This window comes from Poecile atricapillus, chromosome 1 (genome assembly GCF_030490865.1).
Source record: "Poecile atricapillus isolate bPoeAtr1 chromosome 1, bPoeAtr1.hap1, whole genome shotgun sequence".
In the NCBI taxonomy this organism is placed as follows: domain Eukaryota; kingdom Metazoa; phylum Chordata; class Aves; order Passeriformes; family Paridae; genus Poecile; species Poecile atricapillus.
The window spans coordinates 30,553,959-30,995,140 of NC_081249.1; the positions used below are offsets into that span (position 1 = coordinate 30,553,959).

At 40.9% G+C, this 441,182-nt stretch overlaps 2 protein-coding genes across 3 annotated transcripts; both read left to right on the forward strand.

Annotated features, from left to right (window-relative positions):
- The first annotated feature begins 4,329 nt into the window (after positions 1 to 4,329).
- Positions 4,330 to 39,537, forward strand: LONRF2 (LON peptidase N-terminal domain and ring finger 2). 2 transcript variants are annotated; one of them, XM_058855022.1, is made up of 12 exons: positions 4,330 to 5,178; positions 19,892 to 20,010; positions 23,275 to 23,397; positions 24,321 to 24,482; positions 24,931 to 25,156; positions 27,114 to 27,210; positions 27,571 to 27,685; positions 28,923 to 29,044; positions 29,867 to 30,025; positions 32,989 to 33,151; positions 35,110 to 35,259; positions 35,649 to 39,537. In XM_058855022.1, exons 1-12 carry the CDS (start codon positions 4,425 to 4,427, stop codon positions 35,805 to 35,807), a joined length of 2,349 nt encoding a protein of 782 aa, XP_058711005.1. In that variant the 5' UTR covers positions 4,330 to 4,424; the 3' UTR covers positions 35,808 to 39,537. The 2 variants fall into 2 exon arrangements, 1 of the variants encoding a protein (XP_058711005.1); XR_009279346.1 differs by lacking the exon at positions 32,989 to 33,151 and having other exon boundaries at positions 4,385 to 5,178; positions 35,649 to 35,784.
- A 59,892-nt stretch (positions 39,538 to 99,429) lies between these two features.
- On the forward strand, positions 99,430 to 419,117 carry AFF3 (ALF transcription elongation factor 3). Its single transcript, XM_058829676.1, has 22 exons — positions 99,430 to 99,694; positions 149,313 to 149,433; positions 154,711 to 155,039; positions 155,229 to 155,580; positions 252,349 to 252,393; positions 292,215 to 292,301; positions 297,658 to 297,694; positions 303,425 to 303,476; positions 332,975 to 333,026; positions 347,804 to 347,844; positions 376,131 to 376,296; positions 383,436 to 384,482; positions 385,710 to 385,834; positions 390,200 to 390,401; positions 392,821 to 392,948; positions 405,032 to 405,095; positions 407,802 to 407,938; positions 410,039 to 410,110; positions 412,483 to 412,576; positions 416,629 to 416,678; positions 416,810 to 417,024; positions 418,400 to 419,117. Exons 1-22 carry the CDS (start codon positions 99,642 to 99,644, stop codon positions 418,519 to 418,521), a joined length of 3,591 nt encoding a protein of 1,196 aa, XP_058685659.1. The 5' UTR covers positions 99,430 to 99,641; the 3' UTR covers positions 418,522 to 419,117.
- The last annotated feature ends 22,065 nt before the right edge of the window (positions 419,118 to 441,182 follow it).

Below are 441,182 nucleotides of genomic sequence, written 5' to 3' on the forward strand. Positions count from 1 at the left end.
AAAAGCAGTTGAGTGCTGTCTGGAAGGACTGAATTCAGCACTCTGCTGTGGGTTTTCTCTGTGCCAAAGTGTAAGACATTTACATCATGCCTCGGGAGGTGGTGGTGATGCTAATTGTATAGCTCTTGTTTTAGAGTGTTCTAGCTGAGGCCCAAACACAGCCTGAAGTCTCAGCACTTCTGTCCAATTGCAGCCCAACCAAAGGAAGATATACTTCTGAAATAATCTGCATATCTGAAAAATCATATTCTGAAATTTCATCCACTAAATCCAGTACCTCAGATTAGTGGGCACTCTGGACTTGCCTCAATTTCACAGCTATCAGAGGGTGAACTATTATTCCTTTTGACTTATACTCTTGTTGAAAATATAAATGTGTACATATTTGTGAATATTCCAGTGCTGTACCCTGAATTTTAAAGAAAAACACGCAAGGAAATTTATAATTCTGCTACTGCAGCAAAGTATGACCAATACAAATTAAAAGGTGCAAGGGGACTGCACAATGACCAGGGGGAACATTACAGTTTGGATGCCCATTAATTATCTTCTTTCCTGTGTCTAAACCAAGCCAGGCATGCATCCTGAAGAGAAAATAGTATGTCATTAATTAAAATCACATCAGGTTAATGCATGAAGGAGATATTTAATAACCCTACACAGAATTAATTATACTGTATCCCAATTTTCATGTCTTTGACTTTACAACTTCTGTAATGTTTTAGCATGGTACCTGTATGTGTGCCTATGCATTGATTATATCCTAATTAACTTACTCTGAAACAATAAAAAACAGATTTCCTTTGGGGGGGGGGGGGGAAAAAAAGTCTTCAAAACAAACTGGAGTTTAATACTTCAAACTACCTTGGAACCAAAAAGTGTTAGAGGAATTAAAAATGCCCTCCATATACGTACATGTTGTCCTTTCAAAGTTACGTCATCTTTTCCTTTCTCTTTAAAGCTCCAAGTAAATTCTACACTGGGGAAGACCCTGTGGAAGCTGGGCATCAGGAAGAAGTTGAAAATTAGGCTATGAACTTAAAGGAAACCTCATGACAACTGTAAAGTGTGTAACCATGACTCATTGGAGTAAGTACCTGTAATTCTTCTGTTGGGAAGTGATTGGACCTCTACACGTTGCTCGAGAGTGCGTGATGAAGCCAGTCATAAGGGGAAGCACAGTATTAACAGAAAAATATTGCTAACAGAGAGAACCTCTAACAGCCTTCCATGGAGTAGCCAATTCTCCATGATGGGGCTTTTTTAAAAATGGTGAAGCCATTTTTAAAAAATCATTTGCAGTGAGTACAAGAGGTGGTCCTTTATTTCCTGTGGTAGGTAACATTTCAGTCCTATGCAGTAGCTATATGCTAAAGCTTCATTATTTGAAGCTTTTCTTCAGATAAAAATAATAAATCAACTTGGTGTTTCTGTCAGCTTTCAGTTCCTTTATGGAAAATCCATTCTGTTTTGTGGTTGTTGCAATCAGTTGCTTATAGTTCATCCAGCAAGAAGCCATAAACCACATGACCACATCATGAGGCACCTGTTCCACTGGACTTTCTTGGCACGAGTCCCCGTGTCACGTTTGCTGTGTGACTTGTAGGCATAGTACTGATAATTTCAGTAAGAAGCATGAGCTTCTTAAGTATACATTTTTAATAATTTTACTTTTGTTTCGTTCCCCCGGTTCTTGCTGTTTCTTAGTCTATTATTCTTTCCTGAAAATTTTTAATACTTTGAGGTGGCTCAAGTTGTGAGTCCACATTTTCATTGTCTCTCCAAGATCTGCAGCTCAGTGAATTCTTATCAATTTTGCAAAAGGCAGCTGCATTAAAGTGGCTTTGTTGCTCAGATAAGGAGAAAGCAAATTTGTGCAGCCAGATGTACAAATGAACCATGTTCTGAAGCAAGAGGGTCTGTGAAAGAACATGGCCCCCAAAATAGGCATCGGGGAGAAGAGTGGCGCAGGTGTGCTCAGACACAGGTGGCAAGTAATTCTGCTCTTGGGAAGCAGGGAAAAGATGGCACACTGTGCCAGTTTGAACAGCAGTGAGGTAACTTTTTTCCCTTGCAAATAGACGTCTTGGAAAAAAGGAGAGGCTGCGTGCCAAGAGGCTATTGATCACATTGCTAAATAAAGTAGTACCCTCACTTCACGGGAAGTTCTTCTAGAAGCGCCTGCTAAGCACTGATGAGGAAAAGACTGGAGCCATCCCAGCACGCCGGCCTGGCACAACACATGCACAGCTGCAAATGGAGGCCAGGTCCAATACCAGCCCCTGAGCCAGAGCCTCCCAAATCACCACCCATCAGAAGGCACAGATGCAGCTGAAGGGCCATCACACAGCTGTCCAAAGACACGTGGGGAAAAGTGGCGTGACAGGATGGACTTGCCTGCTGTCTCCTTCCACAGGAAAGCAAGGAGGGCTGCTAGGGAGTTCCCAACCAAAGAGCCTAATCACCAGATGAGTGGGCAGTCAGCAAAAATGCTGCTGCTCCTTACTGGGGTCATAGGAATGAGAGAATAATGAGAGAATGAGAGACCCAGTGTGGGGTCAAGCAGTGAGTCTGCATTTTCATCATCTGTCCAAGATTCTATGGCTTGTCCTTGATACCACAGAATAGAATAAGCCACAGTGTTTCTGTTCTCTATGCTATGAGTAATGTCCCTAAGTGACTTAGGTAACATGCCATCCCATCTTAATTCCAAGTGAACATGTCAAGAAAGAGAATGATAAAGTACTAAAAGGATGCCAAGGTCATGTTCTGGGTAGAAACCTTGAGCCAAGGAGGATGGTACGATTGTTGGAGTAGTGAGCACTGCTCAAAGAATTGTTAGAAACACGAACAGTGCAAAAAGGGTAAATCATGGAGCAAACATACATTACTGTTCTGAAAACCAACAATACTTCTACAGCCATCATCCACCTGCTTCTTTATTGATCTAGACATCCTGGAGTCAGTCTTGCTACAGCTTTTAATCTATGATGAAAGGTAAGAGGAGGGTTTCACAGAGGTGCTGGAGGGACTAGTCAAGAGGTATCCTTTATCTGTCATAAATGGCTTTGAGGATCTGAAAAACAAAGGTCCTGTTCCTTGCTGTTAGCTGGGGTCCTTTGGTCATGCTTTGGTCACTCCACCATGAATACTGATGCTTACTTAAGCCCAACTATGCCATATGCTACATCAACCACATACATCTAAAGAAAGTTAACACCATACTATTTAGAAAATCGATACACTTTCATAGTATAAAGACTATTTGGTACAATAGTTAATGAAAGATTTTCCTGATGTGGGCTGAGGCCATTAGATGGGGACCGGAGGCCTAGCAAGAGAGAGGCAAAGCCAAAAATACCTCTGCTGTCCAGCTGCAGCCCAAAAAGCAGCTGGACGTGGGTATCTCCCCATTGGATTGACAGGCTTTCCGCTTCTCAGAGCGTTTGTTTACAGCTGTGTCTAAAATAAACGTTGCCTAACTTTTTTTTTCTGCTCCTGTTATTCCTGCGGAGCAAGTCGGATTCCTCGCTGACTCACGCATGATTAACTAACTTCCAGCTGCATTATCTTTATTGTTGCTGCCGATGCACAAGCCAGTGCTCAGCACGACTCGTGGATCCCAAGCTGTGCTGGCGAGGCTGCCACTTACAGAAGAGGATTTTTTTCCTAACAGTTGTGGGGTTTGGGAAATGTTACTATTTTTTATTTGTGTACTTATTGATTTAAGAGACAGCATGTACCGGCTTTCTCGGGGACCAGAGAACTAGAAATAAACAAGAGATAATGTTCTCCCCGACCCTCCCGGTGCGGTGCTGCTGGCGGAGGGGCCGCGCCCGGTGGCGGGGCGGCACCGAGGGGGTCCCGGCACACGGCGGGACGGGAGGGGATGGGACAGGAGGGTCCGGCAGCCCCGGCGAGGAAGCGGTTAAGGCCGGGCACCAGGAAGCGGGAAGGAAGAGGCTGAGCTCGGCAGGAGCCGCACGGCGGAAGCCTCCCCGGCCCCGCTCCCGCTGAGAGCCGCCGCCGGACCGGGCGCACGTGCGGGGCGGGCACGTGCGGCACCGGCACCTGGCAGCGGCGGCCGGGCGGACACGGAGGGAGGGGCGGAGGGAGGGAAGAGGAGCTCCCGCCGCGCCACCGCTGCCCCCGGGGAGGGCGGGCGCTCTGCTGGCCTCGGGTGGTTTTACCCAACCACTCGCCCCTTACATAAGCCGGGAGCCGGTCCGCCCCCCATCCCCGCCGCCGTTCCCCCTTCCCCCTCCCGGGAGCCGCCCCCCTGCTGCAGAGATGTGACACGCCCCCTCTCCATCCCTCCCTCCCTCCCTTCCGTCGCCGTCCCCTCCCAGGAAGAAGCCGGAGTCGGCAGCGCCGCGGGCCCAGCATGGAGTAGGGCGGCCCGGGGCCGGCGGCGCCGCGCGGGCATGGAGCTGGGCCCGGGGCCCTGCGCGCTGCCGCCCGCCGCCGGGGCCAGGGCGGCGGCGGCGGGCGGACCCTGCGCCGAGATGCTGCAGGTGGCGGAGGAGGCCTTCCGCGGCGGCAACTTCGAGCTGGCGGCCGAGATCTACGGCTCGGAGCTGGCGGGGCTGCCGCAGCCCGAGCGGGGCCTGTGCCTCCGCCGGGCCGACGCGCTGGCCAGGGCCGGCCGCATGGCCGAGGCGCTGGACGCCTACGGCGCGGCGGCGCGGCTGGCCCGGCTCCGGCCCGAGGAGCTGCGGGAGCTGGCGGAGAGCGTCGCCCATAGCATCCGCGACAAGGAGCTGCGCCTCCCGCCCTGGGGGAGCGGCGCGGGCGGCGGCGGCGGGGCGGAGGGCGAGAGTCTGGGCGACCCGGCGTGCTGCCGCCCGCCCGAGCTCTTCGCCTGCCCGCTGTGCCGGCGGCTGCTGTGCGAGCCGGTGACCCTGCACTGCGGGCACACCCACTGCCGCCGCTGTGCCGAGCCCGGCGACTGCGGCCGCTGCCACCGCCCGCGCCGCCCCGCCGAACCGACCCCTGCCACCGCCGCGCTGCCGCCGGCCGCCGGCCGCCCGCGGGTCAACGTGGTGCTGGGCAACCTGCTGCACAAGTGGTTCGGCGCCGAGAGCCGGGCGCGGCGGCTCCGCGCCGAGGGCGACGCGCTGCGGGAGCGCCAGGAGCTGCCGGCCGCCCTGGAGAAGTACAACCAGGCCCTAGAGATGGGTGAGTGGCGCCGGCGGGGAGGAGGAGGAGGAGGAGGAGGAGGAGGAGGGGGCGCGGCAGGGGCAGCGCTGCCCGCCGGCACCGGGCTGGCTCCCGCTGCCGGGAGGGGAGGGGGCTTGCGGTGAACGGTGGAAGAGGGCACCTGGGGGAGGTTACGAGCGGGAATCCTGCCAGCGGGTCTCCTCACGCCCGCCCCCCGCTCCAGTGAATGGCTATTTTTGTTCCACTGGTATTTCTGTCCTTGCTCTGAAGGTGCCTGGCGTTTAGCTGTTCGATGCCGATGACTCATTATGCAGTATTTCTAGAAAACCCGCTTTCCTATTTATGGGGAAGCCATCATTCAGTGTAGGATAGGCAGTAGTGGTCGTGTTGAGCCCCGCCGCGGCTTCGTGGAAGAAATGAGTATGTGGATCGGATTCATTCAGCTACGTGCAGCTGCACCTTCAGCAACATAAAAGCTTTGAAAACACCTAATGAAATATTAGTAGGTGTAAAGGCTCAGAAAATTTCCTTTATCTTGCACTCTGCAAAATCTTTGAGATTAATCTATGTTTAGCCTTGGAGAGATGGTCCGCCCGTGTTTTGAGCGTAGCCTCTTTGTTGACACGCAGGATTTCTGTGTGCAGGGTGTTCTCTGAAGAGCTTGGCTTTAAATAAAAATGCCTGCTTTCCTCCTCTGCCAAACCGATGGCAGCCTTAGTTTATCAAAACTAGCTTGTTTTCAGGCTCTGCGCCGAGTAGTAGGTGGATTCTGCTCGCTCGGTTGTAGCCTTGTAGTAGTGGATGTCTGCGTGCGTGCGCCCGGCTTGTTTGCCCTTGCGAGCGGTGGGGGTGGTACAACACCGTGAATGTCGGAGAGGCGTGGAGTGGGGGAGAGCTGCGATCTCGGCAAATCCCCCGGGATCTGCCGCTCCTCCGGGCTCAGCGTGATGGATGTCCGGTTTAATCGAGGAGGAAGCGGGGAGAAAGCCTCCGTCGTTTTAACGCAGACCAAATCCTGCGGGTAAATGTCTTTGAAAGGCAAGTGTAGGGAAAACTGTGCCTCTCCTCTGTCAATGAGCTCCGTCCCTGCATTGACTGAAAATCGTGTTCCTTGATCCTAGTTGTTACATGTAGGGATATACGGATCTGATTTTTTTTTTTTTTTTAATTTTGCTGTAGAGAGAAACAATTTCACCGTTGTGCCAGTATTGACTCACTTTCATTTTTTGCCACGGTTTCATGGTAGGCATTGGAGATAGAAGAGTTTGGGATGGGATAGCACAGCATACTATCTCCTCACAGCTGATGCTGGCTCTGGAAACCATTGCTTCTGCTATTTCTTTCACTTTTCCAGCTAGATGTGACAAGTTTTCAGTCCTAGCTGAGTGTCCCCATAAAACTATTATGTGGTTTAGCTGAAGTAATCCCTATTAAAGTAGGGCAGGATGGAGCCCAAGAAGGAAGGTGAAGCAGAGGGAGAGGAGAGGCTTAATGTAGGTCACTAGTGGATACGATGAGTTTTCAGTAGGGAAGCCTCCTAATATTTTGAGTTCAGGGTCCTATTGCTGGGGAAATTAGCATCTCATCAATGAAATTAATGTTTGAAGAGATTTTTAGAGAACTATTTCTCACTGTTGTCTCTGCTTCTTGCTATGTCTGCATGATGGGGGTGAAAGGAGAGAGAAGACTGGTGTGCTGCTTGTGTTCTCACACAGCATGTGTCTTTCTCCTTTCTGCCCCTGGAGTACAATCTCCAGCCATGGCTGTTGTGCATCGGGGTCTCAGCTCCTCTGCAGTGTCCTTATTTCTGTCTTCAGGTTTTTCCCAAGCAGCCTGGGAATCCATTCAGAAAGTCCTCACTCTGTCAGTAAAATTAATTTTTTTCTTTTTATTAAAATTGTAATTGGAAATAATAACAGGTATTTTGCTAGCTTTTGAAATCCAAAAGCCATAGGCTTACATGTTGTAACTTCCCTGTAGTGGTTCCAAATTCCTGCTGATGAAGGGCAGGCCCATGCCTATCATCTTTTTTGATGTTTTGTGCATGCTGGTGCTGTTTCTCACAAATTGAACTGCTGTATATGAGCCTCATGTTCTTAAATTCTTGCCACATGTTCATCAGGTACTGCTCTTCGGCATGCTGGAGTTGCCTTCTTGTTTTCCACCCAAGTATCATGGTAAATAAGGAAAAAAAACCAAACCTCACAGTTCTTCTCTAACTGTCCAGTATTTAAATGTTAGCATATGGGTGACTTAAATGCACAGGACAGCCCTAAGGATCACACCATGTGCCTGAGAGCGTTGTCTAAAAGTTTCCCAAGCTCTCTCAAGCTTGTGACCATTTCCCTGGGGAGCTTGTTCCAGTTCCCAGCCATCCTGGGTGAAAAATCTATTCCTAAACTCAAATCTAAACCTCCCCAGACTCAGTTTCATGCTGTTTTCCTCAGGTCCTGTGCCTGGTCACCAGAGAAGAGATCAGTGCCTGGCCCTGCACTTCCCCTCGTGAGGAAGCTGTAAATTGTGATGAGGTGTCCCCGCAATTTCCTCTACTCCTGGCTGAACACACATTTAATGTGTGAGAAGACAAGTGCTTTTTACAACCTCCAAATGCTTCTGTATTGCTGTTGAGTGTCAAGGACCTGGGTATCATTAAAATTTCTTTTTAGCGTCTGAAGGCACACGAACACATTGATTATACAACTGTGGTATAAAGTTAGGTAAAATTCCAGGTATCTTGGCACTGCACACACTTCTGGGATTTTTTTACTGGTGTTTTTTCTTACTCCATTTGTTACAAATAGCTTTGTGTGATGCAATATTAAAATAAGTTTTTCTAGTGCTTTGCTCATTCTGATTGTGACCTCCTGATTCACACTTCAGTTCTCGAGGTGCTTCAGTTCTTGAATTACTTTTCTGGCAATCTGGAATGTCTGGTACATATTTCAGGCCTGGGATGAGGAGGTCTACATGCCTTCAAGTTGTCAACTTTTTCTAGTTGAATTTGTTGGTCTTACAAACTTGTAATCTTAGGGAGTATGTTCATCTTTTCTCCTTAATGATCACATCTACAACAGCACTGCTGCTCCCACGTTCATGTCTGCTATGGATTCAGGGGTGGTTGAGTGGGGTTTTTTGTTCTTAAGAAAATCAGCTTTGCTATTTGATCCTTCCAGTCCTTTTGAGATGTGATCTCTGCTGTTTTATACAAAGTCACTGCCTTTTTTTTTTTTTTTTTTTTCTGCTGTAGACATTGTAATAGATCCTCCATTATTTTAAGGTATCTAATTACCACAGCTTCAAAGCAAGCACATGTCAAGCCGTTTGAAAGAAAGCATTTGTTTCCAGGTGGATCTTTTTTTGTGCCAAGCTTTATGCTGTTCAGCCATCATAATATTAAGTATTGTACAAATGTTGCTCTCATGGCTGTTAACCTAGCTTTCATTTGTGTGGGGATCAGAGGTGGGTTTCTCTCTGACATCCCTTCTCTTCTAATTAGTCTTCTAATTGTCTGGACTCCTAGGTTAATTAAACTGAAATACATGATATATGTGTGCAGGATTGTTTTGTTTGTGGGGTTGTTTTCTTTTTGTTTATTTGGGTTTGGGGCCTTTTTGTGCAGTATGTGCTTTCTGCACCCTTTTTTCTTTAATCTGCTGCTCTCCCTCTGATGGAGATACTCTCTAGAGGGACTGCTTGGGAGGAGTACAGTCATTTCCTTCTGTCCAGGCATACAGACTCTTTAAGCTGTGTGCCTGAAGTCAAAGTAAGCTGGATTTCCATGACAAATTAATGTAGTTTGAGGATGTGCTTTTGGGAATTTGTTTTGAGTTTGGTTTTTTTTTTTAATTTCTCCAAAGCAGTTCTCAGTTACAGAGACAACAGGTAGCTGTTGCTTCATTGGGAATATTGTGAATAGAGCTTTTCCCAAGTACAGCTCTAAAAGAGGTGGAGCTCTCTTTGGGATGAGGGTACATTCATTAGACAACATGCATGAAGAGTGTGAGAAGTTTGGGGTGGTCCTGGGTCATGCCTTAAGCCAGAAATTCTCTGTGCCCTTCTTTGTCCTGAGACAGCCTGTTAGCATCCTGTGCCTTTCCAATAAATAAACTTGAAGATGTCTGTTCAGGGATACAAAGCCCAGGGATGTAGGTCCGTGGCTCCTGTTGCTGCTGTTTTATAGCAGTTCTGTTTCCTGTGTCAGCAGTTGCAGGTCCTGGGTGGTCTCTCCAGCCTGCCCACAGTGCCGTGGCTCTGCTGGGAAGGGCTGTGACCTTGCTGTACCTACCTGACACCCTAATCTCAAATGAGCTTCTTCGGTTGTGGAGGGGTGACCCTGCCCTGGCTCCTGTGGTGTGATGGAGCAGCTTCTTGTTTACTTGCTGTGTGCTGTACCGCTGGGTCCCAACCCTGAGGGTGGCACACATCCTATCTGGACATTGGTGTTTCAGGACACCCTATTTCTGCATGAGACATGTTGGCTTTGGTGTGTAGTTACCCACTGCTGCAAGGTTTATCAGGCCTGAGAAGATCATTGTTTCTGGAGAGCTCTAAGAGCTTAGCAAACACTCAAAATGATTGTGTTTGCTTCTAGTGTGATGGACTCTTTCTGAGCAGAAGTGTGTTTGTCCTGGGGCAGAGGGGGATAGCTAATACATACAGCCGCTCACGTTGGCCAGGATTTTAGTTCCACCCCTGCCAAGGGTTCCAGAATGAGCATGTGGGACATAAAGCTCAACTGTATCATAGAGTTTTCAAAGCATATTGAAAGATTGAGGATTTAAGAAAAAAGGCTCCTTTGCACATACATGTATGTGGATCTTTGTTTCAAGTGGATAAAGGATGGTGTAGTAAAGGCCAAGGAAAGGAGGTAAGTTTGTACCAAGCCCAAAGTAGTGTCAGAGGTAGCAGTGCTGAGGGCAAGCAAGGGAGATGTTGCTGTGTGTGCTGGATGCTCAGTCTCCAGTCTCCTGAGATGCTGCTCTCCTGGAGAGCTGCTCACTGACCTCTGGCCCACGGGGTGGTGGTTGTGGTGTTGCTAGAAACAAAATGCAGAAGCTTTCCTGAGCTTTGGTGGAAAGAGGACAATCTGCTTCTCTTGGCCAGACCTTGGAGAACCTTCCCCCCACATCCATTGGATGATCACCATAAGTTGGTCTGATCCAAAAGAGAGCTTATTGTGGCCACTCAACACTAACTTACTTTTGTGGTCAAGTAATTAATGGAAATTTATCTGATGCCTTCCAAATTCTCCCTTTGTAGGAATTGAATTTAGGGGGTAGGGCAGGCCAGGAGGCAGGAGAAAAAAGACACAAATGAAAGCTACAGACCTTCAGTGTGAGTTGATTCAAGAGCAACTGCTGTAGATTTTCCTGCTAGGTAAATGACAGATTGTGGGATTGCACTCCTTCCTGGAGAGCATGACATGGGTAAACTTCCAGCCAAGCATTCTTGTGTTAGACTGAGTGCTTACAACCATGAGATGGGTGTGGAAAAGCATTCTGCCATGCCCCAGAAATAATTTGCTTGGGCATTTTTCTTCTGTGTCTGTGTCCAAGTTATTTCAGATAAGAAGGGGAAAGGATGATCAGAATTTCTTGGTGGACTGGTAGAACAGCCTTCAGGTGCTTTCCTACTGCAGCCCTGACCCCAGTGATGGATTTCTCTGTTAGTCCTGGGTCAGGGTCAGAAGAACCAAAGAAGAGTCACAGTCTGTAAAGGGGGTCTACTGAGCCCTCTTCAGAGACAGCTGTGCTAAAATTTTTGTAGAGGTGGCTGATGTCATTGTATGCATTTTATTAAATCTGCCATTTTCTAAGGTTGTACCTTTGTTAATGGTGCACTTGTACCAAAGTCTCATTCAAACAAAACTGCTAGAGAGCATCCATATGAACCTGTATGTGCTTTATATGTATTAGAACACTTTAATGGTCTCTTCTTTTGTACACCATTTCTAGAAGGCTGCTATTGGAAGATAAGGTCATTTGTCTTTTCCTGATATGGTAAAAAAGATGTTGTCGAAATCCTCCTTCCTCACAGGGTCTTGGGTACACTTTCCTGTTTGCATAGTAAAGAAGTAAGTCTTTGATATTGTACCAGCCATTTAGCAAAAACAACAAAAAATCCATGGTAGACAGCTGTCATGACTCCTGCAACAGCAACTGGTTCAGTCATTTTAATAATTTATCAGAAGAATATTTAATTTTGTAGCTCCTAAAGTAAGGTGACTTCAAGAGAAGAATGAGAGGTAGTGTTTCTGAAATTACCTGTGACAAAAAATAGTAGTTGCTTGCTGCTTAGAGGAGTTGTGCTAAAAAAGGAACTTTCCTATCCCTCTGTAAAATCATGTCTTGGAATTCGCTTAAAGTGTGTCTCCAAAACCTCTTGCTCTGTTCTACATGGACAGAAAAATGTGTAAAAGTAGGAGTCAGGGTTACCTGGAGACTGTTGCAATAATCCCAGAGTTATTTTTAAACTTGAAATATTTTGTAGAGTTCTGCCCCTCAGTGCCTCCTCCCTCCCCCGTTTTACTGTGAAGTAGTGCTTGAAAAATAGTAGCAAATACTTGGTGTATGTCACCACTGGAAACATGTCAAGCCTTTTGGACAAGAAGCTCCTGTTGCTCTTGGTTTGTACAGAGCTTTTGGTTGAATGCTCAGGTCCTGCAGTTTGAAAGTTTTTGCCTGTTGATTTCTGTTTTGTCTGTATTCTGATTTGCCTGTTGTTTTGCCTGTTGTTTTCTGCCTTTTGCAGATCCTTGCAGATCTCTGTTAAAGGCAGAGGGATTGCCAGGCTACAAGACCAGAGCCAAGGTGGTCAGGAGGGTTACACATTACTGGCAAAGGGAAGGAGGCATCATGCTGTACAGTGGACAGTCTTGCTGAGGGTTTTTGGGTGGTTTTCTTAAAAGTAATTATTATTGCTCATGTAACTTACCCCATCCTAAATGGTACAGTATTGTACAGTATTTTCCCCTCCCCCTTCATGTATGTAACCCAGATGTAATTTCCTATAAATAATTCAACTACTTCAGCAATCCTTGAGAATGAACTATACCTACTTATCAAAGTCTGAAGAATTTTTGAAGTCTCTTCAAACAGCATACTTTTATTTTTTTCTTTCGTAAAGTTTAATGGAAAGTCTTTTGCTTTTGAAAGAAGACATTTATAGAACTGACTTGTGCTTCCTTATCTTAAAATTACTAGGGTATTGCAGTACTCTTTCCTTTTTTGCAAATGTGTTGAGGGATCTGCTCTGTTTGAGGACAGAAGAAGTGAGGTAGTAACAGAGAAACAAGAGGGTCCTTTTTTGCAAAAGTCAGAAGTTCTGAAGCAAACTTTAGCTGGAAAAAGAGCTTATTACCTGAAGGGTAACTTCTAGAAATGTAGCCTTTAGTCTAATCATGTCAAAGAAGGCAACTATGTTGTCACTGGTAAAATAGTTTTATGATAGAATATCTAGCAGTAAGTTGTTGTTAAATAAACTGTGATCGTGAGAGACCTGCTTGGCTGGTCCTGCTGTGTCTTTGGAGTCTCCTTGCAATCACAGGTTCCTTTGCACTTAGCATCAGTCCCTGTTTCATTGGGAAGATCAGAACTTTTCCTTGGGTGTTTTGAAAATCTGGCAGGGGGTTGACCTCTTGATGTGTTTTGTTTTGGTTTTGAATCTTGCTTGTTATATCATACTTTGGTCTGTAGGTATCTTGATTTGGGGCAGTTTCTGTACCTGCTGTTTGAGAGGATAATTCTATTCTGACTGAGGCTTTGGTAGGAAACCTTTCCCAGCCTTGAACTAAATGCTGGGTGAATTAGTAAGCATTGAAAAATTAGTCACATTTGTGTACTTACTGCTTTTATTATACTAGTGCCAAGAGGCCATAGATGGACTTGGGGTACATCATGTGAAGCAGTCCAAATGTCCAAAGGGTAGAGTGGGAACGGAAAATAAGGGAGGGTGTGTTGTTTCATGCTGTATGACCTGGAAAGAGTGTAGACTTTTAGAAGATTAGGATTTGCATAGGAGGGAGTAATGATCTAATACATTATGCCTAGCTCTATGCCAGGACGTTCTTGAATTCAGAACTTTTGCAGCTGCTGCAATTCATGACTTATGGGTTTGGGAAGAAGGTCATCATTGGCTTTGGAGTTGTGGACATGCAAACTAAAATGTAGGTTAATGTAATTGGTAGTACATTAATTTGTAATAATGTAATGTAATGTAATTTGCATGCTCCTGCCTCATGAGGCCAGAGCTACAGCACAAAAGTGAGGGTGCAAAGTTAGCTGCATCATCTGGAGCAGCTCTTCTGGGTAGCATACAACTTCCTTTACAGTGTTTCTCCTGAGTAATGATGGAATAGTGATTAGCTGTGCTTAGCAGTGATGACAGTCCAGCTTTAAATAACATATGGGGCTTCCGAGCTGAGGACTTACTGCGCCTGAAATAAAACTGAGAATCTGCTGAGAATCTAAAGCGTTTTGTTCAGCACACTGCAAGAGCTGTGTTCTAAAGCCTGGGCTTCTGAACAGCAAAATACAGAGGCCTGAGAGAAATTAGTATCAATCTTTAAAATTACATCTTCCTAAAAACTGGTGGAACAGGCTTCAAGCAGAGGATGGTGGTGCCCCGTGCTCCTCATCCTCACCACAGCCTATTCCATGAGTACCTAAGGCCATACACTACTGTCTACCAGTGTTGGTCCCTTGGGTCCTCAGGGGAAATGGGTGTTCTGTTTGCCTGCAGAGTCCTGTTCACAAGTGCCTGCCTCCTAAGTGCTGTGGAAGGGTGCTGGGTTGCACAAGTAGACTTCTGGAAGAAGAGCCATCTTTTATTGCGTCCTCTGTCCACTGAAAGTGCTTGTGCATTTCCTCTGGCATCATTCAATCACTTCAGGAAGATGCCAGTGATGTAAATGCAAGGAAGAAAAAACATGATATTCAGAAAATATGTATACTTTTTAAAGTCCAGTTGTTGATCCAGTTAAGGTGGACTGATGATTTAGAAGACATGGGTTTGCTGATTGCAAATATACGGTCGTATTTGTTGTCTTAATCAGGTTTGGCAAGCTGACCCTGGTTTTCATCTTTGCTGTGAAATGAAGTTTTATTTTAAAGTCCTGAATGTCTTTACTACTTCTGCTAATTATTTTATCTAAACTGCACCTTTCTCTTTGTCACCTCCTGTTTCCCTGCCAAACAGCTCTGTGTATCCATTTTTTGTGTGTGGACTTGTCATGCTTACATGAAGTTGGAGGTGAAAAGCTAATTTTCTATTCATTTAATTACTGAAACTTGCTAATTTCTCACTGAAATGAAAATATATGTTTCATATTATTTTTCAAGCTTATTAAAAGGCTTTCAATACTGAATTGTTCAGAAGTAAATGCATAATGTAGCAAAACAAGCCAAGTTTCTTTCTCTCTCCAGGGCAGAAATTTCTTTAAAATGTGAGAGAAGTTTCTGCTGAAATACTGTACAGGCTCTTACAAACAAGACTGAAAGGTGCTTGTGATAATCTACTTCAGTTCTGCTCATGCCTTCAGGAAGCATGCTTAGTAGTGAAATAGGTGTGAATAAGAAGCAATTTTTTAGGAAGAATTATCAGATAAGGAGAGTTAAAGATTTCTACTAACTTTAAACTTGTTCTTTCTATTCTGAGTTCCTGGAAGAAATCACAGTGTAGTTTATTACAGTAACTTCTATCATCATCTACGGTCAGTTAGGAAAATTTTCATAATTCCTCTAACTGCCTTCCAGACACAAGGAGATTCTGGGCAGTCCTGTTCTCATACTAGCCTCCTGAGCTCAACGGAATAGTTTTTTCAAAAACTTGAATGCTTGGGCGTATCTAGACAACTAATTTTGGGTGATAGCTGCTGCATAAGTAAAAGCACAGTACAGCAAACATGCAGATGAGCACAAACATGGTGTGAGAGGAAAATTAAGGATTTTGAAGAAATCCCAGCTGACAATCACACGTAGGGTAGGCAATATTTGGTGGTCCAAAGGAGGGTTCAGTAGGCAAAGACCCAAACATACCTCTGCTCTGGGCCCTGTATAGGCTGGGGTTTTGTCTGGTACAGTGGGATTGTGGCTGGGGCGAAGGGAGATGCTTGGGAAGACTTCCAGGACTTGTATCTTGGAGGAAGTCCCTGTGTCCCAGCTGCCCGGAGACACAGATCCTGGGAGCCTCAGTACTGCGACCCTGATGCTGACAAGGACATAAATTTTGCTGTGCAGCTGTAGATTCCCAGGAGGAGCTGGATTCACAAAATGCCATCTGCTGGTATTGTGGAAACAGTAAAATTTTCTACACTTTTCTTTTTTAATTTGGCCTGAAATAATAAGTCATTTCATAAAATAAATCTTTTTTTTCTCTGCTCTTTATCTCCAGAAGAGAGAAAGAATGCATTATTTTAAAATAAACTTTTGACTATTGTGCAGCTTTTTCTTTTAGGGTTGTTTCTTTGGACTTGTTTTTTGTTGTTGTTGTTGTAATTGCAAAAATAAACTTGACAGTTATTATAGTGTAGAACCAAAATGTTAAGAGTTGGAAGTGTGATAAATGGAGATGATTTGTGCTAACTAAACTGTAACTATTTAGAAAGTTATTATTATAAAGCCATACAGGGAATTAGTGTTACAAGGCAGATGGACTCCTTTGCACATGTTACATGTTAAAAATAGGATACAGGATGTAGTTTTAAGATAAGTAATGTCTCAAGACAGAATCGACCTTGAGATGGACAAAGTTGGAACAACTTCAAGCTTAGGGTCTGAAATGATGGTTTTATCTATGAAATGCAAGGCTAATTATTGGAATAGAATGCTTACTTACAGAACACAACGCTTAATACGCACGTGCAACCTGTGAGGATATCCAGAGGACAACAAAGATGAGTGTAAGCCTTCATCCAAAGAACCCCTGGCAACAAGTGAGGCATGTGCCATGGAGTATAGTGACGCAGAATTGCAGAATTGAAATTAGGAGGAAACTTACAGGAAACCTTAATGAATATGTATAACATACAGTATATAAGTTTAGTTTGAATTGCTTTGTTTTGTACGTGAGGTAGGGTGAGAAGCCCTCTCCGTGCCCCGGTTGGTTTTGCTTATGTTTTAATCATACTTAATTACTGGCAAATTACATACATATATATATATACATACACATATATATACTTGAATATATTCACTAAATCATATTCTTTTACTAAATTGTATTAATTTATACCAAATTGCTATTCAATTCACTAAATTGTATTAATTTTTAATTAAATTGCTGTTAGCTCAATGGACCTAGTTGTCTAATTTCATTCTTAACAGAAGGGACCTTAAAGATCATCTAGTCCCATGGGCTGGGACACTTTCCACTAGACCACTACATTGGGGTACTCAAGGCATTGTCCAGCCTGGCCTTGAACACTGGTATACTAGTATACTGGCATCTAGCAGTGTTCACAAACTCTGTACATCCTCAAGCCCTCTCTTTCCACTGTCTGTGACTAGTTATTTTCAACGCAGCATTTGCTGTGGCATGGAACAACTCACTATCATGATGCTCACAAGAAACCCTGTAGTTATTTAGGCTACAGCTGAGTATACACTTTTTCATCCCACTTCCACGTGGACCCTGGAGTCAGCCAGCTGATACCTCAGTTCCACTGACAAAGAATGAGGTTTCAGTCCATTTACCTTTGCCCTGGTGAGACGCAGACCTTCCTGGGACAATCCTGCTGATAGCAGGAGGCTGGGAATTAGGGATGCATAGGTTGGGTGTAGAGCCAACAAGATTTCAGTCTGCGCTGCTTGCTCTGTGAGTGAGGTGAGCATGAATGGAGGTGGCTGGGCAGCACTCCAGCTATGGCATCTAGTCTAGATGCTTTATCTCTCTATAGAAGAGATTTTACACTGTGGCCTTGTAAATACTGTTCTCTTTAGCAAAGCCGTTTGGTTTGGTGGGTTTTTTTATCCTTTCTCTCAGTTAACTAAACATTCCTTGCCAGTTACTCATTAAGATGGGCCACACCTTATGCTTTCTGACTGAGTCTCAGTGAGCGAAAGGTACAAACTGTGAATACAAGTAGCTTTTTCTGGCTTGCCTCCAAGTTGGTTTATTTTCCTTTCATATTGTGAGACCCTTTGGACTGTGCTTCAGGAGGATCTGCAGCCTTTGCCACACTGTTATTCTCTGCAGTGGCATTTTTTTTGCTTAAAACTTTTGCAGTGAAGACAAGTTCCTGGGAAAGAGCTGATTAACCTGTTCTTTCTCTGAATCTGTTGGGTATGTGAACTGTTCTGAAGAGTGCTGGAAAGCATCAGTGTGGTCAAAATGTGCAGTAGTGAACAGAAGCAGCAAGTTGTCTTGTTTTGCCCCCTGATCTCACACTGCTTCCTTTCCCTGTGGTGCCAGAAATACCCCACCCTGCACCCTGCTTTCCTGTGGAGCTTCCTAACTCTGCTTGCTGCTTCTACCCTCCTCAGCATACCCTGCACATGGGTACTCTAGAACAGATACAAAGATGGAAATACAAAGTATGAATTCCTTACTGTTCAAATGCAGCTAATTAAATAATTTAATATCTGACATCTGCTAAAAGAAACAAAAAAACTTACTTGAAGATCTTGGGTTAATTGCTTTTCAATTTCATTTAATTTGCAGTCTTTTTAAAAACTATCAGGTAGAAAAGTGGATCACTGCCTGCAGCAGTCTGCATGTGTAATAGTTAAAAAAAAACCCCACAACAAACTGTCAAAACCACACAAACAAATAACAGCACAGAACCCCACTGTGTGAGCTTTTGCAGAGCTCTGTAAGTGTAGTCTCTAGCTGTCACTGTCTGAGACCAGCAGAGAAGCATCAGCCCTGATATGTCATGCTGCAGTTAGTATATCTGGCGTCAGTCCACACTCCAGCCATAAAAGGCAGCACTTCTTGCTGCTTCTTTCCTTCTCATCCGGTGTCCTGGCACTTAAGTTTGTGTGGCTGTACAGTGAACTAGTTGAGGGGACACCAATCCTCTTAAACATTTCTATTTATTTGTTGCTGTTGAATTAACTTTTGGTCAGTTGATTCTTTGCTGATCTCGGTGCAACCACGCAAGCCTGGTTTGCTGCACAAGCAGTAGAATCAGCCCAAAAGAGGGGAGGAGATGGGAGGGGGATGTGATGTTGGGCCATCTCTCCTGCTGTGTCTTTGAACTTAGAGTGGTGGCATCTGCTGCACTTGTGCTTGCTCTGTGTCCATGCACATGTGTCTGTACCTGGGCTGTGCATGGGCAATGTGTTCTTACTGAGGGCGTGTTCAGAATGTTGGTGTTTAAGTGAGATCCGAACAGTGAAGCCCAAACAGACTGAAGAGAGCATGAGAAATATGGAGGAAGGAGCCCTGTGTGAACATGTGTAAGGTGACACTTGGTGGAAAAGTTTGGACGTGAAGTTTAAAATTTGTGGAAACGTGTCTCTCAGCACACCTTGGAGCCTTTGTAAAGTTAATTACCAGTTCTGACAGCTCATGTTTGGGAAAGGATTACTGCACCACTTAGCTGCCAGCAGCCATCTTCCATCCTTCCAGAGGCCTTTCCCAGTACACAAAGGTCAACAGTGGCCAAAAGTAAATCTCACATAAATCTCATCACGTATGATGATATAACTCTTCTAGTGACCAAAAGCAGAGCGTTTTTTGGGACTTAGTGTGTGTTTTGCAAGGATGCTGTCGCAGCCTGCTGCCTTCTTGCCAAGCTGGGGATGTTGTGGCAGGGAGGTGGAGAATTGACTGGACCATGGGACATGAGGTGGTCGCTAATGGCTTGAGAGCTACTGGGCGGATGGCTGCCAGTGGTGGTGTCCAGGGGTTGGTAATGGAGTTGACACAGTTTAGCACCTTACTAACAGTTTCCAATCACAGGCAAGTACATTCTGCCAGCAGGTTTGTCCCTGACACCAAACTGGAAGAGGAGGAAGCAGTTGCTGGGGGGCAGGTTTAAACTGACAACCTGGGGCATGGGCTGACCAGCCTTGCCTACTTCTGCAAAGGAAATACGCCTGGGACTCAATAACTCTCTACAACAGGATGGGCTGGACTAGATAGCAGATCTGCAGAAAAGAGCTGGAGGTCCTGGTCAACAGGCTGAACATGGACCAGCCAGTTTTTCTGTGGTTCTATGAAATTAAAATGTGTTCTAGAGACCTTAAGAAAGGACAGAATAATAATGCTTGGGAAGTTCATAATCCATGTGAACTGAATGATTCATGAATTTGTGGAGGCAAGGTGTGTGATCATGAGAGGTTTGCTTGCCCTGGGGAAGGCAAGCAGATATGAAGTGTAAAGGCTGCATGCATTCTTGTTATTTAATGGCTTCCAGGAGCGTTTTAGCTGAAGTCCTGCACTGGTGATTTCTTTCTCCACACTGAGAGTAGAAACACTTGCGGCTTTTTTCTTTTTGCTTTCTGCAGTGTCCTGTAAGCAAGATGGGGAAAAGAGTAGTGGCATCCTGTTTGGATATTAAATATGTCCTGCTAGATAAAACACAGAGGTTGCTTCTTCAGGATGAGAAGAACATACTTTAAGCAGGAAGAAATGAAGGAATTGCCTTTTTTTCCATTACAGGAGAGTAATGGAATTGGTGTGAAGTAGTGATTTTTTTGGTTACGGTGGCTGGATACGAGGTTATAGTATTTAACATGTTCTAGTACTTTCTTCAGTTAAATTCATTGCATCTGTTTTTGTTTTCCAGCTCCTTGCAAGTGTTCATTAATAGCACAGCGGGCAGAGCTCTGTACCTTGATGAAAAACTACCAGCAAGCTCTTCACGACGCGGACATCCTGTGCCGGAACAAGCCCCACTGGCCCGCGGTACGGTGCTTGCCTCTTGTAAAGACCAAAATGAATTGCTTCTTCTCGGGGCTTCTCTCTGTGCTGGGAACAATGCTGCTGGGGGTGTTGTTGGAAGAATATTGTGGCGTTAACAGGGCCAAAAACGTCTTAAGTTCTTCAAAGAACAAGTCTGGAAGGTCCTCAGAATCTCTCCAGCTGGTGGGATTTTGGTGGTGGGCAGCTGGTGGTGTGGTTTTGTTCATGCTGGTTTCTGTTACCTGTTAGAATTTGTGCTGCACCTAGGCAGCAGAATCAGTCCGTAAGGCTCCAGCAGCCCAGGATGGCCTGCATGTCTCTCTTGAATGATGTGTCCTTCAGGAAGCAGGTGGCTTTGACAGCCTGCTGGCCAATGTGTGTTTCTGAGGAGCTACCCAGACTGTATTTCAGGATTGTTTTCTTTCCCTCTTTAATCCTAAGATTTCATGTCTGTGATGTCTACCTGTGTCATGGTGTTTTATAGAGGAGTTGGGATTTTTTTCATAACCAAAGGGTGTGCCACAAGGAGCAGTGGGCAGTTTGAAGCAAGTATTAGACATTACGTTAGGAGAGAGAAATGGAAGAAGCACATGGTGTCCGTCATTACTACTGGTTGCCTCAGGCTGGACTGAGTGTCCAGCAGTTCATCCCACGTAGGATTATACCTTCAGTCAGTCTCTCAATTTATGAATTAGTATTTGCTATCAGTAGCAAAACTGCAGCACAGGTTTGAGCGGATAAAGCCTCTGGCTGCTTTCTGGGGAGAGTGTAGTGTGGGGAATTGGGGAAGGATTTTAGCCAGACATTGTTTTCCTGTGGAGACTAAGGAGGTGTTGCATAAATGCCTCGGCTTCTTGCCTGAGCAAGCAGCTAATGCTCCATTCCCAGCCAGGGATGATGTAGGGCAGGCAGAGAGGTGCTGTCCGAAACACTGTGTCTCTGGCGAGCAAACTAATTGTCTCTGAAGGCTATCTGTCCTGTCACCTATTAAAACATTTCATGATGGAAGGCAGTTCATAATCTTCCCTTGCATCCAGTTTGCTTCTCTATCCCAGATAATTTCTCATCAAGTCAGGAATCCCATCTCTGGTAATGGTGGCTGGATTTCTTTGCAGAGGGAGAAAAATTAATTACGCACGTTCAGATGTTTGCTTGAACTGTCTTCTGTTTGCCTGAATCCATGGAAATGTGATGCGTGTCAGTCGTAGGCGGATAAAGGTTTCATTAATCACATCTCTGAAGAATGTTAATTGAAAATGAAATTTGTCATCATGGCGTAACCAGCAGTGGTTCAGACGTACTTCACTTGTGCTTTCATGTTTGTGAGGACATCGACATAAGCTGTGCTGACCCAGAATCCATGTTCTGCAAGAGTTCTGGGCATCTGCTTTGTTTTGTGTATTGCAGCATCTCATCCAGCAGCAGAAATTAACTCAAACATTTGCTGTGTAGTTTAAAAAGAAACAAACCCAACATAAAATTAAACTTAATTCTGGGAGTAGCTCCTAGGATGCAAGTGTTCACCTGCTGGTATCTTTTGGCTTATTGATAATAGATGTAGTGGCTTGCTGAGTTACTGGTGAAACTCCTTGGTGTGCTGTAGTCATTGGAGCATGACCAACTTGATTAGTTGCTTTCTTTTCAGTTGCTATGAAAACTGGTTCCTTGGACTCTAAAGCAGGGAGAAGTTTCCAGTTGTGTTTTTATATGGAGGGTAGACAGAGGTGCCCTCCTGCCTGCTGCTCGTGTTTCTGTTTGGATCTCCCCTTCACTCCAGTGCTTGTCAGGGCATGTGTAGTATATGAAAATAGGAATGGGAAGGTGGCAGTCTCTGAAGTATAGGGGCCTCTAGTCCCTGGGCCTAACCCCTGGTGTTGGATCTTTAGGTACTTTGTCTGTGGACAGCCCAGCACATTCCTCCCTTGCAGGTCAGATAAGGACATTGCTCTTACGGCCCTGAAGGACGAGTCCAAACAAGCTTGCAGGCTCCCCAGTGCAGTGCAGTAATGCTGACAGTGATGGCAGGCATGTAAAAGGTTTTATGGAGGCTGTGCAAGCATCCAGGTAAGAAGGTCAGGGTCAGGCCTCACAGTATCTCTCTTCTTACTGCATTGAGGAAAAGAAAAATGTGTCTTGCCTGGAGAGAATCGATGTGTACTGAGACTTCTTGTACAGGTCACCAAATTATAATTGTGTTAATTAATCGGGCCTGTGCAGTGCTTGCTACTTGCTTTTGGCATGAGTGTCCTTCTTCCAATTCCAGTGGAATGGTAAAGATCTTAACAGGTCTCAGCTTGGATTGCAGTATTGAAAGAATGAGGGAGTTACCTGCTCAGGAAGATTATGTGATACTGCATCTTTCAGCATTATGATGAAGGAAGAAAAGTGGATCTGCTTATCTAGCCAGTCTCTTAGATGAATGAAGCTATACGTTCAGTACAGCCTAGAGCTGTTCATGTGGTCAGAAGTGTGGACTTGTAGAGCATGTTTCTGTCTAATATACAAGAGGGAAGTGTTTAAATGCACACTTAGTTTCTTTTCATTGTAAAGGAAGATATTTCCATAGTCAGATTAGAATTGTAGTTTGTTATCTGCAGGTAAGTTCAGAGGCAAGGCATTCCACTTTTGCTACTAGTAACAAGTAAAGTAGGATTTATTCCCAAGCTGGCTACGATAGCTGTTGGCCATGGATGTGTTACTCTAGAACATGGGAGAGATAGGGTGGGCTAAAATGCTTCAGTTTAAGCATTGGTACATTGCCCTAAATTCATTATGGTTTTGGGACAAATAAAACAGGTGAAAAATTATCTCTGTTCTAGTAAGACACCCAGGAGAAGTGACTTATCATGGACTCTCTCAGCTGCCACTTCCAGACTGCCCTGTGCCACTTCCTTTTCCGTGCAGGTGCATTGCATTTTAAGTGTGTCCTGGTATGTTGAACTGTTCTCTGGTGTATCCAAGCACAGTGGGATGTGTAGTAGACTTAGTCCCTGGTGGAGGAAAACACCCCTCCTTATTCCCAGCTCTTCTCTCAGGAATTGAGCAATGTCTTTGGCAAGGGATGATGAAGCAGAGGGTTCCTGGGGAATCTTTCTTCACCAGAAGGGACTGAATTTCTTTCAGTCACTCATGTCAAAGAGGTTGTTACCCAAAAAGCATCTTATTCTTCACCTGCAGAATGACTTGAACTTTCAGGTTTGTTTTCAGGTGTCTTGCTGCCACTTCAGAAATGATCTCTAGATTTGTATGTTTCCTTTGTGTGAACAGGGCCATTATGTGAAAGCAAAAGCTCTCTCTGGATTGGAAAGGACTGAGGAAGCATTGAAGGAGTTTCTTTATTGTGTTGCCTTAAATCCTGAATGGAGCTCAATGAAGAAAGAAGCCCAAAAGGTATAAAATGTATTTACTGGCTGCTTGGCCACTGTGCTGCTTTTAATCCCACAGACAAGCAAAATCCATGGTATTTCAGGTGATTGTAAACACCCAAAGGATAGTTTGATTCAGTAGGTTCTCCAGTAAACCTTCTCAGCATTATGCTATGTAAGGCACCTCTTGGGTTTGGTTGATGCCTCAGCCAGAGGGATTATATATTTGTGAATTCCACTGCGTAGGCTTGAGCCTGCTAATTTAAGTACCCATCAAAAAATGACTTCTATGTGGGAAGTGACAGAGGATTGAGAAGAGGAAGCTGTGTGCTGCCCTGTCCTGGAAAAATCCTGCAGTCTTTGTGGCATTTTGTTCTTGCTAACAGCCCATCATCAGGTTCTCTGTGACCATCCATATGGGCAGCTTTTTATAAAAATAAAACAAGGATTTGGCAAGATGTTTGGTGGGGACTGGTCAAAGGGAAAGCAGGCTCTACACAGCTTTAAGCTAGGGGTTAAATCTGCTTGAGCATGGAGGAGATGGATAAGGAACACAAGGAATGTTTAAACACATCTCTGTTAACTGGTTTTGATGGGAGAGCATAGTCTGAAGACTTCTGGAGTCTGGAGGCAGGGTCTGAGTGTCAAAATAGAGATGCGTAGGATCAGGAGAAGGATGCAACAAACTGCTGTCCTGGATGCTCTTGGGGAACAGAAGCCTTTGTTAAGAAAGGTGAGCAGCAGAAGAGCACCTTGGAATGTGACTGTGCTTGTGGTGGGCACTGCCATTCAGGTTTCCCGTGAGCATTGGGGAATGCAGGATGTCTTGGATGTTGCAAGCTTTCTGGCATCTAGAAACCGTGTTTGTGCATCTGTATTCACAAAAACAGAAATATCTATGTTGTAATTATTACTTTTTCTTCTTTTTTTTCCTCTCTAATTGGCTAGATAATGTGTGAGATGTTTTTCCCAGCCTTTGAAAATGTGCACGATAGTCTAACAGCACCTTTCTCTAGTCGAACATCCCATACAAGATTGAAACCTGCATTTCTGAGTAGCATAAATACACAGTCAGCTGTGGAAGATAACTCTGTTGCTGGGTCCTCAAAGGTAAAGCAAAAAGTGTTCAACATCAAAATATCAAAAATAGCACATGGATTTTTCTCTGATCTGTGTGACACTGTCTTTACACTTACTTTCATGGTAAGCCTGTTCTCTCCATTACTGTTGGATGTCTTACTGGGATGTACTTCCTCAGAAAAATAAGAGAGTGAACCTTTTTCTTCAAAAAACAATGTGATGCCTTCATGTGGGGGTCAGTTGTGTTTGTGTTTTTTTCTACTGAAGATTTTAGTATGACAGGAACATAATTTCTAGAGACAGGAGCTGTAGGGAGAGGCATGGGCCTACTTCATGCAATTGGGAAGTAACCTTTGATACAGACCTTTCTCCATTGCTAGGCCCCTTGTGGGTACATTGATTTATTGCTGATGAAACTAATAGATAAAATTAAATCAAAATGGTCTCATGCTGGATATAACTGTTCTTATTTTTTTAGGATACCATGTTCAGGTTAACAAAAACCCCGTCCCAAGAATCTGACGTATTCAGAAGCACTGATTCTTCTGTTACCCATCATGTTCTGGATCTCTACTTTGATGACAACAAGAAGTCTTTGGGAGCTATTCTCTCCAGTTTACCTGGGGTTGGCTTAAAAAGAAAGCTGTCCAGTGATATGAGGGATTTGCAGAGCTTGGATGTCCCCAATAAGATTCTTAAAAAAGGTTTGTGTTGTAGCTTAGAAAAGCAAATTTATCTTGCACATACTGAAAAACTGTAAACTTTTTTACTCCTCCCTTTTTATAGGTATCAATAGAACATTCTCTACAGGAACTGGGATAATATTTTTTCTGCTCTAACAACCTATTTACATTATTCCGGAGCAGTTTAAATTCATTGGATGACAACTGTATTTTTCATTTTCCAATGTAATGTGTGTGCAATCCACTCACCGTTTAGTCTTCATGTTGGCAGTGCCATTTCCATTTTCTAGATCTCAGCTATAGCTGAAGTTCATTGTCTTTCTATATGATTGAAAGATGAAGTAAGCCTGGAAACTAATCTTTAACTAGCATTAGAAACTGTCACATGCAACTTTACATGAAATTTTCCAAGCAAACAAAGAAGCCTTTTAAAGGGTAATAAGTCCCCACCCCCCAGTTTTCTGTTACTTGATATAGCTGTGCTTACAATTTGTATGCTTCTCAAGCTTCTAACAAAGACCTCCAGACTGGCTTTAGTAATCAGGGCTAAAAATGCTGAAGGCAATACTTCACTGTGTAGTGAAGAATTAATTGGTTAACATAGACTTTGAAAATGTTACTATGCTGGTGGGAATTTTTTCCCTTAAAGAAAAAAAAAAAAACAACCCACACCTTGACAAGTTTGACTTCTGCCTGAAAATATTACAAGTCTTCAAGTACCACTGGCTGTCTGCAACCCCTACAAAAGATCAATATATGGCCAGTTTCTGATCACGTTGCTGTGGAGGAAAAAAACCTGTACTTGCCTGTAAACTGCAGACTCAGTAAATAGATTGTGAAATCTGACCCACCTGTATCTTCACAGGGAAGGCCAGAGATCGTGTTTTACCCATAAGCACTAATTTCTGGTCTCTGCTAGGTCCCAGTGCCATGTTACTATTTGCAGAATTAACACAGCCAGGTTCTTGCAATTACTAAAGGCTAACATGTGAGATGTAGGTTAAAGATAGCACTGTTTTTCTTTGTAGGCCACACACTACCTATCCTATCTGTGCTTGAGATAAACCAGATGCTGAGCATAAGTTACTCTTTAACAAAGCATCCTAGTGTTTTAACTTAATATAAAAAGCAGAGCTTTTTAACAGTCAAGAATTTGGTTAATAAAAAACATGTGGAGGCAGCAGTCATGGCCGTGTTGCAACTCATCACAAAGATGCAAATTGTAAAACAAATTGCAGAATTTGCTTGTGTAAATGTCTACAAAAGCTGGAGCTGATAGCTTTTGAGCCTGAATAGTGCTGCTGTGAAGTTTGAAGTGCATACCCTTAAAGTCAGTTTAACCCAGAGATATAAATCACCCCCAGAAATCAATCTGGGTAGAATTTTAAGAGAAGTGTTTTGCCTCTCTGTTTGCAGATTGTTGAGCTAGTAGAAGCTGTGTTAGCTAATACAGCTCCAGTAGCCCTTTCAAATTTAAGCTGTTTGAAATTTGGGATTTCTACAACAGCCTAGTCTAGAAAAATGTAAGCCTTTTTATATTTGTAAGAAAAATTACCCCTGCTGAGAAATCTGTAATAAACAGTGATGAAATATTTTGACTGTGTGTAAACAAGTTAAATTTTGGACTTAATGTACTTGAAAACATCTGGCTTGGCTGATGTGGGGGTGGTGGGAAAGGAATAGCAGAATATTTTGAAAACTAGTCTAGAAAAACCCACAGCACAATCATTTTTAGAGAAGTAAATAATAAGTATTCAGCTGTAAAGTGTATTCTCTGGCCACAGACATCATCCTCTGCTCTCTAGAAGATCTCCTGCCAAAAATCTAAAACTTACATGAGAAGTATGTTTGTTAGAAACAAAACTTCAGGAAAGAAAATATATGAATTAGTTTTTTTTGTGGAAAAGTCTACAGCGTAAAGAACATTGGAAAATGCAGTAAGGCTTACATTTTTACTATAATCTTCTTGGCTACTTAGATGGAGATGTTTTACCTGAAAACACCACTGACCCTTCAAGTGAAATACCAACAACTCTGGTGGATGCGTCAGACTTCGAGTGTTCCCTCTGCATGAGGTATGTCTGACTGTGCTGACCTGGAATTAACATAACAAAGCCTCTCTAGCTTCTGAAAAAGTTGTCATGGTGTGAGAAATCTGCTGGAGCGTGTCTAAATCATTGCCCTGTTCCTTTTTGCTAAACTTTACATCTGGTGAATCTTTATAGATGTGGCTTTCTCCATTATGTATGCAGTTTTTTGTTGTTTACCACTTGTAAAAATGAAAACTCTTTTTGTATCCTTGGATAATGCTGTCACCTGTGCTTTATACAAAAGCAGAAGAGAAAGAAAGAGCTAGGACTAGTTACTCCTTTCCACACACTGGGAATTGTTTTTGTTGGCAGCTTAGTTTTTCTGTTCCATGTTTTCATGTTAAGGTTGTTCTACGAACCTGTTACCACACCCTGTGGACACACCTTTTGCCTCAAATGCCTTGAGCGTTGCCTTGACCATAATCCACTTTGCCCACTCTGCAAGGAAAAACTGTCAGAAGTAAGTATGTCCTTGCCCCAATTAACAAAACTGCACGAACTTGAGTTCTTCTGAAAACATCTATGTGGAGATTTTCTGTGCTCTTGTGAGCTTCATCCAAAGCAGCATGGCCAGCAGGGTGAGGGAGGGGATTCTGCCCCTCTACTCCTCTCTGGTGAGACCCCCACCTGGAGTGTTGCATCACCTCTGGGGTCCCCAGCACAGCAGGGAGCAAGTCCAGAAAAGGGCCATGAACATGGTGTGGGGCTGGAGCTTGTCTCCTGTGAAGAAAGGCTGAGAGTTGTGATTGTTCAGCCTGGTCAGGAGAAGGCTCTGGGAAGACCTGATCTCAGCCTTACAGTACTACAAGGGGGGTTATAAGAAAGATAGGGACAGGCATTTTAGTAGAGGGGGAATGCTTTTGAAGTGAAAGAGAGTTGATTTGAAGAGATTAGATGTAAGTAAGAAATTTTTTACTATGAGGGTGATGAAACACTGGAAGAGGTTTCCTAGGGAGTTGGCAGATACTCCATCAGTGGAAATATTAAAGGTCATGTTGAATGGGGGGCTCTGAGAAATCTGGTCCATTTGAAGATGTCCCTGCTCACTGAAAGGGTTGGACTAGATGACATTCAAAGGTCCCTTCCAACCCAAACTTCTATGCTTCTATGAAACTGGAACAAGGCAGTACTGACAGCATCAAGCTATGCACAGACCTCATTTGCTTAAGGATATGTTTAGCATTCATTGGAAGCAAGTGATTTTTCTGGTTCTTAAAGAAATGGAGGCTTCCACTATCACATCAGGCTTGTGCCTGGGGACCCCAGCCATAGCAGTTCATATCAAATTTCCAGTTTGTGTGGAAACTGTGGTGTATGAGGAGTGGCTGCTCCTTGGTCAACACTTGTCAGCATCAGACATAAGGTATCCCATACATTGTACTTCTTGCATAGTACTTCAGTAAGCTGACAGCTGTAGATAAAAAAGATACATGTATCTTTGCAGAAGTGAGGATAAACTGCCTTTTCTTCCTGGTAGTACAGCCTCTGCCACAAAAGGGTATGGGGTTAGAGTTTAAAAGGACAGGGAGGTGAACCACATAGGCTGAAGTGGAAGTTGTGGTGCCTGGAGGCTGAAAAGGGTGAGGAATCTATACAGTCCTAGTTGATGTGCACTTTGGCCTCAGGGAAGAATGGGCTGGGAGGAAGAGATATTACTTGTCTTGTTACCAGACTTAAGAGTTGACTCTTCTTTGTAGTTTCTGGCAAGCAGAACTTACAAGAAGACCGTCCTTACAGAAGAGCTGATAGTCCGTTACTTGCCAGAGGAATTATCTGAAAGGAAGAAAGTTTATGAGGAAGAAATGAAGGAATTGTCAAAGTAGGCTCCCTTTATACTACTGACAGCTGTTACAAAAATGTGTTTTTCAGTCTAAATTACTGAGGAAAATTAACTTGCTTTATGAAAATGCACCAAAGGAATGAATTTGTAAATGAACCTGCCAGATGTTTTGTATTTTTGACATGTATCTTGCAGATAAACAAGTAACAATGTGCTTGGATGGTAGAGAGGCACAACAGTATTCTTAAAAAAAGATAATTGCTTTTTTCTCTGAAACATAATAGCTTTAGAAGTTACAGTGTGGGTTTTCTGGGAGTGGAATTCAAATTATCAATGGGTTATACTTCAGGTCAGGAGAAGTTCAAGGATCCAGTTTTGTCAGTGACTTGTGAATGTTGTGCTATAACTGAGCAAAAAAGTAAAACAAAACATGCAGTTAATCCTGAGAAAATTAAGTGGATTAATGGGCTTTGAAATCAGAGGGGTATACTGAGTTTGGGGATTCTCTGCCATCTTGCTTTGGACATAGCTAATTCTTAAGTACTTTGTTACTATGAAAAGTTGTCACCAAAATCTTGCCATGTGTATGTAAGATGTATTGCTATGCATGTTTTTGGGAAATTGGCTATTTCTTGACTTTTTTCCTGTATGGAAGTAGGTTAGAGAGATTGTTTACTTAATGTATTAAGGAAAAGAGTCCTGAAATATTTTTTGTATTGTGAAAATGGGAAACCTTGAAGAGATATGCATTTACAAAGATTGAGTCTAAGGAAGTAATTTGTCTTGTATTAAGGATATATGATGAATATACCAGCACCCAGAAAAAAAGGTGATTTTTTTTTTTAAACAATTTTCTTACAGTTTGAATAAAGATGTTCCCATCTTCGTATGTACCATGGCCTTTCCTACCATCCCTTGTCCACTCCATGTCTTTGAACCTCGTTATCGCCTAATGATAAGAAGATGCATGGAAACTGGTACCAAGCAGTTTGGCATGTGCTTAGCTGATGAATTAAAAGGGTAAGGAGATGAGCTGAGAATGTCCTGTTGTTGCAGAGGCTGCTGTGAGCTAATGGAATACTGCAGCACAGTATACTTGTCTCCCCAAACCACTGTGTTTTCTTCCAGCCCTGTATGAACCAATACTAAAGTTGCTTACTTCTTAGTTTTGAACTTTAAACATTCCTTTTTACACAAAGATGTAATTTTATTACTCCCCTGTTGGATAATAGCAAGAATGCAACTCATCCTGCTACTACAGGCTCCAAAAATAGCATTTAATTGGCTGTGTGTTTGGAAAGCTTGCTGGCCTGTTTGTTCCAGTGAAAACTGACTGTCTGGGTAAGGTTTCCCCCCCCCATCTACTCAGTTTAAAACAAAACAAAAATAAGTCAAAACATTCAGACCTCCCATAGTTTTCCTGAAGGAGTGGTATCATTTTAATGAGACAAAGTATACCCTTGGCTGAGAAGTCTGTTTTGCTGCTGAATGTTGAATTTGAGTGTTTGTCTTTACTGCTGTGTTGCAATGTCTAAACTACCTGCAGTGAGTGGGTTGCATTGTCTTTCTATATGATCATACCTTTCATCCATTTTTGTGAATTCTGACACTGGTGTGTTTCCAGCTCCCTATGCAGAGACTGACTAGATTGAAGGTCCCTTACAACACAAAACTATTCTCTGATTCTACAAAAGCCTTCAAGTTTAAGTATTTCACAGCTAATGGGGTTTTGAGACCACGCTCATGGGAGAAACATGAGGTGATCTTGAGAGGTCTGCTTTATGAGATGCAATAGTTGCTGACTTCAGAAGCTACCTTGGCAGGCTGTAGAATGGATGACGAACATGGGAGTTTTTAAGAATGCATTAGACAGGCATCCTCAGGGGAAATATTTTTGTATGTGATCATCATTGGAGCTGAGAGGGGGGCAGTCATTACTGAGGCTTGGCAGCCTTCTCTTGTCCGCTCCATGCTTCTTTGGGGGGAAGTTTTATTTTTCTCCCAGACTGGACAGTAAGAATACTTAGCTGTAAGAATACAGGAGGTGCTGCAGCTTCCAGTCAGCTGTGGCTGTGCTGCAGTGCCATTTGGCATGCTGTCAGTACTGCACTCAGTGGAGTTCAGACTCCAGCAGCAGCTGATGTACCACAGTCCTTTTCAGGCCTATTACCAATTTTCTGAAAGTGAATATTTGTGAGAGTGAGGACAGAATTACCGTAGAACTTCAGTGATAACTCTTCTTACAAACCTGCATGCTTGTGGAAGAGCCAAACTTATCTGGAATCAGGTATAGTAATACAGAGGTCCAAGGCATTGCAATCCCCAAAACACAATAATTGGTTTGTTAGGTAACTTTATGAAAGGTATTTTAAAATGCAACAGTATGGTTAGATTTCTATGTCCTGTCTGGTTTGAGTTACTAAAATAATTAAACTTTTTGAGCATGATGACTTAAACCAAACATTGAGGTGCAGGAAACCTTCACCTGCAGACACCTGGCAGGCTGTTCCAGCTTCTTACACAAGTGAAGAAGTTATGTTTATTCAAAGTTGCGAAATCAACTAGGGAATGCGAGAAGTGGGGAAACTTGTTTTGCCTCGTCTACTGAGACATGGATACATACCTCCCTTGAAAACACAGTGACAAAGCATATTTATAGTTCATTACCTTCCTCTGTTTTATTTCTCCATTTTAACTTATAATTGGTAAAAGAATATAAGGTCTTAATGTTGGCAGCTCATTTTATGCCTGTCTGCAGGTGCTTTATTGTCTCTCTGATATAGGTCCCTGTCTACCCAGAAGTAAATCCTCTAAGACCAAAAAAGAAAAAATCATCACTTCTACAATAATTTCTAAATCCAGTATGAATATCACTAAAATCATTCATTAAAAACAATTTTTATGTAGCTGTTTAAATAGTGTATAGTGTAATATTGCTATAATAAACTAACAGACTTGCTTTTTTTAATCAGTCCTATTGGTAGAGCACCAGGACTTACCTGTCTGCAGCTCTGCTCCTCCTGCTCTTCCTGATTTTTTCCTGTACACTGGCTGGGAGAGAGCAGTTGTTCACAGTGGTGAGCTTCCCTCCCACCCCTTCCAAACCCATGATTTCTGGTAGACCAGAAACAGGAGTCATTTCTTCATCACTCCACTGTAAGAAATGGCCAAGCCCTAGTAAAACAAGCATATCCATGATAAAGAATTTATCAGACCCTGCAGGGTTTGGTATCTTGACATGAGACTAGATACAGTGCTTTCTCCTGCTTAACAGTAGGCTGAGGTGTAGACCTGCAGATGTATTGTGGTGAAGAGTCATTGTGCAATCAGCCTGTCTAGTCAAGCCACTGCACCACAAAGGTAGAATTAAGTAAGCTTGATAAAGTAAAAGTTTATTGTATGCCTATTTCCAGGTTGAGATTAAAACCTGTGCCTACTTTAAATATAAAGGATATAAATGTGCTTTTGTGAAGAGGATATTTTGGGTCTGATTTGACTTTTTTTTTTAAAAAAAAGAAAACAAATGCAAGAAAAGACTTGCTATATAGAAAATCTTTTTCTTCTAAACCTGCAGTCTTCTGCTTACAGCTTGGAGTAGGGGGATATCCCTCACAGCCATGCATTTGTTCTTCAGTTTCTGTATTTCCTTACAGTATCTTTACCTATCTTGTTTTCTTTGCAAACCAGATGAATTACCACCAGCAGCTGGCAACTCCCAGCATGAAACATGCTTCATGTAGTTTTCTGTCCCTTTCCAAACCTCCCACCCCACAAACCTGCCCTGAAAATGCTGCTGCCCAGGTCCTCTGAGGGAAGGCAGAAAGGGTGGGGGTTGTGTGGCTTATGTGAATAAGCAGAAATGTATTGTCACCAAAGCAGAATCCTCTTTCAAATAAGAAATGGTGAATTAGGCCCAGTATTTGTCCTGATGTCTATAAACACATGTTGATGACTTCCGCTTTTATGCCCTTCTGTCATTTCAGATTTGCAGATCATGGCTGTATATTAGAGATCAGGGACGTAAAGTTTTTTCCTGATGGACGCTCAGTTGTTGATACAGTTGGTGTCCGTCGTTTTAGGGTCTTAAGCCATGGCCAGCGAGATGGATATAACACAGCAAACATCGAGTATCTTGAAGATAAAAAGGTGATCTATGGTGCAAAGTTATTCATACCCATGTATTGCTGGATTCACTTAAATAGCCTTTCCTTGTTGCATTTCAAGCTAGCTGTGCATTATTTTTAAGCCAATATCATTACAAATACACTCAAGCTCTGTTTTAAAAACCATGGAACAAACTCTGTATCTTCTTTCCCTTTCTTCCTTTCTTCCTTTATAATTATCTTTGCTTAATGTGTTACACTCCTTTCATGGATCTCAAAGTAGCTTCTAGGATGCTGAGGTCATGGTACGTAGTTGAGGTTAAAGTAACATTTTAAAACTGGTACAGAATTTAAAGCCTTCTAAAAGCACATGGTCCTATTGGTAGAGAACTGAGTGTTGTCTTGCACTGAACAGACAGTTGGCACACTTCATATGTCCTCCAGGTTCTCATTTACAGAACAGGTCCTCAAATAAATGTGGGAGTCTGCTCTTAAAATTATTTCTTAGGGACATGTAGTTAACCATGCCCTGTACAAGCATCCATTAGAGCTGACTGAGAGCAGAGAAATGCAGAGAGGGGAGTAGCTTTTAAAAGCAAGTCCTCTTAGCAAACCTGCATCGAGGCAGGTGTTTGTGATGGGTGTTGGCCAAAGGCTGAATTTTTGGCCATGCTTTCTGGATCATCTTCAGACCGTGTCTATAAAATCTCGGTAGCTGTTAACATTGAGCTGAGCGGTAATCTCCTGCCACTTGATGAAGTCAGTTTGGTCATACAGCTCTAGCACACTCTCACAGTTAAAGTCTGTAAAGCCTTAGCAGTGCTATTCTAACCTGTGCAGGGTGATGCAGTTGTTTGCCAGGGCACAAAAAGTTGAGCTCATGGAGGTGGCCCTGCCGGTGAAAGACTGGAATAGGCAGTCTGCTCAGAGTGAGGTATGTGCTCTGTTTAAATCCCTAGTGAAGAGTAGTGGAACTCAGGTGTACAGGCATTGTTTATAGATGCTGCCAGAGATCCATCTCTTCAAAAAATAGAGTAAGATTTACCTTGTCTCACATTGGAGGCTAGTATCTGTTCAGTGCCCTACATCCATGATTTGTCTGATGGTCAAAAATCTCAGTCCAATGATACCCGTTTTATATGCTCTTAGATACTTACCTTATGATGAGATTAATTGCTCTCTAGAACTGCTTCTTCTCAACTGTGAAGGGCATCTAGAGCAGCTAGATCAGAAGTGTATCTGAGTGAGTAGCATAGGTGAAACCATCTAAGTGATGTGCACATGTTAAAGGGGAAAAAACCCCAAACAATCCCAAACAAAAATCCAGAATCAAATTCCCCTCAAACCCCCCATAAATCACCAATTTGTAGTGTTTTTTGCTTATGCTTTTTTTTTTCCCCCCCTAATAGCTAATAGTAGGCCTGTGCAACTAAAACACTCTGCTTCAATGAGGGTGTTTCTCTATGGCTGTTTCTGGGAAAGCATCACTTTACCTGCTTCCTGCCTGCTCGGGTGTCTACCCTTCTCCTTCTCCTTGGCTGTCCTACCATGGCCTTAACACTTCTATAAAATAGTGCTGGTCTCTTAAGTGCTGTAGCCCCCCTGTCTCTGTGCTCGGTGACAGTAGTGTTTGTTTTGTTTTGCCAGATGATGGGCCACTGTCCAGAAGCCATTCTGTGACAGGGACTCGAGATTGTGGGTTTGAGATGATAAATGTCCCAGGATTAGAGAGCATATTCTTCTATTGTGCCAGAATTTAGGAATGGATACTAGTGAGGCAGTTACTGCTCTAAGAAATATCACTTCAGAACACCTAGGGGAGGGTAAAAACAATCCAGCATCACAGGTTTGAAATCTGAGACTTAGGCACAGTTGGCTTAGATAAGGACATTTGAACAGCTGTAGTCACTGCATTATTTTGCTTCGTTTGCTTCTAGGGAAGCATATGAATTCCACAGTATCAAACCTATTTTGTTCCATCTTTCTTCTTTTAACAATAAGGTTGAAGGACCAGAATACGAAGAACTTGTCCGCCTTCATGATTCAGTCTATGATCAAGCTGTTGCCTGGTTCACTTCTCTTAAAGACAATATGAAAGTGCAGATTCTCAATCATTTTGGATCTATGCCAGGAAAAGAACCAGAGCCACAGGTAATAAAACCTGCCTACTTACGCAGCCTTAGTCTACACATAATTTTAACACTAGACTTTTTTTCTGAGAGATTTTTGCTGTGGTTTTATATATTCTAGAGTCTTATTTACTCAATTTTGGTCTGTTGGTATGAAGCATGGTAAACAATATACCTGTGAAATTTGGTAGCTGAAAAGATAAGTCTTAATGGTGTATACAGATAAAGAGAACTGGTAGCTGAAAAGATAAGTCTTTTTTACAGATAAAGAGAACACCTGCAATTAAGTGTTCAGTTGTTGCTTGTTTGGTGGTGACTTTCTTAGCAAATAGAAGGTGAGAAGGAAGGTGATGTTCTTCATGGGGCTGGGCTGGTGAATGTATAACTGCATGCTTTTCCATCCTTTTGCAGAGCAACCCCAGTGGTCCTGCCTGGTACTGGTGGCTCTTGGCAGTGTTGCCTCTGGAAAACAGAGCTCAGCTGGCTATATTGGCTATGACCTCCCTGAAAGATCGTCTAATCGCCATCAGGCGCGTATTGATATTTGTGACTCGCAAAAGACCCAGATAACATGGACTTGTGTTGTGAGTGGGCACCAAAAACATCTCATGACAGGTTGTTCTGGGGGAGGGAAAAGGGGGAGGGGTTGTTTTTTTGTATTTTTTTAAGATTCCTTCAAGAAGGAACAGCCCTTTCTGACTGCATCCTGCATCCATCGATTGCATCGGTTTGTTGTCTGGGTATTCACCAAACCTTGCACACTCTCCTGTTGTCCTGGTGAAAACTGAGCCTCTACAGAGCTGTGCTACATTTAGAATGTAGCTGGTGGATGTGGATAATTTCTTCAAAGTACTTTGATAGAATTGATGTTTCTAGCCAAGAGAGTTAAGTACTAGAGTAGCGCCACTGGCCTGCATGTGATCTGGATTTTCACTCAATAGGAAAAGGAAACTGGACTGTGGATTGAAGAGGTGTTTCCCAGATATTCTTGAAGGTAGTGAACAGAAGAGGAGTTACACTGCCCAGCAGAAGTATGCACGAGGACTATAACCAGCAGTACTATCTGTTAGTGAATTGGAAGGCAGTCTGTCATACATCCACATCTCCCTCTCTCTCTCTCTTCAGCAAATAACAGTCTGAGGAAAAAACAGGTTAAGCCGTTTGTAGTCAAGGCATCTGAGGATGTTTGTCTCAAAGAATAATAGCTACTGAATAAGCACACTATTTGGTAGCCTTAGGTAATCCCTCCTTTGTGATTTACATGCTGTAGCAGAATAAGTATATACAAAATGTTTGGAAAGATGTGCTTTGGTTTCTTTGAGGAGAGAAAACCCAAAGTAATCCTAGCCAGTCTTACTGCTAAATTCAAACCAAGCCACTCACTAAAGTATGATAAACACTGCTGTGAAATAATGATTTCACCCCAAGTATGAGGGAGGCATGCTGCAGTTTACTCTGAACACCTGCTCTACGGAGTGGAACCAGTGAGGATGAAGGGTGGGGAGGTTTCCATCTCCCTCCTCCCGTGGTCAGTGTCATGCCGATGTCCCGTTACCTTGGGGTGGTCTCTACTGAACGTGTTTCAAACCTGAAAGTATTGTAGTTTAGTACCAGTTGCTGTATGTGATGGAAATCAGTCCACAGTAACGCCGTGAAAGGAGTCACAAACCGAACCTATAAAGGCAAGTCTCAATGCAAGCTTCAGTCAGGTGTTCACCTTCGTTTGTCTGTTTGATTATTTTTTATGTATTGTTTTGTTAATATCTAACTTTGATAGTTATTAAATTGATCGCTTGTCAGTCAAATGATCAAGGTATGCTCAACTGCCAATGAAATAACTCAGTGTTACCAATTCAATTGGCATAGTTTCCTGTAACTAGAACTGATACTACCAACAGGGAAAAAAAGTTGACTTGAATCTCCATGTGCTGCAAGCATAGCAAGACCAATGTAAAGACTTGTTCTTAGGCAGAAGTCTGGTAAGAAGAAATGGCTGCTTACCTAAATGGTCAAAGTGCCTGGTTTCTTTTTTAGTTCTTTTCTCCTTATTTGTCAATGAAGAGGTATTTAAACTTTTTTTTTTTTTCCACTTTGTACATGAATTCTGGAAGAAGACTGCATTAAAATGCAGTGATTGGGATATATTACCTGCTCTCTTTGGGTATTATAGTTATAACCTCTGTGGTCTGGGAAACAAAAATTCAGTTTCTTTCCTTTCAGCAAATGGCTACCACAAATGGTTTCTGTAACATACCCTGAATGTACTGTAACTGCCTCTACCTTGAACACGCCTTTTCTATTTAAGTAGTTTGTAAGTATATTCTCTGAATTGTGAAGTGCATAATGTACAACCAATGATGTCATAACCTCTACAGTAGCCTTCTGCAAGTTCTGCTACCACCACCAAAATACTCAAAATTCAAGTTGAGTGCATTTCCTCCAGGATTTGAAGATGATGAAGAGGAATTCACTGAAGTATAAATAAACTGTTGTGTTTGTGGGGAGGAAATGTTAGAAGTCAGTAGGTCTTCAGCCGACTGTCAGCTGAGCTACTGAAGGGTGATTCCACAAACTAATTCTCGGACCAGAAGATGGACTGTATTTGATCTTGCAATCCTTTCTATTTAGCTTCCTGTTCTTCCCATTCCTTTCCATGCTGTGTATTTCTTCAAGACTCATTCATCTTGCTTGTTTGTGTGTCTGGCCTAGTTTTGAGTATTACTAGTTTAGCTGAAAGAGGTTGCTGATGGTATTTGTGTATTGCTGGTTCCTGATCTTATATGTGCTTAATTTTACAGATAGTGCATTTAAGAAAAAAAAAAATCAAGGTGCTAGTTAGTGTCTTCTTGGCTTTGCCTCAGTAAATGTTAATGTTAATATTCTTCTCTGCAAAAGTGATTTTTTCAAGATAACTACTTTTGAGGTACTTCTGACAGAAAACCCTATGAAATGAGAGGTTGTTTACTGCTGTTTTGTAATGTGTAAAGACATTCTACATGGGAAGTGACATTGCTGTGTTCATGAAGGCCTGCATAGTAGAGTAATTGTTATTGAAAAGAAAGCTGAACTGTAGAGGGATTTTTTTTTAGTCAAGGTTTAAAGCGGTTTGTGAATATTTCAGTGACTGATGTTTTGGATAAATGATAACAACAAAGGAATTGTCTGTATGGATGCAAATAATGATATTAGCAGCCCAAAGCTGACATTTCTTCCAAAACATTGAATGCTGATCAAATAGCAAAGCTTTAATAAATAGATTAAATCACCACTGCCCTGTGGTACTTGCTTTTTAAGGGGAAGTACCAGTTTCATTTTTACCAAATCACCTCTGCCATATAATATCTGCAGCATCCAGTAGTACCTCACAGGAAAAGCTGTCTTGTTGCTTTTTAGAGGAAATGTCCACGTTACAGCCAGTCTGCGCTTAGGTGTAACTTGTTGCCAAGGTACATGTGGAAGCATTGGAGCTGAGCTCCTGGAAGAGATAGACAGGATTTGTTGCCTTTCTAGCTCATTACACTTTTCTTGCTTGCTGTCCAAGCAAGGATGCTGGGATATATGATGAGTCTTTTCACTGTGGTGAATGTGGCCCTTCTTTATACATCATAAAGAGGCCAAAAAGAAAAAAAAAAAAAAATCCCTCTACCTCTACACCTGTTGTTCACCTGTAAAATTTCAAGCTACAAAATTATATATATATATTTTAACTTTTTTTGTCTTTCAGAAGCATACTAATTGTTTGCCACTGAGGCCTTTTATCTACTGTATTTTAATATGTTCATTTGATAGTCATCGAGATATCTTTGTACTTCTAACCTGTAGAACTTGTCATGTTTCTTACTGCTCCTTTTTCCTTGTTCTCCAGTCCACTTTTAAATTGATAAATAGAAAGCTGTACACTCTATTCCTGTTACATTTTTCACTAGTGGAACTGGTATTTTGGTAGCGCCTTAATTTTGCAGTTGTGAAATGATTGTATCAACTCTTATCTGGGGCTTCTGACCAGATGTAAATGAGTATGTTTAATGTAGATAAACTTGAAACCATTTTTTACTGTTTTAAAGCTAGAAATGAAATGGAGTGTGTACATATGTATAAATATAAATTATTAATCTGCACCTTTTTGTATCTAGTAAATACAGGAGAAGTTCATGTTCTAACCACATTTGGCACTTCTTGTTGCATAAACAAAGCCAAAACTTTTTTTAAAAATTGCAGTGTTCATTTCATGTGTATTTGCAATATTCATGGGAAATGTGTTTAATTTATGTGATATTTGGAATAAACCAGGTTGAATTTATGAGAGTGTGAGTTCATGGGGAAAGCTTTATCACTCATGAGGCTTTAAGAAGCAGATGGCATCCCAGAAGCAGTGGTTAGATGTTGGGGTTCATAAGTTGCATGGCAATTGTTTTAGCCCCAGTGCAAGGAAGTTGGGGGAGGCTGCAGACGCTGTGGCACAGTGGGGTTTGCTGGGCACCCAGGGCAGACTGCAGCACTGGGTGTGAATGTGAGGGGTGGATTTGAAGGAGGGTTGGAGGGCCTCAAAATAAGGGAGACTGGAGGAGTTGAGGGGCCCTCAGCAAGGGCTGGGTTGGAGGAAGTGAACCTGTAGCTTTCTCAGGAGTGAGCTGTGACAAGGATGGGGCATGATCACGAAGCTGCCTCTTCCTTTTTGTAGCTTATTGGATTATTTAGTAGCCCTAAGCATGACCTGACTGGCCCAATAGACTAAGCTCAAAAAAATAAATGGCTACAATGAAGATCAACAAATGCTTTATTGTCTAAGCCCAGTGAAATAAAATACCTTCAGGGTGCTGGGAGAGAGGCAGTGTTCCAGAACAAGGCACTAGCACCAGTGTATCAGGGACACTGGTCAGCAGCAAAACTTTGATGATCCTCATAGGTTTCATCTGACTCAGGATGTTCTCTTCTAAAGCAGAGTTGTGTGAAGGCAAAAGCCAAGCCAGGCTGTGGAAAGCATATCGTATTCCTCAGTTGCATCTTCCTGCCAGCTAAGCTGTGGAGCAAAACTGCTGTGAAGGCTTTTTTGTAAATAAAAAGGGGCTTTTTTTCCCCCCCACCCCCTTTTGGTGTTGGATTGACTGACCTTTGTGTCTGTATTCACTAAATTTCTGAGCATGCAAACATCAGTTACAGGACTGCTCTTTTAGGTTGCACATGTGTGTGGGAGTGTCTGTAAATGCTGCTTGAGCTGCTTCAATACCCCAGACAACAGCTTTTTGAAACAACTTTCCTTTCACTGAAGAAAGGTTATCAAGGTTTCCTTTTTATTACCCAGATCCTTGTGCTCCTTGAGACTTGAGAACAATAAAGTAATTGCATGATGTTAGTAAAAAACTTTTTCCCCCCTTATTCTGCATGTCCTTTGCTAGTAGATAGATACCAAGCCCTGCAAAGGCAGCATCTCAGACTCTGCCTGCTTCCCTGCATAATGTCATTCCTAGAGTGTGGAAACCTTAGTGGTCTGTTGTCTCACATCACTAATCAAACCAGGAACCAAAAATAATGCTGCTTAACTCTGTCCAACAGCACTTGCTTGGAGCTGTTACCTATTGAATAATATAATAGAATAGGAATAAGAAAGATTGGGAGAAAATCTGATACTATCAAGTGAAAAAAAGAATAAAAAGAAAGTGAATCCATGCCAGCACTTTGCTTAGTTCTTCTAATGACTCTGCCTACTACACTTGTAGCTAAAAGACAAGCATGTTTTCCATTGCATTTACGTTACATGGTAGGAACAAGTTGTTTCTAAATGGAGATGAATATCACTTGCTGACAACTTTTATAGCTCTGTTCTGCCATATGTGGGGTTCTGCCTTGTCTGCTAAATTTGGGACTTCATGCATCCATGGAAGAAATGTCTTCACTTGTAAATGTTTCTTATATTTTTTCTCATAAACATCTGCTGCTCTTTTTGTGCACCAGCCATATTGGAGCCCTGCTTCTGGGAGGACCTGGATTTTGAACACACAAACTTTTGTTGGGGTCCAGCTAGTTAATCTCATGTCAGACAAAGTTAGAGAAATCACTCTTGTCCTCTTTTCCCTACCCAGTATACTCCAGAGGCAAAGTGGGAACTTTTATAGTCCTGTGTGCATCAAACCTGAGGATGGCATATTGAGAATGGTATACAGCAAGTGACCAAGAGAATAAGTTGTCTTTAACCATAACAAAAGCCAAAGGGAGGGACTTCTCTGTAGCCCCTTCTTATTCCTAACCTATTCCTGTTCACAACATCATAAAATCCTTCTACTCAGTTCAGCTCACAAAGCCCTCATGAGACCCACTGTCCATCATCCTGAATCTTGCCTGTGATTCCCTGCCCCTTCTCATCACATCTTGTTCTTCCCTTACTGACCCACTGGCTTTTCAAGGGAGAAAAAAGGTAAACAAACCAAAAGCCCAGGAAGGTTTTGCTGACTGGTGGCTTCAGTTGCCAGTTCTTTGGCCAAAGCTATAGTAAGAGAGCAGGTTCAGGCTGCAGGACTTCTTAAATCAGAGTAGATCTAGCAGGGAAAGGTTCCTTTAAAGCAAAAGGAGGGAAGAAATACAGTGTCCATCATACTAAGTGGAGAAATACCCAACTTCAAGCTCAGCCCTGCCCTGGAGCAAGTACCTCATGTTTTCTGCTAGTGCCCTGGAGCAGGTACCTCACAGTGCTGGCTGGTTGCCCCTGTTGGCTAAGAGAACACAGTCTTGTTGTAGCTAAGTAGTCATGGTACCAGAAAGTGCCCAATTGCCCTGTGCCAGCTTTGTTTTCTTTTGTCTGAAATTATTTGGTTTGGGCAGAAGGAGGAAGAACATCAGTTGCCTGAATGGAAGTCCACCTAGCAAGGGCCCAGCACCAATGTGATTTCCCCATTCCCTCTGTGTTCAAGGAAGATCTATCTCCATGAGGCTGCATGGAGATTTGAACTTGCCACCAACATGTCTTATCATCAGTTCCAGTTAAACCACCGGTGACAATGTGTGTTACAGAGAACGTCTTGTATCGAGAGGTGTAGCAAAAGTGGCAAGGTAAATTTGCTTTCTGCCACTTAGGTACATGTCAGCAGAGCCTAAGCTGCATCAGGGGCTTTCTAAAGGGTGACTTCATTTCTGATAACTTCATGCAAGTGCCTGGAGCCCTGGCCATACTTAGAGAAACAATGTGGAAAGGACACTGTTGTCTACAGGCACATCAAGAGGTGCTTCTTCATGTGGATCACTCTCAAATCAACTTTTTCAGTAAATCTTTGTCAGTGTTGTAGACCCAAAGCTCATTTGCCAGTGGAGACCAAGATTCAAATAGAGGTATTAAAAGAAAACAGAAGTTACTGACCCAGAGCCGGAAATCACTAAGTAATTTCCTGCTCCTCCTGGTTTTCTTTCCTTGGTCTCTACTGGAAGTGGAGGGCAGGAGGGCACATGAGGGAACATCCCAACCTCAGGCACTGAGCTCTGTGGTGGCACCAGAGCAATTCCAGAGGAAAGGTGAATGCTGAATATCCAGCCTGGTTTGCTTAAGGTGCAGTGTTCCCAAAGCTTATGTGTATTTGTGGAAAAACTGGAAGATAGGAACTTACTTTAGAGAAAGTTGTTATTATCCCTTGCTGGCTGTTATGAATCAACTCTCTGCCCCCACACCAGGTTTACCTATGAGGCTCAGGATTAAGCTCATTTACACCCAGGCAGAGTAAATCTCCCATAAGAATTGGATTATTTTCCTAGTAGTCTAATGTTCTTTCTCAATATAGAATACTAGCAGACACTTGAAAAGTACAAGAAATGCTTGAATGGGAAAATGAAAAGAATCTGGCAAGATGTTTCTCCTAAGTCCCTCAATTTGAGTCTTCTATATATCCTGGAAAACTTCTTATCCAAATTTATATATAGAATTTTAGGGAGGCTCTGAGTTTGAGCAAGTAATGAGCCATAATGATGGCATTAATAAAAACCCAATAAATTCCTTCTATAATTCTGCAGTATTGGGACCTCAGTACCACAGTATATCAACACTTTCCTCAGATTGATTGTGCATAAAAATCTTACATTTTTCCTCATTTTTGCATTGTTTGTCTAGACTCAGTTTCTGTTATTTCTGGTATGTTTTGTGTTGCTTAGAGAGGCCCAAATTGATCACGCTTTCCTAAATAAAGGAACTGTAAAAAAAAAGTGCCTCCCACTCTTCACACACTGAAGTGTTTTGTTTGCTGTGTAGACAGTTACAAGGTTGTGTTCAGAGCTCTTATCTGAATCACGAGCTTCTTGTTTCACAGAGGTGCCTCCTTACCAGATGGTGCTTTCAAGAAAGTAATTTTCTTGTTTACTCTGCAGCAATTGACTCTGCCTAAGTGCTGGCTTTGGCCAGATCTTTTCAAATATTTTCAGTATGTGCTAATTCTGTAGTGCAGAGGCTTCTTCATTTTATTGCTGAGAGTGTTAAGGGGTAATTTCTCTTGGAGAACGTGTACTAAAGCATCGGTAAGAGTTGATGTTCTTCCAGTTGTAAGACAGCCTGGGTTTACATCCCTTTTTTAGCAGCAATATCTGTTCCCCTTTAGACAGACAGCTGCTGATTGCAGTTTGCCTTTTGCTCAGCACTCTGTTCCTTCTGTGCCTGGTGCTGGAAAATCTCTTGGCACAGAGGAGTTAAATATTTCTGAGCTCTTGCTTGAGTCATCTGTCCCCGAGTGGGGAGTGGGTTTGCTTGCAAGCACGTATTGGTTTGGAGCTGCTCCTGGAACAGGAGCGCAGGGCTCACGTCCGACATGCGCTGCCTGGGCAGGGAGCAAGGCCAGTGCCCAGCACTGCAAACCAGAACACAGCAGCGAGGAGGGGCAGCACAGGGCTCGGGCAGCATTAGCACTGTCACTGTGCCTCCATTCATTCCAGGTGGGAGAAGGAATACAGGGAAAGCAGGGACGCTTTTGGCTCTGCCTCTGTTCATAAGCTGCGTGTGAGATTGTTCTCTGGCACAGGCAGTGCTTGGCACAGAAGAGATGTGTGTGTGTCCGCAGTGTGAAATCCTCTTTCCCACCCAAAATACACAGCTTCACACAAACTACCTGTTGGGAATGGTTCCTGAATTGTACAGATTTGAGGAACTGGGGAGGAAGAGGGTGTAACATTATCTGGAGTCCAGGGAAATACTAATATTTCATCTTTCAGCCTCTAGCACTGAAGAGACTTCCTAAGCCAGATGTGTGTGTTCAGAGCGCTCAGTTCATCTCACACCTTTATTTTTTATGGCACCATTTTGAGACTTCTTTGGCAAGGATGTCCACAGGCTGACTGGAGGGTGTGTAAAGGACTGCTTTTCATTTTGGACTGGGATTTTACTAGCTTCCCTTTGCACTCCCTAGCTCTTGCATTGGAAGATTGGAGGTAAACAACAGGGACTTGATCTTTGGGGGGCTCAGGTGGGTGAGGATGGGCTTGTGAAGGCAGATTTTTGGAAGAAGACATGGGCAGGTGGCCTTAACATCTCATAATTTCTTCCAATAGAGGAATTAAGAGACACCAACAGGAGGCACCAGGAGCTGAACAAGGAAAGGGATTGTTCCTCCAAGCCAGTGATCTTTCTTTTTTTTTTTTTCCCACTTCTGCTGCGCTGCTAGAGCTCTGTCTGACCAGAGAGTCCAGGATTAGTCTCTCACTTAGATCCCTTCTGTAATTTCTCAAGATCAGCCTTCACTGGTGTAAGCCTGAATGACTCAGCATTATCAAGAGAGTCCTGTGAGGGGTGGCTGGGGGAGCTGATGTTGTTTAGCCTGGAGAAAGGGAGGATCAGAGGAGCCTCTTTAGCTCTACTCTCCCTCCACTTTCTATCTACAACTACTCAAAAAGAACTTGTGGTGAAGTGGGGGATGGCATCTTCTCACAAGTAATAAGCAATAGCACAAGAAAAAACAGCCTCAGTTTTACATCAAGGAAGGCTTATATTAGGAAAAATTTCTTCACCAGAAGGGTTGTCAAGCATTGAAATGGGCTGCTTAGGGAGGTGGTAGAGCTGCCATCCCTGGAGGTATTTGAAAGACCAGCAGATGTGGTACCTGGAGACATGGCTTAGTAGTGAAATTGGTGGTGCTGGGGGGGTAAGAGTTAGGCATGTTGACTTCAAGGGTAATCTCCAGCCTAAAAGATTCTATTGTTCTATGGTTCATCCAAATGCTTACTTTCTGAAATCTTCTAAGTCTAGCAAGTCTTTGCTGAGTTTTCCTGTTCTTCTTTGCCTATACCTTTTCTGTCTCTCTTTCCTTTACTGGGATACAAGGAGCTCATGAGTACAGAGGGGAGCAGAGGGAGCCAGAAAAGAAGCCAGAACTTGGGTGTTTTTAGTAAGCCACCTCTCTGAGATCCCAGCCTGACTCACTGAACTCCATCACTCACTCCAGCCCCTCCTGGACAATGCAGGAGGTCATGGAGTTGTGTGTAGCTGTTGTTACGGTGTGCTGGTTTTGGCTGGGATAGAGTTGGTTTTCTTTGCAGTAGCTCATTTGGGGCTGAGTTTTGGATTTGTGCTGGAAACAGTGGTGACAACACAGATGTTTTAATTGTTGCTGAGCTGTGCTTACGCAGAGTGAAGGCCTTTCTTTCTCCTCACCCCACCACACCAATGAACAGGCTGGGGGTGCACAAGGGGCTGGAAAGGGACACAGCCAGGACAGCTAACCCCAAGTGACCAAAGGGATATCCTACACCCTGTGAACTCAGGATATAAAACTGGGGGAAGAAGGAGAAAGGGGCAGTTCAGAGTAATGACATTTGTCTTCCCAAGTCATCGTTATGTGTGATGGGGCCCTGCTTTTCTAGAGCTGACTGAACACCTGCTTGTCTTGGGAAGGGGTGAATGAATTCCTTCCTTCACTTTGCTGATGTGCTCTTGCTTTACCTATTAAACTATCTTTATCTGAACCAAGTTTTCCCACCTCTACCCTTCTGATTCTCACCCCCATCCCACCAGGAGAAGGCAGTGAGTGGCTGTGTGGTGCTTCATTGCTGTCTGGGGTTGAGCCCTGTTACACAGTACGCACACAAAACCTTTATTTTGGTTACCACTGGTTACCCAGCTCCCCTCATTGCATAACGTCTGACAGGAGCACCAGGTGACTTGTCACCCTATCTTCTCCCACCTCCACTCACCTCTTGGCTCTTACTCAGGTGAAAAGGCAGCTGCCTGTGCTGCACTGAGCCAGCCCAAGGGCTGTACCCTGACCCTAGCACTTCCAGGCACTATGGAGAAGGGCCCTACAGCAATCCTGTGTGCCATGCCATGCCCCACCAGCTCTATTGACAATAACTTTATACCTTCAGGGCTGTACAGATGCAGGTATTCTTCCCAGGCACATTTGTGCAGGAAGTTATTGCTTGTATGTTCTACACGCCTCTGGGAATTTTAGTACAATATTTATACTTTGGGAAAATTAGTATCTTTACTCCTGGGAGTCAGGAGTTCCCTGCAAGTTCCCAGAAGAAAATTAGGAAGAGCCCTATGAACCTGTTTGTATCCACACATGCTGCTCAGAGAAACTTGGTTCCTAATTTCTTCTGGAAAGAGGCACAGAGACTCCTTTTAATGCCTCATTTCTCTCGTTAAATTTTTAGATAGAAAACCCTGCCTGAGTGCAAAGTTGTGCCTCTGCTGTCAGCCACACCAGCACAAGGTGACTGAAACCAGCTACCTCTCCCAAGAGCTACTGGGAGGTAATTACATTATCCTGCCCCTGCTGACTGCTGGGACTGAACCATGACAACCACTGACAGAGACAGTGTTATGTTGCAACCACTACTTATTATTGTGGTTAAAATATACCCAGAACACATAAAACATGAAGTAATCCTTCCCATCATTCTAGAGGGCTCCAAGTGCTGCTGCCAGCTGGGACAACAACAGTGGGACTCTGTAAGGTCTCATGGCTGGAGTAACAGTCCTTCTCTTCATAAAGTTTTAACCTGCTTGGTGATTTCAGTAAGATTTTCCAGCGAGAGAGAAGCCTCAGTTCTTGTAGCTTTAGTGAAAAGTGGTGGCCACACAGAGGCCAGAGGCACTAATTCCAATTCATGTTCCTGCTGAGGAAAAATCTGCATTTTTAGAGATTTATTGATCAAGCAGAAGAAACAAATATTGAGAAAATAAGACAGATGGTTCTGAGAGCCCTGGGAATGACTTGTTTTAGTATTTATCTGCTGTGTTGTCTTTCTCCCTCAGAGCATGACTAATCCTGCAGTACACTGCAGGGGTCTGGCTGTTGTTCTGCCCAAGTGTGACCAGAACAGTGTTTGGCCTCTGGACTTGTGACTAATTCAGGATTTATTTTTGTAGGCTTCCAGGCAGGAACCTGATGATCCTGCCGTTGTACCCCTCCTGCCCCCTTAGCCAGACTACCATGGGTTTCCCATTATCCTTCTGCTGTGGGACATGGTGGTGCTTCTCTGACCAGCCTGTCTTGCCTGGGGTGCAGTGCCCTGGTGCTGGCCCTGTGCTGGTGGAGCACTTTAGCCAAGGAATCACAGGGATGCCATGCCTCAGCTTCAAGGAGAAGCCCACGTCTCAGACACTGGCCAGGACAATTGCATTACTATAAATGACCATGCATCACTTCAAGGAAAGGTAATTAAAGACCTGGATTAATGGCAAGACAGCTCAATCAAAAGCTGTGGGAGTAGTGTCACTGCCTTGGTGAAATGCTGACCCCTGGCTGTGCTGCTACCAGTCTACTGTTTCTGAAACTCGAGAAAGAGGTTTTGAGACCTATGGAAATTTGGAAATCATATTAAGTGATGAATCTCAAGAAGTAATTACAGAAAAAGTAAAACAAGCAAGATGAACAGCATTTTTTTTCCCTTCCTCCCCCATGTGAAATGGAAATGGAATATGGTTTCCTGGTGTGAAGCTTTAAGTACTCTGTGTCCCAGTTTCACAGTGCTCAGTACAACGTGTACAAAAAATAATATGAGTATGTTGTGGTTAGGCTGTTTATCAGCTATCTGCTTTAAGTATGTATTTCTATAAAGGTGTTGTTTTCACTATGAATTAGCTATATAAGTAAAGAAAATGAAAAAATTGTTACCAGTAAATTAAATTTCACAGGATCCTGAAAAGAAGCTGCAGGGGACAGTCAATGTCAGGAAGGTAATTTCCTGGGTTTTTTTCCCCATCCCTTTTTAAAGTATGACATAGTTTGGGGTGTTTTGGGGTGTTGGGGGGGGGGAGGATTATGCTTGTTTTAATAAATGGTTCCTGCATAAAGAAAGCAACTACAGTGTCACCTTGCAAAACTTGCCATGTCTCCTATCCTCTGCTGTAAATCCTCTGAATATGAGGTTATTGTGTAAAGTTGGCATCATTCAGCCATCATTCCATGCTAATACCTGCAACTGACAGCATGTTCCAAAAGTCCATTAACAAACCCTGGTTCACATTTCTAATGACTGCTCATTTCAGCCAAGTGTACTCCTTTTTATTTGCTCTTCATGGAACAGCTTGTTTTCTTACAAGTAAATGTAAGTTGTTACGTCTCTTCCATGATGTATATGGAAGGGGTGTTTATTCTTCCTTTTGCTACACATTATTCTGTTTGCAGTCCCTTCAGGCTCCCTGTGTGGTGGGGGGACTTTGATCCTTCACCTACTGCAGACGCTGACTGGTCAAAGCAGAGACTGCAAAAGCTTCTAGGCTCAGTTGTTGGTGTATGCTCTGCAGATTTCCCCTTCCATGTCCTCCAGCCCAACTGGAACTGTGCAGAATAATCATAATTTTCTTCTCCTTTTGCTGGCAGGAACAGGATAGCTTTTTCCCCTTCTCTGATGGTCAAAGCATCCCATCTCTTCATTAGATCATCTTCCAAGTTCCTGTGTCCTTAATATACATGCCTAGGAATGCACACTGTATTATATTCCAATATTTCCCCACTTGGATGGGACACACTCCTCTCAAGACTGAATCTTCCCCTTAATGGATCCCAGTGCCACTGGGATCATCATAAGCTCACTCTTTCTCTCTCTCTCTCTCTCTCTCTCTCTCTCTCTTTTTTCAGCATTTCCAGGTTTTTCTTCCTATCTTCCAGATAATTTTTGTTGCTATTTCCAAAATGTATTTTGCATTACTGAGTTTAATTTCCATTCAGTTCAGTCCTGTGGGTGTTCAGGCACATTATCCTTTTCCTCCTCTGTGCCAATGTCTTTCAGCTTTGTAAAACAGTTCCATGTTATGTAAACCTCAGAAGTTATTGAACAGGAAGGATTTCTCCCAAGACTAGCCATTGGGAAAAAAAGCACTAGGTATCTTTTCCCCATCTCCAGCCACATAATTCCTTTTCAGCTTGAGGCAAGGCTGAGAGAGCTGGGTTTGTTCAACCTGGAAAGGCTTTGGGGTGATCAAATTGCATCTTTCCAGGTACCTGAAGGATCTTACAAGAGAGCTGGAGAGGGTCTTTTTACAGGGGTATGAAGTGACAGGACAAGGGGGAAAGGCTTTAAACCAACAGAGAGTGCATTTAGATTAGATATGAGGAAGAAATTCCTTTCTGTGAGGGTGGTGAGACACTGAAACAGGTTGCCCAGAGAGGTGTTCCCTGAAGTGTTCAAGGTTGAATGGGGCTCTGTGCAACCTGGTCTGGTGGAAAGTGTCCCTGTCCACTGCAGGGGGTTGAAACTAGCTGATCTCTAAGGTCCCTCCCAACCCAAACCATTCTGTGCTTCAATGGAAGAGATATTCATGTCCTGTGTTTATTAATCCAGTCTTCCTGCAAAAAACCTACCAGTGCTCTAGCAGAGTGTAGATGAGACTCAGCTGCTTTGGCATAAAACTCAGGCTCCTGGCTTCAAGCCCTGCTGAATGCTAACTGCAGACCATGTGTCTGTCTACGACTTTGAGAAGCCACAGCAAGGGCTAAGCCCAAATCTAAAGTGGCACAACATGCAGCTGGAAACCAGAAAGAGGTAAGGTGCATAACATCCTGTGACACTAGTCCAAAACCATGTTTTGTGTCTCAAGTCAAAAGACAAATTTGTTAGCCCAGGAGTAGTTACTACTGACTGATTTTGCTCAAACAGATGTAAGGTCTTTAATTGGAAATACCAAAATCTGTCCATGACTTCTAGTTAGAGTAGCACACTTAATTAGTAAACCTTGAGCCCATCCATTCATTTTTTAAATCAACTCTTCCTGTTCAATATATGTACTATTTTCCTTTCTAACTTAAAAGATCTGGTACACTAAAATCAGGGATCTAGTTATAAAATTTGTTAAGGGAGAAATTGTTTCTTCTTTTATTGAGTTACAAATGTATTAGAAATGCCTAAAAACAGATCCAAAATTACCAGGTTAAAACAATGTGAATTAGAAAAGATTTTAGAAATATCCACAAGAGGTCACTGTTATCATTAGCAATAGATAAACAGAACTTGAGGGCCGAGCATCCTTTCTCCCTTAGAGGAAACATAAGGTCGTTCAGAATAAATGTTCCCCCAATAATATCTCTTTCATCTATCTTACAAAACAAAACCACTGAGATAATAGTCTGATATTCCTAAATTAGTCCTAAGAACCCTAGATTTTTAAGAAACTAAAGCTATTCAACCTTTTCCTTGTCAAAAAATGACCTTTGCAAATCAATTAAAATATTGGAAGGTTTTACAGGGATGTGCACACTGTTTAGTTTATGGTTTCCCAGGGTACTAAAGCAGAAAATATAAAAAACTAAGCCTCAAAATTTTGTCTTTCTTACGTTGGTAGAGGATGGCAATCTCCCTTGGGGGAGAAAGGGGTGAAAAGCTGGGGCCTTATCTTAAAAGGCATGCAGACAGGGGAAAATGTGTGAAAATTCCAGCAGAAGTAAAAGCACCCATCTTTTAATCTTACAATACAAGATCCATAGATTTCTTTAGGTTATATGAAATAGTAACCTGATACCCTTAAATTTGGTAGTTAAATAAAGGACATTTTTGCACTGGGACTTCCAGAATGCCAAATTTTCAATCCCATAGAAATACAGGGGCTGCCTGTAAATTCCACCATGCCAAACACAAAGGGAGAATAGGATCCATGTTATTCAAGCATTCCTCTTTTTCAACAAAATTGCTTTCTCTTACCTTGAAAGAATCACTGAAAAGCACCATATTTGAATGATTACGATGCAGACAAAGGTGCCTTTCCTTTCTAGGTCCTCACATGAAATGGAAAAAGAAAGTAGAGAGGTCACCATAATGTGCTATAGACAGTAATTCATAGCAGCAGCGTTGCCTACTTAGCGTGATTGCTCCAAAGTATTCTGCTGTCCAATGGAGGCAGTCATTCCTCACAAAAACAGCAGTCTGCTTCCTCAGAGGGAAACAAACAGGATGGAAAGGGCAGAGGGATATTACTTTAGGACAGATGCAGATCAAATGAAGCAGTGCTTTGACTCGGGCCTTCTGCCCAAATGACAGTGTAACTGCTGTGTTAATGGAAACCCTGGAGGTGGAATGAATATGGGCCTTTCTCTGGGCAGGCAGTCGCTGGACCAGAGTAATTCTATACTGTGATTGAGGCGCAGATGACAAGAGACAAAAATAGACTTTGCTTTTTTTTCAGCATCAATTTTGAGCCTGCTTAAATAAAATCTTCCATTCTGCTCCTTATTGCTCCTTAATCTCTGGGCAAGTTGGTCCAAGAGCATTTCTAGTCCACACCTCTCCTGACCTTCTCTACCTGAGCAAATTTGCTATAATAACTGTTACAGAATACATCATCTCCCAATGGTTGCTTGGGAGTAGTTCTCACTAGGTCATGCTAGTTGAAGGAAAGCCACTGTATTTCCAGAGGGTAGTGATTGGAAATTGGATTCATGGGAAATAATCTTTTCCAGGAAAGCAGAGACCCCTGATGAGCCATTCTAGAGCACCTATTGTGGGATGTTTGTTTTGGAACAGCTATTCTGGTCTAAAAAGGCCAGAGGATTACCAGATAACCTGTGGTGTTCACACACACCCACACCCTGCAGCTGGCTGGGAGTGTGCAGTTGTGCACCTATCTACACAATTATGTGGATGTATTACGTGGCCAGGCACTGTGGTGTGTGGCCCTTCTTGATCACAAAAGATGCATTCTGTATGCAAGGGGAAATGTTGGACAAATGTATTTTTTTCGTATCACATAATCATAGAATTGGTAAGATTGGAGAAGACCTTTAAATTCATCAAGTCAAACCACTACCCTTGCACCACCATGTTCACTAAACCACGTCCCTGCGTGTTATATCCATGTGTTTTTTGAATGCTTCCAGAGATAGTCATTCCACCACTTCCATAGGCAGCCCATTCCAATGCCTGGCAACTCTTCCGGTGAAGAAATTTTTTCAGATATCCAATATAAAGCTTGACTGGCACAACCTGAGGTTTTTTCCTCTTCTCCTGCGACTTGTTACTTGGGAGAAGATGTCAACCCCCACCTCAACACAGCCTCCTTCCAGGCAGTTGTAGAGAGTGGTAAAGTCTCCCCTGAGTCCCATTTTCTCCAGGCTAAACAGCCCCAGCTCCCTCAGCCACTCCTCACAGGTCTTGGGCTCCAGACCCTTCACCACCTCCATTGCCCTTCTCTGGATGTGTTCCAGCCCCTCAATGTTCCTCCTGAATTGAGGGGCCCAGAACTGGACACAGAATTTGAGGTGTGGCCTCAGCAGTGCTGTGTCCAGAGGGACAATCCCTGCCCTGCTCCTGCTGGCCACACTACTGCTGCTATAGGCCAGGGTGCCATTGGCCTTCTTGGCCACCTGGACACACCCTGGCTCGTGTTCAGCTGCTGTGGACCAGCACCTCCAGGTCTTTGTCCCCTGGACAGCTTCCCAGCCTTTCTTGCCCCCAGCCTGTAGTTCTTTCCATGGTTGTTTGTGACCCAAATGGAAGGCACAGCAACATACAATTTGGATCATCTCATGGCTAGAACTGGATCCTCTCAACCTGGGATGCAACACAGTCATGAAAGAGGGGGAAAAAAAAATAGGTTGTTAGCAGGCAATGCATTAAATAGACCAAAATAATTCACAGACAAGCTCTTTTCACATTATAGTTTCAAATAATTCAGGCAAAATTCAGGCATTATTGTCATTTCTCAACCCATTATGATTTGGCCCTTGGCTGTAAAATATAAGGCTGCCTTTGTGATTGAGGTGGGCAACTTCAATTTCTCCTCAAGTATCTTAAAATCTTTAAACCTCTCTTTTGACAAAGATTGTTGGTATATCTGACTTTTTCCTTTGTATAAAGCACTATTACAAACTGTCTGCCACTATAATTACTTGACAGTGGCATGAAGTATGGCTTGTTTGTGGCTTGCTTGTGAACAATTTTTGCAGTTGACGGAAAGCACAGCAGCATCTGAGCCCAGGCATTGAAGAGGTAGAACCTATGAGTGAGAGAGAAGCAGGGATGGAAGCACAGCAGAGAGCTGGAAATCTTTTTGTGGTGGTTTTCCTGTGGGAAGTGGAAAAAAAGTTCTCTTGAAACACAATTAAGTGAAAGGCAAATGCTAAAATTGGTGCTTTGAAAAATGAACGCAGACCTTTCTAGGCCATCTGTTTCCTAAATCTGGGAGGCAATCCAATCTGGAAGCATGTTCCCAAACACCTTTCATGATCAGCAAGGGGTTTCTCCCACCCAAAGCTGAAATTTTTTCCAGGAGTAGGTGCCCTGTAGTGTTCCCAAGCTAATCGTATTACCTTAGATGATATCTAAAGAACAAGAACTTGAGTGACTTTTTTTTCTGATTCAGCTTTAGTTACTATAAGGAAGGGTAATCTGTGGGGTGCACTCAGATATACCTTGTGATTGAAATCCACATCTGTGACACAGTTTGATTCACACTACTGAATATTAGAAAGGCAACATTCATGATAGTGATCAATATATGTGCTGCATATAACAATGGCAGTTCAGGTAATTAGGAAGGATGCCTAGAATGAAGCTGGCATTTGAAACCTGCAGGTTTCCCTTCAGAGAAAGGCATAAAGGAGTAAAGCAGGAGGAATTAGCACATTTGGCTTTCAAGCCCTGTGGAAAAATCCTCTTTGCCAGTGGCAGAGGTGCTATCAATCAGAGGAGGAAAAGGATGCTGCCTTTGAACCTCTTTGCTTTCTTACCTCATAGAGCTTTCAATCATATCAAATGAGGGACGTTGGCAAGGATGTGTGTGCACACAACAACAGCAGGTAAGGGCATTGTAGCCACCAGAAAGAAAGATTTCTTCATTCAGCCCTTGTAATCCTTGGGCAGGGCTTTATTTAGATGTTTCTAATTACCACAGTATGTTTAAATAGATACCCAGAGTAATCAGCAGGGAGCAACAGCTCTCCTCACTGCCTGGCAGGGCTGATGATGACAAGGGTCATGTAATGGCTTAATATGATGCCACTTAATATCCTACTTAAGCAGTGTAATTATGGAGTTTATTTGATAGAGCAAGAAGGTTTATCTCCTGCAGAAGGCATGAATGAGATTGCCAGATGCAGGTGCTGCTGCATTATAAGATTCATTTTTTATCTTATATAGTTTTTACAGCCTTGTCCACTTGGGTGATTTTCATTTTCTAAATCCAACGCAGTCTGTCTCTTCAGTCTGTCTCAGTGGTGCCCCTGTATAAATAAGCCACTTTCCTCTAGTAGTTGGCAGCTCTCATTACAAATATTTTCTGCCAGCTGCTCTTGGAAGATTTCTTTATTTTAGCTTTTCACCACAAAATGGAGATCTCAGACACTCATCCCATGTTTTAACGTAGTATGCCTCAAAGGAAGTGATTCAGTCTTTGTATACAGTCTTGGTCGACAGCAAAGTTTTCATGCAGAAACATAAAAAAGAGATTTATGTAACTAATATAACACTGAAAACAAACAAGCCCTCCAACCAAGTTCAAAGCACCAGGTTAACGCGTACTTTCTAAATAAATATGGTGCTTTCAAGTCCGTCTAGACCTCATGATCTAAATCTTGAGATGCTCAAAAGAACTGAGGGGGAGAGGGGGGAGGCTGTGCTAAAATTTCAGAGCCGTTGCGGATTTTCTGTAAGAATTCGCAAATGCTGAGCTCTTGCCACATCTTCTGAAGGACTGTAACAGGAGAGGAGGGTGCCTGGCATTGAGGGCAAGGGCAAGGCCCTCTGGGGAAGTGTACCCCCATCAGTGCAACACTGCTTCCTGCAAAAAATACTGAAACAAATAATCTGACACCTGGAAGGGAGCAGGGAAGGAGTAGCTGCCAATGTAGGCTTGTCAAGCCAGTCTTATTTCTTTATGTGACAGGGTGACAGATCTCGCTGACAGAAGCAAATGCATGTCTGGTCACGGCGTCTCCCGCAGAGCGCTCACAGGCAAGTGCAGCAAGTGTGTGGTCTAGACAGATCTACTGCATGGTGGGCACAAAACAGCCTGGAAAACATTACTCAGAAAGTAACAGCGATTAACTCATTATCAAAATGGAAGTTTTGATCAAGAAGGGCTCAGTGGGAGCCGCTGTGGCCCTGTGATTGCTCAGAGTCCTGGGCAGTGCAGCCAGCAGTGCCGATGAGGGACTCGAGAATGAGACTGGCACATTTACAGACAGCAGCAAGGAGTGAGCACCTCAGTGGTGCTTGGGGTAGGCTTCAAAAGGCTTGATGTATTTCAGAGGAAAAAAAAAAAAAAAAAAAGACAATTTAATGCAATCTAAAAGGAAAATGTCCAAAGTCTAAATGCCAGAGAGGGATCAGCTCTGCAAATAAACAAATCTATAAAAATAATTAAAAATCTAATGGACTGGTTGTTGAAAGTGAGTCTACTGTGTCATGCTGTAGTAAAAATGATAAATTCATGTTCCTACATGTATATAAGAATTTGTAAAATAATGCTTCCGCTCTGTTCAGCTCTGGCATGGGCTCAGCTGGAAGGCTATGTCAGGTTTGTGGTACTGCACTTGATGAAAGGTGAGACCCAAGAAGAAACAATGCAGAAGAGACCCCTGGAAAAGGAAGAGACAAAAAAGCAGGATCTGTTTCTCAGGTTTGAAAGACATGGGATTGGTTTAGCCTGAGGAGAGACAGATAATCCACCCTTCATGCCTCTCCTGGAGGAGACAACGGAACCAATGTTACAGCATAGATGGTAAGGTTAGACATAATATAAGCCTCCCTTGCTGAGGCAGGAGACATTGTCAGGCCTCATTACCAGTGGCTGAAGGAGAGCTGAGTCAGGAATCTTTGTGGAGCAGCCCCCATGCAGCAGACACGACGTGTCGGAGGGTGGTGGTAGGTGACCCTTCAAGGAGGGCAGCCAGATCTGCTGGAGTGACCCAGCTGCTGCCAGGACCCACACATGGGCTTAGACAGCCATAGCTTTGCTGAGACTGGTGGTCAAGGTGGTCACCCTTCTTCCAGCTCTTAAACTCCCCTTGCTCCCTCTGCTAAATGATGAGAAAAATAATGGAAAATGCTACTGAAAGGCATAAAGTCATTCTTGGAACCTGGGAAGTGTATGCAAGTGACCTTGATGTGCTGCCTGCCTGGCATGTGCCTATGTACACATGCCTTTACCTTGAGGTCAGTGGGACAGTAACCTGTGTTTGGGTCAGCACTTCTCTTCAAATTTCTGTGATATTTAGCTGTATGTTACTCAAATGGCACAGTTAAAACAAGGTGTTATTTTACCAATGCTATTTAAAGTACTGAGTCTTCTGGAAAAACCAGTGAGTTGTGGGCTGTATGGAGTCCCGTGGTTTGAAATTCTCAGAGATATGTAGGTATCTTGTGGTGAGCTGAAGTGCAGGGCACTAACATCTAACCTTTCTTTAAATAGGTAGTCTCTTGCTTTGCTTCCTGTCTTCCCTCTAGTACAAGGGCATGGCACAGTCACCAGACATCTTAGGCTTTAAAAGAAAATGAAATGAAATGAAATGGAAATGAAAATGAAAATCAATGAAAAGACCCTGCTACCATTCTTACCTCAAGGAGAAACAGCTTTTTGTCCCTGGGGAGAACACAGGTTTGTGACAAACTAAGGGGAAGGACATCCCGCTCTGCCTGCCAGCTTTTGAAAGCCGTATCATGACCTCTCAGCTGGCACAACCAAGGAACTGGCTCTCTTCATGTCCACGGGGAATTAAGGCTGGCTGAAGGAACGTAGAAAATCTGAAGTGATTCAGACAAGCATGACTCAGCCACCCTGTCACAGTAAGTTTATAATGCTGAGGAAGAAATTTACTCTTGAACATATTTTAATTGACACACCAGATAATATACACTGAAAGAATATCTTTCAAAATAAAAGATGACAGACTTTCAACATCTGGTCTAATTCCCTGCAACTATACTAGCAGATGTAAACTGTTATGTGTTCCATTAGCAAATATCCTTCCTTTATTTCCTTTTTCTAAGTATATGAATGCAGATGTATGTATTTTTATTGCAGCTATAATAATCTAACTTAATTTTATATATTCATGCTTGAATTCTGGATTTAAGCAAAAACTGCTCATGGTGCACAAAATTCTGCCTGCTGAAATGGCAACGAGTTTTGCTAATTGCTTATGTGAGGCTAGGATTTTGCTCAATGAGATTATTCATGTCTTGGGAGTTTCCAGAAGCAGTATAAACTGTGAGTCTGAAGCTTAAGTTGTGTTTATAGGCACCATAATTGCACCAGAAAAATTCTGGGGTTTTTGTTGTTGTTGTTGTGGAGCTTATTTGCATTTTTCCTTCTGGAGCTGATTGAATGAGGGCTGCTTATGAGCCCTTATTTTGGCTGTCTCACGGTGATCAGAGAATGACAGAGTAGAAGAGCTGTGCCAGCTTCACTCGCTGCATCCTGTCCCATGAGCCCTCAGGGAGGCTTTACAGGGATCCAAGAGGGGCTCCCAAGGCAAGGCACTCAGGCCAAGGAAGAAAACCTGCCAAACTGCTGGTTCAGATTTTTAATTTAATTTTAATTTTAATTTTATTTTTTCCTGCCTGCAGGAGTTCTTCACAAAGAAGATTCCCAGTTTTGGCTGCCCTTAGACCTGCCAGCTCGCTGGTCTGGTGCACACCACCTAATCCCTGTCAGTCCCAAAAGCTGACTTCGCACAGACCTACCATTTCTGGCTCATTTTCACATGGGTAGCTCAGCTGGTAAATTCAGGGGATAGTAACATCCAGCAAAACTGTACTGGCAAATAGTGGGGACTGGTTACCTTAGCCACTGGAGCAGAACCATCTGGGACAGGACGTATCACATCCTGTGATACCACTGCTCACTACAGCCAGTGTTAAAATCCCTGCTTTTATTGACCACACAGAATTGTTTTGGCAGGGCATTGCTCAAAGCGTCTAGCACAGCATCTTCCCAGACAAAGTGTGCTAATGGAGTGGGAGGGGGAAGCCAGCCTCCAAAACAGCAGTAGGCTGTCAACAGACACATCATAGTGCTCATTCATCCAACATCAGCCTCTCCAAATATCTGAGTTACAAAGTAAGCTTTGAAGCCAGCCAGGGAGGTAAAAATTGAAGGAGATGAGAAATTTGCATCTTTTTGTGCATTCAGTCAAAACTGCTCCTGAAAAAACACATAAAAGCCCCTAACCATTATGGATTTGTATATGTAGATTTAGTTCTTCAGCTGCTTTACAGTAAGACAGAGGAACCTGTCAGCAGAAGCACTGTCACTGTGTTCCATTACCATGTATTTATTTACATGACTATCAGAGACCAGCCACTTAAATAAATCATTGTTAGGGAAGTGGTCTACTTAAAGAATGTGCGGCCCATTCACCCATAAAACACTAATTATCACAGCAGCACCTCTCCAATGAATCACTGGTAATGAGACACCATTATGGAAAGTATCAATTTTCAGTGCAACTCAGCCACACTGTATATGGTCAAGTAATTGTACTGAAGTGCCTAACAAATAAAACTTCTCCATGAAAGTTCATCGCTCTCTGAGCAAAATCATTTTCCAAGGGGGCTTAGCAGGTTTTTTGTTATTCATAAGAGCAAATAACACTTTGGCCTATGTGTTGCTTGTTGGTCTTAGGAAACCTGGATAGATTACTTAAAACAAGAGAACATCTGTCCAAACCTGTCATCATCAGGTATGAGGTCACATTTGTGCTTCCTACCAGGAGGGAAGAAGATTTACAAGGCCTTTGAACAGAATGACAGAATGACAGCATGACAGAATGACAGAATGACAGAATGGGAAAGGTTGGAAGGGGTCACAGTGGGTCATCTGGTCCAATCTCCTGCTCAAGCAGCATCATCCCAGGGCATAGGATTGCCTCAAATGGTTCTTGAACATCTTCAGTGATGGGAAACTCCACAACCTCTCTGGACAATCTGTGGCAGTGCTTGGTCACACACTTAGTAAAGAAGTTCTTCCTCATGCAATGTGATTTTATGATGTGGATATGCAATTGAAAATACTGTCTGTTTGATATTTCTGTCCGCTTCTTGGTAGCATCTAGAGGCAGTGTACCTTTGTCATGAAGCAGACAAAACAGGTTTTTCAGACTTCCTGAAGGCCTTCATAAGACTCCCTCAGGAGCAAATTTCCGTACACTGAGGGGCAGAAGAGGCAGTTTCATATAGGTGTAAAATAAGGCAGGGCTTCCATTCATGCAAAAAAATCCCAAAATTGCTTTCTCTGAAAAGCAGGTATCTATCTCAGATGTTCTGTGAGTCAAGAGTCTCTTCTCTGAAGCAGATGCTCTACATCTCTGCCCTGACAGCTCGCATTACAGAGAATCAGGTCATTGCCAGAGCTCATTGAAACCTTCAGGTTCATTTTAGTGGAAGGAGATAGTGTCTCTTGCTGCAAAGTGTCTAGAAGAGCTAGAAGGAAATCTGCACAGCAACGTATCTCCCTATATTCCTTTGGAAAGAGAATAAGTGAGAGGACAAGTCATGTCTGTGCAGGGCTCAGGAGGTGACAGCCTCAGGCAGTAACAAGTTCTCAAAGCAGGTGCCTTGGCAGCGTATCAGGTAACCTCCAGTGCTGCTAGCAGAGCTTTCCAGGCTGTGGAAGTAGGCAGAAAGGGGAAAGTCAGTGCTGGTGTTAAGCCAGGGAGCTTTTTACACCATGTGAGGCTGTGGTGTCATGATGCCCAAAGCTGGACAAAGATACTGTTCTGCCAACAAGTTCTAGAGACTGGCTTCCTCCTAAGTACATCAGCTGATAATCATGGGTAGCACTTAGCATGGGGGCTCTGAATAAGAGAACATATACCACGGTTTTTCTCATTCTTGATCTCACTGAAGGCCTGTTGTAAAAGCTATTCAACGATGAGCACATGGCATCAGTCAATAGAAGGGATTAAATACTTCCTCCTGTCTGCTCCAGCTGCAGTGCCTGGTTTAATTTTGAATGCATTCTTGCAGGGGTATGGATGTGGGAGAAGCCCTCTGAGGACCACAGCTGCACACTCACACACATCACAGTTCTGTTTGTCTCACATATATAGATATATTTCCCAAAAAAACGCAGTTTTCCTGGTTGATCCCTGTGGGCTGTCACTAGCTAGACAATTTTACTCATTTTTGCATTTCCAAGAGAATCTCCTAGTGCCTGTGGGATGCATTTACATAGCCATGCACTACTTTTATCTTACAACATCTACATGAAGTAGATTATTTTGGAGGTTTGCTCTTGTGAGGGATCCACCGCTGCCTGGGATGTGGTTGGGAACAAGACAGCAGGGCATTTACATCCTTCTCTTTCCTTAAGCAGCTGTCTCTTCTTGGTTCTCTTGTGTGAACTCAAATCTCCCAGCTCAGGTGTTCACTGCAAAATAGCTTTTTGCTTTCTTCTCTGACATGTGACTGTGACAAGGATATAGGCATATCATAAGAGGATAGGTATTGCATATTTTCCAGTTGGAATGGGCACTTAGTGGGCATGCTGCCTGCTTCATGCCAGAACAGTGCAGGCTTGTGAGTGGGATTTTATGGGGCCTGATTTACTACAGATTTGTTTATCATGGATACAAGCAGCTGGCATGAGGCTGGAGTGGCGGGTGCTTGTTCTCCAGCGCTAAAGGCTCTGTGGCTGCAGGCAAAGCAGACCCACAACTCTCACCCAAGTCCTGTTCTTGGGTGCTGCCCTTATTGGCTGCTTAATTGCTGCTGCCAACGTGTAATTCAAAACCACTGGTAGGCAGCTCTGGTTTTGGCAGGACAGGAGCCTCCTCTGATCCATGAAACACTTCTGTCTGTTGACTCCACGCGTCAGGTTTCTCCCTGTGGAAAGCTCAAGGAGAAGCGGATGTGCACTTTGTGGGTTGGTGTATTTTGAACCTTCATTTCTCAAATAACTGCCCCTTGTCAAGTCTGGATCTGGTCCAGGGAACAAGACTTACCCCCACATTCTTAAAAAATATTGTATTCCTTTTTTTTTTTGAATTGTACACCCAAGTGAGCTATAAACAGAGAGTAACTGCCATCCACAAGAACAAAGGGTTTGCTAAGCAGTGATAAATAATAAATTGCCTGGGAAAAAATGCATCCTGTACCTTGGGTTTTATTTTGCTTTGGCTTAGCACAATTTCCACAAAATTTTTGCAATCATGCTGCCATTATCTTTTCATGATGGAGGCCCTAGGAACTTGTCCAGCCCACAGCGAGAGCCCTTTATGTACCTGCTAATGTGCTGGTTCACAGACAGACAGAGGAGGAGGCTGATCTGAATAGCAATCAGATGCCAGCGTACACCGCCTCTCTACAAGAACTGTGGACATTAATAATGTCTCTGGGGAGTGGCTGCAGCTGTAATAAAGAAAAGATATCTGCAGTGTTTGCACAGCTCTCTTCATTCATCCTGATATGTAGTGAAGTGTGATAATAAGGACTTTACAAAATCTGGCTGTCAGTCTGGGGGGGAGATTCGTCATGGGGGGAAAAAGACGGAAGAAACATTTGTTTCTGCAAAGCATAGTTGAAACACAGAGATATTCATAAAAATGACCCTCTTTTATTTTGTGCTTTTTGGTTTTTGGGGTTTTTTAGGGAGGGGTTGGTTATTTTTTGTACATAAAACAAGGGTCACAACACGGTCATTTCTGAGTATAACCTAAGAAGTTTTGATTTGGAGCTCTGACTGGAAAAATGTCACATCACAGGCCTGCATGCACACTTTAATTCTCCATCCACAGCAACAGTTGTGATTAAAGCAAGTTCAGAAAAAATAATTGCTTTTCCTCTGAAAGCCCAGATACAACAACAGATCAGTTACATGGTGAAAAACTGGCTATCTGGTAGTTTTGAAAATATTATAGACCAGTTTCTGTGAATGCAGCTTGTCCTGAATCAGGACAAAAAATCATTTGTGCTTCCTCCAAGCCATCAGGAGCTAAGTATGAGTGAGTACACACAGGATAAGCACGGTGAATTTGCACTGCTGCATAACCTCCCGGAGCTTCAGGAGCTGCTCACCTTCACAGAGCAAAGCAATGCTTCAGGTGCATTCCTGACAATCACAGGGCCTGAGCTTGGATGCAGTCCCCAGTGTTTCCCTCCCTAGGAAGTGCCAGCAGATGACCACGAGTCAGGTCAGAGCCAGGCTCCATGTCTCAGTGTTAAATCACACCTCATCAGAGCTAAGCAAACACAAGGGGAGACTCCAGGCACAGCAAGACTGACTTTGCATTATGTTTACAATCTAACATTTTTCTTTTGGTGGCTTTTAGGCACTTAACTTTTCATTTGTAATGTTGCAGCAGCATACAATCATCTCCTTGCTCCAAAAATGAGAGAGAAAATTCAGAAACACTCAGACAAAAATGTTGTGCCAACTTAGTGACTGTCTTAGTTTAGGGCAAATTAGGGAGGAAAACTCCAAATGGGGATTTCCCCAGGGAAATGCCTCTCCCCACCAACTGGTCCGGGAAAGGAAAAAAAAATAAAAATTCCTTGGAGAGAAGTGGAAAAAGCTGTTTATTTAACAGAAAATTGAATAATATTAAATAATAAAACCTCTTGCTGTTCGATGGGATGGCAAGTCTAGGAAGAAAAGTCCTTTTTATGTGGTGTAGCTCGGCTCGCTCAGTTTCTTATCAGTCCCTCCGGCGCTGGAAAGTGCCAAAGCCCAGGCCCCGGTGGGCCACAGGCGTGAGCTCCTGGGGTTTGTCTGGGTGTTCAGTCCAGAGCAGGTTTGAACAGATCCAAGAAAAGGAGAAAACAAAGGTCCAGGGAACTCCTCTGCCTCAGCTAGCTAAAACTAACTAAAAGCCAGAGAGAAGCTCTGTCCCACTGTCTGTCCGTGCTGCAGACACCACAGTCCAGGAGCGAGATGTGTGGGAGTGATGTTTTTCTTTAACACAAACTGCGGCTTCTTCTTCCCCCTCTCTTGCTCTCAAAGCCAGTCTTAAAGGTGCAGAACTTAATATATAACATAAACCAGACGATTGGGGATACCAGTATCATAAAGTCACCCCAGGACAGTGACTCACATCTGACTTGCACAGCAGGTCAGCCTGAGCCTCAGCAAAGAGGAGGAGATACATTTCTGCAGCTGTTGTCCAACAAAAGAGATTACAAGGTACCTCAAGGGGTTTGGAGCACAGTTTAAGCTGCCTCAACCGTGGTTTCAGTGCAAAGTCACATTTCCACCAGCAGTATCACTGGGAACCATTAAGAACCTGGGGCAACTCTATGCTCTCTGTCACAGGAGTGGTTTTGGTGACAGTAAAATGCAAGATGGGAAAGTACCTGTGGATGACAGAAGTGCCACTAAAATTAAATGCAAGAAAACTTACATAAATACAAGTGTAAACAGCCACAGTGTCAAAAAATGGAAAACTTAATGTCTCATATCAGAATTGACAGGTCTTTTTACAAGCTTCTGGCTAACTGAGCTTTAAAAAATATCTCTGTTGCTGGAGTGTTTTGATTGTGGAAGGATCTCATCTTCCACTTCAAATACCAGTTGGACTGCTAGTCCTTTTGGCTGAATATAAATACCCTGAAATTATGACTTAGGGACTCAGAAACTAAAAGACAAATTAAAAGAGCTCCACATTTATTAATTTTAAAACACTTTTGACTCTTAATTCAACTGACACTTTAAAGGCTCACATTGCATTTTGTGAAGGCTTCAATTTTAGCTCATCTGAGCATCTTACACATGCTCAATGTAAGATATTTCTCCACATAGCAAATACATGACAGGCATAAGGGTAGGAGTAATCCCATATGCACATATTAATCCATCCCTACATTCTCTGAAGATATCAGGAATGTGGATGTTGAGAAAGAAAGTCCCTAAGTATAAAGATGTCAGTGGTCTCTTACAGGGGGTTTGTTGTTCTGGGTTTTTTTTTTTAGTTTATGACAAGCTGAGATATAGCGCTGGGCACATCCTCACTGCAAGTCCCCAGTCTGCCTTTGTGCTGCCTCGGGGTAGTCTGGGGCAAGAGGAGCCTCACAAAGCCACTTTGAGACAAAAACTGATGCTCTCTCCAAACTGAGTGGCTCTACTGGCCAATGCTCCTGTCTGGATGGCAGCAGCGCTCCACAGCAAATGCTTTTCTTCACTGTCAACGGGCAATTCAGAGAAAAACAAGATCCCTCGTCTGCTGGCTCATGTTTGAGCTGGTTCCAGCTCCCAATTATCCAGGCTTGGCTTAGCTCAGAAAGTATGTCCGAAGCGCTTCAGCAGCCGCAGTAACAGCAGCTGGGCAGCCGTGCTGGGGGAGCGCTGTCAGCCCACGGCTTGGCTGTGTGCTGGGGGCCGTGCCCCCTATCCCTGTCAAACATCACCTCCCTCTCCACCACACTGAGGGACTTCAGAAGATGCCCAGCATCAGGGCAGCACGGGGTGGGGATATCTAAGCAGCGGCAAAGAGAGCTCTCAGTAGGGCGCCATTGGCAGTGAGAATTAATGAAAAGTCAGCTATGAACCCATCCATCTTTGTTTCACGTTTCCCAGCCTTGGAGACAGGAACTGCTCTAGTGGCAAGAAAGGGTTTGCAGCATGTGTGGCAGAATGGTTGGTGTTTGCTTACAGTTATTTTTTTTAGCAGGTGAAAGGAGACTGTGCAAAGTTTCAGAATCCCCCTAGTTCCACTTAAACCCAGGAAGATCACAGTGTCTCACTCCAGCTAAATATACCTGTGCCTGTGCAGGTCAGACAGTCACCTTTGTGCGTTCACAGCAGAGCAGGCATCTGTCAATCCTCCAATATGTGCTTCAGGCCTGGCTTATATATGTCTAAGTGATTAATTAATCTCTGTGCAGCAACTGGAAAATGTAAAGTGCTACATAAAAGATAAGTATTACTATTACTAAATCTGTATTCGACGAGTGTGACTTGACATAAAGTGGCAGGTTTTATCTTACTCATTGCCACTATCTGAGAGAGGCCATTGACAGGAAATTTCTGGAGCATAATTTATTCCACAGACAGAGTGGGGTAAGTGGTGCACGCGAGCAACTTGCGCGGCGGGGAGCGCTCTGCCGGCAGAATACGTGATGGGGTTTTCACACATTGCTCCACTACCTGTGACTCAGAGGCCCAAGCGCGGGGGCATCAGATGGGTACGCCGTGCTCCCTCGGGAAATTTGGACTAATAAATCAATTGCGGCATATGGTAGCAGAGCCCCCAGCTAGGGGAGGAGGCTGGGGGTTTGCAGAGTGTGGCAGACTCTAATGGCAGAGGCGTGACTGGAAAGCGGTGACGCCAGGGGGGTGCTGAAGGGGTGCGGGAGAGGATGAAAGGAGAGGGACGGCAGCTGACAGTGTGGATGGAGAGTGGTGGTGCTTAACCCTCCCTGGCTGCTGGGCACTTCATACACCACTCATTGGCTGGGGAGAAGCAGCAAGGGGGGGTCAAGAAAGCAAGACTGGTAAATACATCTCTAAATTTATGTCTGGTGCACTTGCGGGGAGCCTGGTGCCCTGGGGAGTTGATTTTGACTATTCTCTCTGGGCCCCATGGTAACATAAATATTTAATATTAATGATAATAATAGTAAAGAGCTTTGAAAACTGAGAACCCTGTAGGAAGTTATTTTTATTAATAGTATGGCCTATTTGTGACTTAATGGCTGCCAAATTTCAATCGTTGCTTTTCAATTGATTTGAGTCTATGAAGCCAACCTGAGCACATGATGGAGGCTAGCAGCTTAGTGCCTCACTTAATTTCTCTGAATTTGGTCTTCATTAAAGAAAAATATCTGCTAGTGTTGCTGGCTTTCCTTTGATTTTTTTCAGTCTTTCACGCCTCTTGACATCTTTTTTCCAAAATAATGAAGGGACCGATCCTGATGCTTGTGCATGGAGAAACTGCTCACATGAGCATGACCTCTGCCTTCAGCCCTTGACCTGGCTGTGGTCTGTGGCCACAGCCTAACAGCATGCACATGTTTGACTGATGGAATGTATGCTGGAGGGTGTAAATCCACCCTGGTTAGTGGTTCAAACCTCACTTTCTTAGTAAGTCAGGTGATACAAGGCTCTGCTTGAGATCAAGATCCCCCCATAACAGTTGCAATCTTTTGTTTCAGCCTTCAGCCTAGCATTCCCTCTGGTCATTTCTGGTTTCCTGGAGTTGTATAGGAAGTGCCTCACTTTTAAAGGGGTTTAAGTTAATAACTGGCAAATATGGCCCCTGTCAGGTAATGTGTCATAGCTTAAGGAAAAGAGAAAGGTCATGAGCAAACCTCAGACGCAAAATATGTGGTTTCCTTGAAAAACCTCAAATGCACCAGGAGAAATTTTTCTTCTTGTGCCAAGCAAGGTTTCTGGATAAGTTCCCAAGCATCACTTTCTTATAGATCTCTTGCAAAGTCCCCAACCCTGCACTTAAAAAAATTTAGCTGACCTCTGAATTTGCAGGAGAAACAAAATTAAAGTAGTTGTAAGGAGAAGGGTAAAGAAAAGACCTCTGAGTTTGGTTGTTTGGTTTTTTTTTTAATTCTTGTTGAAAGCTACCAGGGGTGTGAGGAAGTCCTTGCAAAAATGCACTGAGGACAGAGAGAGTGCCAAATGGAGGCAAATGCAGGGGAAGCATGAGGAGGAAACAAATCTGGGCTGCCAGCATCAGACTGGTATGCTACTTCTCACCATATTCCAATTTTTTCCCCCTCATAATAGCTTATTTGGCTATCATCCTAGTTTTCAGCAGCAATCCCACACAAGCAGACAAAGCTGGCTACACCAGAGAAAACTGTAAAGAAATTTTGTGTGATCCAAAGTTAGCTGATGCATCAAAAAGCATGTGGTGAATATGGTGACCTGGAGTCACTCTAGGGCCTTTTCAGAAAAGATGCTAGTTTAACCTCGTGAAGGTCAAAAGAAAAATGGGACTTCAAGCAGAACCTAATCAATTATCTCATTCTCATATCTCATTCTGCAAGATTTTGGACACAATCCTGAAGTTCATGATAGGATTTAATACAAAACTCACTAAGTCACCTTCAATTTTAGGTGAAATTTGTGCTATGGGTCTCTCATTCTCTTGGGAGATGTGGCTTCAAGCTTCCCAGCCACTGAGCTGGACTGTTGTCCCCAGGTGGAGCTATGTTTGGCCAGGACACTTCTTTAGAAGGAAATGGGGTAATGCAAGATGGAAATCAAGAATAGAACCCTGAATGAGGAGGGGATGGAGAAATTGGGCAACTTCTTTTGTTGGACGTCTGTTTTTGACTCTGGTGGCAAAATTCCAGTTTTGACCCCTTTTCCCTCCTATCTACAACATGTCCACTTTTCCAGTTCTTGGATCAGGAGAGGTGATGGGCTGAGGGAGATCACAGTGGGTCTGCTGTCCTTGGCAGCCTCTTGCCTGTGCCCATGCCTGCAGCTCATTGCTGCCAGCACTGCCTCCTGTGATGGAGCAGGGGGGAATGCTAAACTCTGCCTGCAAGCTGCTTACTTGTTCCACAGCCCTGCAACTTCACATCTCTTCAGATGCTGCCCAGGCTTGCACACAGGGGCGAGATTTTTAGCCATCTCAGCATCTCAGAAGATGTTTGGGTTGTGTTTTTTTTTTTTTTTAATTAGTATTTCAGAAAGTTATTTTTCCACTTCTTATTTCATTGTTTTGTATCCAGTCTCTGCAAGTACACCACTAGCTCTCCATTTGCAGTGGACTGTGAGTGCTGTAAAGTTATTTGATTGAGTATCAAACCACGCAATACAAAATTTTTGAGTAGTCTTGCTATTGAAATAATCCTTTGGTGTCTCTTACATTCCAATACTGGACCTATTCCATTTATTTCTGTTTAGTCCTGCATTTGGAAGTAATTTGGATCTTGGAACAGCAACCTGAAATTATTGGCTAGCTTTGTGTGTAATGTAATGAGTGCTAGACATTTATAAGCTTAGCAAGTTTGTCAAGAGAATATCAGCTTCCGCTCCTCACCCTATTACCAAAGGTGTTCTGGCTGACCCTACAGTTGCCCCAGAGTTTTAGTCATCTAGAAGTTTTGGCTTGAAAATCAATACAAGTTTCAATGATGTTCATATATTTTCAGGCATAGTAGAAATCAGTGGTCTCTGCAGCCATCTGATCCTGGAAGCAATGTTATCTAATAAATGAGAGAGCAGACAGGAGCTGGGCATGCTCTGCTGAAATGGATTTTGAGACCTTGAATAAAGCATTTCGTTTTTGTGCTTCTTTTGTGGTCTGTAAAGTGTGGGTGGGTGTGTGGGGTGTGTGTGTCTGTGCGTGTGTGTGTGTGTGTGTGAGAAGAGGATGGAGGAAGGAAGCAGGGATAAACATTTATTCTTCTTGAAAAGTTTCATTATTTTGCACAAATCTCTATATGGGGTGCAGTTGCGCACACAGCAAATAGATGCTGCTATAACAGCACACCTGAAAGAGGTTCTGCCCAGAGGTAGTGCTTTGTAGCACTCTTGGAGACTTTTCTGATGGCAGATGAGAGGCCAGAATCTGTTGTAATATATACTGAACAGACATGCACAAATTTTTATAAAAAAGTTAAGAGAAGCTATGCCATTTGCTCAAATTCCCACTGAGGACCATGTAGCTGAAGGATTCAAGCAGGAATCTTGCTTTAGCTGAGCTGCTTCCAGTGATTTAGTGTGCATATGTTTCATGGGCACCACTTATTTAAAAAAAAAAATAAAGTAAACAAATGCATGAAAAATAAGCATGATAATTGGTTCACTTCTCTGGTGTGGTTTATTCAAACTAAACAGATGTGCCTCACTTTTCAAAGAAATCATCATTCCTCATTTTCTCAGTTTGAGAGGTAATTTGAACATACACCCAAACCACTTGACGTAGAAATGTTATCAGTGAAACAGATTGGACAGTGTTTTGTTATAATTCTCTAAATATGTGGTAGTCCTTGATCTACAAGCACAACAGCTATTGCCTCAATAAGGTTTTTCAGTAACGCAGATAAACACTGCAAGTGAAGACTTGGCTTCCACGCTAGGTTCTGTTCCGTTTCCTGGACAGATGATGGCATTGCAGTCCTGCTGTATTCTGCAAACCCAGCCAAGGTATTCCCAGAGCGAGATCTTGATTTGATTGTGCTGTGCACGCTTTAGCAGCTTAAGATTTTGCCTTTTTGCTTTTCATGTCTTCAGTGAAACAGATGAATGCTATAATAGCGGTACTTTCTAAAAGGAAGACATGAAATTCCTACATTTATAATAAAAAAGTGTTACCAACCTCATTGTAATTCAGACTTGAACTGTTCACCCTGTGCACGTCCAGAAACTCATTCTCTAATACTAGATGCAATGATCTCTGGAGGGAAGTTTTCCATCTGTTTCCTTATGATGTTAAGCTGTTAGTGCTGTTCATTATTTATTACATCTACTGGAGTATGTTAAGCTATGATTTTCTTCTTGTCTGGTATTAAGAATTTGACTTGGTTAGTGTAAAAAAAAACAACCCCAAGGATTTGCATATTACACATTGATATTTAGTATATTTGGGGGGGGTGGGGGGAAAGATAGGGGGCTGTAATTGCTCCCAAGCTGCTTTTGTGCTTGCAGATAATTTATATTTAATTCACCAATACAGAACTAAATTAACCACTTTAAATGGAGATAAATATAGATGTGCTATATATAGGTGGAATCTGCCACCCATACTCTTATTAAGGAGCGTTATCTCTGCTTGACTTCAGTAGGACTACTGCAGGGTAAGGTGCTTCTCATTATGAGCAAGGTAGGCAGAATTGGGCCCATCATAAATACAGATGAGTGTATATTTCACCTATATGAATGAATGTGAGGGAGTGGGATTTATAAAATACGAGCATGCAGTTACCAACATGCACATTAAGCAAAAGCTCACAGGAATACGGTCTGTTCTCTGTATTTTCACGTCTTCTATTATGAGAAGGTGTGGCAGACTTTGGTTATTATATTGTTCCATGCAGAATAAATGATACATAATAAATAATTCTCTCTTGGGGGTGAGGGATGGTTCAGCCTGATTTTCCATTTCTTCACAAAAATTATTATGTATTTCTGGAGGTAGGATTCTTATTAAGTTTATTCTATTTTTCCACTGGTTCCATTAAATCATAACAACAGTTTAGGTGTCCCAACTTAGCCAGAAGGGACAGTGTTTGTGCTATTAGTTGTATCTTTACATGCAGCATCTTGCTCACAGAAATATCTTTGAAGATGTACAGAAATTAGATCAGTATCTTATTACACTGTAATTAAAGTATCAATTCAGGCTGTGAAACACTATCTAGATCAACCATTGAGGTTACTCTTAACAATACTGGTTCTGTTGGAATAAATACATGTGTTTCCAAACTGCATAATGGGAAGTTTTTGCATATCATTCTCACAAGTAGTGTCTTTTGATGTGATGGAGAATTGTAGATGAACTGAAATGTTCGCTTTCCTGTCATGTAGCTGGTTCTTTATCATAATATAGATGTTATTAAGATAAAATCTGTCTCTCCATATTGTAGTATTATAAAACTCAGAATTAGAAACGCTTTATCATTTCTGAAGAACAAAGACTATGACTACTTTAAGCAATATCAAAGTCATACTACCTTTATCAGGGGGGAGCATGAAGGAAAGCACCAATATTTGCAAAGCATAAATTAATTCTTGTCAGACTTAACACAGGATGTTTGCAATTACCAGGCAGAATAATTGCCAAATGATAAAAAAAAATCTTTCCTAGTTATTTTTTAAGTGGTAGCAGCACCCGTAGCACCTACATGGGAACAGGGTTGCTTGATTATGTATCTGCTCTTTGGACTGTTGAGTCAGATGCTTATGTGGAGTAAATCAATTCTGCTTTGGCATACCAGTGGAGCTACGTTGACCAACACCTTCTAGGGTGTATCTATAAGATACTGTGTTGGTAAATATAAAGGTCCTATTAAGGTATTCTGAGCACTGGAAAAATTCTCGGCTTTGCACCCATTGAAGATCACTTGTATAATACTGAACTCATCAGAGTGACTTTGGAAAGAAAGTTTGCATGCAGTCATTGATAGATTGTAATCTGTCTTCTCACAGTGACATCATCCAGTGCTTTATTTGAAAAGGACCTGGAAAAGTGTGGATAATCACCATACAGCCATAAGGCTCTCCTGTAGTCCTCAGAATCTATCTTCCGTGCTCAAGATCTGGAGATCATCTTTGTAACGTGTCTCTTACAAAGACCAGCTCCCCTCCCCACTTTCCAGACAGTTTTAAATGGAAGTTGTGGTACTAAATGAACACTGTTGGTATTCCTCCTCATACATATTATGGCCTTACTGCACTGGCATTCTGCAAGAAGCATGTTTGGTCCACCAAGCCAGTTAGTCGTGCAGTTGTCTTCTTCAGGTATCCTTCCACCTATTTTCTCTCTAAGGTGGACACATTCTTTAGTCCTGTCTGGGTATTGCCACACCCTTTCAAGAGTTGTCAGACCAACAACAGATGCCCTGAGGTTGTTTCTCCATGCTGTCAGGGGACTATATCAATGGATAGTCCTATGTGATTATCTGGGTAGTGCTCAGAGGTGGTTCAGACATCTCTGGGCCAGACATCCCCACTGTCCAGGCACTCAGGCAACTGCAGTGTTCATATAATTTCAATCATGGTCAGTTTCTGGATGCCTTACAAAGAATCCTTTGTATCAAACTAAGTCAGGTTCTAGCTAAAATATTTTTCAGTTCTGTTTATATTTTGATAGTCAGTTAGACAGACGAATGTGAATGTCCAAAATAATTAAAATAGCACAGATTTTATTCTATGGTTGGTAAGCTTCTCTTTTTTCACAGAAGTATATCTGTTGAGCCTCACTGAGTTTACCCAAAAAGCTTTTAGAATATTTGATGTCAGGAAATGATGTATAAAAGTGTGGAAGTTGCTTCCCTACTTCTAACAGATTTATAATATAACCTATGGCAATTGCTGCATATTGTCCTGTATTAAAATGGATATGAAGCAATGCGGACTAACCACAAATTAAGTAATTTTGGTATTGGTTTGGAGGGATTCTTAACTGCTGATAGAGTTTTTCATTCTTTTTTACAGTCTGTTCTTTAGTATTTTAAGTTTATCCAAAACATTAGCTCCCAGAGTCATGGTCTCTTGTAAAACCCCACATGACAGTGAAAGAGAGAGGGAGAGAGAACGAACAGGAGAGAGAATTCTAGCACTTATTATTTCAGGTGTAAATTGAATGTATAATTCAAAATGTTCCAAAACAGAAGAGTTCTTAATGGAATCCAAAAAAAAATTAAGATTTTTGACTCTTAGAGCTTGCAGTGCTGCAGGCTATACCACTAGGGGACTACACCATTAGATTATTAGGGAACATACCATTTGGGATCAGGCCCAGATAGCATGGGTTTAGGAAAAGCACATCCTGCTTAACTAGCCTGATCTCCTCTTATGACCAGGTGACCCACCCAGTGGATGAGGGAAGGGCTGTGGATGTTTTTGAAACATCCTAGTCTGCCCAGACTTCAGCAAAACCATTGATACTGTTGTCCTGGAGAAGCTGGGAGCCCATGGTCTAGATGCTTGTTCTCTTCCCTGTGTTAAAAACTGGCTGGATGGTGGGGTCCAGAGCATGAGGGTGAATGGTGTTACATCCAGGTGACATCTGGTCACTGGTGGGCTCCCCAAGGCTCATTATTGTTGACAGTCCTGTTTAATATCTTCATTGATGATTTGGATGGTGGGAGCAGCTCCACCCTCAGAAGAGTTCACAGATGACAGTAAGTCGGGCAGTTGTTGATCTGCAGAGGGATCCGGACAGGTTGGATTGATGGGCTGAGGCCAATTTGTGTGGTTCAGTAAGGCAAAGTGATGGGTCTTGATCTTGGGTCACAACAAACCCATGCAGTGCTACAGGCTGGGGACAGAGTGGCTGGAAAGCTGCCCAGGGGACAAAGACCTGGAGGTGCTGGCCAACTGAACGTGAGCCAGGGTGTGCCCAGGTGGCCAAGAAGGCCGATGGCATCCTGGCCTGTAGCAGCAGTAGTGTGGCCAGCAGGAGCAGGGCAGGGATTGTCCCCCTGGACTCAGCACTGGTGAGGCCACAGCTCAAATCCTCTGTTCAGTTCTGGGTCCCTTCAAGAAAAACAATGAGGTGCTGGGGCATGTCCAGGGAAGGACAAGGAGCTGATGAAGGGTCTGAAGCACAAGTCCTGTGAGGAATGTCTGAGGGAGCTGGGGCTGTTTAGCCTGGAGAAAAAGAGGCTCAGCTGGGATCTTATTGGTCTCTACAACTACCTGAAAGGAGTTTGTGGCCATGTGGGGGTTGACCTCTTCTCTCAGGCATTTCTATTTCTTCAAAAAGACATCTGGGAAAACACAGAAATGAAAAGCCTGAAAATTGAACCCCCCAACTCACCCTTTTCTCTCTTGTTTTCTATGCAGAGAGCATGGCAGAGCACAAATACCATCTCTGCTCAGGCAAAAAGGTATGATAATTCACAAAATTATGTGAGAAACCTGAATGACCTCTGCGAGTACTCCAAGCCTCCCAGAAAAGTACACTCTAAGAACTAATAGCAGTGGATTTGTTAACTATATATTTATGCATATATAAAAAAAGTTTATTTATTTTATCTTGTTAAATATGCTTTTAGCAGGTGGATTGCACAGTCATAACAGTAACACTCTGAAACCACAACTAACATGGCACTTGCATTCTGAACCCTTATTTTCAGTCAGTTACAACTTTCTGAGAAAAGTAGCTTTCACATTGATTTATCATACTCCACCTGGGACCAGACACAATCATTTTGTCGAGGAAAGGGAAGTTTTATTAACATCCATCCAGCCACTTAGCCAATTTGGAGTTGTCTGACTGAGAAAAAGCCTTTTTCACTTTTAAATCCAGCACATAAATTCTGAGGGAAGTCTGAGATAACTCCAGACTTCTTTGTTTTAAAAAATCCACCAGCAATCTCAAACCATTTTCACTTGGCTTGAGTAGAGTCTTCATCTGTCCCCTTTCTGAAGAAGAAATACCAAACTTAAAAAAAAACATAATAACCTTCTGTGTGTGTCCATGCTCACACATCTTTATGTGTGCATATGTAAGCGAACGTATGGACTGCTTTCAAAACCAAACTGCCACAGGCAAAATCTTCAACACGGGTGCCAGGTATTGAAAGGGTCAAAAACACGTGCCAGTCTTTAATCTTATCCTCTAAACTGCCCACACACAGAAAGTGCTTAAGTCTGTGCTAAACAGGAGTCCTGATAACTTAAAAGAAAGGAGATATTAATTATGGGGGTTGACAAATCTCCTTAGCTTTTTGACTGTTACCTGCACAGTGGTTGATAAAATGTTCAAGCTAATGGTATTAAGAAGTCAAATAATGATACTGCAGACTTAAAGGTTTATCCTGGGATTAATAAATTGCAGGAGTCCACAGTGAGTTGTGTTTGAAGGGATAGCAGCTGGATCCTTGAAAACAGATGGCCTTCCTTGTCAAAGTAGTCTTGATCTTGTCTAATCTTAAAAGCTAAGCAGGTTTGGGTCAGAAAGATCCACCAGAGAATATCTGACGCTCTAGGTTGTTACTTCTATAGCAGAAATTGCTGCTCATAATTTGATAAGAAATTAAATGATAATTTTGTGAAAATAAATAAATTAATGCAAGAATTATAGCTTGATTTTATGGTTTTTGTATTATTCTCAAGAGCATATTGCTAGAAATTTTCTGTGGAAATTAAACTCTAGGAATTTAATACAAGCTTCTTTTGCCTTAATACATAATACTTTGTTCAAATGAGAAAACATTACCAGCCGATTGCTGTGACCTGCACTGTAAGTTTGAGAAAGATTGTTTGTGAAATAGAGAAAACTGAGAATTCCTGAAAACTCTAGATCCCCTGCATTTACAGGATTTTTTTTTTTATGAGCATTTTGGCTGCAGCTTGGTTGGTTGGTTGGTTGCATTTTAATTGTATTGAATGTGATTTTTTTGCAGATTTGCTTAAAAATTGGTGCTGTTAACAAACTACATGACCTCAGAATACAGCAGCATGACAATTCAATCCCGATCATTTAACTTCTATGTGTATAATAGTCCTGTTTGAAGTTACTTATTGGTACCCTTGACAAAGGTGGGTATGTCCCCAGGAGACTGCAAGTCTTTGAGCCCATTTCGTGCATGCCAAGGAAGTCACAGGAGGTCAGGTTCCACCTCTGGCTCCCAAACCATCCCTGGGAGGGCAGATGCTGCCAAAATGACATGCACTCATCATTGGGAACCCAGTGATTCAGCTGTTGAGGAGCAAATTCCCAGCTTACCACTTTGTTTCTGTGGGAAAGCAGCAGGTACTGAGCTGGTGCTGCTTGATTTTCTAAAAGCTGGGATCAGTAAAGATTTTGCCTTTGGCTTTGGTGAGAGCAGCATGAAGCCCTGGGGTAACTAGGGAGCATTTGTAAGTGACCACTGAAGCTGGCAAACACTGGTATTCAAGACTGATCAGATTAATTAGTATGTCAGCATGGAAGGGTCTGGTTTATAGCCACTTGACTATTTGTTATAGGGCTTTTTCTCTGAGCACTGTTAACCAAATATAAATGCTTGAAAATTGCACTATTCATGAATCAAGTGAACATGGAGAGAGTAATTGTCACCTTCTTAAAATGCAACAATTCAAAATGCTTTATATAAGCATCTAGGATTAGAAAAATGCTGTTCTTTTCTGGTAATTTATTTTATATTGTACTGTATGATAGTCAGTGTGGTAAAGACCTATATCAATTATAGCATTTCATTACACAATTGCACAAAACATAATGTTGTATAATAGTTTGCTTGCTCGAGAATAGGCAACTCTATCTCAGACAGTAAAACGCCCCTCAGAAATCCACAGTTAAATTACATCAAACATCTCATACTGTTGCAATCAAAAAGAGCATTTTTATAAAATCCAATTGAGCAAAATTAATTATTTCTACACAAGCCAGGTTTCAACAACAGAAAATTTTACAGCGGAGCTAAAATTTTGTGAATGATTATTTTATGCATGTCATAGAATTTCTGATGACAAAAGGAAACCGTTATCTTATAGTAGTTTCATACTGAACTCTTAAAAAAGACAGGCTTACAAGCAAGGATATTATACAAGTATTTAAATAAATGCAATTCCAGACTTCCCAAGTACATAAGTGCAGATAGATGCTCATGCACAACACAACTATGTTTGACTGCTTTCCCACTGACTGCACTGTCCCTCATAACCCATTTGCCCCACAACATCAGTTCAAAAGCTTTCTAGGAATTGTGAGTCTCTGCAGATGGTGATGGCATTATTCTAGCTACTAGTCAGTCACAAGACCTCATACTTGACTTGCACGGGCCTTTATTTTTGTAATTTTCTTGCTCTAACAGAAGCAGTTTTTGCTAAACGTCAGTACTCATAAAACTCATTAGATCCTGCTGCCTGAGGTAATGTGGATTAATTTTGTAATTTTGATATGATTAGATAAATGGGCAAACAATAAACTAGTGGCAAACATTAAATACTCTAAGACAGAATGTCTTATAACTATTGCTCATCTAGGTTTCCATTATAGAAATGCTTTCACAAGTTTTAGACAAACTACTAGATATGAAAATTGAGTAAAGAAAACCGCACATTTAATGGCATGGATAAGTCATTACTGGAATATCAAAATAATTCCTCAAAAATAAAATCTTTAGTGATTTTCTGAATTTTCATCTTTATGGCAATACTCAGTAATATGGCCAGCTACAGTTATGACTAGTTACTAAATTTTCATCTGATTACATGGCAAATTTATAAAGAAAATGTTTAATAACAACATGTTCATGTCTTCTCTGTGGGTAAAATGTGACAACAGTCTTTGCAGGAGCCACAAGAAAAACCAAATCACAGCTGTGTTTTTTGCCTCAAAGCAGAAAGACAGGTGACCCTGCTGCTTCTGAGAAAAGCCCTGACTGTAGCACTTTGCATTTCTACAGTGCTCCTCACATCACAGTTTTAAGGGGGAAATAAAAAAGCGCTGCTTAATGTATCATCCCCTTGGGAACTAAGTCTTGTTGCCCCTATTTATGTTTGAGGAAATTTTTGAGTGCTCTTTGGAGAGATTAAACTCCTTTGTTTTTTGGGAGCCCAGCTTAAGCTGGACCAGCCCCTATGTTGCAAGGCATCAAAGGGGACTCCACCCCCTTCTACCCATGAGAAATGGCAAGTTAAGCACTGCTAAAATTCAGTTTTCCGGAACGAAGATAAAACTAAGGAAAATTACATCTCTAGTCAATTACTAGAAGCAATAAGCAGTGAAAGGAAATACACTGAACCCCCCCTTTTTAAAATTAATTTTTGAGACTTTCTCCAGTGCATCATTAGTACACTTTGGAGACTGGTGGAAAAGGATTTCAGAAAGTATTCTAGACATTTATTGGTCCATAAACTTTTCTATGAGACCAGAACGAGTCCCAGCTCGCTGAGGCAGCAATGTCAAGTCTTGTCAGGACAAAGACAAGGAGGAGGGTGAAGGAGAGAGAGAAATGAGTAATCTGAGGGAGCACGAAAGTTTATCAGCCTGAGCTGAGCTACCCAGCGCTGTGTGGTACAGCATCAACAGCTGCATTTGCTGCTTCCCCAAAGGCAGACCTTGATATACTTGTTTGTGTATTGGTGAAGAAGTCAAATATTAAAATTGACACACTGTAAGAGGGTTTTCTCAACTGTACTGAATAAAAGGGAAAAAAAACCTGAAGGTTTGTCAGGTTGAATAAACCACTAGGATAAAAAGAGCAAAGTGATAAAGACTTAGATCCAAGCTACAGAAACAAGCATGAAAACACTATTTTTTTTTTTTTAAGTAAATGAAGTGTTGGGTCAGCCAGCTAGTGTGTCTGAACTATGCTTTTGAATGAATGTCAGATCTTACAAAAAGAGCTTCCCTGATGGGAAAACAGGGAAAAGCTGTTGCACTTCCTAATGCAAAACAACTTTGAATGGTAACACCAGTATTGGCATTTTCATTTTATCATAGTTCACTGCAGGGGCTTTTCCTTTCTTAAAAATAATTGACGCAAAAGAGTACAATAAATGTTTTAAAAACCAGATCTGTACCTAAATAAGACTATTCAAAAACGTATGCAGCATCATAAAAACATGACTGAATTTGAATAATGATCCTGTGAAATAGAATCTTGCTATTGTTTACTTACTTTAGAAGGAGAAGCATATTGGTATAGATATATAGATATATAGATATATAGATAGATATAGATAATTCAACCTGTCATTTATGTAACAATTAATCTCATATATATATACCATTTTAAAATGAAAATATGTATTACCTTCCTTAGTTAAATTAATAGATTAATATTAGTAAAATTAATTGATTAATTTTAAAATTTCAACTGGAAACACTGAAACATTTTTCTGAAAATTATTTACCAGATAGTAGTAAAGAGTAGCATAGAACAGTTATATTTTCATAGTCTCTTTCTATGCCCTTCTACCTCATAGATTAATTATTTTCTAATACTTTCACAAGAATTGTAACTGTTGAGATAAACTTTGTGGAAAGTAAGGGAAAAAGTTTATTTCAATTGGAGAAAGTCAGTGCAATTTCAAAAAAACCCAAGAAATCCAAACTAAACGACAACCCCAAACTGCCAAATCCCGAATATTTCAGAACCTTGTAAAACTTACATGGTTATTTTTCTTTAATGTTCATGGAATTATACTGTAGCTCTTTGAGATGTAAATTTAGCCTGATGACTCCCTTCTCTGGCTATGTATCATGGCTTTTCCATTCTGCTTTAAGATTATAATTGGCTCAACTTGTACAATGAACTCTTTTAAAAATTATTTGACTTCATAAAAAACCCTCAGTATGTAGCATTGTTTTTTTTTTTTTTTTTGCTAGAGCTAAATAAATTTCAGAATGTGTTCCAATGAACCATTTAAGTGGGTTCACACCTTGAAATACTTGAAGAACCTTATGGGCTTCTCCTGTTGAGGTTTTATTCATCACTGTGATATTTAAATGCTAAACAAATTTATTTAACAATTTTGCTTTCCCTTTCCATCTTTCCTACCCACCTTCTTCTCCTTCCCCTCACACAGAGAATGATAGAACCATTTTGGTTGGAAAGGACACCTAAGATCACTGTTCATAGTACTATGTCTGTTCACACTGCAAAACAGTCTATTAGCCAACACAAAATCCAGTTCATTCGTAGAAGATATTTTGGATCCACAGCTTGGTTTGCTAGAGCTTCCTGCGCTTTACTAGAGGCAATCTCAATCCAAAAGTGCATTTTGTTTGAAGAGCAGCTGAATTCATGTGGTAATCTCAGTGGGGACACTGCAGGTGTAGAGTGTATGGTGTACCAAGGAGAGGTTGTAGGGGGAGCTGCTGCCTTTTACTGCACGTCACAAACACAGCTGGGAAAAGTGGGCAAGCTTCCAGTCTCTCTCAAGATCCCTGAGACCTCTGCCCACCTTTCCAGTGACAGTTCCCTGTTCAACAGGGGCAATCCATTTTCTCTGTGAGCCCTGCATTAGTTAAATTTGAGGTTGTTCTGGTATCTCTGAATTCTGCCAAGCTGGGCCAGCCACTGAGATCCAGGCTAGTACGGGTCTCAAACGCCAAGCAAAACTTTGAGCTGAGGTTAAGATGAGCCAGTGCTGTGACAGAAGAGGCTCCTCTAGGCCTAGTTTTCCTTGTGGTACTCAAAGAAGCAACAATAAGGATGGAGATTTGACACATAATGTATCTCCAAAGGTGTTAAGGCACCCTAATATGATATTACTTTCATAGTGTTCCCTGGAGTTATTATTGGTTCCACCTACACTAATTCACTCCCATAGAGCCTGACTCAGAAAAGAACTTGTGCTTGTTTCATCTGACAATATCCTAAAAATTAACAAAAATGAGTGAAAAATAGCTGAAGAGGTTATTTTCTGATGTCTACTTTCAATAGGAAAAGGAAATTCCACTTTTTTTAAACTACATATGGTATTTTGTCAGGTATAATTCTCAAACCTGTTCATTGAAAAAAAGGATATACATTTTAAAAAAGAATACTGCAGTATTTGGACAAAAATTTGCAGAGTGGAAGAACCACATGCAGCAGTCTTTACTTGGCCTTGATACAAAGGTCCTTGTTAAAATGTCAGTGGGGTGATACTAAAAGAACCTATTGAGGGACTGGGTCAAGTTAAGGTACTGTGGCATCCACAAAATAGAACAGTACTCTTAAAGCTCAAAAAAGGCTGTTGAAACTTAACAACCAGCAAGATGTTGTGTAGGTGTGTTTGTGAAAGAGAGAAGCATGCAAGAAAGTGTCCAAGGAAGATGCTTGCCTGGAACTGGAAGCAGATTTAAAACCATGTGGGGCTGACAGACTCAGCATGATCTCAATAACCTTAATAAGCCAGAAAAATACTTGCTGTACTTATCAAGCCAAATTGACCCCCATTAACTCTTGGTTTATTCTTGTGTACCCGTTATAAAATCTAAGTTTTTCACCCTCACTTCACTGTTAGGATGGAGACATGCTTTATGACAAATTCTCAGCAGCAGCTATAGTACACTTCTTTTCTCTGGCTGCACAGAGTGGTCACAACCTTGCTGCCTATCCACAATGGCTAAAGATAGATTATGTCTGCTGCAGAAAAATCAAATCAGGATCAAAGCAGGTTATTGATTTATTAACAGCACCTAATTAACCAGCAATGAGCGAACAATATTTTAGGGATCAATATCAGCGCAACAACAGATAAACCACATATGACATAGCATTTACATGACTTCAAGCATGATACATGAATACATCAATACATGAAACCAAGTCTGTTGCTACATCAAGGCCACATAGAACTGCTTTTCCACACAATTTACTTTTAACTCAGAAAGACGTATCAATTCATGGAAGAGTTATAACCTTGTGGTAAGTCAATCCAGAATTATGAAGATATGCAGAGATGCTTAGAAGATACTTAGATTCAACTTGGGGTTGAATCTGGATATGGAAGCAAAACTTTTGGTGCTGTGGTCAGCTCTTTCTGAGAGGGAACTACAGTCCTGACCTGCAATTCCTCTGCCCACTTTCAGCCCATTCAAAATGTAGTGTGAGAAGCCAGCATGAGCAAGGGTTGCTTTGTCAGAGAAGCTGGTACAGAAACTTCTTTTGCTATTTTTGCTTTTCATTGCAAGAGCGACCTTTCAAAGATACTGACCTGTAAAATTCCAAGTGCAAGCCACTGGCATTTTTTTGAGGGGTGAGGAATTTTTGTAGGGTTCGAGGTAGGATTTCTCTGGAACTGATTTCTGCAGAGCAAAGGGTCAAAGGATGCAAACAATATGGGGAAATTTTGATTGCATTTTCTTTCATCTTTTTCCCAACAATACCACAGGTAACTGAATGATACATCTCAATTTCTTTCTGCATTGGTATTAAACCTCTTTACCCCTGCTTTTTGCAGTCATTTTCTTTTAGTCATGATGAATGTTGTACAAATAGCACAAGCATAATAAATTGGTTCTTAATTTCTTCTAGCTGATCTTGGATTTGGCTGGTGGCTATAAGTGAAGCAAATGTACTAGAAAAATAAATGGTAGGTTTTGATTGTCATAGCTGAATATAGTCATTATGAGTGTTAATCACCAAAAGTGAATTCCAGTGTATACTTAACTGCACACCTGTCTGACATCTGGAAAATTGAACTAATCCATTTTCTGAAAGGAACTCCAACTTGGAAATCGCATTTGCGTTTGGCAGCGTTATGCCTACTATTGTTACAAATAGCCCTGAAGAAGATTAGAATGGAAGGAAATAAAGGCAATCTCCTTTGTTTTGTGGGTTGTGTATTTTGTGGTTTTGACAGCACCGGGGGGGAGATTTGCCTTGTTTATCAGCACAGAGCTCACATGCAGCACCAATGCTTGCCCCAGGGTCTGCAAGGGAAGAGTTACACAGCAGAGATTTTGGGAAGGCAAAGCTGCAGGAGGATGGGCACCAGGGCTGGGGAAGGGGTGCAACTTGGGATGAAGGAGTGAACCCCATTGTTTGGTGTGTTTCTCCACCCCTTACAACTGCCTTGTGAAAGCAGAGCAAACTAAGGGAAGGTTTCATGCTGTGCCTTCCAAAAGTGTTGAAAACTCCTTTGGAAGATTTTCCATATTAAAATTGCCAGTTTGTTAGTGGGACTGTTTCAAAATCTTCAGAATGACCAGGTGAGTTTGTTTCTCTTGAGCAAAAAGGGGAGAACTATGTCTTGTGCATCACCCATAGCTTTTCCTTAAGCCCACCAGCATCTAAATACAGGTTTTGCTAGCAAACCATAAAAGTGAGTGTCCAAGAATCAATGTGCCAGAGGTTAAATGACCACATTTATCCTAATATAAAATTATTTTATATCAGCCACTTTTTAGTTTTTGTAGCTTTTAATTCATCTAGCTGTAAATAAAAGGTTATACCTTCTATCATTGGGAGTGACAGTTATTATGCCATAATTTTGTATTTTCTTTCTTAAAAAAATACAGAGAATTTTATGGGCCAATATATTTCTTCCATATGTCTTAGTTGTTTTGTCATAACAGCAATACCTAAAAAAAAATAAAATTACACATTACAGAAAATGAATCAAGCAACTGATTTTAATTTTGGATTTTTTTAGTCCTCTATGTCTGTGTGATTGAAAGTTTGTGAGGTGCTCAGTGTGGTTTATAAAACCCTGTCAAGCTTGTAACTTTGGCAAAGAAAGACTTCTTAATACACAGTTTTTAATGTGAAATTACCATATTCTCTCTTAGCAAGAGAGGTCTTTTTCAGCAGCTAAAATTAACTGTTGAAAAACGTTGGAAATGTGCATGGTAATGAGTTCATTCCTGTCAAAATGAAATCATTAATATTAATTTTTATCCTCCTCTGAGTGACTCCTGCACCATTTTTCAAGTTAGGAAAGAAGTTAGAAAATTTGCAAGACCATTTCCAGCAATGCAGGGGTAGGAGGTCTTCCACCATCATCAAAAGACTATTTTAATGTCTTGGCTTCTCCTCTGAAAACTTCTTACTTCACCGTTTAACTTTTCCTCTGATTATTTACATATTTACATATATAACTGTAAGGCTGTTAACTTATAAAACACATAGGATGTACAGACCTTGAGACTGCCATAAGATGGTCTTCCAAAAGGTTTTGGGGTTTTTTTTAGCAGCTAAGTAGAGCATTACATCTCAGTTCAGACTGTTCCCACAGGACCTGTTTCCACTGAAGTCAATGGAAAGATTCCCATTGATTTCAGCATGCCGGGATGAAGTCCAAAGTTCAGACATTTACGAGAGGTCTCTGAGTACAGCAAAAAATAGGAGGATTCAGAGGCTCTTGATTCTTTGGAAAATTTGAGCAGATATTTAATCTCTGCTGCTTTTATTACACTTAAGCATGAAACCAAAATTTTAGTTTAGCATGAAACTAAACATAAAATAAATATAAGCATGAACTCAAATGCATTTTTTAAAAAGTTCTACTTATTTTTAAAAACCCCACCCCATATTACAGCTGTGCTTACCAAGCAGGCAAGTGACATGGAGTCTCAATGACAATAGCTTTTAACAATAAAAAGGTTTAATTTCTGTGTTAAAATTACAATTTTCACTCCACAGTACATCATAAAACTTTTAAAAGAAGGCATTAACAGCAGAATCTTTTCGATTTAAAAATGTCCTGGTATTTTTAACTGGATGTACCTTGTTGGCTTTTGTTTTAATTTGGGGGGAAGGGGAAGTGATCAACTTTTATCCTCGTTTAATGCCAACTAAATATTCCTTAGCTACTGAAGTGACTTAATGACATGAGTATGTGGTCTTATCAAAGTCCCATTATTGTTCTGACAGTATCTCATTTGTATGCAAATCCACTTGCATGCAACTTATTCTTTGGCAAACGGTGCTAGCAAGCCAGCGAGCGTCGTTTTAATTATGTGCATGTCTGTGCACAGTATATTTGTTACTGCACAGGAACATTATGCTGCTGTAACAACTATGGCACCTTATATCACGCTCATGAAGGATGCTGCAGACCATCCTGCAATCTTTATTGTGAGTGATAGACATGCTCTGTCAGTCTCTGTCACCCAAGGGTAATCGCAATACATAAGGCAACCTTCTAGATAAAATATTAATGGGGCACTTTTTTGTGTATTCCCATCTTTTTCATAATGATGCCCACTGGATATCTGCTCAATTGGTGCCTTGCCTTCTCTTATTTTGCAAATTCTTGACAATTAAGAAAAATTAATCCTGTTAGACACAAACCAAGAGGGAGAATCCTACGCACTTGTATGGTGGAGGACAGCTTCTGCTTAGCAGATGTAGGTTAGTGTCAGAGGACGACTGGTGTTAGTAAATGTACAGGGGGGAGAGGGATGGAGTGTACATGTATACCTGATAGGGGCTATCAACCCAAAAATGAAGGGAATCTGCCAGGTGATTTCCAGGGCCCCTTTCTGGCACCCCTGAGAAGGGCCTCCTGGGAGATCTGGCTCCTCGTTGTGTTTCTGCAATCTCTAAAAATGCTGTCCAGAGGATGGTGGGGGGGACACTCTCTCTCCTTGAGGCCTTATGGACAAACCCATCCTTCTCTGCACTTCATCTGGCTTGCAAGATAAAGATACCTCTGCATTGTGCCATGGAGCCAGCCCCATTACTTGTGATACAATCCATGCTAGCAGAATGCGCTTTGGGGACAAATATCATCCTGTTTGGAAAGATGACTTCAGAATTGCATGATTCCAGAAAAGAAAGGACAGTGTCTATGTCCCAGCTTTGAGGCAGCTGAGTTTCATCATGAATCTTCAGAGGAAAAAAGTGACTCTATCAGGAGAAGCATAATAATGCAAAATCAGTCAGCAGAAGCGCAGAGGCACAGACAAAGTGCAACATCCCTCTCTGAATGTAGCCTTAGCTTATACGGTTAAATAAAGGTGGATGTGACTGTGCAGTGCATCTACGTGCGGTGCTGCGGTTTGATCTATCTAGGAAGACAGGGCTGGAGGAGCTGTCTAGGTCATTATCTGCAGTGCTCTGCAATTGCATACGCCCCTGTATATGTTTATGTACATCCCTGTTCATGGGAAGCATAAAATCTGCACACCTGCAAAGTAACCAGCATTTAGAGAAACATTTTCTCTCTGATAGGAAAGAGAGGCTCTAGTTGATCCAGACAACAAAACTTCTGCATTTACTAATAAACCTGACAAACTGATTTATGGCTGTTTTCCTTGCTGTGATTTGTTGACAGATTGTTCTTTATGCAAAAATTACCAAGGTTTAAATCTGTATCATATGGCCTCTAATTCAACTGACAATATGTTACCAATTAAATTCCGCTTAAGCTATCATCAACTAGCAAACCACAGACTGTGTTAAAGAGAATGACAGTCAGATAGCCAGTAAAATCATTTGTGCCATTATTCTGAAGGCTGGCCTATAAAGGAGGGACATTAAGTAACTATATGGAAGATAAAAAGATTTTTTTTTGTAGTGAAAATGAAACTGCTGCTGTTTTTTTAATTTAATGCATCTCCTGTTGGAGATAAAGAGATGGGATTCCTGTCCTTGGCATCCCATAGTGTTCTCTCATGCAGAAGGAGAGGCACAGCAGGGTCAGTGGTTACTGGGAGGAGTATTAATGAAACTTTACTATTTGCCCTTTAATTTGATCTTCAGTTACTCTTTGGCTTAATTCTGGCCCCACCTCTCCAGTATTGTTGTTTTCATTTGTAGGAAGAGAATGCATTTTCTGCCAGCAAAAGTGTAGATCCTGCAGTAAAAAAGAAGGTGTTTCTAAATGAGTTTAATTAACCAAGTAAATTTCTCTTTCACCAAGGTGAAAAAACGACTCAGCACACAGAATGACATTGAATATCATAAGGAAGAATACAGGTCTTCCCTCCCAGTACTGATCTAGGCAGCACATGGAATTGGGTAGGGCATTGATAACCTTCCTTTGCAAATTCACGTAGGCAACCTCACCTGCGAAAGACGTATTTCAAATGTTGCTGTGAGATAAAAGCTTCTACACGCCAAGGTCTGTGAGAGCTAAAAAAAAAAAACCACAAAAACAAAAGTGCTTTTTTGAGCAGCCATTTGCTGGATTTGTTCCAGGAGAGGTGAGAACTTCCTCAGAGCCAGAGCTGTGCAGTGCAAAGTGGGCTGAGGTTCACTTAGGTGTGGAGGTGGCCTGGCCGGCTTTCTTGGCTTAGACACCGAAAGTGCCAAAGCCCAGGATTTAAACAGTATGGTGGGAGCTTGTCTGTAAATGCTGCATTGTACAGAGCTTCCTGCTGTGAGTATTATCTACCTCCTTATCTCAGCTTTAATGTTGCAGTTGAGTATTTAAGTGTATGTGTGCTCCGGAGAATGGGTAGTAATCTTTGTTTAGAAAATAGACTATCACTATTAACCCTAGTGAATTGAAATGTTACTCCTTTCCCCATTATATCATCATTGCAGTCATTATTTACTCAAGAGCTTTTTAAAGGTTTGCTGTTTGTACTGATGACTGCAGTGTCCTAGGCAGGGACTAGGATTTGGGGACTATGATTTCGGGATCTAATCGTGAGGCATCTCTAATGAATGCTGAACTCCCCTTCATTTCTGTATGTTGCAATACAGTAACATGAGCCAAAAAAACCCCACTGAGAAGCAACTAAAATCATAACACTTTCAAAAATAAAAACATCCCTCTTACCGAAGATTACAACGTAAATCAGGCATCTATTATTTCTGTGTCAGTATAATAACTTAAAAAGAATTTGCACATGATAAGAGGCATCCTCTAAGGATGACAAATTAGGTATAATAAAACAGTTAGAAGAGAACATAAATAAGAAGGCATTTGGGGAAAATCCTCTTCTGCCTCTGCAGTCATACAAATAAACAGTTTGGAGGATATACTTCTCTGCTTACAAAATGATAGCCAGTCCCCGAGGCTCTTACAGATCCCATCAAATCCCTTCTCCAGCTGTCCTCCATGGAAAGGAAGGAGGGGAGCAGCAAAGTCTTTGGTCCTTGCCTTGCATCATGACCTTGTGGTCACAAATGTAAAGATTACACTGCTATCTCACACCTCTGCACACAGCTGTGCCTGCTCTACAGGGAGCTAAGACAGAAAGACCCAGGGCAGAACAGGCTGCACCTCTAGTCAGCACACCAAGATAATGGTTGCACATAAAACTAGATCTATGTATCTGTAATGTCTATATGCATATCAGTGAGGTCTTCATCAGCTCTTGAGCGTACAAGAAATGTAGGAATATTCTGGTGTAAACTTAATTGAACTATGTGTGTGCTCCTACATGAACTAAGAGTCAGTCCCTGTGCTACTCACTTTAACAGCATTGCCAGGATGTAATGTTTTTCCTGGCTTTTTAATCTCACTGGGGCATCTGTGTGTGGTGCTGGAGAAAAAGGCAGTCCTGCAACAACCTCTTGCCGACAGCTCTGCTATGCTACATTTGTCAGTGTTTTCTGCTGCTCTGACATCTCCTTTGGATTTTTTCTGGCTTATTTTACAGCCTGCCCTGCAGACCATGTGGGAATGCAGATCGCTTCTGCTGAAAAAGATAGTCATGAGGGATGTCACACCAGGAGCAAGGATAGCTTTCTCTTCTCCATTTGCTCTTTGAGAAGCTGACACTGCAGAAGCCCTGTGAGCCTCAGGTCCCTGCAGCCCTACTCTACCAAGTCTGGCAGTCTGCACATTGCCTCGAGATTTCTGTATCTGAGCTGCTGGGTGGGCAGGAGTAAGATCCAGGATCCTACCGTTCAGATTCCCTCCCACCCTCCAATTTCCCTGCCCACAGAGAAACTCCACCTCATTTAGAGCAGAGGAAAGAGGAAAAGTCATCTCACTTCAGTGCAGACAGTGTTTTATTGTAAGCAAGAGGACAGGATGGAGAAGTCATAGACCATTTCCTCCAAAGAGCTGGGTGATCATGAGCAGCTGACGTAAGTCATGACAGACTTCGCTGTAAATCAGCAGATCCTGGCCCCGGGATTAGCCATAATGGTCCTTCTCTTGACCTCTGTCTCAGCACAGCATGGGCCAGGTACAGCTCCCCACTTGGGCTCTGGAGAGGAATGTGTATTTTGGAGTGCTGCTGCAGTGGGGTATATTTGTAAAGCCCCAGTGAGAATCTCCCTCCTTGGCTGTTGAACTCCATGCAAGGGGTTCTGCTTGTTGTAGCAGAGACTGCCATGGTTCTTCCCACTCCAGGTCACCTAGAAGATGGAAGAGCACCACTTTTCATAAGCTGGTTTAGTAGTGGTCAGTATTACAATTTAATTTGAATATTTGGGAATACAAAATTACCATCCCTCATTGTGATTATGGAATAACGATATAAATTAGCAAAACTTCATTAATACCTTGCTGTCTTCCATTGTAGCTTTTTTACTCCTCGCTTGATTTTTCAGATGAAACTTGATTTTTTCAGAGGCTCTCTGATAGTGAATGCATGTTTTAGTTAGATATAATGAAGAGCAAGGCTGCATGATACTTTGCAAGATTTCCATTCCAGCTCTACCAGCAAACAACAGAGATAACTGCTGCCTCCCAGATTTCCATGCTCTGTTTCTTTCTGGGCCTGGTCCAACTTGTACTCAAGCTAGTTCAGAAATTTTCACTGATTTTCATGGACTTTGGTCTCATCCTTTTTTAGAGAAATAAGTTAATTTAAACCAGAAATGCACACTTACCTAGTGGTGTCAAAGATGCATGTGGACGCAGGAAAGATATAGGGAAAACAGGCTCTGCACCATGGAACAGTGGCACCATCTAGTCCCCAGTTACTGTGTTTGATACATTTCCTAATTTCTGCAGTGATTTAACATTAGAGTGGGTCCAGCTCATTGAAGCAAATTTATATGCAGAAGCACTATTTTAATCTTAGTCTTAAAATAATTTTAATTAGTAATAGCTTCCTTTTCCAGTCTGTCAACATACCTCCACCTCTTGGCTTTTTAAGAAATAAGGTAAATATAGAAATAAAAGTATTAAATTATTACCAGGCAACCAGAACAAGGAAAACATCAGAACTGTCAAACCTAGAGATGTGAAAAATGACCTAGACTTTCCAATTCCGACCTGTCTCCTCAACACAACTCTTCCTGGCTCCATCTTATTTAAGACTTGATAATTTGACTAAATATTGAAATGAAATAATGAAAATACTATAATAGACCATCTCATCCTTTATTCTTTCAGTCACACAGGTGCCAGGTTTCTTTCTCAACCTGCAACTCCTAACAAATATCACCTTCATGACTTTGCCTGCAGTGTTTATCCTGCTGCTACTATAATTTTGCTTCCTCTTTGCAGGAGACAGCTGCTCTACACGGGTAGCTCTTCTGCAGCACGGTAAGGCATTATCGAAAAGCTTACTGCTGATGCTAATGGAGCTGGTCTAGCTGCTGACACAGAACATATGGCTTTACTGAATTTCAGTTCCAAAATGCTGACCCCCTCTTTCAGGAGGATGGAGCATGGTGATCTGGAGGACACGGCTCAGCCACCTCCTCACTGTAGGAGACTGAGAGATGTATGGGCTATTTCACCCCCCTTGGTTTGGAAGGGAAAGTTAGCATGCTTACGCTTCCCTCATCCAATCTAAAGAAAACAAACCAAAAATGCCGTGTTCAGAAACCATCATGCGGGTAGCAATAGGGTTAAAATTTCTCCAGCAGTGTGCCTTTTGGAGGTTTGGAATTTTTTGCTATTACTTGGATTAAAACAATAATAAAGATAAGACATGTATTTTTCTTTTTCTAAGGCTGAACTCATTTAATGGTTAAACGTGAAAAGAGGATACTAGAAACATCCTGAATACAGTTTAAATGAGTTTAAAACTCCAATTGCTTATAGCTTACGAAAAAAGTGTCTTAAACCAAATGGTCTCAGTGGGGTGATGCATGTGCAAAATGTAAAATGACACATAATGAAATAAAGTAATTTTATTTGCAAACCTGTTTGAAAGGCTGGTACAGAATGTAACAATCAAGAAGAAGCAGTCTGGCATTTCTCTTGGTGTACTTTTGCAAAATTATGTGACCCAAGAAAGAAAACATTAAGATGTTCTGATTTTACCCTATAGGACAGAGAAATACACTTTGGTTAATGCTAACCATAATTCTATCTACTTGGCTCAGACAGTTATATTTTTATGAATCTTACGTTACTTTCTGTCACCCTCTAGGCAACAATATAGAGTTATTACAGTATAAAGGAAAATGCTTCCTGTTGAGCTTATACTTGAACAAGTCTTAACCAAGTGGAAGCTCTTAATAAAAGGGTAAATATACTAAGGAATAAACAGGTAGAGTGAATAAAAAAGGAATACAGGCTTTATGGATGCTCAGGTTGATGGCACAGACCAGCAAAACACAGAAAACTCCAAGGTAAAGCTAAGCTACATCAGAAATCTGAGGGGGTTAGAATTTTGTTAAGTGAATTTAGTGCTCATTAAGGGATTTGCGGTGTCAGCATTATAAAGCAAAGTCCTCTCTCGCCCTCAGAATTGGAACAGCACAGTGCAGCAATATTAATTCCACGGCCGTTCCCTTCTTGGCCTTGCCAATAAAATTATTACCCAGGGACCCAATTGTTCGGCACTGCTCGGCGAGTGCCTCCTCACGAGAAATTGAGCTGAGATCACCAGCTCTTTTAATGTGGCAGACAGATTGTAGCGCTCTGTGCCATGCCAGGCTTGAAACACAGACAGCTTCTGCCTTTAGTTTAAAGGAAAATATTGTGAATTACTCTTGTTTTCTGTGTGTGTCTCCCTGAAATACCCACACAAATTGTTTCCTTCTGCTTTACGTCTCTCATAATTTCCTTTGTTCTCAGCCCAGTTATTTTGACTAGAAGTTTATTTTGTGCAGCATAGGAAATAGAGATCCACAAATACTAACCAGACATAGGAAAAAAACATCAGTGTGTAGGTTTTTAAATCAGTTGTGTGGAGCAGAGGTCTACTGGTGCAGAAAACACTGGTGATGTTGAAAAAACTGCACTTGCTTTCTCTGTTTTGTTTTGGGTTTTTTTGTTTGTTTTTGTTTTTGTTTTCTGAAAGTCAGCTAGATATAGTTTTCATTCCATGGAAACTCTTCATAATGAGTACACATTTATATTGCAAACCCTTATTCCCTGTGGCCCCATGTGGCTTTTTAAGACCAAATATAAAACCTTCTTCAGCATTAACTTATCCCTTCATCCAGACATCATTCAGAGCTACAGCTGATTTTCTAAATTACATCATACGTAAGTAGATTTATTTTTCCTTTTCTGCAGATATAGTTTAATTTCCTTTTCCAATTTGCATGGGTGCACACTCATAAATTTTAAATATATTTAACCTCTTTTCAAAGAATCCCTTTAATTTCTCTAAGGTCCATGACCTTTAACTTTGATACACAACATTTTGTAGATTAAAAGCCCACAAAGAGATCCAGAAATAATGCTTAAAACACCTTACTATCTTTCCAAAGGTCCTCTTTACCCCTCATGAAACAAAACATTCCCCTGTATTGTGCTCCTGGTAGCCCAGAAACAAGGGTTTCAGCTGAGAGGCATTTGCAGTGGTTTTGCTGATCACAGAGTTCATCAAGTATCAAATTAATGAGGGAAGATTGGATGGGCCACCCTGGATCCAAACAGGAATCTTGCAGACCCAGGAACTGACCAGCACCTCTGGCTGCTACAGGAAGGCAGAGAACACATTTCCACATGGCAGTGATAGGTTGACTTGCACCCATGGCAAGTCCTTTGTCACCTCCTGAGATGTTACCAGTGATGAAAGGGTCCCACCTTAAACTGTAAGGTTTTCTTTTAAAAAAAGAAATTTCTGCTATTTCTGAAGTCACCTTGTCACCCAGGCAGATGATAACCACTGTCATATCCTTTTCCTCATCATTAGATGTCCCTTTCTAAGTGTAGTTTCCCTGGGAAGTCCACACCCACACCTGCTAGGGGATGATGCTGGACTATTTCCTTGACTCTAATAAACCTTTGCCATGAAAGGCAAGGAGCAGGAAGCAAAGGATCTGCCCCCCAAGCTGAGCATCTTTGCTTAGTTCTGGAGAAGAGTAAGTACAACCTCCAAGCCTAGTCTGGGTGACCTGTGTAGGACGGCGAGAAGGGACAGCCTGTTTCAAATGCCAGAGAAAATGACCAGGGGATCACAACTAGCCAGCATGGGAATGTCATGTGGGCTATAACTCCATTCCAAACTCATGCTCCTGGCTGCTGGTACACAACCCCAGCTCTCAGCAGTACCTGAGATCCCCAGAAAGAACACAAAAGATTCTGTGATTGTTCAGTGAGGATAACCTGCTTCCTCCTTGTTTTGGTTTGCAAATGCAATTATTCCCAATATATCTGTTTGTACACACACACACACACACACATATATATATATATATTAATGTTACTGTAATCTTTCTCAGATTTCTCGGTACTGGCACTGCTCAGGGCTTGCCTGTAAGGTGTAGGCAGTGGAACAAGCACAGCCTCTGGCACAGTGTGGAGGCAGGCAGGGATTGTGCTGTGCACCACTGCCTTTGTCTCAGGCTTGCTCTGTTCAGCGAAGGCTGCCAGGCAGCAACCTCGGTCACATGGAGGTTTTCTTCAGGGAGCCACTGCTCCAAGAGATACTCTGAAAAGATGCAACCTTAAAGTGGTGCAGTCACTGAGAATTGTAATTATGGCATTTATTAAAGCCGTTTACAAGGCATGAATGTAAGACAAAAGGAAATATGTAGTAGTCGCTTAACAGAATCTGACAACACTCACAAATTCAGAAATCTTTGGAGAAGAGATGGGGGATAGGTTAATAACCTTTCTCTTTTGGGTCCAAGGGGCATTGTGTGCTGCCAGCAGCGGTGACCAGCTTGAGTGTCCATCCACCGATCCTTTGGCCATTTTGTGAGCTGGCCCCTGACATCTGTTGGGGGGTGACTGGCTGGCATGTGTAATTGGGAGCTGTCACTGGGGACACCCTCTCTGCTGCCCCCCTGCCCCCGTGCCTGACCCCAGCCTGCAGACCCCTCGATGGGCTCTGGTTCGGAGGGTGGCGTGTACCTGCCATGCTCATTGCCAGCAGGTCGTGTCCTCCCCATTGCCACAAAGCCACCATCCAGCAAAAGGGCTTTGTTTGACCTGGACCCCAGGGAAAGCCCACTCATAGCACTGGGTTCAGTCCTTTTGTTTCCAGGTTAAAAACTTGACCTTCCCCTCCCCTGAGCCTGAAACAGCCCTCACAGCACTTCTGCTCAGCAATTACATTTTCTTTTTAAATCTTTCTTTGGGGCTCAGGTGACAAAAAGACTTTGATAATATAAATAGGTCTCCAAACCTTTTGTGTGAGTAAAAAATTATAGGAAAGAGAAAAACAAGAGGGAAAAAAAAATCTGTGTCTCTCTAATTGGCATAATTCCATCAGCCCTGGTTTATAATTTAAGATGGATCAATTCTGCAGCTGACATGATAGATGTTGTCATCAATACTTGGAAACAGCAATTTATATTTCTTTGTTTGGGGACACGGGCATCCACCTACCTCCATGGGGGTATTATGTGGGAATCAAGAGAAATATGTGACCAGTAGACTAAGACTTGACTTAGACTTCCAGCCATGCACCTTATTAAAATAATAAATATTTTCATTATCCAGAGAATCCATTATAGTTCTCTGTTTTAGCTATTGTTAACTAATAATTTGGATTAATTACCAACTTAAATTGTTAAAAATTAAATCCATATATTTTGCTTCTTTAAAAGAGTGATAGCTTGCAACCATTTGTGTATTATGCATGTTAAGTGGGAGAGTGATGAAATATGTTGTGTTAACTTAACTTTGACAGCATCTGTATCCATGCCATATTACACCCTGGTCTTATCAAATCTCAGAAGCTACAGTGTATAAATAGACTGTGATGATATTTACAGGAGAGAAATCATTCACAATATTTTTGGCATCTTTTGTAGTGACTAGAGAAGAGCAACCTAACAAATACAATATACAGTAATGCAATAAAGGGGTGTATAAGAGCATAGAATCAAGGAGCACTTGCACCTGCTGAGTCAGTTAAGGTTAGCCATCAGGCATAAACACAAGTTTCGTCCTAAGGAATTTCAAAGCAGATTGCAAGTTTAAATAAACAGGAAAACACAATTCAGAGCTCATTTCTCTCTCTGCTGAAGCAACTCCAGCCACTGTGCTGGAACTTAGCACTGATTTAATGAAACATTATCTGGTTGAAGACATACAGATACAGGGAGAAAGCAAAGTTATTTAGAGAGAAAAAATGTTGCCAAATGTACACTTCATTATGTTAAGAGTACTAAACTATGGACTGTGCAACTGCTCAAACTGCAAGTTACTGAGCTCAATATGGGAAGAATAGTGACACTGGATAGGCTGTGGCTAGACTAGATAATCCAGTGGGTTTGCCTTTGCTGTAAACTATGAGGTTATGAAAACCCACTACTACATTGAAAACTCTTTACACTTAAATGTGTGTCTGCAGCGAAACACTGCATTTGAATTTAAATAGCAAACCTATTTTAAAGTATACTCATTAGACTACTTTAGAGACCCCTGGAAAAACAAAACACATTCGAAAGCACTGAGGGACCGATTCATCAAAACTGGCTCTAATTTAGGATCCCCCTCCCCTGTGGAGCTGGTGCCCAGCAGAAATAGGTACTGCTCAGAATGGTGGTGAGATTCTAAAGCAAGACTAAATAATGCTTCTTGGCTTTTCATCTCATGGAAGAGATTCATGTCGAGGCGTTATGTAAACACTCACCAAGTGACACTACATGTGTCCTGTCACTGCCTGTACAAGGGCTCAGAGCAGTTACCAGAGCTGCCCTGGGAGCACTGCCTTGCAGTGAGAGGTGGAAGTGCATCACACACCAAGAAATGTGTGACTGTGCTTGGTAACCCTCCCTGCCAAGCAACGCAGCAGTCTGCCCTCTGAAGGAATTGCTGATGGATTAGGCTGTTGGGACAAGAGCAGGCATGGATTTACAGAAGAGATGTGGTGAGGTGTAACAGCTCCCACTTTGTCCCTGAAACCACAAGATGTGACATGCGCTGTCTAATCCAGGACCATGCTGCATGCACACACCTGTGAGGCTGCCCCCAGCAACCACTGAAATTCACAGGCAAAAAGAGGTTCTGCCTGTGTCCTAGCACTCTGCACTGGTGTGTCACAAGTGGGGCAAGATGTAGAAATTCTTGTTCTTGAGATATACTGCACTAATGCTAAAGCATTTCCTACACCGGCCACCTCCAGAATTTCTCTCTTCTGTTCTTCGAAAGCATTCCACCAAGGTCTTATGAATTCGTTGGGAATTTATTTCATGCTGGGTAGATGTTTTAAAGGTAGGTCATACTAAAGAGATACTATGGTGGCATTTTGCGTACAGGATGTTGACTAAGAATGTAGTATTTCTCACCTCCCCCTTATTTTATGTTACATTAAAATTATCTTTACTCTTCCTCAGGCAGTTGCTATGCCATGCTTTAGACAGAGAGTCTGAGAAGAGGGAAATGTCAACTTTTAAGATGATGTTCAGCTTTCCTGTTACAGGCAATCTTTATGTAAGGGATTTGAATTACATATTGTTCCTAGGCCTTCAGCTCTTCTTACAAAGTCTGCTTGACTGGGCACAGTTGCTTGCTTATTCTTAATGAAGAGTTGTTAACAGAGGAAAGAGCACAATAAAGGGGCAAGTAATGTCTATATGAATCATTAAAAATATATGTATAATGAGCAGGATTAGAAAGCACATGGCATATTTTTATTTATATGATGCCAAGCTTTCATAAAAAGGCAGGTTTTGTTCCCTACAGGAGTTGAAAATATGTTGACAAGTCACACAGCAAGGGATGACAGGGGATTGCTGGTGGCTGCAGGAAAGCTGTGGGTTGCAACAGGCAGTGGGGATGGACTTTCTTCATTCACCATCCTGAAATTCTTTCAAACAGTCCGTGTCAATTTACTGTATGTTATGGTTTCGATCATGGAACCCACTGGAGATAGATGGGACACTTCTAAGTAAGAAAGCAGCAGGTGAGGTTACTGTTCACTGGCTGGAAAGAGGGAAGGATTTGAATGAATAAGATATGCAGCACAGAGGATGCTCCAGCCACAGGGACCAACCACAGTGTTACACTGAGGAGCCAGCAGAGGAGCCCAGCCAGGCACATCACAGAGGATGTAAAATTAGGGGTGGAAGGTTAACCTGTAGGTGAGTGCTCACATACAAGGAGTTTCAAAAATGCTACCAGGGTCAGAGGAAACATCGACCACCTGGCAGATAGCCAAAGCAGTTGGGATTTTGAATTGACATTAATTTCAATGCAATTAGTCTTGATGTTCTCTGTTCTGCATGAGAGGAGAATCACAGCCATGATGGGAAAGAAAAGAACATCACAATAATGGTACACATTCAAGAAATGTAAAAGAAAAATATTTTTTTGGGCTACAACATACTAAAAACATAAAACATACTGCCTTGTCATTATGTATTACTCTTTGAAATGTAATTCACTCAGTGCTGTTCATGCTCTTTGTTTACATTTTCTATTGATCTCAGTTTGGATGATTAATTTAGCCTATGGAATTTTGCTTCCAAGTTGCCACACTTGAGCTACCACTTGTGAGCATTGCAGTCCACCTTGCTCTTTACAGAATGACCTGGGGTAAATTCCAGCACTGGTGTAAAGGGGGTCCCACTTCTAGTGATTTAGTCCATAAAGGCAGCCTAAGCCTGCCTTGCTGTATGAACCATTTCAGAGGTGATTTAAGCACTTCTGCAAATCACTACTTAAGCTGGTTCTCAGGGAAAAGAATCGGGGCAATGCTGTAATGGGGGTTGCACAACCTCCCTTAAAATAAGACGAGTGAGGCAGCACAGGCTGTAGCTTGAAAAGGTCAGCATAAATATGCTGCCCTTCACTCCTTCACACATAAGTAATTGCTGAGAATGTTATCTGCTTTCCAGGCTCAACCTGTCGTGGTTAGCTTTACCCCAGCCGACAGAAAATCTGTTTTGAGGTGGGTTTATATGTCCATTAATACAGTACCAAGCCTGGCATCTGAACTGGCATGACTTTTTTTTTTTTTTTTCACTTTCATCTTCATTTGCTCTGGTTAGGCAGGGGGTGCCACAAGCCTTCCCAACCGGGACACATCTTTCTCCATCCCACTGGGGAAAGTGAGAGGACAGGCGTTACAGGAGCCGGCTCCCGTGTGTCACTCCAGGCTGAAGATGTGCCACATCCAGAGGGTCGGGGGACTTCTGGCAGTAGGAGGCAGCACCACCTTGGCTGTGCAAGGGAACAGAAGCAGCTGTGGAGTGGCTTGGGACTTTCAGACGACTTGCCCAAAGCAGCGTGCAAACTGTAACAGGTTTTCAAACCTTTCCCTTGGAGTGTGCCTATGCTGCAGCCAAAGCTGCGCCGCAGGCTGTGCAAGGTTACCAACCCTAAATTAAATCAAGCTAACTCAGGAACGAATAATATAGTCACAAAACCAGACGAGAAGGCTGCATAAATACTTGAGCCTGAGCACTGCTCTGGTCTGCCAGGGTGTCATGCACGTCAGGGTGCCCTAGCCAGCTGCCAGCTGAGTTGGCTCGGTCTCCAAGAGCAGGGAATCTCCCAGTGTGGGATTGCTCTGCAGATATTCGCGTTGGTGCTGTTGCATGAATAGCCCCCTCTTTTCGTCACGGATTTTGCACATTTCTTCTCCCTGTCTGCGATGACATGGCACTTCTCTGGCAGCTTACTCACTGCTTAGCTGAAAAGCCCAGTATTCTGGAAAGTATTTAATGTGTGTTAACCTCTCTTAATGTGATTCAGCAACTACAAATCAGAAGCGCCTGCCTCCCCTGGCCAGCCAGATATCACAGCTGGTGCCTCCTCACGCAGGCTGGATGGCAGCGCAAGGCGTCTTACTCGCTTTGGGTGGCAAGTGCTGATGATTGGTACTTTTATTTTTAACCAGAGATCACTCGTTTTTAAAGGCTTTGTGCAATCCAGGGACCTTTAATTGGCCGTGCAGGTCTAGGTGGACCTGTACAGACATGAAGACTTGCACAGGTGCAGTTTATTACACATCTAAGGAGGAATTGGTGCGAAAAGGCCTTAACCCAGCCTAACCTCTGGACAGCAGAGACAGCCCCTGGGAGCACCCCGGGCTGCTGGCTCCAGCACAGAGAACCACGGCCACGTCCTCGGCCCCGTCCCACAATAAATGTCACAATTTCTCCCCAGTGTTTCTCTGCCAAACATCATGGTGCTTACCACGCGTGAGGTGCTGGTGAGCCGGGGTGCTGTGGCCCACCCCAGGGTAACTGGCCAGCAGGAGGAGGAGGAGGAGGAAAGGGAAGGGGGGGGGGGAAACCCCCACCCCAAACCCAACTTCGGCGGGCCAAACCCCCCACCGGGGTGCAAGTTCCCAGCAAGTCCCCCTGCCCGCCGGGCTGTGCCGCCCCCCGCGCCGAGCGGGCGCTGCGCGGACGCGGGCGCTGCGTGCGCGGGGCGGGCGCCGCCTCGGCCGCGCTCCCGGCGGCGGGAGGGAGGGAGGGAGGGAGGGAGAGAGAGAGAGAGAGAGAGGGAGGGAGGAGGCGCGGGGGAGCGGGGCGGGAGCGGAGCGCGGCGGCGGCGGCGGCCGAGCCGAGCCCAGCCGAGCCCAGCCGCGCCGCTCGCACACGAGCGGTGGCACCGTGTGCTTTCTTTTGGGGGCACGGTGCTCGCTTCTTTCCTAGGGGGCAGCGGGAGGAAGGTGGCCGTGGGGGTCCGTCCCCTCCCGCGCGTGTGCGGAGAGGGGCCGGCGGCGGCGCCGGGGGTGCTCCGCGCCCTCGCCCTGCCCGCGGTGCAGTTACGATGCGCCCCGGACGCCGTGTGGTTGCAGCGCGGCGGCGCTGACATCGCTCACCATGGACAGCTTCGACTTAGCTCTCCTTCAGGAGTGGGACCTGGACTCTCTATGGTGAGTGGTGCCTCTGCTTCCCCCGGGCGCGGGGACACGGGGGCTGCGGGGGATGTGCGGTAACTGGAGGGGTTCCGATAACTGGGGGATGTGCAGTAATTTGGAGTGGGTGTGCGCTTACCTGGAGAGGTGTAGTAAATTTGGGGTGCAGTAATAGTGGGCGTGCAATAAGGGGGGTGCTTTGGCCCGAGGGTACAATAACTGGGGCAGCGGGTGCATTAGCAGAGGGTGAAGCCCAGAGAGGTGTCTCCTCTGCCACTTGCTTTGCCAGCATTGCTGGTTCGGCAGGGGCAGAGGGACGGGTGCCCCACTCCCCTGACTGCCAGGGTGGATCTGGGAGGTGAGTGTGGTGTTTGGCTGGAGGGGTCAACTGCACTCGTCCCTCCGCTCCCCCGCTCTCACCTCCCTCCCCCGCCCCCCCCAATAATACCTTGTGCTCATCCACCTCTGGTACCTCGGGTTGGACTCATCCCCCTTCCTTCTTGCACGCCCCTTTCACACCCCCCCCTCCCACCCCCCACCTTCGCTCTGCAACTCCCTCCCGGGCCGTCTTTATTGCGCCCCCCCCCATTGCATGCCCTTGACCTCCCCCTGCGCACCCCCGTCCCTGCCCGCCCCGGCGGCGGGTGCGGGGCTGCCAGGGAGGAGGGGAAACAATTTCTAGAAATGTCATTAGCGGCTGGAGGTGGGAAGCGCTGCCCTCCCCCCTGCACCACCCTCCCCAAGCTGCTGCCTCTGCCAAGTCCCGGAGTTTGCTGCGGGAGTCACGCTGCCCCCGGGCGGCCGCCGCTCCCCGCCGCCGACCCCGGGGCGGCGGTCCCCCGTCGGGTCCAGCCGGGGTCCGCGGGGTGGGGAGGAAGCGCTCCGCTCCCCGCCAGAGCCCCCCGGTGTGCGGGGAAGCGCCCCCGGGTCGCGGCGGCACCCGCGGGGCGATGCCGCGATGGGAGCCCGCGGTGGGACGCGCTGCCGGGGCCGCCCCGGTGGGACGCGAGTGCGGTGCCGCGGAGCCCCGGCTGGCAGCCCCGGAGCGGACAGGCCGTGCCTGCCTTCCCCTGCGCGCCGGGCCGGGCCGGGCGGGGTGCGCTCCAACGCGGGTGCGCTCCGCGGAGCAGCGGCGGCACTGCGAGCCCGCCCGCCGCGCCTGGAGCGCGGGGAGCTGAGGTTCCTTCGCCTGGAGTCAGTTACCGGTGTGCGTTTTGTTTTAAACCGTGTTAGGTGATCTATGGCTTCTGTCAGTAGGGTGCGCGTTCGACAGCGCCGGCTTATCTCCTCGGTGCCAGGTGTAGCAAAAGAAGCTGGACCACCGAGTCCCGTTAGTTGAGCCGCTTCTCACAAAAGACCTCGGGATGATGAGAACAGCTTGCGCTGCATAATGTGGGTGCTAATAAATGCATACATTGATAACATGGAGCCCAATAAAACTTTTACATTGCTGTGGGAACTTTAAAGAGCACATATAATACAAAATTAGTTATTATCCCATAAAAGTTTTTAATTATAGTGTTTCTGTCTGTGACACAAGTTAAGGCTATGCCCTCGTTTCAATTATAAATACCAATATTCAGTTTATATCCAAACCATAACATTTATCTCTGGCCTGATTTTAAGTTTACAGTCCATATGCACGGTTTTACAACTAAATTACGTTTTTTTTCTATTAAACAAGAGTGGGAGAAATAATACATTTACACATTTGAATGCTTTTCTCTTTCTCCTTGAATGAGGACAAACTTTGGGCAAATGTCCTTTTTTAGCAAAAGTGGGCTGTCCATTACTCTCTTTTCTGAGCTGGCTATTTGAGTTAATAATAATTTGAAAAACTAACAACATAACTCCTGGGACATTAGGGATCTAGGCTGTGTCTGGCCATTGATTCTTCTCATAACCTTTTTAGCACGCTTTTTGGCTGTTGTGGAGCCACTTTCAAATGCCTGTGGTTGCCATAAGACTTCTGTATGGGTCCAAAAAGACATCAACTGTTTTCCAGCTAAATTACCTGCTTAAAAATATCTGTATTTGCATTACTTGCAATCTTGCGGTTTCATAGCTCTAGTTACTTGTTTTCCTCTATAGCTGTTGCAGTTTAGAAGGTGAGTTCATCAGAAAGGCTCCAAAAAGCACATTAAAAGCCATTGCATAGTGTCAGGCCTGCATTCATTGCTAAACTTTCATCCCTTTGTAGGGATTGAACCCCACAAATGCCCAGAGCAGTGGCTAGTGAGGGGAGCAAGGGCATTGCTGTTGTGTTTCTGAGTCCTTTTGGGGCACCAGGTTTTGCCACCAGCTTTAGCTTGGAGCATCAGATCATGGGCTGAAAGCTTATCATGAAGCAGCTGTTGACAAGTGGTTTGGAATAGTCAGTTTTGAAAAGTCATACAAACAGTAATATATAAAAGCTTACTTTGGTTTGGTGAAAGCTTCCAAAGTCTGTTGTGAAGGTCAGTGGTGCCTTGGGGCCCTGGGTCATTCTCCCATTTGCAGGCAGGGGTGGCTGTTGCGTGCTGCCCTCCTGCCTGCTCACCAAGGGGCAAGTTATGGACATTCTCAAGAAACCTGGTGTGAATTCTGTACTAAACTAACCAAAACAAAGCTGGTATGGTAATGTTCAGCTATGAAGACTTATGAGAATGTCTTCAAAGTTGCGCAGTTGTTGCCAAAAAGGGAAATAAAATACACCACATAGATAGGATGTACTTCATGGCAAAGAGCAACACTTAATGAGACTTAATTTTCTCTGCAGCAAGAATGAATGTTGTCCTTTATTCTTTTGAATGTAGCCATAATGGCAATTTGCGCACTTAATTTATGACTGAAAATCCACTTTTTGAAGTATTTGGTGAACATTTTGCTTAGAAGTGCAGTAATTAAATATTAATGTGCTGTTCTAAAGTGGTTTTATTTTTTTTTATTTGAGATGTTCTTGGAAAATCAAAAGGAGTTTCCAAATGAACAGGGGCATGCTAATCAATTCTCATTGATTTTTGCTATTATACTATTAATGAATTTTCTTTCCAATTAATACATGCTATGTCTTTTGCTTTGCTGTAACACAGAAAATGTAATGATATATCATGTTGTGATTATAAGACAGTATTTAGCTAGTAAACTGCAATGGTAAAATATTGTGAGCTATTTTCTACTAAACAGTAGTTTTCCCAGGTTGTATGGATGCCAATAACACTTCTGCTTTCCAGAAAACTACTATAATTCAAATAGTGAAAGCTGAGCACAAACTCAAATAGGAATTTTAAGAAAACATACCAATCTGTGGTGTAAACAAAACTTGTGCCCATTTGGTAAGCTTTTTCTGGAACATTTTAGGGTGTTCAGCCCAGCTTAACTCAAGGTGTTTTTACTGCTGACCAGCAGAGTTATCCTGAACACAGGGCACTGATGACTTCAAACTGCAGCTCTGTCTCCTGTTTTTCTTTCTCCATGTGTAGTTTTACTTGTCCAGACTCAAGGATGTGGATTCTCTAGTACATTACAGGTTTGCATTTGTTTACACTGGACAAAAAGAGATGGAAAATCTCACTTGGAGGTGTTTTATATGCCTGTTGTACATCAGTAAACATACTATAAATGATGGAAAGCAGCAAATGAGCAGACCAAAGGACCTAATCAGAGTGCCTGGACAAGTTCTGAATTACAGGCATTTGTTTTGTTATTTGTTTTATTTAACAAAGGAAGATCAAAATGCAGCCAGGTCCTTAACTCCGTGCTTAGCTTTGGGCACAGCAACAGCCCCAGTGAAGACCAGCTAGTAAAGGTTCTCCTCACGTGCTGATGTAAGGTACATGCATAGGCAGAGTCGTTCCCCATTCATTAAAAGCAATTAGCAGATTTATTAAAGCACTGACTCTGTTGTACCAAACAAGAAAATAGTTTTGAATGTAAGATGTTTGTTAGCCACAAACAAAACAGTGTTTGTTTAGGTAAAAGAAGCTAAGTATGTAATTGGTTTATTTGGTAGTTACCTGATACTTCTGCGCGTTTTTAGTTAACATCAGTTTGGTAGGGGTGGGATATTCCTGTAAAAAATGTATAGCTGTATAGCTTCCAAGCTAAGATCAATATCAAATGCCACAGTATAAGATGGCCCAGTGTGTTTTACAGACCTTGTACTGAATTATTAGTTCATTTGCTATCTTTGGGTCTGTTCCTGCTCCATTTGAAGTCAATGAGAGTTTTGTTTGGAAGTTGCTATTAACAAAAAGTGGTCAGACATCCAGCAGTCTTATAAATGAACCTTTTGTAACTTCTTGATTCCAGGTTGCCTGGCTTTTAGTCTCTACATTTTATATTTGTGTAAGACAAGATTTTTTTCTTATGTTCCTTGGTGCTGACTTGAGACAGTTTTAGAAAGCTAATTCTACACATCTTCAGTCGAAGTAGATCACAATGTTTATTTTCAGATAACATTAAGCAGCTACTTTGGGGTGAGAGGGGTCACTCTCTCAGTATGGTAACAGGTTGGATCAGCTTGACCTTTCCACAGAAAATGCTCAGCAATAGTAACTCCCTCTCACAAAAAAAAAAAAAAAAAAAAGAAAAATAAGTAAAAAAAAAAAAAAATTAAGTTAGTGTCTTCTTTTATCTCACATCTCCTTTACAGCTCTATTCCAGCCTGTGTCTTGGACTTTGCTAATTTTTTTTTTCTTTTTAGCTCTTGCCCCTTTTCAACCAATAATGTTTGAAATCATCTTTGTCTCTTTATTTCTCTCTGTGTGGTGTTTCCTATTCTCCCTTCCTCCCAGTGTCAACTCACAGTTACCACCTGTCTCTCATTGAGATCTCATCTAAAAATTTGCTCTTTCTGCGATGATTATAAGTTGCAAGCAAACAATAGACAAGTAATAACTATAGATTGTTCCCTTCTCCTGCTTTCACAGCATGTTCTCTCTTCCTTGATGCCTGTTTTTTAGGCTGGAAGCCCTTTGGGTCAGGAACTGCTTTCATTGGTTGAGCTTTTTTTTCTTACAGCACTGAACAAATTGTATGCGTTAAAACATTATAAATAATAATAAGAGCAAGCTTTTCATGGTCAAAATACTTTATAAACATCAGCTGAATAATAATATTTTAAAAACATGTCTGCTGTGCCGTGTGAGTGCTCATTTGCTGGATGTAATATACCACATCCTCCTCATTTGAGTCTCCACTGAGTCCAGAGGCTTTGCCAGTTTACATCAGATGAGAATCTGGACTATTATCTCTAATTCACAGTACTTAGTACTTTTTTTTTTTTAAAAAAGAAAAAGTAGGTTTTTAAGCTTGTGATTTGTTTTTGCCTAATAAGTAAAATTCTGTTACAACAGTAGGACAATGGATGTGCTTTCATCTGTCTCCCTGAGGACTGTTTGAGTACCCATGCCTGATTGTGTGTTGCAAGAGATGAACAACCCTTTGGGCTTGCATTCTGACTCTCAGACCTGTAGATTTGTCATCCTCTGGGATGTATTCATCAAAAGTTGAAGTAAAACCCTTACTAGGTTGTTGGAGAAGGGTTCAAAAGAGGTCATGAGATGCATGCAACATTTCCTATTCTTTGTGAATATTCTAAGGAAAATAACGGGTTTCTTAAAACAAGTGGACAATTATTAATGGGCCATTATAAAAACAGCATACCAAAAAATACTGGCTGTGGGAGCATCTTGTCATCCATATATTAGCAATAATTTTCATACTCAACTCCATGACACTGTCATTAAAGGAAGCAACTGTTTAATTACAGGGGTTTCTAACTTCATATAACAAATTAATCCATTAACTTCATATTTATGACTAGGAAACGACAAAACATGAATAAAAAGAGAGATGCTTTATAGTCTGGTTATAATTTTTTTAACAGTAGGAGTAATACAGTAAAATCTATAGAAATGAAGAAAATCTGACATCACGTACAGGTAAAAATCAGGGAGGTTAAATTCTGTATAACATGTTGTCTCATCTGACAGACTGATCAGGTTCTAACTGTGAAGTCGCCATGTCACAAAATGAGATTTCCAAAAGGATGATATTTTCTAGGAAATCCATGGAAGCTTCCTTTGTATATGGCTGGTTAGCTGCAAGGGTAATTCCAGGGAAAACCTACAAGTTCTTTGGGAAAAGCTGGAAGTAGGAAAAGGAAAAGCTGTAATCAAACTTTCTTGGTTTTGAACAGAACTAGCTCTTTGTAAACCCTGCCCTGCTGGGGAGTGGGAATTCCCGTCTTGGTGCTGCTGCTGGGCACTGGATTTGCTCTCTGACTGCTCCCAGGGAGCCCACTGGTCCCTGCTATGGTCAACTACGTTGGATTCACATAATTCTCATTAGGGCTACTCTTCTGTCTCTTGAAATCAGTATTAAGACACTGGTTATACTTGCTGGTTGTGCCTCAAGCCCCAGGAGAGCAAATAATGGATACTTATGGTTGAATACTCAGGTAATACTCTACATAATTTCTGAATAATTTGTGGGTAACTACAAATTTATACTTAGGAGAAAGAATGAATGAACTGTAGTGACAGTTAAATGAACATAATGACAATTATTATTAATATTCTGTGCTAAACGTTTTCTGTATCTTTTCAAAGGTAAAAATGCATAACTTGTGTTCTTCTCTTACAGCTTGATAGCTCAACTTTTCCTAGTACCTTAAGCAAACAAAAAGTAGTGTTAGTGACTTGAGGGGACTGCATTTTATCCTCTTAGGAAGATTTAAACCTGAATGTATGTACCAAGGACCTGGATACAAATGTATCTTGGGAAATATGACAGTAGGAATGCAATTTAAGCTTAGCCTCAGAGACCCTTTATGTATTTCTTAAAAAATAAATTAGTTCCAATGCAGCAGTGGTGGTCTCAGCAGGCAGGAAACACTTAAAATTATGCAGAAGGGACCAGAAATCTTTGCTAAGAAGCTTTTTGTTGCTATGTTTTGTTTCTCAATAAAGATGATCCACAACTGTAAGTACTTAAAACTAAAATCAAGAGGGTTGTATCTGACAAAGCTGCACAACTTCTTAATGTAACCCAGTCCTTCTGTGTGGTTGTTTGCACATGTTTTGGACCAGAGAAAGAGTCCTTTGTGGCTCAGCCTGGTTTGACTACATGGCAGGAGTGTACAAGTAGAGGATGAAGGTGGTGTCTTCTTACACTGATGTATGTTTTGATTGCTTTGAGCTGTGATCACTTCTTACTGCACATATTACTTTTGAAATCTGTTGTGGAGAAACTCATGACTTCCCTGGCTCATGCATTGCCATGATGGTGCAGCCTAGATGCCAGGTATTATGATGACGTATGGTGGTAAGAAAAATGCAAATATGACAGACAGATGGATCAGAAGGAAAAAAGGTTTGGTGAAGTATCCATTTGCAGAGTTCAGATTCAAAAGCTATCCCAGCAATGGTCTTTCCAACCATGCATCTCACTGTTTCTATCCTTGCCTTCTTTGTTTTGGTCACTGTGAAGGTTTTGGGGAGCCTGTTCTCATGCATTGGTGTTGGCAGATGTCCGAAACCTCATCTGGGGGGATGTTAGCTTTTTTTTTCTGATGATGCCAAATGGTGTCTACATCCTAGTGATGCACCAAGAGAAAATTGATTCCTTCTGTCATTGACCACTGGTGACCCAGAAGGGTTCATCTCTCAGGTCTGTCAATTTTTCGAGAGAATGATGTAGCTTTAATGTTTTTGTGCTCCTTTGCTTTAGAACAGCAAGTGCTGTAGGTGCTTGTACCTTAGCTTAGAAAAAATTAACAGACTGAGTTGACAGAGACTCTGGAGAAGATAATTACATTGATATGCATGTGAAGACACTTTTTAGTATTTTTTGTTTCTGACATAGGGAGGGAACTTGTCATGTCATCAACTGTTTTTAAAGGACAAAGTAACAATAAAAGCTAAGAATGCATTTCTTCATTTGTGTTTGGCAAAGAGAGTGTAACATTTTCTCCAGGATGATGACCTTGAATTAAATAAATGTCACCAGTGTAAAGAGTAAATTAATGTCACAATGTGCTTTATTTGTGGTTAGGCCTGAAGAGTGTCAGGAATTTCTTAATACAAAAGGTGTCTGTGTGCTAGTCCATTTACCAAGGCTTCCTACAAGAAGACCACCATGATCCTGACTGCTCTGAATTTATGTCACCACATTGCCTTTCATGTTTGTGTGCACCAGCATGTTTGCAGCTTGTGGAGCTCAGCCTTTCAAAGCATATCACAGAATCACAGAATGGCTTGTGTTGGGAGGGACTTAAAGATCACTTAATGCCAACCCCCCTGCCTTGGACAGGGACAGCTTCCACTAGACCAGTTTGCTCAGAGCCCCATCCAGCCTGGCCTTGAACACTTCCAGACAAGGCATCCACAGCTTCTTTGGGCAACCATTTCCAGTGTCTCAGCAGTGTCTTTATCCTCACAGTAAAGAATTTCTTCCTAGTATCTAATCTAAACCTACCCTCTTTCAGTTTGAAGCTGTTCCTCCTTGTCCTATCACTAGATGCCCTTGTAATAAGACTCTCCCCAGCTTTCCTCTCAGGCCCCTTTAGGTCCTGGAAGGTGCTAAAAAGTCTTCCCTGAGACTTCTTGTTTCCTTTTTCTAAGGAGTGAATCCCATTCAGAACCTGGTCACTCTCTAACATAAAACAGGCAAGGATTTTAGTTTGGTTTCGTTGTGGTTTTTGGTAACTGCCACTGGCTATGAAAATCTGTTCCAAACCGATAGCAGTGGTAGCAAAAATGTAGGCATTACCAAAATCTGTGGTAATGTATACCTGTTAATGTATCCCTGGCCATTTAATACAGATTCTTCTGCAACATCTGAGGTGAAATGGTGTTGAGATAAACCCCAACAAAGGAAAGCACAGATAAATGCTTTTGCTGCTGGAGCTGAACCGACTTTTGTAGATCCAAGCAAACTATCTCTTTATGGCGCTCTTCAAGGCTTCACACTTCACAAGACCTTGCCAACTTGGGTGCATGGCTGCGTGAACATGATTACATAGCAAGTGGTATAAATGCAACCCTTTTTTTTGTTGTTGTTCTTAGAAGTATATAAGTAGCAGTATCTTGAACTAATTACAGCTGATGTAAAGCACATTTAAGGAAACCCATTAGCAAAGAATTAGAACTAGAGCAGATTAGCTATTCTTTAATGGCCTTGACTGTAGATCTTTTGATGCCTTGGTAGCTTTTCTAACACTCATTGCTCATCTGTCTTTATTCAATGACTGAGAAGCTTCTTTCAAGTCAGTCTGATTCTAATGTGAAAAATTTGCTGGTTTTTGCTGAAAAAATTATTACCTGGAAACGTAAATTCTGTGGAGTTCTATGCTGGTTTTGTTGAAATTTAAAGCATTTTTCTGCTCGATGTGTCTGTATAATAGAATGAGCAATCCCTAATATGCTACCTCGGAGTTATTAATTATTTACTTTCCTGAAATGCAGATCATAGACAATTTTACATGACTTCCCTTCATACAGACTTTCTTGTCTCTCTCTTTATTTTTGTATGCTTTGCAAATGCCTATAAATTCCTTTTCACTGAAAGGGGAAATAAGTAATTTAGATGATTGCAGCTGTTTCATAATTAATTAATTTCAGTTTAAAATAATCAAGTAGTGTCCATCCATTGTTCTGTGTGCTTTTCTGAGGCATTAAGATTCACAATGTCAAAATAAGTTCCAGATGGAAGTGCGTACTTTATAATCAGAGAAAAAATATCTGGTTTTGTCAAAAACCTGAAGAGTTCTGCCCTGATTTAAATAGAAAGTATTATGCTTACGCACATTTTTCAGGTTTTGAGCCATTGCTTTAGGAATTAATTAAAAGTCCCAATTTGAAAAGTTTTATAGGGTAATAACTTATAAACAGAGCTATAGTGTAAGAGCAGTAGTGATGTATGACTATAGATTAATTTGTTTCCTCAAGTACTTCTGGCGTCTGTTAAAATGTAACAAGTAACAAGGCTTAGCACATTTCCCCCTTTTTGGCACTCTTCTGTGATAAAGAGAAATATTAGCAATGATAGATCATCTCTTTGCTAATAATCAATAAATAACACATTCTCTTGATAAAAAATTAATGGTAAAATGAAATAAAAAATTTTGAGCAGAAGGAAGAATAGTTGAAATGGTGTGCTGAGAACGTCAGTATATTCTTATACTTTAATGAATGCTAGGGTTAATGGAAGGACTTTCAATGTGGCAGTTTGCAATAAGAATAAAAAATCTTTTTTGAACATGAAAGACTCTTAAGCAAGAGGTTTACATTATGTAAATGTTAGTGTTATTGGCAATAGCCCATTATAAAGGAAAACTTCATATTCAGAAAAGCATTTGCAAATAATGGGATAGATGCAGCAATCTCTAGTCCTCACTTGGACAACTTTCTCTTTGAAGTCAATGGAAGTTTTGCCTGAATTAGGTGGAAGGAATTAGCCCATTCGTTATTATCTGAATTACATCAAGAGCTGACTGCTAAACAATAAAATCATGATTCATAACGTAACGGCTTCACTTAATTCTTTTGTAGTCTTAATATATCTCATTATATGGTACTTCTGTTCTTTCCTCTCTGTGCAGTATTCAAATTAATAACAACCACCTTTACATAACTGATGGTTCGACATGTTTTGCTGCCTTAGCAAGATCAAAGGATTTTATATACCCTTTTTGGATAGATATCAAGAGTGGGGTGATCAATCTCTTCAGTAACCATTAAGCACATTGTAAATATCTCAAGGTACCCAATTAGACACAAGTGGTTTGCCAGATGCTGAGAGCATCACCAGTTGTCAGAAGATCCCCAAATCTGTGGGACAGTCCAGAATTTATTAGGGATTAGTGGTGGTTCGAGTTGTCACTCCACTGATTTGTGGTCATTCAGCTGTGCCCTGCCATAAGCAGCCTGCATGATATGTGGAGATAAGGTTCAAGTGACAGATACTTTGTCTTGCCCCCCAGGCACCTTTGGGTGGGAAGGAGGCAGGGATGGGTGGACACTGGTGTTTCAGTTCCTCTCTCGTGACCAGAGAGGAATGTGAGTTATAGTAAGTGAAATAGCAAAACTAGAAGGGCATAAGAGAAGCAGACTGAAGAGAACAGCCTAAGAAAAGGGACCCCCAAAAAGGCTTTATTACAAAGCTAGAGTTAACCCATTAACCCCTCACCAGGAAGCCATCTGCAGCCTTCAGGGTTTAAGAATTCTTTTTATCTAGAGATGTAATCGACACAAGATGTGTAACAGCTGCAAGCTGTCAGGTTTGTCAAAGTAACTAGAAAAATTTGTTCTATGACACACACAGAGCAAAGTAATGCATAGCTAAAAAAAGGAAAGGAATAAATTATCATAAGGGTTAAAAAGAGGAAGAAAAATAGTCAAATAATGAAAGTTGCTGGTAATTCTGGAGCTTTGATGATTTGAAATTAAACTACAGCGAAGGTTTCCAAGAGTCAACATCCTAACTATTTACCTAACTATTAGTCAACATCCTAACTATTTTTATTTTTAATAGAAAAAACAGTGAAACTCCTCATGTTCCCATTATAACCATGCTTCACTGAGGGGCTGGAATGGTCAGTGTTCTGCACTGACTCCAGAATAGGGTGGCTGTTGCATTATTTTACCCTTCTGCCTGTTGGCTGTTGTTGTTCAGGTGCATTACCATTGCACTTTGCATCTGCAGAGAGACCCAGATTTGCTGTAATAAGAGCTGCTGAGGCTTGGGACAAAAAGCCAGTTGCAGTACCAAAAACTCTGTAGACAAACTGAAAAACAGAGGAAAATTCTGGATAAAAGGCAAAACTGGTCAGGAGGAAAAGACTGGAGTATTTTAATAATCCGAATAAACAGCAGTTGCAGAAAACCGCCAGCCTGACAGTGCTGCCAAATCCGTGAGTGTGAGCATGATGGGAAAACAGAACTTTCTTTTTAAGAAGCTCAAAAGGAACAATGCAATGATTTTGGGCATGTTTATGAGGACTCCTCCCAAGAATGAGTGACAGCACAGGGATACCCTGAGGGGATTAGTTGGAAACTTGGAAAGCTTTAATGGGTCAAGAGAAGACTAGAAAGCCTTATTGTAATAACTTTTGGTAATGACTTTTCATAATGATGGCGACAGGCCACAAAGGGCTTTCATGGTGAGGAAAGTGGGAACCAGTGAAGAGCTGTGAAGAAATAGGGCTCATAGTCAAAGCGCCCTGACTGGAAAATGCTGTTTGCTGTGGCATCTCAGCTGGAGCTGGCTCTCATCTGTGAAATCCAAGGCATTTGGATATGCAATATAAGGCATGTGCAAACTAAGGCATTTATATTAGCAGAAAAATGCCCGTGCCCAAAGAAGTCAGTAGATGGGTCTCAGTAACACATTACAGTTTACGGCTCCCATCATCCCAGTGTGTTAGATTCTGATACTGAAATGCTGATAACTGTTGGGTCTTCTGTAAGGTACTTCAGCACCTCATCAGACTACATGTGGCACCACTGGGAACTAATTAAATATACCTACTACTGTACTGCTATGGAGTACTGCTATAGTACTCCTGCTTTGGATCAGACTGAGTCTTGGAACACTGACCTGGATGCCAGTCAGATATACCTGATTCCCCCTTTCCAGAATTACTTGGAAATGTACCTCTTACTGAGAGCCTTAAAGAAAACGGAATTCTGATTTTTTTAACAAATACGTAGCTCGAGTGTTTTCCTTTGTTCAACTCACATTCATGTGCCAAAACAACTAATAAAATTTCAGACTTGCTTATATGGTAATTTTGTTGGTGGAAGAAAGTCATCTATTAAATCTGAAGCCATCACAACTCATTAGGTGCTAATGTATCTGCTGTGTGGTAGAGCAGCAGGCCAGCTCTGTTGAAACGCTGCTAGTTCGCCCTCATCCGCTCACATTTGTCTCTGGAGAATTGGGAAGTACAAACAAGTTTTCCAACAATACGCGCTAAGGGTATGCTAAAGTAGCTGCGTTTACTTTATCCCAGAAGTCTGTCTCTGTCTGCAGACAAGCAGAGAACCAAAGCGAATGCAGAAGTTTGGGAATGGTTCCTGTATTTCCTCCTAGGAAGTCTCAGGAGAATAGGAGATTGTGTGTGCTCACAGATGTCCTGGGTACGTGCAGTAAATCCAACATTTTCTGAACATGCTGCCGGCCTTGCTGCACCTGGTAATAAACCCTGGCAATAAATCAGGTGATCTGCACATGCATAATAAATCCGATGCACCTGAATGCCGGCATACAGGATGGACATGCTGTGCACAAACTGGCTCTTTTCCAGGTCTTCTGGATGTCAGGTTTCCACTGTGACGGGCTTGCCTGGGAGTTCTGGCAAAAATGCTGACATTCTCTTTTTATATCAGCGTTTCCAGGGCACGTCCAGGGGGAGGGGGACATATGGGGGGTACTAAAGCTTGAGCATCATTTTTCAGTGTGCCTGTACTCATTCAAGCCATGATACAAGCCTGGAAATATAAACAACCTCATACCTGTAAAGATACTCTTTCTGTCAACTTAGGCATTTTTTGAAAATAATACCCCAATTTCTTCCAAGTTCAAATCTATTTTCCAACTCCTTTACATTAAGATTTTGTATGTATCAGATGAATGCTCTTACAGCATCAAGGCATCAGCATCCTGAATACCCTCTCAGTATTCATCAATATATTTATTTTTGTAGGAGAATTTTAGTTTAAGAACTGTTATACTGTTAAGTGTGTGAGGGCCTTCCTGAGGGCCATGGATATCAGAGCATCTCAGGCAGGGAGAGATTTGAGCCTGTAGTTGTACACTGTGATTCTGCCACCTCAGAGGATGTTCAAAAGTGGTAAACTTCAAGCCACAGATGGGTCATGGGTTGCTCCCTGCCCTGTAGGCCAACTGACTTGGCACAAAATACCTTCACATGCTGGAAAACCGTAGAATTATAGAGTCACAGAGTGGTTTGGGTCAGAAGTGACTTCAAAGATCACCTAGTTCCAACGCTCCTGCCAGGGCAGGGATGCTGTTCACAAGACCAGGTTGTTCAGGGCCCCATCCAACCAGGCCTTGAGTGCTTGCAGGGATGGAGCATCCACAGCTTCTCTGGGCAACCTGTTGCAGTGCTTCACTGCCCTCTGGCTAAAGAATTTTTTCCTAGCATCTAATTTAAACCCATCTTCTTTCAGTTTAAAAACATTGTCCCTTGTCCTGTCACTGTCTGCCTGTTTGAAAAGTCCCTCTCCTCCTTTTTATAAGCCCCTTTTCAGTACTGGAAGGCCATGGTGAGGTCTCCCTGGAGCCTTCTCTTCTCTATGGTAAACAACCCCAGCTCTCTTAACTTGTCTTCTTAGGAGAGGATCTCTGATCATCTCTGTGGCTTTCCTTTAGGCCTTCTCTAAGAGGTTCATGTCCTGTGTGGAGGACTCCAGAGCTCCAGAGCATGCAGTATTCTGGGTGGGGTCTTCTGCTTGGTTATATGACAGCAGAGTAGAGGTGGAGGATTACCTCCCCTGACCTGCTGGCCACTCATCTTTTGATGCAGCTGAGGATGCTGTTGGCCTTCTGGGCTTTGAGTACACACCACTGTCTGATGTTCAGCATTTCATCCACCAGAGCCCCCCAAGTCCTCTGCAGGGCTGCTCTCAATGACTTACTTTCCCAATCTACTCATACCTGGAATTGCCCTAACCCAGGTGCAGCACCTTGCACTTGGATTTGTTGACACATCACATCATGAGGTTCTGGTGTGTCCGCTTCTCAAGCTTGCCCAGGTTCCTCTACATGGCATCCTGCCCTTCTGTTGTGTCACCTGCATCGCTCAGCTTTGTTCCATCTGCAGACTTGCTGTGGGTGCAATCAATTCCAGAGATGGTGTCTTTGCTGAGGGCACTGAAAAGCAGCAGTCCCAAGGCAGGGCCCTGGGGGATACCACTCATTACCCACCTCCCCCTGGACATAGACATGGACTCCAACGCTTTGTCTGCATCCATCCAGCCAGTTCCTTACCACTGAACAGTCCATCCATCAAATCCATGTCTCTCCAATATGAAGGATGTTATGTGGGACCATATAAAAGATATTACAAGAGGCCAAGTAGATGAAATCTGTCCTCTTCCCATGTCAACCATTGCTATAACTCCCTCATAGAAGGCCATCAGATTGGACAGGCGTGATTTGCCCTTAGTAAGTAGGAGCAGCTAGGTTTTATATTATTAAGGTAAAAAAAGGTATCCACATGCAACCTATTTATTGAAAATTCTTCCTTACCACGTGGTTATTGGAAGCCCCAGGTGTGTACACTAGGGTTTGATTTAATTTTGCTCTGAGTGGTAGAGGTAACAAGCCCCATTGAGAAATGGTAGCAGAGAATCCTAACAGTGACCAGATTGGTACTTCCTTCATCCTCACTTCTGCATTCATTTGGGAAATGAGGGAAAGGACCTCAGAGCTATGAGAGTAGGTGACTGATTTTGTAAAAATAAAAGCATCTTCTTCTTTCTGTTCTCTGGTAAATGAGCCTTCTTTGCCATCATGATATGGGCTGCATAGAAATGAAGCAGGGGACTTTACTGGACTGTATGTCACTGCACTTGTGTTTAAATAAGGAGTATATTCAGAGCAAAAGAGCTAACTTGATTTCAATAAACTAGAAAACATGTAAAATACTACTAGACCCTGTTGAGTTACAGCATTGTGTCTCCTTTAGACTTTCTCATAGTGGTTTTCTGTGCCAATTTAGGACACTGCCTTTGAGCTAATTAGAAATTCTGAGCAAAGTTGGAGGGAATTTTTGTGTTTCTTCATCTGGATGACATGCTTATCAAGTCAGCTACCCCCAGTCTGATACAGCAGGCTGCCAACAGACTTGTCACAGCTTATGAAGAGTGTTTGTGGTGGAGAGAGAAAGTATAATGAAAACCACATCCACCAATTAAACACCTACATTTCCTTTTAGACTCCAAACAATGGACGTCTTTCCTTTTGCAAAAGAGATTTCTCAAATCAAAGCAACTCACAGAAGAAATATAAATGAGGAAGGAAGCTCTGAGTAGATCTTTAATGAGTCTCTGGCACAATGACACAGTGAGGTGTGACACATTCATGAATATGATGTAATTGAAAAGATTTAGGTTTGCAAAGGTTTGCTCAGCAATCAGGCAAAAGTAAAGCAGCCAAATATGGGACGTGTTCAGGTCAAGTTTTTGGTACCTGTAATACCAGTCTTTTACTGATAGGAAAAGAGTACACTTGATGCTTTTCTTAGTCTGTGATACATACTTTTAACACCAGAAAAATAGCATCAGTTTTATTTTTACTCAAGTGAACAGAAATTGACCTTCTTATAATAATGACAGGACATAGAAGAGGATCTTTGAAAATAACTGTGGACTAGTTAAGCAGAGGATGGAGTAGAGACTGGATGTGACACATTCAGCAATGCTGTAGATAGAGAGGTAGGAGCAGGAGCTTGGGGAGCTATTTTCTCTGAAGAAAATCTCTGGTATAAAAAATTTATTGCAAGGACACAGAAGAGCAGAACCGATACTTCAGGGAAAGGGTGTAAAAATTAACACTCAATTATCATGCAGTTGATATGGACCAGATGAATTGAAAGATACTGCAAAAATATACTGGGTGATGATAAAAACAAATTGCACTATTAATATTAACAGTGGGCTTGTATTTACCTGAGGTAACACTGTGTGATGCCTGGCACCAGTTGCATTGAACATCACATCTATAGATCTATAAACAGTTCTGCTGTAGAACTGTATGTTTCTATAGAGAAAAAACATCTGAATTGATCAGCTTTGTCCATGGTTGTTTTTCTTCAGGAGAAAAGAGTAACTATTTTGGGCTTAGAATCATGTGGGTACATCTATGCTGCTCCTAGAACAAAGCTGTAGGGCTGCATGGTGCTGTATGTGAAAGCCCTCCTCTGGTCTCTATTAGCTTGAGGATCTCTGCCCTGCTGTGCTGTGTACGTGTAAGCTTCCCAGAGGATATGAGCCAGATGACCCCTGTCTTTGTGGGCATGGGCACCTTATAGGCTTAAAAAGAGAGGGGTGAGCCAGGCTTATTTGTGAGACTGTGTTTCCTAAGTGTGATAGAATGTCAGCAGATTGCTCGTTGTACAGTACTTCATACAGTGATGCATCTAAACCTGCAGTCTGTAATCTAAGATGTGTGATTACTGAGAAATTCAGTCAGTTCAGGCAAGAGACATTGCTTATGGGGAGTACAGGCTAAGGGAGCACAGAAGAACCTTAGGTCTTTCAGTGGAAATCAAAACTAGGCAGTTCTGGAAGGTCAGAGTACAGGAGTAATCCACAAAGGGTGCTTGTTAGCAGGCTGGAGACATACCTACATTGGAAGCTGAATGCAGGACTAACATACTAGTGGTCTGTGTATCCAAACCACTGAAAATCACTTTGATTTTATCTCTCATTTAATGTGCCTAGCAATTGCAACATCAGGCAGAAATTCCTCTGGCTTATTTGGAGACTGGATTTTGATTTTGTTCACTGAACCAGGCAGTGCAAGTTTATGCCAGGAGATTAATTTAGCTGATGATGTGCCACCAAAGCAGGTCCTTACTTGAGTTTTACCACTTTTAGGGAAGGTGCCACATAGTGGTTTATGTGCACAGTTTTGCCAGAATTAACATAGCAAACCCCACAGCCTAGGAACCCCACACAGCCCAACTGGACACACAAGATGATGTTTTCTGGAAGAAGCACATTTAGACTTAGCTCCAGCTTTGCTACTACACATGCCTAGAAGCAATTTGGGGATTAGCAGACTCATTAGCCCAGTACATAAGGGCCTGGAGAAGTCCAAGATACGCTATGGCCACATGACTGTCCGTGCTGTTTGCATGCCACACATTATGAGTCTTTGGGATGATAGCACCCAGGGAAGTCAGGACTCCTCTTTTCCAGCTGAATGTTTCATCCACTTTACTCCTGGCCCCATGATCCCTCCATTCCCAGATCAGGTTCCAGGGAGTGTGGTGAAGGGCTTTGAAGGTCATCCAGGCCTTTGACCTAGTAAATAGAGCATGTTCTTTGAGACTGAATCTTTGGATGTGAAATTCATGCTAGAGAGATACTTGAATCTGGGCTTCCATTTTCTTGTGCTGCTGCTTTAACCACTGGAATTGTTAGCAAAATAGTGTTCTCTGCTGTGTCCTTTGGTTTTCTTTTGAAATAGGTGACATTCAAGCTGTGAGTCCTGCTTCGAGTGGGAAGTCTAATCACAGCAAAACCTGAAAGTTCTCTTTGACATTTTCCTTTGGCCAGCATAAGGTTTGGTTCCCAATGTAGCATCTGGGTGTTAAGAGCTGGCTCTTGGATGCTGGCTTCTTCCCATTTTCCCAATGGGCAGCTTTGGCACCCAGTGCAGCACACTGAGATCCATTTTGAGAGTTGGGTGCCAAACTCTGCACACAGCTGTGCAGCTCATCCCTGTACCCAAGTATTTTAGAAGAAGGTTTAGATTTTAATGTCATTACATTTATTAAGTTTATTGTTATCCCACCAAATTAACTGAAGCCAGCTGCTTCTCTCTAGCAAGAGGTGGTAAATGTTATTTCAGAGGAGAGAGGAACATTTGTCCTATCTTTCAATTTTTCAGAGAAAGCATGTTTGCCTGGAAAATATATCCAGCTTTTTTGTTAATGCCAAGATGGTCTAAAAAGACAGAAGATAATTCCAATCTAATCTAATCTATTTAGAGTATTTCTGGAGAGCCCATTACTGGTGTCTGAGTGACAAATGAAGGTCTGGATTGCACCTGCCAGGTATGTGCCTGGGGAAAAGGCATGTGCAGTACACAAGGGTAAAGGCATGTGCGTCCTCATCTTCACATGCAGGATTTATCCTCTTTCCAGCATTTTCTGGTGAGATGTATAATAATTCCCACTAGACAGCAGGTCAGATTTCTAAAAGAATATCAGTAACTACGGCCTTACCTATATGTGAGCAGGCAAAATACATGAGGATTTAAACTGAGTAGCCTGCTCTACAGTCTGCAGGATACTGGCATTGATATGTGGAAAATTGCACACACACGAGCAGCTACTTAACCGAATTCGCTTGTATAGATTTAAAATATAGCTAATGTAATGCCTATACCAAATTCTGTGGGTTTCTTTTAAGAGTGAGAAGTACTTCTCTAAGGTAGAACAGTCAAAATGAGCAGCTTCTATCCAAATTTTGAAGATAGCCTCTACCTGTAATTGGCAGTTTCTCTTATGCTCAACCTGGTGCAGATACAAACATGATGCACAGATTTCAGCATTAGCAGTAGCAGATAATTTCCCTCCAGAAAGAAAATGGGACAAATAAGCATCCTGTTCTGTTCCTGTCAGCAGGAACATTTCTGTCTGTTCCTGCTGCAGTTGCTCACTCCTTAGGGCCACTGACACCAAACAACACCAAGCAAACAGTACGAGATTTCACACCTAAGGCTTCAGCTGTGCCTTTGCAACACTTCTGGGCTGTCTTACAGAAGTCACTGGCTGGTCCAGCATTCTGCTTCCTGTCTCTGTCTTTTACATGAGCTGCACTGACCACAAAGGTCTAGGACCAAGTCTAGGGCTGGGTTGTGCTGGTTAGATATGGCCATAGGAGAAAGGGTGATGTGGTATACAGGAAAGTGACAGTAGGAAATCGGGGTTGCTTGAGGCCAGGCCGCCACATAACTGGCTCTGAGAGGCTGGCAACCTGCCCTCCTTAAGGGAGATGCTGACAGCTTCTCAGAGCAAATGAACTCAGCTCCTCTCCTGCTGTCCCTGACCATGCAGGAATGTCATGGTAGCAGAAAGGGATTTATTCAGGGGAATGAGAAAGAGAAAAGGCTCCCCACACCCTTCAGGATGCTGGCAAGCATCACTTGTCTGACAGCCGGAGAAAACGGGGGAGTTAAGGGCACTTCAGATTTTGCACCTCATCTCTATTCACTTAGAACGGAGAGGGGTGAGAGGATGGCTGCCTGCAGAAGATTGGTTGCTTCTCTTGTCCCTCAGCTATTTGGTTCCAGCAAAAATGAGTTTCATGAGGATGATGGGAGCTCAGTGGAAGATCTTGCCCACTGCTGCTGTGCTGCAGTGGGGTCCTTGCCTCCCACCCCCAGTATTTGGTATTTTCTCATTGGTGAGAAACAGGTCGGGAGCTGGGCAGCAGCAGAGCTTTGTGTCAGAGGGTTTCTTAGTTGCAGCAGTCTTTTTTTGCTGGTTGTGTCTGGCCTCTCCGAGTGCAAAGAAAAATAGGGAATCCGGCTGTTAGCATGTATCCTCCCTAGACCCCAGCCTGCATTCAGGGATGCAGGTTATTTCTGGAACTGGGTACAGTGCAACATGTATACATTAGCAAAATCAAGTCCTTATGCTGTTCAGGAAAATTTGGCTCTGAACTGAATAGCTAAAAAAGCTATCTGTCTGAGCTGCTTAGAATACTGCACAGCTTCTGCCAGCTGAATAAAACCAATAGCATTTCTATGAACAGAAAGCTTTTGACAACAACCTTTGAATTATGAGTGGCAAAAACCATTCTCTTCATTTTTAACTTCTAACCCATGATGTATAGCATAGCTCTCATTTGAGGATAAGAGGTTACTATCTTATTGACTTGGCTTTAAATTGCATTTCATTGTATTAAAGAGCATCTATCTTTTTTTTTTTTTTTTTTTTTTTTTTTTCGTATGGAGCAAGATATACTATAATGTATGAAGTATTTGACTTTCATGTAGCTGTAAGGCTAAACTTCCAAAAACATTCAGCCTCAAAGCTAAGATGGTATTTAGTGGAAAACATCCCAGAAAATTATGATTTTACAATTACCTTATTGGTAGTTTGATTTTAATATAGTTTTGCTGATAGCTACCTTTGTACTTAAGGATTGTAAATTAATTAGACATACTGCTTCATCTACTCAGGAGGCAGGAGAAGAGCTGAGCTAATAGCTATGGGAGTGCTGTACCAATTTGAGACTGAGGCTAAAATGACATGATAGAGGGAGAGGTTAGTCCTCTCCCAAGGTTGTCACTCCTGGTCACATTTTAATGTGAATTTATTGGACTGAAAGAGGTTAAAGAGGTAATTCTGGAAAGAAGAGAGAAATTTCTTACATAAAATGGAACTCATCAATAGTCCTGGTGTCTGTGGGGAGTTGTCAGATTCCATAATATTAACCATGTAATTAACAGGATATATAAAGTGATGTGCTTTCAAATAATTTATATTTCAGATGCCTTTCGATGTGCTAATAATACCTCTCTTTTTTTTCCTTCAGTCTCTTGAAATCACTGCATTCCTTTTTTTCCCCTCTCATCTGTATAAAACCCTTCGCATCTATCAGAGAGTTCTAACTAGCGCTTGTTCCCAAGGGTGACTTAATGGACAAAGTATAGATAAATCCACATGACAAATCCACTTTACAATATGGCACAGCTGGCATTCCCTGCTCAAGTTCAGCTCACAAATAAACTTGTAGGGGAACTGCATTGTTGCAGAGTGCAGGGCAGTGCTTATTGCCTCACTCTGTCCTGGAAATGACCTCTCACAGGCATGGTGGTGCTGCACCAAGATTTGCATCTCTCTTTCAGACAAATTGGGGTGCAAGGGGTCGTTTGCACTGTACTTTGCAAGAGGTTGTGTGCTTTTGTTGGCGTTTCTGTTGCTCTTCAAAACCTAATTTTTGTTTTTTTGATTGGGCTTTGAATACCAAAAGGGTAATTAATAACAATTGCTAGGAGTCAGTTGTTATTGTTATTATTATTATTATCTTTAATCTAGATAGGAAAAGAAAAAGCATCCCTGAGCAGTGGAATTACCAAAAATACACCATAGTTTTGTGTCTTGTAATGCAGGAGCCCTGCAGCATAAACTCCTTGCCAGTGATGGCATCTTCTCTCGTGCTCCTCTCCAGTGACATGGGGAGGAAACGGGTCTGGGGCTGTTTCAGAGCTGTGCTTGGACTCAGCAGGGGTCATGGACAATCATGGGCTGATGGACAACTGGCTGTCATCAGCTGGCACGGGTAAGGACCAAGTTATTAGCACTGCATAAACTGCTGCTGATTTCAGTGGGACTTTTTGGAAGCTTCTGTCAGATTTGGCTGAAATTAATTAGCAGGTTCAACATAACAACCGTGGAAGAGGGAATAGAGGGCAGGGAGACACCACAGTCTAGATGCTTTGCTTTCCAAGGAAACCTTGTTGACCATGCAGTACATGTCAATTTGTGAAACAAACCTGGGTTTGGAAAAAAAAAAATCTTTCTTCTTTCAAAACCATATTTATTGTTAGATGGAAGAAAAAGGTGCAGGTTGAATATCTGGTACAGAGTCCAAAAGAAATACTTGCAGGAAATGTCTTTATGGAGTAATTTAGGTCTTTCAGGAAGGATGGTGTGGGAGGCAGCTAGAGTCTGTGAAGGGCAGCCACTGTCCCTGAACAGGACATGGGCCTGAACATAGACCCATGTAAGAACATATGTCCACACAGAGTAGGGTGTCAAATTGCTGTATATAATCAACATATGGGCAAAATTCCATTTCCATGATCACTTACACTAGAAACATTTTTCTCTTATATCCATGATACTTATAACTGATCAACATAATGTAATGGCCTTCTAGACATATTCTAGTGACTGTGTGTGTTTCTATCAAGAGTTGTCAAAGAGCAATATTGTATACTAACATTTGAAGCATATCAGAAATTGAAGCATTTCCTTCTCCTATGCCCTGGCCATACTATTGTGAAAGTTCACTCATACAACCACTTCCAGCAACTGAACAATAAAACATTTCCAGGCAACCTGCAAATTCATTTTATAGTAATTTAAAACTGCCCATTACAACCAATAACTGGTGCTGGAAACCAGTACAGCAGTTATAAAGTCCTGGTATGTAACTTCTTATGGAAAGCAGTGGCTTTATCACAGCTGTGAACACTCAAGTGACCCAAGGCATAAAATTGCTGCCCAAAAAAAAGAGATCTCATCTCCAGAAAATGCTCAGATATCTACTTATGACAGTTACAACAATGATGATTTCACATATGTTCAGCAGACAGTTTTGATCTGTAAAAGGTTAAGTATTTGACAGTTCTTACATACAGATTAGCTGCCTGAAGGTTTAACCTTTAGATGTACTTAAGCAACTACTCTTTAAAATTTATTGTGTAAAACTACCCAAATAAAAACTGTCTCATCACTTGTAACTCAGAAATACAGAATGTTCCTTAGGTTCAGGATATTTTCACCTTCCTTCTTACCAAATTACTTAGCTGGCCTTTCTTCTTCCTTTGTGCCTGAAAATATTTAGAAGCAACGCTGCTTTAATTTGAACAGGCACCACTTCATAATTAAAGGATAAAAGAAGGATTCTGTGATTAAATGTGTGGAATCTGTTATTTTGACTCAGTAAAGAAGGCTGCTGAAGAACATGATTATTCCTTCACATTGAATTGTCCTGAAAACCTGGGTAGGGGGAGAGTGAAAGAGGGAATGAATCTTCATGTGGCCTTTGCACTTAGCTAGGAGTGGAGGCAGAGGAATTATTTATGTAGTAGCAGACAGATTTCCAGATTTCTGTAGGCTTTTGTTGATATTTCCTAAGCATCATAAAACATGGGATGTTTTAAACCTCTTGCATGGAGATGAAATAAATTTAAAATTATCATATGGAACTCCGATTTTCTTTTTCTTTTCATTTATACAGCTACAGTGAGTCATTGGGAAGGGTTTTCTCATTCACAGTAACAAAGCTGCCCAGTTCTCATTTTTCCTTGAACAGGGGTATCAGGTTATCAGTGCCCATATCTGTTGGGTGAGCGTTCCATATGGGCAGCAGCTACGGTGGGCATGCCACTCATGGATGCAAGGAAGCCCCAGCACACACACTGGGCATCTCCTCTCTCCTCTCCCCTCCTCTCCTCCCCTCCCCTCCCCTCTCCTCCCCTCTCCTCTCCTCTTCTCTCCTCTCTCCTCTCTCCTCTCTCCTCTCTCCTCTCTCCTCTCTCCTCTCTCCTCTCTCCTCTCTCCTCTCTCCTCTCTCCTCTCTCCTCTCTCCTCTCTCCTCTCTCCTCTCTCCTCTCTCCTCTCTCCTCTCTCCTCTCTCCTCTCTCCTCTCTCCTCTCCTCTGGAGCTGGGGAAAGTGTTGTTTTTTTTAATGCTTGCAGTGGCATTAACCATTGTGTCTTTATGCCCCACTTACCTTGCATCGTTCTAAATGGGACTGCAGTAGCTCTGCCAGCCCTGTAATACTATAGACCATTTCAAACCCATTAAAGACTAATGGATATCTAGTGACAGAAAGTTTGCTGTGTGCCAATTAGAATATTTAAACGGTGTAATAAAAAGGAGTTAATAAAATCACATTATAAGTTTAAAGTATGATGGAAGGTAATGTGCTGTTTTTCTTCAGGTATTTGAACAATAAGAATGTTTTTAAAAGAAAATTGATCTGTCATTTTTTAAAGGCCAAAGAACATGCAGAAATATGTGTTCTTTCCCTATTTTCTCCATGTATTTTAATGTATATTTAGTAACCTGGAGTTTTTTCCCCCTCCATGTTGTAATGAACTCTTTACCATGGCTGGTAGATTCATGTCCTTAACTATAGGTTTCATTCCATATACAGAGCAAGAACTTCACTGAAGGTACAGAATGCCAGTGGCATGAATATTTAATAATTGCACTTTTAAAGTTTTTTCATCCTTTGTCTCTCTGGGATTGCCAAACCCATCTGTCTGGCCTCTAAATCTGTTTACAGGTATCTAAATTTAAAAATAAAAAATTCCTTAGCTGCAATTTCAGAATTTTGTGATGAAAATGGTCACCTTATTTGTGAACAACAAAGTAAATAGTACAGTTGGGTTTGGTTTTTTTTCCTTTTGTGTTTCTGGTGATGAGCAGTATATTATGTTTCATTTCACTTGGTGGGGAGTTACAGGCCAGACACACAATGGTGTAAGTTGGTAGAGCTACATTGACTTCCATGGAATTAGACCAGTTGGCTGATGGTAGCTATGGCTGTGGCTGTCACAAATCATGCAATTCATATATTAGCTATAGCTGTCATGTGTGGAAGCTATTATTTAGGTTAATTGAATTAATTAAAATAAATATTTATGTTTAAAGCAAAACAGTTTATGTTCTAATAAGATAACAGACACATTTTACGCATCCTTTTCTTTGCTGGATTTTCTTCCCTACAGATAATGATCTTTCAATCTCTGTTCCATAAATATGCATGTCATGTTCAGGTTTCTATTCAATGCATGCATGAGTAAGTACCACTGAATTTGATTAACTTCATTAATGATAAATAATGAAGAACGCTATTTTAACTATTTTAGGACAAACAGTCACCTGGATAATGTTACTTGGTTGAGTAACCTTCTTCATCCTAATAAGATTGCACACAAGGGTAAAGTTACTCAGATATGTATGTGTAGGTTCAGTCTTTTATTATGTAGCAACCTTTAGAGCTTTTACTATCTGGCAAGCAATCATTTATATCCTTTTTAAAAAATATTTATGGCTTCCTTGACTAATTGCTTCTTACATGACTTAGAGCCTTTTGCATTGGTATCATTTGTTAAAACACATCCAGAAGCAGGCAGAGCAGAATCATTTTTCAACTTTTTAGTGTCATTTTTATAGACAAATAACACTTGTAAATGATGGATAATAGCCAGCAGAATGCTGTGTTGTATAAAATGGGCATGAGTTATATGTGCTGGGAGATAGAAGGTTAACTTGGCTATGAACTAATTGAGGAGCCTCATGGTAAATGCAAAGTGGTGCGTGCACATTATAAACAGAACTTGAACTAGCTTAAAGGAGGATTTAGGTTAATTCAGTGTTTTATTTATTTTCTTGCACAGTACCTGGTGTTTTCTTAAAAAAACCCAAAACTCAAAAGCCATATTGAGTCCTAATGAGCTTGTAAAAAGTCCAGAAGAAAAGACACAGACAGCATGTTTAAAAAGATGAGATGTTAACCTGTCAGAGTATTGGGGGTGGATCTTGTGCTCCTTCAAGTCCCCTGCAGGCATGGGCACTTCCATTTGCAGTTTTGTCTTGAGCATTTGTTTCTTGTCTCATAAAATACTGCTTACTTGGCCAGTATTTGAAAAAGTCATTACATTTTTTTTGTGTTCTGCAGTTCATAGTTTACACTTAGTCTGTATTTTATGGCAGAATTCAAAATAACTGCCTTTTCTTTACCCGAGAAATATATGCAGTTGCATATTACAAATGTGTGCAAGTAACTTTTTTATAGGAGAGTACTTGACAGATGCCAGTTAACGTCAAGGGATACAAATGCTCAGTGCCAAGCGACGGCAGGATATACAAATCAACCTGGTACCTTTTTTTTTTTTTTTTCTGCATAAACAGCACGAGGCTGTGACCTAAATGGACCCTGTGCAAATGTTTAACTTGATGCACAGGAGGAGTTGCAGTGATTTAAATGGAATTATTCAAGTATTTTAAATGTGTGTGCTTATGTGCTCACAAAATGGGGGCTACATGAAATAAAATGAGAGTTTGAGCTTTCAGGTTCTATAGAGCCCTGTATAAATGTTCTTTCACTCACCCTAAAATTCCAAATAGAATCACTTTATTTCTTGTTAGAGGGGCTGGATCCAATTTGTCAGTGCTACCTGACACTTTCGGGGACATTGCTGCAGAGCAGATGTGGTCAACCTTTCATCTGTTCACTGATGAGATACTCTTCAGTTGCTTTTGGGGTTTGTTTTCTTTGCACCTCGTTACTGGCAGGCCGCTTGCCTGCCTCATTGCATTGGCTTCTTCGGCTGTGAGAACTGAGAAAGCTGTAGACCATCTAAACTGTTCTGGTGGTCTGTCTCAGGGGTGGTCAGCATCTCCTCCCTGATAGCATCAGATCAAACAGGCCTCCAGCATGGCCAAAACAAAGGCATTGTTCTTGCTGGGCACCCCGTGCCAGCTCAGCTTTCTTGCCCCAGTCCACAGATAGGTGCAAATCATTGTGTGATGGGGGTCAGCCCCATGCCCTCTGCCTGGAGGGAGGGAAGCCGGGTAGAGTCCTCCTGTTCCCACCCTGGCTGCAGGGCAGGCACCACTTCTGTAAACTCAGTCATCACAAACCTGTCCTCAGGGCCTCCAAGTGCTCTCTGAAGCCCAGCTCAAGCAGGGAGTTTGGGATGACCTTTTTAATTTGTGTTCCCAGAGGTTTTTCCAGTACTTTAGTAGGGCTAGTTTGCCCTCCTGGGTCATTGTAAATACTTAACATTGTATTTACTCATCCTGTCTTTAATTTTTGCAATGGTTTCAATTTGACTTTTAAATAAATATTTAGGGTGGGGATAGAAATTAAACAGTTGAACTCTTGCCAGCATCCCTTTTTTGTCCTTTTTCAAAGGCACTCATGAGACTCAGATGTAAAACTCTGGATAATATCCTTCCAGTTATGGCATCTGGCTTCTTGGCAGTCTCTTTGAGAAGTTGGCAGGCTTGGTGTTGCCTTTAAATCCAAAACTAGCTCTCTTGTAATTTTTTTAAGATGCTTTCTCCTTCTGCTTGTCATTTTTACTTGCTTTACCTTTGATTCAGATGAACTCTTGCTTTATTAATCATTTGATTCTACCATCTTGCCCAGTTTTCCATCTAGCCAGAATCTCATGGTAAAAAGAGATTTTTTAAATGGTTTTAAGATGGGTACATGTATCTGTTTTAAAGTGAGCTCCAGCTGTGTTGCAGGAATCTGGTTTTGGTTTTTTGGGTGGGGTGATGGGTTGAGTGAATCAGGAATAAAGGTAATTTTTACTGGACTGGGTAGCCTGAATGCCGTGTGTCGGCAGCTTCTTTATTGCTACAGTAGCACTCAGGTGCGTGTTTCTGAAGTGTTAGGTCTTTAGAAGGTAATTTAACAGCTTTAGTAAAAAAGCAGTTTGTGTAGGGAATATTTGAATACAGCTACCTTTCGGATATTCCCCCTCCTTTTTTTTTTCCTTGCAATTTCCTTTGGATTTCAGGGTCCATGTGAAACCTGAGTATGTCTCAGTATCTTGTAACTCCCAGTTTGCTGTATTTTTTTCCCATGTTGTACATAACGTGCAGCTGCCTATGTGTGAGTAGGTGTCTGTGTGCGAGCATGAGTAGGAAGCAGCATTGCCTCAAGGTAGCTGGCAGGCCTGCAGAGGGGAGCATGCCTGGGCACACTCAGTGCCGTGCAGTTCCCTGCATTGCAAATAGTCAAGAAATTAGTTTCTTTGTTTTAGTTGGTATTACACTGCTGCTCCATGATACTCCAAGTGGGTCTGGGGGAGGTGAATCCTCCCTGGCACAGTTTCACCCCAGTCCCAGAGAGAAGGGCACTGAGTCTGTGATACTTCTTTGTCACCCAGGGCGAAATATTCCATGCTGAGGTCAGTACTAATTGAAGCCTTTTGCACAGCAGCCGCAGGAGCGGGCACCAGACAGGCTCCCCGGGAAGCAGCCTTGCCTTTTAGATAGTGTTAGATCACAGGCATGGCTTAATGGAGTTGTTGCTTATCCATCAGCCCTGAATTGAGGATGGATGCATTTTCCTTGTGCTCTCTGTGTCTGGGACATTGGGTTAAAATCATGTTGCTTTCTACTAGGAGTAATAAACAACATATGATTTGTGTCGTGTGTTGTTTGCCTGTTTGCACTAGTAGGTTTCCTCTGCATGCAGTATCTTTGGATCATCCCCTTACTCTTTTGGAAAAGTCTTTGTTTGAGGGACAAGAGAAGAAGAACAAGAGGAGTGTAAATGCCGTGTTCCGTATCCAGCTGGTTCTCAGCCGCACTGGCAAGGCAGAGTTCCCCCCGGCTGGCCAGGCAGGGCTGAGGCTGATGTGCTGCTCCTTCACACTTAGCAAGCTTATTACCTGGTGGATGCAGGCTAAAAGTAATCAAAAAGCTCTGAGGTGGGTCAGCATTGCAAGCAGTGAAGAAAATACCAGGCTTCTCTGTGGGGTTTTTTTGTGTCAAAATAGGCTGTGGACTGGCTGTGAGCAAAAAGAATTAGATCAAGGTGAACAGTTGGTAGGAAAAGCATATATCATTGCTTTTAGTCAATTGTTGCAGATAAGAAAACCCCTTTTGGGGGTTGGAGGATGCATATTGAACAAGCCTAAAAAGATCCAGACCATGGTTACAAGAAGGCATATGTCAGTGGGAAAATATTAGAGTAAATCAATATACTTCTCTTACAACTCGTATTCTTCTGAAGTCTGCTTAATATAATAACTACAGGCCTCTTTTAAAAGGCATGAACCTGCTTTGCAGGTATATATCCTAAAGATAAAAAGGTATAAACCTTTAGAACTCAAATTCATTACAACTGTTTGTACCATACAAGTACATGTATTCCTGACTTCAATGAAATAGCACTACCACCTTCATTTCAGTTTTAATTGCTCATTCCAGAAGTTGCTTGTGTACTGGCTTGATTTTGTTACAAAACATGGATTTCTCCATTTTAATTACAAAATCTAAAATAAAGACACTGACCAGATTTTTTTACTAGTTACATTCATTTTCAATTCCCATTTATTTTAATTAGTTGTGACTCAGACTAGATTTGGTATCCTGCACTTCATTATTAAAGATAGTTAGCTATTAGAAATTTCCAGTGCACTTTGTATAACCTTTTGTCCCCATGCCCCTTATGTAAATAAAAGAGAAGATGCTATTAGTGTAAGGTCAGAGATGGGGTCCATTAAGTCAGCCTTTGCTACCAGTGACCACACAGGGTGGATAAAGGTGACACCAGGCCAGAGGAGGCACTAAATACTTGAAGTAAGCTTGTGTACATTAAAGTGTGTTAAACCCCTGCATGAACATGCTTGGTCTATCCTCAAAGGGATCTTACATCAGTGCAGTTGATCTCTTTTCCTCTTGGCAGAAGGATAAGCTGCCATAATATATGTTCATCTGACTGGGAACTGACTTCATTCCCTCAGTTGATTTGCGTTGACTTTCCTGAGAACCCCTGTGAAGATGAATCTTCAATTGCAGCAGTATCTCTCTCCTCTTAACCTACAAAATAATTGCCTCGGCTGAGATATGTCTCTGTTAGCTTTTTTAAAATGCTGACTTTTTAATAGCAGCTTTTTCTGAATTACATCAGGCTTTCTATTTATATACTGTTTTCTGTGTTGCAGTGGGTTAGGAGAAGGGAGGTCTGTGATCTTGGTCCACATAAGATAATGGCTTAATTCTTATTAGAAGTTTGGATTTTCATCAGCTTTTTACACATTGTATGTTAAAGAGAAATTTAACTAGGAACAAATTCCCTTTGTGAGGGAGGTATCAAATGAAGCCCAAGCAGCCCAGGGCATGATGGTTAGATTCACATATTTGAGTGTTATGGGTAGCACTGCTGCTAGACACAGTTGTTGCACATCATTCCAGAGGCAGCCACTGCCCCTGTTTGGGGAGCTGTAGCCCTGTGGGAGCCACTTGGATCAGCTCATCGGCAGCAGCCTTTGAGTGCCGTGCGGCCGCTGTGACGGTGGGATAGTAAAAATGTTAACCTTGATGGCTGAATGGAACAGAGCACCTTGTGACAACTCAATGAGTTCATTGAGGCTTCATCCCCAGTTTGTACAATTTTACCCGCAGTTTTATTTTTCAGAGCACTGAATTTTGTTGCAAGTACTGAAATTATGTTATTCGAAAGCAACATTATGTTGTACTACATGCCAATATCATTTTCATAGCATAGGAGCAGCAACTGTCAATTAGAAACATAACTCTTTTTTTAATCCTCACTTCAGGTTTAAAACATAATGCTAGGAATGAGCTTCAGGGAAGTAATTTGTAAAGAATTTTTATGACTCTTTTTCTTTTTAATCTGTGTGAGTGGATAGTACAACTTCAGCTAGAAAAGCTCAAAGAATCATATTTGTAAAGGATAAAGACATTAACTTTCTGTTCCCAAGAAGTTTAAATTGCACTCAATTTGCAAATTTATAAAGCACTTTGTAATACATGAGACTAACTCTAGGTATCAGTGGATGAGTATCAGTAATAGTTTCACAGTGTGCAGATATCTGAATGAGCTGAGGGCTTATCTTCTATTGATCCTGAGTTTATGAATGCTAAAGATGGTGCACCATGTCAGTGGTTTAAGATCTTTGATTAAAACAGTTGTGCTTGTTGTTTAAACAGAATGTCGTTCTGGTTATCTGCAGTTACTGAATACACATTAGCAAAAATCAGAGAAAGCAGTGAGGTCACATAAAAAGTGATACCCAGTCACCATATGTATTTATTAGTGTCACATAAGAAATTTATGACGCAAAGTAGCGCTGACAGAATTTGCTGTCTTTCTAAGCAATACTCATTTGAGGAATTGCCCAAGATAAATGGGTTTGGCTAATTGAATCATACACTTTCATAGTGTGCTACATATAAAACTAGACTAGGAAATAAATATAATTAAAGTAAACATGCCCTTCTAATTAGTAATTGTTTCTGCTGTTTTAAGCAAATTTCAGTGGCACGAAGTAGCTGTTCCAGTGCAAACCTAATAATGAAGGCTGTAATAACAGGTGTAAATTAACACAATGGAAAACATTTACAGTGTAACATTCTAAATTAAAAATGACATTAACAAGCTCGATTTTTAAAAAGCTGTATAATTAACATTTATTCAACCCCTGACAAATTAGTGCAATACAAATACTAGATGATTTTATTTATAGCTTATAACATGTTTTCATTTTATTTTTGTTAGACAGTAAATGGAGCAAATGTGGTTCATTTTTTCTGAGAACATGTCATATAAGGGCACTGTCAAAGGAAAGGCAGAGAAAAAGAGAAAGCAAAGATATTTACCCAAAGGCATAATTTTTTTGGTAAGTAATGTGCAGGAATTGTTTGAATACTTAACAATATCACTCAGTCAGTGTTCGTGGTTATGTATACTCCGAAATAAAATGTTGCGAATGGTTTTAGCTGGAGAAATACAAGTGCAAACAGAATAATATCTATTGTGCAATAAAATACTTTGATTCCCCCAAGTGCATCCTCAAAAAACATAACATACAGCTAAGTGCTTAGCATTGATGTCTGTCTCTGCAAGAAAATATCACCAACAGTTTTTTTCTTTTTATGATGGACGTAATGGAATGCCATGAATAGTTAAGCAAAAATATCCAAACTTGTTAAAAAAAAAGAAGGCTTTAATTTGTGACAAAACATGCCATATTTTCACATTATAGAAAATGTTTAATCAGATCCCAAAGTAGAATATAATATATCTTCACCTTACAGACAATTTCTCTTCTTTCTTGATTTTTTTGCTAAACTTGTAAGAGTAGAAAAATAGTTTTCTGGCAGGATTAGAGGCAGTTGTTACTTTTTTTCAGCTTGCCTATCAATGGAAAATCATTGTTTAATTTACTATTTTTTTACAATGTCTTCTTGATATGTCATAAATTGCAGCACATGGTAGGCAAATTCAAATATCATGACTTCTTATTCCCAAAGTGAATTTGTTAGACTATATTTACCCCACAATTGCAAATCCTGACAGAAAGTGAAAAAATAGCGTTGTAGTGTACAGTCTACAGTGAACTTAAGCTCTGGGACTCAGCTTTAGAGGCAGATAGCTTCTTGCTAGCCATGATTTTCTGCCACATTTTGTGGATGTTCCCAAAGCCCACACTGAAGAGGATCTTCCTGAGTTGGTTTTGAATAGCTGGTGTTTAGTGTTTGGCTTTGCATGTGTACTGTTGGGCATATTTAAGATGTCAGGGGTTTGAGTTTGGTCGCAAAATCATCTTGCTTGTCCCTTGCCTTTCCTGTTGTTGTGAGATGGGATTCAGATCTTTCATGCATCAGAGAGTTTTAGAAATGAAAAGTAAATTTCTAATAGCAAATAAGCTGCTCTGAGTAGAATCCCTTCTGGAATTTTTAGTGTCAGAGATAATTTTAACTTCTTTGTAACCAAGATATTTTAGAAAACCTCTTGTTTTTTGCATGTCACTTCTTGCATGCCTTACATGTCTCCGTAGCAGCTAAGCATGGTTGATTTGGAGGTGGTGGAAAAGATGTTCCTACTCTCACATCTTACAGATCAGTTTCTGAATTGAATTACTGAAAAAAGGAAAATGTCTCTGTCTTTTAACCCATATATTAAAAAAAAAAAAAAAAAAGAAAAAGCACAAATTATTCCAAATAAAAATTACTGCAAATGTTCAGCTGCATAAAACCTTTATTCCACCCCTTGGCTCTAAGTCAGGAGAAGTGCACCTAGGCCAGCCTGACAGATGAGAATCTAACCTTTATAGCACCTGTGGGTCCCTCAGGATTGTGGAATAGCCACCTAGGGACCTATAGGTCCCTACTCCAGAAATAATCTTTTTGATGTATGTTCCTCCCAGAAGAGTGTCTTCGTTGTTGTGGAGAGCAAGTCTTTGGTAAATGATAACAGGCAGGTATCTATGAAGGAGGAGCATCCCTGTAATAATGTCAGGGGGCAGCTTTGCTCATCTGGAAGGAAGATAGGATGTTGTGTTGTTCAGTGGATAAAGATTTCCCATTCTTGTTTATTTTTTATATTAAACCTGTCTAAGGAACAATCTTAACAATAACTGTCTGCTGGTGAGGACAGGGTTGTGAGGAGAACTGAGATAAAGAAGCCAAGGAGGCTGTGGAGTTGATAGCCAGCCTCTTCCAGTCCTTCCTTTTAAAGTTAGATAGTATTTCTGAAATAATATCTAAATCTCCTCTTCTGCAAATTAAGTTGCATATGACTTAACAGACAGAGAACACAATTCATCATTGTCTGCTCTGCAACAAGTTTTTATAGGTGGGTAGATCATTATCATGTGTCTCCCAGTCTTCTCTTTTCTAAACCAAACAAGCTCAATTTGTCCTTTTTCATACCTCACTCCTTTATCCATCTGTCTCTTTTCTGGGCTACATCATATCTTTCCTACAGCAGAGGTCCTCAGGCCAGAGTGTGATTTCCTCAGTGCCCAACTGCAGGTCAGTTTGGGGTGAATCACAGAATCACAGAATGGGTGAGGTTGGAAGGGACCACTGTTGGTCATCTGGTCTGGCCTCCCTGCTCAAGCAGGATCATTCTAGGGCACATTGCACATGAAGTTTTTTACCTCAGCTTTAAGAGATGTTACTTTTAGCTTGATACTTAGGTCTTCCCAACCATTAAATTCTTTTTGATTTAGTGGAACATATCAGGAGCAGCAAAATGTTCTCTAGAACCATGTGAAAAATTCAGAAATCTTTATTGAGTTACTAAGATACTGTCTTGGTTCACAACAAAATAGATCCATGTGTATTACAGTTATTTCACAGTTTTTTTTTAAAGAAACAACTCCAAATAGAAACTTTAACAAATCCACTGAGTTTATTTTCTTTTACATGTATTAAAAAAACACCAAAATAGATTATCGTAAGTTTTTTGCTTTCCATAACCTAGAAGGAAATAATTTTCCACCATTCCCTTTGTCACTGAGAAACTCTGTCAGCATTGCTGCCGTGGAAATTTTAAGGAAGGCTAAATGTAGTAGCAGTTTTCTGCTTAACATGGCATGTTAGCAACAAAATATTGTCTTGTTAATAACAGCTTCTGGTTATTTTTTGCACTGGGATATTCCAGTTACCAAGTGTGACTTTTACCTTGGTTTGTTTGGTTTCAAACAAAAATCAGGTTCACTGGTGATGGTCTAGTTTTGTGCTCTCTCTCACCCTCACCTCTGTAATTTTTTCCTCACTGTGGGCCCATCCATCAGGGTTAGGAAGGAACAGCAAGCAGGTCCCTCATCTTTCTGTTCAGTGCTGCTGCAGGTTTCTGCAAGCAAGTAACACTGTGGAATACTGCCACTGTTCACTTGTCTTACAGCCCACTCCAGGAACCAACCGGCTTTTAGTGGGAAAAAAAATGTTATTAGATTTTCCAGAGTCATTCTACCAGTGTCCATGAGGTTCAAATGTTATTTCTTGACAAGAATTTCGGTATCTACTGTGGGGGTTTTGAATGTCATCACTTTTAGGACTAGACAGCCTGAGAGCATGTGAGCAGCTAAATCCAAACTGTGATTAGCCTTCTTCTAAGTGCTGGATTTTTTAGCATGGTGAACATGAGTTTGAGTGAGCTGAAAGTTGTTAGGGATCAGGGCAGAGCTTGCCTTGTTTTCAGAGTCCGTTCTATTTCAGTCCTGTCCCATCCCCAGAGAACTGTGGGATCGTGGGTTGATAATCTGCCAATACAAAGAGGGAGGATGGGTTCCTCCTGTGTGGATTTTTTTTTTAACATTGCAGATAACCTATCTTAGGCATCAGCATTTTGTTGGCTTTTCTGAAGTGGAAAATGAGGAGAATTTCATTCAGTCTTGTTTCCTGGTTTTCTTTAACTCCTTTTGGTTATATTCTATTATCCTAGCGAAACAGGACAAGAATTAAATTCTGTCCCTTTTTTTTAATGCACCACCTGCCAGAGAATTATTTCAGTCCTTCTACGTTGTTCCCTTGAAACCAGCTTCAGTGAGCTTACTGACAGGTCACACAAATTTGATATTCTTGAGCACTGTACTGAGAGAAGGTCAAACTGAAGTCAAATGTTTTGAAACATTTAAAAATTTTGTAGAAAAAATTACCCGAAGATTTCTAAGCTTCCTAACACAACAAAAAGGGATCTTTGCTATGGAAGATTCAAATAAAAATGTTACAGATGTCTCCCAAATATATGTTTTTAGAATAATACATACAATTTAGATCCTTCCTCATGTTTTTGCAAATACATATAGAATTTAGATACCTCTTAACACTTTCAAAATGAAACACTGAATAATTTTACACCTTATACTATACAGGTAAATAATATCCTTGTAATTTACTCTGACACAAATATACATTTATGAACTCAGGCTTCAAGTAGAGTATGCAGTAAAAATAAAACATTTCTCTCTTACAAGCTTTTGTTGTTCTTGCTAAAGCTAAAATTTGCTGAGAAAAAGTAGTCAGGGCAAGGCAGCTGTTAGAGAGTGAGGGAACAATATATCCAACTTCATCAGATCTCTGGCTTCCTTGCTTTGGCCTGGAACCAGGCTGATTTCCCCAACAGACAGCATCTGCCTCTGGCACCATCCTTGCATGGGCATCTCTGACTTCTGCATCTATCACAACCATTGAAGCTTCTGGGTGATTTTTTGTCATTTTCATGTCATTTCTTTCAGATTTTGAAATATTTAAATGCATTTTAACCTACTTGAAAGTGAGGCACTTGAACAGGCACACTGTTTCTGCAAGTTAAAAATAGGAGATTTTTTTTGCACTTATACTTTGTTTAGCCTTTTTTATTTCTGACATGTTTAAATTCTGGGTTGGATTTGTGGCATGGCCATTCTTCTTAAGCAGAAGCAGAGTGTTAAGGAAGGCACAAACTGAAGATGTAACTCAAATTCTGGGGGTTTTTTTCCTATAATGAGAGATACGATACCTCACTTCCCATTGCATGTGTCTTAAGGGAGGAAGGACATGGATGCTTCTCTGTGCATCTCTGAAGGTGTGCATGAGTTATGTGATACCATCATCTCTGTAGTCAGAATGAATTGGGACTAGCACGTGTAAGAAGCTTACATGAATTATACCAGTCACAGGGCATAGAAGTTTTAACTTTGTCATCATTTTAACATATATGCATCTCTATTCGTGTATGGACGTAAATTACTCTTTTATTCACTGAGTAAATTTATTTATTTACTCTTTTATTCTGTGCTGGTTTTGACTAACTACTTTTCCTAATTTTGATTGCATAACCCTTGGGGTTAATGTGTCAAAATATGACAGAGCAAGCAGGATATAATGAGTAAGATACTAAAAAAGTCGTATGGTTTGTGTGGCAGGTGGTTTTCTTAGGCAGGTTCCAACGACATGTGGGATACAATTATTTGGTAAAGCATAAACCTCAGGCCCAGTTCACATTTTCCATTTTCACAAGAAAGAACTGGGAAGGAATTTGCATTTTTCTTAGTTTAAATGTATACAATGTCTTTTAGAGAAGTTGGTTAGCTTTATGGTACAGTCCAATATGTTTGGCTATTACTAGTGTCTCATGAGAGGAGAGTGAAACATCCTCTATATAAGCATTTTTTTTCACTGTATCTTAAAGTTATATATAAACCACAGCTTTCTTAGGTTCTTGAACTCAGATTTATTACAGTGGTCCTTTTAGTTCTGTGAAAGCAAGCTGCCTACATAGGTTCTGGAGAGATAGATTTAGGAATAAATTTATATATATAGCTATCTTTATAAATAAATGTAGGTATCTCATTCCGTTTCAGTTGAGCAGAATGAAGATGGAATTTCATAATTCCCTGTAATTAGATTTTATGCTTAAATACACTGATACAAGCAAATGTTTGCTAAAAACAATCACAGTTTCTCCCTATAGTGAGCTACATTTGTGTGCTCATACAAGCAGAAGTACAGATCTTAGTGGATTTATTATTTGAGCATTTACAGAGGATGATTTTTTTTAAATCTCTATGATTAGCATAGGGTTTAACTTCTTTGGTTGCTTTGTCTGCAGTTATTAACATCATCCAAAAACATCATCCAAATTTATTTTTATCATGTAGATATGCTAGCACAGATCTGTTTAAAATTTAGTTCAGCCTTACCTGTATGGAGTGATGGTTTCTCTGCAATATATAAAATGCTATAATAAGATTTCCATCTAGCTATAAGATCTGAAGGAAAGATAAATTAAAACAAGGCATCTCAAAACATATCGATTCTATTTTTACAAAAAGCAAACTCAGTGCTTGTTCGCTGAAGATCCTAAGAAGTGATTTTCTGTGAAAAAATAAAATCTGATGACTTATGCACTGACTTGTTAATAACTTTTTTTTTCACAATGGGCTGTTGTGTGGTTTCCATAATGCTGTAAATCATGATTAAACACATAAAAAAGATTGTCGCTCAAGATCCATTTTAAGCCAAGTGAAACATAATGCAGTATAAAATTTACATCATCTTCTTGATTAACCCTGATGAACCTTCAGTCATTATCCATTGTGGTAAAAGTAAATTGGAAATGTTGCTTTGTTAATAAAACATGTATAGACGTTTTCATGAGTCATAGATTTGATGGTTATTAACAGCTGACACATTCATAATGAAATACTGTGCTTTGGCTTTCCATGAAAGTATAACATTGTGTAAGGCTGCAATCCTGTGTCCTGTACTTCAGGACTGTATTTTGGTGTGCTTTGGATATCAGATAATTTTGAATGTTGATCTATAACCAGAACATAAATACAGGGAAGAGTTACCAGAATCTGTGCATTGAGATGCTGAATTTGTGTATCTTAGCAGCACCAAAATCATTTAACAACTTAAAGCTACTTGTACTTGTCACCCTGTGAAGTTTTGCTCCTTTTGCTTGTATGTCAGGAATGTTTTCTAAACACACTCAGTTACCTCTGTACTGGTTACGTGCTCTTAGATCTGGCTTAATGATTTAAACTAGATTTGAAGTGGGAAGGGGATAAAATCAGGCTCAGTAGAGATGAGCCATGGGGAGGCATTCCAAGGTTGGTGTGAAATCAGTAGCCCAGCTGAAGTGCAGCTGCACCAGTGCAGCAGTATGGGGAGCAAACCTGAGGAGCTGGAAGCCATTGTGCATCAGGAAAAGTACGGCATAGGTGCTGTCACGGAGACCTGGTGGGATGACTTGTACAGCTGAGTGCTGCAGTGGATGGCTACAAGCACTTCAGAAGGGACAGGCAAGGAAGGACAGGCAGTGGGGTGGCTCTGTACATTAAGGGAGAGTTTTACCTGTAGGGAACTCAAGAGATGATAAGGTTGAATGCCTGTGGGTGAGAAACGGGGGGAAGGCTAACAAGGCAGACATCCTGCTGGGAGCCTGTTACAGACCACCCAACCGGGATGAAGAGGCAGATGAAAGCTTCTGTGAGTGACTGGCTGGCATGTCATGATCTCTACCCCCTGTTCTTGTGGGAGACTTTAACTTGCAGGATGTCTGCTGGAAGCACAGCACAGCAGAGAGAAGGCAGTCTAAGAGGTTCCTGGAGTATGTGGAAGATAACTTCCTGACACAGCTGGCAAACAAGCCTACTGTGGCAGTGTCCCTCTGTGCACATTGCTAATGGGCTGTTCATGAGCAGAGCAGGGCTGGTGGGAGAGGAGCTGGTCAGAGCTAGTAATCACAAAATTATATTGTTTTCAGTTCTTGGGGAAGTAAAGAAGGTGGTCAAGGAAGCCTCTCCCCTGGACTTTCTGAGGACAGACTTCAGCCTGCTCAGGAGACTGTTCAGAGAGTCCCTTGGGAAACAGCGAAGGAGGGATGAGTATACATTAGGACAAAAATCTTAAAGGCACAGAAGCAGGCCATCCCAATGTGCTTAAAGACAAACTGGCAGGGAAGAAGAATGGCCAGGCTGGATAGGGAACTTCTGCTGGAGCTCAGGAAAAGAATGAGAGTATGACCTTTGGAAGAAGGGGCAGGCAACTCAGGGAGAGTACAAAGATGTCTTTAGATCATATAGAGAGAAAATTAGAAAGGTGAAAGCTCAGCTAGAATTCAATCTGACCACCACTGTGGAAGATAATAAAATATGATTTTATAAACACATTAACAAAAAAAACGAGGGCTGAGAAAAATCTTCATCCTTTCCTGGATGTGGAGGGGAACACTGTAACCAAGGATGAGGAAAAGGCTGAGGTACTGTTCCCCAGGGCTCAGTCTTGGGGCCAGCACAGTTTAATATCTTAGTTGATGATCTGGACAAGAGAATTGAATGCACCCTCAGTCAGTTGCAAATGACACCAAGTTGGGAAGGAGTGTTGAGGGAGAGCAGGAAGGCTCTGCAGAGGTGATGGATCAATGGGCCAAGGCCAATTGTATGACGATCAGTAAAACAAAGTGTTGGGTCACAACAACCTCAGGCAGTGCTACAGACTGGGGCAGAGTGCCCAGTGAAAAAGGATCTGAGAGTGCTGGTTGACAGAGGCTGAACATGAGCCAGTGTGTGTGCCCAGGTGGCCATGAAGGCCAATGACATCCTGGCCTGTATCAGCAGTAGTGTGGCCAGCAGGAGCAGGGCAGGGATTGTCCCCCTGGACTCAGCACTGGTGAGGCCACACCTCAAGTGCTGTGTCCAGTTCTTGGTCACTTTACTATACAAGGAACAATGAGGTGCTGAAGCATGTCCAGAGAAGGGCAGTGGAGCAGAAGTGAGGAAGTGAGCTGGGACTGTTTAGCCCTGGAGAAAAGGAGAGTCAGAAGTGACCATATCACTCTCCACAACCACCTGAAAAGAGGCTATATCCAGGCGGGGATTGGGCTCTACTCCCAGACAGCTGGGAACAGAGCAAAAGGAACCTTCTTCAAGCTGTGACAGGGGAGCTTCAGGTTGGATTATCAGGAAGAATTTTTTCATTGAAAGGGTAGTTAAGCATTGGAAAAAAGTTTCCAGGGAGGTGGTGGAGTCAAATGTTCAAGAAATGATTGGATGTGGTATTTAGCAATGTGATTTGGTAGGCGTGCTGGTATTTGGTGAAAACTTGGACTTGATCTTGAAGGTCTTTTCCAACCTTAGTGATTCTGTGGTTTTCTAATTCTGTGATTATAATATTTGCTTTTGCTATTATGAGTCAAGTTGTACCAGGATGAATTGCATGGTAAAATTCTTTTACCAGTTGCAGAGCTTTTTGTGCATGCCATGTGAAGTATACCTTGGAGTAGTTAACAGTCCTGCAAATAGCTGTGGTAGATGGATCACTGTACAGAGCCCCCTGGAAGGAAAAGGCTACTTAAGTAGCTTTAAAAAAAGTAGTGGGACCAAGGAGGGATTTTTTTTTCTCTAAAAGACCTAGAGGCAAAACATATCTTTTCACAATTTTCAGGGCATTTTTAAATTTATTTAGATTTTATAAAGTTTCAGGAAACCTTCAAACTTTTATTAGGTTAATTTTTATGAGTTTTAATTTTTTTATTACTGAAACTAACACTGAAAATCTTTATTGACTGAAATCCAGTTTTCAGCAAACATCAAAAGGAAGTTCAACAAACATTTTAAATAAAGTATTAAACACTTACTGCAAAATGTCAAATAGATTTTTAAAAGGCCAGAATTTTTTCATTACATTTTAAAAGTTCAGAGCATCCCTAGAAATCAGGCAGTGGTAAGAGTAAATTCAGTTTATTGCACCATTCAGTCTGACCAAGACTGTATGAATAATTTACCTATGTGTGCACATTCTCTACAGAGATGAGCCAGTAGGAAAAAAAAAAAACAAACCAAACTATATTTTTGGACTAATTATGACTGTAAGGAGCCTAAATAAGAAATGCAAAGGAGAAAAAAAAAGGACGCAAGCGTGGCAGTTCGTAACTGGAAGAGTTTCCCCGTGCATAAGGATATAGGGGAAAGCAGAAATCATTGTGGAGGAAAATAGGCAGAGGGGTGTTGTGCCTGACATCTTTGGCAGGGAAGCAGTGTGAGAGAAAACAGATCAGATAGGGGTATTGCCAAATTAGGTAAGGCCTTGTGTTGCAGCAGGCCAGGGATTTTGACACTGCTAGGTTAGGCAGAAAAATTATAGTTCCTCTCAGTTGAGAGCAGGCCTGAGGAGGAGGATTGGGGGTGCTGATGGATGAGAAGCTCAACGTGGCCTGGCTATGGGCACTCAGAGTCCTCAAGGCCAACTGTACTCTGGGCTGCACTGAAAGCAGCGTGGCCAGCAGGGCAAGGGATGGGATTCTGCCCCTCTGTTCCCCTCTGGTAAGACCCCACCAAGGTATGGCACCCAGCTCTGGGGTCCTCAGCACAGGTAGGATGTGGACTTGTTGAGTTGAGTCCAGAGGAGGCCATGAAGATGATCAGAGGGCTGGAGCACCTCTGCTGTGAAGACAGGCTGGCAGAGTTGGGGGTTTTCTGCCTGGAGAAGAGAAGGCGCCTGGGAGACCATATGCCACCATCCAGGACCTGGAGGGAGCCAGCAACAGAGCTGGGGATGGGCTTTTCGCAAGGGCATGTAGTGATAGGACAAGGAGGAAAGGCTTCAACCTGAAATAGGGTGGGTTTAGGTTAGAAATAAGGAGGAAGTTCTTCACTGTGAAGATAGCAAGACAGTTGATCAGAGTCATGGATGCCCCATCCCTGGACGTGTTCAAGGCCAGGTTGAATAGAGTTTTGAGCAGTCTGATCTAGTGGAAGGTGTCCTTGCCCAGGAACATGGGGTTGGGTCGCTTAAAGGTTGCTTTCAACCCACACCTTTCTGTGATTCTGTGGTTGTATGAGCTGTTGTATTTTTAAAATACAACATAAAAGTAACATTTAAAAAATTAAATAAAGGGGTGTCATTGTGATTTGTCAGGTTTGTGCTCTTCAGTTATGTTTTTTTTATCTCTACCTGGGAAATATGAGTGAGGATAGAGAAGGAATACTTTGCCACATCTACATTATCTGTTTTTTTGCAGCCAAGGTTTTCATTCAGTTTCTGGAGGTTTTAAATTTAATTCTGAATTGCGAAGAAAAATGTACTCATTCCAGGTGTAAGATTATTAGCAGTGGTGAATTTTACACTTGTGAATATACTTTCAAGGAATATATTGTTAGAGCAGTGCAAAATTAAAGCTGTTGTATGTTTTGTTTCTAGCTTGGCTCAGTGTTGTTTTAAGATCTTCATCCATCTTAGGCACTTCCGCTAGCAGATTTTGGGTATTAAAAGAAAATAAGGTATTGAAAATAGGATTACTGATTAATAAAGAGTGGTTAATTTTTGAATATCTATGTGTAATATAAGCATGGACTTGTAAATTTTTATCATATGATGAAGTTATTTTTCCTGAAACTGAAAATAAATTATAATTATATCTCAATTTTTTTCACTGAGCAAAACTTCACAGAGGGAAGAATATGTGCATGTTTTATCTGTAGCGAGGCTGGAAGAGGTACTCTAATAAAAGCAGGTGTTGAGCTAAATAGGATTTTTTTTAATGTTCCTCTGTTGTCATTCTCTGACTCAACAACCTAGGTCCCAGTCTTAACTGCAGCCCTAGGTTTTCTTAGCATTTTGATGCATGTTTAAAATTCAGTCAGGTTGCACCTGAAGCACTTATATTTTGTGAATGTCAGGTATGAGTGCCTGTAAGGTAATAACTACACCCACAATTAGCCTTTCCTTGGTTCCTTCCAGTTGCCCGGTGTTAACCCTCAGAAGACCTGACCTGAATGCTCCGATGCTGATTTTGCAGATATGATATGTATATATATTCATTTGTTTGGTGGATACAATATATCTGCCCCTGAAAATACAGCTCCCTGTTTTGGACTTGGAATTTCCAGGCAGATAATTAAAGTAATCTCACACCTTCCAGCCTGCACCTGCCACCGTGCAAGCGGCTGCCCTAGCTCAGCTCCCCCTGATCATATTCATGTTTGGTCGGTAGTGTTTCATGGCTAATACAAATCATAAACAGGCTGTAAAAGCTGAAGCATCAATGAAGCCTAGCTTTAAAATTGCTGGAAGCTAAAGTTTTAAAACTGATACTGCAAAGTGAAAAATGAAATTTAACCAGGCACTTTGGTGAAGGAAAAATAATTTATTGGATGTAAGATGAAAAGCTGTGAGAGTAAACATCAATCTCATCTTAGACACATGTCATTGATTGATGTTTGCTCTGTGCTGCTGCCTGGAGGTAAACTCTTTGAAATAGCAAAATAGGTACTTTATCTGTCTGTGGATAGGAGCACAGTTTGTTAAGTTACTGCTTTTTTGAGACCCTGCTACATCTTTATGTTCAATCAAAGTGAAAACAGTAAATCAGAGTAATTGCTTTACCCCATGGCATTCCTGTTTGTAAATGGGTAAAAATACTGTAAAAATCCTCAAATTAACTTCTGCTGTTTAGGATAGATAAACAGTCTAAAAAAAGCCAGTTGTAACCTTGGAAGGTATTTTACTGATTATGTAAACTTGTTCATCAAAGGCAGCCCCTTTGTTATAATTTAATCGATAGTTCAAATACCATTAGGGAAAATATTTAATGCTCAAAGATGTAAGGTTGCCGTGTCTTGGAGTTCCCTGCCCTGTTAGCAATGAGTTTCCAAACAGATACCATTTATGCTTATCTAGAAATGGAACTTGGACCTAGAAATTGGCCAACAAAAACCATGGATATGAACAGTGACATAAAAAATACTACTATGTTAAGCACAGCAATTCAGCAACCAAGACAATATCAATTGTAATTAAATCTTTAAAGTTAAGATTATTTTCTAAAAATGTTCAGGGCTGTTGCCTTTACAGGGTCTCAGTCTGACTCATCCTTTTGAGTTTTAAAATATGGCAGAGACACAGGAATGATGGGACATTAAAATCCAGAATCCAGTTTCCATTCTAAATTGAATTATATAATCACTGTCCTGCATCAGGGTTGGACTGCTTTTTTATGGTGTTAAGTTTTTGCTTTGACTTACTCTATTTAGCTACTTTGGCATAAATGTAGTAATTCAGGGGAGAATTAGACTATTAAATATTGAAGAAAATGTCCTCACTTCAGCCTGAAACTTAGTATATTGATTTTTGTGCCAGATTAAAATTGGTGGGGAAATGCTGAGAATAATCAGTAAACCATTTTAAAATTTATTTTCTTGAAATATTGCCTGTTTCCCATGGCTTTGAAACAGTTATAACTTTGTTCATAATTCAAAAATGACCGTGTGCTAAAATTTAATTTCAAAGATATATATGTCCTCGCAGAAAAGTTGCTCATGGGTCTAGGTTTATTCTTGAAATGCACATATCTTTTAGTCACTTACAGTATGAGTTGTGTTTTTGAGGTGGGTTTTTTTTTGGTTTTTTGGAGCATGATCAGCCCCTGTAGTGATATGGACTGTACCTACCAGCTTGGGGATGGTGTCACTCCCTGGAGGCCAGGAGTGAGTGTTGTAGTCTGATGACGTTTTGGTGGAGCTTTTTAATTTCATGATGGAAGAAGAAGGGTCAGTTTAAGAACAGATGGGAAGGTTGACAAAATCTGGGAAAGGAGCTCAGCCCCAGGAACTACGTCTTCCCTAGGAAAGGTCTGCCAGGAACCCACAGGAACTGTGGGTTTGCCAGGTTAAGAAATAGCTGCCTGTTAGCATGAAGCATCAGCTCTGCTTTTGTAATTAATATGTCTAGACTTCAGGTTCTGAATGTTTTGAGCTAAGTGCCACAGGTAGCTGCCAAGGTGAAGGAGATCAGCCTCCTGGGTAAACATTAACTGCAAACAAACAAGCTACTCCTGCTAAATTTATATCGCAATATTTATGTGTGTGGGGAGGTAGAAGGAAAATGAGTGTATATGTGGGTGTTGCAAAGCCCTCACAATTCAGAGAATAATGAACTAAGTCTGTGGACTGGAAAATTATATCGGAAAGTCTGGAAAAGCAAAGACAAGATTGCAGGGTGCTGCAAATGATAAGTTCAGAAACTGTGGGTGGGTCTCTGTATACATGTGGTAGCACCTTCCTCTGTCATGCTGGTACAGGTGGCTGGGTCACAGCCCCCTTCCTTTTCCAGAATATAAACTGATGCCAAGAACAGCAATCTCACCCTTAGTTTATCTCCCTGTGTCTTTAACAGCCTCAAAGATGCCAGCTGTGAGGAGGATGGTGATCTTGTAACAGAATAACAGAACCCTTCCAGAATCTCCCCTTCATGATGCAGCAATTTTGTGGTTTCTGAAAAGGTCAAGCAGCATCATTAATGCACACCATGTAATTCCTCTGTGAAGGTGCAGTGCTTCGTTTGTGGAAAAGGACATCTTCCTCTGAATGCAAATTTGGGTGTTCCCAAACTGAAGGACAGGAGGATATGTTGGTGCGCTGTTGCCACATTGTTCATCATGGAGATGAGACCTTTTTATTTGAGTTGCTCCAAAACGTGATGTCTGAGGGAGGCAAAGCAAGTCAGGAATAGTGTGCTTTAAAAAAAAAAAAAAAAATTAAAAAAAAGGAAAGAAAAGGAGATTTATCAATACCTAAAACTTTAGGCTTTTTATATGATTTCTTTCAGCCTAGCCTGAGACAACATAACTCTTTGGACTTTGTAGGAGATTAAATCCAGCCCTAGGTTTTTCAGGTAAAATTATTGCTCCGCTCCTAGGTTGTCCCCTGAGCCATCTCTGCCTATTTCTAATTAAGGACTAAAGGAAATGGTTCCTCCTGATGGCAGGAGTAGCATGAAGAAAGCTGCGAGTGTTTCTGTGGGGAGGGTGGTGCCACCACCACCCTGCCATCAGGAACCAGCGTGCCTGGGCTCTCCTCTGCAAGCTGGTCTCACAGGGAGCCACACTCACCTTGGGCATGGCCAAACGCTGGAGACCATCCAGGTGATCTGCCAAAATGTACCACAACAGATCAGAATTCATTAAAATACCTACTCTGAGAAGTTTAGCAATCCACTGGAAATCTGATCTGGCAAATATCTGGGAGTGAAATTATTCTGCATATCCTGGAAGAAGCAGAGAAGGTAGGGGTGTTGTGACCAGGGTGGTGGTGGTGTGCTGAAAGCTATTTGAGCCTGAGACACTGTCACTTAAGCACAATTTGTTGGTATATCCAGTGTGTGCCTTGGCAGATCTTAGGGCTGAGATAAATCAAAAAAATCAATGTGCCAAATTTGAGATAATTTAATTTCTATAATGCAACCTTTATTCATATATAATTTTGCAAGTGGTTGACTTGTTGCTCATGTTCTGGTTCATGTCCTTTAAGCATGAATTTGAAACAGATGCAACTTTTTGAAAAATAGCATTTAAAAACTGTTTAAATTCAACCTTTTGGAATTTGACCTGCATGAAATAAATATAAATGACACTGACTTTTGAGAGGTGAACATTTGCATGTTCTTTGGTGCCAGGTCTTACAAAACTGAGCATGCATACTGCACATATATTGCTCACATATGTACACATGCCCCAATGAGGAAAAAATCATGAGGTTTTCATGAGCTTGTTCTTCATGGCTTAGCTATTGAAACAAGACACACGTTAAACCATTAAAAGGTACCTCTGGGATTGTTTTAAATTGCAAATTAAAAAAAAATAAAGAAGAAATCTATTAAAAAGAATCATTTTCCATTAGCTGAAGTGTTTGCAATAAAGGCAATTATAGCAGTTGGCACTATTCTCCTTGAACCAAAACAAATAAATACATTTGGTGACATACGTTCAAGGAAATGTGATTGCTGCAATGTTCATGCAAATAAGGAGCAGCTTCGCAAATGCTAGACATTTTGCCATCTGGTATAACCAAAGGAACACAACTCTCAACTTGTAGCTTTTCCTAACTTACTGCTTATAGATGGCGAATTAGGCATTGTCACACGGTTCTGACATTTGCATAATCATTCTGAATTACTGCAGGTTGTGCATTGCATTGCCAGCAGTGAACTCATTTGAGAATGGGGTTCAGAGACCTGATGACTTGTATGTCTTCATCAAATATATCTGTCCAATAAAGGGATAAAAATGTTCTCCCACTTTAGGAGTATCACACCAGTGAATTTTTAAATTAGTGTGAGGCCTAGTGAAGAATGTTGTACTTGTTTACTTCCTAGAAATTGGGTAGAGACCAGTATTATAATTAATCTCAGGGAAGCTGTTCATCTCTATTTGACTGCAGGCTAGAGTACAGATGGAAAGCATCTCACAGAGTCAAGAGATGCTGGATGGGGACATGTAGCTGAGGATGAAGTTATAACCTGATCTCTTAAAACTCCAGAAAAAGCCAACCTAGCAACAGTTATTAAGCGTGGCAGAAAGTCTGGTTTAGACACAGGTGGTTGTTAACTGGCTGAGCTGATAGGAGTAGGCTCCATGGCACAGTGAAGACCTCTGCTCTCACACCAGTCAATGACAAGTGCTCTGCCTCTGGTCTTTGCAGCATGTGCAGCAGGTGATCTCACTCCCAGGAACCCATGGGGAAGCCTTCACCATCCCCTTCTTTCTGGAGGAAGGCATTTTCCATGCCCAAAACTCCATTGCTATGGTTGCCTCCTCATTACCTGCTTTTCAGGGAGAAGGTGTTGGCATGAATAACATGCATTGCTCATGAATAGTGTGGTATAAAAACCCAAAAACCCTCAACCACCTGTAGGTGATTGTAATGTGGTGTTTGGGTGCTGCCTCCAAGCTGCTGTACTGAAACGCTGTTTCACAATGATCCCCTGTCTGAGAGCTGTGCTCGGCCCCTGGCATCTGCCCTCAGACCCATCAGGAGGCTACTCTGCAGTCCAATTCCAGTTAGCAGCATCAACAAGCAAACAGAAGATTCTCTGTTCATTTAGTGACTGTTGAGTCATTGTTTTTAAATACTAATAGCATCTAACGTATCCTGTGTATTTTCAGCTCTCTCAGGTCTGGAGTTAGAATCAGATAGCTGTTGGCCTTTTGACTGCCTTGCCTGAGGCATACTAGGTAGCATCACGTGGGTAGCCAATGCAACATATGTTTTGCTAACTGGGAAGCTGGTTAGCAAGACAATGTTTATCTTATTAACACATGGTGCACTTACATGACATTAATATATATTCCTGCTTTACAGATTTACTGTGCCAGAAGAAAATCATTAGCTGAGCTAAGCAAAATAGGAATCAGCATACTTGTCACATTGTCCTGAAATAACATGTGAACTTTGTTAGACATGTTGGCTTCCTTTGTGAGGAGAATAAAACATTATCAACTGAAGTGTGTAAACCTGAAAGATGGTGCTCTGTAGAAATTCAGGATAAGACTTCTGTGGTTTATGTTGTCATGTATTAAGCTAGAATTCTGAAAAAAAAAGTTAATTTTTATTCTGAATGTTTATATTGGAGCTAAAGTTGTTAATTGCTAATAATTACTGCTGTTGTGTAGTGCACTGATTTTATTCTCTCTCCAACTACACCCTACTAGCTGTACATACATTGTTGTGCCACTATTCATTTATTCATGTTCTGTGGTTGTGATAGTGTCAAATCCATCAGAAAGAGGAATTGTTTCAGTAGTAGTTTCACGACTTGGCTGATTAGCAGAGATCAGAAGAAGCAACCTAACTGTGGAAACCACTACAGCATATAGTTTTAACAGCTCTTTAGGGAGCTAGTTAATGAAGAATCACTACAGAAACACATCCATGTGAAAAAAGGAGCATTTTCATACAACACTCAGAGGATATGTCATAAGTGGGAACATGTTCATAATTTCTATTTACTCACAGATGTAATTACCATCTGTCTTAAGAGAACTTCTAGTCTTTGTCAAAGTTGCTTAGATATTTCCTTTGTCTTGTTTCAAGCAGAGAAGTTCTGTACAGACTAGATCCTGCCATGTGATTTCTTTTATAGTTTTCTGTAAGAATTTAATTATCTATTCTCTATGTGAAGAAAGCGCCAGCACGCCCGGAGACCTGAACCTCTCCAGCCTACTTGAACTGGCTGAAACTGATTCATGTTTGTGCTTATTTTTGCCACCTGTCTGCAAAACAGAGTTCTTAACTTTTAAATGCATGCTGGTTTATATGTTGCCCTCTAATTTTGAACTCTAAAAAACCAATTTCTCTCTTTTTTTTTTTCCCCCCCCTCTAACTCCAGTGTGTATGAACCAGATAGAAACGTGCTGCGAAGGAAAGAATGGGAAAGGAGAAATCAGGAGGCCCAGCAGGACAATGGCGCATTTAACACAAGCTATTCCCTCTTCAGTGAACCCTACAAGGTAGATGCTTCCCAGCTGGGTCAATCTTTGTTTATTTATTTATTCCACAGTGCAAAAATGTAGCCTGCAGAAGGCACTGTCCAGGTTTCGTCACCCTCCCACGAGTGCTAACTTCCCAAAATTCACGGAGAACATGCATAATTCACTGAGAGTTGGATTTTATATATATTTATGTATGTGTAAAAAGCTTCTTCTAGTGTTCAGCAGCACACAAGAGTGCAATGAACTAGAAATATCCCAGCAATATTTGAGATGGAATTAAAACTAGGAGGTGAAGGTGAAGGTAACCTCTTTTTGCAATACTTAGAAGAAAACAATTGTGTAAGACTAGTGTGTGAAAGTTAAGCAATACTGTAAACATTGTGCCCTGGTCAAGGTTAATGTACTAAAATACCTTTTTTTCCCCTATAAGGATTACCAAGATAATAAGAAAATTTGTCTGCTATACATGTTTCTCCTCCACCAAAGGCAGAAGTAGCTTAGGAGTCTCAACTCCCTGTGTTGTTCCTCATGATAACAGCAGTTTGATAAGGCACAACTGTCTTTCATCACTCCCTGTTAGAAGGTCAAGCAGGGCCTTCTACCCTCTGTAGAAGCTTGAAAATGGTGAACAGGACCAGAGAGCAGTGTCCCATGAGGGCTGCTCCTCTCCCTCAATTTAACCAATGACTGCCTGTATGTATCAAGCCATCATCATGTATTTTCTGCTGTTCCTTTCCAGAAATGTCCAAGTTATTGTAACAGCTACCACACTGTGAAGCCTTTCCCTCCATGCAGCATCACTTGCCCTTGATGCTTAGGGTGCTTTAGTGCCTCTTTCCAGGAAACCTATTTGGGACCTGGCACCTGGCTTCTGCTTTGACTTCCGTGCTTGCGTTTTAATTCTTGTGCTTCAGGGTCAGCTTTTAGCTTGCCCTTCTTCCAGACTGTTGCTTGTATTTAGTCCCTAATAAAAAAGAAAGATCTACCACGTTCAAACCATGTCCCTTGAAGGAACACAGCTCTGTCTGCCTTGCAGCTGACCTCCAGCTGCCTGGATTTCAGATTCATTACAAAGACGTTTAGAAACCATGTCAAATGTCTTGAACTCCTCAATGACCTACTTGAAAATGTCTACCATGAGAGCAGTCAAGGGCTAATCCATGGAAGAAGGACTGGAAAGCCTAAGTCAGCTGTGTCTTGGCATCTCTTAAGGGCTGTGCTCCAGTGAAGACTTAAGGGTTTTCCATTTGGTCCAGTCAAATAGACCACACACAAAAAGAACTTGGCCTTTTGTTGGGTCCCCAGTACTATTTTGTCTGTGGTGCCTCAAGTTGGTGATACTGAAGCTCAAATCACTTACAGAAGTTCTGTCACTTCCATTATTACTTCTGTGCCAGTGTACTGCTTGTCATGACACAGACATGATGTGCCATGGACACACCAGTAGTGTCTGAGTTAGGATGTCAGAAGGCACCTCTGTGCAACCACATTATAATTCCATCAGCTTTAATAGGAGCGGATGAAAAATCATTGCTGTCTCTAGAAGCGAAAAGGATACTGAGTGGATAATCCTATGAGGCAGCCAGAATAATGGCTCCATTCCTGCTTCTTTCCTTTAAACACATTGTGTCCCTATTTTGAACAAACATGTAAAGAGGGTGCTGCAGAAATACATCCTGCTGCTAACTTTGTCAAGGAAACATGGGGAAAGGCAAAGCCCAGGACAGCAGTATAACTCACAGCTGTGTTAGTGTGACAGAGTTCCTTGGGGTGATCAGTCATTCTGATAGTGTTGAACATCAAAACTTTTATCAGTGGCATACTCTGAATGTCATGTATACACTGGCAATGGACCATTGGGCTCTCTGAACTCAGCCAAGCTTTTGTGAACCTTCAGTGTGGGGGGGAAAAACTGTGGCTTGGGCATTTTGATCTTACTGTGGAGAGAGCCTAACTGCAAAAGAGGAAACCTTTCTGCAAAAGCAGAACTGAAACCCACTTGTAGTCCCTTTAAAGATCATGTTCACCTTCTAGGGGTTTCCAGAGGGGAATGAAGTTATAACAGATATTCACTGCAAGCTCTGATTAAATTCAGTGTTCCTCTGTGCAGCTTGAGAAGCACGAGCTAAAGCCAAAGGATATGCCATTCAGAAGACCATATCTGAAAATCAAAGGCAAACCGGAAATCTCTTAAATCATATGTCCTCTCTCACCTTGACATGTATCACTCCTACTGTAACATTGAATTTTCTCAAAAATCCTGACTCTTCAGGTTGCCCCTTATCCTGTTCAAAGTATCCATAGCAACCCTCTATGAAGGATTACAGGAAATCCAGTATCTTTTACATAAAATCTCTTTTACAGGGGAGTGCAAAAGCAGGAAATTAGTTCTGGATATTTTCTGGACAGAATATCTTGCCCCATTAACTATGTAAGTATTTTTAGTGAAGAAAAAATTCTGATGGCCTTCCATGCAGCCATCGGGTTTATTTTTAGAAGTACTATATGTTACCATCTTCAACTGCTTGGATTTGTCTTGCATTGCAGAAGAATATCAGAGCACCATAAGTCAGACATGTTTGCACAGAATGGTTTTTCTCCTTACACATTTTGTGATCATGTTTTCCCTGCGGGAATACTTAAATAAGGCCAGCAATATTTCAGAGAAGATAATAGGACAAACTAAAGCTCCTAACAAGTTACCTCAGATCCCATCATGTTCCCAAGAGGATGTAGGTGAACTCCCCTGTATGAGATCAGCTCAACGCAAAATCTCACCTGAAGCTGTCCCCAGTGCATCTTGAAGGAATAAACAGCACAGACCAGTTGTCAGCATATGCCATGATACCAGTTTGCTGCAGTTATTCTTGTGGCTGTCTGGGATCTCTCAATACAAGATGTCGATGTGTGACCTTCACATCACATCCATGTAGAAGAAAACCTGATGACTTCTCTGAGCTATTGACGGTCTACATATAATCTGTAATTAGGCTTTTGTTTCCTTTCATCCACAGAGCAGCCATCAGAAAAAAACAGACCTTCTTTTAGGGAAGCTGGACATCCTAAGGGCCAAACCTGCACACAAATTTGTTTACGTCCATGGAGCTAGAGGCAGACAGGTGGAGACCTGTCCTCACAAGATGTCCATGATATGGGAGACTTGTAAGTGTCAGGGGCCCCATACCATTTGGTGGTCATTGTTGCCATGCTCCTGGCAGGGAAAGAAATAGACATAGACACTCATAGACACTCATAGACACTCTGGATGAATAATAATGAGTACAGGCCCAACAGCAGATTTCTTGCTATTGAGGGAAGCTGAAAAAACACTTCTCTACAAGCTATCTACACAAGGTGGAGGATCCAGTGAAGCATAAAGAGATGCACTGGGTAAAAGGAAATTTTCCTATATGTTCTGGAACACAATTCTGCTGGCCAAGGAGATGCTCAAGTGTAGAAATTATTTCACTGACTTCAGGAAACATGTGAGTGTATCTCGAGCCTTCTTTCTTTTCAGATGTATGTGATGCCTCCCATATCATTAGCCTCATTAATAGTTTCCTCTTCTTTAGGACATTGATGTGATTCCTGTTAAGTGAAGGAACACCTTTTTTTAAAAGTGGTTTGCTATCTGTGAGTCAATGCTTCAGACTTCTTTCCAGGTTATTATCTTTGTGACAGTAACAGCCTCATGTGCAGAGGGAAGATCAGCCTGTAGTGGTTGAGCCTTGAGCCATCTTACTCCAAGTTTTCAGTGTAATGGCTTCAGATGTGAGACTTTCATTTTCTTCCCTTCCTACCCCCTTTGGTGTATATTATTGATATATATATTTAGCTCTGTTAGCACAGTAATAAAAACATATCAGAAAGCTAGGTGTAATGCGTTTTACAGGTACAAGGTAGTGTCCTTGAAATTTGAGGGGAAACATTTGAAGCAAAACAGGACTGCTTCTACTGTTAGACATATGAATGCTTCCACTGTAGACCTCTAAAAGTTTGCATGTGGAAATCATAGCACTCATTTACTGTACAATTTTGCCTGGGTTCAGGTTTTCTACTAGGAAACCCCCCCAAAAAGATTCCAAACTGGGGAGTTTCCCTTGAATACCTTCTCTTACATACCCCAGGTTTCCAGAGTTTTCCAGATGTGGTTGCCACATCTTTCGTGTTTTTTAATGGAACTTTAAGGGGATCTTCTCCACTTCCTTTACTCTCTTCTTTCTCCTTCTTTCTGTTTTCCTCTAAAACAGAGAATCTTGAGATGAAAGCTTAGCCTTCTGAAACCAATAGAAGTTTTCCCATTCAGACTCCATGTCTGGAAAAGAGAAAGGAGAACTCCGCTGCCTCATTACTGTCATCCTCTGAAAATGTAAAGCAAAGGACATCACACTCCTGCATCTTGGCAGGGTTCAAAAAATCTCTGCTGTAAAAATGCTAATGATACACCCTTTTGCTTACAGTGGCTTTTTAAAGCAAGAATTTTCAATCTTTTCCAGTATGTTTTATTTGCTTGTTTTATTTCTTTGTGAAGCTTCTGCCTTTTCAGTCAGGAAGTAAATGGATCATTTTTAAGACAGTAATTAATCTTAAAGGGGAGGAAGGGTGGCTGTATTCCCCCCGCTATGCACAGCAAGCACTGAGAAATGTGAAGAATTTGGCGAGGGCTCTGTTCACCTTTTTTTTTTTTTTTTTTTACAAGAGGAGAGTGCCCTGGAATGAGCATCCTGTCAGAGCATTTTCAAAGAAGGGACATAATCTGTACTTTTCCCATTTCCCACAAGCTGTTTTTAAGTCACCTCAGAGCATTTGGCTGGCTTAGACTGACAAATTCATTCAGTGCTTGCATGGGATGTTGTGTGGCTTCCCAGATGGTTATGAAAACTTAGGCAGGCAGAGGAAGAAATTTGGAATGCAGTGTTTTCATTCATGACTGAAGGAGAGCTTGCATTGGGCTACAGGAAAAGTTTTATCATGGTCAGATTTAATCCAAACCACTCTGTGCAGTTGCAATAATAAATTTTCCAGTTTCCAGGTAATATACTTTAACTACAGCGTGATATCAGTGATAGATTTCTTTTTTTATATACTCTAAGGCCCTTTATAGCTTTTCCAGTTCAGGGTAGATTTAAGATGTTGACAAGCGTCTTCAGAGACAATAAGGATTTTCGATTTCATCCCTCAACGCTGCTGCTGAATAAGACAGTCTTACTTCAGTAAGGATTTCAGCAGAAGCATGCAGGGAGTCTTGTTTTTCTTATGTTGACTGTAGCAGAACACTCAATTTTTGTTTTGCAGACTAACAAGGGGGATGAGCTTTCCAATCGCATCCAGAATACGTTGGGCAACTATGATGAAATGAAAGACTTGTTAACTGACCGGTCAAACCAGAGCCATCTCGTTGGGGTTCCAAAACCTGGGGTTCCTCAGACATCTCTCCCCAAGACTGATGAACATCTTATCACAGACTCAAGACCACCACCTCCTCCTCCTATTTCCAGCACTACTTCTTCCACACCAGCATCCCTAGCTGCCCAGCAGAGCAAAAGTACCACGATGGGCTGGCAGAAGGCTGGGCATAATGCCGCTTCAGATGGCCAGCAGAGAGCAAGCAAACACGGACACCGGTCGCTGGAGTCACACAAGGGTGACTTCAAACTGGCGAACCAAAAATCCAATTTGGAGAAACTAAAACGCTATGCATCGAGTCCCACCTCCTCCTCTTCTTCCTCCTCTTCTTCCTCCTCTTCCACCTCCTCTTCCACCTCCTCTTCCACCTCCTCTTCCTCCTCCTCCTCCAATACTTCCCAGCAAAGCTCGCTGAGGTCCACATTAGGAGACAACATCAACAGAGGCCAGCAGCCAGCAAAGCTCAGTTGTAGCTCAGAAGGAGGAACTCAAGTCCAAGAGAGGCCAGCAAAGCACGGTGGGGGGCACTGTGTCCAAAACTTCCCACCTTCTCTTGCTTCAAAGCCCAGTCTGGGTCAGCAGAAGCCAACAGCTTATGTGAGGCCAATGGACGGTCAAGACCAGGCTCCTGATGAGTCACCAAAGCTGAAGTTGCCAGCAGAGACGACCAAGTCATATCGGGGAGTGCCTTCCAGCAAGCCTGATTCAGCCAGGACCAAGTCAAAGATCACCAAGTTCAGCATTCCTAAGCAAGCAGAAGTAAGTGTTTTTATATTTCTTATGACACACCCCCACACATGGGTGGATGGATGGATGAACCTATTGCACCTGTTTCTTTAGATATTTTTAACATACTGGTTTGCATGTTGACTCTTTTGGTAACATTGATATAGTATATTGCAAATAGCAGCCTCACAATAATTTAAAGATACCTCAACAGCAAAATGCTTATTGTCTTCAGGACCAAATACTTCCTGCAGTAGCACATTTTCTAATAGTGTATATTATTTCACTGACTCTTTCCTGAGTGTTCATCTATAAAGCCTGGATGGTTTTTTTTCTAGGCAGGTGTATTGCTTCTTACTGTTCATATTTCATTGATTTCTTTCTCTTTGTCAAAGATTAAATGAAGTGAATGTGACCAGAAATAGTTCTGCCATCCTCAATGTCAAAGTAGTTTTACAAACTAAATAAATTACTTACACAATATGAAATCTGCAGAAGAGATGAGAATACAGCTATGAGACTCTCCTTTTAGTTAATAGTATCTGTTTATTTCAAGCCAATTTCTGAGACTGAGGTTTCCTTCTTAAAAGATTTCCATCTGTAGAGACCTGGTGTAGTAGGTTGACCCAATACATCTGGCCATGCTACCAAGTATGAGAAGGTGTCTGGAAAAGCTTTTAGACAATATTTATTTATCAGCAATAGATAAAAAATATGTCTGCTTGGACTTATTGTAAATTCATTTATTTCACATTCCTTTTATGCCAGGAGGACACTTTGCTTTACCACTTTGACTGTGATTGTCTCTTTTTTGTCTTTTTTGATGAGAGGGAAGTGATTAGTTTTGGCAGAATAAAGGGTGGGGTTTTTTCCAAGGGTGTATTCAAAGGCCTGTATGTCAGTACAAAGATGGTCACATCATCCCTTGTGCAAATTGATAGATGTCCTATGACTTTAAAAATTAAAGTATTTATAGGACTCTATTTGACTGAATCACTGTGACTTTCTCAGACAAGAGGCAATGATTGTTTACTCTTTTTTGACAGCTGTGATGTGTCTTGAGATGTTTTAAGTCTTAAAATTTTGTTTCTGGCATTGTTAAATGACAGGAAAAATCTAATTTTTGGTGGAGTTCTATGGCTTCTTAATGTCTGCTTTTCAGAAATGGAGTTGACTCTTGTATTCCCCTTGGGTTTGGTTTGGGAAAGAAATCTCTCTGGAAGCAATTATTTCTGTGATTTTTCTCCAAGTGAAAGTTCCATCAGTTACAAACACCATGTAGGTGATATGTTGTTCCTAAAAAGGGGTTGTTTTAGGCTCTTAAGCCAGATCTTATAAGCAAATACAGCATTCACAAACTGCTGTAATTGTGCAGATAGATCAGGTAACGGCAGATAGTAATATCCATTTAGCTATTATTACCTCTTTCAGATTTGTGCTTCTATCTGCAAGTGGGAAGTGTTGTTAGAATTAAGGATGCCTGTGGCAATTATCTGACTCTTTCAAATTTCTCCCCTTTACATGTATGCAATACTCTAAGGACTACTATGGAAAGGAGTTCTGATAGGCAATCATTTGTTTGTCTGAAATTCAGAATTTTCCATCTGCATTCCAAATTTGTCTACCTCTGAAAAAAAAGATTTAATTTGTTGTATGTAATCTGTGCTGCTGCATAAGCGTAAGTTTATACTGCAGTTTCTAGATGAGGATACATAGCTGAGATCACTTTAAACTAACTTGTTTAGATACTAATGGCTATGTAAACTATAGTAGGAGAGAGTGGACTGCAAGATACATACTAAAATATTCACCAATTTCTCACAGATTTTGTGCGATGCCGTATTAATGAAATAGTATTTGATAACAGAATATAAACATTCAACTGAAGTTGAAGGAGGTGGACCAAAAGCAGTGTCTGGTGGTTTAAAAAATATTTTTATTAAAAATGATGGACAAACTTCTAAGAAGAGAAATAGTAGGTGCTATAGATGTTGGAGTTTGAAACTGGAGCTAATGAAAGTTAATGTTTAGATCTGAAAAACCAATGAAAGACAATGGACCAGCTGTTTTTAATTTATCCTGATATTTTCTTTGTTCTTTTTCCATCCCAAGTGGCACAAGCTGAAACTTGTAACCCACTGGTATTGCTACAGGGAGAAATATTGACCAAGACTGAAGGTTTTTTATTCAGTGTTGCTTAATCTACCCGCCCTTTGATTTTCAGTTGGACTTCTTTAATTTCAAAATATTTTTTCCATTCCTATTATTTCTATCATAAGTCTTCTGGTAGAATTGTGTAAGAATTCCCATCCTTTTTTAAAGCTTCTGCTATTAAACTCATAAATTTTCTTCTTTACGTCAAATGTTTGTCATCTCCTCTTAGGGCCAGATGTTTTAAGGTGCTTGCAGCCATGGTGCTGTGAATATTTGAAGGCAAAATGAGGCTTCTTGCTCAGAGTGAGGCTAAAGGTGTTGACCAGGACAGACCTAGTATCCCAAGTGGCTGTGGGAAGAGTAGAGATGTCATACAGGATGATTGTGAGGGAAAGCAGGCTGACAAGTAGGCTACAGGAGTGCCTGGAAGCTACATGGAAACAGGAATGAGAATGGCAGAAAGCTGCTTAAGAGCAGCCAGGAAAGAAGGAGAGGGGCAGAGGGCTTGAGGTAGGGCATCAAGGGCTGGTAGTGAAATGAACCTGTCTGCTAAAAAAAATGGTGCATGGCTGAGATGGGCTAGGTAGGGCAGGCACTGTGCTCTAGGGTTCATGTAGGCAGCACTGTGAGGTCTTCCTGGCTCCTGGTCAGCTTGCTGTCCACCAGAACCCCCAGGTCCTTCACTGCAGAGCTCATGTCCTGCCAATTAGAACCCAGTCTGTGTTGTTGCTGAGATTATCCCTCCCCTTACTCAGGAGCTGGTATTTCTCCTTACCAGAGTCTTACCTATCTAATACCAGTTCTGGGGCCCCCAACCCAAGAAGGATGTGGATCTGCTGGAGCAAGTCCAGAGGATGGATGCTGAGCTGATCACAGGGCTGGAGCACCTCTCATATGAAGACAGGCTGGGAGAGTTCAGGGTTGTTCTGCCTGGAGAAAGGGAAGAAAGAAGAAAGGCCCAGTGAGACCTTAGGGCACCAGGACCCAAAGGGAGCCTGCAAGAAAGCTGGGAAGGGACTTTGGGACTTTTTACAAGGGCATGTAGTGATCGAACAAGAGGTGATGACTTGAAGCTGAAAGAGGGTGGATTTAGATTAGATCTCAGGAAGAAATTCTTTACTCTAAGCATGGTGAAACACTAGAAAGGGCTTCCCAGAGAAGCTGTGGATGCCCCATCTCTGGAAGTGTTCAAGGCCAGGTTGGATGGGGCTTTGAGCAATGTGGTCTAGTGGAAGGTGTCTCTGCCCACAGTACTGGGACTGAAGTTAGATTATCTTTAACATCCCTTCAAACCCAAACCATTTTATGATACCTGTGCACTTCCATTTGTGTTTACCAGTTTGAAATAACCATCAGTGGAAAAATAAACACATAATGAAACAAACTTAAGCTTCTCTGTAAGGACTGGAGAATAAGAAGAGTCACACAACGTGTGTGAGTGTGTCATCAGCAGGATACAAAACCCTCTTCTGTACATCCCATGAGGTTTTCAGAGAAACAGGGCACAGAGTTGGCTGCAGTACAATTATTATTCACTGGAAATAAAATCTCCTGAACACAAATTATAGACCATTACTTTTCAATAGATGAAAAAGGTTGATTTTTAATGCAGTTCAATAACTCATTTTATATTTTTAATCAGTTTTGGAAAGCCTTCAATGCCTTGACACAGACTGAAGCTTATAAATTTTTTTAATTGTTTTAATGAGAATAATTTGGATAGACCTGTGTGTAGAAAGGTAGCATTTACTCATTTGGGAATTTAATCTTTAGTAGCCGGGTTCATCAGTGTTAATTAGAATCCATACCAAACTTCCTGGTCATTCCAAAATTATCATACTGCTCTGTAGAGATGATAGCTCGTCATCTCAAGTACAGGTATTTCACATTTTGAACTACTTAGAAATTATATTGCTGTACGTAAAAACCCACTTTATTGGATAAAAGGGAAGAAAAATTTGATACCAGGGTATAGAGGAAAAGAGGCAGGGAAATCAAGTGCCTCTCTTTTTTAAAATGTTCTTGAGTGAAACAATAAGAAAAACCTAGGGTGGAAAATCATGTTCTTTATATCCAAGTTCTGTTTTTGAATTTCATCTCACAGGCTGCATGCTGCCTTTTTATTACATTGAAGAAGCCTCATCTATTGTCCTTTGCTTACTTCTCTTAAGGGTTATGGAGCAAAGAGGTTGTATTCAAGAATGACTATGAGTCTAATGGTAAAAAAGAAGATTTGCTTTTGTTAAATTTGGAAACACGTTTATGTGAAATGTAGGCAAGGTCATCATGAGGACATACTCTTTCTTATTCACTTCACGGAGCACTTACACAACTTCTGCAGCAGAAGTAATGCAGCATAGATTAAAGGTTGAGTTTGGGGTTGCTTTTTTTTTTTTTGGCAGTGATCTTAGGCAAATTCCTATTTGCCTGGGTAAGATACTCTCTGCAGTCACTCTCCTTTGAGTGGCTATGTATAGCTATCAGCATCTGGCACACACAGATCTTGAATCTGCAATCTTTTTTTTTTTTTTTTGCCTATTAGCTCTATCCTCACATATTAATGGAAAGCAAGACCACCCCACAACTCTTTCCTCTGCCTGAAAAAACTTCACAATTCAGCCTCAGTGTTGATAATTTGATCCAAGTCAGTCTATTTGAAGAAGATGCATGTATGATAAGAAGTTTCATTCCAGTTTAGAATTGAAGATGTAAGTTCATGTGCTGCTGCATTTCATTTGAGAACAGAAGGTCCAGTGAAAACTAAATAGGGAAGACAGTCATTATCAGTTCATGCTTCCTCTGGAAATATCACATACCTGGATCTGTGGGACAGTAGAGGGGAAACAGTATCTCATGAGGAAGGATAAGGGTTTAAAGGGGATCTGAGTAAGTGCTTTTCCTCAGAGGCACAACACTACATCCCCCTGACTGCAGTGGAGCTTGTTGAAGTGTTGCAGGACTAAGAGTAGAATTCAAGTCTTTCTTCTCTACTTCCCAGGGTGTTCAGTTCTGGCCCAGAAAGGCAGAAATGAAAATAAAAGCACAGTCAAAGATGCTTTTAGATAAAAAGGGAGGGAGAGATTGAATGCATTAGCAAAAGGGTCCAGACTTCTTCCGGCACTGTTTCAGGATGCGCCCAAAGAGGCTGGAGACATAAGCGCAGAATTAAGTGTGTTGATACTCCTCTACCATTTATTGACTTCACTGAAGAATTGCAGTGCCTGAGAAGCCAGTTAGCAATCACAGCACTTGAGTACTTGTAAGTGTGAGCCAGTTGTAGATGTTTTCTTTCCCAGATGTTCATGCTGCATTTACAAGGAAACACAGATCAATTTATCCCTGTAATGGTAGCCCTGACCTTCCCCACAAATAAAGAATGTTTTCCCATGTTAAACAGGAAGAACTGCACAACAAGAGCAATGTGGTGCAGGGATCCCTGCTAGTGGTGAGTTATTCAGGACCTTCATGTGTGTCTGTGGGAGGGCTGTGTGTTACTGCCTGTATTTATGTAGCAGGGTTCAACAGAGTAGGACTGTGAAGAAAGAGTGTATTAAATAGAGTGGTATTGGACATGCTCTTAACAAACACAGTTGAGACCACAATATGAAGGGTTTGGGGTTTTTTTGGTATAGTTTTCAAATCCTGACAAGCCTTTGCCTTTCTCACATTCTGCAGTCTCCAGGGCACAGAACAACTGTGTGTGAAGGCAGCTTCAGTGAGCACAGTGGGCCTAATCTCTCTGGTTATTCTTCCATGACAGCTCTTGTAGAAGGGAAATGCTATTTAGACACCTTTACTTTACTTTTAGAGCTCCCTACTTTTACTGTTTCTAGCCTCAGTGAAACAAGATTCTTTCTCTTTTGAATTTATTGTCAATATTTATTTTTTTGGGGGGAGACAGCACTGGATAAACTTATCTATAGATTTTTTGAAAAGAAATAATTTAATAAAATAATAGCCTTTAAAGTTTTCTGTATGGATTGATTACCATATGGTATGTATTGTGTATTTTGTGAGTCACTTGTTCCACATTGTTTTTCATTGGCAAAATGACTATGATCAGAGAAAAATATCTTGAAATTAGATGTAAACTTATGATTTTCAAGGATATTGCTTAATGTTTTCACCTGTTTTTTTTTTCCAAGTTCTCTCTGAGGTTGTTTTTTTCTTACTATTGTAAACATACTTGAGCAGCTTACTGGGGTGTCTCATCAGTCAGAGCCTTCCTTTGCTAAAACTGGTTTTTCCATCTTTTCAAAAGTTGGAAAAGTAGCCACTTTTGTAGTAAAGAAATCTCAGTGGATGTAAGAGTATGATTAATTGCAAGAAACTTGTCTTGCCTTTTAGTTTTTAACCCCCCCGAGTGGATGGCTTGGTTTATGAATCAGCTCTGGAGCTGATACAAGAGTGCATGCATAAAAATGTCCACAGCCCTGTTTAATTGCTTCTTCAGTTCCCTGTGGTAAGCACTAAAATTATTGATGAAGGAAATAAGATTTCTGGAATTACAAACCCCAGATTTTAATTGCACATTTTGTCTGATTTTTTTTAATCCATTGTAGTGCTTATGATGATAACTGCCTGTAATAAAAGTCCTCCTGACCAGAAACAAAGTAGTCTAATAGATGTTCTTTGTAAAATGTGCCTGAAAAGATACACGGTATTGCTATCACTTTTCCACCTTTGGCCCCATTAGCATGGATTGCTCCCAGGCCTGTAAGGTATTCAGCAGCTGGAGAAAGCAACCTTTCTGGATGTGGATGTGGTTGCAGGAGCTGTGTGCTGGACGTGGCGCTCTCACCGACACAAGAAATTGTCCTCCATGTGAAGTTTTGGCTGAGCATCTTCTCCCCATGTGCTTCATGGCTTCTTAAACAAAAGAGAGGGTCAGGGTACAGAGAGAAAAGGTGGGCTTGCTGTGAAGTTCAGATTACCAGTGAAATACTAAGGTGGATTTTATTTCCCAGACCTCCCATTGCACAGCACTCGAGCACTGTGTCAGTATGCAGTCAGGTGAGGAGTCCAAGCCCTTGATGCTTCTACAGAGTACTTACATTAATACCAGCTCACATTGTCCTTTCCAATAATTATAGCAAAGCAGAGCATTTTTGTCTATTCTTCATCTTCACAGCAATCTATAAGGGATCATGTAAGATGTAAAGGTGGTTGGATATTTTAAATTAAAAAAAAAAAAATCCATGAAAATTATTTATCTTCTTTGTTCTGTAGTTTCCTAGTCTTTCATGAATCAGAATGACATGAAAATGCTACCACTGAACATACTGATAGGGGTCAGGTATGACTAATGAGAAAGAGAGCTAAAGGAAACTACAGTGAGCTTCACAGATGACTGTTAATTCCAGCTAAATAAATAATGTATATGTACTGCTTGATGTATAAGGTTAAAGAGGTCAGATCTCCAGCAACTCATCCAGCCAGGCCAGAAGCAGTTAAATTCTTTATTACTGGTCACATATTTGCGTAACAATAAATGAAGACAAATAGACTTTTAAATATCTGTATGTTTTATTTTATACATTTTATTTCATGCATACTTTATTCACACTGTGTGTTGTAAAGTTTTCATTTCTGTAACACTTATGAATATGGAAGATCTATCCCTGTGGTATCACAAAACAGCCTCCTAGAAAAGTAATTAACAGGAGGGTGGGGTTTTTTTTCAAGTTCAGAAAAGATATATCACGTAAGCTTCTGATTTCCTGTCACTCTTGGTTAACTTTGTATGAAAATGGATAGTTTCCAAATTAAAGCAGGCACCGGACTGTCTGGAGAAAAATGCATCTGTAAAGAAATGCATACATTATATATTCATGTCTTTCCAAATCTCTTAATTGTAATTTATATGTTACAGTCGCGTGTTCTGAAATATGGTGCCTTTTTTATTTCACGGGTCAAAACCAGCATGCCAGAAAGGCTGAGGTTGCCCCTTACATGGTTTAGGACAAGTGTTTCCTTTCTGAAATTCCCTCATACATTCCCCACTTTCTTCCCTTCCCACCAGCATGTTTCTCTGTGAAATGGAGGCATGATGTTTTCACCACGTTTTATTCAGAAGATAAATATACAAAAATAGTTCAAGACAGTGAGCCACAAGGTCAGGAATATTGAGAACCAACATTTTCTCTCAGAACCAAAAATTGCTGTTCATACTCCTCTGCATTTACTGCAAATGACTGCAAGGGAAGCTTATGTAGCTAGAAAGAAAGCAAACCCAAGAACATTTCTTGTTAGCTCTTATCACTAACAGATGTTTAGGGAGAGATGGGATGGAAGACTGGGTTGTAACTTCTTTGAAGTGAGATATTGAAGGTGATTTTTTTTTCTTGCACATGCTAGAGATTATTATTATTCAAATACCAGAAGATAATCGATTGCTAATCAAATCTTGCATTTATTTAAAGGTAGTTGTACAACTGCAGTCAAATACAGAGGCAGGTACAACTTAATGTGGCTGCTGGTACTTTGAGATCAGAAGTAGAAAAGGGGAATATAGCTGCGAGATTATTGATCACAAATTCTTGTGTGTCAAACCAAGTATTAATACAAAGTGTATAAAATGACCATGATTTGGCAGTTCTGTAATATTTTCCAAGAGGCCTTTCCTGATTTTAATTATAATCTTAGGGACATCTGATATAAGAAAGCATATTATCAGAGACATCTGATACAATAAAACATATTAGTTGCTTAAATTCTGATTTCATGGAAATAGCAGTTCAGAGCAGAAGTATGCTGTGTAGAAAAAAGGCATGGGCTGAAGGACCAACTGTAGTGTGAGAAGGACAGTTGGGAAAATGCCATTACCAGATTATTAATTGTCTTCCTTACACCAAATCATTAATGTTTAGTATGCAGGAAGAGTTAAAAATATATCGATGGAGAGGACATAAAAATTAACTGGGCTGCATAACAGTGAAGGAATCTGAGAAAAGAATTATGTGGGAAACTGAAGAGAAAAGAATGAAATTATGCTTTGGGAAACTCACTGAAAAGGAGTTAGTCATGGTCTAAATTTTTGTCCTCATGGGAGGATCAAGTGCAATGTGAGACAGTTTGAAAAATACTGTAAGCAGCAATCAAAATTTATGATAAAGTCTGCATGCAAGATCTTTCAGTAGCTCAGAGATGGATGAGCAGGGCCCAAAACTTTATTGTTTTTCTGTAGTTTGTTTGTTCCCACGAGGAAGCCTTAGGACAGCCTTCCTTCCCATGCAGTTTCTCCTCTCAGGTAGGAATGGACCTATGTCCAGACTACGCCCCTGAAAAAGAATCAAACTTCATGGCTGTGGTTATTTCTAAAGAAGCTTGTCCTCTCCTATGAGAAGAAAAATTTAGACCGTGAGGCATCACTGCCTTCACAGATTGGCTGTCACTGTCTCGGGGGGAAAATGCGTTACCCCGTTTTGCCCCCAGAAGTGGTACTGCAAAAGGCACAAAAATGGGCCTGTGGGTACACATAGCTTCTGTGGGAGGTGGAAGAGGCAAAACTTTATGCTCAAACAGGGTTTCTAAATATATATGAAGAACCTCTACACAGAGCTGACATCTGAAACAGAGAAGGTACTTTTTTTTCCTACCACACCTACTCACAGGGAATATAGCTTTTGATAAAAGCCAGCTGCATTCATATCAATAAACAAAAAATTGTGTGTTTTTTACTACTGTAAGCTAATGCATTCAGGAGTTTCAAAGCTCTTAATAAGCATTAATGACATCTCTGAAAATAATATTTTGCATTTGGTTACAAAGGGGATTAGCTGAGGTGAAGGCAGATGGGGACATTGTGATGGTGCTGCTGCCAGAACAGGCCTGCTTCCCTTGGCCCCACTTGCTGGTGGTCCCAGTGGAGGGATCAGATGGAAAATTAAGTGGGGCGCTGGTAGAGGACAGGATGGCACACCTGGATCATGCAGCTTACTCCATTCCCAGACCAAGGCTGGACAGAGTCGTGGCTGGCCACAGGCCCAGAGTAAGCAGAGCCAGGGGTGACTTGGTGTCAAAGCTGAGTGCAAAAGTGCAAAGACTGAACCCCCAGCTCTGTGTTTTGATGTCTGTGCCACAGTTGACCCCATACATAGTGACACATGAAATTCTTCCATAACTTCACGCTGGAGATTGAAGTTAACACAGAAGCATAACTAAAGGCTTCTTATTAAACTCAGATTAATGTTTCTCACTGTATTTCTTCCTGTCATTTAGGTCACTTGAGGGAGAGACAGTTCCTGAGTGATTATGTCACTTATGGTTTACCACTTCCATCTGAGTTATTCACTGCACATCCTCCACTAGAAATTAATAGGAGTTTTGCCATTGCATTCACTGGTAGCAAGAGCAGGGTTTGACAGGGAGGAATATTTCTCTTCTACATTGTATGAACTTCCTTTGGTCAAGAAGATATTGCTTGAGGGAGGATGGTCTTTTGTCTTCAGTCTTCTTTGTTTTGTTCCAGAAGTGCAGATGTAATGCACTTGTGGTTGTTTTTTGACATCGTTATTACATTGAAGAAAGTCAGCAATAGCAATACAGAATAAAAATTGGGGCAGAAGCCAGCATTTGAATTCAGAAACACTATGCTGCATTAATCTGTTAACTTCAGGTCATGTCTTTAGAGCATCAAAGGAGCTTCTTGACCAGTCAGAGGTGCTTCAGTAATTTTTTTCTCTCGTGTAATTAAAGTTTCTAGCTCCCTGCTCAAAATCAGTTTCCTCACCAACTGTTCAGTGAATAAATCTATGTGAGTGATTTCCTGACAGTTGTACATTAGGAATTATAGCATATCTGTGCTCATAACTTACAGAACTATCTCAATACAGAGAAGAGACCATAAAACATGCCGAATGGGTATTTCTCAGATATGCTAATTGCTGCTATATAAAGAGCATGGGATGAGGAGCTGCCACAGAGGAAGTTCAGCTAAAAAGTACCCGCCACAAATCTTTGAAGGTCCACAGTGAAGCAAATCCTTCTGCTGACACTTCTTGGCAGCATTCTTCTGAGCAAAGCCTTTGTAGCTGAGTGAGGTCGGGCAGGGAGGGCTGGTGGCTCCCTGCAGGCCAGACAGGAGCTGGGACAGGGGTCTGCCTCTCCAGGAGCTGCTGCCAGCATCTGGGGCCTGTGGGATTGGCACAGCACCAGTACAGGAAACCTTGGTTGTGGTGCCCAAGCAAGGTTCTCACCTGTTCTAAAATATATCCAAATGCAGGCCTAATTAATTTCTCTTGAAATGGACTGGACCACATTTCCCACTCCCATCTTCTCATCCATGAGCTTGGCTCTCAAACTAAAACTGCTGTTTTCTTCATATTGAATTTTTGTGTGTACAGAACAAGGGCTAAACTAATGGGCATCCACTGCCTCTTCTGAGATGCTTAGGTTTGCTATTCAGTGACAGGAAGATGCTGTCCACGTAAATAATTTTCCCATTTTTTTTCAAAATTTATACGGAATTGAAATCCATGCCAAACTTTGCAAATGAACTCCTTATCTGTAGAGTACCACAAAAGAATTTACAGCATGGAAGGGAAGATACAGTTCAGCAAATCTGCTGTAGCCAGGTGTGAGTTTCACTCCTGTAGCTTTTCTATATTGTACATTTTATGCATTGACTACAGATAGGTATTTTTGCACTCAGTGGAGTGGGGCTGGATCACTGAACTCATTTTAAGTAGGCCATAAAAGCATCATTGTTTAATACTGATTTTTAGCCATTGCACTTGAATCTTTTGCCTCAGGTTGACCTAGTAGACAAAAATCAAAATTTCTGTGCCCCAGCAACTAACTGCAGCTCTGCTACTTCTACGGATGCACCTATACACTTTTGTTTTGTTTTGTAAATAAGTTTTCTGTACTGTGAAATACATATCTTATAAAGGATTATAATTAATGTGGAAAAATGAAACCACATAGCTATTATTTAATAATCTTAATATAGACTACTTCTTTTAAAATAAGTCAGCTAGACAAATCAAACAGTATAGAAATGGAATGTGCCTTTGTAGGCCTTGTGGGAAACTCAGCTAATGAACTGAGGAATATCAGTTTCCAGGCAGGAAGGAAAGTCTGCTTAATTTAAAGAAATAAGTTAAACTCTTTGCTTCCTCATTCTAAAATCATGGTTTTGGGCATGATCACACAATATGAAAAAAGTAACTTTCAGTGCAGCCTTGTGTGTTTTGAACACCAAGCGAAATACAATTAACTTTAAAGTGGTAAATGGTAATGCTTAAAAAAACCAGAAATCTTCTGCCTTCCGGGTGTGACTGTCTTTTTAATTTGATGATGTCACCCTGTGAGCCATTAGAGCATTATCAATGAGCAGGCTGTGCATTTTCTAATGATTACTGTGGAGTTGAAAAAGACTCTATAATGTTCCTGCAGTTTGTTCATCATTTTTGTTTGATAATTGTCCTGAAAATCAATGACAGCTACTGAGTACAGAAATTTGATTGAACCAAGTATAAATATAGGCAGCAATTTAGACTGTTCTGACTCAATAGGAAAATGTCTTTGGCTAATAAGTGGATTCCTATCTAAATTCATGAGTTCTTTTATGACATTTTGGGTTAAGCCTGAAATAGATTAATCTTTTTCTGATAAAGTTGCATAAGCTGTGATTTCTCTGGTGACCACATTTAATTGGATATTAAATAAAGTGCTTATCTTTACACCAACAGGTTTTATAGGCTGGATTTCACAGATTAAATAACAAGTAGCAGGCACACACAAAATTTTTCTGATTAAACCGTGATAGGCTCAGATTAAAAATTAGACTGTCCTGATTCAGGTAGGCTTTTGAGGTGCATGATTACAACTGAGGGTTAAATGCACAGGATAGAGGGAAACTGCAGGATGGTGCAAAGAGCTGTGAGAACAGGTCAGCTCTATATCTTCTTTCCTGCTTATTCTTCAGCAAATGTACAGCAGGGTGGTTTTCTGTTGGGTTTGACAAGAAGCTTGAATTCTTGATAATGTGTTTGAAAAGCCTGAGGTTGGGATTCATTATGCAAGGTGCTGTACAAGCACACAGCTAGAAGTATCCTGTGATAGAGCCTATCAGCCCTGGAAAGGCAGAGGAAAGGTTAACAGGAGCCTGGAAAGTAAATTAACCTATCGCACCTGAAGAAAGGAGATAGCGACTAGGCTGAGAGAAGTACCCAAACAGAAAAACATAGATGGAGTTAGGGAGGAGGAATTCTTAATAGGGTGAACAAAGACCACACTTGGGAGGAAGAGTGAGGTAAGAAGGAGGGGATGGAGAAGGTGAAGCTGAAAGCACAGCCTGGCTGTTACAGGAGGCATTTGTCTGGTACTCCACTTGCTGGAGAAGGCAGACTGACAAAAGGGCTCCAAAGGGGCAGAAGATAGTTAGGACTCGCTGCATTTCCTCTAATGATAATGAAGGACACTCTTCGGAGCTGAAAGGACACTTCTGTCCCAGAAAAGTGCAGGACATTGAAGGAATTCAGCTGGATGGCTCGAGCGCATGTGTGAGATCAGTGGAAAGGAATAGAGCAGCTGTGCAGAATAAGACAGGAGAGGAACCACCAGTGTGAGCCAGAGGCTTTACATGGGGAGGAAATAAATGAAGACATTTGCATTGAGTAGGCTGTGCTAAACCAAATGATGTGGAGCTCATGCTAATTACATTTTTTTCCCTCACTGGTATGACATATTGTGAATGTGAAAAGAAACTGATGCGTCCCTATGTAACCAAGTCTTCTTTTGACTTTCTGTGCATGGAGCTGGCAGCCCTCTGATAGTGTTTTGTTGATTTTGTTCTCATATATGGATGAGAGAATTGCCATAGCACTAAGCAGCACTAAGCTCAGGAGCTTGGACAGCCCTCTCCTGATGGATGCTTTTTGACTCTCACAAGATCAGCCAGAAAGTTACAGTGTGAACTCGTTGGGTGGTTTTTTCCCCTAAATAAAATTGACCCATCGCACACAGCATGTCATTGTTCCCGAGCTAATGCCAGACTTGCAGATGGTAATTTCTCACTGGAGATAGCTTACTTCTACAGCAAGTCAGCAAGGCTGGCAGTGCTACAGGTGGCATTGTTGCCCAGGCTCCGGTGACTCCAAGCCACTGGCATCATTTGGCTGAGACTCAAGGCAGAAGGTGTTAAACATCCCAACTGTGTTAATGATAAAAATGGAAAATAGTTCCATTGAGTAATGGGAACAAGCATAATGGCCTTGTGCTGTGCTTCAGTCTGGGGTCACTGGGCCCTGTCTTTTTGCATAGTTGAAATAGCTGGTGTCCAGATGATGAAGATGTTGACAATTATCTTCTCCCATCCTCCAGAGTACCACACAAAGCTAAGCCTTTTTATTTTACTTTCACCTAATTTTCTTTTATTTTGGCTCATCATAACTTTTGACATTGGCATGAGGATGTTTTCTGAAGGAATTTCCTTCGCCTTCTTGGCATTTGCTAATGCAAAGCATTTTGTTAATAATGTTTTCTTTGAAGCCACATTTTTTGTTAAGACCTTTCATGGTGTTCTGTTTGCTGCTTCTCACAGAAGTCAGCTAATAAATTAGCAGCCATTATTTCCCCCTAGGCTTCAGAAAAATGGTAAATTACTCAAAGGTTTTCTCTGACTTGTTTTATTTCCAGTAAAAGAAGTATTTCCAATGAAACATCAGGAAAGGGATGACAAGCTTCAGAGCTCATGTTGGTTTTGGAGGCCAGCAGCTGGTTGAAGAGCTGCATCAGCCCACAAACACATAGATTGGTTTCTGTGGAGAGGAAGGCAGCACAGGGCTGTCTGGTGGCAGCCACAGCCTGCCCTTAGAGACAAGGCAGGATGCATCTCAGTGCCCAGCTAGGAATTCCCAGGGATGTCTGCAACCTCTGCTGTTAGCAAGCAGGTGGCCTGTTCCCTTTGCAGCTGGGGCAGGGATAAACTCTTATGTGACTAGCTTGGAGACTTTGTGACTTTTCTTAGCAGAGTTGCATCTGTTTTTAAACAGATGTGCAAAAACATGAGTACCTAAGTTAGCACATAGTGTACCCATAGAGATGTGGTTTGCAAGGGAGCTCTTTGTGTGTAGATCTCATTTCTTCCCTACTAAATTGGGAAGACTTATGATAACCTGTGGAATTGTTCAAGGGGAAGCAGATCTCTGCAAAAGTCTCTGCTCTGTCAGGGTGTCTGTGCTGATACTGAAAACGTGGTATCTAGATCAGTGCAAAAGATAGGCATGTTTCATTTGTATGTAACAGGAACCAAGGCCTCTACAGGTATAAATTGGTCTCATGCTATCAACACTGGACATTTACCTCTTTGCTGGTCTAGATGCAAATAAGTTTCCAGTGTACCTGCACCCTAACAGTAATTTAATTGGTGATTTAACAGAGGGTCTTTGTAAAATTCATGTACACAAATAGAGTGTTTCTAAATTGCCAACACAACAGCAGAAGCTTAAGTGCAATTTTTATTCCAATAAAGATGTGATGAAATTATGCCTAATGGTCTGCAGACTGCACTTTTATATGCACTTGCAATGCTCCCATTGACTTCAACTGCTGTTGTCAAGGTATTTCAGTACTAGTGAGCTAAGGATCATTACCCTGTGCTATTATAATACATTAAACTAATGCTAGCATTTTTCCATTAAAACAACAATACCTGGAGACTGAAGGCTACCTCCGACCCAATAACTTGCAATCAAATGTTTGTTTCAGATTTCAAAATGCATATAAATTATGAGGCTTGACGAAAATGTTCAGATTAGACTAGCCCATATCTCCACCCTGGTCTTTAATTCTTTGCATGCAGACAAAGCAAGCTGGGAATTGATGAACAGTGTAGACATATTTTTAAGAACATGAGGATTTTAGTTTGTAAGTAAATTCAGTTCAATTACATTTGAACTAAGCTTTCACTGGCTTTCATGCAAACAGCATTGAAATGATATATCTATACTGTACATATCCCAAATCCCAAAGCTTGTGTCCTTCAAAAACAAAGCAATTCCCAGACTGCTGTTGATGCAGCATGCATTAGGGAATACTTATACAAGTGTCCTGGAGCTAATCTCAGTTGTCTGATTTCTGATATTAAAACCAACCCACCATTTTTTTGGTAAGTCCTGTTTGCTCTAATGCAACAAAAATACTGTACTGAAGTGTAAGGGGGAGATAGGTTTGCAGAGATTACTGATTCCTAAGAAATTAATAATTTTAAATATAGAAAGGAAAAGTAATTCACTAATTTTATAGCCTTTTCTTACTACTTTTATCTTTTTTTTACTGCCTAAAAAAGGAAAACAATAAAGAAAAGGAACTGAAAAATTCTTGAAGATCTAATTCATAGTACCTTTAAGATAAAGTGAACCACAGACTAGATAAAAAAAAAAAAAAAAGAAAGAAAACCATGACCCTGAGTTCCCTTGGAAACCTCTGCAAACTCATCTTAAAAATGTACACACAACATCTGCCAGACAAACAGGAATGAGGACTTGATAACCAAAACAGAATCCAGATGTGAACAAAAATAGGCTTCTTGCTGATACGCTTATGTCACTTGCACTGCACATCTAGGGCTAAGAGATCCACAAAAACATAGGTGGTTCATACAGCAGGTCCTTCTGCTATTGTTTTCTCCCCAAAATACAGTCTTTTTGTGTGTATTACTTTATGTAGTTTGCCATTGCAATGAAAAACACCCCTTAACCTTATCTAAATTTTTCTTTACCTTTTTCCTTTTAAGAACCTGCTTTTAAGAGCTATTCTTCAAGATGAAAATATTGTTACAAAATAACAAACAATAAAGTTATGCACAAAGCTGGAAAACTGTGTTCTTCAAGGCATTAGGCAACAAATTTCATTGCAAAAGTATTTCATGGTTCAAACTCAGGGCTTACTCTAATCTGCCTCAGACTTTTCTTTGTGGAACAGATTCAGCCTTGATTGCAGAAGTCCTAATTTGGCTTCTTTTTTCTGTGCATGCAAAGTTGCAGATACGGAATCACCTGCTCGTGCATTTTACTTTAAGTGACAGTTTATCAATGTGTAAGGTCCAGTATTGGCATTATAGATGTCTTCAAACATAACACTACCTGTACAGTGTGGCACCTCTCATCTCCTTTGCTGAAGGAACAAGTAAAACAGCGAAAAAAAAAAAAAAAGGATTGGCTGGTGCAGGATCATGTGCCAGAGGACACAGCTGCGGTGCTGGTTAGGTTCAGGAGATCTTGGTTTCTGGTACTGTTACATTCTCGTGGTTGTCTCCCACTGTCTGTGAAAAGCATGGCCAGCTCTCTGTATTTCCAAGAACAGCAACAGAAAGTGCTCATCTTATGTCATTGGGGCTGCACAAATCATCTCATCAGTGCTGCCACACTGGGTGAGAGTGGTAGAGACAGCTGGTTTCTTGTACTATCTGGAGGCCCTTCCTGCAAAACACAGACAAGCTGTACATGGAAAAAAAAGCATATACATATTAGCACTACTTTGCTTTCCTGGCTGTGTAGCCCCCCTCATTTTTAATGGAGATTTCATTTGAATTCTTTGCATGCTGGTTTGCTGTTAAAATCTTGTCATTTACCACTTGCAGATAGTTATGTACTTCTGTGAAACAGCATTCATGATGCTGTAATTATTTGCCTTATAATGGTGTCCACTGTCTAGAAACTGGTTCTCAAGCAATAACATTTTTTTGTAAGCATGCAAAGATGTGCATCCGTGCAGATATCTGCAGGAACACTTTACGAGTCCCAACCCCTCCACTTAAAGGTGAGTATCACTAAAATATGCAGATTTTATCACTAAAAAATGCAGATTTTAAATCCAGGCTCCTGCAGTACACAGCAAATCAGCTTCTGGAATGAGTACCTGAAGAGGAGGACGGAGGACACATCAGTTTGATGTCCTCCTACCATAAGAGATGTATTCAGCCTTCTTTGATCAGACATGCCTCTATCTGAAAAAAACTGTGCTCCAATTTAATCATCTAGTTCTGCACAATACTTAAAATAAACAAATTAATTCTACAGAGGGATTTAAATTGAACAAATGTATTCACCAGGGAAAGCATAGTGGCATGACTGAATGGCTTAAAATATATCTAAGGCGAAACTGTTCTTCAAATTATCAGCAGATCTGCAGATTTGCTCTTTAAACAATCTATAGACCTTGATAATCACATTCTTTCTTTAATTATCACAGATTTACAGACAGGAAACAATTCCAATAAACTGCTATGACAGTTTGCATAAAACCAATGAGGTTATTGAGCTATGAAATAGCCATGGCTAGGAAAGATGTGACTTTGGAGTGAGGAGAAGACAATGCAGAGACTCATTGTGTTGCAAGACAGTCTCTCAAGATACTGCAGCTTCTAAAGGACATACCACAATTGTGGGGGTCCAGGCATTGTTGCATTAATAATCCCACCCTGCTTTCACAGGCCACTTCTACTGTGAGAGGGTTGCATTTCGTCTCCACTGAATGAGGCTAGGTGACCTTTTAAAATGTGCAGATAAATGAAGGGGCAATAAATTTTGTGCTTGTCATGATTTAAAGAAGTAATTCTCATATTTCCCCCTTTTTTATCTTGCTTTTAAAGCATGTCATTTACAAATAGAAGTGCCCGAGGAAAGTTCAGAAAGCAATTCAAAATTGTATCTTATTGGACATAATAAAAAATTTTGGTATTGGATTGCATGACTGAAATGTGCACTTATTAGGTATTAGTGCTGCATTATATTTCATATACCGATTGAATGAGTTTGATGAGCAAAGATCGAGGATTATTATGCAAACCAACCCTATTGTTTCGTATTAAAAAGTGAATATTTAAGAGCTGAAAAAGCAAATTTGTTTCAGTTACACGGCACACATTTTTCAGTATGCAAATGTGCCACATCTGTGTATTTGTTTTGCTGCAGATACAACCAGCAAGAGTTTAGTGATGAAATCTGTTCTTAATTATGATAGCAGCTGTTGGAGCAGTAGCCATTTTTTTCCTCCTGATGTGAAGTTGCCTGATTTACTCATTTTTGTCTGCATTTGTCAGGGCTGCCAGTGCAGAGAGAGAACTCTTTGTGAGGGGTTGCAATTTGTTTTCTGTGCGAGAGCCAGTGAAAATTGACTAAATCTGCGCAGCGGGGTAGTTTTCTCTTTTCTTTTCCTGCATTGCAAGCTGTTGTACCTCTGCTCCAGCACAAGAGGCCTATAAAACTACCAAACAAATGAGGGAGCTGTTAAGTGTTCCAGCAAGTATCTTAAGCAGCAGTTCGTGTAAACGAACTATGCCTTAATGAAGAAGGAAGAAAGAAGTCTGACATCATAGCTCTGGGACAGATGGCATTAATATAATGAATTGATAAACACTTCGGAAGCTTATTTTTCCTTCCTCAATTATTTCATTTCCATATATGAGCATGAAGTTTGTAAATGCCAGACAGTTTAATACTCTATTTCCTCAATATTTTGATAATAGAGAGAAGGAGTGGGAAGGTTATAAAAGGATGATAAAATCCTCCTTTCTGAATACACGATCTCTTACAGTAATTCGTTAACGAGGCAATGCTGTTGCAAATCAAGACAGAAAACGACCAAGAATGCTTCACAGCATAATGAAAAATTGTCCAAAAATTGCAGTGCAAATGAAAACAGAATAAAGAGAAGACATAAGTTATTGATACTAAAACTTATGTGCTAAAAGCCTACTGAATGAAACATTTATCGTCTCCCTACAATCATAGACTAATCGTCTGTTTCACACTGGATTGTTTCCACACCAATATTTTATGCCTTGTTTTTCTTTTGATCTAGGCAACACTAAATTTAAACAGATTTCAGCCCTGCTTCTTTTGCAGTTAACTTCTTGATGCCTTATTCTGCATCACTGAAACCAGTGAAAACTTGGCCCCAGAATATAGTGAGAGCCTGTACCGTTCTTGAAAGAATATGCAAAATTTGCTGTTCTTTATTGAGAGAAGCAATCTGCTTTTGCTTCCACAAACAGAAAAGGGTTCAACAGATTGTGCAACTCTTCACTTAAGATCAAGATTCTCACTTTATTTTCTGCAATTCAACTCTTCCTCTTTCGCTTTTGACCTTTAAGTGTTGCATTTAACTGAAAGAAACATAAGATCGTGAGAAAATGAGGGAATGCAGGTAAACTATAGCTTATTTTTAAACAAAGGATATCTCAGAGCTAAGCTATTTGAAGTAGTAGATCTGTAAGTATGGAATGTTCCTCAGTAGAAGAATATGCTTATATAGCATGGACATGGTCCTAATAAGAATTGATGTTCAGAGTAAGAATATGGGTAGGATGGGACAGTCATCAGGAATTCCTGTCCACAAGGAGTTGTTTACTTTAAAAGAAACATAAAAGGAGAAAAAGGGTTGTACAGTGGATTCCAGTGGGGAGCTGGAATGGAATAAACACATGGTAGGTAGGCAGGAGGACACAGCACTTTGTCCAGTGATGCGCAGAGCATAGTGCCCGTGTGCAGGGCTTACCTTGGGTACTACTGCCTGTCTGCTGCCATGGCAGCTACCTTTGTGGGGAATGACAGCAGGGCTTCATCACTGTGATACATAGCATCCCTTACCATGTACAAACTCCTAGTTTGCTTTATTTTTCTGAGATGCCTGGGCATGGCCAATTTTACCCTTTTGAGCTGCATACATTGTTTCCATTAACCCATGTATTAGAATGCAGCCTTGGACCTCTGTGGTCATCCATATTTTTCTTTAAGCTTGACTTTCTTCAGGAAATTACTTTGTCTCCTGTTAAGAAGTCCAGGTGCTATTGCTGCTGGAATATAAAAAGGATTTTTTGGACTTCTGGTCTATATCACATGCATGTTTCCATGTCATATGCTTGTTTTCTTGAGAAGTATAGTTGTGAACTATAATGAAGTTACTGGAGAAGTGAGGAAGGTCTGTATTTTTCACTGAAGTTACATTTAAAATTTATCTTCTCTGACTGTTTATCTTGACGATTTCTTGTCTTCTGGCTGGACCTACCATTAGGTATTTCTAATACAGAAGTGACCTAGTGACTCAGGGCTCTAGCTGCACTAAGTTGAAATAAATAGGCTATTTTTAGGTGCAATTAATCTGGCCTTCCCAAATATCTATTTAGAATAAGATTAATCTTTAAAAGCCTGTAACCCTCTCCATCAACCACCAAGGGAACGTGGAGCAGTTAGCTTACATGCAGATGTCTACAGTTAGTCAAATAAATCCCTCACTTTCTCTGTCTGTTTTCTATTGCTGCTGTGCCAAGCATGTTGCATACCTAAATAATTACTGTAGTTTTGAACAGTAGTCACTGAGTCTGTAACTGTGAATTGCATATTATTCACTTAGTGGATTTTTTCTTCTCAAAAAAAGCCCCATTTACAAGAGGTTATAGGTTTTAGCAAGGTGTCTTCGCACTTTAGTATCGTGATTACAGTAATAAATATACAGAAATGTTGCTCTGTAGCATTATGTCACTGAAATTTGCTGACACAGTAAATTGTAAATGGGATTATTGTGATTTATTGCTTATGACTTCAGCATATGTTACAGAGGGTACTTTAATACAAGAGGGGCGTATGATACTAATTACCCTGTGAAATCACACTATGATAATACTTCAAGTAATCACACTTCAAAGTGACAGAATTTTCTTAAAAGGCATCTTCTCAGGAATGCTGCCTGTTCCAACTTCTTATACCTGTTCCTTATTATGTAAGAAAATTTACATTTGTGTTGGCAAATAATTTTAAATATATTCCCTATATAAACAAAGGTCTGATACTCCATTTGCATTCATGCATGGTGTTTCAAAGCACTTGGGCCAGCAAAATCTTTGCTCTTTCTGGATGACTTGATGTGAAAATAGAGGAGATGGGGTGTTCCCACTGAGGCAGAGAAAAGATTTAAAGATGTATTATCAATGTTACCTCATGCTGTTAGGTAACTTGCAGTCTTTCAGCCAAGATAAGGGGAAAAGATGCCCCAGACTCAACACCTCAAGACTTGGATGGTTAAGAAATGTGTTCTGTCAGGAATTTGGAGAGGAAACCATGCCCAGTCCTTGCAGATGTAAGTAGCAGCTTTGCAACAGTTCCCCAGGTCTAGGAAGGAAAAAGTGGGACATTTGATGCACTTCTTCTTCTCGACCCTACCACCCCACATTCCTGCAATTCCAGCACGTTTGAGGATGAAGTAGACAGCCTTGCTTCCTGATGGCGATCCACACAGAAGTACCTGAGGACTCAGCTCCAGTATCCCTCTCCATGTGGGATGTGCTTGTCCTTAGGATGTGAGCTATCTTGCAAACATCATTGCCTCTGCAAGATGTTTGTAGGGATTTATTTTTCCTTGGATAACATGAATTTTTCTTCCTCCCAGATGATTCACACACTGACTTCTGGAACTACAGTTCAAAAAATAATAGCTCATAGGCAAGTGCATAATGCATAATATCTATATCAGTATATCTTAAGTATCAGGTAGCAGGTTTGCTCATAGCCCAGTCTAGGAAAAGCACAATATCTTTATTCTGTAGATGAAGACAAAAGGAGAAGTCCTGACTCCATTGAAGGGAAAGGTAAATTTCTCATGAGCCTCAGTGTTTTTTGACTTTTTTTAAAATTTGGCATATTACTGATAGAGCTAGGTTAACTTTCTGATTCTTCAAAGCAGTTGGTGTAGAGACAATTAACAGCTTTAGCTGGAAAAAGTAAAAAAAACAGAGATGTTGAAATGGTTAGTTCCAAAATTTCAAAGTTAAATGTTTCAGATTTTTATGTGAAAGAACTCCCTAATTTAAAAAAAATTCCTTAGTTTCTTACTCCTTCAAGGGATAAAATTATCATAATATCAAAACATCTGGATTCAAATAAAATAAATTGTTTTGATGGATGTAGTGTAATTAATTAAGTATTCCTTCTTTCCTTTTTTGAAGGAAAAAACAAACCAAAAATATTCAGCTCAAATGAGAACAGTTTTTCTTACAATATTCACTTCAGCTACCAACCTGGAAAATCCATTATTTTCACATTTTTAATTCATGGTAAAGTCTTAGGAGCTATTTTGGCCTGTCACTTGATGGACGTGTTGCATAAAATACCTTAAATATTTATGATTGTATCAAACTCTATGACAGAAGTAGCTTGACTATCAAATTTGTTTTCTGAAGTAAACTTTGCAGATACAACTCTGTGTAATGAAGAAAGTCTTGCATAAACTGATGTAAGAAACATGTAATTATAAAACACAAGGTTTAAAATAGGGGTGGGGGAACCCAGAAGGTATTTTTTGTCTTTCTGTCTTGGGTCACTGTTGACTGAACTATACTAAATGTTTAATTCGTGGCCAAGAATATATGATTTTTGGTAGCTTTTCCTGCTGGAGTACAGCTCTCTGTGACTTAATTGGAAATTTAATTTAATTTAAATTGAAAAGTTTTTTTTTCATTTGTGAAGTATTCCCATCAGAAATCTACGATATCCTGCAGAATTAGACTCTGTATCATTGTTAAACCCTTAGTTGACTATTTCCCATCAATGTGTTCTCACAGTCAGAAATCTCTGTGTTGAATTTTGCATTGTATGTATTTGATGACACATTCTCTTCTTCAATGCATCAATTTTTTCCTAAAAAAAAAGTGACGATAAAATAATAAAATTTACAGAGAAGTTGTAAAGTAACTGAATTATTGATAATTGGCTGAGAAGGCATAGAAGTAGACCCACAGGTGTTTTGGATAAAGAACGAGGACAGACTAGCAGGGAAGATTGAAACAAACAAACAAAAAAAGCCAACTACTGCATTGCCGAGTGGCCCCAGTCTGACCCAGGTGATCATTTCTGTCCTCACTGGTGGCCGGGCTGCAGCTGCAGGAAATGCACTGGGGCTGTGCTGGTGTCCTGGTGTTAAAGTTCAGTGGCGGCTCCTGTAGCACTGCCTGGGGGAGCTGGAGAGAGCGGGCTTCACTCACGGGGTTTGTAGGTATAGGCTATATGTGTGTGTGTAGGTGGCGGCTGTATACCCATAGGCATTGACCTGTTCTTCTCTTCAGGCCTTGAAACCAAAACCCACCAGACCCTGCATACTTTGGCACTCTGATTTTTAAATTTCCTGACTCAGACTTTAAAAATAATGATCCTTGAAATCGTTTTCCTAAGCATGATGCGCAGAAAAAAACCCAAAAGGTGAGAAGTACGTAGATCAATATAAACTATATATGGCCTTATTTTTATTTATCATAAGGCCTCTTTATCTTGCTTTTTATCTCCATTATAAAGAAGCCTTAAAATTAGTGTAGAAATTGCAATTTAAAACCCATTACCCTCACTGTAAAGCAATTCACTGTCAGGATGAAGGAGGAGAGGCACGGTTTGGTGATAAAGAGAATCAGGCCCATTATTGCCAAGAAATTCAGTTTGCTTGAGTGAGAGAAGGGGAACTTCTAGGTCATTTCAGTAGTTATTTTATTTGGTGAAGAATAAATAAAGGAGACTCTGTACCACTGGCAAATTTGATCTATAATGCCTCATGCACAAATCAGATTTTTTAAATGAACCTTGATGGCTGCAGAGAAGTGTAAGATAAACTGACAGGCATTACTTGGCTTGAAGAAAATAAGTTTTTGTTCTGCAGCTGATTGACTTGCCCACCTCTCCTGTAGAGATGAGAAATGTATTTTACAGGTGGGTTTGTGGACACCATTCCCTACACTTAAGTAAGGATTTTTTACTGTGTGTATTAGACATTCAATATTTGTATGTGGATATCCATATACTTTGGGAAATACTGTGTTCTGTTCCTCAATGTGCTCTCTAAACCACTTTCACTGTAGTTTCCCCAAGTTAAAAGCACTCACTGTCACCAATAAAACTGCTCACTGTGTTTACCAGTGTTTCAAGGGCTTTCTCCCTTTTCAGAAAACAGTAGTAAACTATATTTACTCACTTTTGTTCGTGGCTTAAAGATGGCTTAAGGGATTTAACTGAAACAACTTATCAGATAAGGCCAAATGTGAACCATACTAACCAAAATGGTAAATATTTTGAAAAGCTGTAAGCTGACAAGAGGGAGAAATTGTTATAGAGACAGTCTTGATTAGATGCAAGTAGACGACCCTTATGAAATCAGGTGATAAAAATTTAGTTTTCCCCTCCCATTCATGACATACTGAGGTAAATTAATGGAATTTTTACTTCACCTATTGTAGATATGCTAGCACCTATTAAAAGATATAATCTTTGTATACACTAACCTAATCTAATGCTGATTATAACACTAATATGACATATTTCTGTTCTCATGCTCTTCTGGCTTTGGAAATAATGGCATGTAGGTCCAGAAAGACAAGGGATGCCTTTCTGAGTTGTCTAATCTTCACTTCCTTTTAATTCCATAAGGAATGTTAATACAATTGGTTGGTGAACATAGAAAGGGGAACTTGTGTTAATAGTTTGTAGATCAGGCTCTTGATCTCCCAGGAGGATTTTATCTTCTAGCTACAGTAGTATGATGAGGTATATGACTGGGTTTTGTTTTAATTAATGTTTTAGGCTTCTCATTTCAGAGAATGTGGATGGAGATGGTGTGATCATATTGCACCACTGTGTCAGAACTGTTGAATAACACACTTATTTTTCTGCTTGGAAAGACTTAACAATGAGTTCACAGATGTTAAACTAGAATTTTTTTATAAACTGAGGTGCCAATTAATTTCTCAGCATTGGTTTGAGCAAACTAAAGAACAATCAGGTAAAAGTCTTGTAGTAAATTGCTTCTTTACTTCAAGGCAATGCATTCTGATATCTAACAGGTTTGAATTTTTTTTCCTAAAGAAAGACTAGCCTTATAGATAGGAACCCAACTGGTATAAACCAGTAAGTTTGACTAACTATATATCTCTCTCACTGTAATACAGAAACACCCTCTTATCCCAAATCACTGCTAAGGTTCTATTCCTTTTGGAATAATACTCAAACATAATGCAGAAATAGCGACTTCTGGAATTAATGACTGTTTCTGCTGGTTTGGGTGTCTCTCGTGTTCTGATTACAGGACTTGACATGAAGCTCTTATTAAGAAAGCGTCTCATTAATACACTACTTCCAGAAGGGAAGAATCCTCAGCAGACATTTCCTCCCATTCAGTAGATCACAACACAAGGTCCTTGCCACAGCCATTTAAAAAGGAAATGGAACCAAGCAGCCTAATTTAAATAGTATCTGTTGAAACCCTGTGTGCCACCAAATACCCATACATGAAGTAATCATTTTCTGTTAAAGGTTTCCTAAATAGAAAATAAGCATCTAGTTTTAAAGAAAAGCAAAGAAGAAAAATTCCAAAGGAGGAAACACAGTGTTTATTTGTAATTAATAACATGTAAATTCAGTCTCATCAAAACTGCCTTTGGAGAATAAGATTGAAAGAGTGTCTTTTTTTGCAATACATGTTACCTCATATAGTGTTCTCAGAAAATATTGAATGATACAAAAGTGTCAAAGGCTATCCAGCAGCCTTGACAAGATTGAAACCTGTGAATACACACATAAACAAGGACTAAAAAGAAAAAAGGTTGATGAAATTCACCCTTCCCTGAGCAGAGTTGTGAGAAGGTTTTTTTAACATCATTTTAAACCTGTTTTAATCCCCCTGCAAAAGTACATGAGACTTGTACTGGATTCAGGCAAGGGTAAAATCGTCTAGTCTGAATTAACAGCATTAGCAGCACTTCAGCAGACAGAGGGGGAAATGATCCTTTCAGAGCTTGTTTTAAGAAAGTTGAACTCAGTGAATAAGTAGCTTCTGTTTTTAGGGCATCTATAAAAATCCTTCCTTTATCTATGTTAGCATTCAGTTAATACTAATGTAGAGATAAGCTGCAAAATAGTGGAGAGGGCTTACTTTTGAGAGTTGCTCATGTAGCTGATGACAAGAGATGATAGAAGTTCTGCCAGGGATGAACATGGGTGCAGGATGCTGAGAGGAGCAGGTTTTACTTCACCAAGCAATCAATATATGGCATCTGAAGGTCAAAGGAACTTGAGACTGTTCAAAAATATATGAGGTATGTCAAGAAACTTGAGGGGGTTGTAAACTGTACATCTCTCTTTTGGTCATTTTCTGGGCAGACAGGTAGCTGATGTGATTTTTTCACAGGATGCTTAACTGTGTATTTAGGTAATGATAGTATGGTCAGATATGATAGTCATTGCCATTTCTGAATAATGATGCAGGTGTACTGATACGTTGTGACAAAGCAATTGCAGGTGTTTTTTGACTTCTTTTGTGGCAGTAAATGTTCTGTTAATTGCAATTGATGTGATCAGCTTGGCCTTTTAAGGAATGATTTCTAAAGTCCACAGGCAGAAGAAGATCTGGAAATCTCAAGTCATTCCTCAAGAGCACAACAAAAATCCCCATCTCAAGGCAGACTCTTTTTACCTGGTTAAAGTACCAAATGTGTATCTGGATGAAGACAGGACTAGGTGAAACCACAAATTTCAAATTTGCAGAAAGTTTTGAAGTATCAAAAATGTGTTGTGTTTTCATTCAGGGTCCCCATCAATGTACATATTGTACTGGCATATCAGGGCTCCTCCAGCTGAGATAGAGGCAGCTCCCACAAGTCTCTGGCTCATCTGGAGGCCCAGTAGTGATCCCCAGCCCATGTGTCCAGTATCATCATTCCCCAGTTGGCAGAGCTCTCGGGGAATTACATGGGTTAGTAAAAAACCAGTCCAGCTTGAAGTGGGCTGGGGACCCCCACTTGGGAGATGAGTGCGTAAGGTTCCCATTTTTTTTTTTCAGAAGTAGTGTACAACTGCAAGACAGACTGCAGCACTCTGAAAACAGGGTCTCCTTTCAGATAGTCCCACAGCTGTAGCTGAAGCTCGAAATGTACATTATTAATTCAAGTTGCCTAGTTCCAGCTGGTATGTATAAAACTGGCTCCATAGTTATTATCAAATATGGATGTACTTCTAACAGCTTCCTCTTAAGTGAACTAATGTAATCTGAAACATGCTTATGTCTGTGTCAGATACCTGTGGTTGAAATAGATAATTTCACTGAATGTCCTAATGCATGGTATTTCAAGAAGTGTTTTCCAAAAAACACTTGCATTTTATGAAAGAGCCAAAGATTCATCAATACCCTTCGGAACCATCTGTTTCATTTCCTGATCACCTTTTCCACAGTAGTGTGGTTTCTGTCCAGTTCCTTTTTTCACTTCCTTTCTTCATGAAATGCAGACAATTCCCATGTATCAGACATTTGCTTGGCTTACAAAGGCAAGTGTTTTGGAGGATCATTATCTGTAAAGTTCAGTGCCAGGAAAAGGAAAAGCGTGCTTTGTGTGTGTACAGTGTATGTTATACAAGGTTATTATTTGAAGTAAATCTGTAAAAGAATAATGTAAATACATAGTAAGAATTTTAAAAGGTTCAGCACCGGCTTCAATTCCCACTGACTCAAATGTGAGCAGAGAGAGGTTGAATTCAGTAAGAGTGTTCTTGAAAATCACAGCCATGGTGGTTTTGGTTTTTTATTGTTTTTAGAAAAAAGCTGGTTTGGAGATGGGAAAACAATGAGCATGTTCTGGTCTCTGTCAAATTATGTTTGCTGTCACTGAGAGCAGAGAAAGTAGCAGAAGGGAGTATATTTAGAGGATGCTACAAATACACCTTCCTTCCCATCAGGACTTTGATAAATAGCGTGTGCTCTGCTGTTTTTCTATTGCAGGGCATCCAGAAGCAGTAGAATTAACACACACACACTCACTTTGTTTATATGACAAGCCTTCCATTTGGAAAAATTGATGAATGAAATGCCACATGGACAGCAGTGCAGGAGATCTCATTTCTTCAGGCTGGGAAGCATGTATTGCTCTGAAGTCACATAATGGGGTGTGTGTGTGTGTGTGTGTGTGTGTGTGTGTGTGTGTGTGTGTGTGTGTTTGTTTGTGCATACAAGCGACTGCTGCCTGGGATGGCTGTACCCACCTGACAGCTGTGCTGAGAGTGCAGCTCAGGCCTTTGCCAGGGCTGCCTGCTAACCCCTCCTGAAAGAGGGCAGTGGGGATGCACTTCCTTGGCCTTGCCTCCCCCCGCTGCAGTCTCATTTTGCCACTGCCCAGCCCCAGCAGCACCATTCCCTGCCAGAGCAATCCCTGTGGCCTTGCCAGCCCCCAGCTGCCCTGGGTAGTGTAAGAGAACAGTTTCACTGTAGCTGATGTGACACAGATGAAAGGATATACCCACTCTTGAGTTTGAATTCCTGTCCCTCCTTTGTGCCATCCCACCGCTGGTTAATTCTGACCCCAAGAGCAGTCTGCACGTGGCTCCCTGGTGGGAAAATATCCCATGGCACTCCCAAGACAAGTGCGAGCAAGGGGGGCAGAGGGGCAACACAAGAGGAGTTGCCCCACCACAGCCAGGTAGAGGCTTGGCTCTCTCAGCAGCTCCTGGTGTGTGTGGTATGTTCCTGGTGGGCCAGAGAGATATTTTGTAGATGGCCCAGAGAGGCAGGGAGGTTGATAGCACCATCACAGCTTAATGAGCACAGCACTGGGCTCTGCCTTTCATTTAGCAAGGCTCTGGCTCCAGCTTTGGCACATGGTGTCTTAAAAGCCCTGCCTGAGTATTCTGTGATGTTGTCTCACCACATTACAAACTAACCCTTTCTGGCCAAAGGATGCGGTCCTCTTTGCAAATGCTTGTCCTTCATCTGGCAAGCAGGCCCAGAAGTTCATGCTTCCCTCTGATTACTGTGATAGGGACTCTGCTCCTCACAGATCCTCTCCATGATTATCTTACTTCTCATGCCATCTCCTCAAATTGCTGCAGAGGCTAAGAGTCCTTGCCTTGCAGCTTTCTCCAAGATCCACATCTCTGTTTCACACAGAGAGCATGCATATGAAATAGTTTGATTCTTGCATCTCGGGAGACCCCTTCGTCTCCCGAGTTTGTGTTTCTCTGGGGCAGTGGTGCCAGCTCTGTCTTCCTCACAGTCCCCTTGGAGCGGTGTCATTGCCCCTCCATGATGATGCTTCTGAATTACACAAAATTATCTGCATTTTCTGTTTTTCAGTCTTCTATTTTAGTGCCTTCCCTGTCTGGTGTTTTTCTTTTGAAGAGATGCCATGTTGTATGCATGATTGTGGTAGAATTCTCCAGCCTTACTCCTGTTTTCTGTTAATACCCATGTAATCACACAGCACATGTGCAGATGTACAGTTTTCTTTTCTTTGCTTTATGTGTACCTCTTGCATCAGGTGCAGTAGGAGGTGGATGAGCTTTTTAACTGGGAATGATCACAAGGTATTGCCTGTAGAAGTTTTGAAACCTGTAAACCATCTCAGCAATGTTTGAGAGGATGTGTTCATGCTATCTGCCTCATAAAAGCTTACATTCATGCAGTCATGCTATTTACCAGTGGCAAAGGTGTGGGGTCAGTGAAGGGGGAAAGCAGAAACACCAGGCAATTTCTTCCTACACCGCACGTGCTCTGCCGCAGAAAGGCAGTGGGTTTTGTATTTCAGGAGCTTCAGGTGTCCTTCAACATTGGCTTATGTTGTCCCCACTCTGTAGAACAAGCTCTTATGATCAATCCATAACTCGCAGGATGAGGCCCCTCCTGGGCAGCAACTTGAGGTACTGCTTGCTGGTTGCACACTACCACCATCATCCCACCTGTGCCTTTCTCTCCACACTGCTGGGAAGACTTCAGGTTCACAGTAAAGGAATGAGTGGTTTTCATATTTTCTCCTTGAAAATGCTTTAGTCTTATCCCTCGCTTGCATCCCTGTTTGCTTGGCCTCACAGCATCCAGCCAGATTCAAGCCAGCTAGGTGCAGCCTCCTCTTTTGCCACAAGAGGTTGTCTCTGTTACCCACAGCAAGTGTTTCTCTCTCCATCCAGCCTCCACATCACACCCTACCTGATCCTGCACATTTGTGGGGGCAAATGTAGAAATCACCTCCAGTGACTGTGACCTCCTGAACCCACTGGGAAATAGTCAGGATGGGGAATAGAGACCACCTCTTCTAGCAAAGGAGGAGGAGTCCCGAGCTGCTGAGCTTGGAACTGGCCAACCATGATCAGAGCTTTTGTTGAAATGGCACCATCTGACTGCTTATGGCTGTGCTGTGACTGAAATTACTTGTTTTGTTTTGTTTTCTTCAAGTGCTTGCTTATACCACAGGAAGGTTGGACTAGATTACATCCAGTGGTCCCTTCCAGCTTTAACCATTCTTAATTTTTAATTACCTGCCACCTCGTCCCTTGTTTGTCTTCCTGCCTTCAGTCTTTAGGAGTCGCAAATCCAGGCAGCATCTGCTTTTTGTTTGGAAAGTTCCTGTTGTATTGGAAATGCTCTTGAAGTAAACAAATGGAGACACTGGTGATGGCAGTGTAATGTAGACAACTTGTGAAGCTAAATTAGTGATTCCCCCAAAGGTCTGGGTCAAATTTGGCTCTTCTTACATCCATACAAGAGGAGAGAGTGGAATTTGCTTGGATTTGTGGGAAGGCAGAAATCTGATTTTTCTGGGCTCAGATGTAGATTGGAAGGGAAAGCAAGAGAATTCTGCTCCTGATTATGCTGTAAATCAAATTAACTTTACACGTCTGCTACATCTTTCAAGTTTAGCGTTCTCTGAATTACTGCCTTCATGTTTACACTGTTAAAAGTCTAATGCATTAGTAAGCAGCAATCACCACAGCTTTGCTCCACATTAGGGAAAAAAACCCCACTCTCTTTACCAAGAAGGACTGTCAGGGATTACTGCATGTGCACGTCCTGACAAACCAAACAGCCTCCAGGGTGCTTATCTCCGCTGCTGCTCACTTCATGTTTTATCCATTAAATGAACATGATGATGGTATTTTTTTTCTTATTTCTTGACATCACTTTTAGCATGCTGGCAAAACTTAACATGCAGTCATCTTGGCTCAGTATAAGCAGTAATGTCATATAAATTAGTTTTCAAGAAATCATTTTCTTGTTAATCATGGATTTAAAGACCTCCCTTGTTCATTGTGTGTGTTTTGAAAGGAAAGACTGAGGTTCAGCAGGTTTAAATTTGGAAGATTAAGACAGATATGCAAAGCTTTTCTCACATCACAAGGGTTTTATTATTGCTCTGTTTTTGTGGGAAGTATATACATTTTAAAATTATTTCAATTTTACAGTTAGGTTCATCACATAGAGAAGTCCACCACTAATATAGAACTGCTGTGATCTGTAGCTGTTTTTAACAGGTCTTTCCAAAAGAAGAGGAGTTGTTTGAGGAAATAGGTTTATTGTAAATGTGTTGGGATTACACTCAATAATGGAGTTGATGTTCCCTGGGAAAAAGCTTTTCCCTTTTTCTCTGTTGTATGTCAGTCCTTATTTGCATTTTTAAAACATTTTCATTGCACTCTGTGGAGTTTCCTCACGTCTTCTTTTAAGAATTTAACATAGCTGAAAGTGATATTTGTCTCCAGTTTCTCTGGGAAAAGAATAACAACTGCAGCCGAGAAGACAGAGAATTTCTGATTGTTGGGTTTTTCCACAGAACTAATTACAAAACTGTGTATTGCCTGGCACGATAGTCTTTGAGCTGTGGCCTCAGTTGGTTATGGCAGGATGAGAGGGCGTGCCATCATGCCTGGCCTGCCAGATGGGATTTGTATTGTCAGGAAAATTCTGGTTTTGACAGGGCTATCATAGTGTCCCGCTGCTCGCCTTCCTCAGTATTGTACGAACTGCTCTATTCTTCAAACACTGCCTCATCTCTTGTGCTTCTGATACAGAACACACATCAGACACAGCAAGAATTTCGTAGATCCTGAGGTGGATTTCCCCTGAAAATGATTTTGCCTGCTGCCTTTATCGTCTATAAATCTTGGCAGCCAGACAGCACAATCCGTTGCCACTCACATCTTTCCTTGTGTGAAAGTTAGCCTTAACCTAATGGGATCCATTTGATCCTTTTCAAACTGCAGGCTGTCTTTGGTGAGGTCCTGCTTTTCAAATACTGTGCTGCAGCTTCAAACAATTTTTTTGCCCTTGTCATCACCGTCATCATCCATTGTTCTTTTCTCCCCAGTTGTACTTAATCTCCTGTATCTAAATCTAGTCTTGCATGTAAATAAAAGCAGAAAAATTCTCTTCACTTGGTTGTGTATGATAATGTTTAATAAAAACAAAAGTAATGTTGTAGATAAATATTTAGGAATGATATAGGTGCATATTTAATCTGAGAATCATTTATTGAATGTAAAAAGGCTACAGTGCCTCCCTGACCACAGCATTCTGTAGAAGCTGTAAAAAAGAACTTTACTAAAAAATTATCTGTATCCCAGAGAAGAAACAAGCCAATTTGAAAAAAAAATAAAAAAATACTGCTTAATTTTGTGGTGTCTTTGTACATGTGTATATTGCTCATAACAAGATGATGCCCATAAGTAGGGCTGGTTTTATTGGGTTCTGCGCTCTAACCCTGGTGCATTTTTGTAGGTTAGAGAGAGTGCTCTCATTTCTCCTGTTAGTGTCCATCCCTCAGAGGCATGAAACACCCTTATGTTTTTGATAAAAAGATCCTGAAGTCAGAGCCCCTTACTCTGGAGAGCAGACTGGGCCTGTTGTGTCACCCAGAGCTTATTTCTTCTCTCCATCCACAGGTCCATGCTATGAACACACACCAGTTCACATCCAGCAAGGGCAAAAAGTGCTCCCATGTAGGTACCCCTGAAGTCATGTGAAGTGTCAGACAGGGAAGCCTCCCCAAGGGATGGTCAGATATGACACAGGTATGATCTGTGGTACCCCAGACAGTCTGGAACGAGAGCCAGAGGTTCCCCACAAGACCCCACTAGTGGTCAACCAGTGGCCCAGGAATTGCAGCTGCCACCAGATAATTTATAAGGTAAAAGTGTAATACACTCAGGAGGAGAGTTCTGCTTTAAATCTAGGTGAACAATGTGAACTCAAGTCATCTAACATTAGATTTTTCATTCTAAGTTTCAGAATTTTCAGACTTGTTTTGCTTTACCACTCTGTCTTCTCTCTATCAACAACAAAAGCAGTTCTGTTACTGCAGCTTCGTAATTCATAATTCATAATCACAGCCTTGATTTGCTTTTAATACAGGATTTGGAGACAGAGATGTAAAAAAACATTTTAAAATTAAGAACTAAAGCCTCAGTTTGAATTTAACCATGTCAGTCCAGACTGAAGTAATTGAGGATTGGCTCCATAGGCCAGTTTGTAATTGTTCTTGAGTTTTGTTATTTGGAAGAAGACAGTTAAAAAGCCAAGTCCATATCCAGTAGGAAAGAAACCTAAGAAAAAAATGGGTTTAAAACATTTTTCAATGAAAAAACATCAGGTTTTGCATAACATTGTGTTTTCTTCTTCAGACTTCTTTGATTCATTCTTTCTTTTTAGGCTGAAAGAGCCAAAGCCTGAAAAATACTTCAGGTATTATATAGGAATTGCTTGAATGTTTTAGCAGAAACTTTGCAAGCAGTTTGAGCAGCAACACTGAGACAATAAAGCTTGCTTGAAATTTTAGATCATTAATCAGGGTTCTTTATACAGAAATGTTGCTTGAATTGGCACAGTCCCACACATTGGTGGAAAAGAACTGCAGAATGAAGAAGTCCTTTTATTTAAAAGCAAAAAATAACACTGCAGAAGCATGACTAGCAATATTATACTAAAAATAGTTGCTTTCTTTGGCTTTTTAGCTGATTAATTGGTTATGTAAGAGGAATATTTATAGCATAGGAGCAGCTCAACCTGCTGCATGCCCAGAAAGCATAGCATGACATGCAAAATTTAGGAAGAATAGCTGAAAAAAAGGCTTGTCTTTCATTCTAATGGTATGTTTTGAAATATATTATTTGATTTGATGATTTGATATGATTTAGTACTTGGGCCAAGAAACAACCAAAATGAGGATTGATTAAGCCCCTTTAGTTGGTTCTTGGGGTGGCAGATTTTCTTTGAATGAAAGAATGAATGAAAGAATTTCCTACAGGCAGAACTGGTTGGTAGGTTTGATTGGTGGATTGTAGTAAATTGAACATAGCAATGTTAATGTCTCATAGTAATGACAGTTTCTCAGATGGCAGTGTCATTCCTTCACAATTTCAAGTGACTTTACCTTGCTATGTTTAGTATTTTTCTTGAAGAACGAGTGAAGGTGCCATATGCCAAATATGTTTCATGTCATGGCATCTCCACCAACCCTCAGTGATACATTACATCTGTCTTAAGAATTTGACTCCATTTTTGTCATTTTATGTAAGACTGCCAAGGTTTTCTCAAAGCGACCGAAGCCACTAACTTACCAATCTGTTGCCAACACACTAGGAGTAGAGAAGGAGTAAAGCCTAAGAAGTATGTGAAATGTGTTCTTTTTCCTCTTTCTAAAATTTTCAACACTTTTCATTTCATTGATTAAGGATAGGCTCATGAGAATGAACTTCTGTGCTCAGCATTTTGTCTGCTTCTGTTACAACTTTTATTCTATACATACTAGAACAAAACTTATTCCGAGTTAATAGAATGTATGAGATTAAATAAGAGGTGAGAAATGAACAGCCAAATGACAAGTAAATTTTGGCTGCAACCAAAGCAAAGGAGGAGAGAAGGCAACACAGAAGGAGGGAATAAGGACTCCCAGAATGAGAAGACATAGAAGTGCTGTCTGCAGTGTGTTGTTGTCACTTCTCTTTTCAAAAGAGACTCATGCAATCTTTATCATTATCTTTTGCTTCTGATTATGCCCTGCCATTAGCACTGCTCCTTATGCTAGAAGTGTTTTATGTAGACACTCAACTTTTATTTTCTGGAAGGCAAACTAAGACAACAAGTTGTCCACAAGGGAATGAAATACTGATCCTGTGCCTTAAAATAAAAAACATAAAACTGGTTTTTCTGGTGCAGCTACATTGGTGCTCTAGTTTTGATCAGGAGTTGCATCTGAAGTCAATCTCTTGGTCATCCTTGCTTACTAGATTTTGGTTCAGCTTGCAGAGCAGTCAGTGTGCAAACTAGGTTCCTTTCAGGTGAAAGGAGCCCAAAAATTTATTCCAGAAGCCAAGCTAACACACTAATGGGCATTCTAAGGAGCGGACTAGGTGTTAGTCTGCAGTAAGATACAGAAATTCAAGTAGGGGCCTCAGCACAAGCTGTTTCAGTCTACTGCTCCACTTTGTCCCCAGTAGTCAGTGAAATACTCTTCTTTATACAGGTTCTCATTCACTGACTGTAACCTTGGTTCTGTAACCAGTCTGTGTCTCTCCCCCAGTTCTGCCTGCACTGAGGCTAGTTCTTCACTGTTAAAAATCAGCAAAGCCTAAGGAAGTGAGTGAAGTGACACAGCTTCATACCAGCTGAAGATCTCAACTCTCCCACTTTCATCTGCCAGCTCTGCCTCTCTCATGCTCAAAAGATGAATAGAAAGAAAAGCTGATGGAAGAAGTAGGACTTGTTGGGACATACACAGCAGCATTTTTGTGAAAGATTCATCCAATTTTACTTCAAATCTACTTCAGGCAGCATTGCACCATTGGATTGATTTTTAAATGGTAATGTTTATTCCTTATTAATAACAAGACTGTCTCACAGTAGACAGTTTTGGACCAAGTCTGTAAAGTGCTCACATGTTTAAATAGTCACAAAAGAATTTTAACAGTTGCCTATAAATTTAATTGCTTCATACCAATTATTATACAGAATAGTATATGTTTTTTATTACCCTCAGGTCCGTTTTTAATAGGAGTGCTGTGCTTTGTACAAGTCAATTATTTTTGATAGTTACAGTAATTAATGTTTAATTATATTTTATTAGTCTCATTTTGTTCAACTATCTTGGAACCAATCCAAGCATTTCTAAATGCTATACTTTGTGTGTGCATGTGTGCACACATCTGCATACTCTTCTTACGTTGATAAATGCAACCTCTGAGTGCATTATTCTCACAGAGCGGGAAATATGAGACTCATCTCAGAAGACTACAGAAACACATGTGCTGTCCTCTTTCCCATGGCTATCAATGATATCCCTCATGCTCATCTCACAACTGCAAGACAATCTCCCAATTTTCTCCTACACAGATATATTTCTGATGTCTCCTAATAGATATTTCTCATGAGTTTAGAAATGTATTTTCAATGCCTTTCACTGTGCACGTGTGTGACTTTTTTCCTCTTGATTAATTTTCACTTTTTCTTCTTTGTTGGCTTCCTGCCTTTTTTCCTCTTTTATTCCTCTTTTTCCTAGGAATGACTTTTGCTACTATTTCTGAATCCTCTTAGTGCCTTTTTCTTTTTTTTCTGTAATGTTTTTTTTTTACTGTCTTTCTTTTCCACTTTAAAGGGAGTAGAAAACTTCTGTCTTCCTCTGAAATCTTTTTTCCCAACTCTCATGTTACACCAGATGTATAGCCTATCTCAGAAGTAAAACAGCTCTAGCGTTTTATATTTTGTTACACTTTTTCTGTTTGGGTTGGTGATTCTTTCCTCTTTTCTCTCTCAATTTTGTGACTCTGTCATCTCTCCCCTCCTTCCTCAGTAAGCAAATTGTGTTTACTTTGTTCTTTCAAAAATTGCATCCTTTTTAATTTTGGCCTTTCATTGAATCTTTGTGCACTTCACGTATTTGTCAATTTTCCTGTGAAATGATAATTGCACGACAAAACTGTTAATAATTTGCTGGAACTTTTTCTTCTTGAAAGAAAATACCACCATTTGAATTGCAGTGACCAAGAATTTTTTCCCAGCAAGTTTAGGAGCTTGTGACCTTAAGGCTTCACAGAAAATCTGTTGGCTACACACACATTACTATCTGCTGTCTTTCTTGTTTGGTTTTTTCTAGGTTCCATGTTTGACCTTTCTCCATCAGTGCAGCAGCTGTGACTAGTTTTCTTCTGAGTACTATTTATGTTATGGGAGTAACCAAAGGCCTTAATCAGTCCTGGAGCTTCATAACCTGGGTGTCTTACATTTCTTCAGCTGGAGGCTCTACTGCTTAAATGGCTGCAATGAGAGTTTTTCTGTGTGCAGTTTTCAAAGCTAACCTTTCCAGCATATTTGCCCAGAACACAGTGCAGTAAAAGGCAGCTGCTCATGACTTCTTGAGGCCGTCATTCCATTGACAGGTGGTTTCTGTTTCCTTCAGTGATGATTGAGTTCAGCATAGTGAATTTTGCACAGAAATCAAGGATCAGAGTCACCAATGAAGTGTGGGAAGGGGCCTGAGTTGTCTCACTCATTAATTCCTTTCTATTGATATAACTATGGTAAACTAGTGTTGACATGTCAGATTTTGGGGACAGATATTTTGCATGTTGAAGGAGAGCCAGTGTTTCAAAGCTTTTTCTGCCTGCTGTTCCTTCCTGCTTCCTTCCACTTTGCTGTGAGTACTTGCAATGCAGTGTACTATTCAATATAATCTTTCTCACACTGGTTTAAGAATGCTCACTGGGCATGGGTTATGAGAAACACACTGGGAATAACAGGAATGGTTGTATACTGACCACATGTTAATGTTTTAGAACTTCTGAAAGAAAAACATCTTTACACAGTGTATTAGATAGAGTAATGGAAACTGAGGAAAACACTTTCTTCTGAGGGACAAGGAAAAGGTAAATAAAAAAATATTTCTCACAGTATAAAAACCATTGGTAAATGCTACAAAAAGGCAAGGCTCTAAAAGAGATCACAGAAAGACATCCAGGAGAAAAAAATGTGTGGACTACATGACTCATTGAATGCTCCTAGAGGTGGACAGGTCCTGCTGTCCTATATATACTGTGGCAGAATAATGGTACAGGTTTACTTTGAGACTTCTTAAAGATTTCTGAGTTGGAGTGGTCCTTGCCTCCCTCCAGGCAGAATGCTTTCGCTGGTACTCTATTATCAGATCAGACTAGATATTTTCTTAATATATAAATATTCAGATTCTTCCCAAGTAAATCAGAATGAGGCCCTGACTAAGTACCTAACTTATTCATCTACTCAAAAGAATTTCAGTTTTTTACCACTCTGCCCTAAGGAACCCATGCAAAGCCACTTAATCAAACCCAATGTGTTCCTATTAAAAGCTTGAGCAAATCAGCATTTCCCCTTGCTTATCATGAGAAGTTTACCAGCCGGCTCTAATTGTCAAATCTGAGTGCCAAATGCCAATAAGCATTTGTAGGGGGACTAAAAAGCATCGTTTATTCATCCTTAAACCTTTGCCTGAACAAAGACTGCAGAAGGCACAAACAGCCTTGGCAGACGCACTGCTTGTCCTTTCTACCAAAAACAACCCCAATGGCAGCCTGCTCAGAGATATTCACCGCCTCATAAGGATGTGCTGTGAAGTACTCAAGGGAGTTCTTCAGTCACATAACACTGTTCAGGAATTATTCAGCCGACTGAAATGGCTCCGTTCCTCACTTCTCTGCAGTAATGCTCACGGGCGTGACATTAAACAAACTCTTACCATGCATCTAATTAAATGGGGCCTGAGCACTGTATCCCTCAGTGTTCTAACGTGGTGTGGATTCTTGTGGCTAGCTCACATCAAGCCAGCGATGGCTGGTTTGTAATGAGATTACAAGATCTGATAATAGCTCTGCAGTTATTATCTCTATGCCAAGACATTTGTAGCTGTAAAAGGTATTATGAATAGGAGACTGGAGGCTGCACTCCTAAGCCTCTAACTAGTAGATGGGAAACAACTTTGCAAGTTGAGCAGATTTACTACTTCCCCCAAAGAAATCCCTGTCTTCCAGAACTGAGAAAGACAAATTGCTGGAGAATGCCCAGATGTGATTGTGTGCAGCCACTTTTGCTCCTGCCAGCTCCAGTCCTAGGCATCTGCTTGCAGGCTTGGACCCAAGCAGCATCAATCAGATGGACTGAAACAGCGTAAGAAGAAACACCCATTCTAAAAAATATGTGGGAATTTTGTATCTGGGGTTTCCCAGTAGAGGACTTAAAAAAAACCCAAAAAAACAAAGACTGAAAACTTTGACGTTTCCAGTGTGGTTGGTACTATCTTAAGGCAAATCCAAAGAGATCATTAATTCAAAGAGATAGCACTTAAAAACAGTGAAAATACCAAGCACTGTGCAAACTATTTCTTAATCTTAGTAATAAATGTAGACAGTAAAATATTAACAAAGATAATGACTAGCAGATTAGAATTTATTATGCAAGACTTCTTCACTATAACCAAGAGGGATTCATTAGAAATAGATTACAATGTACAGCAATAATAACAGACAATTATTGAACATAATAAATCTATGTAAAGAGAAGGATGAGTTAATGTCTGTCTTTTCTATTAGATGGAGAAAAAATTCATCTGATCATGTAAACTCAAGTCACTCTGTTCTAACTGTCCTCAGATTTCCCAGTGAGAGCAAGCAGGTCTATGTGACAGAAGAGAGGCATGAATATGCAGAAATGGACTCAAGGAGATGTTGTAGAAGAAGACATAAGCTCAAAATGCCCCACTCATTTTTAGTTTTTAGGAGGCTTTTTTCCATAGTTAAGTATAGCCCAATATAACAACCACAAATAAATGGATTGGGTAAGGATAAAATAAGTGACACTAGTAAATAGTACATTAATATTTTTTATCACAACCAATATATGCTATTTTTTAGTATTCTACATTCTTCTTTCTTACTCAGTTCGATTAGACTGTAAGAAAGGAGGATGTGGGGAGTTTTTATCACAGCTTTAATTAATATTCAGAGCACATTGTGGCATTATATTTTTAATACTGAAATTTTGATGTTATTTTAAGTGTTTTATCAAAAAATTCCAGTGGGAACTTGTTTTATAGTGCTTCAAATTATCAAATGTTATCTGTGGCAAACTTTCTACAATTCCACCTGCAGGAAACATCTGCTTTGCAAATTTTCCAAATGGTAAACACTTTTTTTTTTCTAGGTTCTGTTGTCTTTATTCTGGTTTTCTTCCTGCCTGTCAGTCCTTTGCCAAGCTCAACACAAGAGAGCTAATCTCAGAATGATCCAATGATCATGTTAGGTCATTTTTCTGACATGTTGGACTTACTCATGAAGCTTCATGGATCATAGAATCAGTTGTATTTTACATCCAACCCCTAGGTTACAAACAGGTGGACACTTTTCTCTGTCTTCTGCTGCAAAGAGCAGAACCTGTTCCACTGGCTGGTGACAAATGGCACTGTTCTTGTTATTGCTGTTATTACTGACAATAATTATGGTAATAAACGTCTCATCAAGAGTTACTTATTTAGACAAATGTGTTTCCTTCTCCTTTTTCACGAAATATGTACTCAGATGATGGTTTTTTTAAGAAGCTAAATGCTTTCATTTTAATGAAGCAGTCCAGAGCAGCTGGCAGATACTCACTGTTCTTCGGTATGATTGACCTTAAGCAGGATGGAATGTTCATAAATTTAAGATTAAAAAAAGCATGACTTTGAAAACAAGGCTCTTGATGCTATCCTGTGAATTTTAGCCCTAAATCTAAATTTCTGATCTCTGTTAAAAAATACAACTAAAAGCTGATAAGGCTAATAAATCACTCTCTGATTTGAACTGAGCTCCATTAGAAATAGAAATTTGTTGCTTATAAAGTATACCTCTTGGCTCTCATTAAATCCTTGTAGAAGTGATACGCTGCACTTGAAAATCATAGACTGGAAAATAAATACATTCAAACTGCATTGCTGGGCCAGTACTCTGTATCCCAGTGGTAAACTTAGCCTATTAATGGCTAATGCTTTAAAGAAACACAAAAGCCCTAAGGCTACACTTGTATTGCATTGTAGCTGCATAGTAGCTGCGAATATTAAAGCCTTTGAACTTGTGAAGTAGCACATTGTCCTTGATCATCTGTAACTGAATCTAGACCAACTTTTGAAACGGTTTGGCTAATTGCTCCTGCCTGAAAATGCATGGTATCCTTAATGAAACAGCTTTATTCTCCACTTAATTGCCCAAATAAAAGAGACATGCTCAACAGGTCAAGCAGCAATGTTAGGCATTGGATGTTGGGGACCTGATTTTGCATAGATGTCCATGCTCATCTGCTCCTTTGAGGTGACTTTAGGAAGCCCCACAAAAGTCTCTCATTTCCCCCCCCTGCCCCGCTGTCACATCTCCTTCCTTGCCTTGCAGTGAACAAAGACCCTCAGTACTGGACCTGTCTTTTTGACTTTCTTCCCTCTCTCCTTCCCTTGCCTTCCTCGTACCCTTCCAGTGCAGTCTTCATCCAAGGTCCCTTGAGACAGGGAGAAAGAATAATCTCTCTCACTGAGATTAGAGAAGAGTATTTGCAGCTACAGAGATCATAAGAACGTCCTCCTCTTCCTTTCTATCCTTGTCTCTCCCCTGCTAACAGAGCACAGGCCTCTGGGGGGTTTGCCAGAGAATTGGCTGTCCTGAGCAGCTCCATGCAAGGAGAGAAGACAAAATCTTCTCTTGGCTTTTCTTTTTTCTTGAGTCCAGTGGACACAGACACACTAGAGGAGTGTCTTTTCCTTCCATTCCGATGGTCTACATGAAGCACACCGTGCCAGCGGATACCATGCTGCCTCTTGACTGGCTCAGTGGTGCCAGGAACATCCATCAGTACTCTTGGTTCAGATCTGGGCTTGAAGGACCAAGTGTTTTAGCCTTGCAGGTAGCTGACACCTGTCTTATGCAGGATTCAGAGGACCAACACACAGAACCTGGTTCAGGTAAGTCCCAACATTTTATCCCTGTTTCTGTACTTTTACATGGCATAATTACATTGAAATCCTAACAAGCAGGAGGGTATGGGATGAGGCAGCCCCTGATTTCCAGAGCTTCCTCACAGGGGCACGCTTGCCTCCTTGTGTGTCATGAGTGGCTGCATCTAGTTCCTATGAATTAACACTGCAGCAACATGGAAAATTTGAGCTGTGTCACTGTGAAAAGAAACAGCTCAGTGACGTGAAGTGAGTCACCTTGGAGTGGCTAGCAGCTGACTGAAAGGCACAGTGTGCTTCTTGGGACAGTAGTTGCTCAAGGATTTGTTTTTCCCAATCTCTTATACGAGGAAGGAGCTAAAATAGGGTGTTCTGTGCATTTTTCAAACTCCAGTATCAGTCAATCTGACCTTTACCAATTTTGAAGACAAGCAAGCACAGTTGGGAAGAGTTGCGCTCCCACTGTGATCTGTTTGGGCAGACAGCAGACACAGGGTCTTTGAAAACAGACCTCTTGTTCTGAGTGTGGAAGCTGTTGGGCTTGGCTTAGATCTTTCACTGCCTGGTTTTGGTCTTGTTGCTTATTTCTTGATTTACATGTGGTTTATGGGACTAAATTGTTGGTGGTGTTGCACTGTGCATTCAAACTACAGCAATACCTTTCTTTTAATTTTGGTACTGCTTGCTTTCTGTTTATCTCAGGATGTACAGATCTGCAGTGTAATTTGTTCACAGCTAAGGATACACTTATTTTGAGAGCTGAGGAACTGAAGTTGCAGATTGTTGTCAGAAGATGTGACCACTATTTAAAATATTCTTTTTACAATGCCATTTTATTTTACACATCCAGTGTTACATGGGAGAGTGATCAGAAGGAAACTATGAGGGAACACAGTATAAATTCAACTTGAAACGGTTGCCTTTTGGTAATTACAAACAGTTATATAATTTCAGCACCTTGTTCTAGGTTCTTTTCCGAGATTTATTTGTTTAGATTATGCCATTTTGTGCAGACATGTGCAGCAGGAGCTTGTTGAAGATTCCTGTGGCTATGATGTTTGCAGTCTCAAGATGAAGAATTGGACAGTGAAAATGATGCACAAATTAAAGTTAATTTAAATCTATTAATTAGTTTTAAAAGAGCAAATAATAAATATTCATAATGATAAAATGTAACTAGAATCCCCAAAGGACTGAGCTTATATCCTGGATAAGTGACTTGCAAATATGCCTTTAAAGCAGGGGGTGGGGAGAGGACATAAAGCTATTTTTTAGTTTTAAGTTAAGAAGAAGAAGCAAGGTAAGCCAGGAAATACAGATAAGAGCACGTGGTTCTGGTCTTTTCCAGGTTTGTTTGAACTGATTAGGGAACAGAGGGAAACCTATTTCACAACTCAGAAAATGTGAATAAATGGGTTTTGAGAGCTGTAAAATTAAATATCAGTGATTCCTTCTCACATTCAAGCAGTAGCATCAGGCTTGAAAACAAACATAAGAATTAATAAAATTAGTTAGAGGACACACCATCATACTGAAGATTTTCACTGAGCAGAAATATTCTCAGCTGGTATAAATCAGTATGTCTCCATTGACGTCAAAGGCTCTGCAGCAATCTGCACTGGCTGGGGAAGCAGTCTTCTGTGGCTAAGAGTGTTTTTACCCAGGCCAGACCTGCTACTTTAAGGATATTAGAAAAAAACAGAAGAATGCCTCATGGTCTTGTGACAATTGCTTTTTGCTGTTGGAGAAAATATTGTACTCAGTGTGCATCAGCACAGGCTGCTGGAACAGAAAGACACCTTCATTTGTGAGAATTATATCTGAGCACTTTGGACATTATTCAGTTTTACTGGCCTGTATTTACTTTAACTGGGTTTATTTATTTTCCTTCCATACAAGAATTTACTGCATACACATAATACTTTCTCTCTTCTTTATGATTGGATTTGCTTTATCAACTTATCTCACTTAAATTTGTTTTGGTTATAACTGAGCTGTTACTTTTTACATATAAACACTGAGATGTATGAATTGCCATTCCAGGCAAGACCAGCAATCCCTGCAGTCCAGCATCCTGCTTTGGGCTCAGGGCAAGGCACTGAGGTTCAAAATAACCTGCTGATGGGGAGCACTGCTTCTTCAGTCTTGAGGTTTCTAGGTGCTTTTTACACTGGGATGTGAGGCTTCATACTTCTCATTAAGAAAGCTGTGTTTGCCAAGTAAGGTACCAGAAAGTGTTCTCATTACCTGTATAAAGATCCTGTCCCTTTTTAATCCTGCTATGCTTCAGGCTTTTCTCATTACTTTGTGACAGTGAATGCCACAGTTTAATTATGTTTCACCTAAAAAAAATTAGATCTGTCTTCAGTGTCTTCAGCTGTTCTCTTATGTTGGTATTGCAAGGAAAATCAAATGGCAGCATCCAATTGACTTCCGCAGAAATAATCTGTGACCCATTCTTCTCTCAGCTAAGACATTCAAGTCTTTTCCAACTGTGTTCATCTGGAAGTCCACCCGAAAAGATGCCTTCTATCATTTTTACCAGTTATGTCAACTCCTCTTTTCACTCTGTCCTCATTTGGTCTCTGTCCTAACTGTAGAACACTTGTGTTCCTTAAGGCTCAGGACTTCGCAATCCTGATCCCCCAGTGATCAGAGGGATTTCTGGAGCATATTGGTGCCACCTCTCTGCCTGCATGCCTACTTTCCTGCTAGAAGTCAAAGCACTGTGTGGTGCTTAAAAATCTAAGCAAAGGGTGTTAGACATCTGGGCATTCTTCTCCAGTTAAGACAGAACTGCTGAGTGGGACCTCGGAGCTGAGAAGTTCTCACACACCCCAGAATTAGACAGCACGAAGTAAACATCACATTTTTCAAGGCAGGTCATTAGCTTCAAGCAAACCAGCCTTGTCTCTTCCCACTAGGGGGATGGAAGGTATGAGAGATAAAGGATCTCACTAGATGTGACCTGTACCTTGTGAGAAGTGTCCTCCTACTTGAAATGTACCAAAACTGATGGTAGATTTGTGCTGTCATCTTGTTGTCTTCACAGCATGGTGACTTTGTCCAGGGTGTATTTAGCAGAGTACAGAGTACTCGACAGTGCAGAGATTAGAGTGTGCTAATCATACAACACATTCCATATGACACGTTTGACCCAGATGTGAAACAAAAACATATTGCCCTTACGATGAGATCAGTTTTAAAGCAGAAGACAGAAATTCAAAAATCTGTAAGATTGCCTAGGCAACATAAAAAACCATAAAATTACTTGCAGCAATTGGGGGGAAAAAAACCACAAATCACTATGTAAAATAAAAGATAACAGTGTAGCAGAATTATAGCCCTTTAGCCCATATAGTATTTATGCATATTGTTTTTATTTGTAGTCATGCAAAAGAGAATAAATGTAAATATTTCCTTCTTTTTGATAAAAGAAGGAAAATAATGTTTTAGTATTGCCTTAAATTTATAAACAACTTTTCGTCAGGAAGGATCCCTGGCTGACAAGGGAACTGAAAGGCAGTATTCAAAATGCATCCTCCAAAATGCTGTACTTCATATTTCTGGTAGTATTGTTCATTCATTTGAAACAAAAGCTTCTTAAAGCTCTCTCTGTCTTTTCTGTGTTCAATGTATGTTTTACATTTTTGGAGCTCAACAGATAAAAATACCTAGTTGAAGCAGATTTCTCTTCTAGTCTCAGTAACTAAACTGAAGCCCAGAAAAAAATACCTTTGCCTAAGCTAATGGCATCTACTGGTGTTCCTTGGTGTAATGACCTTCCTCTTTTTTGGAGGTCAGGGCAGTTACACAACAGAGTTTTTGCTATATTAGCAGCAGAGCTCTTTAAAATTATGACTCATTTATGTACCTTCTCTAAGAAGAAGAAGCATCTCTAGCATGTAGTCCTCTTCCCCTGAAGGTGATGCTGAACACAGCATCCGGAAAAGGAGAGTATTCTTGAGTGCCAGGTAGGGTTCCAGAGAAGGGCCTTTACACCCACACCCACAACAGAGTTGTTGCTGGTGAAGATATTTCTGAGGATTATGGCTAATGCCACTTGACAGGTGCAAAGGACTCTTCCTTGAGCAGTGACAATGGCTGCTGAATCATTAGGTCTCTATTAGGGATGTAGGTCTTTTTGCACAAGAAATAGTTCCATGCTGATTTTTGATTTTTCAAGTGCAATTTTTCAGTTAATTTTCTCACTCTGCCATGGGCTCTGAAATCTAGTGATATTTAGCAGTGTTTCAGCAAAAAACCTGGTTTTGAGAGTGCCTCTCTTTTTTTTCCGTTTTCTCTTTATTTTTCAATACTGTCAGCTCGTTCCTCTAAATTGCTAACCTGTGCTTTATGAGCATCTCAAATTTTGTTTTAACCAGTATTAATACAGACAGGCTGTCAGCAGCCTCATTGTGTAAATACTCCATTGGTTCCCTGAGGGAGCCATCTTGCTTTGAGCTACTTAGCACTTGGTCTACTGGTTGGCGGCTGTAAGGAGGCTGGTGTCCCTGAGGAGCAAGGTTAAACAAAACCCCACAGCTCCTCTTGTCTTCATTTTTCCCCTCCCGCCTTAATGAATGCAGAGTGCTTTTGTTGACAGCTGCAGAGTGGATCCCTTATCCAAAAAAGCAGCATTTTCTACCACTGATGGCCGTAAGGTTGAGTTTGACTGGGAGAAGGAGGACTGCAAAAGGAGTTGTTCAGAATAGTGGCCCTTAGTTTGCATGTCAGAAGTGTACAGCCTCATCAGGCTTCAGCCATGTCGTGCCTTCTCAGCACCTCTCCCAGTTTAGCGGCGAAGCAGAAGCAGCTGTCAAGATTGCCGAGAGAATATATTGAAAAGGCAAATTGAAGAGATAAACACATGCAGACCGTGCTGCTGGACTGGAGCAGCACATCCACAGTAGGTACGAGCAGCCTAGCACTGCATTTCATCTCACACTGTTGAGCAAGCTCTCCGTTGCCTGCAGCAAATGAACTCTCAAAGCCGTAATAGTGGAGAAAGTGACAGGATGAATTAAAAGAGCTGCAACAGCAAGGCAGTAGTGGAAGCACAGAAATGCTCATAGAGTATCAGAAGGGACATCCAGTAAGGCTGCAGCCAGGATTTGAGGACAAAAAGAGATGGCTAGGAGCTCTCTACAGCATTATGGTCATAAGGTGACATCCATGTAGTGTTACGTGGGAAACCCTAGTGAGCTTATCAGTCTCCTAGGATAGTTCAGGTGAATCTTTCCATATGGGTGCTGTCAAAAAGAAATCAAGCACTTGCTTCATTATATGTGATCATTATATGTGATCCTTGTGAACTACATCACTGACCATCAGTAGGACACAAGTCTGTGGGAGAAATCCTGGGATATTCCTTAGGTGCTTCAGAAAGGGCAAGGCTGACTAAAACTATTTGATTTTCACTACTGGGTAGCCAATTTTGTCAGAGGGTTCTATATCCACGTCTAATTTAAAAAAGATGCATTCTATCTACTTCAAAAAATCATGTAAGTGAATACATAAATTTATTTCTTATACATGCATGAATAGATATATGGAATCGTAAAATGGTTTGGATTAGAAGTGAACATTAAAGATCATCTGGTACAACCTTCCCTTGTAATGGACACCTTTCAGTAGACTGGGTTGTTTAAACCCCTATCCAGCCTGGTCTTGAATACTTCCAGTGATGGAGTATTTGCAGCCTGTCTGGGAAACCTGTTCCAGTATCTCACCACCCCCACAGGAAAAAATTTCTTCCTTATATCCAATCAAAACCTACCATCTTTCTGTTGAAAACCATTACTCCTTGTCCTGTCACTACAGGAACCGATAAAAAGTCTTTCTCCATCATTCATAAAGTCTCCTTTATATATTGACAGATGCATAAGGCCTTCCTAAGCCTCTTTTCCTGGCTGAACAACCTCAACTTTTCCAGCCTGTCTTCATATGAGAGGTGCTCCAGCCCTCTGATCATCTTCATGGCTCTCTGGACTCCAGCAGGTCCTTCCTATTCTGGGGACCCCAGAGCTGGATGCAGTGCTTCAGCTGGAGTCTCACCAGAACATAGTGGATCTGCTGGCCGCCATGCTTTTGATAAAGCCCAGGATACACATTTGGCTTTCTGTCTTTCTGTGCTGCAAGTGCATGTTGCCAGCTCATACCTAATTTTTTGTCTCTCACTATCCCCAAGTCTTTCTCCTCAGGGCTGCTCTCAATCCATTCTCAATCCATTTGTGTTTGTGTATACATAGGATATGTCAGGAAAAGCAAGAAAATGTGTTGCAGTCTCTGCTTTTGATCCTTTCATATAATCCATTGATTAATTGTTTGTTGGAAAGGAAATCAGAAACTGGAATTCTTCACTGGATGGGTGCCATGACCACCAAGCCACACAATTATTTTCATGTCATTAAATACAGGCTTTGTTGTATTGCATGTCTTGTCATGAGAACTTTGCTGAATAAGCACTACTTTTACGCTAGAAATTGTGTGATAACAAGAAATTTTCATCCCCTAAGAAAACATATTGAATATTTTTTAGGATACAGTTAATATTAGTATCTCTGTGTCAGTCTATTCAGTCTATATTTTGATGTTCTGTTTAGTCCCAAAAACAAGTGTTCCCTTTCTACCATACCCATATCATCAGTTCACAGAGCTGAATTTGGGATTTGACAACAGTTAGGTGGACGATTTTTCTGAAATTTCTAAAATAGAAGGGAAAAAAAGCACAAGAAAACAAGTCTAGCATTCAGGGAGCTGCATTATAAGTGTCACACTGCCACGCACTTTCTCTGGGGGAGGTCAAGCATCACTGACTGTGCTGGGATCTACTCAGAGCTGAGCACGTAAATATCAAATCCATGGAGGCTTATGCTGAGATGGCATCAGCCTCCAGGAACATACACTTTTCCTTTATAGAGGAGAATCCTGTGCATGTGGGTGCCTGTGAGTATGATCCTCAAGCATTTTCAAATATGCATAAGAACTTTAAATTATTTTTTTGATTGTCAGAGGAACCAGTGTTAACTCCTGCTGGTGATAAACAGACCTCTCTGGAATGTCTCAATCCCTTCCCTCCTCCCACTCCTCTAGAATTTATAATGCTCCTGGACTACTTTTAGCCAGTTGCTGTAGTGAATTGGAGGAAATCAATTCAGGAAATAACCATTAACTGATTTGTTTTGCTTAAAACTCAGAAGGTTCAGTTCCACTATCATCAGTCAGCAGCAGTAGGAAAGAAGAAAAGGAGGCACAGGGCCTTGAGTAAGTTATATGTGCTTTCTTTCAGTTCTCTAACCAAAGAAAAATACATTTAAAATGTATAAGAATTAGCTGAAAGTGAAAATACAAGGGGTGCTTTATTTTTTTCATTAAAATGAAAAACTAGAGGAATTGTTTCTAATGGAACAAAGCATCCTTCTCAAACCCAAAGGTAAAATGCTGCTGTTGAACACACCTGTGCTGTAAGCAAATGCACTGTCAAATTAGACTGATGGGATGAGGAAGAGATGGCACACATACCTCTACCTAAAAGCATTTGAAGGACAGTATGACTGCAAGCCTGCAGGATACTTGAGGACTGAGAAGGATTTTTCCACCCTTTCCTTTGACACTGTTCTACTTTCTCCTTGCAAACTGCATGGAGAGCAGAGCCCAGGTATTCTGTGTCCCGAATGAATTCCCCATAAAGCAAGGGAGGTATTTACTAGCTCCCTTTCTTATTGAGTATTCAGTGAAAAAAAAAAAAAAAGAAAGTGGAACAGATTTAACAGGAAGAAATTGCATATGTCCCGTCTTCACATTGCTGAGTGGGAGTTCAGCCTTGCTGTTACTGGGACCAGGATGGATCTAAATGTAGCACTCTGGTCTTCCTGAGGAGCATCTAGTGAGCACGCGACGTGCACAGCAGGGCCAGGCTCACTCAGTTACTTCTGTGGGAGATATTCCATTTTTGCACCCTACTTAAACATGCAGTGAACCAGAGAGAGAAAGTGTGATGACCCAGACTCAAATCCCTGCTTGCAATCAATCAAATTGCTGAAGTACATTTGCTGGTTCTCATACATCTCTGTGTGCTAAAAGTGGGGCTAATGGTAAATAGACTGCTGTCAATGTAAATGTATACCTGATTTTCTTTTCACCTTAGACAATTTATTAAGTTTATAAACAGTTCTTTGGAGACCAGCATTGAAATTTGAAGTTCAGTCAAATACTTCTACATTAAAATTTTGAATCTCTTGTCTTGGAAATATGATCCAGGCTTCCTAGGACTTCACAGATAAATTGCTGAATTTTCATGCAGAAACAGCAGGAATAGCCATAAGCCCTTGTGCAATATGGTCCAAAAGCATGATGTTCCTGCCAAAAAGCTGCAGAAAGCAAGTCCAGGTTTTTATTCTTAGAGAGAAAAATTGTGTTTTTTCAGGTGATGAAATTTATTACGCCTCCATTTCTATTGCTCTTCACCAACCTCCAGATCTAAACAAAGCAGTAATTCAAAGGTTCTATCCAACACTGTGACCTTGACCTGTGGTCTTATAGGCAGGCCACAAAACTGATCAGGAATTTAAACCACTACTGTGAGGATTTTACAATGTAATGGGGAAATCATTATCTAAATCTTGTATTGTATTCACTCCAGTACTAGCAGTAGGGTTTTGCTATATTCAGTCTGGAATTGGAATCGTGACACTGTGTTTTAGGGTGGTCACACATGTTATTTTTAAATTCCCCGATAGTCATTAAATTCTATTTTAGGGAGAGTTATCTTTCATTTCTCTCTTTAAATATTTTATGTAGTTATTTCAAAGTTTTAAGGGTCAACAGTTGAGTGTCAGCCCTCAAAATCATTCACAGGTCACTGTGTATTCATAACACTTTTAGTTGAAAATACATCAATGAACATACTGCAAATGTACCTAGAGACCATTTACCATGACCACGAGAGTCACCAGTGATCACTGGAGCAGAAATTGGAAAGAAATCACACCAAGAGCAAGGCCAACACAGAGAACATATTTAGATGAGAGTTTGATGCATCTTTCCCCATTTGAAAGGGATGCACCAGTATGGATACCTCTTCCGATCAAGTAACCATGATATTTTAAAACACTGTGACATCTGAGATTTGAATGCAGTTCAGAATTCCTCTGTGATACCAAAGACAGTAAATGAGTCACTTTGACATTGTCATTAAGAGATTTTAGGGGAAGGCTATATGGGTCATGCAGTTGTTCTCATGAGTTTTTAGGTTCACTGCTACATATCTGCTTGGGAAGAAACTTTACAGGTAAAACTGAAAAACTAAACTGGAAATCTGATCCTCTGAGCACTGTTCATTCTGCTAGTAAATACTGGCTTCTCCCCCACCAGTAAACTGGTATGAAAAAAGCAATTGAAAAGTAAAAATTAAATTTGTGTTTCTTAGGTGAAGACACCACTGATCAGGACAAGTGCTGTGTTATTTCATGCATTCATTTTCATTCTCATCTTTTCAGAATTATTCCTCAAATAATTTAAAGATGGAAACATTTGGGAAGGCAGTGTTTTTGTCTTCCTTAATTATAAATTAAGGCCTGTGTCCAGTAGAAACATTGTATTTTTTCTTAGAAATACTGGGACTTCTTCATTTGTGAAAATGTGAAAAAATCTGCTGTATGGAAGCATAAATGAAATACCTAGAACACTATGTCATTTCCTAAAAATGGAGGTACTTGAGTACTCATGGTTGTTCCTCTCTAAAAAGTCTTAGGTTGTGGGATGTTCTGGGGGGTGCTCTGTCCAGGGCAAGGAGAAACTTCTTTTCACATCTGGCAGTGGGTAGAGTGTCAGCAGGGTTGATGCTCTGCTGGCTCCCACTGTGTGATCCTCTTTTAAACATGGTCACCTCTAGTGTCAGCAAGGTGCTCCAACCTCTCTCTGCTGAGTTTCCTGGGAGGTAGTTTCCAGACAGCTGTGAGCCAGTTTGACATCACTCACTGCTGTTCAGTTATATTAAGAATCACAGAATTATGGAATGGTTTGGGTTGGAAGGGTCTTTAAAGACCATCTAGTGCCAACCCTCCTGCCATGGGCTGGGACGCTTTCCACCAGGCCAGGTTGCTCTAAGCCCTATCCAACCTTGCCTTGTTATGCATTAAGAATACATATGAGCCTGTATCTATATGCTGTATAGGGTTTTTTTTCGTGGGAAATGTGGAAATTGTGAACATTTACATTAAAATAAATCAGTGCAGCCCATACTGGTTTCAGAAATAAGAAAAATAAAATGTACACCTGAACTCTTCTTCAGCATCCTGTTGGTGAGCTCACTGGACCAAGGGTATCCTCTATGTGCTAAAAGAGGCAAAGGATTTTAAATGGTCAAATTGTAAACAAAGAATGCTTTATATGGTAAATGTGAAGTAGAATAAATTTTTTAAAATAATAGGAGAGAAGTACCAGATTGAACAAGCAGTAAATTATTTATTCCCTTTGGACAACTAAACTACTCTGAAAGAGAAAAGCTTTTATAAGAATTGATTGTGTACTAGCACATTATGACTGGAGCAATACCACACCATACTAGTTCTTCAGGGTTTTTATTTCTGTAATATTTTTATGTAATAGCCAAAACAATAAATAAACCCCAGAAATTTCTTTGTACTCTTTGTGTGGTGGGATAATGCAGCACCCTTGTCAGGCAAGAAACTACACAGTCTGTCATTCATTCTTATTATTGGCTAATATAGTATCTGATGTGGGGATGTTAGTTCATGAGAAATCTAGACAGGAAATAACACGAAAGGCTGTTAATCCCCATTAAGAAGAATAACAGTGTCATGAGAAATACGAGGACGCTGTTCCATTACGGGTGTTAAATGATGGGGAATGCACCGTCCTAAGAAGCTCTCACTAACATCCTTTCTATCTGCAGGTTTCCGTGAAAGTGCATTTATGACCCTTTGCACAGCATTTGTCATCATGAACATAACCTTTAGAAGGTTTCCCTAGTTAGCTCCTCTCTCCCCCTTTCTAACACCTGGCCTGGGTCACAGTGCATCTGGTCCTTCCCACCGCAGGCAGATGGAGGACACGGGAGATCTGTGTTTGCACACATCCAGTGCAAACACCGTGAGGATTACAGCCCCCAGCTATAGGGAGAGGACAGGGACTGCGTGGAGGAGCAGGTTGTGACCTTCTGCTTGGTTTTGTCACGGTCTCCAACTGCTCAAGAAGAGCTCCTGCATTTGAGACCAGTAGTTTAAATACCACAGTTTGATCATTAATTGCTGTGCAGGCGCTAACCCTAAATCAAAATCTATAAAATGACAGCCATAAACTTTGGAATACAGATTTTACTGCTGACCTCTTGGTGATATCATGCCCAATTAAAATTGTTAAGGTGTGTTCACTGTGCTCCCTGGAACCTGAAGTTCAGTTCTATTTCCAGTACATAATTTGCAAATGCTACTGCCCTGAAGACTATATGTGTAAGAGATTGAAAATGTCTGTAACCTCAGTATAATTAAGGAAAGCAGTTAAAATAGGACACTGGAATGCATAGCAATATATCACTATGGGCCCCTTTTTTCGGAAAGTACTGTTTCAAGCAATAAGTTTTAAAAAGCTTTTATAAAAAATGACCTTTAATTTTTTAGAGCTCGGTCAAATTTGTATTTTCAATCCAGCACCTTTTAGATTTATTCTGCTATCTTATATATCTAAAAACTTGATTTCTTGATGGATCCTGGTTGTTCTATGATTCTATATACATATTACTTTCTAACTGTTTAAAACACCAGTCTGTTATAAACCTTTGCCTCATTAGATAGTGCCTGCAAAACATAAACTCTATATTGTTAGAACAAAAAAGTTATTTTTCATATTTTTAACAGGATCATTAAGTTAAATAAAAATCTGAAAAACTTCTGAAGAAACTATTAATGTTTTTTTGCTGTGGCAAGACAGGCTTGTGACTCTTTGGTAATAATTTGTTCTAATCCAAATTATGAAATGACATTTATGAACTCTATTTGGCATAATACATAAAATTTTAGCTAAAGGTGGAACTACTGATTTGCACTTTGGCTGGAAAATACTTTTTTATTGGTCATAGTGGTTCCCACCCTAAAAATTTAATAACACCATGTTGTTGGGTTAAGTTAATAAATGGGAAGTTAAATTTTATAGACTAATCACTTCCACTTATCAAAGTTCACTTCTCTATAATAAGGAGAACACAGCACTTTTGTATACGTTGCACTTTCCATTTCTAATAACTGTTACCTTATAGTATGTTTTGTCAAGGTAGTATCAATATATTACATCTAGATAGCACATCCATGGAGAGTCCTATGGGTCAGGGAGTAGTGTCCAGAAGTCCTACCAAAGCTGTCCATGTGGAAATCCTACAAACAGGGCTGTATTTTCAGGCTGCTCTCCTCCCAAAGGCTTGTGCCTCTAACTCTGGGCTGCAGATAGGTGCACTTAGCTACTCCAAATTCACTTGCTCCAGCCACTAGGGCTGGCAAACTCCTCCAAGGCAAAGCCATCTGAGGTGCTGCCTGTTACTATCTTTCCCCTTCACTCCTTCAGCAACAGGTCAGCAGTGAGACACTCACCTGGAAAAGAGAAAGCCCATTTTCAGGCTCTCCTTAGTCTGACAGGTTTTCAGTCCATGTTGTCTGTCTGCTAGATGCTCTCAGCTTCTGCCAGCTGCCACTCCTTCCCTAAGGGCAGATGGCTCTGCATCTGTGCCTGCTAGTTTTTTTCCTGTGTAATAATGGCTCTTCAGACTGCTGGCACCATGTTCCTTAACCTTAGCAAAGCATCCTTGCCATGGAGGCCCTAGCTAAAAGGAGGCACCATTCTCCTGAAGGTCATGTGTTTCGCAGTACCAGCTCCATAGTTTGTTACTAAAAGGCTCCTCATGGTGAGATCAGCAGGCTGGGAAGATCATTGCAGGACTTTAACTCAGGGCATGGGATGTGCACATCTCCAGAGCCTGAATAAAAAGGGGTCTGAGCCACTTCAGTGCAATGCTGGTGCCCACGCTGGGTGATAACCAAATCCCATTACAGATCCAATCAGTATTTTCCCAACTGGGGAACATCCCCTTTCCCCAAGGCAAGGAACATGGAAATAGTTGTGACTGTGGTAGGAGGAAGAGGGGAACACAGCAGTCTGATTTTATTCATCTTGGCACATCTAGTGGTGTGCGCAGGGATAGGGAACTTCAAGGCGCAAAAAGTTCCCTCTAAAGATCCCAGGCTCCCACGTAGCTGAGAGACTGAAGTGCCTGTGGCGCAGTGGGCTGGGTCTAAGTGACAAACTGTTCTTTGTGGCTTGTGGATGGTTTGGATTCTCTCTGTTTTTACTATGGGGGCCTTCTTGGATCATTTGTGTCAGTTCCATTTGTATATTCTAATTTTTCCAGTTATTGTGCTTTGTTTTGGTCTGCTACACTTTGTTAAGTTATGCATTTTAATGGTTTTTTATCCTACTGCTAGTAGGCTTGATGGTATGTTTAAAAAATCATCATATAATTTGACTTAATTTTTTGTTGTTTGTGTACTTCACAGCAATGAGTCTGTTTGTATCTAATATAGTCAAAGATTAGAAAGAAAATAAAATTGAAGTAGTTGTTACTTTACAGAAAGGGGAAAACAACCCAGCCTAAATGGTTGCAAATTTACTTACCTTAGTAAAATAAAGGCAAGACTAGTGCCCAAAACATCTGACATAAAGGCTATAAAATCATGTTTATCAAGGGCACATGAAGGAGGCTGAAATTTAATCTAAACCTCTACAGATCCTTCAGAAGTGGCTGGCTTGTGATATAAAATTAATTAGCCATGATACAGGGGAGAAACAAGATGGACTGGAAACAGCTGCAAAGAGTTAGGAATATGCCATGTAGCCTACAATGCAATTATTCAGGCATTTCAGTCAGGTAAGAGGGAGGATATTCAGGAAGGTGTAGGCATGGCAGAGGTTGCAGAGTGCAGGGTAATCAAGGGAGGAGACACTTGTACCACAGATGGTGTGACTGTGTCTGGAGCTGACGGCAAGATGGGTTGTGTGGCTGGCAGGACCCATTCCTCTTGGTAAAGGGTTTGCTGTCCATCTCACCAGCTACTGATTCACCTCTGGGTCCCATTGTACATTATATGATAGACTCCAAGAAGACCCAGATGTCCCAGTTTGTAAATTGTTGAGCGTCTGAGCTTGAGTGGGTTCCATACAGGTGTCCATCTCAAGGGCCCTGGGAAATAAAATGTACCTCAGAGTGCCTCAGGATAGCACATGGCATCTATGCCAACTATGATCCATGCTGAAGTCCCAGGACATTGCCTCCTGCCTCTCAGCTCTCTGTAGTCTGGGTGGGGTATGCACCAATAGCCAGTATAGCACCCAGGAACACTGGTCCCACATGGTTCAGAAGGAAAGTCATACTTTTGAAAGGGGATAATAAGAGTTTTATGGTGGACCTGGACATATTTGTGCTATTCAACTTGTTTGGCAAAAGTTTGTGCAGATAATCTATCTGAAGTGCACATCTCATGATGGAATAGAGTCTTTTATGTCCATAATGCATGACCATTATTACAGGTACAGGCAGGACAAGGAAATAACAAATGGGAAGATAAGAGATTCGTGTAGTCTTTAAAAATGTCTATTATTATTCAAAACTCTATAACTGTCATTGTTGAAGACAAACTATATTATAAAAACACAGTGTAATATTACCTTGAATTATGGAATCATGGCTTCTAGAGGCATAAATACCATCGTTTTGGCATTTCTGCTATGGTGTCAGTACACAGTTCTGCTTGTTCCATAGAATGTGGAAAAGCTAAATTAAGATTTCCTGACAACTTCTGATTCAGCAATTTTTACTATAAGTGGAGGTTATATCTACCTGAAAGCCTGTTTAAAATATGGAAAAAAAAGAAAAATAAAGTAAAAGAGAAGAGGAGAAGGCAAAGAAAGAGACCAGAGACATTAGAGAGGTAAAGAAGCACCTACTGGATGCTTCATCCAGTTGGCAGCCAGTCACTAGTGGGGTTCCTCATGGCTCAGTATTGGGGCCAGTCCTGTTTAATTTTTTTATCCATTATGTGGAGAAGGGGATTGAGGGCACTCTCAATCAGTTTGCAGGTGACACCAAGCTGGCTGAGAGTGTTGATCTTCTGAAGGGCAGGAAGGCTCTGCAGAGGGATGTGGACAGGCTGGATCCATGGGCTGAAGGCAAAAGTCTGAGGTTCAGCAAGGCAAAGTGCTGGGTCCTGCCCCTGGGTCACAACAACCCCAGGCAGTGCTACAGGCTGGTGCAGAGAGGCTGGGAAGCTTCTGGTGGAAAAGAACCTGGGGATGCTGGTCCACAGCAGCTGAACGTGAGCCAGGGTGTGCCCAGGTGGCCAAGAAGGCCAATGGCACCTGGCCTGGATCAGCAGTAGTGTGGCCAGCAGGAGCAGGGCAGGGATTGTCCCCCTGGACTCAGCACTGGTGAGGCCACACCTCAAGTGCTGTGTCCAGTTCTGGGCTGCTCTCTGCAAGGACATTGAGGTGCTGCAGCATGTCCAGAGAAGAGCAACAGAGCTGGTGAAGGGTCTAGAGCACACATTTTACAAGGAGCAGTTAAGGGAGCTGGGAATGTTTAGCCTGGAGAAACAGAGGCTCAGGATGGGCCTTACAATTCTCTACAACCACCTGAAATGTTAGGCAGGGGTTGGCCTCATCTCCGAGATAACAAGTGACAGAATGAGAGGAAATGGGCTCAAATTGCATCATGGAAGGTTCAGATACGATAGTAGGAAAAACTTCTTCACTGGAAGGGTTGTCAAGCATTGAAACAGACTGCTCAGGAAAGTGGTTGAGTCACCATTCCTGAAGGTAAAGACATGCAGATGTGGAGCTTGGGGACATGGTTTAGTGACAGACTTGGGAGTTCCAGGTTAATGGTTTGAGTCAATGATCTTAAGGGTCTTTTTCAGCCTTAATGATTATGTTATTCTATGAATACCAGACTGAATGAAATCCAAGGCCAGCAAACATCATTAAAGTTTTTATATTTATTATCCAGTTATGTCAAATTGACTTGAACACACTTGGAAAAGGTGTTCAGCTGACCTGGTTAATGAATAGTTCATGAACTGAAGGTTTTCCTTCTCATGGAGAGAACAAGTAGGTGTGATTTGTACAGCTTAAACACCTGTGCAAAATGGATTCATTTCATTCAGCTTCTATTCAACTTGTGTAAATTATTTGGATTACTTAGATTGATCAATAAAGTTAATTTTCCCGTCATCTCTGCCCATCTTCTAAACAGATCAGAACACACAGAGGGGAGGCACAGTTTCTCAGCTCCACAGCAATACAGGGTGTCAGTCTGAATGTTGGCACATGCAGACAGATGCCTATGGAAGGCAGCAGGTTTACAAGTGGGATGTAAAAACCTGATGTCAGGTCAGGAGCCTGCATGGTTGGTGAGAGGGACATCTTGCAGCTTACAAAGAGTTTGGGCACACATGCTCCGGAAAAGACAAACTGTGATATTCAGGGCATCTTTTGAGTCTTTTTTACAGAGATGCTTTGCGTTTGTTGGCCAAAGCAAACTTCTGCTTATAGCCTAGTCTGTTCCCTCTGCATGAAAAGCTAAGGATACCAGTAAACTTCCTTTTCCATCAAATTATTAAGAAATATACTTATAACTGGTATTTTAATATGATATTGTGTACCTACCCACCAAATTTTTTTTAAACTATGGTTATTCACAGTATTTATTAAATATATGAATACCTTGCAGTGTCATATGGATTTCCTGGGGTTTGGATTAACAGTGACCAGTAAGTTGGTAAACCATCTTGTCCTGCATGGTGCTAGAGATTGATTTTCTTAACTTTTTGAAGTTATTGCCCAAATCTTTCCACACAAAGAACCAACTCATTCCCCCTTTTTCACTGTGGTTTGTAAAGATGGGATTCAACTGATCAGATTTCACTGCTGACATCTGAGCTAATTGTCTAGACTGTCCTTGCTGTCACATGAGAGAAAGGGGCCTCATCGGTCTCAGGTCACTTAAGGCAGACATTTAAAACAGACCAGATGAGTGACACATTCTCAGTACACGTTTCTCTCTGGTGATTCATGTAAGTCAAGATGATGTGAGTGTGGATATTTCAATGTGAGTCTTTACCACCTGTGAGTGACATCTGCAGGGGGAGGATGAACCCTTTAGCAAGGATTGCGGGTATAAGGGACCTTACTGAACAAAACAGGTTTTGATGATGAATTTCCTGCTGTATTTCTTATATATGAAAGTCTGGGTTTTGAGGAGGGAGGTATTTTGCTTTTCTTCTTGTTCTTCCCATGAAATGCCTAACTGTGGTTTGTTCAGCCAGAGTTTCTTGTATGTCTGTTGCACAAATGTTCATGTGCAAAGCACAGTAGTCCTTGAAGTCATGGCACTGACTTTCATTGCTTTTTAAAGACCTTTTAGGAGATTCCTAGAATCAGCTTGGGACCGGGAAGAAATAGTGCTGTGAATATTCACATTTTAACACAAGATGTCATTCAGTGGAGTAACATCTGCTACTTCCTTAATGTGCTGGTTTTTTACAGGAAACCAAATCAGTAACAGTTAAGTTTTATCTTGAATTTGTGCTGATAGTGTGATTCTTTGGATGAGAAGGGGAGAGTTTATCTGAATAGCCAGGAGCAGTGAAGAGCTCTTTAGTTTCTGGAGGTATTAGGAAAAAGTTAAGCAGCCTTTACATTGCTGCTAACTAAAAGAAAAGCAGCACCAACCATATCAAAGAAAGAGAGAGTCAAAATAAGCCCTACCTCTGGGTGGGCAGTTGAGTGGATCCAAGGAAGATTTCATCCTTGCTAAGTAGCTCAGATGCTTGCCATGGGTTTTGCAGTCTGTGTGTGCAAGAGCAAAATTCTGCCTTTGCTGTCCTACTGGTAAGCAGGCCCAGATCCTTAATGACCTTTTTATTATTTGGTAAAACAATATATATTCAGCAGGCTTCCCAATTAATTGATTTTCTGCTATTTGGCATAAAAGAATTCAAGCTGATAACATAGATGGTGTTCATGATGGTAACACAGGCAGATAATGCTGGAAGGGAATATTCAGGGATTTGGGGTTTTTAACTGATGCAGGGAAGTGTGTTCATTTGTTCATTAGAAGTGCATTTAAATTGGCTTAACCATATGTTCATTTAGCTCTTCATAATACTTTAGTACTGTCAGGAGTGAAGCCTCCCAAAGAACAATTCCCTTATGCTTCCAAACATGATGTCAAACAGGTCTGCTTTAATATTCTTTCACTGCAAAAAGTGAACGTATAAAACAAACTCATTTATCAAATGAAAAGAATACAAACACTGAAATACAATTACTTTTCTGATGGCAGTTGAACAGGTTATTGTAATGTTATTGTAATGTATGATAAACTACCAAACAGATTCATTATGGTTATAGCTCACCATTACAATAAAGGTAACCTTCTTTAGAATCTGATCCTTCAAGCATTTGTATACCTGCCTAACTTTGCAGATGACTTCAAAGCAACTGGTCCCAAGGGCATGTTTTCAGGACTGAGAATTTAATGCCTGGACTCTTAAATAATACATCACTTAAAGTGTAAGAAAGTGGATGAGTTAATTATTTAGCTTGTTTTTTTTCTTGTTGAAAACAGTTGCCAGCAAGTAGAACAGATAGGTAAGAGGAATCACAACCTGTAGAGATTTTTAAATACAGAGCAAAACAGCATTATGTTGCCATTTGCATATATTCCTAGAAGTAACAGAGAAGCTCAGCTCGCAAATCAGAAATTGTGAATGAATTCAGCAGATTTGTCAAACAACATGATTTAAAAATAACTGATGGGTATAGCATATGTCAAAACAAGCCAGGCAAGGCAGCTTCACTGCCCGTGCTCCTTCTTCTGTGGGAGTCAGCAGAAGCTCGCTATCAGCCTTGCTGAGGAGGGAGGTTTGCCTCCCATTGCTGGGAGAGGGCAATCTCCCTGGAGCCTGCCTGCACTCTTACCTCACCCCACCATTCCTCAGGACACATCTGCAGAGCTCTGAGCAGCAGTGGCCCTTCTATCCCCTTGCTAGCAGAATTTCTATTCTCTTTTGAGTCAGTCGGCTGTCCTATGTGTTTCGACTCAGAAACATTCTGCTTCTTCAAAGGTTTGCAACAACAAGGATTTGACAATCTGTTGGTGCTAAGCCAGGTTTATATCAAAGCACAGCAGTGAAGTAATATCACATATAGTGGCTGTGGGACTGACTTTTCCTCTCAGAGGTGTGGTTGATTTGCTGTCTTCCCCAAACATATGTAAGATCTTCACAGAACAGCATTACAGAAGGGGAAGAGTTTTATTGCTGTCCAGTTCATGAGCCAAAGCAGTATACCAGGCCAGAGGAAGCATACTCTATATGAAATACAAACCTGTGAGAAGTAAAAAAAATGAGGAAAGAAAGAAATTTATACTAAAATAAATTTATCCTGAATATATACTCTGATATCTGAAAAATATTTGTATATCATATATGAATATTGTTGCTGGAACATGGGAAGTGTCTCTATTGTTTGTTTCTGGTTACTGTTGGAAAATTAATGGTTTTCTGGAGCAAATAAATCACCATTTCACAGCTGTTACTGGCAGGACAGAAAGTAAAACACACATATGCTGTGCACAATATTTGTCTTCTTTTCTTTCTTATGAGTGTGAATGAAATAAAGTGCTGGAAGGTGTTTCCAACCAGCATTAAGCTGCTCTTTGTTAATCTCCAAACAGGATGAATACATAAAGATTGGTTGTAGTTGGTTTTCTTTTGTGCCCAGCTCTGGTTTATTCAACAAGTTGAAGTCATATGCAGTCTCGCCACATTCAGACACGTGAACAGTTTTCTTGAAGCATGTTTCACCAAGAAGGGTCTGGATGAGTGCCTGGAACGGACCCTAAAGCTGCAGACCCTCATCACTGAAATGTTAAGCATCATCTTCCCCCTCCTGAATTCCCAGTCTGGATTCATTTGTTGTCTGGTAGTCATGTCTGCTCGGTAAGGGAGGGTCACCTGTGCGCCAGTGAAGTTTGCCACTTGGTAGCCAAAAGCAGTAGCTATTTTCATGGGCTTTCATTAAGGTTCTGCTGTGTTAAAGCCTACACAGTAAGTTAGACTTTGTAGTCTCTCTTACCAAAGACAGAAATAAAACATAAAGTTACCTGGTAAACAGCTCCCAGGATTTTCTCTTAGGTGTCTGAGATGAATGGTATATGTCCTGTGTCTCTAGGTGGTCATCTAAGAAGCTGTGTGGCAGTGTCACAGGTGTCCTGATGTCATCAGGAGGAGCTTGGATGTCAGCTCTCATTGCCCTGACTTGCCCATGGCATGCCTACACAAGACTGTAAGATATGTAAGGGCTGCCTTACTTTGACCTTAGGCAGCAGGGCTGGAAGGACTCAAGAAGACCATAAGGGCTATCTTGCAAGACTGAGGTACAGTGGTACTTCTCAAGTATAAATTGATATTTATATTTTTTTTTCTTTTTCATGCAGATTAAAAAGCATGGCCCTGGACCGTGTCAGTGTATTTCTTTCAATAGAATTTTACATACTTAAACCAAAAGGAAACCTGCTTGTTTATTAAGTTCTGTCAGCTTTTGTCAGCTCTCTTTCTTCATGCCCTTCAGTTTCCTTGCATTAACCACCTAACACAATCCTTTTTCCTTCTATTTAGCTAGCTGTGCTTTTGTAGTCCTTCAGACTTTGAAAAGCCCCCGTGTCTAACCTCTTTCTTTTACAAGAAAATACCTCTGGCATTTACAGACTTCTGCAGCCATTCATGGTGAAGTTTTCATAAAGTTCCCTTTCCTTCTTTCTCTGTCTCCCAGTGTCTCCCCTGTAGCTGCAGTACCTTAGATAAGGAGTCCTTGGAATGCTTGCTCGTCAAGGCAGAGCAGGGCACTGCCTTGTGAGGTTTATAGAATTAGTATGCTGCCTGAGGTGAAATCAAGCCCTTTACTTTTCTGAGCAACCCTGTGCTTTCTGACTGCCAAAAAGGTGGTAGCCTCTTCAGCTGCTCTTCCATGGGTTTCTTGCAAGCCCACTGAGGAGTTATAAACCTGGATTTGAAGAAAAAACAGATACTGAGAGATTTGTTCCAGCATCATCACTGATCTCTTCATTTAATCTCATGGAACCATTTAAATTCCTCAAAGTGTTAAACCATCAGTATGTCCCTGTTTTGTTGGGTGTTGAGAGACCGCCAGCTCTTCACCACTCTTCACAGAAGTAATCGTGAATGCCAGTTTATTTCTATCTTTAGCACACTTTTATAGGGTTCTACAGGGTCTGCAGGCAGAACAAGCTACTATTGGCTAACACACACAGTTTACATTTTTTCTCTTACACACAAGGATATTGTTTTGCTTTACTCTCTCTTCTGCATGAAGGTTTCAAGGACTTTAGCCCTTAATATTACGACTTAGTTCAAAGGCTGGTTTGTGCATACAGGCCTTTACTAATATATAAAATATAGCAACAAATCCCCCTTTCTCTTTTTGCACAAACCAGGCTTTGGATAAGATAACATACAACTTAGACTGTCGTCCCAATTAACATTATAAGTAAAGTCCGTCTCCCTTCTAGCACAAGAGATTTCTACCATCCAGTGATGCCTCAGCTGGCGAACCAATTTCCAATGGGATCACTATCTTCTTTCAGGGCATGCAACCCATCCTGTAGCTGTTGTAGTTGCTCATGGATGGAAGCTGAATGATCAGTAAGATCCAAGCAGCACATGCCTTCAAGCTCTCCACAACCATGTCCTTGTGCTAAGAGCAAAAAGTCAATTGCAACTTGATTTCATAGTACTGCATGATATACACTACTCACATCGGCTGAAAGCTCACTTAACATTGTGGATGTTAAGTTTAATTCTTTCTTAGTCTAACAAGCGAGCCTTTTTAGAGTTGCTAAACTTTAATTCATTCAGGCTTCGCTTTGACTGTTTGATGTTCTTCACTTTGCTAGCTATATTCAACAATTGATGTAAGCTTGGGTGGAACAAAGTAAGTTTCCCAAGATAACAGGGTCTTCCATGTGGATTAGCAAGAATCTAATTCCATGCTCTATCTCCACAGATTAGGAATATGGAACTAGGTGATCATTTTGGCAATTGTCCTGTGAGATTGCACCACAAATAAAGGCTTTACTTACAGTGGTAGTAACGAGATCAGCTATAGGGTTGACTGCAGCCCAGTGCTGTATTACTTTGTTAGAATGACTTTTTGTCGTGGGTTCAAACATTATCCATCCACCCGAGGTATTGGTGGAACATAACAAATCCAATTCTTCTGAGGGTTGTAACATTAAGAACTTTGGTAATTTTTGCTTGCTAACAGGCTTCAAGTTGTCTTAATGTGAAGCCAACAGTGCGACTGCACTCTTGCAACATTGCCAATCGATTCAGTCAAGTCTCGTTACTAATTAAACTTTTAAATGCCGGAGGATCCCATTCAGGGACTCCTGTGAGAGAGGTGCGAAAGGATCTCCAGGGGTGGCTAGGCTCAAACACATTGACCTTTGGCCAGTTCAATGTGCCAGAGTGACCCATATGTTCTGTCGCTTTTGGATGTTAGTTAGCAGACAGTTGGTCATGACTATACACAACACAATTACCATAAGCATTTTACCATGTAAATGACACCATATTTGCAAACTCATAGATAGAACTTCAGTCGTTAAATGAACTTTCAAAGATGCTTACACTACCTCTTGAAGAGGGAATACTTATACTTTATACTAACATAACAATTACTACACAAGCTAAACACTTAAACTATTGTCTAACTACTTTTAACACACGTGCTCTGGTATATATGTAGTCTAAGCGTGAAAGCAATTTGCTAAAAGGGTAAACACACAACTACAATTTGCCTTATATACAATTAGATGGAGTCTCTACACTTCTTAGATCTTCTACAGAATTTCTCCAGCACGATTCAGTCCTGGAATGTTCACTGCTCCCATGATGTCAGCTGGCAGCTGATCGGTGACTGAGGGCTTTGATGTTCAAGTTGTTCTTCAGATCCTTCTAAATCTTAAAACAAAGGATACCTGAAAAATTGGTAGAGACACAACATCATAATAACAACACAAAATCTCTGTTGGCAACTGTCTATATAGTGTTCAGACACAACTGTGTCCTGACAGGTCCACTTCTGATCCATGTCTGGAGTACCAAGGTTGTGTGATGACATCTCTGTTCACTGGATCTCATGTGTTCAGAGGCACACAGTCTGGTCAGATGGACAGGTGACCTTTTTGAACCTGCCAACAAAACACAGACACTTCTCTCCTTGAAGTTAATAAATTATACTAATTAAATGCTTGTGGGGCATCCATTTTCCCCCGTTTTTCTTAAAAAAAAAATAAAAATGAGATGTATTTCTGTTCAACATTAACACAAAACCATATACACAATTAATAAGAACTTATACTAGTTAAAAATCAATTAAATCTTAAACATTATTAATAACATATATAATATAAAACTGCTATTAATTACTAAAATACTGCACTAGCATCCCATAGTTAGCAAACAAACAGAAACAAAAATCAGTGAAGGATTGGATCATCACCTCCGGAAAATGACTCTCCAAGCCCACTTCAAAATTGATCCAGCTGTCATATTAATAGGGTCAAATTGTTGAGTCAAAAAGTGACTCAAATACTGATTTGGGACAGAAAATATCTGGATCTGTTGGCAAACATTCTGTCCAGGTAAAGTCAAGGCTTGGCCAGGGCCTGGCTTTAAACTGGAAAGATGCCTCTTAACTCATTTCTAAAACAAAGTTCTCAATAGTAGCAGCTATGAGATGCTTACAGCATAGCAAACTGTTAAAATGCATTTGTACAAAGCAAATGATCAGGAGCCTCAGGTACCAGACCAATTAAACCATGCAGCAGTTGGTTTAATCTGAAGCCTCTCCTATGGCAGCTGATCCTCAGCAATGGTACATCTTCTTAAAATTCTGGAAACACTGAAAATAAGAAAGCTATGACAAACAAAACTGCAAAGATTGCAACAACCAATAGAACTCCTGATGAAGTCAAGGGTGTCACAGACTGCATTCACTTTTATCCACAAGCAGGTGTTCACCAGTGCTCCATCACAGCTGTCTCAGCTGTGGCTGTCCTCCTCTCTCTAGGAAAACAACTATACTTTGCAGTTTAAACAAGTGTCTCCAAAAAAACATAAAACAATTTCAATTAAACAATATCTAAACCCAACAATAATTATATATGACAAAAGGAAATAACAAACTTAACCTTAAAAGAATATCTAAGTTAGGAAACTTAACTTAAAAACATTCAAGCCTAAACATTATAAAACTTGACTATCCTTAATTCTATTAACACTTAATCTATATTAAATGAAAACATAACTTAATCTTATTCTGTTACTACAAAAGAGCAACTAAAAGTTTAATATATACCTTTTAAACACAATATAACAATAACATAAATTCACTATAAAGATTATAAAGATGTAGCAAACACATCACAATTCTATGTCATCTAGCTTTGAAAATAACCCACAATAACTGCAAATGTTACTAAAAATACTTATTCATAATAGAAATTTGCCTAGTATATGCTTAAATTGGTTAGGATGTTAAAGTGCAGTTTTTCTGAAGAAAAACCACCACAACAACACAGGATTTGGCAAGTTGCCATCCAGCTTTTGTAACACTTTTCAAAAACATTAAGTCTAATTTTTAAACTAAAATCTAAAATCCAAATTGGTATATATGCAGTTATATGTGTTTTATAACAAAAAAACTTACATTAAAATTCCCTTATTAAAATTGTGGAAAAAACAAGCAAATAGATAATATATACCTTAACTTAACTTTGTCTTGTACAGTAAAGTTCTCTTAACTAATTATTTTTTAAACCACAAATCTCTTCTGTAGATAACATTAATTGGAAGAAGGTTTTCCTAGAAGCTGTAAATCACACCATATTTTAACCTTGGGTTCTAAAACCAATTATTGCAAGGCAACTTCTGTTAAGCACTTTTTTCCCCTTTTTTTTTTTTTTTTTTTTTTTTTTTTTTTTTTTTTTTTTTTTAAACCTTCAAAGAACCACAATAATTTCTCTAGTAAAACTCTAAAAACTGCAATTGCATAAACTCATAATTACTTAAAACACAAAATTAACTCTAAAAGGGTATACAAAAACACTCCGAAAACCCAATAAATCACGACCGTGCAACAAACCAGGCACCATCCCAGTGCCCCCCCCGAGAGAGGGAACGGGGGGGTGGACGGCCCACTCTGCTGCTGCTGCAGCTCTGCTCTTATCTTTCTTCACATTCTCCACATACTCTCGCAGCGAGGAAAAACGGAGAGAAAGAAAAAAAAAGCCTCACAAAGTTAACTTTAACAAATGCAGTTTTTCTCTCAATCTCTCTTGTTGTTTGCTGATAGAGGAAGAAGGCATACTTTTGCAAAAGCAGGTGATTTTACACGAAAAGTCTCTCACGGCCAGGTGCTAACAACGGTGATCATTGCGGTTTATCAGCTTCTAATTACAAGGATGAATTTTGAACTAGATACCATATAGTTTGAGATTTTTTTTGACTAGTTTGTCTCTCTTTGAAGCTGTCTGAGCCACCTGTTTCTGCTCAGCTCTTTCTGTAATTGTTCAGAGTGGCCTTGGAACTTTTCTTGCGCTCACCTCGCTCCCTCATATCTTCCTGGTTCGGGTGGAAACCAGTCTAAATCTGGCTTCTTTTCTTTCAGGGTGGTAAAGATGGAACTTAAATAAGGTTGTAGTGCTAAAAGTGACTTCAAAAAATGAAGCAAATAGTTCCGGATGTATCACATCCTGCCATAACTGAACAGATTCTGTTCGTTGTTTCAGCGTTCCCTGTGGAACTTTTTTCTCATTATTTTCTTTTCCCTAACTCTCCCTCCCTCTCTCCATGGGCAGTATAGATAGGAGAGCTTGCCCAGCAGTGGGAGGTAAAGGCATCTGCCGCTGTGACGCAGGTAGAATTACAGGGCTCACATCCTCAGCATATCTCACTTTTCTGTTTTTTAAGGTATTAATTACAATCTGCCAAGTTCGACCGAGAAACACAGTGTCCTTGCTCTTTTCCGTAATTGCCGTTTCCCATATCAGAGCCGATATATCAGTCCGTTCTTGCCCCGCAAGAAGCAGTGAGCACTGCAAATGCTCATGACAATTAGCCCATATAATGAGCATATTCAGGTCCTTTTCCCTGGCTGCTCCGCCTCGTTTAACGAGGATGCAGAGAAGCAGTTTTTCTGCCGCTACAAATTCCACATCCATGTTAGCGGCTCGGCGGCAGGGGGGAAGGGTGCGACCCTTCTACCACGCCCCTGCCTTCGGACTCCCCCAGCGACTCACCCCCGTTGATTCGTGAGCCGCCTATCTGGTACCGATCCAAGGCAGCATCTATCTGCACTCAGATCCGCTCCACCAACCTCGGTCCAAGGCTCCGTCCCACCGTGTGTGGATCCACTGAAGCCCCCCTGCCCGCAGGGTGTCCCGTTCAGAGCGCCAAATGTTGAGAGACCGCCAGCTCTTCACCACTCTTCACAGAAGTAATCGTGAATGCCAGTTTATTTCTATCTTTAGCACACTTTTATAGGGTTCTACAGGGTCTGCAGGCAGAACAAGCTACTATTGGCTAACACACACAGTTTACATTTTTTCTCTTACACACAAGGATATTGTTTTGCTTTACTCTCTCTTCTGCATGAAGGTTTCAAGGACTTTAGCCCTTAATATTACGACTTAGTTCAAAGGCTGGTTTGTGCATACAGGCCTTTACTAATATATAAAATATAGCAACAGTTGGGTTTGAGTTTTTGGGAGACTTTTGGTGGGTTTTTGGTGAGTTGTTTTTTTATTGGTGTTTTGGTTGGTTGGTTGGTTTTTCTTGGTTGGTTGGCTTGGGGTTTTTTTGTGGGGGTTTTTTTGTTGTTGTTGTTGATTGTTTTGCTTTGGGACTTTTTTTCTTTTTTTGTTTGGTTTGGTTTGGATTTGGGGATTTGGGTTTGGGTTTTTTCTGATTTGATGACTACAGGAAAGGTAACTTCATTTGTTGAACAACTACCTACTGCTCTTTCACTTGGGTGAATTTCGGATGTCATTCTTATCACTGATACTCTGCATAAGATTCATTTCCCTTCACTTGCAATGTTTAAAATTTACATGTTCAAGGCTACTTTGGACTCTTTTTATAGTCAAAGACCAGAACAGGTGCCTCCAAAAGGTGATTTTTCTGGTCTTTCTTAGGCAAAGACCCTGGAGGAGGAACTGGTTGCAGAGAAAGTGTCTGATTCTTTCCATGGACTGTGAGCAGAGCAGAGAGTGTGCCATGACCATAGGTGTCTATATTCTAACAAGTTTAATTTAGATGGATAGCATCCACCTATTACTTAGGTATCATATAAAAAAGTGCCATATAAAAAGTGATGCACACCTTCTCTGTCATTTTACCTTGATAACATTGCATTTCTCTTATTTTTCTTTGCATATATAGCTTTGCAAAAGTAGACTCATAGTTTCTCACAAAGGCAACAGTTCCTTATGTCTCATACAAACCTTGTATTTGTCCTAATAGTCTCGTACCACTTTAAGTTCACATCATAATCACAATGTAGTGGGCTCTGCATGACTTTTGTACTGTAATTTTTGTAATATTCTTGTGGCTTCTTGAAGTAGCTATTATCCTACTTGCAATTAAAGCTGCATAAAGTCACTTCAGAGCTTTCTCATTACTTATTACTTGAATATATTGGCTGTTACCACATGTCTTTTTTTTCTTTTAAAAGCAGAATGCATCAGTACAACTGTGATTCAGATTCATTGCAAATACAAAAATAAAGGCTTTTCTCCCTTTTATTTTCCTATCATGTGTTTCCTATCTTGTGGTATATTCCACTTTTTGTATTTCCACACGGTAACACTCATCCTAATTCACCAAGCCACATTTAGAATCACAAATGAGGCATTGTGCATCAATGGTGGAAAGTCATATTTTGTCCTCCTTGTTGATACTCAAAGCAGCATAAATATAATCCTGATTTTTCAGCTTAATGCTGGCAGTCTAAATATGTTCCCATTGTTCCTAAAATCTTCATATGGATAGTATTTCTTCATGATAACATTTATTTATCAAAGTTTATGCTGCTTTGACTTCTTATAAAATAACAGCAAAGATAAATGAATCGATTGACCCCAAGAGCAGTTTATTTATCCCTTTAGTCACACTTCAGTGGCAAAATCAATACTCTTCTGAAATATCTGATATTACAGTGGTTCCAGTAAATACTGACATTCCTGAGCTATGTGAAGAGGGAACAAAAATTTATTATCAACTTAGATTTTTAGTACCTTTATTGATTTTTCTGGGGATGCTTGAATTTTTATTTATCTATTGCTAAGTAAGTGACCTTTGTTTCAAAAAAAACCCCAAAACCTGCAAAGCAAAACCAAAAAGCCTTAAGTTTAAATGCTGTAAAAAGCAAAAGGGGAAAACCCCACACATCTAACACTGTCAGTGACAACAATCTTTGCAGAAGAGTGTATCTCGTTTTAAATGATGCATAGCACATCACTGTGTGTTCTTTTTCATGCCATCTCTGCATTTGAAAGAGCATAACATGTAATTTTTTTTACACTGATACTGTTGACATCCACTTTGTGTGACAGCAAAGATGTTTCTGAGGCATGCATTGCTACCAATTATTTTGATACAAGGGTGAAAGAGATAAGTGACCTGAAAGAAATTAAAATAGTACACAACAGGTTACATATTTCATCCAATAAACAGATCTAATTCCTGTAAGCATTAACAGGATGTGTGTACATGTAAAGAAGAAAATTTTCTCCCTCTTACCCTGGAAGCTTTTAAAATATAAAAAACTGGATGAAAAAGGTAAGATTTGAGGCAGTTCCTGAGAACAATGGGGAGTTTCCAGTCTGGGGAATCTCACTGAAACAGTTTTTGGGCAGTATAGCAGAGAACATCTCATTTTCTCACTTGTGCTAAACTGAAAGGAACCCACTGTATCAGAATTTGGAAGAGAGGTTTAACTAAACCAGTTTGGGGCAGACATGATTGGAAAAGCCTAAAAGTGCAGGTTCATCCTAGGCAGGCACAAGAGGACAGGAGGAGTCCATCAGGGGTCTATAGCAGCCTTGCCATACCGTGCTTACGTGCTCTGAGTTATGGAATAGTTGTCCCAAGATTTGTCAAAGTTGGACTAACAGACACAACATTGCTTGTGTGACTCTGCTGTCCCTTTGGAGCATAAGGAGGATAGGTGGAAAAATCAAAGTATAAATCAGCTTTCCCACTGTTTTGTGTGCTGGTCAAATGCTGAATATTGCCCATGTTACTTGCCTGGGTAGAAAAAATTGAATGTAAATTTGAAATGCATGTACAGGGTGTGCCTGCCTCTGCATGTTTACATAAAAAAGCAAAGCTCCTTAGGGAAGTTATCTTGGAAGAAGAATGACCTTTCCAGTAGCAGAATATTTGAGACCTGAATAAAATTTGTAGAAACTGGCAGAAAAACAAGCCGTAGTTTGAAATTTGAAAAGTTACTATTTCCTCTGCCAGTTCCTTTTCTTGCTGGGATAAATGTGCTCATTTCTGAACTGCCTTGATGTTCTTGAAACCACATCTAGATTTAAATCTTGAACATTCTTCACCAAAATTCATCCAAAAAAAGAGCTAATATTGAGTGCTTTAACTTGGTTTGTCACTCCTTCAGCTGTCACTCTGTTCAGTCCTTACCTCACACAAGTCTGTCCTGCTTTCCATTGGCATCACTCAGAAACACAATCTCACCAGAAAGGACTAATGGTATCTGTTTATGGTTCCTTGATGGAAGTGTAGTTCTCTGCAGCACTCCTAGTAAGGGCAAAAATGAAAAAGCCTGTAAATTTTTGTTATATAGGCAAAAAAGCATGGAAACCCAGCACAAGCTCGGGCCATTGCTTGGTAGGTTCCGTGTTTAGTCTCAGTAAGGCAGAGATCATCTGTGAATAAAATTCTCTCCAAGGGGTTTTCACTGTTTCCTGGTACTGAAGTGTTCAACAAGCCCATCTAATATTAAAAAAAAAAATCCCCAAAATTTTCTATGGGGTTTTTTCATTCCTTTCTAGCTACATCCCTTGATAATTATTAAATCATCCAGAGAGAACTATCTCACTGAACATTTCCTCCTCCTTTAGACCTGCCAAAAGATTAATTTTCTCCACAGAAAGGGAATTGCATAGCTTCATTCCATCTGTGTATACCAGAAAATCACTTCCCTTCAAAAGACAGAGTAATTAAAATACATTTGCAGAATTTGTATACAAACTGGAAATGTTTTAAGTAAAAGTTCTGATCTAGACAAAAACTAAACTACCTGTGTGGTTTTAAACTTGTCATTGCATAAACTTCATGTAGAGGACAGGTTAATCATGACCTTCACTTCTTTGCATAGTCAGGGATATATAATATTGAAGCAAACAAACAAACAAACAACAACAACAAAAAAAAAACACAACAAAAAAACTCCACCCAAAAACAAAAACCAGAAAAAAAACAACCCCAAACCACCAGCCTATTTCAAGCTGTAAAGCTAAAAGAGAACTGACTTACTGAAGAAAGATCTGGGAGCAGATAACTTTCCAGAAGTTTCAAAAACATTGTGACAGTGATTGTAATGTCCTGGAGCTATAAACAAGAGAGTACATGAGGCCAGCCTACAAGTATTTTTATGCTGAATCTAATATTGAGAAAAAACTTGCCAGAGGACAAAAGAGAGAAAATAGACTGAAAAATGTTCAGAATGGCTGTTACATGATGGAGATTTTCTCTCCAAATGTTGCAATACTCTTTCTCAGAGGCCTTTCCTGCTGTGCTGCTCCTCCAAAGAACTGATAAGTTCTGTCTTACTTGCTTGTCTTATATCTCTAATGTCATAGTTATAAATCTGCTGAGAATCAGGTATATTTTGAAATTTTTAAATGAAGTACCACCAGAAATTACTGCATACATTTCAGATCTGGAGTAAATTTTCCGCCAGGAGCATTTCTCACAGTTTCTCTTAAGTCTTGTTTCACAAAGTTCATGCCTATAGACTGACTATTGATTGCTTAATTCCCCAAAACAAAAGAAAAATCTATTTACTAATGGATTCAAAATCGTCTGAAATTTTGAAACATGGTGCTTTTTATAAACGAATGGGTTTCTCCACTTTCAGTTAAAATCACAATGTCTGACCAAGCAGAACCACAGCATAATTAGTAAGTGTAAGACTACTCAGTTTTATTTCAAAATAGCCCTGGACACAAAATGGTTTAGAGGCTGGCTGAGTGAAGAAGGTTCCCCTTGCAGCTTAGTGTGTCAGGTGCTGAAAGGTTGTATTAGAGCAAGTTGTTGTGTATGCCGTTCTCCGTTAAATATAGGAAATAAAAGGATGTTAACAGATGTATGGGGAGGGAGACTTAGAAATCTCTGCATGCTTTTCATTTCTAACCCCCTCCCTCTGTGGCAAGTGCCAGCATATGTGTTTGGAGCACCAGCAAGGGTTCCTGCCATATGCCAGCCCATTTCAGTGTTTTTGCCTGTATGTGTTTGCATGTGTATTCATATGCATATATGCATACAGGTGCAAATGACATAAGGTCAGTGTTCAGTGCCAGATACTGAAAGCAGTCAGTGTGGAGGAGGGGGAGAATCATAACTTTGACTGCTTTGAACTCAAATTAAATGTGAAAATGAGTAGCTACTTGAAATGGATTTGTCAAAATAGCCAAAGGGAGTTTTGACCTCATCACTCGTATATGAATGGCTTATGGACAACTAAATCCCTGGGCTTCTTGAAAATCCTAAATCTAAAGGATATTTTTTAGAGCTAGCAACAAGACTCAGTGCCACTGACATACTTCTGAGAAATTGGCATCATGAACCTTCAATCTGATTAGTTACACAGGTACTTGTGAAATTGCTTTATACCAAAGCCTTAAAAAAAATTTACAGGAGATATTCCAGTGCTCAGAGAAATCATCACTGTAAGAAATACATGGTGCCAACGGGAAAAAACAAGTCAATATCCCTCTGCCTTCATATCTGGCCAATCTGCCTATCCAAGTATTTTCTGTAAATTTAGTATAAATTTAAAAGGTTTAAGGGCATGCAGTTGTATCATCATTTTTAAGGCAGCCAAATTAATTCTTTCATGCAGTGCTTGAACTTAATGGAGATTGACTGTCCTGTTTTCCTATTGTAATGATGTGTACCAGCTCAAAAATGAAGACGTTGGAGGATAAAAAATAGTGCTGTGACTGCTATTGATTAGCTGTCTTGTTTGCTTCATTGTTCAGGCTCTGCTGGCCTCTTGGGCAGAAGGACACCCAAGTATAACATCCCTGACATTTTCCTGAAAAGATGCATGCCTTGAAAGTGACAGCCTTACTTAAAAAATACAGTTTTGATGTATAAATGCGGTAGTTTTACCTGAAAGGATTCTGATGGATTAGAGCAGACAAAGAGAAAGATTTCTATAACATACCTCAGGTCAGCCTTGTATTGAGAATAGATTTAATAGCAAGTGTCTTACATGATGATGACACTTCTAGTGTCTCTGCATTTCCGCGTGTATGGGACTGAGCAAGAAAAGCGGAGTTTATCTTCAAAGACAGAGCGATTAGGTATTCTGACTAATGTGCTCAAGTTTCATTAAAGGCTTTGAGTGGTCATGAATTCCAGAAGACTTGACTGTGTGTGCTGAAGAAGAAAAGTGGCCCTTGATCTGGCACATAATTTTATCAAAAATACTGTCTGTATTTTTAAAAGTCTCTGTATAGATTGCTTTTTACAGCCTTCAGGCAGTGGGCTATTTGATACCATTTTGTTTATTCTCTTGCCTATTTTTCATGCAAAATATTTAGTACAAGAGTCACATAATTAAATTTGTAAAAACAGTCATTTGTAATTGCATACATACGAATTTGATGCCACATGAGTGTGTATATTCAGATATGGCTCTTTTTTATACAGAAAAACAACTCATAATTTCCTTAACTCTCTGTCAGTGTATTTAAAGGAGTCAAGTACATTAAGTGATTTCATGCATCACCTTTAATGAAATGCATGAACATATGAGCATGCCTGTAGGACTGGGTTGCAGCCAAAGTTAGAAATGCCTCTGATTTTATCAGTGTTAGGTTACAAAGGGCCAGCTTCTGTCACGTGTACTGTCATGTCTGGGAGAAAATGGATTTTCCCAATGAATGACCTGTCGCTCAACAGGGGTGGAGATAGTAGAGGCTCAGTTTGCTAATGGCTCTGTGGCAAAACTTTGCTTTTTATTAAATCATGTGACTACTTTGCAAAAACCTGGACAATCAAGCAGTAAGTGGAAATCAGCCAGGAAAAAAATGAGGTTTCTGGTGTGCTTCAGCTGGAGGTATTGCAGCACCAATCTGACTCTTCCCTTCCTCTCACCCTGTGCACCTGAGAGCAAGCCTCCTACTACTGCTTCTCTTGATTCATGCTTTATGAGGGTCCTGCCTTCACAGAGCACATCTAGCCCTACCAGTTTCTTGGCTTAGTGTGTCTCATCTCCTGGTGCATGGCAAGGAATTTTCATTCTGCTCTTGAAAAACCCCTCTCACAAAGACCACTGGCAGTCTCAACCCATTTCCTATCTACCAGATCAAAGTTACATTTCTTCTTTTCCCCTTCAGAGCCACTGAGAAGCCTTTCCTGTCCTCTTCTTCCCTCGTCCCTGGTGAGCTGAATCCCCTGCTCCAGTGGGGATGGTGTGTCTCCTGCCCTTCTACCTGTCATTGTGGACAGTGGAGCTCTGATGAAGTGACCCTCAAGGTCACACTTCTTTCCTTATTCAGGATCTCCAAGGAATACATCTAGCCTGCAGCATCCACTGAGATGTTTATTTATTAAAAGTAAACTCTAGGAAGGCTGACAAATCTGAGCCAGTCCTCTGGTATGTTTTTTTCCTGTCCATGCGTGATGTTCCTTGAGTCCATTTTAATGGCAAAATATTTTGAGGACAGAACCTGCCTCTTGCCTTCTGCTTGCTTATCTGTTTTGAACAAAAATTACTTGAAAATGAAGACCTCAAAATTGAGCTGCTCCTCAGAACTGAGGAGCAGCTCAATTTTGGCAATGGCAATCTTAATGACAATCTTAATTTTCTTCCCATGCGCTGTGATTTGATGTTTCATTTTATGGTCGTGAACTATTTCTCAAATAATACAGCATTTTTTTTGGCTGAACTAAGAATCATTAGCACATATTTGCAGATTCTTACAAGCATTACCGTGCATATATGCATGCATACAATTACTTGACATACAGAAAATCTTCAATAAAGCGTAGATACAGTGCAAATGGCATGTACAGACAGAAAGCATATTAAAATTATTTAAAGGAATATATTATCAGGTGTAATTTTTCACTGAATTAACTATATGCATGTTACTTGAAGCAGAATCCATGTTTCTAATTCTGTGAGTACCCATTTCAAAACATGCATAGGGTGGAAAGTGAGGAGAGTACAATGTCAACTGTAGTAAGGAAAAAAGGGTTATCTGACATATTCAGTGTTCATTTGCATCTTTCAGCACTCTCCCAATCTGTTTCTTCTTCAGCATTCACATTTTACCCATTCTTGATAGGCTTTGTTTCTACCTCCCTTGTGCTCTGCAAGGATATTCGGAGGAGGTTTGTGGCTTCCAAGACAGCAAAAGCTGCTAAACACACTATATAAAAGATTTTTCCTTCTCACTCCTTCTCTTTTCTGCCCAATTCCCTTTGTAATAGTCATTTTTTGGAGTCTGTACAGTCTAGAAAACCCTTGAATGAAATGGAGGAGCCATAGCTGATGCTGCCAGAGTCAGACTTAAAACCAGCTCCCATGTAGCAAGCAGCAGCACATGAAACCAGCTGAGGAGCAGGACACATGAGCTCAGGGAACATGGGAGCATTTTCCACAGATAAGCTTAATTCGACTACTTCTTTCGTGTTTTGAACTATTTCACTTCCCTCATTGTTGTCAACGTTGTAATCATTGCCAACAAGATGAATCCTGCATAACAGCCCATTCTTTGTCAGGACCATACCTGGGCCCCAAATGCCAATACTTGCTTCACGGTGTGTTTTAAATGGCTGCAGGTGCCAAGGAAGAGCAGAGGTTTAAAGTTCTGTGCAGCACCAATGGCTAATTTTCATGTAGCCTCTCCATCTGCTGCAGGCAGCATTGAGGCTTCCCTGATACTGAAGAAAGCCAGAATCTTTGGGAGCAAGCCTCAAGGGAAGATCAGATCTGTTAACTTTTCCTTTGTTGCTATTTCTGTTAGATTTTACAAGAATGGAAAGGAAAGGAAAGGAAAGGAAAGGAAAGGAAAGGAAAGGAAAGGAAAGGAAAGGAAAGGAAAGGAAAGGAAAGGAAAGGAAAGGAAAGGAAAGGAAAGGAAAGGAAAGGAAAGGAAAGGAAAGGAAAGGAAAGGAAAGGAAAGGAAAGGAAAGGAAAGGAAAGGAAAGGAAAGGAAAGGGAAGGGAAGGGAAGGGAAGGGAAGGGAAGGGAAGGGAAGGGAAGGGAAGGGAAGGGAAGGGAAGGGAAGGGAAGGGAAGGGAAGGGAAGGGAAGGGAAGGATAAAGCTGTTACATCCTGTTCTTTTCTAACTATGCCATTAAAATTGTGGTATTGTGGATGAGCTTTAAAATAGTAAATCTACAGTATTCTTATAATATCATAATGAAATACACTATTTATTGGCTGACAGAGAGACTAAAGGGTTTTCATTTTTTTATTTTCTCTTCTGGCTTCTCTGGTGTACCAGAGTCTAAGAAGAAGATTTTTCTGGAGTCTTTGTAGCTTTGTGCTTTGATTTTGGATAGTTGGCTGGAAAGACTCTATTTTGACACAGTATATAGTATCCAAGGATCGGTGTTTTGACTATAGTGTTAAAAAAATTAGGTAGTAAGAGATACTTAAATGCATCAATGTCCATGAAGAGGGTAGTAGGTAAAAATACAGGAAGTGTACCTAGGTGTATCATATGTGCACAAAGATGTGACAGGCAGGCTTTTCATCTAGTAGATACTCTTGAGTTTGAAGATTAGTTGTGCAAAGTATAAACTCAGATAGCTGCTGCATCATGCGCCTCTTTGCGACATGTTGAGTATGTTTGAAGTATCTTGAAATATATTTTCAGCTTCAGCAGCTTATTCTGCAGGCATAAAGTCTTTACTTAATTTGTAAATTACTGTCTTCATTTATAAATTACTATACTGTATGCATTTATTTTAATCAATCACTGCAGTTGTGAATGCCAGTCTGATTTCTGAATCAGCACTCAAAGATAAATGATAGATGGTTTATTAAGCTCTCTCAGCTAGGGTTCATGGTGCTTAATTTTCTTAAGTGATAATATTTCATGCCATAATACTGATCTTTTTTTATTCTTCTTTCTGCTTAGTGGAGTTTAACCTAATTACATGTATGGTCTCTTTAACAGTTGCAGTACGGAGCCTTCACTGAACTTTCATAAATCACCATTTTAACTTTTTCAGAAGAAACCCTTCAAAAGGTCACCTGTCATTGAAGATATTCTAGCTAAAAGTTGTAACACTTAGTCCCATCTCTAAGCTCTCTTAACTCAATTACGCCAGTGCATCACTCATCGCTCTTTGTTGTTTGCAATAAAAGGGGAATTGGTCTAGGGCCATTTTTTGGATCCCTGGTAGCAAGACACTGTACATGTACTTACCTCATTCACAGCTGGATGGTTTCATTGTAACCCCTCGTGTCTCACTCCGACATTTCGACCTCATAAAAGCATAATGTCACTAGATGCTGAGATTTGATGTAATTTATTCTGAAGATTGTGGGGTTAAAGTCTTACATATGCAGTTTACTAACAGCATTCTTGTCATCTGGAAAACTTTGCTCCCTCTATTAATAGTTTCATCTGCATTTTGTACACACAGAAACATATATACACCCAAATTAAGCTGAAGATGATTTTCAGAAGCATTAGAGGAAGAGAGAGAAGGGAAGAGGCAAAGAACAAGATAACTGAAGACTAATCATACCAAAACCAGGCATGCTTTTGCTGTGGTTTTTTCCATTCCTGTTACATTTTTGTTTGGATTGGCTCCAGAGAAGCCCTGTTCCTTGTCTCTCTTGTTGTGTGCGTGCTCATGCATAAATTCAGGTCAAGTATGAAAACTCTTTTCTGCATTCCTGGTAAGAATGTGTAATGTCCTTATCAACAGATAACAAGAAATCTGAACTAATTTAGCTCATGACCCTGGATTCTTTTATTTTTTCTGCCATTAGCAAAAATATAGTGTTTGCATAGGTGTTACTGTATTTGGTTCAGTAAATTAGAGCTGCTTGAAATTTCTACTAATCCTTTTTCCATTGAGGGTTTCCCTGTACTAAGTGATGCTCAATAAAACAAAAAATACATGCACACACAGGTTTCTGAAATTTTCTGGATCAAATATAATTTAAGGAGCACAAAATTTTAAAATGGGGTGTTGTATTTTTGTTTTCTTTTTTTTGTGTTTTTTTTATTTATTTTTGTTGGTTTTGTTTGTTTGTTTGTTTTGGTGGGTTTTTTGTTGGTGGGGGTTTGTTGTTTTTTGTTTTAATTACTGTACCAAAAGCAGCAATGAATAAACAGTGTTTAGTGAAAATATGCTTTGCTTGAAGTTGGTCATTAAAGCATACAAGGGCTGAGGGGTTATTTTGCAATGAAAGAATGGACCAATATATGAGGATAAAAGTAGAAAAAAGGTTTAACACACAGCACAAAGATGTTTTTGAATGAATCAGTCTTTGCTATTTAATTTACATTTTGAGGGCTCATTAGGATGATGAATGACACTGCTAGAGAATAAAACATACTTCCTGAACAAAAGAAAATCTCTGTAGCCTAATAACATTTTATGCCAGCACTTACATTTGTCAGAAGTGGATGCTATTTATCCCTATGATTATTTAAAAATCATTTTTATTGTCCTTTGTGCTGTGTCCTCTTCTGGGAATTTTAATTCAGAGTTTGACACGTACTTATTAACTTCCATGAAGTATGGAGTACAAAGGCTTATACTATATAAATGATTCTAACCAGCCATGTTTATATTGCCTGGAGCTGTATACAAATTAGCCAAGTTTGGATTCATTTCTATTAGAAATGGAAAAAAAAATTGAGTTGTGTAACCTTTACTCATCAGCAAAGTAAATGTGAGTTGAGCAGGGCTGACCTGGGATTACCAAGATATGCCAGTGAGTCAAAAGAGCAAAGAGGAGGAATTTATGGCATTAATGCCATGAATTAGGAATCTCTGTGAGTTGAGAACACTCTGTTTCATGTCTTCGTTTTCCTCCTCGGGAAGGATGAGGGTGAAATAGGAATGCTGATGTTTGAAACTTCAAGCCCATCCACTTCTTAATCAGTAAATAATTACTTGCTGCCTTGTCTTCTTCCGTGTCATTTATACATGACTATACTCTGGAGTCAAAGGTATGCAAATATCAGAAAAGAGACTATCTCTGGGAAAATGTCAAAATATTTTAGTAAATTATACACTATTATAATGTATTTTTATGTTTTGTTTCAGAAGATGCTCTGCTTTTGTATCAAATATTAGATTTTAGACCCCTATTGAGCACAAACCATTCTTTCACCTACATTTCCTCTTCCACTCTCCCTGTAGCAGATCTGCTTGGCAGCAGTGATATCTGACCTTAAGAGTGAAACAAGTCAAAGATTTTGTTTGCTTTGCCTGGGAGAGCGCACTTGTTACTCAGTTAACTTTTTGTGAGAGCATGTAAAACAGGATGACATACAGATGACATATATTTGTTTGGTCATTATGATAGGATGGGGGAATGTTAGATCTTATTTTCCTTCCCCTTTTCAAAGCCACCCTCTATGCCTTTCAAGAAGTCCAGCTGCCACTAAAGCAGGTATCAGCATGCAAGAAAAATTATTTTCTTACATCTAATTCTACGGTATTTCATACAGATTTTTGAGGTGGTGCTAATCATCTGGAACATGAGATCCCAAATTTAGCTATTATTTTTATTTCTTAAGAAATTGCTCATCAACCACCAATATATTCCATAGATTCTAGCTATTTCATGTTTTGTGGGCAAATAAATTATGAGAACGTTTTGTAACACCATGTACAGGCATTACATGATTCTGTGCAGGTGAGCAGACAGAAACATTTGGCTGCTTTTCATCCCCAAATGTGGCAGAAGTATTTCTGAGCATCAGCGGCAGACTGCTGTTTGGAGAGTTCCTATGGAGCTCTTGCAAACCTCCTGCCCTTGGCTGGGCCCAGATGCTGTGAGTGAAAGCCCTGGGAATATTGCTCCAGGATGCACTGTGCCCTGACTCCCATCTGAGTCTGAGAAAGCTTGATGTCTTCAGACTTGATTTTGAAAAGCTGAGATCTTGTGGACAGGCCTTGTGTTTGTTTTCAGAAAACCCACTGTAGATTTTTAGGAGTGTGTGTGTGTTAATTTGTTTAGGACTTCTCTTGTTTCTCTTGGTACTGTTACTTTCAGGGGGAGTTGCATTCTGCCTACCTAAAATGCTTCCAACCATTTATGCTGCACAATGTACTCTTTGTTATCCTTCCTAAAAATATATAGTGTTGCTCATATAGAACTGTAGCTATATTCCTGTATTTAAAGTTATGTATACCAGTGTATATCTAGATTGGGAAGTGCCTTCATGGTAATGTGCATGCATGCAAAATGCAGATTATTGCAGACCATTTTCAGTCAAGACAAGTTTAACATTTCTGTTGGTGACATGGACAGTGGGATTGAGTGTACCCTCAGCAAGTTTGCTGACAGCACCAAGTTGTGTGCTGGCAGCAATGTGCTGGAGGGAACAGATACCATCCAAAAGGACCTTGACAGGCTTGGGAGGTGGGCCTGTGCAAACTTGGGTCAGGGCAATCCCAAGCACAACTACAGGTGGAGAGATGAATGGGTTGACAGCAGCCCTGAGGAGAGGACTTGGGGGAGTTGGTTGGAAAGAAGCCCAAAGTGACCTGGCAAGCTTGCAGCCCAGAGAGCCAATCATACCCTGGGCTGCATCCAAAGCAGCCTGGCCAGCAGGTCAAGGGAGGGGATTCTGCCCCTCTGCCCCACCCTGGTGAGCCCCCACCTGGAACCCTGCATCCAGCTCTGGGCTCCCAGCACAGGAAGCACACAGGCCTGTTGGAGCAAGTCCAGAGGAAGACCATGATGATCAGAGGGCTGGCTGTGATTCTGTGATTCAATCTTTACCTTCTGGTCAAATAGCAGGACATACTACTTTCAAAAGTCTCATCTTTTGTGTTGGTAGGTTTGACTGAGCTCTGAGCCCTAACGAGACACAATGGTTGACTTTGGGTAGGTTCACACGGCAGTCTCTGCCATGGTTAGTGCTTGTACAGGCTGAGAGGTCTGATGCACAGGTGGGCACAGATGAAGAGCTTCTGTCTCTGCTGTAGAGATCCATCAACTATTTATGCAAATTGCCAAAATCAGTGCTAGTTTATTTTAATATGCTAGACAGTAAACTGTAGCAATTCAGCATCTGCTATGCAAGCAGGAACCTCTGAGAGACTATCGGTACAGAGAGACAAGAATGGAAGTGTAAGCTTGGCTTCTGTCTCATTTTTGCGGTTTTTTTCTTCTTTAGCTTAGAGGTACAGTTATTCTGGGTAGCAACTGAACCGATATCACACCTTTTCAAAGGCAGTTGTTTGGTTTTGCAGTTATTTTCTAGGAATGAGCAATCCTATTGTATCTTGAATTTATATATAAGTGCTGTCAACAAGGCAGCTGGGGCAGTGAGTGCGGAGTAACACCCTACAGAGCCTGAGACCCATGTGGGTGGTCTGTGCAGAGGGGCTGCTGTGTCTATAGAGTCCCTATGGATAAAGTGATACAGGTATTCAGCCCATAGCTGTTGACTGTTTTCCCAATTGCAGGTATTTAAAATCCTGTTGTGTTTCTAGCATAAATGTATATAAAATTTGTATTAGGCAGGAGCTGCTCTTTAGTGGGGATTTTCCCAGTAACCCCCTAAGGCAGAGGCAACAGTGACCAGCCAGTTCTTGACTGCCAGGTCTGTGCCTTCCCTGCACAGAAACAGTTAAAAGTCTTTGCCTGCAACCCTTGTTAGAGTATCTTGTTTCATAGTTGTATTTCTCCAGAAGAAAAAGAGTCATGAAAGAGAGGGGGTTTTGCCAAGAACATTGTATTCTGTTCTTCACAAAATACCTGTTACTGCAAATGGTGCAGGACAATCCATGTTCTGGAGTGGCTTCCCTGTCTCCTACCTGCCCTAATATATAACTGGGCTACAAGGAACTTGGAGTGACATCTGCACATAAAGCATTCTGGAAGTGCTGCTGGAAGTATGGCTGGGGAAAGGGAGCCAGAAAGCTTAAGGAAGCCTTTAGAGTATAGGTAGCCTTCTGCGTCTTCATTTTTCTCTGGTATTGTTTCCTGATGTCCTTATGTGGCAATATTGGCACACAAATAAAAATCGGGGCCCAGGTGTAGTTTTGCCTTTCCCTCCTTTCCAAGAAGGACCAGGACTGGAAACTACAAACCCTTCAACAAATAGTTAATTCTCAAGAGAATGAGCCACTCATCATTCCCTTCATAAACAAACAAATAAATAAAAGATACAAGGATCTGATCTGTTTAATACACACTCTCTAAAAAAAAAAAACAGTGCAGACTAAACATAGTAATCTGATGATTACAAATTATTCAGTCCTATAAACAAAGCATGACAATTGATGACAATGTGGTATCATATGTCATAAATGCAGAGCATCCTTTCTCATCCATAACAAATAATTTGGAGTATTTCAGACCCATAACAAATATATTTAATGTAGTTCACTGTAAAACAATGTGTTTCTCTGTTTCTAATGCTATATTCAAAAGCCAGCCAAGAGCTTTTTGTGTTTTATTCATTATATTCATTTATGCTGCCAATTCTACTTACTATTCCAGTATTCTGATTTGAAAAATCAAAATTTAATGTATTTCAGGCAACACTTAATGCATGTGTGTCTTCAAATTATAGGAGATGGTTTATAAAGTAAATGATGAGACCACAATATAATTCCTGAGTTTCAGAGAGATTTTTATCTTGCTAGTTAAAGTATTGATCATAGCCCTTGCATTCTATTGGTAGCTTTTATGTGAGGCAAATCAGCTGCCATTGTTACCAATGCTGAAAATCTCGCTGAGTAACCTATGATAGGTTTATTACATAGGAAGCTTTGATCCTCAGGACTCGAGTAAGATATTCAAAGTTCTTATAAAGGTGTCTTAGAGACTGTGATACAAATTCAGATGTCTGCTGTCAAACGACTCCTATTCAGCAAACCCCTATGAGCCACCTTTGAAAGTGAAACAGCAAGATGACACCATTCATAGTTTGGCTTTTGGAGAGGTCTTTGTGCTCCCCTGCCTTTCCGTACCTGACAACTCGTTCCAGGCCCTATCAAAGTTGCATAACAGAATTTGTAAAAAGCTACACAGAAGGGTTTAATGTGTTGAGAACAAATAACTTCTTTGTTGATATCCACTGCCAGATCAAAGTGACTGAGGGTAATAGGCCCAGGACTGCATTACCTTCGGTTACACCGGGGAACAAAAGAATAAAATAAAACAGCAAAAGGCGGCAGAGAACAATAAAAAAGGGAAAATACTAACAAGTTTAAAGGATTCAATGCCCTGAAACATGAATAAAAGCCACAGAAATAAATTCATCAAGATCACATAACAAAAGGGGAGCATGTGGCTTCTCAGCTCAAAGGCTTTCTAACTGCACTCCTGTTTTCTGTATGTGTTGGTATAATTCAGGATGCCACAAGACCTGCCATTTTCAACAGGGACAGAGAGCTGGCTCTGCTGCTCAAAAATGCAGATTTGTTGTACTTGACCTAGATGGAAATGTCTGTAAGCAGTATTAGGGATTTTTCTCTCCATTTAGCTTCCATTTAAAATGGAATGGGGCTACACTGAACATTTATTTCTCCAGAGACCAAATAACCTGTTTTTAACTGGAGGATTGTTAAAAAAAAAAAAAAAAAAAAAAAAAAAAGGTACAAATCCAAAAGGCTTTTTGGAGCTTTCCAGTGAAAGTTTTGAAAATCAACCCAAACCAAACCTAAGGACAATATAACCTTTCTGTGAAAACTTGAAAACCCCTTTAAGACATAGTGGTCCATTAGCTGTGTGGGAGAACCCAATGAATGACAGCAGGTGGGAAATGTGTGCTTACTGGAAGGACAAACATACTTTTCCAGACAGAAAATCTGGGAAAGCTGAGGCCGGTTTTTTCTTTCTACTTTCTTTCTGAATTTCACTGTTACTTGTAAAACAGACAGCAAAAAGAAAATCAGAAAGCATTGTGACATTCATATGCAATATCCCCTTTAAAAGCAGATACCTTGAGGGAATGTGGAAAAGGGAAAGCCAAAAGAAAAAGAACTGGGATCATTTAAAGCAAACCTTTTGTCCTCCAAGACTGCAGCACCAGTGTGGCTTCCATCAAAAAGTGTTAAAAAGTGCCATACAACTGCTTGGGAACTACCTGCAATCCTTCCCCAAACCTAGGACATAATTTATTCTGCTTCCAGTCTTTGTGATGGCCCAAAAAGAAGGGTGCTGTCATGAAGCCTACAAGAAAGCAGGGATGAGTGTTTGGAACCACTCCTTGGGATAGATAGTTTTACATACAGAGATATCTTCACTCTGGAGGTAAGAGAGCAGAGGATGGTGCCTGGCTCCTGCTACCTCCCAACAAAGAGGATTGATACTGGTCTGCAGTGAATCAGTGGTAAAAAATCTTTTTCAATGGGATTTAGGAAAGAGAGGGCAGGAAAAAATAAGGAAGGCATTTCTCTATTCTGCAAGTTTACACATGTGCTGAATTTATTGGTTCCCATATTAAGGCTGCTGTTGATAAGATTTGACACTTGTTTGGTTAATAAGGGCATTTCCAAGAAACTTTTGCAGAGTTTTTTTGTGTAGCATGTACATGCATGTGTACGTATACCTTGGTATATATATTTATACCTTGATGTGTACATGGTGCCATGTACATTCCTAACTGGAAGGAACTTACTTCTGTGAGGTCTAAGACATCCAGCCCTGACATTTTAGTTGAAATATTATGTGTCCTATTAACTGCAATACATTTAGAAAGTACTGGTTTCAGTAGTTTTGCAGTGAATGTGTTCCCATCTGTCAGTGACCACAGTAGGGCTGAATTTTTCTTTTGACTTTCAGGAATGCTGAAAGCACAATAAAACTCTGCCAAGATTTTCACTGCAAGTTGAAGAATTGTGCTATTTTTCAGCCTCCATGTGGATTTTACGAGAATCCACCTGAGCTGACCAGAGGCATCAATGGACTGATTTAAAGATGCAGATGCAAATAATTGTTTTTCTTCATTGGTAATGCTTTGGGTTTTCAATAGCAAATTATTTTCACTCTTGGGCAAATAGGTGTCCAGGCCATAATTGCCATCACCAGAATATGTTTTTTTGTGTATTTAGCAATGAGAATGAGCTATCATTGTCAAAACCGTGTGAGGCTCTCTTCCTGACACATAATAGACTTTTTTTCAAACCCAATTCTGATCAATATATTCTGTGAAGCAGTTGTATTCTGTGCAAATCAGGGAAAGCAGTGTAATGGAAGTGTTCTAAATTACAATCCAGACAGGAAAGGAAATATGCACCCCCCTATGCCCAGACAAGGTAGAAAAATGGTCTAGCTCTGGATTTGCAAATTGGTTGACTCTGCTGGCTTTATCACCAGATTCTCACTGGTCAGACCTGCTCAGTCAAGAGTTCTTGATGCTTGTTGTCCTCACAGTCCTGGGGAGGAGACACTGTCAAAGCAAAAACTGCCAGGTGTTGGTGACATCTTTAGACTAGCAAAAGCCATTAGCAGAAAGCCTCAGGTCTCCAGATGATGGAAGTTTTTCACCTGTTGAGTTTAGATCAGTCTCAGTCTCTAGAAGTGAGAAGGCTGCTGTCAGTATTAGGGATTAGTGAGAGATTGTTTCTCCCCAGGGAAGTTTTTTCATCTCTGTGTGTTATGGGAAGTAATTTAGTGTTACCTTCTGAAGTTACAGGCTGCTGCTCAGTGTTTTGGGTTTCTGGCTGCTGCTTGAAGGTCCTGTAGTCCTCTTTTAGCCCTCTGTGAAAGCCTTTGGTCTTAATCTTTGAAGGAGGTATTGGGTAGAGTGACATCGTTGTCACTCCTTGTCTTTTCCATCATGAGAGAAAACACCCCTGAGTCCTTTGTCCTGTCTTCATCTTTGTTAACAGGATGGTCATCCAGATTTTTGGTAGCATTTCAGTGTTAATATCTTTCCTTTAGACTTTGTAGAAATGTTGTTTGGATGATGAATTTTATTAATATTGAATTTCTTGTACAAGGTTCCATTTCTTATTGCCTCCACCACTGCCAAAGAGTAGATTTTTTTTTCCCCCATGAAATGTTTCCTAAATGGATGTAAATAGGCCTTAAGGAACACCTGCTGGATGTTGCTCTTCCCATCAGCCCCAGTACAGGGGCATTCTTCCATCAGGGGCCTTCTGTGGGAAAGACTTCTCCAGAGCTGTTCACTGTAAAACCTTCTATCTGCAAGAGGTTTAACCCTTTCTGCACAACAGTTTGTAATCACATAACCTTTAGCTCAGTGGGAATGAATACCAATTATCATTTATAAACAGTTCCTCTCATTATGCGCCTATTTATGGCATCTTTTATAGCTTGCTAATTACAAGCACACAAAACAGAAATGTTTGGAGTTAAATAATGTAAACAGGGATGTAATTGATTTTCATGTTGAATAGTTTTTATTGATTTATCGTTAATTAACACTTTTAAAGGATCTCTTGGCAAAGTAATCCATTTAATTTATTCAGTGTTATACTAGCTGATGCTAAATTCATGTTAAAATTCACAAAAATATCAACAGTTCCATAATACCTGTTTTTCCAACTGTTGCTATTATACAGATGTTATATATTCTTCCCAAACACAGACAATATATTAAATGCAATCAATCAGGCTCAGTCCCAGTCCCAGCCGACAAATGTCCACATCACTGAAAACATCACATTCCAGTTGACACTAATTGGCCATCTGTGCAGAAAGGAGGACAGGCATTAATGGGGAGAAGAGCTGATCTCTGTTGGTCTCAGGGCAGGGTCCTTGGGCGGGCTGTTGAAGGATGCACGGACTGGGGGAAGAGCTCTTGACTCGACTAAAAAGTCTTTTGTGCTGCAAAACCAAAAGACTCTGGTGTCCACAATGGAAACTTTCTGATAAATACACCACTGTGTCAAGCAGCAATCACTTGATATGTTTTGGGCATGCATATAGTGCTGCAGAAAATGTAGCACGCTGAAGACTTTTCCAGAGATCTCCAATGGCTTTTTCCAGTTTTTTGGTGGGAAGCAGGGAAATGTGGAGTCCAGTCAGGCGGGTTTTGACAGAATTTTTGTATATGTTAGTTGCCTTCCTCTCCTGCTGACTTTTCTGGAAGCACAGGTGACTTACTCAGTACCTCCCCAGGATCAAGCATCTAGCAAAGAGTAAAACTGCAAGGTGCAATTTTCATTATCACCAGCCCATTATATTTTTCAAATGGGTAGTAAGAGAGTGTAATCACATCAGGGCCTGTTTTTTCATTAGTGAAGAAAAACATTAATATACTGTGACATGGTATTGATTTGATGCAATCAATCTTTCCCAATAACAATAAAACCTTTATATTTTATTAATAGAACAATGCACTTTGTCTCCATTACAGCTCTGCTTTATTGTTCTGGGTCACGGTGTAATTCTGGCATGTTTGGAATTTTATTTTTATTAATATAATATAAAAGCCTGTAAAATCACTCCACTGTTATGTCAGTAGGTTTCATTTGAGGCTCCCAAGCATCTTTTACTGGATGAAATGTTACCGGTGCAGCTCCAGTCATTGATTGTTCAATGACCCTTAGGGGTGGAGAGAGTGGGGAGGGTTAAGAAGGCTTCTTGGCCTTTAGATGTCTTGATTTTTTTTATGGTGTGGACACTGAGACTTGGACTCAGACCATCTCATCAGTTTGATGACCTCTCAACACATGGCCAGACCCAGCCCTTCCAAATCCCCTCCCACCTGGGCGGTAGGAGTCTAGCTGAAGTTCCCAGCAGACATCCAGGTGGGAGCCCTTCAGCATCATTTCACTTTCTGGCCCAGGCTTTTCAACATTTACTTCAGGCCAGGCACTACATGGACAGGAGATGTCTCAAGTTCTGGGACAGGCCATGGGCACATATTGGAGGAGTTACCCTCTAACATAATTTCCTTGCTCTTCTAAAAACAATACAATATGGTGAATGGCTTTACTTACACACCCACACTACATCCATCTTCACCTAGACTCAGAACTGCATGTAAGACCAGCACAGCCTAAGGCTTTTGATACTCTGGGTTATGGCTCAGTGAACTCCTCTCTATTCTTTCTTCTGGAGGGTCTTGCTCTCCAAAAGCTGCTGTTCTGCCTCAGTTGTGGGGAAGCTGCTGAACACACTGCTCTGAGAGTGTCATTCATCAAGAGCAAAATGGGCTCTTTCCTAGTGTGCATGGCAAATCTGTTGGATCATTTGGCATTTCTCTCTATCTACAGATATTTTTGATTAATCTCCTTGGATTAGCCAGAACATATTCCTGGTCCTGGTACAAGACTGGGGTGTCATGATATTCCAGTTGCAGTGAGGCTCCCAATTAGTACAGATACTTTCATTAAAGCAAAGCTGGATGATTTTCATCCCTTCCTCTCTTTCTTTTTTTTTTTTCTTGAAATAAAATCTTTTTTAAAGCTACTCCTCTTCCCTTTTGAACCAAGAGTAGTGTTGCAAGATCCCTTGGCAGGAAAAATAATCCCCATAAAAAATTTGATGGCTCCATTTCAAAAGAGATGGGTTTATTAAAGGTAACAGTTTATTAACAGTGACTGTGAAATAGATGAATTTAATGACTTTAATTAGTACAACACTTTGTAACACAGACCTTGAGGAGAATTTAGCTCCTTTTTCCCATGTCCCTCCTGCACTTCTCTGTGTCTAAAGAAGTGTCAGAAATTCCTCACAGTAAAAGTAAAACAGCTCCTACTTACAGCAATGAAAAGCACAGGAGAAAACTACTGTATCAACAGACCGTGGCCACTGGCGCTCCAATTAGTGGTGAGGCATAGCATGAGTGCAAAGTAAAGCTTTCAAATATCAGGAACAGAAAATGAAGCTTCCTGAGCTGTCCCTTTATATCTCTTTCCTTGCTGTAACCTTACACAGCTCAGCCCTGCTTGCCCACATCCTCAGGGAGAGATTAGGAGTCTTCTTCACAGAAGGCACAAGCATTATTAATGCCATCCAGTGAAATGAGGGTGACTGCAGTGTGCCATGGCTCCCTGAAGTCTATCCCTCTCAAGGTAGGTCAAAACATTGCTGGTTGGTCTCACATCACCCATCAAGAGTAAAATGCCATCATTGTTAGAGAGAGAATAAAAGAAAAAAGATAAATATAATTTTTAATTCTGTTCTGTTCTTTCCTACTCAGTCCTTTTTCTATGGGATATCTCAGATTATCAGAACTGAAAATGTCTGCATCCATGTTGATTTTGACCAAACTCATTTTCATTCTTGTTTGAAAAAAAACGTTTCCTTAAAGTAAAAAATTCCCAAATTTGGAGAGAAACATTTGATATTTTGGTTTAATGCCTTGTTGATTTAGGTCATATCTTATTCTGTGATTACAGATTATATTTCTTAAAATTTTCATTGGAGTATTTTGACCTGATCAAATTTTGATTCAAATGAAGAATGGTTCATAAAATTTCATTTTTAAGGAAATGATGTGACACAACTGCATTTTGAATGGAAGCATAGCCAAAAGGATAAAATCAACAAGTAGGTAGATTGCCCCCAGGTGCCCATTCAGAATGAAAATACTACAAAAAGTGGGTATTTCCTGAGGGGCAAAAAGGTAAGTTTTTAATGAGCTTGAGGTCTACTCTTTATATCAGCCCACCTTTCCTTAGGTTCAAAGTCCTGCCTATTCTTTCCAGGAGCCATGTGGGTTCAGCACAACCACTCCATAAAGAGCATTTTGGAGGATGTAGCACATGTAAAGAAGTCAGTAACAAGTTAAGCCCTGAATGTCTAAAAACCCTTCCTGGGAATCTGCAAATGACACCTCCCCAGAATTCCTTTCCACAGCCTGGCTGTATTTCTACAGAACCCCAGAAATCACTTGTCCGATCTCAGGCATGAAACCCTATTAAATTCCAGCAAATTCTGCAACTTGAATGTTAGAGAAATGATTGAAGGGAAACTTTGAGAGTAATGGTTCTCCTGAGCCCAACAGACAGAAGCCACACTTAGGGATAAGTAAAAATACAAGGACTTTACTTCATCATTTTTAGCAAATGGATTGCACAGAAAATGTTGTATATGTGCATGTGTGTGTGTGCGTGTGTGTGTGTTGTCTGGCAAAGAAGCATTTCTAATATGCTTTTAGATTAAGGTCCATCAATCTTTTGGGATTTTTTTCCCCCTTTTTTCCTATTTTGTTTCATCGCAGATTTAGGTTATTGCCTGCCTATATTCAGTGCCTGAAGCATCCTTTCAGGCCCCTGGGAAATCGTGCAGCCCCACAGTGAGCAGTGCTGTGCTGTATCTGTGCAGCGTGGGGAGGACATGGGGTGGCTGCTGTCATGCGTGGGGAGGACATGGGGTGGCTGCTGTCATGCTGCTGGCTGGGGGTGACACAACCAGCCTGGTTCCATCTGAGGGGAAGAGGATGAGTATGTACCTCAGGCTTCTGGAGATCATACTCATACCTAATTTGTACAGGAGACAAAAATCCAGTACCTTCTTTACACTTTGTAGAAACACCTAGCACAGTGCAAATAATGACAACACCAAAAGCTTGCATCATAAAAATCTTTTGGGCTAAAATGGAAATAGATACTTGCAGAATATTTTCCTTTCTTTCCTCAACATAAAGATTTGAAAGGAGGGAGAAGTATCACAAGATAGGCAATTCCTTTCAGAGAGGTTTCTTTATATATTTCCATGTGAATGCTCTTGGTAAGAGAAGCAAAAATAAAGTAATGCTCTGAAATAAAATGTGTACAGAGGTAGCTTTTTTTTGAAATGACATCCTGTTTCCCAAGAATGCTATGTAGCCTTTAGTCAGCCTTGTTTCTTACAGTTCTCTGTGCTTTGCATGGTAATTAGCTGCTCGTGTTATCAGCAGCACGACGCTCCCGGCTATTTCTCGAGCAGCCGCTGCCGTTATCCTCGGCGGCAGCTCCTCGCATCCTCCTGCCAGAGCGCGTTTGGCGTTCTGCGGGCTCTGCTGGGGGACCGAGCTGACGGCCGCAGCATCCGAGGGGAGGAGGCTGAGCCCACTTTCCCTGACAGGTCCCCAAGACTTGCCAGAATTTCGCTGATGGTCCGCTGGAGTTTCAGTGAGGCAAGTTTGTTATGACAGATTGCAAAACAGAAAGGGAGACAAACGAGACGGGATCATCAGTGTCAGAACAAACACAGGGGAACAGCTTCCTCAGCTTAGCTTGCAGCAGCAGCCTCAAAATCTTTATTTGGTTTTAATTTGAATTTAAAAAATAAATAATTGAAATCGAAAAAAATAATAATTGAAAGGTTTATTGCACAAATGTCCTGTGGCTGTTGAGACTTTGCAGAGCCTGCCAGCAGTGCCGACATCAGCCTTACGCAGAGGCTGCGTCACACAGCCGGCACCAACGCAATAGTGCTCGCGTGGGGATGTCCACCGAAGCAAATAGCGTGACAAGGGCTCCGTGCTGTTTGTTCCCTGCAGCTAATGCAGTCCCTTCTTTTAATTCAGATTTCGAGAAACATTTGCCAGCCTTTATATATACTTTTTTTTATTTTTCAAGTTAAAAAAATGGCCACGAGGTTTGCTGGATTCCATGACAGCGCATGCTCCTCTGTAACGCCAGTAGAGATGTAGTGGATGTTCTAGAAAGTTTGATACCAACAGTAGTGTTAAGATCTTTGTCAGTATTCAAAGCAAAAATAAAACAAGGCATTTATATTTGACACTTAAAAGATGAAAAACAAAGAGGAAGATGAAAAACAAAGAGGAAAATGTAGAAATTGAGGGGGGTTTCCCCAAATATTGTGTCAGTTTTACATATCTTGTCTTGGGCTTTGTGTTTCCAAGCTTATTTTTCACCCTTTGAAGGGCTGCATGATGATATTGAGAGAGAGATGTGAGAAGTTTTTACTTCCTGCCCAGACAGATGATGGGCTAGAAAGAAAGACTAAAGTTTTAGTTCTGGGGTAATAGAAAGCAAAATTTCTTACTGATGCGTATTTGCAGACTTACTTCACTACACTTCTAGGAGAGTTATTTAATTTTGTAACAGACACTTGTTCCTAATCCCAGTCTGAAATAGCCTGTTGCCAAATTCACATTCAGTATTTTTATCCCCACAGAGAGAGATCATCTTTTTATCATATGTTCAATGCATTTTATACAGCATAAGAGCATATGGTCATCTCGTCCCTTCTTCTGTAAGATAGCAATAGACTAGAACAGAGAACTTAAGGATGGCAGTGAATTTGATACTCTGTAAACAAGGGACTCAGGATGAGGGCTTTACACTCTCCACTGTTAGTGGGATAACAAGTGAAAAAACTGGGGCTTGGAGAAGGAAAGGGGGGGAAAATAGATGGAAACCCACAGAGAAGAGAGAAGTAGCAATTATCTAATATTAATTTTTAAATTATTAAATATACACAAGATTGTTGTTTCTCTCCATCTTGCTAGGTTCACTGGCAGCGTGAACACTTGTCCTCCTGCTCCTGTGACAGGGATATTACACATGGTGCTTTGCAGCTCCTCAGGGGCAGGGCTGAGGTTGGAGCACAGCTATCTGCTCAGGGCAGCAGCTTCTCTTCAGCATGCATATACCACATATGAGTAATTCTCCAAAGTCTGGCTTCACCACATGTTTAATACCTTTGCCTTTGAAATCAGGGGTGTAATTTGTAGTGAACTGTAAAGCTGATGGACTGTGTTTCACCAAGAAGAGTTAATGTGATTCATCTGTTTAACAATCAAGGGCTATATTCAGCAAAGATTTAGCAGGAGAGCAGACAATAAAGCACTTATGAATTTCTATGAATTGGCATGAAGCAATAGCCACAAAAAATTAGAAAACATAAATTGTTCTTTTGCATATGCATGGCTGTTGTTCTCCTGACCTTGGTTACAGCTGGTGGGCTTAGGCAGCTGAAGATCCAGACCTCTTCAGTCCCTCAGCTCAGACTGGGGAGTGGTGGTAAAAATGTCCAGGACTTGCACAGATTGGTCAGTGCAATCATTTGGCTTTAGTAAGCAGAGGTATCCATTTTTGAAAATGTCTCGTGATTTTTTGGGTGCACAAATACAGATGTGGTAGACAAGTCTGGTTTCCAGATGAGAAGAGCTCAGCAGTTTGGAAAAATGAATTGCTTTGATATATCTCCAGGTGCACGCTTGAAAATTCAGAGCATCCAGGGGTTTTTTGAAAACAAGGGAGGACCAAGCTCACCTCTCTGCTAGTTCTTTGGATACAGTAATAACCACATAGATTATTTTCTATCCCTCTTTCCCACATGGGAAGACCTCAAGCCCCAGTCCCCTGCTTCCTGAGTTAGTTCTGTTCTGCAAAAATAAGAAAACCTTTTTGGGGGAGATTGTCAGGGAGTGAAGCCACATCCATCTTGAAGGGGATTGTCAGTGTGGTGAAGGAAATCCCCAGACAGCTCGCTGGATGCAGCAGCCACCTGTATCTTGAGGAGAGTTGTAGGAGATGGGCATCTCCTTGGTACCAGCCCCTCCATCCAAGTGTGCCTCTCTTCCCTGTTGTGCTAGGCAGTATGAGCAAACTGTGGGCAGAGGGCAGGCAGGAGGGAGGGGAGTATGTGTCTCACGCTGCCTCGTCCTTGCTGGCAGAAGTTTGGGTCCCAGTGAACACCCAGGCTGAGCAGGTAGGTGAGGCACCATCTGGATGGTTCCTGCAGGGGAATAGCTGCCCTGCCAAATCTCTGATTTCCCCTCTGCGGAGTAGCTCTGGAGTGAGTCATACTGCTTGGGAGAGTGGAATTCTTCTGCGCCCTCAGTCCCACAGTGTATGGGTGGGCTTAGAGTTGGCGTTTTAGGAAATCACAGCTTCTCAGGACTGCTGTGCCATGCTCAATATTGCTGCCTGTGTTGCAATCTCTGCTCTCCCCTCGGCACCACAAAGGCCTCTACGCTATACATCCTCAGGCTTTACAGAAACAGTGTCACTGCAGAGCTTTGCTGCACAAAGGATGTGGAGAAATGTTATTTATTTAATATAAATAAATGCACATTGGATCCATGTACATGCAATAACTTCTTTGCTTCTGCTTACTCAAATGCAGTAGAGATGAAACTACAGGAACAGCACCCAAAAGTAGTGTGAAACAAGTCCATTGAATTTATAGAAATATGTTGCAATCATATGTAAACACTGTAAATATTGCATCTTCCTGTGGTGCTGATAGGGAATAATTTGAGAATTTTAAGCAGTGCAACTTTTCATATGCTGGAAAGACTTGGCCTCATTTTGAAACTGTAATAGAGGTTGGAATATATTTCATGTGACAAACATGTCCTCAGACCTATTTGTTAGTTCTTTTTAAAACATAAACAAACTGTCTTCTCATTTTGTTTACAGGACAGTGGAACAGGAGATAACAGCTGCATTGAAGAAATATTGCGGGTAGGAATCCTGAAAAATCATTTTTTCCAGTCCCATTTTGTTTTCTCTAAAAAGACAAGAGAATAACAAGAATATTGCAATGACTGCTGTTAAAATATTCCTCCTTTAGATTGTCATCTTTCTAAGGAAAAAGTAGGCAAAATTATTTCCTCATGAAAAATAATTGAAAAATCTGTGAGAACAACCTTTCAAAGCCTGTGGATTTCAGTGCTACTTTATGCCTGTACAGCTGACCTTCATGCATGGAGAAGCAGATAATGGGATAAATTATAAACTGAAATGTACAATGATGTTTCAGGTTTACAAACCATGCAAAGTGCATGTTTCCATTAATCATGACTGTCAAAAATCTTAATTTTGAAGGGAGGTCTAGGAAGGTCATTTTCCACCTGGATTTAATTATGTAATGTCATTATTTTCATTATGTCCATTATATAATGACAATGTGCAAAATTTGTAGTTATTTCCATATTTCATTACTATTTATTTTATCTTAGTAATTTCTAGTTTATTTTCATAGACCAAATTAATACACATCCAGACAGATCTTGGCTTGAATCGACTTGGATATTCATTATTTTCTGTGGCAGAAAAATTTATAAACAATGAAATTTTTCTGTAATATTTCAATTCATGTGGTTATTTTGGTTCTTTTTCAAAAATGACAATTCAATAATTCACAATGCTTAAAAATCTGATGCAATAGTGATTGAAACACAAAGCAAGGTAGATGAAATGATAAAACCTCCCTTTTACTGTATGTGTGTCTGCCTCTTGGATGTTCCACCACCCAAATATTTCTGATGATTTATAAACTACTTGGTTATAAATATTTGGTTTGGAGGTTACCAGTCCATTAAGCCTGTTGTTTCTCAAGGCATTCCTCCATTCTCCCTCAATATGTTAAATGCAGCTTTTAATTCTTAAACTGGACAAAGAGTTTATCGAAAGGTGATGATGATGTATTGCTTATGACTTCACTGACAGAGATTTTACTTAGCTAACATTTACAAAGTAGGCTTTGTTAGGACTCAGGTGCATAGTCAAAAAACCAAAGCCACAGTCCCTGCTGGTTTGTTACAAATTAGTGGCAGATACCATGAATTCATGATGTGATGTGATGCATAGACTCCCCTTTTCATGCAAGGCTTTCAAAATGTACCGTCAGAGAAACTGGTTTTCCTCCTTTAGTTTCTGTAGTTTGGCTCATGCAATTAAGCAAAAATATAGAAGAGGCACAATTCCTTCCATACAGAGAGAAATGGGTATATAAGAGACCCCATCTGGGAAGAAAAATGCACTGTATGACTAAAGATTGTAAGGTGTTTTCTCCAAAACCATGAACACAGCTCCTGCTCTCTTTTTTTTTTTCTTTTGGAATGTTCCTAAAGAAATACTTTAGTCAAGTTTCATGATGGGTAACCTCTGCCCTCACCAATCTGCCCATCTTCCATGTCTGCAAACCTAGGCATCACTTTCTATTCTGAGCTTCCCTTGTGTCTCTGTGTCTAAGACTACACCTAAATCTTCCAGGCTGTTACTCTATAGTATTTCTGACTGAAGCTCTTTATTCTCAAGGGTGTAAGTCTTTGGTCCAAAATTCTCATTACACACTTTGATTGCTGTTGTATCCTTTCCTACTTTTTGACAAATGCAATGATTCCCACCTCCATTCATGCTGCTGTGCAGATCATTTTCCTGGCTTGACATCTTGCCCAGAGACATTTGTCTTCACATCTTACCACTGTCATCTCCTTCTCTATCACATCAAGTACAGCTATTTGTCTCTGATTGTAAGGCCTCCAGTCCATGCTAACATACTAAATCCCACTTTAGCTTAGCTGGTGATGTCAAAATGTTGCTAAGTTTCACATCAATTAATTTTACCTTTTTTCCCAAGGATGGTGGAAAACCAGTGGTGAAGTCAGAGCTTTACCACTGTTTCTCATGCTTGAACATTTTTGTCCCAATTGTTTCCTGTAGTACTCTGTCAGGTCAGATATATCCATCTGCTCTCTTTTGTACTGAAAAGTGGATTTTCTGTGTCAAGGAACTGCTGTGTGTTACAAAAGCAGTGCTTATGTACTCCCGTAATACAAATCCAGATCTTCAGTGGTTGTTGTCACTGATAATTACTGACAACAGCAACAGTAATAATGTGCCTTTGCTGCTCACTGTGTAATTTACTGGCATCTAGACATTTCCATCCCTCTCCATTCCCACTTTTTGTCCTAAGAGGATCCATGAAGTTTTAACACAGATTTTCTACTTTTCTGAAAGAGACTGTTTATAAGGGATGCCATTCCCATGGTTTTTATGGAGGTGCTATTCATATCCTAAAGCCAAAGTTTAGTTTCTTTTAAAACAGAATATATGAAGTTGCTATACAGGGGTGCCCAAAGGCAGACAATGAAAAGCCACAGCAGCTGCAATTGTGTTCCTTCAGAAAAAGTGGCTGGCCTGCTGGAATGTGTTTATTATGAGAAGGGCCACTTGTAATGTATGGAGCATCAGCAAAAGGAAGACGATGTTTAAAGTTCATCCTTTTAAGGAATGTTTCACCCTATTTAAGATATCTCTTTCACAACACAAAGCAGAAAGCATCCTCCCTTTCTAGGTGATGTGTTCCCTGTATAAATCAGGCTGTGGCTTTTCCATGAAACAGATACTGGCATGTCCATGTTTCCTCAGTCAAGACCGAGGGCAGTAATAAGTGTGCCCCAGGTCTGCTCCATTTGCTTCCCTGTGTTCCCTTCCCCCAGGGGAAGAGGCAGGCAGAAGAGGCAGTTTTGTGCATGGATCTTGTCATCCTCTGGTTCCAGGATGTGGCCATGGCCAGAGCTAACATCTGGACCTGGGCTGCAAATCAATTTAGGCGTGGCTTTAAAATCACCAAATCTGATGTCGCACTAACTGTGACAAGATTTTATAGTTCTTTTGCTGTCTGCTGCAGCACAGGTTGCCACAGCTTAAGTCTAGCCTCCTTGGATGTTGTTTTAGCAAATGTATCAAAGCTCTATAGATTTTGTAAACAGACAGATCCTTCTGCACAAAACTGCAGCTTCCAGAGAATGCCCCCAAGTACTGAAACACAGAACCTCTTCCAGTCCTGAAGGAGGTTGATTAGCAAGACAGTAACCCTGTCGAGATTGGAGCTGTTGTAAGGTCTCCTGTAGAGTTTATAATCACTGCAGGAATCCTGAACCTCATCTAACCCCATGCACTAATTTATAGCAGCTTCTTCAAAGTGTACTGGCTTCTCTGTCCAGCTGCAGGCACACACTTTGAGGATAGAGAAACTTTTAAGAGACCCTTCAATGTAAATAACTCCAGTAAGACCAGGTTACAGATGTAATGTCAAAACATGAGAGAAAAGCCTTATTTCTTGATAGTAGAATTAAAAGGCAATTCCTTGTAAGTTTTGTATTGTTCGTGGAGGACATGATAGAAAACTTTGAAGTGGAAAATAAAAGCTAAGTACACAAATACCCTTTGTTCCACCGTGCATGGAGCAGTTGCTGTGTGAGTTCCTGAGACACTGCCAAAGCCAACCTATTCTCTTCCTTGCTAGAACACAGGCTGGCTAAGCAAGATTACTTCAGTTCTGGGGTCCCCAGTACAGGAAGGATATCAGCCTGTTGGAGTAAGTCCAGAGGAGACAACCAAAGGTGATTAGAGGGAAGGAGCATCTCTCCTGTGAGTAAAGGCTGAGACAATTGGAATTGTTCAGCCTGGAAAAGAGATGGCTTAGGGGTGACCTAATTACAGCCTTCCAGTACCTGAAGGAGGCTGACAAGAAGGAGGGAAAAATACTTTGCACAAGAACATGTAGTGACAGGACAAGGGGGGGTGGATTCAAACTAAAAGAGATTAGTTTTAGATCAGATACTAGGAAGAAATTCTTTACTCTGAGAGTGTGGAGGCCCTGTAACAGGTTGTCCAGAGAAGCTGTGGATGTCCTATCCCTGGAGATGTTTAAGGCTAGGTTGGGTGAGGCCCTGAGCAGCCTGGTCTCGTGAAAGGTGTCCCTGCCCTTGTTAGGAGGGCTGGAACTGGAAGATCTGGAAGGTGCCTTCTGACCCAAACCATTCTATAATGAGTCTATGATTCTATGATAGTAATTTGGATGATTTCTGTTTGACTTCATAGTGTGTGGAATTGTGTATTTTGTTATTACTAGTGGAGTTTAAAGTAGACATTTATTTTACTGTAGTACCTTCAAAGAATGGGAGCAACAAGAGTCCTGCCTCTCCACTAAGTTAACTGTTGCAGCCAATACAGGATGCACTCTGAGAGTATTTGTTATGGATTTAAGAGGTAAGGGAGTGTGTTGAGTGCAGGCAGTTCTTGATTTGTAAGGTAAGTGGAGATTGATCTGGCTATTCTTACAGTCTTAGCTGTGATTTCCTAGAGCTGTGGTAGCTTTGTTGGATAGAAACACACAGGCAAGCTGAGCTTTTGATTATTGAAGAGGTTCCTTGTGAATTCCCTGGATTTTTTTGTGTTGACATGAGCGGTGTCATTGAACTGGGTAGAGAGAGGCATAGTTTGAGTGTTTGGCCTGCAAACAGTGTTTGGCTGCAGAATACAAAGACAGCAGGAAGCTGGAGGAGAAACAGGAATGCAGAGAAAGGGCTGGAGAAAAACCAAGCCAGTTAACGCAGGAAAAGCCACTTCCTTTGAAATGGCATGGAGCAGTGGGGAGATAGGCTGGGGTCTGCAGTGGAGGACAGATATTTTCCTTCAGAGGCAATAGAAAAAGCCATTGGGAGGCAGTGAAAAACATGGACTCCAGCTGTGAACATCCGCCCCAGTGAAGGACAACTCTTCTTGGTGCCATGAACCTCCTGTGCAGGGAGATAAGCACCCACAGATGGCCTTGAAATAGGTTGTGACTCCTCATGGCCACAGGACATCCACTTATGAAAATTACATTTTAAGTGTGATGGCTTTGATAAGTGATTTACTTGACTCTCTCTACCCTGTGAATCTAATCAGAGTGTGTAAAGCACTGAACTTCTTATTTGAGCAACATTAAAAAAAAAAAAAGAACGTAAACAGAATCTAATTCTGTATTTTCTTCCTTCCCCACTTGGGATCCCTTGGCTCATTAGCAGTCTTACTAATTCTTTAGCAGAAAGCATTAAGGATCGACCCATCAAATATTCAGGGCCTTTTTTCAAATGTGAACAGCCATATGTGCCATGAGATCAGCTGCACTCCATCAGCTGATTGAATTAAAACAAGAGCAGAGGTAAATTAGAAACTGTCTGCACAAGACAAATCCTGTGAAAACATGAAATTCTACCAAACACACTGTCACTGTGAATAAGCATCACAGTCAGTGGAGCACGTGTCAATACTTAGAGGGGAGAAAAATCAGTTTCTTAGAGGTAGGTTGTTAGTTCAACAACTGTGAACTGCTGCCTTGTAAATGTTAATGACTGTAAGATCCCACTGGCTGCAGTTAAGCTCCTGGTGGAGTCGGACACGTGAAGAATTACAGAACACAAATATGGTAATCAGTGGTATATTTCTAAACACTCCTGTTGCTTTCCAAAGCAGAGAGAAAACCCTGCAGGTGGAATGAGACCCACTTTGCTGCACAGCACTCATGCAATAGCTGCCTCTGCACTAGCAGAGCATTTCTTTGCAGTCTCACTGCTGGGAAGAAACTGCTGGGCAGCATTAAGAGGGAGGAGAGAAGGCCAGCCTCACACCAGCACCTTTGTGGAGAAATTCGGATTAGCTGTTGTGACTGAACCTGGTGGGAAAATCCCGGAAAAGTTTCTGGGACTTCTGGGACACAACAACTTCAGGCAAAAGAGAGATGGTGGAGGAGAGAGAAGGTATGAAGGCTTATAAGCAGCTCCAGTTTGCAGACACTTGATTAGTCTCATTGAATACAGAAGTACTCCAAAGTGTCAGAATCATGTTAAATAATTTATCAGATGCATAAAATATCACTTTTTTCACTGCAGTCTTTCAGAAGAACTTCCACACATGGCTTTGCTTTTAGTATCCTAAATTCCAGAGCAATTAAAGCATTATTTTGGCTGATGTAGACCATTTGTTGCATTTCTTCAGTATTGTTCTTTATGTCTTTCTTACTCAAATAAATAAAAAATCATACATACCCAAGAGTGTTTGGAAAATCCTGCATTTCACTCAAAGCACGAAATCCCAGAAACATTAAGACACATTTCAAGCTGTTTAATCCAACCTGCAGCACTCACCTATAAACGTTGCCCTTCTTACCACATGCACAGCCAGCTCATCTGTACAGTAGCTTTTCTGAGCAATCACTTTGTCAGCTTTCTCCAGCCAGCCTGGGTACTGCTAGTGGTGTGGACAGCAGCACCATAGAGCTTCAGCAGGCTCTGCCTGGAGCTTCTCCAGCTTCTCAGTGAGAATGAGCAGTCCATACAGTACCTTGTGCTGTTAGAGCAAAATTAGCGGCAGTACCAGAGCTAAAGATACTTTGTCTTTGCCCACATAAGCTGCAGTGATTACAGAGAGCCATACCTGTGTACACCACCATCCTCTTGACCCACACCATGAAAATTTCAGGACATACCCTCTATGTGGTACCTAGGACTATCTCTGTGTATCTGCTTAAGCCAGGGTCTTTCTCCATCCAAAAGTCTTGAGGGAGATTGCTTACTTGTCAGACATTTTATCCCTTTTTGTGCTTTCTCAGATCATCAGAGTCCTGCTCCAGGTGATTTGTTACTTACTGTTAGCTTGTCTGAATGGAACCCACTCCTAGTTTTGCCACCATGCATGTCACATCCTTTATATTGCCCACATTGTGGTTTCCAACTGTCAATAAACCTTCACAGCCAACATTTTAAACCTAGACATGTAAATATTTCTTCCCTGACCCTTAGCAGATAGAATCTGAGGTACAGAACACCATGTAAAATGCACAAAATGCTACACTAACAGTGGTAATGTCAGTCAACCATAAATTAGTTGTACATCAGCTGTTCCCCTGAATTGTCACTCTTGGATTTTTGCTGCTTCCACTGTTTTTGTTGAAAATACTGTCTCAAAGGAATCTGAGGTTTGAAGTATGCTGTATATTTAAAACTTCTACATAGTAAATCTTGATGTCAGTTAATAAATACCACCTCAAAAAGACAAAAACTCTAAATCTTTTAGCAGAAATAGGAGATCAAGCTAGAAACTTGTAAGTGGGACTATAACTTAGAGCTACCACTCAAAGGTAATCTGTCTTTCAGTCTTCAGGTGCCAGTGCAGGATGTGGAGGCACACTCTGTGCCATTAGCCACCCATGTGCTGGGGCACTGACATTTTCAAATACAGCAAAGCCTTTTCTGAACTGAATAGGGTGCTACAAACAAAAGAGACACGTATTCCTTTTAGAACTCAAATAGCTGGTGTGCAAAGCCTTTGTGTTAGGGAAAGTCAGGTCTGTATCAAAATGAAACATTACAGTGCTAATTTGGCTGAATTAATTGTAAAAATTTCTGGTTTGTAGCAACTGTATATAGCCTGTTATTTGACAAAGCAAGAGAGAATCCAGAATGCATTCTCCAGCTTCTCTGCCATGCAAAAATAATACAATAAAATACTTACTAATTTTTCCCTCTGTTTATAGTGTTTCACAAAGCTGGGGGGATATGCACAATCACCATCTTGTTCCAATACAGAGAAATGTTTCCTTGTTATTAAGGGCAAAGGGCCAGATAGATCCTCATTTTGTATAGGCCGGCCACAGCTCCTCTGAGGCCAACAAAATTAATACCAAAATAATACCAGAAAGGATCTGTATTATCAGTTCTAATAAAATAAGAATAAAATCTGGCAATAGCAGGTGTCTGCACTACTGTGAGCTTGGGGCTTGAGCCTTCAGCTGCTGTCTTTCGAGAACAACTGACTTTCTAGCCCCTTGGTAAGACTGACACAAACTGAAACCACAGGGAGGTGTGACTTGAGATGACAGAGCCCTTCAGTAAACCCTGTGGTGACACTGGTTTCCTCCTTGATTAAACACGCATTAAGGAACTGACCAGAGAATGTAACTAGATGCTGTTAAATTGTCTGTCTATCCCAAGTAGCAATCCTATTTGCTCTGCCATGTTTCCAGGGATGGCTATGGAGTAATGGAGAGGCAGAGCCCATACTCCCTGTGCTCTGGGCTGCAGAGCCAGGCAGTCATTGCCCCAGAGTCCCTGACACCTACACACTTAGCCCTGGTTTGCCCTGTGAGCCTACAGGGTGACAGACCTACTGCCATCCCCTCCTTGAGCTGTGTCTCTGAAGACCTGCCTTAGTTTGAGGTGGGGATTTCACTGGCCGACACTGCACAAGTTGCTTTGGCCATGCACCTTTTCCTGTCTCCTACACTGATATTTTCAGTAGACATTTACTTATATCTAGGAAATACCTCTGTGGTGCCTGATTTTCCACAACTGGAGATGATCAGTGGGAACCCTCCCACCACTGTCACATTTTGGTCTGACCCAGGTCGCACAAGCTCTCTGTTTATGTCTGAGAGGCAGCTTTCTTAATTTTGGAGCTGAGACAAGTATTCTTTTGTTAATCTTATTTAATCATATTTAGGAGCAGCACATGAGTTAGCAGTTAGCTTCACATGGCAGAAAGACTTTAAGGAAATTGTGGGAGAAAAGAGGAGTCTAATAAAAGGAAATTAAATCACTTTCAAGAATATTCTATTGCAATGTCTGTACTAATAAGTAAAATGGACTAATAAGTGTTCTCTTTGCCTGAGGCTAATCAGCATTGCATGGCTCGTGCCCAAAAAGCTAAGCTCTCTTACAGCCATGCAGCAGAGTGGCTTCACCCATGCTCCCTGTTGGGAGAGACCCCAGGCACGCAAGGTTTTTCTTTGCAAGAGCTGGCCCCAGTTAAAACCTGCTGTCAGTGATTGAATGATATGAATGGCTGTGGGCCAGCACTCAGGTGTGATCCCCTCACTGTGTTAGGAGGGATGCAGTCTAACATTCCATGTTTTCTTCCTGACTTGTGCAAAAATGCAAAGACTTTGGACAATACAGTACTAGCCACACTGCAAAAAAAAATGTGGTTGAAGATCTCTAACATTTTAAATTCTATGTCTATTTTGGCATATTTTTGCCATTGTAGTTGTCTGCCCTTGAGACATACTGTGTGGGGTTTTTCTTTGAAAATATGAGAGGTAAAATTTGGTTTTGAAGGAAATACAAGAACATACACAACCACTTGTTGGCAGTAATGTTAATAGCATACTTTAAGAGAGACTGAATACCAATCAAGTTTTGACCAACCAGAATGACAAAGTATCTGTCCTTTATGATTAGTGCTAAATGCCATTTACTGTGTATGGTGCATCGTGTCATTCTTAAAGTTATTTAGGATTAGTAATTTAGGAAGTAACGTGCTATCAAGTGGGCTTCAAAAGTGAGATACTTGGAAATTATGCAGTTATTTAATGTACAAATTTTTAATGTTTTCTGAAATTATGGGCCTCTGAGTTGTCCAAACAGTCCCACTTTACAGATTATAATGAAGATGGTGATAAAAAAATCACATTTCTGACAGTTTCTGAAAATTTAATTTTTGCCAACAAAATTAATTTAATTAAAAAATGTAATTTTTGCAGTAATGTTGACTATACTTAAAGTCACCCAGACATAAAAGGGCTTTCATACAAGCTTGTGTTAAAAACTGTGACATTTTATACAGAAATTGCAAGCCTGTCACTTTACCCTTGGAGGGAAAAAAAGTGATTCAGAGTAATGACAATAGCTTGGTGGGAGAGAAAGTGGGCTTCATGCAATAAAAAAGTTCCTCTCCAGCTGTGTGGGTTTTCCACAGGATATTTTTTTTCATTAATATTATCAAGTTATTTGTTATTTACTCATGAATGCTGAATAAATACTGAGCAAATCCAAGACATTATTAATTTTTCTCATACTGCATATATGCATACGTAATGGTTCATTATAGGCCTGAATTTTCAGAGTATTCCAATGTAAATTAAAAGAGCCCAATTAAAAAAATTGTAGACCCTGATCCAACCTTTGTTGACTTCAGATCCTGGTTTTGAATTGAGCACCAAAAGAGAAAATCATTCCTATTAAATTGAGTAAACATTTTCTTCATTTATCTGGGTGGCTTTTTTCTGTCACTGAAAACTATTTTTTGCTAAAAATGCCAGCCCTTAAAAACTTAATGAGTATTAATGAAAAGCTGGAATAATCAAGCGTGGACAAAAAGAGGGTAATTTTCCTCAGAAATTTGGTTAATATGAACTGAATCCTGAAAGGCCTGTTCTCCTTGTGGTTTGTCAGAATAATTCTCGTTGTAGGCAATGGATACCAGGTATATGTGCATCAATAGCAGAATAAACTGCTAAATATAGTTGCTGCTGCAGCAGCTGGTTCTCTCTCATGTTCATCAGATGAGAAACCTCGAAGCTGCAGCCGCCTCATAGCATAAGAAGGACAATGCTTGAAGAAAATTTTTCCTGGGAGCAGAGACATGAGCTTGGTTTTTTACTTCAGCCACTTCAGGCTTTTTCCAAGCACATGGACAATGTTCATCCTGCTGTCTGTGGGCCTACCTCACCTACCTCACAGGGGCAAGCAGCATGCAGGCTTGCCTTAGCCTGAGGAGGCTGTGTGCACACACACTGTGTGCACCACTTTGTCCAGGCTCTGTGACCACTGTAGGTTCTGCAGGCTTTCCAGAAAGATAGGTGGTTGGGCCTTTTCCCCATTAGAGAGAGAAGCAGTGTATATCTCTGCACAACGCAATAAAAGATCTGCGCACTTTTCCCTATCTAAATTTTCCCATCCTTTTTGCTGTCACTCCTCAGCTCCCTTGCATCTGAAGATGACATTTCCACCCTGTCTTCCAGCCTCAGCCTGGCTTTCCCTCTCTCTCCCCTCCCAGGCAGCAGCATCTTTCATCCTCCCTGGTGTCTCTCTGCTCAGAGAGCTGCCTCCAGGCTCTCTTCTCCTAAACAAACTGCCTTTGTCTCTGGGCCCTTGGAGTCTCACAGGAGTCACTTAGGCTCTGTGATTTTTTTTTTTTTAAGACCCAGGATTAGTATCTGATATCTTTTTTCACTGGTCTGGGATTTTCCACTATTCACATCTAGACCCCTCTGGAGAGGCAGGGAAAAAACATGGCCCTTAACCTTTTATTTTCCTTGGGTAAAATCTATTCAGGTGTTGATAATCTTTAGCTATCAACCTTCTCATGCACAGACATTAACTTCTTTTCCTTGTCTTCTTAGCATACGGAGTATAAAGCATTACATAGTAAAAAACAGCCATAAGGAATTCATAAATTATACATAGGCAGATTCCCCAAATCATCAAACATTCCCTTCTGCTAAAGATGTTCCCTATCAGTTATTTTTTCTGTGGTGTATGTACCTTTCCATATCTTGTCATCTAAGCTTTCACGGATTTTTTTTTCTTCTTTCTAGTTTTTCTTGTTTTTCTTGTTTGTTTGTTTTGGGTTTTTTGGGGGGGGGGGGGTTTGTGGTGCTTGGGTTTTTGTTTGGGTCTTTTGTTAGTTTGGTTTTTTGTTTTTTTTTTTTTTTTGGGGGGGGGGGAGTTGTTTGGTTTTTGGTTTTGTTTTTGCTTTGATAATTTCAGTGAGTTCAGATTTAAAACAAACCAGCAGGAGTCTGGTTTCTTACATGTGTATCTGTCCGTCTTTGCCAGCAGAGACCATGGCTTGGATGAGCAAGTGAAGGGATTTCTCAGCTTAGATAGACACAGACCTGGGGTGTTTGGTTTTGGTGTCCTTTCTCACATGTTTCACCTGGAAAAAGATAATTCAAAAGCCATGCCAGCTAAACAGTGAGTACTAGTAACCTCAACACAAGCAGAAGTGGGTTGATCCACAATTGCATCTTGTTCTGCTGTTCAAGTGCCTGTATTTTGGATGAGAGCCATTGAACTATTACGCAGAGTACACCACAGGAAACATTCAGGATTTAGGGCCAGCAAGAAGTACTTAGTTGTGGTGAAACCATAATTATGCGATCTATTGCTATGTATCCTCAATTTTTCCACAAAAGATGCCACTCTTGCTAAATTTTTAGGGCCATTTTTCAAGTCAAATCTTACAAGTACAAACTTAGGTGTCTTTAAAATACAAACCAAGGATTTTAAAGCATTGTTGGCTTGCCTGATGCATTTTTATGAAGCTCATATCCCAAAATAAAAGCACTTTAAGAATCCTCCAATTTAAAGTGTGTTAAAGTAAATGAAAATGAAGCATTTTTTTTTGAGATGAAGATAAGGAAAATCAAGTGTTGAAGCCAACAGAAGTAAAAGGGAAAATATAGCTGATCATACACCCATCCACCCTAGCCATTCCTCACCAGCTCTCTCCATTGCTCTGTTGCTGTTTCTGTATCCAGGTGGGACGGGTGGAGGGTCAGGCCAGCCAAGCACTGCAGTTTTTTTGTGTGGAACAAGTCAGGCTCCTGCTGTGAGTCACGCTCATGCTGCTGCCTCCTCCTGTTTGCTGAGTCCTGTGAGAACTGAGAGGGAGCAGGAACCCAGCCCCAAGTTCAGGGTCAGACACAGCCAGTGGGAGCACCTCGTGCAAAACAGACTCAGCACTGACAGCTGAACGCTTTGTGTTAGTTCTGAGCTGGAGGGATTTGAGCAAGAACCTCAAATCTAAGATGTGAAATGTTACAAAGGTCTGCAAAATGAGATGCTTGTTGTATGAGAGCACTGTTGTTCATCTGACTCCATCTAAACTGGTGGTGGCCAAGAGGTGCTTCTGATCTCACATATCTAGATGGGTCCTGTCCATACAGCAGGGCAGCAGACCTGCATAAATCAGTCCACACAACTTTCCTGCACCCTAGTTTCAACCCCAAATCCCCTGGATGTATAGGTTGAAGAGAGTCCCAGTGTAGTTCAGCTGGGTTATGGATCTAAGCAGTGGGAGGACAAGGATCATGGAAAGCAAAGTACAGCTCTGCAGGGGAATTCAGACTAAGCCAGAAGGAAATTATTCTGTTCCTGAACTATCCAATGTTTAAGTCATTTATCTCAAAACAGAATTAAGGTGTGAGAAAGCCTACAAAATACACAACTGCATTTCTCTGTAAAATTATAGGGTTTCTTCTTTTTGGAATAATGACTGTAAATTCCTTGGTATCATAGAGACTACTTAAGGTCACATTTACCAAAGCATGTTTAAGAAAGTTCAGACCTTTTGTGTCTGACACATTCTGATTATCTGTCTGGAGGCAAGGCTCCTCATTTTGATATGTAATGAATAAAATGCACAAGTGGAAGGAATGAGGATAATGAATTTGCAGGATAATTTTACTAATTATCTTGTTGCTGATCATAAAACTAAGGCTCTGCAAGTCAATCCTACTACAGCTATTAATATGCAATGCCTAAAGCTGTTCTTGTAACATTTATTACACATCTCTCTGGTTCTGCACAAGTTGATAGTTTACTATTAAATTTGTAAAAGTGAGGTTAGTAATATGTTCATTGTTCTAAGCATGACATGTAGAATTACACAGGTTTACCTAAGTCTAAAGTAAATTAAAGCATATAAAATAAGATTTTGTTTTACTGTGTGGATATTACATGATGAGTTGAGATGGAATTTATCTCATCTTGTTATCTGAAGATAAGCATCTAATCTAAGTTAGGAATTTACTCTCCCTACATAGTTGCAGGAGAGAGAATGGGACAAATTAGCCTCTGAGGATGCCTTTCTCCTCACTGACTACAAAGGGATCTCAGTCTCTTTGCTAAACTTAATTTCTTAACTAAAGCTAAAATGGATTAAATTTTGTTGTTGAGAAGTGGTGAATAGGAAAATTTTCAACAAGGAAGACAGCCAGAAACAAGTAATAGTATGACAAGGTTATGATTGACCACGAACCATTTGGATGACAATGTTTAAAAGGTACTTGGAGGACGTAAACACAGAGTCAATCCACAGTGATGATCTGCCTTTGGGAACAAATCAAGAACATGAAAAACTGTCTGTCAAAGTGAGTGAGACAAACTCGGGAGCCATAATGGCATGCTCAATTTTGACTTTAGGAATAGGAACCGATGAGTGAGGGTGAAAAATTACTGGCCTAAAAATATGCGCAAGAAAGACAAAAGCAAACACAATACTGGAGAAGTGAAAAGTGGGAGGAAGCAGGTGGATCCTGGCACCTATTTCTTCTATATCCAGAGAACCAGAACAAGCTCAATCTCTTCCTTCCCCAGAGCAGTGCAGAATTGTCTCCCCCCCCCGTGTAATCAACACAAATCTCCTAAACTATTCCTGTGACCTTTACTGCTTTTCTCTCCCCTGTACAAAATATTAGATAGTGCCCAGTATTTCTCCCATGTAGAAAAGTCTGGTGTTTAATTCATTATGGTGCAAAAGGGAATCAAAAGAGAAAATCTTTAGGCACTAGAAATGCAGAATTTTGTAGGATGACTCTATGGACTCTCTGGGAAAGTGGCATGGTAGATCTTAACCCTGTGACCTCAGTTCTGTGTCATTCTGTCTGGGCTCTGTAGGCACCTTGTCTCCTCCTCACTCAGTATTTGTTTAAGCAAAGTTGGCACTGCCCATGTGATGGAGTGCATTGTAATGGGTATACAGTTTTTTCTTAGAACAAAATACAAATCCTCCCAAGAAGATCTATTCAGACTACTCCTGCAGGAAGCTAAGATACCATAAAGTTTTTGATAACTAAATCCATTTGGTGTTTTATCTCTCACCTCAAATCATTTCCTTCTGATATTAGACAAAACTACAGCACAATAAAAACCAATAATGATCCGGCACTTGGCTTAATAAAAGAGTCTTTTGAACTGCTATAACAACATAGAAAAGAGGTCATCCATTTCAGCATAGATCTTAAAGTTAGCTGGAAATATTTGTATTACTAACAGAAGAATCAAAGCTGCTTCTCTACCAACCATGCCACAAATAAGAATTCTGCAAGTAAGGACTTTGGAAGCCCCACAGGACTCTGCTTTAATAAGCAAGTCATCTAAAAGCACTGTTACAGACAGCCATGGGGTACAAAATAACCCAGACCAGAAATGATCTGGCTGCAGAGAGACATTGGAAGCAACAGGTTGTCTCCAGATGACAGGATAAAAAAACAAGACAGTTCTGAAAAATAAGTATTTTTCATGTTGCCTTTTTATTTTCTGTTTCATGTCTTGCTTGGACTTTTCTTTCCCCAAAAAGTTCATCAGAAACATTGAAACAAGAAATGGAGTGCTATTTGCAGATTTTGGTTTTGTTGTTGTATGAAATGGAGAGCATACTGTGCTATAAATAAAAACTTGTAAGCAAATTAAAACCTGCCTAACAGGAGATTAAGATGGTCTGAAGTCACTGACTCAGATCATGAACAGTGCCGCTGTTAGCTGAAACTATTAATCACTGCGGGACGAAATAAAAGAGGAAATTTGTTAAAAAATAAGCAGGGGCAGGATGCTAACTCCAGGGGCATGCTGTTTGGCTCGTTAATAATGTATAACGAAGCGTATGCCAGATCAAAAGCAAATCACATGCAGCTGGCAGAAAATGAAATGGCATTAGGCAAAGTATTTGTCTAGCTATGAGGCTATTTAAGAAACTGCTGTCTATTAATGTGATGTTGATTAAAGCTTTTCAAATTAAGCTTTCCAAATTAATTTTTGCTGATAGAAACCCCATCAATAAAACATGGTATATGCCTTTTCTATATATGCATGTACGCATGTGGGGATACCCATATGTATGTATTATATATTATAAATACCACAAATATTTAGTCACAACTTTGCAAAATTACCTTAGCAGCAGCTAATTAAATCATCCTCAAATTCTTATTGCAATTGATACTCTCTGTGTGTGTGTGTGTGTGTGTGTGTGTGTGTGTGCGTGTGTGTGTGTGTTTGTGTGTAGTGGATAATTGTTATTTGTCTGTGTTATGATGCTATTTTTGATATGACAGACTTTGATGAAAATCTATGGCAGAGGAAAAAAATGAGTGCTGATGTCACATCCCTGTTCCTCACACGTTACATTGTTGGCTTCAAAAATCTAGAAGGGACACATCTGTACGCTGGGCTTCTTCATCTTTGAATGTGTTGGCTGAGCAAGGGGTCAGGAAGCTGGTGCGCAGTACTTACATAGACAGGTGCTTTTCCACCAGCATTCTGTTTTTAAGACTGTTTTATGGCTGAGGGTAGGCTCGTGCAGGAGGCCAGAGGCATGCTTCTTCATCTGGGTGTGGTGTGGACCTGTTTTCAATCCAGTGAAAGCCTGAAGCACAAGGCCTGGCCTAAAACACCCGTGGTCTTGCCCGTAGGCTGGAAACGTGACCCTTGGTCATGCCTGTTGGGCTGGCTTGGGCTTTTCTACCTTTGGCAGAGGTCCAGATTCAACAGGAGTGAGTGGGAAGTGTTTCTTCCCAAAACTCAGCATGGTCTGAAAGTCTCCTGAGAAGCAGGAGCCCCTTGAGGCTGGCGAGAGCTTGCCAAGTCCCCAGCGTTGCGGTTGATGCGAGTAGCGGAGCGCCAGGCAGCCGCTCTGCCATCCATCCGCTCTCCGCACCACCAGGTGCGTGAAGGGCAGCGCTGCTCTGCGCTGCTGCTCGGGGAGTGGCACGGCGCTGGCGTCAGACGGGCCCACGCGTGTCCCCGCGAGCAGAACCCATCAGCTGCCCTGAGCGGCTCGGCTCGGGGAAAACAGCTCCCGCAGTCTGGCAGCCCTGCGCCCTTCTGCAATTACCAACAACACTTCGCTTCTGTCACCGCTTACTGAAAACATGGCACAGTTACCGAAATAAGTGAGCACTTAAGGGAAACCCAGACCTTTTATGTCTGCCACTTATTTCCTGATTATCTTCCTGGAGGTCAGGCCCTTCGTTTTGACACTTAATGAATAAAATGCCCACGTTGCAGGAAATCGGATAATGAATTGTGAAAAGACATAATCAGCAATGACTAAATAATTAAGGGAATTGAAATGTAGAGTCATGTGGGAATGTATTAATAATAACATGATTTTTCCATATGCTAAAAAATTCTGTCTGTTTTTAGAAAATCAGTCATCACACATGCTCTGTGGAAAAAAAAAATTAATGTAGACTAATATGAACTGTAATTAGATGTTCTGCTTTTAAACAGCTGAATAAAAGATGAAATCATATAGAAAGTATATTTAGATACAAGCCAGAAAGTAAACTGATTATTATTCATAGGGCTGTTAATAGGAGCTGTAATTTATGCATCTAGTGGGAATCATGTTAGGCAATTAGGAAAGGGAGTCACACTTGACTTCCCTTTATGCATTTACATATTTATATATTTTTCTATATCTTGACAATGTCTCCATCTTTCCAGTTACCTCTAATCCACAAAACTGCTTAGAATAAGACCTTTTACACTGAAATTCTCTGTTGGAGCTCAAAAGTTGGCCTTCACTTAGATTAAAGGAAACCACACAAGCTTATCTTTGATCTTATTTGTCCCCTGACACTGGACTTTTGCAGGTCCTCAGTACTGCATGAAGAATGGGACTTTATAATTTTCCTCCATACTTCACCTTCAAAGGCTTGCAGCAGAAATTACCCTGGCAGTAGATCGGGGTCATGCTCGCTTGTGCTCCCCTCTGCCTGTGCTACCCTCTCCCTGCTTACCCAACAACCAGGCTCTCAATTGCTTGGTCCCTGTAGTCTGCACCTAACAAATCCTGGAATCCTATAATTCACCACACTCCTGGCACTGAAATCCCAATGATTTGGATTTTTCTTGCTGGTGGCATTGCTGAGTTCATAGAATACACAATCCATTATGAGTATATAATACTTTCAGAAGTTCAATGCAAGAATGCCTTATGCTTATCTTGTGCAATAATGTGGTTAATGTTTTTGTCTGAAAGTGTCCTGGGATCTAGTCACATGCTAATGCAGACTTGCAGCAATCCCATAAAATATGGGTCAGCTGGAGAGGGTCACATCACCAGATATGTTTGAACAGATGGGTGGGCTGAGGTACAGAGAGCTGTTGTGGTTTGCTCAAGGTAAAAAAGCAAGTGGCAGAGCAAAGATTAAAATTCAAGGCATTAGATCAGCAAAGGATTAAGTGCCGTGTTCATCTGCTTCATTTCCAGACATATATAACATGTATCTCAATTAATCTGCACATTTGGAAATATTCCAGCATTTGGAAATATTCAGCCCATAACTTTCAAAAAGAAAAAGAGGCAGAGAGACATGACAGAGACTGGGAAGGGATGACAAGGGACTAGAGGATGGGGTGGACCTGTGGACTTTCTCCCACAGGAGCTGTGCTGCCACTGGGTTACAGGGCAATTTCATAGGTAGCCTGTCCCCATGAGTATGCAGGAACAATGCAAGGTGATAACCTGAGCCGAGTCCTCGCTCACAGCAGATGAGAAAAGTCTCGTTTTTCCTCTTTGTGTAATGCTGAACTGAGCCAAACAACCCCATAAGCCTGACACTGGCTGCTACCAGATATGTCTGACATGAGTTCTTGATGAGCCTTGTAATACATTACCAGTCCTAAACCTTAGGTTATTGTGCTCTGCTTTCACTTGCTGTGTTTTGCTCAGGCTGTTCTTCTCATCACTTTGCTGGGTGTGATGCTTCAGAACGAAAAGTGAGACCCCCCCCCCAAGGCATGGGGCACTTCCCCACTCTCTGTTCCCCCACAAGCTCTCCTAGAGATGAGGACCTGGTGTCTTGGCACGGCCCTCTGGCTGCAGGGTTTGCATTTTGGCTGTGGACCATCTTTTGTAATTGGGCTGGCGAAGTCTGCCTCTGCTTCTGCTTGGGGCTGCTGGTACCAGCTGCTTCCCCTCCATCCAGGCTGCAGATTGCCCCACCAGCACCCAGCACCTCACCCTCTGACAGTCCCCTCTTTCACCCTGTCCTGTGCAACCATCTTCACAGTACTACTTTTAGCAGACATTATGCAGTCACGACCCACTCCTTGGCACACCCTGACACCCTCCTCGCCTCTCCCATTCCAGTGCCAGGAAGCAGGAGGTACTCTATGAGCAATATGATGTTAAGCTACAAGGCACAGAAGGGAAAAAAAGCAATAAATGCTTTCCCATGCATTCCAATAATGCTATTTTTTTATCAGACAGAAGGTGATTTTAATTCGCCCCCCATAAATGCATCTCTCTCCCAGGCGTTGCACGGGTCTGGCTCATTGCATTTGTTCTCTGTCAAAGTGTGATATCTTGGGATGGATCCTGCAGGCTTAAAATAGAAATGTTCCTGCTTGCTGCTGCTGATGTATCATTGGGTAATCATTAAATAAATTCAGTGTTTTACTGCATTAACAAAAACACATGATTGTTTAACAGAGTATATTACAGAAGATGGAGGCTTTAATGGTCTCTATGGATTTTTAGTTTGTAAGAGTACGTTATGAAGCTGTCTTGGTAGGGTGCTGTTTTCATATGTGAAAGAAGTTACTGGCGTTATACATCATTTTTATATCTTGTTGCTAGGCAACATATCATAGTGCAGTTATTGCAAAGGTGTCTGCTTCCTCGTTAAAAATCTTCATGTTGCTCCTTAATTCTGCAAAATTAGCCCTGTTCTTGATCCTATCCTGCTTCCTCAGATATCTTTTGATTGAGGTTTCATCCGTTAAGTTTTGGAGAAATATAACAGATCTTTTATTACCTGGATTTGGAGTTGAAGCTTAAAGCATATGCATTAGTGCTAATCTTTAGTTTCCACCTTCATGGCAATTTGTTTTCATGCGGGGACCCATGCATTTCCATTCACTTGGGATTCAAAATCAGAGGAGTAATTTGAGCGGTGGTATATTTAATATATGTTCTATGACAGCTAGGGTTAAAAAAGCAGCAACAACAAGATATAGGGACTACCTAGGGCGTTCTGGGAAACTTATAAAATTCCCTTTCAAACTCATTTCTTCTGCTCTTCAACACAATCTGCAGCTCCTGCTTCAGCATAGTATTGTTGCAAACTCCTAGTATATTAGCATTTTTCAAATCTAGGGACAGTTTTGCCTCAGCTTGGGTCAGGTTGTGCAAGATTTGGGGCTTTACAGGACTGAGCTGACTTCATCACCTCACTTCATTCTCACCTGGAGAAGGCAAATCTATTTCAGAAAAATGCAGTTGGTAATAACAGACAGTATCACTCACAAATATCCTCCACACAACAAAATAACACTTTTTTTTTCTGAGTGCCAGCATTTATTCCCTTCATTACCACTTCTCCCAATCTTCTTTGACTTGGAGAGCTGTCTGCTAAGGCTGTACGTGCTCCCCAGGCACAGGGGTGTCTCTGGCACGTGTACCCCTCAGATGCTTTTCCAGGCTCACGTGGATCCACGGCACATGAAGGGGCTGTCAGCACTAGGCAAGGGGGAACTGGGGGCTTCCACAGACCTCAGCATGCAGCAAATGGCTCTTTATTATCCTCATCCCTCATACCTTTGTTAGGAGTGTATTATAAGTCCTTTCATTAACCAAACTTAATGCACTGGCAGTTAGTATACCTACTGTTCATTTTGGGGCAAATGGTACTGTTATAATATCTGGTTTTAATTAAGCTGTTCTGGATAAAAGCTGGCATGCTAAAAGCTTTTTAAACTGCTGTTCCTTAGTACACACCCACACAACAACAACAACCAGTAAGTCAATGGGATTTTGTCTAACATCTCCCTTGGAAGATATAATTTGAGGTGTAGTATCAGGGCAGTTATTTCTAAAGGCGTGTGCACCAGAGGCGGGGAGAAGTGAAAGAAACATAAAAGAAGTTAATTCTTTTATTCTTTTTAAGATGTAGAAGATTTAAGAATAGATATAAGACTTATGCTCTAAAGCCTACTTTTTTAATGGAATATGTGCAAATAATTAATTTATAACAGGACTAATTTCACAATTCTGTGAAATTTTAATAGATGAAATTGCAAATGAAAGAAAAGAAATTGCAAAGGCCAAAATGTTTAACTTTATGATGAATCAATGTACTTTACTAAAAAATACATGCAAATAATTTTGACAATGTTTTAAAGCTGATAGTTACCTTTTCACTCTGAAATAACGTATTAATGGATAAACATATTAACAAATAAGTACCTGCAGATTTCACCCCAGAAACACACTGGACTATTCCTGAATAACCACATGGCTCCACTTGCACCCTACCTACTTCCCTGAAACTTGCAAGGAAAGGGGTAGGGTGCACTCACACTACTCTTCCATTCCTTCTAACCACAGAATTTACCTTTAATGTTTGGGCACCTGGATAGTACAACAGCTGTAACTCTGTTCCTCCAACATAATTAATGAAAACATTAGCACTGTTTTCCCACTAACAATTCCTCTGCTCTTCACCCCTGGCAGATCCTGCTAGAAGTGAGTAATGAATATCCAACCCAAGCAGCTTGGTCTAATTTCTTTCCTGCCCTATCTCCCATCAATTTGAGGAGACATTGTTAAAATGCATGCAACTCACTGTAGTCTAAGAAGTGTTGTTAGCATCCAGGGGAACTTTCCTTCAGTTTCAGAGAGGAAAGGAGAATCAGCATCACCTTTAGTATCTGTTTATCCATAAAGTCATATTTTGTTTGAGCTTTACCATTTGATCTCTTGAAACTTCTTTGGTCTATATAGAAATCCCTGCAAAAGCGATTACATCCCCTCATGACCGATGAACTCAGTTATCAGTCAGAATCACCTTAACAGGATCACTGTTTGATTCATGGGAAATTTCTAACATAGGTAGCTGACTTGGCTCAGGTAATTACTTGTCTTTTCTTTGTGCAAAAGGCAGAGGAGAATTCTCTCTTAACCCATATTCAGATTCAAGAATTAACCAAGACAGTGCCACAGGAAAATAAGAGTGCACTTGTGAGCACTGAAAAAGCTGTTGCTTCTCACTCAACAACTCCAAAACAAAATGGAAAGCACTCCAGAACAAGATAAGTGGTGAGACTCCAACTCACACACCACATCATGCCCCATACCTATGTTGCACATTTCACTGGTTTATAAAAAATTCAGCTCTGTTTTCCAGTGACACTGTAGTTCCATGGGCTCCCCTTGCTTCATAGAGGCTATCCTTGCTGATCAGCAGGCCAGATGTGCAGCAGGATTGCCTTTTCTTCTATCTACTGCAGTGTCTCCCATCATGTTCACGTGCAGGTTGTCAGCTCAGGAGGTGAAGTGACAGCCTACTTCTTGGACTCAGTGGCAGACATGAAACTGCACACTGCCCCGTCCAGGGATATACTGCCCCACTCCAGGACTGTGCAGGTGATGACAGGCAACCTTGCCCTCTGCCGTTACACTGGTGAAACACTTCATCTGGGGCCTGGGGAATGAGGGGGTTTTCTATATTATTGTCAAGTAGACGATGCTTATTTCTGTCTGCCACCAGCTGGCATAGTCTGCAAAATGCCCTACCCCTGCAACTCAGCTTTTCAGGGCTCTATAGGGATTTGTGGATTAAAAAATAGCTGTGACCAGGAAGAGGCGTGTTACCAGCTTCTATTTGCTATGCACTTCATTAAAAAACCCTTGATGTTTTACTTCAGTAAATTCTCTACGTTTCCACTGACTCTCTATTTAATGCCTGTAATTTTTAGAACACTCAAATAACATCATCAAGACAATTTTTTGTCCAGTGTGACGAATCTGCCGGCCCTGTCTGTTGCCTTTCTCTGAATCTTAGTCTCCCAGGACCAGAGCCAAATTTGACACCTGGTGCCAGACAACACCTGATAGTACAGGTTTTTTTTGGCCAACACTTTTCAAAACATGTTAGTGCCAGAACCCTCTACAAAGCTGATCGTCAGAATTGTATGGACTGGTTTGCTTCACAGCAACTCTCTGATCAGCTCAGTCATGATACATCTTTCATCTTGAAGCCCAACAGCAGCATCTCACCATCTCATGTCACCATAAGTGGTCTTGCCATTTCCATTTCATCCTAGTTACCAGGGAAAAATAATAAACCAAAACAGAAGGAATGCTGAGCCAGTCAGCATCTTCAACCATAGAGCAATTTTTCTGACATCTACTTTCTCATATTTTCAAACATGCATGTCTTAACCCTTGCTGGTTTTCCCCCAACTTAGTTACTGTCTCTTGGTTAGGATACTGAGGTAAATGATGCCTTTGATAAGCCCACTTGTTAAATGTGTTGTGGTACTTCTAGAGTAAAAAAAGAAAATAATATGCCTAGTAGCATATTTGAACTATAAAAAGTAGCCTTGGACTTTAAAAATACTGTTACACAATCTTAGTATGCTAAAGTCTATTTGGTAGTAAAAATTAAGTCACTGTTTCCATGTATTGCTTCCTTTGTCTGCATCCATCTTGAATTTCATCTCATATTTGGACTGCCAGTGTTTAGGGGCAGGAACTGCTCTTTCAGTGTCTCTGTGGGGCACTGCTGAGTGGATCCAGACCAGGACTCAAGAAAACAACTGTGTGTTTACACTTCCCATCCACAATCATCAGATTGATGCAGATTCACAATTCAAAAGCAGATTATTTCCAAGGGCCTTGTGTTCCTAACTGGAAGGGACCCTTCCTCTTAGCATTTCAGCATGGTTTGCAACAGCCTGAAAGGACCCTTTCCTAGAGAATGGGGATCCAGAACATGACAGTTCACCCCTCCACTGCTTTATGCTTTGAAGGACAAGTTTCAGCCTCATCTGAAATTGTCTCCTAAATTTAAAAGATTCTGGAAGGTCCCATATCTTGGATTCTTTTGACAATAATTATGTGTCCATAGCTTTACTTGTCATGAGGCATTGCTCCCAAAGGCGCCTCCACCTTAACTAGGACATTCCAACTTCAGGCTCTTGCTATGCCTTATGAAGGTGAAGAGATGAATCTGTTAAACCTGCACATCTGGAAGAAAAAAATTATAATCCCTTCACTACCTTATAGCACTAATTCTTCTGACAGCTTTCAATAAAGTCCTTCCAAAATACAAGTTCAACACTGGAAATATGTTTATCTTATGTCAGGACCTGCAGATAGTTTTGGAAACTTTCGAAGATTTCACATCTATCTCCAACTCCATCAGTTCAGCCTTCTACTTGTTTTCTTTCCAAAATCTCAGTGCAGTCTTAAAAAAGGTCATTTAACATGTATAGGATTGACACTTTTAAGTGTTCCTCCAAAAATGCTCAGATGTCCAGTCTGAAAGGGTTAGAAACCAATTTATACTTGTCCAGATAGATTTTGTACTATATTGCTATTTCCCATGAGGATCCTCCAGAGGATACTCTTTAGGCTTTGGGACCCCTCTTGACTCTGTTTGCTGAGTCAAAACTTCAACTCCTCACTCTAGTTGGAAAATCAGAGTGCTGATCAACTTGTCCCCCTGTTGCTCTTTGGGTAAGATTTCTCCTCCTGCATCTCTATTTAGAAGCAGTTGTTCATTACCAAGATTTCTTGGTCTCTGTGGACCAGCACTTGGAAGATAGGAACAGCTTCCTCAACACTAACTCTGGTTTTCTGCGAAAGATTTTCCACACAAACTAAATGACCCATATCCCCTCACTGCTGTCACTGCTAACTTAGACCCCAGTGCTCTGACACACCTCACTGATAAGGTACCAAGTGGAAAATGCCCTCCCTATCAGAACCTTGTTGTGGAAAGGGTCTGGTGGTGATGCACCTGGAGCCACCTCACGCTTGTCACTGCAGAGGAAGCCAGTGACTCCTGCACTGGAAACTTGCCCTTAAAGCAAAATCCCTGTGGAAGTTCCTCCTCAAAAAGCACAGTTAATGTCAGGTAAGTTACCTTTTTTCCCCCTCACTGTCTAATTAGACATCCCAATTATGCAGTTTAATCTAATTAAAGTAATGATGCAATTATACAATAATTGATACATAATCGACATGCAAAAACCTGTGTAAGTATTATTTAACCAAGAGAGCAAATTTTAGATGAACCTTTCTTAAGGATTTTTTTTCTTTAAAACTATATCATTTTAGCAACCAGCTTGAGGAAGGGATTTTGCCTGCTCAAGAATTTATAAATCCTTACTGCCACTGGTAAAATTACCTTTTCTTACTATTTATGGGCATTTAGTTTCCATTTACTTCAATGAGAGTTGTCTCTGAGCACCCACAGGCAGAAGTAGAGCTTAGAGCCTCCAAAAGGCTCACCACAATGATATCATCCAAAGATGGCAAAGTGCTATGAAGTCATTTTAGGAATGCCTAATACTGGATTGCCTGCTGCTAGAGATGATAAAAAAATAAAATAAATCTTATTGTAGATTGCAAGAGAAGACAGCTCTATGGTACCTGTACTGGTACTTTCTCAATAAACCATACCACTTAAGATAATTTTTTTTAATTAACTGCAAATTGCTTTCTCATTATCCAAAATAAATGTGCAAAATGTGCATAATACATATGTACCACACTTGCAGATGTATAAACTGAGCCTTAGCTGTGTATCTACCTAAGGTCTGATGCACCAAAATGGCTGTGAATGGGGATGCAGGAGTCCTGGCTGTAATGGTGTGGGCAAGAACCTGGTTTTCTTGACTCATTTTTCTGAAACAGATAAACTGAGAAGCATGTATTTCATTGCATGAGGATGTTAGCTGTATCTGCAATAGCCAAAGACCCATGTTCTGAAGTGACATCAGAGACCTGGGGGCTTGTCTGATAAAAAAATGGGATTTCTTATCATCCTTGGATAATACTTTCTTTAGCCTACTCCCCATCCCCTTTCTGTTGTGCAGTGAACTGTGCAGTCTATGTGGCTTTTTCCTACCCATGATGTGGCTGAATGTCAGCAGTATTTTACCCCTGTTTTCGGAAGCACGGTGGAATAAAACATGTCTACATTTGTATAATACTCCATAAGTAATCCAGCATGCCTGGATGTGTGAAGAAATGAGAATGTCCCTTTCTTTGTTGTATAACTTCTACTTTAAACTAGGTGTGTTGTATTGAGAGTTGTTATAAAGCGAGCTTGTTCAAAATACCCCAGTATCTGTGTCAGTAGAACTATTTACAAGCAGGGAAATTTCAGAGGAAAATGTGAATATTCCCTGACAAGCAGTCACTTCAATTTTTTGTTGTTGTTGTCATTTTTTGCACGATTTGCTGCTAAGGTTCTAGTTTTAAGTGTTATTTCCTATGTGTGTGGAAGAATAATTTTGATTTGATCCATATTCTCTTTAATGCCAAAATTGCTGAGAAAAGCCTTTTAAATTTGGGTTCAATTCAAATATGATGGGTTTACTGTCATTTTTTAATTGTCGGTATTCATATTGCTGGTATAAGTGTTTAATCCTTTTCATGATAGACACTGAAAATATGTTTTTAAAAAGCCTACAAATGAACAATTGTTCATTCCTGGTGATACAAATTCAGTTCTACATATGGAGCCAGTGTGAGCCTGCATATATGGCCCACAGTTTCCAAGCTTAAGAGGAAGTCACAGGTGCTTAGGTGACCCTCTGGTCACTGGTAAGGGTCACATAGGGAGAATTTTTGTCTTCGAACATTTATTTTCCTCCCACTTGATGGTTTCAAATGTAGGAGGACGGACTTGGCTAGGCAGTGTATAAAGAAAGTTTCCGGTGCATACCGATTCCTAGTTCTTTGACCTAAAGGATGCAGTTATTTCGAAGACGGGGGAAAAAAAGCTTTTCCCGTTCCTTTCTTGAGTGAAGTTCTCTTGTTGAGGGGCTACAGAACCTTGGTAAGTCCATCAGAAAAGACTGCCCAGGGAAGTAGTTGAGTCACCATCCCTGGAGATAGTTAGGAGACATGTAGATGCAGCACCTGGGGACTTGGTTTATTGGTGGACTTGGCAGTGCTTGATTAATTGTTGGACTTGATCTCAGAGTATTATTTACTCAGAGGTCTTTTGCAACCTAAACGATTCTGTGATTTAGTAACAGACATCTGGAGATGGGAAGAAAGCAAGGTAAGCGCAGCTAAAAGATATGAAAAAATTCAGCAGGCATACTACTGCACAAAGCCCCCCTGAACTCCAGCATGTTTATATTCCATGGAAAAAGTCAGTATGAAAACCTAATGTCCAGTTATTTCACAGCTCTGCTTACCTCTTGCTAACAGAAGTCTCATCAGTGTAGATCAAAGATAACATCATCATGTTAATTTTTCACCAGTCATTTTTTTTTTAGCAACAAACTCACCCATATTTGTTGTAGGAACTTGGCGTCAGAATCTGCCAACAGTTTGGTGATTCTGATAGGCCAGGGGCTGCTGTCTTTGGTCATGATATAATAACTAGAGGGAAATCTTTGAAAAAAGTATAACTGCCTGAATTACTACTCTTTTATATGTTTTTAAATGAGAATGTAAAGGCCAAGGGCATTTTTTCGTATTTAATACTATTAAATCCATCATTAAATCTCTCACTGAACACTGGGTGAATTTAATGGTGCCCTCAAGTGCCGATGCTGATGCTTGACTGTGTTAATATTGTTGTATATACAGATACAATAAATAACACTTAGCTAAGGTAGTGTTAGCAGCCTTATTGGGTATATCAATACAAATAGCTGCCCTAATGAGATTAAGCATCAGAAACCAACGACAATGTGAATCAAGGCACTGAGGCTAAAATATGGATAGGGATTCAACACATTGAACCTATCAATAAAACCGAACAGACTCTACTAAAAGCTTTACTGCTAGTTGGCATTAAAGGATTAATTTGAAAGTACAGTTTTTATCTTTTCTCATCTCACTTTATCGCATCCTCTGTCTTAAAACTCCTGTCTTTCTGGTGCACAAGTATTATGAGTGCTTCTCTTAGCTGAACAGTCTGCAAAGCCCTTGGCAGGTCACACTGCTTTGCCTTGCTGTAACACAAGTTCCCTTTGGTTGATGTAATTCAGCACTGGGAATGGGCTGGGATTTTACCACTGGTATTTTTTATGTCTGGTATTCTGAACAAGGAGTTGCACTAGTTGAGTCACCTCCAGATCACTGTTTCTTCTTTACACATACATCTTTTGGATGTAGCTGCCTTTCCCATCCAGATTATTTTAAGCCATCTTAATTGCAGGATCCCAAATGTTCATTATTACAGTACTCTTTTACCAGTGCAGAAATCTCCAACTGACCCCATTGCATTTTGAGGGTATTTCCAATTTATGGTTTTATTGCTAGTAGGGGAAAAAAGCTTTATGTTGTGGGCTTTCTTCTCATGGGCTTCTGTGTATGCTAAAGCTTTGAAGGATATATCCACTGCTTTGTTTTACTAAGAAAGTCTTTCAAAGTGAAGAAGAATGGACCTAAAGGACTAATTATAATCAACGGGGTGAAAACCTTGGTTGGGCAGAGAAGTCCCTGAAGGCTTAAGTGGATATTAATTGCTACATAGACATTATCTGAACCTTCTCATTACAATGAACTGCAGTTTGATGCTTCCTATAAAGAGAAATCAAAAGAAATTAATGTTTTCTGCCATGAAACAATCTTTTGTGACTTTTAATATTTTAAATTTCCAATGCTAAGGCAGTTATTTCTGATTCCCTGCACTCTAAAAAATAGGTGACATAAATAAATAGTGATAATGATATGTCCTGTTTCCTTTTTCTTTATGTATTACTTTAATTTTTCCACATGATTTCTGTGAGGTTTAAAAAAAAGATAACATATACATCCTCATTTTTTAAATGTCAGAGAAGGAATGTTAATTATATTGTAAAGTGGATAAGTAAATCATGTAGTTAAGAGCTAAAAAATAAACAAGCATTTGTAACCATCTTATTTCCTTGCATACCTCTATCATAATGTAGCTTATAATTTCATAATCTCCTACTGTTTGCTGGCAAACATGTTGAGGAATTTTTTAGGGAGTTGTAAAAACTTTCGCTTGCATAATTTTTCATATCATTCTAGCTGTAAAACCAAGCTGTCTTTGTGGTGAGCGTCTGTTACGGCATCGGCAGAGAATACTTAGAAATGGTGAGGCAGCACGACGTGCTGCTCCACATAGGTTTTCTGTGCCCCATACAGGGCCTTCAGCAGTTCAAGTTAAACAGTTAAAAACTGTTTCAAAGATCTGTTTATTTTTCTTTCTAATAATTTAATGTGATTCTAAATAATTTAGATAAATCTAAATGTGTTTCATTTTAGTTAAAATGGCTTTGAAATCATTGCCTTTTTTTAAAAAATAGATGCAAATTTCTTACGCAGACAATATCTACAGTGCTTAAGATACTGGTGTTAATCTACTTTTTAATGAAATAAGTGGTGTAATGGATGAACCCAGAACATGCTTTAACTCTTCAATGTGTATTTTCATACCTTGTGCTGTTTTTTCCATCTGGAATCACAGATTGGCATTGTCACCCTCAGTGCCATTTATGTCGAGACAAGTGTTTTCTTAGGGGACTTTCTGACTCGAGATTCTTTCAACCTTAGTTCCAATTTTATGAGTTGTAACTCATAATAATATTATGGTACTTACAGAGATTACGGGAGTGCTGGGCTGCCTAATTCAGGTTTGCAATTGCCTTGCAAATGAAAGCCAGTGCGTATAATAAGCACAAAATACTGTTTCAGGGCTTCAAACAGACAGAACTTGAGACAATAATAGCTTTGAGGAGCACAATATAAGCACGAGACAAATGTAAATTGCACAGCTACAGAATGGTCTCCTTCACTGCTCCATGGCTGTGTTTGCAGCTAGAGAGAAGCACGCACACAAAATGAGCTTTAACAAGAAATGCCGGATTGCCTAGGGACATCTGAGGCAAACAAAGGGGCTCTGCCTGCGTCTGGCAGCATGGCAAAGGCCACCCCATGTGTAGCAGGAGGAATGGTAAGTGCTGTTCATGCACATGGCACTGGCTCCTGAGAACAGGAGGGTGAGCAGAGCTCCCAGCCAGGCGGGCTCCCTGCTTGTGCACAATGCCCTCGCAAGGGCTCCCCACACTCCGTGCTGCTGGCAAGCCTAACATTTCTCTACACAGCAACAAGGGACTGGCCTCCAGCCCTCTCCCCACTCTTCTAGAGGATGGTCCAGGTCTTACGTCCAGTGATGTGCCCAAACTATCTTTCTGCTGACCATAGCAAGAGTGTTGGCCGAATGTTCATCCCCACCTCAAATCTCCAAGGTTTATTGTGGTGCTTATGAAATCAGGAGCTTATTAAATCAAAATCAGTAGAGGACATCCATGGACCATAGCTTACTAATGCATAAGAAAATAAGAAACTTCTGCTTCTATGTTTTCTAAAGCACAGTAGGACATCCCTTTCTCACAGTCACTCCTTTTGCGGTCAGTACCTAACAGTCACATGTAAATACAAATGTTTAATGTTTTTTCTTGGTTTATAAAGCATGTATTGATAACCATAAATGCTGAGGATTTTGATGAACTATAAACAAAATGTAAAATAAACAATAAAATCCCACTTAGCTAAGTTTTAGGTGTGAGTTTGAATGGTGTATCTTATCACCCAGAATGACTAGTTCTCTGACCTGTGTGACAAGCCAGATAACTTCAGCCACTCTCCCCTGTCTTGAACCTATTATCTTGTATTTGGCTGAAGCATATAATTCAGAAAAACATCTTTTATCTTATGATTTTAAGAGATGAAGATAGGCATTCCATAGCACTGAATCCCTAAAGTGAACCACCTCACCAGCTCATGAGAAATTGTTCTTTTTTTCCTACCTTCCTTCACCTTGCTTTTTTGTTCTTCTATCCATTGGCTCAGGATGCAAGAAGTATATGTATTGTAACCCTAAGGACGTTAGTGATTTTAGTCTTTCTCTGTAATTGTGAACTGGCAACAGTTTCCACTGATTTTTTAAGTCATCTCTTGAGAATGCTATTGAAGGTGTTGAGTAGAGGTTCTGCCTTTCCTTGGGACACCTAACAGTTAGCTACAATTAGGTTCTCCAGAAATCATTTTACAGGGGGTTTTCCCCCATGAAGATGCTTACACAAATCAAGCATAGTGGCTCTTAATGTAACTGAGCTGATTTCATCTGTGATTATGCTTTTTTTCCCACTTCCTCAGAATTCCCAGCATTTCTGAAGAAATGTGTTCAAGAAAACAAGCTATTACAGCATTATTGTAGCCAGTTCTGGTGCACTACCGTATTCAAATGCACCCTGATGGATTGAGCTGTTTGGGAAAGAGTATGAGATGTGGGATGTTTGTTTTTAGTTTCTTGTCCTCTGATGATCCCTAACTCCTTTCTGGGTTCACTATCCCAGTCTATGGTATTCTTAATTTCTGGACATGAACCTGTGTTCAGCTCTGTACACCTCTGTACCCTTTGCTGAACTAGTATGTGTTGTCTTCAGACATCACATTGTGCCATTGTGCTACTTCTAGAATACAAACCAGCAAGATTTAACATCTTTCTGTCAATTCAGATGTAGGAGGCACATGATGTAACCTTGAGAACAGATGGCTGAATTCACATACACTGAAGCACACAGTGCTACACTGATTTCTTAATCTCATTCTGAATAAATGACTTGTATATGAACAGATTCCCCAAGTTGTCAGAGCATCATAAACAAAATTGTTTGCTAATTGCAGTCAGCCACATCCATGCAAGGTTGTCCAGGAAGGATTTACAGGCTGCTTTGCCTTGCAGAACCTCTTTGTTTTATGGCAGGGAAAAGGGAAGGGGAGTCTCTGTCTTGATGCTCAGCTCTTCAGTCCAACGCTCCAGCCTGGTGTAATTTTCACCTGTAAATTGAACAGATTTCATCTAATTGCATTAAGAAACCACAAGTGCAAAACCTCTTGGAACTGTACTTTATAGAGCTACATTTGACAGTGTTTTAACTTCTAATACTTTAATTCTGACTTTTTTCTTTTTATGAATTTTTCTTACCCTCTCTATCATCTTGCCACACTGACCCAAGTTTGTTGTAGTAGCACAGAACAGAAGCTTCCTTGCTTCTTGTTATGGTTGGAAGCCTTCACAGGTATGTTAGCCAAAAGGCATTCTGGTAGCACTTTAAACTTTAACCCAGAGTACAAGGTATTTACTTCATGTAGTGTCTGCCCATAACTTGGGCACAGAGCACACAGGCATCACTGTGTTACCCCTAAGTTCATGAAAGTTGACATGCTCAATCAGTTGGCTAAACAAGCTGAGCTAAAAAAACCAATTCATACCCACTGGTGAATCTCCACTGTGGATGCACAGAAGAGCTCTTTGAGTGAGGCCCCGGGTTTCCAGGAACCAAGTAAGTCTTTGTGGTACTCCCACTCCTTTTAAAATGGCTTCAGGGATATGAAATTTGAACTAAGAACAAATTAGACCAAACCAATGACCTGTTATTCCATCTTCTGACCAGGGAGTGATCCAGGACGACTAATGCACCTATCACAAAGCTTCCAGCCTCCCACAACATAAGAAAATGAAAAAATTTGTCTAGTTTAATAAAAAAATTAGATTTTTTTTTCCCTCACAAAATTTGCTTCAGTGACCTCTCTGCATTTAGCAGTGTATTTTTGTCTGAATTAAAGGAGTGTTTATATTAGAACATTGCATGCATTTGTGGAAAAGATATTTCAGTATTGATAAATATTTACCATGATGGTATTTCTGTCTTCTCCACCCTGCAGATGTTTTCCTTACTAAATGTGTCTGGTTTTCAGCTTTGAACATTTTTTCCTCTGTTTTTTTGTCTGTATTAATACAATCATCCATCAAAAGAAGAGTGAGACCCTGACCAGTGTCCTGGTATTTTTTTTCCAATAGCCTTTGTTTTAATTTCTTGAAATGTTTCCAGAGCAATCCTGAAGCCACTACCATTGCCTAAGAATTAACATGCTTGTTACGGTCTCTGAAAATGCCAGCTATATGCACTTTTTCATTATTATCTGAAACCATGCAGAGATCTGGACCTTGAAGTATCCTAGGTCTTTTCCTTTCCTCTTTTGCCTCCCCCCACTCCCAAGAGGCAGCTATTCATCTTCATTAGCCACTTCTGTTAGCTTGCTGCCAACTGAGACTAGAAAACTAGCTGCATCAGTCTCGCATGGTAATTCAGGAATTAGAATCCATAGTCCTTGGGTACAGGAGGTTAATGCACTAATAAAGATTGTACCTTGATTAACCACATCATCTCAGCTTGCCCAAGCAAGGTTGGTTTTCAGACACTTTGTTGTTTCATATGGTTCAATGCATTCATCTAGAAACACAGCTTCTTAGCTAAAAAGAGCTCATCTTTGTGACTAAAAGAGAAATTTTATCTTTTTTTTTTTTTCATCTCACTGAAAAATATTTTTAAAATTTAAGGAAATTGTCTAAATGCTGTTCTGTGATATGGCTGTAAAAGAACACCTTTCTTTCCTAAGAGGGGGGAAGGAGGTTTGTCCTAAATTCTGATATGAGAGAGCATGACATGGTTTATAAGCTAATTAACTTGTTTTTAGAATGAAACCATATTTTTTTAGATACCCATAGCTTCTTCTAGGCCCACAGTCTCATTTATTCCCCCCAAAATGAATAAAAATTTGCAAGCATTTATGTTAAAGAATTATAATCATACAAATTAAGGACCTAAATAAGTCAGTTTTATAAGTAAGCAGCTATAGCCTTCTTTTACATTTGTCTGTCCTAGATTGCTGAACCTCGACTACGTGCTGCAGGTTATTTTCAGGATGGTCCCACTAAAGCAGAGATAATATATTCCAAACAGAAACTTATTGCACTGGTGTTTCTGATTTGCTGTAGGGTGAATTGATCCACAGATCACGTTGCAAATGCTCATGATTTGGAATGGTTTCGTTCTGTAGATACCAAATATCTGGATATTTAATGCTGAACACACTCTTTAGTGCTGCAGTCTGCAGAATCTCTTACCTTCTCCCTTTTCACGGGCCTAATTTCTTTTTTTTCCTTTCTTTCTTCCCAGTTCATGGGCATGTGCTTGCGCGCACACACACGCAGACACAGACACACACGCTCACAAATCCTGTTTCTCTCAAGCAGTTTCTGCTGATGACCATCTGTGCACGTCTGAAGAACCAAGCACAGCAAAAATGACACAGTCTCAAGCTACACAGTTACCTTCATTTCTTTGTTTAGAACAACAACAACAAAAAAATATTCCTTGACAAGCACTTGCCCCTGGATTGTCATGTATCTTTGGACGTTTTACCAATGAAGCCTAATGAAAGGAATTCATATTACAGAAAGCAACGGAGCATTTGGAGAGTCTCGGGACTGGTGCCAAAGGGGAAATGTGGTAGAATGTGTTTGCAGCAGATTGCTATGAAAAAAGTGACTCCTTGAAATCATTTTAGCAGGAGTAGGAGAGACAGAACTGCTGACTGAGGTTCAGAGCTGAACTGGCACCCAGCTCAGTGTCCTTACTGCAATTTCAGCACCATGATAGGGAGCTCACCATAGTTCTCTTATTTAATCCTTCAATTAGTATGTGTAACCATGTGTGCTGCTTATCTCAAGTTTAGAAAGCATTTTGCATCACACATGACAAATACTAACTATAAATTAAAACCCACCCAAATGAGTGGAGAGAAAGTAAGTAAAAAAGAAAACAGCAGAAGCTGGAAAACTACAAGGTATTTTGTCAGGTGGTGATGGTTCTGAATAACATGTTGTAAAATGATATCGACCATTAAGAGATACTCAAATGGAAAGCAGAAAATTATCAATTGCTCAAAGGAATTGCTCAATGGGGCTGATGAGGAACTAGAAAAATAGTTCTAAGTATGGATAAGTGACATAAAAAACCAAGATGAAACAGCTTTGTCTTTCCATTTTATAGGTGCATATTGGAAGTTTGGGTTGGAAAAGTTGCAACAATAACAGATACTACAGGAACCAATTTTGAAAAAAGGAGATTGGCTTTTCACATGATAGGAACCTTACCACAATGAAATACTGTCAGCTTCAACAGAGTCTCCAAAAGTTTCAGTGTCTAACTCTTTGCTTTGGATATTTGACACTAAAATCATAGCTGTGGTGTCGGCTAGTGGCGAGATAGCTTCATTGAATTGAAAGGGATATTTGCCAATTGACAGCAGTTAAAAAAAGAGACTTGTGTTTAAAAAAAAAATTTGAGGACAGAAGAGTAGCTAGATTAAAGGTTCTCGAACTGTGTATTGTGATCACTTGCTAAAGGGTCTTGGAAAGCTCTGCATTAGCTTTGCATGGCCTTGACTTCCAGCCAAATAAATATATCTAATGTTTCCCTAAAATGTGCATTTCAGTGTAGGTAACTACAAAGACAGATCCTCTCCAGTCCCCCTGAGCTAACCAGCAAGAGTATTTGCAAAGGAAAATTGTGTCTCACAAATCTCCTGTAATTCCTGTGACATGTCAGTAGAGCAGTGGATGAAGTTGAGTCAGCTAAAATAACTTTCAAAAGGTGTTTGACAGGGCCCTTTATGAGGTGCCACAAGTATTTCTTAAATCATCGTGTAGAGAGGCAAAATATTATGAATCAAAAATCAGCTAGGTGAGCACAAGCAGAGAGGAGGATTAAACAGTCAGTTTTCTTAATGACCCAATGATAAGTTCTGGTTTTGGCACTGAGCAAATAGCAAGATTATACATGTGGCAAGACTTTAAATCTAGATGATACCCATCTCCCTACTTGACATTAATTACGATTTTTCTGAATCAGTTCAACCATTCCTGGTATCATGTGCCACACAGCAAGACCGATGACACTAGATAAATAGCATTGCCTTAAATCTAGAGTGAATACTATTATTTACCTCTGCATGGTACTTCTCCTGAAAAATCATCTACAAGTTAGGGTTAAAAGCTCCAAACAAAACACTGCCAAGCAGTCATTAATCCCCAAGAAATGTCTGGTTACTTAATTGTTGCTGCAGAAACTGAAGTTGGAGCAAGGATATGCAATACTATAGATACCTTTTTTTCCTAGATTTTCCCTTCAGTGAGAAGAAAAGCCAATTTTCCATGTTGAGTGAGATTAACTAGGCTTGAACCTTTATAGCTTGTAAAACTGGACATTTATGTATGACTGCTGAAAACTGATTTATTACAGGTAGAGATGGGTAGAGTTGCAGGGCTGTAGAATTGCAGTATGCATGGGAATGAGATGTGCCATCACCAGCAGCACCACAAAGATGCCAGTGCAAAACAACATTGCTGCAACTCTCACAGGGAGAAGTGGGTGTTCCAAAACAAAGAGAGGGTCTCTGAGCTGCTCCTTGGACTTGTGCATCTGGCTGCAGGAGGACATGGACAGTCATTGTCATCTCAAAACAAGCTGTCCTCCAGTTGGGCAGGACATATCATTATCCACATATATTTTTTAAGCAGCCTGATCAGGGCTTCCTTCTTTGGTCTAGAAGTCTTTGTTTTCTCCACTTCTGGGCCCCAAATGTCTTCTCAGTACTTTCTTTAGTTGACATTGTTCAGGACTTTAGGATTAAGTTAATCAAGTTTGAAGAAGACTATAAATTGGTTTTAAATTGGACCATTATCTTGTAGTGGCTGGAGCATTTTTCTTGTGCCTGGTGTTTCTGACTTATTTTTTGATTCATGCTGCTTTTTTCCTCTTTTTAATTTCAAAAACTTTTTGTGTCAATCAATATTCTAAGCTGCTAAGGCTCTTAAATACATTTAAATTTTCATCAGTCCTTTTCAAACAGTTTTTGGCCCAGTGGATGCCTTTATGCCAGTACTGCCAATCCCAAATTCCAAAGACAGGCAAGTTACCTGAGAAGATGGGCATGAAAGTTCATTTTACAATAAAAGTTGAGTCCTTTCTGTTTCCTTGGTAAAATAGTTGCCATTTAGGCTTTCATTTTCAAACATTTCACACCATGTACCAAAAAAATAAAATATCTCAATATAATCATATGTCCCTACTAGTTCTTTGAATCTGTTTCAAATATCTTCAGCTAGCATCTAAAATCCTGAGAATTGGCACACTTGAACATATTCTGGATTTGTTTCTGCTTGATCTTGCAAAGTGTTGACATTTTCTGGACACCTAAATCCTTTCTCCTGATTTTTGAGGCTCTGTTCTTGGCAGCCAGAAAGGACACTGCACATAGTTTAATGTTTCTATCTTCAAAAAAATATTATACTAAATTTAAATCTTACCACTCCTCAAAGCTGACAGCCTGTAGTTTGGGACGCTTTTCATGGTGGCTTTCTGATTATTTTTTCCTAATTTTATTTAATTTTATAGTTGTCTGAATTTCAAAGGGTAGAGATAAATATGAAAAAACAATATGGTCACAACTCAGTGTATTATTCTAGTAAATTCACATTCAGATATTCATGTTAATGGCAGTTATTAACCCTGGCAGATATCAGTGGTCTTACTAAATCTTTGTGTCAGAAAGGGTTACATCAAATTTAAATAATGTAGAAAGCTTTATTATATACCACAAAGTAAAAAAAAAAAGAGAAGAGAAGCTAGTTGGGGGGGAGAAAAAAAAGACCATCAAGGCTCTTTGTCATTGAAGTGTGGATGAGAAATAATGTTGGTGAAAAGAAGAAAGGTCACCCTTATTTTTAATCAACCCACTGGTCCTTTTCCTGGATGAAGGCATCATTGTCAGACTCGGGCAGGCAAGGTGGGAGGAAGGAGCTCTGCTGCTGTAACAGATTGGTTTGTGCTGGCACAGAGCAGGCTCCTCAGGAGATGTTTCCCTGAAGGTGACAGTGGGGTCACTGATTGTATAACCTGGAAGAACTGCTTCTTGAGCAAATGGCAATCACAAGCACCAAATAGAGTGTTTCACAAGTAGCATAACTTTAGGTCAAAGCCACCAGATGTTCCCAGTCTGGCTGCCCCCGTTTTTAAATTGACAGAGATAACGTGAAGCATTGCCCTTGGGAAGAAAGGGACAGTAAGTCATTCTCACGTGCTGTTTCGGGCTCAGCGCCTCAACTTGGAGGGAAGAACACTTTGGTTGTGTACAGGGTTTTAGCAGTGGAAACACCTCTAGTCTATGTATGCAACATCACATTTCCCACAAAAGAAATGGTTCTCTGAGGGAAAAGTGAGAAAAGCAGGTGTGAAAGTGGTACTTTTTTAGATAACAGACTTAGGGTTAAATACCCATGTTGTAAATCTCCTTCTTGTCAATTTATAGTCATACACCTTTACTGTTAGAATATTTCTTAATACATAATTCCTTAATCTTTTGCAAACAGTAGCACATGTGCCAGATACTTGTAGCAAACAGAAATTTGATTGCCTATGTTTTTTGCTGCCTGAGTTTTAAGAAGTTACTGTATATTAAAAATTGCTATATACTGTTATTGCTGGCACTTATCAGATAAGGAAGTCATAAGATGAATGATCTGCCTCAAAGAAGTGAAAAGCAAAGCAATTCTGATACTGAAACTGCAAACCAGATGATGCTCTGATTAGAGGCACACACATAGATTAGAGAAGTATAATAAATCATGTAACTTTTTAGCCTCAAATAAAATAAAAGAATGCAATTTTTATTAGGAAATAAACTGTTTATCAAGAATGCTTTAAAAGTGACATTTATGGCTAATAAACTGTGTTGAAAGGGCTGGTCCTTTCATTGGCAGAACAGCCAGAGACTTTCCACAATGTGAAAAATGCAGCAGCTCAGCCCATGCCGGGTCAGGAAGCAGTTCCGTCAGCACTAATGAAGGATGGGAAAGAGACTCACACACACTTTTTTCAAACAAGAACATTTCTTTTCTCTTTAAAAAGGAATGAGTCATGGAAATATAACTCCAGTTATTTTGGGAGATTGTGGATCCCTGCATGGCTCCTTGGAATATCACTGAGAAACAATTCTACAGTCCGTTAATGGTAGCAAAACCCAGCAAAGCATCTGCCAGGCAGACTCTTGATAGTGTCAGCAATCCCCCTGCTTAGGCAGGATGTTATTTGCTCTTTAGTTCCTTTAACGTATGGGCCAGCTTTCAGGGTTGTCATGCTTGGCACTATTTCTCATATTCATTCTCTTAAGTTACCAAATACTGTGGCTCTTGGTGATGAACATGTCAAAAAAACATGTCCATCCCTTAAGATCCTGCACTAGAGAGGAACAAACTTCTTGGCTGAAGCATTTAATTTACCTCCCCTCAAAAGCAGTCTTGCTTTGGAGACCAACTCATTCAGACTTGAATCATAACAGTATTGAGTGTGTGCCTGCCTGCTACCTGAAGCTGTGTAAAGGATGGCTACATAAAAGTCAGGTTAAGCTACATCTGTCTCTTATGTATGAAAAAATGTCCCTCAAGACAAAACAGGGAAGAGAAAAAGGTGGAAAGCAGCACACCTCATTTGGGACTTGCCATATATGTGTCCTGCAAGACACAAACACTTTGGAGTAAGGAATTTACTCAACTCCTTTACAACTATAAAGGCAATTTTACAAATTAACTGTTAGCAAGTGATAAGCATTTACCATTCTGACCTTGCATGTGAAATCTGTTTTGTGATTAGTCCACGTGTACCCCATTGGTCATGAATTGAAATTTCTGTTCCTGTCTATAAAAAAATGCTCTTCTGTGAGTCTCACAGCCCGAATACATTGTGTGATTAAAATGTATTTGCAGATTGTCAGAAAAATCAAACTTTTTGCACTTAAGATACATTATCTATTCAGGAAAATGAGACGGTGCTTAGGAACTGCTCTCAAGAGTCTGTAAAAATCATTGTAGCTCATGTTCTGTCTAGATTATATGAAAACTGGGCATTTCCTAGAAGCTGCAGTAACTTAAATATTCCACTACCCAGGTACTTTTGCTACTGATATGCTATCATTATCTCCTTTTCTACTGACTTTCTAAATGCAGTTTGCTGAACAATATTGTTTTTCAGGAGATGACCCATTCATGGCCTCCACCACTGTCAGCTATTCACACACCAGGAAAGGCAGAACAAAGCAAGTTTCCCTTTCCAAACAAGGTAAGACATTCAGACACATTCCTCCTGCTCATCACAGTATGTCCTATGCAAGTGTGTGAGGTCTCTGGGCTGAGGCTGTGATGGTCTTCTTCATGTGTGTGTGCCAGTATTCCATCTTTTCCCTTCTTACAGCCTCAGCAGGGCTACACAGCCTGCATCTCTTGGCAGCAGAATTGATGGTGGTGTGGGGGCCACAGGCTAGGCAAAACCACAGATGTCTCTTGTGGGATCTCCAGGTGGGGTGGCTTCTGCTGAGGCTCCTGACTGATACCTTAGGGCACAGGCAGCAGTGGAAAGTCAGGGAGCTCCTCCTTGCATGCATTGCTCCTGCATTGTTTGGCTTCATCTTTTGTTGAAACCTGTGAGGTCTGAGGAGGCCTTCACTAGTACACTGGCCTCTAGTTGGGCCCAAGGAGTGAGCACACATCTTCTGCCACCAGCCTGGTTTCAAAGGGGTAGCTTTGCTAGAGAGGCAGTCAGCCCAGTGCCATGGTTCACAGAGGGGGCACAGAAGCATTTGCCACAGAAACATTTGATCCCCCAAGAGACCAAAGCCACTAGTCCTGCTGATACTTCCTTAAAACCAGCCCCTCTATTGGATATGTATCCAAGGGAGGATGCAGTGCAGCATGGTAAAGCTCATCAGCACAAGCTTGGGGAAACCACATTATTTATACATGGTAAGTCAAGAGGGAATGAAATCAGCTATCTTGTGCAAGAGCCAATAAATTTCATATTGTATCACCATATACTGTTTAGATGTCACAAGCATATTTCATGCAGCGTTCAAGCTTGAAAGATGGTATTGATACTGTTTATAGTCTTTCTCCTGTTAAAGCAAGCTCGTTTGGCAACTTTTAAGTCCATTCTGCAAAATTTAGTTCAGGGAATAATTATAACTACAAAGCCAAGAAAACTTCATTTTCCTACAGTAAAACAGCTTTTCTGTGGATGAGAGTGTCATGATTTTGAAGTTTCAGGGGTGTAAACTGAGATATCTCTGGCATGTTATGAAAGAAAAGGAAGGAAATAACTCACTATTTGTTTTTTGAAGGCAGACAAATGACTGAAGATGGTAGGTGAACTAGAGGTTTAAGTTAGAGCAAGTCCTGTAGAAGAGAGGTGGGTCAGCAGCTTACAAGCAGGTGAAGTGCCTGATAGGGATGACAGAGTGAAGTGGTGCTTGCAGTGCTGCAGTTTCTGCCGCAATTATCACCACACGATGTGTTTGTGTGGCACACGTGCAGATGTGGACGGGCAAGGCATGCATCTGTCAGTGGATCTGTGAGGCCATCGTGAATCCACATCCTCACAACTAAATGTACTATGATAAATATAGGAATAGGAGAACCACAGAGCAGGGAGCAAAGATACATGAATAATGGTTGATATTGACTTTCTCATCTTCTCTCTGCCTGCTCATTCATCTCTCTGGGAAATTTTCTATTATTTTGAATTGCAGAGCCGTTTCAGAGATCTACCACTCATTTTTAAAGATCTTTTTCGAGGTGGTTTCCTTTTCTTTTGCCAAAGTAGGATTTTTATTTTTTTTAAGCTTAGGATGGACAAGATTTCATATAGTAATATATGAGCATACTTTTGTACATCTAATAACATCACAACTGCATTGTGGCCTGGGTGGTCTGCATGGCCAGAAATTAGAGTGCTTTGTGTGAGATGGGAAAGAAGTATCTTAAAAAACTCACCGGAGTCCTGGAATAATTCTGTATTACTTGCCTTAGATTATGTTAATTTTAGACACCATTTCTATTGGAAAATATTTGAAAATAATTAAAAGATATTCTGTGGCTTAATCTGGTAATCTGTACAGTCAGAGACTTCAGAAAGCATCTGTTTTTCAGGCTCAAAAATGCAAAAAATGGTTTTCTAATTTTTCAAACATGTTTTTCAAACCTTCATAAGCTAGCTATTGCTTTTAAAAAAGCATAGTGTAAAATCTTTATTGGACCTCATAGGAAATGTCTCCATAGCTCTTAGAAAGCTTTCCCAGAGGTAAACTATGTAGCTGTCCCTACTTTTTAAAACCCGAAGGCTACACCAAACTTCCATTGATCTCACATTATTCAGATAAATGGTTTTGTCAGTTAAATAGTGACCAAGGCCAATAAAGAGACTGAAAGGCTAAAATCAGGGCAACAGCTTCATCTCTGAGTTCCAAGTCATGCATGGTAACATGAATTACTTTTCAGTCTTAATGGCAGTGTTGAGACATTAGTTCACTTCATTTGCAAAGAGTCTTCCAGCAAGAGAAACAAGTAGGCTGCACTCACTTTTAACAGAAGACAGTTCCCAAACATAGAAATTCTCATCATTTTGGGAATGGGAAAAAGAGAAGCTTGTAGGACTCCTGCCCTGTTACAAGGATGTAAATCATAACTACTTTTCTGTCTGTAAAAACTGAGTGTCAGCATCATTAGTTTGCATTCACGCCACACTGCTTTTAACCTGCAATTCAAGTAATTAGCAATCTGACAGCTTGAAACTTGAAATTTATTAATTAGGCTATTAAAGTTGCAAAGGCCACAGCAACTATACCTAGAGTGGTTTTGAAATCAGTCTAGTAATAAAAGTTAAATATCTGAGATTTATATATCACAAATATAACAGAATTGCACGTTTGAAACTGCACATGTGGATGTATTGATCAATATAACTAAATGCTCATTTGATGGAGGGGATGGATGTGCATAGGCTGTACTTCTATATAAATGTGCCTTATTAACATGGAAGGTCTGCATTGATTCACAAAAATGGGCGGAGAGCTGGGTCAGGTTTGACACGTGGCAGTGCCCAGTAGGTTTCCAAGTACTACGCTGCTGGAGAAACAGCACTAGGGATGTGTCCTTTATGTAATGGAGGGCATAAAGTTACATTTCATCCTTAACTTTGAATTTTCTTTCTCTCTGGAATTAATTTGTACTCTTGAATTTACTAGGAAAGGGCAATGACAGTCTCTTTATTTCTTGTTTTTCAAAGCTTAAGGATAATTGATTGAATGTGTGATGTGACCGTCTATGTATGCTTTCCTTTCTCCTCTCTGCCATACTTTGTTATGTACGAATGATCAGGCATTTCTTGATTTTAATTTTATTAAAAGCATCTTGATAAGTAAAGTTTAAATGAATAATTAAATTTGTAAATAAGAGCTCACTTGATGCTTGTGTGGATGAGCTTTCATGTTCAAGCATTAATTCTCTTGTGCAGGAAAAAATGCTGTTAATTCTGCTGCCTGATTTGCTCTCTTTCTTCGGTTTTTGTTTTTTTTTTGTGATTTCTTGTCTTGATAGTTTGATCAGGTGTGTGATTTCTGGTTATGCATATGTGATATTACAGGATCAGCCATTGTTTTATTATTTGAGAATTAATTTAGCCACTCCAAGAGAACTGGTTTCTTGTCACAAAGCTATTGGGTGATTACTCTTAGCAGACGCCAAGTTATCATAGTGATGTTGTTCCTTACAAGCGCAATTCATTTGCTTTTTCCTTTCTCGTTGATTTTAACAAGCTGGAGGAAATGCACTGGACAATAATCTTCAGAAATGAAGGCTTCACCTAGTTTTTAAAGTTGCATTCTTTTTGTCCCTCCATTAGTGGGAACGTTCTGTATTTGTCTATGAGTTATTTTTACTAGCCTTTGGCAGAGGCAAGATACTGTGCTCAGCAGTTAAAGGGGAGGGTGCATTCTTCCTGAGGTTAATGAAAAGGTAAAATAGGGAGCAAGATCCTTGTTCAGAAATTTCAAACAGTTTTACAAATACAAGGATATTTCCCACAAAAATATTGTATTTCCCTGAACTTCTCCAGGTACATAAATTCTCTGTTTTCAAAACTGAACATGCTCTAAAAGCAATTTTTATTGGGAGTGTGGTTGGCTACAAGAATAGCATTTAAATTCAAGTGTACATACCAGTACAGCACGGCTGCAAGCTGATCTTGACTTTTTAAGATTACATTCAGTCACTAGAAAAAAAACAGGCTTTAATCTCTCTTCATCAGAAACATTCACAAAAAGCTGATGCAATTTGTCAAAAGTACACAATTTCAAACTACTGAGAAATTATTCTTGGCATGTGAAACATGCTACAGATCTTTTCATATTGCTGTAGAAGGTAGAAACTCTTGGGGCTTGCCCAAAAATTTGACGTCTCACATTAAAGGTATTTAGGATGGAAGTGAGTTGCAGATGTGTATTATGGTATTAAAATTACAGATCAAAGCCATGCAGTCTGGACAGAGCAAAATGTGCAGATGGAGGGATTCTGATCAGCTGAGCCCTCAAGATGCCAGGGCCTGCTGTCCAGCCAACCTCTCTTTAGAGGGTCCAAGGAGCTCTTGGGTCCCCAAGGCCCTGAGGAATTCTCCTGAATGACTCAGCAGCACAATCCCAGACCAACAAAGTCAGAGCACCCTCGAATCTCTGGGGACCTACATTTTCCTCTCTCCATGAGCTGTGTGTTCGGCTCATCCCTCTGCCCCTATGGACCAGGGATCAAGTCCAGCGCCCAGCTTCTCACCAAAAATGATCGCACGTGTTCCTGTGGGTGCCTGGCCTCTCTGAACAGTCTTAACTGCAGCTCTAGCTGCAGCATGAATATGAGGTGGTATTCCTGTGTGTGTCTGGGTTATTCAGAAGCAGAGTTACATACAGGATACTCTTCCTGCTGCCGTTCCATGGCAAAGTGTTATTTTTTTTCCCTTGATTTAATTATCTTTTTGTTATGGTTTATATTTGAATTTATAGGCTTTTAAAAATATTTTTATGAATGCAAACAAATTCTGTGAGTAAAACACAGTGAACTAACATTTTCGCTTGAGGGAAAAGTGGTCTGATTTATTGCACCACATTCACAGGTATTGCTGTTGTCATATGAGGTCGACCTTGTAATCTCAGGGACCCAGAACTGGTCTGTATTTTCATTCTCTGATGCTGTCAATGTCAACATGGGAAAAGAAAAGACCAGCTGTGCTACTACCTCACGAATCCAATGGTCCATGAAACAATATTGGCCTTCCCTCTGTCTTATCATCTGAACTTGTAGAAGATAATAGATGAGTTTTGTCTGATCAATACATGAATAGTGAGCGGGAGAGTTGTAATAGCTATACAAGGAATTGCACCATTAAAGGGTTGTTGTGAAAAAAGTTTACAAGCCTAAGAATTAATGGATTTTCCAAGAAATTTTGGACTTATTCTTGTAAATGAAAATTACTTTGAAACCAAATGAACAATAATCAGTGTTGTTTGCACTGTTAAGGTAATGTCCAAGTAAGTATTGCGGCAAAAAAAAATGCTGAAAAAATAATTCACCTTCCCTTTTTTCTGTTATTACTGTAGGAGTCACAACAGGGATCTACAGGACACAGCAATACGAGTAAGTACCAACTCATTTTCTGGGTTCACTGGGTGGAGGGGTAGACAATGACTTTGAGAAAGAAGTGACTGATGAAGTAAGGGGTCAGTGGCAGACTGAGACAGCACAGAGCCTCAGCAGGCAGTACTCAGCTATGGACAAATATGGAGAACTGAAGAGTGACCATCAAAATGTCAGCTCTTTTGGTGGCCTGGGAGGAACAAAAAGTTTTCATTTCATCATGGCTGTTCCATTATGTAAATGAGAAAGACTGAAAGAGCAAAAGAGTGGTTTTTTTGGAAAGCCAGAAAAGAGCTGACCTACTTGCAGTCAGATCCAGACTGACAGAAAATTATGCAAGAAAACTTGTTATAATTTATCTTTCATATGCAATGGTATATTTGGTGGCCATTGCACAGTTATAAACTGCATAAATCTTGCCAAACTAACACTAGAAAGCGTTTCAAAGACCCTATGGCTCTTTTTGGCTAGCAGAGTGGGTAGGGGAGTGATGGGTGCTTGTGTGTCTCCTGCTCAGGGCTTTCCAGTGGATTCCAGTTTACAAATCATGGTGCAGATCAGTAGCACTTTAATTACATTTAGCTATGGTAAAAAAACTTAGCATCTGTATTGAACAAGAAGATTGAGTTGTTCTGTAAAACAAAATATTAATCCTCTCCCTTGACACCTCTGATGGTTGTTGATGTTGTCTTGCATATTAAAAATACATGATTCTACCCTGCTTTCCACATAAAATCATCACAGCCAAAAGAATTATTTTGCTAGCTTCCTGACCTGTCAGCCAGCACAGAGCCCAGTTTGCAAATTGCAGGGCTGTGACTGAAGATGAAAAATGCCCTGAGCTCATAGCTAGGGCTTTGAAAGGGTCTGGTCACCCACTGTATGAGGGAAAAGACATCCTGAGAGACAAGGCTGGGAGATGTAGGCTTTTAAAATGGTGTAGCTCTTCACCAAGGAAAGGTCAGCATGAGGAAGACAATGTTGTGAAGAAACGTGCAGTGGTGTCACTTAATTGCTGGCATTGATTTGATATTGCTGCAAGTACCAGCACTAAGGAAATAACAAAAGGCAAAGGGTATGAGGTTCTGTCAGAAAATAATGAATACAGTAATGAGAGAAAGAAGCACAAAAGAACCGTAATAGAGAGGGCTATGCAAACACAGGCAGAGGCACAAGCATGACAAACACACTGGCTGAGCTGAGAGCTTTGCAATGACATCAGAGGCCACAGTATTTGGCCAGCTTTGGTCCTAGCTGAGTATTTCCTTCTTCCAATACTTGAATAAAATAGGTTGTTCTGCATATTTAATGGAACCTGCATTCCCATGTATTACAAAATTGATCCTATGCCCTCACAACTTTTCCCTGCTTCTTACTCCTGTGGTCTCCGACCCCACTTCTGATTCCCCCATCCCTCCCATACCCCAATACCTCCAGTTTCTCCTCTCTTCATTCATCCTGCTTAGCAAAATCTGCAGCTGGGCAGAAGCTACACTTGGTACTGCCTAGGTGATGACAATCTAACCAAAGAACAGCTGGACCCATGCAGAAATATTACCTTCATTGGTGGCAAAAGTTAGGGTCACTGTCAGATGCCCAGACACTTTTTCTAACATCTCAGAGAGAGTTTGACTACCTCTGAGAGCTGTATCCATGAGAATTCCTGTTGAGGCGCTGCAATAAGATGTCAGACAAAACACAGTTAGAATGAGACATAGACTTTACCAGCCCTGTATGTCAAACTCAAAGGAAATTTGGGAAAAAATTATTCAGATGTGGGGTGGGTTGACCCTGACTGGACACCATGTGCTCACCAAAGCTGCTCTATTACTCTCCTGGACACAGAAGAGAAAATACAAGAGGATCATGGGTGGAGATAAAAACAGGGAGACATCATTCGCCAATTACTTTCATGGGCAAAACAGACTCAACTTGAGAAAATAAATTTAACTTATCACTAATCAAATCAGAGTAGGACAATGAGAAATCAAATCAGATCTTAAAAGCATCTTCTCACCCATCTCTTCATCCTGGGCTCAACTTCACTCCCAAATTCTCTACCTCCTCCCCACCAGCAGTGCAGGGAACCAAGGAATGGGGGCTGCAGTCAGGTAATCACACCTTGTCTCTGAAACTCCTTCCTCCTCAGGGAGGAGACTCCTCACATTCTTCCCTGCTCCAGTGTGTGGTCCCTCCCACAGGAGACAGTCCTCCATGAACTTCTTGTGAGCCCTTCCCACAGGCTCTGCTTCTTCATAAACTGCTCCAGCATGGGTCTCCTCCACAGGCTGCAGTCCTTCAGGAGCCGGCTACTCCAGCGTGGGTCCCACATGGGGTCACAGGTCCTGTCAGCAAACCTGCTCCAATGTGGGCTCCTCTCTCCATGAGTCCCCAGGTCCTGCCAGGAAATACTAGCAAATTACTCTGTGAAAAAGAACCCTAATGGTCAATGTATTGTGTTATCCAACTGCACATCTTCAGAGTCCCAGTTAGCTGTTTTTTCCCATTGCACCCTGACTTCTTTGGAGTGGCTCTTGAGCCTGTCATCTGCAATGGTTTTACTGCAGCTGCCAACATTGTCTTTCTCGTGGATTGCATTTGCATTTCTGTCATCCTTCCCCCACAAGGAAATCAAAGCATTTAAAAACTCATAATGGCTGAAATTATTCTACTCCATCACAATAAATATCATTTATCCCTGTTACCCAGAAAGGGAAACTTAATCGATTTGGTGATTCACCAAAATTCCAGCTAAGAGAAGAGAACTCCTTTTCTGGCCACCCACTATTCAACAGGGGAAATCCTACAAAAGTTCTTTTGAAATTTATTTTGAAATTCAAGAAATCTGTACACATCTTCTGTTTGTATCTAAAAAGGTCGGGAAAGAAGTCACATGAGATGAGGCAGAAACTAGGAAAGTCCTCCCAGTTCTGTGGCTAAGGATCTGTGGAGTGACACACCACTGTGTGTTTTCTGCATACACCCGCTGACACACACTCACCTGTTTCAGGAAACATACACAGTGCTTAGCATGTGAAACAAAGTGTGCTAACATCAATCCCATAGCAAGGTGGGTAGCATGTTCTTTGTTAAGAAAAAAGGCTAAGAAAAACAAAGGTTGGCACAAAGTTGCCCATAAAAAGAAGTCAAAACTAGAGAAGATTTAGCAGTTCAACAAATGCCAGCCTCCCACAATGGTATCTGCATGCATTTGACAGGTTACATGAAAAAATAAAAACTAAATCTTAATTTGGCCAAGAGTGAGGGTAAAATAGCCAAGTTATTGTAACAGGTAATTATATTTTACATTCCCTTATCCAAAAATACTATCTTTACCATGTCTCTGACATTCAACTATGCTTAGGCTAAACACATTTGTAAAATTTGTAAGATTCAGTCAAGTGAGAATGAAGTTGGTAAGAACTGATAAAGCATTAATGGCCAGATTTTCTACTCTGATAGGCTGGACTGATGCATTTCTACCATCTGTGCAGGCTTCATCCTTCCTCTCCAGACAGAAGTATGTTAACTGACAATTAGCATAAAAGCAGCTACAAATGCTTACGGTAGGGTAATCCATTAATATCCAGTTTGGCTAAATCACAGACATTCTGTTTCCTCACAGTACGTATGCTGTTTCCCTTGTTGCTGCATTAGCATACGTTGCTGAAAGTAGAACTGATGTGAACTCTGCTGGCAAAGCACTCAGGAATCCATATTCTCTCTCACACTCAAGCAAACCAGTGCTCATGGTAATAATTCATCACTTAGAAAAGACCTAAGTTACAGATAGAAAATCCTTGAATATATGCCAACTGTTACTGTTGGTTTCTTGTTCCAAATTTCCATAATGCAGATGAGCTCCAGGGCTCCAGGTTCCGGAAGGCTGACAAACGTATATTGTAGCAACAGCTTCCTAGCCAGCAAGTTCACCATCTGGATATACTTTCTGAGCTCTCTGCTGAAAGTGAAGGGTGACCTAGAGATTATGGAGTGGATGTATTCCATCCTGTGTGGATGCCCTGCTCATGCCTAAGTTTTAGGTGGCTTTAGCTACCCTCTTAAAGTGAATTCTGAGTTTCCCTAGAGGTCCATGAAGGCATTCGTGGCTTTGAAGTCATCCAGAGCCTTCCTCTTCCTGTTCAGTAAAATTTAGGCACCTGAGCTGGGTAGACACAAACCCTACCTGAGGGAAGGATGAGATCTAAAAGCACTGTGTCAAGGTGTTTGCGATACCGAGAACTTCCACTACAAGACAGCGACCTCCAGAAGGTCACTATCCAGAGCGTCCTTCAGCTTCCTTCTGTACAGCAGTGGAAGAACACTGGTAGCAGAATCCTGCCTCTTCTGAAGATAGCAGCAAGTTTTCCAGAGGTGTCCTTATAGCTGCTGCTCTGTGGAAACTGAGTGAGGTCTTTGTCAGCAGCAGACAGATGATGCGTAATGCTCATGTGCATGGACTAGGTTGGGACTGATCCAAAACCCACCCAACTCAATGAGCAGCATATCAGGCAACACCAAAACAGCAAAATTCTTATGACCAACATAAGAATTTCTCACATTTTTTTCAGAAGGAATAGGTGGATTTTTGGTTTAACACAGCTCATTAAAAGGTAATGGAGAAAAAGACACCCATCAGTAAAACAGTCACATTCAACCTCTGCGCCTCCTTGTCTGCTAGGCAACATAAACTCATGTGTAGACAGCTATTAGCATCCAGCGACACACAAGAGGAGCAGCATCTGCACACTCTCTAGGCCCAGAATTCAAGTTCAAGGTGATTCAAATTACTCTAAATCCATGGTAGAGCTACACAGAAGTCTTACACTGGACTGCAGCTCTCTCAGGTTACCCAGAGAACATTAATTACAGCAAACAACATCAGCCTTACTGGTTTTTGGCAGAGGGGGAGAAAGGAGGGTGAAGGACTAGGCCTGACTCAGCAGAAGCAGTGTCACCCCACCTGCAGGCAGCCTCCCTCCCACTGTCTGTGCTATGTAACTAAGTTGTGTTGGGAAAATACATTATTTTGGACCCAGGATGGGGATCATCACAAGCCAGCATGCCAGGACCCATATGAGTCATAAGGAAACGTGGAGAGGCATCCCTTGGGCCTCTGATGCTTCTCAAGCATTTGGGTACTTGACTTCTGGCACTGAGTGCCTAAGCCAACATAGCAAAGAGGGCTTCCCTAGCTCCCACTTACAGAAGCTAAAGATGAAATCCTTAACATGTCAAAATGAATGTGAACAAAAATATCCATTGGCAGAACTGTGCCCTGATCACTGCCTTACTGTCTGCTGCTGTTGCTGTTTTGCTTTTTCTGAAATAATTACTGTTCCTTGAGCAGGGTTTTGGAGAAAGCGCATGGTGTACGGAATACACTCTCGATAGCAGATCTGTAGGGCCCTAGAGAAATTTCCTTCCCTTTCCATTGCTCCAGGGTCTGCTGTCCCTGGTAAAGTCTGCATCCTCTAAGCATCTCCTCTTGTGGAGTTTCTCTGCCTGACATTTGTCACGTGTCAGTGACAAGAAAAGTCAAGTCAGGATTGACCCCCTGCTTGCAAATGCTCCAGCAGTGCCCCTGCAGCCCTGTGGTTGCCTCCACAGCTGTCTGTGTGTGTGGCAGGAGTGGTCAGTGTTAGCAGTGAATAAAGCATTGATGTGTCACATCCGAGCAGTTTCCATACTGACCCATTTCTGATGTCATTTTCTTCTTCTCTTTTAAAGGGAAAAGTGATGTAGAGCCAAAGACCCCAGAGAAAAGCGCAACCCATACATCGTAAGTCACATTTCCGTTTAAGATTGGAGAAGGCAGCTGTGTTTTTATCAGATTTGTTGGGGAAAATAGAATTTGTTTGTTTTCATTAAGATAAAGCTCTTTCACTGATGCTTTTCGTAAAACAGCTTTTTAGATAATGACTAAACATTAATTATTCCTAGAACTTCTGCATGCTAGTAAGTCAGCAATCTTTGCAAGTGAAATGGCTCCATATCACGCTGAATAGATATGAGATTATTTTTGTGGGTGTGCAAGGCTGGCCTTTAGAACCTTACTTCAGCATTACCTTAATGCTGCTGGAGTTTGTCACACTTGCTAAAAAACATCATGTCACATATGCCTTTGATGTACTGATGTAATTTTAAAAGACTGCAGTCTGCAGCTTCACCTCTGAATTACTTGAAATCCAATTACAGTTATCTCTGGTCTCTCACGATTTTGTTGATGTTTTTGAATTAACAAAAGAAGTCAAGAAATAGATAGGAACAGGCCCTTGTAATATATCAGTGTTCACCTTCACTTTACTGCAACAATAGAAGCTTTTACCATTTTTTTCTACTCTAGTATACAAAAGACTGAATTGTTTTGCCAACATAAACCAGTCTATGAAACAGATGGGCTGCAAGTTAAAAAAAAATTTAAAATAGCATCAGTCTTCCAAACTAAGCGAGATAAGTGAATTCTTTTAATAACTACCAGGCAGGAGCACTATGAATTTCTGAAAAATCATTCACCTTTTTAATCCCATTTGAGAGAGGGAAGTTCTTGTAGCAGTCAGTCATGTGAGTTTTAGAGTGCATCTGGCCCATAATTTATGTTTTCTGATTCCTGTTATTTAAATTCAGAGCATTATATCATGTAAATCTCACAAGGTGTCACCATTTGTTACATGGCCAAAAGTAGTCACAGAAGGAGGTACAATAACAATGATTTATTGTGGGACGTTTCGATTTCTGCTGCAAATACGCATTAAAAATCTTCTGGAAATTAATCTAGAAAAAGATTTGACACGGTGTAAGAAATGGCTTGTCCTGCAGATTGTGTTGTGGAATGTAATTATAGTATGCAAGCACATTTAGGCAAACTTATTAAATGAATTAAGCATTAGTAACCTTATGCCTTCTGATAGTATGATTGCTGGGAATGTTTAATAGAATTATTTCAATAATTACCATTTTTAAAAATAATATTGCAATAAAGACCAAAAGAAGAAGGGTTTTAATGCCATCTGGAGGTATTTTGGAGAAATGAACACATTTATTTTTACTGATATTTAGCAGTATGTGAAATATAAGCCATCCTCTACAGGTTGTTTTTTTTCTAGGTATTACTTTATTGATGAGGAATGCTCTTTTCTTCTCCTTCACTGGATTAAAATCCTGTAAGGTTTCTGAACCACAACAGTGGTATCCCTGAACCCAAAATACGAGTTCAGAGGTTCACCCCAATATGGCTATGGGTTGGATTTGAGACTACAGACTGATACAGTATGTCAGAATCTGGTTAGGTGTGAAAGGTTGCTTTGCTAATTAGAGATCTTGCTACCTTCTGAAACTGTGCTGTCTGCTAGATACAGTATATTTATAATGCTTAGCTTTAAATTGTTACTATAGTCTAAGGCTACAGCACAGCTTACATTGGTTCCCAGAACAATTTTTAGAGGCAGAAACAACTGGTTACTGTTGATAAATGACTGGATTCAGGAGCCAGAGGTCCGTCTAGTTAGAGAAATTCCACAGAAGCAGAGGCAGGAGAAAAAAGAGGAGATGAGAAGAAGGGAACCAACAAGTGTTGTGTCAAAAGGAAGAAAGTGAAAGGGATATAGTTAAGAAGTAGGAAAAGGAATTGCAAACATCAAGTTTTTGGAAAGAGATACAAAACTGAGAACAGTAGAAAAGAGAAACAGAGATCAAAAACTGAAGACGAGTAAAAGCCATTAGCAAACTAAAGATGTACGTGTTACTCAGCAGAGGGCTGGATCTGTGAGTGTTAGTGAAGGAAAGTAACTCACGCTGGTATATAGGCACACACCAATGCCCCAGTTCTCTTTATGCTACCCTGCTGCTGGCCTTTCATGGGTTTCTTCTCTTATCCACCATCATCTAGGACAGTTTTTTATCCCTGGTATCTCAGGCAGTCATGAATACAGAATTCCTCTGCTCTTTTGCGGCCGTAGAAACTTGCGCCTGTGCACACAATGCACAGCCAGGAGAACCTGCAGTGCACACCTGCACATGGATGTGTGAGCCTGTGTGCCTGGTCTGTCTGCAGATGGATGTTCTCTTCCCTGGTGCATGTGGAGAAGACCATACCTGGGCAAGAGCTCCAGCAGTGCCCAGCTGGGAACTTCAGGGGAGTGCAAAGGGCACGAATGCTGCCAGGGGTCCTTGTGGATAAAAAGGCTGTACCCTCTTGCAAGATGTCACTCCCCTCAGAGTGTCAAAGGAGCCCAGTTGGCATCTCCTGGCAGGGGTGCTAAAAAGGAGCAGCACTGATGTAGGAGCGAGATGGCACGTTCAAGCCTGACAAAGAGAAACTGTGGGTGCACCTCACTGTGAATCAGTGTTTCCCTGTGAAAATGGAACAAACAGCAACAAAAAAAACCCCCCGCAAAGTCATGTTTGCCTAGAGGAAAACTAGAGAAAAGATGGAGAGGATTAAATTAACGTTTTTTTTCTTGAAAATGTCTTTTTTATTTTCCTCAGGCATGTTACAAGCCTCACACTCTAGCCAAGTTTATATGATTCAATGGCAGTTAATTCATCCCTGGTGCAGATATACTACCTCCATCCAAACATTATTTATGCGGCTTCAAAGGACAGGTTGATTACCCTCCTGAATCAGGCAGTGAGGCATTTGTGAACCAAGCATTAACATGACATCTCCCCTCAAGATAACCCTCATGCCTTGCCCACTGGGCTCCAGGTCCTCAAAAACAAGCATGACCCTGAGACCTGGAGGTGCTATCAGAGGACCCAGGACCAGAGGTGCTATCTGTAACCTCTCAGAGAGTGCAGGATGTGTAGTGCTCTGTTCAGAGGCTTTGGGTACAGCATCATGCGTGGGGGCTTTTCCTGTATGTCTAATTCCCTAGATAGACTCTTTACAACACAACTCTCCACTGATTACAATATTAAACATTAAAAAAATAGTAGGCATTAGATGATGCACAGTAATTGATGTAGCATCCTAATGAGGCAGATGAATAAGGGCAGTTATTGCAGTGCTAAGGATAGTGGAGATGGATTTAGGAGAATAAAACTGATGCAAAAGTGGCAAGGAAAATCTAAGCAGAGCTCTATCGTTTTGTACAATATTCCTATGGCTTTCACTGCCATGGCATTCACAATAATCACCTGAACTGGTACTGAAAAATCGCAATAAAAGGTGCAAACAATACAAAAGTGTTAAGCTGTCTTGAGTCTTCCCAGGTTGATTCATGTTCCTTGTAATTGAATGCTTTTAAAGCCATGAGCATTCTGTATTTGAAGGGGTTTTATTGTCATTGTACTTAATATATATAGCTCTCTATGGGTCATATGGTTATAGCTTTGCTGAGCATTTCCAAACTTTTAGGACTGATCAGAAATATCTAGTGATGTTTTGTTCTTTTGGTTTTGTGATCAGAGGGTCAATTTTCAAGGGTCAGAAAATTTTCACAAATTTTGTTAAAAACATCTCATTTTTATTAAAATCCTTTCCCCCCTCCCAGTTTTACCACCAGAGTCTTGAGGGCTGCATTAAGACATGGGTGTGGATGAAGGAAGAGTGGTCTTTGGTTCTTCAATATTTGCAGTTACAGGATTTTAGTCTTTTTTGGGCAAATCTATATGTCCTTTCATTAAGCCTTAATTGTTGCAATTAAAACTTTTGATTTTATAAAACTTCTGTACAAGGCAAAGTGCTTACAAGCAGTGCACATGTTTCAGAGGACCTTGCAGGGTCACAGAAACTCCTCCCTGAGCTGGGGGTCTCGGATCTTCCACCTTCCCACGTGCAAAATATGACAATAATTAAAAAACTGCACAAATATACAAAGCGCTCAGCATGACTCCCGCTCTTGGAATGACTTTCGATGTACTGTCTGTTGCAATGTTCTTCAGTACCTTTGTGTTTGTAAATGATTTCCAGTTCAGACTACCCAAGGTTAATCATGCCTGACTGTGATTCACTGCTATGCATTTACCTCGACATTTCTAGTGCACTTACTTAATGATATCAGGGCTAGCAACTAGATACCTCAGTGCTGTCTCTTTATTAACCCTCCCACAATTATTTTCATGCTGAGCTGCTCCAGATTTTTCCCTCCCTTTTTACAAGAGAATTAACTAAGATTGAGGGAGGCTTTTATAATTTATGGCAGTTGTGCCGGTTTTGTCCTTTACTAATACTCTCTGGGAATCACAGTGATCACAGAGTGTGTGTGTGTGTGTGTGTGTGTGTGTGTGTGTGTGTGTGTGTGTGTGTGTGTTGTTTGCTTTTGCCAGGCAGAAAGAGATGTTGGCTATGTTCCTTCCCTGTACTGGTCCCCAGCATCATGTGCAGAATGATTTGCTTAGGGGGATCTTTATTAACAGCACTAAAGTCAGCAGCTTCTAAGCTGCCCATTTTGCAGACATTAGTGCTACAGTTTCTTGCCCATCCAACACCTGCTCATCATTCTCACCACCCTGATTCTCCTTCAGGAAGGAAACATCACGTTGGAGCAGCATCACTGTGGTTCTTGCTTGATGTGACACATTTTTATGGGCACAAGCATCGCATTTGGTTCTTTCTTCCTCTCTTCTGTCTTGCCCCTTGTATCTCCAGAGTTACAGTTAGTTATTCCACAGCCAAAATCACCTGCTGCTTTCCCCTTCTGCAGTGGGAAGACTGAGGCAGAGGGATTACAAGGTGCCTGCAGAGAACAGAGAGAACCAGTCTCAAATACAGGCAATCAGTTTGAGCAAGTGCTGCCAGGTCACCATCCAGCTCTTAGCCCTCAGGGAGCTTGTCCTCTCACACCTGGCTGACGTTTGGGCTTGACATTAAGTCTCTCAGGCAACAGCTGCAACCTGATGGGACTTTGGGAGTTGGAAGAGTAGCCTTAATCCCACCTCACTTCACTGAAAACCCTGGTGAAAGTTATTTTAAGTTAACCTTGGGCTTTTCCCCAGCTAAAATAATTAGACCACCTTGAAGACTGTCTCATTAATATTTGTACAAAGTGTTGAAAAATGTAATGTCCTGTAAAAAAGCTGAGGATTACTCACCCAGAACAGTAAAGGAAATGGGCAGTAGTTTAAATTTTCAAAGACAGACTTGGGTAGTAAGTGGTGAACGTCCTGAGGAGTGCCACATGTAGGAAAAAAAGGGAGAGCAGAAGCTGCTGCCTTTCCCAGGTACCTGCAGAGCTGATGATCAGTGGCAGCTCCTGCCTCATCATCATTCTCCCATCCTCTCCCCAGAGTTTCAATCCTGGGACAGGGGTCACACAGTTTAAATTAGAAGGATTTGGCTTTAGTCTTGCTGTTCTGGAGGGAGAGATGGCAAATAGAGAAAGGACAAAGCATGCAAGCTGCAGAGGAAAAAACCCTCCAGCAGTACATCTTCAATATCCTTCTTTTTGTTTGCCAAGAGGACCATGATGGATCAAGTCAATTGAACCAGAAAATAGCTAACAGATGGGCCTGGAGGACAATGGAAAGGGTGAAATCCATGCTAGTGAGGAAGCTGATTCAAAAAAAGGGCTGCACAAACTTTATGGGATATAATCCACTTTTTAGCTTTCAGATTAAGGCACTGGGGCAACTTCCTAATCTCTCACTGCTCAGTTTGTGGGCATTTTAGATGGCAAGGACGTCTGCAGCAGACACATCAGCCAGTGATTTGGTGAAAACTCTTTTAGTAACTCCACAGGCTCTATTCAGGGCTGTCCTGAAGCATATCAATCTGCTCATGAGCCACAGATGACCCTGCTCTGCTGAGAAGCACAACTTCCAAAGGATGGTATGAACATGAAGTAGCACCCTTTATGATAATTTTTGGGGTTTTTGTTTGTTTGTTTTTAAACTTCAATATGTCAATGGTTTTTAATGTATATCTGTGATGTTTCTCAGAGAAGTCCTGCAGTCCATGAAAAAATAAAAAAAAAAAAAAAGAGAAGAAAGAAAACAACCCCTTACTATGATGAATGAAGGCAGTGTTTTTCAGAGTGATGGAGGTCTTTAAAACTGCAGAAGTGAAAGTCTGGTGTTTATCCATGAACTAAGTCTCTGGCACAAGAAGAAGGCTGGCTTCATTGCACTATTCCACCTGTTTACTCGAGCCTCAGAGCTTGCAGAGCTAACCCCTAACACTGCCAGATTCTCACTCTGCTCAGCCAGTCCAGCAAGGGCAGCTAAAATTTTAAAACCCCCTCCTCAGCTCTCAAATTTCCATGAAAAAGTTCCTCTTTTCTGCCCTCTCCCCTGAAATATTACCCTTAGTCCATGTACAGAGTGTTTCTCCGTGTGTTAAATATATAGACTGTTAAGGACGTGATTTTACCAGAACTTCCCACTCTCAAAAACAAAGTGATTTCACCTATGGGATGCATCAGTCACTGTGGTATTGTCACAATGCTGATGTGAACCTTTCCTGCCAATTCCTAACCTTTTCTGAGCACAGATTTTTTGAGTTTACAGAGCACAATGCTGCTGATAGTTCACAAAAAAACCCTATTGTAAGTTGATACCAAGAAGTCTATTTTCTTCAAATGCTATAAAGACATTTTCTTGGAAGACATTTGCTCACACACAGCTTGACTTATTCTGTCTTTAAGGTCTACAAAGTTAAGGAAAAAGAATAATTTTGTACTATTTGTCATTTTTTTTTGCCATGTAAAAAGTATAGACACATAGTAGTCAAAGTTGATACGAATAAAAATAATCTTTAAATACCACCTGAAATCATAAAAATATCTCAAAAATTATCTTTCTGAAAGAAGATGAGTTGGAGCTGATTTGTTTGGTTTAGAAAGAAACCATATGGAAATCCAATCAGAACTTAATTGCAGCTGTGGTTTTCCTGGGAGATAATTGAGCTTCTGTTGATTTCAAGTCAGACCCAAAAAAACACTATGTGAGATATCAACAAAAATGGGGATGGTGAATGCTAAATAAAAGCATTACTGAGGTCTGGGGAAGTTTTGTTTGACTTAGATGGGCTGAGATAGGGCTTTCACCGTCCTATTTTTAAATGCTATCCCTCTCTTTTACCAGATATAACAAATAGCTTGCATTTACCACCCTTGTGGCTCAATGCAGAGTTTTATTTACAAAGTGCCCTTGATACAGGCCCTCTTGTGTAGCACCTTCACCTTTACTATCCACCTGTACTCTGCACACTGTAGAGAAAAATAGTTGCAGGAAGCTGCCCTTATTTTGATGCCACCCTTGGCTGATGGGGAAAGTGGTTTTATGCAAGAGAAACCTTCACTCCAAAACAGCAGCTTTTGTCCCATTGGAAAACTTACTATAATGCAGGTCATTATTTCTAATTTTATACCAAGTCAAAAAATGCTTCTCTATCACCAGTGTTCATTGAATGCCATTTAGAATAAAGCTGACCAACTTAACCAGATAAAATGTCATCATGCTTGAGGAAATGTTTTCCTGTATTAAATTGAAAACACATTATTTTTCTCTTAGGCGCTGTTTTCCTTGGACTTTGTGATTTGTAAGGGACTAATTAGGAACTTTGTATGTATTGTAAATTAGCTCGGAATACAGTGTCAAAGAGGGGTTTCTAGGAAAATCAGGAGATGCAAGTACCTGGGAAGAAGTCAGTTTCATTGGAAATTCCTCCAAGAAGGCAGACACCATCAACCCTGCTCCCTATTTCTTCTCTGAAGAAAATGACAAATGGAAGCTCAGCACATTGGAGTCATGGTGTGCGTGGTGGTGGTTTTTGCTGGGCTAAAATTCCTGGTTGCCAGGGTAACACATTTTGGAAATTCTCTACCCTGGGTGAAAGCTGCTGCAACTTGAAACCCGCCGTAGGTGATGCTTGGCGGGGGCACCACCACTGCTGGGTGTGGGGGGCTGCTGGCTTTGCCCAGGGGCTTGGGGCAGGGAAACAAAACCAAATGGGTCCAAAAGAAGAGAAGAGTGATTGGGAGCTTTTGATACTTCCAGACTTCCAGGATGTCATAAGCTGATTCTTTTCTCCACACCATGTCAGCCAGAAGATGTGGGGGGGTTACCTCATCTCAGGGCTGAATTGCTGGGTGATGGGAAGAGGAGAGGTGTGTGTGCGCCTGGAGGGTGGGGAGAGGAGGAGGGTGAGAGGGGAGGAAAGAGAGATACAGGGTTCTGGCCACCTGCCAAGAAAAATAACTAACATTTTGCAAAAGAGAAATCCTAAGACTGAGGTCATAGTATGGAAAAAGTCTGTTTCACAGACTCTTGAGCCTGAATACAGGCCAAGTTTTTTAGGTTTTTTTTTCCCCCTAAATGCAGGCATCCTATTAACATTTGAACACTAAAGCTCGTCCAGGAATGGAAAGATTTTGGAATCTGAAGTGCCTTAGTTTTATACTTTATTGGTACACAGATATAATTTTTTAATAACAAGAAAGTGAGTTTCTGAATGAGAAGCTCCCTCATTTTGCTGTTAACTTATTTTATGACTATGAAGAACAAATTAAAGGAATCTAAAGAAGCGTCTGTTTCTCCCAGAGAGTGACCAACTCGAAAAAAAAGAGACATTTCAAGCTTGGTGGACAACTTTTAATTTGCCATGCAAATTACAAAAAGATACTGAAACCAGAAATGATGATGAATTTTCCTGTGTGGAAGAGTCCGACTGTTCAGCCATGAATAGCTATGATTTTTTTAAACCTTTATAGTGGCAGGCTGGCAGTTTCATGACAAATTACTTTTCATACCTAACTAAACAAATTATTGAAGTTCTTCTGCCTTAATCTCGATTTGGATTAAAAGTCAGAGTGTGGATATTTTTTAACTGGGGAAAAAATAACCCTTGGATTTGTTAGGATGTTATTGCAAGCAAGTTTTCTGGTCTTTGATTTGCTAAGCTACAACTGGAGTCTGCCTTCCTCGGGGTAAGAATATTTCCACATTATCATTTCACCTGCGGTATTTTAAGAGGGAGAATATTATTTCTCAGCGTGTATCTTGGCTTAGTGCATTCTGTTCTTTGTTTAGCATTCAGACAAGCTTCATCTCCCAAAAGAGATGTGGAATATATTTATCAGCAATTTCAGAATTGATGATAGATTTGACAAGCAAGCAGGGTGACACACCGAAGCTATCAAAGCTGGAGATGAATCAGGACAAAGGTTTGGATGAGGTATATTGTTCCTGAGATTCAAAAGGGTTATACTTACTGATCATTCCAAAATCAGGGCAACTGTACCACTGACTTACAAAGATAAAAGCTAAGTTTTTCCAAAGAAAAAAAAAACAACCGCATGGTTTGATTGGCCCACAGACTTTTTATAGCAAAATGGTTCAATTACAGCTGGCATTTCTGCATGCTGATTTTTATTAGTTTTGTAAGATATTTTGTCAGGATTCATTTGTGCTGATTCCCCCTTTCATGGCATAAACTGTAAGCAATTGTTGGTAGAGAAAAGGAGTCTTGACATATTTCTTCAGAGACACACTCCAGGAGGTGGTGTGATAGATCAGGTATACTAAATTAAAACAGCACCAATCTGTTACCTGATAAACATGTGAGCTTACTGTATGTTTAATTGTATTAGAATTAGAACAATTCTGGGTAAAAATCCTATACGTTCTCCATCAGCTTTCCTTCTATCAAAGCAAAGCAGACAAATCAGCACAAATATCTTTAAAGTATTTAATAGCACAATACAAAGTAGAAGCAAATTATCCTTTTGTACCTGGCTTGATGACCAATTTTTGTGGCATTTAAGTGGGCATAGAGGGGGCCTTCTGTTCTGAAGTCCCCCAGGGAGATGAGGCAGGCATCCAGATGTGTGACCTGTCTTGATGTAGTTCTGAAGGTCAAATACAGCAATAGCAAGGAAAAGGTCTGGGGCGGGGAACCCCAGAACATCACAGAACATACCCTCAAAAAAAAAATTGTCATTACTCTGGTATTTACTGGTTTTAATTGTTGTTCTTAAGAAATTCAGGTCCCTGCTCACATAAAATCTGTGGTTTTTTTATGACATACAAAAATGTGATATGAGGCACAAACTTTAATACTTGTAATAACTGTAAGCAACAGCAATTTCTATACATGTATATAGAAGACACAGTGAAGCCTTTTGCCACAAACTGTTAAAAAAATTGTCAGGGAGACATTTTCCTCTGTCACATAGGAAGATTTTGAAAATCTTATAAATAATTATAGATAAGCATGATGCCTTTTAGTCGGACTTCTTTCAGTATTATTGTTTGAAAGACCTAGAATTCCTGTGGGTATAAATTTCTGCTTGTGCCGTGCTGCCCATCTTCAGGTCAGTTAAAAAAGCATTTCCCTGAGAGCAGCAGGCTTTACTGTGAGCAGCCTCAGTAATGCAGGATGACTTGCATGTGTAGAAAAAGGGCTTGCTACAAAAGTGACTGCACATGGAGTGATCAGGGGAAAAAAAGAGGAACCCGTGTTTGTCAGAGCAGAGGTCTGCTTCTCCTCCACGTCCCTCACAGCTGCCATCAGCACACTGAGCATCGCCTCCTGCAGCACAGCCATCCCAGCACGGCTCTGCTGAGCGAAAGGTCCAGCTCTGAGGCCAGGAAACGCACAGCTAGCTTAGGACAGATGTCCTGTCCTCTCCTGAGGAGTTTTACTCTTGCAGGCTTTGTATTCAAGAGAAAGAAACCCCTCCCTGAGCCTTATATTTCATTACTGTCTAGGAGTGGCTGGCTGATGCCACTCTTCAGCAGGCATGATCTTGTGAGGAGCCCCGCAGCACCCACAGCAGCATCCTGTGACTGATGCTGCGTATGCAGGAGTCAGGGACCAAATTGCCCCCTCTGAAGCCTGGGAGACAGTGGAATAAAGAGAGAAGGGGGAAGATTAGAGGTATGGGAACAGAAGATTTATCATCTGGGATTTTAGGAGTTTCATTACTATATGTAACACGTAAGACTTAACAAATATAAGGACATACATAATACATAAATAATGAGAGGTAGGCAGCAAGCTGGATGCTAAAGGTAAGACTTGTAGAAGGACCTATAATACTGATATTATTCCAAATTTGTATATTTCCCTCAGACCAAAGTAGGTGGATTATTAGTAGCCATCATCTCCAAACCTTGTGAAAAGATTATATAAAGCGACAGCCCTACTTTTAAAATTATTTTGATTTATTTTATCAACAGAAATGGCCAAGTATCGCTTTAGCATGATCTCATTTGGCTCAATGACATTGCAGAGCTATGAACCCAGTGTGAGAAGAACAACTCTTTCTGTGCACTGATGAACATAAAAGCCTGGGTGCCTAGCTGCAGAGCAAATACCTCCTGCTCAAGCCGCTTATGTTTTTCTGCTTGAAGGAAATTAAAATCTCATCTCATTTCTTTGCATGCTCTTGTCATCCACTTAGATTTTTATTCAAATAAATCTCTGGTTCTTTTCAAAGAATGTCTTCTGTATGAGTTGCATTAGCTTTAAAGACTCACCAAGAGCAGCACGATCCAGGCTGACATTCTCCCATCAGAGAAGGAACTCTATGAATCTTACCCTACAATTCTGCAGCTCAGTTAATTGAGTATTTGATGTCCTAAGAAACTGCTGCCTCCCAAAGCCAAGGAGAGGAAGCTGCCAAACCCCGTTTCCATCTTTGGCCACCAGACACAGTGACGTTCTTCCCCTCTCCCCAGCCCACACTGTTGATGAAATTAAGTAGCATGAGAAATTAACCCCACTGTTGTTGTTTTGCAGCTGGGTAATGTGTGGCCTCATTTGCTGATGCAGGAGAATGTGTTTGATGTTTTGGTAGTGTGGCTCTGTGAATGGGGCAGAGGGGATCCCAGCAGAACAAACACGGGGAACAGCCCCACAACCCTGCCCACTCTCCAGGTACCCCTGGGCACCTTAGGCCCAAGGCAGAATATGATTTCTGATTTTTCTCTTTCCCTGCCTTGTTACTTGCTGTCCATCCTCTGCTATCCACCACTTCTAGTTTTTTCCCTTCATTTTCTTCTTTGCTGCAACCTCTCTGCTGTTTTCCTACCATCATATTTCTGGTTTTGTCAAGATTCATCACCTGCAGCCTCATTTCTTACTGTTTTTCACCTCTGTGGGCCCTCCTGTTTTCTACTTCTGCCTTGCAAAACATGTCTCCTGAAAAACAGAAAAGGGATGAAGAGATCTATATAACAAGGGATGCAAATAAGACACCCACAGTAGCTCAGGCATCTGGATTAGTGCATATACTCATTTGTCTCCTTTCTCCCTTGATTTTTCCATCATATCATCTCTGTTTAATGGTAAAGACTAACTTCTAACTCCTTTGTCAGGTGCCCAGGTACTGCCCCAGTCTTCCTTTGGGACACAGTTTTTCATTACATCTCTTTTAAGAATCACACAAGTTAAATAAAATAATAAGAGAGAGAGAGAGAGAGAGAGAGAGAGATTAATATGGAGAAAAGTTTTACTTAGCTGGAAAATGTTTTCCTTTTCTAACTTTAGGCATGATTGACAGATAGGTTTATTTAATCAAATTGCCTTTTCTGGCAGTGTATTATTTAATGAGTGAGTTCTCTTTTTTGATTGCATAGGAAACGTGGAAGCATGTGGGAATTTCTGATGTGCTATTTACTCATCCATTATGTTGGGAATCAGCATAATTTCGATGTCAGCAGTGGAATTAGTAACCATAACTGTTATTTGTCACAGAATGATCTATTTGGGGATTTTCTCAGCAAACCAGGATATATCCCCACCCTTACAGCACTGAAGGAAGTTTGTAAAAATAAGTCAAATTTGAACATGTTTTTGTTTTGATTGTCCCTTCCAGCTTCCAGGCTAATGGTAAAGGTGAACATTTTCAGCCTTTAATTTTAGCATGGAGTCACTGATATGAAATCCTTGAGCTGCGTAAATTATCCCTACTTTTTTCCCACCATTTATTTCACTCAGTTTCTCAAAAACTTCTGTCAAGGATAGCTCTCCATTGAAGTGCACTCTCCCTTCCTTTAAAAAAAAAAAAAAAAAAAAAATCCCTGACAGTCTAGTTTTCAGAGATAATAAAAAAATCCCTTTTTGGCAGTAGTGTGAATTTGGGCTGACTTTATTCTGGTTTTGGTGTTGGACTTACCGTGTGAAAGCAGGGGAGTACCTGAGCAGACAAATGGAATTACATGAGGGAGGCAGACAGGGCCCAAATCTGGTTCTACTCTTTTTAGGTTATGTGCAGCCTTACATAAGTAAATAACTGCTAAATGAATAAAACCTTTCAACTGATACATTTGATAAGTACCAAGACTTTTTAAATTACTCCAAAGTAAGGGCAGTACCTGTTAAATTAATTGCTTTTTAAATAAAACACATAAGAGAAATTTTTTAATCCTTCATTGTTCCTAAAAGTGTTTTAGTGCCTCATTAATTCTTGATTAGCCTGGTTGTTAAGAGGCCATTATTATGTGGTAATAAGGTGTAGGAAATTACCTCTAGGACTATAGTCATGTCACACAGACCTGCTATAGTTAGCACCTCATCAGGTGCTCAGACCAAGATGGTGTAAATCAGGGGTGCCCTCCCTGGTGGTGGGGTTCACAGTGGTGGTCCTGTGTGATGGGCTGTTAGCTGAGATGAGGTGAGTCTCTGGACTGAGAAATCCTGATAAAATATAATCCTCTCAGCAGCCTCCTGTCCTTCAAGGGCTTGCCAGTCTTGCCCTTGGCAGAACAGGAAAACTGCTATAAAACAGTGGAATAAAATTATTTTGCAATTACACTCATTTAAGTAATTTAAAATATGCCTGAAGCTAGTGCAGATGAAAGTTCACTCTTTGCTGTATGATTTGTTAGGTAGTCAGAGATTTGGTGCTGGTCCAGGAGAATATCCCCAATGTAATAACCTCTTCAGGTCATTAGTATTTCTTTTGAACACACAACTCCCCTCAAAACCTGCTACAAACATTGGTAAAGCTAATCATTATTACCCTTTTACAAATAGGAAAATGAGCCTTGGGGGGCTATTTTATTGTGATTTGATGCAACATTAATCAGCATTCTACAGAAAATAAATATTTCTATGTCCAAATCTGCATCTATTTATTTTTCAGTGTTTATTATGATTTTTTTTCCCTTAAATCTCTTTGAGGTTGGTGATCTCATGCTCACAGCATACAGCTCCCATTTATTACCTGTACAGTGGGCTAATGTGATACAGCAGAATCACCACCTTTGAAGAGCGCTGAAGATGCTCCCAGCTAAAACCACAGAGTGAATTCTCACTAGTACCTTCCTCCTTATTCCTTCCTTGGGTTCAGTCTTTGCACAGCAGATGAAGCACAGTCCTCAGAGGAGGGAGAGCAGCTCAGGGCTGGCATGGCCACAGTGCCCAGGAGCGATGCCCTGCAGGGATGCCTGCTCCGATCTTCTCCTGCTGTTGGGTTGTCAGAGGGCACTCACACCTCGGGAGTGGTGTCAGAGCAAAGATGTGAGAGGCTCATGTTGTGCCTGAACCACCAGAATGGGGCTGTGACCTGGGTTTCAGTCCTAAATGTCCACGTTAGTTGTTAAATAGCTAGACACAAACTCCCTGTGTACTTTCACCCAGGTCTTCAACATTTCTAAGCCCCTGGTGTGGTTTCTTGGGGCATGTGTGACTGTGTCCCTCATCCTAGCCCTGAGTGCCATCCCAGACCTCCTATGGGACTGACTCTGAGCCACAAGCAGCTGGAGAAGGGCACCTCCTGTGTCTCCATTTAACCCTTTGTCAGCCTCAGAGTTGGGGCTGTGGGACAAAGTCTCCATACTTGGTGTTTCAGCTGCATCAGAAGCTAAAGTAGCCCCAAGACCTGTGCATGGGTAGCTGCTGCAGACTGGGGCACCACTCCCCCTCATTCCCAAGCCACCAGACCCCAGAGCACCCCAGAGGGCATGGCCATCTTTCCAAGCTTATTTTCACCCAGCCCTTCTGGCTGTGGTGAAGGACAGCCCTGAGAGTGGCACTGTGTTTGGCTGATTCCAGGTGTGCTTGCCTGCCTGCTGGGTCGCTGAGCCGTGGCAGTGCCAAGCTGGGACAGAGCCAGTCCCCCACAGAAAGCCATCCTGGCAGCAGACAGGCAGTCAGGGACAGTCACCCCAGCTGCAGTGATATCCCACACACAGCCCCAGTGGTCCCAAGCAGGGCTGCAGAAGGTCTCTCCCTGTTGCTCCTTCATACCTCTGCTGAAATGTATTTTTAATATCTCATAGTAATAATTAGCTGCCCAATTGTCATAGCTATTACAAGGATGGGGGGAAAACTCCACCAAAAAGACAAGTATTTAAAGGGCACTTCTGAGTGCAGTTTCAGAACTCACAGAAACTAATGGAAGAAGCTATTACAGCCCAAAGCAAAGAATTTTAAGAGTTAATAACTTCATGACTGTAGCAGTAAAGGACATAAGGAGTTAACAGTCCCAGTGTGATAAAAATTTATTTAATCCTACTCTAAACAAGCAATATAACAAATCCTTGTTAGGAATGAATGATCTCTCACATGTAGCTTAAAATAATCAAATTTTGATTTAAAATAGCAAAATAGGTCAAATGTTATGAGTTTTTCTGGAAGAAATTGAAATCATCCAGTCCAATTTTATTTTTTTTTTGCAACATTTTGCAGATGAATAAATGCATTCTTTACATAAAACCCACTTGCTCTGTCTCAAGTAGGAATGCCTGTTTGCCAGAGAATTAGAGACTCTCGAGTGTTGACATATTCTGCTCCCGTAGCTCTGCTGTGCTCTGATAGAAGAGATATTGCTATATGGAGAAAGATACAGTTTCAGCACCTCTTCACCTTCCCACCTTGTCTTTGGCTTTCTTCTACTTCAAATTTCCTCCTAATGAAGGCTCCAAAGATGGAGAATGAACAGCATAAGATGTTGGGTCACAGGTAAATCTGAAGTAGTGCCTCTGTCTTCCCAGCTGGACCTGGAGTTTCATTCTCAGCTCTGAATCTGACTGAAGAGTGTCGTGTGACTTTGTTTAAAAGCAATGAATCTCCTTGCCTCTATTTCCTCTTTCTCATTGAATGAGAATTATCATGGGTTTGCTTACTTTTGATTTCACAGGGTGTTGGGAAATGTACCTATGCAGAGATCTCTCACTAGAAAACAGTGCAATAAGATGAACCCAGTAGAAAAATGGTCTTGATAGGATGGATCCTATTTCATACTAGTTAATGATCCTTCCTGCTAATGAGGAGAGCGAGTCCTCACACTTGTGGTGTTCAGCTAGATGGAAGAGTGAGAGGAAGTATCAATAAGAAAATTCTGACAGACCTTTTTTTACTCTCTGTTCTTCTTTGGCACTCCTTTAAATTGCAAATAAACTTGAAGCATTTGAGACATTTATAAAAAGATGTAATGAGGGCTGGTTGCAGCATTTTTGGAACAGGAAAAACCTTTCTGTAGTACACTAAAAAATACACAATGATTTCTTTAGACTAATAAACACTCTGCTGGAGATAGTCTGAGGGTTTATAGAACTTCTGGAAAGTAATTTACATATTTCAAAGCTCTTTATTGTCAGTCTCCTACATTTTGCCTCTTTTATTTCTTATTTTTATCAGCCATCTCTGCTGTCATCAGCACTAAAAATATTTAAGTGCCTAATATAATATGTACATCTGAAGTTTTTTCTCTTATCAGTAAAAATCATTTGCCTTGAAGGTAATATAGTGAGCTAAATTAATTGCTGATGAAACTGGTTTTATTAGAATGACACTGATGATAAAAATAACCCAGTGTATTTAGTTCAGAAGATCTGCTTTTGACCATTAGCAGTGTTACTACTAAATTGAATTCTTCAAAAGTCAAGTGTCATTCCTTGTATATATATTGTGCAATATAGACATCATATTTGATCACAAATTATTTGCAGTTGTACTAAATTCATGTATGATTATCTGTAGGGTTTATTCTCACTCATATATTAAACAGATAATTATCCACAGCTCTGTCAGTATTAAGTCCAGCATATTTTATTTCCACACCCAAAAGTACTTCTGAAATAACAGTGATTGTTTTGCTTGGACTCAAGCTGACATCCATTAATAGCAAGTGATACTTAAAGCCATTTTTTTCACATGTGGAGGCCATAGGTAGATCCTGTTGAGCCTGCATAGAATTCTTTTCCTGGGTACTCAGTATCAGATAATCATAAATGTCAAACATACAAACCAAACAACCAGCTATATAATGGAGTAGATTTGAGTGAGTGGTCTTCATTTATATCTGATTTTGTAAAACAAACAAACAAAACTAAAAAGCCAGCAACACAAATCCTTCCACTTCAGTCACGTAGCAATCTGAGAATCCATCTCCTGTATGCTTGGTTCATAGCAACACTTGCTCACAACGCTGCTAAGGATGTTTGCATCTATTAATGTCAGTCTGACAACTGATGACAGAAAAAAATATTTCACTGAAAGTTTCAATTACCTGTCAATGAGAGAGGGAAAAAATGGAGGAAGCCAGTAAGTATTGTGGGCTCATATGAAACTCAAAACAAATCTAGGTTTAGAACTTTGTGAATGAATTAAATTAGCTTCTGAATCAGCATGGGTAATTGATATTTTGTTTAATACAATAAAAATTATGTGGGGTTACTGAAATTAAAACTAGTTGTGTTAATTTTCTCAGAAAATTAAAAAGCACTACATTCAGAGCTAATAATATCATTTAGGTTACTTTATTCCTGAAAGTGCTTGGGCAGCCTTGTTATAGTACTAGATACAAGCATATTTCAAAGTAATGTTTTTGAAAGAAGGGAACGAAAGCACACCATGTCAGAAATGTTGAAATTTATAATTTTATATAGAATTTAAACTTCTTTAGTTATACAGGGAGAATCATTGCTCAAATCTAGCAATTGCCAAGCATTTTGGCTGGTCCTCACACTGTTCTTGGTGATTAAACTATGTTAGAAAACTCCCCTCGGCTCTAAATCCCTCACACAGGACTCTAGTTAGTCTTATCTGTGCTTGAGCCTTTGTGAAAAATTATTGTTGACATTTTTCTCAAGATGATTCAACATTTCCAAAGATTTAGGATGGCAGAAAGCATTATCAGGCATCATTTAGACTTCCAAATGATTATTTTTTATGAGATGGTTGTGGTCTTTTGCAGCTGGGTGATAGAAGTTGCAGTGTGAATACAACTGTGTCTAATTAATTTTTATACTATTCCTGTTAGTTAAAAAAGGATATTTCTTTGCAAGGGACATTACAATCCTGACATAGGATTTTTGACTGTTTTTTTCTCAGAAACTGCCAGCGTGGTACTGCCAGCATTTCAAGCTGGTGTCCAGAAGAAAATTTAAGAACAGTGATAAAAGGAAAGGAGAAAATAGTAGCCCTTCTTGCAAACAAGGGTTTGTAATAGATATTCTGACATGATATGAATCATGAGGGATGGAAAATTCATAAGGTTGTGTGGAAGTGCAACACACACTCTGAGCATAGAAGACTGACCTATAACTCATCAGATAGTGTGTTTAGAGTGAGTTATGAGAGTTGTTCCCGGGTGTATATTTAAAAAGAGACGTTAGAAAGGAGATATAGTGTGGTTTACTGTTTGAGAGCTAAATTCATAATTTTTTCCAAAGAGTGTTTTTAAGAAAAAATACTTTTCTTTTTTTAATACATATATATTGGAGTGCAGGTGGTGTATTTCTGCACGGCATGTGCATCTGAATGCTAGGAATAAAATTCTTTTCCAAGGAGCAGCCCTCAGCTGATTATTTTTGCTGTTTCTAGATCCAAAGGCAATTATTTCTAAGAAAGAGGAATAGCCAATTTTGCATCCTGGAAAGGGTTATCTCAAAGTGAAACAAGCAGGCTAGAAGCACTTCAGACCCCAGGGCAGCTGAGGGTCTGTGCCAGGAAACCCCTGGAAAGCCCCACCCACACCTTGACCGGAGCTGCACAGAGCAATTTGAATTAATTAATGGGACTCTACATGATAACCATCCCTTCACTGCTGCTCCGTGGGAATTATCTGGCCACTTCAGGTTGCACATATTTTCTTCTCCCAGCAGTAAAGTTGATGGCCATGAACTTGTCCCAGGTGCCAGTGCCAGTCTCCACCTTCCCTGTCCCTGCAGAGCTTGTGCCCCATGTCCTGGTGCTCCCTTAGCAGCCCCCTCCCTCCCTCCCTGCCTCCTTCAGCCCATCCTCAAGCAAACCTGAGAGCTGTATTTTGGTGAGACTGCTGTCAGTTCAGAGATGTCTGCCTTGTTGGGATTGTCTTTTCCTCTTTCAGCATCTTGCAACATATCAAAAGCAGAGAGGAGTGAAAGAATGCTGTATCACTAGTGCACCGTCTCCTAATAAGTTAAGCTTGAGAAGCTAAGTAACCCTGTTGGAAACTCCCTGGCCATGGATGCAGCTTCAGGAGCAGTGCATTCCCTCTCTCTGAGCCGAGCACACGGGGTGCAGGTCTCATAAGGAGCAGCAATCCATTTGCCCCGTGGGGCAGAATCTGCCTGGTGTTGGGCAGAAAGCTTTGCTTTCCTTTTACAGTCTGCCTCAGAAAGAAAAAAATGCATTTTTCCCTGTGCCTATCTTGGCTGAAAATGAAAGGCTCTGAGAAATCTGCTCATGGGAGAGGTTTAAGCCTGTTCCCACAGGAATCTGAGGGCTGGAAATTTTGACAAAAGTCACAATGGCCCCTGCATGTTTAATGCATGGAACTCCCTATGGCTCACTCCTCAGCATCGAGTGATAGCACATCACCTTGGCCATATGTGAGCTTTCTGCCTCTTGTTTCGTTCTTCCCCCCCCTCTTGCTGCACACTGAAAAAGTTATTTGAAAATTTATTCTGACATTGTATTATTCCAATAGGGGAATGTAATGGTGTGTAATTAGGAGCCAGAATATAACAGTGGTATGAAGATGATTTTCACAGCGAGATTTCATTACTTGAAAAGTGTCATGCTTTTGCCCTTTCCAGTGTGTGAACAGTGTCCATGAATCAAAGGGATGACCCTCAGGGATGGATAGTATGATTTTCAGTCTCTTGCACTCCAGTTGGAGATTCTCCCAAGGCACTGCTCTTCCATCCTACATGAACCTATAAGGGCACAATATATTTTTAAGTCTCTGTAAAGCGTTGATTTTACAGTGAAACTCCTTCCAGTTTTGAGGGGGTGGAATTGTTTAGGGAGCTGTCTGTGTAGCATCTGGAGTTGTGAGAAGTCTGTAGCACTACAGACCCGTCAATTTTCTATAGATTATCCTCACAGCCCATATCTTTAAATAAAATGGTATGCTTCCTTTCACAGTAGCCAACTGGATTCTTGTCTGTTTATTTGCTTTTCTTAATCATTTTTTCTCCATCTAGTCAAATAAACCACTAAATTCAGTGTGTATGCTATGGAACTTCATCCAAAACTATACTGTCTCCTTCCTGACAAGGCTGACAGAGAGTATAATCACTTGTATTGTCCAGAGTACTGTTTACATAAAGGAGCAATAAATACCTGTTGAAATTTTTACTGGAGGCCTCCCAGATGGATGGTTCATTTATTATTACAGACAGGGTTTCATTTACTTAGTTATTAAAAAAAGCAGGCCGCTACAGCCCATTTATAACTATATTAAAACTAAATGAAGCTATAAGTATTGCAGACGGGACTGAGTAAAATACATTTAGTGACTTTCCAGGAAATGGCTAGGCAAAGTATTTGAAAGGAAATGCTGAAAACTTTGGGGGTCCTGGTGTGTCTTTCACAGATGTGCTTCTACTGGCTGGAGCTGCAGAGGGAATGGAGGAGGTATAGTTCCCATATGTTCCTGTGCCATTTATATATTTTGCAATAGCCTCTCTGTATCAGCCAGTCAGCCATGTGCCTTTGGGAATTGTTCCTTTTCTCCTCTAGCCTTTCTTGACGTGGAAAGCTCCTACTGAGGATGTCTAATAAACTTCTTCTTTATCCCAGAGACAGAATACCAACTGAATATCAACTCCAGTTACAAAAGGGGACGAAGGTGCTTCTTCAGCATCAATCTGTAAAGGAAAGGGATGTTAAGCAGGGGGATTCCAGAGGTCTTAGTTTGGAAGGTATCACCAAAGGTCCAGCACAGACAGCTGTGAAAGTGGAATGAGGATTGTAGATGGTCTCTGTGGCACTTTTCTAGCACTGATGACTTTTCACCAGACAGTCTCACCCCTCCTTTGAATAAAGATGAATTGGTCAGTGGATGGGAAGCACATGGTTGCCTGTGAACCAGACTGATTTTATTATGTCCAAGCTAGACAAATAAAGGACAGATCCAAAAGGGAAAGATGGGTGTCCCAAAGCTTAAGAAATTGTTGACCATAAATCGATGGGGTAGAAAAGCCTAGAAACTGGGCAGCTTGAATTTTTTTAAGCACAGTTTGTTTAGGTTAGAAAAGGGCTGCATTTCCACAATCAAGGCAAAAACCAACTTTACTGAAAGTTGTTTTGTTGTTTAGTTCAGCTTCAGTGGTCAAGTAAAAGTAGTAATTAGAAAGAAGAAGCAATTTGTACAATAGACATGGAATTTAAAGTGTATCTAATATGAATACATATGCATGAAACAACAGTCTGAAAAAGAAAATGTAAAATACTGAATATGGACAAAAGGAATGGATGATACTAGAGGAAAGCTCAAGGACAATGAGAATATGTGGTTTCTAAAGGTACATGAAAAACAACAACAATAAAGAAATTCTAGCAATAGTCCCTCATTATATGGAAGTATTAAAGCTGTAATAATGTTAGAGTCAATAATTTTTTTTTTACATGAGAAAAAGCAGATTTGCCTATTAGACAGGAAGCTGAACAGTGTCTAGAGACAGTAAGTTATTTAAAACCAGCTACCCTAGAGAGAAGTATCTATATGCCTCAGATCTTCTGTGTCACCATACAGACACTGGCTGGAAGACCACTGGCTAGCAAAATCTGAGGGTCATTTTTGATGTACCTTGAAATGTGGGGTAAACTTCACTCTCATGATGACTCCAGCATAAGAACAGATGCTTGTACTGCTGGGGATTAGGCAGTAAGAGATCATTTGGAAGGAAATAACCACTGAGTACAAAATCAGATGCTGCACATTCAGCGGGGAGACTTGGCAGTGGCAGCTCTGTCTCAGACACATTAAATTCCCCAATATTTCTGGCACAATGGCTGACTGCCATGCACTCTTACTTCATTTCACATTTGAAATGAATATTTTTTTAGGTGGCAGCATCAGCAATGGCTCAGAAATCAGAGGGAGAGTGTTAGTAAATAACTGCTAATCACACCTAGAGAAGCATGGGGGTTGCAGGGACAAGGAGGCAAGAAAAAGATTAGAAAATTGCAAGCAGCACATTCAAAACTATTTTTCCTCAAATGTGTTTCCTCCTGTCACACAGAGCTTGATTAGGCATGAAACTTTGGTAAGCCCTCAGACTGATTGGACTACTTAGGCGTGGGCTGCCAATATGTCGCTCATCACTCTTCCCTTTTTCTGAGTATTCATGCATTTTTTGGTGGCTTCCTTGCTCAGGGAGTGGCCTCACAGGGGTTTGTTACCTTGCTTTCCTGAATTTCTCTCATTTTTATGGAGCTATTCTGGGTCCTTCTGCCCAAATAGCATTCTCAGGAAATGCTGTGGTCTACCAGGCACTTTCTCACCACCCTGCCAAGGAATTAAAAAATTCAGGGTATGATTCAATTGCATTTGTTGTCCCTTTCTTTATAGGGGAAAGACATCACCAGGGCATCACAATTGCTCACAGGGGCAGCTGCTGCAGAAGAAACCTTATTTCAGCTTCTGCTCATGGGAGAGAGTGATGGCTGTATCCCTCGGAGAGGACTGCCTTGCATTTCTAATGAGGCCATCAGTGTAATGGGAATTTAGCAGAATATTTAGCTGGTTTAAATGGTTTTGAAGAGCAGTGTAGACCAGCCTAGATGGATTCAAGCCAAGGACAGAAAACTTTTCCTTCACAGTATCTATTTTTTATTGGAATTGCTAATTCTATTTCTATAGACTGAGTCCGTTTTTCAGGCATTTAAATTCTATGCTCTGGAATTAAATCTCACATTGATATATAGGTTTCATTCCAGCATTAAGTACATTAATATTTCACCAGCCTGATTTTACTGGCTTTCTCCCTCTGTTTTTAATTAGATTTGACAGTATTCTATATAATCATGTTTTTCTGCATGTTTCTGTGTAGCAGAACTTGCACAAACTGTTTGTTGGGGGATTTTTACAACTTAAACATCATATATTCAGAGTGAATTTTAGATGCTGCTAGCAGTGCTTGCAGAGGTCTTACAAGCCTGCTGAAAGCTCTATTACAGCACTTACAAAATATCCTCTTGATCTAGTTGTTTACCTTTATCCATAAGCTTTTGACTTTATTTTGTCTAAAACAGAAATAAATACTACACTTTTCAGATAATATAAATGCATGAGCTTTTCCAATGCAAAACATTTGCATCAGTTATAGCACTAGAGTGAAAAATAATTTCAGCAATCAGAATTTAATTAATTAAAAATTACTACTGTATAAAACCAACCACTCCTATATTTAGGATTAGTAAACAAAGATATTTGAAATACCTGTTCTGGCTGTAGATAAGTAGTGAATGTAACTGCCCATCTGTTATATGCAAGTAACCAAGGTTATAGCAACAACATTCGTTTCCCTTTCTCTCTGTGTCTCTCTCTCTTTCTTTTTTTTTTCTTTAAGAAAGGAAACATGTTCATCTGTTTCTTATGAATTCTCTGTACTTCTTACAAGCATATTTTTCTTAGCATTTCTCTTTTAGAAAGCAATGGAAGATAGCCAGAAACCGAAGGTACATTTGTCTTATTGGAGCTTAAGTCATATTATGTACGTGACCAGTTGTAGCTGAAACAATCCCAGTAACATAAGGGCACAGTGTGGGTAGGAACATCATATTCCCACCTGGCATTCTCTCTCATTTTGCTGAGGACAAGAGTTAAAGGTCTGACATAGTGCTGTGCCTATGGGAAGGTTTTGTTTTGCTTTTTTATAATGTGAAGGAATACTTTTCTTCTCCTATATCAGCGCATCAGTTGTGACTTTAAACATTTGGGGTCAGTCTGAAAGTCTTCTAGCATAACTCTACTTAGAATAATAGCTATTTTGGGCTTCTGGCAATATCAAAACTAATGTCCAGTTCTTGAAACATCACTCTGCATTTATGAGAAAGAAAATAAAATGCCAATAAGGTACACTGAAAAAGAAGATAATTTTCCAGAAGCATTCAGAATGAAACATTGTGGCATGAACTTGAATGAACACTTAGTTATTTGATTTTGGTATTTCATTACAACTCTTTGCTTAGTGGGGTTCCTCTTCAGCTAAAATCAAAGTATTTTTCCACTACTGAAGTTCCTTTCCTACATCATGAGCAGAAATCATAGAAGTCCATAATAAACACAGTATTCTGAGATACTGCCTAGAATTAAACTGGGACAATATACTTGATCAGATTAACACATTCAGGAATTCTTTTACACATTGCAAAGACAGCAACTTCTGAGTTTATTTAAATGACAATTGCAATATACATGTATTTGTGCCCTGGACTCACAAACCATTGGCATGTTCTCTCCTAAAGCATTAGTGTTAATGACTTAATTGCTATCAATATTTTTCCTTTCCCTTCTTGATTTTTTTTCTGGTCATATCAACTTTATCATGAAGAAAGACCATATCTTGTACAGTAACTTAGACCACCAGAGGGACATAGAGTTTTGTTCCTCATTTGTATAACCTCTCTTGAGGTGCCAAAACGGAATCTCTCCAATCACAAAAAAAAAACACAGAGGAATTTTTTGAGAGTTTTATTCCTCAATAAGTAATTTGCAGGGGGATGGAAAGAAGACATTAGGCCAAGGAACAAAGTGAAAAGGTTAAAGTGAAATACAAGGTGTGGTGCCTGCTGCTTCTTTCATGTGCACCAGCAGATGTGAAGAATAATTCCAGTCTTCAGGCATGTCTTCACTGTGGAAGAAAATAGACCTCCTTCTATATGGAAGCACCTCACAGTGGCTCTGCATGCCAGAAGTGACAACAGATTCTCAGCTGGCTCTTGAGGACAACCTCCTCCAGGTGCTGCTGTATTGACATCTCCTTCCCCAGCAGCTCCTTCTTCGCAGAAGGAGAATCTTCCAGCTCTGTCAGAAATCTTTGACATAAGGCCCTACTCTACCCTCACACTTGAAACTTGTTGTTACTTGGATGTTAATTCCCAGAGGGGAAACTTGATGTCTTCCTGCTACTCCCTGGACTCTGGCTGGGGCTGAAGATAACACTTGCTTGGGACTTAGCTTTCCTGCAGTGACAAATAAGGAAAAAAGGCAGACAAGCAAAACAGTGAAGTTGCAAGTCTCAACTATTCCATTTGAGCAAGATGGTTCCCTGGCAGCCTGTGATGACCTCCCATCCCAAATCCCCTGTAATTTTGATCAGGAGCAACTCCTGGCCCTTTGGCATGCTGGGATGAACAAGAGTTCCGCAGGTCTCTCTGCAGTGCACCACAGGGCTACCCCTAGCCCCAGTACCCTTCTGAACCAATGCAGTGAGTAACCCACAGATTAAAACAGATCAGATAATAATAATATTTCCTAATAATCTGTGTAGGAGATTTGGACACACAGTCACATTGAGGTTGGCAGGTGTTGTATATCAATGCCCACTAGGCCACTTTGTATTTTCCTGTTCATGTAAGTAAGCCTGCACACCCCCTCCTTTTCCCCTGTAAGTGAATGGCCCATCACCCCAGGCTGCAACCCCCTGGTTACTGGAGAATGAAACCAGCTGGCTTGCTGAGGCATTTCTCAATATCCCAAACCCATCTTTATTTCCTTTCATTATGTCCCTACCTGTCTCATTCCTTGTAGAGAAAGGAACAAATGCATTAATTAGAGTGCGGTGAGCACTGCCGCCTGCGCCCACCCCTCACTGCCTCCACAACCTCACAGAGATTTCACTAAAACGTATAATTAGGTTCTGCAAAGTGACTTCCTGACTGTATGTGCTCTTTTCAAGTGCAGGAGCCCTAAGTGGTGCTGTGTGTTTTTCAGAGCTTCTTTGAATACCACTTCATGTTTCTGGCTTTTGTTTACAAGGTTGTATTTACTTACCTCTTTAGCAGTGCCCAAATACATCAAAGCCAGGTTCATTTTAAAGAATCTGAAAGCCCATGGATGATGTCACTTACTGGCCTGAATTTTGCATGTTCTACAAAAAGCGTAAAGGCTGTGTTTGCACATGCACTTGTCTGTGCTTGTCTCTCCATCCTTACAATAAGTTTGCCAGAATATGTAAAGAAATCCCATCCTGAACAAGGGTTGTTTTAAACATAGTCTGAAGTGCTCTGCACACAGGGTGTACCAAAGCTCATTTTGTGTTGAATCTGTGTCAAAGTGTTTTTGAGATAAATTACAATTTAATGTAAAGCCTCTTTTGAGCTTGAAGTATTTTTCTTCTCTTCTGTTCTCACACTCTTCAAGTGGGGTCTGCTGGTCCAGTTGTGGAATTTTTCTTTCAGCCACCATTGTTTTCATGATGGAAATGAGCTGTTAAGGAGAAACATTCATCAAAAGCATCCATACTCAAACTGATACACCTTACTTGAGACACTTACTGCAAAATGGAATCCCCTGTAACATAAACATCCCCTCCTCACCCTGGGTGTGCTTCAGCCTGGGCTGTGAGAGCTGCCCTGGTGCCCAAGGAGCCTCTCTCCCCAGGCCAGCTTCAGCTTCACCTGCCAGGTGACAGTGTGTCCTGCTCTGGCTGTGGCTTTGTAGATGAGGGCTGAGGGCCCCATCTGACCTGACCTGAAAGCTGTCTGGGAGCCAGTGAAGACTTTCAGGCACAGAGGTTATACCTGCACAGCCCCTGCTTTACAAGGTAGACCTGTACACTGACAACCTGATACATACTTGTGACAAATACTTGGATCAGGCCAGCCAGATCTCTCTCTAGGGGGAAAAAAGCAAGCAAGCATTTTATGATGACCTGTTTTTTCCTATCCCCAGTGTTGGGAGTGTGTTTGTAGTCTGAAGGTAGTTCCAAAAGGGGCCACCAGCCCCAGGCAGGCAGTGCTTTTCTTGGAAAGCAGTGCTTCTGAAATGAAAAACAGACAGGGAAAATAAAGACAGGCTGAGATGTACAAGCAAGGAGAGATTGAAGGACCAGTGCTGCTGTTTGTTGTTCCTTTTGTGTGGATGGTACCAGATTGTAGTCCTTGTCTCACACCTCCACGCAACCCAAAGGCTTCAAAGTATCCTAGCTGCTTCTAATGATGAGCTCACAAAACACTTTTTTGTATGTTAATACAATAATCCAGGACACTAATAAATACACAGAGGTATCTAGAATGTTTCATTATATGCTTTTGATTTTTCAGCTTCCATTTAGGAGAAGAACTAAACTGCTAAACATAAAGTAAATGTACTTAACTACCACATCACTAGCAGAAATTCACACACTCAAGTGAGAGCATGCATTGACACCCTAAGAGTTCTCCTTTTCACACAAACATATCACCTTCTGGTTAAATCACTATCAGTGCAGATTTCATCACATAGGTGCCAAATCCCAGATCCGAGCTTTCTATTTTCGTGGGCTGTTTTCTTAGGGATGGCCTAAACAGATCTAATTAAAAGAATGAGCAATTATAAGATTGTTTGGATCCCTGTCAGTGACAGGATCCAAGGCCACTTTGGATCTTGTGGCGTTTACAGGAAGTTTTGCCTCTCTGACGTGGTTTAGCTCCTAAGAGCTGTATGCTGTGTCATCATACCTGTCCTGTTTGCTCAGTTCTCAACAGAGCTTGTTAGCTGGGTCAGTGCCTGCATTAATACAGCCATCAAAGGTTTTGCTGATTCGGGAGACGGAAGACAGAGCTTTTTCCTGACAATGAACATCGAGATAAAACACAGGCAAGTCCTGCTGGGAGATTGTCAAGTCCCTCCAACTCAATGAGTGTCCTGTATACTTGAGGTGTCTGCACTGCCAAGAGATCTTGCTGAGTTTGATACGTTGATTCTACAGATGAGAAATGTTGGCACAAGTAGAAGGAAATGTGAGAAAAAAGCAAGAGGAGAATCTTTAAGAAATTAACTAGCAAGAATTTCTGCTCTGACCCCCAGTCCTGTTCTTATACACCTACGTTCCCTGAAAGGTGCCATGGGGAAATAGGGAAGCAGCTGTGACAGCAGCAACAGGCAGGGACTGTACGTACAGCGAGGAGCTGAGGAGAGCGTGGTGAGGCTCTGCGCTCTTTTAAGACACAGCACACCATGTAAGAGTCATGCTTTTCAGGCACGCTCTTGGAAGATCTAGGCACAAGTACAAGGAGGTGGTTTGAAATTACTACATATGTCTTCTTGCAATACTTACACTCCAGGGACCACCCACGTCACAGGATGTGTTTGAATTGCTCACCAAGCTTTCTTCTGGAGCTGAGATGAAATTACAGACTCTCTTTTTTCCCAGAGTGCAAGAAAAATTAGCAACTTTCTGAATTATTACTATTATTACTGAGGCACTTTTTAAAAATAGGTCCTATTCTCTAAGAATGTTCAAGCACTGGGAAATCTTTGCACATCTTCAACTCCTTTAACTGCTGGTTACTTAACCTTAGATTGTAAAAAAAATGTATGGAGGTAAAACCAGATTCCTCTTCCTTGCAAACCAGTGTAAGCAAGTTGAGGAAAGGATACGGGAAGGGAAGATGAAGAAAAGATGTGTTATTTTCTATAATTTTCTATTTCTATATTTACATGACTGAAATTCTGTGGATACTCTTGTGCACTGAAACAATATATTTTAGTTTTAATTGTTTCAATCAATGTCAATTTTACATCAAACGTGCAATAAAATAAAAGTGGCCTTTCAGAAACATCACTGAACCTTATTTTGTGCTGCAGCATTGCCAGTGTAAACATCTACTTCTGTTTTGTAAGCCCAAAGCCAAATGGACAAAAATTTCCTCACAGGGAGACTACTGACCTGTCAGCATCAAAAATATTTTTAGCATATAAAAATTGTTTGTCAGTGATTGTAATAATAAGAATCTTTGCAAAATCCATTATTACTCTAATAAACATTTTCTTTTAGGCAGAAATAGGAGGAAATTAATTTAAAAGTTAGCTGATAGCAACTGGATAAGAGACTAAGTATCACAGCTATGAAGTTACCAGGATAAAATATATTTTCTTTCCATTTACATTATTAAATATTTACCATAGCTCTGAGAAAATGCCCAATGTGAAGCATTTTGATAAGTTATAATTTATTCTGCTTGCTTTCCAGAATGCTAGAAGATGACCTCAAGTTAAGCAGTGATGAGGAGGAGAATGACCAGGTAAGAGCCAGACAAGTAACGTGTCACTTGAAGCATGTTTCTTGTCGAGTCTGAGCTACTGCAAATATTTTGCTAATGTTTTTTCTAAACATACATAAAGGTTATCAAAATACATGGCAGCACTGTAACTGGAGTAACAGATGTTGCTGCTCAGAGCCAGCCTGCATGTGCTAACTGCTGGATTGGTAGGGAACAGGCTGCAGTGCTGTTGATTTATTACCTTGATGCGACCCAGAAGGTTTTTGTATCAGCTTCCTTCTGATTTGAATTTGTTTTCTTTAAAAGGGTGGCCAAGGAGGGGAGAAACAGGAATTCTGGATTAAGGGTTCAGGCCAACTTTGCAATCATGAGCTGGCCCCGGGGATTAGCTGTTGGGCTGCTTATCTCTTAACCTGCCTCCGGCATCTCCCCAGCCCTGGCCTCTCTGAGCATTTTTGGTCCTGACTTTGCATGGCTCATGCCTGCTAATAAAGCTAAAGAGAACTGAAGAAATCCTTGGCTGTGCATTTGATTCACTCTGTAACACAGTGATTATAGCAACTGCCTGTGTTTTAAACTCCCTAAACTACCTGACTGGCAGATACACCATCCAATGTTCTCAATGTGTCAGGAGAGCTGGGTTTTGTTGGCTGTAGGAGGTGTTTCCCAAGTTTTCCTTAAAATATTGCTGTGTTTTGTCTAAATAATTAAGGACTCAGTAGAATAAGGCTGGAGCTTGACTTTCCCATGACCAGCTGAGTGCTTTGTTGCCAAGCAGTGCTGCGCTGTTTTCTCTCCTTCTCAATATCCTGGCATGGATGATTTGGTTAGAAATGAGAAGCCAAAACCCCCTTCCCTTTCTTATTTCCCTAAAATGCACAAGCCATGCCTTCACCAGAGTATATGAGGGCAGTACTGCTCCTGGTTGCATCTCACAGATATAATGTGGTTTTCTGTCCTGGTTTTGGCTGGGATAGAGTAATTTTCTTCTTTCTAGCTGGTACAGTGCTGTGGTTTGATTCAATGTGAGAACAGCGTTGATAACTCCCTGATGTCTCAGATGTTGCTGAGCTTACCCCAAGTCAAGGACTTTTCAGTGTCTCCTGCTCTGCCAGAGAGCAGGTGCATCAAAAGCTGGGGGGGCCCATGGCCAGGACAGCTGCCCCAAACTGGCCAAAGGGATTTCCCTTCCACAGAACATTATTTCCAGTACATAATCTGGGGGGAGCTGGCTGCGAGGCACCAATCACTGCTTGGGAATGGGCTGGACATCAGTCATTGGATGCTGGGCAATTGTATTTTGCATCACTTGTCCTTTGGAATTTATTTCTCTTTTTGTTGTCTCCCTTCTCATTGCAGTTATTATTCTTATAATATTATTATTTTATTTATTTATTTTGACTGTTAAACTGTTCTTATATCAACTCACAAACTTTTGTTTACTTTTTTGTTTTGTTTTGTTTGGTTTTGTTTGGTTGTGTTTCCTGCCTCTCCTCCACATCCCACTGGGGTAGGGGGAATGAGCAAGTAGCTGCATGGTGCTGTTGCTGGCTGAGGCTAAACCATGTGAGCTTCAAATATTATTATTTCAGTCATGGGTAACTGGAGTATCAATGGGTAAGCTGGATGGACATCTAGACTTTTGAAATTCAGGGATTTAGACAAGTAATTCTAGGTTCATAGCATAGGCATGAAATTCTTCCAAGATTGTCTTTAACTCTTGTGATTATATGTCTTTATTTCACAATATAGTCCAAACAGCAGGTAAATCAAAACTTTTTAAATTTATACTAAACCATTGTTTCATCTATTTTGAGGAAAGCTTCTTGGTGTTGAGAAGATTCAGCACATAGATTCTATTATTTACATATTTATACAATTTATTTTTGTTTAACATATTTCATCCTGAAATGCTTCACATTTAATTACTCTTCCTGCTTGTCTGGATAGTTTAAAATACAGCTCACAGCATAAGACAAAGTGACATGAGGGATAGAAGGGGCTTCTGAAGAGTAACAAAAGCAGACCAAGGTGCCATGATGTTGCAGCCAGGGGCTGGGTGATAGGGGAGGCACCAGCTGCTGGCCAGGAGACATGTCCTGAGTAATGGATGTCACAGAAAAACAGGCTGGGAGAGCCAGAGAGAAAAAATTGTGGTTTGCTTCATAGCAAGCAGAAAAGGACGTGTGAAAGTGTTTATCGTGCATAAAGAACATGAGTAGGTTTAGGCAGAGAAGGGATTGTGGAAAAGCCCTGCCGATTGGGCAGGCACACATGGACTTCTGGTTTAGCACTATAATTTGTAATTGGAATGATTTGTAATTGTAATTATTAACATCTTCAGTGTGTTCGTGTGCTATACAAGGTTTCTGCTCAGTCACCAGGGCTCCAAGATGCAGTTGATACAGGCTGGGTCTTTTCACCTCGGTGCTCCAGCAAGCTCTGCAGGGCCAAGACAGAGCTCACCACCCAGGCGTCAAAGAGCAGGGCTGAGATCCCATGGCTCACTTCTAGTCATCACAGGCCCTAGCATGAACAACCTTTGGAGATTACTTAGTTATTTGGTCCCCTTTCCTAGTCACATTTTTTTCCTAACTTGACCCTATAGACAAAAATCTCCCAGAGGCACAGGCAGGCTCTTGCTGTATGAAATGCTTTGTAGAACCTTCGCTGAGATCTGCAGGTTTGCGTAATGAACAATCCTAAATAAATATACCAGCTGACAAAAACAAAACACTACCTTTCCATCCACCTTGCAGGAAATAGACACAAAAAAGAGTAACACAGTCTCTCTCTTCCAATAACTGCTCAGATGGACCTTTGTTTAAATGTCAGCAGAACTCGTTTCCTTTTACTTACTAGCTCAGAAGCTCTTTAATCTTACATCTCCTGAGCTCAGGAGCAGGAAAGAAAAAAATCAGAGGTGAATTAATAGGAACAGCACATGGGAGACTCCCAGATATTCCTCATGTAATAAATTAACCTTTGAGCAATCAGACTCATTCAAGTAGTCCAGTTTCTCAAAGAGCTGAAGGTGAGCTGTACAGAAGCTGGGAAGATTTTAATTTTGCTGATTTCTAAATGGGGAAGTTCAGGGGGAAAACTTTGGAGGAGATTTTGCATTTATGTCTGAAATTGCCAAGCAGTGAATGGGAAGTTTCTGAAGTGGTGCAAAGGGGGACAGGTGCTGCTGTGCTCCCAGGGCTGGTGTGTGGACTGCTGTGACCAAACCAAGGAATGTGAGCCATGGATGAAGGAGGCCAAATGCAAGACAGAGGCATGATTAAAAGCTTTGAGACTGCAGTGGGCAAAGCATTCCCAAGAATGCTTCCCTCAACACCAGCAATTAAGGTAGTGAGATTCACAGACCCAGGAGAAGCCAAAGAGGCTGAGTTTGAGCTGAGTACGTGTGCGCCCACAGTAATTATATTATCCACACATATTAGTCTCGTAATTTTAATTACATAAATGTATTTTTCCTCTTTAATGAGCATAGTTTATCCATTTAAACTGATCGTTTCAATTTTACAGGCAGTGATCATAGGATCTAATATGCAGAGAGAAAATTTCCTGTTGGCATATTTTACACCACACAGATTGAAGAAAAGATACTTTTTAATCCTCAATCAATATCTGAAGAGCATGCAATTAGCAGATACCAAGGTAGTTAACATAAATCTGCAAGTTAAAGAGCCAATTCATTCTGATTTATAACACATAGAGTAATAATTTCATCATCTCTCCCAGAAAGCATCTGAAGCTTTGTAGCATGAAGATGTCAAAATTGTACTTAAGATTGTTCAGAGTACTGAATTGTAGTGGTTATTGCCTTTTGGTTCTTTGAAGTGTGGCATAGCACATGAAACAGTCCCCATTATAATACCCTGCTCTTCTCCGTAGAGGTCACTGGATAACTTAAATCAGTCTTGGGTGAAATATTAAAAGGAGATTGTCAATTGTAATATGAACAATTCTCTTTTTCCCCCCCTCACTTGTCCTTTTGCAACATGAACATTTTGTAATAGAAAAAAATTCCTTTAAGGGGAGAAAGATCCCTGGCATCATTTGTGCAATTCATGTCAATCAATAGCCAAATAAATTAACTGCCTGGTACGCATACATGGAATAATAATCTAACATATTTTTGCAACCCAAGTCTGCTTCCTCATATGCATTTTTTTTGCACAGGATCAGGTTGGTTGCCGCTGAAGTTTTGTGGCTGTGAAAATTTATTACCCACAGAGTCAATCTGCATTCTGGCTGCCAAGTCTGAATAAATAGAGTCATTGTGCTTGTCTGGAATATGTAACCAAAGTTCATCGAGTCAGCTTGACTTTCACATCCCACGAGATTCATAAAAGCCAACACCCTGGTATGTGCTCTTGATTCCTGCCAAAATTTTGTGAAATTGTATAAACAGAAGTTGAAGAAGCAATCAGAACACACTCCCAGGGACATGGCTCCGTACTCTAGCCCCAGCTGATTCGAAATGGAAGACACAAGATTTTTCTTTTCAAAGAAAAAATAGTATGACTACTCTCCTGTGGTGGCAGGTAACCGCAGGGGCTTAAGATGCCCCCCCTCGCAGAGTGCACAGGGAGGCAGCCATCAATCCTCTCAGGTTCCTTAATTTTGCTCATGTGTCCTGCACTGAAGGAAGAGATCAGGCAGCATTTGCCTGCAAGTGGCCACCCTCCTCAAGAGAGGACAAGGACAGACTGGCCCTGCAGGGTGTGAGCAGTGTAAGCGAAACCAGCCCCTCCACAGGCAAGCCAAGACAAACAGAAAGTCTTGTCATTTCACAGGAGACCTCGGAGGAAGAGCAGCCTCAGAAAGTTCATAGCTTTAGCACAGTAAAATAAAAATCTTGTCAGCCTGATCTAGCTGGCCACCCAAGCCCCAAAGGGTGATGGAAGCCCACCCAGCCTGGCACCTTCCTGGGCATCTTGGGGTTGCCTCCCACTCACGGCAGCCTAGGGACAGTCAGGGTGGGCTGCTGGCCCTGGGGGACTTGTCCATGCTTCAGCATCACCCTGTTCATGGCCAAGCCATAAAAACTGATGCTGATTTGAGTTACATTTGTAGCTCCCATGGGAACATACATGCCTACGTTTTGTTCCCATCATGTGTGGATGAGGGTTACCAGGGCGCATTGCTGGAAATGCATCTTTCTGGTAGGACTGTCTGCAGCACAGGCATTTAGGACAAGCCAAATCTGTCACAACACTGCAACAGGACAAAAGTCCAACTATGTGCTTGATGGCAATTGGTGTGGGACTTTTCCCTTTCACATCTGGATATGGAGTGAAAATCAACAAAAAGAGGAAAATCAACCTGAAATGAACAGTCACACATCTACCTTCTTCCAGAAGGAATAATTTTTAGTAGAGTCTTTATAAACAGTACTTCTACATATAAATTGTAGTATTTCAGCTAATTTGAAGCAGAATGAAAGAATGAAACAAATTGGTAAAGGATCAAAGCTTTCTTTCTGTAAGACCTGTTAGGAAAGCACTTTCCAAAGTCGAAGATTAACTGAGCAGAGCACCAAGGCAGGAACATCTAGAGGGAAGAGTTTCTTTGGGCAAATTGCAGCACAACACTGCATAGCCCTGTTCAGTGTTAGAACCAATTTTAGACAGTGCTAATTGTGTTCACATATGCCATGTCCAAGTATTTTAACCACATTAAATCATTTTAGTGCTGTGTTCCCTTTTATTCACCTCTTCATCAGTGCAGTACTTGATGCTTGATCAGAAAGGAAAATGAGTGAAAAAGGAGAATCAGGTCTGGAAAAAAAGCACAGAGCCTGCATCATTTCTGCAAATGAACTTCTCTCAAAAAAAATGCCTTGATAAACTTGGAGGAAAATATCTTTCTGATGAGAAGTTTCTCACTCCACTGAGCACAGAAAACTTATTTCATGAAGTCTGGCTACATGCGAGTCTGACTGCAACCAAAACCTCACAAATCAGAGATAAGCAAAAGTGGTAAAAAATTAAGTTTTGGATAAAGGAATGGCTGGAACCTCAGGTGGTTTTTTTTGACTTAATCCAAATGCTCTGTTCAGCCCCCTGTCACTATAATGTGAGTGGGTTTTTAGACTGGAGGAATAGGCACTGTAACAGCCTTACTTAATTTTGGTAAGTCCATTAGTTCCTGTGTATTAGACAAGCAATTCTTTTGGTATCCAACTCAACTAGAATCCAGAGTAAGATTTAAGCCAGCTGAGCCAAGGGTTTTTTTTTGTGGTTTGCCAGCTCTGATTTTAAAATCTCCGTGACATCTAAATTTGCACTTCCACAAGGCATGACAAGAAGACCGAGATTGCCTCACTGAAACTGTCAGATGAAACAAAATAAGAGCTCGGTCTTGTCCTGCCAAACTTGGCTCACATCACTGCCTATCTTACAAAATCAGATTCTATGGCTGGCAGGCAGGATCAAGCTCTAAATTTGAATGCCACAACCATAAATGACAGTGAAAAAAAGTTAGAGATCTTCTTGGATCTTGGACATGAACAAAATCTGGGGACATTTGAACATGGCACTTTGATCTGCATGCTCCTCGGTGGCAAAACTCCAAAATAGACAGGAAATTAAATTTAAAGTGTGAGGGCATCTTCCTTGTCTATTCATGTGTAAGCTGTGACTAAGCTGTTATAGCTTGGTAAATCTCCAAAGCCTGCCCTTTTCCACTCATATCACTTTTTTCCAAGACTTCTTTCTGTATCTGAGGTAACATTCTTAACCTCATCTTCTTGAAATATTTCATTAGAACTTTTTCCCCCTTGTGAAGTAGAATTACTGTATGAACATCTGTTTTGACTAGCGTGGGAACATACCCTACTGCAATCAGTTCAGCAGTGTTGGCTAACTTGAGGCATAAAGAAGGATTAGATCCAACATTTCCAGATTGGGTTTTGCTTGTCCCTGTCTCTCATAAGCCTTCCAGCCTGTGCACTTTTCCTCCTGCTGCAGAGAGCCCTCGCTGAAGCCAGACACTGTGCCTGAGTCTTGGTCCTGCTGAAGCCTGGCCACCATTCCAGCATGGCTGCATGAGAATGGTTAAATAACCAGCAGTCACAAATAACCAGCGCTCTTTGTAACGTCACCGCAATTAAAAGCGGTAAGAGGAGAACACACCCACTTGTGTCTCTCTCACAGGTGTGCACACACTCACAGGTGTGCACACAGACGCAGTCTCACAGCCCCTCTAGGAGCTGCCTGTAGCTCCCTGCAAGGCAGAAGGTCAAGATCATTTCTCTCCCCTTGGCCTTTGAGCTCGGGCAGGGGTGATGTCAGCATGAGGAGCAGTATTGAGGAGATGTGCACAGAGGTGGAAGACAACAAAAATAGAGGGAGGCAGCTGAGAGCATGTCAGAAAACAAAATGAACACAAAAGGGGAAAGGGATTAAGGGACAAAAATTAATGAAGAAAATAAATAAGGGGGAGAAGGACGTAATAAAGGGAATAGAAGCTATATTAGAACATGATGAGAAATAAGTAAAAAGATTCAGAAGCCAATCCATCAAAACTACCATTTAAGAAAAAGAGACTGAGGAACCATTGCTACAATTTCTCCTGCACCTAGGATGAAAACTGTCTCCTCTGAAGTAAGTGAGAGTTTAACCACTGGTTTCAATCAGCCTAGGGTGTTACCCCTGTCTTCTTTTTTATTTCCTTGCACAATCCAAGCAGATACTTGGGTAGTAGAAAAATGCATCACAGTTGATTGACATAGCGCATCCCTGGGAGGTGTTACCACTATTTGGGGAATTTAGGCTTGTCTTTCCCCTATTTTCACATATATAGACTTCTTGAAAAAAAATCTGATTTCTGAGCTTTCAGACTTCCCAATAAATCTTTTAAAGCCTGTGGCACAACACTGACAATTCTTGTCTGCAACAGCCTAAGTGCAAGCAGCACTTCAACCAAGTTACTTTTTCCTGGATAAGGAGACAACTTCTGTGGGGACAGAGAAGGTTTTCCAAGGTGACTGCTGCTTTCTTTGCAGTGACTGAAACCTTCTTAACAGTAGCATTGGAAAATAACCATTTTATTAATGTAAAATAACAAGGATTTTTCTTCTGCTCATCTCCACTGAAAAAGATTAAAGTTAGCTCATCTGTGTTGAAACCTTGCATGGTTTTTGGGGCCAGACTGCAGGAAAAATCTGAGCAGATGCAGGACAGAAGACTCAGCATTTACAGATCTATAAAATTCTCTCTATGGTTAATACCCATGCTGATTATACAGCAATTTGGAGATCCAAATCACTTTACAAGTATTAACTACTTAATACAATGCCCCTGAGAGGTATTTAGGTAGAGCTAAGCAAGAATTATTATCTCTATAGAACTGACAGGGAGACTGTGACTGAGATGTGGCTTGTTTGAAGCCACACGGCAAGTTAGCTGCAAAGTCAGGATTAGCGCTTGGGTCTTTCACTCCCAGGTGCCATGTTCAAGTCACTAGACTGTGTTGCCCCTGAAGATTAATAAGGATTAATGGGCAAAGCAGAGGAGAAAGAACAATGTATGCCAAGAATATAATAATAAAACTCCAGGGTGAAAAATTAATACTGAGGTGTTGAAAGGCCTCAGAGAAATCATGAAATCCAGAAGGAGTTTTACAGTTTCTTTAAAGATGTGGCTCTGATGATAACCAACTCCAAAATGGGAAGAAAGTGAGACCCTTTTAAGTCTTACAGTCTGTAAATCTTAAATAAATATGAACCAGACAGTGAAAATCACATTCATACATTTATATTGCAAATTTACAGAGAAACACTCAAGCTGCAGTTTACAAGTGATTTTAAATCCCTCAGAAATCCACACTGGAAAGCAATCCTCAAACAAAGCCCCTAGGAACAGTGAGGAGTACAGAATAATGCAGTGAGAGAAGGCATGTTAGGAATCACTTACGATAAATTGCCTGATCTCCTCGGGCAACTTCTTGTGGCCACAAGATACTCACAGGCATTTAAACAGGGCAAGTCTGGGGGTGCAAGAGGTTTCCATTACCTCTGTTTTCAGCCCTGACGAGCAGCTCTGCACTCTTCAAGGAGAGCACTGAAAACTGGAGAGGGTTTCAAGACATGGCAGAAAGATGCTTAACACATGCCTTGGAGTGAGAGATCTGCATGATGAACTGAGCCTGTCTAGAGCAGGGCTGCAGGCTGGCTGGCTTGATCACAGTCTATAAACACCCGTGCAGGGAGAGGAGCTGGGAGGCTGCAGGGCAGCTCTTCTCACAGGCACAGGTCTAACCTCCAGCACAAGAAGGTATTTATAAACTCAACATGGAAGGTGGAAAACCTTGCATGTGGTTAGACTGAGGTGGGTTCACCGTAAGTTTTGCTCTGGTTCCACAACAGCACCCAGATTTAAAGCAGAAAAAAACCCCACTTTGTGGAGTCCCTTCACCCAAATTGCAGCATGCAATCAGGTTGTGCTCTTCACAAAAATTTCTTCCTGGCTTCACTAGCTTAAGAATAAACTGCATTTAAGCTAAAAACAAACAAAACCTTCAGAAATTAAAGCAGAATCGACATGGAAGACATGTGAAGAGTGAAATGTGAAAGAAGACAGATATAAAAGTGTTTTTGCTGGTTTGGTTCCCAAATGGCAGTATATATAGCAATGACATCTTTCCTTAACCCTGGCTTGGAAAAAGTGTGTCTACAGCTCATTAACTGCAGTCCAATACAGGGTGACATCCAGCACTCTGGGTGGTTGCTAATATGAGAGCTGCTGACTTAGAGATAAATGGTTCACTGCACAGTTCCAGGGCAGCACCTACCACCCAAGGAAGACAAACAAGATGCTCTGGAAGCTGTGCAATTTACTTGTGCACAGGCAGCATGTATTGCTCCACTGTCACCAAAAAATGGTTCAAATTCTCACTACATGTACGCCTGTGCCATCTCAGGGAGATCTCTGGTGTAGCTTGTGTAATTCCATACAATTGCTGTAACCGAGCACTCTCCCAAAAACAGCAGTTAATCCACAGGACAGGCAAGATGGAAAGCAAAATGCCTGCATCTGCCAACAGCCAATTTATTGGCTTTTATTTGCCAAAGGTTGCTGTGGGTGAGGTATAGGAAAATGCATCTACAGTCAACCCACAGTGCCTCCAAGACGGTCTTCCAAGCCCAGCAGAACATACTTCAGTAGTTTTCATTTGTTTCTTATCCAAAAATGCCTGTGAGCCCAGCAGTTTATGAAGCAATCCTTTTGCAACAAATTAAAAAAAGAGGGATTTCTGGGGAGCACTCTTAACACTCCTGTATCTCCATCTCAATAGCTGTATTCAACCCGTTCTGCTCACTGCTCAGTCCCAATTACAATGAGCTAGCTCACTGCTCAGTCCCAATTACAATAAAAGTATTTAATTTCCTCTCTGATTTCCCTTCAACAACAGATTGCAACTTGTCACACTTCAAGCTAATTTTGGTAGCTCATTTAACACACACTGAAACCTGAATATGTTCCCAAGCTCTGGCTCATTGCAATAAAGGATGGAAAAAGGAGATGGAATCTTTGGAGATTGAGAACCTGACCATGATTACTGCTGGCTGAAAACTTGTTTTGTCCCAGTAGTCTTGGGGTACAGCTAGAATCTTCCGTGAATGATTAATAGACTAGGGCAGATCAATGAAACTCTGGCCTAAATGTATCTGAACCAGCTCAGCTGGGGATCAAAGAAGTCTAAACAGCCACTGTCCTGTAATTTGCAATTCTTGATGTAGTGAAACAGCATAATTCATACTTGTTTACTGTGGCTGGTTTCTCTAGCTCAAGTACCTGAGACACCAGTGACTGGTTTGTTTCCTTCCCTGCTTCCTACTCAGCATTTAAGTTACTATGTGGAGAGCTGGCCTCCAATATCTGTGTTCATATTGAAGAGAACCTCCATTTAGTAACCCCACTGATTCCAAGGACTGAAAATTCAGGATTATGTTCTTTGCTAGTGAACACATTCTACCACTTATCAAGAGAATATTAAGCTTTCCATAAAGCACTTTTTAGTGCTAAGTCTTGGAGATATTTAAATTCTGTCAGCAATATCAAAATTATTTCTTATCCTCAATTTCTATAACCAGCATAGTAACTTACATCCAGGAATAATAAAGACTGTAGAACATATTCTCAGTTTTCTTGATGGATGATGAGTTGGCCTCAGTAAAGTTGTTAACGATGTAAAATAAAATGCAAATTAAATAGCACAATCAAAATGTAGCTATTAAAAAAATAGTCATGCAGGCATTATATGATACTAAGTACCACCCCTTTGCTTACATTGTTAGATAGATAATACCAGCATATTAGAAACATAATAAATCACAAAAAAACTGTTTCTATAGCTGTGAGTTCCTCAAACTATGGGTCATAACCCTTCATGGGGATTCCTGAATTAGTTTGAATGGGATCACAAACTATTAGCAAGAAGTGAGGGTAGATACTCCCCCTTAAATTTAGCAGCCCAGTCCTGTGGCAAGGTGGGGAACAGGAGAGCAGACTGTAATTAGTGGCTGCAAGTATTTATACTTGCTAGGGAACTGCTAACTACCTTTAATTACAACAGCTCACTTTCTCCAGGAGAGGGAAGCAATATAGAGTAGAATTAAAATTGCTGGATAGTTGCTAACTGCCTTTCATTGCAGGCAATAGATCTGTTTCTCCAGGGAGGAAGAATAAACTTGCGACTGGATCTTATTCCCCCATCGTTTAGAAATGGGGCCATTACCAGCTCAGGGGGTCGCACAAATAGGCAATCCAAGACAGCTGTATTTCCAGCCTGTGTAAGAAAGAAGTCAATAGTCTCATTTAGAGAATGTGTGACCACTAGGCAAAGGCTGAGGTGCCCCATGCAATCTGCATTGCACCTCAGTGAAGGATGTTTATTAAAGGACTTAAAATGAGAGAGTAATTGAAAAAGTAGAATTATCTCACTGAAACACACTTGTACCTTTCTTTCTGTGTCAGTGCCTGTCATCTGAACCCACTTTCTTGTCCAGAAGGGATCACCTTTTCAAAGCTTTCATCAACTGAATGCATCAAGATGGAAACTGAAGACTGGCACTTGAAGCTGCAATCCTACACAGTGTCTCATGGCTCAGTTAGTGCACCAAGTGGGTCAAGACAAGGGGCCTCTCCTCTTCCCTCCTGAGGGCAGCTTTCCTCAAGCCTGGAAGAGAAATTATCCAGCATGGCTTCCTCTCAAAATCAGGGATTTTAGGGAAATGCAACAGTGATATGAACCCCACATCCCGTATTAGGGGCTTTTAGCATCATTGAAGTTCACGTTTGCTTTTTTGCGGTCTCTTCAATATCCATGAGGCGTGTGGCTGCAGAGCAACCTGTCTCCTTCAATGCCTTCTGGCTACCACAGCTACCATGTACCTTTCTCCAGGAGTGTTCTGCAGCTCCAGAAAGGAGTGGAAGCAATGTCAGGTGGAAGTGACCTTGCTGGTGGACATGACCTTATGTCAGCAGCAAAGGTCTCCACTACCCGCCCAGTGCCATTCTGATTCTTACACTGCACTTGTGATGTGACACCATCTCCTGAGGGAAGCAGCAGAAAAGGGATATAGGTCACAAATAACATAGGGAAAATAAGGAGAGGAGGAAAAAATCTTAAAAAAATAAACAAAAAAATGAAGGAAAATTGTTAGTTTTTGATTGGATCCGTTTTCTAACCTGTTGTATTGCACAACCACATGAGCACCTGTGGTGGCCTGAGCCAAGAGTGAGAAACATGAGAAGTGTCTCAAACTGCACTGCCACGTAGTGGCTGCATGAGATGGAAAGACTGGCCCTGGCTGTTGTGGGGAGGAAAAGAGGAGGTGACCTGATGGTGTCTACACAACTTGGCCATGGAAAATGGCTCAGATAGGGAGAGAAGCTCCTGAGTTTTGCAGGCAAAGATGCAACATAGTGCAGGCCTCAGCATCAAAGCTGGGTAGCTTGAAACTCAAAATGGTCATAGCCTCCTGCTAGTGGAGTGATTAGGCATGGGAGCAGAGTTGTTGTGTTGGCCCTGGGTGTTAAAAAAGAATTTAAGCCGAAGTCATTCTTAAACCTAAGGTTTGGGTCTCCTCTGAGCTTGAACTTGAAAAATGTGTGAAATGATGTTGTCCTAACAAACCCCTTGCAGAGGAGAAGGAAAAATGATGCCAGCCCACAGGACTGGAGAGTGGCTGCACTCTTTAAAGCCTGTAGCCAGTGGCATAGATAGTTCTGCATCCAAAGAGCATGGAAATAGTATGACCTACTGGAAACAGTGAAAAATACCAGACTTGCCACATTTTCCTACCACTGAAAACAATGTGTTCGTGCCATAGGAAAACTCCCACTGAGCTGCTTGGACCTTCCAAGCCCTTCCCACAGGTTCTCTGCCCACTGAAGAAAGTCAGCACTAAGGAAAAACCCTTCTGTGAGCCGTGCCACTGTGTCTTCTGACAATCTGGTGGATGATACACATCAAGCTACATCTCTCCAGAAACCCAGCAGGCACAAGTTATTTTAGAAAGTCCAACGAGCAGAAATCCTGCTTCCAGAATCAAGTGGAAACACTTCCCACTCCTGTCAGATCTTCAGGGATCCATTCAGGGGATGTCTTCACATCTTTCTGTGAAATACAATGTAAATGCAGCCACAAATCAGGTTTTCTTGAGTTTTTCTTTGCAATTTATCAGCAGCATTTTTGCCAAGCCAGAATAGTCACGTCCATACTCTCTGGTGCTGAGCAGGATACCTGTAAGTCGTCCAACATGTTAGGAAATAGGGATGTGGCCCACAGCAGGCGGATAAGGAAGAGCAGTTTCAAGACATACTTACTGGTAACTGCAATGAGAAAATAAACTTTTCTTTCCCTGCCCCTTGACTCTCTGTACTGCTGAGCTCTGTGTGCCTTCTGTGCCATGTGAGACACAGCCTGGACAGGTGCTGCTGGGGATAGGACACTCTGGGCTTGTGTGTGGAATGGAGTCTTTAAGGCTTATGGAATTGAAATTACGGGTTTATTTCACCTTTGCTTAGAAGCTGGTTACTGTGCCAAAGCCCTGAATCACGCCACTTGAAGTGATTGAAGGAGGGGGAAAAATAATAATAGTAAAGTGGCAAACTAGCTCAGGGATAGGTTTGGCAGTCCTATTAAACTTGAGAGGCTACAATTTCTATTCCCAGACCTGGTGGTTAACACAAGAACAAGAACCATGTTTCCTCACCCTATCCAAAAAGTTGTGCTAGGCAAAAACTGAAGAGCAAACCAGAAAAAGGTCAATCCTGTACTGTCTAGGCAAATGTTGCCAGCAGATTAACATGGTAGTGTTCATGAAAAGTCTGCAGCAGCTCTGGCAAGCTTTGCAAAATTTATAATTCATCTCAAAGGAACCAAATATGTGATGTTTGTTTCTGTGGAAGAATGGGAGGAGACTAATGGTAAAGGAGAAGGAGTGGGAGTACAGAAGCAGGGAGAGGGGAAAGCAGAAAAACCGAGCCCTGGCAAGTTTTCAGGGACCTAGAGAAAAAAATTGTCTAAATACAGTAGTTCAGACCTCAAATACCGTGTGGTGCTTTGACAATCTTCCGGGTTTTGGCATTTTAAACAAAGTGTTCTTACATTTACTAGGCTGGAATGTCCATTTGACTATAGACTCTCTGCTACTTTGCTTGTACTTTAACATTTTGGACATGTGACAAAAATGTGTGTAACGCATTTTTTAAAGTGTTGATTGTGCTCGTAATTTTCAAGTCAGAATATAAAATAAACATCTCTGCCCTTTCTTCCAGCAGGCAGCACAGAGATCTGCTCTCCGCGTTCTATCTGACAGGTACATTTTGTCATTTTTATGAACTATAAATTGCTTTATGAAACGTTGAGCCCTATTTATTGTGGCATATAACTCATAATCGGATTTTGTCCCCAAAGTATCTGTGAACTGGGATGTTAAACATTTTGCATGCTTGGATTTGTCATGCATGTGTAGAGTTTATTACTGCAAAAATCACAGTCTTGTTGTATTTCATACAGAGTATGCAGAATCCCTTGTTGTGATACCAAACGAGAGATAAGAAACTTACTGGAGAAGGCATGAATGATGCAGTAAATTCTGAGCTTTAGAGTTTGCTGAGATATATCTGAGCTCATTTCTCAGCAATAAGTACTTCATTTATTCCGAGATGTTCTCTTTTGACTTTTTCCAAATCCTTTCCCTGGGAATTACTCTTCCTTTGATGAGATTCTCTGTATGTTTTATGCACAAAAACAATGCCCTTTTTTACCCCTTAAGTTTTAAGAGATTGGTATTTTGGAGGAATTTAATTAATTTTTCACTTCTTCTGGAACTGCAGCAGTGCTCCAGGCAGATAAGCAGGGGACCAAATCCTTAGCGTTCAGCTTTTGCTCAGCTCTTTTTCAAGCAAAAAAGTCTATTAACTTCAATGGGAAACTAGCCTGAGTGAGGAATTCAGGATTTGGGCCATAGTAAATGTTATAGTTGGGCTGTAGGTCTGCACAGGTATTTACCTTAAATGACTTTTATGAAAGAGGATTGATTGAAATATAAGGTAGCTTTCTAAGACGGTCCTGATTTCTTTTCCAGTTTTGGGAAAGAGGCTAGGGAAGGGGGAGGTGACACTGTACATTTTAGTGCCTGTGAAAAAGAACTAGCAGATTTACATTTTTCCACAAATGAGGTACTGTGTCATGCAGGCTGACACAGAGTAAATTTCCCCATGTCTTGTTGGCAGCCCCCTCTGCTCCGTCTGGCCCCCAGCCCCCCGCCTCCCTGGGAATAAGCGGTAATTGACTCTGGAAGCCAGCTCAGGCCAGGATTTCTCCAGAGCAGAGCCTGTCACTTAGGCTGAATTATATGTTGTGCATGGATGAATAACATTTCTCTCTGCTTGGAGGGTAAGACCGCCAAAATTATTGACCTTCCCTCCCCAAGTTTACAAACACCGTTTTGTTTAGAATTTTTTGCCCTGCTTTAAGGAAAAAAAAATCCTGAGTAGAATGTATGGGATGTGGGTGAAATTGCTGGCACAGTTATAGGGCTCAGATGTATTTGCTGTAACTGGAATGAATGCAAAAAGAAAGTGGAGTTGGAGTCAGCATTATGCCCCTCTCCCTGGAGGTGTGCAAGCTCACCCCCCAAGGCAAAGCAGATTTTGCGCTTGGTGGGGACAATGCTGTTACCAAAGGAAACATGGGGATTTTTTTCACAGCATCCTCTCCCTGGGCTGAATGTGGAACATTCCTGCAGGAGTGGCCCTGGAGGTAATTAACAAGCCCCAAATCCTGCAGTTTGATTTCTGTCTCCCTTGGAAAGAATAGTGGTGGTGATGAATAGATGTTTCCTACCTTGTCCAAGGTGGTGAGGTTGCTGGGTGCAGGCTGCCTTCATCCACAGAGCAGAAGGCCCTCAGTATTAATAACCATCACACCTCAGTTTAGGATTTATGTTCAAATATTTGCCTGTCTGCCCCTAAAAGCATGCTCAGGGACTACAGCTTTCCAACCTGCTCTGCAAAAATTTATCTGCCTCTTTCCCCCGCTTCTGGAGGGGGTGCTGGGAAGGCTGGGGATGCACCCTGGAGATTTGCCTCCCTGCCACCCATGGCCTCACTGCAGCGAGGCAAATGGGAGGGCAGGGAGCCAAAATCCCACACTGTGACAGCAGTTTCTTTCTCTTCTTGGCTGGTGTGAGGATGCCTGTGATACTGCTGCTCATTAGTTGTGTCCCAGTAGCAACTCGGAGCTCCCAGTCACACACCAGCACTTCCCAGCAACAAGAGAGGTGGCAGCTTACTATAAAGCTTTCAGTAATTTTGCCCTTTTTTTAAAATATTCTCCAGAAGTTCCTGTTGCAGTTCTTGCTTTCAGGTTCTATTAAAGACATAACAGTTATTTAAACTAAAAGATGAGGGAAAAATAAAACTAAACAAAAAAGAGAGAGTTTTTAAACCTAGCCATTTACTTCTGTAGTGTATCACACTCGGTCTTGTTTTCAGAATGACATGGTAACCCCCAGCAGATTTATGTGCAAACACAAAGATTAGTGACCCAGAAGCTTGACTGAAACAGCTTTTCTGCTTCTAGAAGACAGGTTGCTTTGCACATACACTGACTATTTTGTCAGCAAAGATGCACTGGCCCCATTAGCTTTTCATTCTCTCATGAAAAGCCCTCGGTGTTTATTCAGCACAGCTTGGTTTTAATTTTACTGTGCTCTTCAGTAAAGTGCTCAAACTATATAGATTACTCACTTTCTGGGACAGAGAAGAGCAAGAACTTAACTCATATACCTTAATGGTATAGTGCTGGCATATTTTCAATTGTCTGACTCCCATATCCACTGCCTGAATGGCTTTCAAGTGAAGAAAAATGCATGTAACTAAAATATTCAGTGTGTTCTGTTGTTATTTAACAGTAAGCAGTGTGGTTAAGCCAGGTCTTAAACTTGCTTAATCCCACTGAGCTAAATAGATTTTATTATTGACTCCCATGGTTCCAGAACTCTGACCTTAAGGCTGAAGTTAAAAGCTAATTTTTTTTTGCAGTCTGTTCCACTAACCCAGAAGCACTTGCTTGCTGGATACATTTGCAAAGGAGAGTGTCCAGCTGTAAATTACAGCTGTTTGCAATCCTACCCAAACACAACACTCATTATTATTCTTTTGTTCTTTTTAGGCTGAAAAGCCCACCATGAGGGAGACCGTACAGTACTTAATCCGCACATTAAATTTACTCACAGCTCATATTCATGTGCAAGATAAGATTTTCCATGAAATAAAGATTTATAGTGGTCCTAGGGCACTTTTATTCCCCTGGCTGCTTTTAATTCCCTGTGCTGGAGCGCAAGCCAAGTGGGTCTGCTGAAGAGTTTGGAACACTTAGAGAAAGTGTTGCACCACTGCTGAATTTCCTCTCTGGTTGTAACAAGGGAAAGACAGGTCCTTTGCTGAGTGCTTGGGTGGTACTTGGGAGACGTGCTGACTTCACAGCCACGATCTGCTCTCCGTTCTGTGTACTCGAGGAGGCAGGCAAAACCCACCAGCTCTGCCCATACAAACCTCAGTGCCAGCATGTGAGGTATAGGCAGAGCTGAACCCAGTCATCTCATCAGCCATATGGCTGTGCTGGCAGGCCTGCCATTCCCAGCTGATAAGCCCTGTAAAGAGTCCAACTCAATAGCTTACTCTCAGCACCTGGGTGATACAAATGTGTCGTCCAGACCTGAACTGTGAAGCATGGGCTGTGATAAACCTTTTAGATTTACCACCTCTTGCTGTTGACAGAGTAGGCATCTCAGCACTAGCATCCATTTGGCAGTGGAGACAAGCCCCATTCATGGTGGCTGGTGAGCTACACAGCCTGTCTTGACCTTCAGTCTGGGCAGAAGGGATAATGCTTTGCATTGTCTGTCCGTGTCTGATCATGGTCAAGACACCAAAATGCGGGCTGTACCAGACATGAGCTGGTTTACCCTAATGGGACTGGCCAGTAGCACGCAGGATCCTGAAGGGCAAATGAATTTTCCCACTTCCCAACGAGAGAAATTAAGAGTTTGGTCAACTGAGAGCAAGCAGTGGAGTCTCACATCTGTGTGGAGAGACATTTAGAAACAGAGCTGCTGCTGCTGCACTGCCTCTCATGGCTGCATGTATGCATTTAGCTCTCAGGTGCGAGAAAAATCAAAAAGGTTGACCTTGGACAACCCAGTGCCTTGCCCTGATATTGTAAGCAGACACAGAATTGATGATTAGCCCAGCGGGATGTGTAGCACAGCTCTTCTTCAGACAAAGCCACATCAAGATACACTGTGTTAGGAGGCCTGGGGAGGCACTGCCAGTAAACTATTAAAGCAACAATAAGCAACTTAGATTTTTTAATAGATCACTTAAGGCAGGCAAGGCAGCTATCCAAGCAGCCTTAAAACTTTTTGTGAAAAGAGACAAAGTTTTCTTGTTCTCAGGTATCTGCTTGATTGAGCTGTGATTATGCAAAGCAGTTCAACTTGTGATACCCTAAAGCAAGTAAAGTCCAGTGAGAGCTAGCAAAATCACTCATGTGCTTCATGTCACTCATGTACTTAAAGTTTGTGTTGGACCGATGTTCTTGATAACATCACCCTTCACACCATGGGAGTTCTCCACATCAGAAGCTACATGATCAGCTTATCAGTGAGTGACTCAGCTAGCTGGCTGGCCAGAAAAGCTTCATGTGGCAGCATTGTGCAATCAGTGACAGCCGAGGGGAAGCCTTGGCTTGGGACAGCTGATCTGGGACCCGGCAGAGAGTGACGGAACTGAGATCACAGGCTCCACAGGAGCCAAAAAGGTTGGCTGGAGAAAAGCGTACGAGCACAGGGCTCACTGCCACAGAGGCAGACATGTAGCTCTCAGTGTTAGCACACCACTTAAAATTTCTGGATTATCCTTGAGAGAAAAAAAAGAATACCTCTGTGAGGGAATATATGGATTTATCATTTATGTCTTACATGAAAGCCTGGCTGTTTGGAAATGCTGGTGTCTCACACTTACACCCTCCCTGGCCCCTGCCCAAATATAGGGTAGCAAAGGGCAGCTGCTCCTTGGAATGGTCTGGAGTTTCTCAGTCCTGCTAGTTAGAGGACATGAAGGTGGAAGAGTAATGATACATATTGTATATAGGATGGTATTTTCCACTATTGGAGAATGTTGTGAATTAGTGAAAAGGGGCTTTGGAAGAGGAGCCAGGAGTGAAAAGGAATAGGTATCTCTGTAAAACTTGTACTCCCTCTATTTAGTTTGTGAGCAAGACCTGTAACACTCACCTTTTTGCTGCTGGATGTTTTCTCATACCTTGACGATTGCTGATGTTTATTTAGAATTGTTCTACCATAGCAATAAAGGTGTGATGTGGGTATATTGTTGTGGGAGAGGGTGGAGCAGAGCTGTCCCAGGGAACTGTAACAGCTTTGAGCCCTACTAAATACTGGAATTCCTTTGATGTTTAAAGTTAGAAAGAAAAAGAGTTAAGATGTATTTTTTTCTTCAAGGAAGTGATAGTGTTTTGTTATTGTGACAGCCAAACATTTCCCACCTTCCTATGGGCAACCTTTGGGCATTTGCTCCCCAAAGATATTTGGGGGAAGTCAATCAGTTCTAGTTCCCAGAAACATCTGCATTTTGAAAAACAGCTGTCTGCTAGAAGAAAGATCTGACTAGCAATTTCTCACATATTTTCTTTGACTTCCTTGGTCTTTTAAGAAACAGTGTGAGGATAATTACAGCGTGAATGTGGAGGGTAAAAATGCAAGGTGTACGTCTGTGGTCTTTCATATATTAGTAAGGAGAAAACAGGTCCCATTGCTGGCTGGCAGCATGAAGAATATGCAAAGTGCTATTGGGAAGAAGAGTGTATATGTGTGCAGCATATGAAGTGCCTCAGCATATGATTAACCTCACTGGGTATGTAGTAAATAGTAGATAACTGTGATCAAAAAAGTATTCATGTGATTTATCAAACTGAGCAACTGTGCATTTTGCAGTGAAGCAGGAGGTCAATCCTGAAATCTAGGGCAAGTAGAGCAATAGGAAATTGCGGGGACTAAGAAGTTAATCATACTGTTGGACTGCTTCCATCTGGTTTTGAAAGACAGAGTCAGTACAGTGCTAGCGAGGACGCTTCACGGCAACAGATCAGGAATTAATTTTTTCAGAAAATCTTCAGCTATCATTTGTGGTAACAGAGGCTTATAAAAATGTAATTTAATTTCTTTGGAATAAATCAAATAGGACGAGAAGCGTGAGAGTGGTTTTTTTAATGTGTGTATCTGAGGCAAAAAATAAAAAGTGTGAGAGGAGAGCAGGAGAACAACAAAAATCCAGAAGGAAACAAACGTTAACAATATAAAACCTGGAAGGCATATATGCCCATCCAGTTAAATTGCTCACATAATTTTCTTCGAAAAATCAGTTTGCAATTGGGAAACTTCTACATTTTTATGACCCTTGGAGGCATAACTTTGTCTAACCTGTCCGTCTTCAGAAATGTGGATCAAAGGAGCACTGACCTAATGTTTTGTCACTGAACACCACTTACATATATCATGAGTACACAGTTATAGACAACGAGTTTGTTAATGAATTCTGTTTTCTTTATTATTGATACTACTTATGATATTTCAATGAGATTTGAAATCTGGGCGATAAAAGTCCACATAGACAATGAACCTGTTGTAAAACAAGGGATTTTAACTATCATAGTAATTCTGGTAGCTAAAACCTGCTTTCTTCAAAGAGGTAGGAGGACAGCTGATAACATTATGCCTTTCTTACTTCAGCAGTGGGATAAGAGAAGAGAGAGCCCTATACTAGGAGTAACGTGTTGTGCTATTTTTAGTGCTATGCTGCAAAAAGTGAAATGTTATAAATACATTTGTATCTATTTCCTGGCAGTCTGATGAAAGAGAGCTCAGGTTTACACAGCACCAAAAGCAGAAAACCAGCAGCCGCTCTGTTCACACAAATCACTACTTTCATTATCGCTTTATTTTAAGAAAAGGTGAAAATTCATAGCAAGCAGCAGCACCTCAGCCTGGTCCAGTTACATGACACAAGTTTGGGGCTTTTGACCCCTGTGTGCTTGTGAATTGCATCCTAGCTGTAGCTCAGGGAGTCTCCCGAGCAGGTGCAGCAATGCAAAGGAGGAATCTCAGCTCCCTCTGAGTGAGGCAGCAGTCCATGGAGCAGATGGAAGGAGATCCCCCCTTCAAGCTTTAATCGCTCGGTAATCAGCCAGGCACAACAGGGCTTTCTGGCATCAGCTCCATGGATGATGATGGCATGCTTGCTCCAGTCGGTTTTTCCTGCCTTCCTGCAAAGATGGTTTAGAAATCTCAGCTCAGTTTCTGGGTTTGCCTTTGTCACTGGTAAGGCTATCTGCCTTCTGTCCTCTATATCTTTTCATTTTAGATTCAAGAGCATTTCCTCCTTGCTCTTGCTCTTGCTCTGACCCTGGCAGCAGTGGAGGCAGAAAAGGAAGGGAAGACTGGCTTGCTCAGGGGAGAACAGTCAGGTTCTGCAGGAGGCCAGTCCCATGAAAAAGACATGCTTGTGCCCAGCGTGGGCAAGGGATTCCTCAGAACAGTGTCTTCATGAGGCCCCAGTGGGGACAACACAAAGCCTGTGCTTTGGCTGGCCCTTTGTTCTCTGAGGGCTGAAGAGGATACTACAGACATGCAGAACTGTGTCCAGTTTCTTTGCAGGCAGAAAAATAGGATGAGTTAGTACAAAGAATGAGGTACCCTGTGATTTCTCCATGAGGATTAGCTGTGGCTGAATCAGAACTGAAATGCTCCCTGCAAGGAGTCACATTGTTGTGATCTGTGATACTTTGCTCCTCCATGCACTCCCATCCAGATGTCTCCTCCCTTTTTTCACCACTGCCTCAATTTAGATGTAAGTTGCAGGAAACTTTTTATCCTTTCCTCTCTCTTGGAAAAGTATTGGATTTATTTTACTGTTGAGGAATGGTTCATTCTGTTTTAGGTTTCTTGCATTTCAGTGAAAGGAAATGTGCGATCTTCAAACAGCCTGGGTTTTCTCCCAAAGAAAAACTGGAGCATTTGTGAAATTAAACAAAGCTTTTATGGTGAAACAGCTTTTTACCACAGCTATTTCACATATGCCGGTGAGAAGGTACAGCAGCAGTCCAGTAAGGCACTACTAGCTCCCCCAGCCCTCTCATTGGCAACCTGAGGAGCAGGGAAAGTATTTGGGCTCTGGAACCATTGAAGCTTTTTTGATGTAAACTGAGATCAAAAAATCTCAAATGTCTCCTTTTCTAAAGTTACAAAGTTTTTGTTTTGTTTGTTTTGGGTTTTTTTTTTTTTCTCACTCAACATTTCCAGGGAGTCTGTCTGGTGACATTTTCTTTACAAGTTATCAGACCAAACACTTTCTGCTTTGTTTTTCATTATTACTGCTTTCTTTTGAGCTTCTGTTTCATGGGTAAATTTCAAATTGGAGGGCTTTGTTCCAAACAGGACTGGCATGAAATTTCAAATTCCTTCTCCAAATGGAAGACCTTCCTTTTCTCAAGCACTGTATTTATAGTAAGCTGCTCTTTTTGCAGTCAGAGGGGCCATATCATATGATGACTGTTTGCTCTAATTTGTTTTTATCTTAGAAATAAAATTAGGCCTGGATTGAAACTGGGTGTAAAAAAGTCTAAGGTCAGACATTACATTTTTATAACCTGAAAATTTTATCATTTTGAAATGCAGAAATAAATAGAAATTACTAAAATTGAATTAGGTATTTTTTCACAGGGTATGATTTAAATATGACACATGCTATCTTTAATATGGTCTGCAATCTTCCATCATTTTAGCCAAAAAAAAGTTGTTTATTTTAAAGATTGGTATTTTATATCTAAGAAAATTTACTTTGCATAGAAGTGTATCTTCTGTATTAGATTGCTATCAAGATTTTAAAGGGTTTTTTCATTCTTGACTCAGGTGCAGAACTCCTTTTCATGCTGAGGCACTGCCTGTCACCCACACATTCACACAGAAGAGAATAAGCCCTTCTCTGTGGAAATTTAGCAGCCAAATAATTCACAAATAATTCTCACTTATTACTTACTGGCACAATCGAGCATAACTGCTCTAAATGAACAGTTTGTCAAATAAAATAAAAATTTAAAAAAACCAAACCAAAAAAATTAAAAAAAAAAAAAACAAAAAAAAACCAAAAAACCAGGGGAGCGGGGTTAAAGAATCCCATGATCCCCTGATTCTGATTTAACAGATAAAAATCCCACCTTGAAAAGTCATAGAGACCTGCCAAGTAATTTTATTGCTTTGCAGTGATCCTTTAAGACACTTTAATATGTTTTTTTGAGGATCTGCCATGGCCCTGGTGTCCTGCATACCTAGGGAGGCTTGTATAGTTTCATGCCCAGGAAGGTGATGCCTGCTGACGGGGAAGTGCTGGTTAGGGGGCAGCTAGACCTAGGTTCCCAACAGCCCTAAGGGGCTTTTCTTGCCACTCCCATCTTCATTTTCTTCCTTCCTACATTGCCTTCAGAGGGAAAAGAGAAAATCCAGATATGCCGCCTCTGTCACATGCATCTTCCCCTACATGACCACAGATCTCCATGATTTTGGCTGCTTCCTGAGGAGACCTTGTCCCAGAGCTTCTCTGTCTGCCCATCATGGACCCTTGCTGTGTTTCTTGCCCAGGCTGCCCTTTCCCCATTCCTCAAAACCACTCTGACCCCACTGGGGTGGTTGGAGCCTCCCCTGGACCCATCTCCTACCAGTATCCCCCATCTGCCCCAGTCTCAGGGCCAGACAGCAGGAGCCAAGCCCCTCTGGCTTGCAGTGTCATGCGTGAAGCCCAGTGGAGGGTACCTACCCAAGCATCACCCACTGCTGAAAGGCTGATGTGGACCCCATCACTGGAGGGGGACAATGGAGAATCAGCTGTAGAGAGGGCCAGCCCTGTTTGGCCTTGTGCAGCCCCACAGACACCAGCATCCTCCTTTGGCCCAGGCGGGGTGTGGCACAGCCCTGCAGAGGGGCCAGCACTGCCACCCACCCAGCCAGGGCTGCCCTTGGGGTGGCCACACCATCAGCTGGACATGGGGGGCTCTGTGTGCACCTTGAGCCTTGGCATTCAACTCCCCGCAGTAACCATCACTCCTCCCTGTTAATAATGCCTTCAAATACTGATTTCCTGAAGCCGCTTCTTTTAAGGTCATGACGTCCCTTTTTCTAAAACTTCATAAACTTGATACTGACCGTGTGGAGTTAAAGTGGGTTTGTAAATATTTGTATCTTCAGTATTATTTCTTTGATAGCAAACACTAGGACAATAATTCCCACATTAAAAGGGCTCTTGGGAAGGGTTTAGGAACTCTGGCCAGGCAAAAATAGTTGCCTGAAGGAAGGAGAAAAACCTTGGAGAATTACCAGACTCTTTTTTTAAATTTTCAGACAAATGGACTTTTCAAACTTTGCCCTGAAAAGAGATCTGGTCATGACCTACTATAAATCTCATATGGCCATTTAAAACCTCACAGTGCTCTGGTTAAACAGCATTGCACCAGACAAAACCTCCAGGGCATGGGGACATTGCTGCGGTTTTTCCCTTTCAAGCTTGTATATTGTCCCCATAACATATTGCCAATGTTCACAGGACCAAATGAGACTGTGGCCTTTCTTTAATGTACTCAGAGCTCTTGTGTAGAGAGCCTGTGAGGTCAACAGGAAAACATGGAATGAAATCTCAGCTGAATATCAGTCTTTCCCAGGCTTCCTGGCAATTTCCAACTTCTCACTCTTTTGTTTTCACTTAATAAGTTAGAGCTTGTCCTGCGTGCAATTAAAAAAAAAAAGAAAAAACACGAACAGAAAAAAACGTGGTGGAAGAGCTAAGACTCAGAAAATGAACAGTTTTATAAAAGCCTGGCAGATTCCAATCTGCTGAACCTCATAAGAAGTACATTCATTTTTCCAGTTTGAAACTTTTTGGTGTAAACACCCCTAGTCCAAATATCTCCCACAGGACTTGTGGGAAGAGTGACAGTGTACAGAAAAACAAGAGTGCTGGTATTCCAACATGAAAGCTGTAGCCTACATTTTTGAAATAATGATGTTGAAAAGTGGAGCTCTGAGAAGAACCTAATTTTGGGCTTCTCCTGCTGTCAGATCACCCTCAGCTTTCCTTCTCCTCCTGCTAGAGGGACTCACAGCACTGCACCTCTCTCTCTTGAAGCTGAAAAGGAAAACAACAACTGCAAAGTCATTTTGTGCAAACCCAGAGAACAGTCTGAGTAGACAGCAAAACCTAAACACTCCTTTGAGATTATCACTCTCTAATTGATAGAGATGTATCGATTCAGATGTACCTGTTTCAACTTCTCTTTTTACACCATTTTCTGTATTAGCATATTATGTGCTTGTCAAGTGCAACCAAATTATATATATCTATATATTTCCTACATTATTTTAAGGGATTTATTTTTGATGAAATGCAGCAGGTTGACACCTGATAATCCAGGAGTTCTTCCCATAGTTTTGATGTAGTTTAGCAAGTACATCTGCCCCCTCCTGGAGCCTTGAATTATCCCCATGCATATCTTTAATGTGTGCAGACAAAGGGCGCTGTTGAAGCAGATGAGTGCCTCAGCATTTGATGTCTTTAGCTAATCTGAGCCAGCACCACATTATTTTCTAATAAATGGATTGTATTATTTTCTTCCATTTGGTCAAAATGCAGCCTTAGCCATTTAACAAGAGCAATGACAAATTTCTGTCCTTGTCTACTATGAGTTGCTGTCCCCTGCCTTTGTAAGGTCTCACAGTTTGGTTAGACTGGGAATTATGACAGTTGCCCTACTGAAATTATTAGGGTTGTTTTTATGACCGAAATCTGGTATCACTATTGAGAAGCAGTAAATTGTGGATCTGGTTTGAATTGTTTGCATGTCAGTCATTTACCACACGAGCCTTTCAAATATATTACACCAAACTATGAAAATATTCTCTGATTAAATGAGGGAACGTTTGGCAAATTAATTCCCACTGCCCCAAGTAGAGAAGACATGCTCCAGTGTCACAATGCACTTGTCTGCTTTGGAGTCAAGCTGCACAGTGATATCATGCACCAGTGTTCATCTGCTGAACTGGGAGATTAGCTGTAAGAAGTGGCAACTGCAAATTCTGTAACTGTATGGACCTGCCAGTCACTCCTCTCATTAATCAACACCTGCAAGGATGAAAAAGAGGTGCAGCATCTGGGTAGTCTGGCCAGTATAAAAAGGGACATCATGGAAGGAAAGTAAAATCTGGAAGGAGAAAATCTGGACCCTCTGTTAAGAAATTATTCACTACTTTTTATTAAGGCTATACCATACCTGAAAGAATAGATTTTCTGATACTGTTTTCAGATTGTCATAGGCTGCAGTTTGATTGAGTCAAGGCTTAGCTTCTGTGAATGTTTGGGCTGCTCAAATACGTTTTCTGCACTTGTGCTGAAAAGAATAATTACCCTCAAAAGTTACACTTCCTTTTTTTCAGAAGTGACACCCAATTCACACAGCCACAATGATTCTAAATTTACCAACATGTGTCCAAAGCTAAGACATGACAAGGGTTTGCTTAGTTAAAAAGTGATTGCCTTAAGTTTGTCTTGCAGCTGGTGAAAAGCTTGTTAAAGGCAAGAGTGCAGCCCTGAGATTTTCTTTGTATAATTTCTTACTGAGCCATATTTTAGTATCTTTGCTTTAATGTTGATATGATCTTGTCAGGGTTAGACTTATTTATTTGGTTGCAGGGTCACATGCATGGGAATTCTGTTATTTAAATTACACACATCTTCAATTGACATGACTCATGTTACAATTTAAATGAATAAGCTAGCCCTGTATACTAAAAATAAGCAAACAAATGTAAAACACATCACCATATTAGCAGAACCACAACACGCTGATTCACGGTGGACAGCACAGTCATCAAATCAAGGTCCTGAACCGATGAATCAGCACTTTGAGTTTTCAAACAGACACATTCTATGATGAAGGTAAACAGCTTTACATTATAAGCTTGACGTGAGATGGAACTACATCCACTTAGTTTCTCATCAGGAAAAGCTGAAGAAGACAGTTCATGTTTCAACCAAGCTCCTCGCAAATGTTCAAGTCAACACAAAGCACTGAGTAAGGCAATCAAGTACAGTATTCTTCAGTCCTTGCCAGTGGTGCATGGAGGACTGATGCTGTTATGATTCAGTCCAGAGAAGTCCACTCATCAGAGCAAACTCTTCAGCAATGAAGAGTTTAAAATTTCCTTCTCATGTCATTTATCATGTATATTATTATTCTTCTGTTCTTATTCTCTCCTGGCCATCAAACTCAAGTCAGAGGTCACTCTGAAAATCACATGCTCTTGCAGCTTTTAAATTATTGATGTAACATTTATGAAAATATTTCTTGCATAATTACTAAGCAAGGACTGTGAATAACTTTTGGAATAATTCACCAGCAGAAAATTATGGATCTAAGAATCTGGCATTTGCTGCTGAGCCTGCAGGCAATTAATACGCACATTTTCACCTTTTTCCTTTTTTGGCCAAACAGCTATGCATCCATGCCTATGTGACATAAAGTTGGATCCTTCCCTTAAAGGAAAACAAAGTGTTCAGCCTCATCCTTTCTTCCTAAGGATCTTTATTTCACATGATTGCTGGCTGCAAGCACAACATGGCAGAAGCTTTGACCAGGATAATGACAGACTTTAAGACTGACATCTCCTGCTTGGTGATCCCGAGAGGTGGCAATGTTTCTCACAGATCCATCCTTTTTCCTGCTTACTTCACTGCACAGATGGAGCCTAGTTTCCTGGATGTGGTCAATACAGCCTGGTGTCTGGTTGTAGATCACTGCTGAATATACCTATGGCCTTGCAGGCAGGAACAGCAGGCTGAGATGTGACACACCAGCTTCCTTCATAGTGTGTGTTCCAGCAAGTAACAACGACCTTTTCCTGCAGGGAAAGCACTTAAAACCTACACTCAGCAGGTGCCACCTCCTCAGGACAAGCTAATAATCTCATCAGCACATAGTGTCTCCATGCCTTTTCTAATAATAATCACTTTTTTACCCTAAATTAGGAGGCTAATATGAATCAGTTCACAGCTTGCCCTGACGACTTTTAATCTAAGACCACAGCTGGCCTTTGTGCTTTCCATCAGATGAATTCCAATAATCATTAAACAAAGTTTTTTCAGTTCTGCTTCAAGTCTGGCCCAATGTATCTTGAAAACCTTATTCTTGTGCAGCACTGGTAAAATCCTGCCATCTTGTAAAATTAGTGACGGCAACACAAGTAATTAGATGCTGTATTTGTACAGCATCAAACTTATAGTTATTTTCCAGTTGTCTATACTGCTTTTCTTTGTATCTAGTCTAACCCTGGAGAGTACAGAGAAGTTAGCAAAGTTTTAGTCCATGAGATCACCCCAGTAATTTCTTACTGCAGGCACTGTCTGTCTAACTTTAGTTCCTCATGTTAAATAATTGTGATATTTTTTCTTTAAAACCCTTGACAACAACAATCAAAACAACCATAAATAATCCAAAGACATATGGAATTGTTTTGAGAAAGAAAGAAAATTGCTGAGACTCCTTAAAAATGGAAATCTACCAAGGAAACCCAGCAGCCTCTTTGACAGTCTGCTCTAAAACTTCTTACTTGCTTTGATGTTGTTTGTAATTTATGCTCCTCAGAGGCTTTTAGATGAAGGAAATCATCTGTTTTAATAATGTGAAACCTTCTTCTGGCTACTTGAGATGGGAATTCCTGCCCTGTTTCCTGTGCCTCTCTGTCATGGTCAAAAGGGGAAGGAGGGCTTAAAAATTGCAGGGCTGTTAGTGATCATAGCTGTGGCATCACCTGCCATTTCAAAATGTCTACCAAAATATTACTTACCTCTCTCTGCTGAAGTACCATGTTAAGAAAATCTGTCTTTTTAAGCTCATTTCCACCGTGGTGTTATTTCACTGTATTAGTAATTCGTAACAGTAAGTTATGTGGCAACAAGTATAGGACAAAAGCAATTATTGATATAGTCCCTTTAATTCAAAATTATTTTAATTACTAGTGATACCTGTCCATTTTTTTCCCTCATTTCTGTGCTAAGTCTCTTCATGATTCAAAAATTGCCACTAGGCTATCACCTCTGGTAATTGCCATTCTCTGAGCTGAGTGAACAAAGGAAAAATTAAACTGGAGTGTGTCAGGCAAGCAGAATAGGAAATATATGTTCCTGCAGGAAAGCTACTCTCCTCCTAATTACACTGCAATTGCCAGGTTCAAAATGTAATTTATGAGCAGCATAGATAGAATGGCCACATTAGTCCATTATTTCATGATGATCTTTTCTACTCCTGATTTCAGAAAGAAGGGATTTTGCAGCTGTCAGTGCATTGGCGTTGTCAGCAGCTGCTCTGGGCAATGCTGCTAGACAACTGCACTTGAGAGATACTCCCAAAAAAATGTAAAGCAGTCTCCAAGCAGCACAGTTTCATATAGGAAAGGTGCTGTAAAGTACAGCTCAATAAATAAAGCATAATCTGATTAGCTGCCTCAGAGACTGCTGGTCACATTCAGAAACAGATACAGAAATGTTTAAAGGAGAAGGAAGTTTTCCAGTTTCTGCTGGAAAGTGGCTGCTGCTGTTGCATGTTCCACTTACAGTAAAATATACCAAATGCAGCAAATGAATCTCATAAACACCCCCTGAGTCCATTTTACTCTGACAAGCATGGAGTAGCCTGCAAAAGGATGGAGCAGAGGATGAAGCTGCGAACATGTGATAGGCAGCCGGTATGTTTCACCTGTAGGTTTGGTGCCTGAGGCCAAGTCTATATTTCAGTCAGGTTGGGGCAGTGACTTAGTAGTAGTCATCTGAGTGAGCTTTAAACACAAGACAGGGGGACACTCATGGCCAGGTGGAGCTCAGGAACCATTCAGTGCCCACATAGTTACTACATTTTCATGTTAGTTAGCACCATAGTCTGTGGTACTTGAGCTAGTCCCAACAGGGTCACTGAGTGACTGAGGCTGAAAGGCATCTCTGGAGATCATCCAGTCCAACCCCCACTCAGAGCAGCAGCAGCTAAAACAGTTGCTCAGGGTCAAAGTTGGGTCTTGAATATCTCCCAGGATGGAGACTCCACAGCCTCACTGTGTAACCTGTCCAGGAGTTTGACCATCCTCACAGAAAAAATAAAAAAAATAAAAAATTAAAATTGTTATACTTAAATGGAACTTCCTTTGTTTCGATTTTTGTTCTTTGCTTCTTGTCCTGTCACTGGGCATCACTGAGAAGAGCCTAGCTCTGTCTTCTTTACTTCCTTCTGTCCAGTATTTATCCCTCGCAGTCATCTCAGCCTCCTCATGTGAAAGTTCTAATCCCTTAATCATTTTCATGTCACTTTGCTGGTCTCCATGTACAGAAAAGATTTTGTACTGCAGAGCCCAGATCTGGATCCAGGGAGAGACCAGGGGAGAAAGCAAAAAAAGTAAAAGAGGGAAGGCTAAGTTCAAAGGCAAAAGGGAAAACTATCTTGCTGATTCTGGATGTGACATGCAAACCTCTGAGTCAACTGACTGAGAGTTCATTGCCTCCCAGCTGTACACAAAGTCCATCAGTATTTTTCTTTGTTGCAATCTAAGTCCATAAGGAAGCTTGCCCCTTCCCTGAGAAAGCATTAGATTATATTGCTTGGGAGTATCAGTCCTAAATATTCCCTTTCAGTTTCCTGCAGAGAATGTTGAACGGAGTGCTCTTAGGAATGGGAGATGCCTGCTCTGATTCATTCTTCCAAGGTTTTGTTTTTACTTTGCCCCTGAGGAATTGGCCATTTTTAATGACTTTTATGATTAATAAAACTGTCTGAAGGCCTGCTGGGGTCTTCAAGCTAGTAGTTATCAACAAAGTCATCTGGCTTTCTCCCCTAGTGCCTAAGATAATGGCAAAGACCCAGCACTTGATCTCTCTCCCCAAGCTGAAGCTTGCCTGGCTGCACTTAGGGTCATGTTGGGGTGGTAAAAAAAAAACCCCAAGAGTTAGTTTCATGCTGCACTGACTATGGAAAATCATACTCTCCTGGAAATCTGTGTCTCATCTCAGCAAAACTCTTGTGCAGACTCTCAAACTTTCCCCCAGCTGTTTCCCAGCTGTAGGCAGGTGATGTGATACCCTTTTAAAGGAGCACTGAATGCATATCCTCACAGCTGGGCACTGAACTCCCAGCAGCAGCAGTGTTGACTCCTACACCTTTAACAGTCTCCATGCTGGGTCACACTGCTGAACGCACACTCCTGCTCTGAAGAGGTTCACCACTTGACACAGCACATCCTAGACCATGCAGGAGCTCAGGCAGGCAGAGGCATGTTTGAGGCACTACAGGAAGACCGGTGCCAGAAAGGGACTATTGGCCTGGGGACAGAAAGAGGAAAAAGACAGCAGCAGCTTGTTGTGCCACTGCAGGGGGGAACAGCACCAACTAGCAATAATCCTCCCTGTCCCTGTGCCCTCTCCACACTGTCATGTGTGCATTTACTTTCTGGCCCACTGGGAAAGTCAGGGAGAGAAAAAGATGCATTGAAGATTAGGCAAAGGCATCTCCACATGTTTTAGTGATATTGTAAATTCACAGGCAACCTAAAAAGATGCATGGTACTTAATGAACAGCAAAATATTTGAGATACGGATTGAAAGGTATATTGGAAGATATATGTTTAACTACATCAGGACACAGTATGGTATAATACCAATTTTTTTTTTTTTAATTAAAATGTCATACAGATCTAGTGTTTTTCGTAGTAGTTGGTAGCACATTTCACAGAAATAAAGGATTGATAACATCCTGCAGGAGGTTGCAGCTGGGGAACCACTGAGTCCAGACACGTTGGTACCACATTCTAGATTAATAAAGCAAATAAAATCATATTTACTTTGAAATTTATTTCTGCTTCCCCTCATCATCTGTGTGTGCATGGGTAAACCTCAAGTTTACTTTCCATGGATAATGTCTAACAAAAAGATCCAATTCACACTCAATTTTTCCTTGGAAAAATGAAAGGGCAATTTATATTTAAAAAAAAGTAAAGGACAATTTATATGACTCTTCATAACATTCATATATTTGTGCATATCGTACTTCTTCATTGTTTTTCACAGACCACATTATACCTGATGAAGGTGCAGCAAAGGTTACTCGTAGACACTGCTCTCTGCTTCAAAATCTTTCATTGATTATCTGTATGCTGTGTTTGTTGGGTTACAGTGGGTCAGATCCTGACACCCCCACTAGACAGACCATTCCTGCTCTTCAGGAGCACTTCTGGGTACTCTTATCCAAGCTGTAAAGTAGATATTACTAAACCAGAATAAGGGGTCAAGAATCTGACCCTGGTCAGAATGGGAGAAGTTTTTTTGCCAGTGGTGCAGACCCCTGAAAACCTTAGGCTGTATCACAAGCAATCGCCAACAGCTAAAAATTCATTTTAAGCATTCTTTATTTCCAGCTAACATGTCAATAAGAGGCAAACAGCATATCCTGGGCAATTTTTTCTAAAAACATATTAAAGTATTTTTGGATGACAATGGAAAACTGGCTGTGCCTACAATAGAAAGGCAAACAGAAGAACCTTTTACAAGTCTTCAAATAATCTCAAACTAATTAGGTTTTAACATCCTCTCTGCTACAATTCTGGGCTTTATTAGCTGCTCTGCTTGCCATTCTTAAGCCTGCCTTATGTCTTCTGTAGAACAACTATGCATTTTTTCATTTCTTGAAACATATAAAAGAGAGCACTTGGATTCAAATAACAGACCATTTAAATGCTGTTCTGCATAGGGAGTGATATATGCTGACAAGGACTAGAAGTCAGATTTTCTTTATATGGTTCTTTATGGTGAGCAAACCTATTTAAAACAAGCTTCTTCTCAAGGCAGCATATTGATTAGAGCTGACGGGCCAAAAAGACCTTTGGGAGACAACAGAATATGGCTTGAGTCAAAGAGTAACACTAAAGCTGGCAGCAGCAACATTAAGAGTCAGTAAAACCTGAGAGAGTTTGTCTCATGCTGAAATTTATTGCACCCATTTGGACAGCCATTATAGTAGTTAGTAATTTTATCTGCACAAGTTCATCTGTATTTGGACTCTGAGAGCTTAGCAAGAGGTCTTGCAAGGCAGAACCATACCCAGGGCTCTGCTGACTGAGGGAAACGACTGCTGTGCTGAGGCAAGGTATGACTGTGCCTGAAGACTATGAAAGGCTGTTTGTCTTGATGGCCAGCCATAATATTAACAGTAATTCTGAACTAAGGTGATGGCAGCCCAGTGCAGATGAGGATTTTCTAGTCTGAACTGCTGTGGTTTTCTTCTTTGATGAAGCTGTCACTCACAAGCAAAAATTGCTGTTCTCTTGGATAAAAGTACATTTATACTTCACATTTTAGGAAGTAAGTGAGACAAAAAGAGCAACGCCCAGGCTAATATCCAGTGAAACTGTATCAAAATCTCCTGATGAGACATATTGAAAATGGTGGGTTAAAGCCACTCTACAGAATATTTTGCATTGCTCCTTTGCCTAGTTTCTCTAATTACCATTGCAATAAAGTACCATTACCAGTGAAGATGTTCCTTATCTTCACTGATGATTGGTTCCAGTGCTTAACTACCTTTATTTTTCTAACATGTCTCTTGGTAGGTTAAAGCTAACCAGGCTGCTGGAATCACCTTCAAAATGTTAGCGGAGGATCTGTTCCTGAGACAGATATAATTGTTCCTGGTACTGATATAATTGAATCTGACAGGGAATCAGCTTTTGATAGTGGTCTAATGAAATAGTGGAGTACTGAGTTGGGAGTGTATATAGGTCTTCATATTGGATTCCAACTCCACCTTAGGACAAGTGGAGAGAGATGACTGAACCCTGAAAAGAAAATTGTTAAGAGGAATCTGAATCAAACCTCCCTGGCCTCCCTGGATTACAGTGCACAAGGTGCTGGGCATAGCAAGCACATGGTTTAAGCAATCCTTAGGATCTTAGATTCTTTCTAAGTCCATCAAGAAGAGGCAGGAATCTCCAGAGTGTACAAACTGGCCTTGACCAGACAATAGTAAGATCTCAAATAGAAAGTTCCTACCATGGCCAAAATAATGAAAAAAAAGAGAAAAATTAAAAGTTCTGGGGTACACATGAAGGAAAACACACAAAAGCTACTGCCCTTAGTCACAGGGGGAAATCAAAAGCAGTGTTGTATGACTGAATCTTCTCAACAACTTTGTACAGTTACAATTTATTTCTGGCCCACCCTCCCTCCCTCTCAAAAAATGTCTCTTTAGAGATTGCTTCCTTATTTCACAGGGGAGGCAGAAGAGTGCTGTTCATGGAGTATTCTCAAAGCTGTTCATCATTATCCAGGCCATTGGTCCAAGGCCATGTTCCAAGGACAATATAGGACACATAGACTATGCCTGTCATTTCTTCTTTTCAAGTCACTGTACTTTGAGACATTAAGAGACTAATTAATCTACCAAGGTAAAAAAACCCTATCCGTCCTCTTCTGCTAAAGAGTTAACTTGTCTGGACCAGGGATTCTCTCCACTCATATTCAGCTGATGCAAGGTCAATGACAAACACACCAAGGAAGTTAGAGTTGCTTTATTTTTCTTGTGAGCAGGTCAGATAAAACACTGCTGATGCTCCATTTATCTGGAGGAACAAGCAAACACTTGGCAGCAGTGGAAAGCAGACGCTGGAATCTGGCACCAGGCTCCCAGCACAGCTGTCAGCCTGCTGACTAATCACTTCACCCCCACATTAATGCTGCACCAGGTCTACTGGACCCTTTCATCTCAGATACCCTGGCACAAGCTCCTCTTGATCGACTGATTTATACAGAGGTGTCACTATTAATTGTTACATAGCATTTTATTTTAGGCGGGGTTTTTTTTGTCAAGGTGGATTTTTTCTAGTGGCTGGCTTTCTCTTTTCTACCATATTCCTTCACGGTGGGAGGTGTGATTTGGCTACCTCCAGTATCAACTAGACCTTAAGTAAATGCCCCTCGCCAGAATGGATTTTCTTCAGGGGTTTTCTTATAGGTGTTTACATGAGCTTTATAGCTTGTTTTTTAAACAGCCTTTCCTATCAATTTTTCTTAAGGGACTATTCTGACAATTAAGCTGCAATTGCACAGTGCACACCTGACTCTTTTCAGAGAGTTCTGGTTTGCCTTCAGTTTGCGTTACCAGATGATACTTGTAGTTTGTCAGCACAAACTATTTAAGCTCCCAGGGAAAGTGTTAAAATATAGGTGTGGCCTATGAACTCTGTTCTTGGCAGCTGTGGTTTATTAGCTGTGCTGTGCAAAGGTGGTGCAGCTAAGGTAATGCAGTGCTTTCACAGAAGCATTATATATTGTGACAAGCCGAACAACCTCCAGGACTCTCACTCATCATGACTCCCATTTCATACCTCATCCATTACAGGAATGAGGTATGAAAACATTTTTCTGTTTCCTAAAGATATTAACGGACTCCTGGGAAATCGTTTACCTGGAGAAAGGAAAGTGTTGAGCCTCATTTTTTTCTGTTCAGGCTGAAACAGCGGGCCATGGCAGGGCTAACTGTCTTTTCCTGTTAGTGAGCGATAGGTTTTTGCCATTGGTAATGGGAAATAATTCAGACATTAATTGGTTTAATGCATATAGTTAGCAAAGGTACAAAACCATAAATTTGTGTCACTTGCATACTGATATCAGAAAAGGGAAATCCAAGTGCTTTTTAAAGAATAATGAAGGATGTTTCCTAACACATTGACAGTAGGAAGTTCGGTCACACTCATGTGTGGGATGGTGGCCAGAACCCTGGAAGGGTCATTAGATTTGGTCATTCAGACACAATAGGGCAGACCTGAAAATAGAGCAGAGCCTTTTTATTATAGAAGCATAGAGTCATGGAAAGGCTTGGGTTAGAACAGACCCTAAAGATCAGGGGAATTGGAACTAGATATCTTTAAGGTGCCTTCCAACCCAAGCCTTTCTATGACTTTGTGATTGTATTCATCTTTGAATGTTAAATACAAAACCAGTCTTTGTACTGGTATTTTAAACCATGGTGGTATCTGCCTGTTGTCTGTGCATGTTGTAGAGTTTATGGTATCATTTCCCTTTTCTCAGCATGATTTTGTCCTGAAACAAATGGATGAGGTCCATCTCCATTCTGTAAGCTGTCCTTACGGTGCTATTTCTTGGCATTCTACAGTTGCCTCAGAAGATATCCCCATATGTTCTGTTACAATACTAGGATGGCCTGATCTTCAAATCCTTTTAATTCCCATGCTTTAGAGGTCTTTTCTGGTAAAGAATTTGAAAACTACACAGGGGCAGCAGCAAGAAGTGGGCATTTTCATGGCTTCTGTGATCCATTCACAATTATTGAGACAGGAATTCCCTACTGTGTTCATGAGAGACATGCAGTATCTTCAGTGCCAGGCAACAGAGATATTTATACAGATCTTGGCACAATGTTCTCAGTCTGTGCTTTGAGGAAGCACCATGTGGAATTTGCTTCTTGCAATAGAGGGATAAAGAGTTTTCCATAAAAGACCTTTGATGGGTTGTAGGTTGGCTCTGAGGGAAGAAGGAAGTGGTGTTTCAGATACTTTAATCTGGAATCAAAATAGAGGCTCTGCCAACAGAGTTCCTTTAAACTATGGAATATGTTTTCATCACTGAATTGGAAATACTGTTTCAGAGTCTTGGTCAGATTCACTGTTGGATTTAAATCACTGTAGCCTAATTTAAGTCAATGGAGCTATGACAGTTTGTACCAGCTAAGGGACTGGTGTCTGTTTCAGAGTATTGTTTTCCTACAATTGGCCTTGATCTTCTAGACAGTGATAAACTTTTTTTTCTGGGTATCCCAAATACTCCAAGTATTCATACAGCCTTTCATAGGATTTTCTCAAATGTTTGTGACATACGAATTTGGATCACCTTCTCCACACTTACCTCTCAGTGTTGAGAATCTGATCCCTAACAATGTCACTTTTTTATTCAAATAAGCTCTTCTCACTAGTTATTGCATTTTCCTCTCGTCTGGGAAGTCACAGCCATTTAGCAGTCGCACACTAGAACGAGATTTAGAAGAAAAATAGTTCAGATAGCATGGCTGTGCAGATGACACTAGAAAAATAGTGCCCTATCTCCAGACACAAAAACAAATACAGCAGATAATATCTCATAGTGTTAGTGACCTTTCTGGTAAGAAAGCTTTGGATACAATTCTTGCAAAGTGAAATTACACAGACCAACTGGACTCTACAATATGCTGCATTTTCCCCCTGCTCAGCACTGGTGAGGCACACCTCATGTACTGTACTCAGTTTTGGGCACTTCACTACAAGAAGGATATCGAGGTGCTGGAGCGTGTCCAGCAAAGGGCAACAATGCCAGTGAAAGTTCTGGGACATAAATCCCATGAGGAGCAGCTGAGGAAACTGGTCTTGCTTACACTGAAGAAGGCTCAGAGTAGACGTTATTGCTTTGTACAACTAGTTTAAAGGAGGTTGTGGTGAGGTGGGTGTCAGGCTTGTCTTCCAAGCAGCCAGTGATAGGACAAGAGGAAATGGCCTCAAGTTGTTCCAAGAGATGATCAGGTAGGATATCAGGAAAAATTCTTCACTGGAAGAGTGGTAAGGGGAAGTGGTGGAGTCACCATACTTAAGTGTTCAAAAAACAAGTAGACATGGTGCTTTGTGATAGTTTAGTGGGCCTGGTGGTACCTGGTCAAAGGCTGGATTTGATGATCTTGGAGGTCTTTCCCAACCTTAATGATTCTGTGAGCATTTGGGTAGCCTTTTTTGTGGCTGGAAAAGTATTTGAGAGGCTCACTCTGATATGTTCCTTTGGCTGAGTCATTTCTCCAAGGTCTGATTCTCCCTTGCACTGCATTCTTGATAATCATTTATGCCTGTGTAAAGTAGGTATAAAGCTTTCATATTGTAGTGCAGTGAAGAGCTGGGATTACAAATTCTTCAGCATCAGAGGGATTTTTTTATTTATATTGTCACTGAAAACTTGCATTTTGATAAAGAATTGCAGCAGTTTTACTTGTATCTTTATCCATGCTGCATGTCTTTGGGCCTGAATTCCTGAAATGCAGCATATACCTAGCCTGGGAAATTCTTGTGGCCAGTGCTGAATGCCATGATTTATTATCATGGGAAGTAGTGCAGCTGTAAGCAGCAGCTTAATATGAAGCATAGAGCGGAACTCAGATCCAGTGTGATTAACCTGAAGATGTCTCCTGAGGGCCAGCAAAGTAATCTCATTTGGGGATGTCTCCACTGACTGAATAGCCAACTCTAGCACCTTCCTGCATAACTGTTCAAACCTTCTTGGTGCCATTCAAAGGCAACGGCCATGCAGTCTAATGGGGCTAAGAACTAGTCCCACCAAATAACCTCTAGGCCTTGTCCAGAGATTGTGATGGCTCCACCTCTCAACTTGGATCACAAGTTAGTTTGAGTGGGGAAGAAGTATTAATCTCCCCAAATCATCGGGTTTCTGAACCTGCACATAGGAGAAAAATTTAGGCTATGAGGAATCTCGCAGTTCTTCTAAGAAGGGTCAGTTGTCCACTAGACAGTACAAGAAAACAGGTTGTTGGAGATTTGTATGGCAATTAGGTGCCCAGGCCCCCTGTAGCCAGGGTGATGGGAGATACCTAATCAGAAACTTCAGATGGTGTGTTGGTTTTCAAATGGTCTTATTACTAACTTCTGGCAAATTTACAAGATATTTACTCTCTCTCTTAAGTCAGAGAATGCATATTCTGATTAAGAGCTTTAAAGAAAAGTGGTTCTCACCCAATTATTGTTTAATTCCTTAAAATTAAAAAAAAAATAAAAAATTCTGTGATGTGGTAATTAATTCCAGGGCATAAACCAGTAGCAGAATATGCTCAAATGTTATGTGCCACAGCCATTAAAATGTAAATCCATGTAACTGAATGATCTCACTTACATCCTTCAGAAAGAACAGTCCGAAGTAAAAGTTACCAACTTTTTAAAAAGGGTTGGTTTTTTTTAATAATAATGCATGCAGACAAATGTAACTGTTATTACCCTGGTCACTATAACATAATGAGGATCCTTATAAGAATATGCTATATTTCAAAACTGAAATATGTAGAAGGGGATAGGAGACTTCAGCAGTATCAGCATAAATGGAAAAATATTGCAATGCTTAATTTTTGTAGTATATTGGCTACCATTAGAACAGCAAACATAGATTTCCAGATGTTTGTGAAGAGTCCATCAGTTAAATTTTATATCTAGGGCTGTAGTAACAATTTCTATTCAGCAGCCTAGAAAAACATTTCATGTCACAACATGAAAGAAATATTACCATGGTTTTGTCCCCCTCATCCCCTATATAACAATTTCTCAATACTTCAGTCAATGACAAATAAAAATGATGGTTTAAAAATTAAAGCCACAGTCACTAAGGGCAGGACATAAATGTGCAGATGTTTTGTGATGCTCAAGAACTTTTCAGCCACAATGATGTTGTGGAGAGGACTGGAAATCCATCAGAGTCAGACATCGTCAAAGGCATTCCCTAAGCTACACTGTCAGAAAAGGTTGTTAACTTTTCATGTTCTTTCCAGATTCTCTTAAGGAAAAAGAATCAAAACCACACAACCTATTCATAATGGCTTATATACAGCTCTCACTATTTTATTAGCAAGAGATTAACTGCACTCTGTTAATACAAGTGAGCAACTTAAATCTAGAGTTCACTGGGCAACCTGTATGAGTGGAAAGCTGCATTGTCCTGAAACTGTTTACAAAATACCAATTTTCCTTCTCTAAAAAAGAAAATTTTTTACAAGCTTAGCAGCATTTTTTGGTCACCTCTGTGCCGTAAGGAAGTTATACAAATTGCTGCCTGGAAATCTTGTCTTTACCACACCTACATGGCTAGGCAAAAAACCAAGTTTTTAAAGGCACTCCTTGTAACTGGTACATTTAATGCCTGTGCATGAAGACAGACCTCTTGCCACCCAGGAGCTGGCAGACACTTCTGTGACCACACGTGTAGCACCAAGCCATCATGACAGAGCACGAGCTTCTACTGCCACCTCTCTCTCTACCACCCAGTAGTTACAAGGATGGAAATAAGGATCAAAAATATAAATGGATGTCAGCTCCTCCCTCTCCTGTTTAATTTACCTGCTTTTAATGAGTAAGATGGAGATCACAGGTGAGATTTTTTTCCACTGCCTGTCCCCAGTGTGCACAGAAAGTTCTCCAACAGTGTCATGATTCCCCAAGCAACCAAAAACTCTCTGGAGCAAGAAAGCCATGGGCAGCTGTGCCACTTCCTAGGAAAAGGCAGTGGGGATGCTGCAAGTAAAGGCAATGTGGTGGGAGTACTGGCTTTTGCAAGACAGGCGGTCCAGAGGGGAAGGGCTGGCATATGTTAGGGGAGGCAGGGAGAGGGCCAGAAAGTGTGCAGCCATGGGGAATTGTGGAGCTGAAACCACATCTCTGATGGCCTGACCCCTTTTCAAAGTCTCAGGAATTGCCTGTCATATGTACCTTGTGCAAGGTGTCAGGTATCAGTTTTCCATAATGAAAAGCACCATTAGCATGTAAAGACAATTCATTAGGTGCAACATCGCAGAACTGTAATTAATTATTATATATTATTTCTCACAAAATGCATCTCCAAGATCACATTGCATTAGCCACAATATTGGACTGATGAAGCATAAACAAGAGTAATGATAAACACCGGTGAATGGAGTTGGGAGAGATGGTTATCAGAGTACCAGTGTGTTTCATGAGGGGTTTATTTAACAGTCTCATTAATGATCTGGAAAAGGAAGTGAATAACCATTTAATTAAGTTGGCATTTGATACTAAATTAGAAGTTACTGCAGACACCTCTGAGGGCAGCAAAATAAATCAAAAAGGAGCTAGAAACTTGCAAGGTAAAAAAGGAAAATGAGATCTGGTATGAAGAAAGAAAGCGAGCTAATCTCTCTGGAAGCGAATAATCATGTAGCTATCAGTAGAGGAATTCTGAAGAAAGCAGTGTTGAAAGAGAGGCAGGGATGTTAATGGACTATACATTCCCTCACAGCTCGGATATATGTTTACAGAAGCAACGCATCAAGGAGCAGGAAGGTAATAGCCCTTCACTGCAGGGCTGTAGTGAGAAGCCATCTATAATGCTGCACTCTGTTTTGGGCACCCTGTTATCAGGGAGATATAGACAAATTGGAATGAGTTCAGAAAAGAGCCATAAAAATGATCCCATATCCCTGGAGATAATGACTTATGAAGAAAGATCAGAAGAAGTAAATGTGTAAGGCCTTGTCTGAAAGATGACTGAAGAAGCACAGGAAAACAATCTGCAAAAATGTGAGAGCAAAAAGGGAGGAGGATAATTTATCATAGTAACTATTAGCAATACGATGAAATAATAAGTAACAACTATAAATTTTGAAAGGGCAACTTCAGGTTGAATGTAGGGAGAAATTTCTGACGGTGGAATTTGGGTTAGTTTGCAGAGAAGTTTCCCAGGGGTAAAAGTAAAAGCTGCATTCAAATAATTTAAAATCAAATTGGACAACTCACTAGAAAATGCACCCTGCTATAGGGAACAATATTGCATTGCCTAGGGAGTAAGCTGGATGACTTAATATGATATTTCACACTCAAGTCTTTATGACTGTGATATTTTTAATATGCATGGTCAACTATTTCAGGAGAATACACATTTCTTCTGCTGTCAAGCCTGATAATACAAACACTAGCATGTAAACATAACTTTAAAGGAGGCAAGTAGCTCTGCTGACAGCACTGCACTGCTGACATGCAAAAACACAAGTCTGAGCTCTTCAAGTTTTTGCAGACTGAGTCTTAGATCTTGAATTGTCAATATCAAGATGGTATAAACAGGTAACCACATCATTTATGGGTAGGTGAAGAAGTGTACAAAATGGAAGATGGTGGTTGGAAGCTCCAATGAAGATGTATTATTGTTGTTATTTTTGTGTTTATTGCAATTACTACTTAAGACTGGTAGTGTGGGGTTCAACTCCATTTCTTAATTGTTCTTGTTTTTCGTCTGCTGCTTTCGCTCTGGGCTGAGTGTTCATTAGACAGCATAAAACTGCTTTCTATATTGCTTTTTAACACTTAGTATTTTTAATATATCCTAAAATGTCTGTGGAATGGGAAAAGAGACAAGGTGAAGTGAAAACTTGACTCTCCCCTAGATGAAAAAGATGGCAAAGGCTTTAAATGGATATGAGAGTAACCCAATATTTTCCCCCCAGTTATAGCCATATAATGTTGAATTTGTTTCACTATTCATTAGCAGCAGAGACAAGCTCACAGGCATTCAGAGTGTGCTCCCTGAAACATCATGGTTCTTACATGTGGGGTTTTTATGTTTATGTTTGTTTTCTTCTCTTCCCTCCCATCCCTGCACCCCGATGGGCTGTGTGTGGGGCTGGCAGCCTGGTGGTGCCGCAGTCCAATGCCCGAGCCTCGGGGCTCTCCAGCAAGGGGTCGAGCAGCAGTAGCTCCAGTGAATCCGAGACCAGCTCAGAGTCTGACTCAGAGAGTGAAAGCAGCTCCAGCGAGAGTGACGGCAGCAAGCCCTCGCATTACTCCAGCCCAGAGGTAAGGGCTTCTCTCTTTATGATTTAGGGTGGCGCTCCGTTACTACACTCACACCTTTTCCCAGCCAAGCCAATACAAGGAGGCTGTGAGGAGATGCATGAAAAAAAAAAAAAAAAAGGAAAAGGCCCAAGGATCCTCCTCCTGGCATGCTGTGAAATATATCTGGGGTGGGGGGACCTTAGGGCAGATTAAAGCATTTAAAACAAAAATGAAGAAAAAAATAACCCTGTTACATTTCCTTCAAATTGGAGATGAGTGGAGCACCTTGCAAGGTTCACAGCTTGCTTGAAGTTATATGCAACTCTGCCTCCATAGCAATGGCTTGCTTAGTGTGTAAGCTCTGATGTGGGCTCCCAGCACTGCAAGAGAACTAAAGGGAAGCTATTATAAAATCAGTTTGAGGGTGAATTTTTAAAAGAAACCAGTTATTCACTCATGCACTTCCCTTGCCTCACTCTCTAAGTGAATTATTCTCTGCTACTGCTGCCTTTATGTGATTTCTTTCAATTCACCTCCAAAATGGACTAAACTGAATTACTCATGGTGCAAAACACTGAGCCCAAACTAGTCATCTGGAAAGCTAGCACTGAAAATTTCCACATGTAGACAAGCCCTAGCCAAACTAAAATTAAACTGCCAGTGCTGTGACACCTTCTGCTTTCACCTCTGCAAAAAGCTCAACAGACACAACAAAGATGCTTTCTCTGTTCTGCTTTTCTGCCAGGATGGACATTTTTACATGTTTTGGTCAATACACATGTTTAGAATTAAACTATGAACTCCATAGCCACATCACACACGTTAATGTATGTAAAAATATTCAAAAATCTAGCAGCAAGATTGTAAATACACATGAAATACAGTCTGTGTATTTTCTTACTCCACAAAAACCATCCAATCACTAGACTCCTCCCCCCCCGCCAAAACTATGTCTCACCTATTCTCTCACCCTGAAAAAAAAATTATGCTGAAAAAACATCAAACCTCTCCTCATATTTTCCTTGGTTATTGGGAGACATGTTTCCAACTGAGCAAAATGCAGTACTCACAGAAATCCTTAATATATTTTTCTCAGGTTCTGTCACTTTTGTTCCTTGTTTAACACTTATCTTCTGTCTTTCCTTCACAGTACTTTCAGCCCCATTTCCAGTTAATTTTCCTCCCACTTTATCCACTTCCTACATCTCTCTCTCTTCCTTCCAGTCTCTCTTGTTACTCTCCCTGCAGTACCCCATGTCTTATTTCCCATTCAGAGCTTTCTCATCTGACCTGTTAAGACCTTGTTCTCTGTCTGCTTAATTCCCTGCTGGAATTAGTGTAAAGATCTCATGCTCGGTCTCTCCTCTCCCTGTGGGATCTCAGAAGGTGGAAGAAAAGGGGAAAAGAGAAGAAAGAAAGGGGAAGAAAGTATGAGATGAAAGGAGGAGAAGCACAGGAAGGGAGGAGTGGTTACTATCTAGGTAGATACCGATTCTGCTTGGACCCAAGAGCAGCAATTCCTCAGAGAATGCACAAAGCTAATTAACTGAGGCAGGTCATGGATTTCATAAAGTCCAGCAGAGAACTAAGTCATGGAATCATGGAGGAAGCGCCTCCTCTTAAGCATTTTATAGATATCCTCTTGAGATCTGTGGAACTACTTTTGTACAGAGCCTGAGCTGTCAGTGATCATTGTCACGAAACAATTGCCCCACTCCAACAGATTGCTTGTCTCTTTGCATTATATTTGTGTGGTTTGCCTTCTAGGACATGCTGTATGAAACATACCTACACGAAAATGTAAGTGACTTAAAAATGTGATGGCTGCAGTAATTTTCATAGGCAATTTTCATCCCCTGATGGGATATGGGAGACAGCACACACAGATAGTGTGGGTGTCCCAGGGAAGTAGAATACCTGTGTTTTCCCCAAGGGTAAATGCTTTTCCAGGCCTATCATATGACTGATTGCACCAGTTCAAACATGCTCAAGTGATGTCTGACTGAAAGTCCTATTATCTTTGCATAAATGCTTTAACTTACATTTATGCACCCAGTGAAGCAATGTTCCTAAAGTATATGCCAGTTTCTTACCCAGTAAATGGAAAGAGACAGGTCCTTCGAAGCTCACTAAATGGAGGCCATGTCCACATAAGTAGTGGATTCAATTCTAGATTTAGTTTTAAAATTAATGTAATCTGTTGGAGAAGACAAAAAAGTAAATACATCTTGGTTTTTCATTTAGCATTAACTGGTGCTTTCAGGTTCAATGAACTTGACTAGTCCAGCAAAACGCTGGGCAAGAACTTTGTATTTAAAGGTTGGGAGGAACTTAATGTAGAAATCTGCAAACCATTATGGTGCCTTCATTCTTTTTTTTCCTTCCCATAATCTGAAATATTATATGCATATACTCAAAGATTTTTATTTCTGGGACAGTGTATCTTCTGCATTTGAGGTTATATAACAATTCAAGTGCTGTTTCATGTCTCCTGTAATTTTTCCTCATCTCATTTTGAGATTTTCAAGTTGTCCTCAGGTGCCTAAATGCAGTTGCCTAGAATGTAAAAGCAGCTCATTGTAAAGCCTACATATAAAGTAGATTAGATGAATTGCACCCTAAAAGTGTCTGTTTCTTTCCATTGACTATTTAGAGCCTGTAGTGACTAGCTCAGCTGTCTTCACTTTATGTCTGCAGTAAACTAAGAATAATGGCTGAGCTAGAACAGGAGACAACATTCAGACTGGTTTCAGTGATGTGGACAAATTAAGGTGCCTCAGACATTAATGGGAGTAGTTAAAGTTTTGTGGACTGCCAAACCTAAAATTATGAACAAGGAACTGAGACTTCTATCTCCTGTTTCTTTGCTGAAGTCATGAATTCTTTGAATGACCTTAATTAATGTCATAAATGAGGAATCTGGAAAACAGTGACATCTTACCCTTTTTCAGATGGTTAAAAAAAATTGGGTGTCAAGTATATAGAAAAAGCTACATTTCTAAAGCTAAAAATGTGGTTAGTTTATTCTTTTTTCCATTGAATTATCCTGCAAGCCTTTACTAAAGCTGCATTTGGTTAGCCACAAATTCCTACTATGAGGGAGGACAAGAATGGGGAATGGGCAGGAAGGAGGCAGAGAAGCTATCACATGGGACAAAGGATCACTGGCCTCTCAACAGTAATCAGTCCAGAAGAGAAAGATGCCCCTTTATGAGCCCCACCGTCCCCACATACCAGATGCAATGGGCTTTACAGGTTTTGTTGTTGTGACTAGTTCACAATTGTTAGTTTCTTCCTCCTTTTTAAGGAGTCACATATACAAAAGAAAATTGAATTTTTAAGGAGTCACATATACAAAAGAAAATGGAATTTTACCACTAGACCAGCTGTAAACACTATCATTACCTTTGTAAATAGGATTCATGGGTTTTGGCTGTCCTGTGGACTATTATTGACAAAGACTGCAAGCAGCACTCTCCCTTCCCTCCAGAAAACACTTTGTGCCAAGAAACACCTCTCACAGTATATGTGTGCTGTGCCTAACACATGGGAATGCCCAGTTCAAATTTGTTAAAGCACTAGCAGCAATGTTAATAGTAGCAATGAAGTAATAGTAATCATCATCATCATCTTCTTCTTCATCATCATTGCCATCTGTGCCTTTAAACATAATGAGAAAGCACCACATTTGTATGGGGATTGCCCTGAGTGAAGTATTTGATAGCAGGGCAGCACAAGCAAATTTCCCCAAGGGTAAATTAGTACATGGCAGAGTAGCTTGCAGGGATGGTGGACTAAGTCCATGCACATTTTACAGGCTCTCTTATCTCTCAGTGAATGTGGTGTCTACTTCAAGTTTATCACACAATAGCCACACCTTAGGTCCCTCATTGCAGTAACAAGCATAGAATGACCCTATTATACTAGCATTGTTTAACAACCCTTTACCCTCAAAAGTGTTTCTGGATAACATTTTGACAAGTTTCTTTTTGGATGCATGCCATTCATGCCTCTGGTTGCACTTGCAGCCTTGAAGAGATCTGAGATATATATAGACATGCTGCATGGGAGTCATCCCACCTAAATTTGCACACTTCTCCTGTAGATACCTACATCTGCTCACCACTTCAGCCTTCCCTTGACAGTCTGTGGAGAGGAAAAGATGTTTTTAGGGCCCAGCTCATCTGGCCTATTTCATATGTCTATTTCAAGAGGAATTTTTCACACCCTAGAAGACTAGTCCACTGACTGGAGAAGGAACTTGTTGACTAGCTAAGATATAGGTGTCTGTGTTGTACAGATGAATCCACCCACAATATTTAAGGAAATGTATCACATCCTCCTGTTTCTTCATGAAGCCTGGCACATGTGTATGTGTGTGATACATTGATCCCTGAAAGTATCTTTGTTCTGTTAAGTTTCCTGGTTTGAGTTTTCATGCCAAACCTATATTTAATTGCAAGTCAGCTGATCACAGACTGTTATTCCTATAGCTGGTGCCCATCTGGACAGCAGTGGCTTTACCCCAGTTGAAAACTGCCCAGATCTCTAAAAGGCCCTAGGGACAGCGTTTTTCCATGACACCAAAACCTATGGACAGAGAGCATTTTGGTATCAGAATATTCTGGATATATATTCATATGTATCTCTATCCTTACATGCTGCTGAAAATTTTCCAGTTCAGTTTTTCCTCCATAGAATGGTGTGTGGAGCAGGAATTAGGGATTTTCTTTTTCTCCCACAAATAATTACAATTAGGTATGTATAATGGATGGGCAAAAATTTCCAAGTGAATTTTCCTAGTCCATTTTTTTACCAGTCCTGTTATGTATTCTTGGCTGTCATGATTTGTTCTCTTGCAAGGTACTTTCTTTTTTTTTTTTTTTTTTAATGTGATCTCAAAGTACAGTAATTTTCAGTTAGAACAATTGAATAAATTATTTCCAAAAATGAACTGGCATCACTCCTGTACACTGACATTCTCAAATATTCCAAAATGGTATCAGAGCCCAATATTAGTAAGAAAAGTTTTAAAATTATGATTTTTTTAGATTTTGATCATTTTAATTTACCTAATGGGCTGCAGATATTTTACTTTTTTCAGACGCATCTTAAAGGATTTTTTTAGCAGACAGATCTTAGGGTTTTTTTTCAGAAGCCACAAGGATTTGAATTTTTATTTAACTAAACCTCAAAAGTGCACCTGAAACTCCTGACAAAACCTGTAAAGCTGGTAACAGTGTTTTATTAAAAACAGAGATTTTATTAAACTTCATAGTTGGCAAATAGGTTGGTAGGAGTATAGGTATTATGCCTAAATAGCAGACGTGCTACTCTAGGAAAGTTCTGCACTGCCAGGTTATGACACTATAGCATGTAATCACTTTTTTTCTGCTGGTTTACTGTGATCCCTTGACATCTGTGAGCCACATTTTCAAGAATTACAAGATACATAAAGAAGCAGAATGGGATGTAACAGATGAATTAGAAGTTTTTTTGACTTTCCAAGCAGCACTCACTTTGACCTATACTTACGGGCAGAAGTGTATTCTTCCCCATGTGCTTCTGATGTGTCTCTTTTTCTGAAATACACCTGAACAGTGGAAAGACTTCCATGTATACTGAACCTTTTATTATATATCTAGTAAATTCAGTATGTGCACAGTGAATGGCACTAAACAAATCTATCTGTATTTTCAACAGCAATAAAAAAAAATGCTCTTCATTTTTAGATAAAGAGTTAAGGGTTGTAAAAATACAGCTTCATCCAAGAGAAATATTGACCATCCATTTTCAAGATTTACAGCTCAGGAAAGAAATTCCTCATGTAAGATATTAAGGAGCATGCTTTAAGAAACATAAATGTAAGGCAGTCCTGCAAACTTCCCATAGGTCTGGGCTAGCTTAGTAATGAGTAAATTAGACACTTTAGCTAGAAGGAATATTTTTATCATATGAATTCCGATGTCTAATTTTTTTGCTTATTTTAGGAGCCTTTGCTCCATGTAGAGTGCATACAATCCTCAGTGGGTGATTCTTAAGGCGCCCTTGGCTGTACAGGAAACCTGTGTTGCCCTCAGGCATCTACTTTAAGTAAGAAGTAAGATACTCTTTTAAGTTAGAGACTGTGGATATTGTCTCTTGAGCAAACTTTCTTCCAGAGCACTGATGGTTTTCATGTTCGACTCACGACACAGTTTTTTGATCATTCACATGCAATAGCCTAGTGAACCAAATATTGGTTTCATCTGAGGAAATTAAGAAATTTTTCACTTTGGCTTTTGTGGGGTTAGGTTATAGCTAGCCATCTACTCCATCATCTTTCTTTTTGGGGTTTTTCCTTTCCTCTTTGTTTTATTACATTCAAATTACTGATTGCAAGAAGCACTAGAAAACAGTCACACATTGTTCTGAAATAACATTGTCTCAGCTGTGGTTACATTTGAAATCACGATTATCCCACTTCTTCCCTGTCCAAACACCATTATGTTTTAGATGTACTCTTATAACTTGATAGTGTTGTGACAGACATTAAAAGAAAAACTAACAGCCACACACTACTCACAAAATGAACCCACGAGAGCACCACCACACAACAAATGTTTGTGGATTATAATGTCAGTACCAGGCAGATTACATGAAGTGCCTGGTAAACCCTCCAACTCCCCACCACATGCCACTTTGTATGCTCTTTAAATGCTTTCTGTATTTACTTCAATTGCACAGGACACAAAATACACATCCCTAGCTTTCCTGATAGCTATCCTCCCCCAGCCTCAGCTGTACCCCTGCCTTGTTTTCCTCCCTTCCTGTCACCATTGCATTTTTTTTCTAATTGGAAACTTGGAAGTGTTTCCCAGTAGACCCAATGGCAGTACTACTCTTGTGAATCATCCTTGGAAATGATGCATCACAGAAGCCCTTCTCATCTCCAAATCCCATTCTGAAACCAGAAACATCCCAGCTTGCAAGGCGTGAGCCCTGTCCTGCCACACAGGGCCAGTGCCAAGGGGTTGCCATAGGTTGGGGCGGCTCTTGGATCGAAGGAAAATCTCTGTGGTGGCCAGAGGGATGCGACGTTTCGGTGCCCCTGAGGGACGCCCGGGGTGGGGGCAGCAGGGTCTTGGCATTAAGCTCGTTGCTTTCTGTTTCCCTTTCAGCCTGAGCCGCCCTCGTCCAACAAGTGGCAGCTGGACAAGTGGCTGAACAAAGTTACCCCTCACAAAGCGCCCATCCTAACCCACCACGATGGCCCGGCGCTGGAAGCCCATCCCTACTACGGCCGGGTGAAGGCAGAGCGGCAGGAAGGACAGAAGACCCCGGCTGAGGGCCCGGCCGAGCACCGCAGTGAGGAGAGCCGCACCGCCGCCGCCGCCGCCGCCGCCGCCGCCGCCGGGGACGGGCCGCGGCCTAGGACCGCCAACAAAGCTCCAGGCAGCAAGGGCAGCCGGCAGAAGTCACCCCTCGCTGCCGACGGCGGGCCGCCGAGGCGGGCAGCGGGGAAAAAGGCACCGCGGCGAGCCGAGAGGAACTCCGCCGGAGACGGGCCCCCCTGCCCCAGCGCAGAGGAGCCCCCCCGGAGCCACGGCTTCCCTGAAAGCGCTGCTGCCGAGGCGCCCAGGGCCCGGCCCGGCGGCGGCGGCTGCAGAGCGGGGCACCGCCGGGAGCCCCGCTCAGCTGCAGCTGGTGAGAAGCGTCGGGCCCGAGGGCCAAGCAAAACGGCGCCCAAATCCAAGGAGTTCATCGAGACCGAGTCTTCATCCTCATCGTCCTCCTCCGACTCAGGCTCTGAGTCGGAGCGGGAGGAGCGCCCGCTGCCCAAGGCGCCAGCGGCAGCCGGGCCTGAGCCGCGGGCTGCCAAGGACGCGGGGACCGGCACCGCCAGCAAACCCCACGGCGGCTGCAGTGCCTTTGGCTCTATTAATGCCAGGACTAGTAGTGAAATAGCAAAGGAGCTGGAGGAACAGTTTTACACCCTGGTTCCTTTCGGTAGGAATGAGCTCCTGTCTCCTCTGAAAGACAGTGATGAGGTAAAGTCGCTGTGGGTCAACATTGACTTGGCTCTTTTGTCCAGGATTCCAGAGCGTTTGCCCGAAGAACCGCTGGCCATGAGCGCCGGAGCAAACCAGGCGGCCAGCTTCCCGCAGGGTAGTAGTGCTGAACCCCCCGCAGAGAAGGGTTTACCGAAATCTAGAAGGAAACGCAAGGTGAGCTGCTGGGGAACCGATCACAGGGGTAGGGGAGCCTCCAGTGAGTGAGAGGTGAACACCGCTTGCGCCCACATCCAGTGCTCGATGGCAGCATCTTCTCCAGGCTGGCGTTTCAGAGCTGGGATTTGACCCTGCTCTCCACGTAGGGACTGGCCAAACCCCAGGGGAAATGCCATCTCTGGAGGTGATGAAATTCCTGGCCGCGAGGGATCACAGCTCCTTGGAGACGGCGTTTACTGCTGGCATGTGCCTTTGCATGCCTTATCGAAGGCACTGCCTTTATAGTAGCATAATTTTCTCTCCTGAGGCTTCTCTCAAAACCTGAGCATTTGGAAATAATGCTCAGGTCAGCAAAGGGACAACTGTCTGCTGTCTTGTCATAGTCTACACAGTATCATTGTGTGTGTGGTAAAAAAGAGGCAGCATCTCTTTCCCCTCCTGACTGTCAGCAAGAGGCAAGACCTTCAGCTCCAGCAGGGAGCCCTGGCTTTGTGAGGGATGCATTTGCAGAGACCTGGGACCTGACTGGTTCCAGATCCTGGCTCCCTCAGACCCTGGTGGCCCCATTTTCCCTTGGGGCTATAGTCGATTAGCTGCCCCCTCCTCAGCAGCACTGTCACAGTGCTTGGATGGGCACAGCCCTCTGCTCACATCCACCCTTCTGTCCTATTTCTTACTTTCTGGTGCCAAGGGGAAAGCCCCCTCCACTCCATGGCCAAAGCTGTCAACCTAGCAGGCTTTCTGGTCTTTTTGTACCAATCTGACCCCAAAAGTAATTCTGAACTGCAATCACCATCTGCTCAGTTTCTGGACAGTTTTGCTGTGCAGCCAGTCATCTGTTGCCCTCTAAGCTACTGTATGTGTGCAGATGGACCTGTACATTTTTGAAGACCATTTATCTAAAGCAGTTTTCCGTATCATTTTATCTTCATTTTTTCATTCTTCTTTTATTAGTATCTGGAAGGTGGCAACCCTGGTTCAAGTGGGGAAGTGGTGGAAACCAAGTTTTATATTGTACCCTTTCTTTACATGCTGCCTCTTTAGGTTTGTTTTTTTTTAAGACATGGTCCAGTCATCTCTGATTCCATGTTAGCTGTATACTCAAACAAAGTATCATCATTTGTAACAAAATGACAGAAAATACCAGCCCCTGACTTGTTGAAATATTTTTGCATCTGTAGTAAATCCAAACCATAAAAAAATACTACTTTTCTCTTCACTCAGTGTGAGAATGAGGAAGAGTGCAGAGACATCAAGAAGACTCACTTAGAGAGAGAGAGTTCTTCACGATTAGCTGCCTCTGCCCAAAGCATCACAACAGCAAATCACTGCAATATGAATGAAAATAGGTAAGCTTTTTCCTTGTTAGTTACCACTGAATCATACAGCTAGTTGCAGCTTATTGCCAGGTGTTATTTTTTCCTTTAGTAGGATTTATTTATTAATTATCACGTTTTATGTTGAAAAATTAACTGCTGCAGTCTCTGTTCTTCTAGTTTAATGATGAAATTAGTAGCTCCTGACAAATTCTTGTACTTGGGTTTTTGTCCTGTTGCACAAAGAAGTTGTGAGGCTCATGGAACAAGTAATTATAGCTAGAGCAGTGTGATTTCCAAGACATATTCCCTAACACTGTGTTGTAGACAGCAATTCACATATATAACCATCTTACAGCCCTTTCTTTACTTTATTTACTTACAAGTTTCAAGCTTTAAGTTTGACTGTATAAATAGAATTATGTATCAGCCCTGTGGAAAAGATTGAAAAAAATATTCATAACAATGCCTGCAATACTCAGCTCTAGAAGATATTTGAGAATCAGTATTTTTGAGATTACAAGCATTCCATTCTTTGTAATTAGTAAGTATTCTAGGACTTAAGACTTTTTAAAAAGTGAAATTTTTGAAGGATATAGGGCGTGAAACAAAAGATGAATATTTAGCATTCGCTGGCATGGTTTATGCACACAGAGCCCTATCAATGTTGGAGCAATCACACTTGAGTTTCTCTGGGGGCTTCCAGCAGTCAAACTTAGACATGCATGTTTTCAGAGTTCAGCTGCATGCTGCTTGGTACATGCTGGTTATCAGTTTTTTTGGTTTTTTGTTTGTTTGTTTTTTTTTCTGGTAGTATCAGGGTACATCTTGGGATGAAATTGCTACAAAATAAGAAAATATTTATATTTACTGTAGTAGGCTTTTCTATTGCACACATCTTTGATGAGATTGAGCAATTCTTGTCATTAATACTGGAAAAAATCATGAAGAAAACTGATATATATAGTGTTTATTCAAAAATATGCATTCAATTTCTTTGTCCTGACATGTCACATATGTTTCATAAAGTGAAAACAATACCCAGAATGGTTCCTTTCTTGTGAGTGGTAGCATGCTTTCCTGTTACCCCAGTGTAAATACGGTTTATGTTGCATTAATTTTCAGAGAGTAGCATGGCTGTCATAGCTTGCTGTGTCACAGGGTTAATTCTGTGCTTCCTGGAAGCAAGACAGTAGTTTGTGTTTTTCTTGACATTATATTCAGTACTTCCTGTAGCAACTGTGTATTAGAGAAACAAATAATTTCTGAAATGTACAGTTGCCTCCTAATTCCTACAGTTGCCTCCTGGTTTGCCCTGCTTCCAAGATGCTTTTGTGGTTTGTGCCACAGTGTAGAACATGATATCAAATGCTGATATTCCCACTGCTGAGGAAGGGCTACTGAGGCTGTAGCTAAACCAGCAGGCCAGATATCAAGACCTCCTGGTCATCTTGCAACCAGCATCTATCTGCTCATGCTGGCACAGCCCCTCTCCAGTTATACCACCATAGATGCCTTTAGGGTTCTCCTGTAAATATACTCACGAAACTTGTTTGGAACCAAACTTCTTTTTTCCTTTTCCTTTCCTTTTCCTTTTCCTTTTCCACCTTCTTTACCGTTTCCGTTCTCTTTTCCTTTTTCTTCCTTTTCTTCTTTTGCTTTTCCTTTTCCCTTCTCTTTTCTTTTTTCTTTTTCTCCTCCTGTCTCTTTTACTTACCATTTTCCTTTTTCTGTTTATTCTTTCTTTTTCTCTTGCTTTTTCCTTCTTTTAATTTGGGTTGGGTTTTTTTTGCCAGAGTAGTAGTATTCGTCTCCCAGTAAAGCCACCCAGACAGTTTGGGCAGCAGAGTTGTGGGCTGCAATGAGAGGAACAAGACCACCTTCAGCCATGAGTATTTTCTGTTGTGGAACTACAGTTTGAGATGCAGACTAAGTAAGGTCCTGCTTGACAAGAAGGCTCAGAGATACCAAATCTCTTGCACCTTTATCAGCTCCACAGTCTGCCCATTCCCAGCAGATGACAGCCTTGAGACTGTCCTCTGCTGCAAGTTGTCCTGCATGGCCTCTCAGTGTAAGATGTACTGCTGCACTTTGGCTGCTCACACTATGTTTAGGTGGGCCCTACGCAGTGTCCAAAGGCCCTGTAACAGGGCACAAGTAGAAATGTCAGCACAAGTAGAAATGTCAGCTCCTCCTCACAAGTTCAAGGCTGTTTGGATCAGAAGCACAGAAAATAGGCCCTTATCTGTGGTGCCTGGCTCTGACACCCAAGAGAGCACTGAGTTTAGCATAGTATCATGGAGACAGCTTTTAAAGTTAAGTAGAGAAATTGGGAATGTGAATGTGCAATTTAGATAGAGTTTTCTTAAGTCACTGGGTGAGAAAGTTAGAGTTTAGGGTTTAAGCTATTTTAGAAAGTAAGAGACAAGATGGAAGATTTAGGGCGTTGTCCCTTTCTTCTTCTTTCTTCTTCTTTCTTCTTCTTTCTTCTTCTTTCTTCTTCTTTCTTCTTCTTTCATCTTCTTTCTTCTTCTTTCTTCTTCTTTCTTCTTCTTTCTTCTTCTTTCATCTTCTTTCTTCTTCTTTCTTCTTCTTTCTTCTTCTTTCTTCTTCTTTCTTCTTCTTTCATCTTCTTTCTTCTTTCTTCTTCATTGCCTTCTCCTAAGGGTTTTTGGGTAATAATGAGTGATTGGATAGAGAATGCTGCAGTGCTGTGCACAGGTGTTGGGTCATTGGATCACTAAGAGAAATAACTTACTTGGAATTTGATTACTGGACAAATAGACATATAAAAGACCTTGAAGAGATTCTTCGTTAGCCATCTTGCACCTTTCTATCTTAGTGTATGTAGCTCCTTGTACTCTGTGTATATGTAATATAAATAAGGAAAGAATAAACAACTGAGCCCAAACACAAGAAAACAGTCTCTCCCTCTTGTCAGTCCCCAGTCTTGGGGAAAAGAACCCAACCACCAGTGTCACCGCCACACAGGGCTAAGCTCTTGAGGGTTGTGTATACTTCCAAAGAGCCGTGGCTTCCCGTGGATGTTTTAGGCCCATACTTTGACAGTATCTATCAACATGGGTAGCCAAGGCATAGGTTTATGTTTGAAAAGAGGAAAAGAAATTACAGCATCAGTCTGCACATTCAACACAGTGCTAAAGATCTTATTTTTCTTAGGGGGAGAAGAAGGGCACAGTTGTCTGTCTTTCACACTCTGAGTCTTGCTTTTGTAAACACCATTGGTCATTAAAGCAAAACAGTTGACATGGTGTTTTAAAGGTACTATGGCATGTGAAACAGTAAAAGTTCTGAATTACGATTCATGGCTTCTTTTACAGCTACTTTTTAAAAAGACTTGCCAGATAAATGGACAAATGTATGATAAGAGCACATTTAATTAGCTCTATTCCCTGAAATTATGTGCAGAAATGAAGTATAGTTTTTACTGTATTCTTTTTTGTGATTCCATTAAGTGTATATTGTCTGATACAGTAACTATAAAGAAGTGAGAATTGTCCATAAAAAGTAATAGGCTGAATAAAGGGGAATGTGACAGGGAAAGGTATAGTGTTAAAATTGTCTTTCTGACCTTAATCGCAGTTTTAGTTTTAATGCCAACTATCTCCTTAAAAAAACTTGCATTTTTTGTGTGTTGCTTTAAGATTTTCAGCTAAATATTTTCTTCAAATTAGTGCATCTGAAGTTTATTTCTGGGCATATTTATATGGTCTATCTGACTTCTCATCCAAAACTTCTCCCAAATAAATGAAAGCTGAAAATACTGTCTGTGTAACAGCTTTCTGCTTTAGAAGATAGAGCAGCTCACATTTCTCTGTGTCTACTGTTTGCATATGTTTCCTTTTGTCTGCATTATCAGCCTATCTTTCTTTGTCTTCAAAATCTGTATTAGATTAGTATAAACGCTGCTACCAAAGGCTGGGCACTGAGCACAAAGACAAGCCAGTCATCTTTAAACACATTTCCTGTTTTAGTTCACATATGGTTTTATTGCCATGGCTTATAAATTGTCACCTGTAATGGTGAAATAGGGCTCCATAACCTGAACTTACACTTCAGAGCCTAATCTTCATCTCCAGCTATCCCTTAAGAAATGGTGAGCAAGTAGCCATTTATCTCTATTTTTTTTTTTCAAGTACTCTGATACAGACTTTATATTAGCTCCAGAATGACAATTTGCCTTGAAGGGAAAGAGAAGAAACATGATACAAATTTGTAAATGAACTCTTGGTCCCAATACTGTAAGCTCGTTTCCAGATACCAATAGACTTTATCCTGCCAGCAGGTTTTAAATTCAAAGTTTTGGTAATATATAAAACATTTACCTTTCTCAAAGCCAGCTTTGTGACACTCCATTACTGTAATTTCCATTTCCAGCTTGGCAATACCAATAAATAAAAATGAGAAAATGCTTCGGTCACCCGTCTCTCCTCTCTCTGATGCATCAAAACACAAATATTCCAGCGATGATTTAACTTCCTCCAGCAGACCTAATGGCAGCAGTCTATTACCTTCAATCTCTTCCAGCAAAAAACATAAGGGTGAAATCCAGTCACAGCCACATCCTGGAGACTTCAATGTAAGTGTATGCTGTTCACAATATAAAGCTTAGCAGTATATTTTCCACTTTGTATTGCAGTCTGTGATAGTTTTGCAGAATGTTATGCAAAAAAAAAAAAAAAAAAAAAAGTTGTAATAATGAATGTTATTTTCTAAGTTCAGCTTTTCTGGTTTGGAGTTTAGCAAGGCATAGAGGAAAGGAAAGATGGCAGGCTGTAAAACAGGCAAATAGCAAAGGCTACATAAGCAAGAGGTAAAAGCTAATGGACCCAAACAAATGGCTTTAGGCCTCCAGAGCATTGCTTGGGCATGATGCAAGCCCCCTGTATTCATGGTGCATAAGCCCCCTGCTTATGAACTCACTCAGCCACTGCCTAACCATAGGTGTGCCTGCAGACAAATTTTTCTACATGTCTCAGAAAAAACTTCTTCAGATTCTGCTTATACCAGTGACATCTTAGCACCAACCTCACAACTCAGTTCCATCAGAGTTGTATTCATATCCTTATCAGAGAGTCTTGCCGAGAGCACACTTCCAGGTAAGGCTGTACTACAGCATTGTTCTGTGGCCTCTGCCTTCAGAGCAGAGAGAGAGAGGAGTAGATGCTGCTCCTGTTTCTGCGTGAGTTCTGTGATTAGAATGCTGGAGTGAAGACCTTGTTAGCTCTTTTGATTGAAGGAATTTCCATCTCTCTCTCATCTCATCTTTCAAAACCCTACCCTCCAGCCTACAGGACACTGAGAGTAGATGATCAAGGGCAGACTACTGTCACCTCTTCCCCATGACATTGTTCTGCTTTGTGCAAAATACCTAGAAGAAGCAATTTGGATACCATCATCTTGATGCCCACTGCTGTAGCATCTAGAGAAGGTGTAAAGGCACTCTGCTGCCTATGCTCCTCTCCTTGCTACAAAAGCTATTCATGTTTTTCATTCTGTACCTATTTGCTGTGTTTGTTATTTGATGTACAAGAGGCTTCAAAAGCCTAAGTGGGGATAAGTGACCCCCTGTGTCTGTTAAGTATATATATATATGTGGTTATACTTTTTTTTTATTTTTAATGGAGGAGGAAGTAATAAATATAATCTTAATTTTGGACACATTTTCAAAAACAAGTTACCATAAATTGTGTTTTCCAAGGCTATCTCACAGATGCTTTTGGAAAATTGAAAAAAACAAAGTACATAAAATATTCCAGTAAAAAGGCCTTTAACATATAATAGTTACTCATTTATTTTTCATTAATTAAATGTAAAGTTTTAAACATTTTAACTTCCAAAACATAAATTTAGAAGTTTATAACCCATTCAGAGTTATAATTACTATTCTTCACTGGGTATCTTGAAAATAATTTAAATTCCTTCACAGGTAAATGTGCTGGAAATCAAAAGTAAAAGGTGATTGCTTTATAATCCACACCCTTAGCAAATGCATTTCGCTGAGATTTTCTGCATAGCCTAGCAATGCACCATTTGGTCAACATTTAACAACCTTTGCAATAAAATTCTTATGTATCTGGTTATTCATCTGAAAACTTTAGGCCGATGAACTGATCTGGATGTGACGTGTAGAATAGCTCATGAACTATAAATGTTAAACTTAGCTTGGTTTTATCCCATCTTCTCATCTGGGAGCCAGCTGGCAGGCCCAAGTGGTCCTTCAGATATCTGTGAGAGACTGCAAGCAAAGCTTGCCCATAGTGGGCATTCATCCATTTGAGTTTTTTTCCCCATGTCCCTGGTGTCTTTCTGCCTGTCACCTGCCAATGGAACAGCATTTTTGGCAGTTGTTATCAACTAAGAACCACCTGAGGCCCTCTGTTTTGCTCCATCCCAGTGCACAGTAGCCCCCACAGCAGGGTCACTTGGTGGGATGAAGGTGCTCAGGAGGCCGCATGAAGAACAGGGCTGCAACTAAACACTGCCAAAAGACATGTGCTTCCACTACAGCACAGAGAAGTGATCTTTCAAGCTGATCAGGGGAGCTCTGGAGCACAAAGAAACCTGGACTACAAATTCATACAACACAGGCACATCACCACTGTAATGTGAATCAAGTCAAACGTGAGCCGTGCTCTCCTAAGCAAGGTACAGTGCTTGGTTGGAAGCTGAAGGCAAGAGGTATACGCTAATCTTCTAAATTACAAAAGATCTATTTTTTAATAATTTCACTTACTGTGTTACAGAGTATTTTGATAGTTACCAGTAGTTTAGCTCAGTTTCTGCTGTATATCATATTGAAACTCAAACCCTTTACAAAGCCATATCTGTGAATTTGTGGTCATCAGTGTCAGGACACACATATACTTCCTGCTGAAATAGCAGGAAAATTAACTTCCAATGTACAACATAATGCAAAGACTCTGGTTTTTGTTACTTGGGTTTTTTTTAAGTTATTAGCCAATTCCTAAATGTCTTATCTACTGTTTGTTGTCTAGAAAGCAGTTCACATCAATTCAGAAAATGTTCTTCTCTGCAATAAGCCACAGTTCCAAACAGAGCCTTGGTCACCTCTGTCCACCACACCCAGGGACTGCAGAAGAACAAAGCTTATCTTCGATGATATGTGAGTACATATGACTTTAAAATAAACAGTGACATTTAAAGAGAGAAAAATACAATTTGTCCAACAGGAAATGAGACATTGCCTGAAGTATTACAGTAATACTTTATGTACATTGAGAAATTAATAAAAAATATTATATAAAACCTTAATTTTTCATCATATATAAAGTTTCTAACCATAGAATAGTAGAATGCATAGAATCATGGAGTCATAGAATGGTTTGAGTTTAAAGGTATCTTAGACACCACTAATGATCAGCTAAAGGTATCACAAAGGCAGGGGGAGCAGGAAGCAGCAATGGTTAGCACGAGTATCTGGAGAGATACTTGACCCTCTCCACTTCCACTTCATTCTTCACACATCCTTCACTCTCCTTCTCTTAAAATAATTTAAGCTTGTAACTGTCTTTATTTTTGGTAAATTAAAAAATCTAGTTTGTCCCCAAGGTCATTTAGGACATTGTATTATTTAGTGAATATAATGGTGGAAGTGAAAGTTGAAATCCTAGTATCTAGAAAATTCAGATTTTTTTGATGGGTAATGTTATGGCCTGCAAATACTGATACTTGTTTCTGGATAGTGTAGAAGTGGTTCTTTTCAAGATATGCCTCAAACTGCCAGAAGCTCTGAGCTGTGTGACTTTGACATATTTTTCATATTTCCAGGCTTTCACCCATGACATCTCAAACTCCTTTATACCAAAGGAAACCCTGGGATAACAAACAACCTGGTTTCCTTAGAAACTGTTTTCTACCAGAACTGGGATTTTTAATATTATTTTATTATTATTATTACTGTTGTTGTTGTTATGCTTGTTCACACTATCTGGTCTCAAGGTCAACTAGAGAGACAGGAGACTCTCATAAAAAGAAACCATTTTTCTTGCTGTAAGGTATAAATAATTCCTGCGGACTTCAAAAGGATGTAACTGGTTTGTATGTTAAGAAAAGAGGACTGGTGAGATAAATTTTTGTATATTCATGGCAGTCATAAGCAGATGTAAGCTGAATAAATGTAATCAGTTTTTTGCCTCTTTTGGAGAAAACTCCCCTGTGTATATATCCTTATTCACCTTTCTCCACCTCCCTCCACGTTTTTAACTCTCCTGTACTCAACAATCTCCATTGAGGAAACATGAAACTGTTTATAAGTGCTACCTAACTCTTCATGTATCTTAAAATATTCTATCATCTATAATTTACTTGCAACTGTTCAATTCTTTCTGCAGTTTAAACATGTACATACAAAGCAGAAAGGTGCCAGTATCTGATAAAAGTCAAACTTGTAGGATGTGCTCACCTCTGGATTAGAAAAAAACATAGAAACAATTACAAGAAAACTGTTGTGTCTTCATCTGATTTTCCCTCAAGACCCTGACAAAAAAAAAAGGGTGAATGGTTTGCTATATTATTCCCCTGGGATATAGTCATAGGAGATCTGCTTTGGTCACCATCTCTATCATCTTAGAGGCTTTTATCACTAGCTTTCTTCATTAGTGTTACAAGTGATTCCTCTGGCAGGCATCTCCAATAAAACTGTTTCATCTTTTCAGAGAGAGATACAATTAAATTGTTCATGTGTAGTGCCTTCCATGTAGAATATCCCCAAGCAACTTGTAGACCACTAAAAAAAAGTCTAAAAAGGCAAAAAAGATAAAAACACAGAATCAAATATGTCCTAATTTGGCCTTAAAAACCAGAAACAGTTAAATGCCTGTTGTGCTAACTAGAGGAGGGAGATTGTCAAGTACTACAGCTGTCATCCACAACTTGTAGCTGGGATACACCACCAGAATATCAGCTACACTGGATCTTCATCCTGAAATTCCTGTGCAGAGAAGTCACTGAAATGTAGCAGATTAGACTGGCTGCAAATGTTAAATGTCAACAAATTTGACTCACGTGTTAGAAGGATCAAATTAAACATGGCAGCCAGTCCCTTTCAAATTTGTATAGCACCACAGCAGGGGATTTGAAGAAATGCAATACAGTAGGTCTAAATTATGTAGTAATCCTAATGGCAGCATTTGTCCTAAATGATGCCCATGAAGTATTTCATCTCATAATCCATGAAGTTCTGAATTACTGTAATCCAGCCATGGCTTTAAAGTCTTAATTTTAATCATACTCTAAAGTTCTAAAGAGAGTAAATCCCTTATATTTGATTTAAAACAACAACTAATTTTTTTGACCAGTCAGTGTCTCTTTACTGTATTCTCAATTTATTTTCTCCGGATCATTGACAACAGCTGTCACTAGCAATAAATTGGAATACAAGTAGGTCAGTAAAAAGTATATCTTGCTTGGCAGAGTGCTGTATACACATACACTGCAGTATAACAGTAAATATAGCTAACAGTCTTCAAAAGACAGGCAAAATTCTACTTCCCCTGGTTTGCCATTGTTTGTTGATGAATCTTGATATATCCCCAAAACTGGTTTAGCTGCTGGCTTGGTCTGCAGCCTGAGTGACTGGGGTGGCTGCTGATGTATCTCCCTGTCTCACTGCCTCTATCTCCTGTCCTACAAGTATGCAGCAGCGTGCAATAAGCATATACCAGGGCTCAGCTTATTGCAATGTTCTTTTTCTCCTTAGAATCATCATGGCACTTCTCTTTCAGGTATTTCCCCACCTCAGCTGGGTTGTGAATTTGTTCCCGTGGAAAGTCCCAAGCTATAGGATCAGAAAATTCCTTCAGGGTTTTATCCATATCCTCCCATTCTCCACATCACTCAGGATTTTCCACACCTGGGTCTACTCCTGGATCAGGGGTCTCATCAGCTCCTCTGGACATCTCAGCCCTCATTCTAGAGAAGCTGTAGACCATGTAGAGGAAGCTTACCAGATGAAACACCAGGAAAGTGATATCCTTAACACTCAGGGGAAACTGAACATTCTCAAAAAGTGACATAACAGATTCAAAGGAGAAGAAGGAAAAGAAAGGCTGAAAAGCCTCATCCCCTGCTCTTCCTCTGACAAGCTGGGTGCAATTACCAATAAACTCCCAAAATGTGCTACTGGGACTGGGATGCAGGGTAGAATGAAGAAGCCATAAACCAAATATACCTTGCACCTACTCCAGTACCTTTATAACCTTCCTATAAATCAATATCACCAAGCCCATCACAATAGCTATTTTAATCTGTGCCCCTCTACTGTAAAAGGACATGTTACGGACAATACTGGAGCTATTTCTGGAGAAGGGACCAGAAAGGTATTAAAACATCAAAAAAGCCTAGGGACCAAAACCACATGAAGGCCTCCACCCTGAGAGACATTATGCATTCAAACAACATGGCTACTGACTGCTTTATCCCAATACAGAGTAAGCACAACCAAAATGCCATCAGTACAGATGTTTTTCCACTTTCTCAAGCCCTATGTGGGGCGCCAGTTAATGTATTGTCCTGGTTTAGGGCAAATTTGGGAGAAAACCTCTGAATGGGGTCCCTCTAGAAAGCAAATTCAAGAGGTCCCTCCCCCAGCTGGTTCAGGAAAACATTTTCTTAGAGAAAAGTGGAAAAAACCTGTTTATTTAACAGAAATTGAATAAAACTAAACAATGAAACTTCTTGCTGTTCAAAGAGATGGCACATCCAGAAAAGTCCTTGTTGTGGGGTGTAGCTCGGCTCGCTCAGTTTCTTATCAGTCCCTCCAGCACTGGGCAGTGCCAAGGCCCAGGCCTTGATGGACTACAAGCATGAGCTCCTGGTATTTTTCTGGGTTTTCACTCCAGAGCAGGTTTGAACAGATCCAAGGAAAAAAACAGTCCAGGGAACTTCCCTGCTCATCTAGCTAAAAAACTAACAGCCAAGGAGAGCTCTGTCCCACTGTCTGTCCATACCACAGACAACACAGTCCAGCAGCAGGATGCAGGGCAGTGAGGACTTTCTCTACACAAACTGCAGCTTCTTCTTCCCCCTCTTCGCTCTCAAAGCCAGTCTTAAAGGTGCAGAACTTAATATGTAAAATAAACAAGGTGATTTGGGATACAACTATTACAAAGTCACCCCATGACAAGGTTCCAGAAGCAGAATTGAATTTCACAGATGGGAGAGAACAGTCTCTTCCACCAGTCTCTCCCAGTCTTTCCTCACCTCTGCATGGTGAGCCATGAGCAGATGTCTGCATTGAATAATGAGGATAGTCCAAACCCTGCAGCTCTTTGAGTAGCCTAGGACTCACACTGAATACAAGGAAGTCTCATCTAACTTCACATTGTTTTTGCTGTTCTATGATATCTCTGGCTCTTGACAGAACTTGTTTTCCTTAGGTTTTGTTTCTCTGCTAGTATCTACAAGTCCATTGCAGTGCAACTGGGCATTTGTCTTCTTGTGCTGGATCACAGAATGATGTGGGTTTTTGTCCCCCTCAATGCCAGGATTCACAGATAGGGTGTGGAAAAGATAGTCCAATGACTCTATCTGAGGCTTAATTAACAAGATAGCTTTGCTGTCCTTGTGGCGGTAGAAAATAACTTCACATACATTTGAAGAATGTGCTTCAAGTCCATTTTTAACAATATAATTACCCAGAAGTTTCCCTTTTAGATGAGAAGGTTCACTTCAATTGCTCTAGGGTGCAAAGGCTGTGATTCCTCAAGGGTGCATTAGAGCTTTCCTAATCATTCCTTCAACATATAAAGGATATTTCGATCTTTCAGTGATGATGAACTACACTGGCAAATAATCATAATCTCTTTAGAGAACCACAGGTAGACCATTTAAAATTATTTTTAGTCTGGGAATACGCTGTTCATATTGAGAACCAACAAAAAGTCATGGAGGTGGAGAGGGGCTATGATAATTTAACACACATGAGGAACATCAGTTCCCAAAATCCTTATCAGATGTCTTCCTGGTCTTTAGTTATATAGTATAGTATAGTACAGTTATATAGTATATACAGTATAGCAAATTATTACTTCTTTCAAATCCTGTGATTACTGAAATGTCTGAGACAGGCTCCATTGGACAGGATCCCTGGATAGGGTCTTTGTTTCAGGATCACCTGCTTCCTTTAGCATAGACACCCCATTCACTGACTTAGGCTTCACATGTACTCTCACCCAACAGTTCCACCCACACCTTGACTTCTCCCTCATCAGAGCTGGCTGCCAGGTAGACCCTCTCCCAGAAAGGTCTTCCTGCCTTTGCTTTCTTGAGAATTCAAGGTGTCATTCTGTGGCTTTTTAAAACAAAACATATCTGGACTGCTGTGGCCCCGCTGATTATAAAGGCTGTCACTCTAACTAAAATTAGCTTCATTCAGAACATCTACTTAACATACATTGAAAGAGACAAAATTGTAGTTTATCTACAAGCACACACTATTTTCTGCCTCTCCTTTTAAAACAGGAACTCAAGTCCCTATTGTGAATGCTTGTTTCATTCCTCTCTCTTCACTTTTACACTTTGCCCTTGTATGTTTTAGTCTAGATATTGATTTCACATGGGTATCTTTAAGTCATGAATCTGGGTCATACACAGGAATTTGTAGTAGTTTTGTCTCTTTCTCATGTTCTTCTGTATTTCACTACACTGACATGGTTAGTCAGGGGGAGTTTGCATTTTTGCCAAAATAGAAGTCCCCACTTATTTTTATACCTCTGCATTTCATGTACATTAGATGCCCGGCTTTAATTTTGTCTGCTATTTTTTGCAACAGTAACTCCCTCTCTAGGTATCTGTACTATTCACCTATTCATCCTATCTAAGATATTGACCTTGTTATACTAAACCCAACAAGATAGTAGCTGTGTAGTTGTGTGATTGGGTAAATTTTTCTCACATTTGGCCCAACTCCAATCAGATCCTTTGTTTCTGTCTTTCTGAAATGCCTACAGTATTATCATTTAAATGGCTCAATATTTATCTCCTGGCCTTTTCCACTTGCATGCTCCTCTGCTTTACTTCCAGGCCTGCTGAGTCTGACAGAGTGAGCATGAGACTTCCATAGAACTGGATACCCACTTTGGCAGTGTCATGGGCTCTCCCAAAGCCTGTGTACCACTATGTGTGCCATGCCTCAGACACAGCAGTGCCATGTCCCATAAAAGAGCATATATTTTAAGTGGTGGAACGGGCAGGAGGCTATGATCCATCAGGGGAGAGCACTGTTTTGTATAGTAATGCCCGCTCAGCTCTATCATTCACCCCAAAGATGAACGCTTTTATCTATAACCCAGCATGGGAAACAAGCTCCTGACACATCCTGTTATGAGACAGCAAATAGGCTGTGTACACCTGCCTTTCATGCTATGTGGTTTTCCTGCTCTTACAGGATTTTCTTCTCCTCCTCAACAGAAAGTTCAGGGCATATTGGCACACATTCAAAACTGGCCACAGGTTCACCCTGGCTAGCCAATTTCTTCAGATCTTCCCTTAGCTCTGATCATATTTTAAAGTTGCTCATTTTACTGTTCTACTCCTTTCCAACACATTAATTTTTGGGGGGGGTTTAGATTACTAAAGTTGTGAAACTGGTCCTATATTTAGAATTATGATTTAAGCTGCTTTTACTACATGCAATTGTTGTACACTGAGGAAGCACTAGCTTGTTTTTTTACAACACTTCAGCAGTATTATCTCTGAAGGGTATTAAAATATGCGCTTGGCTACATTTATGATGTTTAATTGAACTTTTATTAGGTTTTTTTAATGTATCCTCATAAAGCACCATACAACAGTAAGAAATAATGTACAAGTGGTAGATTATGTAAATGAAGCAGAAAATGCTATAGTTTAGTATTTAGTTCATATAAAATACAAAAATTAGATGAAAAATGTGGTTTTGAATGCAGTATAATTAAAATTGTATATTGGAATCTAAGCTACACCATACTCTGTAAATACCAGTGGTTGCTCTGAGTTCCAAGGAGATTATTTTGCAGTAGATGCTGATAAATTACTGTACAAAGTAAGGCTTTTATTGATTCACTTTGTTTGATTCTCTTCCCCTTTTTTTATTGCATGAGTTTACATTTTTGCAATTACCTGCTAAACTGGAGTAAATTAAATTCAGAGGAGGCAGCAGAAGACAAAGGTGGCAGAGGTGCACTGTAATGGCATGGAGCTAAATAGGATGACAGAAACATACACACACAGGCATTCACCTGGGTAGTGGTAACACCGCTCTTAGGAGCTCAACAGCCTGGAAATTCTGAAAGGCTGCTTCTGGCAGAGGAGTAATTACAATGCCCGCGGCCATCCCACCTCACGCTGGGATCCCGCACAACATAACAAGCAATGGAAATGCTGTCCTTCCTGCTGGTTTTCGACAAGCTCCCAGGGAAAGCGGTGCCAAGGCAAGTGAGAGAAATTCTGGACAGTAGTGGATTGTTTGATAAATTTCATCCTGGATTCAGCCACAGCCATGCTACTGAGGCTGCCCTTGTCAAAGTCATAAATGGTTTGAATGCCACTGCTGAAAAGGAAGCCTGGCCTTGTTTGTACTATCAGATCTAGCCATGGGGGGGTTGTTCTGTAAAAGGCTGGATTCTGTTGCAGTGCCTAGGTGACTGCCTAGTGTTGACTGAGAATGCGTTGAAATCGTTCCAGCGGTACTTGATTGCTTTCCCCAATCAACAGAGTAGGGTAAATTCTCCTCAAGAGCAGCCAGTTTCACATAATGACACTTGATCCCAGGGAGAATTCACCAGCAGCCTGACTTAGTTGGCTCTAATGCTTTACACTCCTTCTCTTGCCATTCACAGAGATATATGAGATGCATTAGAGCAGTGTATTAGAACTTCTTTTTGGCTTTGTTGAAGAGGACTATATTTCTAAAAGTACCAACAATCAGATATTCAGAAACAAAGACTTTCTTGTGCAGTTTGATAGAGATAAAACATTTGTTTCTGCCTGTTAATTTGAAGTCAGACTTTTTTTTTTTTTTTAATAGGAGGTCTGAATTCTGTTTGTAAATCTGGAGTGAAAGTGCTGATGCCAATAGATTCATAAAGTTGTAACTAATTTAAGAGGAGAATCTGACCCAATTGTCTGAAAACCAGAAGCTGGTGAAAAAGTTTCCTTGGAACTTCAGTTTATACTCATGACCAGTAAACATAAAGAGTCTCCAGTGCTGCTTCTGCTACTCAAAAGGCACTCCAGTTCAACCAGTAGCCTAGCACAAGAAATTTTTTATTCTCTTGGTTCTCTGGCTGTGGCAAGGATGTGATCTGCAGGAGAATTGAAATTTTTTTCTGTTCTCATTTCTCAGGCTATAGCAAGGCTGTGATCTGCAGAGAGATTGCAAAGCTGAGACCAAAGACCTGAAAAGGGTTTTAGCCACAGATCTTTCTGAATCTCATCAGTGGGAAAACACATTTGCTTGTCCTCAAGATGCCTCTCATCAATAACATAGAGTATCTGAAATTAGCATTCAGTGAGATTAGCTGTAAAGTCTCCAGTCTGAGATTATCACCAATGTAATAGGTCAAGCTGCAGAGAAGGTTTGCATGGACCTTCACATTTGTAGCAGAGATGGGTTCTTGGTCACTGTAACTTCAGAGTCTGTAAAATCAGAATATGACTAACAAACTTCATGGACAAAAAATGTACAGTATGCAAAAGAGCTATCCAGAAAAATTAATTTATACATCGGTTTTCTCATGTGTCTGCATATGTCTGTGAGCTGAGGCAACCTCTTATCTTCAAGGAGCCCATAAAAGAGGGTGTTTTTTCTTATTTTTTTACTTCATGACATAATAATTTAAACTAGTATACTGAATTTAAAAAGACAGATTATGTTCATGTGCAGTGGGAACCTAAACAAAACTGAACTTGAAACTTTTAACTCCCATAAAAAAAAACCCAGTAAATAATTAAATGTAAGCACCCCTTTTTGCTACTAAAATGATACAAAAACATACATTGAATGTATTGGACATTTCATCTTCCCATTTTCCTAACATGCACATTAGTTATCTGAATAGAAAGGTCATTTACATGTAGCAATAAATTGAAGAATAGTATTTCATAGGTGGCATAAAGACATCAGAATTTGACTTGGCATGTTTATTAACACTACTGAACAAGTTCTGTTTAAGAAGCTAATAAAAATGATACCCTATCCATTTTTTCCCAATGCATCTTAATTTCTGTTAGGCATGCCCTGATTTTTAAAGCAATCTTGTATTTTTCCAATGGAAGTATCTAAATGTTCACATGGAGAATATATTTATGCTTCACTTTAAAATGGCATTTTAATAGCTTCTTTTTTTATATTAGATTTTGCAAGCAGCTTAGTAAAAACCAATGACTTCAGTTTCTGTGTTACGCTTAACCATCCCATAGCAGAGCCCTCAATGCAAGTTTTCTTTGTTCAGGAATGTTCATGTCTCCTGCTAATACCTTCATTGCTAATCATAACTCAGGAGAATAAATCCTGCTGCAAGTTGAAAACCATTTTACAATTAACGTATAAATAAGTCAATCATAATTACATTGTGTTATCTCACTTTGTTTTTACAGCCTCTTACCATGCTCAGACAAGAAAATTAGACATACAGTGCTGGGTGATATATAGGAGGCAATGCTGGAGAGGATGTATTTTAACATCCTGAGTTTGACAGGCATATGTAAAAGTTCATCACTTTCATCATTTCAGAAAGATGAGACTTAGTTTGTTGATCTGTTCTACTTGGCTTTGATTTTTGGGTCTTCATAGTAAACCATCTTCCCTAGGTCATTGCGCAAGACAAAGAGAGACAGAACTTAATATTTTTTTAAGAATTCTTTCAGTGTTTCTGACAACATAGCTATTTTTCTTAATCAAGCTAACACTGTTTCAATGTGTAATATTTTAAAATTGAACAAGACCAGTTTCAGATGGTTCTTCTTATTAAGAATGTCTTCTGGGGAATAGGAAGTATTTGCATTGGCAGTAGGTTATGAGATACTGGGACACAAAGCTGTCTAGACCCCTTTCTGACCTAACAGGTAGAGTAATCTGGGGTGAAATTCCACTCTGTGGGAGAATAATATTTTAAAGAAAGTTGGGACAAAGGAACTGCTTTCCATAGCAACAAGGTTTTTTTGACAAAAAACATTCTAAATTAGCCAGACTTTGAATTTCATTTCTATCTAGTTATATTTAGCCTTTCTTCTCTTCAAAATAAGGTTGACTAACTTTCTGTGATGCAATTAAATGTCCTTAAAATGGCACATAAGTAGAAAGAAACAGACTAAGTAAATACACTGTTCAAATAGCCTTACGTTCTTAAGGAAGTTATAAGGCTGCCCTCTTCTGTCAAGAGGTTCCCCCTTGTTCCTACTTACTTCTGAGCATGCTCTTAATGCTATGAGCATGATTGCTTTACTCATCCATCCCACTTCATTTTTTAGATCTGCATCGTCTCTGACTGACACAAAACATTTTGTTAAATAAGTGTGCTCAGAAATCTCAATTTCAAGAAAAAAAAAAAAAGGGTTAGGAATATGCTTTTTTTGGTCTGGGATAGTCTCAAGGCCTTTCCTGCCTCACACCCCATACCTCCAGCAGGAAGGCTGGGATTGCACAAGGAGTTGGGAGGGAACACAGCTGGGACCCCTGCTGACCACACCATGTGGTGTCATGCTCAGCCTATAAAGCTCCAAGAAGAAGGATAAAGGGGTGAATATTTGGAGTTATGACATTTGTCTGCCCAAAGTCACTGGTAATGACATTGGTTTCCATGAGATGGCTAAACACCTGCCTGCCCATGGGAAGCAGTGGATGAATTCCTTGTTCTGCTTTGCTTTATCTGTTTGTCTTTACCTAAATGTGCAAGTTTTCTTTCACTCTTCTGCAGTTTTAGTCTCCTAATTGTCTCTCCCATCCCATGGGAGGGAAGTGAGTGAGTGAGTGTGTGGAACTGAGCTGTCTATTAGAGTTAATATACTACAGATTGCTGAGTGGCAATAACATCATTTACAACACCAAGCTCTTAAAAGCATGAGTAGTAAAAACACCAGAATTCATACTACAAATACTCAGGAATATCTCATTTTCTTGAGATGAGGACAAAGGAATGACACTCTAACTAATACTAAGAAAACTATTTTGCAAGTCAAAACTTCCCTCTCTGAGAGAGACAAGGATGTAGTAACCACAATATAAGCTGAGAAGAACCAGGACATATTTTAGCTGAGTAGAGAAGGAAGGTCACCTCCCAAGAACCTTCAGAGTATGGAAATGTGAAGACTTCTATGAGAGGCAATCACTGAAGATGCCTGATCTGAAATGACATGGCAAATGGCTGTTCTCCACAGTGACTTAAAAAGGTGCCATAGGGAGAGCTTGTGGAAGATGAAGAAATTAGCTTCAACCATGAGGAGCTCACTGACACAGTGACAAGGAGACATCGGTTTGTTTCCAGTTTGATAAATCTGGTTACAAACATATTTCAGGACAGGTTGAATTTGTGCCCTGCAGTCAGTAGGTCAGGTAGGTTAAGGAAGGGATGGAATCTCCCAGATCTGTTCGAGGAGAAATCAATGGAGAAACTGGCACGAGGAATGCCAGTGGAGTTGCAGCAGGTGGCCCAGCACTGACTCAGAGATGAATTCCAGGAAGCAAAAGTAAACAGCACACAGCATGCTTACAAGATAAGAGGAACAAGAGCAAGATGTAGCTGTGGAGGCAAGCAGGTTCAATGTGTTTTCAAAGTGGAGAGATTAAACACACACTTGTTTTGAGAGGAGGGAGAAGCCAAGGCAAATAACTGTACATAGAGGAATAGAAAAAGAGGTAAGCAAGCATCAGGGAGAGGAGAAGACAGACTATCTTGTTCTGCTTAACGCGTGTATCCATTTTGCAGATCAGAACTGCACTAATTTGGGAAGAAGTTCATATAATCCATAAAAATGCATTTTATTAGCCTTTCTTTACTTGAATCACTGATTTCTAAAGAATGAGAACAGCCATAAATGCTATTGTCTCCACAGGCAGCAATTTGAAAATAGAAGATGCATGGTTACACGATAAGTGTATTTTCTTCATAAAAAATGTTTGCAAATCAGGTTTAAAATAAGGGAAAAATAACCTTAAAATATTCTGCACATCAGAAAATAATAAAATGTCTTCTTATTTTCCCCTGGTAGACCACGCAATGCAGATTACTTTATGCAGGAAGCTAAACGGAAGAAGCATAAAGCAGATGCAATGGTGAGAACATTTTCTTTCCAGTTACATTGCTCCAAATAATTTTTGTAATGCAGTTTCTTCATCAGTGCAGTATTGCTGGGGTAATTATAAAATCTATTATAAGGATGGCTAGGCTTGTTAAATTAAGAAATGTTTATATAATCAAATGTTCATAGCCCAATAAACTATGACTTAACAAATAATGACTTACTGAGATAAAGGCCTGGATAAATAAAACTTTCCATTTATCCCTTTGCTTTAATTAGTAACTATAGTAATGGAGGCTGCGTAAAGAATCCACGTACCTATCTTCTCAGTTTAACTAGCTGGCTAGGTCCTATAATTGCATCTCCAAATTTGGTCTGGTAGCTGAGGTATTTGTACTTTTTTAAAAGTGCTTTGGCTTTTCAGTGCCAGAAGAATCCTGGTTTCATGGCAGATGTTTTCCTACATAATCATAAGCACACAAGGAATCTTTGTAACCCTAGAGGAACACCTAGCACACAAAGTACTGTTGCAACAAACAGATTCATGACCCTGGCTTTGACCTGTCTAAAAATGTAGGCATTAAGAAAAAGAGGAATCTGAGGTTATATGGAGCACTGAAGAGATGCTTGTCTTTCCAAACAAATGGGTGCAACAAAGTATGCAGTGCTGCAGCAGAGCTCTGCTTAGCTGTCCCTCAGTTCTCTCCAAGGCTGTGTTTGTCCAGCGCCACAGATAAGCCAGCACAACATGAGGTCTTTGGGACGGCAGCATATGGAGTGGGACCCTGCATTAGCGTGGCTGTTTTGCAGATGGGGGTAGCTGCATTCCTGCCTTGCTCTGTCAGACACACCTTTGCTGTCATACCATCATGAAAGAAGAAAGGTGGCTCAGAGCCTCTTTTTCTTCACCACTTCTCAGTTGTGCAGAGTGCAGAGTGCAGAGTGCAGAGAGGTGTGCAGAAAGGCCAAGGAAGCAGAAGCAGGTCCTTCATTTAGAACACAAACACTGACTTTTACACTCTACCTGAGTTTATTAGCACAGATTTCTATGTTTTATTCAGTTCCATATTACTCTAAAGTGAGTCTTAAAATCAGAGAATATTGTGGAGAAGTACAAATGGTGCATTTTAGTGTGTTGCTTTAAACAAAATGGAAAGGATCACTTAATATGCAAAGGAAATTCTTAGCCTGGAGAGAAATGTTTTTATGGTAGACTCCCAGAAAGAGGAGTTGCAAGCATTATTCTCTGTTGTGCTACAAGTTTGCTGCATGAAAGTCACCTAGGCACAATTTAAATAGCTTTCTATCAGTATCAGGTGGTTGAAATATCCTCCACATTCAGCTTTCCTGTACAGTGGACCAGGACCTTACTTACACCTTATGAACAGCCCTTTGCAGGTGCTTGCTCTCCCTCCCTGGCTGTGTAGGCATCCTGGGGAAAATGCCATATTGCCAAAGTGCCTCCAGGCACTTTGAATCACCTTGCTGGGCTTGACACCTCCTACTTTGGCACTGCACTACCTGACACAGGCACTCAGAATGAGCAGCTTGAAAATTGCTCTAAGTCTCTTTGCTCCTCAGTCCCCCATCTGTGAAATTGGGATAATAGCACTTCCACCCGCACTGGAGCATCAGGGGGAGAAATATAATAAAAAGTTTGTGAAGTTCTCTGGTATGATCGCAGTGGGAGTCATATAAGAACCTAAAATAGATTGAAGCTAGTGTGCCATTCCAAAGTTACTATTTAAAATCTTTATCCCTTGGAAAAGAATAAGGTCCATTAACCTTTCACTGTGTGCATCAGATTTCAACCAAATGCATCCAGTCCATTAATGGGCTTTATGTACCGCAGGAGTTCTGACTGAAGGAGAGAGAAGTCAGGACAGAGAGGTATTAGTATGATTCATCTCTCTCTTCACATCAAAAATGAAATTCTGAGGGCAGAAAAATGGCATGTAAGTGTACACATATGAACATTATATGCATATTTGCATATACACTGTTACTGAGACCATGCATGTATATGCATTTAAGTGCACAAATACACACACAAAGTCAAAGAAGTACCAAAAATAGAAGAAACGGGGCAAGGAAGGAGGATGACAGAAAATGCTGAGGGAGCAGAGCAGTCCCTGAAAGAGGAGGAGGGTAGAGAAAGCAAATTCCTGACAAGAGAAGAACAGTGCTGAAAATGGTAGGGATAAAGAAGATGGGCGAACAGAGATGAGCCTTTGTATAAGAGTTAGTAGTGAAAGTATTTCATTCTCTTCTCTTAGTTCTCAATATCCATTACCATTCTTTGCTGAGTGATAAAAAACTACACCTATAAAGATGTGTGAAACCCTTTTTAATGAAAGATGAAAGAAGGAACAAAAGGCAGCATCAATTTGTGGAATTTCCACCACTGGCAGAGCTTTGACAAACATGGTTGGAAATGTCCTAGGCAGAGCTGACCCTTATTTGGACACAAGAATGTGGAACAAATAATAACTTTTTTAGATATTAAGATATATTTGGCTATTTAGATATAGAGACTTTTTTTAGCTCTGTTTTCTGTATTTTATGATTTTCACTGATGCACAGGTTTTGATGGGTATTAGCTTTCTCACAGGAAAAATTGTGAACCTGAAGATATATCAACTTGTGTCAAGTTTACAATATTTGTTGAGATAATCCCATCAAATGTAACAACATCTTGATGATTACACTACATCCCTGTGTCCTTATTTTTTCTCTCTAGGTGGAGAAGTTTGGAAAGGCACTGAATTATGCAGAAGCAGCCCTATCGTTTATTGAGTGCGGAAATGCAATGGAACAAGGTCCAATGGAATCTAAATCCCCTTATACCATGTATTCAGAAACAGTTGAACTCATCAGGTAGGAAAGGGAGAAGATGACCCCAGGGGTTATTCTGTGCAAATGTGCTCATCTGCATTATCACCTGTTTTCATATGTGCAGTAAAAGGGTAGAAGTGAACTCCTTACAAGGGCCTGGTTAGTCATGCGTAACGTATATGTATTATCTGTGATTTCTGTGTGAAATTAATTTCTGTGAAATTAAATCAAGAAACTGTGAAGAATGAGAAAAAAATGAAAGAAACAAACAAAAACACAAACAAAAAAGCCCGAAGATTTTCCTATTACCTGAGCTGCTAATTACTTCAAGAGTTTCATGATGTAAGTCTGAGCTACTCAGTGGAGAAAACCAGTAATCCAGAATAACAAAATATTCTCATGGAGTGGTAACTTGAAAAATATTGCAATATGTTTAAGATTGCTGTTTAAAGATTACATGAAAGAAGATGTGAACAGTGATAGAAAAATGGACAGTCAAAAGTACATTTGATGTGGGTGCTCTTAATGTAGCCAGTGGAGTCAGAAGCGCAGCTCACCCTAGAGCTACCCCTAACTTCAGTCACCTTCATGGCTCTCCAAACAGGGCACTCTAGAATTCAGTGCCATCCACAGTCCCACTGAAAAAAAGTATGTCTCTTAAGTCCTTTTCTCCATTATAGTTGGTACTTAAAATTAACATTTTGGCAGTGTCATTGGTAGAGAAAACAAAGGTCAAAATCATTGCAGCAGCTGAGGGACTCTGCAAGAGAAGGACCCCAGACACACTACTGGAGAAATCTGTGCTGACAGTGACCGTGGTATCATTCCTCAGGACAGTCAACCATGCACATCTTGTCAGGATTAAGCTCATAGGAAGTAACACATTTTCATTTTTAAACATTTTAATAATGAATCAGAGCTTCTAAAACAAAAGCATTCTTTTGGACTTAGTGTTGATGTGAAGATTTTTTTACATGTTAATAATTCCACTGGCATTTTATTCCACTTACGACTGTCTTCTCATGCATTTCAGTGGATTGAGGCCAGCTTTCTAACTAGAAGTTTATTGAACAAAATCAAATACTTTTTTCTTTTTTTTTTCTGTAAGAGAACAGTACCTTCCATCTCTGCTATTTTTTCCTTCTTTTTTTTTCCATCTCTGTAATTCCTCCCTTCTTTTTTTTTTTTTCCTCCAAAAGGCAGAAAGCTCTTTCTTTGTCTGCCCTGTCTTTTCTCATGGTGGTAAATATATGGTCCAAACTCTGGAAATTAATTTTGCTTGCAGATCCATAGTTTTCAATAATGTGTATAGCTATGGCCATGTTGTAATGTGAATTGCTGTTAATCTCACTGCAACTCAGAAAAATAAGTAGTTTGCTAGGTATGCCTGTAGAAACAAAATGTTCATACTGAATCTTTGCACAGATATCAGAATTAGAGTTTGAAAGCAAAGGTAGGAAAAAATAACAAGAAGCTAATTATGGGGAACAGGTATTTTTCTGGAAGTGAGCCCAGAAGCACTGTATGTTGTTCTAACCTTGTCTGTTGTTCAGGTATTCAGCTGGAAGCTGAGATTTCCAGAAACCAATTTGTGATTGCGTAGCACATACAGTCTTGAAACACTAGTGCTACCTCTGTGGATCTTTAATATTTATAGAGTTTGAATGTAATGTCATGTGAGCAAAAATAGCTCTGAGCCACATGTTCCCCCTCTGCCGTGCTGTGCTTGGAGGAGCAGATCTGGGTAGACACACTCAGAATTGGCAGGGTGAGGTCAGCACCAGCTTCCAGGCAGCCTGTCTGCCTTCAAACGCTCCAAACCCCTTCCTGCATGAACTCTGTGTAACTGGGTCTCCGCAGCAGCAGAGGTTATTTTGGTAGGACAGTGTCACCTCGCCAGCCAGGCTCCCCTCTGGACTGATGGATGATCAAGGGAGTTCACGGCTGTTTAAAGAGTGCAGGGAGGCACTGCTAATGGCAAAACAGCTCTGAAACACAACAGGAAAAACACATGTATGTCTGGTAACTTGAACAAATAAGTATAAAGGGGCAGATCAAATGACATATGCCAGCATATCTGTCTGATCAGTAATATAAAACTGTCTCCGTTAACTCACGTTGGCTTTCTTCTTCTTGCTTAAGGTATGCTGTGAGACTAAAAACCCACTCAGGCCCCAACGCCACGCCAGAAGACAAACAGCTGGCAGCATTATGGTTAGTAGATCGAGCTTTTCTCAAAAAGCTTATTTTCTGCAGTGAGCCGGTTCTTGAAAATCAGATACTGGATGCAGCCAGATAGAATTATGTTCTCTATTGAAATTAAGAGAATACGTTCTTCTCTGGGAAGGTCCAGCCCTTGTATCACTGTACCAAGTCTGCATGCTGTCTCTGTAAATAAGCAATTCATACTTATTTATTGACTATGACAGGTTGGCTATGGTACGTCAGTGTAATTAATTTTTAAATGCCTGATGGTTTGTTGTTTTTATGAGTGATGTACTTTTGTACCAACAGCTCGGTAAGTTCTTTTGTGGCTGACATTTTAGGCTCAATAATCATAAATTATATTTATATTATATGAAGGGCAATATGGTGATGGGGATAATTAAGCCTCTTGGATTATCTGTTAAATTGAGATTTCTAAATATATATGTAAGCACCTTAGATTCTATAGGATGGCTTCTGATTGCTAGTAAAATACTAGAATGTTATTAAAATCAATTTTTAATTTTATATCTTTGTAGTTGATACATAAAATACCTATTATATGGTTACTGAGTCTCAGTAAGTGGACATTTACAATCAGCAAGTGTGTTTTTAACATCTATTAACCATCTGTTAAAAATCCCAATTAAATGCATCTTTAGCCTCCATAAAGAAGGAGTCCTAATTAATCATTTGTCTAAAAAGGAACCAAATATTCAGAGACTTTTTTTTTTAATGCCCTTTCCCTGTCACTGGTTTTCTGTGCCATTGCTTTAAAAATGCTTAGGTGGGAAAATGACTAAGGTACGGTTAAAAAAGGACATATAAAGCCGTATTACAAAGGCTCGCTGAGAGCTGCCGGAGCGCTCTCAAACATCCAAATTCAGGGAGCCGCTGCATCTGTTCCAGCAGGAGAAAGGTCAGCGCGAGGGAAAGCAGACGGAGCCTTCTCTGGGCGATGAATGGCAATCTTAACTCACCGTCTGCCAGCCAGCAGATGAGCTGACACCATTTGCATATGTGCTGTACCTGTGAAGGTGACAGAGGGAGAGTGACGGCGGTGGCTGCGCGGCCGCCGCATCCCGCGGCTGCTCCCGGCGCCCGCCGGGCGGGCAGGCTGCCAGCCCGCCCGCTCCCGGCCCGCTTCTCCTGGGGAGACACTGTCCTCCAGCGGCCACGGCCGGGATTTCACCGCCGCGCTCCGGACAGCAGCCAGCCTGGCTCAGCAGCCCTGCCTGCGATTGCGTTTGTTCAGGGACCATTTGATAATTCGAGGCGTTCGCTAAGGTGTGGGCCGCTCTTAGGAGCGGGAGGATGGGGAGCACTCTGCATTTCCAAATTCAAAGCACCTTCTGGTGCTCCGAATTGGCTCCAAGACTAAATACTGGTTTTAAAAACAAGTCCTCTGCTGCCAAAGGAAAAGCAAAACACACAGGGTTTTTGCTTCGAAAGCAGCGTTTCTGTGGGACACTTTCACGCTTGCCCTGGTTTTCACACTTTTTCAATCCAAAAACCTTGCTGGGAAAAGGTGATGGTGATTCTCAATTCAGATAATAGACTGGTACACTAAAGCTGCTAGCAAAGAAAAGTGTATGTGTCCTGAATACTGACTATTTTGGTACATAACTATAGTCAGTACCCATTACTCTCATTTAATTATTTAGCTTTAAAGGCGTGTGGCACTCTGCAGACTAACAAGGAGCACAGGGGCAGACAGTACCAGCACAGCACTTTGAGTTTTTCAGCCCACAACTGGTTTCCTCTGGGGACCAAATTAGGCAAATGGCTTGGGAATAGCCTCCAGGCTCCAACACAGCCTCTGTTCTGGTTTCCTACAGAGAAACTTGGCCACTGAAATCTGTGCCAGCTCCAAGGTTTCCCTTTATCCCAGCCATCTCCAGCTGCTGGATGAGACCACTGGGTGTACACAAAATACATCCACTATAACTCGAGTTCAGTATACAAGCTCCAGGCTATTGCAATAAAGTCCCAAGATAAGATATCTCAAAAATCTGTTTATGCATTTGCAAGAAAAATACCAAAAAAATGCATATTTTGAGTTCCAGGATGTTTCTTTTCATTTTGGTCAAGTGTGCAGACTTCAAGCCAGAATGAAGGGCTGGGAGCCCAGACCCTTCTGAATATAGTTTGTTTAGTACCTCACTGGTAGCATTTCTGAGCATGACTTGCCCTGGCTGTAGTACCTAGCTCTGCTCATGAATCCATGGCAAAGTGTGAACTACTGCAAACAAATGGTGATAAAAACTTGTAAGCAAGGTGCTGTCAGCCTTTCACTCTGTGTTAGTTTGAGGATTTAAGATATTCTGTGGGATTTCTGTTCAGGAGTCACCCTTTACTGTCTCCTCTCCTTTATATTCCAGTTACCGCTGCCTGGCCCTTCTGTACTGGAGGATGTTCCGACTCAAGAGAGACCACGCGGTCAAGTATTCTAAAGCGCTTATTGAGTATTTCAAGGTGCATTATTTATGGCATGTTTTTAGACCAATGTGTCTTAACAGGAGATACAGCATCTTACTACAGCAGTAGCTGTGGTGGGATTACTTTTTCCCCTGTGAAGTCAGTGGCATTTTACCATAGACTCCCATGGCAACATCTGAGCTCTAGTTAGTTCAGTTATCTTCACAAGGGTCCCTCTTTGAAAATACACACTGTGGCCCTTCAAAAAGGATGATAAATTTGTCGTAGTAACAGACAGGTATTTTCACATTATTCTTGGTCAATTGTCTAGCGCTATCCAGCTCTGTTGTAAATAGGTTTTGCAGATTTTGCCCTAAGAATCCCCCTTCAGGATTATAGTTCCCACAAGTTCATGACTTTGATCTAGATGAGTCCTCAGATGCAGGCCTTCCACTCAGCATCAGTAGGTGGGACAGTGCAGTGGGACATCTTACACAGGGAGCTGTCAAAAAGCCCACACTGAGTTCAGCAGTTGTACAGAAGCATCAGAGGGCAGACAGACCACCTGCCACGTACTTGACATGGCACTGTTGGCTTCCCCTTCCTGCTTTGCTTGACCTGTTACTGCTTCCGTTTTTCACTTCTGACAAGTCCAAACACTATTTATTTTGAAAAAGCATGGAAGTCTCTCTGAGTATTTTAATACATTTTCTTGGGCAACGTTTCTCTGGAAAGTATCTCAAGCACAAAATCTTTCAGGTGAAGCTCACCTTGCAGTCAATCCGCCCAGCACATGATGTACAAATACAAAGATTAGCCTTTATCTCCCTAGTTAAAAAAAAAAAAATTAACATACAAGTGTTTTAAGACAAACTGCTCTGCTGAACAGCCATTTATCTTCAAACACAGGGCTCATCTCTTGGAGGATTTTTTGCAGACAGAAGAACCTTGAAATGAAAAACATCCATCCTTTGACATTTTGTTACTAAAAAAATTCAATACAAGCACAAATGCTTATGACCAAATTCTGAACACATGAAGACAGGGAAGGGAATTGACAGATCCGTTATTGTCAAATGGAAATTGAAGTCAATGTAATTGCTTCAAAAATTTAACAATATATAATTCAACACATTATGTTTCTCTAACAATTACTTGATTTTGGGGGAAAGAAATACGTGCCTATTGAAGTACTTTATTTTTCTTGACCAGTTCAGAGAATAGCTGTATTAAGAACAGCTCTCAACCATGTAAAATGTCTCCTGCTAGCAGACAGACTGTTTCACAGCAAACATAAAATGGACTTACACTCTACTGTAGCCAAGAAGAGTTTGGTTTTTCGCAGAGCTCCCGCTGACACAATGATAGCATAGCTTCACATTAGAAAGTATTCTCACCTTTAAAAGCAAAAATGAAAAAAAAAATCCATTTGCTATAATTTTCAGTGGAAAAACAAGCCAATTCTCCCCCTCCTTTCATATTTGGTATCTAAAAGCTTTCAAAACCAAGTGACATGAAATGCTGACTGCATTAAGAACTTTCTCATATATTATCAGTCAGAGAAAGATTTTAAATCTTCTCACACATTTGCAGGGAAACACAGACACAATTTACTTTTAGAAAATAAAAAAATACTACTTAAACCTCCTTTAAGTGTTTTATTTCCATTATTTTTAAAAAAATGCAGCAGAGTATTAAAAAGAAGGCACAGATATTCAGGGGCCAGGCACATAGGAGAACATAAAGAAACCAGGAGAATGGGTTGCAGTAGGGAAAGTGGGATAAGAGATGGTCCCTTACAACATTATACTCTTTAGAGTCCTTACCCCCACCTTTCTGGTGCAGAACTGAGAGGAAGCCAAAGCAATGTACCTAAAATACGAGAAAAAAGGTGTGTGGGAAGTTGTACAGTAAGGCAGAGGTTGGTTACATTTACAGTGAAAGTATCCTTGACTCCAACTTTCAAATTTTCCTGCTTCCAACTCTGTAAGTAAACAGGTACTCTGTTTCTATTACACTAGAAAGATGAAGACAGGTAGTTCTGAGAGAGATCAGAAAAGAAAGGGAAAAAAAAATAATCTATTCTGTAGCAGGATCAAATGCTGAGCATTCCCAGGTTGATTTTATTTAAGATGGTAAATGAGAAATTTTCCTTTTTTATCGTTTCACACCTTAGCTTTTCCTGTCAAAAGAAAAAAAAAAAAAAAAAAAAAAAAAAGAAAACTCTCTGAAGGAAAAACCCCTTTTGGGACACTCCAAAGCTTATTTCTTATTTTTCATAGCATGTACCTGGGACATAGAAGACCCAGTGTCAAAATGCAGGAAGAATGACAGGGTAGACACAGTATTGGTATGATCATTGCTAAAATTCAGCCAGTGTTGGGGTGCACATAAAAGATGTGGAAACCCAAGAGGCAGTTCAGAAGACACATTAAAACAGAGAAAACAAACTTTTTTGAAGAGAGGCTCAGGAGATGTGTCCAGTTTTAGTGCTGAATAGGTTACGAGATCATTGTACATGGAAACAGAGCTGATAATTTGCAGATTACATGTGGTTTTGCTGGCTTTGGACCAACAAAATCCAAAAGCCAGCACTGAAGTTAGGAATGTTCAATCTTGAAACTGTGAAACAGCATTTGTTTTTCTAATTGTGAGGCCTGCTAAACATAGAACAGGACACAGAAGAACAAGGAAGATAAACAGTGCCTAAGAATTTCTATATGGCTATCTGTCCTTTTTAGAAGAAATAAAATAAGATAAATTTTAAAAGTAATTTAGCTTCTTTTAGAAGTGTCATGATTGGTCAGAAACAGACACTGCAGATTGTGTGCACTGCGGGATTACTCCTGGCCTTGAAATCCATGAATATCTGAAGCCCCTTGTTTACCATTTTCCTTCCTAAGCCATGAGAGACCAAGAGGTTTTGTACTGCTGGTACTGCTTGTAACTCATGCAGTTTACAACACCTGCAGCCTTGCATTTAAAACAGTATCCATAAACAGATCTCAAGCTGCAGGACTTTGGTCTCACATGGATTTCAAGAAGAGAGGTCTGTTCTCCAGCACACAATTACCTGCAGGTTTGCCTTCGGGAGAGAGCACAAGGAGGTTACCTTCCTCTGAAGAATCAGAGGCCATTGCTGAATGAGAGACTGTGGATGGGATGGACTAGAAAAGCTGGTTTCTTAGACTTCTTTCTCACAGGCCTAGGACAAAATCAATCACTTGGGAGAGGGGTGGAGTTTTTCAACAGCTCAAATGGTCAGGAACCAGTGAATTCCCTCCAGCTCCTGGAGATTTAACTACTAAAATCATTTTAACTATCCAGTCTCCATTACTGCTGACACCTTAATGTCTCCTGCTCTGTAAATACAGTGCTTGTACAAGGTAGTCTCTCCTCAAGCAATGAAATTCTTTAGCCTAAGCACAATATACCAGAGAGAGTCCTAATGACTCCAGGTATACAAGAGACCACACTAAATGATCAAATGGCCCCTTCTGGGTCTCTGGGGAATCCTATGAAAACCACCAGTCTCCATGGGCAGTCTCTCTGACCTTGTGAGTGCTGCCACATTTGGACCAAAGGGAACAGCTCCACGAGGAGCTGTCATGAGCAAGAATTTTGAGCCTGATGGTTAAAACACCCACCTGAGCTGAAGATCCTCAGATTCACATCCCTGTGGATGCCAGGCTGACCAGATTTGTACAGTCTTGCAGGTCCTAGGGGAATGACATTTGTCATTGGGGGAAAGAGAGTGAGAGGAAATCTTTCAGATTTTCTTCATCACAAGAAATTCCAGCCTAAATTTCACAAAGAGTCCTGCAGCACTTTTTTTCTTCTGAATTCCCAGGATTTCCGTGAAAAGTTTCCATTTCACCTAATGTTTTTTCTAAACAGCCCCTATGCCAGGGAGTTTAAAAGACTATGTTTCAAGTCTGTTCTGCAGCACTGCTTCATCGTAACATAGAATTAGGCTGACTGGGTTTATTGCATGATGAGATGCAATTGCATCACTTTCTTTACATTTCTGTACTTTAATACTCTTTAATGTTTTCATTTTTTAGTCCTGTATAAATTATATGCATTGTGATTTACTCTTTCCTTTCCAGAATTCATCAAAAGCTGCCCAGAACCCATCTCCTTGGGGTGCCAGTGGAAAGTAAGTTGCACAGAAACTTTTTATAAGATTGGCAGTTAGAAATAGTATATTTCTATCTGTGGTATGTTCTGATCCTCTCGTGTTTTTAATCCCAATACCTTTTAAATAACTGTACTGACATTGGTTTCTAGGAGCACAGGAACTCCATCACCTATGTCCCCAAGCCCTTCTCCAGTCAGTTCTGTAGGATCCCAGGGGAGCACGGGGGCCCCTTCCCCATCTCCTATCATCAGCATCCCGCAGCGCATTCATCAGATGGCTGCCAACCACGTCAGTATCACCAACAGCATCCTGCACAGCTATGACTACTGGGAGATGGCTGACAACCTGGCCAAGGAAAACAGAGGTGAGCAAGGCAAGGCAGTGGACTGTTCTAGAAGACTGTCACATTATTTGGATCAGGAAAATAACTATTTTGATATGAAACCTGTCTGCAAAGTAGGACTGCAGAGATTGTTTCTTTCTTCAGTTTCCTCCTAGTCTGTTCTAAAACAGCCCAAAAAAGCAATTTTGATAGCTGTCTTGCTTAGAAGAGTTGAGCCAGGACTTGTGACAGACAGGTCACAGACTTGGCTGTGAGTAGCACTTACTGCCATCTGTGCATTCTAGAGAGGAAGGTTTGTGGAAGGTAGAACAACTTCCTGCCCCCAAAGTCATGCAGCTGCATGGGATGTGTTTAGCCAGACCACGTCATAAAGCAGGAGCACACCTCCTTTCTGCAGAAGAAATGAAGAGCCCCTAGCCCTCCCCCATCCGTAGCAGACACAAATTGGAACAAGGTGCCTGCAGCAAACTTCTCTCAGGTGAACTGGTTCCCATGAGCAAATGCCTCAGCATCTGACTTGATGGTGAAGTAATCCCTGGTTTTCAGGCCAATTTGTGTATTTAAGGCAGGGACATGGGCAATATCCAAGTCAAAACAAGGGCACCTAAGTGAAGGTAGGTAGATAGGAGTTTTGGGGCTCATCTCCCATTGCAGTTGATGGAGCTTTGCTCAATATAAATAGCAGTTCAGGGTGCTGTTTAGTCCACTCTGAAAGGGACACAAGGATACAATTCACTGAGGTATCCTTACCTAAACTGCCACTCCAGCGGTCTCCTGTACATCCTGTGTTATATCTGCCAGTCTGGGCTGTACCAACTCCCTGAGAGCATCTCTAATGGGTACTACGTGTCTCCGAGTGGACAACTGAATTCTCCCTATCTATGGCACAGGGAATGGAACTGGCTGATCTTTAAGGTCCCTTCCAACCCAAACCATTCTGTGACTCTAAGTCCTTACTGGCTAGTTAACCAAATTACTCTTTAGGCTGGGTTGGCCATGTTGTAAAGGCCTCTGTTTCTCTGTCATGGTATCTTAAATATCTAGTGTGTCACAAATGTGTCATTGGACACTTGTGTGTAGACTTTTTCATCTACTTGTCCTCAATCTCAGAATAAATCTTGCCCAGAGTCCATTTGCTTTAACAAGACTCAATGAAAAGTAAAGCTGAAGAACTCACTGCTTTGTTCTTTGAAAAGAAAATTGTTGTGCATCAGCCTGGAACATCATGAACCACGGGGCTTTAAAATTAATCTCACCAGCACTAAACTTTCATTCCCATGGAATCTTCAGCCTGACTCAATTTGCAAGAGAATAAAATCTGTGAAAAGGTAACAAGTAGTAAATAAATATTCACTCTTCTGATGCTGAATCTTTTTCTTTTTTTTTTTCCCTGCAGATTTTTTTAATGACTTGGACGCATTGATGGGACCCATCACCTTGCACAGCAGTATGGAGCATTTAGTTCAGTACACTCAACAAGGACTTCACTGGGTGCGGAACAGCGCTCACTTGTCATAATGACTGTGTGCCATTCACATGGACAGTATCTCTTTCATGGATAATTCAGTTATTCTGGACACTGTGCTACAGAAATAGTCAGCTACAGCATTGATCCAAACAAAGGTGAATATTTCTTCAATATTGAGCAAAATTCTTCTGAGTGTAGACATATATGTATGCAGAGGTACAATATACAATGATGTCTCTTCAGAATGAATTGTTCTGTATCACTCTCCAAACATTTTCATATGCTAGAAATACTATAAAGAACTGATCTTAATGCACATACCCTTTCTATTCTTGTACTGAAAAACTCAGAAACCAAAATCTTATGGGTTGATTGAACCAAGTGCAATAAGCACAGATCCCTATTCAGGAAAGCTCACAATAGATTCTTAACTTTAAGCTTGTACTGAAATCCTGATGACTTCAGCAGAGCTTAAGCACATACAGAAGGGCTTTCCTGAACTGGAATGAATGAAGGCAAATCGTAGACATGGAGAATTTTTACTGCGAGCATGGACACATCACAGAAGTTCCCATATTAATGTGCCATCTCCCTGTTACTTCTCCACTGGAGCACAGAGAGGAGTTGTGTAGTCCGCATTAAGTCGGAGAAAGACAGCATTCCTTCATGTGCAATAAGTTTCAACAAAATGCATGCATTTCTTTATCTCCTGTCTTTTTAAATAACTTCACGTCTTGTTCAGCTCCTCACCAACAGTGCAACCTACACTACCAAGCAAAAGGAAGGCCTGAAAACAGATATGCTGATAGCAGGAACTTAGAAGAGATGGTGAAAAATTTCATTCTGTTACTGACAGTAAATAGATAAGGAAAAAATACGGCAAACAGTAATCCATTTAGGAAGGAAAATGTGTTAATTTCGGCTGCACACACAGAGAGACAGATATTTATAACAGTTGTTGGCTTTGCATGGGAATGCTTCATCCCACAGATTTTGACCTTCATATCTTTTTCATCTACCAGAAGCTTGCAACATTTTCTTCCAGGCTGTATGGGAGCATTACATGCAATTTCCTTTATCTGGGAAGCCGAGTTTGCTGCTCATCAGGCTAAGAACTGTTTCCTATCATAATCCTCTCACTCTTCATGCATAATCCTCAACTAGGCTTTAACGTTTCTTGATTTATGGGATGTTTTCAGTTCCTGTTGACAGGCTGTGTTTTTCATGCCAGAAGAATTAATCCCACAATAATTGGAGTTTAATTTGGGTCAGATGAGGTCAAGGCCAGTTTGTATCAACTGGGCTTGCACTCAGTGCATTTTTGTTCATATTCAGTGGTTTTCACATATTTAGACAGGTTTTTTTCCCTATATTGGAAATACTTTTTTTTTTGCAATCAGATTTGCTGCCTTTACTCAAATCAGCAGCTCTGGTGACTTTCAGTTTTCAGTGGACTGTGTTTGTCCGAGTCATTAGATGAACCCTTTTGCTGTTATTTTCTAATCTAATTTGCTTATATGTTAAGAAAATGTGAGTACAAAAGACACTTTCCTTGGAAGATACATTAGAAGTAGCCACTGATACAAATCATTGATTCATTTGTTCTTGCTGCCTTTTTTTTTTTTTTTCCCCACATTTTTGAAGAGATGCATTGTGAAGAAAAGATACCAAACAATATGGCACAATTTCTCAGTCAAATATCTTTCGTAGCACAGACTCCATGTACCCCGAGGTAAAGAGTGGGCTTATGAGCACACTGAGCCCCACATAGCTGTGTTTTTCTGCTGAGGCTGCTCACCATAACTCCAGCTATTGCTCAGTCTCAGAGCATTCACTGTGTTCTCTGAAGCAGCCACCAAGGAACCGCTCAGCCCCAAGCCATCCTGGGCCAGTATTTCTGTGCCCATCGGTGCTCAGATAGTTTCCCCCAAGAGAATCCCTGTGGCTTTGGTCACCTCTTAGCATGGATTGAGTGTTACAATGTGGCTGGCTTTAGGAGAGAACATGTACTTGCCTTTAAGTGACAAAATAGGTGACCTCTGAGTCCTGCCATCACCCTTAGCCCTGACTGTGACCCACCCCAGAAGGAACACAATTTGTTTCGTCACAAGTATCCTGGAGAACTTGATCTGTGCCTTTCTGTTTATCACTTCCCTGGTCTCCAGCTGTGGAAGTCTGTCAGGATTTGCTAGACTAGTAGCAGCAGATTCTGTCAGCTGCTTCAATGCCATCCACAGGTACTGTGGGATTTCTCTTCAGATCAGGAAAGTGAAACTCCAGCTAGATTAGCTTCTGTTTTCTTTGACGGTGCCTATGACGTTTATCTTCAGATAAGTTTGGGGGGTTGGGAGCCCTTTCTGATATTTAATGTTGAGAAATTTTAGCAGTAACATATATTACTTGCCTTAAATGGAGTTTAGTTTTATTGCACATGTGGCATTTGAGTTTCAAATACGGAACTTTGAAGCATGTTTATTTTACTAAGATCGGGATATTTTTCTTAATCATGATAAACTCTTTGTATGGATAAAATTTGTCAAGAAACTTCAAAGAAATGCAAGAATTAATGGTGTTCTGTTGTAATATTTCCAAGTACTAAGCATCTCTGTAGATGATCGTCCTTTCCTGTACATTGTTCTTATACTGAGTTATTTCAGCTAAAGTAACTACTGCTTCCATGGAAATTTGGTTTTTAGTTTTTGTGCTGTCATCATCTATGTTGTTTGATGAGCACACTGAGCCTTAATTTCTGGTGGTGCAACAGGATGAGTGGATTAGAGCGTTTGGCCTTTTCTCCATAGGGTTTCTTGCAGCTATACTATTTAAGTGAGGTTATTTAGAATACTCTTTTATGCAGTCTATTTGCTGTGTAGTGTTGCTGCTGACTGGATCACTGAATGTGGCATGGCGATAACAAATACTTAATTTCATCCTCTTAGGGCCTTGTCTGCAAAAGTGCATGTGACTTTAGGTCTGGTCCAGTCAAGCATATACACCACTTTAAGAACCTGAATAGTCTCAGGCATATCACACTATGAGTCAAAGATGCTCTGTGTGTTTTGGGTGGGACCAGAGGAGACTGTCCTTTGCAGTTCCATGAAAGACACTGATTTATTCTAATCTGCTGTAAAAGTCCAGGAACATGCAAGCTTCTTTAGCCATAGCAACATTCAGATTCAAGTTTTGAAAAGTAAAGAGTCATTCTGTACAAACCCAGAAGGATTATGCCTGGAGGAAGATGTTTGCTTACAAACAGGGGCTTCTGAATCATAAGAGTTGATACAGCAGTGGGAGTGGATTCAAAGGAGCTGTGTATTGCAGGTGGACTTGACAAGTCCAGAATGGCCTATAGGATCCTCACAAACAGCAAGATCATTCAGAGCCCTTGGCCTTAATCCTTTGTAGTATGGGACGGTGGCATGAGTGTCAGGTAAGAACAAAGTATATGCAGAGGTTCAAGCGTGGTCAAAAGACAGGCATAGTCCTTCCTGTCATATGGCAGGATACCCAAACCCCGTGTTTGCCTATTTCTTTTGTCCAAGTAACGCAGAGCTCCAAAGGAAGAGATTATAGTGAACAGAAGACCTTAGGTAAAGGAGGTTAAGAGGATCAATCCCCAATTGTAGATACAAACACATATGTATATACTGTAAATCTAAATAGTAATTAAAGTCACTCAGCATGAAGGATATTACTAGTGCCTACCATTGATCATCAAGTACTCATCACTGAGCAGCCATATCACCTCAGAAGTGCAGTAGCTGTTGTCAAAATAATTTGTGTAGCTAATTAATTTATATGAAATGCACCTTTGGGACTGTGCCATAGTATCTCTTTTATAATACAAATGTTCAACCATTTCTCATGGCTACTGATTCAAATCTGAAATGTCAGGATATCTTTTCTTCCCCAGATGAGGACATACACTTAGACCTGGCTAATCTGTACTTAGTTTATTTACCCAAGAGACTTTAGTAGTCACCAGCCTTAACGCATGTACAGTATATGCTATTCACTGACTTAGTTGTAGGTTTTAATCCAAATGAAGTTGGAATTTGCAAAATGACTTGGATTAATGGCATCTGCCTAGATATCCTGCAGATGTGACATTAAATGATTCATAATTTTAAGCAGGAAAGTTTGAATTTTATGTAAATAAAAGTGGATGAATTCCTTGATCTTTTTACAAGATGATTTTTTAAAAATGAAAAGATGGTCAAAGCAATAGGTTTTTTAACTCTCCTAAATTTTTGGCAGGTCATGGGTTCATGGTAAAAGCTAAATTAAGAGCATCTCCTTCTGCAATATGCCTTGTCTTTACATAATCCTCTTAATGCTCAATATGTCAGAAAGAAATATTTCTTGTTCGCAGCGATGGCAACGTCTCCCTCCCCCATTCAGGGAGAATCCTCAAATTAAAGAATAAAATCTCCTGGCACAACAGAAATACAAACAATGCCTGAAGCATACAGACTTGTTAAGGTAATAACAGGAGTCTGTCTGACACACACCTAACATGCCTCTCATTTTGTTATCTTTTTGTTATCATTTACATCACACATTTGACCTCACTGTATTTGAAACTAAAGAATTCGTCTAATTTTCATATCTTAAAAATTCCTAGTTGGTCTGATCAGTATCATAATTATAACTGTTACATTAGGTCATGTGCACCAGCCCTGTGCATCAAGGACTGGTAAGGCATGTAACCATAGATAAATTTGTCAGAATGCATTCAGAAAAGCATTTGGATGATCTTATATCTAGTATGTCTCAAAAAATGTGAAACTATGTCTCTCAGCCAATATCGTTAGCATGAAAATTCAGCTACTTTACTAGCTCTCACAAAACACTGTTTGCCCTCAAAAACGCCGAGCCTCCATTTTCAGCGTCACTGGCCCCCATGCTGTAAATTGCACTTAAGGTTAATTAACAAATTGGCAAAGTCACTTTAGGTCCTGTTTGTGCTAATCTGAATACAGCTACAAAGAGGAAGAGCATTAAGATTTAGAGCATTTGCTGGTCTTTCAAAAGACTATGGTTTTCCTCAGTGAGATGAGTGAGATCCCACTAGGGCTATTTCTTCAAGTAATTCCTCTGCCTCCATCTGCTGTCTAGCTCTGTTGCTCCTGGTAGCCCACAAGTATGCCTGACTTCCAGGGGTGTTTCCTACTTCAGCAGCCCAAGCTACCTTTCCAACGGGGTGCTGGAACACGGAGCAAGTAACTCACTCGTTGCATAAAGGGCTTGGCTTTCACCCCCCAAACCAGCAACAAATACACCAAGGCTCCTTCACTTCTGTAATTTGTGTAGCTTGAATTTCACACACTGCAGCTTTAAGCCCAGACTTTTCCCTGCTGCCCTCAAAAAAATTCCAGAAAGTCCAAGAAAAACAACAGAATTGGGGGGGAAAAAGGGGATTTCCTCTGTTCCACAGCACTTAGTCATTTTTGGGAGCAAATGCAGTGAACAGCATGAATGATAAGGCACTCAGGTCTTATGTTTCTCATATGTACTAACACTGGGATATTTAACATTTATCTGCCTCTTAGGGCTTTATGAGAATTAATTAATGTTTGCAAATCACTTTGTATCCTCAGAAGAGAAGTGCTGTTAAAGAGCTATGGAAAAAACTGCTAAGTACACTGGATGAATTTCACCCCTGAGTCCAGAGCTACAAGACCCACAAAATCCTTAAATACTATGTAAGCTCTCAGTGTAAGCACCAGAGTGCATAAAACTTGTGCTTAGCACCAAGGGGTGTCACAGCCTAGGTGAAATTGCCATTCCCAGAGTATCTATGACTTTGATCCTTCTTGCAGAGAACAAGAATCACAACAGGACATAATGGGACAAACAGCATAGATTAACAAAGTGCTTCATGGCCATCCTAAGAATTCCAAATATTTTTATGTCTTTCAGTCACTTTGTATTTCTGCAAAAGAAATTTGTACAAAGTATGTTCCTCAAAACAGCCTCAGAAGTGTTCAAATAACTTATTAACCCAAATCCAGCTTCACATAATTTCAAATCAATGGAAATTTTCTTATAGAATGGTGCATTGCAGAGAACTAGTTACTTAACAAAACATTTCTTTAAAAAGTCTCTCATGACAAAATATGTGTCTGATTTTGATGCACATTACCAGCAACCAAAGTGGGAAGCCAGAGATAGGTTGGGAACACAATGTTCAGGGGGTGACCTTCTCAAATAACACACACCATTGTTGGCCAGTATCCCCAGGGCAAACTTCCAGATCTGTCCTGACATATTACCCCTAGAAGTTATCAATAAAGCAGTTCACCAAGGGCTGAACACCAGTCAAATCAACAAAATGTTTCTAACATGGTTCATGTTATTCAGTCAATACTAACAAGTCCTTTCTTAGCAGTAGTTATCCCTTTCTCCTCCACTTGGCATTCTTACATATGGAATTCTCACCATGTCAACAGACTTAAAAGAGAAAATTTCCTGCAGGAACAAGCTAGACATAGATAACATTTACCAAAGGACAGGCCATTCTTATTCTTTTTCTCACTTCCATTTTGGAATATGCCTCTATTTTAAAAAGCATATTTTCCTTTGCAGTTTAGATTTATCATAGAATCATAGAAGGGTTTGGGTTGGAAGGGACCTTGAAGATCATCTCATTCCAACCCCACTGCACTGGGCAGGGACACCTTTCACTAGACTAGGTTGTTAAAAGCCTCATCCAATCCGGCCTTGAACGCTTCCAGGGATGGGGCATCCACAGCTTCTGGGAGCAACCTGTTGCTGCATCTCGTCACACTCACAATAAAAAACTTCTTCCTTAGTTCTAACCTAAATTTACCCTCTTTCAGTTGAAAACTGTTTCTCCCTTGTCCTGTTACTACAGGTTACTACAGTAGTCTTTCTCCATCTTTTTTATAAATCTTTTGTACAGAAAGAGCACAGTATGATCTCCCCAGAACCTGCTCTTCTCTAGGATGAACCCCAGCTCTCACAACCTGTCTTCCTTGGAGATGTGCCCCATCCCTCTGACCATCTTCATGGCCTCTCCTGGACCTGCTCCAACAGGTCTATGTCTTTCCTGTACTGGAAACCCCATAGCTAGACACTGCACTCCAGGGGGGTCTCACAGTAGCAGAGTAGAGGGGAGAATCATGTCACCTGACCAGCTGGTCATGCTTTTTTAGCTTTCTGGGTTGCAAGGGCGCATTACTGGCTCATGTCCAGCCTCTCATCTACCAGCACCCCCAGGTCCTTCTCAGCAGGACTGCTCTCAATCAGTACATCCCTCATCTGTATTGATAGTGGGACTTGGACAAACACAGGGACAGGATCATGCTAATTGACCTTGTTGGGCCTCATGAGGTTCACATGAGGGTCCTCTCTTTCTCTCAACGTCCCTCTGGATGTCAAAGTCCCTTCCTGCAGTTCAAGACATTTTCTTCCTAAACTCCATCCCCCAGCTTGTGACATGCAGGACAAGGTGGAGTTGAAACTGGTAACAGGAAAAAGGTGAGAGGCAGTGCAGAGCTGCTCCAAGCGTTTCAGGACCTTCCTGCTTTCTTCTCATCCCCATCCCATCTGTGGGACTGGCATTCACCTTGTCCCATCATTTCTAGCAGGATAATTCAGTTCCCTCTCAAGGAACGACAGTGAAGCACTCATCTTGAGTGCTGATGAGTCCATGCACAGTTTTTGTCAGCTCTTCACCTCTGCAGGGAAAGGCACATGGGAGGGACCAGTAACCTGGGGACCAAAAGCCCTCAGTCCTGGTGACTCACATACCTTGTGTGAAACAGCAGTGCGGCTGGAAGGGTGCCAGCAGCATCTCCTGGCCCAATGCCTTGGCCTGACTGTGCTACCAATCTGCTTGAGTGAGCTTTGCCACTTCATGGCCCTGCAGTAGCCCAGCAGGAGCTGTTGGTCTCACCTTCTTTAGGCCATGGAGGATACAGAATCAGCCTCTTAATAATTCACTGGGGTTATATATAGGAAAAGAAGGTGGAATGAGAGAGAAAAAAGGTTCTGATTTAAACACAGAAGTTGGAAATCATCTCATCTTGTACTGAAGGTCTAAAATAAGCGCAATGAATCTCACCCTAGAAATGCTTGTTAGTCTCCACTGGCTAAAAAGGGGTTTAGGTAACAAGCTCAGATACAGAGGTGCTATATCCAGGTTTACAGTCACACCTGCTGCTGACAGGAATGCCTGATGAAATTGGTAAATACCTCAGGATGTGCTGAGGCAGGATGGGGCTGAGATCATATTGTGAGGGAGCACATATGCAGGAAAAATAGGTATGTGGTAAATACATTTATTTCTCAGATGTTTCAAGCATATGTTTCAGACTTGGACCACCTCTTGACCACTCAAGAATTTACCAGGCCTAAATCCAAAGTAGATCCTTGAGAACCAAATGTGCACCTTTTTCTATTAAGATTACTGAAATATCAAAAAAATACATTTTTCAGTTTACTAAACACTTGCAGGCACTTCTTCCTTATGTTGCCTGGAAGTAGAGCTGCCCTCCTGTAAACAATGAGACAGGTTTTTTGTAGATAATGAAAGAGGTGAGATTGGCTGTGAGCCTAAGTGAGGCAAATATTACCCTTTTTTATGGAACTTGAACAGCATTTTTCAATTAATTGTGTGAAAATGGGAATTTTATCCATGATGAACAGCCCGTAGGCCACCCAGGGACACCTAAAGCTTGTGGTCTTCCAGCAGACCAGTATTCCCCACAGCAGCTCCTAGGGCTGGCTTCCCTTGCTGTTGGTGGAGCCAAAAAGAGTATGTTGGGAGCTCCAGAGCAGCCAGGTCAAGGTGGGCTCACAGTGCCACTGTCTCTTTCCATGGATGGCAACAGGAGGGGCAGGAGCCAAAGCAGAGGAGCCAGGCAGTGTGGGAATTGCTCTCTGGGCAGTAATCCCTGGTCCTCCTGTGCAGGGGCATTGTTCCATGCTGACCATGGCAGATGGAGAGCAACAAATCATGGCTGCACACACATATGGCCTTTGGCAGCTCCCTGCCAGGACATATTATTTATGGAAACCCGGACTGCAGTGGTGTCTGCTGGCCAGTGCCATGCTGCAGTAGGCATGCTGCAGAGACTCTCCATGGAGTTGCCACCATGCAGAAAGTCAAAACTAAACCACGCTGTGGATGGGTGAGGGAAACAAATGGGTGGGGAAGACAGTACAGAGTGGGAAAAATAACAGGAGGCTTACATTTGTCTTTACTTCTGCCCATTGCAACAATCACAGGGTTCCCTCCCCATTTCCCATGCTGCACATAGCACCAGTGGATGAAAAGGCAGTGTGGCAATCCCAGCATGGGATCAGCTGCTGACTGGCAGTACAGACAGCACACAACAAGGTACTGGCACATTGTAACTCTTCTCCATCTCCCTTTTCACCCAGTGAAATCCTGAGCGAGGTTCCCTGGCCACGTGAGGAATGACCAGTTTATGACTAGAATTATTTCGCACAGAGGTCCATATTTCGTTTATGGCAACAAACGTCAGCGGATTTTCTGTAAAATTACTCAAGTTGAGATGGCTTTGTTTGCAGCTCATAAAATAACGCTCATGTTGCTCCCTGAGGATGTGCTACCCAAGGCCTCCCCCACCCTGCTACAGCAGTTTATCTTTCTGCTGACCATAATCCCACAATATGTCCCCATACAGCAGGCAATATTGTTTACACAGGTTAATAAATGGAGTATTCTGTACAGTAATTTATGCTGTAAAGTATGTACATATATCACAGTAGCAGTCACAAATGCTTTAAACTGCCTTATTTATTAGATTGGTTAGCATCCCCCCCCTTGCTCCAGAATACTTTAAATTATTTTTATCTTTTGCATTAGGTATTTTTTTAGTTGCTGCATTTTGACCCAATTATTGAAAAAAAAAAAATTTACAATAAATATCTAAAATTTAAGTAGAAATAGCAAATTCACCACCCATCCAACTAATATAGCTCTGATTATGATTACAAATAAATATGGTATACTCTTATCTGTGTATCATAGTATATGCCAGAAATCATATTCCATTTGTGATCAATACAAACAGGAGCTTCAGTAACTTTCACCTATTTTGTTCTTCATTGTGAGACAAAAATATAATAAACTACTTAATGTAAAATGTCCCCCACGAGAGCCCTGCTCTTATTCCTCCCTCAGGCAAAACTCACATTGGCTTCAGTGGGAGATTTACCTAAGAACAACACAGGAACATTACAAAAATAAATATATGGCCTATAAACAGTACTTGTGCTTTGTAGTCAGTCCTTTTTAGTGAGAAACATTGGGTAAATGCTACATCTGTAATGCTCCTCTGTCTGACTCCTTCCCTTCTGCTGTACGAGTAAAAAATTGTGATTTAAAACCAATTGTATTTGTTCCATTTGCTCAAGAAAAATAGAAATAATTTGGGGATCAGTTCCAAGCCAAACTAGAAAATAAAAGAAAATGTTACTTTTGTTTATTTTCATGTTAAATTATGTTACACAGTTAAATGGGACAATGAATACAAAGGCAATGAAATTATTAATTACTTGTTCTACTGTTTGGAGATTTTGCTATGTCCACAGTTCATGTAAAACTCATGTAGCACAGTTTCTGGGATGGTGAAAAATCCTACTGTAATGTAACAGAATGAGCCTTAAGGATTTGTAAGAATAAGCACTTTTATATTAAAAAGCAAATATTAATTCATCAGTAATATTACTTTTTTAATGTGACAATAAACCATGAAATCAACATCCTTCTGTCTCAATTGTGCCTCATCTGTCTCTTTCTTAAACCTTTTTCCAAGGGAATCTATTGCCTGGTTTGGTGTCACAGCTTTTGAGTCCCATTGCAGTCACCTGTGTTCCTGCCTAAGTCACCTACCCTCATCCACACTTCCTTCATGGGTGAGCTCATGGAAGCTTTGTGCAAGGAAGGAGGAAAGGTTCTTTCATTACAACAGATCTCAGTAGCAGGGCACCAGTTTTAACTGGGATGTCTGGCAGAAAAAAAGATGTGACAAGAGGCAGCTCTCTGGGAAAAGGAGAGCAGTCACTGCTACATTTCAGTGAGGGACCAGATAAGCACATCATCAATCCGTACTTTTCTTTATGCAGATGTAGGAAACAAGCCCCTGTACTTAAGACCAGTAACATCTGTAAGTAGTGCCAAAGCCAGCTATGATTTCAGCAGTTGCAGAGCAGCAGTTCACAATTAAAAACAGAGCCAGTATTATAATAAAACCACAAGAAATACATGTCACTCTCCAGCCTGCCTTACCCTGTCCTCACACACACATACAATGTTTACCAACTATTTCCCAATTCCTATGACTTCTTCCCACACAGGATTGCCCTCTCTTATTCCATACTGAGGCCATAACCTAAATTCTGCTGTTTTAACATGGCCATTTTGCAAGTGGTGGTGTCTTGTGGTTCTTTTCTGCTCGATCACTAACTGTGGAGTTGGGGGCTGGACATTTTCCTGCTTCTTACAGGGGAAGACATATTTTCCAGGTAGCATCTGACAGTCAGGGCAGGTATTGGTGGAACATCTCAGGTGCAGCACAGAAAAAATGTCCAAACAATGCTCTGCACTTTGATGAGTCACCACCATACACAAACCTGTGCATTCAATGGACTGTAATCATCACAAGCTGAAGCACATAAATGTCGAGCTTTGGTCCTGAGGGTGGAGAATAGATTTCAGGAAGTGAACATGACTCATGATGGGCTGACACAGCATTACTGCTTCTGATCACTGCCAGGAGACTGCTGCTGGGTCAGGAAAACACGCAAAGAATGGTCTCCTCAGGCACTGCCTGCAGCACTGAAGGATGGGAGATCACTTCCCCAGGCAGCTGAGGATCTGATGAACCACACATAGAGGGACAGTTCCACATAGCTGTGTTTCCAAGCCCGCCAAGGCTCAGAGTGAGCCCACACGAGTGCTGGTTCAGTCCTACACACCAGACACAGGTTCATTAACTTCTCCCAGTTAATGGAGCTCCTTGTTTTAGCACTGCTCCTTCCTCTGAACACCTCAGTGCTTGGCTGGTAGTCCTGTAAAACATTCAGAATATGCAGAATTTTACTTCCTGACTTGTTCCTCTTAAACTTCCTCTTCTCAGCGTAATTCAAGGTCAGGAAAGAAATTAGGCAGCACTGAGCTAAAGACCTGGAGGGCCCATTACAATGATCTAGTCTCACTTCCCAGGAAAACACAGGCCATAACATTTCATCAAGGGATTTCTTTATGAAAGGCTAATAACGTGATGAAGAGAAGCCTAACCTTTTATTAAGGCACCCAATCTTGATTTAAAGATACAGACCAATGAAGAATTTGCCACAGCTCTTCAACTCTTATTTGCTAAAAATTCTGCCCCACTGCTTCACTTTGAATGGTATCAAAGCCAAATGCAAAGTCATACAGGGAAAAAAAAAAAACAACCAAACAAAAACACCTCAAAACCTGAAGATGGAATATGTGTTCTGAAAGGGGAAAAAAACAGGGGAAACTTTGCATTTTAGGGGAGTTTCTGATCCTAATTTGAGGAACATATGCAAAGACAGTAGTATTTGCTATTCTGAAATTAATTAGTCTGTGATCTTGTTCACTAAACACAGAAGCCCACAAGACAAAACACAAAAGGAAACATTGCAATAAGTCCTGCTGAAATGCAGGCCCTGTCATCATACTTCCACATTTGCATCAAGCTCACATTTATAACAACGTGATTCTTACACTTTCTTTAATTTAAAAATAGGAACCAGCAGCATATCTCAGTGCTTCTTAAAATGAAAGCCAGGCCACTCAACTGCCTGGATAAAGATTATTAGCTTGAAATTTTCCGTCCTATGAGGAATTACAAATCAGTAGAGATGTACTGTTACAGTGTCTCCTAGGACCATTTATGCAACTCCTGACAAGTGTGAATTCGAACTGATTTGATATTCTGTAGTCATTTTTCAAACACCAGTGTTACAAATCAGCTGTAAGATGCTAAGGTTACATATGTCAAGAACTGTGACTTGAGAGCACATATGCCTACATGCAGTTTAAAATAATGGGGAACACAGTCCTTTAGACACAGATATTTCTTTTTCTTCTCTTTTTTTCCTGCTCCCTAAGAAAAAAATTATTAGTCACACAATGCTATGAACTGCTTATGATTTACAAATCCTTGCAGGTAAGCAGGAGAATGAACACTAAGCACAAGGAGTATATCCATTTTGGAAAGCCACTAGGGAAAGTGGCTTAAAAAGTGGCTTTAAAAGATTTCCCTGAGCAATATTCTCCAGCCCTCTCACTGCAGTCATGCTTCTCAAAAAGTACTAAAAGCAAGCTTTTGCAGCCACATCTACTTAATGGTTTACACACTGTTAGAAGACACATGGTTTCAGGTGCCTGAGATCTGGATGACTTGGATGAACCTTCACTTGAGGGAAGAACTCCTGAATTGATGTAGACAGCAGTATCCAAGCAGGGAAATAATCTCCAGTCCCTTCTAAATTATCAGCACCTGATGAAGGGCCCCAGACAAGACCTTCCATCCAGCTGGATTAAGAAAAATATATTCCTACCAGTGTTTTTCAGGGTACAAAGCAAACCTCTTAGGTAATGAGTGAGCCAGGCAATAGTTCCAGGTTAGGGGTTTTTGTTTGATTGTTCTGGAGTTTTCTTTGTAGGCCAAAACAGCACGTTTATTGTTACAACCTGAAAGCAAACAACATAAACAAGCCTTCTCTCAGGAACAGACCCCACTCCGAGCTCCGAACCGGTCTGGGATCAAGTGCTTATCTGTAATACTGGTGTTTGAAAAGTGAGCACAGAAAATCAAATCAGCAGAAACTCACACTCCCAAGACAGGCTCCAAAGTCCTAACACCAGCCACAGTACACCCTCTGCCAAGGGCCTGGGATCTGTTCCACCACAGCATGTGTGATCCATCTTTATGTCATTCTTGCACATCGAATACCAGCAGCAGCAGAAAAAAATTAACTGCGCTTAATGGTCCTTTAATGTGATTAATAGAGTAGTACTTAGTGGCATCCTAAGCTCACTGATGAACCAGAATAAAAAGAAAGAGGAAGCGAAGAGTGATAAAAGTTCTGTAAATTTCAAGGATACGAAATATAAACAAGGTGTCATCTGCTTCTGCAAGCGAAGGCAACCTGGTCAGTCTGGATTCAGTGAATTGCTTTTATAGCTCTCTTCATGATGCAGAATAGCATAAAAGCTTAAAAATAGGTTTAGATGAGGCAGACATAATTTGTTCTTGTTTCATCAGAACATAAATTTTGACCGGGGAGGGATTTAAATATCTAGGCTTAGGTCCTCTAACTAGCTTGAGCTAATAGTTTCTAATCAAAACAAGGTATTCCTTGCTGTATATAAAGTTATTTGAGTTAAAACACTGCAAGAATGGAGGATTTAAGCTTAAATGCTGTAAATGAGGTATAAATGAAAATTTATTTTGTATTGGCTGCTTTAGATCAGGCTTACAAAAATCATCATCATCATCATCCAGACAAAGCCACAAGAAGAGGATCAAGCTGTCCTGTCTGTTTCCAAGCATAAGACAGGGGTAAATTGATACCCACTTCACATGCTGTCATAAAGCTCCTGTAAAAGCATGAATAGGTGCTTTGAGATGATGGAAGGCAGTTGGAACCCTGAAAGCAATCCAAAATTCTCTTTTGATTATACGTTTATTATGCATGCTTTCTGAAAATTTTACGCTAACGAAACAGAAGTGACCCAACTGGGTTTGCTTCTTCAGTTCAGCTGTTCTATTCACCTTTCCATTTGCCTTACCAGTGCCAATTTAAAACATGTAGGTCAGGCACAACCAGCTCATAATGAAGAGATGACATTTGGATTACATTGCATTTATTAAAGTATCATTAAAGTAAGAGAAAGATTGCACTAACAGGTGTCTTCCTAATTTTAAGCAGTGTTGCAAACTGTCCACCATCCTAGCTGCCCTCTCTAAAATAACCTGGACAGACCCTAATTCCACTACAGCTCCTTTTTGAACAAGATCACAGAAACAAAAGCTTTGTGGATTTTGGCACAAAGTATCCCAACCTCAGCACTGAATCCCCTCACCAGCATTTTCCCAGATAATATTCTTCAGATTTTCCCTGAACATCATTCAGTCAACTTCCAATCACTCACAACTTCCTACCTGTGAGAACTTAATTCATTTCCAAAACTACGTATTAATATGAAAGACACCTTGGTTTATCTAGTCAACACAGCAAAACAGCACTGTAGTATGAAGTAGGCTCAAAAAATAAGAAACACTTGAAAGTCAATTCCTTTTTCTGCTCCCAGAATGTTTGGAGTTTTAGTTGTAGGAGACAGAACTATGCAAATAGGGCCCACATACAAAAACATTAAAAAAAAAAAGGGCCCACAAGAGCTGCACAGGAGAGGCACCCTCAGCTCCAGAACACTAAGAAAGCTTTTTGCACTGTCATAACAAGACAGGAAGATAATCTATTTAACTGAAATGCATTTTAGTGCCTGGCTCCCCTGACAGCCCTGGAGGTCACTGTCTAGTACTGCATGAATCATCTGTGACTTTCCAAGGAGCAATTCCCACAAGCAAGAAAGCACAGCCAGAAAATGAGTGTATCAATAGCAGAGCATTTCACACAAACAAACACATATAAGGGGTGAAGTAGTTGTGGTTCTTTTGACATAGAAGACACAAATTGGCTTTGATTGAGCTACAGCTCCATGTACTCATGTGGGCTGAGTAGGTTGGAAGGCATACACCTCCTGTTAAACATCAAGGGGAGCTCCACCTTCATTGTGCTGCTCATGTTTTCAGACCTAGGTATATCTTACAGGCATAGCATGGAATTCCAGATGACCCTGCCTTACTACCCTTCACTGCATTTTGGACATATTACCAGAAAACTAGACTTTTAGGGTGTTCTGAATGACTACAAAGAGGTAATAATAGGAAATCTTGTCGATTGGCACAGAAAAGCTCTTACTGTGGAGACAGCATGGACCGTATGGGCAATGCATGTCAAATCTACTAATACATGAAAGGGAAGTCATAAATAGTTTAAGGATGGCATAAAACCACACAGATAGCAAAAGGAAGTATTGAAAAGGCTTTTTCAATTAAGGGTAAGACCTTTCTTCTTGAAGTGGTAGAAAAAAGGGTTTAGGAAAGGGAGATAAGGTCAGGTTACCAGATAATGCAGTCCTCCTGGGTGGTAAGGTACCTGTCAAATGAAATGAGACAGCATGAATGTTAGAGATGCCAGAGAGGAGCTGGTTACAGTAATTAGGGTCTGAGGTGCTGAGCTCACCACCAACTGCCTAAAAAACAGTACAGATGGCTCAACCAAGACATCTGACCAGGGTACAACTGCAACCCACACAGCTAACAAGATACTCAGCTACTCAGCACTGAATTCTCCTCTGGCATACTGTCCATGCCCCTCCCCAAGCACGAGAAGATCCTGCAGAGGCAAATAGAGGTCAGAGAGTGAGAATGAGAATGAGAATGGAGAATGAGCAACTTTGGGGTTAGAGGGTGTAAAGGCAGAGACTATCACCAGAAGAGATTGAAAGGAATGAGATTTGTTTATCTCAGAAAAGAGGCAGATAGGAAGGCACACAATAAGAAAAAATACCAAATACTCTAGAGAAGAAATATCTAACATTTTTCTCTAACTTGCTGCACAGCACAAGAATAAAGGAACATTCAATGAAATGAAGACCACATGCATTCAAAGCTGATCAAATGAAATTCTCTTTCACATAATGTGTAATTGGACAGTGGAAGATATCACCACAGGAAGCACTGAGGTCAAGAACTGTGCAGGATTCAAAGAAGGATTGGATGGCTATATGGATCACAGGAATATCCAGTCAGAACAATTATGCTAAACTTTGGAGAAAAGTAAAAAGACAGGCTTTCAGAATTTAAGCCAGTACCTGACTACGGGAGAATTAAAATTAGATTTTTATAAGGGTAGATTATTCCACGTGTTTCTCAGAGGTCCTTCTGTCTTCTTTGCAAGAAGTTGATGCTGTTCTCTTTAGGCCAGAACATCAATCTGCATGAACTACACAATTTCTATTTTCCCACTTCCACGTAAGCTTTAGAGGTACTGAATAGCTTTGTGTAGCTGCAATAATGTCAGTAAATTCAAATCTTCTTTTTTTAACTAGTGATACAGCCATGGCACCATCTGCAGTTAATCAGCACAAGGTGTTTTTATCTCAATTTCCTTTATCACAGCATGGCTACAACTGTGGAGCTGCAGCCTTGTAGACATGGAGAGACAGCATTCACTACCTCCTTCACCTCACCCAGAGACAAGCCTAGTCTTGTCAGCTCCTTTTCACTGTCTTGCATTCCCTCTTACAGATGAGGCACAACTTGATCAGGACCTAAGCTTAATCCGGTAGCAAGATCTCTGTTGGGAGGCTTGTGCAAATGAACCTGCAATTTCCTGACAATCTACCTTGAATACTGTCTTCTCTGGCCATGGTGCTAAATGGAAGGAGCCCAGGCTTCCTGACAGTGTTAATCTGTATGTTTTAAACCATATCTACCAGCTTCAGGACCTCAGGGCTAGGCAGGATATACAGGCTCCATCCAACTCCTGCTGCAGTGGCAGCAGTTCTGTATTTGCACCAGAGCACATGTCAGTAAATTTACATCAAGTGCCTCTCTTATGCCTGCCCAACCATGCACTATTTGTCTAGGCATAGCTTCCTAGACAGGCATACACACCTGAAACCTATTTAATTGCAGTTTTAGTGCTTACATCCCCTTTTGTAGGTATACATGCTTCCAGTTTCTCCCTCCTTCCCTCGCCGGGTAAAGTACCTGTTTACCTCATATTCAGCCTGTTGCTGTCCCAACTTTTTGCAAGTAGTGGCCCAAAAATATCTATCTTAACTAGACCTGAAAGAAGACAGGGCAACATTTACCTTTTCCCTACCCTTTTCTCCTCTTTGAACATGGTTTTGGGGAAGCCACATCCAGTATGGCTTGTGTGCAAAGGTTATTCATTCTTTTAGCATGCAGATAGGTACAGCTTAGGAATCTGCACAAACAATCTGAATAAAAACAAACCCTGAAACCCTAGGGAGAGATTCTTCTCTGAAACGATTTTCCTACTTTTATCTGTGTCTTTATTTGTCCACCTGCTTGTTCCACAGGACACCTCCATGTACTGTAATTGTGCATCATGACTGAGTTATGAGTTCTTGAAGCTGTATTTCACCATAGCCAACACAGTGGAGTCAGAAGGTAATTGTCCTTTTCTTGTGCAGCAGTTTGTGAAGTTTCTGCTCTCTGCTCAGTACCACTTCCTTAATTTTTATAATCTTGTATAACTACAAGTTTTTTCTGGTATCTGTACTGATCATTACTGTAATTTTAAAATCTCTTTAAGGTCTCTTTGACCCCTCAGAATGAGATTCTTTGCCTCAGAACTGAAATCATTGCCACTATTAAGAGTTTAGTTGCTTTCTAATGCACCTTTCTCCAAACATAACCTTCCTGAGACAGTGACCCATGCTCCATGCAGTAGTCTGGGGCCTAATAACCATCTTCCAGAGGCCTGTACTGCCTCTTTGGTGGTGCATTATAGCTCACTGTTCCATTGGTCTAGTGTCTGTTTGCCTTTTTTATGGCAGCTGTGCACTGAAGTGACGTTTCCTACGTGCTTTTTTTCCACAGTAACCCCTTTCTCTCTCTGATCAGTGTGTTGAATGTAACACCCATTCCCTACATTTGCTCTTTGTTCCCAGACTAATTACTTTTCATTTTCTACACCAAGCAGCATTTGCCATCTGCTGGCTCATCAACTAAATGATCCAAATCCCTTTTGAATCTGCTTGCATTGTTCCTTATCACTTCTCTGTGCTTCCAGTTTTACCATCCAACCAGTGGAGATTTCATGGGCACAGTGCTCAGCTGAGTCACAGTAGCAGAGAAATGGGGAGCCACAGGATCTTCTCACACCTAGGACAGAACATCCTGCCTGGATTTGCCTCTTGCTGCATTCATATAGAAAAGAAGGGTTAGCTTTGGCAAAAATTAGGCTCACATATACTTCATCCTGCTTGAGATAAAGGATGTTTTAAAGCCCAGGCCCTGTGCTGGGTGTCTGCACATGTGTGCACGTGGGGAAAGGGGAAAAGATGAACACAGAAACAAGATGAGATCTCACTCATAGAGAAACCAGCATTGTTATAGCCCTACAGGCAAAAGTATCAACTTCCTCTCAGCCCCACAGGGCAATTCATGAAAATCCAGCACAAAGACCTAATTGTGGGTAACCCAATTGTGGCCTCATGGTACCTGAAAGGAGAATACAAAAAGATAGACAGAGACTATTTGCAAGGGCATGTAGTGACAGAACAAGGAGGAATGACTTCAAACTGAAAGTGAGTAGGTTTAGATCAGATACTTGGAATAAATTCTTTACTCTGGGGGTGGTGAAGCATTGGGACAGGTTTTCCAGTGAGGCTGTAGATGTCCCATCCCTGGAAGTGCTCAAGACCAGTTAGATGAGGGGCTGGGCAATCTGGTCTAGTGAAAGGTGTTCCTGCCCATGGCAAGAGGGTTGGCATTATATGATCTTTAAGGTCCCTTCCAACCCAGGCCATTCCACAATGATTTTATGAACTTGTTCTGAAATCCCTCAGGAAATGTCCATGTGTGGAAGGCCAGATGTATGTGTAAGAATCAGGGATTCTTATACATACATTCAGCTGATCCCTTTTTTCTAGGCTCTGAGAAACAGAATAGTGCAGGCTAAGCACTGATGCTTTTAAAACAGGGTTTATGGCCAGGTTTATGCTGTGCTGAAGCATGTGCCACATGGCATTCTCTTGGAAACTCTTTTCTGTCTCAGCAATAGGAAGCCTGACTTGCTGGTCTATTGCCTTTGCCTTATTTTATTTGTCATTTAAGGAAAAAAATGTCTTGGATCACCCAGAATGAGCAGTGTTCGGGGTGATTTTTTTTTTTTAGTCTTCCCTTGAAAGCATTGTACACTTGATGCATTAGCATCAATATACATTACCCAAGATACATTCAGGTAAGAGAACTAGACGACCTGTGCATTGCTTGCAAATTTTCTAATAATTTATTTATGTGGGAAATGACCACAGAATGGTTTGTTCAGAAAGTTAACATTTTGCAGCTGTTTTAGGGTCCACATGTAAAATGATCTATTTTTTTCTTTACAGTTCATTGATTTTCTAAATCCCAAGTTCAGAAAGACCAAGTCTGATTTCAAAAATTGTGTTCCCATTTATAGTGTTTTTACATGGTGATTTGAGTTAGGACTGCAAAACATAGATAAATCTTTAATAAGCTACAAACGTCACAGGAAATAATTTGTGCTATGCCTTTCTCGGGCAGGCAATCAGCATAACCAGCCAAACTAACTTGTCCTTGGCTGTGATTGGAGATACTACATTTTATTCCAAATTTTTCATGTTTAAAATCAGCCAGAGTTCTAGATGCTCGGCATTTTTGAAAAACAATTTTTAACTCTAATCGAGCACGGAAAAAATTAGCATTTACTCCTTACTACACTCACATCCTCTGTTCTGCTATGACAGTGCAGTAGGAGAAAAGAGTTTTGCTAATTCATGGCATTCTTTATTAATACGTAAGTCAGAGGAATTCATCACAGTCATGAGCGGAAAGATTTTTCATAGTCTTCATTTTAGCCTTAGGTCTCTAATAAAAGAATGAAGCTCCAAGCTGAATTTCACTTAGTTTCATGTCTGAAGAGTTAACATTCTGGGAGAACAGTGACAGCCAATATTCAGCATTTTTAAACAGCAAAACTGCTGCAAGCTGGTTTAGACCTGTTCCTGTATTTCACAGCTGTATGATTTGTGCAGCACACAGCCTCAGAGAACTGCCTGGAACTCAGGAGTGTGATTGGATCATGCATCTCCAGTGCTATTTGATTCACTGGAACTTTTCAAATCCTTCTTTATCATAACATTTTAACCCCACCTGGCACCTCAGCCTTGGTTTCCCTTCTGGAAAATTTGCATACAATGAAAGTAGGACAGGAATCTTGCAAAAAGGGAAGGAATCCAATGTTCCCTCAATGACAGCGTGATTTGCTCTATGTCATAATATGAAGCAATTGAAATTCTCTCCAAAAACGCTGTAGAGGCCTCTGTCTACATGTAATCCAACCAAACCAAAAAAACCCAAACGTGTATTGACCAGTCTCCTCCTCTGGCTCACAAACATCCTGTGGATATTTTTGTACCTCTAGCCTCAGTCCAGATTTTTTTTCATTTCTACTACTTTCTACTACTAGCATGGCTGTAACACTCATGCCATTTCATCCTTGCTGACATGCTGTACTCTTTTTCTCCCATTTTACTATCCACACTCTATTTGTTTATCCCTTCCTTTAGTGTTGTGGCAATTCTGACTCTCTCTGGGACTCCACACTGGGCTGAGAGCCAGCATAGGCCAGATCCATTCAAGAGGCCGTTTCCTCAGGAGCTGTCCATTTCCCTGTACCTCAGAACTGTCAAGGGATAAAGTGTAAAGACTATGATGCATAGCAGAGAAGTGAGAAGAATATGAAAGACTGACTTTTGTGACTAACATTCATCTTAGCCAATATCCAAAGCACAGACATTTACATATGAGCTAGTCACCCTAGAGTCTGTATTGTCAGGTACATTCCAGGCTTGCTCGGCTGTGGGTATCTAAATTAGGAGAAATTCATTGAATCCTTCACTTTTCATCCAAATTGCATCTTCTGTATCAGCAGTCACTAAATCCACTCCATCCACTTCACTGATGCCAATAGTATATTTCAATACTAACATTCTTAGACATACCACAAGACATAACATGAAAAAGTATGCCAGAGCACAGCTCTGTCTTCCAAAGTACCTCAGAATCGTTTCTGCCTGTTAAATGCAAGTTGCAATAGAAGCTGTAATTTGTTTGGTATTCAGCGTTATTCAGGAATCCTGAGAGACAGAACAAATACACTGACTAATTTCTACCATGGAGAAGCTGAGCTCTCCTATGGCTTTAGGGAGAAAGAACCCCAGCAATAATTCCTTGCCCTCTGTGCAGAGAAGAGAATATGTAAGCCTGTTTGAATGTTGTCAATGGCATCCATTAAATCTCTGATCAGAATGCCAAAAAATAAAAAAAAAACCCACAAAAAAAAACAAAAACAAAAAAAAAAAAACAAAAACAAAAAAAACTCAAAAAAACAAAACACTCCAAACTATATATATAGGCAGGAAGTAAAATACATGGACTTCCATATAACTGAGATCTCAAACGATTTTGAGGAGAAGGAAAACACTGGCACCAAGCAGAAAAAGGGAAAATAACTGGGAGCAACTGGCCTCATAAGAGAAAAATCCTTCCCCCTCCTTAACACAGACTACTTAGAATTCACAGCAGAGAACTAACATTTCAGAAAATAAGAACTCTCCTCCTATGCAACTCGTAAGGTCAGCAAGGGGCCTTGCAAAGTCCTGTAGTCAGCAGGGAGTCCTGCTGGGTCACTGTCAAGAGGGATCCATGTCTCTGACTATGGAGAAACAGGGCAGTTAGGTGAGAGACACAGCTTTAGGCTTCTTTATATTATCGTGATCCAATATGCCTACCCAGGGTTTTGTTGATGGTTTGAGGTTTCTTCCAGTTGTTTA

Excerpts from the sequence above, each read along its gene's own strand:
- AFF3 (XM_058829676.1), top strand. The coding sequence starts at position 99,642 with ATGGACAGCTTCGACTTAGCTCTCCTTCAGGAGTGGGACCTGGACTCT. Across the intron at positions 333,027-347,803 it reads ATGAGGAGGAGAATGACCAG|CAGGCAGCACAGAGATCTGC; the intron begins GTAAGAGCCAGA and ends CCTTTCTTCCAG. Across the intron at positions 405,096-407,801 it reads AGCATAAAGCAGATGCAATG|GTGGAGAAGTTTGGAAAGGC; the intron begins GTGAGAACATTT and ends TTTTCTCTCTAG.
- LONRF2 (XM_058855022.1), top strand. The coding sequence starts at position 4,425 with ATGGAGCTGGGCCCGGGGCCCTGCGCGCTGCCGCCCGCCGCCGGGGCC. Across the intron at positions 20,011-23,274 it reads ACAAGCCCCACTGGCCCGCG|GGCCATTATGTGAAAGCAAA; the intron begins GTACGGTGCTTG and ends TTGTGTGAACAG. Across the intron at positions 35,260-35,648 it reads GAAAAGAACCAGAGCCACAG|AGCAACCCCAGTGGTCCTGC; the intron begins GTAATAAAACCT and ends ATCCTTTTGCAG.